The sequence below is a fragment of the Nycticebus coucang genome, chromosome 9 (assembly GCF_027406575.1).
Source record: "Nycticebus coucang isolate mNycCou1 chromosome 9, mNycCou1.pri, whole genome shotgun sequence".
Taxonomy (NCBI): domain Eukaryota; kingdom Metazoa; phylum Chordata; class Mammalia; order Primates; family Lorisidae; genus Nycticebus; species Nycticebus coucang.
In genome coordinates, this window is record NC_069788.1 from 84,168,634 (window position 1) to 84,635,429 (window position 466,796).

The window sequence follows — 466,796 nt, forward strand, 5'->3', positions numbered from 1 at the left end:
AACCTCTCAAATTCAGCTCTCAAAGCCAATCGCCCAAATCTCATGCAATACCCAGGGGTACAGCCTTGCGTATTACACAGGGAGCAGGCTTCAACTGATGCAGGGCATTTCTGGTAACCTGGGGCACTCTTCTCCCAAGGTGGCATTGTCTGGGTATCTCTATGGGCATCTGGAGCTGGCAACTTTCAGAGCTGTGCCAGCCCTTGGAGAGACCAGCCTCCACATCTCCCTCCTTGTACAGATGCAAGAGCACCACGGCCTAGTTCCACCATTCATCCATGCAGTCAACACACATTTATTGAGCGTCAACTCTGTGCCAGGCCCTGGTGAGCACAGGGAACTCAGAGAGGAATCATAGGCAGACCCTGCCCTTGAGGCACTCGTAGCCAGGCTGGACAGTTGGTCATATCAACAGACACTCACAATACAGTGTGGTCAGTGTGGTGTTAGAGGTAGCACAGGTGACTGAGGGAGCACAGACGAGGGGCCCCTGGCCCAGCCGGGGGTGGCAAGGAGGGCTTCCTGGAGGAGATGACACCTGAAGAGGGCTTTAGGGAGTGAGCAAGAGTTAGGGTGCCTTGTCAGAGGAAGTGGCCTGTGCAAAAGTTTGGAGGTAGGGGAGAGACAATGGTGGCATCTGGGGATTAGGCAAGGACCAGTCCAGAAAGGACAGGGAGCACTAGGGGTGTAAGCAGGTGGCTGGCGGAGGGCCCGCTGGGAGCCAGCATGGAGAGTGGCTAGGGGCCGGCGCGGAGAGGAAGGTGGGCACGGCCCTGGCCCAAGGAGTCTCATCCTGCCCAGGGGGCCCCTCAGCAGGGTGGTGGTGGGGGCGCAGGCTGCCAGCCCCGGGGCCGCAGGGTACATAGCACAGGGTCTAGTGGTTTGAGCGTGGCCTGCTCCTGTAGCCCGAAGCGCTGTCCAGGCACCAGCCGGAACTCGAGCCTCTGCAGCAGCTTGGCCATGACAACCTTCACTTCCATCTGTGTACAAGGAAGGGGCAATGGGCACCCAGCCAAGGAAATGAGGAAGAAATGAAAGAAAGACAAAATGAACAAGTGAATGGACAGCAAACGCCATAGCCTGGCTTTCCTCTGAGGGTCTATCTCTGCAGCAAAACAGCCAGTCCTCTTAGGTCTGGCCCAGCCCAGAGGTCCCAGAACAGGCCTCAGAATTACTTCCTGGCCCAAAACAAGTCACTACCCCCACACTCACACTGGGCAGAACCCCAGCCCCAGCTCCCTACCTGAGCGAACTGCTGTCCAATGCAGGAGCGATGGCCCAGGGAGAAGGGGAAGTAGGTGAACCGTGGCCTGCAGGGAGAGAGGGTCAGGAGTGGCAGCCCTAGGGCCCAGCAGGGTCCACACAATGAAGACAGCAATGACAAAACCCTCCCTCACTGGTGACTGGCTACGAGCTGGGGCCAGGTGTGCTGCATGCACAAAGAAAAGTTGACTCTGCTGAGCGCTGGGTCTTCATTTTCTCCCCCTCTTCACCCTCCCTGAAGGAGTTGCAATTATCCTCATTTCACAGATGGAGGAACTGAGGCCCAGAGAGGCAAAGCAACTTGACTAGGTCATACATCACTTATGTCCAGCTCTGGGAAGAGTCTGGATCTAAACCCAGGTGGTCTTTCCAGGGAGCTCAGCTCTTCCTACCATGACCTTGGTACCTAACCACATTGACCCCCTAGCAATGTCCAGATGTTCCCATTTCTCAGACAGAGACCTCAAAAATGGAGAAGTGAAATCACTTGCCCAGTCACATAGTATCCTAGCACAAGATACTGCTTATGAGGACGGGCTTTAGAACCATACTGAATTGGAGTCAAGCCCCAGCTCTGACACATGGGCAAGTTACTTAACCTCTCTAAGTTGTGATTTCCTTCGTGACCACCTACAGCAGTGGTTCTCAACCTTCCTAATCTGTGACCCTTCCTAATCCGCGACTCTTTAATATAGTCCTCATGTTGTGGTGACCCCCAACCATGCAAAATTATTTTTGTTGCTACTTCATAACTGTAATTTTGCTACTGTTGTGAATTGTAATGTAAATATCTGATATGTAGGAGACTCCCAAAGGGGTCGCGACCCACAGGTTGAGAATCGCTGACCCACAGGGATCTGGAAGGCTATGTGGCTGCAGTGGGTGCGGGTGGCTAAGACCAGAAGCTGCTATGATTATCTTTCTCCCACCAGGCTCATTCATGGATAGCTCGAGGAGGGACTTACTTGGGTGCTCCAGGGCTGAAGCGATCAGGGTTGAAAGTCAGTGGGTCCTCGAAGTATATGTCCATCCGCCCCATGACGTAGGTGCTGAACTGCGAGGAAAGGATATTCTTGTCTCTGTTTCCCAGGGCTGGTCCCTTACACCTCCCAAAGCACTACAGCCTTCCCATGAGGTGATGCAGAGCAAAGTAGTCTCCTCCCCAATTACCCAATCGTGGCCCCCTGAAAAATCTCTAAGAGGAAGAAAGGGGACAGTCCAATGTACCAGCTGAGTGTGTTACATCATCCCATGCTTGGCACATCCCTGTGGGGGAGCTACAATTACCCCAGTTTTACAGATGAGGAAATTGAGGCTCAGAGAGAGGTTTAGTGACTTTTCTTAAGCCACCAGGCAAACAAGTGGCCAAACTGAGATTCAAAGTCCAATCTGACACTTAAGACCATCTCTCTAGGTCCTTGAGAGCTATTGTTCTATTTCTTTTCAACTGGAAGTTTGCTTTAGTGGGCCTAAAGAAAGGAGGCTGACTGCACCTTTCACCTGCACCCCAGTGCCTCCTGACGAGGGATCATGTTCTCTTCATGTCCCTGGCCTCCGGATGCTGGGCCTCTGGCCTTTGAGAAGCAATGTGCTCCCCAGTGTGGGCCCTGCATGCCAGTCTCTGCCTCTCCCGCCCTTGGACAGTGTCTTCCTGAGCCTGCTCTACCCTTGTTTTCTGTGCCAAGAATCTGGGGCAAGAGAGGATGGAGGGAGTCCTGGAGCTGAGCTCCCACAAGTGAGTGAGAACATTAGGAATGGGGCTAGGAGTTAGGGCCCCTACTAAGTGCCAAGATTGTTGCCAGACATGTTATATCATTATCCTATTAAATTTCTCACAGACTGTGGCTCTGGTCCATCATCTCCCACATTACAAGGATGAAACAGGCCCAGAGAAGTTGAGGGTCTCACAAAGATGAGCTATCTGAGGACTCAGATGGAAGGTGGCCATCTACAAGCTAAGGAGAGAGGCCTCAGAAGAAACCAACCATTTTTTTTAGATGTTGGATTTCTAGCCTTCAGGACTATAAGGAAATAAATTTCTGGTATTTAAGCCCCCCAATCGATAGCATTTCATTACAGCAACCCTGGAAGACCAATCCAGATCCTGACCTTGAAACTGTATACAAAATCAATTCTGGGTAGTTAAGAGTTCAACTTGCAAAAGAAAAATGTAAAATTGTTTAAGGAAAATGTGTCTGAGCTCAGGATAGGGAAGCATTTTTTTAAATAAGACAAAACAGTAGACCTCATCACTAAAACAATCAAGAATTTCAGATCATTGAAAACACATCAATGAAGACAAGCCACAAATCTGGAAAAGACATATATATATTGGGCAAAAGATAATTTTTAAAAAATACATACAATACATATCAATAAGAAAAGACAAACAACCCAAAAGGAGAAACTGAGCCAACGTCTCATAGACCAGGACAGCAGTGCTGGGATGTCCAGTCTCACTAGTAAACAGGAAAGTGTAAATTAAAAAAATGACTTTTGTATATGTATTTGGGTTGCAAAAACATAATAAGAAATTGGACCCCATGAAATAGCAGAGAGGATGAAGAGTAGGCTTTCTTCTTTGCCATTAGTGGGTGTCCAAGCTGGCACAGCCACTTGGAAAAATAATTTGGCATTAGTTTGTAGAGTCAAGCATTTGTGTGTCCTACACCCAGCCCTCCTACTCCTGGGCGTGTCCAAGAAACACGTTTTCACATTGCACCACAACACACAGAAACACTCATAGCTGCTGTGGTATTCAAGACTGCAACAAACTGGAAACCTCTCAAAGGCCTGTCAACTCCAGAATTGCTAAGCAACAGTGAATGACCTAGAATCTAACTAGTCTGTATACTGAGTCAAAAATCAAGTCCTACGCCATGTTACTGTGTGGGCACATGCATACACATACAAGTGAGGGGACGACAGATGCAAAATTCAGGCTAGTGATCCTCAGGGGGAGCAGGGGATGGGTGGTGGGTTGGGAGATCATTATAGATGAATGGATGCCTGGATGAGTGAATGAATGAATGAATGGATAAGCAAGCAAAGACTTAAAGTGCAAAGATGGATAGGGGAGAAAGTGACTGCAGGGCAGAAGGGACTATAAAATGTGGGGAAAGAAAGAATTAGGACAAGTTTGGGCTAAACATGATACCAGGCACATCCCACATCTGCCCCTTGCCAGCTGGTGACCCTAGGAAAGTGACCTAACCTCTCTGAAACTCAGTGTGCTTGGCTGTACATGGGGTGTCTCCCTCCTAGAGTTATCTACTGTTATTTTATGCACAATAGTGGACAGTGTGAACGGAGAGAAAAAGACCTCACAGAAGTCAGTGAGACTCAGGAAGAAAGTACAGTGGCCAGCGAAGCCCAGCACAGTGATGAGAAGAGGGCCATGGACCTCCCTGACCTCAATAGGGAGCCCCAAACTGGCTACTCTGGGAGCAAGATGGCCAGCCTACCTCAGGGCCCCCAGGGTCCCTACTCACCAAGAGTGGAGTGTTGCCAGGGACTCTAACCCCATCGATCAAGGTCTCCTCTTCCAGCAGGCGAAAGGTGCCCCATGCTGGTGGGTACAGCCTCAGTGACTCTTTGAGGACCTATAGGAGCCAAAAGAGGAAATAACAAGGGAAGTCAGCAGATCCTGAAAAACGTGCTCCTAGCCTATCCTGACCCATCTCTCTCCCACTCACAGTGCTGAACGCACATGCTCACCCTGGACTGGGTCCCAGACCCCTGGGACAGTTATCTCACCATCATGTCCAGCTCCTCATGTGACTGATAGGGAAAATGAGGCCCAGAAAAAGGGAGTTGTTCAAGGCCACAATGATAGAGGCAGAACCAGGAGACAGGGATCCTGCCACACCAGAGAACCACAAAGAGATGAAAGCTGTGCTTCTAGCAGGACCAAGCATGGCTTGTACAGAGCCTAGCTGGAAAGTGTAAACACAGCATTGTTTACTACAAGGCTGATTTCCAACCTTGGCCGCATGCTGGGATTGCCCAGGGAGCCCCTCCACTCTGATGCCATTCTTCTAGGGACAGCCCGGGTCTCACGATGCCTTAAATTTCCCATCAGACTCTTACAGGCAACAAAGTTTGAGAACCATTGTATTAAAGAATCCAGAGAGGCAGCAGGTCACCCATATCTGCCCCAAAGCTCCTCTCCTACTCCCCACACCTGGGATAAGTACTGCAGTCTCCCCAGATCCTCAAAATCCAGGTGCCTCTTAGAACCGATGACCTCATCCACCTCGGCCTGTAGCCTGTTGGGTAAGATAAAGACAAGTTTGTCTTCAAAGAAGGACCTTCCCCCACATTAGTTTGAGAAGGGGGGGAATGGAAGGAAGTGCGAAGTGTTCCCTACTCACAAACACTGCTAAGATAATCCAGCAACTGCTACATCCAAAATAAAATGCCCAAGCCATTGGGAACTGAGTTCCGGGGCCTTAAAGCATCTACCCTTTGAGTATGATATTTGGAATTGGCTGTAAGAAATAAAACACACTTCACAACAAAGCTTATGTACATAGATGCCTGTCATGGCCTGGTTTGTTGCTGCCAACAGCTGGAAATAACAGCATGAAAAGTACAAGAATGCTGGTTAAGTAAACTTTAGGATATGCACCTTAAAACAATATGCACTTTAAAGAGTAGATTTGGACCACTTCACACTCAATAGGATGACTACTATCAAAACAAAACCCCAAATAACAAATGTTGGTGAGATGTGGAGAAATCAGAACCCTGTGCACTGTAGGTGGGAGTGCAAAATGGTACAGCCACTATGGGAAAATGGTATGACAATTCTGTAAAAATTTAAAAATAGAATTACCATATGATCCAGCAATTCCACTCCTGGGTACATACCCCAAAGAATTGAAAGCAGGGACTTGGAAAGATATTTGTATACCCATATTCATAGCAGTATTATTCACAATAGACAAAACGTAGAAGCAACCCAGTGTCCAGAGACAGAAGAATGTATAAGCAACATATGGTCTATACTTACAATGGAAGGGAATTCTGACACAGGCTACAGCATGGATGAACCTTGAGGACATTATGCTGAGTGAAATAAGCCAGTCACAAAACAGACAAACAACTATATGATTACATGAAGTACCTAGAATAGACAAATGCCTAGGAACAAAAAGTAGAGTGGTAGTTACCGGGGGCTGGGGGAGGTGAGTGTGAGTAGTTATTATTTAATGGGGATGGAGTTTCAATTAGGAAAGATGAGAACAATTCTTTTAATTTAAAAAGAAAGGAAAGATGAAAAAGTTCTGGAGACGGATGGTGGTGATGGTTGCACAGCAATGTGAATATACTTAATGCCACTGAATTGTATGTTTAAATACAATTAAACTATTAAGCCAGGCACAGTGGCTCATGCTGTAATCCCAGAACTTTGGGAGGCTGAGGCAGGAGGACAGCTTGAAGCCAGGAGTTTGAGACCAGCCTGGGCAACAGAGCAAAGACCCTGTCTCTATAAAAACTTAAAAAATTATCTGGGTGTAATGGTTTGCACCTGTAGTCCCAGCTACTCGGGAGGCTGAGGCGGGAGGATTGTGTGAACCCAGGGAATAGAAGTTGCAGTGAGCTATGATCACATCACTGCACTCTAGCCTGGGAGACAGAGTGAGAGCCTGTCTCTAGAAAAAAACCAAAAAACAAAAATAATTAAAATATTAAATTTTATGTTGTGTATATTTTACTACAATTAAATTAAAATATTAAATTTTATGTTGTGTATATTTTGCTACAATTAAATAAAAAGGGTGGATTGAGGAAGAGGTTACATTAATGTTACAATAATGCTCTGATTAGAGTTCATGGTGAATACAAACCAGTTAGACAACCAGACGATGAAAATACATTAAAGCTATATATGCATAGACTAAAAGATGCTGGATTAACTGTTTTCAGTAGTTAAAAGTAAAGTGCCTCCACATGGGTAGGGAGCCATGGATAGGTTTATTATTATTATTTTAACTTTTCTGATTTTTCCAAATTTTTAATATAAAGTATGTGTATGTAGTACTATTTTGTTTTAATTGTTAAACCCAAGAAACTACTTTATACTTTCAGGCAATCTTTCACTTCTGCCCTTTTATGCTGGTGATGACTAACAATTATAATCAAAGGCCTGTCCTCACCTCCCCAGGGCCCACCCCGAGCTTGTCGGGTCTTTCTGAGAGCTTTTTACACTTGGGGATAGTCCTTGAGGGAGCCTATTTGTGTTTAAGAAAACCAAGGCCCAGCTCAAATGCCATCTGCCCAGGGATACCCTTCTTTGTCTTGTCAACTGAAGACAAGCGCTCCCTCAGCACTTTTGTTGGAATTCTGTCCCAGTTTTTAGTACCAGCTCCAGGCAGGAACCAGGTACACCGTGTGGAGGGATGGAGCCAATGTCCCTGCCCTCCTGGAGCATCTGGTTTCATGGCTGAAATATACTTAGACTTAAAACAAATAGTCCCAGAAAAAAATGGACTCAAGAGCTAGGAAGAGGTTAGCAGAGGAGCATAGTGTGGCTACTTTAGGGATCTGAGAAGACTCTTCTGGAGGGGGAGAGAACAGGGAGGAGGAGGGGGGGTGGGGAGAGGGAGGTATGTTCTCTAGGAAAAGAGCTCCCAGAAGATGGAACAGCTCATGGAAAGGCCCTGGGGTGTAGGGAAGCAGGGCACATGGGTGGGAACTCAGCCCTTTGAGGTGGGGGCAGATGACCCTTAGGAACAAAACATCAGACAGACCCCTTTGTCAACCCTGAGGGCAGCCCCCATACCTTGCCACAATCTCTGGCTGGCGAGACAGCTCCATCACTGTGAATGCCAAGTGGTTGGCAGAGGTCTCGTGACCTGAGGGAAAGGAAGAGAGCTGCTGCTTTACGTGGAACCATGGGAGCCACTTGTTGCGTGGGCCCTGCCCCAGAAACCCCAGGCTGAGATGTGAAGGGGACAGTCCGCCTGCCTCCGCATCCCCTGTGCTAGCCAATGTGCTCCAGTGAATGGTGTCTGTCCCCCTGCATCAGGCTGTCATGCTCTAAAAGCCCCTTCCTTCAACAGTGCTTTGGGCCTCACCTGGCCTGGAGAGGTACTTACCTTCATTTTGCAGAAGAAAAAGGCTGAGGCTGAGAGGAACTGGCCAGTGGCCCCATGGCAGGGAGAGCAGAGCTAGGACTCAACCCAAAACCTATGAGCCCAAGGCCTGCACCCTTCCCAGGCTGTGAGCACCTGCCCATAGCCCTCCATAGCCCCCAGGTCCGATGAGGTAGCTTCCCGGACGAGAGGCCAGGGCATCGTTTCAGGAGGGCAGAATCTGGCTACAGGGATGAGGCTGGCCAGTCGTTCTGCTCTGCAACTGCTTTGGCTCCTGAGCAGGAAGCAGTGCCCTGAGGCCTTGTTCCAACACCAACCATTTCTCCCTGTCTCCTGGGTGTCTGTGAGTGCTTCTCCCACATAGAGGGCCTTCTTCCCAAATTTGTCTGTCTGTCTACCTCTGCCATTAGGCCATGAACTCTCCCTCATCTTCTTTACCTCTGTCTTCCCAGGGCCAGGTATTCATCCATTTGTTCATTCATTTCCTCCGATCCTTATGGGTGCCTACTGCACTGGGCCCTGGGAATATGCAGGTGAGCAAAACAACCTGACCACTCACTCACCAAACACAATCTGGTAGGGAGACAGAGCTCATCAGATTACCACAAATAAATACGGAGGTTAACACTGTGAAATGTGTGGGCAGAAGAGGCCCTCTGGGGGCCAGAGCCAGCATCTGGCTGAGGGCTTGAGGCTGCTAGAGTTCCCCAAGAAAGAAGCATCTGAGGGCCTGTTGGAGGCTGAGGAGGAGTTTTGTAGGTGCTGAATGACACTTAAGAAATACTTGATGAGCAATGGATGCAGTTGCTTAGTACATCTTTTTGTGTCAGTCTAATGAACGCCTCCCCCAAATTCTGAGTGCAGCCTGCATCTACACAGCCATGCTCCCATGCTCTAATGAAAAAGCCAGCCTCACAGCCCCCACGGTTGCCAGCTCCATTACCAGCTTAGTGGCTTCTGCTTCCCCATCCTGGCTCCCAGCCCTGCTTCAGAACTCTGCTCAGCTAGCCCAGAAAATCTCCCAGAGGCAGGAGACTGAAGTGATCCATGGTTCCCAGCACTCCTGCAAAGCTCTGAGCCCTTCTCACCACGGAAGCTACAAACCAGCAATGAAGAAGGTGACGAAGTTGTCCAGCAGAATCTCGTCATCCTGGGCCCCCTCTTCAGCTGAAAGACAATGAGAGCCTCAGTTCCCCAGAGATCTCTGCTCCCTCTTCCCACAGCTCATGAAACAACCGTCTTTCTCCTCTTAGGCCAGACAGAGACAAATGGAGTCAATGGTTATCAGTCATCTGATGGAAGCATCCCCTGCCCCCTGGCCCTCCCAAACCCTCTGAGGCAGCCCTCGCACCTTTGAGAATCTGTGTTAGGATGTCGGCAGGGACATCCTCACCCCTCTTTAGGGCCTCACGGCGGCGTTGGACCCAGTCCTTGCCAACCTGGCGCAGGAAGCGAATGCTCTCCCGGATCTCACGGAGCTGCTTCCTCTTCCCTGGCATAAACTAAACAAGAGTTTCAGCTCAAGATGATCTACTGAAAACGTATGTTACCCCCACCCCACTCCCCCCAAATGGAGTTAAAACCCAATGTCTAGAAACAGCACTGGCAAGCTGCGAGGTCAGAAGAATATAGGAAAATTCTAGAAAAGATAAAGCAGCCAGGAAGACTAGATCAACCTGGAAGAGAGAGCCCAAGCATCAGCTTCCCCTTCGTGCACTGACTCCTTAGAAATTATGGGAAAGATGCTTTAAAACATCCATTGAACCACCTGTAATCCTAGCACTCTGGGAGGCCGAGGCGGATAGATTGCCCAGAGCTCACAAATTCAAGACCAGCCTGAGCAAGAGCAAGACTCTGTCTCTAAAAAAATACCTGGAGGCGGCGCCTGTGGCTCAGCGGGTAAGGCACCGGCCCCATATGCCGAGGGTGGCGGGTTCAAACCCAGCCCCGGCCAAACTGCAACAAAAAAATAGCCGGGCATTGTGGCGGGCGCCTGTAGTCCCAGCTACTTGGGAGGCCAAGTCAAGAGAATCGCCTAAGCCCAAGGATTTGGAGGTTGCTGTGAGCTGTGTGACGCCACGGCACTCTACCGAGGGCGATAAGGTGAGACTCTGTCTCTACAAAAAAAAAAAAAAAATAGCTGGGCATTGTGGCGGGTGCCTATAGTCCCAGCCACTTGGGAGGCTGAGGCAAGAGAATCACTCAAGCCCAAGATTTGGAGGTTGCTATGATGCCATGGCACTCTACCAAGGGGATAAACGGAGAGTCTAGGCTTGGCACCTGTAGCTCAGTGATTAGGGCACTGGCCACATATACTGGGGCTGGCAGGTTTGAATCCTGCCCGGGCCTGCCAAACAGCAATGACAACTACAACAAAAGAATAGCTGGGCGTTGTGGCTGGCGCCTGTAGTCCCAGCTACTTGGGAGGCTGAGGCAAGAGAATTACTCAAACCCAAGAGTTTGAGGCTGCTGTCAGCTGTGATGCTACAGCACTCTACTAAGGGCGACATAGAGAGACTCTGCCTCAAACAAACAAACAAATACAGACTCTGTCTCAAAAAACAAAACAAAACAAAATATCCCTTGAGCAATGGGAAATAAGAAAGCACTCCCCCCACCACCACCCCCCAAGGAAAGAGGCAGTTAGAATGGCATTGAAGGAGGAAATCACAGCCTGGGGGAATGGAGTGGCTTTGATGGCTAAAAAAAAAAAGGTGGCATTGGGGGCTGCAAATTCAGAGGCCAAAGTCCCAGGGAATAGGAGATGGCCCTGGTAAGAACTCAAATACCACTTTTCCCCTTCATTCTTTCCTCATGCCTGGAACAAGGAGTTGACAGCTAGAGCTGCAGCAGCCATCTCTTTCTATATTTTTAAAGTGATACATAATAACTCCACATATCTAAGGGGTACATGTGGTATTTTGACACATAAATATTATGTGTAATGATCAAATCAGGGTATTAATAGCATCTTCATCACCTCAAACATGTATTGTGTCAGGAACATTTCAAATCTCCTCTGTTAGCTGTTTTGAAATACACAAAAATTGCTCTTAACTATAGTTACCCTACTGTGCTCTCAACTAGCACACTAATTCCTTCTACATAACTATATGTTTTCACCTATTGACCAACGTCTCTTTATCCCCTGGCCACTTCCCAGCCTCTAGTAACTATCATTCTATTCTCTATCTCCATGAGATCGAGTGAGAACATGTAATATTTGTCTTTTTGTGCCTGCCTTATTTCATTTAATGCAATGACCTCCACTTACATCTATGTTGCTGTAGTAAATGATAGGATTTCGATCTTTTCTGTAGCTAAATAGTATTCCATTATGCATATATACCACATTTTCCTCATCCATCACCTATTGATGGACACAGGTTGATGCCACATCTGGGCTATTGTAAATAGCGCCACCATAAACCTGGGGCACAAGCATCCTTTTGGTATAATGATTTCCTTTCCTTTGAGTAAATATCCAGTAGTAGGATTTCCGGATTATATAGTAGTTCTACTTTTGGCTTTCTGAGAATCCTCCATATTATTTTTCATAATGGCTGTAATAGTTTATTAATACATTCCGACCAGCTCAGTGCCTGCAGCACAGTAGTTATGGTGCCAAACACATACACTGAGGGTGGAGGGTTTGAACTGGGCCCAGGCCAGCTAAACAACAATGACAACTGCAACAAAAAATAGGTAGGCATTATGGCAGGTACCTGCAGTCCCAGCTACTTGGGAGGCTGAGGCAAGAGAATCGTTTGAGCCCAAGAGTTTGTAAGTTGCTATGAGCTGTCCAATAGATGCCATGGCACTCTACTGAGGGCGACACAGTAAGACTCTGTCTCAGAAAAAAAAACAAAACATCCCTACCAACCATGTATAAGAGCTCCCTTTTGGCTGGGTGAGGTGGCTCACACCTGCAATCTTAGCACTCTGGGAGGCTAAGGCCAGTGGATCCAAGACCAGCCTGACCAAGAACGAGACTCCTTCTTTACCCGCAACAGAAAATTTACCTGGACATTGTGGTGGGCACCTGCGATCCCAGCTACTTGGGAGGCTGAGGCAGTAGCATTGTTTGAAACCAGGAGTTTGAGGTTGCTGTGAGCTAGGCTGAGGCCATGGCACCCTAGCCTGGGGCAACAGAATGTGACTCTGTCTTAAAAAAATAAATTTAAAAAAGTTCCTTTTTCTTGGCATTCTTGCCAGAATGTCACTTTGTGTCTTTTTGATAATAGCCATTCAGTCTGGGGTAGGGGTAAGATGACATCTCATTGTGGTTTTGATTTGCATTTCCCTGATGATTAGTGATGTTGAGCATTTTTTCATATACTTGTCTATTTTTATGTCTTTTGGGAAATGTCTATTCACATCCTTTGATCACTTTTTGATAGAATTATTGGTTTTTTTTTAGCTGTTGTTTGTGTTCCTTGTATACACGTATGCTAGATATTATTAGTCTTTTGTCAGATGAAGAGTTTGCAAGTATTTCCCTTCATTCAACAGATGGTCTTTCACTCTGTTGTTTACCTTCACTGTGAAGAAGCTTTTTTAATTTAATATTGTCCCATTTGTATATTTTTGTTGTTGTTGCCTGTGCTTTTGAGGTCTTAGCCATAAAATACATGCCTAGACCAATGTCTGTGTAGGCACTTCCCATATATTTTCTTCTAGTAGTTTTATAGTTTAAGGCCTTACACTTAAGGCTTTAATCCATTTTGAGTTGATTTTTGTATAGGGGTCCAGTTTTATTCTTCTGCAGATGGATATCTAGTTTTTTCAGCACCATTTTTTGAAGAGACTGTCCTTTCCCCAATGTATGTTCTTGGCATCTTTATTGAAAATCAGTTGGCTGTCCAGGGATGCAAGGCTGGTTTAACATACGCAAGTCTATAAACATTATCCACCATATTAACAGAGGCAAAAATAAAGATCACATGATCCTCTCAATAGATGCAGAAAAAGCATTTGATAAAATCCAGCATCCTTTTCTAATTAGAACACTGAAGAGTATAGGCATAGGTGGCACATTTCTAAAACTGATTGAAGCTATCTATGACAAACCCACAGCCAATATTTTACTGAATGGAGTAAAACTGAAAGCTTTTCCTCTTAGAACTGGAACCAGACAAGGTTGTCCTTTGTCACCTTTACTATTCAACGTAGTGCTGGAAGTTCTAGCCAATACAATTAGGCAAGACAAGGAAATAAAGGGAATCCAAATGGGAGGAGAGGAGGTCAAACTCTCCCTCTTTGCTGACGACATGATCTTATACTTAGAGAACCCCAAAGACTCAACCACAAGACTCCTAGAAGTCATCAAAAAATACAGTAATGTTTCAGGATATAAAATCAATGTCCACAAGTCAGTAGCCTTTGTGTACACCAATAACAGTCAGGATGAGAAGCTAATTAAGGACACAACTCCCTTCACCATAGTCTCAAAGAAAATGAAATACCTAGGAATATACCTAACGAAGGAGGTGAAGGACCTCTATAAAGAAAACTATGAAATCCTCAGAAAGGAAATAGCAGAGGATATTAACAAATGGAAGAACATACCATGCTCATGGATGGGAAGAATCAACATTGTTAAAATGTCTATACTTCCCAAAGCAATCTACCTATTCAATGCCATTCCTATCAAAATACCAACATCATACTTTCAAGATTTGGAAAAAATGATTCTGCATTTTGCATGGAACCGGAAAAAACCCCGTATAGCTAAGGCAGTTCTCTGTAACAAAAATAAAGCTGGGGGCATCAGCATACCAGATTTTAGTCTGTACTACAAAGCCATAGTGCTCAAGACAGCATGGTACTGGCACAAAAACAGAGACATAGACACTTGGAATCTAATTGAAAACCAAGAAATGAAACTAACATTTTACAACTACCTAATCTTTGATAAACCAAACAAGAACATACCTTGGGGGAAAGACTCCCTATTCAATAAATGGTGTTGGGAGAACTGGATGTCTACATATAAAAGACTGAAACTGGACCCACACCTTTCCCCACTCACAAAAATTGATTCAAGATGGATAAAGGACTTAAATTTAAGGCATGAAACAATAAAAATCCTCCAAGAAAGCATAGGAAAAACACTGGAAGATATTGGCCTGGGGAAAGACTTCATGAAGAAGACTGCCATGGCAATTGCAACAACAACAAAAATAAACAAATGGGACTTCATTAAACTGAAAAGCTTCTGTACAGCTAAGGAGACAATAACCAAAGCAAAGAGACAACCTACACAATGGGAAAGGATATTTGCATATTTTCAATCAGACAAAAGCTTGATAACTAGGATCTATAGAGAACTCAAATTAATCCACATGAAAAAAGCCAACAATCCCATATATCAATGGGCAAGAGACATGAATAGAACTTTCTCTAAAGACGACAGACGAATGGCTAACAAACACATGAAAAAATGTTCATCATCTCTATATATTAGAGAAATGCAAATCAAAACAAGCCTGAGATATCATCTAACCCCAGTGAGAATGGCTCACATCACAAAATCTCAAAACTGCAGATGCTGGCGTGGATGTGGAGAGAAGGGAACACTTTTACACTGCTGGTGGGACTGCAAACTAGTACAACCTTTCTGGAAGGAAGTATGGAGAAACCTCAAAGCACTCAAGCTAGACCTCCCATTTGATCCTGCAATCCCATTACTGGGCATCTACCCAGAAGGAAAGAAATCCTTTTATCATAAGGACACTTGTACTAGACTGTTTATTGCAGCTCAATTTACAATCGCCAAAATGTGGAAACAGCCTAAATGCCCACCAACCCAGGAATGGATTAACAAGCTGTGGTATAGGTATACCATGGAATACTATTCAGCCATTAAAAAAAATGGAGACTTTACATCCTTCGTATTAACCTGGATGGACGTGGAAGACATTATTCTTAGTAAAGCATCACAAGAATGGAGAAGCATGAATCCTATGTACTCAATTTTGATATGAGGACAATTAATGACAATTATGGTTATGGGGGGGGACAGAGGGAAGGAGGGAGGGGGTGGGGCCTTGGTGTGTGTCACACTTTATGGGGGCAAGACATGATTGCAAGAGGGACTTTACCTAACAATTGCAATCAGTGTAACCTGGCTTATTGTACCCTCAATGAATCCCCAACAATAAAAAAAAAAAAAAAAAAAGAAAGAAAATCAGTTGGCTGTCAATATACAGATACATTTCTGATTCTTTATTCTGTTCCACTGATCTATCTTTGTTTTTATAACATACATGTGTTCTATGCTGTTTTGGTTAACACAGCTTTGTAGCATATTTAGAAGTCACATAGTGTGGTGCTTCTAGCTTTATTCTTTTTGTTCTGGATTGCTTGGTGATTTGGGCTCTTTTATGGTTTTGTACAAATTTTTGGATTGTTCTTACTATTTATGTGAAGAATAACATTGGTATTTTGATAGGGATTGCATTGAATCTGCAGATTATTTTGGGAGGTATGGGAGGTATTTATTTCTTCCAGTCCATGAGCGTGGGATGTCTTTCCATTTGTTTGTATTCACTTTGATCTCTTTCAATGGTATTTCATACTTTTCCTGGTAAAGGTCTTTCACTTCTTTAATAAAATTTATTTCAAGGGTTTTGTTTTTGAGCACTTGTAGGTAGGATTGCTTTCTTGATTTTGTTTTCAACTACTTAGTTGCTGTTATATAGAAATGTTACTGAGTTTTGTATGTTGATTTTGTACCTGGCAACTTTACTGAATTTGTTTATCAGTTCTAAGAATTTTTAGGTGGAGTCTTTAGGTTTTTCTATGCATAAGGTCATGCTATCTGCAAAGAGGGACAATTTGATTTCCTCTCTTCCAATTTGGGTGCCTTTTATTTCTTTTCTTGCCTGATTAGTCTGGCTAGGACTTCCAGTACTATGTTGAAATGACTGATGAAAGTGGGCATCCTTATCTTGTTTCAGTTCTTAGAGGAAAAGCTTTCAGCTCTTCCTCATTCAGTATGATGTTAGGTGTGGGCTTGTCATATATGGCCTTTATTATGTTTAGGTACATTCTTTCTATGCCTAATTTCTTGAGAGTTTTTATCATGAAGCAATGTTAAATTTTATCAAATGCCTTTTCTGCATCTAGCGAAATGATCACATGCTTTTGTCCTTAGTTCTGTTGAAGTGCTATATCACATTTATTGACTTGTGCATTTTTTTTTAGAGACAGCGTCTCTTTATTGCCCTTGGTAGAGTGCCATGGCATCACAGCTCACAGCAACCTCCAACTCCTGAGCTTAGGTGATTCTCTTGCCTCAGCCTCCCAAGTAGCTGGGACGACAGGTGCCCACCACAACACCCAGCTATTTTTTTGTTGCAGTTTGGCTGTGGCCGGGTTCAAACCCACCACCCTTGGTATATGGGGCCGGCGCCCTACCCACTAAGCCACAGGTACTGCCCTGACTTGTGCATGTTAAACCATCCTTGCATCCCTGAGATAAATCCAACTTTATCATGGAGAATTCTCTTTTTGATGTGTTGTTGGATTAAGCTTGTTAGTCTTTTGTTAAAGAATTTTGCATCTATTTTCACAAGGAATACTGAAGTGTAGTTTTCTTTTTGTTGTTATTGTTGTGTGCTTGTCTTATTTTAGTATCAAGGTAACACTGACCTGATAGAATGGGTTAGAAAGAACTACTTCCTCTTCAATTTTTTAGAATAGTTGAGAAGAATTTGTGTTCTTCTTTGTAAGTTAGATAGAATTCAGGAGTGAAGCCTTCCAGCCCAGGGGTTTTCTTTGTTAGGAGACATTTCATTACTGATTCACTCTCATGATTGGCCTGTTTAGGGTTTCTATTGCTTTCTGGTTCTATCTTGATGTGTCACACATGTCCAGAAATTTATCCATTTCCTCTAAGTTTTCTGATTTGTTAGCGTATAGTTGTTCATAGTAGATCTGAAGGTCTTTTGTATTACAGTAGTATCAGTTATAATATCTCCTTTTCCATTTCTGATTTTTAAAATTTGGGTGTTCTCTTTTTCTTAGTTAGTCTAGAAGTTTATCAATTTTATCTTAAAAAAAGAAAACCTTTTTACGGGTGGCACCTGTGGCTCAGTGAGTAGGGAACTGGCCCCATATACCGAGGGGGGCAGATTCAAACCCAGCCCCAGCCAAACTGCAACAACAACAAAAAAATAGCCAGATGTTGTGGTGGGCACCTGCAATCCCAGCTACTCAGGAGGCTGAGGCAAGAGAATCGCCTAAGCCCAAGAGCTGGAATTGCTGTGAGCTGTGATGCCATGGCACTCTACCGAGGGCAACAAAGTGAGACTCTGTTTTTTTTTTTTATATATATATATATCATAGCTGTGTACATTAATGCGATCATGGGGCACCATACACTGGTTTTATAGAACATTTGACACATTTTCATCACACTGGTTAACATAGCCCTCCTGGCATTTTCTTATTGTGTTAAGACATTTATATTCTACATTTACTAAGTTTCACATGTACCCTTGTAAGATGCACCACAGGTGTAATCCCACCAATCACCCTCCCTCTGCCCATTCTCTTCCCTCCCTCCCCTCCCTCTCCCCCTTCCCCATATTCTTAGTTATAACTGGGTTATAGCTTTCATATGAAAGCCATAAATTAGTTTCATAGTAGGGCTGAGTACATTGGATATTTTTTCTTCCATTTTTGAGATACTTTACTGAGAAGAATATGTTCCAGCTCCATCCATGTAAACAAGAAAGAGGTAAAGTCTCCATCTTTCTTTAAGGCTGCGTAATATTCCATGGTGTACATATACCACAATTTATTAATCCATTCGTGGATCGATGGGCACTTGGGCTTTTTCCATGACTTAGAAGTTATGAATTGGGCTGCAATAAACATTCTGGTACAAATATCTTTTTTATAATGTGATTTTTGGTCTTCTGGGTATATACCTAGTAGAGGAATTATAAGATTGAATGGCAGATCTATTTTTAGATCTCTAAGTGTTCTCCAAACATCTTTCCAAAAGGAATATATTAATTTGCATTCCCACCAGCAGTGTAGAAGTGTTCCCTTTTCTCCACATCCACGCCAACATCTCTGGTCTTGGGATTTTGTGATATGGGCTAATCTTACTGGAGTTAGATGATATCTCAAAGTAGTTTTGATTTACATTTCTCTGATGATTAAGGATGGTGAGCATTTTTTCATATGTCTGTAGGCCATGTGCCTGTCTTCTTCAGAGAAGTTGATCTTCAAGTCCCTTGCCCAGCCTGCGATGGGATCACTTGTTCCTTGCTTATACGTTTGAGTTCTCTGTGGATTCTGGTTATTAAACCCTTGTCGGAGACATAACCTGCAAATATCTTCTCCCATTCTGAGGGCTGTCTGCTTGCTTTACTTACTGTATTCTTGGCTGTGCAGAAGCTTTTTAGTTTGATCAGGTCCCAGTAGTGTATTTTTGAAGCTGCATCCATTGTCCGGGGGGGGTCCTCCTCATAAAATACTCGCCCAGACTGATTTCTTCAAGAGTATTCCCTGCACTCTCTTCTACTATTTTTATAGGTTCATGTCTTAAGTTTAAATCTTTAATCCAGTGAGAGTCTATCTTAGTGAAAGGTGTGGGTCCAGTTTCAGTCTTCTACAGGTTGCCAGCCAGTTCACCCAGCACCCAAAGTGAGACTCTGTTAATGGGGTAAAACTGAAAGCTTGTTCACATAGAACTGGAACCAGACAAGGATGTCCTTATTACTATTGCTATTGAACATAGTGCTAAAAGTTCTAGCCAATGCAAGCAGACAAGAGTAGGATATTAAGGGCATTCAAGTAGCGGCAGAGGAGGGTCAAACTCTTGCTCTTTGCTGATGATAATATGATCTTATACTTAGAAAACTGCAGAGATTCAACCATAAGACTCCTGGAAGTGATCAAGAAATACAGTAATGTCTCGGGGTATAAAATCAACGCCTACAAATCAGTAGCCATTGTAAATTCCAATAACAACCAAGTTGAGAAGCTCATCAGAGACACAGTTCCCTTTATAGCAGCTTCAAAGAAAATGAAATACCTAGGAAAAGATGTATAGCAGCTTTAAAGAAAATAAAATAACTAGGAAAAGATGTAGAATCTCTACAAAGTGAATTAAGAAACCCTAAGAAAACAAATAGCAAAAGACATTAACAAATGAAAGAGCATACCATGCTACTGGCCCCTTAAAAAATTGATTCAAGGTGGATAAAAGATAATCTAAGTTATGAAACGATTAAAATCCTAGAAGAAAGTGTGGGTAAAACTCTTGAGGATGTTGGCGTGGGGAAAGATTTTATGGAGAAAACTTCAGTGGCAATTGCAACGTCAATAAAAATAAACAAATAATTAAACTGAAAAGCTTCTGTGCAGCTAAGGAAACAACAACCAAAGCAAATAATCTTCAGAATGGGAAAAGATACTTGCATATTATGAATTGGACAAAAGCTTGATAACTAGCATCTACAGAGAACTCAAATTAATCAACAAAAAAAGAGCAAACAATCCTATCTATCAGTGGGCAAGAGACATGAACAGAACATTCTCTGAGGAAGACAGATAAATGGCTGACAAACATATGAAAAATGCTCATTGTCCCTAATTATCAGAGAAATGCAAATCAAAACTTCCCTGAAGGGAGTAGAGCAAGATGGCGGCCCAGTAAGAGCTTCCCTGCAACTGGGTATGGTGAGTCTGGGGAGATAAGACTCCAGGCATCTCTGGCTGGTGAGATCTGCCTATAATCATCCCTTTGAGGATACAGGGAGTCAGCAAGGGACTTCTGGACCCCAAAAGGAGGACAAAAACAGTGGAAAACTGGCAAGTGGTTGCATGTGTTCTATCAACCTAATCCCGCTGGCAGCCATAAGTACAAGCAGCAGTGAGGCTGCAAACCGGAAAGGCCTTACCTGTAAACTGTTTCAGTGTTTTTGGACTTGGCACTCAGTTGAACTGCCTTGGGGAGAGCTTGAGCAGGAGGGCGGAGAACTTTGGGCATTGGCTAGGGCCCCAGACTGAGCCACTGAGCCAGATGGAGCTAATAGTGTTCGGCTGTGGGCTGCAGGGAGTCATTGTGAGAGAATTGCCCAGGCAAGCTCTGCCCTCAGGGTTGCTGAGCAAAGATCAGACAGGAGCTAGTAACCTAGTGACTGAGCAGCCTAAAGGCGGGGACTGAGCTGCCTTACAGCCTTAACCCTCAGGGGCAGAGTGAAACTGGTTTTGGCACACTGGAGCCTCGGGCTATTGCCCTGGGTAGAGTGCCATGGTGTCACAGCTCATAGCAACCTCAAACTCCTGGGCTTGGCACCACCTGGACCTCCATAAGAGCTGTGCTACGACCCGTGCCCACCGGACCTGTGCATGCCCTGACCAGGAACTGGGGGAGCCACGCAACCCTGCATCCTCCCTCCTGTACCCTCCCTGCCTCCACACTGCCCTGCAAGTCTGGCCAGGGATTCTGGTAGCCACGTGCCCTCCAGAGCACTCCCTGCCTCTGCACAGAGCCATTCTCTTGGCCAGAGACTGCTGGAGCCTTGGGCTGTCTGTGCCAAAGTCACTGGGCGCCAGGCACTCCCAGAACCATGAGCACCACCTCCCACCCTATTGCTGGATCTGGGTGTGCCACACTCCGGAGCTGCTTCCACAACCAGAACTCCTTGGCTTGGGCAGCCCCAGAGGAACTACACAGGGTCACTCCCTACAAATATCCAGCAACAATAGAGTGATCCCACTGGGGTCTTGGAGAGACACCTTCCCAACTCTGAGGATGACCAGAGGCAATGGTGAAAAACAATCATAAGGCAAAATCAACAGAAAAACTCTGGCAATATGAATAATCAGAGTACATAAACTCCCCAAGGATCAATGGGTCAGACACAGCACAAGATCCCATGCACAAACAAATAGCTAAGATGTCAGAAATTGAATTCAGAATCTGGATAGCAAATAAGATTGAATTAGAATTCCAAGCAGTAATCCAAAAGATATCTTAAGGATTCAATGGATTCAAAGACCAAATAACCAAAGATTTTGACACATTGAGATAAGAAGTTGCAGCCCTCAAAGATCTGAGAAACACAGTAGAATCCCTCAGTAACAGAATGGAGCAAGCAGAAGAAAGGATTTCTGACTGTGAAGACAAAGCTTTCAAACGCTCCCAAACTCTCAAAGAGAAAGCGAAATGGAGGGCAAAAACAGATCACTCTCTCAGAGAGCTCTGGGATAATTAGAAGAAAATCAATATTCGTCTTATAGGGATCCCCAAAAGCGACAAACTGGCTTCACAAGGCACAGAGTCTCTTCTCCATGAGATTATGAAGGAGAACTTTCCAGACATGCCAAGAGATTCTGAAATTCAGATACCTGACAGTTTCAGGACTCCAGCACGTCCCAACCCAAATAAGACATCCCCTAGACACATCATAATCAATTTCACTAAAGTTAACATGAAGGAGAAAATTCTGAAAGCAGCCAGATGAAAGAAAACCATCACCTACAAGGGCAAGAATATTAGAATAACTGCAGATCTCTCTGCTGAAACCATTCAAGCTAGAAGAGGATGGTTATCGACTTTTAATCTCCTAAAACAAAATAACTTTCAATCCAGGATCCTGTACCCAGCTAAACTAAGTTTCATTTATGACGGAGAAATCAAATACTTCAATGACATTCACATGTTGAAGAAATTTGCCATAACTAAACCAGCTCTCCAGGATATTCTCAGACCTATTCTCCATAAAGACCAGCATAATCCTCCACCACAAAAGTAAACCCACCAGAAAATTTTGATCAAATTCCAACTTCCACAGTCGCAAAAGGATTAAAAATGTCCACTGCACTCTCAAAAGGCTTATCAATATTCTCAATTAATGTGAATGGTTAAAATTGTCCTCTAAAGAGGCACAGGTTGGCAGACTGGATACAAAAACTCAAGCCAGATACCTGCTGCATACAAGAATTGCATCTTACATTAAAAGACAAATATAGACTTAAGGTGAAGGGATGGTCGTCTATACTCCAGGCAAATGGAAAGCAGAAAAAAGCAGGTGTTCCAATCCTATTCACAGACGCAATAGGCTTTAAACCAACCAAAATAAGGAAGGATAAGGATGGACACTTCATATTTGTTAAAGGTAATACTCAATATGATGAGATTTTAATTAATATTTATGCACCCAACCAGAATGCACCTCAATTTATAAGAGAAACTCTAACGATATGAGCAACTTGATTTCCTCCAGTTCCATAGTAGTTGAAGATTTTAACACCCCTTTAGCAGTGCTGGATAGATCCTCCAAAAAGAAGCTAAGCAAAGAAATTTTAGATTTAAACTTAACCATTCAACATCTGGACATAACAGGGCGGCGCCTTTGGCTCAAGGAGTAGGGTGCTGGTCCCATATGCCGGAGGTGGTGGGTTCAAACCCAGCCCTGGCCAAAAACCACAAAAAAAAAAACAAAACATCTGGACATAACAGACATCTGCAGAACATGTCATCCCAACAAAACTGAATACACATTCTTCTCATCAGCCCACAGAACATACTCCAAAATCGACCACCTCCTAGGCCACAAATCTAACCTCAGCAAATTTAGAAAAATAGAAATTATTCCTTGCATCTTCTCAGACCATCATGGAATAAAAGTTGAACTCAATAACAACAGGAACCTGCTTACCCATACAAAAACATGGAAGCTAAACAACCTTATGCTGAAGGATAGATGGGTTATAGACGAGATTAAGAAGGAAATCATCAAATTTTTGGAACAAAACAACAATCAAGACATGAATTACCAGGACCTCTGGGATACTGCAAAGGTTGTCCTAAGAGGGAAATTTATGGCAAGAAATTTGCTCAAGAAAACGGAAAGAGAGGAAGTTAATAACTTAATGGGACATCTCAAGCAACTGGAGAAGGAAGAACATCCAATCCCAAACCCAGTAGAAGAAAAGAAATAACCAAAATCAGAGCAGAATTAAATGAAATTAAAAACAAAAGAATTATACAACAGATCAATAAATCCAAAAGTTGGTTTTTTGAAAACATCAATAAAATAGATAAACCTTTGGCCAACCTAACCAGGAAAAAAAGAGTAAAATCCCAAATTTCATCAATCAGAAATGGTAAAGATGAAATAACAGACCCTTCAGAAATTCAAAAAAAATGCTTAACGAATACTATAAGAAACTCTACTCTCAGAAATATGAAAATCTGAAAGAAATCGACCAATACCTGGAAGTACGCCAGCTACCAAGACTTAGCCAGAACGAAGTGGAAATGTTGAACAGGCCTATATCAAGTTCTGAAATAGCATCAACTATACAAAATCTCCCTAAAAAGAAAAGCCCAGGACCAGATGGCTTTACATCAGAATTCTACCAAACCTTTAAAGAAGAACTAGTACCTATATTACTAAACCTCTTCCAAAATATAGAAAAAGAAGGAATATTACCCAACACATTCTACAAAGCAAACATCACCTTGATCCCCAAACCAGGGAAAGACCCAACAAGAAAAGAAAATTATAGACCAATATCACTAATGAATATTGATGCTAAAATACTCAATAAGATTCTAACAAACAGAATCCAACAACACATCAAAAAAATTATACACCACGACCAAGTGGGATTTAGCCCAGGGTCTCAAGGCTGGTTCAATATACGTAAATCTATAAATGTAATTCAGCACATAAACAAACTAAAACATAAGGACCATATGATTCCTTCAATTGATGCAGAAAAAGCTTTTGATAATATCCAGCATTGCTTCATGATCAGAACACTTAAGAAAATTGGTATAGAAAGGACATTTCTTAAACTAACAGAGGCCATCTACAGCAAACCCACAGCCAATATTGTATTGAATGGAATTAAATTGAAATCATTTCCACTTAGATCAGGAACCAGGCAAGGTTGCTCATTGTCTCCATTGCTCTTTAACATTGTAATGGAAGTTTTAGCCATTGCAATTAGGGAAGAAAAGGCAATCAAGGGTATCCACATAGGGTCAGAAGAGATTAAACTTTCACTCTTTGCAGATGATGTGATTGTATACCTGGAAAATTGTCCTCTAAAGAGGCACAGGTTGGCTGACTGGATACAAAATCTCAAGCCAGATATCTGCTGCATACAAGAATCGCATCTTACATTAAAAGACAAATAAAATCACTTCTAAAAAAACTTTTAGAAGTGATCAAGGAATACAGCAATGTCTCAGGCTACAAAATCAACACCCATAAATCTGTAGCCTTTATATATACCAACAATAACCAAGCCGAAAAAAACAGTCAAGGACTCTATTCCTTTCACACTAGTGCCAAAGAAAATGAAATATTTGGGAGTATACCTAACAAAGGACGTGAAAGATCTCTACAAAGAGAACTATGAAACTTTAAGAAAAGAAATAGCTGAAGATGTTAACAAATGGAAAAACATACCATGATCATAGCTGGGAAGAATCAACATTGTTAAAATGTCTATATTACCCAAAGCAATATACAATTTTAATGCAATTCCTATTAAAGCTCGATTGTCATATATATATTTTTTTATTGTTGGGGATTCATTGAGGGTACAATAAGCCAGGTTACACTGATTGCAATTGTTAGGCAAAGTCCCTCTTGCATCGATTGTCATATTTTAAAGATCTTGAAAAAATAATACTTCATTTTATATGGAATCAGAAAAAACCTCGAATAGCCAAAACATTACTCAGCAATAAAAACACAGCAGGAGGAATCATGCTACCAGACCTGAGACTGTACTATAAATCGATAGTGATCAAAACAGCATGGTACTGGCACAAAACAGAGAAGTAGATGTCTGGAACAGAATAGAGAACCAAGAAATGAATCCAGCTACTTACCGTTATTTAATCTTTGACAAGCCAATTAAAAACATTCAGTGGGGAAAAGATTCCCTATTTAACAAATGGTGCTGGGTGAACTGGCTGGCAACCTGTAGAAGATTGAAACTGGACCCACACCTTTCACCATTAACTAAGATAGACTCTCACTGGATAAAAAATTTAAACTTAAGACATGAAACTATAAAAATACTTGAAGAAAGTGCAGGGAAAACTCTTGAAGGCATTGGCCTGGGTGAATATTTTATGAGGAAGACTCCCCAGGCAATTGAAGCAGTATCAAAAATACACTACTGAGACCTGATCAAACTAAAAAGCTTCTGCACAGCCAAGAACATAGTAAGTAAAGCAAGCAGACAGCCCTCAGAATGGGAGAAAATATTTGCAGGTTATACCTCCGATAAAGGTCTAATAACCAGAATCCACAGAGAACTCAAACGTATTAGCAAGAAAAGAACAAGTGATCCCATCTCAGGGTGGGCAAGGGACTTGAAGAGAAACTTCTCTAAAGAACATAGATGCATGATCTACAATCACATGAAAAAATGCTCATCATCCTTAATCATCAGAGAAATGCAAATCAAAACTACTTTGAGATATCACCTAACCCCAGTAAGAGTAGCCCACATATCAAAATCCCAAAACCAGAGATGTTGGCATGGATGTGGAGAAAAGGGCACACTTCTACACTGCTGGTAGGAATGCACACTAATACGTTCCTTCTGGAAGGATGTTTGGAGAATACTTAGACATCTAAAAATAGACCTGCCATTTGATCCTATAATTCCTTTACTAGGTTTATACCCAGAAGACCAAAAATCACAATGTAACAAAGACATCTGTACCAGAATGTTTATTGCAGCCCAATTCATAATTGCTAAGTCATGGAAGAAGCCCAAGTGCCCATCGACCAACAAATGGACTGGCAAATTGTGGTACATGTATACCACGGAATATTATGCAGCCTTAAAGAAAGATGGAGACTTTACCTCTTTCATGTTTACATGGATGGAGCTGGAACATATTCTTCTTAGCAAAGTATCTCAGGAATGGAAGAAAAAGTATCCAATGTACTCAGCCCTACTATGAAGCTAAATTATAGCTTTCACATGAAGGCTATAACCCAACTATAGCACAAGAGTATGAGGAAAGGGCCAAGGAAGCGGAAGGGAGCGGGGAGGTTAGGGTGGAGGGAGGGTAATGGGTGGGCCCACACCTATGGTGCATCCTAGAATGGGTACAGGTGAAACTTAGTAAAGGCAGAATACAAATGTCTACATACAATAACTAAGAAAATGCCATGAAGGCTACATTGAACAGTTTGATGAGATTATTTCAGATTGTATATGAAACCAGTACATTTTACCCCTTGATTGCACTAATGTACACAGCTTTGATTTAACAATAAAAAAAAAAAAACTTGCCTGAGATATCACCTAACCCCAGTAACATCAGCCCACATCACAAAGTCCCAAAGCTGCAGATTTGGTACAGATGTGGAGATAGGTGGGACTGCAAACTCATACAGCCTCTTTGGAAAGAAGTATGGAGAATCCTCACAGAACTCCAATTAGACCTCCCATTTGACCCCACAAACCCACTACTAGGCATCTACCCACAAGAAAACAAAATTTTTTTTATCATAAAGACATTTTTCACTAGATTGTTTATCTCAGCTCAATTTACAATTGCCAAGATGTGGAAACAGCCTAAATGCCCATTAACTCAGGAATGGATTAACAAACTGTGGTATGTGATATGTGGTATACGACTGAATAGCCATAAAAAAGATGGTGATTTTACATCTTTTGTTTTAACCTGGATGGAGCTGAAACATATTCTTCTAAGTATCACAAGAATGGAAAACCAAATATCCAATGTATTCAATAGTAATATGAAGCCAGTAGATGATCTAATTCACATCCACAGAGGAGAAAAACTCATTTCAATTCAAGTTGGGGGAGGAACACAGGGGAGAGGGAAGGAAGGGGAATGGGGGTGCTCCCATTTAATGGGCACAATGTAGGGGTGTATAGCACAATTTTTGGGTGTGGGACACAACTACAAAAGCGACTCCACCTAACAAATTCAAATATTGTGACCAGGTTGTTTGTACCCTCACATTAACCTAAAATTAAAAAAAAAAACCCACCTCATTTCATCAGTCCTTTGTTGGGTCTCTATTGTACTTTTGTACTTTTGTTGGGTCTCTATTTCATTTAGTTCTACTTTCTTCTATTAATTTGGGGTTTGGTTTGTTCTTTCTTTTCTAGTTCTTTGAGGTGCAGTGTTAGGTCGTATTTAAAATCACTTTCTTAATGTAGGTATTTATTGCTATAATCATTCCTCTTAGCACTGCTTTGTATCCCATATGTTTTGTATGTCATGTTTCTATTGAAATCAAGGGATTAATTTGATCAGGTCTGCCTGTCCTGCTTGCTTTTTGTCAGTTTTTTTTTTTTAATTTTTTCTTTTTCTATGAAACTGAAGGCCATAGCAGAAAGCCACACTGCTGAACAATGAAACTGAACCTTCACTGGTTACATTATAAATAACATTCATAAGTCACCATGGTAATGGTTACATCAGTTGTTTTTCAGAAACTTGGGCCAGCGCCTGTGCAGTCAACCCCCCAGTTGAAACCATGAAACCTTCAACTGGGCTTGCACAAGTGCCGAAGCAATGGCCTTTTCATGTCAGAGGGTCAAAAGCTCCACTGTCAGATCACATTAATGCTACTATTCTCTATACATATGTCGTATGAAATACCATGAACCCCAACTACACTTGCATAGAATAAACCTGTTACTTAAATTTCGCCTATTGTCAATCATGTTTCCCCATATCTCAGACCGTCCTACTTCCCTAAATCATAAATCATAAATATCTCTGAGCTTTATCTCGAGGGAGGTAAATTCGAGAGTTGTTCTCACACCTCTTCACTTTTTGGCCTTAAGATCGAGTATTTTCATTTCTTTGGTTGATTTGGCTTGGGGGGAAGGTTTGTTTTGAGATAGGGTCTTTGTCTGTCACATAGACTAGAATGCAGTGGCATCAGCATAGCTCACTTTAACTTCAAACATCTGTGCTCAAGCGATCCTCCTGCCTCAGCCTCCTAAGTAGCTGAAACTAAGGTGCATGCTGCTTCATCTGGTTAACAAATCTTTTCTCTTTTTCAAAACCTATATCACAGTGATTGACTTATTACACATAGGCAGAATAGACCTAGAGGTATCATATTTCCATTTTCATTTATTTCAAGAATTTTTTTATGACCTTCTTGATTTCTTCATTGACATAATGGTTGTTCAGGAATACATTATTTAATCTCTATGTATTTGTAAAGTTTCCAAAGTTTTCTTGCTGTTAATTTCTAATTTTATTCCATTGTAGTATGAGAAAACATTTGATATGACTTCAGTTTTTTAAAATTTGTTGGGCGGCACCTGTGGCTCAGTGGGTAGGGTGTCAGCCCCACATACCGAGGGTGGCAGGTTCAAACCCAGCCCCAGCCAAACTGCAACAACAAAATTTGTTAAGATTTGGTTTGTGGTTTAACACCTGGTGTATCCTGGAGAAGTTCTATGTGCTGATAAAAGAATGTATATTCTGTAGCTGTTGGATGAAATGTTCTGTGAATGTATGTTAGATCCATTTGGTCTAAATTGCAGTTTAAATCCAATATTTCTCTGTTGATTTTTCTATCTAGATGATCTATCTAAGGCTGAGAGTGGGCTGTTGAAGTCCCCAACCATTATTATATTGGAGTCTACCCCTTCTTTAGATCTAATAATACTTGCTCTACATATCTGGGTGCTCCAGGATTGGATGCATATATATTTAGAATTGTTTCTTCTTGTTGAATCAATCCCTTTATTTTTACATAATGACCATCTGTGTCTCTTTTTACAGTTTTTGACTAAAAGTCAGTTTTATCTGATGTAGTAATAGCTACTCCTTCTTTCTTCTGCTTTCTGTTTGTATGGAATATCTTTTTCCATCCCTTCACTTTCAATCTATATGTATCCTAATAGGTGAAGTGAGTTTCTTATAGGCAGTGTACTGTTGGGTCATTATTTTAAATCCATTTGGCAGTCTATATCTTTTAAGTAGGGAAAGATATTCTGTTTACATTCAAAGTCATTATTGATAGGTAAGAACTTATTCCAGTCATTTTGTTTAGTGTTTCTGGTTGTTTTGTATCTTTTTTCCTTTTATCCTCCCTTATTGTTTATCATGAGCAGTTTGGTAGTTTTGTATAATGGCAAAGTTTGAGTCTTTGCTCTTTGCCATTTGTGTATCTACTCTATCAGTGAATTTTATACTTTTGTATGTTATCATGGTGGTAGATATTGTTCTTTCATTTCAAGATGTAGAACTTCCTCAAGAATTCCTTGTACAACCAGTCTAGTGATGATAAATACCCTCCATTTTTGCTTGAAGAATAGCTTTGCTGGGTATAGATTGTTTGACAGTATTTTTTTCTTTCAGCACTTTGAATATATCATACCATTCTCTCTTGTCCTATAAAATTTCTGATGAGAAATCCACTATAATTCTGATGAAGATTCCCTTACATGTGACTTGATGCTTCCCCTACCCCTGTTTTTAGAATTTTCTCTTTGTCTTTATACATTTGACAGTTTGACTACAATGTGCCTTGGAGAAAACTTTTCTGGGCTAAAACTCTTTGGGGGATATTTGAGCTGCCTGTATCTGAATGTCTATATCTCTTGCAAGACTTGAGAAATTTTCCAGCTATTATTTCATTAAACAGGTTTTCTATGCCTTTGCCTATCTCTTTTTCTTGTGAAACTCCAAGAATTTGAATATTTGGTCATTTTATGGTATCCCACATATTACATAGGTTTTCTTGATTCTCTCTGTATCTCTATCTCTATCTCCATCTGATTGGGTTGTTTCATAAGACCTGCCTTCAAGTTCATAAGTTCTTCCTTCTGCTCGATCTAGTCTATTGTTGAAATTCTCAACTGTATTTTTTTATTTCATTCACTGAATTCTTTAGTTTCAGGATTTCTGTTTAGTTAGTTTTTATGATATCCATATCTTTGTTGAATTTCTCATTCAGACCATGAATTGTTTTCCAGACTTACTATATTGTTCATCATGTTCTCTCTTATTCCCCTGATATTTCAATTTTTTCAGGAATTTCATAAATTTCCTTTTCTTTGGGATCTGTATTCTTTTGGAGGTATCATATTTTCTTGTCTTATCATATTTCTTGTATCCTTATGTTCATATCTGCTCATCTAGTGTAACAGTCACTTCTTCAGATTTTTTAAATTGACTTTCATAGGGAAAGACATTTTTCTATAGATGAATCTATAGTACTGGGTAAAGTGCTTTGGCTTTGATTCTGGATAGGCACAAAAGTATAGTCTCCATATGATTTATTTAGCTATAATCAGCATCAGTGGTCTCTGTGAGTTCCTCGGTGACCTAAAATACAGCTGTTAATGAAAACAGAATTTACTGGGGATGGGGACATCAGGTGGGCCAGTCCTCAGGCACCAGTGGACAGAGTGGGCATGTATAGACACTGGCAGCAATGGGCAAGGAAAGCCTATTGTTAGGGCCCCCCAATATTGTACACAGGTGTTAGCTTCAGTGTGCAGAGTGGGTCATTCCCCAGACCTCTAAATGTCATGCTTGGGCACAGGAGGTGGTGACAGTGGGATGAATGGGCTTTTTCTTAAGCCCTTGGATGGTGCACACGTGCATCAGCAGCTATGGGCATAACAGATCAATCTCTAGCCCCCCAGTGGTGTGCATGAGTACTAGCAGTGACAGCAAGGCAAGCTAATCCCCAGGCCCCCAGATGACACATGTGAGCACTGGTGGCAAGTACAGCATGGCTTCCCTCAGGGCCCTCAATAGTATATGAGGGCAAGAGTGGTGTTGGGTAGAGGTGGGCTGATCTTCAGGTCCTCTGAAGTATGTATAGACACCAGCAGCGATAAGCAAGGTAGGTGGGTCCTCAGGTCCCCAGATGGTGCACACAGTCAATGGCACCAGTGGGTGAGGCAGCATCTCCTCAGGCTCCATAGTAGTATATGTGGAAACCCATGGTGGTGGGTATGGTGTATTAATCCCCAGGCTCCCAGACAGTGCACATGGGCATCAGTGGCAGCAGGCAGAGTGTACCTCTTGCAGTAGCCCTCCTATGACAATGAAATGATGCGCTGAGGACAGTGGAAAGACAGAAGGATCCAGGAATAATCTGATATTGTGGAGCCATCATAGCCATCCTAGATCACCTGCTTTGGGGACCATTTTACATGAGAGAAAGATTAATTCCTTATTTTCTTTAAGCACTTTGATTTTGAGCTTTGCCTTTAGGCAATGCATGCAAATCCTAACTCAGAAGTCATTTCAGACATACCCAGAACTCAAATATCTTTGAAGGAGGTACTTCAGTAAATGATGACAACACAGCTTATGGGGCTGGTTGCCAGAAGGGGTGTTAGGGCAGTACCTTTGCCAAAGTGTTGCGGGATGCGGAGATACCCTCCAACATCAGCTTCACTGCCTGGGACAGAGGCTTCTGGGCACCCAGCAGCATGCTAGTCTCCATTCCAAAAGCTGCCTGGGGGAGAGAGAAGGGCAAGGTCATCACTGGGGTGGGAGGGCAGCAGATCCAGGGTAGAGTCTGCACATTGAGCTGGAAACCTCAGATGTGGGCTAAGGGTGTACGTGTATCGCATCATCAGCTCCTGACAACAATCCATGATAATTCAAATGCCATTGGATGCTGTGAGTATTAAGGTAGCTTATAGTATACTTAATAAACTTTGGCTTCCTTCCTTGACAAGATATATTTCCCTGAAATGCAACTTTTTTAGATATTTAATCTATATTCAGCTTCACAGTGAATTGTTGCAATAATAACAATGATAATGATGATTCTACTCACTGTCCCACCTTTATATGGGGCTGCCTGACCTGCCTTCACATGGGGTTTGGGGTTATCTGGGCCACTGCTGAGGCTTCTGGGGCAAGAGCCAAGCCATGCTCCAGGAGAGGTACAGAGAGAGGAAAAGCAGATTTCGGGGCTGAGAGCCAGGCAGACCTGAGATCAAACCCTGCTTCTGCCATGGAATAGCTATGCGAGGCCTTACACCTCCCAGTATCCATTTCTGGAGAATGAGTTAGTAGCCTTGATCTCATGCAAAGTTGCTTTGAATATCCAAGGAGGAAAAAATATGAAAAATAAATGAAGCACAGGGAAGGGGTTGCTGATAAGGTGAAGGAGGAGGAGGGATGGAAGGAGGAAAGGGAAGGGACAAGGGAAGGATAAAGGAAAAGGAGAGAACCCTGTACCCCACGTGGCCCTCCCAGACCCTGCTCCCAGCCATTTCCCATCACCTTAGCCAGGATGTCTATGGTGGTGCAAGTCAGCATGTCCTGCATGGACACTGGGGTTTGCCCATCCGCCTTGGCTTCTAGAATCTCCACCAGCTGTTCAGCCTTCTCATTGAATGTTTCCATCAAGCTAACCAAGGAGCTAGAGAAACAGCACAGGCGTCAATGGCCACCAGGACCAGCCCAGGCCAGTGGAACTGCCATATTCCCTCCCTCTCTACAGGGAGGATATTGTGCAGAGTAAAGGCAGGTGGCCACTTCCAGCCTTTCTGGCCTCCCCTTTAGGCCCAGATTAGAGGTTAGAGTTGCAGTAACTCAGTGCACCATTCCCCTCCACTCAGTGTGGAGGCTGTCCTTTTGCCCTTGTCTTAATAGTTCCATGGGTCTGCCATTGTGGCCTCTCAACTCTTACATCAAAGGGACATAGCAGTGTAGAGGCTCTAGGACCTCCTAGAATCCATGACATGGCTATCTCAGTTCCCCTCCTACCTCTGTGCCCACACCGCTCAGGCTCCTTATCTACCCTGCCTAGACCATCATCTTATTACTGTATTATTCCATTTTACTTCCTGTCCTTCAACAATTTCAGTGACAAACTTTATGTGGAAATAAGTCTTCAGATGCAATCTGCAGCCCAGAGCTCCCAGCCCACAGGGCTCCCTGACCTGAAAGGCTCATCTCCCAGGCATAGAGCTTAGAAAGAGATATGGAAGGATGTACTCTAAACTCACAAAAATGGAAATGAAGACACAGCCACTTTGCACAGTTTTAATTTCTGAGTTTTCACTAAGAGAATATGCTGCCTTTATAATTTAAAGACTTTTAAATATAATTTTAAAATATTAATCTGAGTAAAGGGTAGAAGGATAGTCTTTGTCCTATTCTTATTCTTGAAATTTATTTGAAAATTTGAAATTATTTCTCCACAAAAAAGTCTTTAAAAAGAGAAAATGGAAGAAGAGAAACAAAAAGAGTAAATTTTTAATTAGAAAAGAGAATCAGCTTTCATTGCCCATCTAGCTATTGCGCGGGCCCAGGAAGCAGTGAGCCTGAGGATAACCTCTCTGATCTGATCCCTTGACAACCAAAATGCTTTGAAGTCCACTGTTGCTCTTAGGAAGGAGGTGAAAATCTTCACCTGGGCTTGAGAGATAGTCTTCCCTGTGCTGACTTCCACCTGCAATGATGCCTGCCTGTTACACGGCATCTTAGCTCCTCAAAAATATGATGTTCTTGCCCACCTCAGGGCTGCTGTGTTCACATTCCCTATGCCTGGAACTCTCTTCCCTCCACCCTCCACACCCCATGACTGTTACCACCCAAATGCCTTCCCTCTGCAGATGGACACTCAAATGCCTCTTCTTCAAGACAATGTCTGTTGAACCCCAGTTAGGCCCAATATATGGCCTCACAGTACCCTTGACTTGTTCTTCATAACATTTACATGGTTTGCAAGTATATATTTATTTGCAAGATTATTTGTAGTTGTCTTTTTTTAAAAACTTACATTCAAATTAACTATTCAAATGGCATGTGGCTGGTTATCATACTAATACTGAACCTCTTATAGCTATTATAAAATACAAAATACAGGGCTGAGTGTTAGGTGTACAGTAAGATCTCAACCCCTTTGCCTTTTATGCAAAGGATTGAGACTAAGGTCTTCCCATAAGTAAAATCGAGTAAAGTAGAAACTGGCAATTTTTTCTCACAATTTTATTAAAAGTACATAATGCACTCGGCACAGTAGCTCGCACCTATAACCCCAAAGTTTTAGGAAGCTGAGGTGGGAGAATTGTTTGAGGTCAGGAGTTTGAGACCAGCCTGGGCAACATAATGAGACCCCCACTTTCACAAAAAGTAAAAATTAGGCTGGGCATGGTGGCTCACGTCTGTTAATCCAGCATTTTGGGAGGCCCATGGGGGAGGACTTCATGAGGTCAGAAGTTTGAGAAGTGAGACCTTGTCTCTACAAAAAGTAGAAAAATTAGCCAGGTGTTGTGGCAGGCATCTGTAGTCCCACATACTTGGGAGATGAGGCAGGAGGATCACTTGATCCCAGGACTTTGAAGTTGCAGTGAGCTATGATGATGCCACTGCACTCTAGCCTGGGCAACAGAGCTATACCCTGTCTCAAAATAAATAATAAGTAAAATAAAATAAAAATTAGCTAGGTGTTGTGGTGGATACTTGTAGTCCTAGCTACTTGGGAAGCTGAAGCAGAAGGATAGCTTGAGCCCAGGAGTTCAAGGGTGCAGTGAGCTATGATGATGCTACTGCACTGTAGCCTGGCTAACAGAGAGAAACCCTGTCTCTGAAAGAAAAAAAAAAAACAATGCATAGAGATATGACGTCTGAATAATGATTAGAAATGAAACTCACCTCTGGTTCCTTTTTTTTCTTCCTTAGTAAATTAGGATTCACAAGGCTCGTGAATACTTCCATAAATACTTATATGCATATTCCAAAGCTTCTTTCATACAACCATATAAATTTGGCATCTACATATAGGAAGGCTATGTTAACCAGTCAAGACCAACCTAGATGATATAGCGAGACCCTGTCTCAAAAAAATTAATACAACAACAGCAAAAAATGTGAAGTACCATTTGGTAGGATGGCTGCCAATACCCAGAAGACCAAAAATCACATTATAACAAAGATATTTGTACCAGAATGTTTATTGCAGCCCAATTCATAATTTCTAAGTCATGGAAAAAGCCCAAGTGCCCATCGGTCCATGAATGGATTAATAAATTGTGGTATATGTACACCATGGAATATTATGCAGCCTCAAAGAAAGATGGAGACTTTACCTCTTTCATGTTTACATGGATGGAGCTGGAACATATTCTTCTTAGTAAAGTATCTCAAGAATGGAAGAAAAAGTATCCAATGTACTCAGCCCTACTATGAAACTAATTTATGGCTTTCACATGAAAGCTATAAACCAGTTATAACCTAAGAATAGGGGGAAGGGGGCAAGGGAGGAGAGGGAGGGGGGAAGTGGGCAGAGGGAGGGTGATTCGTGGGATTACACCTGCGGTGCATCTTACAAGGGTACATGTGAAACTTAGTAAATGTAGAATGTAAATGTCTTAACACAATAACTAAGAAAATGCCAGAAAGGCTATGTTAACCAGTGTGATGAAAATGTATCAAATGGTCTATAAAACCAGTGTATGGTGCCCCATGATCGCATTAATGTACACAGCTATGATTAAATAATAAAAAAAAGAAAATACATCAAATGGTATATAAAACCAGTATATGGTGCTCCATGATTGCATTAATGTACACAGCTATGATTTAATTTAAAAAAATTTGTCATTTACAATAAAATAGCCATCTCTAAAATGATGTGAGATTAAAAAATAAAAATGTCTGGTGACAGTCATGTAATAATGTAAGTGAACTGAATGCTGCTGAGCTGCACACCTAGAAATGGTTAATTTAACTTGGTAAACTTCGTTATGTGTTTCTTACAATTAAAAATTTTTTTAAATAAAAATTTCTGTGAAAGTGCTTGACAAATTGTGAAGTGCTGTTCAAACACAAGGTCCTATGTGCTAGAGAGTGTTCACTGAGACCTCTACATGATTATGTCATAACCACGTGGGTCATCATCTGGTTAGGATCTGAGGCCAGAGAGCATGTCAGCAGGGCTGTCCTTCATAACCTTGACTCTTGGCACAATAAGTATTTATTAAATAAATGCCTTTCTCCAGGCTATTACTTCCCATTCTTACTTCTGGCAGCTCTCCAGCAACACCAAGAGTATTCTAGCTCATTTATTCACTCTGTGGGCATTTTCAGAGGGTTTATGGGGTACCTGACTCTGGGCACAGGAGTCAAGGACAGGGTGTGCCGTCCGCCTTTAGGGACCTGGGTCTAGAGAGGGAGCCGTAATCACTGTACTGGGTGAGACAGGAGCTGTGATGTAGACATTAATTTAGCTTCAGAAGGCAACATTTTAGCTAGGTATCAGAGGAGGGACAGGAATTCCCTAGGGCGGGGGGCACATTGAGATAGCAGGAATGGCAGGTCCAAAGGCAAGGTTGCCAGAAGGAGCAGAGTGGTTTCTGGACAGGTAGGGATGAGGGGATGCAAAGCTGGAGAGATTTCAGGGCAGATCAGGATGAGTAGGGTCAGAGCTTCAGTTCTCCAATGATAGAGAGCCATTGAAGGCTGCAGAATAGGGGAATGGCATGGTTAGATTTAAGTTTTTAAAAGACCTTTCCAGGGCAGTGAGGTGAGTAGATTATTAGAAGAGGGAGGCAAGGGACAGGTAGGCCAATGAGAAGGCTGCAGCAAGGGTTCTGAAGAGGATGTTTATGTAGCTCCCCCACAGACCGTATATTCAAGAGTAACTTCCTGGCCGAGGAACTTGGAAGACACCTCCTTAACCAAATGAGCAAAGTTAATGGGGCCAGCAATGGAACCAAGAGCACATACCTCCTGATACAACGTCCTGAGGAGGACACAGCCTGCCTCTGTGGCATCACCACCAGGAAAGCACAGCCTTAAGCTAATATGTGGAAATAGCAGACAGATTCAAACTGAATGACCTCTACAAAACTGGCCTGTAATCTTCAAAAGTGTAAAGGTCAAGAAAGTCAAGGAAAGACTGAGAACTGTTCTGGAATAAAGGAAGCTTAGGCGACAAGGCAATTAAGTGTAACACACAAATCTGGATTGGGTCTTGGACAAGGTAAACAACTATAACTGCACAACTGACAAAATTTCAGTATGAACTATGGATTAGATAGTTAGAGTAATACTAATTGCCCTCATTTCAATAACTAGAACTCTAATTATGTACTTATTGTTCTTAAAAACTACATGCAGAAGTATTAAGGTAGGGAGTAGAATGTCTCTGACTCTTCAGTGGTTTTTCTAAAATATGCACTAAATAAAAATATATAAATATATGTATACATACACAGAGAATGATAATTTACATATGCATATGGAGAAGAAATAATAAAGCAAGTGGTAATTTTATAAAAACAGTAAGTGAATCTGAGTAAAAGACATACATGAGTCCCTTACCTTATCCCAACAATTTTTCTATAAAGTTGAAGTTATGTCAAAGTAAAAGATCATCTTCCTTAAAATGTTAAATGTAGAATTACCATATGACCCAAGACTCCATCAGGTAAATACACAAGAGAAATGAAGACATATATCCACACAAAAACTTGCATAAAAATGTTTATGGCTGCATTACTCATAAAAGCCAAAAAGTGGAAACAACCTGAATACCCATTAACAGGTGAATGGATAAACATGTGTGGCATGTCCATACAGTGCAATGTTATTTGGTGATAAAAGGAAGGCAATATTGATATGGTATTTAAGTATTTAAATGGATGAACTGCATGGTATGTAAAGTATATCTCCATAAAAGAGATATTAAAAAGGTAAAATATAGGCTTGACGCCCATAACACAGTGGTTACAGTGCCAGCCACATACATCGAGCCTGGTAGGTTTGACCCAGCTGGGGCCAACTGCAACAAAAAAATAGCCGGCCATTGTAGTAGGCACCTATAGTCCCAGCTACTGAGAGGCTGAGGCAAGAGAATTGCTTAAGCCCAGGAGTTTGAGGTTGCTGTGAGTTATGATGCCACGGCACTCTACCAAGGGCGACATACTGAGACTCTGTCTCAAAAAAAAAAAAAGATAAAATATAGTCATGCATTGCTTAATGATGAGGATACACTCTGAGAAATGGGTCATCAGGTGATGTCATCATTGTGCAAACATCATTGAGTGTACTTACAAAAACCTAGTTGGTACAGCCTATTACATACCTAGGCCACACACCAGCACAGCATGTTACTGCTGTGACTACTGCACAAACTGTAATGCAAGGGTAAATATTTGTATATCTAAATATATCTCAACATAGAAAAAGTATAGTAAAAATGCATAATATCTGTGTATCTAAATATAGGAATAATATAGTAAAAATATAGTATAAAAGATAAAAAATGATACACCTACATGGGGCACTTACCATGAATGAAGTTTACAGGACTAGCAGTGGCTCTGGATGAGTCAGTGAGTAAATGTGAAGGCCTAGGACATCACTGTACACCACTGTAGACCTTATAAACACTTAGCCTCAACTATATAAAAAAATTTTTTTCTTTCTTTTATAGTAAACTAGCTTGGTGTGACCTTTTTATCCTATAAACTTTTTGACTTTTTTTCTTTTTTTATGAGACAGAATCTCATTCAGTCACCCTGGGATAGAGTGCCAAGGCCTCATAGCTCACAGCAACCTCAAACTCCTGGGCTCTAGTCATCCTCTTGTCTCAGCCTCCTGAGTAGCTAGGACTACAGGTGCCCGCCACCACACCTGGCTAGTTTTTTCTATTTTTAGTAGAGATGGGGTCTTGCTTTGATCAAGCTGGTCTAGAACTCCTGAGCTCAAGCAATCCACCCATCTTGGCCTCCCAGAGTGCTAAGATGATAGGCGTGAACCACCGCACACGGCCACAACTCTTTGACTCTTGTCATAACACTTACCTTGAAACACCAACACATTGTACAGTTGTACAAAATATTTTCTTTTTTTCTGTACTTATTCTATAAGCTTTGTTCTATCTAAAAATCATTTTATTCTTCTACTTATTAAATTTTTTTTTTTGAGACAAAGTCTCACTTTGTTGCCCTTGGTAGAGTGCCATGGCATCACAGCTCACAACAACCTTAAATTCTTGGGCTCAAGAAATTCTCTTGCCGCAGCCTCACAAGTAGCTGGGACTACAGGTGCCCACCACAATGCGTGGCTATTTTTAGAGATGAGGTCTTGCTTTGGCTCGGGCTGGTCTCGAACTCCTGAGCTCAGGTAATCCACCTGCCTTGGCCTCCCAGAATGCCAGGATTACAGGCATGAGCCACTGCACCCAACCTTTACTTTTTAAAACTTTTTTGTTAAACACTAAGACATTAGCCTAGGTCTGAACAGGGTCAGGAGCATCAACATCATTGTCTCCACCTCTACCTCTTGTCCCACTGGAAAGTCTTCAGGGACAACGACACATAGAACATGTTATCTATGATAACAGTGCCTTCTTCTGGATACCTCCTGAAGGACCTGCCCGAGGCTATTTAACGGTTAACTTTTTTATATGCAAATATATATAAACTGAAGGAGTACAATTAACAATAAAAGTATAGAATAATAAATACATAAACTAGTCACAGAGTTATTTATTATCAAGTATTATGTTCTGTACATAATTGTGTGTGCTAGGCTTTTATAGGACTGGGAGCATAGTTAGTTTTTATCATCACAAACACATGAGTAATGCTTTGTGCCACTATATTATAACGGTGACAACTAGGCCATAGCAATTTTCCTGCTCTATAATAATCTTTTGGGACTGCCATTACATATGAATTCAGTCATTGACCAAAACATCGTCATGTGTCACATGACTGTATCACCAAAGACAAAAAACTAAAAGAAATAAAATAAGAAGCACAGACAAGAAGTGATGAGGTCTGGGGTGGGGTTCTCTGAGGACAAGGAGCCCCATGCCTCTGCCTAGCATAGGCACTCAGGCCTTGATATTCCCAAACTACATAGGGACCTCTCATTCTCATGTCCCCCTGGGTAGGCAGGCCTCATTCTCTTCCAACTACTTGTGCCCTCTCTTTCTCCTCTCCCTTCATCTGGCTGAGACCTCCTCAGATGAAGACCCCCCACCTTCCCAAAGGCCAGGAAGGACCCCCACTGCCCACCTCTGGTAATACTCACCTTCGGCTGAAGGCCAGATCCATGACTCTGCGCTGTTTGTGCCAACGCTCATAGTTGCATTCGGACACCAAGCCTTGGCCAAATAGTCTGCAGGAGATAAACGCTTGATGCCAGAAAGTGGGTGAGGGATGGGGAGCAGCCAGTTGGTGGAGATGGGCTCATCTTTTGGGATGACAGAATGGTTCTGGAACTGATGGTGGTGGTAGTTATACTACATTAAGAATGTCTGGATGCCACCAGATTGTACTTACTAAAGGAGTTAATGTGGTGAATGTTATGTTATGTCATGTTTACCACAATAAAATATTAACTTAATTAACAGGGTGATTATGTTACGCAAACTAAGTAACCCTATATTCCCACCCATCATCTGGAGGGGAAGGAGAAGGTAGGAAGTGCTAACGAGAAGAGAAGGGCTACCATTTATAGTGTGCCAATTGCACGCCTAGCAACCAGGGCCTTGGGCCTTGATGCTACACCTACACTCTGGAGCCCATAGCCCTGGCCTCCCACTCAAGCATCCCGCCTTGCCTCCTTACCTCTCACCAAACACCGTCTGGAGTGCCCGGTACATCTTTGAGTCCTTGTTGTACTTGGTTGACATCAGGAACTTCTATAAACCGCCCCCCCCCAAAAAAAAAACAACATGAGCTCACGCACTCATGAGGAGTCACAAAAGACTCTTCTGAGACATGTCCCAGATAATCACCATCAGCTAAGGCCAGCTATGGTAGAAATATTTCACACACACAATCTCACCTCATCCTTAGCCATTCAATAGGAAGTTCTGTGTCCAAGCAATGTCAGCCTTGTGGGGGGAGGAAAGTCAGCAAGGGGTTGGGGGCAAAGTGATTTTCCTAGGGACATGTAGTTGGAGAGTGGTATGGGATGATGCTCACTGCAGGGTCCACATTCAGGATCCCACACTGGGACACCTTCCAAAGCAGCAAGACAGGAGAAGGCACATGCTTCTCTGAAGCCAGAGTGAGAAAGGGAGAAGCCCAGAGGAAGGGCTTCTGGGACTTAGCAGAGACACTCAGCACAAATGCAGTGTTGTTAGTATTAGCCTAGCCTCAATGGTTAAGAAAGACTTCCTGGAGCAAGGGCCAACTTACCTCACCAAGAGCTGGTTGATAACAATGGTAACATTAGCCAACAGCCCTTGAGGTGGTATTGTCAAGTGGCCAACAGCTTGGGCTGTGAGGTCAGCTGCCTTCAATCTGGATCTGGGCTGAGCATCCCCACTCCACCACTTGCTAACTGTAGGACCCTAGATGAGTTACACACCTCCTCTGCCCCTCAGTTTCTCATCTTATAAGATAGGGATAAGAATAAGAGGAGTTCTTGGCTGGTAGGTTTGTTGCGACAGGTAAATCTGCTCCACATTGAAAGGACTAAGAACAGTAGCAGGTGGTTAGTGAATGCCAGGTGCACAGCTGCATCCTGTAGTCACTCAGTGCCCCTCATCCCAAAGGCACTGGCGCTATTTTTATGTTCATCTTACAAACTAATGAAGAAACTGACATTTAAAACCTGCCTTATAGTCACATACAGAGTAAGGGGTGAGCACAGAATTTGAATCCAGCAACTTGCTGTGGGGAGAGGGGAGAGAAGGCTGGGATCTAGGCCATGTGTGTAGGCAGGGGTGTGTGGAGTGGGGCAAGACTGCAGAGCAAGTGCAGAGTGCTGCCCTCTGGGACACTACTTTGTCCTGGGGACACTAGGAAGCTGGAAGGGGATTTCTCTGCTATAATTGACCAAAGTGCTGCCAGCTTCTCTGAATTCAGGTCCTGGGGGTCTAAGATAGATTTTTCAGCTGAAATGAAATCCCAGAAGTGGCTGACTTTGCATCCTGAGCTTTATTCTAGAGACCTAACTCCTACCCAAAATGCTATCATTTCTAACCCTGGCTGACTTTGTATTCTTAGCCTTATTCTAGAGACTTTAACCCCTACCCAAAATGCTATCATTTCTAAGCTCTGTCACCATCCTGCTCCCACCCAAGGAAATACAGCAAATACCCATTTACCAGTTCCTTCTCAAACACCCCTGAATCATCTGAGGTCTAAATCAGCCCTTCTTAAACTCAACTGGAGAATCCCTACCACTGAGGCAGAGTAGCCTCAGCACAGACTCTGACCAGATGTTCCCCACAGCCAGTGTCCCCCACAGCTGCTGTCATGGAAGTGAGATCCTATGATGGCCCAGAGAGCTGAACTTTGGCACATGAAGGATGCACAAGGAATGACCAGAACCTTACCAATTCTTCTGTGGCCCACACTGACAGCACACTGCTAGAGGCTTTCCCTCCTAACATAAACAATGAGAAAACTGGCAAAATATATTAAATGTCTGTTTTCAGACACTGGACAACAGGCACTGCAGGACTGTGAATCTCAAGAGAAGGAAGGAAAAATACTGTGAGACCCATGAATAGGGTTACTCAACTTTCTATTCAGAGGTAATTCCAGGACAACGGCACTAATGTAAGAGACTGAATGTAGTCCAGCAAACTTGCCAAGTTGAACAAACAGAGATCAGAGTCCAGGAAGGCTAAGGGAGGGTAGAATTTGTAGGGTAGAGTATCAGAGAGGATCTATGCATAGAAAGAGCTGCTATGCAAAAATTTGCATGAGGACCTTACATGTAGGGTGGAACTCCACAGTTTGAGCAAAAACAACTTCTGGGGAAATGAGAATTAGTGGGTAACTATAAGTTGAACAATTCTCAGAGCTTATACAAGACCAAGAATTATTCAAGTTCCCACTGGTGAGAACTGACAAAGCTCATACACAAGACCTTCAGTAAAAGTCCCAGAATGGTCACTCCTTAGTAGTGGGTGCTAAACTAGCTCTGGAGTAAAAATATACTTTTCTTGCTCTGAAGCTTTAAAGCAAGCCTGAAACTGATCTGCAAGTAACTTTATCATCTGTCAGAATGAAGTCCAACACCCTATAAAAGAATAGAACAAAATCTAGCACTCAACAACATAAAATTCACATTGTCTAGCATCCAATAAAAAAACACTAGACATTCCAAAAAATAGGAAAATATGACCTATAAATAGGTCCAGAAATAACAGAGTGACAGAATTAGCAGACAGTAACTTTAAAACACTTGTTACAAATATATAAATACATTCAAGGATCCCACATAGCCAACAAAATGCAAAGAATCCCAAATAGAATTAACACGAAGAAAAGAATACCCAGGCAGATAATAATCAAATTGCTGAAACCAGTGATAAAGAGAAAATGTTAAAAGTAGGCAGAGATGAATATAATTTAAAGATAGATTGCTATAAGTTAAAGGTGATATTTATAAACCCTAGGACAAACACTAACAGAAAGAGAAAAGGGAACTAATAAGATAATAGTGAATGTACATAATCCAAAAGAAGGGAGGAAAGGAAAAGAGAAAATAACACATGGAACAAATGGAAAAAAAATAGTGATATGGTAGATTTAACCTGACCATGTCAATAATTACGTTAAGTGTAAATGACCTAAGCCCTCTAAAGGCAGAGAATATTACACTATATAAAATAGCAAGACTTACTTGTGTGCTACTTATTACATAAGAAACCTACTTTAAAAGCCCAGATAGGTTAAAAGTAAAATGATAGAAAAAGATATATCAGACAACCCTAAGCCTAAGAAAGCTGGAGGAGTTATACTAAAATAGACAAAACATATTTTAGGGTAAAGAATGCTATCAAGGGCAAAGAGGACTATTTCTAAGGATAAAAGGGTCAATTCATCATGAAGACATATCAATCCTAAATATGTATACACTTTATAACAGAACTTCAAAATGCATAATGTAAAACTAATAGAACTGGAAGTAGACATAGACAAATCTATGATTATGGCTAGAGAGTTCAACACTCCTTTTCCAGTCATTGCTAAAACAAGTAGACAGAAAATTATTAATAGTAAATATTTAGAAGATTTGATAATGCTGTTGACCAACTTGACCTAGTGGACATTTCTAAAATATTCACATTCAACAATTACAAAATATATATTCTTTTAAAATGTTCATGAATACTCATTGAGATCTCAGGGCTATACACCGAGCCATGAAACAAGTTTCAATTAATTCTCTTGGACCTTACAGAATTAAATTAAAAATAAATAAAAGAAATATATCTGTAACAACACATAATATTTAGAAATTGAGTAAAATACATCCAAATAATCCATGCTTCAAAGAAATCACAAGAGAAGTTGAAAAATATTTTGAAGTGAATGAAAATAAAAAATAACATCAAAATTTGTGTGAAATATGAGCTAAAGAAATGTTTAGAGGGAAATGTACTGTTTTAAATGCTTATATCAGGAAAGAAGAAAGGTCTAAAATTAATTATATAAACTTCTGTCCTAAGAAATTAGAACAAAAACAAATTATAAGCCAAAGTGAATACAAGAAGGAAATAATAAATAGCAGAAACAAATTAAATAGGAAATGGATAAACAATGGAGAAAACCAACAAAGCTAAAAGCTGATTTTTTTAAAAGATGAATAAAATTGATAAACCTGTTGTTAGACTGATCAAGAAAATACTACAACAGAAAATTCAAATGACTTTTCTCAGGAATGAAAGAAGAATGAGCACGGGTCCTACAGACATTCAAAAAATAATAAATATATATTATGAACAACTTTATGACAATAATTTAAACAATTTAAGTAAAATGTACAAATCCCTTGAAAGACATGAATTATCAAACTCAGGAAAAAATAGAAAATATGAATTTTTAATTGATATAACCATAAATCAATTAAATAAATTGAGAAGGAAATCCTGATACATGTGATAACACGGACGAACTTTGAAGAAATTATGCTAAGTGAAATAAGCCAGACTCAAAAGGACAAATATGGTATGATTCTATGTATGTAAAGTACTTAGAGTAGTCAAATTTGTGAAGACAGAAAGTAGAATGGGGGCTCCCAGTGGCTGGGGAAGGGGGCAATAGAGAGCACTTTTTGATGAGTACCAAGTTTCAGTTAGGGAAGATGAAAACGCTCTGGACTGGATGGTGGTGATGGATGTCCACAAATGTGAATGTCTTTAATGCTGCTGATAGACCTAAAAATAGTTATAATGGTCAATTTTATATTATGTATATTTTATCACAATTTGAAGTTTTAAAAGCACACTTAAAAAAAAAGAAATTGAATGTGTAATGATAAGCAAATTGTATCTAGCAACATATAAAAAAGATAATATATCGTGACCAGGAATGCAAGGTTGGTTTAATATTGAATATCAATCAATATAATTCACCATATTAATATACATCTTTAAGCGTCTCTTTTTATTGTCATGAATGTCTTTGGGTATGGTTTTTCACAGCATGCTTTTAAAAGTCTTAAACTGTGTTAAACTTATTGAAAAAAGTGATTTTTAACATTCTGTTAGGATACCATGGTTATTCAACCTGTTTTGATATGAATCCAGGGATTCTATTTTATCCCTCTTGGAGTCACCACAGCCATCCTCATGCAGAGTATCCTATCCACACATCTTCTGAGCACCCACTATGAGAATAATGCATTATTGTTTATTGAGCAATTGCTATGTGCCAGGCAGGGGCTAGATGGCTCACACATATCATTTTAGTTCCATTTGTACAACCATCTTGTAAGAGAGGCATCATCCCTATTTCACAGATGAGGAGACTGAGGCCCAGAACGATGAAGCAGTTTGTCCAAGGTCCCACAACCAGTTGGTCATGGAGCCAAATTTGAGCCCACCTACTCTGCAGGTGGTCTGATGCCCATTCTTAGCACCTTCATGGCAGACATTACAGATAATGTCACTTCCCTCGGTTTGCTCATCTCTGAAATGGGGACTAATATAGTCCCTACTCTTAGAGCATTAAATGAGTTACTAATTGTGAGGTGTATAGCAAAGTACACAGCCCATAGTAAGCACTGTTTAAGGATTTTTTGACACTTTATTTGCTAAATAAACAAATCAATACTTAATTCTCATCATAGACCTGGGAGATAAGGTTATAATCTACATCTTGTAGATGAAGAAGGAACTGAGGCTAAGAGAGGTAAATTAAATATGTGTGCACCAGTTGGGCAAAGTTTCCAATCCAAATGGGGACAGCAAAGTTCCCATTCACTCCCTGCATTAAATAGTACTGCCTGGAAGAACCCCCCACCCACCCCGAAAAAAAATGATGGGTTGTTATATAGGAGGATTTCCTTCCCTTTTGGATGTTTGGGAAACCAGCCCACATGCTGGCTCTGGAACATTCTTCGCTGGGACCAAGCTGCATGCCCCCAACCCAGACAAAGGGAGGTGCCTCCCCATAGAAACCATTCCATGTCCTACCTTGACTGACTCAGGGCTTGTGATGATGACTGAGGTTTTGTGGAAGACATTGACCCGCACAACAGGTCCATACTTCTTAGCCCTGAAATCAAAATGACCCAAAGGAAGCTGTCACCTTGCCAAGACATCTCCAGCAGCCCCAGCCAGCAGGAGAAACAGAAGCAGCCCATCCCAGGAGGTACTCAACATGGGTCACAAAAAGGGTGCTGCATTGGGGACCCAGAAGCCTGGGGGTGAGGCTCTGCCCACTGTGCCTCAGTTTCCACATCTATGGAATAGAGTTGCAACACCTCACCTTTGATTGCCCCAGAGGGTTGTCCTGGGAACCAAATGATACAGTATCTTTAAAAGTACACTGAAACGTGTACAGTACTGCCCCAAACAGTGACCATTATCCTGTCACACCCCCAACCAGTTTACGAATGAGGAAACTGAAGCTCAGAGAGCTTCTAAAGGCTGGTCAAGGTCCTGAAGTTGGTGAATGGCAGAACTTGGCTTCCAAATCACCTTTATTTGCCTCTCTATTTAGGGGAGGATCTGCTGGGGCTGGAGGGCCCTGGGCCAAGGCAGGGTGGGGTTTGGAGTTTGTATGCTGGATTGGGTGGGGGGACTTGTCCCAGGGGGGACCTTGAGTAAAGGCAATGAATAACAAGTTAGAACCCACCAATCCAAAAATACATCTTGGAGTATGCGGCCACAAGCCTCGTCCTTTTTCCAAAAGCAAGGGAGGTGCCCTAGAAGGAAACTGGAAGAAATGGGAAACATTAGGCTTGCCAGCAGTCACCAGTTTAAAACGCTCCCTTCCCCTCAGGACTATGTAAGTCCGTGTTACTAGGCCCACTCACAGATGGGGAAATGAGGCTTAGGGGGCTTATGTGCTGGTCACCAGGCAGCAAGGATACAGACAGGATGCAAACCAGGTCTGACCAGCTCCAAAGGCACAGAGGTCAAGGGCTGGCACATGGAACAGGCCCAGTAATAAGGTGTGCATTGCCTTCAGAGAATCAATGATACTGACTCTGTGCTGGCACCATGCCAGCCTCGCCCCATCTAACTTCCCACATCTGTTATTAACCAAATAAGAGGCAGCACAGCCAAGACTGGAGAGGCAAATGTTAGATTGGCCAAACTAACTCCGTCTTAGAGCTGAAAAAAACATTCTGTGAGACTCTGTTACAGGTTGGTCATACCTCAGATAAGAGAGACATGCCACAGGCTCTTGGCTCCTTGCACCTGTCCAGTTACAAACCTGTAGGAAATATGCTTACACCACAAGCTCTGACACCATAAGAAGAGCCAGCTGGAGAGTTCCAATAATGAGCTGCACATCCTTGGTGTGCTGAGAAGAAAAACTTGTCTGTAGGACCAGCTGCTCTTCAACCTGCCATATGTGGAACTGCCTCCTTCCCTAAGGCTGCTGACATCTCTTTAGATTTCAGCCCACTTGTATTTAAGCATAACTTCCTAGGATGTTTATTACATTTGGTCTCCTGTGTTTTGAAGTGGCCTTCGTTTTACTTATCAATAAAGTCACTTGCGGGTGGGGCCTTGGTGTGTGTCACACTTTATGGGGGCAAGACATGATTGCAAGAGGGACTTTACCTAACAATTGCAATCAGTGTAACCTGGCTTATTGTACCCTCATTGAATCCCCAACATTAAAAATAAATAAATAAATAAATAAAATAAATACCTGCACAGCTGGTACCTGGGCTCCCCAAAACCCTTCTTCTTTGGGGGGGAGGGTTGGTCATGCAAGTCTGCCATGTGATCACAGACTGTAAACAAGCCTAGTGGGTGTCACCTTGAAGCACATTCCAAGGTGCCCATGACTTCCTGTCTTCTGTATAACTTTATTCCAATCAAGGTCACTGCAGTGACCTGAATGGGGGATGACAAAACTGTACTTGGAGTTGCTGGGTCAGGGAATTCACATTCTCCCAGGAAGAGGTGGAGAGTAAATAAATGAACTAATCAATAAGTAGAATATCAGAGAATAATGGGAGAAAAATAAAACAGAGTATGGGGGAATAGGAGTGCTGGGATGGGTGTGTAGATGGCCATTTTACATAGGCAGGGCCCAAAATGATCCTCTAGGAGGGTGAGCTGTGAAATAAGACTTGCAAGAAGTGATGGATTTGACCATCTAGGTATCTGGGAGAAAAGCGTTCCAGTCATTAGGAACAATATATGCAACGGGCCTGAGGTAGGAGGTCTGTGCGGCAGGGAGAAGTGGTACAAGACATGGTCACCAAGGCTGGGAGCAGATTACAGAGAGCCTCATGAACTGCTGTCTAGACTTTTTCTTTAACCTTGGTGGAGATGGGGTTACTGGAGGGTTTTGAGCAGAACACAGATGGGTTTGAAAGAAGTTTTTTTGTGCTATGCTGAGAATAAGCAGAGGGGTGGAAACAGAGTGCCAGTGAGGGGCAGTGAGAGGTGGTGAGGGCTCAGGCCAGGCCGCTGAGCCAGGAAGGGGTCAGATGTCAGATTCTGAATGCACTGTGCTGACGGTTTGGGTGTGGGGCATGAGGGGGGATGACTCCAGGGCTTTTGGCCTAGGCAACTTTGAGAATGGGTGGAGCTGCCATCTACTGAGATGATGAGGACATTAAAGGAACTTCAGAGGGCAGCGGATGCCACAGTGCCACCCTGCAACTGTGCCCAGAGTCTATCTGACTCTGCCCAGAAAGATGTGCAGGACAGAAGTCCCAGGAGATGATCACACAGCAGTCCAGCAGCCCTGCCCTGATGACCCCAGCTTCCCTCACCTCTGTCAGGGGTAGCTCTAGGGCATGTGCTCTACACAAGCCCTCAAGGTTCTTGAGCAATTGCACCTTAGTTTTCCCCAAAGGTAACTTGTCCTCATTTTTTTATTCTATCTTCTTTCTTTGTTGACCCCCACCCCCAACCTGGCGTCATCCTACTCACAAACTACTTACACTTTTTTTTTTTTTTTTTTTTGAGACAAAGTCTCACTCTGTCACCCTGGGTAGAGTGCTGTGCCATCACAACTCATAGCAACCTCAAACTCTAAGGCTTAAGCAATCCTCTTGCCTCAGCCTCCCAGGTAGCTGGGGACTATAGGCACTCACCACAATGCCCAGCTAGTTTTTCCATTTTTAGTAGAGATGGGGTCTCACTCTAGCTCAGGCTGGTCTTGAACTCCTGAGTTAAAGGATCCTTTTGCATCGCCCTCCCAGAGTGGTAAGATTATAGGTAGGTGCCACTATGCCTGACCCTACACTTCATTTCCTGTCTTAGGGTCACCTCGGGGGAGCGGGACACAATCTGAGACAAGTGGATCAGCAGATGAAATTAGGAGCTTGGCTGTTGACCTGTTAGGTTTGTGGTGAATATTGAGCGGGACATTCGACACTTAAGTCTGGAATTCGGGGGAGAGCTCACGGCAGAGAGGTGGTGTTTCCAGTCCACCGCAAGGGCATGAATGCAGACAGAGAAGAGGACCAAGGATGGTCAGGTGTCAGGCAGCCAAGGGACAGGTAGCCAAGGAGAATGAGCAGGGTTCACTGGGGAGGAAGGAGCAGAGCGGAGAGAAGTCAGGGAAGAGAGCAGGATGAGGGGGGGGAGGGCTCAGCTCTGCCCTGGCTGTTGAGGGGCCAGGTCAGATGAGGACCAGGGAGGACCACAGGGAGGACCAAAATGGGTTTGATGGAGAGGTAGAAGCTGAAGCCCAAGGGGGTGGTGGGTGTGAGAGAGAATGGGAGGGGAGGAAGTGGAGGCCCAAAGACAGGCAGTAAGGAAGGGGTTGCTGCAGGGGGAAGCAGCTGGAAGGGAATGGGGGGTGAAGAGAAGGATTTTTTCCAAGCTGGGGATTCTTACAGCATATTATATAAAACATGGGAATGAGGCAGAAGAGAAGGAAAACTGATGGAGGTGGGGCTGCCTAGGGAGCCACTGAGCAGAGGAGCAGGCTGGCCTTGGCTGGGACCCTCAGAGCAAACACCTGGGCGGTGCATGCAGGCCCTAAGTAGGGAGGCAGGCAGCTGCCGCAGTGGAGCTAGGGAAGAAATTCTCTTCCACTGCACCCTTTGCTAGGGCAAGTAGGAGGCAAAAATAAAATCTGAGAGTGTGGATGGAGGGGGAGAGGATGGGGGTTGAGGAGAAGGCAAAAAACCGCCTGGAGAGTGGGAGAACAAATTAGAGAGGGAAGTGTACTGTGGCCCAATGGGGGAGGGGGTAGCGGGGCTCCAGGTGAGTGGTTTTGAACTTACACCACTCTACCTGCAGGAATGTGGGCTGTGGACATCACACACAACTGGCTATATTTCCAGAATCATCTAATATCCTCACTTTCACTCTCCAAAGCTTACATTTTGGGGGAATGTTGCTTTTGAGGTACCTGAGGAAAATCTGGACCCTACCTCTTTGCATGACTCCAAAGCCTCCATCTTAATCACTGGGGGCCACTGCCACCTGAGGAGGGAGGCAAGTGCCACCTCAAGAAGGCAGTGAGTACGGGGTGGGGACCCCCATAACCAGGCAAGAAAAAGAACTAAAACCCATTCCTTTTGGTTTCTGCAGGGGGCACTGGGGAAGAGCCTACACAGCAGTTGTTAGAAATAGACAGCTAAAACTGAGGGTGGTAGGACACTGGAACTTGTTGCTCAGCATCGGGGTAGACAGAAGCCCACCTGGCATGCCCCTGGTGATAGACTGGGTATGGCAGAGCAGCCCAGGGAAAGAGGGCAGGCAAGGATTCCCCACTCCTGCCATCTGGCTTCTAGTAATATTGGGATCCATCAGCTGGCTGGGAATCCAAAGTTTCCTGTGGGCATAGTAACCAGGGCAGAGGTCCTCTGGAGAGCCCACTGTGAAGCCACCCTAGAGGGATGAAGGGAGCCTACACAATGGCTAAGGAGTAGGCTCCCCACTAGGGAGATAGTGAGGGTGAGCAGCCAAGACTGTGCCTTGTGCCAGAGATATAGGTGAGGGCTCAGCCAGGAACCTAAAGTCCATTGATTGCACTACCCAACACTGCCAGCAATGGGACTCCACCATGATTTAGGAGCCATGCTGCTCCATGCTGAACAGCCCCACCCAGCAACTCAGCAAATCCAAGTGGAACCACCACTGCCCTACAGTCAAAATTGAAAAATGTATTGCAAAATAAACAAAAACAGAGACCTTTCATTGCCAAGTATACATCCATTTCCTCATGACCAGGAGAGTAGGGGCCGATGAGGAAAGCTCAATCAGTGTCAGAGAAATAAAGAAGCTATAAATGTTTGTGTGGGATCTGAGTATGTGAGTGGGGCAGGGGGGTCTGAGTTTTCAGCTGTTACATGGATCATTGCAGTAGAATGTTGAAATAAGAGCACAGAGGAGGCCCTCTTGGAGCCTCCCACAGAATAAGGAGGATGAAGGGTGACCTCTTGCAGGGCTCCTTGCCGGGAAGCTGGCAAAGCCCTGGAACATCAACAGGCAAATGCCACTCCTGGAGACTTAATACACAGATCTTTGGTTAACCATGGTGCTGCCAGTCATGGTTTAAAGATATAGGCTTTTAATGCCAAACCATCTGATTTGTGCTAGAAGAAGTTCCAGAACTTTCCTTTAGTGCAGTTTTATATTTGACCACCAACCAATTTTTAATCCCCAATTTTTTTTATATGCATTGTTCAGTTCATCTCCTTAGAATAAAGAGCCCAACCATAATTATATTCAACCTCCTCCCACTCCTCCCTCCCCCCACACATCCATAGGTCACATGTAGACTCTGGTATAAAATTTGGGAAAAATTTATCCATAAAAAGGAAAGAAATATGGACACATGCTATTACATGGATAACCTTAAAAACATTATGCTAAGTGAAAGAAGCCAGACGCAAAAGGCCACATATTATATGATTCAGTTTATGTGAAATGTCCAGAATAAGCAAATCCATAGACAGAAAGCATATTAGTGGTTGCCAGGACTGTGGAAGGTGGAGGAAAATGAAGAGTGATGGCTGATGGGTTCAGGGTTTCTTTCTGGGGTGACAAAAAATTTCTGAAAGTAGTGGCAATGGTTGCACAATGCTGAGAATAGACTAAAACCCACTAAATTGCACATTTTAATAGCATAAATTTTATGGCATGTAAGTTACATTTCAATTTTTTTAAAAAAGATTTTTTTAAGTTCTGTCTTCTCAAGGCAGGTCACTTGAATTTATGAGAAGGCGAAGTTAATGATGAAACTTGTCAGAACAAGCACAAAATTCATTCAATTTCCAGTGTTGATGGTTGATTTGAAACCTTGAAAGGGTGACAGTGTACTTAACAAAACTTATATGAGATTTCCAACATTTAACCTTGAATCACTATCAAGTGTCTACTATGCATGTACCACATGCTGCTGTGCAGATGTCAGAGACACAGCAGTGACTGAGACAGATGTGGGGCCCATGGGAGAGACAGACACTTAACATGAAATTGCACAAACAGTTATCCAATTAACATTATGCTGTGAAAGAGAATTACACAGTGACTTAAGAGTTTATAAAAAGAACACAATATATTTGGGGGAGCAGGAGGAACATCCCTGAGGAGTTAGCATTTAAGCCAAACCCGGAAGGCTGGGGAAGAACCACCCAGGCAAAGTAGAAGACAGAGCTGCTAAGCAAGGTGGGAGAGGATACTGGGCAGGCAGCATGGAGAACAGTTTCCTCCCTATGTCTCCAACCACAGTACTCTTTCCTGACCCCACCAAACAGAGTTTCAGACTTCTAAAGCCAGTACTTCTAGCTTGTGCTGGAGTTAGGTGCCTTCTAGAATGTTCATGTCCTGAGATTTTTAGAAGTGTTTCTAATACCATTGTTTATTCATTCATTTACCAAATATTTATTGAGCAGCTGCAACATGCGGAGCACTGGGGATACACAAGAAAACACACAGCGTCCCTGCCCTTCCAGGGCTTACATTCTAAAAGAGAAGACAGATAGTCAACAGGTGAACAGACAGTCAACAGGTGGAAAGAAGGTAACTTCGGAGGTGATGGCCCCATAAGGAGTTTGGGGCTGGATAGGCTTTACACAGCGTGGTCAGGAAAGGTCTGTTTGATGTGAACAGGGGAAGAAACCCACCAGGCTCAGGCTTGAGAAAAGGGAAACTGGGAGAGAAGCTGCTGAGGGTTAGGGAGCAAAGAGACTGGAGCATCAGTAAGGAAAACATGAGGAAAGAGAACAGCACAGAGTGGGTTCTGAGCTCAGCAGGGGTTCTGCTGGCCTTACAGCAGACTTAATTTAGAACTGGATTTAGTTCTAAACTAATAGGAAGACCTTAAATTAGACAGATCTAATTAAGCTTCACAAAGGTAAACTTCTGGGTGGGGGTGTGTGTGTGTGTGTGTGTGGTGGGGGTTGGTAAGTTGGGTGGGAGCCAAGAATGAAACGGAATTAACAAAGGAGAAGACACATGGGATGTCCCAGGCCAGAAATAACAAAAAAAGAGGAGTATGAACAAAGTACAGTGTGCTCTAATACAAGCAAACCCTGTCCAAGTTCCAAAGTTAATAGCACCCACTTTGGAGCCAGGCTGATGTGGGTTTAAATCTAGGCTTACCAAACGTGTGACCTTGGGCAGGTGACTTCTCCTCCGTGCGCCTCAGTCTCCTCGTCTGAACGATGGGGCAACAATAGCGCCTACCTGACAGGGTTGTCGCTGCCAGCACGTTTGTGGGGCCCAGCCCAGCGCGGTGGGCGCCCAACAGCTGCTGCGGCTGTGAGTAATTTGTTACTAAGAATAGTTAGCGCCCCTCTCCCGGCCGCCGTCTCCAAGCGGCCCAGTGCAAAAGGCGAGGTCCGATCCCCGGCCTCGTAGCTAGCTTAGATGCGGCCCCAGGACCCGGGTTCGAGCGCCCCATCCAGACCCCGCCCCCACCCCCGCTCACCTGGGCCGCGGCGGCCCGGGGATGTGCTCGTAGCGGCTGCGAGCGCGGTGCACGAAGGTGCAGCAGAGGCCGAAGGCGAGCAGGACAGCGCTGCAGAGCAGCAGTAGCCCGGGGCTCATGGCTCCGGGGCAGGCCAGGCCGGGGTCGGGGACCGGCGCCGAGGGGGTCGGGAGGCCGCGAGCCGACTCAGCTGTCAGCGCCGCGCGCCGCCTCGGCCCCAGGCCCGGCGCGACCCAGCACCGCCCCCGCCTTCTCGGCTCCGCCCCCGCCGGTTCCGACCCCGCCCAGGGCGTCCGTCCCCGCCAACCAGGTCTCCGCCTCCAGCTCTGGCTCTCAGGGCCCGCCCCCGCTCCGCCCCGCCCCTAAAGCCCCGCCCCCACCTTGACACCGCCCCAGCCCATACACTGCCCAGAGCATGTAGTCTACACCAATCACAACTCCGCTCTGGCTCCTCCCCCGCCTCCTTCAGGCTAAAGCTCCGCCCATAACGCGTTGTCCCTGGCAACACTGATTGCTTCGCTCTCAGTTCCTCCGCGCTCAGTCCCTTCTCAACCCGGATTTCACGAAGCGGCGGCTCGAAGTCCTGCGGCCTGGCTCCGCCCTCTCTGGCGCCTCCAAGTAACGGCATCTGTCTGCGCGCTGTCCTAGGCCCCTTTCTTTTTCCCTAAAACGTTCCTAGAAACCCCAACCCAGCTCCCAATTCTCGCATTTTATCGACTGTTCCCAAACCTCTCCCTGGAATCCCAGGTCCCCAAAGTTGGTTTCTCCAAATGTCTCTGGGGTGCCTTCCCTGCTCGGCCCGTCCACGCTGAGCGCCCGCGAGGCCCACGGGTAGGTGACCAGGGCCCCAGCGGGGCACTAAGGGCCTGTGTCTGTGATTGAAGAGCGCATAGCTGGACCTGAAGCTGCTCTTCCAGAGTTTTGGGCACCTCCGGAACATCCCAGACCTCGGCGACGCCCCAACTGTGGCGTTGGTCCGGGTCCGAAGTGAAAATCTGGGTAAGGTAAAGCGAGCAATGTGCGCAGGTTGGCCGAAGGGTATCTTAAAAATAATAACCAAGGCTTTCCTCCCTGATATAACCTGCTTCTCCTTACCAGGTATTATAAAAGAGGCCAACTCTGGGCTTTTTAGTTCCCAATTCCTATTCCCAGGAGCCACCCAGAGTGAAAGCAGGGGCGGGCGCGCAGGCATGCCCACTCTTGGTCCAGATAAAGATTCTCCAGGCTGGGGAAGAAGCGCCAAAGTATTTAGGTACTGCCGAGTTTCTGAAAAGCGGCCATACCCCTGCCCTACGCTTGGCCAGTCTTGGAGAAGGCGTGGGGGTTGGAAAACGAAGGAGACCTGTGTATAGCCAGGAACAGTCCCGGTCGAGGGCAGGGGTGTGTGCGCTGAGGGGTGACGGAGAGGGTCAAGTTTTAAGAGCTGTGCCCCACATGGAGGTGGCAGGATTTCTGCCTCGGAGACACCTGCATCCTGGACATGTCAGGCAGCCGGAGGCACCTGCACCGGCCTTTGGGTTGGACTCCGAGGAAGTTGGCTTGCCACCGCGCCCCCACGTGGCGGCGAGAAGCATTGGAAGGCACGCACCAGGGACCTCAGGTTGGCCCTCAGCTGGAGGTGGGGACAGGAGAGCTCAAATAGTCCCCCTGTGGGCTGTGGAAGGTCCAGAGTTTGGAGGCAATTTGGAGGGAGGATGAAGCTGCAAGGAGGATGTGAACTTCCTGCATGCTGGCAAGAGAGTTGGGGGAATTAGCTAAAAAAGAAATGTGATGTGACCATGTTTAGTTTCCAGTTTGTGGAACAGACGGGAGAGTGGTTCCTTGAAGGCAGGGCCAGATCCCGAACAGCTCTAGGCACAGCCTGGGGCCCCTCATAGGGCAGGCGTAGAGCAGCATCAGGTACTCAGCTCCAGCCTGTCCAACTAGGGCTAAGGAGAGGAGTTGACATTAATATTCTCCAGCGCATCAGGCAACAACAGTGACCTCTGGCTCAACATATTTCTTCCCACAAAACAGCCCTTGTCCCCAGATGGGGCAAGCCCACAGACTCCCTTAATCCTGGGTACCAAGTATATGGCTTTCCCATCGTATTTGGGATACACACCGCATTTGGTGCTGCTGTGATCAGGTAGGGAAACACAGGTTGCCCACTCAGGCCTCAGGGCCTAGGGTTGGAGGCCCTTTTCCTAGGCAGGCAGGACTGCCAGCTGCCAGTAGAGGTCACTTCCTGGAAGGGCGTTGCCAACCCTCTGCCCCTTCATGGGAGAATCTGGAATAGATCTGGATAAAGCTATCCAGTATGGTAGCCACAGGCCATGTGTGGCTGTCCAGCACTTGAAACAGGACTAGTCCAAACTGAGATGTGCTGTGTAAGATACCATACCAGATTTCATAGATTTAATACTAAAAAAGAATGTAAAAAAAGTCATTGATATTTGTATATGGATTACCTGTTAAAATGATAACATTTTTAATATGTTGGGTTAAATAAAATATACTAAATTAATTTCACTTCTTTCTTTTTACTTTTTAACATAGCTACTAGAAAGTTTATATTACCCATATTGTGTTTCTATTGGGTAGTACTATTGTAGACAATGACTCTCACAGTGTGGGCCCTACCCTAACAGCATAAGCATTACCCAGGAACCTGCTAGAACTAAAAGTTCTCAGCTCTACAAACACTGAGTCAAAAAATCTTGAGACATAGGGCCCAGCAACCTGTATGTTAAGCAGCCCTGCAGAACTTGATTCTGCTCAAGTTTGAAACCACCAGTACAGCTGGCACCACACAGGGAGTGGCTTCCCAGCAGGAATTTTGGGGGGACACACAGGCACAGGAAGTGGTTTTGAAGCAGCTGCCTTCACTTGGGTGACCTGGGAGGGCAGAAATCCAGTACCCTAAGAAAGGAAAAGGATTAGGCTTTGAAGGGTGGGCCTCCCTTCAAAGCTGCCTCTAAAATTCTGGAAACCAGTTTCATAGCCTCTTAGGGATCTGTCCCCTCATCTGGAAAAGAGAGAGTGATGCTGAACGTGACTTATGGGCCCATTGTCAGGATTAAATGAGCCAGCACATCTGAGGAACCTCAGTAAGTTCTCAGTAAAAACTAGTTAGCAGGGAAGGAGGGGCGAGGACAGATGCCTCCACAAGAAGACTTGGGTTCTACATGGCGTGAAGGATCTTTCTTCTCCTGTTTTAAGGATTTCTTCCCATGTCATTCTGATGCTGCTCCCTCCACATGGCATGTCCCTCCTCACTCTGTCTTGGACAGTTGGCAGCTGCCAGCATGGACACTACTAGCCTGGGATTAAGCCTTCTGTCCAAGAAGGAGCCTGGAACCAGGAGAGCACATCTGCGGTGTTACCTCGTTTTTCATCTAATAATCCTGCTGATTATGTTTGTTTTCTAGTGAGGCTCAGAGAGGTAAGTGACTGGCCCAAGGTCACACAACCAGGACTGGAACCCAGTCTCCAGCTTCCTTGAACCACCCAAATATTTGCAAGATGTAAACACAGGGGCTGCCTACCAGTGTGCTTGGCTGCAGCCACTGATCGGGCTACAGGAGCCCTGACCCAGCTGGGGCTTACCAGAGGGACACAGGTGAAGCTGGGGTGTTATGACCTCAGGCTGATGCCTTGAACACAGTCCTAAATGCAGGGCCACACCTGGACCATCCCTGCAGCCTTGGCTCCTAAGGTCCAGAACTAAGCTGTGTGACCTTAGGCAGAGGTACCCCCCTCTCTAGGAATCTGATCCAGGCTGCTAACTGGAGGCTAGAGTTAGGGAGATGTGAGTGGAAGCTGGCAGAAAAGAGAGCAAACCTTGACCCCCATCCCCAGAGGCCCTGGAGGACTCTAAGGCAGGATTGAAGTCCCTAGGGACAGTGTCACTTCTAAATGTTCCCTCAGTGGCCAGCCACAAGTGGGGGAGTGAAAGGAGCACCAGACAGGAAGCCTGCTCTGTCCTTCCCTGAACCTGGGGGACATGTGAGACAGGTAATTCAATGCTCTCGAGGCAACACAGCAGGAAAGCCCACAGCTGAGGCTCCAGAGCTGCACTGCCTGGGTTCAAATTCAAATTTGGGCTATGTAACCTTGGCAAGTGACAACCTCCCTGGAACTCAACTTCCACATCTGTAAAATGGGAAGGCAGGCTAATCATAACACCTGACTCTCATTGTTAGTGTGAGGACTAAATGGCGTATAAGACTGATGTACAGTGCTCAGCAGACTCATTGCCCACCTCCCTTTTTACTGCTTAAGGATGGTAGTTAACCTCCTTCCAGGAGTGAAGCCACCACCCAAACCTTGTTTGGGACCTGAGAGGTGATAAGACTGGGAGTGGGGAAGGAACCCATCCTACCTGGAAGACTCATAGGCCAAGGTTGGCACTGCCTAGTTGAGTGGAAGGGCCTGGGACTTTACCCCCAGCTCCCTCTGCCAACATCCCCTCTCTAGACAAAACAGCTGCTAGGGCTGGGCAAGCAGGGCCCTGGTGCCACTGTGGTTTGAAGTCCTTGAGGACCACCATGCCTTCCCTTGGCTCCAGGCTCAGCTTAGGATCTCTGACAATCTCTCCTTAGGCTCACTGCTCCATCTGCTCAGTAAGGAGTTGGGCCTGGACAATTGCCAAGGGCCCTCCTTGCTCCTAACACTGCTCAGCATTTCCCTGTGCCCTGTATCCCGGGACAATGCCCATTCAACCTCCGGGCAGTTGGAGGCTTGAAAGGAGCAGGAAGGCAGCAACAGAGCCATCTGCCAGGCAGTAGGGGCCCCGAGGGGTCTCTAGCTGCCTCATAGCCAAGCTGGTGTCCAGATAGGGCCTGGCACACCCCTGGGCACAGCAGCACTGGAGCTAGGGAGTGCAATGTTCAGGGTGCAAGGGGCTCTAGAGCCAGGCTGCTTGTGTTAAAATGGCTCTCCTCTCCCTGGCAAAGTACCCTCAACTAAAATACTTGACCTCTGTGCCCCTCAGTTCCCCCTTCTGTAAAGAGGAAGAAGAAGGCTGTTCTGAGGACCGAATGAGCTGACACATGCTGTTCCATTTTTACATGATGCCCAACACACAGGCCACAGTCAGTGGCAAGGCTCCACAGACTCAACAAGGCACTGGGGCCTGGGACCCTTGACAATCCCCCTCAGCATGGAGGGATGGAGAGTCTCCTGTAGCCCAATACTCTACACATGGCTCCACTGAGCAGCTAGGACAGTGGTTCTCAACCTGTGGGTGGTGATCCACAGGAACTGTATTAAAGGGCTGCATAAGAAAGGTTGAGAACCACTGAGCTAGGAGAACCTTCCAGACTTGGAAGGTCTGCCTGATGCTGGTGCACCACCCTAGTGCCAACTCAACTCCCAGAACTCAGCACAGGCAACACCCTCAACATAGGCTGGGTTTGGGTTCCTCACCCATTCTCCTTATAACCTCTGACATGGGCCATATCCTTTCCTCAACTGCCCAGGGACTCATCTGCCCTGCCCACCCTCCTAGAGGCTGAGCTCAGCTGTACTTAATGCCCCCTCTAAAGGTCTGGCACAGAGCAGGGCTGAGGACTTTGGGGGAGCTGCAGACCCAGCACCTCCGGCCCTAATACTAGCTCCCAGGAAGGCGCAGGGCAGACAGAAGAGGCAGGAGGGTGGTTTGTGAACAGCCATGTTGTTGGCATAGCTCTGGGTGACAAAGCATCACTGTCTCACTGGACCCACAGCGTGGTTGGCCTGAGCTGTGGCTAAAGGAATCAAGTGTCCCCTGAGTTCCACTGAGCAGTATGGGAATGGAGATGACAGAGGTGTCCTCTGTATCCCCAACACAGCAGCCGAGGTAGAAGCCCTGCCCAGCTAGGGCTAGTAGCTCCTGTCCTGGGAGCAGGGGAGAGTCAGCCCACAGGGCTCAGGATGGTGATGAGGTTGGAGACGGCCAGGAGGTTCCGCCAGCACACAGCCACAGGGGTCATTCAGTCCCCCCTTTCCCAAGGTTGGCCAGCATGCCGGAGGTGCAACACAGGGAAGGCTTCCCTACAAATCGGGGTCCTCGTGGCTGCACACAACGCCCGCGTCTTCCTGGTGGCCGCAGTTGTGCGTGCCCACGCCGGCGTGTGTGCACTCCAGCAGGCTGCGCTCACCGCCCGCACAGCGCACGTCGTCCAGCAAGATAGGCAGTGCGAGGCCCTCGCCGAACTCTGCGCGCTTGCTGGCCCGCACGGCATGTGCAAAGCCCAGCTGGCGACACACGACGGCGGCAGCCTTGGCATCCCACGCGTCGTCGCACACGGTGCCCCAGCGTCCGCCCACGAACACCTCCACACGCCCACGGCCAGGGCTCAGGCCTGCGGGCCGCACGAGGCGCACCGCGCCGTTGGAGGGCGCTGGGCCAGCCGTGCTGGGCCGTCCCCGCCGCCTTCCGCCGCCCCTCCGGCCCCCTGGCCGCCTAGTGGGCCGTGATGGCCGTGCGGGGCGCGAGGTCTGCGCGCGCGGGGCCTCAGTGGGGCGGCTGCGGCGGGGCGCCTGGGTGGGCGTGCGCACAGTGGGCCGCGGGGTGCTCTCCATCCTCCGGATGAACTCTGCACAGAGGAAGAACCTTCTGTCAAGAGGGAACCACCACCCCGTGCTGCTCTCCAGCCAATTCAGGGAGCACAGACTCCGGGGAAAGATGTGCTTGAAGTGCCGTCCACTCAAACCCTGAAAATGGGGTGCCACTGGGGATCCCAGCAGTGTATCCAGGGTGACCCTGAGCCCAGAAGATGCCAGTCTGGAGCTGGATGCCAAGTGCCTCTGCAGTCACTGGGCAAACACTCCTGGCATCTGCCTTGTGCCACTCTGCTGCTTCTTGCTACCCCGGGGCCCAGCCGTCCTGGGAATCCCCAGGTTGGAGGAGGAGACAGACCCCGAGACAAAGGAAGAGAAGGAGTGTCTGTGAGGGCTTCCAGGAGCAGGTCAGTGATCAGTAGAATGGGAACCAGACCCACACAGGGACCCTCTGGTTAGGGTGAGTCTCTTTCCTGCTGGCTTCCTGGCTGCCGGCCCTGCCATCCATCACAGCAGGTGAGACGGGAGCGCCCAGGGTGTGTGGCTGAGGGGGAGGGAGGGAGACTAAGGGTAGGGCCTGGGCACAGCAGGTGCAGGGAGCTGAGGGCTGAGTCCCTCCGTCCCTTCAGGATGTGAGGGCACACTTGCCTAGGTGTACCCTCACTGTGCATTGGACCCTGTGCTGCGTCCAGCCCTACCTAATACAGGGCAATCCAGGCACTGGGACCAACCTGTGTGACAGCCCTCAGGGGAGGGCTGAACTCCAGACTACTTAGTTACTGGAGGTGGGGGAGGGGCTGGGGGAGGGGAGGGGGGATATCCTGGAGCCATTGGCCCAAACCACTTTAATCCTCCATGTCCCTTAACTCAGCCCTCAGCCAATCTCATTCTGAAAACTACTGAGATGGGGGCTGAGAAGGGGTCTCTCAGAACAAGGCCAAGTGTAAGCCAGGGCTGTGAGCGCTGAGACATGTACCCACTCCCCTCCACGTGCACCCACTCCACCCACAGGAAGGGTGTCCAGCTTCTCGGGCTTCCTCGCTTCTCTTCCCCTGCTGTGCTCCTGTTGCCCCCCCACCCCAACTCCACTACTGGTGAATGCACGCTGCGCCTCCTCATCTCTCCAGGCTCAAACTCCACTGCTCTAGGTGGGTCCCACAGGACCCAGTGCACACTCTGTCACAGTGCCTGGGACACTAAATGACTTCTCTGTCCTTCCAAGCCAGGGCAGGGCCTGGTCTAATTTCTCTCTGCGGCTCCAGCATCCAGCACAGAGCTGGTAACTAACAAAAGCACCAGAAAGTGCAGAATGAGAGAGTGAAAAACACGCCAAGCCCGAAACCAACTGCGGCCAGAACTAACTTCCCAAAACACTGAGCTCCTCCCTTCCCCCCAGCCTCCTACTGCCCTGGGCACGCCCACCTCAGGGCTATGCACCCCCACTCTCCTAGGGACCCAGCTCCCCCCCATCTGCAACCCCACCCCCAGTCTAACTGGCAACATGCCAGACATGCTGGTCTGCTGAAATATTGCCTCTAGCCTACAAAGTGGTTTTTTAAATTTTGAACTAGTTGCCAAAATTTCAAATTTGGAGACTGTATGTAATGAGAGGGTAAAGACCCCAGCTGTGTTGCTCAGCTAGGCACACATATGTGGTGACTGAATGAATGGATGGTTTCCTGCTTCTCTCAAGAATCAGAAGATAGCAACACTGGGTCTTTGTTCTTACCTACCTTGGACCCAGTGCAACAGCTTCCTTCCCTGGACATACCCTTTTCACTTGGCTCCAGACCCCTTAGACAGTCTTTCGTAGCCTTGCTGGCCCCTCACTCCTCTCTCCTTACCAAGCTTGTCAAAGTGAAAACATCTCATGGAAGGCCCAGCCCAAATGCCACCCTCTCACTCAAGTAACTCGTTCCAAACTCCCTTGCTTATACACAGATAAACCTTTGTTGCTCTCTGTTCCTCCCAAGAACTCTGAGCATACCTTGCCTGGCACCAGGTATTTCTTACCTTGCTGTGTTCCTTCTGAGCCTGCCACCCCTTAGGGACACCCACCCATGGCTTGGGACCTGGTTTAAGGAGTTATGGCCAGTCAAGCAGGACCCACTTCAGTTAAACTTCCATCCACTTTAACAAGGCATCTGATGTGTGCCAGGCACAGTGCTGGGCACAGGGCCAGGCATCTGGCTGGAGGAGCAGCAAGGGTGAGCTGCAGGAGCCCTCTCCCCATCCCCAGTGTCCCCACTGGTGGGCACTTACTTTCTTTAGGCACAAAGTGGACAAGGCGACTCTTCACCTTCACCTGAGCAGGATGGATTTGACACTTGCCGGGTGGTGCCCGTCTGCCAAGGACACACAGGAAGTCATGAGTCCCACCTTGACAGCCCACCCTAGTGTGTCTTCCTGACATGTGCCCTTCCCCTGCAGTGAGGGAGGAGAGTGGTCAGGCAGGTGTGGGCAGGAACAATAGCAACAGGTGGCTATTTAGTGACCTCATAACATATGGCCCACGGCATTTCTCTAGGCCCCAGGATTCTAAGGGCTCAACCCCAGGACACAAACCTCCTATAACACAGCTTGCCAGAGTCTACTTAGCCTCTGCTTGAGTGGCACCAGGGCTGGCAGCTTACTCATTCCTGAGCCATTTCTAATTCAGAGCATGGCCTCTGTCCTCGGGGTGTGATCAAACGCCAGTCTCTCTCCTTGCCCAGCCTGCCAGTCTGACTTTTCTAACTGCTGCCTATTCCTGCCCCCTTCCTCACTCACCATCTCCATTGATTTTGAGAAGGGTCTCTCTCTGCCCCTCTGCTTGCTGGATTTCTGGTTATGAGAATCTGAAAAATTTCTCTGCCTCGAGGGCCAGAGAAAGGTCAAATCAACTTAAAGGATGAGGCAGGGGCCAGAGCTGAGAGGAGGCATGGGGGCGTTGGCGTAAGTTTGAGAGAGCCAGGACAGAAAGGAGTCTGAGAACGGTGCCAGGGCTGTGAATTGGGTTTCCTTTGACATCACTAAGGGGCATTCCATTTTAATTAGGTTTTGGCTGTGGATCTGTGATCTTTGAATGGGACTGACCCTATTCCGGGCCTGACCCACGTGGGTCCACTTCAGTAGGGTTCCAGTAGGACTCTCAGCCTGAGGTGGGAAGCCCAAAAGGTGAAGCAGCCATGTGACACGCAGCAGCCTTCTGACATTCTTGGCAAAAAAAGGAAACTAAGGAGGGGCGCAACCTAGGGGCTGCAGAAACACAACCAAGCACACACAATTCTCAAAGCTAGAGGAAGAGGGGAGGTTTGTTTGCTCTAACTTCCAGGGAATGTCTACATTCTTCAGAAAAACCTGGCAAGGGGTTTGTTCCTTCAGGAAATTATGTAAAAAATCCTTATTAGGCAAAAGCATAGGAGAGACACCCCAAATGCCACAGTGGTTCTTCATGGGCAGTAATTGATGGCCCAGCCCCCAGCCCCTGATCCCTGTTTTTTCATTTTCCAAAAGTCCTGTATGTCACAGAGCCTCTATGCAATCTGGGGGTACAAAGAAATGCATTGATTCCAACAGAGAAAAATGAAAAGGAAGAGAAGGGTCAGGGTGGAAGGGAGGAGTCCAGCCCACTTCTGGGTCTTCCAAACCACAAGACCTAGAGCAGAACTCCCTATGTTTCTACAACACAGGACAATGAGCTAAAAGGGAAGGGGTGTTGCAAAGACCAAAGGAGATGATCAGTCTAAGGCAGCATCTCGCATGAATTGGTGCTCAATATATGTAGTATATCCTTAGAGGAGTATTCTTTTCTTTTGGGTGGTGCCTGTAGCTCAAAGGAGTAGGGCACCGGCCCCATATGCTGGAGGTGGTGGGTTCAAACCCAGCCCTAGCCAAAAAACTGCAAAAAAAAAAATCTTTTATTTTTTTTTTTTGGAGACAGGTTCTCACTCAGTCACCCTAAGGTTGAGTGCCATCATGTCATAACTCACAGCAACCTCAAACTCCTAGATTCTAGCAATCCTCTTGCCTTAGCCTTCCAAGTAGCTGGGACTACAGGTGTCTGCCATTACACCTGGCTAGTTCTTCTATATTTTAGTAGAGACAGGATCTTGCTTTGCTCAGGCTGGTCTCAAACTCCTGTGCTCAGGCTATCCACCTATCTTGGCCTCCCAGAGTGCTAGGATTACAGGTGTGAGCCACCATGCCTGGCCAAGAACATTCTTTTTTAAAAATTCGAAATACCCTAAAAGTCCAAGGAATGGATAAGACAATTATGGCACAGCGACTCAGCAGAAAATTTATACAATTATTAGAAATGGTCCTTTTGAGTGTGACAGTTCAACATGCAAACATTTATACAAAATAGGGATAAATAAATGAAGAAGAACGCAGTTTTCCTAGGCTCCAAACACTGCATAAATCCTGGTGCTGTACAGAAAAAAGATGAGTGGAACCTCAGGAAAATGGGAAGGAAAGGATGAAGAAGGAAGTAATTGTGTCTTTTTTTGATGAAAAGTTATGTCAATTAATATATCTGTGCTTTAAAACACAAAGTGTGGTAAACATGGAAAATTTGAGAAGCTGTCCTACACCAGAGGACACTAAGGAGATAAGATGATTAAATGTAATATGGGGCTCAGCACCTGTAACTCAGTGGCTAGGGCACCAGCCACATACACGAGAGCTGGCAGGTTCGAATCCAGCCCTGGCCTGCCAACAATGACAACTACAACCAAAAATAGCCAGGCATTGTGGCAAGCACCTGTAGTCCCAGCTACTTGGGAGGCTGAGGCAAGAGAATCGCTTGCTGTGAGCTGTGATGCCACGGCCTTCTACCCAGGGCAACAGCTTGGGACTCTGTCTCAAAAAAAAAAAAAAAAAAAAGTAATATGAGATCCTGGAACAGAACAATTAGAAAAATCCTTTAAAAAAGTGTAGTATTGGGCGGTGCCTGTGGCTCAGTGGGTAGGGTGCCAGCCCCATATACCGAGGGTGGTGGGTTTGAACCTGGCCCTGGCCAAACTGCAATAGAAAGATGGCCGGGTGTTGTGGTGGATGCCTATAGTCTCAGTTACTCTGGAGGCTGAGGCAAGAGAATTGTAAGCCCAGGTGTTGGAGGTTGCTGTGAGCTGTGCGACACCACGGCACTCTACTGAGGGCAATAAAGTGAAACTCTGTCTCTACAAAAAAAAAAAAAAAAAAGTGTGGTATTTAATTAATAGTAATATGCTAATATTAGCTAATTAGTCTTGACAGGTGTACTGGGATAATGTAAGATGTTAATAATAGAGGATACAGGGTGGGGTATATGGGAAACTCTGTACTATCTTTGCAATTTGTCCGTAAATCTGAAACTAAAATTCAAAAATTCTAAAAGTTTAAAACATATATCATCTGGATTTTGGTGATTGCTTTCCTGCAGTATCATTTCGTATGTTCCTCTGGCCCTGTATTTCCTGCAAATTGGTGGGTGGATCTGCTGGCCCTATATATATAGGGCGGTGCCTGTGGCTCAAAGGAGTAGGGCGCTGGCCCCATATGCCGGAGGTGGCGGGTTCAAACCCAGCCCCAGCCAAAAACTGCAAAAAAAAAAACCAGACATGTATTTGGTTTTTTAACTCTGTTAAAAACAGAGTTACTCTGTTGTCCAGGCTGGAGAGCTGTGGCATCATCATAGCTCACTGCAACCTCAAACTCCTGGGCTCAAAGGATCCTCCTGTCTCAGCCTCCCAAGTAGCTGAGACTATAAGGCACCCACACAACACCCACTAATTTTTCTACTTTTAGTAGAGACGGGTTTTTTTTTTCTTTCTTGCTCAGACTGGTCTTGAACACCTGAGCTCATGGGATCCTCCTCCTGGTCTCAACCTCCCTGAGTGCTAGGATTACAAGTGTGAGCCACTGTGCCTGGCCAAAGAAATTTTTTAAGCACAGCAAGTATTTCAGGATTTTTCCAAACCTAGTGTGTCTCAAAGTTTGGAGTAACTAAACTTATTAGGGGATCTCCCAGGGTCTGCCAACCGTGAGCAGATTCTTAGAGTGCAACCTCACGCTTTGTGTTGGAGGTGAGCACAAGCTGTCTTCATTCCAGAGTGCTAAACAGAAGTACAGGCTGGTGAGAAAACCCTCAGAGAAGCAAACAACTAAAGGCTGAGAAGATGCTTAAGAAAGATGATGATTTGTTCATTCATCAAACATTTCCAAGTCTCTGCTCTGTGCCATTCCTGGCAGTGGGGGCTGACTTTGCAGAGGTACAGGGATACAGCCTTGGCCCTGGAGACCATCGGAGCAGCTGGGAGATAGTTGTGCAGCTTAGAGATTACAAGCCTGGTTTATGAGAGCTGAGAGAGGGGTAGACAGGGGCCTGGACAGGAAAGTGGGTTAGGGAAAGCACTTGGCAGTAGCTAAGGAACTAAGGCAGGACTCGAGCCAGCTGCCTCTGAGCTTTGCTGGGGCCTGGGCCCATGACTTCATATCTTTATGTTCATTTCTGCCTCTGCGAAATGGGCAGCTGAGAAGTCAATGAGTTATGCGTGGAAGGAGTCAGAATACCACCTAGCAGAGTTAGTGGCCTTACACCTAGGAGCAGAGATGAAAGCAGAGTAGAGCCCCAGCGTGTTCTAGCCAGTAGTCGATGGTGGTCTCCCCAGGGCAGGATCAGGGCAGAAGGACACATAGGAGTCAGGGAGTCTGGGAGGTAGCTGGGAGGCCAGTGAGGGGCTGGAGGTACAAGAAGACAGACGCAGGGGAAGGGATCAGTAAGCAAGCTGAGTCAAGCCTCTGCTCATCTCTCATCAGCTGTAGTTGGTGGCTTCTGCTCTGTCTCATCTGAATAGTGCTAACTGTGAACCAGCTCTGAATCCTGCAGCTACCCTGAGAAGCTACTCACTTCTCTCTGGGCCTCAGTTTTCTTGTCTGAAAAATGGGGCTATTAATAATACCCGCTGAGCCAGCATGGTGACTCACGCCTATAATCCCAGCACTTTGGGAGGCAGAGATGGGCAGATTGCTTCAGCTGAGGAGTTTGAGACCAGTCTTAACAAGAGTGAGACCCCATCTCTAAAAATAGCCAGGCATTATGGTGGGCGCCTGTAGTCTCAGCTACTTGGGAGGTTGAAACCAGAGAATAGCTTGAGCCCAGAAGTTTGAGGTTGCTGTGAGCTAGGACACTATAGCACTCTACTCTGACTATTTTTAGTAGAGACAAAGTCTACTTTGAGACTCTGTCTCAAAAAAAAAAACTTGCCTCAGGGAGAGGGAAAACAAGGTAACAGAGGTGTCCTGGCAGACAATGGGAGCTCAGTCAACGTCTGAACAGACAGGACTCACCTGGAGGGATCGATCACTTTGTAGATGACCCCACGTGCAGCTGTGGCACTTGGCACGCCTGTCGACATGAAGTAAAGCTCCCCTTTGGATAATGAACAAGGCAATCAGTGAGAACCCTGCAGGGGTGGGCTGGGTCACCAGGAAGGAGGCAAGACTAGAGGTCAGAGCCTGGGTGAGTCCAGGCAGAGCCATACACCCAGGATGCCACACTCCAGAGGCCCTGGGGCATGAGGCTGCCTCCCCCAGCTTCATTTCTAGTCCTGGGGATTGATATCTAGAATGGCCTGGAACTCCTTTCCTTTGGGTTGCTGAGAATAGGGTTGATTTAGGATCCTCAAGGCAACTGACAGCTGAGTCAGAGCTGGCTGAGAGAGTATTCCAGGCTCTGTCTGTACCCACCCAGGCTCTGATGTCCAATCTTGCATCCTTCCTGGTAACCCAGTCCACCCTGGTTCCTGCCTAGGTTTCTGGCCCAGCATCACACACCTCTGAGCAAAAATGAGGAAGCACAGCCCAGCTCCCCCACTGACTGCTTCCTGGGTGATCTGAGGGCACACTCAGTTCTCTGATCTTCAGCTTCCTCATTTTTAAAATGGGTATGTCCATGGACTGGTTACAAGGATTAAAGAGCACAGAGTAAGTGCTCAGTATTAGCTACTAATGTTTTTGTCATCTTCTGGTACCTCCCAGGCAGGGCAGAAAGTGCATGGTCAGGAGTGTGAATCCCAGCCCCTCCACCTGGCTCATGTGATTCTCTAGCAGCTTTGTGATGGCTCCAAAGCTTCAGTTTCCTCCATCTCTCAGCGCTGTAGTGACAATGTAATGATCAGCGTTCTGAGCACCTAGCACTATCGTGCTCTCAGGAAAGGTTTCAGGATGCTCTCCGGGAATCTTAGCTCTCTCTGCTCTTCACATCCCAATCATACCCCAGACCCGTGCTGCCAAAGGCACCATCCAGAAAATACACTTCCTTATGCTCTCTTTCCGATGAGAAAACAGAGGCTCAGTGAGGTCAAGGGACTTGTCCGAAGTCACACAACAGTTAATGGTTAAGCCAGACCCAGAACTCAGGTAAATCTGCTGTTCAACCCCACACCAATATAGGATGCATGGTGGCTGGGAGCACAGACATAGCCACAAGTGGCTTGACAGGAGAACTCAACCATGCAAGTACCTCTGTTCTTGTAAAAGGATAGCAGAGAGCTCCCCCAGGGCTGGGGATAAGGTGGGGGCCTCCCCAAGGAGAGGCTGAGACAGACCACTTGGTAAGAGCATGGAGAAGGGCATGTCCCTGCCGACTGCAGGTGCTACGGGTGCATCAGGGAGGGCTGCTTGGTGGCGGCATCTGTGAAATGCCAGGGAACCCAGGGAATTCCACAAAGGGAAGAAACTTGAGGGGCAACTTGTGTAACTGGGATAGATCCAGCTGTGACAGGGCTGAGGGATAAGGAAAGCAGACACTGAGTGGTCAGTGACTCCTGAGCCCCCCAGGAGCATCAGCCCCCACTAGGGAGGTGAGGGAAGGGGTATAGGCCCATAAGGTGATGATGCAACCTGCAGGAGTTAGAGTAACTTGGCAAGATGCCCCTACCAGAGAGTCCATAGGCATAGCCCCAGATTTTCTGTGCTACCTTGGGCCATTCACTTCCTTGTCTGGGCATCTTTCTGGAGAATGGCCCTGAGAGAAGGCCTGTCTCCCCTCTAGCCATGCAGCCACCGTGCCTCCTTGGAGAAACTCCCTACATGCACCTCTTTCTTGGTCTGGAACACCCTTCTCCATACTCCTTACCTGGCTGACCAACCTCTGGGAGGCAGGGGCCAGGCTGGGCACAGTGCCCCACCCCATAACTGTACGTGTATAGTCAGCCTTGTTTCCTCATCTGTAGAGTAATAGGGTTGGACCCCCCATATCCCTGATTGCTGAAAGCTGTGGCCTCTAACCCCATGCACACACAGGGAGCTCCCACTACTGCTGCCTAAGCTGCCCAGGCCTACACTGTCCTCTTGGTCTCTGTGGTGTGGACAGCCCCAGGAGCACACCTAGGCCAGCAGAGATTATTGCTTTGCAATTTACTAGAGATTCAGCAGCTGGAGCAGGGAAAGGCTTGTTTGCAATGACTCCAGTGCCCCTTGCCTTCCAGCAGCTGCCCCACCAAGGCTGTACCTACATTGCCTGATTCATAGATGCCTCCTCCTGGTTTTCCATACTCCTGTTACTCAGAAGGCTGAGGAGCTGCACTTTCCTTCCAGGCCCTGCATCTATTCCATTCCCTTCTTCCAAAACATCATTAACCTCCTACTGACCAAAAGAAAGGGCTTTCAAGGACCCAGTAAGCTAGGGGATGGCAGTGGGGGCTGAGGCTGCCCCTTTGGAAATCCAGATTCTGTGGTTCAACAAAAGTTTCCCAGACTTGGTCCTGGGGGGCTCTAGGCACTGGGCCCTGCAGGGAATACCCCTCCAAAGGCCCGGGTGAGTGCTGCCTAGCAACCCCAATAAGCATCCATCAGGGCCCACAGGGAGCCCCTCAGCTTTTGTCTGATAACAATCCTGGGACTTAGGACAAAGGCAGGAGGCTGGAGCAGGATCCAAGCTCCTTGGCCTCTCTTCCTCTCCCTTCCCCCTCTGCCCCTTGCATTGAAAACACAAGTGCCTGAATGCAGGACCCAATAACCAGTAAGATGACTGTGTCCACTCACTTTGAAATAATCATGTGGCTTCATTTAATGCCACAAATACATTTGCCATCTGGAACCCAGGGCCACTGGAGGTGTCTGGGAAGTTCTCTCTTTTCCCACTTGTCTTCCTTTCCACCATTCCAGATCCTTCCAGGTCTGGCTAACTGCTGTAGAGTCTTATGCATGTTATTGCTCTAACCTTCACAGCAAGCCTAGGGTGAGGGGATGGGGCGTGTGTGTGTGTGTGTGTGTGTGTGTCACTATTCCCACTTCCCAGATGAGGAAATGGAAGCAGAGGAGGTGAAGACTTGCGCACAGATGCACAAACAAGGTCTCAAGCCCACTAAACACCTCCCTCCCCAGCATGAAGTTAAATTCAGGCCTGAAACTCCACCCTGAACATCAGAGGCCAGAAGGACCCACACACATCCACTGGGAGCCCAGATGGACAGGTCTCAGGAGTGCTCACCTGCCTCATCCTCTGCAAAGGAGATGATGTGTGGGTAGTAGTTGTTGATGAGACCTGGAAATGCACAGGTCTGGCCATGGCCCATGCAGATCTCACTGTACTGCCACTGGCCTGTCCCTGGTTTCTCTCGGAGGGACATTAGACGCCTGCAAAGGAAGATGAGCTGTGAGTTATCCCCCACCAGGGAAACCCACCCAACAATCCATCCACTCACCTACTTCTCCATGCAACCCAGACCATACCCAGTTTGAAGAGTCCAGTGCAAAATGAGTTTGCAGGGTCAGGTGCAAAATGAGTGCACAGAGTCACCTGATCAAAAATTATTGAGAATTTTAAGATGGTAACCACAGAGCATTAGACCAAGTGTGGGCCTTTATGAGCATGGGCCCTGTGTGATTGCACAAGTTGCACATCCATGAAGCTGGCTTTGTGTGAAACCTCTACTGAGCACCTCCCAGAGAGATGCAGAAATGAACGAGACCAATCTGGTTACTGCCGCCTCGGTGCAATCTCCCCCACTGGCCAGCAGAGGGCCCAGCACTTTCGAGAGCTGACTTCTGTTTCAGACCCAGCCAAGGCTGGTGCCTGGGAGTTTGCCACATACTTTGACCTTGCCTCCATTTCAGATCACAAGCTGGAGCTAAGACATCTTTGAAATATGTTAATTTTGCCCCTTGCCCCTTCTCTGCTTGGCTGTCACCCACTGATACTTCCAGGTCCTGCTCAGACATCTCTTCCTCTGTGAAGCCCTCCTAGACTGCCTGCCAGCTGGGCTTCCCAGCACAGTCGCTCATCAGGTTATACTACAGTGGACAGAGGATGGGTCTGTCTCCAGGAGTCAGGTGTGAAGTGCTCTTCACCCCTGTCATCCTCGCCCTGGCAGTGGGGCTTGGGAAATATTGGCAAAATTAATTGAATTTCTACAGTTTGAAGACTTAGGCACCCTGGGAGAACAGATGGGGAAAGGAGAATCAGGGGTAAAAACAGGTTTTATCTAGACCCTTTTCCAGACACAAAAGCTGAAGAGGGGGCGGCACCTGTGGCTCAAAGGGGTAGGGTGCTGGCCCCAAATGCCGGAGGTGGCAGGTTCAAACGCAGCCCTGGCCAAAAACCGCAAAAAAAAAAAAAAATAACAAAACTGAAGAGGAAAGGGCAGATCTGGGAGACGAAACCAACATTTGGGAGCCCAGGTCAGTGTTCTCTCCCTCAGCTCCAGGCTGCAGACTGAATACAAGGTCAGTGAGCCTCTGAGAGGTGAGAATTTCTCCCTCCCCCCACCCCCAACGTCACGTGTCCTTATTTCTTCTCTTGGCTGTCCTCTGGGGGAGGGTGTGTGGGAATAATTAAGAGCCCACCATGTATTGAGTATGTACTAGATTCTAAGTACTGCATATGTATTACCAATTCAGTCCTCAAAACGGCCCTAAGCGGTAGAGTATGATCAACTCCATTTTGCAGATAAGAAAACTGAAGATGAGGAAAGGTGAAGTAACTGACTCAAGGTTCCTGGGCCAGGATTTATTATTCCCTTCCCCATCTCAGCTGCATTGTAAAGCACTGTACCAGATACATGTCTTCCCTGGGCTTCTCTGATCCTCAGCTTTCTCTTCTGTACAGGGGGTCAACAAAGGGGTCTTGAGGCTCCATAAGCTCCCCTGGGGATAGGGCCTGACTCACAGCAGGCTCAGGAGTTATGTTTTCTCCCTGCCACAAAACCTGCTTGTGACGTGAGTCACACACACACACCCTCTAGGGTGTCACTGGGAGGAGGTGGCACTACTCCAGAGCACACAGCCAGCACCAAGGTACCACTGGCCACAATGGTTAGATCTGGAGCCCCACTGCTCCATCTCCCCTTTCGCCAGCAGGAAGTGTTCAAGCCACTGCCCTTTCTGGGCTTCCTTTTCCCAACATGTGCTGAGGGGGCTTGGACCAATTCTCCTTGCAGCCCTGGCTGGGGCTGGGGCACCATCAGTTGGTGCAGTGGCAGGTCTGGCTTCCCTAGGAACAAGGTATCTCTGAGTGTTCAGGAAATTGTTCATGTTCTGCTTTCCTGCCCATCAGAACCACTGTCAGGCCGGGAGACCATGACTCTCAGGAGGCAGGGGAAGACCACAGGACCTGCACTTAAGCAAGTCCAGTTTTTAACATCAGTAATGTCTCTATCAGGTGGTACCTGACCCAGCTGGTAACAGGAGAAAATGAGGGGCTTAGGGTGTTTGCCCCACTCCTGGGAATCCTGTGAGAGTAGCTGTGCATGTCACACACACACACACACACATTCCTTTTTACCACAGTCCCAGGGACCCAGAGGCAGCCAAGGCAATGGGCCACTCACCCGCTCATGAAATCACCAAAAATGTAGAGGCCATTCAGGTTGGGGTATTCACAACCCCGGTACACATAGCCCCCCGTGACTGACTTGCCCATCTTGTGCGGGTACGCGAAGATCGGCAGCACGTCGTCTGCAAAGGAAAAACAAATGAAACTGCAGGGCCGGGATGGCCCGCTAGATGAATTCTTGGGCGTGGGCAGTAAGTCTCCTTCACAACAAAGCATTCAGGGCAGCCTTGGGTCCTGAGGTTACCCAGAGGGCCCAAGGGGACCGTCACAGAGGGATGAAAGTGCACACAGGTGGTAGGGCGAAGTGGAAAGCGTATTTGTAGGAGTGCCAGTGGGAGAATGGGGCAAAGAGGAACTCAGGCGCCATGCCTGGAGGCCTCCAAGGCTCTGGAGGTTAGGGGGAAGGGGGCTGGTGCACAGCCCGCGGGATTGGGGATGGCTCCAAGATGTTGGGGTATCTGGGAAGGGATGGGGCCGCAGGCGATCCCCGAGAGTGGCTATGGTGCGCATCCCTGGGGCGGCGGTGGGGGCGGATCTAGGGTGGGATGAGGTCCCCGAGGCGTGGGCGGTCACCGAGGGAGGCGTTGGCGCACAGCTTGCGGTCGTAGCACTCGAAGCCCTCGCGGGCGCGCCAGCCATAATTGCGGCCGCGCTCCACCAGGTCCACCTCCTCGAACTTGTTCTGGCCCACGTCGCCACAGAAGAGGCGTCCGCGGCCCGCACCGGACGCCGGGTCACCGCGGTCGAAGGAGCAGCGCCACATATTGCGCACGCCCAGAGCGTAGACCTCCGGCCGCGCGGCGGGGTCGCCCACGAACGGGTTGTCGGGCGGGATGTGGTACAGCGGGCCGCGCTCGTTGCGGTCCACGTCGATGCGCAGCACCTTGCCCAGCAGCGCCGACCTGTGGGCGGGCAGGGGAGCACACCGGATCGGGGTCGCCCTGTGCCAGGGCACATCAGCCCTGCGCGCAGACCTAGGGGCACAAGGCTGACAGCTGCGCCAGAGCCAGCCTGGGCTGTGAGGCCAGCGCCCCGGGTTCCAGTACTCCTCAGCTACTTGCCAGCCTGGTAACCTCATTCATTCAACATTTATCGTGCATTTTATTGTGTGCCCCGCTGTGACAAGCATTGAACATAACATACCATTTTTTACTTGATTCATCCTCACAACAGCCTTTTAGGTAGGTGGGTACTATTATGATCCCTACTTTACAGATGGAGCAGCTGAGCTCAGAAAAGGCAAATACCATGCCGGGTTGCCATACATCTAGGAAACGGCAGGGCTGCAATCCAGCCCAGGCAGCCTGGCTCTAGAAACCCAAGGTCTTTACTACTACACATTCACGATTGTTCTGTAGGGTGAAAATTCCACTAGAAAAATGAGTTAGTGCTTACAGTTTTCTTCCAATACCCAGCACAGTGACCAGCACATAGTAGGTAATCATCGTTTGTCCAGTCAGTGACTGGGTAACTGCAAAGTCAAAGGCACTGAACAGAGTACATGTGAGGGCTGCATCTCTAACCAAGCAGCTAAAGTAACACCTGATGAGGAAAATCTGCCATGTGCTTGAAGACAGTCCAGAAGGGGATGCTGCCTTTTCGTCCATGACTTTTCATTTTTATTTTTCAGAGACGGAGTCTCACTCTGTGGCCCAGGATGGAATGCAGTGATGGCATGATGATAGCTCACTGCAGCCTCAAACTCCTGGGCTCGAGTGGTCCTCCTGCCTCAGCCTCCTGAATAGCTGGGACAATATGCATGTGCCACCACGCGCGGCTCATTGTTTTATTTTTCATAGAGATGGGGTCTTGCCATATTGCCCAGACTGGTCTCAAACTCCTGGCCTTAAGCAATCCTCCTGCCTCACCTCCCATCCCAAAGTGCTGGAGTTACTGGTGAGCCAACATGCCTGGCCTCATCCATGATTTTTTTTTTTTGGCTGGGGCTGGGTTTGAACCCACTACCTCTGGCATATGGGACCGGCGCCCTACCCCTTGAGCAACAAGCGCCGCCCACTCATCCATGATTTTTGATGCACTTTCTTAATGTATAATTTTTCTTCTCACTGTTAGCATTCAGGCACACTCCCTCCAGGCTGTATTCAAAGCAGGGCTCATAGAGTTTGAGCAGTTAACATATCACTCTCACATAGCTTAGTACCCAAGAGTTTCTGTTATGAGTAGGGATAGCTAACACGTGTCCTCCTTAATGATGATAAAATGCTCCCACTCCATAGATGCCTCATGGAGTAATCCCCTTTTACTGGCTGTGAATTCCTCTCTGCACTCCAGCCTACTCAACTCCATGCTCAGACCACATCCTGAGCCCACGCACTACACACCAGGCTTCAGCACATCAGTGAGAAAAACTCATAACAGGAAAATGATGTTTTTAAGCTTTGTCCAATTATCCACATATCCTTAATTTCTATTTTCTCAGCTTCATTTCTAAACATATCCCAAACATGAGAAAGCTGGGATGATTCTTACACCGTCACATATAAAAGCACAAGTCACAAATTGTGAGCACTTAAATTACTGTAATCAACATTATACTCGCTATTTTTACTTTCTGGGCTGAGGATGTTTTTGTCATTTTGGCTAAGGGAATGGAGGGGGCTGACTCGAGACCCCTGAATATTCTTGTTTACACTCACAAGACTCTACGTGTGTGTGTGTGTGTGTGTAAGGAATGTAACAAGCTCTTTTGAGCTCATTTGCTCAAGCTAGGAAGTGGGTAAAAGAGAGCAGGACTGCCTTCAACATTTATGTCTTCATGAGTGACTCACGTGCTAGCACTACACTGCTCCAACCAGCACACACTCCGTATTTGGTCTGAGGAGCTCCCCTCCCCTTTTTCCAGTGGGGCTCCAGTGGGGCTGGGCTAATCCTTAGAGAAAATCCTAGCTTCCCAGAGGCTCACTGATGTCCACTATCAGACACTTGTGACAAGGACCTGGGAAACCATGATTACCTTTACTTCTCATGACTAGCTTCCCCATGGAGATGATTTTTTCCCCTCTGATAAGAATGAATGAGTGACTTGACTGGGGTACCCAGCAGGCTGAAAGCTGAGCTGGAACCCAAAACCCTTCCTACTGCTCTACACTGCCTGGCTGAGGAAGTACTCCCCTCTAGAAAAGCAGACAAGCCCAGGAGTATGTAAACCAACCCACCAGCCAACCACATGCAGAACATACTTGTTTTGGGCATTTCCAAACTTTCCAAAGGGGTCTCCGGCCATCCCGCCATCTCCAGTAAAGATGTAGAGGTAGCCATCATCCCCAAAGAGCAGCTGGCCCCCATTGTGGTTCGAAGCTGGTTCTTCGATCTCCAAAATTATCCTAAAGGAAGATAACACCCCCCTTCTCAGCCTTCTACACATGAGCCAAAAACACAAAACAAGATCACACATGGCTTGGTGCCTGTGGCTCAAGTGGCTAAGGCGCCAGCCCCATACACCTGAGCTGGTGGGTTCAAATCCAGCCTGAGCCCGCCAAACAACAATGATGGCTGCAACAAGATCACAGCAATAAAACTCCCTCTCTTAGATGTCATTTCATAGAGGAAAAGACTTTTTATATTCTTATAGTGAGTGATTTTTACAAGGATCTGGTAGGTAAGCTGGGCAGGGATAATTCACTCCCCTGTGTCAAGGGAGACCTAGAGGCTCAGAGAGGTTGAGCAACTTGCTCAAGATCACACAGCCCATAGACAGAAGAGCCGGGACTAGAACTTGAGTCTTCTATTTTTGTCTATTGCTCTCTTTGGCCAGTACCTGCCCTGTTATGATGATGTGAAATTGTCAACCTAGTCACTGACACAACTGACTTTTTCCTCATCCTAGCTTCCCACAAACCAACTACTTATGCTCAGCATATTTTATACATTCCCTCATTTGTCATCTCCCACAACTTCCAAGGACAGTGGGCTGGATGGTGTGGGTTATGCTCAGCTTCACACTCAACCCTCAGGAAGTTCCCTCAAGCCACCATGGGAAGCCTAACTCCCCAGTCAGCCGTACTTCCCAGTCACGCAGCTTCCAATTAGGGTTGGTGAGAGAAAGAGAGAAGCCATATTTCTCTGGTTTCTGGCTCAGCATCCAGAAGCAGTGGCTGCAGAGATAGGGTCAGTGGCTGGTGAATGTGTAGTTCCACCCAGACATCTCCAAACCGAGAGCTGCAAACACAACAGCACAAAAAACTTTCCCTTTTTGTTTCCCCTATCCAGCCACTGTTAACCTGAACGGGCATTTCAGGCAGGGTGTTGCTACTCAAGCCCTAAGAAGCCCAGGAGCCTAATGTGCTGACATCTGGAAATTGTTTATTCTCTTTCAAGGCTACTGTCATAGATAAGTTGGGAAATTAGACTCCATGGTACCGGTCAAGGACCTAAGTCAATGCACTCTGTGCACCCAGTGAAGTGTTGACTAAGTATAAATTTAGTCTAGAATTGAAATGCTTTAAAGATATGACTACTTGAGATAGGAAGATAATGTGTAACTTTGTAACCTATGAGGAGGAATATATTTAACATATACTATGATGAATAATATTGCTGATGTTTACTTTTACTGTGAGAATAAAAAGTAACAAAGGGAAAGAGGAAGGCAGAGCTTCCTCTGCTGCTCTCAGAATCACTGGCTTTTCTGTAAATAAAAGCGAAATTGTTGATTTCTCATTTGCTTCTCCATTGATTGACTTGGGTGATGGGCAGGTGGACTCCTTGATCCGGCAACAGTAGCAGCTCCTTGCAGTGACAAATCTTGAGCTAACTTAACCCTCCTCTTTTCCTTCTCCAGCTCTTCAATGCCTTTGTAATCAATTCTCGTATTAAATTCTCTCTGGCTGAAATACTTACATTTTCTAGGATTGGTCATTGATTTATTAAACCCTTACTGACACAACTAGAAAAAACTGAGACATAGAAAGTTCAAGTAACTTGAACGAGGACTCTGTTCATTCAAGGCCCAAGATTGGAAGCCTTTGCATTCTGAGGCCACAATGCACATAACTTGGTAAGTGACACAGAGCCCCAAATTCTGGGTCCTTCGTGGAGAGAAAAGCTCAGATTGTCTATCAGCCATCTCCCGCTGGGACCCCAGCTCCGGGAAGAGAGACTGACAGCTGATTCATGTTCTAGGCTTGTGCTTGTGAGATCCCCACAGACCTCTGCTGAATACCTACTCTGAAAAAGGCTCATCTGTATATTTTGTGTTCTACATTTAGTCTTCATCAGGAATCGATTTTTAAAAGCTACAGTGGAAGACACATCCATTCTGTTCCTTCATCTCCCCTCTGTCATGTCCATGGGATAAACTCAATCTGTCTTGGAGAACTGGTTGTACAGGCTCATATAAGAGCATGAGAATTATGCTTTCTCCTTTTGCTCTGGCTGCCAGGAAGCTCATAGTCAAAATTAATGCTGTATCACAAGATCCACATCAACCCTTAGAGCAGCAGTTTTCAACCTCTGGGTCGCCACCCCTTTTTAACAATGAAAATACATTGCAGCATTAGGAAGGTTGAGAGCCACTGCCTTAGAGACCAGCATGTTTGATTCCTCCTCCTTTTTACACATTCAATGTAAAGATTTTATCAAATACACCATGTGCTGTCATTTGCCAATCTGCCCTCAGACCCAGTCCAGGCCCTCATCCTGCATCCTCTCTACTTCAGGGGGTCAGCTCCAATTCCTCCTGCCCAGCCCCAGTATGGTGCCAGCTTCCACTGGGTGGCCCCAGTTCCTGGAACCCAGTGTTCCCACCTTCTCGGTTTGTCCTTCCATCTCCAGGGGTGTGGGCAGCTTCCTTCAATTGTTGAGCTCAGAGTTGCCTCCTGGCCTCAGGTTACTCTTCTATCATTTCTAACACCTGAGTAACTAATCCTAGCATCAAATTCTGTCTATTGAATTACTCAAAACAGAGTTTATTTCCTATTGGACCCAGAATGATATATGTGCCCCTTGTGCTAGCCAGGTTAAACCCATTTTGAAAACAGCTGGGGCATAAATAATATGCAGAGAGCTGGCTCTGTAGGCATTGGGAGGAGCAGAAGCCTGCGGGCAGGAAGGAGAGCAAGTTGACTAAGGCAGAGGATTCAGGTGGGAAATGGTACAAGGTGGGGCTCTAGCGAGGCACCTCTGGACCAGAGAAATGGACTTTGAGACAGATAGACCAGGGTTCCTGTTTGATGTTTCCTAGCTGTGTGACGTAACCCATCACTTCCCCTCTCTCAGTCTCCACTTCCTCATCTATAAATGGGAGAATAACAATAACCTTCTCAAGTTTTATGAGAATCCAATGAAATGAATGTCTAAAATGCCTGTGACAAAAGAGTTGGTGGAGAATGTCGGGTCCTTGCAGCCCAGATTCAGGGGTTTGAACGTGATCCTGTGTGAGACCTGTTTTGCAAAACTGTCCTTCCCCAGCTCCACAGCAGGTAATTCAGTGCCCCCACTATGCATGTTAAATAGTAATTTTTTTTTTTTTTTTTTGGAGACAAAGACTCCGTTACTCTGGGTAGAGTGCCATGGCATCACCTCAAACACTTGGGTTCAAGCAATCCTTCTTGTCTGAGCCTCTCAATTAGCTGGGACTATAAGTGCCTGGCACAATGCCTGGCTAATTTTTCTATTTTTAGTGGAAATGGGGTCTCGCTCTTAGTCAGGCTTGTCTCAAACTCCTGAGCTCAAGTTATCCACCTACCTAGGCTGAATGCTAGGATTACAGGTGTGAGCCACCTTGCCCAGCCAAATATTCACGATATTTAACAATGGGATACAAACTAATATAGTCACACCAGTGCACATGGGCACCTGCCCCCACCCAGGCCTGGGCCCCCCAGGGAAACCACCTCTCAGAGCCATGGTCCACGGTGTTCTCGTCGTCTGCAGAGACCCTGAACTCGCTGATGCGGATCCACTCATCGAAGCTGCCCCCCACAGAGTAGTAGATGTAGAGCTTGCGGTTGTGCCGGAAGCGGGGGTGGAAGGCGATGCCCAGGAAGCCCCGCTCATCACCCTCCCATGGTGAGGTGAGCACTGCTCGGCTGATGTTCAGGAAGGGCTTCTCAAGCCGTGAGCGGTCAGGCAGATAGGTCCATACTAGCCCTACCTGCTCGGCTACAAAGAAGCGATGGGTGCCATCCCTGGCGTGGACCATGGCCACGGGGTTGCGCAGCCCGTTGGCCACTTCCTCCAGGCACAGCTGCAGGCAGCCCTTGGCATCAGCTGTCACTCGGCCCAGGTTCAAGTTGAGGTTCTCATTGACCAGCAGGTGCGGGAAACAGTAGTCCTTGTCGTCCAGGGAAAGGTAGTGGCAGAACTTGGCACGGTTGCCTTCCAGTGCCCAGAGCATACGGTCAGGTGAGAGGTGGCGGAACAGGCCCCGACAAGTCTCCCACATGTCCAGGCAGTAGTCCTGGCAGAGCCCAGGCACCGTCCTCAGGGGCGTGGATGGGTCCTCGGCATCATAGAGGTGGGCCGCATATGGAGAGCATTCCTGCAGAGACAGGAAAAGTCAGAGATGCTCCGTGGAGATGCTTCCCAGTTGGGTGACCTTGGGCCGGTCACCTCATCTCTCAGAAACTCAATCTCCTGCTCTGTGGAATGGGGACAGTGCATTTGTCTATTACCCCAGTCTCAACCCTAGCCTCACACGTCCTTAGCCTCCGTTCTCTTTATCTTACCTTACTGTTGCTGCTAGAACAGACAACAGCACAGCAACTATGATGAATAACAACGACAGCATCAGCAGCTGCTCTTGAGCACCTACTGTATGCTGGGAAGGGTCTGAGACACCTTTATATGCTCTTTTATTTTTATTTTTATTTTTTTTTGGTTTTTGGCCGGGGCTAGGTTTGAACCCGCCACCTCCGGCATATGGGACCGGCGCCCTACTCCTTGAGCCACAGGCGCCACCCCTATATGCTCTTTTATTATCATGTCTCTGTCCCTATAGCTGCATGATTTACTCAGTCACCTTATTTGGGTCGCTACTCAAAGCACACCTCCTCAGATCTTCCCTAACCATTCCATCCATCCCCCACCCACATTACCTTCGGCCTACCACACTGTTTAAACACCAAAAAATAGGCATACTATGATCTGGCTCTGCCCATGGCTCTACCACCTGCCCACCTTCCATTTCCTGACGCTGTCTGCCACAGCACACCTCTGAGCCTCAGTGCACACTGTTCAAGGCATGCCCTTCCTTTGGCTCTTCTGTGGCAGGCAGAATTCTCGTTATCCTTAAATAATAGTCATTGCTACTACAGAAACAGTAACAACAAACAATAACAGCCCCTGGGTTTGGGGGCAGATTGTGGGCCAGGCACCATGCTGGGTGCTCTGTGTGAATCTGCATTTCCTCCTACAGGCAACCAATGAGGTGTTCTTATCCCCATTGTACAGATGGAGACTGTGAGAAGGAAGGCACTAGCCCTAGGTCATGTGCCACAGAGTCCACAGGCTGTGATTTGAGCTCAGTCTGCCCAAGTCCACTGGCTGACTCCTAACCACCTACCCTAAACCCCAAAGCAGAGCCTATACCTTCCTGTACCCCACCCCTGGCCAAAGCAGAGCCCTAGCTCTAGGCTTTATAAGGACTTCACTCTGTTAGAGCCCCCGGCCTGTGGTGTGGGACTTATTTGTTTCTCTGTTTCATTCATGTGCCTGCCAGACCCATGAGCTCATCAGGCTAAGGCCTGGTCTGACTCAGCTCTGGGCCCCCAGAGGCCTGGGGGATGCTCTCCCACAGTAAGGGAGGTGCTGACAGCCATGGTCCCTTCCTTTCCTTGGAGGACCAAGCTATATTCTAAAAAGAGTCTTGGGAGGGATGGGGATGAAAGGGGTACATGAGGGGGGAGGGGGTGGCAGGCTACCCTCTAGGTCAACTTTCTCAAGCTCTAGGCCAGAACCATTTACTCCTTTTGCAAGACTGTGGCTTTGGTCCCACCACAGCCTATCCTTCTGGCCCCTTGGCTGCTGTGAGGCTGAATCTCACCCAACAACCAGGGCCACTTGATGATATGTGCCTGGGGTCTCTGTCCCAGACCCCCATGAGTGGGCCAGAGGGCCAGGATGCAGACCTCAGCATACTGCTGTCTTTACTGCGGTTCCCTTACAGCTTCATGTTGGCCAGGGAGGGGCTGTGTACACACATACTCATTTCATCTTTCTAAGATAGGGTCATTGTGACTCCTGTTTTTTAGATGAGAAAGAACTGAAGCTTCAAGAGGGTCACATGCCAAGAAGTAGGGAAACCAGGGCTCAAATCCAGTCCTCATGACGCCCAGACTTGTGCCCTTTCCAGATTAGTCAGCAACATTTCATCCAGCGAGTGTGTACTGGGCACAGACTGTGTGCCAGGCATCATTCTCAGCTCCAGAGACATGATGGGGAGCAAGCAGACTTTTGGAAGTCACTCTGAGAGTCCTACTCACCAAAGCCGAGCCCAGAACCACAGAAGAGCCAGACTGGAGATATCAACACCCAGCATCAGATCATTTCAGACACTTACTTGTGGCCTATGTGCCCTTACTTATACACGATACAAACACACTGCCTGGACCAGCCTAGTGCCAAAGCAGGAAATGACCAGAGGGTAGAGCGAACAGCTGCTGCCAAGGAGGTTAAGCAGCAACCAGGCCTCACGGTGTTCAGTGACGGAGGGGGAGGAACTGCCTGGGCCACTCAGTGCCAGGGCAGACAGCCAGCCCACTATACCACCCCAGCTGCAGTCACTGGAGTGCATGACTCATGGTCCTGAGCCCATTGCTTATGTCTACCACCCATTCTTTAGACAGACCAAGCCTTTGAATATGATTTTTTTTACACTAGATATTCTCTTCTCACCCTCCTCCTCATCTGAAACACTGTTCATGATTGAAGGCCAGTCTCCAAGGTCTTCCCTTATCCTCCATCTTCCCAGGGTCCTGACTGCCCCTCCTGGCCCTTGTGGCACTCTGCATATCTCAGACGCAACATTCCCTAGAGTGTACTTCTGTCTCTACTTCTGCTGTTCCCCGGCCATCACCAGAGGTGGTTCAGGTGGTCTGCTTGGCTAGGACTTATCTCTTTCCATGTCTGGCCACTCACAGACTGCAGGACCCTCCAGGACAGGGAGGGCAGGGTTCGGACACTATGGGGTTTCAAAGAGAGGCGGTATAGCAAAGTGGTTAGGAGAAGGGCTTTGGAGCCAGAGCATACATCCCCCCCCCCCCCAGTGTGACCTTGGGCAGGATCCTTAGCCTCTCTGTGCCTGTATCCTCATCTATTGAAAAGGAAAGGAATCCCAATCTCAGAGTTGCTGGGAGGGATGAATCGAGATGATGCATGTATTTGTCTGTTAAGTGTTCAAATGGTATAAGTTATCAAGATGCAATTCAATGTTCTTTCCTCCAGGAACCCCTCTCTGACTTATGATATATCCTTTTCTCTAGGCCCCCAATGGTGTTTGGTAACCCTTGGGGAATCTCTTGCACATTCTGGTGTGTGTCTGTCTCCTATACTGAACAAGGGGAGGCTAAGACTATGTCTTGCCAACTGCATTTGGGCCCATCCCCATCCCCAGCACAGTGCTAACTCCTAACAGGCTCTAGAGACATGCCTACTGAATAATAAGCCCACAGGGCACCTTTTGCACAGGCTGTCCTCGGAAACCATGCTCTGATGGCTTCAGGTTGTTAAAGAGATCACCCAGTCACAGGAGCAATTAGTTATGGCTTACACAAGCCACACTGAGGCACCTCTTTGTTCTAGGAGGCATGTACCAGATAACAAGGGCAAAGCCCCAGGAAAGAGTCTTCTGCCCACACCCAAGCAGACGTGAAGGCCTGAATGCCATCATTGACTGAAACCTATAAATAAGGCACCTTGGCCACCTCCCCAGTAGAAATTGGGAGGCCTCAGACCCAGACTTGGCCTTGGCTGGCAGACAGCACAGTCCTCCCACCAGTGCACTCTGTGAGGCTCCGTTGGGGGAATGGTGGCCCAGTCTTGGCCACCCTCTTCAAACTTACTCCAGACATGAGGTCGCTCCCACAGACGCCTGGGCTGAGGTGCTTATGGCCACTCCACTGCTGGTTGCTCAAGGCCAGGCTGTCCTGGGAAGGTTTCCAAAAGAAGAAAGGCACCTCTTGCCAGGGGACAGCATCAGGATGGACCTTTCCCTTCCTCCTTCTCAGACTTGCCCACTTCATTGCCCTGCCAGGCCTGGTACATAGTAAGTGCTCAAGAAACTAATGTGGCATAGATGCATGAACTCTGCTATGTGACTGAGGGTGGGGAGAACAAAGGACCTGGTCTTGAGGAGCACCCAGGCTGGTGAGGGAGGCCGACACTCAATCAGACCAGTCCAGCTCCCTTGAGATGCAGTGTGGGAGCTCACCAGGGTCCATCAAAAGCAGGTGTCCTCAAACTGCAGCCCATGGGCCACATGAAGTGGGTGAATTGTATTTGTTCCCGTTTTGTTTTTTACTTCAAAATAAGATATGTGCAGTGTGCATAAGAATTTGTTAATAGTTTTTTTTTTTTTTTTTTAACTATAGTCCGGCCCTCCAATGGTCTGAGGGACAGTGAATTGGCCCCCTGTTTAAAAAGTTTGAGGATGCCTGATCAAAAGGAACACAGCACACTTTTGGAGTGTTCTGGAGCTTCCCAGGGCCCCTCTCCTCATCCTCCTAGTGGCTCTGTCTTCCCACCTGGATACCCCATTCATATCAGCAACGAGTGTAGTCCAAGTCCCCTCAGCCACCACTGTGCTGTGTGACCTCTGGGAAAGTCCTTGTCTGTCTGTGAGTCTTCCTTGAATGGGCCGTGGGCCTCACTCAGGCCCCTCCCAGGGCCGAGTAGCCAATAGGAGCCAAGGAAGCACTAGATGAGTCTACTTGCATTTGCTGAGCCCCTAATGTGTGTCATTTAATCTGCCAGGCAGATTAATGGGTTAAGTTTGTCCCCATTTTAAAGATACTGTAACTGAAGGGCAGCAGTAGCCTGCTCAGGTCATGCAGCCAGGGAAGTGACACAGCCAGGGTCAAACCCCAGCATGTCTGGCTCCAAGTCACCCTCCAGCCCCTCTCCACACAGCCTGCCCCCTGTGGCTGAGGCTGGGACACTGTCCCGGCCTTTAGGGCCCCTCCACTCCCAATCTCTCTGCCCAGATCCTGGGCCAGGGCAGCCTTGGGACTTCCAGATCTTGCCTTCATTTCTGCATTCAGCCAGGCAGCATCTGCCCACCAATTCTAGTCAGGCACTCAGGCATCCGACCCCACAGGAGGAAAACATCCCAGCACAGCAGGGTGTGAGCAGAAACGGGGCTCCACCCTCCCACATGGAGGTGCTTGGGGCAGGGAGAGGTATGGGGACAGGGAGACACCACCAAGGGATGTGTTCAGGTGGGCTGGAGAGAGCCTCTGCCAGGTGACAGCACCACCCCAGGGAGAGGGCTCAGCACCAACAAGAGTCGGGGCTGGAAGTGCCTACGGCGTCAGGGTATTGGAGGGCCTCTCCTGTGGAGAAGGGTCCCCCCTACACTCTTTTGCAAACCCACGCCCACGGTAGGGCCCCACTGGCCCTACCTCTAGGGGGCAGCGCCGAGCAGCACCAAGAGGGACAAAAGCCTTCCCTCTCTGGTACCAGGACAAGGGCGGGGCTCCTCCAGGTAGGGTACTGGGAGCTCAACTCCGGGGATCCCGCGGTAAAGCAGCCCCCAAGCCCTGAGGAAGTGATGACGTCTGTCTGTCTTTACTGCCTCAGGAAGGGAAACAGCCCCCTGGATGGCCCAATTTGCAAAGCTAATTAATGACAAAGCTAACAGCCGTTTCGGGATGCCCTGTCTCCCATTTGGAGCCTAAAGTTCCAGAGTCCGCTGTCCACTCCTGATCCCCGCCCCAGTGGAGTCGGTCGCCCCAACTACCCGCCGGAGACTGCCGGCCACCTGCCCCGCCACGCCCGCTCACGCCCCGGCCGCCGGCAGGCTCACCTGGCACAGCAGGTCCAGCGCGTAGCCGGCGCATTTGGTCCACATAGCGGCGTCCACGCGGGCTGCCAGGGCGCCGAAGCGGCGGGCCAGCGTCGCGTCCTGCTCGGGATCGCAGCAGCCGAAGGCCGAGTACTGCGCGCAGAAACGCAGTGGCTGCGGCGGCCGGAAGGGCGGCCTGAAGTCCAGACACTGCGGGTGCGCGGCGGCCCGGAGCGCCCGCAGCGCCAACAGCGCTCGCAGGGCCAGCAGCGCCGCGACTCCGGGCCCGGCCCGTGGCCCTGCCATGCCGCCGTCCCGCCTCGCCCCGGCCCGGCCCGCGGAGGAGGCGGCGGAGGGTGGACGCCCCCGGCCGGCGTGGCTCCGGGGAGCCGCCGGCGTGCCCCGAGCACCCGTCTGCCACTGTGTCTGCCCCGTCCCGGGCGCTCGCGGGGAAGGGGCGGTCTCTCCCGCCCGGCCCGAAGTTTGGGGCCCTCCCCTTCTAGAAGGTCTTCTCTAGCTGGGACATCCGGCGGGACTGAAGGCAGAGGGGCGCCGCGGGAACACCGCAGAGCTCCGCACAGCCTCTGCTGCTTCCTCCTGTACCGGAGCCTTTTCGGACTTGGCCTCTTAGAAACCCTGAGTCCCAATGTGTTTCCAGTGTCCCCGGGAGCCAGGGAGGCACAGGAAGCCTGGACTCCTGGGTTCCAGTTCCACCACCCACTGTGCTGGGGAGGAGACACGGTGTAGCCAGGACTAGAACTCCCATGTAGCTACTTAAAAACAGGGATGGGGGTAAAGGGCAGGTGGTGTTAGCCAGGGACTCAAGAAGTGAAACCTAGGCCTAGGGGTGGGGAGGGAGCCCCCACAGTCCACCCGTGGCCAACACCCCTCACTTTTTCCCGGTCTCCTTTCCTGGGCAAGCAGATTTCCCTTCTCACTTCTACATAGGAAGCCCAACGGGGCTACCTCCTGGGGTAGGTGTCCAGCTCTCCATCCTGCAGCCCCTGACCCACCTTCAGACCCCCTCCCCACCACTACCACACACACACCCTGCTCCACCCACCGCTGGAGCACTCTCACAGCACCAAGAACACCCCTGCACTTCCCCAAGCATGTCAGAGCAACTTGCTCCTCCCCATTTTCTCTGGCAAACTCGGCTCTGTCTTCTTGGCTCCATTTATCACACATCTTCTGTAGGTACTTTGGGCTGCCTTGGGAACCGGTCTGTGTCTTTATACCAGTGCTCCTGACAGGACTGGGGTAGATTAGATTTTGCAGGGCTAGGAGCTCTCACTGGGCTGTGGCTAGGAGCTCTCACTGGGCTGTGGCTGTAGCCTGAACAGATGCAATGTGAGTCAGTGTCTCTACACAAGACCAGACATCTCTAAGTATTTAAAACAGAGGGAATTTAACAGAGATAACTGATGAAAAAGAGGCTAAGAGGCCATACAGGGGATAATATGGCAACCTCAAGACCAGTGACAGTAGGAAGTGCCCCCAAGTCCTTGATGGAGGGACAGCAGGTGTTTTTGCAGCCAACATGCCATGGTGACCTGACTGGAGCTGGAGACAGCCACTGTCAGGGATTCTGCCAGAAACAGGGGGAGAAATACCTGGTTCTCCCTTCCTCCTACCTCCAGCTTCCCCCTGTGCCTTTCCCTGGCTGAACCTATCAGGGAGCTTGCTGAGTCAGGAACCCAGGGAATGCAGCCTACAGGGCCCCATGCACAGACAGCTCAGCAAAGAAAGAGCTGGCCAGGGAAGAATATCTGCAGTTGTCCCTTCTTCCCAGCTGGAGTCAGAACAAGGTGTCACTAACACATGGAAAAAGGGCTGGGATGGGTATAGTGAGGTGGGCATGGCATATAACCTGGGCCCTAGACTGACAGCTAGCAAGATTACCTCAAGATTATCCAGTACATCATGGATGAATTTCCAGAAAAAGTCATGAGGCATGATAAAAGACAAGAAAAGTTACATTCTGAAGAATTATAAGAACCAGACTCAGCTATGGCATAGATGCTGAAATTATCAGACAGGGAATTTAAAATAACTATGATTAATACGTTAGAGGTTCTAATGGGAGTGGTTGACAACAAGCAAGAACAGATGGTTAATATGAGCAGAGAGAGGTAAACTTTAAGGAAAAAAATTGAAAGCTATATTAGAAATCAAAAACTCTGTAAGAGAAAAATGCCTTTGACGAGTTCATCAGTAAACTGGACACAGCTGAGGAAGAAATCAGTGTACTTGAACATAGATCAATAGGAACTTCTTAAACTAATGTATAAAGAGAAAAAAGAAATAAAAAACCCCCCAAACAACGGAAACATCCAAGAATTATGGGGCAATTTCAAAAAATGTAAATATATGTAATTGGAAAACAGGAAAGAGAAGAAAGAAAGGAACAGAAGAAATATTTGAAGTAATGGCTCAGAATTTTCTAAAATGAATGACAGATACCAAACTTCAAATCCAGGAATTTAAGAGAACATAAAGCAGAATAAATACCAAAAAATCTACCCCTTAGGCGTATCATATTCCAACTGCAGATAACTGAAGATGCAGAGAATTCTTAAAAGAAATGCAGGGGGGCAGTGGTTTGCCTACAGAGAAACAAGAAGAAGAATTACAGCAAAATTCTCATTAGAAATGGTGCCAGCTGGCTGGGTACAGTGGCTCTGGCCAGGTGAGGTGGTTCATGCCTATAATCCTAGCATTCCAGGAGTTCAACATGGGCAGATCGCTTGAACTCAGGAGTTCAAGACCAGCCTGAGCAAGAGCGAGATCCTATCTCCACTAAAAATAGAAAAAAATTAGCCAGGCATTGTGGTGGGCACCTGTAGTCCCAGCTGCTTGGGAAGCTGAACTAGAAGGATCGCTAGAGCCCAGGAATTTAAGGTTGATGTGAGGTAGGCTGAGGCCATGACACTACCCAGGGCAACCAAATGAGACTCTATCTCAAAAACAAAACAAAAAAGAAATGGCACAAGCAAGAAGAGAGTGGAGTGAAATATTTAAAGTGGTGGAAGGGAAAACTCATCAACCTAGAAGTCTATATTGAGTCAAATTATTCTTCAGGAGGGCAAGAGAAAGGAAGCCTTTCCCAGAAAAACAAAAACAGAAGGAATTCATCACTAGAAGACCTGCCCTACAAAAAATGTTAAAGGAAGTTCTTGAAGGAGAAGGAAAATTATACAGGTCAGAAACTCAAGGTATCGTGTGATTATAGCATGTGGATAAGTGAAGTGAATGACAGCAATGTCATAAGGAAGGAGGGGTGAATTGGGAATACTCAGTTAAAAGTTAGTTGCATTGAAGTGGTACAGTGTTATTTGGAGGTGGAATTATATTACTTAAAAATGTATATTTTCTCTGTATTACCTGCTCAAATTTTTCTATAAATCTAACTTTTCAAAATAAAATATATTAATAAAAAATTACTATATAAATAAAATGTGATTAAACACTCTAAGACAACTACTAAAATAGTTTTTAAAAGAAGTATAATGATATGCTTAGAAAAGTAGTAAAGTGACATTATATTAATAAATGTGCAATTAAATCCAAAGAAAGCAGAAAATGTGGGAGGAGAACCAAAGAACAAATATAATCAATAGAAAAGAGGCATGCACATAGTAGATACTAATCTATCTTCAGCAATAATCACTTTAAATGTAAATGATTGAAATAGATCAGTTAAAAGACATAGATTCTTAGAGTGATTTAAAAAACAAGGGCCTAGGTCGGTAGAGCAAGAGGGTAACCAAGTAACAGCTTCTTTGCAACTAGGAGCAGTAAGATTGGGGAGAGAAGACTCCAGGCATCTCTGGCTTGTGGGCTCCACCCAGAAACATCCCTTTGGGGATGCAGGGAGACAGCAAAAAACTTCTGGACCCCAGGAGGGGGACAAAAGCAGTGGAGAAGTGGCAAGTGGTTGTGAATGGGCTACTATAACTGTAACTGCAACAGCAATGAGATTGCAGTCAGGGAAAGCCTTCCCTATGGGTTGTTTGTTTGGACTTGGCCACTCGGTTGAATTATCTTGGAAGAACTTGGGTGAGAGTGCGGGTGACTTTAAGCATTGTCCAGGGCACTGAACTAAGCCACTGGGTTGGGTGGAGCTAACATTGTTCGGCTGTGGGCCATGTGTGCAGCCATTGTGGGAGAAGTGCCCCTGCAGGCTCTGCCCTCAGGGTTGCAGAGCGAGGCTCAGGCTGGGAGACCTTGGACAAGTGATCTAGTGAGTGATGACTGAGATGCCAGGGAAGAGCGGAACTTTTAGTGTTTGGCAGTGGGAGGGCTGCCTTGCAGCCTTGGCCCTCAGGGGCATGGAGTAAGGCTGGTTTTGGCACACTGGATAAGCAGACAGCCACTTCAGGAGCGACCCCAGTGACAAGGGCTTTCCTGGGAAAGCTTCTGCTTAGCCAAGGTTAACAGTTTAAAGTGTTTTTTAAGCAGGCTGAGGAGAGATTTAGGTTCTCAACCCTGCAGGGTTTGAGGGCAAAGTAGTCAGCAGAGACCTCCGCTGTCCATCTGTCATAGCTGTATCAACATTGTGATTAGCATCTTATACCCCAGAAGATCACCTGTTGACCAGACAACATTCAGCAAGATATATACACTGCTTTGTTGTTGTTTTTTTATTTCAACTTCCCCCCCAGATTGTTTCTTTTTTTTTCTTTCTTCATTTTTCTAGTATAAAAATAATTTTCCATGGTTGTCTTCTTTAATAATAAGAACTTCATTTATGCTAGTGTTTCTGTCTCTGTTATTTGGTTTTTCCCCAAATTTTATCATGTAAGGTTTTCTGTTTGTTTGTTTTGGTTTGATTTATGGTATTTTTGTCTTTCTTCTCTATTTGGTGGAGGTGGGGTAGCATGTCTACTCAGGCTGGCAAAGAACAGCTGACCTCAAGGGAACTACACAACCCAGCACCCCCAGAGGTTAGGGGGTTTTAAGGTGTGGGTCAATTTTTATTACTCCTGTCTCCCTCTTTCTGTGCCTTTCTCCTTTTTGTCAATACTCACCCCCTCTCCTTTTTTATTTTTTAAATCTTTTTTTCCTTCTTGCTCTTCAATCTTCTCATCCCTTTAGTCCTGTACCAAAAGGACTCATCAAAACCTTAGGCCAGAGACACAGTAACTTAAAGAGCAAGAGGAAGTTAAAGGAAAATTAGGGCAAGGAAACAGATAAAAGAAAACACTCATGAGGAAGAATCAGCAGAAAAATCCTGGCAACATGAAAAACCAGTCCAGAGCAAACCCCCTACCCAAGGGACCGTGAGGTAGCTACTGCAGAAGATTCCACCTATAAAGAAATGTTAGCATTGTGGAAAGTTAAGTGGAAAATAACCAAATGGAAATCCAAAAACAGAATCGAACAAGAGATGAACAATATGAAGAATATAGAAACAATATGGCAGAGCTGAAGGAATTGAAGCAGTCAGTTAGGGAACTTAAAGATGCAATAGAAAGTAACAACAGCAGCTTAAACCATGCAGAAGAAAGCATCTCAGAGGTAGACAACAAAGCTCTTGAGATAACTCAGTTAAAGAGGCAGAAAAGAATAGAGAGAAAGCAGAACATTCACTGACAGAATTATGGGACTTTATGAAGTGTTCAAACATATGAGTTATAGGTAACCCAGAAGGGAGAAGAATGCCCCAGAGGAATGGAAGCCATACTAGAGAATATTATAAATGAAAATTTCTCAAATATCACCAAAGATTCTGAAACACTCCTTTCAGAGGTACATCGGACCCCAGGTCACTTCAGCTCAAATAGAGCTTCTTCAAGACACCTGGTAATAAGTCTGTCCAAAGTCAAGACAAAAGAAAAGATTCTGCAAGCTGCCAGGGGTAAGCGCCAATTGACCTACAGGGGAAAATCCATCAGGGTGACTACAGACTTCTCTAATGAAACTTTTTTCAATCTAGAAAACAATGGTCATCTACCTTAAATCTACTTAAATAGAACAATTTCTAGCGCAGAATTCTATATCCTCCTAAGCTAAGCTTTAAAATTGATGGAGAAATCAAATCTTTTACTGATATGCAAATATTGAGGAAATTTACCACAACGAGACCAGCTCTACAGGAAATACTTCAACCTGTTCTACACACTGACCATCACAATGGATCATCAGCAAAGTAAGCATTCAGAAATTAAAGTCAGAACCTAGCTTGCACCATGATGCAAAACATAAAAGTAAGCAATAGACTTTCACAAAATAAGGTGAATAGAATGCTACCACACTTATCAATTATCTCAATAAATGTTAATGGCTTGAATTCCCCACTGAAGAGGCAAAGACTGGCTGATTGGATTAAAAACATAAGCCGTCCATCTGCTGTCTGAAGGAAACACACCTAGCCTCAAAAGAAAAATTAAAACTCAGAGTTAAGGGTTGGAAGACAATTTTTCAGGCAAATGGAATTCAGAAGAAAAGAGGGGTTGCGATCTTACTTTCAGATACAAACATATTTAAAGCAACCAAAGTCAAAAAAGACAAAGATGGGGGCGGCGCCTGTAGCTCAAGGAGTAGGGCGGCGGTCCCATATGCCGGAGGTGGCGGGTTCAAACCCAGCCCTGGCCAAAAAACCACAAAAAAAAAAAAAAGACAAAGATGGACACTTCATATTGGACAGGGGGAAAATACAAAAAGACATTTCAATTCTAAATATTTATGCACCCAACTTAAATGCTCCCAGATTCTTGAAGCAGACCTTAATTAGTCTGAGCAATATGGTATCCTATAACACCATAATAACAGGGGACTTTAACACTCCTCTTACAGAGCTGAACAGATCCTCTAAACAGAAATTAAACAAAGATATAAGGGACTTAAATGATACCATAGAACAATGGTTCTCAACCTTCCTAATACTGCGACCCTTTAAAACAGTTTCTCATGTTGTGGTGATCCCCAACCATAAAATTATTTTCATTTGGCAATTTTATGGTTTTGGATCACCACAACATGAGGAACTGTATTAAGGGTCGCGAAATTAGGAAGGTTGAGAACGACTGCCTTAGGACAACTGTGCTTGATAGACGTACATAGAATTCTCCATCCCAAAGCCAAAGAATATACATTCTTCTCATCAGCCCATGGAACATTCTCCAAAATTTGTCATATCCTAGGACACAAAACAAACCTCAACGGAATCAAAAGAATTGAAATTTTACCTTGTATCTTCTCAGACCACAGGGCACTAAAGGTGGAACTCAACTCCAACAAGAATGTTCAACTCCACACAAAGGCATAGAAATTAAACAACCTTATGCTGAATGACAGTTGGGTGCAGGAAGAAATAAAAGAGGAAATCATTAACTTCCTTGAGCATAACAACAATGAAGACACAAGCTACCAAAACCTGTGGGATACAGCAAAAGCAGTCCTGACAGGAAAATTTATCACTTCAGATACCTATGTCCAAAAAACAGAAAGAGAGCGCATCCACAAACTCACAAGCCATCTATGGAAATGGAAAAAGAAGAACACTCTAAGCCTAAACCCAGCAGAACAAAAGAATTATCCAAAATTAAATCAGAGATCAATGAAATTGAAAACAAACAAAAAAAAAATCAGTCAGAAAATTAATGAAACAAGGAGTTGGTTTTTTGAAAAAATAAATAAAATAGATAAACCTTTGGTCAGACTAACTAGAAATAGAAAAGTAAAATCTCTAGTAACCTCAAACAGAAATGATAAAGGGAAAATAACAACAGATGCCACAGAGATACAAGAGATCATCTCTGAATACTATAAGAAAGTCTATGCCCAGAAATTTGACAATGTGAAGGAAATGGATCAATATTTGGAATCACTAGACTTCCCTAGACTTAGCCAGGAAGAAATAGAGCTCCTGAACAGACCAATTTCAAGCACTGAGATCAAAGAAATAATAAAAAATCTGCCCTCCCCCAAAATGCCGTGGTCCAGATGGCTTCACACAAGAATTCTATCAAACCTTCAAAGAAGGGTTTATTCCCATAGTGTAGAAATTATTCCAAAAAATTGAGGAGGAAGGAAGGATGTTCTATGAAGCAAACATCACCGTGATACCAAAACCAGGAAAAGACCTAACTAAAAAGGAGAACTTCAGACCAATTTCATTAATGAATATAGATACAAAAATTCTCAACAAAATCCTAGCCAATAGATTACAGCTTCTCATCAAAAAAGTCATACATCATGATCACATAGGTTTCATCCCACGGATGCAAGGCTGGTTTAACATATGCAAGTCCATAAATGTTATTCACCATATCAACAGAAGCAAAAAGAAAGACCATATGATCCTCTCAATATATGCAGAAAAAGCATTGGATAAAATCCAGCAGCCTTTTCTAATTAGAACACTGAAGAGTATAGGCATAGGTGGCACATTTCTTAAACTGATTGAAGCTATCAAACCCACAGCTAATATTTTACTGAATGGAGTAAAACTGAAAGCTTTTCCACTTGGAACTGATACCAGACAAGGTTGTCCTCTAAAACCACTTCTATTCAACATAGTGCTGGAAGTTCTAGCCAATACTATTAGGCAAGAGAAGGAAATAAAGGGCATCCAAATGGGAGCAGAGAAAGTCAAACTCTCCTTCTTTGCTGATGATATGATCTTGGAGAACCCCTAAGACTCAACCACAAGACTCCTGGAAGTCATCAAAAAATACAATAATGTCTCAGGGTATAAAATCAATGTCCACAAGTCAGTAGCCTTTGTATATGCCAATAACATATAGCATAGATGAGAGGCTAATTAAGGACACAATTCCCTTTACCATAGCTTCAAAGAAAATGAAATGCCTAGGGATATACCTAATAAAAGAGGTGAAGGACCTCTACAAAGAAAATTATGAAACCCTAAGAAACGAAATAGCAGAGGATATTAACAAATGGAAGAACATACCATGCTCATGGCTAGGAAGAATCAACATTGTTAAAATGTCTATACTTCCCAAAGCAATCTACCGATTCAATGAAATCCGTATTAAAACACCAACATTGTACTTTCAAGACTTGGAAAAAATAATTCTTCATTTTGTATGGAACCAGAAAAAACCCTGTACAGCTAAGGCAGTTCTTAGTAATAAAAACAAAGCTGGGGGCATCAGCATACCAGACTTTAGGCTGTACTACAAAGCCATAGTGGTCAAAACAGCGTGGTACTGGCACAAAAATAGAGACATAGACATTTGGAATTGAATAGTAAACCAGAAAATGAAACTAACACCTTACACCCACCTAATCTTCGATAAACCAAACAAGAACATACACTGTGGCAAAGACTCCCTATTCAATAAATGGTGCTAGGAGAACTGGATATCCACATGTAGAAGACTGGAACTGGACCCACACCTTTCTCCACTCACAAAAATTGATTCAAAATGGATAAAAAACCTAAATTTAAGGTATGAAATGATAAAAATCCTCAAAGAAAGCGCAGGAAAAACACTGGAAGATATCGGCCTGGGGAAAGACTTTATGAAGAAGACTGCCATGGCAATTGCAACAACAACACAAATAAATAAGTGGGACTTAATTAAGCTGAAAAAGTTTCTGTACAGCTAAGGAAACAACCAAAGCAAATAGACGATCTACACAATGGGAAAGGATATTTGCATATTTCGAATCAGACAAAAGCTTGATAACTAGGATCTATAGAGAACTCAATTCAATCCACATGGAAAAAGCCAACAATCCCATATATCAATGGGCAAGAGACATGAATAGAACCTTCTCTAAAGAAGACAGATGAGGGCAGCGCCTGTGGCTCAAGGAGTAGGGTGCCGGTCCCATATGCCGGAGGTGGCAGGTTCAAACCCAGCCCCGGCCAAAAACCACAAAAAAAATAAAAATAAATAAATAAATAAATAAAAAAGAAAGATGGGTTTAAAAAAAAAAAAAAAGAAGAAGAAGACAGATGAATGGCTAGCAAACATATAAAAAATTGCTCATCATCCCTAATTATTAGAGAAATGCAAATCAAAACCACCCTGAGATAACACCAAACCCCAGCAAGAATGGCCCACATCACAAAATCTCAAAACTGCAGATGCTGGCTTGGATGTGGAGAGAAGGGAACACTTTTACACTGCTGGTGGGACTGCAAACTAATATAACCTTTTTGGAAGGAAGTATGGAGAAACCTCAAAGAACTCAAGCTAGACCTCCCATTTGATCCTGCGATCCCATTACTGGGCATCTACCCAGAAGGAAAAAAATCCTTTTACCACAAGGACACTTGTACTAGACTGTTTATCACAGCTCAATTTACAATAGCCAAAATGTGGAAACAGCCTAAATGCCCACCAACCCAGGAATGGATTAACAAGCTGTGGTATATGTACACCAAGGAATACTATTCAGCCATTAAAAAGATGGAGACTTTACACCCTTCGTATTAACCTGGATGGACGTGGAAGACATTATTCTTAGTAAAGCATCACAAGAATGGAGAAGCATGAATCCTATGTACTCAATTTTAATATGAGACAATTAATGACTTAGTACACGGTGAGGGGTCGGGGAAGGAGAGAGCAGAGAGAGAGAAGGAGGGAGGGGTGGGGGAAAGGAAGAGCAGGGAGGGGAAAGGAGGGAGGGAGGTGAGGGTCTCGGTGTTTGACACACTTTTGGGGGCAAGACACAATTATAAGAGAGACTTTACCTAACAAATGCAATCAGTGTAAACTAGTTTCTTGTACCCTCAATGAATCCCCATCAATAAAATAAATAAATAAATAAATAAAAAACAACAAACAGGGCGGTGCCTGTAGCTCAGTGGGTAGGGTGCTGGCCCCATATACTGACGGTGGCGGGTTCAAACCTGGCCCCGGACAAATTGCAACAAAAAAATAGCCAGGCATTGTGGTGGGTGCCTGTAGTTCCAGCTAATCGGGAGGCTGAGGCAAGAGAATCACCTAAGCCCAGGAGTTGGAGGTTGCTGTGAGCTGTGTGAGGCCATGTCATGCTACCAAGGGCAATAAAGTGAGACAGAGTCTCTAAAAAATAATAAAATAAAAAAATAACAAACAAGGGCCTAAATCTACGCAGTCTACACAAAACCCACTTTAAAAATAAAAACTCAGGCTCGGCGCCTGTGGCTCAAGTGGCTAAGGCGCCAGCCACATACACCTGAGCTGGCGAGTTCGAATCCAGCCCTGCCAAACAACAATGATGGGTGCAACCAAAAACTAGCTGGGCACTGTGGCGGGTGCCTGTAGTCCCAGGTACTTGGGAGGCTGAGGCCGGAGAATTGCTTGAGCCCAGGAGTTGGAGGTTGCTGTGAGCTGTGATGCCATAGCACTCTACCCAGGATGACAGCTTGAGGCTCTGTCTCAAAAAAAAAAAAAAAAAAAAAAAAGACTCAGGTGAAAAATAAAGAGGTGGAAAACGTCGCCATGTCACCACTCATCAGAAAAAAGCTGGAAGAGCCAAATCAATTTTATATGAAACTAACCTTAGTGATGTAGAAACCAGAACTGAGTCCTCTAGTTACCACCAGTGGGGGCAGGAGCTCTGTTTGTTGAACCCCCAGGGGACAGCACCTGGTACATACCAGGCAATTTATTATTTGTACAAACAAATAAGCTCATAAATGGACAAATGGATGAATGATCAAATGCTCTGACTTGGGTATTTCCACACCCTGAGCTCCTGCCATAGCCAGTAGCCATAGGATAAATGACTTAGTTTCACCAAAAGTTGTCTGGAGCTAGAGATGTTTGCAGTGGGGCAGGGAGTACATTTCTGGCAAGTGGGACAAAGCTGTCCCTTTGAGCTGAAGGTGCCTCAAGCTCTGTCTGATGGAAACACAGCCTCAGAAGCCACTCTCTGGCTGAGAAAACTTCCCAATTTTCTTCAGCAAATGATTCACGGCCCGCAAAGGATGCCAGGCACAAAGACGATGCCCAGCCCTGCTTCAGATTCCCCAGGGGACCCCATGCAGGGCTCTCCCCCACCTGAGCCTCGGTTTGCTTCCTGAGTGGGAGAGGGGAAAGGTGAGACCAAATAGCTGCTGGCCATTCTGTATCAGGAGGGCTGCACGACAGTGTAGGAACATTGCTTATGTTTTCAGGAGTCCAGTGGGCATTGTTGGCTGCCTGAACTGGGACACACAGGCCAGAGGAACACCCAGCACCTCTCTGGCCAGGCTGGGTCAACGTGGGCAGCTAAGCACCCGCGTCTGCAGACCAGACAGCTGCTGATTACATGGTTGTTACTTCCTTTGGAGTGCCTGCCCCACTATAATCCTCTCTGGGGCCCAGGCCTCCTCTGGCCACTCTTAGCCACATCAGTAGAATGTGCCAGGATCGTCTTGTGAGTGCTAGGGAGTAAGTTGGTCATTCTGCCACCCCAGCAGCAGGACAGCCTGTGTGATTTGGGTCACTGCCAGGTGAGGCATCTGGGGCAGCAGAGGCCTCAGACCAGAGCCCAAGGGCTCTTGTAATTCCATACCTATAGGAAATTACAGAAAGCAGAAGAAGGAACACCCAATAACATGCCACCAGACTTCACCAATGTTAATATTTGATCACATTTACTTCAGATGTCCGAAATCTTTTTTAAGACATGAGGAACTGTGCACCACAGTGTGAGAGGCTATGTGGGCTGGTCATCAAGAGCCTTGGGTTTGAGTCCTGGCTCTGCAACTGATTCTGCATCCTTGGATAGGTCATGCAACCTCTCTGAGCCTCAGCCAACTCCTCTGTTAAATGGGGATAATGAATGAAGCTGTGAGAAGAGTGGCTGCATGCAGTATGTGCTCAGTAAGTGGGAGCTATGACAGACCCTCACATGGGTTGAATGACCCTTTCCCCTGCTCTTGGGGGATGTTCTCCTAAAAGTGGCCATGTGCAAGCACCATGGAGGACATAGAACGTTGCCTGGCATGTTCTTAAATTTTTTATAAATGGGCTCTTGCTGTGTATGTTTTTGTTGCTATTTTTTGGTAACTTGGGTCTTTCCCCTCCCTCCAGTGTTTGCCATTCATCTGTGGTGAAGGGCGATTCATGTGATTTAACTGCTGTCCAGAACACCACTGTCTGCATAGGGCCACCTTCTGCAGACCCTGCCAATCACCAAAAACCAAATCAGACCGTCCCTGAAGACCTCCCTGCGTGGCAATCTCCTGGTTTCTTTTTAAAACATCAATTTTTAATTGTAAACTTGGGAAAAGAAAAAACAAAAGACAGAAATGGATATTTATTAAAAATCTGCAATTGTTGCAATCAGTGTAACCTGGCTTATTGTACCCTCAATGAATCCCCAACAATAAAAAAAAAAAAAAATCTGCAATTGTGCCAGGGGCGTTGCCTGTGCCACCTCGTGCTGGCCTCAAGTTGCACAGTTTGGCACACCAGAGATATCTGGCACTAGGTCTCATTGCTTCTCCTAACCCCACCCAGGTGTCTGTGGGACCTCCAGGAATCCCTCATTGCTTATGAATCTTCGGGGGTCTCCCATGAACTCTGGGGTGAGTTGGCTGTTATTCTGCCATCCCCATGACGTTTCTTACCACCACTCCCACAGCCTGCAACAGCCTGTGTTGCCAACACTCTCCCCATCAGGTACAGGTGGAGAACCTGAGGCATGAGAAGACAACAATGAGTCATAATCAGTTCCTAGAGCGAAAGGCTCAAAGTTTGAACCCAGTGCCCACCAGCTCCAGAGGCAGAACTCTTGCCTGAAGGCCACAGGTGGAGGTGGTGGCAGTAGAGGGCAGGAACCCAGGGTTCCTGACTCTCAGGACAGTGCTCTGGCATAGATCTGAGACCACACCAAGCTAGGACTTCTGCTCCACATTTCAGCCTTACCAAAGGCTGGAGATCACTTGTATAAAAATGCATTTTTAGGCCAGGCAGGGTGGCTCACACCTGTAATCCTAGCACTCTGGGAGGCTGAGGTGGGTGGATCGTCTGAGCTCACAGGTTTGAGACCAGCCTGAGCCAGAGCAAGACCTCATCTCTAAAAATAGCCAGGCATAGCGAGTGCCTGTACTCCCAGATTCTTGGGAGGCTGAGGCAAGAGAATTGCTTGAGTCCAACAGTTTGAGGTTGCTGTGAGCTATAATGCTACAGCACTCTACCAAGGGCAACAAAGTGAGACTCTGTTTCAAAAACAAGAAAAAGAAAAAGAAAATACATTTTTATATATGTGATTGATTTGAAAGAGAAGCATCAGCTGCAGAACTCAGGGGGCCTGTGTGTGGCCTCTTGGAGTGGAAAAAATGAAGGGGGAGCCTTTGTGCTAATCCCAGAACCAACAGTTTCTTGGGAGGGGAGATCCTGGAGTTCAGGTCCAGCCTCTCATGGCTGAGACAGGAAAACTGAAGCTCAGAAACAAGGAAGCCTGGCCCATGGCCAATTTCCTCCCCTAGGAGCTATCTCTCACCCCACCCCCACCTCACCTGTCTCCCCTGCCGATCAATCCAAAGCCATTGGAGTCTTTACAGCATGGGCAGGGATGGGAATGCTCCTTAGAATGCACTCCCCAAGATTATTTCCAAGGAAGCACCTCATCCATTCAACATCTCAACTGCTTTGCCCCAAAGTCTCCACTCAGGGCAGCGGGCAGGGGCCCTTGCTCTCTGTTGCCTGGACATCCACACCTGCTCTACAGTCAATTTTGTCTGGGGCTGTCCTATCTGGGCCTGTAGAATGCTTCTTCCTTGGGTCCCCCATGTTTCCCCCTAAACCCCACTCTACCTTTAGCACACTGAGTATCCCATGCCCCATGCTACTAGATCTCTTTTGGGTCAGCATCAGAAGACCCCAGTGGGGATGTGCTTCAAATTTACCCCTCAGAGGGGAGGCAGTGAGTGGGTAGGGACACAAGACTGACCATAAATTGGTAACAGGTTGTCGGGGCCTGGGACGCCAGGTCGCCTGCCCCAGCCTATGAAACTGTCAGGACACAGACTGCTGTGCTACCTTGCTCGGGATCAACTCCCCTCAGGTGTTGGAAGGCAATTCGTCTTAGCAGGAGAGAGAGAGAAACAGTCTTAGTACGAGAGCGAATTTTAGCAGTCTTCTGTAGAAGGGCTCTGGGCAGGCGCCCTCTGAGCAGGAGCAGTAGAAGAGTTAGAGTGAGCAAGTCCGTGAGAGAATGCATCCAGACTAACCTTTCCTGCAGCTACCTACAGAAGTGATCCCGTGGCTATTTGCCCCACAGGTGTTGCGTGACCCGAGAAGCGAACAAGCAGCAGCTTTGCTGTAGGTGTAAACTCACTCCTGTAATTATTAAGTCAAGAAACAGACTATACACCGTGGGATGGCATATAGCAAAGTTCTTTATTCCAAGTTTAAGTTTTATACTCTTCCAGTCACGTACACACCTAATCCATTATCTATTAGCTGAATTTTAACTTGAAAGGAAATATTTATCATATCAATGTAACCACTAGTGTAGTAAATCCCTTGCTCTAAACAGTGACTAGTTTTCCGAGCAGGGCACAAAGACGAAGCAGCTATAGGGGAACAGAGTTAATAGAAGAATATCTTCAAGCATTCACTCAGTTTACTCAGTATGAAGTAATGACTGTGACCTTCCTTCAGGGCAGAGCACCTATAGACCTCTGACAATATGTTGTTAACATATGTCAACCCTCTGGCCCGTATCTCTGAGGAAGGGCGGCATGCCCTTGGATCTCAGGCTTCACGGGGTGTACTGCTTCAGAGAAAAGGCCTAAGGAATTTTACAATTCCAAAAAAGCCTAACTCTGTGAGTAACCCAGGGGGGTCCAAGCCTCTTAAGCCTCTGGAAGAAAAGCATGTCATTTTAAACTCACACTGAATTTACTTTGTGTGCTTGATGTAGGATAAGTTTATTTCTAAATATTATCCTACACACAGGTATGGAGACTGCCAAGCACTGATACTCATGTGCTTGTGCTCTCTTGTTAAGGAGAGCCAAATCCCTTCCCCATGCCCTTATCACAGAGGTATTATTGAGATATCATGGTGTTTCTTACACTTACCGAGCATTCAAAGCTTAACTCTTGCTTCTCCTTCCCTCAAATCATCTGGTCTCCTACAACAGGTAGAGCAGGTGGTGGAAATTTAGGGCTCATGATCATTACACTGCCCTGCATTCTGTATGGGTTCAAAGTTCCCTGCCAGAGTTTGAAAATTAATAAATCAATTTTTTAAAAAAGCAAATGAAAAACAATAACACCCCCCTTTGGAATGCCAACCTGTCCCCTTGGCCTACCTTCTTCCTCCAGCTTGCCACCAACTGCCTGGCCTCATCCCTCTAACCATGCAATTCAGGGCTCAAATCTGTGCTCTTTATAACTTACTGTGTGGCCTTAGAGAAGGCCCTCACTGAGCCTCAGTTTCCCCATCTGCATTACTGTGCTCCTCATCTGCACTGCACAGCCTAACTTCTTCTGGGAGATTTAGACCTCAAGTGTTCTCTTCTAACATTTCATATGCTCTGTTCTGTAAAATATGGTTTCCTGGTGTTGTTAACAGGGACTGGGGTCACATAGGGTGCCCTGGTCAGATAAGTTTGGAATATCAAATTATGAGCACTTTCTAGAGATTCAAGACACAACTCTGCATGCTTGGGCTCTGAAAAGTCCTGCAGCCAAAACCTGGTTCATTATTTGCCTATTTAAGGCTTATTTTTTTGGCAGCACCTGTGGCTAAAAGGAGTAGGGTGCTGACCCCATATGGCAGAGGTGGCAGGTTCAAGCCCAGCCCTGACCAAAAAAAAAAACCTTATTTTTCCTAACATAATAAGTAACACTATTCTAGCCTATCTAAGTTGGAGCCCTCAGATCACCATTTCCCCATCTGGGTAGAGAAGAGTTAAATGGGAAATGTAGCAGAAGCCTCCCAGAGTGGGACTGCCAGATGCCACCCCAACCCCCCAGCACCTCTGTTCCCAGCCCTCACCTGTCCCATGCAAACTCTCTTGCTGCACAGAAGCCCTGGGAGGCACATGTCTGTGCACTCTGAGCTCAGGTCCCCAAGGACACCTTGGGCTGGGAGATTTTCTGAAGCCAAGTGCAAGAGTTCCTGCCTCCAGGGAAGTCCCTCTGCAGCCTCCCTTTTCTCAGCACAAATCCCGTGAGAAATGATGGCAGCATTGCTCCTTCGCTGCCCAGCTCCCAGGCATCCCTGAGCTGCAGCCCGGCTCCAAGACATGCCCTGACTCCACTCTCAGTGCTCTTCTCACTCCCTGGGGGCTTCCAGTCCTGTTCTGGACCTGGGGAAATGAGCCAATGGTAACTGAAAGGTATCAGAGCATTTTTTTCAAAACCAAAGGTCCAGGGGAAATTCCTAGCACATGATGTCAGAGTGAGAAAACGGGGTTGCTGTTTTGCAGATGGGAGAACTGGGCCTGCCCTTTCTCCTCCTCTGCCTCCAGGAAGGACAGTGGTCCCTGTAAAGGACGGAAGGGCCCTGAGTCCACAGAGCAGCCTTCACCTGCTAACCCCAGATTGATAAGAGGAATAGTTAAACCCCACTTAGAACATGTGCCAGAGCCTCCTTTGATCTGTTGCTGCCAGCCCAGGATCACTCCCACTCCACAGCACCCTGGGGGCCCCATTGCAGTTTGCACTTTCATCCCAGCTCCAGGGGGCTCTGGCTGGGCCCATACCTGGTTTACCTCCACCCCAGCTCTGCAAATCTCAAGCCACAGGGGCCCACACTCCCCTGGCTGAGATATAGCTCTAGGGTCCATAGTGTAGGGTGTCTTACTTCAGGGGCTCTGCCAGATATCACAGACTCTGTTGGTTGTCTCCACAGTGTCAGGTCAATTCCCCTGAGGCTGCAGCTGAGACAACAGAAGTGTGAAAGGCAAAAGTGTAAAAGGGACTTCCCTGAGGAGCTTTGTCAGAAGCCTAGTGTGCGTGACAGATGCCCTCCCCAGTGCATTGGGCACCTTGCCCCTCCTGTGGGTCCTACCTGCCCCTGGGAAGCTCAGTCCTTAATGGGAATCTACCCAACTGGCTCACCCAATCACCACATGGCCAGACTTGTCCAGGCAGGTCTGAATCTCGGCCATGGATAGAGCTGAGGAGTTGGGGGGGGAGGTCTGCTTGCCACCTTCTCCTTACCCCTACAATGTATATACAGATAGTCACAGGTGGTGTGTGTGTGTGTATAATGTGAGTTTGGAATAGCCCTAGTGAGAAAGGAAATCATCATATAACTGCCTCAGGATCCCCAAGGATTGTAATATACTGAAATAATGGGCCAGTGTACCACAATGGACATTTATAGGGATAAAGTTAAGTTCAAATACCTGCCTGTAGGGGTGGTGCCTGTAGCTCAAGGAATAGGGCGCCGGTCCCATATGCCGGAGGTGGCGGGTTCAAACCCAGCCCTGGCCAAAAACCACAAAAAAAAAAACAAAAAAAAACACAAATATCTGCCTGTACATAAATAGCACCTGTGAGATAGTCTAAACAGAAGTCAGGTGATACAGCCACCCAAAATGCTACTGTGGTCCTGGATGCATTAATAGAGGTCTAACTCAGAACAAGGGACATGATCCCCTATTTGGGGTTTGGCTACTCAGAGCAACTTTGTGATAAGAAGGTCAAAGGCAGAGTATTCAGAGATAGTGTGTAGGATGTCGAGAGGATGCGATTTTAGATTTTATGAGAAACTTGATATATTTAGGCAATAGAATAAAAGAGGGATATTTGGGGATGGGGTGAGGGTCTATGAATGAGAAAGGGAAGCAGCCCTTCTCTGTGATGCCCAGAGGGTAGAGCTGCAGCCATCAGGAACGAGGTTTCAGTTCAGTCTAATAAACATGGATCAGGTTTACCCCAAAAGTAGTGAGCTTCCTGTCCTCAGAGGTAAGCCAGTAGAGGCTGCCCAGATACCACTCTGAGTGCATTTAAGAAGGTCCCTGCTACAGCCTTGATGACCCCTAAGCTCTACCCCAACACAAGAGTTCAGGATCTTCAAACACATACACGCCCACACGCATGTGCAAAGCTACTCCTCCTCTTCCCCTCCCCCGACTCAGGGTCTGGTCCCAATGGATGGCTAGTGTACTACGGCAAGAACCACAATGTAGGTCAGACTGTGCCTCATAGGCAGACAGGGTGCTGGTAGCATTGCTGCTCTCACCCTAGCTAGCCCTGCCCTGTGTCTACTCCAAGCCGCCACCTTCAGCCCCTACCCAAGTCTTGCCCCAAGTAAGTCCTCCTGGTGTGGCCTTTCCCTTAGGTCTCCACCACACATCCTGGTCAATTCTGGGGTGGGGGGCAGGGGGGACCTGGAACCTCCAAAGAGAGGCCAGAGGAGGGACTCCAGAGCACCAGGGCCAGTGGGACAGTCACAGCCCACTGAGAGAGAGACTCCTTTGGAACACCAGGAGGGCATGGTGGGTGGTTGAGGGGTAGAGTACTACACCAGAAGTCACTGAGTCCCTACAAGTTCTAAGCAGAAAGAACCCCATGGTTAGTCTAATCCCACATGAGGAAACAAGACCTAAAGAACAAAGTCTCTCTCATTGTCCTATGTCTAGGCTGTGCTGGGGCCGGAACTACAAGGGGATCAGTTATGGGCTGAATTGTGTCCCCCTAAAATCAATATGTGGAAGTCCTAACCCCAGGACCTCAGAAGGTGGCCTTATTTGAAAATAGAGTCATTGGGCTTGGTGCCCATAGCTCAGTAGTTAGGGCGCCAGCCACATGTACCGGGGCTGGAGCATTTGAACCCGGCCCGGGCCTGCTAAAAACAACAGTGACAACTACAACAAAAAAATAGTCAGGCATTGTGGCGGGCACCTATAGTCCCAGCTACTTGGGAGGCTGAGGCAAGAGAATTGCTTAAGCCCAAGAGTTGGAGGTTGCTGTGAGCTGTGACGCCACAGCATTCTACCGAGGGCGACATAGTGAGACTCTGTCAAAAAATAAAGAAAGGAAGAAAGAAAGAAGGAAGGAAGGAAGGAAGGAAGGAAGGAAGGAAGGAAGGAAGGAAGGAAGGAAGGAAAGAAAGAAAGAAAGAAAAGAAAGAGAGAGAAATAGAGTCATTGCAGATGTAATTAGTTGAGATGAGGTCATTAGGGTAAACTAATCCAGCATGACTAGTATTCTTACAAAAGGTACATTTGGACAGACAGACAAGAACCTAAGGAGAATACCACATAAAGAGGAAGGCAGAGATCACAGTGAGGTTTCCACAAGCCAAGGAATGCCAGCAATTGCCAGTAGCCCCCAGAAGCCAGGAAGAAGCAGGGAACAGACTCTCCCTCACAGCCTCAAAAGGAACCAGCTCTGTCCACACTTTGATCTTAGATTTCCAGCCTCTAGAACTGTGAGAGTAAATTTCAGTTGTTACAGCCACGCTAGCAAACTAATACAGGATCTTTGTGACCAGGGAGTCCCCACGTCCTGTACCCCAGTCCCCCACTCCCACATGCTCCCATGCACACCATTCTGTCCACAAGCTGGCAGTGGCCTTGAGCAGATAGATTCCCTTTATTACCTCCCTGGCTCTCTTGTAGTCCACAGTGCCCAGCCCTATCATCTCACTTGATCTTCACTGCAACTTTCTTAGGTGATATTGTCATTAACCCCCTCTGTATATATGAGGAAAGTGAGGCCTACGGATGTTGGGCTGGAATCTAGGCCAGTGATGCAGTTCTGCAAAGGCTAGTAGAAGGAGGTGGAACAAGATGATGCAGCACAATGGATTAGGGTACGGTGAGTGGCCCTGGGGCATTGGGCACTCTCCGTTGATACGAATAACCCCCTGCCTACTGTGAGAGCACGTGTAGTGAGAATAAGATAGAGCCAGTCAGGCTAGGGCTTTAACCTAAAAGGGTGTGTCTTGATTAGTTTAGAGCAATTGATTTAGGAGATTAAGTTTTGAATTAGAAATGTTCTGGGTCATGGGTTATGTCAATTATTGTTTATTATGGGTTATGGCAATTACTGTTGTTTAAAATAAGGGTTAATTACTACTGTTTAAGATAAGGGTTAGTACAGTTCTTGCTTTAAACTTTTCTGTATAAAACTGTGATTTTGGAAATGGAAGAACCAAGCAACTCTCACTGTTCTCTAGAATTGCTGGCCTTCTGATATATAAAGTTTGATGGACCTTTCCCTATCTCTCCATATTGGCTGACAGTGACAGGTGGCCAGATCCTCTTGGTCCAGTAACAACTGTGCCATGAAGGGGGGGCATGAGTTCTGCATTGTTGGGGGGCTTGTACCAAATGGACTCAGAATCCCAATACAAAGGTCCCAGAAATTGGACTCTGAGCTCCTTGGGGCTAAATCCATAAACACTGGCAGCCAGTGGATGTTTAGTCCATACTAGACATCCTACAGATTCCTGAAGGTTATCCAAGGAAAGGGAGTATAAATAAGGGAGGTCTGTTTAGCTTATTCAGAAAAGGTCTTTTTAGATTGGGAGTTTCTAAACTGGGACCCCATTACTGGAGGCAAGCAAGCAGTTGCTGAGTAGTCCCTATAGTTATGCTGTAACTGAGGGGAAAATTAAGACACTTCCAAGTCTTTTCTGTTACTGAGTCTGTGAGTCTATGACTTCTTAAATCTTCAAAGTATTTTTAAATATAGGTTAACACTTTTAGATAGTATGAAAGTCAAAAAGTACAAAACTAAATTCAGTGAAAATAGTTCCTTCTTACCCTGTGACCCAGCCTATGCCCCAGCCTCCCAGCTAGCCTTCTGGAAAACCCTGAGTGATGCCAATCTTTGTGTGATCTACCAGAGAGAGTCTATGCATGCACCAGCATGATCATTAATTATTTATTTATTTGAGACAGAGTCTCACTATGTCACCCACAGTAGAGTGCTGTAGCATCACAGCTTACAGCAACCTCAAACTGCCAGGCTCCCAACTGCCACAACACTCGGCTATTTTTTGTTACAGTTTTGGTTAGCTGTTGTTTAGCTGGCCCGGGCCAGGTTCGAACCTGCCACCTTCGCTGTATGTGTCTGGTGCCCTAACCACTATGCTATGGGCCCCAAGCCCATCATTCTTTATTTTTAAAATAAATACATATTATTTTTTAAAGTTCTGTCTCTTGCTTATTTCAATGAATAATGGTTTTGCATGATCTATTCTATGACTGTTAAGCAGCCTGATAATATGGAACAGTCCTCTCTAGGTGTCCCCATGTATGAAATGGAGATAATGCCCACCTCACAGGACTGTCTGGAGATTGACGCTTCCCTGGGCTGGTACATGGCAAAGTGCCTGGCACATGATCTTGTTCCACAAGAAAGGCCTTATCTATATCAGTGGATGTCAAGGAGTGAGCACTCCAGGGCCTGTGTGGCTGCAGCAACTTCTTCAGGCCACCAGGGGGACCCTTAGTGCCACCCATCTTGCTGGTGGCCACACCACAGTCCAAAGGTGACCAGGACAACAGCAGAGGCTCTTTACAGGAAAGAAGGGAGACTGGGACTCCCAACATCAGCTGGGACTCAATGTTTCAGATTTCCAGAAGCACTGCCCTGTCTTCCATTTCCCTGCCATCCTTCATGGCGGGCAGAGCAGGTATGGCTCGCTCCATTAACCCAAGGGAAACTGAGGCCCAGACTGGGGAAGTGACACAACTGAAGGCACAAGGAAAGTTAGACAGGACTGGCTGGACCATGCCACCTCAGAGGTGGCAAGCAGGAGGTGAGGAATCCTGGAGTTGGGACAAGAAACTAGGTCACAGGTGACCTCACTCACCTCTCCTGAAAAGTAAAGCAAAGCTTTTTAGTGTTGTTTTCGTTCATGGAAGACCTAAAGGAAGAAACTTTGCCTACAAAACCGTGGTTCACCTGCCCCATTCACCCCATGCCCTCAGCACCTGTTTCTTATGTGCCTCTACCTGGAGACCCAGCTCCCACCTGCCTGGGAATGCACCTTGTGGGCTGTTGGGCAGGTCTCGCCGGCCTCTGGGCCTCAGTCCTCCCATTTCTGCTGGTTACTGGCCAGTCCCAAAAGTCTTGGTGGCTTCAGTCTCACCAATTCATCCTTCTCTAAAACTGCCAAGTCTGAGCCATGTCTTTCCCGTGCTCCATCCTGCCCACAGAGCAGGTGCAGAGAGCATAGTTAGCCATTTGGCCCTTGCTCTTTGGGGACCTTTCCTGCCCTTCCTCCTAGCCCATTGACTGTTCATCCATTCGCCATCCCAAATGCACTCTCCAGGCCTACTCTCCTGCTGAGCTTGTGCCACTGCCTCTGCCTGGGGTGGCCTTGTTGCCCCCTTCTTACCTGGTGACTTCTCTTTTGCTCTCAAGGTCTGTTCTGATGTGACCCCTGTTAGTGTGTTCTCTGACCAGACCCAGCTCACCCTCTTCAGCCACATTTCTCCTCCTCTTGCAGTGACCCAAGCCTCCTGGGCTGCCTTTCAGAGCATCCATTCCCCCAGCCCCACTGAAATGATGCTCCAAATCCATCTCTCTAGCTCAGATGAGTACTGGGACTCCTCCTCATTCAGCCCTGGAACCCTGGCACTTGGCATAGGACCTAGTATCCACTAGGTGCTTCAGAAATGGGAATGCAGGGGTGCAAACACCAGCCATTTATCAGGCCCTTGCTCTGTGCCAGACACACGTTAAGCCCTCCCCACACAATATCTCACCTAACCCACACTCAGCCCCAGAGCCACAAGTGCCATGAGCTTCACATCACAGCTGGGGAAGGTGGCAGAGAGATGCAGTAACTGGACTCCCATCACAAAGCTTGCAGCAATGGTGGAGCCTGAATTTAAATCCCACCTGAGTCCACATTCTGTGCCCTTAGTGACTGTGCCATGCTGTGTCTGACTGACGGCGAGGACAGACAGATGTATGGATGGGCACCTGGATTAGTAGATGGGTGAAGTGGTTGGTGTGGCATCACCAGTGGAAGCTCTGGCTCTTGGCAGATTCAGGCTTGAGTACCCTGGTGAGTGCTAACTCCATACCACAAACAGTTTCTGGTGATCTCTGTCCTGAACCTTTCAATGACATGTCAGTCTCTCCCTCACTACCCCAGTATTTCCAGGGTAGGCCCTGCATCAGATCCTGCAGGGTGGCCTAAGTGCTGGGGAGAAGCCTAAGGCTCAGGGTCCAGAGGCAGGCCTCTGCTGGGTGCTGCTAACTCCTAAGCCCCAGGGATGGGCCTAGGGAGCAATGCCCAAGCAAGAAGCTCTATGTTGTGTCACCTTGGCACAGAAACTTGCAGGGCCAAAGTCTGGGAGAGAAAGGGAATCCTAGATGCCCAGGACCCAGAATTCTGTAGGAAGATGATGCTTTTCAGCCTGTGCCTCCAGAGCCATCCCTTTCAGGCAGCCATAGGCCAGGCACCCTTTCTGTCAGGAGCCCACAGGACTAGCGCTGGGCTGACACAGGCACTGGGCTCCTGGATCTTAAGGCTGTAGCCTTGGCCTCCAAGCCCAGAGTCGGATCAGCTAGATGAGCCTTGAATAATTCCTACCTCTTTCCTGTAGTCCCTGCTGACAGGACAGACCAGAACAAGATCCAGCTGGAATTCTGATGGAAACAGGGAAGTAAGGAACCTGTTTGGCAGGTTCCACTGTGGCCGCTGGGCCCCTGGGAACCAGGCGGTCTTCACAAGCCCTTTGGCTTCACCATCCAGAGCACATACCTGATGGGGCCATAGGAACGTTCCAGTCATGGCAGCCACACCCAAGGCAACATTCCCATAGGGTCAGATCTCCCAGAAAGTTGGCCTACAGTCTCTCTTGGTGAGCCCACACCTCCAACTTTGGCTGTCTCCACCTGGAGGGACAATAATATAGACATTCAGTAAGCATCAACATGGGTCTGCATAGGTCTAACTCACTTTATCTTCACAGTGACTTTGAAGTCTGTACTGTTAAGCAAATGGGGAAACAGAGTGACAGGTGAAGTCATATCCCAGGGAGTAGGTAGAAGTGCCCATCTCCCAGGCATATCCCAGGCAGTCTGTGCCCATCTTCCATGCCCTCAGCCAGCAGAAGCAGGAGCCTTTTGCAGAAGGAGCTCAGCTCACGTGGTGGGATTGTTTTTTAAAAGCATTGAGTGCCCCTCATTGCATTTTGATGTTCACATCCTTGAATCTCCACCATATCCATTGTCAAAGGTATCGGAGCACGTGGGCACTCTCCAAGAGAGTGCAAGCTTGGACAGGACCCCTGCCTTGCTGTGGGTGCTGGCCAGGCACATGGCCCTGATGGTGCAGTCACCCAGACTTGCCTGTCTGCAGCACAGCTCACATGATAATAATAGTTACAATGACTATTACCAGTCTTATATCGTGATGACAGTAATAGCCACAGGAGGCTGTCTGGCATTGTGGTCAAGTGACTAGACCGCATCAGGGAGAGCTGGGTTCAGCTCCCAGCTGCCTCTGGGAGGGCATTAGGCTGATGACCTGACCTGCCCACACATTAGTTTCCTTATCTTCAGAGTGGGATGAGGTTGCTTAATGCCAGGGCTGCCCTCCTGGGATGGCACTAAGGACAGAGCCATGGCCATAGGAAGGCAGAAGGCAGGCCCACAACACAGGGTGCTTTTTTTTTTTAGATAGAGTCTTACTCTGTCACCCCAGGTAGAGTGCTGTGGCATCACAGCTCACAGCAACCTCAAACTCTTGGGCTTAAGCAATCCTTCTTACCTCAGCCTCCTGAGTAGCTGGGACTACAGGCGCCCACCACAATGCCTGGCTAGTTTTCTATTTCTAGTAGAGATAGGGTCTCACTCTTGTTCAGGTTGGTCTCTAAGTCTTGAGCTCAAGCAATTCACCCCCTACACCCCCACCCCCAGCCTTTTAGTATTGCTAGTATTACAGCATGAGCCACCGCGCTTTGCTTCGGCAACACTGCATGCTTGAAGAGTGAGCCACCAGCATCCCCAAGGAACCTGCAATTAAAGGTGCCTGTGGCTGCACTTGCCGGCCATCAGCAGCCAAGCGTCTTTGCTTCCTGTAATCACAGCATTGGGCCAGTGGCCTGCCCACTTCATGTTCTAGGCACCATGCAATTTTCACTAGATCAGGTACTAATTATTTCTCCAGACTCCTCCCTACCAGGGAGATGTGAATTTGATGGGCTGTCTGCTTCAGAGACGTACAACATGCAAGTGTCCCGCTTCTGGCCTTAGGGAGAGCAGAAGGTCAGCGGTGCAAGTGGGGACTCTGAATTTAGACTCTGTGTAGCTTCCTGAACTAGGGTCTGGGGGGAAGGAGAGTGGGCCAGGTAGGTGCACTGCACTGTGTTTGCTTAAGGATGGTGGCTGGGAGGAAGGAGAGGGAATCCATGGCTAGCAGTGGCCACTAGTCACCATGAGTAAACTCACTCATTCACAAGGTGTCTGCTTGGGTCACCACCTGCATTCTCTCCCAGATCCCAAAGTTGAAGAAGGGGCCACTTGTAGGGCGGTGCCTGTGGCTCAGTGAGTAGGGCTCCGGTCCCATATGCCGGAGGTGGCGGGTTCAAACCCAGCCCCAGCCAAAAACCACAAAAAAAAAAAAAAAAAAAGGGGCCACTTGTGCCTGGGTCAGAAGCTGGGACTGTTAATGTCAAACACATGTGAGTTGATAAGAACATGCAGACTTGCCTTTCACTGAGCCCTTGGTCCAGGTGCTGTGTCACTGACTTTTCATGTCTCCTTTGTCCCCACCACAACCCCTAGGGGCAGGTGCTATTGCTACTTTACCTATAGATGAGTTTAGGCTGCACAGCTAGTTGGAGGAGGGCTGCTCTTCAAACCAGGTCCAAGTGCCTAAGAACCCTGGTGCTGTCTCCTCTCACACTGCAGGAAGCCAGGAGCTCAGAAGCAGGAGAAGGGCTGGGTACAGTGGGTAGAGCTCTGGTTCTGATCCTGGCTCTGCCAAGCACTTGATGACCTCCTGGCCCTCTGAGGTTCCATTCCTTCATCTGCAGGGGTGGGCAGCTTCCCTGCCTTGCCAGGCCTGGATTCAAAGACAATGTGAGTGGTGCCCATTTTGTTCTTGGCACACAGTGGGTACTCAACTAAAGTAAGTTTCTATTTTTTCTTTCCCTCAGTAACAGAGTGTTCCCTCTCCCAGACAAAATATTTACATTTTAATTGAGGCCCTTGTCGCTACAAGGCACATGAGTGATGGTGGAATTTTAGGCAGTTAGAAAAACCTCTCTGAACTCCTCAAATCACAGGAGTGGCTGCCCAGGGGAGGCTGGTGCCGCCTGTTGCTCGTTGTATTTCCTCCCCCCCACACACACACACTTCTAAGAGGGTCGGTCATCATCTCAAATGCACCATCTCCCAAAACTCACCCAAATTCTCCAGGGCTGAGTTCATTTCATAATCTCAAGCTAGAGGAGAATGATTTTCCCTGGACTCATTCTTTAAGGAATTATGGTTCTCTCAGAGTCAGCCTTAAAGGGTAATAGGCATTCAAAGAAATGCAGGGTGAGGTTGCTCCCAGGTACCATTGCACCCCTATTAAGTCACAACATTAAAATGATAAAAGCCAGTGCTGGCAGGGCTGTAGGAAACTCAGGCTCTCCTAGGATGCTCTTCCCCCACTCTGCTGCCTGCAGAAACAGTCTCCTTCTAGGCTCAGCACAGTATCTCTAGCCATGAAGTCTCCCTCGCTCCCCAGCAGAATCGTTGCCCAGTGTAAAGTCATTCCCACAGCACTTGGGTCTTGTTTGTGGCACTTTGCACTGCTGCCTCCTTCTCACTCTCTGCTAGACTGTTAACTTGAGTTCATGGCCTGTTCATTCAGTCCATAACATCCTGAGCACTTTATGCTCTTGGCCTGTGATCCTGACTGCTACCCTTTAATGTGATGACCATCTTCATTTTATAAACGAGGAAAGTAAAGCTCAGAGAGACGTTTAATCTTTTGCCAGAGCCTGGCTGACCCCGAGTCTGGTTGACCTCGAGCCTGGGCAAAGACAGTGCAGTGAGTGAAGGCACAGAAGTATGAGAGGTAATTGTTGTCTGGGGAACAAACCCTTCACACTGTCCTTTGGGTACAATGGGAAAAGTGGACTGGAGGACAGGGCAGCGAGGAGAGGCCAGGAATCTCTGGACAGAACAACCCAGAGATCATACTTTGTAAATCAAGACACCCTTGAGGAGCGGTTCTCAACCTGTGGGTCGCGACCCCTTTGGGGTTGAACAACCCTTTCACAGGGGTCGCCTAAGATCATCACATACATCTCATACAAATACGGGTGTATGAAAAGAATTTTATAGTTGGGGGTCACCACCACATGAAGAACTGTATTAAAGGGTCGTGGCATTAGGAAGGTTGAGAACCACTGCCATAGAGTAAGAGGGTCTCCAAGGGTGGGCCACAGGTTTTTGCCTTCAATTCTGCCCATTTCAAGAGTCTGGACAGAACCGCTGTGCCAATGGCTACAGAAGGCTGTGCCAATGGCTACATCCCACAAGAACACTACATTCCAGGAACCTCAGCAGGTAGAACAAGGGATTGAAACCAACAGAATGGAATTGAACAGGGAAAGCAAGAATAACCTGCATTCAGGCACAAACGGTCAATTGTACAAACTGATGAGTATTGGCAAGGGTTTTATTTTTCTTCCCCAATTGTTTTTCAAAACTGAATCTCCTGAGATAGAGATGGAGAGACCTGTTTCCTGGGCCTGCCTACAGAGGTTCTCTAAAAACATCTGTGGTCAGTGGGCCCTGGATGGGTATCCTGGCCTGAGACAGTCCTTCAGAGGAGGCAGCCAGAGCCACTGCACCAGGACGGGGACCTCCAGCAGTACATGGGAGTCTTTTATGTCTACCCACAATAGCTGAGGTTGGCCCAACACAGAGAAGCCCCCAGGAGCAGACATTCCAGCTGCCTTGAGACCAGAGAGTGCCATATCTGGGTGAACGGCCACTTGGGTGGCATGGAGTGGGTGGGAGTGTTTCATCTCCTATAGGAGTGAACAGAAGGTAGCCACTGGGACAATGGCTGGTAGAACTGATCAAGGGGAAACTCAGAAAGCAAGGAGGCTGGTCACACAGCAGGTGCCTAATATATAGTGATGACTCATGAAGGGGCCAGCTGTCTTCAGATCTCCAGGCAAAGCATTTTAGCCCCTGCACCTCACTTGGTTTCCTCAGCTGCAAAATGGACATAAGATAGGGCAGCACCTGTGGCTCAAAGGAGTAGGGCGCGGGCCCCCTATGCTGGAGGTGGCAGGTTCAAACCCAGCCCTAGCCAAAAACTGCTAAAAAAAAAAAAATGGACATAAGATACAGAACGAGATAAATAAATAGTCTCCCTTCACCACAAGCTGTGGCCTATACCTCTGCAAGATGGCCATGCTGCCCTAGCTTATTCACTGCCAGGGACAGGGGACTCACAGCCTTGAGCCTGAGTCAGGGCAGACATTTTGTGATCTCTAGGGAAGTGCACTGGTGATGGTGCTGTAGGACCCAGTGACCCAGTGACACTGAGAAGCTGGCCTCATAGGCCTGCCCCTGCTGCTCTTGTTAGAAGGTGTTGGGGGTGGGGGGGGCGTTTGGTCAAAGCACTCCACAGATGGGCCCTGCGCAGAGGCCTGGCCCACCTATCTCTGCAGACAGGGGGAAGCCCCAGGAAGCAGAAGCCCCTCCTTCTTGTGCTGGCAGGTGACTCTTCACATCTTCCTTCTCTGGCTTCCCCCCAGTTCTCCCCTTTTCCCTCCTGCCCATGGCAAGCATCAAAAGGTGTTTCAGGGAAGCTGGAAAGAACTGACTCCTGCCCCCAGGTCCCCTAGGTGGAGGAAGGAGCTTCTTTGAGGAGGAGCCTGAGCATGCTCTTCCCAAGCTGCTCAGAGGCTGGGTCCAATCAGGGACCCTGACCTGGGAGGGGGTATTCTTTGCAAGAGGCCCAGGTCTGTGCAGGGGCCTCCCCAGCCCTCAGCCAGGACCCTCAACTCGTCAGTCCTGTCCATCTGGTCAGAGGGGCCAGGGGCCAGAAGCCCTTTGTTGTCTGAAAGGAGAAGGATTATCTGCCCACTGGGTTTCAGGGCCTCTGAAGCTGCTGACAGATCTGCCTCCTGGGGATCAGAGGGATGATTTTCCTGCTTCCTGTGACCTCCACAGAGGAAAATCCATCACCGGCTGGCTGAGCAATCCAGGCATTGAGTCACCTGGGCCCTCATTGCCCTGACAGCCGTGAACACGACGAGCCAGTAATTAGCTGTTGCAGGAAAGGGCTAGATCTGTCATTTTCCTCCGGAAGTGCCAGGCAGGAATTGCTGGCTGCCCCTCCTTGAAGCCAGAGAAAAGCCGGATCCTCATCCTGCAGCCACACTCCTTGTTAGGGATGGGGATTAGAAGCGGAAAAACATCCATCCTCCACTCAGGAATCCCACTTCTGGGAACTTCCTTAACCCAAGGAAACAATCCAACAGGAAAACAAAGCTGTGCACAAACATGTCCCTGTAGGAATTATTTAGAATAGCACAACCCTGGAAATAACCCTTGTGTCCAACAGCAGGGGGGCAGCTGAGCACCTCAGCTGGGTTAAATATTGCCTGGTTGTAAAACAGGGCAAGAGAGGAGGGTGGGGTGCTTGGAGGTCCTGGCTTAGTCACCCTGTGATTCCAGAACTTCCACCCTAGCGCTGGCAAACAGACCTACTATAGACTCGCCCAGAAGTGGTGAGTCTAATTTCCAGGTAGGGAACCTGGCTAGCAAGTCTCCCATAAGATTCTTCTTTTTTTTTTTTCTGGAGACAGAATCTCAAGTGGTTGCCCTGGGTAGAGTGCTGTGGCATCACAGCTCACAGCAACCTCAAACTCTTGGGCTTAAGCAATTGGGTTTAAGTGATTCTCTTGTTTCAGCCTCCCAGGTAGCTGGGACTACAGGCATCTGCCACAATGGCCAGCTATTTTTAAGCTGTAGTTGTCATTGTTGTTCAGTGGGCCCAGGCTGGATGTGAAGCCATTAGCTCTGGTGTATGTGGCTGGTACCCTAGCCACTTGAGCTACAGGTGCAGAGCCCCCCCATGAGATTCTTGTCACTAGGCAAGTGTGAGAAATCATTTGCCTTGTAACTTCAAGGATGATTTTGTTTAAACCTTGTTGATTCTTAGTTGTGGAATCTGTAGAGTGGACCCAACACCAGGGCTAGCCCCTGGGATGCTAGAAGAGACAGTGAGATTGTGGTGAGGCTTAGTGCGTGCCCAGCTCAAGAGCCATGAGCTCCAATTCCACGGCCACTGTGTCCCCACCATCCCACTGTCTTCAGACTACATAGGCTGCCTTGAGGACATCCCAATGCCCGGGGCTGTGCAAAGGCTCTGTGCAATGCCTCTGCTGAGAAGAGGCAAGGGCTGTGTGCACCAGGCATGTTAGCACCTGTCCCATTCCTTTCCTATCCAGGTCCCCAAGAGCCAGGAACATTCCTGGGGTATCTGAGCCCATGCTGGTCACTGGTCAAGGCATTCAGATAGAACCTATGGAGAGGAGGCACCTGAAGGAAGCTGCTGAACTGCGTCCCAGAGAATCTTGTAGAGCAGCGGTTCTCAACCTGTGGGTTGCGACCCCTTTTTAACAATGAAAATACATTGCAGCATTAGGAAGTTGAGAACCACTGTTCTAGAGGGAAGGAAAAGCCTGGCAAAGCCACTGCCAAAGCTGGGAGGTTTTCTGCCAAGGTCAAAAGGACATCAGGTAGGTGGCTGCATACTCAGGTCTCGAGCTGCAGGTCAGGGCTAGAGGCATGGGCCTAAGATACAGCAGGCTATAGGAGGGATTTCAGAGCCAATGAGAATTTACCTCTCCTAGCAACTATGAAGCAAGAGGTGATTTATTGTAGAGGCCAGGGAGGAGCTAGGCATTTCTCTCCTTGGAGAATCCCTTCCTAATGGTCTCAGTATCTCATGTGTTCATGGGAGGAATTGGATCAGGTTGGTGCATCACAGCCCTGCCTGGGTAGACCATTTCTGAGTCCACCAGGTAGCCTGTCCACTTCCCTGATGGGTCTTCCTGGGACTCTGAGGACAAAGTTTTGGAATTCCCAGGATTCAAGTCTTTGGTAGCTCCAGGTGTGCCAGCCTTTCCTCTTTGATAGCTGGTGGTACCCACTCTATAAGGCACGCCCTACTTGCTTGGCAAAATGCTCCCCCCACTGGCAAACACTGAGGGTGGGATGTGCGACTAAATATTAAGAAAAATGAATGGTAGAGTCAAGTGAAAGTGTTGCAGCTCCTCTGCTGAGCACCTCTGTACCAGGCAAGGACACTGGACTGGGCAGGGTGACTCCTGCTCTGAAATTCCAGCTGGGACTGCATGTCTTGCACTTTTGGGGTGGGTCCTTCACCTGCCTTCACAGAATGGTGTGTCTGCTGTGCAGGAGACCTGTTCCAGATCCCCAGATACACACCTGAGTCCCAGCTTCTGTAGGTAAATGAGCATAATCATTCCTGCCCACCTTGCAGGCTTTTTGGGAGGATGGGAGGAAGAAAAAGCCCAGTGTGTTCTGAACTGGAAATAATGAGGAAAACGAGGGGCCTGACAGGCTGCCCCCTCCAGAAGGGAGGCCCCAGGCAGGTCTGGGAGTTTCCTTCAGGAAACATTCCCGGTCCTCTTCATTTGTTTCACATGCCACAGCCCAGAGGTAGGTTTTATTACTACTTAAATAAATCATATTTATATTGTAAATAAAATAATGGATGCACTTAGGTTGAAAAAAATCCAAATAACTAACTAAAATGTCTGCAAGGAAAATAAACAGCTCCCTGTCCCTTCCTCCTTTTCCTCACTCCCCAGAGCAACCAGTTGTTCTTTCTGGTTTGGCAGGTACATTTCTCAATAAGACACTGACATTGCTGCTTCCTGATGTTTCAATTTCAGACATTTCTATTGCCTTCCCATCAGGACAGATGAGGCTTCAGTTCCCTTAAATGCCCCCCACTGTTTGCCAGACCTGCCCTTCCCTAACCTCTCTAGCAGCTTTATCCATTCTTAGTTAACTGCATTGGTCAAGGGTTTTATTATGATGATTACGCAAATGTGATTCCGTGAAAGTTGTGAACCAGTCAATGACAGTTCCTGGTACAATGCTGATTATTTGTGCCCTGGAATTAATGCATTTTTTTTTAATTGCAAGGTATTTATGTGTCTCTTCTTAATTTTTCATTGGATCTACTCTAAACCTAGTGATGTCATTGCCAAATGCTCCGATATTGGATACCTATCTGGCTCCCCTTGCCCCTGGCTCCACTCTCTGCTCTGGATCCTGCCTCCTGGGTGAGCACTGCCCCCTGATCTCCCTCAGTCCCCAGAGAATATGCTCCAAAGCTTCCTAAATGGTGCACAACAGCTAAGTTTTCCTTCTTTTTTTTTTTGAGATCTTTCGTTTCTGAAAATATTTATATTCCAGTCTTCTCCATGGTTGATCCTTTCCATAGACATAGAATCCAAGGCAGAAAATCCTCTTTCCTCAGATTTTTAAGGCAACTGATTACTCTGTGGTCCTCTAGCTTCCAGTATCAACAATGAAAAGTCCAATGCCAGCCTTGCGGGGTGTTTTTTCAATTTCAAAAACATGTGCACAGAGTTTCAAACATAAAATTATAAGGTTTGCTTTTTTATTTATTTATTTATTTTTTGAGACAGAGTCTCACTATGTCACCCTCTGTAGAGTGCTATAGCGTCAAAGCTCACAACAACCTCAAACTCTTGGGCTTAAGCAATTCTCTTGCCTTAGCCTCCCAAGTAGCTAGGACTGTAGGCGCCCACCACAATGCCTGGCTATTTTTTGGTTGCAGTTGTCACTGTCGTTTAGCAAGAGTTTGAGGTTGTTGTGAGCTATGATGCACAGCACTCTACCTAGGATAATAGAGGGAAACATCCCCAAATACAATGGTATTTATATATATAAACATAGAAAAAGCATAATAAAAATACAGTATTATAATCTTAGGGAACCACCATTATATATGTAGCACATGTCTATATATTAATGTAACTCTTATGGACAACTGAGCCATGATATGTCCTTGGACTAGATTTCCTTCCTTGTACAACTTCTGGGTTCCTTGAGGATTAATAATTGCCTCCTTGTTTTGACTTGCTTCGTTTTCTTTGGACTTATCAAACTTCTCTGATAGAGCTCTAATACTCTTGTCAAGATAGCCACCCGCCCACCCACCCCTTCCTCTGAATCCACGGGTTACGTTTTCTTTCTCATCATCTCCTGACCTCCCTTCCATACTGATTGCTTTTTTTTTTTTGTGATTATTGACTGGGGCTGGGTTTGAACCCACCACCTCCGGCATATGGGGCCAGTGCCCTACCCCTTTGAGCCACAGGCCGCCCTTAATCTTTTTTTTTTTTTTGCATACTGATTGCTTCTGACTGCAAAGCCTTCACCCTGGGATTCCCTGTTTTCTGAATTTCATGTCTTCTTGTTTTGGGACTTAATTCCTAATTTTAGAGAAAGGATATCTGGGAAATTACTTTTTGTTTGCTTTTTTAATCTGAAAATGTCTTATTCTGGCCTCACACTTGATTGCACAGGTGCTGAAATTGTTTTCCTTTTGAAAGTTGAGAAATGATATTCTAGCTTCTGGAGTTGCTATTGAGAATGTCAACACTGTTCTAATTCCTGGTTCTTTGTATGTGGCCTTTTCTCTCCCCTCCCCCTACCATGTTTTTAGGATTGTCCAATACGGCTGTTTTTTTTTTTTTTTTTTTTTTTTTGTGGTTTATTTTTGGCCGGGACTGGGTTTGAACCCGCCACCTCCGGCATATGGGACCGGCGCCCTACTCCTTGAGCCACAGGCGCCACCCAATACGGCTGTTTTTTATCTCTGTGCAGGCCTTTTCCATCAGGACACTTGTGTCCATGAGTTCCAGAGAGTTTTCCTTCCCTTCATTTATCCCATTAGATAGGGTGCAAAAAATAGGGGAATTAGGTGAACATTACAAAGAACTCCAGAAACCTATGTCCCCTTCCCAATCACTAGACATATATATCCTAAGTAGCACACTTGAAAATTATTTGGGGAATTTGGATAACCTGAGATAGAGCTCCCTCAATCCAAGTATTTGGGGAGGTACATGCCCCACAGAAATGGGATATATCCTTCTACCCAATCTAATGCCAGTGAACAAGAGCCTCATCTAAGCCAGAGCTTCTCAGCCTGGCTGCTGAATCACCACCTCTGATAGATTTGGTCTAGGGTGGGGCTGAGCACCTGACTTTTACTAGCTTTCAGGTGACTCTAAGGAATGGCCAGGGCTGGACTCACTGAATTTACCTGCGACACTGGTTTTGAGTGCCTGATTAGCTGCCCCCCTGGACCCTGATTTACTCACAGGGGCTCTGATTGCTTGGGTTACTAAGTTAGCCATTCTTCTATGTGTCCTGGTGTTGGGGCTCAAGAATACTCATGCCAGCCTTGGTTCTGCAGCATTTACAGGCCTCTCAGCCCTTTCCCCAGCAGAGCAACTTCACCTGCCTCATGGTGTGGCCTAGGGTTCCGGCCTACCTCTTCTTGTGCTTTTGAGTTTTTCCCCATCCTACAAGATTGCAATGATTCCTTTTTCAGTCACAGGTGCAGATGCTCAGAGAGGGGGTGTGACTTTGCCTAGGGCCACTCTCTGGTAGTGTCAGGCCAGAGACAGAGACTGTAAGCCCAGGGCTTTCCTACTTAACTCAGCTTTCTTCTTTATCATTAATTCATTCATTCAATAAACATTCAGAGAGTTCCCAGGCTTTATGCCAAATGGGTACTGGGAAGCAGTGGGCCAAATGGTCTGGTCATTACAGTTACTTGTGTCACCACTGCTCTCTGGCCAGCTGGGGATTGGAGGATAACTTCATTTCAACCTAGCCTCATCCAGGGCAGGTCAGGGCAAGGCCTGGGGTACATGAGGAATTACTGTTACTGCTGTTGTTGCTTCAAATGAGAGGGTACTGGGAGGGTTGGGCCTACATCCAGCGGAAGCCACATTAACAATTAAGGTCTTGATGACTTTCATTCCACCTTCACTGCATGAAATATTCAAGCACCAGAGTAGATTGGTCTCAGATCTCTCAATAGGCAGGGGAGGGCCAGGTGAGGTGGCCTTGCTGATTATAGATCTTTGGCTGAGGGCAGCACTTAAGGCCTGGCCTTCGTGGCATCAGAGGCTGTGGGAGCTGGGCAGACATGACCTAGAGGTGTCTGGCACAGAAGTACAACTGCAGATACCCACACTGTGCCACCTGGGCTAGGCATGGAAAGTCCTGGAGGAGAATGAGGCTTAGTCCTCAAGGAGTACACAATTGGCAAGAAGGTAGAGGTAACCTTCCTCTTGGAGATGGGGCCACTAAGCCTGGCCCTTATCCTCCTAGTACAGTGGTACCAACATATACAGGGGTACACAGCCTGGCTCAGAGGTTGTATGTCTGGGCCCTGGAACTTATCACCTGAAGTGAACCCTGTAAGTATTTTATAAGTAGCATAAATCATATTGCATTGCATTTGTGCATGCATGAAACATCAATTTGATAAATACAAACATTTTGATTAAATCCCAAGTGGGTAAACCTGCTGTAATTTTCTCTCTCTCTCTTTTTTTTTTTTTTTTGCTAATATACTGGGCACCTAGAGTATGAAATTTGGCCTGGGCTTCTGGCAAGAGCATCAAGAAAGACAAAGTATGTTGTGGAAAGAGCAGGAAGATTCACTCACTAGAGTGACAAGCCTGGATGTCATCGAGGATGGGCAAGGCACACCCTATATCCTGCTGGCAGGAGGGCAAATTCAGGCTACCTCTCTGGAAAGTGGTTGGCATCACCTAGTTAAATTGAAGCTATGTATGCTGATGAACTGGCCATTCTATGTCTTGGTAGAGAACTAACTGAAGTTTACCCTCATGCACATAGGGAGACAGCTATAATTAGAATGTCCACAGCAGCTTTGCTAGTGACAGCAAAAAAATCCCACCAAAACCAAAAAACAATTACATAGAAACAAATGTGGTTTAACAGAAGGGAAAATAAGGGTAGTACATGCATGCAATGGATATTATTGATAGATAGCAGTGGTTCTCAGCCAGTGGCAATTTTATCCTCAGGGGCCATTTGACAATGTCTGAAGATATTTTAGGATGCTACTTCCATGGAATGAATGGAGGCCAGGGATGCTCGTAAACATCCTACAATGCATATGACAGCCCACACAATGAAGACTTATCTAGTCCAAAATGTCAACTGAGAAACCTTATTGTAAAAAAGAACAAACTATTGCAACATATACCAACATAACAAAGGAATGAAAAGCATGCTGCAAATGAACACATGAAATATAATGCCATGCAAGTTAATAGAGTTCAAAAACATGTAAAATCAAACAATATGGTATAAGGGTAAAATATAGTAAACTGAAAGCATAAGCATTACCAACACAGTATTCAGAATCCTGTCTACCCCAGGGTGGGGGAAGGGTAGAGCCTGTGACCAGGGTGTGGGGAGGTGGTGGCTCCTTAATCTGGGTGGTTGGTTTCCCAGTGTCTACTTTCTTGATGTTCTGTGCAATATGAAACTACTTTATCACAATAATTTTTTTTGGCTTTTGTTTTAGAGATGGGGTCTTGCTTGTTGCCCAGGCCAGAGCAGTGTGGTGTGATTATAGTTTAACTGCAAGTTTGAACTCCTGGGCTTAAGTAATCCTCCCATCTTGGACTATGGCTGGGACTACACTTGCATGCCAGTATGCCCAGCTAACTTTTTTCATTTTTTTAAAGCTATGAGGTGTCACTGTGTTGCCCAAGCTGTTGTTGAACTCCTGGCCTCAGCAATCTAACTGCCTCAGCCTCCCAAGTACCTGGGGCTACTGGCACAAGCCACTGCACCTGGAAAGAATGTTTTTAAATGCTTTAAGGTGAGAACTAGCCCTGCAAAGAGCTTTCCTGACTCAGTTTCCCTTGTGTGTTGAGCCTCCCTCTTTGGCTCCTGGGACAATGATGTGAGGTGATATCAGCCACTGAAGGGGGTGGTTCTAGTGGCTTAGACTGAAAAGGGAGGGCTAGGGAGGGATTTGGATGCCAACAATCCCTAGTCAGGCCCTTTACCTCCATTCCCCACTCAGAACCTTCCCACTGTCTCCCAGCCTTAGTTGACTCTCCCCTTACACTTCCTCTTAAGTGCTCTCTAATCAAACACAAGTCTGGCCAGGTTAGACTTGTGTCTGCCTGTTCTAAGCCCTTCCAAGGCTCCCCTCTGCCCTCAGGTTAAACTTGAAGCTTTTTGACACACGTGAGGCCCTCTGGACTTCAGCTCCACCCATGCTCCCACAATACCAGCAGCTCTAGGCACACATTTTGTGTATTCAAGAATTTTTGAGCTCCAGAGCAGTGTGTAGCACACTGGTTAACAGTGGAACTGAGTGAACCCATCTCTTCTCTGGCCCCCCTGCTGCTGCTGCATGGAGCCAATATGCAGGCAAACCGGTGGTAGCAGCTTTAGTGTAACATCCCCACCCATAAATGTGGGAGTTGAAACACTTGATCACTGAACTTTATGTCCTTGAGGTTCCCCATATTCTGCGCTGGTCTCATCCCAAAAGAAAGGAAGTGGCAGCACAGAGCCACACCTGGCATCCTTTTATCTCAGTCTGCCAGGGGCAAGCACTAGGTTACCTGGACAGTCCTCATTTTACTTTTTGCCCCTGGAAAATGGGTGTAAATATCCTTTTTTTTTTTTTTTTTGCAGTTTTTGGCCAGGGCTGTGTTTGAATCCGCCACCTCCAGCACATGGGGCCGGTGCCCTACTCCCTTGAGCCACAGGCGTCACCCCAGGTGTAAATATCCTTATGGGATGACCAGGTGCAGAGAATGGGAGGACATGCAGGGAGAGGAGGTGTGAATTTCCTCTCCATAGTTTTGTAAGGGCTCTGCCCTGCAGGGGAGGGCTTGGATGAGAAAGCTGTAGTCCAGAGAGGGTAAAGGGACTGGCCTAAGGTCACCTAGCAAGTCAGTGATGGAGCTGTTCCTGGGAGACTGAACTAATGACATGTTGTAATCTCGCAGCAGAAATGGACCACAGATGCTGACCAGAGGCTTCAGAGCAGGGGTCCTCAAACTACGGCCCGCGGGCCACATGAGGCGGTGTGATTGCATTTGTTCCCGTTTTGTTTTTTTACTTCAAAATAAGATATATGCAGTGTGCATAGGAATTTGTTCATAGTTTGTTTTTTTTAAACTATAATCTGGCCCTCCAATGGTCTGAGGGACAGAGAACTGGCCCCCTGTTTAAAAAGTTTGAGGACCCCTGCTCCAGAGTCTCTTGGTTACAACATGGAAGGCCTGAAGGAGGGAGTAGGTGGTAGGCATGATCCAGACATAGTGCAGAGCCCATATCACAGAACCAGAGTTACATAGAATAGACATGGCAGAGCCTTCAGTCTCCTCCTCTTCTTTGAGAAGGGGAAACGGACCTATGGAAGGCAGTAGTTTATGGGGTAAGGCACACCCTTGGGCTCAGATGGTCCTAGGTTCCCCTCAAATTCTGACTCATCCACTTGCTGTGTGACCTTGGACAAGTGACTTAACCTGTGTAAGCCTCAGTTTCCTATATCATAAAGTATGGACTGGGGGTTCCTATATGGCCTCAGTGATGACTCCATGAGACCATCTATGTTAAAACTCAAGCACAGCTCTGGGTACATAGTGCCCAGTCAACACTGTCCTTTATTGTTAAGATTTACGGTTACTTTTCAATGGGCCCTGATTTCTTACTACATCAGAGCCTTTCAGAACAAGACCCCATGGTCCAGTAACTTGACATTTTGGGATCCTGGTAGTTTTGGACTGTAAGTGCTGTAGGAGGCACAATGTCTCTTGCCACACCCTGTGGACATGGGCCCTCAGGGAGGAGGCTTTGACCTTCAGGGGCCTTTTGCTTCAGGACCCTGTTTCAGTTCTGGGCTGTCTCAGTTCTTCCTGTTTTCTTCTGTGCTGGCCAAGCATGTCCAGCCCTGGTGTGGGGAGCAAAGAAACTCTCCCTTTAGCCACCCAGTAACATCAGCACCTTTCCTTTGTTCTGCTAGGAGGATGTTAGCAAAGCTGTCGAGTTTTGGGTGAAGAACTCTAGGTCTGCACAGTCTATAGAAGATGCAAATCCCATCTACATAGAGGCTTCCCTTTTCTCTTGTAAAGATTAGCTGAAGCTGCCAGCCTTGGAGGATCAGAGGACAGAGATACAGGCTACGGGGAAGTACCTGGGGCCATACAGAAATGGGGAGGAGGTTCTCATAAAGTGCAATGTTAACTGTCTCAGAAACTTCCCTGGTGAACTGGTATATCCCACCATGTATCCTATGGTCATCCTTTGAACTCCCAGTAGCCACTCCGTTCACAGACTTCATGCTGCAGGAAGCCTCCAAAGACCTACTTAATTTGGCTTCCTGGGGGATAAAGACAGGCCTGCAGCTCCCCCCAGCCCGAGCTGCAACCCCCCTTTTTCTCTAAACCCAAACTGGGCAGGGCTGGTCCTGCAGCACACAGTGACCCAGAAGGGAGGTTGCTCCCCAACCTTCAGGAACTGGCTCACTTAGGCAAAGCCTGGGGAAACTTTGGCACCCCTGTGGTTTAACCTGGAAGATGTGCTCCAGCTCAGCCCCTCCCACCACCCTCTCCAGACCAACTAGCTGGAGAGAGGGGGATGGGTGAAGACCATTCTACTGAATCTGGACCTCTTTGTACCCTTCTCTTTTTTTTTTTTTTTTTTTTTTTTTTTGGTTTTTTCTTTGGCCAGGGCAGGGTTTGAACCCACCACCTCTGGCATATGGGACCGGCACCCTACTTCTTGAGCCATGGGCGCTGCCCTGTACCCTTCTCTACAGACAGCCAGAGTGAGCCTCTTGAAAGGTAAACCAGGCTACATTGCCTCCGGGCTAAAACTCTCATGGCTTTTCCAGCAACCTCAGAATCAGACATGACCTGGCCCCTCTGACCTCTCATTTCATCTGTCACCTCTCCAGACCCCAGGACTTGCTTGAACTGGCCACTAACAGCCACCCTAGGGCCTTTGCATTAGCTGTTCCCTCCCCCTGGAATGCCCTCTTCCTCAATTTTGTCCTTGTCATCTGATCTCAGCTTAGATGAACCTCCTGAGTTCCTCCCTCCCTGACCATTGGATCTAAAGGATCTATAGTAACTGATTACCCTTTCTGTGACAGTAGCTTGTCTTAATTCCCGTCACAGCATCAAGATAGTCTCAATTATCTAGTTTGTTTATTGTATTCTTCTCACCACCGCCCCCCACCCCGCACGGCAAGTCCCCCCAGAGGTCAGTGGCCTCTGCTGTCTAATGCGTTGTCCCTGGGTGCGGCAGACGGGCTGGGGCTAGAACTGGCCTGGCGGAGAATAGGCGCGGGGTAGTCAGTGGTTGAATGAATGGTTGATCAACCGTAAGCGCGCACGGCAGCTGCTGCGCGGGCGCGCGCTCCAAGCCGTGGACTGCTCACCGTCTCATGCGCGGGTTTGATCTTTTTGCGGGTCTTGAGCCAGGGACACCCCACTCGCCCGGCTGGGAGCCGATGCGCCATAAATGCGCTTTGGGGACCGCAGGATAACGAGACCGACTTACAGGCTGTGGAAAAAGCCGCGTGCCCCGCGAGGCTCCCAGTGGGGAGGAAGTTCTACGGCCGGCTGTGCGCCCACGGATGTAGGCGTTAATGCCCCCGTGGGAGACCTTTCCGCACCCTTCCCAGGGGTTTCCACGTCACGAGTCTCGGATTCTCCTAGGAATTCCAGGGACTTAGCGGTCGAGTGGGCGGAGAAGCCGGGCTCAGTGCGCTGCTCTAGGCAGGGAGCAAGTCCCCAGCGCCCTCACCCTATCCCGGTAGCGAAGAGAGCACGGATTGCGGTCCGGGACAGGGCTGGCAAGGCCCTGGCCCTCTTGGAGATCAGACAGCGGAGCTGCAGTCCTGGGGTAGGACCTAGTGGAAACGTAGCTCCACGGCGCCCAGCGAGTGGAGACTCATTGGAGTTGTGAGCGGAGGAGCCCGGGTTTAGTGAAGGGACAAAGAGCGGCCCTGTTGGGGGGGAGAGCGACCTTCGAGTCACAGCCCCATTGTTCGTCGTATGTCAGACTATGCTGAACTCTAGTGCCCCCGGGAGGGAAAAGGGGAGCTGTAGCCCAGATCGTGGGTATTTGTTTATTTGGGGTGAGGGAGGTAGGGCGAGGGACGCGGGCCTGGGAGGGGCCCAGGCTCCCATTTTCCGCGCGTCTCCTTTAAGGGAAGCCCGGCCCTACCTTTCCTACCGTGCCCCCACCCTCCCCGCAGCCGTACCTGCATTTTAAAAGCTCCCTGTAGCCCAGGGATTGGCCAAGGCCGCGTCCTCCGGGCGCAGAAACTTGAACCTCCGGGAGAGGGGGTTGGAAACTCGGCGGATGGACTGAACCATCTCCGCGTCATCCCCCGCATGCGCCCCGCCCTTCCCACACACCCCCAGAGAGGCCCAATCAAACAAGCAGGAAGGCGGGACTGCGGCTCGAACGCGCCTCTGGCAGGGCGCCGGGAGGGCTGGCGCACCGCGCTGGGGGACGTCCGGGGCCCGCTGTGTCGCGCCAGCCCCTGTCTCCCTGGGAGGCGGGGCCGGACCGCGACGCCCCGCCCTCTCCCCGCCCGGGGTGGGCGGGACGGCTGGGGCTTCAGGAGTTGGGCCGGGGGCGGGCCTCCTCCTGCTTCGCCTGAGCCCGGAGAGCACCCGGCAGCACGACCGCCGACGCAGCAGCCGTCTCCGCTCGCTGAGCTCGGAGGCGTGCGGGCTCCCAGGCAGCCCCGGCGGGCGCTGCGTGAGGCGCAAGGCAGCACCCGGTCGGCCGCACGCGCCCCCGGCCTCCCCCCGCCCGCGCGCGGACCGGCCCAGCGTAGCCCCCGCGCGGGGAGCGCGGGCCGGGCCAGGGCGAGAGCGATGCCGCGGTGACGGCCCCGCCATGGCGAAGCCGGCGGCGGCGGCGGCGTCGGCGTCGGCGTCGGAGGAGCTGAGCCAGGTGCCGGACGAGGAGCTACTACGCTGGAGCAAGGAGGAGCTGGCGCGGAGGCTGCGGCGCGCCGAGGGCGAGAAGGTGGGCCTCATGCTGGAGCACGGTGGCCTGATGCGCGACGTGAACCGGCGGCTGCAGCAGCACCTGCTGGAGATCCGCGGCCTCAAGGACGTGAACCAGCGGCTGCAGGACGACAACCAGGAGCTGCGCGAGCTCTGCTGTTTCCTCGACGACGACCGGCAGAAGGGGCGCAAGCTGGCGCGCGAGTGGCAGCGCTTCGGACGCCACGCGGCCGGCGCCGTGTGGCACGAGGTGGCTCGCTCGCAGCAGAAGCTGCGCGAGCTCGAGGCGCGCCAGGAGGCCCTTCTGCGCGAGAACCTGGAGCTCAAGGAGCTGGTGTTGCTGCTGGATGAGGAGCGCGCGTCGCTAGCGGCGGCGGGGGGCGCGGGCGGTGGAGGCGGCGGTGCGGGCTCCCGCAGCTCTATCGACAGCCAGGCCAGCCTGAGCGGGCCTCTGGCGGGGGGCGCGGCGGGCGCAGGGGCCCGCGACGTGGGCGACGGCAGCAGCACGTCGAGCGCGGGCAGCGGCGGCAGCCCGGACCACCATCACCACGTTCCACCCCCACTGCTGCCCCCCGGGCCGCACAAGGCCCCCGACGGCAAGGCTGGAACTACGCGTCGGTCCCTGGACGACCTGTCGGCGCCACCGCACCACCGCAGCATCCCCAACGGCCTGCACGGTAAGGACTGCACGGGCTGGGTAGTGGGGGTCTACCGGTTGAAGTCCCTAACTTCGGGGATGGTGAGATAAAGTACTCTCTATCCACCTCTCTCGTGTCTGGGGCAGCCCGCTCTCTAGACCCCTCCGGCTGACCTCGTTTCCTGGTTCGGAGGATCCCGCCCCCATCCACTGTAGGGCTTTGGTGGTGGTGAGCAGTTAAGGGATAGTGCGAGTCCCTGTCCAGCTCAGAATCAGCAGCCAGACGGTCTGCCCCTGGAAAGTTTCTCCCTTGCAGTGTTGTCAGTATTAGCGTCTGGCACTTTGGGGCTGGCTCAGGGTGCCTCATCCCAGCCTGGAAATCTATGCCTGGCAGCCGGTAATTCTAAACAGGGGGGGGATGGGGGGGGAAGGGGGAAGGCCCCTTGAGCGCAAGAGAATTTCCCCTCTTGTTGCTTTCAAGAGAGAGCAACAGGTGGCCCCAAACCAAAGCAGCTTCCGTGTGTGCGGTGGCTTGAATTCTGCCTCCTATTCTTCCCATGTTTACGTGTGGCGGTTGAGGATTGGGAAGGAGCACAGGCAGCCTGGTTGAGACACAGGCGTCTGGGCCAGAGGACCTGGGGCTAAGAGCCTTGTCTGGTTGTTTCTAAGTTCTGCACTTCCGATTGGGGGAGCTTTCTTAGTTGAAGTTCTAATACCTTTCCCAGGGACATGTAGGTGGAATGGAGCCTGGCTTTTCTCCTCTAGGTTCCTCAGTTTCCTTGTCTGTAAAATGGAGATGATGACCTCTGCCTCATGGGTTTGCCGTGCAGATAAAGCCTCTGAGGGATTTGTAAACTGTTGATCGCCTTACGGGAAGAGCCGTGGTCATCTGCAGGGGAGGGGTGTGGAGGTGGGTGGGAGGACCTTTGGCCTCAGGAAAACTCATTGACTATCTTCCATGCCTGTGTTACTCCTGGGCTTGTGCAGAGAGTACACCCAGTTTGGGTCTCCTGAAGCCCAGCAGCCTGCTCCCCACACCTCCCTCCCACCCCACTCCAGGGCTTTGAGGAGTCTTCTCCTGCCTGGTGGACTTGGGGCTTCTCTGTTCATCCCCATTTTTGATGGCTTGGCTCCCAGTTCTGGTGGCAATTTCGATTGCCTGAACTACTTGCCTGAAGGTGGAGAATAAACAGCCCTTTCTGGGTCCCTTTTAAAGCCTTTCCTAATTCAGAGAAAATGTATTCAGGCCTTAAATAACTGCTCTTCCCCAGAGTGACAGCAGAAGACTGGGAGGGATGCTTTCTCTTTGGTTTGGTGGCCAAGCAACCTCTGCCGGCTTGTTGGGGTGGGGGCTGGGGTGGGAACTGTACCCATGGAGGGGAATGGCAGTGCAGCAGCATTGTTTTTCCTTTATTTACCAACTTGGTCTTTTGAGTTCAGGGCAGGACTGGGTTTGGAGGGATATTTTGTTACTGATTAGCAATCTATAACTACAACTCAGGTTTCTCTTTGTAACTCTGTATCCACCCCACCTCCCACTGCAGACTCCTTAAGACCATTGGGGGAAGCTAAGTTAGGTGGTTTAATTTGTTGGATATGCACTCTGTTGTTTAGAGCACCTCAGCATTTTGGACTCACTTTCCTGGGTGGCTTTTGGAGAGTTTGTTTTCTGGGCCTCAGTTTCCCTAAGCACAAAGCTAAGGAGCAGATCGCTGCAGTCTTGTGGCTTGGAAATAAATGTTACTGTTTTTCAGCTGCGTCATCAGTGACACTTGGCAAAGAGTGACTCTCTGCAGGACACTGGAGGGCTGGAGTGTTGTAGCATATTTGCAGGAGAGGTTCTGCCATATTTTGGACAAGGAGATGTGAGCGCAGACTGGCCCAGTGTTGCAGTCACAACAGTGAATAATGAGGAAGGAGGCCTGGGCTAGACCTAGGAGGTTCCCTACCTACTTGGGAGCCTGGGCGGGGGTTAAAGTATAGGGTTTCCTGCAGAATCCATGCCCCCCAAGTGCCAAGTCCCAAGTTCATTTAGAACAAGACTGTTGCAAATTTGCGAAAGCGAAGCTTTGCTTTGGGATGAAATGAAAATTCAGCATTACTATTAGAAATTTCAGTTACAGATGGGATTGTTTTAGTTTAGTTTTGTCTCTTAAAGTCTTGTGTGGCCTCGAGATTCCTCCTACCATTGTGAATAGAATGCCTAGAAACAAGGAAATGCCCTTCTCTTAGAAACTGGGCTTTTCTGACTGGTACCTATAGCTTTAAGTTGAATGATGATTGTGCCTGAGCTGAGAGAGATAATGAGTCTCTGAGTGGTGGCAAAAGGGGAGTCAGATGTACTTGGTCTTAGCTTATTCTCACAGTAATCCTGGAGAAGTGTTATTATCCCCATTTTACAAGACAAGCAGGTGGAGGCTCAGAGAGTTTTCTAGCCTTGCTTGGGAAGTGCCTGTCCTGGGTGGGGTTGCTGCTCAGGATATTGGCTTGCATCCCTGCTCTGCTGTCATTTTTGCTGTCATTTTTTAATCACAGGACCCTGGTGACTCCTGATTCTTAGTTCTTGACCCAGGTTTGCCCTGTTTCTCCCATGCTGGAAAGTGTCATTTTCTTATTGGTGACCTGTGAGCAGATGGTGGATAACCCCATTACCCAGAGGTCGGGCTGTCTTGAGTTTGAATCTCAGATCCTTCACTTTCCTTGGGCAAGTTACTAAACTTTGCCAAGCCTCTCCCTGCTCCTCTTCTGTAAGGTGGGGTGCCTCATTATCCATACGAGGTCAAGTGAGATCTGTATGTGTATGCACTAAGTGCATTTCTCCAGTTAGAGTCTTTGGGAGCTTGCCAAACAGACTTTGATTTTCTCTTTAAAATTGTTTGCTGTTTAGACAACTCACCCGAATGTTTGTGTCCAGTCCCTTGTGTAGTTGCACCTGATGATATGCTGACAAGCTGAGGGGAGGGGGGCAGTGGCTCTTTAGTCCTCCAGTGCCTGTCCCAGTCTGGTCCACCCCCTCACTTCCCATCCCCCCACTGCCATGCCCTGGAAGGCCTCAAGTGGCTGAGGTGGGAGGTGGCCCATCTGTATTCAAGCCAATCTCTGGCTGGGGCCAGGTCTGGCGGGCCTGTGAATGCATATGCAAATTGGTTTTTCTCCTGGGCTGGTGGAGGCAGAGGTCTGGGCTGGACTGATGAAGTCTGGACTCTAGTCTCTAATCCAGTGTGGCCCATCGAGGTAGGTGAACTTCAAACACAAAAGTCAGTTTTCCTTCCATGAACTGATATGATTTTCAAACAAAAGAATTTTCAGCTCTTTCTCCACCTGCCCCTCTGCCATTCTGGATGCCACACTGTAGTACCTTGGCCCCCAGGCATGTCTTCCCCTCTCACCATGCCCCTTTAGCTAACCCAGAGATGCCAGAACCTCCCTGCAAGCCCATGAATGAGACTCATTTACCTTTTTTTTTTGAGACAGAGCCTCAAGCTCTCACCCTAGGTAGAGTGCTATGGCATTGCAGCTCACAGCAATCTCCGACTCCTGGGCTCAAGCGATTCTCCTGCCTCCACCTCCCAAGTCGCTGGGATTACAGGAGCCCACCACAACGCCCAGCTATTTTTTTGTTGGTTGCAGCTGTCATTGTTTTTGGTGCGCCTGGGGGCTGGATTCGAACCCACCAGCTCAGGTGTATGTGGCTGGTGCCTTAGCCACTTGAGCCACAGATGCCAAGCCTCATTTACCTTTTTTAAAGTTAGGATTAAAATTTTGAGTTTCTCAAAATCAGATGGGTTTATTCTCCTGCTTGTGTTTTTGTTGGTTTAAGAGGGAGGATGGAGTGGGTGGTCTGGGCCTTTAAGTAAAGACAGCAGAGGAGGCTGGCTCTGAATAGGTCTTTTCTGTGCAGCCTCCAGGCTCAGCTAATAAGGCTGCTTTTCCTAAACCCTGGCAGGCTGGGAGCAAAGGTCAGTGAAGACTACGGGGTGGGTGAGATAAGCCTTTCCCTTCCCTCCCTGCCTGTCCCTAGGGAGCTGTCAGTGGCCTTGGGGTGCTGGGTCCTCAGGACCTTACACTGAAGGAGGGGCACAGGCAGGTGACCTAGGGGAGCGTGAGATGTGTGCAGCACTTCACAGTTTACCATGCAAAACTTGCTGGTCCCAACCCCATTCCCTTTCCAGATGGCCCCTGGAGGGAGGCCTCAGCATCTTCATAGGAGGGGAAGCTGAGGCTTAGAGAGGTGTGGTGGCTTGCTCAGGTACTGTGGAGCTGGCCAGAAAGCCTGGGATGAGTCTCTTGTGTCAGAGGACTGAGCCTGTGGCCCTGTGCCTGCCATCCAGGGAATTCCAGGGGGTGGTGGCCTGTGCCACAAAGGTGGGGCACTTCTTGGAAAGTTAGACCCTGAGCCTAACAGCTGTTCCCCTGTTTCCTGGCATGCAGCAAGAGGGGGAAAGCAGTGCACAGGCCTGGGCAAGTGGTGTCTTTCTTCCAGGCAAGGGGTATCTGTCCTCATTTCTCTGCACAAGGCTGGCTCTATTGGCTTCCCACTGCAGCAGGTGCCCTCTCAGACCCTTCCCCAAGGCCCAGCCTCTGAGCTCCCAGGACACATACTTAGTTGACCGGCATGATAAAAGGAAATCAGCAGTTGTGCATAATCTTTTCCACCCATGGAGATTTCCTACATTGTGCTTGCATAGAGAATTGACAGTCTAGACGCAGGGGTCCTCAAACTGTGGCCCGCGGGCCACATGAGGCAGTGTGATTATATTTGTTCTCATTTTGTTTTTTTACTTCAAAAATAAGATATGTGCAGTGTGCATAGGAATTTGTTCATAGTTTTGTTTTTTAAACTATAGTCTGGCCCTCCACCGGTCTGAGGGATAGTGAATTGGCCCCCTGTTTAAAAAGTTTGAGGACGCCTGGTCTAGAGCAGCCTGAGCAAGAGTGAGACTCCATCTCTATAAAAAAACAGAAAAATTGGCCAGGTTTAGTCCCAGCTACTCTAGAGGCTGAGGGAGGAGGATCACTTTAGCCCGGGATTTTGAGATTGCTATGAGCTATGGTGATGGCATGCACTTTAGCATGGGTGACAGAGACACGTCAAGATTGTCTAAAAAAAAAAAAAAGAACAAGTGCAATCAGCGTAACCTGGTTTCTTGTACCCTCAATGAATCCTCAACAATAAAAAAAAAAAGAAAAAAAAAAAAAGAAAGTCTAGGACCTTAGGCAAGTTGCTGAACTTCCAATGGCCTCTGTTTTCTCATCTGCAAAGTGGGAAACATTACCAACCTTTGGGTTGAAGGAAAAAGGGCTGTAATGATGTTTGTAAACTCAGCAGCATAGCTGTCTCCCAGCTGTGGTATTCAGCACTGGGTATGTTTAGGGGAGTGTAGTCTAATGGTTAGTGCTCTGGCTCCAGAGTCTAAGCCCTGAGTGAATCTTGGCCTTACTACCTGCTCAGTGACCTTGACAGTATACTGAACCTTTGAAGGTCAGTTTTTTTTTTGGCCAGGGCCAGGTTTGAACCCACCACCTCTGGGATATGGGGCTGGCGTCCTAATCCTTTGAGCCACAGGAGCCACCCTGAAGGTCAGTTTCTTTGTCCATATCCTGAGTATAATAATACCTTAGCCCTAAATAACTGGGCCTTAAACGATAGGTTCTGAGAACTATCCTTATTTCCTGAACCTCTCACAGATTTGCCTTCTTAGGGTAGGGGTGGAGGTAGGAGAACTCCTTGGCACATGCTTGTGTCCAGCCCTGTGTCATAGCCAGGTGAGTCCTGTCTAGTGAAACGGAAGGCAGATGGCATTCCAGGCAGGAATAAGGAGAGTGGGTAAGGTGTGAGGGGTCTGGACCACAGTTTGGAGAGCCTAGGACCTGTAAGACAGACTCAGGATGTGTGTGGGAAATATACCTCAGGAGGGTAGCTCTGTGTGCAGTCCTGCAGGTGGAGTCCCACAGACAGGAGGTGTGCAAACACCTGTTTAGACCCTGGAAAAGGGTGTTTCTGGGTCCACTGTGCATGTGAACAGCTCTGGGAATCTTTGGTTCGGTGAGTGGGGAGTCACTGAGGTGGGAGGGTGGTGCTGGGCTCTTGAAGGCCAACTGGGTGGTGGGATTTGACCTCATCAGAAGGGAAGCATTAGTGTTTGCTGAGCATTTATTGCATCTCACTTCTGGGTGCCTCTGCACAGTGGTTCATGCAGTCTGGCTCCGGGAGTGGCAGTTCAGGAGCATCAGTTTGGTGAGGTTGTGGTGTAGGCTGAACTGGGAGCAGCAGGGAAGGAAGCTCAGGCCTGGGTGGGGGCATGATTGTGACAGTGGCCCCAGGAGAGAACCTTCTATGTTGGCTTTCATGACTGACAGGCTTGCTGCAAAGTCCTGCCTTTAGACACCTGCCTCTTGTGACCTCTGACGTCTAGGGTCAATCTAAGCTATGGAGGGGAGCTCTAGGTAGGGCAGAGCCTGTAGGAGATGGAGGCTGCCTCCAGCTGATACACTGTCTGTATTTGCATGTCCAACTCTATTCTCGCGTCCACTCACAGAATAGCCACAGCCCACAGGTTACAATCCATGGCTGTTCTCTCTGTTCCTACAACTGGGTTAGCTGGGGTCCATGTCTAAGATCTACATAGGGACTGCTCTGAATGGCTGAGCTGGGAGGCAGCTAATCCCATTTCCTTGGTGCATGACAAGGGATTCCCCAAAAGCTCGGGGGGCAGAGGAACAAGCTGGTCTCCTAAAGGAATGTGATGTTCATTTGCTCATGAGAAGTCATCAGTGGCTCTCTCCCCTAAGAAGCACCCAGAACTGGCCACTCATCTATTCCCCTCCACTGTCCCCTGCCCCTATAGGTGGTGGTTCTGGCCAGGTATGAAGCTGGTCACTTGGGGACGGATGCCTGCTCTTCAGCAAGTCACAACTGACCTCCAGCTTTCAGGGGAGCAAGGCAGAAAGATCTGGAGTTTTATTGATTCACCATTTTCTTGGTTTGTCCTCTATATGCATTTTTAAACAGAGTAGTGGAACATTATTTAACTGAAGCCAGGGTGGTGGCCTGGGGAGCAAGTGAGGGCCCATTTCCAGTTCCTTCTTTCTGATTCCTCAGTAGTGAGAGGCATTCTTTTGTTTCCTCAGTTCAAAGATGGGCATTTCCCTTTCTCTCGTCTAATGTGGGGTGTGTTTCAGAGTCAGTGTGTACATTTGCTGTAGGGTCTTCCCCTTCCTTCCCCTGGACAAGCTCTTGAGTAATGGTATCTTAGAATGGAGGAAATGCCCTGCTTGGGAGAACCGGAAAGCCCTGAGCAAACCCAAGGCACCAAGAGACTTGGAAGACAAAGGACCCACCCCAGGTTGGCCATGCAGGCTGGGGCCGTCTGTCAATCATGACTGTCTGTCTGTGAGCTTCTGAGGCTGGGCCCTGGTCTTCCTGACTCCCACTTTTGGCATAGCTAGCAGGGGTCCTCAAACTGCGGCCCGCGGGCCACATGAGGCAGTGTGATTGTATTTGTTCCCATTTTGTTTTTTTACTTCAAAATAAGATACGTGCAGTGTGCATAGGAATTTGTTCATAGTTTTTTTTTTTAAACTATAGTCCGGCCCTCCAGCGGTCCGAGGGACAGTGAACTGGCCCCCTGTTTAAAAAGTTTGAGGATGCCTGGAGCATTCTGAAAATGTTTTTTGGATGGAACCAAATGTATGCCTGGCATGGTACTAAGCGCTCTGGGGTTTCTTCTCACTTGCCTCCCACATTAGTTGGTGGTGCCCACTGGAACTCCTGTTTCAGCTGAGGAACAGCTTCAGGGTGGTGAGGCCAATCACCCTGGGGCAGGGCTAGGGATAGGGACTGGCCCAGGAGCTCCTTCCAAAGGTTTGGCTCTCCACCTTTTCAGGTGTGCCGGAAGCTCAGGGGAGGGTGGCTGACTTTGGCAGCTGAGCTGGACCTTGAAGGCAGAGTAGGACAGTAAAATCAGAGGGGAAAATGTCAGAAGAGAGCAGGCTGTGGTGGGAATTCATGGGACACATCGGTGCAGTGGGGTGAGCAAGGCCTCAGGACAAGGGGTGGGGTCATGGGCAGGACCAGGGCAGGTGGAGTCTGTGACATTCCCCTGCTGTACCTGGCGTCCCTGGGTGGTGCAACTCCTCAGGCTGTGAGCAGGTGTGGCTCTGACATTTTCTTTTCTTTCTTTCTTTTTTTTTTTTTTGCAGTTTTGGCTGGGGCCAGCCTTGAACCCGCCACCCCTGGTATGTGGGGCCGGTGCCCTACTCCTTGAGTCACAGGCTCCGCCCTCTTTTTTTTTTTTCTCTAGTTCACTTGCATTTATTTTATTCTGTTCACATTGTACAACAGTTATACCGCCCTCTTTTTTGAGACAGAGTCCCACTTTGTCACCCCTGGTAGCGTGCCATGGTGTCATTGCTCACAGCAACTTCAAACTCTTGGGCTCAAGGGACTCTCTTGCTTCAGCTTCCCGAGTACCTGGGACTACAGGTGCCCACCACAATGCCCAGCTATTTTTAGAGAACAGGCCTTCCTCTAGCTCAGGCTGGTCTCCAACTCATGAGCTCGGGTGATGTGCTCACCTTGGCCTCCCAGAGTGCTGGGATTACAGGTGTGAGCCACTGTGCCCTGTGAGGTGTGGCTCTGACATTTTCTGTTGGATCTTTTGCAGGGGATCCAGAGTTCTCTGTTAGAGGCCTATTTAGAAACTGAGATCTTTACATAGCCCATGCCCTCCCTTTCCCCCTGCTTCCCACTTGATAAATGCACACTCTAATTAATCATCTGCAGGGCCTGAGTGGGCTTGATCGTGCCTCCCAAGTCTGGGGGTTGTGGGGGTATAGTGCTCTTCCAGAGATTGGACAATGCAGACAGCACTAGTGGCTTAACTCACTTGGGACCTGACTGTGTGCAAATCCCTTCCTCTCCCTGGGCCCTCATTTTCCCATGTATAAAATGGGAATACTGAGGATCCCAGAGACCCTAGCCTCTCAACACAGACAGAGCCAGGAAAAGCCTCTCCTGCCCGCCTTGCCTCTCACTGGTCACACTTGTGGTCCCATGAGCTAGTTTTATGTTCTTAGGCATTCTCTTGCTATACTTTGCACCCCAGGTTTTGTCTCTTGCCTGGTAATTGGTCCTCAGCTTAGGGCAGGTGTGGCTGCGTATGACTGCATAGGTACCACTGTGGATTCTTCAGATGGTGACCTGTTCAAATACTGTGTGGGGCTGAGACCTCTGCCTGGGCCAGTCTCTCCTCCTACTGATGGAATGACCTGCTTCCCCTATCTGATCGCATCTGCTTAAAGGACCAGGTAACGGATTCAGTGAGAGAGAACACTGCTCTGATGCCTGGTGCAGGTTTTCTGGGGATGAGGTTGTCTGGATGTGAGGCTTCTCCACTTGCTGTCCTCTCCCTCTCCCCAGTCTGCAACTCTCTCTCAAGCATGGTCCAGTCTTCCTGACACACAGTAGGTGCTCAGTCAGTGTTGGAGTGAGGAAGGAGGAGCCTGGGAGGCCCTGGATGAGCTGCCAGATCGTAGTCAAACCACTGTGGTCACCTGCTTTTCTTTTTTCATTTGTATACTTGGCACAAATTGCTTTTAGCTATTTCCAAAAAGAATCAAACCTCCCCAAGAGGGTGGTGACAAATACAACCCTGCCTTCCCCATTTCCCTTTACTAATTACTAAAAATATACCTATTTGCTTTTATCAGCAGTTGTTAACTGGTTGCATATTAGATATCACTCAGGGAATTTAAAAAAATACCATGCTGGGTCCCAGCCCTAGATATGGATCCAGGTAGTCCTGGGGGCAGCAGAGGCTGTAAAGGCTCTGGAGATTCTACTGGGCAGTCACAGACACTCCAGGAAGATCCAGCAGAAAAGCTGCTGGGCTTGCAGGGGCCATTCGAGGCAGAGCTGGGCCCTATTAGTAGGTTGGCTAGGGGTGAGGACACTGCCCCACAGTGGACGTCACAGAGCCAGGGTCAGGAGGCTGGTGTCAGTTCACATTAGCAGTGAGGGAGAAACGGGCCTGTTTGCACTGCCCCCTTTCTGACCTATGTCACACAAAGCCTGGGGACATTGGGGGCTTTGGTCCAGGACTTGCTCTGGATACAGCCTGGCTCGAACCTCCCTGACCACTAGGCATTGCCCTGGAGGTAGCCACTTTCACCACCCCCATTTGTGCAGTGCTGGGCAGGTGGGAGAATGGGAGAGCCCTTTTTAGGCTGTTTTCAAGGAGACGATGCGGCAGGCAGAGCCAGAGCTGGTGGCGCCGAAACGGCAGCTATGGAGAAGAGTCGACCCATTTCCAAAAATAGACCATCCACTGTCAGGGGAAGCATCTCTTTGTCTCCCCAAATCTGTCTTTCTGTCGGCTCCCAGGTTGTAAGGCAAGAAGGAGGCTCGCTCTTGTCTGGGAATCAGAGGCTCCGGCCGGTACTGTACTCCCCGCCTGCCACAAGGGCCTGATTGTTGGGGCCCTGAATGCACCTGCCTGTCACCACGCGCACACCGGCCCAGCTCCCTAATGAGCCTGCTTTGGGAGTGGCCCTTTGTGGTAGATTCCGGCCATGCTGCCTGTGCCAAGGCTCCGTTTCCTGGCTGCTTAAGGTCCCTTGGTGGCTGGTGGGACAATGGGAAGCTCCCCTTCCCAGCCTCCACCCACTGCCCTTTCTCCTGAAAATTAGGAAGCAAGTTTTCTCCCTCGTCCAGCACCTGCCTCCCTGGCTGGCAGAGGGGGCTCCTTTTCTTTTCCCCAGCCCAGCTCCCTCACCTTTGCCTCCCCCCTTCTGGGTATTGTCTCTTCTCTTGTTCTTTTCTGGTCTGTCCCCTGGCTTCTTCCCTGCAAACAGGTATGCATTTCTGGGTTCAAAGCAATGCAAATCCCTTCCCTTCTACCCTCTTTCCTCTTGGACTCCCTTTTCCGTGGGCTGGAAGTCCACCAGGAGTCCCTGAGGTTGAGCCCACCTCCTCCCACATGTAGCTCCTTGGCCCTGGGCAGTCCTAGACCCTGGAAAGGCGGCGGGCTCTGTCTAGTGGCCTCTTCTCATCTTGACCTCTTGGTGGCCTTTAATGTTCACCTGGGCTTGTCTTCTAGGACAGAGTGAAGTGCTGGTCATCTCCTACCTTGTTGACAGCCACTTTTAGCTCTCTCTGCAGCCCCTTCTGCCTGCGGTAGGAAACCTTAACCGTAGACTGAGCCCTGAGTCTATCTCTACCTTTTGCTCCTGGTCTTGACAAGGCTGTTTCGAGTTTGCTACTGGTCACCCCAGTATCAGCCCAGTGCTTTGGGGTTGGGCCCCTTCCTCTCTCACCTGCATTCCTGTCCCCTCTGCCTAATCCATGGCCAACCCTGCACCCAGGTTCCTAATTCTGGCCCTGAGCTGCCCACTGGCCACACGTGGCTGCTTCCGTTCAATTAACACCTAAATAACAGGAAACATTTCCGTTTCTCCCTCTTGTGGGTCACCCTGGGCTTGCATGTGCTTAGTACCTTGCTGACAATGAGATAAGGAATGTTCCACCATTGAGAGAGCTCTGTTGGCAGGGCTGGTCTAGACAATGTCTGCAGAAGGAAGTCTGGACAGCTGAGTGTGTCAGGGGTTCCTTCTGCCTCCCCAGCTCTTTTTTGCCCAGGCCCTGGCATTATGGCCTTGTGACCCACTTGTGCTGCAGGTAGCACTGCAGGCCCTTACACAAATCTCTCTTCCTACCTCCTGCACCAACAGGAATCTCACCCTTCCTCTGAGGCCCAGGTCAGCCCTTGTGGGTGGACAGGTGATGGGACGTGGGTCCTGTAGTTCTTGTCTACTCCATGTCTGTGGTAGCCCCAGGAGGCTGGGAAACTCTTGGGCAGTGCCCTGCAGCTGTGGGTACCAGGCCTCATAGGCAATGACTGGTGTCGTGAGCTGAGGGAGTGTGGGTCCAGGTGTCTGGCAGGAAACCCAAGCCTGGAGGGGGCACCTGGCTCCAGAGGGCTTCTCGGTAGAGCCCAGCTGCCTGTTCTCAGCCCCCAATGCCTTACTCTCAAAATGAGGCCAAGGGGGCAGTGGGATCAGAAAACAAAGAAGATGGATTTTAAACCAGTGGGGTGGGGCAGTGGGAGAGTGGACACAGGCCAGCGGACACTCCCCTCCTCCTGGGAGGCTGCAGACCCATCGTGGCCTGGTCCTCATGGCTTCAAGCACATTTCTTTCCTGCCCTGTGTGCTGTTGAATCCCCTTGGCAGTGGCTGTGTTGGACAAGTGGGCAGGCACCCTGGGGTTAAATGAGCCACCTGAATCCAGCTGCCAGCCATTACTTCAGCTGTTCCTAGTGGACGAGACCATGAGGGCTTGGATACTAGGCTTGGCTCCCTGCCACCTACTGTGCCCTTGTGCCCTTGCCTGCTGAGACTGCCAGACACTGTGTGACCAAGGCTGCATAGTGCAGAGAGAGAATGGACCTATGGTCAGATGGGCTCCACTGCAGCTCCTGGGCCTCCCCTGCAAGGACTCAGCTGGGCACAGTTGTCATCCATAACCAGGGGCTTCCTTGACTTTGTGGGTTGGGAGGGCAGCATGAAAGCCCCTCTACACCATTTTATTCTGGAAATGCAATGGCAATGTTGTTGGTGGAACAGCTGTGGTGGGCAGGGAATCCCTGATAGCAGCAGCCCAGGAGGCTCCTGGACCTCCTCCAGCCTCCCGGTCCTACTCCTGCCACTCCTCCTCCCCTGTGAACCTGCCACTGCACAATGTGATGCCTCCTGTCTGCTGCAGCCTTTGCCGGAGGAATTCCTCCTGCTGATGGGGTGTGGAGGGTCAGCTCTTAGAGGTGGTCGGGGGCTCTGGGGTACTCTCTGTCTTCCTGCCTCTCTGCACTCTGCGCTCTGGGGCTGCCTGGATTGGCAGAGCCCCTAATCCAGGGGTCCTCAAACTACGGCCCGCAGGCCACATGCGGCGGTGTGATTGTATTTGTTCCCATTTTGTTTTTTTACTTCAAAATAAGATATGTGCAGTGTGCATAGGAATTTGTTCACAGGTTTTTTTTTTTTAAACTATAGTCTGGCCCTCCAACCGTCTGAGGGACAGTGAACTGGCCCCCTGTTTAAAAAGTTTGTGGACCCCTGCCTTTCAGGTGAGTTAAAAGCTTGTCCCTGGTGAGTGCTGGCCTGGTGTGGGCAATGTGATCCACTCCAAAGTGCATGGAACTGAAATGTTGTGAGAATCCTGGCATGAAAAGACCCCTTGTGTTAGGTGCAACCCAAACTCTCAGAGTAAGAGGGAGGTGGAGGCGGGGAGCCCGGGGCAGCCCTCTTACTGGGTGTGCCCTTCTGTTGTCAGCAAATGCTCCCTGGGCGGGGGTGGGTGGGTCTCTCAGACTCCCTGAACCCTGTAGGAGTGCTGGAACCTCCTGGCCTGTGCTTTATTTGGGGAAAAGTGACAGGAGGGAGGCACCTGGAACAGCTCAGTGCTGCTCTGGACTCTTGACAGCCCCACAACTTTTAAGTAAGCCTGTCCTCCTCTCTGCACTGACCAGTCAGTGACCTCTGCAGCCAGTGGACCAGTGCTTTCTCTGTGGACTCCTTAACTGAGACAAGGATCCATGGCAGGCTTCAGGGAATCTCCAAGCCCCAGAAATGACTGTGCACTCATGCATTTGTCCTGGGATAGACCCACAGCATTAATCAGGGACTGAAAATGGTCCTTGGCTCAGGAAAGATAAAGAACTTCAGGCTGAGGGTTAGTGAGGCTCCTGCCTGTAGCCTTGAGGAAAAAAAAAACGAACATAACATATGCTTGCAGTCAGGAAAGACTACACAGAACACAAAGACATGAAGTAGAGTAAAATCTAAAGGTCTTCTATAGGTAACTAGATGCTCTGGACATCCCAGTGGTCCTGGCTGCACCTGTTGTCCAGAAGTTTTGGATGGCAAGCCCTATGCTTACCCCTGCCTGTGTGCCTTCAGGGGTCACCCTATGCCTCACTCCTGTTTTTATTTATATGAGGGTTTTAGGGTTGGGCAAATGTTTTCATGAAGGCTTTTTCTTTTTTTTTTTTGAGGCAGAGCCTCAAGCTATCGCCCTGGGTAGAGTGCTGTGGCATCACAGCTCATAGCAACCTCCAACTCCTGGGTTTAAGTGATTCTCTTGCCTCAGTCTCCCAAGTAGCTGGGACTACAGGCACCTGCCACAACGCCCGACTATTTTTTGGTTGTAGTTGTCATTGTTGTTTGGCAGGCCCGGGCTGGATTTGAACCCGCCAGCTCTGGTGTATATGGCTGGCACCTTAGCCACTTGAGCTACAGGCACCAAGCCTGTGAAGACTTTGCTTTTGTTTTCTTTTGGATTTCTTCCTTTGTTTTCTTTCTACCTCAGTCTTTGCCCTGTCTCCCTGGGCCTCAGTTGACCCATCTGTGAGGTGAGGCAGTTGGACCAGACTCAGGGCTCTCAGGGACCCCCATAGAGCTTAGGAAGCTTCCAGAAGCCCAGGCCATCCCTGTCGCCAGCCTTGCCCAGGGGCTGCTCCTGACTCAGCCTCTTCTCCCCATCCAGCAGTACAGGTGGGGCCTTTTGGAACATTCCTGCACCCTACCCATGGGGCTCCACACAGGCCAACCTCATTGCCCAGCAGGAGCAGAATAAAAAACAGGAAGTCTTCTCATTTTCTTTTGAATTGTGACCTTGATTTCTCCTCTTTACTCCTACAGATCAGGTCTCTGTTGACTTTTGAATAGGTCTGTGGGCTCCCTTTTCTCTGGCTAAATATACACACATTGGTGTCTTTTACCTCTATGAAAATGGCCCGCTTGGGAGAAACTAGGTGGGGGCCTGAGGGTGAGGAGAAGGCAGAGTGGGTGCAGTACTGGTCAGCTGAGGCCACCCCACTGTTTGACTCTGAAGGGTGCTAATGTACTTGCATGCCAGCTGAATCCAGGATGTGTTTGTCTTCCTCCGCTTCCTCTTCTTCCTCCACCTCACCCCCTCTATGCAGCAGGGAAGGCTGCCCTTGGGGGAATGCCTCCCCCCAGCCATCCCTACTTGCCCCTTGCCCCTTTGGTTTGCTGATTGGCAGCTGGAAGAAGTGGGAAAGACAGCCCAAATGGAGAAGGGGGCCTAGGAGACCTGCGTGGGCCTGGGGTTGTGGGAGGGGGCTGTGGGTGAGGACTGGCAGACAGAAGCAAGCTGGAAGGACTCAGGGAAGACTGGAGGCACTGGACTGGCTCTCGTCACATTCTCCACAAGGACAGGAACATCAGAGTTTGTGGGGAGGCTGATGTGGCTTTGTTTATTTGTGTAGTAGACACTTTTGTAACAACTGTTTTGCTGGAGACTCCAGGCTAGAGTGGTCTTCTACCTGCTGCAGCACCCGGGGGTGAGCCTGTGGGAGGATCAGCCCCCTGTACTCTTTGGGCCCCACCTCTGTGCAGAGGCACAGTCCTGTGCCACAGCCCTGCTTGGCTGCCCTGGGGTCCCCTGGCCTAGAAGCCAGTAGCTTCCTACCACAGCAGGCTTTGGCCCTTCCCATCTGATGACTCTGGTTCCTGAAGAACCGAGAAGAAGGCTATTGTCTCGAAGTGGGTGAGAGATGGTCTGACTTTGGGGAGCCGGGAGAGGCAGGACTGGCTGGGAGCCTGGGAAGAGTCATTGCACCTGTGAAGCAGATCCTTGGCTTAGATAGCACTAAGGGCTGTCCCGTGGGGGCATGGACTAAATCCATGAACCCTCTTCTTGGTTTTTTTCTTTGTAAAAAATTTGGAAACTAACAAATTCTCCCTTGAGATCCTAATGAGACCTAGTTCTGACTGTTGGATCAAGGCTGTTTTTGGTCACGAGGCCCCAAGGGCTTTAGCGCAGTTGATTTTCTCACAGAGTACACAGAGTATGGTGGGAGGGCCTTGCTGGGTGAGGAGCAGTGACCAGTGGCACTGGAGGTGTTGGCTAGGGGTCCTGCCTGCTCTGAACCCTTAGGCTCTCCTGTGCGGGGACTGTGTCCAGTCATGTACCCCAGCACCCTTTACCCCTGACCTGAGATTTTATCCCTTTGAGACATGGCAGCATGAGGCCTCTGGCAGGTGGGGGGAGGGGAGGAATTTGTGTGGAAGGGGAAGGGGAAGGGCCTGGTGGGGAGACTTCCCTGAGCCTTGGGCTGTTAGGGCCTTAGGGGCTGGTGGGCCTGGCCGTATCTTTGCCATCGCTCTGCATTCCTGTCCTTCTGGGACCATCCCTCCCTCTCTTACCCACAGTATAGTAAGCAAGCAGGCTCCTGGTGGGAAGAACAGGGACCCCCAGGCATGGGGGGAGTCTGTTGCTGCAGGGGGTTCATCGGCTTCGGCCACTAGTACCATTCGTGGCCATGCCAAAAATCAAAGGTCAGGATTCTCTCCATTTGGGGGAACTTGCTGGGCTGCAGCAGGGATGGGACGGAGCAGCAGTAGGAGCCAGGGTGGTGTGGCTGGGGATGCCGTGAGCCTTGGCACTTTGCTGTTCTCTGTATCCCCAAACAAGACAGGAGATGCTTGTTTGTGAGAGTGATGAGTTGGCATCTGGAAATGATGCCTCATTAAAGAGCTTCCTTTCTCAAAATGCATGCATTTATCATGAAAGGGCTTTGGGAGGAAGAATTCTCGGGCTGCCTTAGTCTTGTAAGCATGCAGATCCCTAGCCCATCGGATTTCACCTGCATTTCACCCTCTATGCCCTACATTTCTGCACATCCTAGTGTCTCCTACTATGGTACTTAGGCAAGTGCCCCCCACGCCAGTACTTCAGTTGCCTCTGGAAGTGGAGGTCTTGGTGGTTCAGCCCCCAGACCTTTTTCACTCCAGACTCCATCTGCAGCAGCACCACCGCTACTGGCTGTGAGGGACATTAGTGGCAGATGGGACCCATGCCCTTGGCGCCTGTCAATGGCCATGTCCCCCACCACCCAGGCTGCGCCCTGGTGTCTGGTGCTTGAGAAGCAGATGGAGGTTGATGTTTCTCAGTTGGCTTTTCTGTGTGCAGAGGGGTGGAGGCAGGGCTTTCTGTAGGCTCCCTGCAGAGGGTTCAGGGGCCAGGCTTTGGCCCACTGTGGCCTGGTACTCACTGTGAGACTTTAGCCAGGCACCCCTTATTGGAGCCTCATCTAAAGGGACCTCTAAGGTCCCCTCTTGCCCTTCTCCTTTCTGGTCCTCAGAGTCATTCAGGGAGGGCATTGATACTGTTTGATCTGGGTGTCACCCAAGGCAGGGAAAGGTGACCTGGAAAAAAGTTCCATCCAGAGAAGGACAGGAGCTCTGTGTGGAGAGGAGGTAGGTCACCCATCAGCAGGCCCGTGTTCAGCAAGAGATGGGATAGCCCCGGCCAACTTGCCCGGTGGGTCCCAGATGAGGAGGTATTTAGTTATATGGCTGGCACCCTGAGGGTCTGTGCCACCCAAGAGGGTCCGTTCTACCTAAGGGGGTCCAGAGGATGGATTCTTGCACCTGAACTCTGGTCATGAGTCCACTCATTTGATCCCAAATGAATCTGCACACCCATATACTTCACCTCTGCACCTGTTAAATGAGGTGCTGCTGAGGATCAGACAAGACACTGTACATAGAAACAGGAACTGTGGCAACAAGACTGGCAGGAACAAGAAAAGCTACTTGCTCAGTGCTTCCGCATAGTCACTCATTTAATCCTTATGTTTTCCCCATTTGACCAGAGAGGAACCTGAGGCACAGAAAAGCTAAAAAGCTTGCCCAAGGTCCCAGTGTAGGAAGTAGCAAAGCTGGGGTTGAAGCCCCCAGCACCCTGGCTTCGGGGTCTCCATACCTACCCCCATCTGTACGTCCTCTCTGTGCTTTGTCCACATAAAAGCAGCCTTTCCCCAATCAACAATTTTTTTTTTCTTTTTCCAAGACTACTACCTTTTTATTGTATGGAATTTAGAAAAATAACTACCCCTGACCCCAGCAACCAGATGGCCTCTGGGTACTGCTGTGCATGTGGCCTGTGTCCTCCCTTCCCCTGGGGCACTGGCTCTGAAACTAGGCATGGTAAGGAGGTAGTTCTTTCTTTTTAGAGACAGTCTTTCTTTGCCGCCCTCAGTGGAGGCAGTTCTTGTTTAGTGTGTGATTTCCTTCCCCTCTATGGGGCAGGTAAGTGCACTCGATAGGTGAGTGCTAGTAGAAAACTCGCCCTGGCTCTGAAACCATGTGGGATTTGCTTTCTGTAGTGTGCCTCACATTATGGATTTCTCCTGGAGCATCACACACTCCACATGTTGTTTCTGCCTTTGGCTTGATTTGAGAGAAGCACAGCCTTCCCACCCCCCCTGAGCTCTGCCTTCCTGATTTATCCTGGGATTCCCCTGAAGGCAGCCCCAGGAGGCTAAAATCTCTGCTGATGTGATGCCAGCCACATGAGCCCTACTGGGGCTGGGGAGTAAAGCAGGTCCCTTCTTTCTCTGGGCTCTGTGGAGTGTGTGGGGGCAGTGTGTCGAGGATACTTGCACACTCTGGGTATCATGCTCGACAGGCATCCTGCCTGGGTGGGGACAGGGGCCCCCACCAGCTGCCATCTGCCTGGCCCCATTAGACCTCCAGCTCCAAGCTCCCCCATTCCTGGTGAAATTTATCACTAGTGGAGATGCACATCGTTGCCTGCCTAAATAATCCATTGGCCATTGTGGAAAAGCTTAGAAGACACTGAAAAGTTCAAAGTTGAAATTTAAAAATCATCTATCTATAATCTCCCCCTCCCAAGAAGTTGCAAAGGGTTTCTGTGTTCCCTCCCTCCGGCTTCCTCCAATGGTGACATCTCACATAAGTATAGTACATTATCAAAGCTGCGATAATGACATTGGGACAATGTGGGAAACCAGACTGCAGACCTGAACTCGGATGGTACCCTTTTTTTACGTGCGCTCATTTCTGTGTGTGCATGGTACTTTATGAGATTGTATTACATGTATAGATTTGTTATGCACACTTTTAAAAACAAACTTTGTTATTTAGAGCAGTTTTTAGATGTATAGAAAATTTGAGAAGATACTACAGAGGGTTCCCATAAAAACTGCACACTCAGTTTCCCCCCATATTAACTTCTTACAGTAGTATTGTGTATTTGTTACAATGAATGAAACAACATTGGTATATAAGTACTAACCAGAGTGCATACATTATGCAGATTTCCTTAGTTTTTGCTTAATACAGAAATTCCTGTTTTTTTTTTTTTTTGTTCAGGAGCCTATCTAAGACACCCATTTTCAAAAACACGTTTTACTGCCTTGTGTTCCTGCAGGAGTGTCCAACCTTTTTTCTTCTCTGCTGCACATTAGAAGAAGAGTTGTCTTGGGCCCTACATTAAATACACAAACAGTAATGAAAGCTGTGTATAATTTTCACAACGTCCAACACCACAGATGAACAAAAAAGTCCTCACATAATCTTCACGTGGCCCATAGGCTACAGGTTGGACACCACAGTTTGATCCAGCCTTGTTTTAATATAAGCATGTTGAGAATATCTTATCACAGCAGTGTCTGTGCTTTGTATACATCATTTTAAGTGGCTCTTTGCTTGTTCCATTCTGTGGATATCCCCCTGGGACCTCAGAGCAGTCACCATCTAAAGTGATGCTACATCCTTAATGCAGCTGTGGCATTGTGCTTGGCCTTGGGTTCTCCGGCTGTGGCTAGCCCTTACTGACAGAGCAGTCACAGGGCCAGGCCTGGCATCCGCTTTTGTGTATGGAGTGTCAGAGGCATCTGGGCCTCTCCCAGTATCCCTACCACTGCTGGGTGTGACTCCTGAGATGGCTGAGCCTGAACGAACATGCGGGTGTGTGTCTGAAACAGCCCAGGAAGGGTCAGGCAAGAGAGTATTCCTCGCGTGGAGGAACAGGTTGGAGCTTGGCTCTCTCCTCACTGGCCCCGTAATCTTGGGTGAGTCCCTGTGTTTTCCGTGAGCCTCACTTTCCCTCTGGGGAAGCTGGGCACACTCAGATGTCCTTCACAGGCTTGTTGGCAGGAGTAAATGAGGGTTCTCACAGTAACAGGACTTGCTGTGACTGTGTCAGTAATGATTAAGACGATAGATTTCAGTTTTATGTACGACCACACATCCCAGAGATCGCTCAGTTTAAAATAGCTGCTCACATCTCAGGACATTTCCAAAGCATCATCAGCTGCCAGCCCCCTTTGTGACCTTTCAAGAAAGGCCATGAGCAGCAGGTCTCACCAACAGGATGTTTCTCTGTGAGCCCATTGAGAAATTCCCCTGGAAATCCTCCTTTGGCCCTGGTGCAGGCAAGCGAGAGAATGGGAGACAATAGGGAACCAGGGAACAAAAGGCACCATTGTTTAGGCTGCCTGGGCAGGGGTCAGTGGATGCTCCAGGCCAGGGCAGGCAGACCATCCTGTTGGTCACTGGATTTCTGCCCCATAGTGAGGTGGCCATCAGCACCCCTGGGAGGAGGAGAAGCAACACCAGACCCCAGGTCTGAGGTTCGGCGCTCTGTCCTCCTGCCTGGCAGCTCCCTCCTGGGAGGTAGGGTTCCACTACTTATTGTCAGGGGCTGCATTCTTGCCAGTGGGGTTCAAATGTCTGGTAGGGCCGACCAGCCTGGTGTGGCATAGTTGGTGGTCTGCTCACATGGCCTGTCCACTGGGCCTTGCTTAGGTCTTTGCCCAGAGAACCAGGTGGTTTATGGTGAACTTGAGAACAGATTTGTGATCTCACAGGTTGGGTGCATCTGCTACTGCTTCTCAAGTGCTGACAGTGGGGTTTCACCCGCCCCCCCCACACACTTGCCCACCCTCTGCTCTAGTGGTCCTGGGACCACCTTCAAGCCTGCCTCCCTGCTTCTAGGATGGCCACCTCCAGGCCTCACACTGCCCTTCTGGAGTGTTCTTTCTAAAACATAGTCCCCCTCCCTGCACCTGACCCTTTAGGGCACTCTCAGCCTCAGCATGAAGTTCAAGGTCCTGGAAACAGAGTTGGAGATGCTCTGTGATCTGATCCTGAGTCCTTCTCCACATTCCTCTCCCAGGTCTTCTGGAAGTTTCTGTAGTCCCAGGCTAGGAGCAGTTCCATAATTCCCCCCAGGTACTTCCATATCCCCCTGCCTTTCTCTGGCTGTCTTCTCAACCCCAGTTCCCTCACCCTTCTCTCTTTTCCCCTTGCTTGGAAAACTCTGCTTGTCTCCAGCTGTTGTCTTGTCTTGTCTTATCTCCCCCTCTTCTTAATTTTCCAGGTCCTTGTTTCTACCAGGGTCCAGACCCTCTCCTACCTTCACCCTTGTGCTCTCTGAGGTGTGTCTCTGTGTGGGCTGTGTCTGTCTCAATGGCAGCTGCTGCCTCGATGTCCTAGGTCCACTTGGGCCACGACTCTGGAGTGGCCTGTGGGTGCTGGGGACAGGTGAGGCCTGACTCTGAGGGCTCAGCCTGCTAAGCTTCAGAGCCACAACCGAGCTGCCTGGCCTCTCCTTCCTCTGGGAGGTTGGGGGTCAGGCCTGCTGCTTCCTGTTCAGGCGGTTCCAGCCGCCTTGCTGACCGAGTTCCTGGAAGGTATCTGCTGTCTAGTAGCTGCTCCAGGAGCGTGAGCTGGAAGGGCCAGCCCTGCCTAAGTGACTCATTCCAGGATATGGAGGGTTGTCATTGTGACCAGCTGCTGGGGTCTCTACCCCCAGCTAAGACACCCAGAACTTTGGGACTAAGGTAATGGGGGAGGAGGAGGGTGGGGATGCCTGGCTTCAGGCCCCTTCTGGTAGACAACCTAACAACTCTGTGTGCCTCAGTTTCCTCACTAGTAAGATGAGGAGAGCCAACAGTCCCTACTCATCAGTTGAGGGTAAAGGTCAGAAGAGGTGCTGGCATGCGGGGGCTGCTCCACGGGGACCTCTCTGCTCCACCCTGGACTCAGAGCCCCCAGAGCCCCAGGCCTGGTCCTAGCATCCTGAAAAGCTGCACATGAGCCAGGCAAATGACTGTACTGTCCCATGGTCGTCTGGTTGGCTGGCAGCCTGGTCTGCCATCAGCAATCCCAAATCTATTTCCACATCTTTCCCTGACTCTTCTTCCTCCAGGATTCTTGCTGTTTGGGACTGGGTTCTAGGGAAAGCTCCATGAATAATGGGGAGTGAGTCAGGCACTGGGGGGTCTGGGGACACATGCCCTGGGGCCTACAGGATGAACTGGAAGAAGCCTGGGGTGGGAGTTACCCCCTGTCTACCTTGGAGTCAGTGGGCAACTCTTGGAGGCAGAAGAGTGAGGGTGGGGGCGGGGGCTCACTCAGTGCCCACCTTGGGCCGTCACCTGGTGTGGGGCAGGATGAAGGAACAGGGCTCTTGACTTATGGGGGGCTGAGGAGCTTGGCTTGTGGTGAGGAGGGAAGGAAAGGAAAGGTGAGGTATGTTTGTGTGTGTGTGTGAGTGAGTGTGTATGCATGTCTCTGCACACAGCCTTTGCCCGTATCCCCAGTTGCACGCCAGTGAGTGTATTTGTCTCCGTGGTCTGCCACACACATCTTGGTCATTTTCAGTGGTTTAAAAACATTTCTCCCTACTGCTTCTATTTTTGCTTTTGACCTTTAGTTAAATGCTCACAATTGCTGGGCCATTGGCACAGTGGTGAGTTTATCATGTGTAATCAAGAGAGGACAATTTCATTTCCTTTCATATAAGAGCTGTTCCCTTAGCCCCCTTCTAAGAACACAGCTAACTTCTCTAAGCTCTTTCCCAGGGTGAGATTTACTAATTTGCTGGAAGGTGTGACTGTGCCTGTGGAAGGTTCTAGGTGGAAGGTGGAAGGTGGATGCAGTCAGTGTAACCTTGCTGGTGTTAACACCCTCTCTGCACCCTGCCTCCATCCATAACCCTGCTGAGGGTGTGGAGTTGGAGGCTCACTGATGCACTCCCCCCACAATGCCCCAGATGGGGCTGAGAATTTGTAACCCCTTTCCATTGCTTATGAAGCTACTGTTGGAGGTGAGGAAACTGAGGCACAGAGCCTGGAGGGGGCTGCTCAGGCCATGCTATGGTACCCTGTTAGTCCCAGGCGGCTCTGAGCCCTGAGGTGCCTGTGCCTCTGCACAGTTGCCTGGGTACCTGAGTGTGCATTTTCCCCGTGAGATGGTCAGGGAGACTCTATGCTCTGGGCTGAAGCTGTGCCTCTGGCCAGTTTCTGGACATGGTGCCAAACAAGACAGAGTGGAGGGGCTGTCCCCCTACCCAAGGCCCTGTCCTGGATGTGGTATCCCTGTGGCACACCTGTGGAACCTGCTCTGCTGGTGGAGGAGAAGCAGCCCTGGGGGCAGGGAGGGAATCCTAGTGTGACTTGGCTTCTGCCACTTGCTTGCAGAGCAAATTGGTAGTCTGTTTGAGTCTCAGGTTACTGTGCTGTTAAATGGGCTCAGGGACACTCACATAGCCCTTTGTAGATCGGGGACATCCTCTGGGTGCTCAGGCAGCCTGGGGGAGAGAGAGAGCTCAGCAGTGGGTGTGGCAGGTGGAGGCCTCCAGAGTGGCATGAAAAAAACTGCTGCCTTGCTGTGTTACCTCAGGCTTATTGCTTGCCCTCTCTGACCCTCCAGTTTCCTGTGAGTGATTGATAGTCCAGAGGGTTTTGGCCTCTTTGGAAAGAGGCTATGTGATTGTTTGCTGCTCTCCAGGCAGCCCTGATCAGGAGCTCTATTCTTATCAGGTCACATGGAAAAGATTGGGGGCGAAAGTGGAGCTCTGAAACCATTGGTGTCCCACATGCTCCCTGCATTCCTGTGTGCACTTGTGACTTGGCTCCTTGTTTTGCATTTCCTGGACCTCACAGGTTCTTAGAGGTGAAGCTTTGGAGCCAGAGAGGCTAGCCCCACATGTGGTTCACTGGAGGTACATGGACAGCACCGTCTTGTCCTGGAGAGATGACAGGTCAGTGAGGCAGGCAGAGGTGAGGTTAAGCCTCCTGGCAGCTGCTGCTCTATGGACTCAGTCCTCCTGGGCCATCTTGGTCCTGTATGTTGGAGCAGGAAGGAGCGTCTTGAGTTGTGTGGCCTAGGGACCCTTAGGACCAAGCTTAGTCTTGGGACCCTGGGTTTTAGATGGGGTCAGGCGGCTTTGGGAGGCCCGTGTACATGGCTCTGGGGAGGTCAGCAGTCATGCTTTGGTTTTTCTAAGGGACTCTAGAAATCCCTACCAAAATGTCACAGTCTGACAGGAGATCTGTTTCTGCCTTGGATATGCCCCTGGGTCCCTTCCTTTGGATTGTACTTTTTGGGATGGAGGGAGCTGTGACCTTCAGTGAGTTATCCCCAGCAGTGGCATGTAGACTGGTGAGGTTTGTGAGGGTGGGTGGTTGGTCCAGCTGGTTTTCCCTGGAGTTTCTCATTATGGTATGCGTTCGAGAGAGAGTAGAGGGTCTCATCTGTTTGAGGTGTGATTTGGACTGGGAATTGATTCAGTTCCCTGATGTCCACCCCTACCCCCAGTAGCCAGCCATGAATTAACCTGCCTGTGAGGGTTGGTCTGTGTAGGAACATGTTGACCTCTGGCTCTGGCAAGCCAGGTCCCCATTTGTCTGATTTGTTTTGTGTTTTTGAGGCAGTTTCACTCTGTCGCCCAGGCTAGAGTGCCCTGGCATCACAGCAACCTCAGTCTCCTGGGTTCAAGTGATCCTCCTGTCTCAACCTCCCAGGTAGCTGGGACTACAGGCATCCACCTCAACGCCCTGCTAATTTTTCTATTTTTAGTAGAGATGGGGTTATGGTCTTGCTCAGGCTGGTCTTGAACTCCTGACTTCTAGCGATCTACCTGCCTGGGCCTTTCAGAGTGCTAGGATTACAGGTATGAGCCACCCCGCCTGTCCTTGTCTGTCCTTGTCTGATTTGATCTCTGACAGCCTGGGGCTGTCCTGGCGACTCAGGGCAGGTCCATGGAAGCCTGGAGTGGGCTGATCTTATGGCCTGCGTCTCCTGGTGGCCCTCTGCAGGGCCCAGTGCATTCAGGCTCACCATGCCAGAGTGTGATTCAGAGAGGGCTCTAAAGCAGGTGGGGGCTTACGAGACTGTCCTTGGTTGTCATTTAAGGGGAAGGAGTCTGTTGTCACAGATGCTTGGGACAGTTTCCTCCAGTGTTGGCAGCTTGCATTTTTTAGTGCTTTGAATTCTTGGGGAGAGTTTTCCCCTTTCCTGTTGGGTCTTTCTGGTCACAATTCAAGGTGTGTTACCAACAGAAGGGGGAAAGAGTCCCTGAGCAATTATGGGGGGCTGATGCCAGCCAGGCCCTGGATGTCAAACAGTCAGTGGTTGGGGCCCTTCAGGGTGGATGACATGATGGCAGGGCCTTCGTGGTTGAGGGACCCAGGACCCATGCTCAGGAGTCATGGAGCCTCCCTGAGGCCCCTGAAGTCTTTGTCACTCTCCTGGCACACTCAGGGCTGTCTAGTGAGTGTCCTAATCCCCATGTGCTGGCTGGGCTCCAGAAGCAGCCCTACCCCACAGGAGGCACCCTTGTGAGGGCACTCAGGCAGGACAGGACTGGATCCTGGGTGCTGCCAATAAAGCAGGAAGGAGGAGGGCACTGGCTATTTGGAAGGCCACCTTTTGGCTATAGTCCTGATTGCAGGAAGCCTTTCCTTCTGTCCATCATTACTAGTTGAAGGTGAGTCACTGGCTTCTTGGAGTGTATGGGTGTTAACCTGGAAATGCCGCATTGGATGGCCAGCGTCCACTGAGTGGTCTCTATAGCTGCCCCTAGGGAGGATCTGGCCTCTGACCTCCCAGCCCCCAAAACCCCTGTGGCAGGACCCCCACCGCTGGTTCCTTTTGCAGATGTGGTTCTTTTTGCAGAGGTGGAAGCAGATTCGGGGATGTGCCAGGGTCCTGGCCTGGCTAGTGCCCTCTCAGGCAGGTGTGAGGACCAACTGAATCGGGTCATGTCACGGTGACCTCAGCACCAATTGCCTTTCCTCTTGTCCATTCTGACCCTCTACTTTCCTTAAATTCCACATCTACCTCCCTGGCTCCCCACCTGGCAGGGCTGCCTGTCTGTCGCAGTTTTGTCCACTCCCTGCCCAGGGTCTACACTGAACTTTATAGGTTTCTCCATGCCTCAGCCTGGGGGGAGCAAACCGTGCTCGGGGTACAGCACAGTGAGCATCTCTCTGCCTCCTGCTCCAACAGTCTAACTGTTTCTGCCAGGTAACAGACAACAAATCCCCAGAGCAACTTTCACTGCTTTATGAGTGTTGGGGCACAGCAGTGCAAGCAGGGAGCCAGGGCTTGGTAGTCCTGGAAGGGACAAGTGTAGGCACAGCAGGTGACAGTTTCCAGCATGGGGACCTGCGCCTGAGGCTGGGAAGGCATGGTGGAGCAGGAGGAGGGAGCAGGTACTCCTGTCTCAGAATTTAACCCCTGCACCTCCCTGGCACCCGAGCCAAGCCCTTCTGTCAATGAGGATGTCCCGGCAAGATCCATGTGAGTTGAATTCCAAATGGCAGCTACCGAGTAGGGCCGTCCCCGATGGTCCTTCACATCCGTGCATCAGAGAGGATGATTCCAGCAAGAGAGGATCAGGTAGACCCCTTTGGATAATAGCCACTCACCTGCATAAAGGCTGTAGAGATCTTAATTCTTTTTTTTTTTTTTGTAGAGACAGTCTCACTTTATGGCCCTCGGTAGAGTGCCGTGGCCTCACACAGCTCACAGGAACCTCCAACTCCTGGGCTTAAGCAATTCTCTTGCCTCAGCCTCCCGAGTAGCTGGGACTACAGGCGCCCGCCACAATGCCCGGTTGCTGTAGAGATCTTTAGAGAGGTCAGAGGTCGCTCTGCAGCGTGGTGGCAGCATCAGCATCTCCAGAGATCCAAGGCTCCAAGTGGGGCTGACCAGGTTTCCACAGGGCAGAGGCCAAGGGGCTGGCTAAACAGAGCCTTGTGTAATGGGAATGTGGTGCTACACTGGGCTGTTGAGCAAGGTGACATTGACATCATTTAGAGCTGAGTCCTGCTGCCTCGGGTCCCTGCCCTATAGAGCATCACAGACTCACAGATGCACACTGCCCTTCTAGCTAGAGTACCCAAGCTCTGGGGGCCTCACGGATTGCCTGCTGCTAGCAAGGCTCTGTTTAGCCAGCTCATCTGTGGGGAAACTGAGGCCCAGAGTGAGTGAGGGGTGACTGATCTCAAAGGTTATGGCCTCAGCTGGTTCCTAAACATTGTGGCAGCTGAGCTCTGCTTCCACGTGAGAATGATGACCTTCGGTGGAGCTCAAAACAAAACTCTCCTGAGGGGATTGGGGAAATGGGAGCAGCTTTTAAAAGCAATGGAGACAAGCCAGCTTTATGGTTCTTCACCCACAGCTCAGTCCTCTGCAGGGGCATCCAGCAGGTCCTGTGTGTCCCCTGCACTGATGACCATGTTCACTCTAGGTTGGGGGCTGAGTTGATGCCAGACAGCTGAGCAGCAGGTCTGGCTGGGACCTGGGTTGCTAAGGGGAGTAAAGTGGCCTTTGGGCTGCCAGATGCCAGAGACCCTGCCTGGTCTTGAGCACCCCCAGGAGAAGTGGGTCTTTATTTGTTCCCTCCTGTTTGGGCACTGGCTCTGTTCTAGGCCCTTGTTTTGTGGTGTCTTCTATGGTCACTGCGAGGCCCTGGCTCTGAGGTTGTGGTCATCCTGTCTTACACGTGTCAGAGGCAGGGCTCAGAGGTCAAGTAGTCTGGTCACAGTTGTCCAACATAAGAGAAGAAGAGTTGGAACCAGAGCCCCCTGTCCAGTCCGTGCCCTCACCTTCTGTAGGGCTTGGGGGCAAGCACTCTCCTTCCTTCATGTTTTTTGAGCACCCATTGCAAAGAGGCCCCATTTCCATGCTCCGAGGAGCCCTCTGTGATTAAGACAGAGGTGTCCTTGGAGAGGGGGATGAACTAGCAAACAAGTCTATGGACAGGATAGTTTCATATGCTGGTGAGTGCTAGGAGAATGGGAGACAGATGGTGGTAAGGTTGTGTCTTGAGGAGCCAGGCGAACTGGGGCTTGCATGGTGAGGAGCCATCCCTGGGGCTTCCAAAAGCTGGACCTATGCCCTGGTGGCTGGAATCTGGGAGCTACAGGGGGCAGAGGGGGAGGAGCTGTTGAAATTAGGATTTTATCTGAAACTTGGCAGAAGTATGATACCATCTCATTGTCATTTTTGAGGCTCTCTGGTTTCTTCATGAAGGAAAGGCTGGGGTGGGTGAGTGTCTGAGACACCCGTCAGGAGCCCTGCAGTGTCCTGGTGACAAAGGCCACATATCACAACTTTCAGTCTTCTTGTGGGAACTTAGGGGTAAAGAGATGGCAACAGTGGTGTGAATGGCACTGACATGTGGCCTTAGGATTCACATGTATGTCACTTCTTAGAAAAAAACAACTCAATTTAGGAGGAAGCTCAGCTGTCTCCCAGGAAAGGAGGGGTTCGGGGGGAGGGGGCATTTCTTGGCTATTCACAAACATTGCTGGTGCCCGTGCTAGGCTGACTTTTGCTGGCTCAGTGTCACCACCCTGTGAATGTGAGCCTTGGGGCTTGGGATGGCATGGGAGAGTCTGACCTCTACCTCTGACTTTCAGAGACTTCTGGATTAGGGTTGCAAGCCTGCCCGGGGGGAGTCAGTCTGGACTTCATGCTCTGGGGCTGCCCCGTGGGGAGGGTGCTCATACCCAGCAGTCATCAGCTCTGCTGCCCACAGCCCTCACCCCTTGTCTCTTTGTCTCCTCTCCTTGTGGCTGTGTGGTCAATCTAAAGGGGGCAGGAGGGTAGACAGGCATGATGTTTTGGGTCACCCACATGCCCTCAGAAGCAGCCGTGGAAGGGGCAAAAAGGGTTTGTTCTAATTAGCTTGGTGGAGACAGGCTCACGGAAACAGTCATAGGGCATCAAACTGGGCATCTGCCTGCCTGAAGTATTTATACTGGCAGGCCCCGGACAGGCCACAAATTACTCTGAGCTTGGGATTTAATTTCTCATCTACCTTTTTCTCTAGGGAGTTGCTGGCATCATAAATCTTATTGCAAACAGTGGAGAAGAAAAGAATCTGAGCTGCTACAAAGCACTTTTAACATCCATGACTCTGTTTGATCTTCCCGGTGGGGGAGGCCCCCTCCTCCCCTGCAGACTTTAGCTGAGCCTGCTGGCCAGGGGAGCCCATTATGGCTGCTGCCTTTGGTCCTGGTGCCTTATGTTGCTTCTCTGGGCTTTGTCTCACCATTCAGATGGGCCTGATGGTAGAGCTCTGCTGTTTGAGTTCAGTGCATGCACATTGGAAAGGCACTTAATCACGGCAGCTGGACCATTGCTTGATCTATTAGAAATTGGTAGCCATTATTATATTGGTGTTGGTGGTGCTGTTGCCAAGACTGTGATTGTTCCAGCAGCCCTGGCAGGCAGATGCTGGTGAGAACCCTGGGAGGGGGTCTGGTGAGACCTGTTAGATTTTGGTTTGTTAGTTCTGGAGAGGCAGAGAGGCCATCTTTGGTGTCTCTTAGCCCTGCCTCCTGCCCCATCCCTGGCTGGCCCCTGACTGGTCTTTCGTCTTCATTCCTCCTTCTGGCCTGGGTAGGGTAGTCTGTAGGAGCAAGAGTGACCCTAGCAGATGGGGGCAGTAGGGCTGGGTAGACAGTGGTGGAAAGGTGGCAGGAACTCACAAGGACTGGCTTTGCAGTGGCTGTGGGTTGGAGAAGCACTTCATGGAGTCCAAGAGGCAGGAGGTGGCTACTTTCCCCCAGGAGAGAAGGAGGCCCTGTTCCATTTCCTGGGATTGCCTAGACCAGAGGTCCTGCCCACCCAGTGGGGTTTCTGCTACCCCTCTCCTTTTCTGTGAATGCCACCCCCTCCCACCCCAAGCATTTGCCTTGGAGTCTGGGTCTTTCTGCTACTCCCTCAAAGCTGCATATGCTAGTGAGGGTGGTGTTATCTGTTCTGGTCAGTGCCTTAAGAATCAACATCTAGATAAGCTGATCCAGACCTTGGAGGAGCCTGGGGGCCTGTATCTTTCTGAAGGTCCTAGCGGAACTGTCTTTTCTTTGGCCTGGCTTGGTGGGTAATGGCCCTGGCCACGGGCCCTGCTGTGTCCCTCTTCTGCAGAGTGGGGTCTGTCAGGGACCTGCATGGGGGGGGGGTCGAGGTACGGCCAGGGTCCTAAGTCAGTTCCTATTTTTCTGACCATGCGGCTCCTGTTGGGAAGAAGAGTGCCATCCAGGGCCTACTGCCTGGGTTTGCAGTGGGCCCCACGTTGGCTGCTGTGTGGCCGTGGGTGTGGGTAGCCTTTCCATATCTTTCTGTAGGGGTAGAATGAGGAAATGCCAGAACTTTCTGTATTACAGGTTGTGGTGATGGCTGGCTGGGATGAGGTATGTAAGGTGCTCAGAGCAGATTGTAAAGGTTGCGTGTGGATGTCACTGTTGAGTGGCAGCGGTTTGGTCTCAGCACAGTTTGAGCCCCACATCAAGATTCCCTCTTTGGACACCCTCCCCAACCCCACCCTGCAGGTCTCTTTCCTATGCATGTTCGAGCTGCCCAGGTTAAAGCAGAGCCTGAGCTCAGGATTCTTCTGACCTGCATCAGCAGAGGCTCTAAGTTTAGATCCCTCCTTGGGACAGTAACCATAATCTCAGATAGTCACTTGCCTCTCAGCACCGTCCCTGCATCTCTTTGGAGGGCCTGCTGCAGTGTTGAGAAGGAAGCAGAGGTGTGCACAGCTAACTGAATGTATCCGACTCTGACAAGCCTTCCCAGGGTGGTGTGGGATCTCAACATGAGGCTGGACACGCCTGGGTTCAGCTCCTGGCTCTGAGGTGTACTGGCTTTGTGGGCTGGGACAATGGAATCACTGTCTCTTGTCTTCTCGAAAGCTTCCTAGGTAGGTGGTATTGGTTTTTGTGACTGAGCACTGGGGTCCCAGCTGTAATTGCCTAGGTCCCCAGGCAGGAGTGAGCCATCCTGGGACACAGGCATAGACATCCCTAGGACTGTTTTGGAATACTATCTGGAGCAGCAGAGCACACACCCACTGGCCCAGCCGGCAGCTTATTTTGGGGACATCAGTGCGTCAGAAATTAGAGCCTCGTGTCCTGTGATTCCTGTTTCCTGGTTCCTGGTTTTAGCCTCCTGGCCACAGAACCATCCTTAGGAGTTAGAAGGATTTGGATCTTCCTTCATGTTTAAGCAGATGGACTGATGTGGGTCTTACTACTTTATTCCTTTGTTACAAAAGGGTATTTCCATGGCTAGGCTTGGGCACAGGGGCTTGGCAGCCTGCAAGACAGAAGCCAGGAGTGGGGACTGGACCTCCCTCCAGTGGCCTCCTGCAGTGGCCCCCTCCAGGGTCCCTGGACCCTTGGGCAGTCCACTTATGTTTTTGAGGGGATCTAGGACTGCCAAGGGCCACCCTCCTTAGGTCAGAGACTCTCTCCCCACCTCCAGCACCCTGCAGCAGTCTGTTAGGAACACCCTCCCCCCCCATCAGTTCCAGTTCTGTGGTGCAGTAACACTCCCCTTTGTTGACAGCCTGGCTGATGGACCGAAGTCACGTTTTATCTGCCCTTTCCTCAGAGCTTGTGTCTGGCTTTTGGCCAAACCACTAATAATAATGCAACCAGAGTAATCCTTGCATTTGTGGGCTGTGTGGCCAGCCTGCTCCTCCTCCTGTCCCGGGGGAGGCCCACCCTCACCCTGCCTGAGAGTCCTGTTCTTTACCCTCTGTCAGCTCCTCTGTGGCCCTTTGGCATTGGTACAGCGTCCAGCGACCCTTCTGTCTGAGTGTCCTGAGTGGAGTCCTCACGACCCTGTGTGGGCTTGCATGATGGCACAGTAAAAGGGGTGCTGTCTCTGAGCATCTAAGGATTTCACAGTGGAGGTACCTGGGGCTTACCCCCACTTCCAAGGAGTCTGGGGAGGTAGGATGTGCCCCAGACCCTCAGGCAGAGGTTCAAGTGAGAGGAGGGGCAGAGGACGCAGGAGGAGTTAGGAGGGGGTTGGGGGCCTGGGGCCCTGGTACCCTAGCCTTTGAGAAATGTGCATACCTGGCTGGCATTTTGCCACCTCAGGGACCTGGATTATTCAGGGTGCCAGAGGTTCTTCCCCAGCACTTTGTTGAGCAGCTGGGGTTGGCTTCAAATACTGAGCCTGAAGCCCAGCAGCGGCAGAGGAAGAGGCAGGTTGAGATGCTGGAACTCTGGGATGCTGGTCCCAGGTCAGCCGTATTCCCTTTTGGCAGAAGCAGGAGAGGGCTGAGGCTGGTGCGGCTGCCTCAGTTTGGATGATCTGATCTGGTGGCCCCTAATCTAGCAAGATCCATGTGTTGGGGAGCAAATTCATGGGCAGCAGGGAAGGAGAAGCACTAGGGAGGTCAGAGGCCCTGGGTGCTGCCCACTCCCCTTAATGTGAGTTTGTACCCTTGTACCTGTCCTGTCCTGGGCACTCAGCCTTCGCCAAGCTCTTTGTGGCGAAAGAGCCACAAGCCTTCCCAGGGTGGTGTGGGATCAAACTCTAGAGTGCCAAACTCTAGAGCCTTGGCACTGAGGTTCCTCCCCACCTCATGCACCTGAAAAACTTTTGTATCCCCTTTGCTGCGTTCCCTTAGGTCCCCCTGTGTGTGGCCTGTCTCAGAAGTTACCATCTCCACTGTTACCATGTACAGACCATACCCTGGTACCTGGGCCTGAGTGGGGATGTAAGGTGGCTTGTGAATGTGTAAGGAAGGAGATTGCTTTTCCAAGTGCTCCTGTGACCACGCACTTGGGGTTTCATCCTTCCATCAGCACAGATTGAGAATCAAGATGGAGCTGCTTCCCCATTCACAGACAAGGAAGCAGAGGTTGGGTCTAGAGATGGTCAGGCTGGAAGGAAGCCAGACTTGGACAACTCAGGGACTTGAGCAGCTCTTGGCTTGGGTTTGAAAGGACAAAGGGGTTTAGGATATTTTCTGGTATTCCAGGAACCCTTACCTCAAGGCACAGGCATAGCAGGTTGCCCTGGTATTATTTTATTTCACCTTTTCCTCTGCCACCTTGAGGGTTAGGGCCATCTGGGCCCCTTCCCTTGATGGGGGTGGGTACAGGATGTGAAGTGACCAGGACCTTGGTCCCCTGAGAGCCCACTCTTGCTTGCAGGATGCAGATGCCCTAGCTGGGAGGGACAAAAAGGTAGGCTATGCTGGATTCCTGTCCAGGCACCAAGGTGGTGGCTGGGCATGGGACAGGGTCAATAGGCCATTGTGGGTAAATAGATCTCTGTCCAGAGGCAGGCACCTGTCCAAAGTCTGATTCCATGGGGCTCCTCAGTGGGTACGGAGTTCATGGGGCCAGTCATGGAGAACTGGCGTTTGTGTCTTGGGAAGCCACAGGGACTTGGCACCTTGCTCACTCTTCAGGCCAGTGTGAATAGGAAGCCTTTCCATCCCAGCTGGTGGGAAGGCAAGCTGGGGGGCTGGGGCGTATTGTCAAAGTCAAAATCTTAGGCTAGCTAGTACTATTCTGGGTGATAGGGGCATTTTGTACCACCACCCAGAGCCTTGGTTTCCCCTCTGTAAAATGGGCCAGTGAGAGTTCTTGCCTCGTGGGTCTGAGATGGTCCATGTGACATGTTTGGACAGTGCTCCACACGTGGTAAGTGCCCAATTGACATTGGCAGCCATGGTGATTGGCTTGAGTCTTGCACTGAGTCGGCATTCAGGAAAGACGGGTTTCCTTTTAAAGTAGCATTCAGTGCAATTCTGGAATATTTAGCCGGGAATCCCCTGTAGTGTCCTTCCTCAGCTCCTGTGACCCTCTAAAATTGCCTGTTTGCTGCCAGAGCTGTCCCTCTCAATTGGCCTCACGGTCAGCAGCATCCTGGACGTTTCTGTGCTGCATTACGACAGCTCACTGAGCCTCTGGCTCAGGGCTGGAACAGCGGGTGCAGCAGCCACACACTGCCAGCTGCCTTCCCTTGCCTTGAGGAGGGGGCTGCCAGCATGCCTTGCAAATCATTATGCCCCTAACTTGGAGTCTCCACCCCACCCTGACTTGGCCCGCTGGTCACTTGTTGTTTTTTTGCTGTTCTGTAGTCTTTTCTGATGGAGCTAGGATATCTAGTGTAGACTCCTGTTAACAGAGCAGCAGCCCCCACATATTCAGCAGTGGGGGGCTGGTGTGCCTCTGGGCTTTCATGTCCACCTGCACCAGGGAGTGGAAATGGCTATTCCTGGCTGCCTACCTCCCAGCCTTTGTCCTGGCTGCACACATGGTAGGACACATGCTGCCTGGGTTAATGTACTCAGGACACATTATCAGCCTAATTTTCAGGCCTCCAGCTATTCTAGAACTGGAATTTGTCCCAGGCTAGTACTAGTCAGATTTTGGATGGTCTCTGTAGAGCAGTGGTTCTCAATCTTCCTAATGCCACAAACCTTTAATATAGTCCACAGGGGTCATGACCCACAGGTTGAGAACTGCTGCTATAGAGGGTCGTAGGTTGTCTACCTTTAATAGGAGGGGCTGAAGCTCCTGCTTCTTGTTGTGCTGGGCATCACATGCCAGCAGTGCCAGGCCGGGCATCCCCCTGTATTAGAAGTCAGATCTCCAGAGCTTTGAGCTCTTCTTTTTTTTTTTTTTTGTAGATTTATCACCCTTGGTAGAGTGGCGTTACAGCTCACAGCAACCTCCAACTCCTGGGCTTAGGTGATTGCCTCCGCCTCCGGAGTAGCTGGGACTACAGGTGCCTGCCACAACGCCCGGCTATTTTTTGTTGCAGTTTGGCCGGGGTCAGGTTTGAACCCGCCACCCTCAGTACATGGGGCCGGTGCCCTACTCACTGAGCCACAGGCGCCGCCCACTTTGAGCTCTTGTTCAGAGCTGAATTCTCCTGTGGCAGAGGAGAGGACCATGTGGGAGATGGGCCCTAGGGGATGGGGGAAGGCTGGAGTAATGCAGGGGCATGGGGACCAGGGACCCCAAGAAGAGGATGAAGTTCCATCATCCTAAGTGGCTGGACTTTAGTTTCAGCAACTCTTGGTGGCACAACTAGTGGGTTCAGTGAGCTCATCAGTGGCCCATGACTAAAATCTGAGTGCAGCCATTTGCTGCATGATCAGAGTCTGGAGACTGCCTAGAAAGGGTGCATTTTCTCTCCTCCTTTGAAGGTGGCTGGTTGCCCCTTCTGGCATCTACCACTGCACAGATTCCTAACAGTTCTGGAGCATTCCTTAGACACATGCACGTTCCCTTGCTGACTGTTTTCTCCTGCATCTACCCTCTCATACCTCCCCACCCATGCTCAGGGTCCCTCTGCATTCTGGACAGAATGCAGTCTGTCTAGAAGGTCTCAGATTGGCTGGATTCCTATCTTTCTATATGGAAAATTTAATTTGGACAGTTGCCAGGGTGACTTAAAAGGCTGGGTGTTGTTCCTAGTATTGCGAGATGGACCTGGGCAAACCAGCAGCCAGCACTGCCTCAGCTTCCTGACTGGCTTAACTAGGCACTGTCTGCCGTGGTGACCTTATGACGTATCCCAGGGTGTCCACATGGAGGTCACCTGGTTCCTGCCCTATGGGACTCAGAGTCTAAGGTGGGGGAGGCTGATGTTGGAAAAGGTTACAAGATGACAGAATCAAAAAGAGCTAGAGGCACTGGAGCCCAGGGCAGATATGGTTAGATGGTCTCATGTAATTGGGTAGGGCAATCTGGGAAAGCTCCTGGAGGAGGGGGCGTCAGAAAAGCACTGAGTTGCTCCTGCTATGCCCAACCCTGGCATGCACATGCCCAGCTGTCCAGTGGGCCCAGGCAGGCAGAGTATGTCCTGATGTTGCTGGCTTTTCCTCCACCTTCTGTCACATGAGTGGTGAGGAGGCTGCAGGACTGACGTACTTCCTGGGTGGGTGGATCAGTGAGCAACAAGGAGGCAGCATGGGGTGTTTCAGGTCTTGAGGTGTCTAATTCCTTCACCGCACAGAACCAAGAATAAAACAAACTTCTCTGGGCAGACACATTCCCTCTTATATGGCTAGTGGGAGAGAGCACGGGTCCAGCCTCTGGAAGGCCATTTGGTAATTTCTAGACAATTGCAAAGGCTTATCCTCTTCAACTGGCAGTCCCTTCAGTGGGACTTTATCCTACAAGGAAACTGGCATGCTTGTCAATGGTCTGTGCGCAGATCACTTACTCAAAGTGGTGCTTGAAATGGCCAAGTTTGGAGACAGCCCAGGGAGGTCTACTGCCAGAGGTTCCTGGGGGGCTGTCCTTAGAGCAGGCTCTGCGTGGTCCAGTCTGGCTTATGCTCAGGAATGGCACAGTCCACCTGTGCCGTTTCATAGGCCCCCTTGCCCATGGAGAGGCGTGCTGGGGATGCTGGCCTGTGGAGACAAAGTGCGGCCCACGGGAGGGGCTGATTTATGTCTGCCGACTGGTGAGCACTGTGCCATCGCCTTCTGCTAGCATCCTGGGAAGCCTGGTGCCTGGCATCTCCCTGCCCATGCTCTCACCCTCCCCATTTCCTCCTGATGTCTCATAGATGCAAAGTGACCACTCAGTCACCCGGTTTTCTGCCTGCTCCCCTTGGGGTGATGTACCTGCCCGAGGGACTCCTGATAGCCCAACTCTGCTTAAAGCCACTTGTGCCCATGAGCTTGGGAGCAGAAGGCTTCTAGGGGAGGGCAAGGGGGATGGGGTTTGGACCAGTTTCCCAGGTCTCCTGTCCACAGCCCTGCTGGGTCCCGACAGCATGAGCGATTGGCTTGCAGAGGCTGCTGGCCACGCCACGCCATCTGGCTGGGCTATTGTTGATCACACAAAGGATGGAGTGCGGCAGGGCAGGGGCCTAGGCCTGAGGAGTGGACAGAGAAGCAGGAAGGAGGGTCTCTAGCCTCCCAGTACATACCCAGCTAGCTGGAGTCAGCCCCATTTGTTCCTGTCACAGCCTAGGCATCAGATCTTTTTTATTGCTTCTTGGGCTGTGGTAGGAGGTGGTGAGGGGGCCAGGGATGGCTCTCTACCCCTCCAGAATCTTCGGCTAGAATGCTTTAAACAACTCTGGTTCTGAGTTGATTTATTGCTCTGCTAAGATCCAAAGGCAGTTTTATGTACTAGGTAATTAAGTGGCATTATAGACGGCTTGAGAGTAAGTGGCTGCTGTTTTAGTAATTAAAATAAATGACCCCTAGACTGCTTCCCAGCTCAATACTATTCTTCCTTTGTGTGAAGACTCTTGGGAAACAGTGAGTGTGTGAGTGTGAGCATATCTATGTGTGCATGGGCGTGTGTGTACCCATGTGTGAAAGAACATATGTGTGTGCTTATGTGGACGTGGGGTGTGTGGGCATGCCTGTGTGTGTACACATGTGTGTATACCTGTGTATGTGAGAGCATACGTGTGTGCACATGTGTGAATGAGTGTGTACTTGGATGTGTATGTGTGTGTGAGTACGTAGGAAGGATGGAGGAGGAGGTGGCTCCACTTGTTTCATGAAGACTCCCAGGGATGCTCACATGGCCCAGGCAGGAGGTGCCCTGTCCTGGATAAACTTTTCTTCTATGTGGGAGGCCATGCTACCCCCAGGCAGGTTTTGGGTATTGTTTCCTGTGTGAGGCAGACCTGACTCCAACTCCTGGTGCCATGTGGCCATGGCCAGGCTGCCCTTCCTCAGGGACTTTGTTTTTGTGCCCGTACCATGAGGGTGAGTATGCTCAGCCCACACACCGTGTACCTGACACCCAGCGGCACATCAGCTCTCTTGTAGTGTCTGAGCTCCAGTTCTGCAAGCCCGGGGTTAGGGCTTGTGCAGGCAGATAGGTGAACCCAGCTGGCCACTGCCTCAGAAATGTTAGAGGAGTGAGGGGCTGGGGCCGAGACCATGGGCAGGGGGCAGAGTGCAAGCACGACGGGGGCCGGTGGGACTTGCCCCTAGGCAACTGGAGCGTGCATCTGCTGCCTGCTCAGGGCCGCCCAGGCCAAGGGGGCAGGTGGTCAGCCCTGCTGGACAGTGTCACACTCTTCTGCCTGGTAGTGTTTTTGTTTTATGGAAGGGTGGCTTTCTCTCAGAATATGTGGACCATGATCCACTGTGTCCTCACCTCTTGTGGGGCTGACACTGAGCTATCCCTCCATGCTCTTGGCATTCTCTGGATGGTTGGAATTGAAGGACATAAGAGGTCCAGTTAGCGGTTCTGCATGGAGGTGTCCTTGTGTAGGGAGCCCCAGAAGTTGGATGAGGAAGGAGGGGACACATATACAACTGTGTGCCAGGCTCCCCCTGTACCATTTCCTACTGAGTTTAATTTTATTTAATTTGGCCAATGCTGAGGCAGGGGTGAGTCTTTCACAGCTGGGTTTCAAAGTCAGAAGGCGGGGCCAGACCTGAAGCCCCTTCTCTGCCCCCATCTATACAGCCTTCATCTGCCCCCCTCCCCATGTTTACTGGTCTTCCTGGGCATGGTGCCGAGAGCTCGGGGACTCTTCAGGCTGGGCCAACACTGCATCATTCCACTCATTCAGAAGTGAGGTTAATCTCTGCCTCACTGAGAGCCCTGACACTGAGCTTGCAGCCCAGGGGGACCAGTCCCTGTGCTGTGCCTGTGTGGCCAGCCAAACAGATGCCCCATCCCTGGTCTCAGTTGTTCTTTCTGAATAACAGGAGTGTCCAAAGCAGCAACTTGCCTTTGCTGTATCCAGCCACGACTGGGTTATGACATGTGCTGCACAGCCACGCAGTGCAACATGGGGTGTGGCAGAGGAAATCCCGGGATATGGATTGTGACTGGCCAGTCAGGGTCCCAGGCAGAGGTTCGTCCTACCCCTCCCTCTTGGCATGTTGGCCCTTGGAGGACATGTGTCACCCTGTTGGGGGCTGTTGGGTGCCACCAGGTGGCTGAGTGTGTCACCCTGGCTTCCCTCCTCTTAGCTCCTGTGAACTTGTCCTGTGTTTGACTCCAGGGCGCAGCAGGGAGAAGGCATCTGATGAGCATTAGTGCCTGCGTCTGCCCACCTACAGGACAGCTGTGGGCCTCTGGGCTCTGAGATTTGAGGATGTCCTCACTCTGACCCTGACAGTCCTGGCATATCTTCCCTGAATGTCTTTTTCAGGCTGAGTAAAGGGAGTATCATCAGTGTTGTTTGGTTGCCAGAGCAACACGCCCAAGCTCATGCCATGCAGCTGGGTGCTCAGATCCAGACGTGCTGCCGGCTTCATTCTGCCGTCACAGCAGTGGTGGCCATGGGAAGGCTACCCTCAGGAGCTCCTGCTTCCCGGATGAATCCAGGGCTCTGGGTCCTCACTGGATTAAGTATAGGGCACAGCCTCTGGAAGCTGCCTGTGGGTGGAAGGGAGGTAGCTGGTCCCCAGCCTATGTGAGCTCAGAGTTTCACAGAGGAGATCCCAAAGATCTAGGAGGGCCCCTTGCTGGGAGGTGTGAGATGCTCTGACTTCTTCCTGGAGAAGGGGCCACTCTTGCCTGAGTATTTCTTGTGGATGGGGGGTGGGAGCTCAGGCCCAGGCAGGTTTAGGGGTGAGCTGTTGACTTGGAAGTAGGAGCTAGATCTTCCTAGGCTCTTGGTGGTCTTGGCATGTTGAGGGGTGGCCCTCAGGAGCCTGTGGGTTCATGTGCAGGGCAGAGGGCTGCAGGCTGTGATTTGGGAACCTGTCTCCGGCTCCCTGTTCCATGAGTTCCTCAGCCCTAGAGCTCAGGATCAGGCTGCTGGTTACCAAGGAGGGATACCCTGTGAAGTATCTTAGAGTGACCGATCAAGAAAAATATAATGGGTTTGGCGCCCGTAGCTCAGTGGTTAGGGCACTGGCCTCGTACACCGAGGCAGGCAGGTTTGAACCCAGCCTGCGCCTGCTAAAACAACAATGACAACTGCAACAACAACAACAAAATAGCCGGGTGGTGGGCACCTGCAGTCCCAGCTACTTGGGAGGCAGAGGCAAGAGACTTGCTTAAGCTGAAGAGTTTGAGGTTGCTGTGAGCTGTGATTCCATAGCACTCTGTCCAGGGTGACAAAGTGAGATTCTGTCTCTAAAAAAAGAAAGAAAGATATAATGGGTTGATCTGGGCGGCCTCTCATTGTGGGGGGAGCCTGCAAGTTCCCCGATGCTGAGGAGGTGGGGCCTGAGGGTGGGCTCCCCCATGCCCAGTTGGCCAGGAGTGGACCACTGAGTTGATAGGGGCCTGGTGGGAGGAGCCATTTGTCCCACTCAGTGTATCTGGAACCCCACCAGGCCATGAGGGTCTGACTCTTCACCCTGGCCTGGGGATTCCCTGTGTTGCATGGGGATTAAGGGGCTCACTGCCTTTCTGGATCATGCTTCCCTTCTGTAGAAGGGACTCTGGGGCACCTGTGGGCTCTGGTGTCAAAGCAGGGCTGGGCTGCGGCTGTTGATTAACAACCCACACACTTGGTGGTGTTCCCTGACCAGCAAGCTGGGTAGTCTGAGCTCAGTTTCTCTGCTCTTGTACCCTTTCTGCAGGTGATGGGGCCAGGATGGCAGGGTGAGAGCCCTCTGAGAGAATAGCTCCCTTTCTTGTCCTTTTTTGCTGGCATCTGGGTGTGTGGTGGAAAGAACCGGGGCATCAGCTTGAATCCAAGCTCCTCCTCTCTGAGTTGGGTGTGGTGCCCGTGGAGGGGGCTGGAGGGGGCGCTGCTCTGAAAACCCAATAAACAGTATTGTGCCTTGTCCAATGCCTGGAATGGAGTGCAGGGCTCTGGAGTTGCCACATGAGGTGTTTGTTATTCCTGTTCCAGCCCCTGTGGTTTTGCTCAGGGTGATTTTACCACAGTAGTCCCTTCCAGTGATCTTGCCTTGTTACCATTTTACAGATGGGAAAACTGAGGCCCAGAAGGTTCATGGGCTGTCCCAGATTCTCCCAGAGCAGATCCTACTGCCTCCTGGCCACCCCCTCTTCCTTCTCCACAGAGGACCCAACCTTGGGCATAGCTTTTGTGCAACACATGGGGGTCGGTATGAGTCAGCAGACCCCTCTCCTTTCCCACACAAGAGGCAGGCTTTTGGGGGCATCCTCTTGACAGCCTCTCTGGGCTGAGCAGTCCTGGGTCCCTGTCCCTGGTGTCCAAGGCAGGTCCTGGGTCAGGGGGTGAGAGAAGGTGAGGAGCATCTGGCAACATGCAGGTGTTGAGTGGGGCTCTGATGCAGATTTGATTTTTTTTTTTTTTTAAAGTTTCAAAGGGATCCATTTTTATTAGAGAAACTTAGGAGGATATGGAAAAGTGAAAGAAAAACCCAAACCACATTGCTCAGTCGTGCAGACCCTGCTGGGAAGATTGCTTCCGCTAAGATTGAGCTGTTTGCTTTCTCCCTCTGCACAGCTGTGTGTTAATGTTGGCCCCGGGTTTTTTTCACTCCGCATTGAGTCAGGTGCCTTTTTGCTCTTAATCTGTGTAAGCCCAGCCAGTGGCTACATAACATCCCTTCAAACTGGTTAACCGGAATTTACTTCCCCTTTTGTTTGACCTGTGTGAATTGTTTCCTGATAGTATAGATGGCTGGCTTTATTCACTGCAGTGTTTTTGTCAATAGTTGACCACTGGCTGGGTGAAGTTGTGGTCAGTTTTGGGGGCTGTGGTGGGTTCTCAGTTCCCTCCATGGAAGTCGTGCTGGGAAATAAGGCAGGATGGTGCTCAGGATGGCTGATGTTGGGGGAGAAAAAGTGCTCCTGGAATTTGCTTAGGGTTCTCCCATCAGTGACTTCATTTCTACTATTAAAAATCTAGAAGGTGTATTTGTTTCCTAGGGCTGCCATCACAAATGACCACAAAGTGGGTGGCGTAAAACAACAGAAATGTACACTTACACAGATGTGAAGGCTAAAGTCCAAAATCAAGGTGTCGGGAGGGTAGGTTCTCTCTGGAGGCTCTGAGGAAGGCTCGTGGATGCATTCTTTCCAGGACCTGCCTCTGTCTTCACATGGCCTCCTCTATGTCTCTGTGTGTCCTTTTCTGTCTCTTATAAGGACACCAGTCATTGGATTTGGGCCACCCTAATGCAGTGTGATCTCTGAATTCCTACCTTGGTTATACCTGCAAAGACCCTATTTCCAACTAAGGTCCCACTCTAAGGTTCTGGGTGGACATGGCTTGGGTAAGACACTTCTCAACCTACTACAGAAGGTGTGTATTATCCTTTATCCCCTGGGGAGGGAAGGGGAGGAAGAGGAGGAGGAATGCACCGCCAGCATTCCTTCAGCACCGTGAAGGTTGACGGCTCCCACGCCGGCCATAGTTTTCTGCCATAGGTCAACACTGGAAGCTTGTGGCTTTTGAGAGAAATGATGGAGTTGTTCCCAGGTGTTTCTAATATCAACTTAAGTGGACTTGGTTGATGATATTTTCCCCCATCATTTAGCTGAAAACACATTTTCTTCTGTGTTAGTTCATCCTTTTGACTATTATGTGTTATGTTTGGAAGGATGTGGCCTAAAATGTAGGTGTTCTTTCCTAGACCTTGGCAGTGAGAGAAACACCTCTTTTCTAGTTATTGCAGAGAATGTTTCACCTCCCCTTGGCCTTGGGACATGCTCATTTGGGGAGTGAATCAGGAAGGCTACATGGGGTTTGTTTTATGCCCCCTTGGAGGCATCTCTATGGAACACCACTGGGGTGGTGGCAGCAGCCCCCTGTGCCCCTGCAGCTGTGCTTTGGGCCAGCGTCTCCTCCCAGCCTGTCCTTAGCTCTGTGCTCAAAGGGTTACCTTGATGATCAGGTGAGCTCCCAGAGGTGAAGTGCTTAGCATAGCACCTCCCACGTACTTCTATAAATGACAGTGAAGGTTTTTCTTTTTTTTTGAAATCTGTTCAAACTTACAGAAAAGTGGCAAGAATATACAAAAGGCTCCTATAAAAATTCTTGCCTTATTCTCTCTCTCGACTGTTTTTTTTTCCTTGAACCATTAGAAATTGTAGTTAACACATCTTTTTTTTACCCCAAATGTCATACTTTGATGTGCATTTCTTAAAACAAGGACTTTCATGTAACACAGTGATAGGACAATGATCAATATCAGGAAATTTAATGTCTACACATTACTCGTCCCAATTTGATGCTCTAGAATGATTATTTTCTAATCCCGGGTCACACGTGGTCCTTCTCTCGTTAGCATTCCTTTATTTGGAACTTTGCCTCAGTCTTTCTTTGATTATTTCTTTGACTTTTTTGAAGAGTACAGGCTGGTTCTCTGGTAGAAGATTTACCAGTTTGGCTCTGTCTAATGTTTCCTCGTCATGAGGTTCAGGCTGTGCGTTTGGGGCGGGAGTGGCCCAGAAGAGATGTGTGTCCTTGGTGCGTCTGATCAGAGGGCAGCTGATGTGTCACAGTCTTGGGGAGGACTGGGTCAGTTGGGTTAGGAAATTCCCTCAGAGTAGGTTATTGTGTGTGCCTTTGTAGATAATAACTAATTTGTGGGAGGCATTTTGAGACTTGCTCTCTATTAGACATTCATGCGCTTGTTTTAGTGTCCACTGTTTATCATTCCAGTGGTGGTGATGGTGATTTCCTAACTTCTTCCATCCTCCCATGTTTAATAGTTGGCATTCTCCTGGTAGGGCAGGTTCCCTTTTCCCCCAGGAACCTAGGTATGGATGGACACTTTTTAATCAGTGAGGACTCAAGGATTCTTATTCTGTGCAACAGGGTTGTAATTCCTGGTTCTCATTATCATTGCTACTTGGCCTATGTGCCAGGGAGGAGAAGGGCTTTGATGGCCAAGGTTGTCTCCTCTTAGGGCTGCTTGGGGCCTAGGGTCACCTGGTCTGTGACCTCAGACAGATTGGTAGACACCTTAGAGCAGGGGTTCTCAACCTTCCTAATGCTGCAATGTATTTTCATTGTTACAAAGGGGTCATGACCCACAGGTTGAGAACCGCTGCCTTAGAGTTGGTAGGTGAGGTTAGGACAGGCTGACCTGAAGGGCCCATCTGTCCTGTCCCATAAGGCTCTGACGGTTGGTCCCCTCCCATTGCCTTGGGCTGCCTGCCTTGCTGAGAGCAGGAGTTGGCTGTGAGGCAGTTCCTGGCAAGAGGGGTGGGGGACACAATCTCTTTCCAGCTATCACCTATCTCCATGGGAGTCATTACACAGAGGGAGGCTCACTGGAACCCTGCCCCTCCCCTGTAGGATTGAGGCTGGTTTGTTTTTATAGTAACTAAGCATTGACCTCACCCTGATACCTACTCTGCCCTGACCTTCGAATCTGTTCTTGTTTGTGTCTTTCTTAAAGAAACACAGCCTTTGTGGAGGCTCCGTGCAAGCTAACTCCATGGGCCTGTGCCCACCTGCATTCACCTATGTTGGAAAGCTCTTTGGAAGCTCTCAGCTCCCTCATTGTACAGAGGGAGGGCTCAGGGGCCTAGAGAGGGGAGGAAACCTGCTCAGAATCACACAGCAAAGTGGTGGCAGGACCAGGAGTCTCTACTTTATCTCTCCCACCTCTACCCTGTGGGTGCCCAGGTGCTCCCTTTGTGATAATGGCTTTCAAGGTAGGACCTCAGTCATGTCCCTTTACTTCTCTGAGAGCTGAGTTAGATGTTTGGAGCTGTGGAACAGGCCAGGGCACCCTGAGAAGAGGTGCTTGAGTCTGGGGACTGCGTTAGACCTGGGTAGGGGAGGTGAGCTCCTTTTGACAGGGGTCCTCATCTAATGGGCTAATGATTCCTATTGTCACCTGCTTGGGGCTTTCAGGAGTGAAAGAAACTCACAGTGTGCATTGATGTGAGAGTTGCCAGCATTCTGTAATTCCCCTGCTCACAGGTGCCAGGGGACTAGAGATGAACACACCATGCTGGATGCAGCTCTGCAGGGAGCCTGCAAAGGGGCAGGCTCGCCCCAATGTCAGAGATGTTCTCCCACACCAGCCCAGGACACTTGGGCCCAGCAGGGTGGGCAAGGTCGGTGGGGGCAAGGTCCCTAGAATTGGATGGCTTGGTTGGAGGTACAGAGCCACAGAGAAGCTTGTGTGTTGGGATGACCACACTCACCTTCAGTTATAGGAGCTGAGGGGTGGGCATGATGCTGGAGTGGGTACCACCAAGGGGTTCAGGTGGGAAAGTGGTATGGATAGATTTGAGGAGCAAGCTGAGCAAGTTACACTAGCAGCTGCAGGTGGTGGAGAGAGCAAAGATGTTATCCCATCCCTCTGGTTGTTTCCTGGTGAGGAAGAGGGAAGGATTACAGTGCCTCTGTCCCCCAAGTTTGGGCCAGCCTCTGGGAGAGATGGGGACTATCTCCAGCCTAGCCCCTAGTCATGGAGCAGCTGTGTGTGCTAACCTGTGTGAGGTACTAGACACAGGCCTCCTCCTCCTTCTACAGGTAGCTCTGGGAGGGAGTCCCACTTTATAGAGACGATGCCCAGGCCACAGCAAGGTCACCTCCTCAACAGCCTTGTGGGGAGTGATGGCCCTTTGCAGGTTTGAACACAGAGCTTCTGCTCATGCAGACCTTGGAAGGCTCTGTGAGATTGTGTCCCCCATCCCTCTTCCTGAGCTGCCAGAGTCTGGACGCCCCATGAAGGGGCATCATCCCTCCCATTTAGTGATAAGGCTGCTGAGAGGGTCAGAGATTGTTAGTTACTGGTGAGAGGTCACACAGCTGTGATGTGGGACTAGTGTTTCTGTGGTTGCAGAAAGGCCAGCTGGCCCAGGCTTCTCCTGACCTTCTTTCTACTCTGGCTCTGCCAGGGAGACCTTGAGTCATTCTCCTGTGAGGATTACACCCCCTGGTCTATCTCCAGGACCTATTTTTGGTCACCCTCTAAGGACCTATTTTTGGTCACCCTCTGATGTCACAATGCCAAGAGCCATGAAGGAAGCAGAGGGTTTCCCCAGCCCTACCCAAGGTGAGCAGGTGACCTTTGAGCTCTGGAAGCTCATCCTTCCTACATTCCTCCCCTCCCCCATGGGGAGAACCTTGGGTCCAAAGGACAATAATTTCAGCTGTATTCACTGGTGAAAGGCCTATGGATTACTTGGCCATAGCAGGGCAGGGAAGAGCTGGTGTGGGGGTTGACAGCTCCTATATCTCAGACTCCAAGAGCCCCATCCAGCCAGCACCTAGAGGGGCCGGGGCCCCTCTTCAGAAAAAGGTTGTCCAGAGTGCCCTTCCCTCAGGGAGGTCCAGGGAGCCTGACCTATCTCCAGCATACTGAGGGGACACTCCTGCCCAGCACATGCAGCCAGCCCAGATTCTTTGGCTCCATGCCTGGGTTCTTTGCAGCACTGTGGTGGGTCAGGGCTTTGTCTGCCTCCTCCCTTTAAGGCCTGGTCCTGACTCCTATAGTCTATGTCTCCCTGGGCCAGCCTCAGCAAGCCTTCACAGTGGTCACCATGAATGACTGGGCCAGAAAGCCTTCCCAGAATGACTGGGCCATGTAGGAGATTGCAGCACCCTGGGGCAGCAGCCCAGGCCCTGCTCACCTCCCTACTCACAGTGCCATGGGCCATAGGGTTCGGGGCTTTTGGGGGCATAGGCTCACCTGGCATGGAAGGAGCTTCACCCCTCTACCCCATCCTGAGTCTCCTATTTGAACCCCCACCCTTGAAGCTTTCAGATAAGAAGGTGGCTGAGACCAAGGACATTCTCCTCACTGCGGTGAGAGCCTGGGGTCCCTGGTTCATTTCCTCTCCTATTGGCCTCCTGTCTTCTTTTGGGGCCTGACGTAGCCACTGGACCCACCCTTCTGCCTGGATTTGGCTTGGACTATCTCTTGAGCTCTGTTACCTGGAGGCAGGACCTGGGCTGCTGCCCCAGGGTGCTGTAATCCCCTACATGGCCCAACAACTCTGGGAAGGCTAATATACCCACCCTCCATGGGGACAAGTGTGAAGGCTTGCTGAGGCTGGTCCAGGGAAACATGGACTACAGGACTCAGCACCAGCCTTGCAGGGAGGGGGCAGTTCATAGCCTTCAGGAAACTGAGCCTAGGGCAGCCCCTCACCAATTGTGGAGGTGATTTGCTGGTGGGGGGCTGAGCCTGACTCAGGGACTCTGGTCTCAGCCCGCCCTCACCTATTCCCTGACCTGCTTGCTTGCTCTCTCCCTCACCCCTCGCTCTGCGTGTGGCCTCAGGGAGGATGCCCGCTCTGCTCCCCTGAACTTGGGGCCAGGTGGGCAGTCTCCAGGGTCTGTCTAGCTGCAGTGCCCTGTCACAGCTGGGAGTGCATCTACTTTGCTGTGAATGGAATCAGCCTTAGGTTATCCCCCATGTCCCACTAACTAGTGGTCCTAGTATTCTACGCACTACAAAAAATCTCAACTTTAAAGCAGAGATGTGCATATTCACTTTATGAACGAATGATACCACTTTGATTTCTAGCAACCTTCCCATGTAACTTTCCCAAATTGGATTCATACCCCACTTTGTAATGTTTGCTGTGATGCAATAGCCTCTGCTAGATTTGAGAAGGAGGCTGGTGCCAAGGGCTTGGTCAAGCCAGGCCCAGGTGGGCAATTATGCCAGGGAGAAGGGATGTGGTCTGGGCACCCCAGGCCTGGTAAGGTGCTATTTCCATTGTGAGCTAGAATACCTCACTGTTCCTTCCCATCCATTAAGGTCCCATGGTCAGAGTGTGGGCAGTGGGAAGATAAGTGGTTTTTATGGTGGTTTTTGTGCTATCAGACCTTTCTGGGCTGGATCCTCTCCTAGTCCTCCCAGCAGCCTTCCAAGGTTGGCTTTTTATCTCATTCTTAAAGGAAACTGGGCTAGGCAAGTAATCTAAAATCATAAAGCCACGACTTTTAGTTCCTTTGTTAGTTTCCTATGGCTGCTTTCACAAGCAACCATAATCTTGGGGACCTAAATGACAAATTTACCGTTGTAGAGGTCCGAAGTGCAAAGATCAAGGTGTTAGCAGGGTTGCCTGCATTCCTTTCTGGAGGCCAGAGGGGAGAACCATTTCCAGCTTTTAGAGGCTGCCCATATTCCCTGGTGAGTTGTCCCTTCCCCATCTTTAAAGCCAACAGCTTTGCATTTCTCTAGCTATTCTTCTGTAGTCACATCTCCCTCTGGGTAAGGCTTTCTGCTTTTAAACCTTGTATAGTTATGTATATGCCCCGCTTGGATGATCCAGGCTAATCTCATTTTGAGTTCCATAACCTTAGTCTCATCTGTAGAGTCCCCTTTGCCATATCAGATTCTGGGGATTGGGATGTAGGTATCTTTGAGAGGATGTTATTCTGCCAAATATAGTTTCCAAGCCCAGGCTGAGGACATTATCAGAACAAGGCCCTTATGTTGTCATTTGGGGAAACTGCGAGGAGGGCACTGCTGGCCTGGGACTCCTGACCCAGTTTCTTCTTCCACGCTATGCTGCCTCTTCTGAACAGAAATCATGGCAGCTCTCACGTGCACTCAGCTTCTGTTGTTTGCATTGCTCAGCACCTATTATCTCCTTTTGCAACATGCCCTGGGTATGAAAGGAGTTGGTCCTCTGCCATGGCTGAAGAATGCACCCTCCCTGGGACCTCCGGGAGGATGGCACCATTAAGCCTGGCTCGTTGATGATCATTTTGGTCAATAATCACCCTGCTGTTGGTTTTATATGAAACGGGAAGCCCAATTTGCTGTCCCCACACTGAGTCTATCTCGCTTCTACCTGGGTGGGTCCTTGCTGCTCTGCCTAATTACAGGGGTGCTATCTCAGAGGAGTCTGAGTTGAGTTCCTGTCTTGTCTTCTGAGCCCCCTGAGCTATCTGGGCCTCCTGCCCTCATTTCTCTGGGGCCTGGGAATAGGAAGGTGATTATCCAAGGTCACAGAGCAGGTTGGGGTAGAGGGGACCCACTCTGGACACCTGACTGCTGGTGGGTATCCTGCTGCTAGATGACTTCCTGCCTCCCGCGTGGATCTCTGGTGGCCCTTTCTTCTCTCTGTGGGCTCTCAACCTGCTGTTGTTGGGCTGCTCCCATGGTAGGTGGTGGGGAGTGTGGCACTAAAAAGGAGGTCATTGATGGGGCCATTTGGAATTTTTCCATAAGCAACCTGGGAATTATAACCCAGGGAGGGGTGTCAGAGCATCAGGAGTTTCCAGTGTCTTTTCTGAAGGGTCTCTTGTGCTGCCCAGGCTTTCTTCCTTTTTTTTTTTTTAATTAGGAAATATATAAAAGAGAATAAGCTTGGACAATATGAGACAATTTTTTTTTTTTTTAGACAGAGTCTCAGTATGTTGCCCTCGGTAGAGTGCTGTGGCATCACAGCTCACAGCAACCTCCAAATCTTGGGCTTAAGCGAGTCTCTTGCCTCAGCCTCCAAAGTAGCTGGGACTATAGGCGCCCGCCACAATGCCCAGCTGTTTTTGTTGTTGTTTTAGTTGTCATTGTTGTTTAGCAGGCCCAGGCCAGGTTCAAACCTGCTAGCCCCAGTGTATGTGGCCAGCGCCCTAACCACTGAACTACCAGCACTGAGCCAATATGAGACAATTATTATTACACAGGCTGCCTTTATCATGTTGTCAACAATAAAGTGTTTTAGCTTCAGATCTTTTCCTTCTAAGAAATCAAGCCTGACAGGTAAAGTTGAGGAACCCCTGTGTGTCATCACCTCCTACCCCTGGAGAGCTCCTGCCCAGCAGTTGGCACTCATCATTCTTTTGTAGTTTTATTTATTTTTTTTAATTTCTCCTGCATGGCAGGTCTCTATAAGCAGTATAAGGATGCTTTGCAGGTTTTCTTTTCTTTCTTTTTTTTTTTTTGAGACACAGCCTCAAGCTGTCTCCTTGGGTAGAGTGCTGTGGCGTCACAGCTCACAGCAACCTCAAATTCCTGGGTGTAAGCGATTCTCTCGCCTCAGCCTCCCAAGTAGCTGGGACTACAGGCACCTGCCACAATGCCTAGCTATTTCTTGGTTGTAGTTGTCATTGTTGTTTGGTGGGCCCAGGTTGAATTCGAACCCGCCAGCTCTGGTGTATGTCGCTGGCGCCTTAGCCGCTTGAGCTACAGGTGCCACCCGCTTTGCAGGTTTTCAAACTTATATACATGGTATGGCATCATGTGTCCTTTGGGAACTTGCTTCCCATCAAGTTTTTGAGATATATCCCTGTTGATACATGTGACTCTAATTTATCCATTTGTTGTTGTCTTATTTGTTTTTTTTTTAAGAAACAGGGTCTCAATATATTTCCCAGGAGGGTCTTGAACTCCTGGGCCGGAGTGACCCTCCCACCTCAGCCTCCTGAGTAGCTGGGACTACAGAAGCGTGCTGCCATGCCTGTTGCTGGTCTAGTCATTTTTATCTCAGTATAGTATTTCATTATTTGGTTAAACCTCAACTTATCTGGTCTCCTGAGGAAGACATTAAGTGGTTTCTAATTTTTCACTGAAGTAGCCAGTGTTGGCAGGCGTGTTCTTGAACCTGTCTCCTGGGGCACCTGTGCTGCCATTTCTCAAGGGGTGAGCATTGTTGGCTGGAGGACACTGAGCCAGGTGCCCTGCGACCTGTTGAGCCAGCCAGTGTCCCTCATGCTACTCCTCTCTCCTGCATGCTCGTCATCTCACGGCTGCACTACTTTTTACTCTGTGCCGATCCTGTGGCATCTCGTGCTCTTCACTTGTGTTTCCTTGGTCATGTGTGAGGCTGGGCTTCTTCTCATGTTCTTCCTGGCCACTTGGGTTTCTTCTTTTGTGACTCACCTCACTGTATAGCCTTTGCCCCTGCTCCTGTACTGCCTCATTGATCTGTAGGGTTCTGAGTGCACTCTGGATGATCCTTTGTCTGTTCTGGGGTGGGGCTGTGCACAGCCCCTTCCAGATGGCAGCTTGTCTCCTCACTTTGCTTACGTATCTGTTGTCCAGCTGGGTTTTTGTAATAATATTTATATAGTTGGGTTTGGTGATCTTTCCCTTTATGGTTTGTTCTTTTTGTTTCTTGATTAAGAATCCTTTCCATGTGAAAGCTCAAATTTTCTTTTAAAAACTTTCTTTTTTTTAATAATAGCTTTGTGGAGATAGAATTCACAAATTATAAGTATGGTGTGTGTGTATATATATATGGTATATATGTTCATGTGTTCATGTGAATGTATACAGTTCAGTGGTTTTTGTTATAGTAACAGAGTTGCACAACCTTCACCACTGTCTGATTCCAGATCATTTTCATCCCCCCACAAAGAACTCCATTTCCATCAGCAATCATTCCCTCCCCAGCCCCTGGAAACCACTAATCTACTTTCTACTAATCAAATCTATGGATTTGTCCATTCTGGATATTTCATATAAATGAAATCATGTTAGCATGTGGTCTTTGGGGTCTGGCCTCTTTCCCATAACATAGTTGTCAAGCTTCATTCATGTTGTAGCATTTATCAGAAAAGGCCAGATTTAAATTTTTTTTTCTCTTTTGTGGGCCAGGGCTGGGCTTAAACCCGCCACTTCCGGCACATGGGGCCGGTGCCCTACTCCTTTGAGCCACAGGCACTGCCCCTAATTTTTTTTTTTCTTTAAACTTTGTTTTTAGTTTTATTTTTTAGAGACGGGCTCCTGTGTTGCTGAGGCTGAGGTGCAGTGGCTCTTCACAGGTGTGAGCATAGTGCACTGCAGCCTGGAGTTCCTGGGCTCCAGTGATCCTTCCACCTCAGTTTCCCAAGCACCTGGGACTCTAGGCATGTGCCACCACACCCAGCTTCAGAAAAGCCCAAGCTTTAAAGATGTTTTTTCATGTAGAACTCTCTGACCTTCCTGGAACTGCTTTCTATGTGAGGTTGGGATTGAATCTTACTCTTTTCTAGAGGGCTAGACAGTTGCTGATACAGCCCTGTCCTCTCCCTGCGGGCTCCAGACTGTGCAGGTCTTTTCCTGGCTCTAGCCTGCCGCTTTATTGCCTTTCCCATGGAGTGGGTACGGAGCACTCTTCTTTAAGCTCCTACCACCCCAGGAATCCTACTACCTGGCTCAGGAGGATTTATTCTTGTTTTCACTGTACCAGTGAAACACTGTCTTGATGTGTCACTGCTATCGGATGGGCCTGCCTGGATTCCCCCCAGTGCTGCTTGTACACAGTGAATTCCTGCTGAGGGGTCACACCTGCCTTCTCTCCAGCTGCGCCCCATGTGCTGGGTGTGATACCTGTCACACTTGGATCCCTGTTTCCTGACCCCACTTCTGCACATCCTGGGATGTCCTCTGATGTCCTGCTGCCTTCTATGCCCCCTACCGTTCTTGCTTTCTCTGCCTGCAGCAGGCTCTGAGAGGCAGGACAGTGAGGGCATCATTCTGGGCCCCACAGTTCTTTGCTACTACTTGGCTTTCTGTAGACTGGTTGACATCTGGTGATGAAAGCAGCCCCCACCTCCCTTTCTCCTGAAACCAGCAAAACCCTCCCCTTCATGTTACGGAGGGAGGGCCTGGCACCTGTGTCCTGGGGTTTAGTCAGTGTTGTTGCTTCTCCCCCTCCAGGCCCTTCACGGTTAGCCTCATTGTAATCCCTGTAGCTTCTGATGTCTTTGCTGCAGAGTTCAGTCGCACTAATTAATAGTCAGGGTGGGGTGGGGCAGTGGGCAGGGCCCCTTAGGGATGGAAGCTGGGCACTGGACCATTTGAACAGTCTCTACTTAACCTGGTTTGGGGCTTCTAGCCCTGGGTGCACATTACGCTCACCGAGAGGGCGTCTAAGATGTTGACTCATGGCCAGCCCCTCCCCTAGAGAGTCCAGTTCAGTTGGTCTTGGGGGAAGAGATCAGATGTTAAAAGCTCTCCAGGGAGCCCAGCAAGTGTCCAGTGCAACCTGGTGTTGAGAGCCATAGGCAGAGTGTGACGTGGCTTCCGTGTGGTTAGATGTTGCTGCTGGGCAGGCAGGGCTGGCTGACATCTGCACAAATGTTAAAAATCCCCAGTCATCATCTTGCAGTGGGGGCCAGGGGCAGTGTGGTGGGTGCATCGCCATCCTTGCTAACACTGACAGTGCCATCACCTGCACCATCACCTGCACACACACAGGTTAATTCCAGATGCAGAAACTGAAAGCACAGGGAAGGAGTTCTTTTCTCTCCTTGCCTCCTGATTTGGGACAATATACACAAATTTAATTTGGCTTGTCAGGCTTTGCCAGTAGTAGATCAAGAAATGAGTTTGCGTTTTGGTTTGAGAACAGTGGAGCCTACTAAGCAGATCCAAACCCGTGTGCTTTCTAAGTGGACTGAATCTGAATAGGGCTTCCTGTCTGCTGCTTGCTCCAGGGTTCAGGACCTGTGGAAAGCCTCGTGGCTTTTCTTAGAATTAAACATCAGGTACCCAGTGGCCCCTGAAGCCAGGGTTAGGCAGGCCTCATGCATTTGGGGGTTCCAGCCCTGAGCAGAATGGCGCTTGGCTCTTGAGGGGATAGATGGCATCTAGAGGACAGGGATGGCCGAGGGGCCAGTGTGAAGATGTCTAGTTCTTATTAGCACAGTTATTTGTTTTTCCTCACTGCCAGTTGCTTTTCTTTCCTCTACAGGTGCTGGGAAGGGTGTTCCTGGATAGTTAGATTTCTAAGTGAGCAGTGGGAATATGGGGTTGGGGGTGGAGTTTCCTATTTAGTGCTTGAATTTGTGAGGTGGTGTGACTTTAGGTGTCCGTGATTCTGCATCTCTGGGCACAGAGGTAGATGGTGGGAGGGGCTGGTGCCAGCCTGTGGGACATATGTGACCCAGTGAGGTCCAGAGGCTGCAGGGTCTTTGGCTCAAACTGTGAAAACCTTACATCAAATCTTTTCACACCTGTAGCTTGGGGCTTGTCTGGTGCCCTTGGAGGGGAGATGGGGTCAAGGATGATGGAGTCCAGAGTGGAATTCCCTGGAGCCCAGGACCTGCACTAGAGGCTGAATGTCTCTGTGCACCATGAAGAGAATTCCTGTTCCGGAAGAGGAGGGGCGAGGAAGGGGAGTGAGGCAACCTCCTAAGCTTCTGCCCCTCTGCCTCAATAGGTGTTCTAGAACCCCTGGGCATGGGGAAACACACACTCTCTTCAAATTTTAGTCCTGTTTTTATGAGCTCTGTGACTGGGTGGTTACTGGACCCCTCTGAACTTTGGTATCTTTGTCAAGGGAATGGTGCAAGTTCCTGTGCCTTTTTGACAGGTCAAAGCAAAGAAGGAGCAGCCCTGATAAGCATGGTGATGACAATCTGAGAGGCCCAGGGTCATCATGCTGTGGGCACCCATGGCTGGTGGGGAAGCATCAAGGTATATGGAAAGAGCCTTGGCTCTAGAGGATCCAGTTCAAATCCCAGCCCTGTAGCATTTTCACTGTGTGACCTTGGGCTTGCTGCTTAGCCTCTCTGAATCTCTGGCTCCTTGTCCATTAAATAATGCTAGCAGTGACAAGCTGCACCTCATCAGCTTGGCGTGTGGGTTCGGGGTGATGGGTCTTTGCTTTGTGCATGCTGGCACTTGGGATGTGTTTAGTAAAATTGGTGTGTATGAACAGAAAAGGCCATTTTCTTCTCTGTGCCCTGAGTAGATGTTAGATGCTGGAAGTCCGTGTTGTCCTGGCCTGCACCATCCTGCACTCTCACCCTGTGGTGCCCAGCACCCCAGCTTACCTGGCTGGATGCTGCCTCTGTCGAGACTTGTCCTCATGGGAAGTCCCAATATGCCCCTCTCAGTCCTCTCATCTCATCAACAAATAATGCCCGTTTCACATTTAGTCTGTACCTCCCTGTGCTGTGGTGTCTACCAGGGGGAAGCTGAGACTGGCACAGCCCCTGATGCTGATGGGTACCAGCACAGGTGCACCTGCACCAGCCTTTGCCCCACATCCCTGCCTTTGTTCCAGCTCTGTCCCCAGCTCAGACCTGCCTTCCATCTCCCCGACCTGCACCGTCTGCCTCTCTGACTCCTATTGGCTCTTCGGTGCTCAGCTCTAGTGCCACCTCCTTTGGGAAGGAACCCCTGATTTCTCCTGGCCAGCACTTGGCTCTCTGCCCCCTTACCTGCAGCTGTACCTCTTCTCTCTACTCTTTGCCCTTCAGTAGACAAAGTTATTCCTGCCGCTTCTCCAGTGGCCAAGGGTCCTCTGTCTACTCTGAGCCTCCCTTCTCCTCTGTAACACAGGATTCTGCTGCCCACGTGGTAGACCCCCCACAATGACTGGAGGGGAGCAGAGTTAGCTCATGTGGTGCTGAGGTAGGTCACAGGCTTCCTGTGCCCTCCTCACAGCCATATTGAGAACCGTCAGAGGCTTATGTCCAGCAGAGTATGCCCAAGCAGAGACCATGCAGCCTCTGCTTTCTCTCTTCCAGTGCTGGGAGCTCACCACCCCACTGATTGCATGGACTGTTATGAAAGTAATGACTCTCCTTTCGGATCCTGGATTTGGGGACTCTTATCTGCTCTGCAAGAATTCCATCCTTTGGAATTCATCTGTTAGGAATGCTGGGGTCTGGGGAGTAAGGAGGCCTGGAGTTGCAATATCCTCCAAGTCCTTTGAGAAGACAGGACCATCTCAAGGCCCTGCTAGATCAGCTCAGGAGTGCGTGTTAGTGAACCCATGCAGTAGAGTATCCTGGGCCTTGCAGGGAGACCTGGAAGTTCTCATGCACAGAGCAGCCAGGAGTATACACCTCTGAGCCTGGCACACAGGTCATGGCTGCCCAGGCATCAAGCACAGGGCACCACAGGGAGGAACTAAGCCAGGAGTGGGGAAGCCTGCCTGGGAAGAGGAGGCTGGCAGCTGTACCCTGGAGCCTGTCATGGAGTCTCTGTTCCGCTGGTCCCTGGTCTGCAGCTGCCACTTTCCCTCCTGGAGCCTCAGTTTCTTCACTTGCAAACTGGCTGTCTGATCACCCGCCTCACGGTGAGGGGTCATGAGGACTAATGTGTATGAGGACACGGTGGTGCTCAGGAAGTGTTTGTGATTATTAATGGGTCTCTCTGGGTGACTGTGCCTAAGTCTGTGTCCCTGATGCTTGGAGCTTCCTGCAGTTGGTGGTGGTAAGAGCATTGGAGCCCTGTTCTCCTGGCCCTGCCTTGTTTTGTGGTTCTGTGGATGTCTGCACCTTGTTTCTGTGCTTCGGGGGAGGAGACAGTACCTCTTGTGGTGGGTAAATGGTATGAAGTTACCTGTGAGAGAAGCACTTTGCACATGTCAGGGAGGGCAGTGTCATCATGTCCCGAGGGAAGCAGGAGACCCAGGTAGAGGCTGAGGGGACTCCATGGGGGTAAGGGGCTGGGAGGTGCCTCCCAGGCCTGCCCTGCATGATTTCTAGGACCTGCCCTGTGTGTGTGTGCGCGCGTGCATGCAGGGTTTGTGCCAGCACGAGACGTCTTAGGTGTCCCGTACATAGGCTTTCTGTTGTGCGCTTAACACCAGGCATGGGCAGGTGCACTCGCCAGGGTAAGTCCTGGGGGTGGGAGGAGGAAGAGGGAGAAATGAGAAACCAACTCAGAGGAAGAAGAGCTCTCAGGGGCTACTTTCATCCTCTGGGGCCCAAGAGGGAAGGAAGCCACAAGGAGGGGGCTTGTGTTTAATGAGGCCCTCCTGCCCTGAGGCTGTAGCCGACCCCTCTTAATGAAGTGGAAGGAGAAGAGGATCTCATCAGCCAAGTGCAGTGGAAATGTCAGCTATCTGTCTCAGGGAGCCCCCAAGGATGAGGCCTGAGGCCTGGTGTGACTGGATCTTCTGCTAATGATCTGCCACAAGCCTGCCTGTGACAAGAGCAGGGAAGCCCTGCTGTAGGGCCTTGCTCAGGGAGGGGGCTGGAAGGGAGGTGGAGCTGGTGGGGACCCAGTAACTGGAGAGGCAGCCCTTGGTGTCACTGTAACCATCAGCCTCCTCCTCCTGTGGAGAAAGGATGAGCCACACTTTCTCCTACTCTGTAGCAGACACTGTGAACCTAGATCCCGGGCACTTGCCATCTCTTAGTCCTCTGTGGCTTCCCCTGCTGGCTCCTGCAGCTCTGCCTGGGAGCTCCTCCTGCTCACCCTCTGGGTGTCCTGTGCTGGACACAGCACCCTATGGTGAGCCCCCAGAGCCTTTTCCATGGGCTTTTTCCTTCCCCTGCCTCACTTCTCCATTCTTCTCCCCTGGCTTCCTGGGCTCACCACCTGAACACCCTTCATAACCCACTCGAATTGCACTCTGGTCTCTTGCCAGCTTCCAAGGCACCCAGCCTGAGATGCTGGGTCCTGGGAGCTAGGGAGTGGTGAGGTCAGGTCTGTCAGGTCAGGTCTGAGAAGCACTGTACCCAGGGCCTGGATGTTCTGCCTCCTGTGGCCTTTGCAGGTCCTTGTCCCCATCCCCTACTCTCTTCTCTTCATCCCCCACTGGCTGCAGGGTGCTAAGTGCTCCTACAGGAACTGGTAGCTGAGAGCTCCTATAGAATGAGCTTGTATTAGGGCTGCAGACTCTTTTGAGGGCCTACCGTGTACAGGGTGCTGTGCTAGGCAGCGGGGGTGGGGGGTTTACAGAGGTCACTGGACGTGGCTTTTGTTCCCCCAGTTCTTACAGTCTAGACATAGAGATGCTGGGTGCAACATGATCTTATCAGGAAAACCAGATGGGGGGTGGGCTGGGGTGATGGGACCCAGCCCTGCCCTGCAGCTTCTGAGGCCTGGTAGCCTGGTGGTCAGCAACAGGGTGTCACTCAGGGTTCCCAGGAGGGAGCCAGGACGATGCCAGTGGGGAGGGCCTGGTGGACATTGGCTGTGTGGCTCTTGCCCACTGTGGGCTACACAGCTTCCTCCCTCCCTAGGGAGTGAAGGATCCACGGGGAGGGGTGAGGCAGGTGCTAATGTCTGGCTCCTGGATGTAAGAATGTTGCAGGGGAAACTCCTCCCCTCAGGCAGAAGCATGGGCCCCTGGATGGGTCTGGGTAACATCCATAGGGGCTCCTTGGCCTGCCCAAGGTCCCTTTGTGGTCACCTCTCTTGTTTTGCCCAGGAGCAGTTAAGCCGGGAAATGATGTTTCCCTCCCCGGTGGCTCCAGTCCTTATTACTGTAAACCCTGGGATTAATTTAATTACACGCTTGTCTGCAAGAGGCTGGGGCTCTCAGGCGCTCAGGAGGAACACGAGTTGCAAGGCTGCTGGGAAGGACGGTCCTCCCAGGGTGCTAGGCCCCTCCTGGGGTCTTCTATTTTCCAGCCCTTCCCCCCCAAAGGTCCACCCCTCTGTAGGGAGCTTAATCCTGACCAGAGGTAACAGGATGCCTGGCACTCGGTCCCTGGCCACATAGAGAGCCTGGTTAGGGGAGCTGGGTGTTGGGTTGGGGTCAGGACTGGTGGATTTAAAATACCAGTGACTTCAGTGAGTGACTGTGTGATGGGAAGGTGTAATAGTTTAATCCATTCTCCTTTTTTATCCCCTGAAACAAGGTTTTCTCTCTTCTCTAGAAGTAAGATTATCTGAAAATTAATAAGAAATTGTGTTAATAAACTTTAAAAAAAATCACTCATTCCCTTGTCTGAGCAGCATCCCTGTCAGTGTTTCTATGTACTTCTCTCCTGAATTCGTTTCAATGCACACGTATTTTTACACATAGCAGCCATTATCTACATAATTTTGTGTCCAGGCCTTTCTACTGGCATTTTAAGTATATTTCATATTGTTTAGGAGAGAGTCTCTTTCTAAACATCATTTTAGTGATGACAGGGTAGAATCCTCTGCTATTGTTGGACAGATAGTTATTTCCAGTTTTGGCCATGATAACTGCCTGTGTTTTTCATAATTAGAATTAATTCTTTAGGATAGATTTTGTTGGAATTAGTAGATGGTCTAAAATATTTTAAAGACTATTACATTGTTCTTTTGAAGTTAAAAAAAAAAAATCCCCAAACAAAGCAATAAACCCTGGTGTCTGAAGTGTGTTTTGTTCTATATAGCCACTTGGGGTTTGGGGTAAACCCTAACGATTGGCTTAGTGAGGGCAGCTCCTTGGTCTGTACCCTCATGTGGTCTGATGGAGATGCCCAGTGGCCTGTGGGCCTTAAGGTTAGGTGCTGGCCGAGGGGTGGGGTGTTGCTGGTGACTCGTGGGTTGGCCTGCATCCTTTTTCCTGGCATTGGTCCTCATTGCCATCCTGGGAGGTGGTGCTTGACCCTGGCTATATCAGGGGCATGGCCTGCTTAGGCAGGAGCAGGGCCCTAGGGAGGGTGCTGAGGGATGTACGCCGACATGGGTTCCCAATTCAGACTGTGGTCTGCCTGGGAAGGGACATGCTGGGAGCCCTTTGCTCACCCCATAGGGATGGGCAAGAGGAAACAGGTGGGCAGCATGGCACCTTCTGAATGGTCTGTGGCTGTAAAGGGCGGAGCCCAAGCTAGCGCCCCTCTTGGGCCATTAGTCAGACAGAGCAGATGAGTCCCCCTCGGGCTCGGGGCTGTGCCCACACCTGGTGAGAGTGAGAGTGAGTTCTTCCTGGGAGCCTATGCTGTTCCTCTCCAAGGCTTGGGGCTGCCAGCTCCTCCCAGGGTAGCCAGAAAGGTGGGATTCTGGGGACTGACCTCCACGGGTAGCCTGGATAGTGGGGAGAGGAACCAGTTCTTCTGTCTGCCTCCTCTGGGACATGGGGAACAGTGGCCACCTGTTCTTTATGAGGCTTCCACCAGGTGCCAGATGCAGGGGATGCCACTTGTCCCACATGGGGCATTGGGCCCTTCCCACCCCACCTAGGCTCAGGTAGTCATTGGGGTCTTGTCTTCACTGAGTAAGGATGAGGAGCTGGAAGAGTTTACGTGTCTCTGCTTTTAGCTGATATTCCAGGGAATTCTTCTGTGAACAAGAGCAGGATGGAAGGTTTGGGGAGCCCAGGCTGTGCCCTGTCTCCTTGGGCTCCTAAGGGCCCAGTGCACCCTGAACACTGAGGCCTTTTTCCCTCAGTCCGTTTGCCTGAGCTGGCATGGCAATTGCCTGTCAGTGTTGAAAGAGCGCTGACTCTGCTGAGGCCAGGGAGGGAGAGGCCTGGGCAGGCTCTGATGGAGCTGTGGTGAGGGCCAGCTAGAGCCCCTCTTACATCTTCTAGGGCATGGCACACAGGGTCTGAGCAGAGAGGTCTATGGGGTCAAATCCCATCTCCCTGCTCCCTTGAAATGTGCTGGAACAAGTTACTGGGCCTCTTAGAACCTTGTTTGGTTAGGGCCAGGTGTAGTAAGGTCTAGGGGTGCTGTGGTCACCCAGAGGGCAGGGGTGGGCCTTCCTGGCTGGGGAACCACCCTTCTCTCCTCCCTAGAAGTCTCCGCATTCCTGACAGGTGACTGTGTTTGGACTGGAGGAGGAGGGAGGGTCTGTGCAGTTCTCCAGCAGTGACTGGGGCCGGCTGGCTCAGAGTAGCCCCATTCCTGCCTGTGGCTGGGCCAGATGCTGGGCTGGGGTCTGAATCCTCCTCAAGGGTCTTGCTGCTGGTGTGCTGGGGGTAGACAGATGCTTCCTTACTCCCGGCTGGCCTTGAGGTCCTGGCTCAGCCCCAGCAGCACCTGAGCCCCCTTTGCCTACCAAGGCATGTTAAAAGCCTGTGGGTTTTTTGAGGTGGTGATACAGGGCTTAGGTAGGAGGGCCTGATGTCTGGTGCCTTCTGAGACCAAAGGTCAGCATTGTGAGTCTGGGAAGACCCTGTGTCCTGTTGGCATGGTTATGTCCCAGTGACCAGCTGTTGGGGTGGACAGGGCCAGGGCTGGAACCTGGGCCGTGGGACTTCTGGCCATATGCATGATGGTCTGTCCTTACCCATGGCTTTGTGGCTATCTAGGAGGTGTCCTACTCTATCTGGCTTGCAGGGGTGGGGGGTGCTGGGACAGGCCTTGCTGCCCCTTCTTCTCTTCCTGCCCTATCTGTGGGTCCCTACCTGCCCCAGCCTCTGCCCTGTGCTGTGCTTGGCCTCCCCTGAGGCAGACTGCCCTTCATCCTGGCCTGGGCTGACAGGGCGTGACCTGGTCATCACTCTGCCCTCTGCAACAGTGATTCCCTGCCAGATGGGGAGGCAGGCCCATGACTGTGAGTGGCTGGAAGGGGATGAGATTTCACCTGTTTTTCTGATGTCATTGAAGAGCTGGGTCAGTGTAGTGAAGGTGGGTAGATTTCACCCTGCAGAGGTGGTCTGTCTGTCCAGCATGGTCTGTTTGGCCTCCCCTGGGCCTGATTCAGAAACTGGGGCCATGTGACTGGGAAGTCCATGGGAGTATCTGGCTGGAGTTTTGGCCTGCCCTGACTCCTGACCTGTGGTGTGTGCCTGTGAACAGTTCCTGGGGTGAGATCAGCTCACCTGTTTGCAGGTGTGAGGAATAGCATGAACCCCAGCTGCTGGCTTGGCAGGCTTGGGAGCCTCAGTTTCCTCACTGTGTATGGGAGGGAGCTCTCTGAACCCTGGACCCTGGAGTGGGCTGAGTGACTATGAGAGCGTTTCTTGGGCCTGAAGCATCTCAGAAGTTGAAGGAGTTGCTTCCAAGGTGGGCAATTTAGAGAGCCCCTCTACACCTTTCTCCAGATCCAGAAAACCCACTCAGAGGCCACAGTCATGAGGGTGTGGGACAGGGGGTGGTCTCTGTCCTCTGGACCCTGAGTCTGTTAGAGGCTAACATGCCACTTCCTCTCATGTCCTTCCAGATCCCTCGTCCACGTACATCAGGCAGCTGGAGACCAAAGTGAAGCTGCTGGAGGGTGACAAGCTCCTCGCACAGGTAGGCAAGTTGTGGGCGGTGCCCAGGCTCGCCCCAGCTTACGCAAGGCTCCCTTTCCTGTAGGGCCTATGCCCTTCCATCTGTACCCATTGCCACCTGAGTCCCCTTCTGGAAAGCGGGGTTACAGCCCTAATCCAACCTCTCACACTTCTGGGGCTTCCCTCTGGCCCACCCTTCCCCCCCAGGTGGACTGCCCTCAGTGGTCCATGAGCATCTTAGGGGTTGGTGCTAGGCTTGTCCCAGGGATGGTAGGTAATACACAGGAGATGAAGAAATGGACTGCTTTGCCCCTCTAGCAGATAGGCAAATCCAGGCAGAAGAGGTGGGCAGACTCATGTGGAAACCTCCCCATCTCTACCATGCCAGACTTGGTGGCTGGTTCCTCTCTGAGCAAGGGTCTCCTCCTCCTCCTTCCCAGGCCTGGCAGACAGATGAGGCTGCAACCCCTGTGCAGAGCTGGTCAGCAGGGGCATGGCAGGTTAGAGATGGAGTGTGAGGTGTGAGCTGCAGATGAGCAGTGGCTGTGCCTCATGAGTGTGACTGGGGTATGCAGGGAGCTGTGACTCCTGGGGCAAGGGCCTTCCCTGATGAGGGTGGGGGCTGGTGTGGGGGCTAGTGAGGGGAGGCTGGGCCCAGCTGGGTTGGCTGAGGCCTCCAGTCTTCGACCCCACATACCATCCATCCCTGGCTTAATCCCAGCCTGCCCCCCTGCTGTCCCTGCTCGCCTGAAATGCCCAAAGCGTTTCTCTGGGAACCAACCCCAGGGATGGCTCAGCTGCCTTGCCCCATTGCTAGGTGACTAGCTGGGCTTGGTGCTGACTGCCCTGCTCAGGAAGCCCAAGGTACCCTCTCTGTACACCAGGTGGCTCATGGCCCTGAGTAGAGTACATCTCCTGCTGTGGTCATCCCCACACCTTACTCCTGCATGGGCTACAGGGACAGTTCCCACAGCCTGGTGGGACTTAGCAGGTGCATGTCCTTCATTTGGCTTCTGCCTCACTCTCCTTCACCCCTATGACTACCACCACACACACACCCATGTACACAGCCAGGGACTGCATGGCATGGCCACTGGTGTAATGTTATACACTACTAATGTGAGGTGCTGTGTGACAGGAGGGCTTTGGCCCAATGATGTGCTGGCTCTGCAGGGCTGGACAGGGCAGGAGGGCTGGGGTCTCACCTGGCTTTGGGGTGGCCTCCCTAGACGCAGATCCTCCATGTAGGTCTGACGGGGTGGTTGTGGTTGCTTACAGGGGTGTCAGGTGGACTTTGGAAGCTACAGGCAGAGGTGACCTCAGGAGTATTGGTGGAGGTGCAGAGGCCTTTGCTTTGGAGCAGGCTCCTACCCAGTGAGTGGGAGGGTGGGGAGGAGGGCAGGGCTAGCTCCTGGGAGGTGGGCGGCTGCTCTGCAGAATAAAGCCAGGACCACCTTCTAGAGGCCAGACCTCAGGCCCTTCAGGTCACTGGCCTCCTGCATCTATCCTGATGTGGCTGCCCTTTGTTTCATTGTTCCCATGGAGGAGCAGGTTGAGAGCTCAAGCTCTGGATATGGGGTACTATTTGCCATGTTTTTTCCACAGGAAGTCCCTTCCACAGTCTAGCCGGAGACCAGTGCCTGGTCTTCTTTTCACAAGAACAGGTGTGTCCTTGACCCTGTGGCCTCTGCTGCCCTAGACCTCATCATCCCACTGGGAAGATATGCCCCAGTTATAAGTGTGACCCTAACCATCGACTGGTGGGAAACGTGCCTACGCTAGCTGTGGGGCAGGCAGCCCTTCCTTCCATTTTTCTTCCAGGGCACCCCTGTTCTCACCAAGAGATGCCCCTCCACCCACTGTAGCTGTGTCCTCTGGTCCTTGCCTGTCTGTGGGAGAAGGGAGTTGATGGGAGCCCAAGCCTAGAATGTGGCTCTGCCTAGGCCCCTGCCTCTGCAGCACTGCTCTGCCCTGTCCCCTGGAGGCAGCAGCAGGGTTCATCCACTCATCCTCATCCTCATCCCCCCTACGCCCATGCCTAGGCCAGGCCGATCAGGTGTAGGCACCAGACTCTCATCAGCTGGGCAGATGTTGGCTGTTACCTGGATCCAGCCCCAGGCTTGCTGTCTTTGGGTGGTTAGACTGGGATTTAAGGACAGCACCCTGTTTTTGCGTACTCATTGCTAGATATGACAAAGGTGGGTGGGGCTTAGACCACCCAGTGCAGAAGTGCTTAGCGTGTTTTATTTCTTTAGTAGAAAATTGCTTTCTTCCCATACCAAGTCTTGTGAAACTGAGCTGCTGTTATGGTAGCTAAGTGAGCTCATGGGTATAGTTGTGTATTGTGGGGGGAGGACACCCAGGTTCCATCCCTAGTGTCTTCTTTAGCATGGACTCTGTAGCAAGTGGGGGTCTTGCTCAGGGTCTCTCGGCAGAGGTGGTATCAGGGCTGTACCCAGCACCCTGAGAAAGGAGTAGCTTTATGGTGCCTTGTATGCCCTCCTACCTCTGTTCCCACACTGCAACTGAGGGGCTGCTCCTGAATTTCACAGTCAGCAAAGGCACTTGGAACTAGTGGCATCCGTAGAGCCAGAGAAGTCTTTGGGATTGTGGCCCTGTTATTGGAGGGCATGTAAGTGCTGCTGGCCGTGAGTCGTATAGGAGGAAGAGAGATGGAGAGAGAGTGTGAGAGGGGCCCTCCCTGGCATGCTCAGGGTTTCCTGGCAGCAATTGGTACCTTGCCTGCCACCAGCTCTATGAGGATCCCCAAGCCACTTTCTCTCCCCAGGTCTGTGTTGGCTCATCTACAAAATGGGCACACACTCTCTAACTGTAATTGACCGCCTACTGTGCATGACCCTGGGAATGTGGGGTAACCAGGCAGGGGCCTGCCTGCAAGGGGCTTGTAGTTCAGTTCTGCCCTTGTCCCAGCCATCAAGACTCGTGTGCACAGAAGGGCTGCCAGTGGATGCCAGAAGGTGGGAGAGCCTGTGCTCAGCCCACAATGAGAGTAGTAGTCACATTCTAGGGAGGCCCAGGGAAAATTGGGTTTTCTTAGTCTGCCTCCTGTCTGTTCTCCTGCCCACAGCCTTCCCTGACCACCCTCAGGTGGCCTAGCACGGGCTCTGAGATCTCTTGGTCCCTGGACTGCTATCATATCTGTTTCTCTAGAGTTTCGCAACTCTAGAGAAACAGAATTGGGTGGATGTGCCTTGGGGAGCCCATGCCGCTCCCCTATCAGTCTCCTAGGCTAAGAGGGGAGGCTGTTTCTTGCTCTGAATAAGGAAGTTCTGTTTAACCAAGGGAGGACTACTTGGTCAGATAGCGAGGGTGCCATTTTCAGAGGTAATCAAGAGATGGCTGGATGGCTGGATGGCTGGATGACCACATTTGGGAATCTTGAACAAAGAGATTGTGGCTGTGAGTAGGAGGCTGTCCTCAGTCTCATGGGTTCTGGTGTGTGAGATTTTATGATCCTGGCATTTAAATCTTGTCAGCAAAATCAAATTGTACAGAAACCCCCAGCTCCGCACAAGGCAGGGAACCTTCTATTTGTGAAAAGCAGGAGAGAGGAATGTTATTCTTATGATAAGGAAAGGTGACAAGGGCTTAGGGAGGGAGGGCAGAGTGCCTCTCGGGATTCCCACGCTCTACTACTCCCCTCCTTACCATGGCCTCTATTTAACTCCAAAATAGCTTTAATTAAAAATGTGCCAGCATGTTCACAGACTAAACTACTGTACTGCAATTCGTATTTTCCTTCTCATGTTGGCTTTAAAATTTCATCAACACAGCTGCTTCCTCCACGATGATTCATCTCAAGACTCCGTACGTTATTATTTTTCCTGTGGATTCTCTGTGCCCAGCCACACTGGGGTGGGGGCGGTTGTAATTGACGCTGGGGCCTCCAGTTCAATCCCCTGCTGGGCTGATAAAATGAAGCCTCCATTGTGCACCAAGAAGCCAGCTTTACAAAAGAGCAAGACGCCCTGGTAGTGTTCTCCCTCTCTGTTTCTCTCTCTGGAGGCCCCAGCTTCCCCCCTGCCCCCCACCTCTCCTCTGTCCTGTCATGTCCTGCAGAGCTGCTGAGAGTGGCCCAGGGTTTACACTGGACACAGATGGGGAAACTGAGGCCCAGATAGAGGAGGGTTTCTTGACCTAGACGCTGTGTTAGTCTGCTAGGGCTGTCATACCAGAGTTCTACAACGGGGGGTGGGGGTGGAGTGGGGGGTGGGAGGTGAGCTTAAACAACAGATTTATTGCCCACAGTTCTGGAGGTTAGAAATCCAAGATCAAGGTGTTGTCCAGGTTGGTTTCTTTGGGGGCCTATCTCTGAAGCTTGTAGATGGTGGCCTTCTCCCTGTGTCTTCACATCATCTTCCCTCTGTGTGACTGCATCCCATTTCTGCTTTTTAGGAGGACACCAATCATTGGAATAGAGCCCACCCTAAAGACCTCCTTTTAACCTGATTACTTTTTCAAAGGTAATCTGCCTGCAAGGAGGTCACATTCTGAAGTCTTGGTGGTTAGGGCTTTAACATGTGAATTTTGGGGGGGAATATGACTCAACCCACAATAGTGGTGTTGTTTGGCCTGATGGCGTAAGAAGGTGGGCTTGAGCCCTGGAGGAATATAGGCTCAAATATTCTCTGCCCAGCACTTACATGCTGTGTGACTTTAGGTGAAACCCTTTATGATTTGGCACCAGTTTCCTTATCTGTAAAACAGAGCTGATGGTGAAACCCAACACATGATGTGGCACCTGGGAAATTCCCAGGTGGTCCCTGCCCTGCCCACGTTTTCCTGGTCCCAAGAGCCTGGGATTTGCCAAGGTGGCTGACAGTGTCCCCTTGGCTGGCAGCTTAGGCTGGACCCATCCCGATTGTCCTTTGTCTGAGTTTTGAACCCATCTAGACTGAGGGAGCAAAGAATGATCCGCCACCGTCTCAGCCCATTGCCAATGTCTCAGTTGATTCCTGTGTCCCCAAGGAGCACAGGCCCCTCCTGACCCCGAGTACCTCTGGAAGGCTGCCCTTGCAGTGTTTTCTGGGCAGTTCTTGTCTGCACCTTCTGTGACACGCTGACTTGCTAACAGGCTCTGCGTTGTCCTTGTTCTGCCTCTATGGTGTCTGAGGTTGGCCGCCTGTCCCCGTACCCTCTGTTTGGGTCTCTGGAAGATTTTTTTTTTTTTTTGTGTGTGTGTGTGTGTGGTTTTTTTTTGGCTGGGGCTGGGTTTGAACCCGCCACCTCTGGCATATGGGACTGGTGCCCTACTCCTTGAGCCATAGGCACTGCCTGGTCTCTGGAAGATTTTAAGTGTTTCCTTAGCATAACCTTAATGTTGGTCCAGCTGCTCCTTTGGCCAGGGAGGAAACTGCCTCTATCCAGCTTCTGAGCAGATGATCAGTCTAGCACTGTGGGCAGGACTAGAGACTGAGGATCCCACCTCCATGCCCTGACACTAGAGGCTCAATGTGTGTCCACTGCAAGCCAGATCTTATGAAAGTCAGCTAGGCCAAGAGGCCACGCCTAAGACATTGGAGCCAGAGGGCCTAGTTCAAGGCTCACTGGTGCCATTTATCAACTGGGAAGCCCAGGGCAAGCTAGTTGCCTTGTGGACCATTCAGTAGCCTCTGTGAGGCTCTGTCTGACCCCAACTTAAGTGCAAGTGAACAGGCCCAGAAAGTGGGTGTGAGTTGCTGATTTACCCAGGCAAGGTGGGATTTGTATTTTGCACATCTGTACCCACTAGTGCCCCCATGGGTCTGTCCCTCATTTACCTCACTAGAACAGTCAGAGGGCTGCTGAGGACCCTTGGAGGGAGAATTGGCCATGGTAAAGAGGCCATATGGTCCTGGGTGGTGCAAAAATGGGATTTAGGGCATTATATTGCCCGGGGGGTGGGGGCAGCAGTGCCAGCTGTGGATAAATAATATTAGTCACACAAATCAACTACATGGTCCACCTCTACTGCCTGGTCCACATGCAAATTAGAAAGGGGTCTCTGCACCCCCTGCTAAAGTGGTAGCCTCTTTGTTCTTAAGTAAGGCCTACAAATGGGTTCTCTTAAAAATTAAAGGGGAAAACAAAAGAAAGTCAATTCAGTTGGTAACTACCGGGTAGCTCTTGTGAGGGACCTTGCAAGTTGCCTTCACCCAGAGGAGGCCAGATGGGAGCTGTGTCCCCACCTGGCCTCTCAGATCTTGGGTGCTTTAGGCCAGTGCACCTCATTCCAGGGCCACTCAGAAAGGCTGCTTTTCTCTGGGAGGGTGGCGGGGTACTTGGGGCAGCTAAATTTTGGCATGAGCTTTGGCCAGCACCCCCAGGGCCCAGTATGTAGCAGATGCTCCATTGGTCCTTGAAATCTGCAGTTTCTAAAGACATGAGCTCATGGGAGTTGCCTTAGCAACCCCCTCCCTCTCCCCACCAAACAGCATTGGAGTGGGAACATCCCTCCAAACCATCTGACGTCCTGGAGGCTTTGGGCTAATTGGTGTCCAGGGAAGGGCTTGGGTAGAGGCAATGGATGTGGTTGGCATTTGCTGGTGACGCTGTTCTCCTTTCTTCCAGCTGCCCCGTCCTTATGGCCACCCGAGAAGCTGGCTCCAGGTAGCGTTGCCCCATGGGAGACCTGTTTGCAGTGGTGCTGTGTGTTGCTCTATGCTCTGTGTCCCCTCTCCAGCACCTTCCTGTCCTTTTCTGGGAGCACTTCCTTCACAGGGTACACTGTTCCCACCTTTAGATTCTTCTTGGGATCTGCCCTCTCTCTGATCTGGCATTAATTTCCAGCTTTGTTGTATGGCAGCAAGAGAGTCATGCAGGGACCATCTCCCTCTGGCACCCCATGGGAAACCCTTTTTCTCCCAACTGGAATGGGACACTTCTGACTCAGGTGGCTGGCATGTCCAATGGTCACCCCCACTTTGCAGTGAGAAGCTGCAGTTTGTGACAGGAGGAGAGGCTTGTCAAGACCACGCTAGTTAATGGTGGGGGTGAGGCCAGGGCCTGCCCAGCTGTGGCTACCCATGGAAAGTGGGCATGTCCTTGAGCAGCTGGGGACTGGAGTGGTGTTTTGCATGCATTGCACCATCCTGAGGGCCGGCATGAGCTACTGTGGGTGAGACTCCCTGGGCTGTGGTCGGACCCCTGCAGGACAGGGCCTATGGCTGAGGAGCAGCTGGGCCAGCTTTACCCTGAGACTGAGGAAGCTAGGCCCTTAGCCAGTGGCCATTCTCCTGCCAGCCTTCAGGCCTTCGATGGCTTCATCTCTGTCCTCTTCCCCTGGCCTGAGACTGCCTACCTTGAGTACCTGCCCTGGTGTGCTATGCTCCCAGAGGTCTCCCCTGACCCCTGCTCTGCCTGGCCTGGGGTTTCTAGCCTTAGCACTACAGCATGTGGACAGGTAATTCTTGGCTGTGGGGACTATTCCCTGCACTGTTGGGTGTTGAGCAGCCTCCCTGGATCTTACTCACTAGGTGCCAGCACCCATCACCCCACTTGTAAAGATGAGAAATGTCTGTAGACATTGCCAGGGTGTGATGCACCCCCACTTTGAGAGCTCATAACCTATAGCAACATGACTGTGTGCCAGCGCTGGGCTGGGGGCTGAGCTGTGAACCTGTCCAGTTGCTTGGACCATACACCAGCAAGGTCATTACAAAGTGCCTGCCCTGGTTACACTCCTTCTCCAGAGGCCCACAGTCGTGACTGACTGGTATATAGAATCAAAGCCCCTGCTTGCCCTAGGGAGAACCAGCTCTGGTGTGGTTCCTGTCAGGACAGAGGAGCCCAGGCAGGTTTGTGGCCTCGACTGCCTTGGAGCTACTGGGTTCCCAGGTGGGAAAAGTCTCCTGAGGGCACGCAGTCTAGCCTCTGGGTCCAAGTGGGACCCCAGCCCAACCAGTGTGTGTGTGGGGGGGTGAGCCATTTCCTAGCATTCTGGGATGGAGATTGAAGCTTTTCAGACTATGAAGGCCTTAGGTTTACTATTCAGCCCCTGGACCATTAATTATGCTTCACTGACCAGCCTGGAGAACTCCCACGTTGTTTTCTCTCAGGAGGAGGAGCGACAGGGAGAAAAAGGGGGTCACCAGGCTTTGGGGACAGGGTGGTCACTGGGCTCTGGTCTCACCTATGTATCTCATTTGCTGCCTTACCAGGCCCTGGAGGCCAGCTCTTCTGTAGGGGTGGGATTGGCAGAAAATGTGAACTGAGCTCTTTACAGCCCCAACCTCTAGCCTGGTGCCACCCTGGCTTTGGAGTGACAGAGTGATCACATGGCTCTGGAGACCATCTTGGCACAGTCTACAGCAGAGCTGGTGTCAGTGCCTACAATAGCTGCCCTGGGCCTTTGTTCCTTCTGATATTTTCCTACTAAGTGTCCATCCCTCTGGCGATAGACGTAGGTTCTTCCCTGCAGACAGTGCACTGAATCTCTCCATCTGCAGTAAAACCAGCCCTTTGTAAGGGATCCCTTAAATCCCCCGCAGGTCTGAAGCAGGAAGGAGCCTGACCCCGGAGAGCCTGGGTCTGGCTTTTGCAAGTTGGACATGGTCATTGGCATGACCTGAGTTTAGCGGGTGGTGAGGATGTGGCTGTGGTGCTGTCCACCATCTGTGGTTCTGGATGCTGGCCACACCTGCCACCCCCACTCCCCCCGCTGAGCTGCACTGTGCTGTGCCACACAAGTGCTGAGTGCCCTCGTGCTCTGTGAGGGAGGGTGCCCCTGCTCTGTGAGATGCCTGTCCATCCCACTTCAAGGGCTGAGGGACAAGTCCAGAGTCACTTACTTGGGATGGTTCCCTCAGAGGGGCTCCTGCACCTGGTGAACCTACCAGCTGGGACTCTAGTGATTTGAGTTCTTACCTGTGGGCAGGCTTCCAGGTGGGGACACAGTGCCCCTGTCAGTGCCTGCCCTCCACCCCCACCCCGCGGCCCTTGCTTCATCTGTCATATTCTGTGCCTGGTGTACAGCAAATGCTTTGTGTGTGTGTGTCTTGAAGATATAACTGCTGCAGTAAATGGCACATCTGAGGGCCCAAATGCCCTTTGGGAGCAGGAGGGAGGGGTGTAATTAGCTGCTTTGAGCAGAGTCCAAAGCTTTCTACCCACTGCTGCCGTCTCCTACTCATCTTGAACAAGAAGCTGTGTGTGGACATGGCCTTTATCTCCATGTCCCAACTTTCTGTTCAGTACACCCCTCTGACAGTGCTTCCAGGTTCTATCCCAGGGTGGCCCTGAATGGGTCCCTGCAGCTGTGGGAAGGTGAGAAGGCCGCAGACTGGGTGCCCCTGCTGTGGAGGTGCCTCTGACAGCATCATAGAGGCCCAGAGAGGCTCAGGGAGTACCAGAGCTCACACAGTGAGTCTGTGCTGGCCCTGAATGGGGCAATGTTTCCGTGAAGGCTCTGGACGAAGCCCAGGGGTGTCCTGAACTCTGGGGCCTCTGTGGAGCAGGGATAGCCCTACTGCCTCCTTCCCTCCTAGCCCAGGAAGGATTTTTGTGCTGTCCTTCACAAGCGCCACAAGCTGGCAATGGGGACTGGGCCACTATGCCTATCTGGATGGGGTAGAAGGGGCCACCTGAATATCTGCTGAGCTGGGACCCATAGTGTTAAGGAATTGGGAAAGCCTTTCTAACTCTGAGCAGGCACACAGCTGGCTCTATATGCCAGATCCCTTCTTCCTGGGTTTGAGGGATTTACCGTAGGGAGACCTTGGGCATGTGTTGGCTTCACATGCCAACACAGCAGTGTACCTCTTTGAAAGACGAGCATCTTCCCCAGCCAAAAGCTTGCCTAGATGTGCAGAACAAACCCAGGAGGTGGTTTCATCTTGGGCTTCCCCTCAGTGGTGGAAACCTGGGGATCTCATTCTGCAAAGGGGCCAGCCGGCATGGCAAATAGCAGGATTTTTAATTTGGATTTAAGTGCAATCATGGTTACTCATTTGATGCATCATTAGTCACATTGCTCCTTAATGAGAGAGTGTGCATTTTCCCTGCCTGGCTTTGTGGCTTACTAATAAACATCTATGGACATGCAAATATTTATAGATGCTCACCGAAGGAAGGGGTGGGAATTGCACAATGCTAATTAAAACCTCCCTGAACCCCATGTACACACATCTCCTCCCAAGGAAATTGCCTGCGGGGGAGGGGAGGAGACAGCAGTGCAAATCCGTGTGTTTGGTAGCAGCACATGGGTTCCCTGGGAGCGTATTTGATGGATGGCCAAAGAGGCAGTGGGGGAAGAGCAGCTGAAGCCCAAACAGAGTCTAGGGGTGTGTGGATAGGGACAGGAAGGGCTGGCAGGCAGGAGGGCTGTGTGGCCAAGTAGATGTCTGTGTGTGTGCACGCACGCATGTTTGCTCCTGGGCACCTCACACCCAGTCTCCTTACTTTATCCCACCAGCCTTGCTGAGCACTGCTGAGGTTCCTACAGAATAGCATCGGAGGATGAGGGAAGGGTCTTGTCACACTCTCCCACATGGGTCAGGGTTAGTTGGAGATAATTTTATAGTTGGTCTATTGCAGAGACATGGCCAGGAAAAATCATTTGGTGTGGGACTTTGGCCTTGAGTAGAGTTGGGGGTGCACCCTCAGGGAGGTGCTCCAGGTGGGCATAGGTGGCTCGGGTGCGGGTCACCAGTGTGGTGGGGCCAAGTGAGTACTGGGCCAGGGCGGAGTAGGCCTATGGCTTGTTTTTCTTTTGGGTACCTAGTGGTGGTGGTGGGGCCTCACTTGATCAGACCCCTGGCTGGGTCAGGGAGGAATAACACACTGGGGTTAAGCCGGGGGGCTGGGAGTGATGAGGGCATGGCAGGCCTTTCTGTGGTAAAGGGTGGTGCCCCGGCCTCCCTGGGAAGACCTCTTTGTGGATGATGCTGGTGGATCATCTGAAGCCCCACATTGTGGGGGCTGCTATAAGCAGGGTGGGTCCCCATTTCTCTCTTCCTCATACCTCTCTGTGCCCCCTCACACTCCCTGACCTTGGATCATATCCTTGTCCTCCCTGATACCCTCAGCCTCCTGGTGCCTACCGTGGCCTTCGAGCAAGTACAGACCGGCTGACCCCCTCTGTGTCCCTTTGGGCTGGGCTCTCCAGGGTTTTGAACCTGGGGACCATTTTCTCTCTGCCTCCATGGGGGCCTCGTTAAGTGAGCGTTAACCCTACTTTCCACACCTGCAGGACACTGTGTGCCCCCAGCAGCCAAGCCCTTGAGACTTCACAGCTAGTGGTATGGGATGGGTGGGGTGGGGTGGGGGCCTGCTCCGGGGTCTTATTGGGGTGGGAGAGCAAGACAGCTGGTGGCCTCCATGAAAGACTGGGGCTAATGAGCTGGAGGAGGGACCCCCAGACGAGGCTGTTGCCCTGCTCCTGCCCCTGCCAGGCCTCTCTGCTCCCACAGTTTGGGTAACTCAACAGCTTGCTGATTTATATGGGACATTCTACTGAATTTTATCTGCTCTAGAGCTTTCTCTCCTTCCCTTTGATGTAGAGAAGGGTGTTTGGGCCAGAAACTGCCCTGTCTTAGTGATGCAGAAAGGAGGGCTGTGTTTTCCACTGGGTTGGAAGAAGGAGGGAGGTCAGTGGGTGTGTTGGATTGGGCAGTGTCCACCCAGGAGGGGTTCTGCTGGGACCTGTTGATAAGATTGTTGGGCTCCTGGTTCCCGCCCAGCTTCTGAGGGGAGGGCTTGCTTTGTCCTCAGGTGAAGGGCCTAAGGCTTAGTCTGCTTGCCACACACTGGGATACTGGGCTCCTGATCCCATGGGTTCATGTGGATCCAGAGAGGCAATGGCCAGGGCCTGCTTTGGGGAGCTCCCTGTCTGCTGGTGGAGGTAGCCTGAATGAGCTGTGCTGAGCTTCTTCCTGCAGGGAGCCCCAGAGCCTGGAAGTGGGGGAGGTCACACCTGTGGACATTGCTCCAGGGTCTGGCCGGCCCAGGTCTTGGTGAGGAGCCAGCCTGAGTGGGGACCTAAGTATACTCAGGAAGGATACTTGTATGAGGACCCCGGCAGGAAGAGAAGGAAAGCCACTCACTCATTCATTTTCTCTCCATTCATTCCCTTGTTTATTAAATTACTCAACAATTGGCTGGCTTTATATATATAACACTAACATTGGGGCTGGCACTTGAGTAGGTAGAGAGGGAAGAACAATTCATCTTAGCTGTGAAGACAGATAACCTGGGGAGGGGAGGGGAGATAGAGGAGTAGTCTCCAAAGCCGAGCCTTTGAGCTTTGGGCTGCTGGCAGGAGCCATAGCCAGGACCCCAGGGTCAGTGCTGTAAGGCCCTGGGGATAGCTTTGCTTTCTCAGCCGGGCCCCTCAGTCTAATCACTCCCTCCCTCCCTGTCCCTTGCAGCAGGCCGGCTCTGGGGAGTTCCGGACGCTGAGGAAAGGCTTCTCCCCATACCACTCGGAGTCCCAGCTTTCGTCCTTGCCACCTTCCTACCAGGACTCGCTACAGAATGTAAGTGCCTTTCCACCAAAGAACCCCAAATTTTCTCAGATGATAAGGCAAAGCACAGCACTGAGTGGCTCGCCTGGGCTTGAGTGTTTTGGGCCTCTGTCTCAGCTCAGTTCTGTGTTCTGGGATGCCATGGGCACAGGTCAGGGCCAGGGCTTGGCTGTGGTGGCCTCCCTTGTCCCCTGCCATCTTCCTTTCCCACCTTCCCAGGAAGGATTACTGGGCTCCCAACCTTTGGAGCCTCAATGAGGGCCCAATGTGGTGTTTAGAGGGGAAGCTCCAAGTTAGGGGGATGCTGCTGAAAGCATGGGGCAGTGCGCAGAGGCCACATGTGAGGCTACCCAGGCCCAGCCACTGTCCCCGTAGGCAATTCTTTAGCCAGTGTCATTCCTTGGGCATAGTAGAGACAGGATGCCTGGCTAGCCCTGGATCTGGGGGTACAGCTTTGTAGATTATGTACTGATGTGACTAAGCAGACCCTCCAGGGCTGTCTTCTGTGCTCTTACTGGGGCTCTGACCTGCCCTGGAGGGAGCAGGAGGGGTGGCCTGGAGCCAGCTCTGAGGAAGTGGATGCCTAGCTCAGAGCTGCTGCTGGGTGGGTAGATGTGCTGGCATCCCTGTAGGAGGACAGATGAGAGACAGGAGCAGATGTAGGAGGCCAGGTCCACCTGCCTTCCTTGCAGAGAGGCCTCAGGCCAGCTTGGCTTGTCATTTGTTCCGTGGGGACAGCAAAGGTGCCTCGTTGTGGGGCCCATGTGAGCAGCCCCGTGGAGAGCCTGGCATGGTGCTCAGCAGACACTGAGTCTGCACTGCTTGTTCCTGTGGTGGCGTCTGCAGGGCTGGGTGTATTTGTGCTGCAGCCCTTCCTACCCTCTTCCTGGCTAGCGAGGGTGCCCTCAGGCCCCTTTGAAGAACCTGGCTGGGCCTTGGTGCTGGCCCTTTGCCCTGTCCAGGAGTGTCGCCATCTTCTCTATAGAGTCAGCAAGGCCCACTGACAGCAGATAATCCAAATTTTGTTAAGAGCCCTGTTGAATGAAATTCTGACTGCCCCTTGCTAAAGGGCTCTGAAAAGCCAAGTGATGACCCCACAGCGGGTGGTTCCTCAGCCTGCATTCTCTCGGCCCCTCATGTATTCCTCCTCATCCAACCTGTAGAGGGGAATGACAACAGCTGGCAGGTCTTGAGTGCTGTGTCCTGAAACTCTCTAAGCGGTCTGCAGGCTGACTAGTGCTGTGCAAAGCCAATAGGTTCCTAGGCCTTGCTGGGAGTGAGCATCAAGGGCCTCCCAGTGCTGAGAGGACAGTCTCTCCCCCTATATTTTCTTGGGGACCTCATGTGCCTCACCTCATTTCTTCTAGCCTGCACTACCCAGGAGGAACTGTCACCTACCTTGGAAAAGGGAGGAAGCAAGGCCGTGGGGCATGTGGGATGGGGTGGATCACAGGGCTATATGCTCTGTGTTCCATGAGGCTGGGGGGCAGGGTTGTGAGCCGAGGGGCAGGAGAGCAGGGGCTTGGATGGCTGGTGGGAGGCCTCTCGGGTGGGTAGGGCAGCCACAGAGGTTGCTGCAGTGGAGAGGCTGGGGCCAGGCCTCGTGGAATGTTCACAGGGTGTTTGGTCGCTTGGTCCCACAGGAAGATTGAGACCCTTACACACCTGGGCAAGGCTCCTTTAAGGCTTCCTGTGGGTGGTGGGGCAGAGAGGTACATCAGGTAGCTCTGCACGTGGGCACCCTTCCCTGCCCTGCTGGCTATCTCCCCCTGCCACCCCCTGGGTGCCAGATCAGGAGCCCAGGCTGGCCCCTAGCAGGGTAAAAGGTTTATACTTATTAACCATCTACACGAGGGTCCAGGATTCTGGCAATTGACAGGCCTCTTGGGGAAGCTGTTCTCGCCACCTTTATTTGGGTCAGTTGAGCACACAATTCAGTGGCACAAAAAGTAAGCTCACAGAGTTGTGCAATCATCACAACAGTGCATTTTCATCACCCCCCCTAGAAAGAAACCCTGTACATATCAGCAGTTACCCCTATCCCTCCTTCTCCCAGCTACTAGCAGCCACAAGTCTACTTTCTGTCTCCGTGGATTTGCTATTCTGGACAGTTTGTATAAATGGAATCATACCATATGTGGCCTTTTGTGTCAGGGTTCTATCACGTTTTCAAGGTTCATAACGTCTAGCCTGCATCTGTCTCCATTGCTTTTTATGGCTGAATAATATTCCTCTGTGTGAATTGACCACTGTTCACCTATTTATCTTTTTTTTTTTTTGTAGAGACAGAGTCTCACCTGATCGCCCTCGGTAGAGTGCCGTGGCGTCACACAGCTCACAGCAACCTCCAAATCCTTGGGCTTAGGCGATTCTCTTGACTCAGCCTCCCGAGCAGCTGGGACTACAGGCGCCCGCCACAATGCCCGGCTATTTTTTTGTTGCAGTTCGGCCGGGGCCGGGTCCGAACCCGCCACCCTCGGCATATGGGGCTGGCGCCCTACTCACTGAGCCACAGGCGCCACCCACCTATTTATCTTTTGATGGGTGTTTGCGTTGTTTCCATTTTTTGGCCGTGGTTGATAGTGTGGCTATGAATACTTGTAGATGTCTATTTTGTGGTTGTTCAGTTTGTTTTCAGTTCTCTTAGGTATATACCGATTTCCCCACTTTTGGCACCAGCTCTGGAGTTCCACAGACTTGGGTTTGAGGCCTAGCTCCATTTTTTACAAGCAACCATCTAGGGCAACCATTCTGTTAGTCTCACCACTCTCCTCATCTGTAAAATGGGCCTGTGAAAAGATAGCATCTGCACAGAGGGCCATTGTAAACACTCAGTGGGCAGGTTCCAAAGTGGGTGCTCAGTGAGCAGGCAGTGCCACTGGGCTCTTCCAGTGTGTGGTCCAAGAGGGGGAAGAGGACACAGAGTTCCAGTGCAGCTGTTTCTGGGGAACGCCCTTGAGGTGGCAGCCCTGGCTTTCACCACTCCTTATGTATTGTGCAGTTGATGGTGTCATTTATAGGATCCAGGCCGCGCCTTCACTGGCACCACAGAGGCCCAGTGCGGTGGCCAGGAAAGGGCTGGGAGCACAGCCCACCCTGCTGCTCCTGCCTGTGCTTCAGCAACACAGTCCAGCAGTCAGGGGCCCAGTACAGGTAGGGGCATGAGGCCAGGGGTACCAGACACCAGCTGACACATGGTCAGGGTGGTAGTGCCGGGAGGAGTGCGTACATTCCAGAAAGATGTCCAGGGCCAGGCACCAGGGGCCTCCAAGGGCCGTGCGCGTGGGGCTGGCGCCTCCTGCTGGCAGACAAGGGGAGTGCAACTTCTTCACAGTTTGGGGCCTCCTGATGCCGCCCAGGAAGCATTCTTGGGTTCCTGTTTGGTTTCCCTGCATGACAGACCTGGCTTGGGTCCCTGAAACTGGACCCTCCAGCTGTGGGGCCTCCAGATATGGCAGAGGTCCAGTGCTCCCTTAATCCCAGGGAGGCTAGGGAATCTGTGGGTGGTACCTGGGGCCTGGCCTCTGTGTGCCCCCATGAGCTGGTCAGCCCATGATGCCCTAGGAGCAGGTCCAGGCCTTGGCACATGGTGAGAACGCAGAGCATTTGCTGCCAGGTTGGGGAAGGTTCTAGGATCCGGGGGTGGGGGTGGGAGGTGGCTGAATAGCCCAGCCTGGGCAGTGTGTGGTGGCACAGCGGTGTGGGTCCTGGCCTGGCAGGGTTCCATCCCAGTTCATTGTATCTGCCAGGCTGCTAGGGCCCATTTGCTGAGGAAGAAACAGATTGAATTCCAAAGTTAGCTCAAGGTTGCCAGTGTGGGAGCTACTAGATGTCCTGGACCCCACTCGCTTATCTGTGTGCCTCTCGGTGTTTTCTGCCTGGTCGTGGGCACTTGTAGTTTCCTCTTAAGCCCACTTCCAGTGACTTATCACTTCCTGGTTCCTGTTGGTCCCCTAGGGTTCCCCATTGCAGTCTGAGTCCAGAAGTCTTGCACCCTTCCCCAGGGTCACCTGGACCCTGCAAGAGGGAAGCTGGGGTGGGGCTGAGCCCATTGCCCTGCGCAGACTCTCAGCTTCTGCCAGAGAGTAGGCCCCCACCCCAGACCTCAGGTGGGAGCTGGGCACCTGGTGCCAATTCATCCCCCAGGTGGCTGGGACGGGCCAGGAGGGGGTTCTCAGCCCTGGGTAGTGCTGCAATGGGAAGGGAGGAACTTCTCAGTTTGAATCCAGACCTTCCTCATCCTGCTGTGTGATTAGAATCTCTTTCCTCCCTGGCTGTACTTTTTTTTTTTTTCTGTAGAGACAGAGTCTCACTTTATTGCCCTCCATAGAGTGATGTGGTGTTACACAGCTCACAGCAACCTCCAACTCCTGGGCTTAGGCGATTCTCTTGCCTCAGCCTCCTGAGTAGCTGGGACTATAGGCACCCACCACAAAGCTATTTTTTTGTTGCAGTTTGGCCCAGGGCTGGGTTTGAATCCGACACCCTTGGTATATGGGGCTGGTGCCCTACCCACTGAGCCACAGGCGCTGCCCCCTGGCTGTACTTTGTTTGCAAAACAGACCTTGTGGGTGGGCTGCTGCAGGGGACCCTGAGGGACACAGTGGTGCCCCAGGCTTCTCCTCTTATCTCTGCCTTGCAAGGGACCATTCCATCTGCTGAAGACTTGATATGATGTGAGGAGAGGGGACTGTCCTGAGGGGGCTGGGGGCTCTTTGGGTGCCCAGTCCTCATACCTGCCTTCCTTCTGTTTCCACTTCCTGCTGGGCCCTGGCCCACAGAATCAGGGACCTCCCTGAGCTGCCTATCACCTGGGAGCCAGCGAGGGTGAGCTGAGGTGTGTTATTCCTTCCTGCAGGGCCCGGCCTGCCCTGTTCCTGAGCTGCCCTCACCATCCCCTGCTGGCTATAGTTCTGCAGGACAGAAGCCTGAGGCTGTTGTGCACGCCATGAAGGTAAGGGCCACCACCTGCTCTCCAGGAGCCCTCAGATGCCAGGTGCACTGCTGGACTGTGGGACCTGTGACTACATATGCCCTGAATCCAGGAGCATCTGAGTGGCAGTGGTGGGCTGCCCCTGTGTGTGGGTGGCTGGTGGCCATGGTGGCCCATAGCACTTTGAGGGAGCCACTGCAGCTAGGGAAAGTGAGGCATGGGGTAGAGGAGGGCAGGCACTGACCCAAAGCTAGAGAGTTAGGAGCAAGAGTGGGGCTGGAAGGACTCCCAGGCTCTCCCTCTGGGCAGCCGTTGCCCTCACAGGTCCTAGGCTCAGGCAGGCAGGTCCGCAAGGCTCTGATTTCTCTGGAGCTCCACACCTGAGCATAGCACCCACTGCTGTGTCCTTCCTTGTGTGTCCGCACAAGGATGTCATGCATGGGTGTGCATGGACATGCCCATGCTTGCACCTGTGCTGCCCACGTGTACAAGTGCTGGCTCCTTCCTGCTGGTGGGCTCTGGGTTGGAGTGATGTAGGGAGCCCACCCAACCTGTCTTTTCCCAGCATGAGCTGGGGCTGCTGCTTCCCATGTATGACTCCACAGTGAGGTGAGGGGACGACCTGCCCCTCAGTTTTCCCCATGCCCCTGTCCTCACGGCCCGGTAGCGGGGTCCTCCATCTTCATTTTGTAGCAGGAAACCTCCCCGGGTCTGTTGGTGGCCTTTGCCTCTGATCCTGAGACCTGTTCCCTTCAGGTCCTAGAGGTACATGAGAACCTGGACCGGCAGCTCCAGGACAGCTGCGAGGAAGACCTGAGTGAGAAGGAGAAGGCCATTGTTCGAGAGATGTGCAACGTGAGGCCCTTCCCAGGACTGGGGATGGGGGTCTGGTACTGAGCATGTGATTAGGGCTGCCCAGCATGGCCACACCCTTCCCCGTGTGGGACTCCGCTAGTGCCAGGTGCCCTGGAGGGCTGGGGGAGGCCTTGGAGGCCTTGCAGCCTGGGCCTGTCACCACTGCCCTCCCTCTCCCAGACAGCTCTGGTCTCTGCAGATCTGCTTCTGCCCACAGAGTGCCACGACTGGGGTTCTGGACAGAGCCTGGGCTCCATTCCCCCATACTCCCCAGGACTGGTCTTGTTTATCCTAGGTGCTTGCACATACCCTCCCTCCATAGCTTGCTGGTGTCCCCTGGTTGTTGCTGGCTGGGCAAGGGGTGTTCAGAGTTAGAGGTGCTTGGAGCTGGCAGTGCAGGTGGAACTCCCTGCCCTGCGAGCAGGGAGGCTGGGGCTGCGTTTGCTTCTAGAAATGGTCCTGTCCTTCTAGATGACCATTATCATCTCTTGCTTTGGACCTTTGGGGGAGTAGCAGGGCAGGGATTTCGCAAGGTCTAAGCTGGGGCTTATGTGGGGGGATGGGGGAGGCCCTGTCTCCTGGGCCTGTGAGCCCCCCCAGCTTTGAAGCCGAGCCACACCCCAGCAATGACCTGTCCAGGAGGGCAGGCGTGGGGTGAGTGTGGGTGTGCAAAGACTTGGTCTGAGCGACTCTAGGTGTCCAGCACCTTAAGTTTCCCTTCCTGGCTCTATGGCTCTGAGCATATGGGTGATTCTGTAGAGCACAAAAGTGGGTAGATTGGGGTGAGCCCTTCACTCACACCTCACCTTTCTCCCCTCCCCTCCCCTCTCTCCCTAGGTGGTCTGGAGAAAACTGGGAGATGCTGCCAGTTCCAAGCCCTCCATCCGGCAGCACCTGTCTGGGAACCAGTTCAAGGGGCCTTTGTAGGGCCATTCTTCCAAGGACATGGGCTGGCTCTGCCTGGATTCCCAGGGAGAGTTCATGCCCCAGACATGGGCAGGACCTCTGGCTGAGCCACTGTCTTCTTCCTCTTTGGTGAAGTGTACATAGGATGCTGCCTGCCCTGGCCTGGCTGCTGTGGGTCTCACATGCAGCCAGGCCTCCATCTGCTGCCTCACCACACCAGCAAACTGGGAGGATGAGAAGCTACCGACCATTCACTGCAGCAGAGCGGCCTCCATGAAGAGAGGCTGAAGGCCCAGGGATGTCCCAAGCTTCTCTGTCCTGCTCTCCACCCCCAAATGTCACCTACACTGGACAGAGGCCACTGGATCCTCATGCAGGGGCACCACTTATTGCCTGCCTGCTGTGGCCTGGCCCCCAGCTCACCAAGAACTGGGTTCCCTTTGTCATGGATGAAGAAACTTGCTGGTCCATGGCTGGTTGGAGGCTGCTTTGGGATCTCAGCCTCTTCCTCTAACATAGCTCTGGGAGCCAGGGCCCCTCACTGCCTGGGGATCCGTCCTCAGCTGTCCTGATGTCATCTGCTGCTTGTTTTTAGAGCTCATCAGCCCTCACCTCCCCAACACACTCTGCAATGTCCCCCCCACTCTGCCAGGTTGTGCCCCATCTTTCTGTGTTCCTTCAGCCCAGTGTCCGGGGCACATTCCTTTCTGTGGTTTTCATGATAGGCCAGCTACATAGGAAGGTCCTATGGAGAGTTTCTGGAGAGCCACACAAGACTATCTTTGGATGGGTAGCACTGGGTCACAGCTGGGCCTTTAGTTGGCTGTGGCCTCTCCTAGGGCCCAGACACAGCCTGGGTCACTGTTGATGGAGCTGTCACAGCCACAGTTGACAAAAGTTTTGTTCTCCCTGAGAAGGGAGGAGTCTCCCGACCTGGTTCTGGCTTTAATTTGCTGTATGACCTTCAACAAGTTACTCAGCCTCTCTGGACCCCTGGTGGAAAAATGGGGTCTCTGATGTTCCTTTCCACTCTTCTCCCAGTTCAAGGCCATCCATTTCCAGATGGCCTGGGTCCTCATTCAGACAAGCTGATGGGATCAATCTGCTGGAGAGGTACTGGGCAGGTGGGCTGGGCAGAGCTGAAGCCCAAGTTGAGCTTTGCTGCCTCACTATCCCATCAAAAGTAGTTACTTTCCCCTCTGAGCCTCAGTGTCCTCAGCTATAGAATGGGCAGCATAAGGCCCTCCTTACAGGGCTGGGGGTCACATGACACCAATAGTGTAAAAGACCTGTAAAGACTATCAAGTGTAATAGGTAACTTTTTGAGTGCAGGGAGAATGAGGCCCAGAGTGGCTAAGTGATCTATGGCACATTAGAAATGAGATCCCAGAACCTGTGAGATAGGGACAGGCCACTTTCCTGACATCGGTGAATGCCCTTGTGGCAGCCTCTGGCATCCACATGTGCTTTATCCAGCTTGTCCACCCATCAGACTCCTACACTCTCCCAGTGGTGCTTAGAGCTTCATGCTGCAGCACTTGAAGAGCCTAAAGAGGTTGTCTTCCTATTAGCTGGTCTCATATAGGCCCAAGTAAAAGATAAGGACCCAAGCAAGGGGCGAGAAATGGCTTTTCTCTTTCTCTCCCCAGCTGAGGAATTTATTCTGAGCATTTCCTTCTGGTGTCTGCCGTCAGCGTCCTTGGGTCGCACACTCTCAGGAGAAAGGCTTGCAGCCCTCACTGTGCCCAGGGAGTGCTGAGTGGGTGTTGGTCATGGGCATGGGCATGGGCATGGTTCTTGCTCAGAGTGTTATCAGAGGCTCTTTGGGGTCTTTAGGGGTGTGTGACCTGAAGCTGGATGACCATCTGCTGCTCATACCAGGTAATTCCTGCCCAAGTGGGCAGGTGAACCAGGGAGAGGAGAGTAGGCCCCTTCTGGATCTTGGAGTCCAAAGAATCACAGAGCAGCCTGGGTGGGGGTGGGTTCATTTTGGGTGGGGACTGAGTCTGGAGCCCACATAAGTCCTATTTGGATCAGGTTGGCTTGGCCACCACTGAAATAAGCAATAAGTAAAGGCTCTTGGCGCCTGCAGTTCTGCAATTTAGCCAAGGGAATAGCAGCATTGAAGCGACCTTTTCCCTCTGAAGGGAAGTGACCCCTTCCCTAATGCTGCATTGGCATTCAGGGATCAGTGGAGCATTTCTTTGAGAACCCTCTTGCCTGTGATGCCCCTGAGCCAACACAGCAGCATTGGGATGGTTTTCTAGGACAGTATTCTGTGACAGTCGTATCTCAGACATACCATACTAGCTGATTAAAAAAGCCAGCAGTGACTCCGACCCTCTATTTCTGGATATATAAATGGCAGTTGCAAAGAGCAGAGCCACAAGCTGGAGAGGGTCAGATGGGGCCTCCCATAGGGGGACTTTGAGGAGGAGTACAGCTCAGTGTGACTTCTGGCTCTGCTACTAGCAGGGTGACACCTCCCTTCTGGAGCCTTAGCTCTGAAAGCGCCTGGTGGGGTGTCCTTTCAGAAGCCACTTACATTTCCAATGCTCCGATTCCGGATCTTGAAGTCCAGCACTTGGCTTCAGGTCCCACTGTGATGAAATGTACCCTTCCAGCCTCACCCAGGTGGCCCAGCCATCCTGGAGTCCTATCTGCTGAGCACATTTTATAGGGTGGCACATTTTTATTCAAAAGTTATTAGCTACACACCAGTGTTTAAAGAAGAAAAAGTGACCTTTCATTTTTTTTTTCTTGAAACTTGAGAGCAAACAAAATACATACTACTGATTTTTTTTTTAAAGAAACTAAATGCATGACTGCAGAGTGGTAGAGGTGTATATTTTTCATACTGTGGAGGAGGGGGGGGAAGTATTTGTGCTGCTTTTTGGAGATGGGCTGGAACGTCTGGTTTCTGTCCCCAGGCCTGGCAGCTATGCTCTATTTTCTGTAGAAGGTGACTGCAGTGAGACCTGGGGCCACCCCTCCCACCCCAGTGTTGCGCAGTCAGGAACCTGGGGACTCTTGGCCCGTTCCTACCTTCTATTGAACCACTTTGATTTGGGGAGAGAAAAAGACATAGAACTTTTTGATAGTGTGGCAAAAACACTGATTTGAACTATTTTAGTAAAAGGAGTAACAAAAAGGATTGTGATAGTGTATACTTTTGAGCTAGATAAATAAAGGCCTCTTTGCGAGCCTCCTGGCTGGGTGCTCAGTGCTTGTCTGTGTTGTGGGTGGTAGGGTCCCCGGATAGCTGCTTCCCTACATGGTAAGCTTTGGCCTTTAAGGGTAAATGGTGAAGGCCACTCCCAGTCCAGTTTCTTGTCCAGTCATGGCCAAAAATGGAAGGAATTTCCTGACTTAAGAACCTGTGTTCTACGCATAGGTGCTTGAATGTTCAAAACTGGTTTGGAACTTAACCAGTTCCTCCAAAGAAAACTAATGCAGACATGGGATGGTGGCAGCTAACCCAGGAGGCAGCTATCCCAACCCACTCAGAGGGGTCCTGGGAGACCGTGGGGCTCAGTATGGCTGCTATGAGGCTACAGCTGTGCCTCTCCTTGGTCTGCAGAGTCCGGGGAACCCGATGTGCTCCTGTGGATCCCACAGTCCTGGGCTACTAAGGCCTGGTGTCCCACCTCCCACCCACAACAAACAAAAGGATAGTTTCAGAACTGATTTTATTTGGATAACTGAAGGAGTCTCATCTGTAACCAAGATGGAATTCACAATAAGTTGTTACATTCACACTTAAAAAATATATCTCTATGTACAGGAATTTGCAAATAGATGTAAACATATGTGTACATTACTTTCCTAGTAAATTTTTCTCCTCCCTGGAGGGGAAAAAAGCCACCCAACAAGGCAACCCCTTCAAAATAATTTTAATACAAAGGATGCAAACATAAATCAAAAACGTGGTCATGGGTGTCATGAGAGAACATTACTGAATAAAAACTATGACAACAGCCTGATTTCAGATGGAATTAGACTATTTAAAATTGAATTTCCAGGAAAAATAGGCACTGATTTCTAGAAGGAAAGATCACTCCTTACTGAAGCTATTTATTGAGCCAATATGGCTGGTTAACATTTTTACTAGTATAAAGTAACCCAGTGCAGGACTCTGATGATGTTAGCAGAAACCAAGTTACATACACAGTCAGATGGCAAAAGGTGCCGCCCAGGCTACACTGAAAGCTGGCTGTCCCCATCCTCTAGATGTGAGGAGCACCCCAACTTCATCCCAGGGGGCTGGTCCATTCTTTTCATACTGCAACTGTCTAGCATTATACAAGGTACCCTGCTGCTTACCCACCTAAACTACTCTTCGAGCTGATTAGAAAAACTCTTAAAAAAAAAAAAAAAAAAAAAGGAAAAAGGCGTTATCTCATCCACGCTGCCCGCCCTAGCCCCCCAACTGGAGGCATGCCGGGCGGGGGGATGGGTGGGGGCACGGGTGGCTGTCCTCCAGGGGGGACAGCGGGAGGTGGGTAGCTAGCTGGTGGCAAGCCCAGGCCTGGAGGAGGGTGGGGTGGAACTGCATGGGTTGGGGGCAGGCGTGGGGGTGGGGGCGGGAAGTTGGGGTTGTAGGTAGGTGGAGGTGGAGGGTAGCCAGGAGTGGGGGGAGGAATGGAAGGTGGAGGGAATGAGGCAGGGGGAGGAGGCACAGGCGGTGGGGGTGGGTTGGGCGGGTAGACGTGGGGGTGGTAGGGAAGGTGTGCAGGTGGGCCATAGGCTGGGGGCAGGGCACCGTAGGAGGGGCCCTCGGTCTTCATCATGGACTGCAGGCTCTGGTAGCCCTCTCCTGACATGTAGGAGCTGGTGGTAGACATCCCCGTCATGTAGCTGGAGGGGGGTGGGGGTGGGGGCCGGTGTGGCAGCGGTGGTGGCTGGTGCACAGGGGCCGAGTGGGCCGGAGGAGGAATCTGGACTTTGGGGAGGTCACTGGCATCCACTGGGCCTGGTGGCTCAGCCTCACCTAAGGCAGCGGCAAGGGGAGGCTTCCGGTCTGCAGGAGAGAGATTAAGTCATTGCCTGGCTGTGGCTCAAAACATTTGGTCCCTGTGAAGGGACTGGCAGGCAGTGGCTCCTGCAGAGGAACAGGGAGCAGCTGCCACCTCTGTGGCCCAATGTGTGGGCCTACATCCCATGTCTTGATACCATTAGTATTTCCCCACTACCTGTCAGAAGGGCCCTTCCCATGACTGTGATGACAACTGTGTCTCCCTCCCTCAGCCCTGGTCTGCAGACCCCTCTTCCTAGCACAAACACATACCTGGGCTCCTCCATCTTTCTGTTTGTCTCTGACCCCAGAGACTGACCCTGGGAGACAGAGTCACATTGAATTACTGTCTGTAGCACTGGCATTTTGCAGAAAGCCCGAGAACTGGTCAAATGAATGCAGTGACATTTAAAAAAATATTGTACAAGTCTCTGTCATTCCCAATGTACCCAACAAAGTACCAATTCTGGCTTTATTTTACCGAAGAGAAGCCAGATCACTGTACACTCTCAGCAGCTTCCTCTGAAGATGAGTACTTGCGTGTGTGCAGTGGGGCAGGCAGACCTGGCATTCCTGAGATACTCCCATGCTCAGAACCCACCTCCATGTGTCCCAGGAGGCCTTAGAGGGTGCTGGCACGTTCCACACAAGCCTTAATGCCACAGCCAGTTGGATTCACAAACATGCTCTTTCCCTTTTAAGAAACTAACTCTCATAACATTCAACTCTGAGGCCTCTTCAGTGATCAGTGCACCCAGCTTTGTCCTCTGGGCCTGAACTGGAACAGGAAGTGGTCTCCCCTCAGCACTTCACTCCCTTCTGCATACCTGATATCTGACTACCATACTCTGTCACCAAACTGCCCCCTAAGCATCACTGCCAACCTTAAAATCTCTCCAGTCATCTTGTACCTCATGGGAATTCTGGCTCTTTCCTTTCTTCACTGCCAGGCTCTGCTGTTTCCAACCATGGCCCCCTTACAACTATCTGGCTCCCAGGTCTCACTCAAGTCCCAGGCCTGCCCCCAGCTATCCACAGTGGGAGCCCTTAAGCATGGCCAGCGGTACCTGGGCCCCCATGCGCCACGTCTCTCCTCAGTGGAGACATAACCCCTAGCTCAGGAGCAGAGGAACTGTACTTAATGATCCATAAATACTAGATGAGCAACTGAAATACTAAATGAGCAACTGCAGGCATCTTTTTAAGCAAGGTTCATATTGAACTGGGGATTGTGGGATTTGGCCTGAAGTAGAAAATGATGCCTCTGTTTACTCAAAGCATACAAACCTCCATGACTATAAACAGAAAGAAACTGACTCAGCAGCCCATTTGTTATAGGCACACCTTTCTATAAGCCACATGTGCCAACCAATGTGCAGCAGACTAAAAGAGCTGCTGATGGGGCACAGAGACATCTCTGGAATTGCCACACGTTTTGAAAAACACATATTGCCCCTGGCCTTCTCTAGTTTAATGGTTTATCTTCCAAAATGCTCCAGGTAAAGAACGCTGTATTCTTTGTAACTTTCCTCCTTTTTCCTAGTGCTGTCAGGAGTTCACTGTGTACCTGTTGAGAACTTTCCATTCTTTCATGTACTCTCCATGTGACTGAACAATTGTTTATTCTTCAAAATGCACTGAGAGAAGACATCCTGCCAACAGGAAGCAGGTGTGAGAGAGACCTGGAGTCTAACATACAGCAGTTCTGCCTGGATCTTTGGCAGGGTTCTGTTTTCCTAAAACTCACTCTAAATCCATTTATCCTGTGTAGTTCAGCATTTCTGGAGGCAAGAGGTTAGAGAACATACAGATGAACTTATAATTTATAACATCCTCAAAATAAGGACAATTTCTGAAAGATCCCTGTTCATGGCTGCTTTGTAAGTCTTGGCCACATAGTCTCTTTTCTCTAAGCTCTCAGGACCTGCTACATCTATCCTTCCAACAGGTGACAAGGACAGCTAGCCAAGCTGCTTCAGCAGGTGCTTACCTGGAGGTGGGTGGGCTGGAGGCAGTGGTGGATGAGTGGTCTCAATTTTAGGGATTTTAGGTGGTGGTGGTTCTAAAAAAAAAAAAGTGGATTAAAAAACCACTCATACCTTTTCATATGAATATGGATATCATCAAGAAAAAAGAAAAAGACAAACATACTACCAAAGATTTCTTTCGGAGAGTTAGAACAGATATGGCCAAGACTTTAGGAAGGCTTCAGCTATACTCTAATCCTGTTAATAAATCAAATACCAACAACAAAAATCCACAAGCTTTGTTGTCGGCCCATTGCCACATCTGCGTAAGTTTCCTCACCATTTCATATGAGTCCCTCCAATATGGGAACTGCGGAGCAGCATCTCAGTTACCAGGGCTCTCCACCTGGAGTCCTCACACCACAGAGGATACAAACACAAGCTCCCAGTAGCAATGGCATGCCACCGAAGCCCTGGGTGCTCACAAGAGGAATTTCTACTTTTTTATTCTTAGACATACTTATTTTTTCTCTTACAAATACTGTTTTCCAGATGGCTGCATGCCAGAAGCAGCACATTAACTGGAGTCAGTGGAATGATGGAGGCTGGTGTACTGACAGGAGGAAGAATGCAACTTTCATAAAAGCACAAAGTCATTACAACTCAGAGCAGAAAAAAATAGTCTACCCTTTGGGATCAGACAGCATCACATAACCAGTATTCACAATGACAGCGCTAGGTCTTCAAGAGAGGCTATAGAAGTTCAATCTCTCTTCTACGTAAGAGGCTGAGGATGTGCACACTCAATGGAGAAAGAACTCTTTCTGTTTTTAAGCAGTGGCTCTGTCTTCCTGAAACATACTTTAACCTGGCTTGTACACCACTCAGATTTGCATGTCCTCTGGCATCGCTGACCACTTTCTCTTGGTTTCCTTCCTCACAAACACAGGCTGAATTCCAGGGACCTGTTTTCTCTTTATCTTCTTCCTCAGAGACTCAACTCCCTCTAAGTGGATGACTGCAAACCTTTATCTCTATCATCCATCTCTCCACCAAAACCATGGGCCATCCATCCCCAGACCCACCAGCCAGCACCTTGCACTCTACCTTTTCCCTCCGTCCCATTAAGTGGTATTACTCTCACCTCAGGTCTGTACCTCCTCCCTCTCTTCCCACAGCTAGTCAGCTAAAGCTGTCTAGATCAGTGCTGTCCAACAATATAATAAATGCCACATATATACAATTTTAAACTTTTCAATGGTATTTTATTTCTATCTGATAGGTCAAATATTATATTTCAACATGTAACTAATATAAAACTTCATTAACGAGATCCTTTACATTTGCTTTTCTTACAAACTCCTGGTAATCTGGTGAGTCCTTTGTCTTGGCTAGTGCATGGTAATATGCATTTGCATACTTTGAGTGCTCTGCAGCCCTGGGCTGTTGGCCCATGCTGCATGGTGTTGCTGGGACCTCACACCATGGGGAGCACTGCCACATGCTCACACCACATTTCACTTGGTGTGAAGCTTCTCCCCATTTCCAACCACATGTCCCATTTCTGCTGCTAGGAAACTCATTTTTAAATGAACTTTGACCTGCCATCCCCCTGCTATCTCCAAAGACTTTCACTGCCTCTGCAAAATCCATATTCCTCCAGACAGACTCTGTGATCTGGTCCTAACCCACATTTTCAATCCTACCAAAAGCTAGTTCCTTTCAACTCTTTACACTCCAGGAAGACTCCTCTCCATTTTCCCCAAATGGTCAATTCCTTTGACCACTTGTATCCTTCTACCTAAAAGCTCCATTCCCTGAACTTTAGATGCTCAAAGGCAAGTCTTCCTCCAGGTTCATGAGTGGCTCTTCTCCTGCCTCTCTGACAGACCTGCACGTCATCACCTCCTGACTGCACACTCCACATGGCATGGAGCATGGCCCATTCTTGTGTCTCACAGTTAATGTCTGTCAACTTGGAGCTAAAAAAAATTCACCTGTACTGAACTCATCATTTCCCCAAAGACACCGAAAAAAAATTTAGCTTTATCCTAACTTGAAGATCTCACAGCAGTTTAATGAATGAGTAAATATGGTCTGTGCCTTCAAAGAGTTCAGTTTGACAGGGCAGACCAACACAGATAAAACATTTCTAATTTTCTGTTCTGTAATGTTTCAAACTTTGCTCACTTCCTCTATTTATAATATAGAAACAGATTAATCAACTTTGGGTGCTACAAACGTGAAAAAGCCCTAATGCATTTAGAAGAAGGCAGGGTTGGGCCACCGTGGCTCTCTGGGCAGTACACCACAGTCCATTTCCCAGCCTTCACCCTCACCATGCTGCAGCTTTGGGCTCATGAGGGCATCTTGGTAGCCCTGGACTCTTGCTGCTATGATGGCAAAATCTCTAAACAAAATTGCTGCAACAGTTCTCCTACAACCATAATTATATTTTATGTATGTTACAGAGTCTATTTTTATTGTCAATAATGTCTTCTGTATTGACAACTATTGTTAGACTATAATCTAAAAATATATGGTCAGCTGGGAAACACAGAAGATAGTGTGCTTTTTCTGGTAGACAGGGGAAAGTTTTTGATGGGCTCTAAGATTAAATTTTAAGGCCAATCTATATAAGTAAGGAAACAATGTTGGCTAAGCATTTAAATGAATTCAAAGTTTTGTATAGCGACACATAAAACTAAAAAACAAAAAATCAGAACAGGAAATTACCTGCTGCTTTGTTGTCTTCTTTGGGAGAGACAACCTGTTACAGAAGAAAAATATACAATTATTAACTAAGTGCTGCTATGGTGAGGAAAAATAAGGATTATCCAGGCACTCCCAGAATTACAGTGACAGAACATGGCCTCATATTTCTGACCTAAACTTGCAGGGCCTCTAACAGATCATCATGTCTACTCTCTTCCTCTTTCGCTTTTCCAACTCGGACAGAAAGACTATGTCAGAACAGCAGGTTCTGAACACCATTTCTGGCGTCCTACTGTACTTCCTGTAGGTGATCCTTGGTTTTGCTGATGTGAGCGCATCCCACATAGCTTCTTATGGGGGCTAGGGAACAAAAATTGGCTTTCTCCACTGGATGGGGTTGCTACCATGGAGAAAATAGACTTGTGCTCCTGCTACTAGAAACTTTTACAAATACTCTGTGTCACTTTAAAGAACTCAACCCTCATGAAGGGCTATGAAGAGACAATTTTTCTAGTAGTCAGGACCACTCAGGGTGGAGGAAACAGTTCACTCTGTGAGGTCAGGCAGCTGCACGTAGCCAGCATCCACAATGACAATGCTAGGTTGCAGAAACTATATTGCGTAATAGGAGTCAGAGCCCTAGCAGAGATGACACAGGTGGTCATCTCTATGGGGGCTGCACTAGGAGGAAAGAGCCCTCCTGGTTCTCAGAGGAGCCCTTCCTTGGACCACATTAGTTTTCAGGCTCCCCATCGACACACAGACTGTGAGTTTGTGTGAGTCACACACTTCTTCTGTTTAGTTCAATCTGTCAGAAATGGGAACGGTGTTCAGGTGTGGTACTGCCATTTGGAAAGCTCACCATGTCCAGGGCCCTGCCACGGCCCACTCACCACGGCTCGTTTGACCTGTCGGGGAGGACTAGGCTGTGGAGAGGCTTTCTTGGGCTGCTGTGCTTGCTGTTGCTGTTGCTGCTGCTGCTGCTGCTGCTGCTGCTGCTGCTGGGCTGACTGCTGGGGGTCCTTCTGCTGGGGCTGGGATGGTTCAGAGCCTTGAGATGGTTGTGACTGTTGTACTTGTGGCACTTGTGGTGTAGGCTGAAGAGATGGGGGCTGCTGCAGCTGATGGGGTGTGTGATGAGGCATCTGTTGTTTTCCTTGTGAGTAAAGATCCAGGATTTGGTGGCAGATGTCTAAATGATAGCCGACAATTATATTTAGCAGAAATTCGTATTTTAGATAAAATTTTACCTAGCAAAAAAATTAGTTATGATTTTCCTACAAGGACCAATAAACAGGAATCACATTTGCAACCCAATCTATCTTTATTATGCACAACACTAGTTGTGTAGTTTTTAGTTCACCAAAACTATGAGCTTCGAAAAAGAAAAAACTTATGTATTAGAGTTTAATTAAAAATGCTTCTGAAAAATTCCTTACATGTACCACTTTTGGAAAATCCATTCTTGGGACTCAAGGTTCCCAGGCAGAGTAAACATGGAACACTACCACAAGAAAGTTCAGCATGCACAGTACCTTCTAAAACATCAACAGGGACATCTTGAACAAACTGCTCCCACCATCTCCTATACATGGGTTTAGAGGTCCATTCTTGTATTTCAAATTTGCACAAACGTCCTGCAAGATACATCACTGCTACTGCTATGATCTCAGGTTCCCACTGTAGTGACAAGGTGGTGCAGAGACTAGTTCAATAAGAAAAAAAAGATTACCTGAATTGTATGATCTAACACTTACAATTAAACTAATATATGCAGATTAGATGCCATATTTAAATATTAATTTGATTATTCTCCCCTAAATATGATTAACTATAAATAAAAAGGAAGCTTTTAGTTTTATAAAGGTATCAAATTCAGTTAACTATAGTTACTAATTTGTTTCTTAAAGAACCAGAAGGATTTTAGCACATTCAAAAATAGCTACATTTCATGAAATACAAATGAAAATGGTTTCTATGTTCTTTAAATTATTGAAATCCTAGCCACTGAACTGCTTCTTCAAATAAAATCTTATGAGGAGGTCAAATATGAGAGAGGCTTCTCTGACTGCCACAGGGTAGGGCTGACAGCAACTCTATTCATAGACATTCTGTTCTTCACCACATCACCTCATTCAATTCTGGACTGTAAAAAGAACAGACTCTAAAACCATTACAGGAAAGTATTTTTTTTTTATAGAAACAAATGGAGGTCTACGTATTTAGTTGTCAAAATTCTCTGGAATATTGTTTTGGACTTGTATTTCAAACTGGTGATAAGTTTTCAGCATCTCACACCACATCATGGCAAGGCAGAAAGAAACCCCTTTGCTGGGAAGCAGATGAAGTGAACTTTAGCTCCAGCTTGGCCATTAAGCTGTCACATTTCAGTGTGTGTAGGAGGTGGGTCAGGGATGGACCCCTTTGAAGGTGCTTTTAGTACATCAGTATTTGTTAGTGTTTCTGAGCATGTTAAAGCCAGAATGAGAAAGAGGACAAGACAACATGTAAAAAAAAATGTTGGTGGGGCAGTCCCTGATCACCCCCTCCCCATTAGAATGTGACTGATTAACTGGCTCTTTAAGTAGGGGTAAGTCAGTTTCCTCTGATACAAAATAAGGGATTTGGGTTAAATAAGCCATAAAGTCCCTACTTATTTTAAAACACTGTAATTCAATCAACATTCATTTGAACATGAATACCTGTCATTTACAAATGTCCATGCCATTTGAACCAGCTTTTGAATTTTGTTTTTATCACCTAGAAGTGGGGAGGGGAGGAAAAGGTAAATTATTAGTAATAGAAAAAAAACTCCACAAGAATTTATTTAAAACTTCTTATGGGGCGGCGCCTGTGGCTCAGTGAGTAGGGCGCCAGCCCCATGTGCCGAGGGTGGCGGGTTCAAGCCCAGCCCCGGCCAAACTGCAACCAAAAAATAGCCGGGTGCTGTGGCGGGCGCCTGTGGTCCCAGCTGCTCGGGAGGCTGAGGCAGGAGAATCGCTTAAGCCCAGAAGCTGGAGGTTGCTGTGAGCTGTGTGATGCCACGGCACTCTACTGAGGGCCATAAAGTGAGACTCTGTCTCTAAAATCATTCCAATACACAGCAAAGAGCTTGAGCCTGGGAAATGAGGACAAATGATGTGGGTCCACATCTTCCCCACATGACCTATACTAAACCACCATTTATAAGAAACCTGGCTCCAAGGCTAATTTTATTAGTCTATTTAAAACATTCTGACTCATTTTCCTGTCTTTTTTTTTTTTTATTAAGTCATATATACATAGATCATAAATACCTTTGTGGGGTTCAAAGTGTTGATTATTTGTACAAATTGGAGTGCTTACATCCTACTAATTAACATAGCTTTCACCTCATTTACTTGATCACAGTGTTAAGACATTTGTGTTCTATACTTGATAGATTTGACTTGTGCCCTTGCATTATGCTCCATAGGTGTGGTCCCACCATTAACCCTCCCTCATTTTCCTGTCTTTTATATCACTTGTCAACTAGATGACAGAGTCGTTTATGCATAAAAGAAACAGCATTAACAGGTAAGATACTGAATTGTCCAAGCAAACTATATCTTCAGTACTTTACACAGTGAACTTCCTATTTTCTTCTTTTGAGAAGTGTAATTTGAGTATCATCATATTATAAAAAAGTGATTTCAGAATAACAGAGTTCTTTAAAAAACTTTTTCTTACCTTTGAGTTGTTTTGCATATTTGAGTAGAAACTGGTATGGATGTTCTACCTGTAAATCAAACTTTATGGTCTGTAGTAAGATTCTTTCCAGAACCATTACTTCTTCCTAAAAATAAAAAAGCAAATGTTGGGATAATAATTACCATCACAAATTTTAAACAGCATTTAAAAACTGAGCATTCGGGGCAGCACCTGTGGCTCAAAGGAGTAAGGCGCCAGCCCCATATGCTGGAGGTGGTGGGTTTAAGCCCAGCCCGGGCCAAAAACTGCAAAAACAAAAAACAAAATAAACAAACAAACAAAAAACCCCCTGAGCATTCTTATTTATTCTCTCTTCAAGTTACATTTTTACAACTTTTTAAGTCCTTTTCTCCTCTTTCCCACTCAGGTTTCTTTTTTTTTTTTTTTGGTGCCGTAACTTGGATATGATCCCACTCAGGTTTTTAACAGAGACACTAACAAATTCTGAAAAGAACTCAAAGGAGGAAGATAAAATAATCACAAGGTTAACAAAAAACCCAAAACCCAAAACAAAAAACAAAAAACCCGGGAAACAAAATAAAGATCCTCAGAAATATTATTACTTTAAATACATGCATGAGTCTCTCTTTATAAAACTTAGTTTTACTTTACAGATAATTGGACTAAATTGTAGTTTCTTTCAAGACCCCCATTAAAAAAAAAACGAAACAATCCCTAAGGAATTTTCATTGAATCTTTAAGAGATTACGATAGCCAGCCTCATGAAAACTCAGTAAGCTCTACCTATAGTATGTATGTATGAATGAATAGAAGCACATTATTTTTTATACCTAAATCTTTCATGATTGGAAATTAGCTGTCCCAACATCATTTACTGAATAAGTTATAAAATGTTTTCTGTTCATTGATCTACTTCTGTACCAGGATCAAAAGAATATGGAAGAAAAACAGTAGTTCCATTACTACTCCTCTTTTTCAAAAGTTTCTTATTTTTGTATGTCCCTTCTCACTTAAGTTTTAGTATCATTTTACTTAATGTCATTCCGGAAAAAAAAAGCTATCGATATTCTGAGAACTCACTGAATTTACAGAACAATTAGGAAAAAAAAAATTTTTTTTTTTTTTTTTTGTGGTTTTTGGCAGGGGCTGGGTTCGAACCCACCACCTCCAGCACATGGGGCCAGCGCCCTACTCACTGAGCCACAGACGCCGCCCATTCAAAAATTTATTTATTAAAATCTTTTCAGTCCTTTAGGATTTTTAAAGTCCTCTCTACCCGCAACAAGGCTTCCACAAGGTTTCTCTTTAGATATCTGTTGCTATTGTAAATGAAATCTCCTCTTTTATTATACTAACTAGCTAATGTCCCTAAACAGGTATTTCTTGAATTCAACTGCTATGCAGCCTAGCCTGACTGTATCTAGCACTGAAGACAAATGTAAAACACAACCAAGACACTGTACAGGGAAGAACAAATTAGACAGAATTACTTATTTGGGATTAGAGAAGAAAGGGCTTTGTAGAGAACTGAAAATCTCACCAACTGTTTGCATAAACCTATTAACTTTAGAAAAACCAGACACTCAGGTAACAGCTCTTCATTTAGAAGTATCGGGGGGAACTCACCTTACGTGCATGATGCAATGATACATTTCAAAACTATTTAGAAATGAGTATAATTGTGATGGATGTGTTACCTAGTTCCATGTAAGCATTTCACATTGTATATCGAAGCAGTACTCTGAACTCCATAAATGCATCAATGTACAAAGTTATGATTTAATAAAAAAAAAAAGAAGTACAGCATTACTTCGTAGGATACAGATGTGATACTATAATGATTTACTACTCCAAATAACATGGCAAGGTTTTTCTACTCTAGTTTCCTAAATGTTTTCTCATGAAAGCTTTTTAAAATCTCAGTAACTTTCACAGAATATTAAAAGAACTTTATTTCTTTTGCCTATCATTGTTACTACCTGTTCCCCAGCAGCTTCAACATTTCCTCTAAATTTAGAAACAATTCTTTTACCAAGTATGCCAACTGGTTTCCAGGTTATAGTCCATTTAGTGCCACAAGACAGCCCAAGGCCTGCCCTCTCTCTGTGGTTCCAAATATTCAATTAATGGGGTAATGATACGTCTTCAAGCAAACATCACTCCTCAGGGAAGCTTTCTCTCAGCTCTGGGGTACTTGTCCAGGTCTCTGGGTGGAACACTGTCATAGCACCTTTAATGATCTTTTATAGCATTTACCACAGTTATAATCAAACAGTTATTTATATGATTACTTGACTGAAATTCATCCTGTCATTAAGGAAAGACAATGTCTGTTTTGCCAAGTGTTTAGGTCTAGTACCTAACACAGTGGCTAAAATATTTGCTAAATACATGATGATTATGGGGAAAAGCTACACAGCTAAGGCAAAACTAATTAAGGCAAAAAAAGTTTCATGTGTTTCAGTCTTATTTTGCCTAAATACTTACACTGCCTCCCCGAAATAAGTGCCCTCATTCTGTCAAGGAAAGCATCTTCCACGATGTCTTCACTGCTCCCAGGTCCAGGGTGCTCTCCTTTGGCCCCTATTTCCCAAATCATGTCTGGGAAAACTGCACAAGGCAGAGGAAGGGGCAGGGTGCAGAGCTCTCTTGCCCCTTCAGGTCTAACTGGTATGGCAATTCCCCTTTTACTATTGGGGCTGCAGAACCTCTATTTCACTGTGCCTGGACCAGGGCTTGGTATTCTGATTTGATGCTATCGTGGGTATATGCTCATATTCAAGGGGGACTTATCCAAGACACCGGGGGACAGTACACACCAGCTGCTGCCATGTGTCTTCACCCTGCCATGGGCTCAGATCTGTTTGATGCCTAATCCTTAACCACAGCTTGTCAGCCACAAGATTCACCTGCCTTAGTATCAAGACTTAATTGGTGCATAGCATGTCCCCATACTTGGACTTGTCACACCCAGGGCACAGGGCCTCATGAGTTGGTAAAAATCAAATACCCATGGGCACTGAAAACTTTATCTGATGGTTGAATTTTTAATTATTAATATGAGTTCCTAATAGATTCAAAGTTTTATAAATAGGCTAACAGATACAGTTTAAGGATGATATTATACTGACAATATTTAAAAAATATTAGTGTTAATCATAGCCACAATATGTACAAAAGCATCCTTGGGTCTTGTTAACTCCTCAAAGCAGTGAGGAAATGACTACACATTTTATATACACACGTATAAATGTTATTTGGCAGAGAGAAAAATAGTGATGTAAGATAATACGAGCTAGTTAAGAAAAAAAACAAGACAATGAACGGTGTTGAACTTAATCACCTTAGCTTTAACTGTGATTTTTGAGTTCTCCCATATAGTAGTAGTCATTTATTCCATAAAAATACCGCTGAAGGCCTACTCTGTCCTGCTACTGAAATAAGCATGAGACAAAACAGACAGAATCTTTATTCTCATGACTCTCGCAGTTAAGGTGAGAGAGTTATGTGTGTGATTATTTGATAAAAATTTATCTAATGGAAACTTAAGGAAGCCAAAACGTAAAACTATGGGGACAGTAAAAGATCTGGTTGCCAGGGGTTAGGAGGGAAGGAGGGATGAATAGGCAGAGCACAGAGGATTTGTAGGGCTGTAAAAATACACTGTATGACAATATACTGGTGGATACATGTCATAATACATTGTATAAACTATGGACTCTTGAGGGATGATGTGCTGATATAGGCTCATCAGTAAAACCAACACACTGCTCTGGTGGGGGGATTCTGATAGTGGGGGAGGCTGTGCATGCATAAGAGCAGATCGATGGAAAACTGTACTTTCCACTTCTTTCTGCTGTGAGCCCCAAACTACACTAAAATACAAAGTTTTCAAAAAAAAAAACTATCTAATATTATGAAGGATAAATAACAGGTACCAGAAGAGTTACAATAGGGAGATGCTGATAAGAATTGGAGGTAGAAGAAAAATACCATTGGTCCCTGAAAGTGGTATTTTTAGAACACAATAAAAGCATGTGTTCAATTATTTGTACACCACTTGCTGACACTGGGAGGGGTTGTAGAGAAGGAATAGGATGGATGGTAGGGTCATATAAATCTCTGAATGCCTGAAAGTGCTGCAGACATTGAAAGCTTCTAATATTCTTGGGAAACAAAAGACAAACGGCATATGTAGGGCATCGGTACATGTACATGTAGCACATGCACTTCTGTTTGACCCAGAAGCTAGCTGGAGATATGATCCTGCCATCACCACCAAACCTAAGAAGAAAAGTGCTAACCGCCTCTACAGTGCTTAGAACACTACTGGGCACATTAGGAAGCACCATGCAAGTGCATTAAGTGTTAAATACATTATTTTTCCCTATTCTCCTACAAAAGCAGGGAGTACTTTCTATACAAGGTCCTCTTAGGAGCTCAAGACAGTGGCAGATACCCCTGCCAACATAAGGAACAGTTTCATAATGGTACCACGAGGAATCAAGATTTAAAGGCAAGAAGTTATGGTTCTTACCTTTGGGTCATCTCCAAACTGGCCAAACTGAACATCATTTAATAAGCTACGAGCTGTTTTGATGATATCTTTACATTTTTTTGGTGTTTCTTCTACTTTCCCAGCCAAAAACAGACAACAAGCTCCTGTCACCTAAAAATGGGTGATAAAAGCTCTTAATTTTTGTTATCAAAGATCACACAGAGACAACCAAAAGGATTTTTGGCCTTCATAATAAACTGGTCCCCCTGATTCTCCTACTTTTCTCTTTCTCATTTATAAATACTCCAATACTCTAAAAACCTAAAGGAACTAAAAGAAATTTTACATATATAACCGCCCCCAAAAGAAATCAGCTTCATAAATTATTTAAAATTTAATTTTCTTAAGAAAATGTCATGTAAACAAATTATGCCAAAAAGGAAAATAGTCATGGAAATTAACTTTCTTTTTATATTCCAATCTGAAAGATGACAACCCCCAGAACAGTAAGTCCTGCTATGAAAAAATAACACCACTCAATGTGCATCCTGTTAAATCCATCTCTATACCACTGTCCACACTTTATTTCCTCTCTGATATGGTCTAAATGTTTGTGTTCTCCCACAATTCTCCCCAATGCGGTGCTAAAAGAGATGGGGCCTTAGGGAGGCGATCCCTCATAAATCGGATTACAGCCCTTATAATAGGCCCAAGAGTTTGTCCCTCCTTTCTACCATGTGAGGACATACAGAAGGCGCCCTCCGTGAGGAACAGGCCTTGACCAGACAATGAAACCACCAGTACCTTGATCTTTGACTCTACGGCCTCTGTAACTGCGAAGAATAAGTTTCTGTTGTTCATATGCATACATTATCCAGTTTAAGGAATTTTATTACAGCAGCCTGAACAGACTAAGATGCTGTTCCCTCAGTTACCTCAACCCTGGTTTAGTCCCTGTAGTGCTGAGGTCTGGACTATTCCATCTTCAGCTTCTCTACATTCATTCTATCCCTTCCACATACCACTCTCCTCACATAATACCAATCACACTGGATGTCAAACACCGGCCAGGGGTACAAAAACTGATTCCGACATGGTCTTCTCCTTCAAGAAGGTCACAAATTAGTGGGGAAGATATGCATATTAATCTAAGTAAAATCTTAGCACCCCACCCCCCAAAATCAAAACAGACCAATAATATAATCTTCCTATTAAGTCTAATTTGCCATCTTCTTCACGAAACCTTTCAATCACTTCATTGTTTATCTACAAACTTCTGAAGTCTGGCATTCAAGGTTCATGATGGTAGGTGAAAACCTTCACATAGGGTCCCATCATTCTCATCCTGCCAAATGAAGCTCCTGGCTGGGCAGACAACATGCTGCCTGCCTGCCCTTGTGTCTACTTCTACTAGTTTCTGTTGAACTACTGATTGAGCATCTCTATGCCCTATGTATTTTTAAGTTGTTTAACTTACTGCTGGCACCTCCTTCTTAGCACTTTTCCTGCTTTCTCTAAGATGTAACTAATCTCCTCCTTGAATGCTATAGCACTCTCCCTGTACTACTCTGATGGCTTCACTTCCTATCCTGGGTTAAAAGCTACTTGAGGCAGCTTCCCTGTCTAGATTTCCTTTAGAGAATAAGACAAAGTACAGAGTCAAGGAGTAACTGAAGAATAAGCAACATGACACAGAGAATTTCTCTTCCATTTTGCTTCCTTGGTTGTTGTTGGGTCTCTATTATAAGCCCAGATTTAACTCTGGAAAATAACAGTGAAGTCAATTTTAATACAAAGTGCAATATGACTATGGTCCATATTAGCCTGAATGAAAAAAGTTTGAACATGATTAATGGAAGTAATAGAGTTTAAGCCTGATTTTGTTTTTATCTATTATATACCATATAAAAAGAAATATTTTCTGAAAAAATATGATAAAGAGACTATAAGTAACCCACCAAACTGTGTGAAAATAATAACATATGATCACAATTATAATAAAATCCAGATACTTACATATCTTGGGAATTGCTTGAAGGAATGAAACATATAAAAGCGATGAAAATAAATTATTCCAGTTGCTAGGGTATCATAGTGTCTGTTGTTTTCGTTAAGGACTCTAACCAATAACTTACAGGTTATTTTCTTATTTCAATGCAGAAAAATAAAAAGGACAAACAACAGTAACAAAATCAGTGGTAAACAGCAGCAGTGGCAAAGCAGGAAGCCAGAAATTTCAGGGTATTAGAATTTTGGTTTTACGCTTGTATAAGCTGTTAGAAACATATCAACTGTGATCTTAATGGGCACCTGTTTTCCTTCTGGGTGGCCACCTGCTCATGGCTAAGTCTATACTTAAGTGTCAGGAAAATCAGAAACAATATTTAAATAACATGCCTATTTAAGAACTGTTCTGGTACAGAGAAATTTCTGTATATTATATCTACGGTATGTAATTTAATTCTTGGCAGCGGTGGTGGACCCTATCTACAACAGATTCCAGGAAGAGTCAGGATACAGCCCCAAACGTGTGCCCACATCAAAGATGAACCGAGCCCCCTCTCGGCGGTACCGGGCCTCAGTGGCTGGATCAAGTCCTTCGAGTTGTGAGGGTGTATGAGCCAAGTCTTTCTTATCCCAGTACCAACATGGTTTTGTGTGGTCCAGGTTTGCTGCAGTTACTGAAGGGCTTGAGTTTTCTTTATTCTCCTTCATTTATTGAAGTAGACTTGTTCTTTCCAAAAGGTTCTATGAAAATGTTAGAGTCCTAAGAGAAAGAGAAAAAGAAAGCAAAGTTGGAAAGGGATACTCCACACTATGAGCAATCCCAACAATTATAAACAATCTACAACCTTAGATAGTACCTGGGTTGTTTTTTTTTTTTTTTTTTTGAGACAGAGTCTCACTTTGTTGCCCTAGATAGAGTGCTATGGCATCATAGCTTACAAAAACCTCAGACTTTTGGGTTCAAGTGATCCTCTTGCCTCAGCCTCCCAAGTACCTGGGACTACAGGCACCTGCTACAGGGTCCAGTTATTTTCTTTTTAGACGTGGGTCTCAATTTTGCTCAGGCTGGTCTCCAACTCCTGAGCTCAGGCAATCCACTTGCTTTGAACTTCCAGAGTGCTAGGATTACAGGGGTGAGCCTGGCCTTGTACCTGATGCAGGATCAAAGTTTTCTAGAAAAACTACATTAGACTTGCCAGTTAGAAGCCCACGCTAACTTCCAAAGCCAAATTATCATATACCATAAGGTGATCCCAGTACTAAAAAAATCCCAATTTCACGGTAGTTTAAAGGAGGAACATTTCTTCCCACTCTTTTTCTAAAGGATTAAACCTGTTTGATAAGATTTTGGAAGAAACATCTTAATTCTCTTCTGCTTTTCTTCACCAGACACATATCTCTAATGCCAGTCTAGATTCCTTTCTTAAATAAAACATGGACCTGTCTTTATTTTCTACAAAGATTTTTTGCTACAAACTTATCCATCTCTTCCATCTAGCACCCACATTTTCCATTTTGTTTGTTTTTTTTTTTTTAGTTTACTTGATTTCCACTTATGCACTTTCTTTAGAAAAGCCATAGGGGGCGGCGCCTGTAGCTCAGTGAGCAGGGCACTGGCCCCATATACCGAGGGTGGCGGGTTCAAACCCGGCCCCGGCCAAACTGCAACAACAAAAAAAATAGACGGGCGTTGTGGCGGGCGCCTGTAGTCCCAGCTACTTGGGAGGCTGAGGCAGGAGAATCGCCTAAGCCCAGGAGTTGGAGGTTGCTATGAGCTGTGTGATGCCATGGCACTCTACCGAGGGTGATAAAGTGAAACTCTGTCTCTACAAAAAAAAAAAAAAAAAAAAGGAAAAGCCATAGGATTAGGTTAATTCACATCCACACAAGTAACTGAATTTAACAATATAAACCAGGTGTGGGTGTAGTGATTTGGGAGAGTAAGTAGAAAGAGGCAGTGTGTGAGGGAAGTTCTTTTTCGTTCTTCCTTTCTCATCCTCTTTCTCTCATTCAGAATAAAGAGATTCTCTAAAAGCTCCATGTTGAGAAAAGAAAAGAAAAAACAAAGGTGCGGGGCCTGTGGCTCAAAGGAGTAGGGTGTCGGCCCCATATGCTGGAGGTGGCAGGTTCAAAACAAACCCAGGCTAAAAAACTGCAAAAAAAAAAAAAAAGAGTATCTCATCTGAGTCAATTGTAATATGTAAGTTGTTTTGTAAACTGGATCAGAGACAATAGAAATTTTCAATAGGGCAGCAAAAAGGTTCCAAAAGAGGTGGGTGGAACCAGGTTTGTCATGTAAACCAAACCAAACCAAACCAGGAGCAAAGCAGTTCTGTAGCCAGGGCCCCCATTAGTTCATCAGGAAGCCTAACTTTTTCTGTAAGAAGCCTGTCTCATTTTTGGTGGGGAAAGTGACATGACAGTGCTAAGTTTTCACCTCTTTGGCACCTGGTAGCTTTAAAAAGATTCCAGATCTTCCTTTCAAGAGGATGAATTAAATACCTGGAGAAAAGCAATGGACTTGAACTAATACATTACATTTTTGGGTGTGATTGAATAAATTGGGTAATGTTGAGGGGGGAGAGACCAGTTAATTAAAGCCTTAGAAAATATAACCAGTTCACCCATACTGAAATTCAGTAGAATTTCCATAGTTGACCACCTCCTTAAGCTAATCGAATTTTAAACAGCAGATAGGCACTACACGTACCAGCACAGTAGGCTTAGCTCCTACGTTGACCAACTCCATATGTTGACTGGTTATAGTCCCTTGGTTGGTTAACTTGTTCTACTGCATATTTATTACCTATTAAATTGGGAAAAATCCAAAGGCTTGACAATGTACTCTGTTGGCAAAGCCAAGGAGAAGCAGGTAATTTCATTCATATGTTGCTGGTGGAAGTACAAATTGGTACAATTGTCACAGAGGGCAAGTTGGCAATATCTAACAAAATGACACATGCACTTGCTCTTTAACCTAGCAATTCTACTGCTAGGAATCTACTCTGAAAACACTGTCACAATCATGAAACAACATATATACAAGAATTATTCACGGCAGTATTATTTATAATGGCAAAAACTGTAAACAATTCTATTATCTATCCATTGAAAGGAATAAGGTACATGAACACAATAGCATATCACCCAGCTTAAATTTTCAAAACAGTTCACATACCAAGGGTGTGTGTGTCAGGAACGGACCCCACAGAAGTGGTTTTCACACACTTGGTTAAGGTGGACAAATGAACATATGAAAATAAATTAGCAGTGGGGTCAGTTCTTGGCATATAACTGTTATTAAGTGCTGGATGGAGAGATCTCCAGGAAGCAAGGTATAGGAAAATATACACAAGGTATGTTAGCATGTATGTAAGAAAGAAGGGGAAAGAATAGACGTCTCTGGTTAAAAAACAAAAATAAAAACCATTAAAAAAATTATTACCAATAGGGAATGGGGAAGAACAGAATAGAAAGGACAGGGATGGGAATAAGGCTTCACTGAGTATGTATCTTTTTATATACCTTTGAGTTTGTAGAAATTTTTTGTTATTTTAAGATAATTATACATTTACAGAAAAGTTGTAAACAAAGTACAAAAGTTTTCATCAATATCCTTCACTCAGCTTCCCCTAATGAACATCTTTTATAACCTTGGTACATTTATCAAAAGTAAGAAATTAACTTTCCTACAGCATTATTAAGTACACGTACCAGAGGGCAGGTGATGCCAGAACAACCTTATTCCTGCTGATGCTCACCGTCATCTCTTGCTTAAGATGTGGTCTGCCAGGTTTCTCACTTTAAGTTACTATTTTCCCCTTTCCATTTTCTATTCCATAGAAGAAAATCACAACGTCCAGCCTACACTCAAGAGCAAAGGAATTAAGCCCCACTTTTTGGAGGGAGAAGTATCGAAGAATTTGTGGGCACATGTTAAAATCATCACAGTAATAAGTAAATATTTTGGGGGAAATATCTGACAATGCAAAATACTGTGCAAACACCTGTTTCTCCTGAAACTTTCATCCACTAACTTTAACATTCATCTGAGGATCTTGCCTGCAACAATTATTATGGTGCTCTAATGGTGACTTTCTATCTTTCTATTGCCTTCAGTCTGTCAACATTTATTATTTGGAATTATTATTACTTGTTAAAGACTTGTTTCTTCTTGTTCACTTATTCAATTATTTCTTCTAATATAGTCTTACAGGTTCTTATTCTTTGGGTTATAATCCAATACTATCATTTCTTTTGTTGTTCAATTTCTTTTGTGGCCACTGGGTACCCGCTCTTTCAAGTTGGCTCCTAAGTCCTTTTGTAACTTTTAACTTCTGAATCACGTAAATAGTTAACATAATCATGACTTTAACTAAAAATAAAAGCAACTCCTAAACTCAGAATAAACCCATTGGGCAAAATAACCAAGCAGAAAACTATTTTAAGTAACTTCTGATCTTGTTATATATTCTAAGGACAAAAAGAACTGCAAAGAAATCTTAAACCTCACTTTTTCTTTTGGAGACAGTCTCATTCCATCACCCCAGGTAGTGCACAGTGGCATAATCACAGCTCACTGCAATCTCAAACTCCTGTGCTCAAATGATCCGCAGCCTCTTTTTTTGTATATTGCAGGATAAAACCAATATGTAAATATGTTAGCATTGTTAGGAATCAAGATTTCCAGTGCAAAGGAAACTAATACATATATGCACAAGAGCAAATGTTAAAAACATCAACTTGGCTTGGGGCCTGTAGCACAGTGGTTAGGGTGCTGGCCACATACACCCAAGCTGGCAGGTTTGAACCCAGCCTGGGCCTGCTAAACAACAATGACAACTGCCACAAAAAAATAACCGGGCGTTTTGGCAGGTGCCTGTAGTCCCAGCTACTTAGGAGGTTGAGGCAAGAGAATTGCTTAAGCCCAAGAATTTGAGGTTGCTGTGAGCTGTGATGCCATAGCACTCTACTGAGGGAGACATAGTGTAAAAAAATAAATAAATAAAATAGAAACATCAACTTAAATCACAGTTAAAAACATACACAGATGAATATACAGTAGAACTTCTGCAAGTTGACCACTCAAGGGACTATAACAAACTGGTTAATATATGGGGGTGGTCAACATAAGGAACTAGGCATACTGTACTGATAAGTACATGTGGTGCATGTCTGGTCTATGAAAATGAGCTCAATTTAAGGTGGTCAGTTTAGGGAGGTGATTAACTATGGAGGTTCTACTGTATATCCCAGCTCTGTCAGATTCAAGTACCAAGAAGCAATGACATCCCTATAAAGGACATGCCTAGTACCAAATGTTAGTTTTTCAATACCATTACCCTATAAAGGAAGCAGGCTTCTTTCTATTCTGGGTTTGGGACCTGCCTGGGATGTACCCAGATGAGCCAAGGCTTATCAGAAGACATAGGAATCAGTATGATGAATGCCCATGGCACAAAGTCAGGGTAATTTGAAGAGTAGAAAGAAAAAAGACTGTGGCTGATGAATAAACAATCCAAAATCCATGAGTCCATAGTATAATAATATCAATATACATAAAGAATAAATTTACTTTGCTAGCACTGGTTAATAACCATTGTTTTCTAAAAAGGATTTTTATCTTTACAAAACACTCAAATTGGGTATCACTATAATAGGGTGAAAACCTGCCATTACATGCCTTCTGATGGGAAGCAATGTGAAATAAATATAACTTACTTAGGTAGTACTCTGTTCTCCAAAAGTAAGCTTTTAGATCTAATTTCCAGTTTACAATAACTACTGGGGGTAGAAGAACAAGTTAAATGGGACAACAAAGAAACTATTAGTTACATCCAGAAGGTGGGACACTCTACAAGTGACCTCTCTTCAAAAAGTCAATGTATGAAAACATGAAAAGATGGGAGACTGTCCCCTATTTGAAAAAGCTAGAGAGCCCTAACAACCAATTGCAATGTGTGAACCTTGATTAGATTGTGTTTTTTGTTAAAGCTATAAAAGAAATTTCAAATAATTAGGGAAATGTTAAATATGGACTGTATATATTAGAGGATATTAGAGAATTACTGTTTGTTAGTTTTCTTACAAGTAATAATGATTCCGTAATTACTTTGGAGAATGACTATTCTCAGCAGATGCAGGCTGAAGTATTTCAGGTGAAGCGTCATGATGCCTGCAACCTACTTTTAAATGGCTTAGGTAAAACACAATCATATGGCAAAATATTAACGTGTGTCTAATCTAGACCATAGGTAAACGAGTAGTCTTTGTATTTTTTCCTTCATGTAACAAAAAGATGAGAAAGCAATCAGATAGGACTGCTTAGGATACCAGGAGGGCTCCTTATAGCCTTATCCCCTTCTAGGCCAGAATTCCCTAATAGCCAAGGAATATTTACTTATGTGTGGGTAGTGATTTTATAAATTCAGGCATTTTTAACTGAGTTACAGCATACAAAAAGAAGAGTGCACTAATTATAGGTGTGTGGTTGATTAATTTTCACCAAGTAAACACACCTGTGTAAAACTATTCAGTTATGAAATAGGCTATTGCCAACATCCCAGAAGCTCTCTTCATTCCTTTCCTAATGAGTACTATCCCCCTAAAGAGAACTAATACCCTGACTTCTATCTCCATCATGAGTTTTGCCTGGTTTGAAGGACTCTGTACATTGATGCAGTGAAGTTCTTTGGGCTTCTTCTACTCAATACTGTTTGTTTTTGAGATTCATCTCTGGTGTTGCATAAAATAGAATTTGTTTATTCTTGCTGGCACACAGCAGCAGTACTCAACCAGGGGCAATTTTGCTCCCCACCCGGGGGGACATTTGGCAATGTCTTGAGACATTTTTGGTTATCATAACTGGGGGGCTGCTGCTATTGGCATCTGGTGGATAGAGTCCAAGCATGTTAGTTATCGTTACAGCTGTAACGCACAGAATAATCTCCCACAATAAATTATCTCATTCAACATGTCAACAGTGCCAAAGTTAAGAAAGTTTGCTGTATAGTTTTATTTTTTTTTGAGACTGAGTCTCACTGTGTCACCCTTGGTAGAGTGCCGTGGTGTCACAGCTCACAATAACCTCAAACTCTTGGGCTTAAGCAATTCTCCTGCCTCAGCCTTCCAAGTAGCTGGGACTACTGGCACCTGCCACAATGCCCACCTATTTTTTCCTTGTAGTTGTCATTGTTGTTTTAGCAGGCCCCGGCACTCGCCAGCCCTCATGTATGTGGCTGGCGCCCTAACCACTGAGCTACGGGCACCAAGCCTGCTGTATAGTGTTTTATTCTATGAATAGAATACAATTTATCTATCCACTCTAATGTATGGACATGAGATGTTTCTGGTTCTTGGTTATTAACAAATATAAAACATTTATGTACATTTTAGCAGGATAGAAGGCAACTGGCCAGTTGGTGGAGAGAATCAATATCTTAGCATATTAGTAATTAATTAATAGTACACTAGTTGGAAATCACTACTTTAAGATAACGTTAACCTAACAGTTCTCTATATACTTTTTCATTCAAATATTTGGTAAGCATTTACTATGACCCAGGCCTTAGTGGCACAGCAGGGAATAAGACAGGACAAGGTCTTTGGCCTACCAGATCCTTACATTTAGAGGGAGAGGCAATGAGAAAAAAATATGTAAATATTTGTCAGGGAATAGTAAATGGCATGAAAAATAATAAAGCATGGTTAAAGGAATAGTACTTTGGTAGGGGCTGTTAAAGGATGCAAAAAGACCAGTTAGGAGACTCTCCTAGCAGTTTAAGTAATGCCTAATACAGATCTGTCCCCACACAGTGGCAGTGAGAAAAAGAGGGAATGTCATAATTAGCTGTAAAGCAAAGAATGGCAAAGATGTTTTCAAGCTTGACTGACAGAGAACGGCAATACTAAAAAGAAAAATGGAGCAGATACAAGAAAGAGCTGTTTTTTTTTTTTTTTTTTTATATAGGGGGTGGCACCTGTGGCTCAAAGGAGTAGGGCGCCGGCCCCATATGCCATAGGTGGCGGGTTCAAACCCAGCCCCGGCCAAGAACTGTAAGAAAAGGAAAATAAATAAAGAAATAATAGGCTCCACACTTGTAGCTGAAGCAAGTAGGGCGCCAGCCACCTACACCGGAGCTGGCGGGCTCGTAACCAGCCCCGGCCTGCCAAACAACAAGGACAACCCCCAAATAGCCAGAAGTTGTAGCAGGCCTCTGTAGCCCCGGGTACTTGGGAGGCTGAAGCAAGAGAATCGCTTAAGCCCAAGAGTTTGAAGTTGCTGTGAGCTGTGGCACCACGGCACGATACCCAGGGCGACAGCTTGAGACTCTGTCTCAAAAAAAAATAAATTAGTAAAAAATAAAAAAATAGAAAATAATAAAGGAAGGAAGGAAGTAAGGAAGGAAGGAAAATCAAAGAGTAAAAGTAGTTCAGTGCCTGTGGCTCAGAGGAGTAGGGCACCAGCCCCATATACGGGAGGTGGCGGGTTCAAACCTGGCTCCAGTCAAAAACTGCAGAAGAAGAAAAATATTAAATAAATAAATAAATAGGTTGGGGTGGGGTGGTGGTGGTGGTGCATAGCACAGTGGTTAAGGCACCAACCACATCCACCAAGGAGGCTAGCGGATTCGAGCCCTGCCGGGCAAGCTAAACAACAATGACAACTGCAACAAAGCAAAAATAGCCCGGCGTCGTGGCGGGCTCCTGTAGTCCCAGGTACTTGGGAGGCTGAGGCCAGAGAATCATTAATGCCCAAGAGTTGGAGGTTGCTGTGAGCTGTGACACCACACCATGGCAATCTACGGAGGGTGACATAGTGAGAGTCTGCCTCACCAAAAAAAAAAAAAAAAAAATCAAATAAATTAAAAAAAATATTAAAATCAATCAAATAAAGAAGTAAATAGTCACGTAGCACAGTTCCTGGAACAGAAACCCTTCCTCTCCCCACACCCCCGCTTTCCAGTCCAGAAAAAAACTTCAGTCCTCAGTTAAGTTTTTGACCTTTATTTCTGATCTGTTCCGTTTTACAGGAGAGGTAAGTAGCCAAATACTCAGGCGCTGACCTGACCTGACCTGAACTGACCTGACCCGAGCCAAGGTTGAAGGGAAGAACTCCTAGGATCTGTCCCCGCCCTTCCCCGCACCGCCTCCCCACTGGGCTTTGCCAGGACGGATCTGTTCTCCGCGGAACAGCGCCATACTCACAGAAAGAAGTTACGGGGTCGCGAGCGGTTGATCTCCACTGTAATGCTAGCATTCTGGGAGGCCGAGGCCGGTGGAGACCGGAGACCGCCCCCCTCCCCACCATAGTCCCAGCTGTTCGGGAGTCTGAAGCAAAAGCATCTCTGGAGCTCAAGAATTCGAGTTTGCTGTGACTTGTGATGGCGCCACACCGCTCTTCCCAGTGAAGGTGGAGTGAGTGTATCGCCAATAAATAAATAAATATATATATAATCCCACACACATATACTGTCGTAGATAGTTGTGTAGACGTGAATGAAGAAGAGTTTTTTTTTTATTTTTAGATAGAAATGACACACCCCCTAGGCTCACATGCTGCCAAGTTCGCTTGTTAGCTCTAGTAGTTAAGCAGGAGGCAAGCAGTGCATATTGTAAGAACAAACGTTTCAGAAGAAGGGGGGGGGGGAGAGTGAGAAAACAGAACACGAAAGAAGGAACAAGGGTGAAAGAGCTGGTTTTAATGGGGTAGGAGAGGAAAAGATTTTGATTCTACTACATATAAATTTTAGCTTTGAAGTATTTACAAAATACATGTGTAGAAATATAATCAGACAGATAAACAGGCCTGTTGAAATCTGGAAAGAACATAGCTAACTGTAGTTCATCTAATTAGGGGTGACAACTATTAAGACATGGTACCAGACTCGGGGAGGGAGAGTGAAAAAAGGAGGGGTCTGGGGACAGAACTCTGACGAGCTTGTAGCACACAGGAAGATCATTAAAGGAGAGAAAGGGAAGGAATGGCCAAAGAGGTAGGGGAATTTGCATCCTTAAACTGCATAAGAAACCAAGGGATATTTCAGCTTTAAACTAGATGTGGTGGTCAATTGTGACAAATGCTGAAGGAAAATTAAAGGACAAGTATTATTAAGGAAAGGTGACTTGAAACAGTTATTAGTTGTTTATTAGAGACACTGAAATGGACTGTGGTGATGGTTGCACACTCTGAAAATACTAAAAACTACGACTTGTATACTTTAAATGTGTGATTTGTATGGTATATGAATTATATCTCAGTAAAGCAAATACACATATAAATAAGACTACACTTTAAGAAGTACAGTGGGAGAGAAAGAAAAACTTAAAGGGTGATAAAGGAATGAAGGGGGATATGAAACAGGTTATTCTTTTGAGGCATCTGTTGCTCAAAGAGAATGACAGCATGGATGGCAGAGGATAGGTTTTGCTACCTATTTTTTTTTTTTTTTTTTAGCATGAAGAAGAATGAAAAATGTTTGCAGCCACAATAAACGAATCACTAGAGTAGGAATAAGCCACTGAGAAGGAGTTAATTGGCCAAGAGATAATAAAAAGCATAGTACAAAAGTTAACCCTAGAAAAAGAATTTCTTTTCTGAGAAGAAAGGAAAAGTTTGAGAAAGACGCTAAAAAAAAAAAAAAAAAAAAAGGCTTTTTGCTGGGTGCACTTTGGGAGGCAGTGGGATCACTCAAGCCCATAAGTTTGAGGTTGCAGTGAGCTATGATCCTGTCACTACACCCGTCTAGGCGATAGAGTGAGATCCTGCCCCCACATACATACAACATACATACACACTGTAATTTGCCCAAATTTTTGAGGGAAAAATAGGATGTGCATTATACACGGGTAGTGCAACTGGTGAGCAGGGGAGCCCAATAGGTCGCCTGGGGCTGCCATACCCTCTCAACCGGGCCTGCAGGGTGCCAGTCTGAGATAACCTAGAGTTTGATGGGAGTGGGGCTGGAGTGGCCTCTGTTTGCCACAATCAGGGGAAGGAGGGGGCTGTGGCAGGGCTGGCAAAGTGGGCTGTGGCTGTGCGGGGTAAAGGCTGAAGGCTGGCTGCATGGAGGGCACTAGGAGCCTCACATAGGCCCCAGGGATCTGTCTGGCTGCCCACAGGCAGAGTGGCCTCAGAAGCTCCTATCTCACTTGCCATGTGCATGGCCATTTCAGCCATGGCCCCTAATGTGGCAGGGAAGGAAGGGCTCCTGGAAGAAAGGGAAGGAACAGCCTTCACAGAGCAGGTGGCTGCAGGAGGGCAGTGCAATCTGCACGTTTCCCAGGGGAGTGTTGGCCCCCTTGAGATGTGTCTCTCCTACCTGAGAGCGAGCCAGTTTCTCAAGGGGCATTTTCCTGAAAGTTTGGGCCAAAAACATGGATGCACTTTAGAGCACCATATATGTTCATGTGTGCACACACATCTTTTGATGGGGGAGAAAGTAACTCATAAAAATTTCAGAGTATCTCCATTTTCTCAAGAAAGTTGAGTGTCAAGACTTCTGCTGAGAGGAAAGGGGCATAAGTGGAAAAAAGTGTTAGGAATAATCCAGTAGAGAAAAAATCAGAATGTCCAGGGTGGTCACACTGGTTCATGCCTGTAAAGTTCCCTGTAAACTTAAAGTTCCCTGTAATCCCAGAGAACTTTAAAAAGCTGAGGTGGGTCTACGGCCATACCACCCTAAATGCACCCGATCTTGTTTGATCTCAGAAGCTAAGCAGGGTCAGGCTTGTTTAGTACTTGGATGGGAGACTGCCTGGGAATACCGGGTGCTGTAGACTTAAAAAAAAAAAAAAAAAAAAAAAAGCTGAGGTGGGAGGATCGCTTGAGGCCAGGAGTTCAAGACCAGGCAGGCAACATAGTGAGACCCCCATCTCTTAAAAAGAAAAAAGAAATTAGCTGGGCATGGTGGTGCACAAACTCTTCAGGCCAGGAGTTCACACCTGCATCACAGAATGAGACCTTGTTCCCTAAAAACAGTCTACAAATAGATAAATCACAAAAATATTCAATCTGTTTACCTTGATCCAAACTCCATTCTAATAATCCTGATCCCTTTAGAGTCTGTTGCAGAATGAACAATATATAAAACAAAATGAAAACAGAATAGAAATAGTTCTCCAAATCTGCAGTCCCTAAACGCTGGGCTATAGACCAGTCCATTGCCTGGTGCAGAAAAGCAGGAAGAGCAGTGGTTGAGTGAGTGAAGCTTCATTTGTATTTATAGCTAGATTTTTTTTGTTGTTGTTGTTGGAGACAGAGTCTCACTCTCGGTTGAGTGCTATGGCGTCACAGCTCACAGCAATCTTAAAACATTTGGGCTCAAGTGAGTCTCTTGTTTCAGCCTCCCAAGTAGCTGGGACTACAGGCGCCAGCCACAACACCCAACTGTTTTTAGAGGCGGGGTCTCGCTCTGGTTCAGGCTGGTCTTGAACCATGAGCTCAGGCAATTCACCAGCCTCAAGACAATAGATTTTCATAGGAGTAGAAACCCTACTGTAAATGCACACGTGATGGATCTAGGCTGTGCACTCCTTATGACAATCTAATGCCTGATGGTCTAAGTGGAGCTGTAACGTGCTCGAATCATCCCCAAACCATCCTCTCCTCTATCCCGCCTGGGGAAAAACTGTCTTCCATGAAACTAGTCCCTGATGCCAAAAAGGTTGAGATTGCTGCTCTAAATCACATATCTCCCTGAAAAAGTTCTTGTCTCAGTGCCATACCCATGTTCACTATTACTTTTTAATTTTTTTCAGAAGACCCTAAAGTATAAATTTTCTCATTAGCAGCTTGTGATTACTGTGAAAATGACTGAGATTTATGAGCACTACAAAATGAAAATCTCTCTCCACAAATAAACAGCATGTAAAGATATTTCAGCAATGCATTTTAAGTGTATCATTTTACATGATGAAAGATTAAGTGCATTTTCAACATTTAGAATTATGGAAACAGTAAAGAAATACTGTTGAAAGAAATCATTACTCAATTCTTTCACCTAGTACAGAAATTCCCTCTTAATAACAGTAGTATTTGGTCACTTTCATGAATGAGATCTTATTAGTTTACAAAACAGCCTATGGCATTGCTGGGGATTAATAATTGGTATTCACATAATTTCTATATTAATCTTGTATTGATTTTTATCTGTTCCTGTTTATCTCCTACATCTGCTACACATATGGCACAAAACAATGAATGAATGAAATCTACCTTTTAGCAACTCTCTGTAACTTCCACCTAGCTCCCTAAGCCTTGAAAATGTATTTCCCTTATCTATTGATTGCCTTTCAAACACCTAAGACAATTTTTGCATTCCTTTCTCTTCAGGGTCTACAAATCTAATCATTATTCCTCAACATGGTTTTTAGTGTTTCAAGTTTTCCCCCAATATTAGCAATCACAATGGGAAAAAAATACTTTTTATACAATCTGCATAGTACATGGGGGGAGGGAGCAACACTCAGCAACATATTGTGTGTCCACTGAGTTGCAGTGTCCCTGCCAGGTATGTTTTCTTTCTTTTTTTTTTTTTTTGTAGAGACAGAGTCTCACGGTACCACCCTCGGGTAGAGTGCTGTGGCGTCACACGGCTCACAGCAACCTCTAACTCTTGGGCTTACGCGATTCTCCTGCCTCAGCCTCCAGAGCAGCTGGGACTACAGGTGCCCGCCACAACACCCGGCTATTTTTCTGTTGCAGTTTGGCCAGGGCTAGGGTTTGAACCCACCACCCTCGGCATATGGGGCCGGCGCCCTACTCACTGAGCCACAGGCGCTGCCCAGGTATGTTTTCTTATCCTCACAATTTATCACTGAGAAAGTACAGCCAGAGACATGAAACAACTTGCCTAATTCAGACAGCTAAGCAAATGGCAGACCCACAATCTATTTTACTTTAGAATAAGTACTGTCTTCCCTCAATGCAGACTTTGTTTCTGTAAACGGAACATTATATCCTAGAACCACTTTTGTTAAGCCAGTCTTCCTCATCTCAAGCACTTACAACTGAGTTCTTGTAATTTAATCACCCCTAGTAAATTTATATTTTGTCAGTTGTGGCCTATTATTTTAGCATTTAAGAACTTTTCAAGTATTATATAACATGCTGACTATCACTATACAGTTTGAGTGTATTTATTAACTTGAGAAGTATGCTTCTTACATATTTGTTAATTAAAAAAATACTAACTAGAGTAATGGCAAGACCAGAACCCCTCATTGCTCTCCAGGTAACATCATTCCATTACTCAACATTTTGGGTTTGGTAATTTGATGGATATAAATCCATCTAACTATACCTTATCCAATGTATATTTATCTCTTGTGCCTCTTGGGATAGAAAGGGAGGTTATGCTGAGTGTCTTAAGGAAAACTAAATGGACCTTAGGGCCAGCAAGCCTCCATTCACTATTGATCCAGTAAACTTATAACAAAAGCAAGTATGATTTGTATCCCTGGATTTTTCTTATTGAAGTTCTGCAGGTTTAAGGGTTATCAGTTGTCTTCTTCAAGTACTCACGAATTCTTTTTGCTCTCTTAACAAAATTGTAAAACAGATTATTAACAGTTTCTAACATTCCAGAACCATCCAGTTCTTTGTTGTGAAAACTGAGACATTTACCAGACTCTAATCTTCTACTATTAAATGTACTTTCAGGATTCCTCAAAACCTATGAGCAATGAGTTTTTAATCTTATCCATAATTGCTCTGCTATATAATTTGTCTGAGCTTGAAAATATAAGTTAGATTGAACCCAATTGGATAATCTTTATAATCTCCTCAATTACCTTGTATTTAATTCTTTTTGGTTTTGTTTATCCTTATGTATTTTAGAAAAAATAAGCAGAAAACATTTTCCTCCCTTTTAGACACTCAGCCAATTCTATGCTTTCAAACATAATCTGAATTGAACTAGCTCATTTTACAGGACAAAACTAATACCATTTTTTTCTTTATCACATTCAGTTTTAGAAATAGCACTTAAAATTTAAGACCCTCATTAACTAGGATGCTTTATTGTTCGTATAAACTACATTTTCAAAATGGAACAGATGTTAAACATGATTTGAACAAGAATCAACTAATATGTTTGGATAACTCATCATAATGTAATAAAAAAGAGACAAAAGGTGGAAACCCTAAAATTAGAGGCCAATGGTAGTCACTCTGAAAAGAATATAACAATCCTTGATTATTATATTTATCGTTAAGATTACTTGATAAGGATATTAACGTTTGTAATCAAAGAATATTAACGACTGTAATCAAAATGTCTATCAGTACTACTACCACTGCCGTTCATTTTTCCATTCAGCAATATAAACAGCTTACTAAAAACAACAGGTAGTTTCTAGGTGCTGGGGATTGAAAACTCAGCGCTTTCACTCTAATAACAACATCACTAACGCAAACCTTTCATGGATACCTACAATTGTAAGGCATTGTGCTAGACAGCCGTGAAGAACGATTTAGATCGCCATACACAAACACTACCACGTTTGCCATAAAAACACAAAAGACCACCCTTAAGAAACATTCTTTGAAGTTGTTCCTAACATAAGATGACATAGTGGAAGCTCCGTTTAACTGGCAATCCAAATTTAGGGAGTGTTACCGAGCATATTTCGTGCAGATAACAGTTAAGAGCATTTAAATAACTTCTAGATCTAGACTTATGTCCTGACTTTCTAAACAATTCCTCTAGTAAGAAACCAAATCAACCACCCAGCAGAGGGTCGGTAAGGACAAAATCTTGGCAAGAACCAATCTAATCGCTGAAGTGGCCTTTCCGCATTCCTAGTTACACCCGTTAACTTGGCTCTTCAAAGTCCGAATACACCAGATACGGAATAATCTCCAAAGTTTCCGGCCTAACCAAGGTTGGGAACATGTGGGTAGTCTGTGGCTATGAGGATGGGCGCGCTGTGGAAGACTCTTTCAGCACCTGCTGTAAAGTTCCCGAACTCTAACCACCCCCTCCCCCGCAAGAGCCACAACCAGTTCTAGGATCTGCCTGCCTTCGCTGTCCGGCTCCTGCTCCTCAGACCCTCTTTCCAAGCCCGCCCCACAACCCCGCATCGCCCGCTAACTTCAATGTGCACTGGGGGTTAGTGGATGAATACGGAATCCGGGAAAAGCGACTCTGCCAGAGGATGACGGCACCTGACTATACCCCACTCCAACTTCCAGGAACGCGGGAGACAGGCGGCGCTGCCCACAGTGGGTCGGTCACTCACCCTCGCCTCAAGCAAGCCCCTTAGCAACGTCTCTCCTTCCCGACTGCGGCCATCTTGAATGTGGAATGTCGGGGGACTACGTCATCACGCTGCGCCTCAGACGAAAAACTAGCTACTGGCGGGGCGATGAGAGTAGGATACCTGTCAGCCAATCAGAAGAAAGTAAAGCTCTGAAGAGCAGAACGAGCCGCCGATCTCCTCCTCGCCCACCCTGCGGGTCAGTGTCTACTGCGTGCAAGAGGAGGAGCTAGCTTAAGCTCAAGGCCCGACCCATCGGTCCCGCCCCTCAGGGGGAAAGAGAATTCTGGAGCAACCGAACCTGCTAACGGAACTTGGACGTGGGGGCGGGGCCTGGCTCACATGCCGTCCAGTCAGAGCTCCGGCGTGGGAGAAATCCCACCAATCGTTGCCACGGGGCTGGAGGCAGCTGAACCGATGGCTCTCGCTCCGGGAAGCTGCCAGCCCACTGGCTGGGGAGGACCCCGTGCGGAACCGTGGAGGGGTGGTGGGGCGGGGCCGCGCCCATGCGTCTGAGGCGCGGGCCAATGAGCGACGGCGGAGGAGGCCCGGGGGCGGGGTCCGGAGGGCGGGAGGAGCCGGGTTGGGCTGCCGCGCGGGGCCGTCTCAGGCCGCCGTCCCGCCCCTCCCGTCCGGCAGCCGTCTCAGCTGCTGCTGCAGCCGCCGCCTGGGGGTTGGTTGAGGCGGACGGTGGTGTCCGGGCTGGAGTGTGTCGCTCCTGCGGCGTGAAGGGGAAGCGGCCAGGTGAGTACCGGCGGCAGCTTGTCTGCGAGCGCGGGGCTCGTGGGCTGCTGAGGAAACTCGCACCGCCGCCCCCTACGGCTGTGAGGCCGCCCCCTTCCCGGCCGGCGACCCTCGGCCGAAGTCCAGCCTGCGTCCCTGCTGGCCACTCTCGGCCCGGGTCTCCTCGGGGCGGTTGTGCGCCCGGGGGAGGGCATGGTGGGATCGGGGGCCCTTTCTGCTTGTGCCCTGACGGCCCTGACGGCCCTGACGGCCCTGCCGGGCGGTGAGCTCTGACTCGCCCCTGCCCTGTCCCGACCTGGCGCCGACGGTCTCTGTTCCCGGGCCTCCCGGGGGCTGAAGAGTGGCAGGTGCAGGGAGCGCCCTCCCCGTACTCGCTCCTCGTTGTGTCCGGCCCCTCGCGTCCTCTGTCGGATGGAGCCCGGGCCCCTCTCTTGCGCGCTCGTCGGCTCGGCTGTGCGTGCGGCTGGGTCGCGCCCTCATTTCCTTCCTCCCGTCAGTCCACTGGTTGGGGAAGGCTGTGTGGTTTTTATGTTCCACTCCAAACCTTGGGTGGCCCACCTGGGTACCTGGGCATTAGTCCTTGCTTCTCTCCGGTCACTGTCCAGTTATAAAGACAGTCGTAGGAAATAGGTCATCTTTCTTCCCACGCGCCCTGGCCGTATTCCACACGCGCAGTGCCCTACTAGGGAGAAGAATTTAGTGCTTTAGAGTTAGTCATTCCGGTTTTAAACTCTTCCTCTTCGTGGCCCCAGACTGGCGATGCAACTCTGCCTTTCCTGGTTTCCACTGGGAAAAGGAGCTGATCAGTGACGTGCTCCACTCGCTGTGGGGGCCTCACTCACCCTCAGCGATTTTGGTGTTGGGAGGAGGACATGTAAGTGTCGTAGGAGAGGTATTGGTGTGTTAGAATCACTGTGATCATATTTTGCTATTCTAAGTGAAAGTGACGATGTTTCAAAAGCACAAATAAAGTATGTTGGCAGATGAATTTTGCTTTTAAGAACCTTCGAAGAGTTAACCTTTTTTTTTTTTTTTTTTTTTTTGTAGAGACAGAGTCTCACTTTATGGCCCTCGGTAGAGTGCCGTGGCCTCACACAGCTCACAGCAACCTCCAACTCCTGGGCTTAAGCAATTCTCTTGCCTCAGCCTCCCGAGCAGCCGGGACTACAGGCGCAAGAGTTAACCTTTTAACGGCGGATCTGTTCATAGCTTAATTATGGTGGCAGTTACACTACTGTATGCGTTTGTCAAAACTCCACCTGGAAACTGAAAACTGTGAATTTTATCCTGTCCCTCTCAGGATATTCTTTACAAAAATGCACCTTTCTGGTACTTCTAAACTCAACTAACCAGTACTAGTTTGGAGAGGTGCTTACTAGTACATGATTGCATTTAACTCAAGAATACAGCAAAATAAAAGCAGCTTTCCTCTCCACGGTGAACATGTGCCAAGACTTGCTTAACCTAACCACACTGTACTGTGTTTATATGGGCTACTCTGCGTGAAGTCCTGCAGTACCAAGTTAGTCCCAAGGGCTGTTGTGATTGATATTTTGGTAAGATTCCAACAGTTTACAGACACAATTTTCTCTGGCCCAAGAAAGTAGTTTGCAAAGCCAAGTTCTCAAACAGTTACAGAACACTCCCTTTCTTGCTACCCCAAACAATCTTGGTTTTTAGCCTGGGCTACCCCTTCTCTGCCCTCCTTTCTGTGTGTTCAGGTTTGTAAGTTAGTATCTCAAATGGAACTTTAGTCTGAGTTTTAAAGTGGTTGCTGCGCTTCCCATCACCAGTATGCTAACAGCTCAGTACCTTTTTCCTGAAACAGGAATGGTGTTGGACTTGAAGATTAAAACATTGATGCCTATATATATACTGTAGAAGTGAAAGTTTTTATTCAAACCCTGTCCATAAGAGTGCAATGAGATTGTTAGTAAGAAAGTAATGCTATTGAGTTTCTCGTCCGTGCTGTGGACATTTAGGCCACATTTTAAATGATGATTAAACTTTTGCTTTGGAAGCCACTGGATGATGAGAAAAATGTGAAGGTTGTATTCACATGTTTCTGTTCTACCACTGAAGTTCAACCACTGAAAATCTGTTTCTGTTTGGAGAACTCTGATAAATGGTCACAACCAGACTCCTTAAAAACATGGTGCTCTCCCAACTAAAAGGAATGACAAGATGACAGCAGTAGGAGAAAGTATCAACATCAGAATGATAGAGGTGGGCTTATAAATAGCAAATAAATAATCATTGAATTCAGTGAAAACCAAGCACATAATGAGTGCTGTGTGGAATTTTAGTAGAAATATGAGTAAAAATACTACCTTCTATAGACAGAGTTACTTGGTGATTTTGACTAGATGCTAGTTTAGTTTGAGTCTTTCCATATCTCTTAAATGTTTGAATTACATAGCCTTTTTTACTTACCACTAATCTGAAGTAGCTTTTAGAAATGTAACTAACAGAACTGTATCATTTGTGTGTACTTTGATGAATATCTTTTGCTGGGAGGTTATCTTTAGAAATTGGTTTGTTTATTCACTGGCTGTTGTGTGTGATGCATCTGTTGGAGGTAAGGAGGAAGAGTTTCAAGTGTGTTTCCTTCCATTGGACCAAAGTCTTGGGAATGGAGTGATGATTTTGTTCCCCCAAAGAGAAGAGTCATTTGTTACTAAGGCATAATCAGTAAAAAATATTTTGATTTGCTGTGCATCTTTTCTCTCTTGCTGCAGTCACAGAAGTGTTTATGTGGGTTAGCAGGTCATCCTGGGTCATATTTAACTACTTAAGAGAATTAGACTAAGGATTCCTTGATTTTAAAATTTTCTACAGTTTTCACTTTGTTGCCTTACTTGGCAAAATGGATTTTTGTACATTGGATTTCCTTTTATCTTATTTTCTTATTCATAAAATTGGTGATGTTAAACATTTTGATATGCAAATAGGGTTAATTTACATAATATTTACTCAACATAAAATACATTTCCAACAAAATATTAATAGATAATATATTATTCTGTTATAAAGAAATTGCGACTTGGTGTTTTTAAAAGTTATTAATAGTTGTATGGAAAAATAATCTCAATTAGCAGAATCTGCAAGAGTAGAAGTCCTGCTTGTTATTGTTGAATTCACCCAGTAATTCAAGCCAGAGATTAGCTGTGTCAACTCCATTTCCATTTGAGTCTTCTCTAGATTTTGGAAATAAAGTGATCATAAAATGAGGTAAAAACAAATATTGACGATTTTGACTGATACACATTTGAGTAGAAGAAAAATATTTCCAATAAATTATAAAATTCAAATACTAAAGTTAAGATTTCAAAATTATTTTTTTTCTTATTTCAGTTACTTTCCAAGTGGAATGAACTAATAATTAAGATAAATCCAAACCCTGTTGGCTGACTATAGAAGACACATTTATCTCTGAAGTTAAGATTTTGAAATGGATCTGCTCATTACCAAGCTGAAGTGAATTTTTAACCTTTTATAATACTAGCCTCAGTAATGGAGTGAGAAGATTTTGGAGGGTGAAGGGACAGAGCAGAAAGAAATGTTTCTACTATGTTTTAGAAGGGCAAAAAATTGACTAGAGAATGTAATCAAGTGTCTACATAGAACTTAAGTTTTTTTGATTGACAAAACTTATATAATAACAGAACTCTTAATATATATGCAATATTTTAGGTTTATTGCTATCTATAATCCCAAGATTCCCTTCACATTTTAAAGAATAGAATTCATTAGAACATAACAGGTCTAACAAATTATTCCTAGCATATGGTTTAGAAGTTTTAATCTCAGAAAATAGGCATGACTCTTACAATGTTAGTAGTTTTCTATTAAGTACAGTTAAGAGAAAGTAAATAGTAGTGTTGAAAATACTCATTAAAGTTGTTTTTACCATAAAATACTTGCCAATGACTAATAGAGCTTTTAATTTATTGACTGTAATAATTTAGCTTTGATACATGTCATGGTCATCTACCTGGTTTCTGCATTTTTGACTCACAACAAGAGTGTGGCATTGCAGAGCTTCCTGGGGGTTGTGCCAGACTGGGCAGAAGCTCTTTTGGAAGTTTTGCTCATATCCCAAATTTAACCTAAGGTCACTCCTGTGTGTTTAGACAAAGCCAGCAAAATGGCTCTATCCTTTTAAAAGTCTGAAGAGATAAAACTTTTACATCTGAATGTTTTTTCTACTCTAAGAGAATGCTATTTTGAATGTAAGAGTTAATGAACCTTTGGAGCTTTTGTAGGTAAGTTGGCTTTGAGCTGAATTCATGAAATATTATTGAGTATTGGTATTGGTCTTTGAGATGTGCTGGTGAGGCTCTGCCACAAAACAAGCTTTCTCATCTGTAAAGGGGACACAACAATATCTATCTTATCTATTATGTAAAATGCTTATCTCAGTTCTTGATATATAGTAAATGGCCAAATGATGTGATTGTGATGGGGATGATCATTTTGGGGAACTGCCACAGGATACTGTACTTGTCAGGGATGGTACAGTTTCACCTGCCTGAATCGTGATCCTGAAACAGATGACTTGACAGCATAAATAATTGCATTTAGGTTCCAAAACTCAGTTATTTAATATAGCACATCTATCTTGCTAAAGATCAATATATGTAACAAAAGGCTTTAGTTGGTTAGTGTGTTATCCTAAAGGCTATGAGACCATGTCCCATTCATTTTTGCATTTCAGATTAGTACTCAAGAAGTGTGCATTGAACGAGTGAATAAATTAACTTGGCTTATTAAAAAAGCTAGGGTAGTTTTAGGAATATTAGTCAAATCTCCTTGAGTTGAGTTCAGGAAGTCAGTAGTCCTACTGCACTGTGCCCATTGCAAAGGGCATCTAAAGGGTTTTGTTGACTTTTTACAAACTGTTGAAATATAATATATTTAAGTGGTTTTGCTCACTTTTGAGAAACACACCATGAGGGGCACATTAAGCCTAGAGAAGAAAATACTTTAGGGAGGACAGTAAAACTATCTTCAAAGAATGTGGACACAGCTGGCACTGTGGCTAACACCTATAATCCCAGTACTTAGGGAGGACAAGGCAGGAGGATTGCTGGAGGTCAGGAATTTCAGATTAGTCCGGGCAACTTAGTGAGACCTCCATCTCTACTAAAAATAATTTTAAAAACAGCCAGTTGTGGTGGCACTGGCTCCTGTAGCCCTAGTCACTCTGGAGGCTGAGGTGGGAAGGTTGATTGAACCTAGGAGTTTGAGGTTATAGTGATCTTTGATTATGCCACTGCACCCCAGCCTGAACAACAGAGTGAGACCTTGCTCTAAAAATAGATAAGTAAAAAATAAAAAAAAAAAAGTTAAAAAATTTGAGCAGGTCAGAGAGGACAGTGGACTTTCACACAGTAGAGTACTATAATGGCTCACAAAGTTGGAGAGTCTGCCATGGAAGTGAGCAAGTAGCAGCTGCTCCCACTGACAGAGGGGCCCAGGACTACAGTCGGAAGCTTTGGATCTGGTCCCACCTTTGCTGCTTACCAGCTTATCAGGGATAACACTCTGGGTTCTGTCTGTCTCTCATCCTTTTCAGACATTGGGTCAGGCAAAGCACTTTGACAACTATAACAAATTATTGTGTAGACATCATTATTCTAACAGTGTGGGGTTGAGGATTAACACAGATTAAATAACCCCAAAGGTCTCTTCCAATTCTGATGTTCCACAACTGTAGCATCTAGAATCCTTATGTTAGGGATACACCAGTTATGTTAGGATATACACCAGTTTCAGTTAACATTGGTAACATGCAAAGCAAGGACTGTGTATACCTTATCAGTATCTGTAGGAAAGAAAACATTGCACAGTTAAATACTTTTTGAGAGTGTTTTTATTTTTCTAATTCATCATCCTGTAATTTGTGTGTTTAATTCTGGATTTAGTTTGAAGGTACTTTCTTGACAGATTATAACTGTTCCTTCAGACTTAACATTGTCTTTATTTTAGAAAGATGTAATAGGAAATGATTATTTATGATATCAAGTGATTCTTCAGTTACAAAAGTTTTTTTTTGCAATTTATTTTAAATAGGTGCTTTTTGTTAATTTAACTATATTTACAACTTAATTCACTAGCAGTTTAAAAACTATTATGTATTGAAAAGTCAATCAGAAATATATCTGTCAAATTATTGTGTAAATTAGTCAAAAATAGCAAAAAAATTGTGAAAAGCAGCAACTGTATTATTTTAAAATCTTGTTATATGATACATATATAGGACAACCCAAACTATTCTGTATAAGGATTAAAATTTTACTTGAATGCAATTTAAAGATTATATTCATCCTGGTAAGTAGCTACTGAGTTAAAATTAATTCCACCTTCTTTCCTGCCTGCTTGCCTTGTCTTCTTAGTACTTTTGAGTTGTGGCACTTTAGGAGTTCCTTTAATTGGAGATTGGAATGGTGAGTGCTAGTTAGCCATGTAAACTGGTATAAGTTAGTATGATGTGGCCCTGGTACTATGCAAAGCCAGAACACGGTTCTGATATACATCGGTTTCAGTTAACATTGGTAACATACAAAGCAAGGACTGTGTAGGAAAGAAAACATTGCACAGTTAAATACTTTTTGAGAGTGTTTTTATTTTCCTAACTCATCATCCTGTAATTTGTGTGTTTAATTCTGAATGTAGTGATCTGATCCTGATGACCTGCAAAGTATTTTAGTGAGTGGAGAAAAGAAATGTTTTCCATTCTTCCTACTCAAAGACTAGTCAGGCAGTACATTTTACAGCTAGGAGCCTAAGGTAAGAGGAAGCCATCCATAGGTACCATTCTCTCCTTTAGTCAATCCAGCTGTCCAGCTGGGTAAATGGAAGATACTTGAAAAACAGATGCTGTGCTTGAGCTAAGATTTCCTGGATAAACTGCCAAATGAATGTAATCAGAAATGTTTATTCTAGTTGTATTTCGTTAAAGCAGCCTTTTCAGGGGTACTCAAGAAAAATAAGTATCCTTTCCATTTAGAATATTTGAAAAAAAATGCAAGTGTTAGTTTCAGCATGTGTGAACTATACTTTGTGAAAATGGGTTACGTTCCTAGCATCCCCCATATTGTTACCATCAGCTCCATTAGTCAGGATCCCTAAATATGCTTTAAAAAAGTGTTTTCTGACCTATTTATTTGTGTATAGATTACATGGAAAAGAATCACTTGATTGATCAGAAATGGTTGTTGATTACAGTTGTCTCTGCATATTGGTCAGCAATTTAAATAACCCGAGTATGTATTATTATTATTATTTTTTGAGACACAGTCTCAAGCCATCACTCTGGTTAGAGTGCTGTTGTGTCATAGCTCACAGCAACCTCCAACTCTTGGGCTCAGGCAATCCTCTTGCCTCATTTTCTTTCTATTTTTAGTAGAGATGGGGTCTTGCTTTTTGCTCAGGCTGGTCTCAAACTCATGAGCTCAAGCTGTCCACCTGCCTTGGCCTCCCAGAGTGGTAGGATTATAGGCGTGAGCCACTGCACCTGGCTGATTTTTTTTTTTTTTTTTGGGTTATCTCATAAAACCTGTCTTGTGGCTCAGCACCTGTAGCTCAGTGGTTAGGAAACCGGCCACATGCACTGGGACTGGTGGGTTCAAACCTGGCTAGGGCCTGTTAAACAACAATGACAACAATAACAAAAAAATAGCTGGGCATTGTGGCAGGCGCCTGTAGTCCCAGCTACTTGGTAGGCTGAAGGAAGAGAATCGTTTAAGCCCCAGAGTTTGAGGTTGCTGTGAGCTGTGATGCTATGGCACTCTACCCAGGGCGACATAGTGAGATTCTGTCTCAAAACAAAACAAAACAAAACAAACCTGTCTTGTCTTTTAGGAGATTATTGGTGAACTTGATAAATATTTTGTTTTAAAAAACCAGAATCTGGAGATTTTATAAATTTTTAAAATATTTTGATGGTGAAAAATGTATATATGTGTGAAATTCTTAGCGGTTCTTATTATAGGTACTTCTTCCTTTGAATAACTCTAACTGTAGTTATATGATCCATTTATCTATCAATTCTCTATTGCCATTTTTATTTTTTTTGTCTTAAGTATTATTTAAATCCTTTTCCTATTTTTGCCCTGTACTTTTGTTTCCTCTAACATAATTCAATAAGTAATTATAAATTATACATTATTCATATAAACTTTGGGGGAAAAATCATGCATTTAACATTCTACCTTCTGGCTAATATTTCTATTTTAATAAGAGACAGAGAGAGCATATACACATGTATATTTAATTTAGCACATATTTATATTTTCCTAAATATAAATATTTGAAATAAATATGAAATATTTTGTCTTTATAGGAACTTGATGAATATCTTAATAGGTAGCTGTCTTTTACTGAGAGCATTAAGGATATTTTAGACACCTAAAATTTTGGAATCTGTTTCCTTTGTTTAAATTTGGAATCTGCCCCAAATTTAATTGAAATCACAATGGAAAGTATTCATTATATGTAACAAATTTTTGAATTATAAATGAAAAGACTAGGGTAGTTATTTCAAATCCATAAGGTTGAGGAAATCACACATCTTTTTTGATAGCTAAAAAAGGCAGAAGGGGGTTGAATTTAGGAAACCACCCATACTGGATACTAACACCTTCTCAAACTGAATCTTAAAATTTAGTCATCCTTTTTGAATTGTATTTTATTCTTTGCCCTTCTATGTTTAGTTACTTATGTATTTTCGGAATTATCCATGCTGCTTTATTTTGAGCATGAGTCTTAGTTCCTCAACTTCATGCTTGAGAGCTACAGGCTTGCCTTTCCCTAATTTTGTTGCCTTCTGCAACAGCCAGCATGGTGTCAGGCACAGAGACACTGGAGAGCTCATTTAATAATCAAGTGTCCCTGTAGGTTTAGGGTCCATTTGTGTGCAGGAACTAATATGGAATTTTCAGTTTGAGGCTGTGGGTCTGCTACTTGGCAGCTGTAGTCTCTTGGCAATAGAAGTTAAAACAATGGTTCCTTTGGGGAGGTGGGTGGCAGTAGGCTGATGAAGAGCACAAAGGCTGTTGGCAAGGGCTGGGTATGTCAGCTTCTTTACTGACCCTACAACCTGGTGGCCTTCCGTGCATGTGGACAAGTCCATCATTTTATTAAAACTAACCCTTGACAGTGTGGTGGAGGAACAGTTGAAGGCAGGGAATGAATTAGGATGGGATGGAAGGAGCTGGAGATGAGGGTCTTAGCTGGGGAGTGCTTCAGTGACTGCATTAACACAGCCCCACAGGACTTCCAAGGGACAGATTCTACTGTATCTGTCCACACAGTGGCTGATTTACTGATGTGTTTTGAAGTTCACCTCTGCTGTATTTCTGCACCTATTACTCATTTCTAAATGCGGGCAGTTTTCTGGCTTAAAAAAGAAATCTTGAAAACACTTGAGTTTGTAGGTACTCGCTATAGAATATTACTGTCAGAGGAATCTATTGTGTTTTCAAATCATTGTAGCCATATATTTAATGGCCTCTCACATGAAGCAGGAATTAGATATCTTCTGTATGTTCCAAGGAGATATAAATTTGGGTGGAAACTTCAGAAATACAGATTTTGATCTAAGAACCGTCCAAATGCTTTACCCTGGGAGCTCAGGGTAGCCTCCTCTGGAGCACCTGCAGTGTGCTGAGGTCTGTGTTAGATGTTGGGGATGCGAATATACACACCACAGAGAGAGGGTACCCCCAGAAGCCTATTGTCTGGGAGGAACTGGTGTGAGCAAATCTTTCGGTATGTAGGGTCAAGTAGTAGCAGAAGAATGTATAAGGAATTGCAGGGATGCAGAGGAGAGAAGATTTGGACTACAGGGAAAGAATGCTCAAGCAGGACTTTTAGCAAAAATAAAGTGTTGTAGTTGAGGGGTGGAATGGGGAGTTAGAGAAACAGGAGGCATATGACGGGGTCTGGATGAGGGATGGAAGCCGTTGGTATTTAGGTCCTGGGTAGGGTAGCAGCATGAGAATAGATTTAAGCAGCCAGAATAGACTTGGGTAAGGAGATATGCAGGTGTAAGCAAGAGGATGAGTCCAGGTGTGCAGGTGGAGGTGGCTGGGGCTGCTCAGTCAGATGCTTAGTGGCAGCTGGCAGGGACAAGGGGTATGTGTCTTATCTGAAGGTGTATAGTCTTTCAGCCTTTTTGGACCCTCCCCATGTACTTTTCATTTAAACAGAAGTGGTATGGTAATGGCTCTGAATTCAGATTCTAGCTCTATCTCTCCATCATATGTGACTTTAAATAAAGAGAAAGGACTTAACCTTTCTGAGAATGGCATCTACAAAATGAAGATAATATCTACTGTGAGTATCTATAACGGTGGTTCTCAACCTTCTTAATGCTGTGAACCTTTAATACAGTTCCTGTGGGTCGCAACCCACAGGTTGAGAACCACTGGTCTAGAAGATCAAACGAGGAGCCATGTCTTAGCCCAGTACCTGGCAGAGGATAAGTACTGAATTCTGGGGATGGCTGCTGCCATTTTAACAAGCACTTGGCATTGGGTGGATCACTGAGAGAAGGCTCTGTGGAGGTAAGGGGCACCAGGCAGAGCGAACAAAACCCATTTTGTAGCCATTGGGCACCCACCTGGTGAGGGCTGGTGCAGAACAGCCTGGCTGTCTCAGGCTCACATGCTGTGAAGAGAAGGGAAAAGGCCTTGGAGTTCCTCATCAAAGTTTTGTTCTTGAGTCGTTTAGAGGCTCACACAACAGAAGGTTTGCTGGCAGGGCTAGAGGGAGAGGCCAGTTCAGCCCATCACTAACAGCGTGGTTCTGCATCTCTTCCTGCCAAGACAGCAGATCCACTATATTTGGATGTGTGATTAAAGTCTTTACCAGACTCCTCAGTGGTTTTAGTTATTTTCAAGTTAAGTTCAGTGGTCCTCCACAGAGATGCCTTCAGGAGATATGGGAGGGCCTGAAACACAGAGAAAAGTTGGGATGCTTTGTCCAGGCTGTGCCCTTTTTCTTGGCCATAAGTTAGTAAACATGGGGAACTTTTTCCCTCTTAGAATGATAGTTCTTCAGTATCTAGAAGTACCTTTTACTAATGGTACTTAAGCCATCCCTCCTTCTTCTCTCCCCATATTTAGTTTTTTCTGCTTTTGTTTACAGAACAACTAATTCCTTTTATTGCTGGGAAAGTTTTACATATTTTTACCCCTTCCCTTTTATTCAGTTGTCCAGTGTGACCGGCAACTGAATTTCACATTGATTTTTTTAAAAGTAGGTTTATTAGAAACATAAGTTACATATTGTTCTTTATGCATTAGATATGTAAAAGAAGATAGACATCTGAGTTTTTAAAAGAATGCTATCTGTCCTATTTATTTTAGCACATAGTCATATTTGCATGGATTCAGTTACAATGGAATCAGTGATCTTTTGTATAGTAAAAGAATATGCATTTTAAACCTTTGCCTCACACAGTTCTCCACAGTACAGCAGTCATTTCTTTTTCTTCTTTCTTTCTTTTTTTTTTTTTTGAGACAAGGTCTTGCTCTGCTGCCTGGGTTAGAGTGCAGTGGCATCATCGTATCTCACTGCAACCTCAAACTTAAACTCTTGGCCTCAGGTGATACTCCTCCCTCAGCCTCCCAAGTAGCTGAGACTACAGGGGCATACCATTACGCCCAGCTCAGTTTTCTTTTCTTTCTTCTTTTGTGTTACACAAGTTGACCTCAAACTCCTGGTTTCAAGCCAGTGTCCCACCTCGACCTTCCGAAGTGTTAGGATTACAGATGTGAGCCACCATACCCAGCCAGTCGTCAGTTTTTTTTGTAAAAAGCAAATGGATCAAAGTATGCTTTTAGTTCTCCCTTGGGATTAAGTCAGGGGCTCCATGGAGGACATCATCATGTGGTTTGTTACTCATTGCTCCACTAGTTTCTTGGCTGGACACTCTCCATATTCCTGGATTATTGTCCTAATGCCTTCTTTCCAGAGAATTAAAACTGGACTCCTCAGACCTCAATTCTTAACCCCCTTTCAATGGCACCTTACTAGGCCCAGCCAGGGGCCTTTCCTCACTGCCCTGGCCTTGTGCTTTTCTTAGGCTTGTCTTTCCTTGTCTTTGAATTGCCCTGCCTTTCACACGTTCAAGTCCCTTACTTTCTTCAAGATTTATTGTTGTAAAACATTTTCAGAGAAACATAGACGTTTTTACCCAGAAGGCCACTAGCATGTCCTGTGTCACACTGTGTCTTCTGCTTGTGAAATAAAATTTCTCATGTGTTCCTCAATGCGGGACCTGTGGGTGATCGAAGTTCTGGGCTAGAAGGTGATGGGAGACCTTGTTCAAGTCTTGGGTCAGCCATGGACTTAATGTGAAACCCTGAGCAAGGCACTTGGGATTTTCCATGGAATAAAATTTAGAAATTAGATTAGTTCTATAAAATTTCTTTGAACTCCAATATGTCTCCAGCATTTGTCCAGAAAGTTTTTTACGTCGCTTATGATACAGTTAATGGGAAATGAGTCTTTTAGAACAAAGTGAGGAAGGAATATGTAGGATGAGTAACAAACCACACGATGAGGTTCTCCATGGAGCCTCTGACCAGTGAGTTCTCAGGGAAGACAAAAGCAGAGTTTGATCCATTGGCATTTTACAAAAAGGTCTTTGTGCTCCTTTGTTTGTTTGTGTAGGATGTGTACCTAACTTTTATCTCTATGGTAATAAGAGAAACATAGTAAAATCTATGTAATTTAAAGAAATTTCTAGAATAATTTGCTTCCACTGTAGGTTTTGTGGGCAAAAAGCAATAATTTTTCTTCCAGAGACTGCAAAGCAGGTTTTTTAAAAAAATTAGACAGCTTCTAAATACTAATGTTACACATTTCTTGTGAGGTAAGATCTTAGCATCTTATTACTTGATTTTGTTCTTTGGTAATGTAATTTTTTTCTTTTTGTCTTTTCTTTTTCTTCTGTGTAGTCAGAAAATGGGTAAGAAGAGTCGAGTAAAAACCCAGAAATCAGGTACTGGTGCTACAGCAACTGTGTCACCGAAGGAAATCTTGAACCTGACCAGTGAACTGCTACAGAGTAAGTTCCTCTCATGGCCCACCCTGCCTGTATACCATGGGTGTTCCTTTCATTCCTGTGTGTCTCCAGCGCCACGTGGAAAGCTCACTGGGATGGGAATTGTGGATCAAGCAAGGATGTGTTCACATCCAGCTAATTAGCTATGTGACCTGGGCAAGTTACGGAATTTTTGAATTCCTAGTCTCCATCTGCATAGGGGAGATTCTGGTAACTGTTGGAACTGTGTAGCTATTCCTGAGGTGCAGATGAAACAGAGCTCTGAAATGCAGAGCTTTTAGCACAGCCACCGAGGACCTGATCTTCTTCCCTGGGGACCACTGGGCAAGAACAAGCTGTTACTTTTTTGCAGTGTGGTCTCAGACAAATTATTGAAGCCCTCTGAGGCCCAACATAAATGTAAATAATTATCACAGGGAGTATGACAAGAACCATGTGAGATTTGGTATGTAAAGGTGTATCTCAGCTCTCAGCCCAGGATGGGTCCAACATACTTCTTAGAGAGCAGACCTTTGGAGCTGTGCCCCTTTTTGGAATGTTCACCTGTATTTTTGGTAATTCAATTAATAATGTTTCTGATTTTCACAGGCTAAAATTGGAGAATTCTTGATTGAAGAAAATGAAATATCTGTTAAATGCCTATACTAGCTTTGGTGTAATTTGGTAACTTTTTAAAAATTTGCATGTGAGTTAGGGCTGTGCATGCCTCACTTTTATCTGTGATTACTCCATTGACTTTTTGCCCCATATGTTTCGATTATGTGACAAGCTAAATCTCAAACAGAAATTAGATTTCCCTCCCAGATTGAAAGCTGGCAGTAGCCAGGTTAGGGGCAGGCTCCTCCCAAGTGCTCCTTTGTATCCTGTGGGCCCCCACAGACTGCAGCCGTCCTTACCCCACATTGGCTGTCTCCCCCACTAGCATGTAGGCATTTGAGGACAGGCTTGTGACTTCCTCACCCTTGTGTCTCAGGGCCTTGGTCCGTGCTTATCACTGTAAGATGAAATAAGGCTGATTAACCTTAATAGTTGGGAGTCAACACATAGCTAGTAATTGCTAATTATTTGCCATATATATTCTTTTCTTTGAGATCAGAGGGGTTAAAGAGGTTCACTAGGATCATGGGAGAGGCTCTTTCTTTACATGACACAATTATGTGAAAGGAAAGAGATGCCAACAGGCAAGGTGCACAGCTGAAGCCTTCCAAACCCACTGCTCTTGGGTGTCGGTCTTTCAGCTTTGGCCTACAGTAGAATCTTCACTTCTTTTTTAGCCGTGACTGTGCCATCTCATTTTGTAACTCCCCCAGAGCACTAAATATAGTGCCGTACACATGGATATGAAATGTTTGTCGACTAATTGTCCTTATGTCCAATTTAACTGGTTCTCTTAGCCGGTATTATGGGGTTTAACTAAAAAGAAATGTTAACTTTTAATATTATCTTCTTTTTGCTATTTAGAAGGTTTTTGGGGAAATATTTTACATTTTAGTTTAGCTTTTTAGATTTTCCTGTTAATACGTGTATTGTGAGGAAAAATTAATAGAGCAGCAAGAATAAGGTAGATTCAAGTTAGGTTCTCACTTTTGGTACCAGCTCGCAGTTTAGTGATTTTTTTTTTTTTTTTTTTGGTTTCAGAGGGTTTATATTCTTTGAAAAGTAACCTGCTTTATCCTTCTTACGATTACCATCATGGCTGCAGTATTTGCTGCACTTTAAAATGAAACCAACCAGAGCAGCAACAACAAAATCCAAATCCTCTTTTTTCTGCAGACTAGTAAGTTAAATTGAAGGAGAGAAGTGTTTCAGTACCATAGCTCTTATGTTACAGAATGCAGCAGTCCTGCACCTGGCCCGGGAAAAGAATGGGAAGAGTATGTGCAGATTCGGTCTCTAGTTGAGAAAATACGGAAAAAGCAAAAAGGTAAAATTGTTAGAATGATAATTATGTTTTAATAATGTTATGTAGAAACTTGGCTAAATCAGAAGAATTTAAAGTAGTAAAGGTATCAGTGTCAACTGATGCCAATCTGAAAGGATGTTACTGATTGGTAGAGTGATCATACCATGACTATCAGTATCTCTTCCTTTTCTGTAATGCTACTACTTGCTTTGGGAGGGTTTGTAGCCAGGGGCTAAAATGACTTTTATTTATTTAATTTTTGAAAACTCTATTTAAATCCATTTTTCATTTTATATTTCTATTTGGGTTTTAGAATAGTGCATGATACTATATATGCTCAACACACAAAAATATATGCTGATTGGTTAATGTCTTAGCAAATGTTTATGATTAATTTAAACACATCATATTGAATAAGAGGTGTAGTTTTATTCCTTAACCTATGTTTTTGTAGGATAATAAAACAGGCCGTAGGCATCATAATGATTCTCAGGCATCATAGTGATTCTCCTCCAGGTTGGTGATGGTGCTAAGTGTCAGTCTGAAATAGCTTATTCAATGTACCTATTGTTTTTGTCCTATAAAGGAGAAAAAGTAAAGTTTGGTATGTCATAAGGAGCATGCATTTGTAAGGATGAGACTCCCTTTCTTATTGCCATGAAAGGAGGTCAGAAGAGGATTTGGTTTTTATTTGTCATTTTAAGTTATGGTTTCCTACCATACATACCTGTAAACATGTAGTCTTCAGGTTAGGCGGTCTCAAACTTCAAATGGTGCACAGCTTCCTTTCTAATGTGTTTATTTGTGCTAAATGGTAGACTGTGCTACCAGTCTCACCAAAGAGGTAGCCAGAAAAATTTTGTATAGCCTGAGATTCTGTTCTGAGTAGATATTGTTACTTGAGTATATTCATTAGTTCTCAATACATGAAGAGTAAGTTTTGTCTTAGACTATTCCTACCTCAGGTCATTTTTTGTTGTTTAGTGAGTATCTTTGCATATCTGGTGTGGCACAGCAGTGTGCCAGCATCTACCACATCACAAATCCAGTTACTGTTGGTAATATTGGGGTGAGATGGCCACAGACACCTGGGCTAAGGCCATACTCAGCTCTTCATGTTAGTGAAGTTCCTGTTCTTTTCCTTTTATTTGTCAAAACATAATGGTTTTTTTTCTGTGCATGATTTTTCGTCTTTTTGAGTATTCAAGCATACTGAAAAGTCCAGAAATTAATGTGACAGATGCTCACAAATCTACTCAGACTGAGCACCTGCCAAAGTTGCATTAGTTCAAGCTCTTTTTTCCTTCTTTCTCAAGCTTGCTCATTCCTTAGCTTTGTTTTTGTGTTTGCCTTTAGGAATAAAACATTACAGACATAGCCTTGTACTTATGTCCAATTCCATCCTTCCTTCCTTGGAGGCTGTTCATTTTTGCTGGGCATGTTTTTCTACTTCACATGACCCCATAAAATATGTATATGGTTGTAGTTGGTATTTTAAACATTTACATAAATGGTGTCATACTACTTGATTTAAAAAAAAACCCACGGCATTATATTTTGTGTTTCATGTTAATGCATCTGGATCTAATTCACTGAAATTGCTCTGTAGCATTATGCCTTAGGGCTGTGCAGTGCTGTGCTCTGGGTGTCAGGACCACACTGTTGTTGCTCCTCACCTAAGCCTCCTTGTGCACATATATGAGCTACTAATTTTTGTTTTTATGGGAAGTTTGTTAAAGCAAATGTGAATATAAGAGATGGCATATTGGATTTTTAATGGGAAAAGTGCTCTATAAATCCATAGTAGTGGTGGTATAAGTTTTTTCAAAACCCCTTTGTCATCATATTAATAGTACTTAATATTTAATATTCATATTACCTAATGTCAGTAAATACTTCTTTATAACTGACAGGGAATTTAGGAGGTTAAAAAAGTAGCCTTTCATATTACTAAAGTTATGTGCTGTGACTGGTCCTTAGTTTTGATTATTTCAAGATTGGAGTGTAAACACTATTTCCAGTGTTAGTTATGGTCTGTTTTTATTTTCTGAGAAATGTGTGAATGACATGTCCTAAAAGTAGCTCTTGTTTTCTAAAATATGGATTGATATAGGTCTGTCTATTACTTTTGATGGAAAAAGAGAAAATTACTTTCCTGATCTAATGAAATGGGCCTCTGAAAATGGGGCTTCTGTCGAAGGTTTCGAAATGGTTAACTTCAAAGAAGAAGGCTTTGGTTTGAGAGCAACAAGAGATATCAAGGTAAGTTTATAAAATGGTGTAAGGGGGCCTATTGTGTTTGAATTGTGGGAGGGTGTAGAGGGCCCAGGATGTAGAGGCAGCTGCTGTGGGCTGCTTCTGAGCCTAGGGCAGGTGGGCAGCCAGGAGAGCCTCAGGCCAGTGTCCTTGGCAACTCATCTTCCTGGGAGCCCTGCCTTTGAAGCCATCAGTGAGACAAGTCAGCTCACATTTCTTTGCCTCTGTTAGGAGACCATAGTACATGCCTCACGGGATTTGGTAATTTAACTGGAGAAAAGGATATGTACTTGTGGTTTGGAGGGAGTGTACACGGGATCCTGTGATGCTTTGGAGTGGGCTGGTGGAGAATGGGCAGTGTGAGGATGCTTACCAGCATCTGGAGTGGGTAACTGCAGAGTTGGAGGTACAGTGTGCTTGCACTGAAACATTAGCCTAAGAGGAGGTGGGAAATAGACGTCTGCTGAGGGAGAAAAGCTTTTTCTATACTCTGGGTTCTTCTTTCACATGAAGAGAGCAGCAATAACCTAACATTCCTGGTCTCTATATCCTCATTCATGCCTCTTCAGAGGAATGACTTAACCTGTTGACTGAGTTTGCTAGAAGGAGCTGGGCTTGGCTTTTTTCTTGGTGGGAGCTAGTTGTCCATATGCATTTATTCAACTCAGCTCTCTCCCTTCTATAAACTTTACAGGGGCAGGCTCACACGTGGGGAGGCCTGTGGGTTTGTAGTTCTGCCTGTAACTAGGTGGAGGAGTCTGTCTAATTCTGGGATTCAGTAGGTGATATTTTGGGTGACCATCTGTTGTAGTCTTATCTCTCTTTCACTTGGTTCAGAACTTGGGTGAAGTAAATGTATTTGGGTCCCTTTAACTTCTAGCAACATTTCTGGTCAAGTCAAGTTAACCTTTCATTGATAACAGTGATATACTACATGCTGGTTTGTTAAATACCTGTTAAATATCTGGTATGTGAGTAGTACCTTGCTTGTTATCACACTGGGCTTCAAAATAAAATAACCCAGAGTCTATTCCTTTATCATGCTGAAGTAAGTGATAAGGCACAAAAAAATAATTCATATAGTAAACCTTGGTGAAGGCAAGATGTCACATGTTCTCTCTTACTTCAGGTATGAAGCATCATTAGTGGATTGCTTCCCAGAACATCTTAGCTGTGGTCTGTCTTCACTGTGTGCTTTTTCTTTTTTTCAAGCAAGGGGTAGGGGTGAGGTTGATGCTGAAACAACAGACATTTATTGCTCACAATTTGGGAGGTTGGACAGTCCAAGTTCAAGGTACTAGCATGGTCTGGTTCTGGTGAGGACATTCCTCCTGGTTTGCAGACAGCAGCCTCTTGCGGTGTCCTCACAAGCTATGTGAATGTTTTAAGCAGTGTAGATACATAGGATATACTAGAAAGAAGCATCTCCTAATTGCCAAAAAAATGAGATAATATTTTGAAAAAAAATTAGTAAACCAAAGATTTTGCTGGTAACGGTTGTTCTTTAAAGACAGGTATGAGGGGAAGGAATGTTATGCTAGTTTCAAAAAGTTAATAGTATAAGAGCAGTTCATGTTGACAGATTAGGGTTTTTGTTAGAGGCAGTTTTATTTTGGTTTTAGAACTTAAAAGTAAGTTCAACAAAGAATAAAATAAACACCATTGTGCCCATGTGTTACATTCGCTTCATGTTAAAGTTGAAAGTCCCTTTTTGATTTTTTGCCTTCTTAATATGACTAGTTTTTCAGGATTTTAAACTATTCTTCTACTTATTTCACTATAACATAAATGCTTACATTTTAGAATAAACATTTGGCATTTAGAAACAAAGTGCTGATTTGCAAACCTTAAATTGTATTTCGCATGTGATTGGATTTCTGACCATAGATATAGTGTGATTAAAGATTATAACACATTTTGATGATTCTATCACTTCTTTAATTTTTTTCCCTAGGCAGAAGAATTATTTTTGTGGGTTCCACGAAAATTACTAATGACCGTTGAATCTGCTAAAAATTCAGTGTTGGGTGAGAATAATTTATGAATGTTCAAAGCAAAGTGCAAATGGCAAGAATATATAAAATTCCGTTTTGTGGTTCTAAGAATTCTAAGAATATATAAAATTCTGTTTTGTGGTTTTTTTCTCAGCCAGTGAAATATTCCCTCAAATATGCATTAAATGTTTTCCTTTTAATGTCAAAAGCAAGGTGCATGTGACTTTAAATGTTAAAAGACTTCTTAGCTTTTTAAAATAATTTTAATATATATTTTGAATGAATGTTTTTAAAAGAGGTTTATATAACTTAAATGCTGTTAATTTCTGGTTTAATTCAGGGCCCTTATATTCTCAAGACCGAATTCTGCAAGCTATGGGAAACATCGCATTGGCCTTTCATTTGCTGTGTGAGCGAGCCAGCCCTAACTCCTTCTGGCAGCCCTACATTCAGAGTCTCCCCAGTGAATATGACACTCCCCTCTACTTTGAAGAAGATGAAGTTCGGTATCTTCAGTCAACACAAGCTATACATGATGTCTTCAGCCAGTATAAAAATACAGCTCGACAGTATGCCTATTTTTATAAAGTTATTCAGGTAAGCAGCTGTTTACTGTTTAAGTGTATATTTACCAGGGTGGGGAAGAGAGGACTTGATTGTGTAAATGTTCCATTTTACATCTTAATAAGGACATAAAACGTTTTGCTTTTTATTTATTTATTTTTTTTTTGTAGAGACAGTCTCACTGTACCGCCCTCGGGTAGAGTGCCGTGGCGTCACACGGCTCGCAGCAACCTCTAACTCTTGGGCTTACACGATTCTCTTGCCTCAGCCTCCCGAGCAGCTGGGACTACAGGCCCCCGCCACAACGCCCGGCTATTTTTTTGTTGTTGCAGTTTGGCCGGGGCTGGGTTTGAACCCGCCACCCTCTGCATATGGGGCCGGCGCCCTACTCACTGAGCCACAGGCGCCGCCCACGTTTTGCTTTTTAAATTAAAAGGTACTCTGGTACATTTTTTTTTTCTCAGAAATTACTACTGAAATAGAGTTGTACATGTATCTAATTTCATCATTGTGAGTGTTGATACAAGCAGCAGGTGTTCCTGAGTTATTTAAATCATTTAGTTTTTTTGAAAACAAAAAAGATTTCAATGAAATTTTAAAAGCTATCAGGTGTAGCTAGTACAAAAGGTATTCCATGTATAAATTTTCCAAGAAAATGCAAGTCCATTTTTTTAATGTATGCTAGTAGTAAAATATTGACAGTAGATTTATAACATGATTCGTTTACGTTTTTACAATTTTCTGTGTTACAGAAATATTATTTTAATTAGTTCTAAGCAAAAGTCTCATATGGTTTGTGAGCTGTGAGCATTTGAATTGCACCCGATTGTACCTTTCTGTACCTTTCTGTGTTTTGATGGTTCATTTGCACTTGAACAGCAGTTAGAAGGTGTAGGGTCAGTGCCACAGTTCCTTTTGGAGCTGACAGTAGGGTTACTCTTCTTCCTGACTCTCTCCTTTCTCATTCGCTCAAGATTTAGCTCATGGTCTGCTTGCTGTACCTGGTCCATGGCAAGTAGGCATGTGAACTGCTTGGTCTGGTTCCCTTTTCTTTGGGCCATTTGACAATCTAATTTGGGCTTGATTTGGTTAGTCATTAAATGGTCTGATATGTTTTATTTGTAAGAAGTGGTGATCTCATTTCATTGCTGTGGGTAATATTGTTTTCCATTCATTATTTTCACTTTACAGCATCTTTCTTCTCACCAAATACTTCATATATGTCAAAAATTATATGATCTTGTCCTTAAGTAGACATCACTTTGTTTTTCTAAACCTTAAACTTTCAGAAGTCATTAGGAATGATCATACAGTATAGCTTTTATTTCAAATTTGCTTGTTTTAAAAACTATTGATGGAGCCACATCAAAATTTTCTTTCTTCATTTACTGTATACCTACATGCCTGTAGTCTACAGTTTGGTATGGCTCTTGGTGACTTGAGAGGGTTGTGCTTTTATTTCTAGTTCTCAGTTTGTGTATCTTTTGTGACTACTAAAACAAAGCTGCCTTTGGTAGGTGTGAGTCTTTGTTGTACAGTTTTCTATTGTACAATGAATTGCAAACCAGCTCTTTTCACTAATGTGCGTCTCAAATCTGGACTGTTAATAGTTGACAAACACTGGTAACCTGCTCTGAGAGGACTTGATTCTATTGTCTGGTTGGAGATTCTGGATGAAGATAGGTCTTCTGGTAATTAGCTTGGCGTGGATGGTCTTTGGATATTTCATTGTGTTCATAGGTCTGTTTATTTTAGTGTTAACTAAGTAATACAGCTGTGCTTCAGGAATTCAGTGAGATTTTCAATGGTTGTTAGTCACTGAAATACTCTCTTCTCATAGATGGAGCCATTGTGTGTCTATTTCTTTAAGAGCAAGGTCTCTTCATAACCCCCTGGAGTAAAGCCCCTTAGATGATGCTAAGGAGACTGAATTATACCACATCCTACCTAGTAAATTGTATTCTTGTGAACACTTCAGGAATTAGAGAACATTCTAAAAGTAAATTCTTAATTCATAAGTTTTTCCAAGAGTAATAAAACTTGTACATGACCACTGAAAACAATTTGTATAGCTTATAATGAGTACAACTATCCTTTTTTAAAAATCAACTACATTCTTAAAGCTTTAAGGGCCCTATTTTTTAAAAGCAATTATTCCTTTCTATTGAGGAATTGAGCTAATCAAGGTGGAACATGGTATACATAAATATAAAATTACAAGGCAATCAAATGTTTGCACAGTTGTTGGTTTTGGTGTTTTAAAAATCATAAAAATGATTTAGATATCAAACTGGCTATTTTTCTATCCAAAGTATCAAACTGGAGAGAAAGCAAAATGTATTTGTTTAAATAAATAAGTTATCCTGTTTTATACCAGTGGTCCTCATTCAGGGCTTTTAAAAGGCTTTGTGGCAATATTTGGAGACATTTTGATTGCTGAACTGGGGGTGGGCTAATACTAAGCTTGTCCAGGGAAGCCCCCACAAAGGTGTTTTCTAGACCAAAATGTCAGTAGAAATTCTGTTTTGTATTTATACAAGAATAAAGCACTTTAAAGCTTTTTGAAAATCATAGTTATTCCCTTCTAATGATTGGAAGCCTAGGGCCTAACTGACACTTGTTGTGAATTACTTTACCTGTTTTGTCAGAAAGTCTTCTGGGCTAATTGCAGAGCCCTCCCTGGCTCTAGCTACATGCATGGTGAGGAGAATGCACTTTATAGCACTTTTTTGTTTGCTGTCATTTGATACATATCCCTTCTTTTAAAAACTACAAATTTAAGACCAGGTTTGGAGATGTTTGACTTATAAAGGATGAAAGTATGGGGGAACAAACACTGAAAAAATGTAAACACAAGATTCAATTTATAAAATCAAGCAAATTTGGAGCAAGGAGCCACATTGAGATCTTTGGGATTGCATGTTGCATGTGAAATATACCACTAACGTGGTCACTTGTCCACGTTAGTGGAGGAGTCTAATCAGGAAGGGGCATTTGAATGATGGGAGGGTGAGGCCTGGGAGAGTGGTCTTAATTGAGTGTGGTCAGGAAGAGTTGAGCAGAAGTGGGGTGTGGGTCCTCTGTCTTAAGTGAGAGGCCTGGTGGCTGTGTGGAAAGAGCACAAGCTTTGTAGTAAGAGACACAGCTGAAATCTTGATTCCATATCTCACTTTCTATCTATCTGTCTGTCTGTCTATCTGCTGTGTTGCCCAGGCTGGACTCCTGGGCTAAAGTGATCCCCTTGCCTCAGCCTCCTGAGTAGTTGGGACCACAGGTATTAGCCACCGTGTCTGCCTGGCAGCTGTTTTATGTTTTTTTTTTTTTTTTTTTGACATTTTCTCAATATATTTCATCAGTGTAGCACATCTCTGTTCAAAAATCCTGGCACAAAAGCGAAAGCACCAACAGAGCTTTCATATAAGCAAACACGCATAAATCCTAAGCACTACTCAATAGTACCCAAATAAATACAACATTGCAATAAAAGGCATATAAAAGCATTGTACTGAAAACTTACAGGTGACACCTGAATACTGCGCTGTAAATCTTGAATACTCTAATGAGCCACCCCACCCTTTCACAGCCCTGGTGAGGGTTGGAAACCAGTAAGCTGCCTCCAAACTTTGCTAGTCCTCAGAGACTCTGTTGTGGGGGGCAGTGGGCACTGAGATTAGCCTCCCACAAAGCTCTGGCCTCCTCCAGAGCTTCTCTGTAACGGGCAGGCCAGCCTGGGGATCTTTCTTAAAGACCCTGCCCAGAAACTCCATGATTGGCTTCTTTGGTAATTTATTATTATTATTTTTTTATTTATTTTTATTAAACCATAGCTGTGTACATTAGTATGATTGTGGGGCACCATACACTTGGTTCATAGATCGTTTGACACATTTTCATCACATTAGTTAACATAGCTTTTGTAGCATTTTCTTAGTTATTTTGCTAAGACCTTTACATTCCACATTTACTAGGATTCACATATACCCTTGTAAGATGCACCGCAGGTGTAATCCCATTAATCCCCCTCCTTCCCCCTCCCTCCCTTGTTTTATGTTTTAAATTGCTTCTTTCTTGTGCCTGTACCTATGTATTTCTTAATTGTTTCTACTAAAAAAAAAAAAAAATAGTGGCCAAGGATATTGAGCATTCCTGGAAGTCTAGGGACTAAGTCCAAAGTGATCCATCACAAGCTCAAACTTGCATCCAAGACACATGTTTTTGTTGTTGGTTTTTGGACTCATGTTTTTAATTCTTAAAAATTCATGCAAATGTTAATGTTTACTATAGTTGTAAAATCATCACAAGTGACTTACCATCAAGTTAGATTGGTATTGTAGGAAAACAGCATTGCTTTCTCCTAAGACATTGAGAAATCTCATACTCATAAGTGACACAGCTTTTACCTTTGATAAATGCCCTTAACCTGAGGACTGGTCAGTCCAAGTGTGGTTCTTTTTCAGGAGAAGAAAATGTGACAGTCTCTTAACATTGGTAAAAAGAAGCAGCACAAGGGATCATTACAAATTGAAACTACATAATTATGAGCTTTTGTAGAAAATTTCTTAACCACTGATTTAAATTAAGTGCCTAGAAAAAAGTTCCCCTTGGAACAGGAGTTGCAGGTGGCCTAGAATGAGGTATACTGCTGTGATGAGTAAAAAGGATAGTCTGTGTGGCAAGAAGGCTTTTGTATGAGGCTATAGTGACAAAACCAAATTTAAGTAAAAGTTATCTTACTGAAAAAATATCTTTGAGTCTAGTCTGTTTTTCTAGTTTCACAATGTTCTTATCACTTCTAAAAGTCTTCAGTTGGGGGTGCATGACTGTCTGTAGTCCTTTCCAGCTACTACTGCTTGGGAGGCTGAGGCAGAAGGATGGCTTGAGCCCAGGAATTTGAGATTACAATGGGCTATGAGTGTGCTACTGCACTCCAGCCTGGGTGACAAAGTGAGACTCTGCCTCTAAGAAAAAAACAAGGTTTTCAATAAAAAATCAGAGTGAATAAAAGCGTTAACATTGTACTACACTTTTATTACTGTGTAAGACCAAATCACAGATCTTTCTCATGCTTTTACAGGATCAGATGTTGGATTTTTGCTTCATTTTGGTAGGTCTTTTTGTCAGTATGTTGTCAGGGAGAGATAATAGTATTATTACATCAGTTCATATTTAACACTTCGTTACAGTGACCTGCCCTTGGTTTGATTTTTCTGGTATTGAGGTTCTTAACCTTTTTCAGGGTCATTGAACGCTCTCCTCAGAGAAACACACATAAATTTAAATTCACAAATGTTTGCAGATCATTTAGAGGGGTCCCAAATTTCATAATCCCACTTGCAGATTTTAGTTACAATTTTTCATTTGAAGACATTTGTGTGGTGTCCTGTTCCAGACTCTGCATCTGCACTGAAAACTATTACTATTCTGATCTGACTGCTGGCTTGAATGTCTTCAGGCTACAGGTCTCAGCCACTGTTTGCTGGTATGTCAGGAGCCATGGCAAGCACAATTTGGTTTTGTGTGCTGTGATGGTAATTTTAATCCTTGAGAAAGGGCTACAAAAAAGTGTTAATATCAATTCAGCCTTACCTCTTGTTTCGAGTTTTGGTTTTATTTTAAAGCGCTAGTATTAACTTCTAGCAATTATAAGTTACTTCAGGTGAATTTTTCTATATTACATTTTTAATATTTTTCTCTCTCTCTTTGGGTATTGTTAGTTTAAAAACTACAAAAATAGGGGGTGAAGGCGTGAGAGCATGTGCGTGAGTGGTGGGGCTTTCTCCGTAGCCGTCGGAGGGAGCCAGAGCGCTTCTCCCGTGTTGGTGATCGATTGGTGGTAGGTCCAACATGCAAGTGAATGAGCGATGAAAATCAGCAGAACCGATGGGTCGTGAGGATGTGAGTGGGTTTGAAGGCTTCCACACCCTCTACTCCAGGCTGGCTATTTTGCTGAGATGCCTGCATGTCGCGTGGTCAAAGCTTCATAAGCTCTGACAGAATGAGGAACCAGTGCTCAGATGGAAGACTTAGAGGAAGCAGTTACAATAGCAAAGGAAGGATATGTTGAGAGAAGAAGCAAGATGGCGGCCGAGTAACAGCTTCCTTGCATCTGGGCACCGTGAGTCTGGGGAGATAGGACTCCAGGCATCTCTGGCTCATGGGATCTGCCTATAATCATCCCTGTGAGGATACAGGGAGTCAGCGAGAGACTTCTGGACCCCAAGAGGAGGACTAAAACAGTGGAAAACCGGCAAGTGGTTGTGTGAGTTCAGTCGGTCTAAACCTGCTGGCAACTTCCACAGGCATGAGAACTTAAAGAGCAAGAGGAAGTGAAAGGAAAATTAGGGCAAGGAAACAGATAAAAGAAATCACTCATGAGGAAGAATCAGCAGAAAACTCCAGGCAACATGAAGAACCAGTCCAGAACAACCCCGTCAAGGGACCATGAGGTAGCTACTGCAGAGGATTCCACCTATACAGAAATGTTAGGAATGACAGAAAGGGAATTTAGAATACACATGATGAAAACAATGAAAGAAATGATGGAAACAATGAAGGAAACTGCTAATAAAGTGGAAAATAACCAAAAGGAAATCCAAAAACAGAATCAAATAAGAGATGAACTATATGAAGAATATAGAAAGGATATAGCAGAGCTGAAGGAACTGAAACAGTCAATTAGGGAACTTAGAGATGCAATGGAAAGTATCAGCAACAGGTTAGACCATGCAGAAGAAAGAATTTCAGAGGTAGAAGACAAACTTCTTGAGATAACTCAGATAGTAAAAGAGGCAGAAAAGAAGAGAGAGAAAGCAGAACGTTCACTGTCAGAATTATGGGACTTTATGAAGCGTTCCAACATACGGGTTATAGGAATCCCAGAACGGGAAGAAGAATGCCCCAGAGGAATGGAAGCCTTACTAGAGAATATTATAAAAGAAAATTTCTCAAATATCACCAAAGATTCTGACACACTGCTTTCAGAGGGATATCGGACCCCAGGTCGCCTCAACTCTAACCGAGCTTCTCTAAGACACATTGTGATGAACCTGTCCAAAGTCAAGACAAAAGAAAAGATTCTGCAAGCTGCCAGAAGTAAGCGCCAGTTGACCTACAGGGGCAAATCCATCAGAGTGACTGCAGACTTCTCTAATGAAATTTTCCAAGCAAGAAGACAATGGTTATCTATCTTTAATCTACTTAAACAGAACAATTTCCAGCCCAGAATTCTGTACCCTGCTAAGCTAAGCTTTAAAATTGACGGAAAAATCAAATCATTTACGGATATACAAACATTGAGGAAATTTGCCACAACAAGACCAGCTCTACAGGAAATACTTCAACCTGTTCTACACACTGACCGTCACAATGGATCAGCAGCAAAGTAAGAACTCAGAAATTAAAGGACAGAACCAAACCTCCACACTGATGCAAAAGATAAAGCTAAGCAATGGACTCTCACAAAATAAGACGAATAGAATACTACCACACTTATCAATTATCTCAATAAATGTTAATGGCTTGAATTCCCGACTGAAGAGACATGGATTGGCTGACTGGATTAAAAAACACAAGCCATCCATTTGCTGTCTGCAAGAAACACACCTGGCTTCAAAAGACAAATTAAAACTCCGAATCAAGGGTTGGAAGACAATTTTTCAGGCAAATGGGATTGAGAAGAAAAGAGGAGTTGTGATCTTATTTTCAGATACATGTGGATTTAAAGCAACTAAAGTAAAAAAAGACAAAGATGGTCACTTTATATTGGTCAAGGGAAAAATACAGCAAGAAGACATTTCAATTCTAAATATTTATGCACCCAATTTAAATGCTCCCAGATTCTTGAAACAGACCTTACTCAGTCTGAGCAATATGATATCTGATAATACCATAACAGGAGACTTTAACACTCCTTTTACAGAGCTGGACAGATCCCCTAAACAGAAATTAAACAAAGATATAAGAGATTTAAATGAAACCCTAGAACAACAGTGCTTGATAGATGCATATAGAACACTCCATCCCGAAGATAAAGAATAAACATTCTTCTCATCACCGCATGGAACGTTCCCCAAAATTGATCATATCCTGGGACACAAAACAAAGATCAACAGAATCAAAAGAATTGAAATTTTACCTTGTATCTTCTCAGACCATAAGGCACTAAAGGTGGAACTCAACACTAACAAAAATGCTTGACCCAGCACAAGGGCATGGAAATTAAATAATCTTCTGTTGAATGACAGATGGGTGCAGGAAGAAATAAAACAGGAAATCATTAACTTCCTTGAGCATAACAACAATGAAGACACAAGCTACCAAAACCTGTGGGATACTGCAAAAGCAGTTTTGAGAGGAAAATTCATCGCTTTAGATGCCTACATTCGCAAAACAGAAAGAGAGCGCATCAACAATCTCACAAGCCATTTTATGGAATTGGAAAAAGAAGAACAATCTAAGCCTAAACTCAGTAGAAGAAAAGAAATCTCCAAAATCAAATCAGAGATCAATGAAATTGAAAACAAAAGAATCATTCAGAAAATTAATGAAACAAGGAGTTGGTTTTTTGAAAAAATTAATAAAATAGATAAACCATTGGCCAGACTAACGAGGAATAGAAAAGTAAAATCTCTAGTAACCTCAATCAGAAATGATAAAGGGGAAATAACAACTGATCCCACAGAGATACAAGAGATCATCTCTGAATACTACCAGAGACTCTATGCCCAGAAATTTGACAATGTGAAAGAAATGGATCAATATTTGGAATCACACCCTCTCCCTAGACTCAGCCAGGAAGAAATAGAGCTCCTGAACAGACTAATTTCAAGCACTGAGATTAAAGAAACAATAAAAAAGCTTCCAACCAAAAAATGCCCTGGTCCAGATGGCTTCACTCCAGAATTCTATCAAACCTTCAAGGAAGAGCTTATTCCTGTACTGCAGAAATTATTCCAACAAATTGAGGAAGAAGGAATCTTCCCCAACACATTCTATGAAGCAAACATCACCCTGATACCAAAACCAGGAAAAGACCCAACCAAAAAGGAGAATTTCAGACCAATCTCACTCATGAACATAGATGCAAAAATTCTCAGGACAATCCTAGACAATAGATTACAGCTTATCATCAAAAAAGTCATTCATCATGATCAAGTAGGCTTCATCCCAGGATGCAAAGCTGGTTTAACATATGCAAGTCCATAAACGTTATCCACCATATTAACAGAGGCAAAAATAAAGATCACATGATCCTCTCAATAGATGCAGAAAAAGCATTTGATAAAATCCAGCATCCTTTTCTAATTAGAACACTGAAGAGTATAGGCATAGGTGGCACATTTCTAAAACTGAAGCTATCTATGACAAACCCACAGCTAATATTTTACTGGATGGAGTAAAACTGAAAGCTTTTCCTTTTAGAACTGGAACCAGACAAGGTTGTCCTCTGTCACCTTTACTATTCAACATAGTGCTGGAAGTTCTAGCCAATACAATTAGGCAAGTCAAGGAAATAAAGGGAATCCAAATGGGAGCAGAGGAGGTCAAACTCTCCCTCTTTGCTGACGACATGCTCTTATACTTAGAGAACCCCAAAGACTCAACCACAGGACTCCTAGAAGTCATCAAAAAATACAGTAATGTTTCAGGATATAAAATTAATGTCCACAAGTCAGTAGCCTTTGTATACACCAATAACAGTCAAGATGAGAAGCTAATTAAGGACACAACTCCCTTCACCATAGTTTCAAAGAAAATGAAATACCTAGGAATATACCTAACGAAGGAGGTGAAGGACCTCTATAAAGAAAACTATGAACTCCTCAGAAAGGAAATGGCAGAGGATATTAACAAATGGAAGAACATACCATGCTCATGGATGGGAAGAATCAACATTATTAAAATGTCTATACTTCCCAAAGCAATCTACTTATTCAATGCCATTCCTATCAAAATACCAAGATCGTACTTTCAAGATTTGGAAAAAATGATTCTGTGTTTTGTATGGAACCAGAAAAACCCCCGTATAGCTAAGGCAGTTCTTAGTAATAAAAATAAAGCTGGGGGCATCAGCATACCGGATTTTAGTCTGTACTACAAAGCCATAGTGGTCAAGACAGCATGGTACTGGCACAAAAATAGAGACATAGACACTTGGAATCGAATTGAAAACCAAGAAATGAAACTAACATCTTACAACCACCTAATCTTCGATAAACCAAACAAGAACATACCTTGGGGGAAAGACTCCCTAATTCAATAAATGGTGTTGGGAGAACTGGATGTCTACATGTAAAAGACTGAAACTGGACCCACACCTTTCCCCACTCACAAAAATTGATTCAAGATGGACAAAGGACTTAAATTTAAGGCGTGAAACAATAAAAATCCTCAAGAAAGCATAGGAAAAACACTGGAAGATATTGGCCTGGGAAAGACTTCATGAAGACTGCCATGGCAATTGCAACAACAACAAAAATAAACAAATGGGACTTCATTAAACTGAAAAGCTTCTGTACAACTAAGGAGACAACAACCAAAGCAAAGAGACAACCTACACAATGGGAAAGGATATTTGCATATTTTCAATCAGACAAAAGCTTGATAACTAGGATCTATAGAGAACTCAATCCACATGAAAAAAGCCAACAATCCCATATATCAATGGGCAAGAGACATGAATAGAACCTTCTCTAAAGATGACAGACAAATGGCTAACAAAGATATGAAAAAATGTTCATCATCTCTATATATTAGAGAAATGCAAATCAAAACAACCCTGAGATATCATCTAACTCCAGTGAGAATGGCCCACATCACAAAATCTCAAAACTGCAGATGCTGGCGTGGATGTGGAGAGAAGGGAACACTTTTACACTGCTGGTGGGACTGGAAACTAGTACAACCTTTCTGGAAGGAAGTATGGAGAAACCTCAAAGCACTCAAGCTAGACCTCCCATTTGATCCTGCAGTCCCATTACTGGGCATCTACCCAGAAGGAAAAAAAATCCTTTATCATAAGGACACTTGTACTAGACTGTTTATTGCAGCTCAATTTACAATCGCCAAAATGTGGAAACAGCCTAAATGCCCACCAACCCAGGAATGGATTAACAAGCTGTGGTATATGTATACCATGGAATACTATTCAGCTATTAAAAAAAATGGAGACTTTACATCCTTTGTGTTAACCTGGATGGAAGTGGAAGACATTATTCTTAGTAAAGCATCACAAGAATGGAGAAGCATGAATCCTATGTACTCAATTTTGATATGAGAACAATTAATGACATTTAAGGTTATTGGGGAGGGGAGGAAAAGCAGAAAGAGGGCCGGAGGGAGGTGGGTGGGGCCTTGGTGTGTGTCACACTTTATGGGGGCAAGACATGATTGCAAGGGGGACTTTACCTAACAATTGTAATCAGTGTAACCTGGCTTATTGTACCCTCAATGAATCCCCAACAACCAAAAAAAAAAAAAGAAAAGAAAATTATGAAATCCTCAGAAAGGAAATAGCAGAGGATATTAACAAATGGAAGAACATACCATGCTCATGGATGGGAAGAATCAACATTGTTAAAGTGTCTATGCTTCCCAAAGCAATCTACCCATTCAATGCCATTCCTATCAAAATACCAAGATCGTACTTTCAAGATTTGGAAAAAATGATTCTGCATTTTGTATGGAACCAGAAAAACCCCTGTATAGCTAAGGCAGTTCTTAGTAATAAAAATAAAGCTGGGGGCATCAGCATACCAGATTTTAGTCTGTACTACAATGCCATAGTGGGCAAGACAGTATGGTACTGGCACAAAAGTAGGGACATAGACACTTGGAATCGAATTGAAAACCAAGAAATGAAACTAACATCTTACAACCACCTAATCTTCCATAAACCAAACAAGAACATACCTTGGGGGAAAGACTCCCTATTCAATAAATGGTGTTGGGAGAACTGGATGTCTACATGTAAAAGACTGAAACTGGACCCACACCTTTCCCCACTCACAAAAATTGATTCAATATAGATAAAGGACTTATAATTTAAGGCATGAAACAATAAAAATCCTCCAAGAAAGCATAGGAAAAACACTGGAAGATATTGGCTTGGGGAAAGACTTCATGAAGAAGACTGCCATGGCAATTGCAACAACAACAAAAATAAACAAATGGGACTTCATTAAACTGAAAAGCTTCTGTACAGCTAAGGAGACAATAACCAAAGCAAAGAGACAACCTACACAATGGGAAAGGATATTTGCATATTTTCAATCAGACAAAAGCTTGATAACTAGGATCTATAGAGAACTCAAATTAATCCACATGAAAAAAGCCAACAATCCCATATATCAATGGGTAAGAGACATAAATAGAACCATCTCTAAAGATGACAGACAAATGGCTAACAAAGATATGAAAAAATGTTCATCATCACTATATATTAGAGAAATGCAAATCAAAACAACCCTGAGATATCATCTAACCCCAGTGAGAATGGCCCACATCACAAAATCTCAAAACTGCAGATGCTGGCGTGGATGTGGAGAGAAGGGAACACTTTTACACTGCTGGTGGGACTGCAAACTAGTACAACCTTTCTGGAAGGAAGTATGGAGAAACCTCAAAGCACTCAAGCTAGACCTCCCATTTGATCCTGCAGTCCCATTACTGGGCATCTACCTAGAAGGAAAAAAAATCCTTTTACCATAAGGACACTTGTACTAGACTGTTTATTGCAGCTCAATTTACAATCGCCAAAATGTGGAAACAGCCTAAATGCCCACCAACCCAGGATTAACAAGCTGTGGTGTATGTATACCATGGAATACTATTCAGCTATTAAAAAAAATGGAGACTTTATATCCTTCGTATTAACCTGGATGGAAGTGGAAGACATTATTCTTAGTAAAGCATCACAAGAATGGAGAAGCATGAATCCTATGTACTCAATTTTGATATGAGGACAATTAATGACAATTAAGGTTATGTGGAGGGAGGAAAAGCACAAAGAGGGCCGGAGGGAGGTGGGTGGGGCCTTGGTGTGTGTCACACTTTATGGGGGCAAGACATGATTGCAAGAGCGACTTTGCCTACCAATTGCTATCAGTGTAAACTGGCTTATTGTACCCTCAATGAATCCCCAACAAAAAAAAAAAAAAAAAAAAAAAACTACAGAAATAATTTCTTGTGCTCTCTCCTCCCAGCATATTTCCTACTAGGGCATTTTAATGTGGGTGCTTGTTAGTTCAGATTACCTTCTGTTTTTACGTTGTTTTACACAGTTTATTTAATCTACAGTCTTCCTTGTCCTCTGGTTATCTTCATCTGGGTAGTAGGGGTTTAGACTTCAGGATTTTTGAAAAATTCAGTTTTTATATTGAGTTCAACATACATTGTATCCTTTAGGGGTTCACCCTTGATAATATGTAAGCAGAAGCCTCAAACTCTAGGAATTTTGAGAGCATACTTTTTACTAAGATACAGTACCTACTGCTGAAATTTTATACTGCAGTTTAATAGTTGAGGAATGTCAACACCCTAACTCAAGAAGCTAAGTTTAGAAATTGTGGCCAAGCCAAATGCTGGAGGCTTATATGAAGGGGGCTAAAATTTATGTCAATTTTTGAAATGGGGGCCAGGGAAGAGAGAACTAATGGTGGAAGGCAGAACTTGACATTTAAAACTGGTGAAGACTTTTAAACCTATAAAAATGCTCCGAGCACAATGGAACATACTAAAGTTTAGCTTCAAGTTCACATTTTTGCAAGGAAATGTACGACCAGTTTCATGATAGAAATCAGTGGCAAAGTAAGATTTGGCAACCCAACTTTAAAGTGGTATAGTTGTGTGAATGTGAAGCAAATCCTATCACATTTTACTTACCTTAAACATGGTTGGATTGTAGTCCATATATTTTCATGTATATCGATGAAAAAGAAATTATAAGACCCTATGAATGTATTGTTCATGTAACTGATAATCAGATCCTTAAAACAATAGTTATAAGGTGCTGTGACGTGGGATGCCATCTTGTCCTACGATTAGGAATTATCTTAGAGACATGCATATTTTCCTGTGTTGAGATTGAATATTATTCTTTTTAAGTAAATGCAAGTATTTAGGGTTTAACAGAATAGAGGTATTTCTATTAAATTAATTACTACTGTTTTTCCTATGATGTCATAATTTAAGTGATTAACCACACCTAATTTGGATTTCTTCTTTTGTGTTGATCTAACACATTTCAAGGTACAAGGAAGGGTGTGGAGATAAGAAACTCATTTGTGTGTTACCAACAATGAATTTTATTTCAAGGCAGGCAACCATTGCAGCAGGCCCCCTCTTTTCCTGCCTTATGCTTCAGGACGGAGGAAAGCAATTTTAAATTGGCTGGCTTCCTTGAATAGGCAGCTCCTTCTGCCTAGCCAGGGCTAGAGTGGCAGGAGAGACGAGCAGCCGTATTCACAACTCACTGTTGCTACAGCCTGTCTCCGAAAATAGGGCCCGCCAAGAGGCAGAGGAAGATGTCACTTTTGGTTCTTGGCATCCCGTGGCAGTTGTGGCTAAATACAAACAGTTGCTTCCCCCATTTCCCACTGTTCTACTTGTTTCTGACAGAGCCACACAAGAACAGCACAAGATGTGAATTTCCAGAGATGTATTTAGCCTGTGTTTTTGTAACGCTCTCATCTACATATAGAAATCTGGTAATACATAAGGCCTCTAAGAACGAGCACTTTAAAGTCCCAATGTCCTGAAACTCATGGAAAGATATACTCAGTATGTATACCTCTTTATAGATATGTGTACTCTGGCAACACCATAAGGGAAAATATGCATGTGTATTTATATAACTTTGTTTCCTCGAGAGGCAGAGGTTGTGTAAAGGGCTTCCCAGTTCATGCACAGGTTGTGTCCCAAATTGTCACTCTGAGTTGGTGTAGGGTTGGCCCTTCATCAGCTTCTCTCACCATTGGTTCCTTCTTAGAAATCTGGTCAAGTCTTCCATCCTAAACAAGCCAGCCAGTTCATCCTGACCTTGGATCTTCCTGTAGTTACTTGTCTATCTTTTTGGTTTCTAACCCATTGTTTCCTCTTAATTATTTAATCAATTCAAGTAATATTTCCTGAGCACCTCTTAAGTGTGAGGTATCTATCATACCTGGGGATAGGGACCAGTATCTCTGGGGATACAAAGTTTTTTTAACTTTTAAATTGAAATAATTTTAGACTTATAAAAACATTGCCAGAATGGTACACAGAACTCCCATGTACACGTTAGTCAGCTTTGCCTAAGGCTAATGCCTTACACAATCTCAGTGCAATGATCTAAACCAGGAAGTTAACTTGGTATGATACTGTTAACTATCTGCAGATCTTTTTTGGGTTTAACCAGTTGTTCCACTAATATGTTTTTTTCCTTTCTAGAATCCCGCATTGTATTTAGTTTTTGTATCTCTTCATCCACCTCAACCTGGGACAGTTCTCAGGTCCTCTTCATCTTTTGGGACCCTGACACTTTTGAAGAGTATTATTGGCCATTTACTTTGTAGAAGTTACTCAATTTGTATCTGTCTGATGTTTTCTCATGATTATACTGAGTTGATACATTTTTGGCAAGAGTACCACAGAAATGATGTAGTCTTCTCAGGGGATACATCAATCAATATATCTTATTACTGGGTTTTCCACCAGAAGTTACTATTTTTCCTTTATAATCATTGAATACTTGGTAGATACTTCAAGACTGTGTATATGTCCAGTTTTTCATTGTGCTTTCATCTGGTAATTTTTCTATCCATCCTTAAGCTTATCTGTAGTAGTTATTACCAAAGTATTTGCCAAGTGTGATTTTCTGTTTATCTTCTACATGTATTTATTGGAATTTTACTATAAGGAAGAGCTGTCCCTTCTTCCTTATTTATTTATTCATTTAGCTGTTCATATTAGTATGGACTCATGGATGTTTATTTTGTTTGATGAGTTAAATAATCCATTACTGTATTATTTATTTGTATAAAAAATTGTTTAAAATGGCTCTTTATATAATGATACCTGACTTGAACGTATGTGTCTTTTGTAATATTTACCATAAAGCTAAATGGGTGGAGGTACTTAATAAAAATTTGTTAAAATTAATTGATTCACAGCACAACAGTTTAGTTATAAAGTTTACTTGACCTCATTGTTGAAAGAATGGGCGTGGACACTGCTTTCTTGGTACCAAATATTCTCCTGACCTCATTCCCACTTAAATTTTTCCCTGGAAGCAAATGCGTTCCATATATGACGTTTTTGTTCTCAGCCAACTTCATGGTATCTCCTGCTGACGTTGGGAAGGAATGGAGTCAAAGATGATGGTTAAGGTATGAGGCAGCCATTGTAATAGGCTGGAGGTGTTGAGATAAATGAGCAATAAATTTTGGTTTAGTGCTTGCATTCTGTGGCCATGGGAACTGGGTAGAGATGATGAGACATAGAAGGGAAAGAATGTTGTTGAGTTGTTCATCTGAATTGTCCAGGGGACCTTTCTGCTTAGGTAAGTGGTGTTCTCCATTGTGTGCCCATGGGACTGTTCTGTGAGAGGCTCATTTGTATGGCCTAGGAAACCTGTGGCTGCAAACAGAAAGCATAGTGTGGGAATAGAGCTGCAGCTCAGCTCAGAGCTGCAGAAGATCCTCTTGCTGCCATCACCACTGTAATGAGGATGATGAACTCAGTTAAGAGTGACCCTGCCTGGTGCATGTCTGGCTGTCTTCCGAGGGCTGTGATCCTTAGAGTTACCTGCAAAGGAGGAATGGGAGATGTTCAGCAGTCTGCCAGAGGCTTATGATGTCTGTGTCCTACAGCTGGCTTCAGAGCAGGTTTGTTAGACCCAGAGCCTAGGCTTCTAACCAAATAGGCTCACCAAGTCCAGTCTTAATTTTTGGACAAAGAAATAGTCTAGTTTTAAGGGCAGAGCAATCAGTCTTCCTTAAAATCTCCTCTCTTGAGCTATTATTTTTACAGAACAGAGTTGGGTGTGGCCCTGCTGACTGAAAGGGCCATGTGGTTGCCAGGGCCAGTCTGTGAGCCTGTTGGCGGTTTCTTCTGGCTCCTTGAAGGATCACCCTTCCTGTCCTATTCTTTAGTTTCACTGTATACCAGAGATGGAATATACTCATCCTTAGGAGAAGTGATAAGGCTATTTGCTTTTCTCCCGCAAGCTGTGAGAAAGCTGGTAGTGCTCTATTTTTTTTTTTTCATAGTTATCCTTACCTATTTGGCTTTTAATGATATAAAAAATGTGAAAAAAATAGAATGTAGGAAATCGACTGGAGAGTTGCCAGTGCCTTTATAATTGTTAGAGTCTCAGTGCCTGTGTCCTTGCTTACTCCTGATAGCTGACGTTGATATTAATCTGTATTAAATATATGAGTGTGTTCTTATTTATTTAAGGTTTCTGGTTTTGTAAATTACTCATTGTAAACATACATCTAATTTTGATTATTTTTATAAATAAAGGTTATAGATAGGTCATTTTAAAAGATCTAATCTGTGCTTTTAACTATATTTACTTCTTTTGTGTAATGTTGTAGCAATTCACATAGATAGAAACCTTACCCTCTGGGAATTTAGTGTTCTTTATTTTTCTAATTTTTTTTTCCGAGCTGTAGATTCAGTGGCTTTGGGGGGAACTCAAGAAATGAAACACTTTTTCTTTGTGTTCATGGTTATAGCTGGGGAGGCTGTACCTGGCGTCCTGTCTGTGGTGTGTGCCCCTTGTCTTGGGGACTGGGGGGAGGCACTGTAGAGGTCACTGAGTGGTGTGTCCACGTGAGACACATGTGAGTTTCTCAACTCAGAGCCTGGCCTCTGCAGCCTGCCCTAAGGACAGGTGACACTGCTCTTCCTGGCCTGCCCTGCTGACCCTCCTTGCCGGCAGCCCTTCTGCTGAACCGTTACCTCCTTTTCTTCCTCATCTCCTCACCCTCCTCGCCAAGGGGCAGTCCTTGGCCCCTTTAGGAAAATTTCTGACTTTGCTAATCAGCTTAGGAACTGACCTCTAGCACAGCTGTGCACATCTGGTGACTCCAGTCTCTTGCCTTACCTGTGACCTACGTATTATGTGGTAATCAAAGCTCCCACATGGATATGGCAAACAGACTTGAAGGAGCAAACACCTACATCGAATCTGTAGTGATAGTACTTAGGGATGGCAGCCTATCCAAAGACGGAAAAAAAATGAACATTTATGGCAATGCTTGCTATTGTGCTAAGCCCTATAAGACTTTTCTTCACTTTTATTCTTAGGGTGAGGAGGGGTCCAGAAGATCCCCTTCCCAAAAGAATCTGAGATGGAGTTAACCAAATTTGATTCAGAAGAAACCTCTAATACTAGGTCTAGGCGGCAAGAAGTTAAAAATTTTATGTACCAATAAGGCAAAGCAGAGACCAGAAAGAGAGGACCTGGCTCCTGAGATGGCATTCACTGACAGCCTCTGTATGCTGGTCGCCTGAGAGCCTTGACAGAGGCTCTTCTAGTCCCCACTGTTACCCCAGACCTGGAAATCATCTCCACGTTACTGGCAGGGAAACAGGCTTAGCGGGGAGAAAGCTCACCAAAGCCACTGAGTGGGCCCTGTCAAGACAGAAGCCTTTTAGAGAGTGGTTTTCCTTCATTTCCTTCCTGTCTCCGTCCTCTTTTATGATTCCTCCTTTCTCCTGCTCTATTCCCAGCTTTACTTGTCATGGGCCTTTCCCACAAGTCCGATCAATACAACTTTCAGAAAATCCACTGAAATCTATAAACAAAAGAAGCTTCAAAAAAATTATTTCTTCAAGCCTGCTTAAAACAAACAAACAAAAACCCTGAGGTCTTTATTTGCTGAGTAGATTCCCTTCCCTCTGGGACAGACAGGAGTTTTTAGACTTTGCTTTTTGTTTTCTTAAAAATTTTTATTGTGTATGATAGAAAAGGGAACTGGGAATATTTTTGAGGTGACCCTGGATAAGTGCCTTTATGGAGAACACTCTTCCAAATTAACAGACACATGACAGTCACTCAGGTTGGTTGATACTGGTGTACACACACTCTGGCATCCCTGAAGAACTGTGTTGTTTATAACTTCTCATAATCTAAATGGTTTAGGCTGCAGCCATCCCATGGTCACCCTTTGTATCCTTCATCTCTCAAGGAAGAAAACAATGGTGATAAAAGTACAAAAAGGAATGCTTGCTTTGGCAGCACATAGACTAAAATTGGAATGATACAGAGAAGATTAGCATGGCCCCTGCTCAGGGATGACATGCAAATTCGTGAAGCATTCCGTATTAAAAAAAAAGTACAAAAAGGAAGAAGAGGCATAAAGGAGCCTCTAGGACATCAATTATTATTAATATGTGTATATAACTTTTAATTTTGGGGGAACTGGGACTTCTGAGCAGCCTGATGTGCAGCACAGTTGAGACTTTTCACCCCTGCTGCATTTTTAATACCCAGTGGAATAGTGGATTGAGTTTATCTTTAGGTAGACTTGAATGAATTTACGGTGAGATTGTGAAGTGATTGCCCTAAAAGAGTTGGTGAGGTTAAAGGATCTTTGCAGATAGGAAGCAAGGACACAGCATATTCTGTTGCCTTTAGTTTATAAGGGGGCATTGATTAGACACAAGCTCAGGTCCAGTCTTCCTGATTTATTTGCATTTTAGAGCCTGAGTGTTGGTGAGTCTTGGCTGCTGATATTTGTTTGGGATATTTGCAGAGGAAGATTAGGTGCTTTCTACATTTGCATTGCATATTACCTCTACCTAGGATTGATACTACCTGTACACTGTTTTGAATATTTTTTGCTTCATTTAAGTCCTTAAGGCTTACAGCCCACTTGAGATGGACCATTTCTTTTACCTTCATGGAAATTCATCTTAGCAGTACAAGCACTTTTTCCAGGATAGTCTGAGAACTTAATTGTCAGACCTCATATATTGACAGCTCTGGTGGCCATTCCAGAAAAAGAGTTCTAAAATTGCTTTGAAGGGTGGACTAGGTACTAACGTCAGGGCATAGCTTCCCAAGAGGAATATTTCAAAGGTGACTGCGGTGATATTCAGCAATGAGGTATATAGCACTTTTGCTAGGATAAATTTGCAAACTTAATTGTCAAACCTCATAAGTTTCTACTGGACAGATTATCCCGATAAAAGTACCCATGTAGTATAATACTTTAACAGTCTTCTTATTGGCACATTCTCTGACTCTCCCCTGCCATCCTTTCTGCACCCATTTTGCTAACCTTGACTGTTTCATCAATGTTTCAATAGGACACAGTGCACTGTGGAAGAAAGAATCCGGCCATGTTTAATTGGAGTCTTCAGTTTGCAGGAGGAAGGGGCTATGAATGTCTGCTAGCGAGGCTATGTGGAAATAATGAAGGTGATGTCTATGTGGGGCCTAGGGTACAGAGACCTGTGAGCTTTCAGCTGTGGTGGCCCTCTCTTCTTCCAGGACAGTCATACCTACTCAAATTCAGATTTTGCAAAGGAGCCCTGGCCAGTGTTAGAAGACTTTAGTTAGAAAGCCATTTCTTATGTAGAGGCAAAATAGACCTTCATCTATTAGTTTTTTTCCTGGCTTTTAGAGCAAAAGAATTGATTTCATTTTCTGTCACATGAGAGTCCTTTTTGTTCACTAGTTGAAGCTTTCATTCAGCATATACCCTCTTGGGCACCTGCTTGGAACCAAAAGTTTACAAGATTAATCAGAATAAATCCTGTCTTCTGAAGTTTACATTCTGGGTATATGTAATTAATTCAGTAAAAAGTGATACAGTATGGTGCAGTTTTAAAAAAACCCATGGGAATTCAGAGAAGGAGGCATGCTTCTACTGAGAAGTTTGAGGAGGATATTTAATTTTTATGTTTAAATGAAGAGAAGTGTTTGTTTTTGTTTTTAAGGCAGGATCTTATTGTTACCCTGGGCTAGAGTGCAGTGTCATCATCCATACCTCACTGCAGCCTCAAACTCCTGGGCACAAGAGATCCTGCTGCCTCAGCCTCCCAAGTAGCTGGCACATGCCACCACACTGGCTAATTTTTCTATTTTTTGTAGAGATGGGATCTCACTTATCTTGCTCAAGCTAGAAGGAGTGTTTATAATGTAAATAATTTATGTTTGTTTAGGATCTCATAAAGTGCATTCACTTCCCACTTCATAGTTTATCTTTGCAATAATCCTGCAGTACAGATATGTTACTTTTGACCCTGTCAGGAGATAGGAAAGTGAGACTCAAAAGAATGGCTTGGCCAAAGTAAATGGGGTTTATGCCATGACCATCAGAGCCCTTGTCTGTGTCAGGGTGTGTCATTTGTCAGCATTCCTTGAACCATGGTTCTGGTGTCTTAAAGAGGAAGCTGGGCATATCTTCTTTTACCTTGGTTTTTCTCCTAAAGCATATCAGTGTCTAACAACATATTTTACAGCTGACTCTTGAAGAATGAGGGAGTTAGGGGCACTGACCTCCTGAGCAGTTGAAAATTCATATAACTTTTGATTCCCCCTGATTACTAATAGCCTACTGTTTATCAGCAGCCTTACTGATAATATAAATAATTAACACATATGTTGTATGTTATATGTATTGTATACTGTACTCTTATAGTAAAGTAAGCTAGAGAGAAGAAAATCTTATTAAGAAAATCATAAGGGGCAGGTGCGGTGTCTCATGTCTGTAATTCCAGCACTCTGGGAGTCTGAGGCAGGTAGATCACCTGAACTCAGGCATCTAAGACCAGCCTGAGAAAAATGAGACTCTGTCTCTACTAAAAATAGAAAAATCAGGCGGATGTTGTGGTGGGCTCCTGTAGTCCCAGCCACTTGGGAGGCTGAGGTAAGAGGATCTCTTGAGCCCAGGAGTTTGAGGTTGCTGTGAGCTATGACATCACAGCACTCTACCCAGGTTGACAGAGTGAGACTCTGTCCCAAAAAAAAAAAAAAAAAAGAAAACAAAATTCTAAGGAAGAGAAAGTATTTTATCATTCATTAATGGAAGCAGATCATGGTAAAGGAGGATCTAGGGTGAAGGATGAAGATCTTTGGCATCCTTATGTTGAGTAGGTTGAGGAGGAGGAAGAGGAAGGATTGGTCTTACTGGTTCAGGGTAGCAGAGGCAGAAAAAAATCCATGTCTAAATGGACTTGCATAGTTCAAACCTGTGTTGTTTGAGGGTCATTTATATATTTCTTCATTTATTTGTCTGTCTTTCTCAGCTTGAATGTAAGCCCAGAGGATAGGACTTCCATTCTTAGCTAGAATGTGCCTACCACATAGATGGTGCTCAGTAGGTATTTACTGAATGAATAAAGTAGTCATTAGCCAAAACAGCAAACAACTAGAACTTAATAAAGCTCTGTCATACATCGTGTGTTATTTCATTCCATTCTTTCAGTAACCCAATGAGAAGGTATGATTACTTTTATTTTAATTGTTGGGGATTCATTGAGGGTACAAAGAATCAGGTTACACTGCTTGCATTTGTTAGGTAAAGTTTGTGTATATTTGTGTCCCACCCCCAAGAGATGTGTCGCACACTATCACCTCCCACCCCCTTCCCACCTTCTTTCTCTCTGTTCCCCCATTCCCCCGCCTGTCACCATGTACTAGCATCAGTTGTCCTCATATCAGAATTAAGTACACTGGATTCTTGCTTCTCCATTCTTGTGATGCTTTACTAAGAAGAATGGGTTTCAGCTCCATCCAGGTTAATACAAAAGATGTAAAGTTATCATCTTTTTTATGGCTGAATAGTATTCCATGGTATACATACATCACAGCTTGTTAATCCATTCCTGGATTGGTGGGCTACTTTTATTTTCTGAGGAACTGAGATTCCCTGAAGTTTTGTAGCAGGAAGTAGCCAAGTTGGGTCTCAAATTCAGATCTGATTGCAGAACTGCTGCTCTTTGTCAACCGGCTTCACCCCTCCTAACCTACTTCATAGCCGCAGAATTCATCCTGCCATCATTTGAGCACCACTGTTGAGATCTTCTGTTTAATGGGCTTTCCTGGAACCTGACAGGGTCAGAAGCAGACTTTTTTTTTTTTTTTTTTTTTTTAATGAGGATGCCTCCCTGATTCTTGGTTCTGACTGTTCCCTAACTTTCCATGATTTGTAAAAGATCACTAGCAATAATGTGTACAGTACTTTAAATATTCAAGATCAGGTTTGCTTTTCTTTTTTTCTGGAGAGATTAGACATGTTTTAAAAGCCTGGAGCTTTCTTACTATTTCTCTTACTATATATATATATATATATATATATATACACACACACACACGTATATACATATATATATACATATACACACACACACATACACACACACACACATAGATATATATATATATATATGTATATATATATTTTTTTGTAGAGACAGAGTCTCACTTTATTGCACTTGGTAGAGTGTCGTGGCATCACAGCTCACAGCAACCTCCAGCTCCTGGGCTTAGGTGATTCTCTTGCCTTAGCCTCCCTAGTAGCTGGGACTACAGGCGCCCACCACAATGCCCAGCTATTTTTTGTTGCAGTTTGGCCGGGGCTGGGTTTGAACCTGCCACCCTCGGTATATGGGGTCGACACCCTACTCACTGAGCCACGGGTGCTGCCCTATTTCTCTCACTTTAGATTCAGTTTCCTTCCAACAATGATTCTCACCTATGTCCAGGCCCCTGTGTTCTCTTCCAAAGGGTCTTTCCACCCCTGGTCCCCATCAGTCTACTTCTATGTATAGAGCTAAAGGGATCTTTCTGGAATATAAGGAATAATACCTTTCATGTCACACTGAGAATAAGCTCAGAGGCCAGGGTTGCCCAGATGGCTCCTTCCTTCCCTGCTGCAGGACTTGTAAGCCTTTTCTACCCCAGGGCAGGGTCTTTGCCTGCCTGCCACGGTCTTTCCCTAAGTTCTCCTTAATCTTCTGGTGTGAGGATAGAGTCACTTCCTGAGTGAACCTTTTCCTAACTATGAAGCAGATGTTCCTAGTCTGTGTTAATGTGCTGTTTTTTTCTTTTCCAGACACGTCACTGTCTGTGATTGCTTTTGTATTTGTTATCTGTATCTGCAGTGTGAGCTTTACAGGCTGGGGTCTTTCTCTCCTTGGATACTGATGTGGCCCCACTGCCTGGCCTCATGCCTGTCACACAGGAGGGCTTGGGCAGCACTTGCTGAACAAGGGGAGCAGTTCCCTTCAGGTTCTCCAATAGTAAGCCACATGTGGCCCGGCCCTCTAAGGGCAGGGAGCCCTCTGTACACGTGGAAATGCCACCCTCCATACCCAACCTGTGTCCCCACCTAGCTGGGACCTCATAGGCAGGTAACTTTTCCTGTTACCTGAGATTGTATATAGGTCCTTATTGGACACTTTGGTCTCTCACAGACTTTTTTTTTTGTGGAGACAGAGTCTCACTTTATCACCCTCGGTAGAGTGCCATGGCCTCACACAGCTCACAGCAACCTCCAACTCCTGGGCTTAGGCGATTCTCTTGCCTCAGCCTCCTGAGCAGCTGGGACTACAGGTGCCCGCCACAACGCCCAGCTATTTTTTTTGAGACAGAGTCTCAAGCTGTTGCCCTGGGTAGAGTGCCATGGTGCCATAGCTCACATCAACCTTCAACTCTTGGGCTCAAGCAGTCTTCTTGCCTCAGTTTTTCTATTTTTAATAGAGACAAGGTCTTGCTTTTGCTCAGACTGGTCTCGAACTCATGAGTTCAGGCAGTCCACCCACCTTGGCCTCCCAGAGTGCTATGATTACAGGAGTGAGCCACCACGCCTGGCTTCTCACAGACTCTTTTTTCCTTATTGGGGATTAATGCTTAGCCTGATGGGACCTCAGAGTAGCCAGCATAAATGAGTATTGTCTATCTGTTAGTGTTGAGCCAGGAAAAAAAAAAAAAAAAAAAACAAACAGTAAATGAGGATTGTCAGGAGTATGACAGAATATACTGTCTTGTTACAGCCTTTGGTGGTCCAGAGCTTTTGTGTCCTGTCCTTTCTTTCTCTGTCTTCTGAGAGATGAAATTCATGGTAAGGGAAGAATTTATCAGATCCTTAGCTTTTAGCAGATGTAATCTAGCAGCTCTTCAGATAACTGGCTTATATTCTCTTGGGCTCTCCAGCCAGGTGTTTCTGATGGCCGAGGCTCAGGTTTACTCTTCATGGTGCTTAAGTGAATCATCCTCTGTTTTGTGTAGACATCTGAGGCTGTATGTATTGCTTCTAACCCTCTCCCCTGCTGTTTGCTCCTGGAAGTCCCTGGGTTGTATCACCTCACTTGTATAGCAAATGCCCTATAATTCTCAATAGTTTAAAATTGAATTATATTTTTGGAGGGCTAGTAATTTCAGGTCTACCTGTGTTCGTTAGTCCTCAAGCTTGGTCAAATATTATGATTTGGGTAATTTTGTCTTTTTACAAGTCAACTTTATTCTTTCAGCTTAAAAGAAAAAGTGAGTTCTAAAATTAGCAGAAAATATGGCATAGAAACAGTATTTATTTTTATTTATATTCAGTCTCATCAGGGAAAAATAATAATATTCATTTCCTGTTATTATAAAAGAAGTCAAATAACTAACTGTTAGCAGCTAGGGCACTGGTCACATATACCAGGGCTGGCGGGTTTGAACCCGGCCCGGATCTGCCAAACAACAATGACAACTACAACAATAGCAATAAAATAGCCGGGCATTGTGGCAGGCACCTGTAGTCCCAGCTACTAGGGAGGCTGAGGCAAGAGAATCGCTTAAGCCCAAGGTCCTTGCCTTCTGGAAGTTTTTCATGGAGATAAAAGAAAAATAAGCAGAAAGTGTTGAAGAGCAAAAATGGTAAACTGAGGAAGTGAGTTGGCTGTCTGGGCTCTATGAAGGTTTGGGCAGTTATGTACCTGGGCAGCGGTTGAAGGTAAAATTGTTTGGTTGGGGGAAATACTGTCAGCACAGGTCTGGAATTTGGGGGTGAGCTGGGCATATATGGAGGAGCATGAGAAGAGCAGCCTGAGCCTAGCAGAGGGCACAGCCCTGTTATACATTTGCAGTGGAAGCTGGCTCTAAGAGCTTCCACTCTCAGCCTCCTGGGGAGGCCTCTAGCTCCCATGGCTTAATAGTACTATTTATATGACACCTGCTCAAGCTACTCAGATGCCCTGAACCTCAGTTTCCACATTTACAACCTACCCTGCACTTGAGAGTGCAGCTGAGCTATAAGGAATATAAATGTGTTCATAAAATGCAATGCATTCTATTAATGTGTTTAATCAGAAGTTGGATTTCCACACCCTTCTGTGATGTTGAAAAGGAAAGTACCTGTATTGGATATAAAAGGCAAGGAGATGAGACAAAAAGGCCTATTCCCAGAGAGAGGGAGAGTGGCCCGAGTGGGTAGGGGTAGGGCCTGCAGATGACAGTGATCTGTAAGGACCCACATAGTCAGACTGGCATGGGTTTGTTTGCTTGCTTAAAGAGGTGGACAGTTTGAAGGCCAGAAGACTAGTTAGCCTGATGAATCTGAGAAGTATTTGTAGCTAGAATTGACTGTGTCTGGTGACAAACTGGATGTGATACATTTGGGACATAGTCAAAGATGGTCTTGAGGTTTTGGGAATAAATTGGATTTTAGTTTATCTTCTTTATAAAGTGACTTTACTGACCTTTCTCAATCTCAGGCCTTGATGATCTAGAAAGGAAATCTTCAGTCCTAAATTTCTAGCTTATTCTAACTTGTTCAAACCTGAGGCACACCAAAAGTAATGTACTTTACATCTGAGTTTTCAGTCTAGACAGGTTTATTTTGTATTTTGGAATGGATGTTTCAAGCAGAAACCTTTTGTATGCAAAAGTCAAGCCTGGAGCAAATTTTTATTGTTAAATTATATAGGCTTGTGAAAGTGAAGGTTTTAATGGAAGCGCTCACCCAACCTTAACCACAAACAGTAGCAAGTCTGAATGAAAAGCTGTCAGAATAAGCAGATTTCAATTTAAATATATCAATGATTGCAAGACCATCTCTAATGAGTTTTAAAATCTTTGTGTCAGTCTCGTTTTTTTTTTTCTTAAATTCTGTGAAGTCATTTAAAATTAATAACCCAGTTTTTTTTTTTTTGTAGAGACAGAGTCTCACTTTACTGCCCTCGGTAGAGTACCGTGGCGTCACATGGCTCATAGCAACCTCCAGCTCTTGGGCTTATGTGATTCTCTTACCTCAGCCTCCCGAGCAGCTGGGACCACAGGCGCCCGCCACAACACCCGGCTATTTTTTTGTTGCAGTTCGGCCGGGGCTGGGTTTGAACCCACCACCCTCAGTATAGGGGCCGGCGCCCTACTCACTGAGCCACAGGTGCCGCCCAATAACCCAGTTTTTATTTGATAGCTTTACAACAGAAATACTGCCAGTGGCTTTAAAGTGCTTTCCTTCATGAGGACTTTTCATTAGTTTAAAGTGAGTTAGGGGCTGTGGTTTCTGGAACTAGAAGGTCCTGGGCTCCTCATGAATGGGCAACGATCTGAGGGACTGCACAGGTGCAGGTTTTGGTGTCTTGACTGCAGACACTTACTTCATCAACTAGATTGTAGGTGACACCTTGACGGAGCATATCAGTTAGTGTGGTATGAAATAGAGTTTGTTTGAGCTATTGAAATATTGGACCAGATTACTTTGAAGTCTTTAGGAATATTATTCTCAAACTGAGAAAGATCTGTTGAGGAGAATCAGTTTATGTCCCCTTTTCTCTCTCTTATCCCTCCCCAATGTTACTCAGTCACACAGAAGTCTTGCTGTATCAAGTACTTTTTCTTTTTTGACTGTTACTACCCACACACCACTTATGTGAGGAACATTGTGTTAGGGGCTGGGGCTGCAGGTAGGTACCAGTGTGGTTTCTATTTGCAAGGAACTTTCAGTCTAATGGAAAACAAACCCAGTAAGTGGTATAATAGCAGCAGCATTTGGGAGCTAGCCCAGAGGCAAGGGAAGCAGCAGAAATGGTGGGAATGAGGAAAGATATTAGAGGTGGGGCTGGTCACTGACCCCTGGAGAAGGTCTAGGAGTTTGCCCGAAGGGCACCAAGTAGCCACACAATGTGGCTAGAGGGTAGTGTGCATGGGAAAGGTGGACAGCTGGAAAGGAAGAAACAGAACTCATGAGGTAGCACTTTACTCAATGCCAAGATCTATCTGTATTACCACAATTCCACTGAATCCTCACAGCGATCCTGTGAGGTCTAGTTACTACTATTCCTATTTGGAAGTGAGGAAATTGAGGCCTGTTTGCTGGTGTGTTTCCAGACTTCAGTTCATAGCTTGCTGGTGATATGCCTGTAGTTAAATTCATACCTAACCCTGAACTATCTTCTATAGCCACCATATCATGCTGACTTCATCTTATAACTGTGGGAGCTGGTCATTCATTCAATAAACTTTTATTGATTGCCTACTGCTTATTTACTACTGATTTCTATTTCTGCATAAGCTATTAAAATGTTTTGAGTGGTGGAATGAGGTGCTCAGGAATCTTATTAATATGAAAGGGTTTTGCTTGAATTGTTCAAGGACCTAGACCAGTGTGACACACAGTAAGGACTCAGGGAATACTTATTGAATAAGAAATACAACTCCTGTGTGGGACCAAGAGCTGGAGACATTGTGTTTGCAGGGTCAGCACTCCTCAGTATGTTGCTGGACTTCCTGTCTAGTGTGTGGGTGGGAACTACCTTCATGGGAAGGCTACCCTAAGGATTAAAAACATCATAAGAACACAACAATGAACTGAAGCAAATATGTGTTAAGAAAAAGTTATTCCACTCCAATCTGACTTCTTTTCCTGTGAATGTAGGGAGGCTGCTTAATCTTAGCCAGACACTTAAGTACCCTTGTGCTTTGCTGTAGAGGAGAGGTGTTGGTCTGAATGTGGTTAGAGTTGGTGGGTGGCTGTCAGACTGCCGCATGGACTCTGGTGACTAGTTCTGAGGTTCTGTCCCAGACCCTCTCCTGCCTAACACACTGTCATGATGGAGAAGACCTTGAACGCGTGCCATGATAGGGATGACCAGTCATCGGAGCTCTGGAGTTGTCTTCTTTCTTTGTCGATTGTTTTATAAGCAGGGATAAGTCATTCAAGCAACTGGAGCCTCAGTTTCCACACTTACTTTTTTAAGAAGGGAGTGTGTGCCGGGTACAGAACAAGGTGGTGGATTAGAAACAGCTCCTTACTAACTCACAGCGACAGGGAACTGGATAGGGGAACTGGAACTTCAACCATGTATGGCTGGAAGAACTTATAGAGGAACATCACTCCAAGGGCACAGTGAGCAGTCAAGGACGTCTGGAGCTGAGGAGAGCTGGCACAGAAGCCAAGTACTTGCATATGAGCAGGGTCTGCCTGACCTGCCCTCGTGTAGTCTGGGGACAGTAAACAGTTGTCCTGCAGGTTATTGTCCTGGACTAAACAGCTCCAGTAAGCAGTTGAAACTGCTTAAATGAGTGAGGGGACTTGAATAGCATCTAGTGACTGAGATTAAATATTGGTGGGGTGGATAGATCTCCTATCAGCTTAGTTACTCACTGGGTGGTGCCATTGTAGGAAGGCTGCACCAGAGGAATAGTTCGCAGGGTCCTAGTGCATGGCTGGATCTGGCTTGGTTGCTGAGCTTGGGCAACCATGTTGGGATGGACTGAGCAGACCCTGCACCTCTAGGAAGGCCATGTTGTTGTCTGGGGGCACTGTTTGATGTGTCTCCTAAGGAAGCTGGTGAGAGTGTTTGGACCCCAATCACATGGGGACTGAATGCTGATGAAGTGACCAGTCCCTGATTGAGTGCAAATAAGTTAAGAAGACAAGAGCCAATGCAACTAGAAAGTTCCAGTTTCTGTTTCATATGTAGGAAAAGCAGCGTGCATGTTCTTTGTTCCCTAACACCACAGTACCACCTGTACTGCATTATATACATATATATTTATACACACACATATGTGTATTTCTTCCATTTTTTTTGCTCCTTTTCACAAGTTTTCTCTTAGTGTTTTTTTCTCTTTTATTATGGTTGTTTTTGATTATTATTTTTTTTTGGATGTAGTTGTTTATTTTTTCATTTTTACTTTCTTCAATAGCAAGGGCTCCTCAACTTTTGTTATGGTTTTTCAGCCCCTTTTATTCTTTCCTCCTGTTTTACTTCTCTTCTTTTTTTCTCTCTTTTGGTAGAGATTTTCCCACTTTTCTCATCTTTCCCACATAAATTTCTTACACAACAGCTTTTCTGTATCTTTTATAATTGCATTTTTCATTTTCTTTATCTATTTTTATTTTTTATTATTTTTCTTTTTTCTGAGTGCGGTGGGGTCATAGCATTGGTCTGGGTCAAGGAAGTCACAAGTTCATGGTCTAGGGCGTCCTTCTAGCTTTGGCTTTTGGAAAGATGGTATTGGTAGGTCCCTACTGTGACATACTGCTGATTTTTTTTTCTTTCCTTTTTCTTCTGTATTTGGGAGAGGTGGTGTTTTGCTTTTGCTGAGGTTGGTAAGGAGCTCCTGTCATCAAGGGACCTGCCTAGCTGAGCCCCTCAAAAGCCTAGGGTGTGGTAATAGCACCTTGGCATTTATGGGTATGGTAATAGCACCTTGGCATTTATGGGTATGGTAATAGCACCTTGGCATTTATGGGTATGGTAATAGCACCTTGTTGATGACCACCATTTCTCCTGTCACTTGCTTTCTTTCTGTCTTTTTCTCTCTTTTCTCTTAATTCTCTTCTTTCACCCACCCTTCTTTTTTCTTCTTTTCTTTTCTTTTTCCTTTCTTTCTTCTTTCTCATTCTTTTTGGCCTTATACCAAAAGGCTACTTCAACACCCAAGCTCTGAGACAAGATAATTTAAATCAAAGGAAGTAATGAGAAAGAAAAAGTAGGGGAGGGAAGTGAACAAAAAGAAAAGACACATGAGGAGGAAGCAACAGAAAGATTCTGGCAACATGAAAAACCAAAACAGAACATCTCTGCCACCCCCATGGTAACATGAGGCAGCTATTACAGAGGAGTCCACCTATGAAGAATTAATGGAAATGACAGAAAGGGAATTTAATATATGGATGGTAAGGGCAATAAAGGGAATTGACGATACAGAGGAAAAACGGAACAAAAAAAATGGATGAAAGATATGAAGAATATAGAAAGGGCTGGGTGCAGTGGCTTATGCTTATAATCCCAGCACTTAGGAGACTGAGGTAGATGGATTGCCTGAGCTCACAGGTTCTAGACCAGCCTGAGCAAGAGCAAGACCCCATCTCGGAAAAAAATAGCTGGGTATTGTGGTGGGCACCTGTAGTCCCAGCTACTTGGGAGGCTGAGGGCAAGAGAATCACCTAACCCCAAGAGTTTGAGGGTGCTGTGAGCACAAACAAACAAAAAAAGCAGAATACAGAAAGGATATGGCAGAGCTTAAGGAATTGAAGGAGTTTATCAGGAAACTTAAAGATGCAGTAGAAAGTATCAATAACAGATTAGACCATGGAGAGGAAAGAATCTCAGAGCTAGAGGATAAAGTTTTTGAGCTAACCCAGGTAGTTAAAGAGGCAGAAAAGAGGAGAGGGAGAGTTTGGACTAGGCACTGGCATCAGTACTCCAAGGGGAGTACTTCAAAGGTGACTGTAGTGATATTCAGCAGTTAGGTATGTAGCACTTTTTCTAGGAAGAGTTTGCAAAATTTATCGTTAGACTTTGTATTTATTTTTGGAGGACTGTGATAAATAAACTTTTCCAAAGTAGTTGAAACAGTTTATACTCTCACCAGCAACACATACGCATTCTAGTTGCTCTGCTTCCTCACCAAAGTGTGCATGGTCTTGGTGTCTAGAGTGGCACATTCTGATGGATGTCTAATAGCATCTCACTGTAATTTCAGTTTCTGTTCCTTGATGAGTAAGTATATTAAACAGGTTTTCATATGCTTACTAGCTACTTAGATACCCTTTTTTGGAAAGAGTCTGTTCAAATCTTTTATTCATTTAAAAAAACTTCTCATATTTTATTTTACCCAGTATGTTTGAAATCTGAAGTATTCTTTAAACATGTAGTCAATATAAATATTATTATCGATATTTTACATTATTATTTGTAAGTCTTTGAAATCTAGTGTTTCTTTTTTTTTGGTAGTTATGTCACATTATTAATTTTTTTAATTGTGGTAAAATGCCATAAAATTTGCCATTTTAACCATTTGTGAGTATGCAATTTAGTGGCATTAATTGCCTGCACAGTGTTGTAAACCATCACTGTTGTACATTTTCAAATTTGCATCACCCCAAACAGAAATTCTGAAAACATTAAGCAGTAATTTTCTGTCACCTTTCCCCACTGTTGTCTGTTTTTTGATTTGGTGTTTTTATCTGGGTATGTCTTTTATAAGACATGTTTTGTGACTATTTCCTAGTTTGTGGTTTGCCTAGTCACACTCTTAATAATATTATTTAATGAATAGAAATTCTAAATTTTAATGAGATCTTATTCATCGATTTTAGTTTTTGTCCTTCATAAGAGCTTTTTGTCTAGTCCAATGATTTTCAACCAAGGGTGATTTGTTCCTTGGGGTATAGTGACAAATTTGGCTGTCACAACTGGGCCTGAGAATGTGTAAACATTTAACAGCACACAGGACAGCCCCACATGTGGCCCAAAATGTCAACAGACTGAAGTTGGGAAGCCTTGGCCTAGCTTAAGATAGTGAAGATGTTCTTACATGTTTGTTTCTGGAAGCTTTATTGCTTTGCCTTTTGTGGTTATATCTGTGTTCGATCTCTCCTTAATCCCTGTGGTGTGATGAAAAGAACTCAAGAGAAATCATGGTCGTTCTACATCTATGCCTCTAGACTTCAAAACAGAACTCAGTGCATTAGTTATCAGGTGCTTTATATGTACCAAATTAACATATGGAACTAAAGTTTTGCTATTTGATGATTTAAAAACAATCTTTGAAGCATGAATATAAGTGACTTTTGCGGAAATGAAAGTTTTTTTTTTTCCTTTTCCCTGTCAATCTGATTTGAGAATTTGATTTAGAGATTTTGTTGTTGCTTTTTAACTTTCAGATCACAGTCATAAAGAAAAAGTGACATACTGACTTTTTCTCCTGCACAAAAGATTCAATTCAGAAAAATAAATGGACTCTAAACTATGTTGTTACTTTTTATCAGGACTATTATCTGGTTCTTTGTACCTAAGTGTCATGATTAACTGGACATTTACCAGATAGAGGGGAATTTGTCCTTTAATTTTTCCTTGTAGCTCACTTGTATTTTAAGTTGTCAGATCTTCTGTAAAATTGGCTGTTTAAATATATGAACCTTAGTTATTTACGATAGGAAGATAAGAATTACTTTCAGAAGTGGTGTTCTTGAATACATGGGGGCAGCTATCATTCAAGGTAGAATGATGGAGAAATGTTGCTATGAAAATTGTTCTTCATGTTCATGGTCAAATTGAAAAAAATCATAGTATCCTTGTCTTAAAACCTACATTTAAATAAGAATTTAAGTGGCCAGGCGTGGTGGCTAATGCCTATAATACTAGCACTTTGGGAGACTGAGGTGGGAGGATTGCTTGAGGTCAAGAATTTGAGATCAGCCTGGGCAACAGAGTGAGACCCCGTATCTACAAAAAAATAGAAAAATCTGCTGAGTATGATGGTGCACACCTATGGTCCCAGGTACTTGGGAGGCTGAGGCAGAAAGATCACTTGAGCCCAATATAGGAGTTTGAGGCTACAGCAATATGATGCCACTGCACTCTAGCCTAGGCAATAGAGTGAGACCCTATATAAAAAAAAAAACAACAGAATTTTTTGCTGTAGAGTGGTAATCAGCACTGATGGATGGGATGGTAATTATGGTGTGCACTGGAAAGAGTGCTGGAGTTGGAATCACAACTCCTGGGTTTGGGTCACAGCTCTGCCTCTAAATAGCCAAGGGGTAAGCCAAAGGGTAGCCTCAGTTTGCCCATCTAGTAAAGGCGGTGCTAATAACTGCCTTGTGTTGATATTAGGAAGTTTAGATGAGAGGTATTAGACCACTTTGTGAATGAAGTATAAATCTCATAGGAATGCAAGGAGCCAACTTTGTGGACCCACCTGTTTCTTTCCTCTAAAATTTCCTATTACAATATATTTGTATAGAGACAGCAGTTGAGGTGGTCAGGTGAAGAGGTTTGGAATCTCCACTTACTAACTGGATGACCTGGGGCAGATTTTCTCTGGGCCTTAGTTAATCTATAAGTTGGTGTGATGGTAGTACCGATCTTGCAGGGTCTTGTGAAGTTAGAATTTGTAAACACATACAAAATGCTTAGGATGTTTTATGTGCCTGGCACATAGTAAGCCCTCATTAAGTGTTAATTGTTATTTTTACTGTTACCGTTAGAGCTGATTCAGATAATAGTGAAATTTAAGACCTGCCTCAGTCCAATGGGACCCTTTTCTGTGTATACTGACCAGTCCACTGTAAACAGATGTGATTAGTTTTTGAAATGTTCAGTTTTGGTTGTAAGCACTATGTAGTAAAGTAGTACTGATGGTTCCTAGAGGATCTGCTATGGGGAAAGAAAGTGGTACATGAGCCAGATGCTCAACATTTACACACCTTTTCTGCTCAGCGGATTCAGAGGTTTAATCACTCATTAATGAGTCACCTGCTTCATTTCACTAATTTCTTTAACAGTGCCATTTTGGGCCCCTAGAGGGCTGAGAACAAACTCTTTTACTTTTTTTTTCTACAGTTGTTAGCCTAATGTTTTGCACTTAATAAATATCTGCTGAATAAATTTTCATTATTTGCAGGTTAGGTCAAAAGGTGTATTAGTGATCCCGAGAAAAAGGTAATATGGCCAGAGTCTTTGGTACTATGTCGTAGATCTTTTGACTTTTTTCCTTTATTTCTTTTTAAATGAATTCATTTAAAAATGATCAGTCATGTTTACATACAGTATAAAATATTAGAAAATAAAAATTAGCAAAAGAAAAAAATAAAAGTTTCATTTATTCTGTTCAATGGGATTCTAGTGACCCAGAACCTCAAGTGGGCAGATCTGCAGAGATGGGGCCAGAAACGCTAGTGCGAAATTCAGCTTCTTCCATATGCTGTTTTTCATATGTGTGTGCATATGTATATGCCGGGAACAGGGTTGGATTTAAACAGATAGCAGAGATCTTTTACTGCTTTCCTCTTAGAGGGAGCCAGCAGCGAACCCACTTCCCAGATTCCAGAGATTCAACTTGATTTGGGCATAAGTCACCTGGGTGTTTTCTAGGCTCCCTTGTCTGGGCCCACAGCCCTAGACTGAGGGCCAGGATACAGCACATCAGAGAACAGAGTCTTGGGCTGCAGGATTGGGGTTAGCAAGTGCCTCCTATTGGAGCCACTCCGGAATTATCTTACCATTTCCTTTATACTTCCCAGTTTTCAAAAACAGGTGTGTGGAATTGAAGAGCCCAAAATAAATCTTTAAACATATAAGGTAGGCCTTATGGAGGCTTTAAAATTGCCTGATTTTCATAAGTAACTTTGAGAATCGGAGAAATTCAGGTGGGTTTATATATTGGAGTTGATGTGGTTCGAGACCACCAGTGTAGAAGCACCTATTAACTAGCCAGTGTCTTTGTTCAGTGTGCCTGGCATATGTTTCAAAGCAAAAATCTAGAATATATTCAAAAGCTGTATATTCTACTGAAGTAGAATATTAGTTTTCAGGTGATTGAGTACTGACCATAAAGGAGGACAAAAGGGACAAGAAATTGCATCACTACATTACTACATTGATGATAGCAAAACAGACCTATTGTCTCTCACTTTAAGCAGGCTCTTTCTTGCCTTTGGATTGAAGAGAATTTCATTTTCTTGGCTTCTTTCCATCCCATCTCAGAATTTCCCCTTATCTCTACTTGTCCTCATTTTCTTCACATTTCTGTCTCTTGGTAGTGTGGTGCCCACGTGGCTTTGTTCTGTCACTCCCCCTCCCTGTGTCTTCCTTTCTTTTAAATCTTTTTCCTTTTTTCTTGAAAATATTTTCAGTTCCTCTTTCTGAGAAGGCAGAAAGGCACTAGCATTTACTGAATGCCTGGGTACCAGAGTGAAGATCCCGTAGAGCAGAGGCACAGCCAACCCACAGTGAACATGCAATGACTGAGAAATGACATGCCACTTAGGTTCTAAAGACACTTAACTGTGGCAAACTCTAGTCCATGTTGACCGATAGCATCATGTGCTTGTGTGAATGTTTTTGAGAAATACATTCAGAAGTTCATAATTAAAAAAAAATTTTTTTTATTTGTTCCTTAGAGGCTTAAAACAGCATACATCTATTTTGTCACAGTTTGGGCTAGGAATTTAGACATGGCTTAGATTCCTGCTTCAGGTCTCCTGCAACACTGCAGGCAGTCTCATCTAGAAGCTGGACAGGGGAGGGTCTGTTTCTGCACTCACTCATGTGATTGGCAGCAGGATTATGTTTCTCAGGACCTCATTTTCTTGCTGGCAATTGCGGTAGGATACGTACGGTATCTTTGCCACGTCAGACCCAAAGTTTTCATCAGATGTTCAAGCCTTACCAGCCCTTCTGGTCTTTTCTACTTCCTCTACCCCCTATTTTGATCCATCCTTTGTTAGATTATGTTCCCTAAGTGGTGACGGTCCTTTTCATCATTTCCATTAATTTACCAGAGTCTACTAAGTCCTTGTTCCTGGAAGGATTCTAACTTACTGATGTCTCTCAAGTGCTAGCAAACCTCAGTGGTAGACATTGTGTTCATTTCACATGTGAAGAAACTGAGAACAGACCGGTAGTGAGCAGCAGCTCTGGGCCACTCAGCTAAGTCTTTGCTGCTCCTGCTCTGGCACCATGCCACCTTATGTGGGCCTCAGGTGCTTGGGCTTCACCAGCCTTGCACCTTTTCACCCATTATTCCCTACCATGTGCTTGTTGACTCTGCAAACCTCAGCGTTTTGTGTTCCCCAAATAAGTCTTTCCTTACTTGTTGCTGCCATTTCTGGCGCTCTCTGTGCAGGACACATTTTACCTTCCCACATGGGAAAACCTGCCCATCTTTAGAGACTTAACTCACATGCCTCCTCCTCCACGAGTCACTGCCAGATCTCTCTCCTCCCAACAAGAATCTGCAGCTCTTCTCTGAATTCCAGCATGTGTGGTTTATCCTGGTGTGACACATCTTCGCTTGCCCTTCTGGACTCCCTCCTAGTACATCATTAACTTCTTGACAGTGGAGACCCTGTTTTGCTTATTGTTCCCGCATGATGCCTTGCACATAGCAGACACTCAGCTAAGGTTAGGGAGTTGGTGGATAAAGCTTTGCTAGAAAGCTTTACGATGGGTTTGAAGTAGCACTGAGAATGCAGAAATAGGCTTTAGTGCATCTGGGATAAAACTGTCCTACTTAATTGACTTGACCTCCTTTATTATTTAAATACTAGCTACTTTACTTTGATAACTCTTCTGAGATTGAACAAAGCCTTTTTAAAAAGTTTAAAACCTGTGCTTTTTTCTCCTTGTTTGAAGATTAAAGTTTATCTTTACAGTTTTCATGTTAGTACTTGCTCACAAGAGTAGTATAGTAAATATTACATATATTTTAATGGACATATTAATTCCATTTGTTCATTTAATGGACATATGTTTTAAGCAGTTAAAGGCTAAAAAGTGTGGTTACTTTTGGTTATCTTATGATTGGGTAACCTATTTTCACTAAACATCAGTGGTTATTGAATCAAATGGAGTTGTCTATTTTATAATCCAAAGGTACATTTTCTTTGTTAGCACCATTAAGTTACCATGAATAATTTGAAGTACTATATTTTTCCAACTAAAAGGTTAGCTTGCAAAATGACCACACTTGGAAGTTAGCAGATACTCTAAAGTCCCCAGAACACTCCCTACTGTCCATCCAGCTCCCTTCAAAAGCAACCACACTGTTAAGTCCAAAATGGTGTGTCACAGCCTGCTTCTTTCTGCGGTTCCCACCTAAGTTACTGTTAGACACGAAGGCAGCATAAGGGGGTGTGTTTGTGTGTGGGAGGGAACAGGGGACAGTACATAAAGATGAAAAGCAAGACCTTTGCTGTCCTTGGCGGAACAGGGCTGTAAGTAGATGCTGAGGAGGATGGGACAGTCCCTAACTGAGGTCTGAGATGGGGAGCTGCTTTCCTGACTCGGGGTTGCTGCACTTCCAGTATTAATTGAAATGTGCTCCTACTAGGAGATACCATCTTTTTTTGTTTGTTTATTTTAAATAAAGGATCAATTAAGAAAGAAGTCTACACATTGGCAGTGGTCACCCCATCGGGCGGTCTCTTTTCTTCCAAACTATGTTTATGACTTCTGACGAAAACAGAAAGTGGCAACAGAGAATCGGGTCAGTCTGCCTTTGCCAGCACCTTATGTTTGCCAGGCCAGCAAGAGAGCTTTTGGCTCCCTCTGCTGGGCCCCTCTCCCACCCTCCTTCACATTTTATTCCCAGCCTTCTGCTTTTCCCTGCTCTGTGTGCCCTGTTCCCTTGCTGTGCTCATCCCACTTGTGATTATTTGTCAGTGTCTAACATCCACCAGGCAAGAAGCCTCATGAGGGCAGAAACCAGATCTGTTTCACTACCTTTTTTTACATTTCACTTAGAGTGGGAATTCCTTAAATATTTGTTGCATGAGTGTACAAATGCCATGAAGCAACTCGAGAGCAATTCAATATGGTGTAAACTAATGTGTAAGGTGACACATAGATGGCATGTGTTAGAAATTTAGAGGTCACTGGAGGTCATATAAGAGGAAAAGGAATCTTAAACCAGGTTTTAGGATTTGGCTAAGAGAGTGGGGAGAGGGTGTTGGGATTATTCCATTCTGATGAGTTGTACAAATGGGAGGAAACTATTCCACATTAAGTTTTTATTTATTTATTTTTTTTTAGTAATTAGAAGGTGAATTTAAAAAACAGTGGTCATTTTGCTGAGCATAGAGTCTTAACTGACAAAGCTAATGATCTAGAAAAACCTATGTTGGAAAATGTCACTTGATCATATGTGTCTGGAAGTGCAGATAGGAAAACAGATTTTTTTCTTTTTGCAGTGGATTCATTAAGTGTTTAGGAAGAAACTCTCTTCTACACTATCTTCCACAGTCTGAGTAATCTGAGGCTAAATCTACACTCCACATTGTTTTATGCCTTTTACAAAAGAGGTAGCTGGATTGCTGTTTACTAGGTATCACTTGGACCAACGTCCATCTCTAAGCTTGAAGCAAGGCATCTGCCAGTGCCTTGTTTAAGTCACATAATCCCTCTACAGCTGACATGTACAGAGAGAATATGGCAGAAAATAAATAATAATGATAATAGCTGACACTTAACTACACAGTTACTGCTTTCTAAGAGTGTTCCACTAAGCATAGAAAGTTTAGACTCCAGGTCATCCACATCCAGGTGGCTGGACTTGGAACTGGAGCTCTAACCACTGGACTCTGCTGGGCCAGATGGCAGCCCCAGCCCCCACCAGCAGGCCTTTCTTGTTCTCATATGCACCTGTACCTTGTAGCTCCTGCTGTAGGAGAGTTAAATACCAAGGTATGCATGTTGATGGCAGAGTTTCTGCTTGCCATTTCTTACCTTGCAAAGGGTAGTCTGCCAACCTTTCATTCTGTAGAGAATAGGACTCATTAGTTCAGTAAACCTGGTAGAATGTTATTTTGTGTGGTAATACAGCAATTAAACATCCACATGGGAATTATTTCTAGTCCGATTTCTTTTTATGTTGCAATTTAATTTCAGAGAAGTAGAGGTATTCCAAGTGAGCCTTGTCTAGCCATGATTGGTATGTACCAGCCCTCCCTCTGGTTGACCTGCCCTCCTATCTCCTGCATCTGAGGGGGCATCCTCTATAGCATTCTCAGATTTCTCACGTACATGGTCATTGACAACCCCATGTCCTCCTCACTGTCCCCTTTCTCAGCTTCTGCTCTTGGGCCCTGGAGCATGGTGGAGAGTGTCTAGGTCTAGGATAGCACCATGGTGAGACGACGCTTCTCAGCCTGGCTGCTGAGCCTCACTCCTGCCCAGAGAAGTGCGGGCTGTGTCTTACGGGCTGGTCTCTGTCCTTTCCCTGGGCATTGTTTCAGAGTCTTTGTCTCAGCTTTTCCCAGGCTTCCCTCTTTCTACTCTACTGAGAAAGCTGAGAATGTGGATAAGAATTTCCTCCATTTCCTTGGACGGTGCCTGTGGCTCAGTGTGTAGGGTGCTGGCCCCATATTCTGAGGGTGGTGGCTTTGAACCCGGCCTCAGCCAAACTGCAACAAAAAATAGCTGGGCATTGTGGCGGGCACCTGTAGTCCTAGCTACTCGGTAGGCTGAGGCAAGAGAATCACTAAAGCCCAAGAGCTGGAGGTTGATGTGAGCTGTGACGCTACGGCACTGTACCAAGGGCCATAAAGTGAGACTTCCCCCCCCCCCCGCAAAAAAAAAAAAAAAGAAAAAGAAAAAAGAATTTCCTTCATTTCCTATATCTCTATTTCAGAGTTTATTAGTGTGTTTCCCTCCGTTCCTCCCTCTGAGGGGAGATCCTGCCCAGAGCTAAGGCAAACCTGGGGCCTGGGGCAGAAATTTGGCACCATGACTCGAGGTCCTTCATCTTCATTCTTTCATCTGTCTTCACTTTGTCTCCTTGGTTTACAGACTGTCCCTATGCCTTTGAGATAATGTCCTGTTTACCTTCTGTCTTTGTTTTTAACTTTTTAGAGAGAATATCTTGCTTTGTTACTCAGGCTAGTCTTGTATTCCTGGCCTCAAGAGATCCTCCTGCCTTAGCTTCTCAAGTAGCTAAGGATTATAAAATTATAAAAGTGTGAGCCACCACACCTGGCTATCTTCTGTATTTAATCATGACATTTATCAGGAATATGCCACACTCAGAGTTATTTAAGCCCCTCCCAACTGCAATGCGGTACCCTCTATTAGGGCTCTGGGTCTGGGGTTACAGGGCCAATGTGCTCTCTCACTGCCCACTCTCCTCACCTCCCCACATTCCTGCTTCCTCCTTTCTGGTCTTTTCCCCTAGGTTTCTTTGCACTGCCATTCCTGTCCCCTGCACATAAGTGCTACCTAAGTTTCTGGGCCCTGGGTTAGGAGTCAGCAACCTGGTTTCCATAACTCAGTTCTGAAATATTTTCTCATCTATGATTATAGTCAGTTATCATCTTGTATCAAAAGATGACTTAACAAAGTCAGTATACTGAATTTCTTACTTTCTGTTCCAGGTGAACAATTTAATAATTATCTGTTTTCTAGATAGTGTTTAAATAATATGCAATGATTAGACTCTTCCTTCACTGAATATTTGTTTCCAAAAACTTATTACTTCAACAAAATGCTATTATTCTTAGAATGTAAGGTAGTATTTCCTACGGGGAGGGGAATGGTCTGAAATCCATTTCCAAAATATTGATCAATAAAGCATTTAATTAAGTAAATATAAGGCAAAATGTAATTTTTTATGGAAAAGAAAAGTAGACTTGCATGTTCTAACTTGTACTGCTTAACTGTCACTTGTCTTACTCTTATAAGATAGAAACCAGGTGAAGCTTGGTACATTCCCTGTATAATCGGCCTTCCTTCTTTCTTCTTCTGGAATTTATACCCTGTTCAGTTTAAAGGCAGAAAGGCAGAAAAAGTTGTTTGTTTTTGTTTTTATTGTTGGGGATTCATTGAGGGTATAAGAAACCAGGTTACACTGATTGCATTTGTTAGGTAAAGTCCCTCTTACAATTGTGTCTTGCCCCCAAAAGGTGTGTCACACACCAAGACCCCACCCCCTCCCTCTTTCCCTCTTTCTGCTCTTCCTTTTCCCCATCCCTCCTTCTGTCTTTCTCCCTCTGCTCTCCCCTTCCCCCACTCCCACTATGTCATTAATTGTCCTCATATAAAAATTGAATACATAGTAAGCTTCTCCATTCTTGTGATGCTTTACTAAGAATAATGTGTTCCACTTCCATCCAAGTTAATACAAAGGCTGTAAAGTCTCCAGGCAGTCTAACTTTAACAATACTGTACAAAAGAGTTTTTCTTTATGACTTGTTTTCCTAACAAATATCAATGTTAGTAAATAGCTGGCAAGTGTTCATAACACCTTAGTGCTTGCTTTTTTTTTTTTTTTTTTTAAGTCGAATAATGCTTAAGAGAATTCTGGTACCTATTTTGGCTTGGACTCCTAGTGAAATGATTGGGAGTTTTTTATTAACTGAAGATAATATAAAATAATTCTGCTTAATAAAAAAGAAAACTCTAAGCTACTCTATCCAAAGGCAGAGGCATTTTAGATTATATTTGGTTATTCAGGTGAATGTCTTGACTTACTATAATAACATTCTGTTTTGACTCTAATAAATTATAATCCTATAATTCAGTTCATTGCAGTTTTTTTATTTTTTTAAGACATAGAGTCTAACTCTCTTGCCCAGGCTAGAGTACTGTGGTGTTAATCTAACCTCAAACTCCTGGGCTCAAGCGATCCTTCTGCCTCAGCCTCCCAAGTAGCTGGGACTACAGGCACCTGCCACAATACCTGGCTAATTTTTCTATTTTTTAGTAGAGAGGGGGTCTTGGTCATGCACAAGCTGATCTCAAACTCCTGAGCTCAAGCAGTCCTCCTGCCTTGGTCTCCCAGAGTGCTAGGAGTTCTAGTGTGAGCTGCTGCACCCAGCCTACTTCATTACAATTTTAATGGGGACATTTTACCAGTAATGTTAAAATATTTGTTTATTTGTTAAATCTCAGGGTAACGTGTGAAAGTTCCCTTTCCAGAGGATACCAAAAGAAAAAAAAAGGGTTATTTAGACTTGTCAGAGCTACATAGCTCTTTTTCAGTAATTTTATTACAAAAAGAGCAGTTGTGTTATATCTTATTCAAAGGCCTATTTACCTCTCTACTCTAGGTGAGAGCATTTGTGATTTTGCTCTGCTTAAAATGATACAGAGAAATAGTTTGGGGGATTTTCTCTGATTATTACCTTTTAAACATGCTTTAAGCTTGGGAACTAGAGAAAAATAGAGGGAATACAAATAGCTGAAAGCTGCTTCCCTCAAGTTACTAAGATTTCTGGGGTGGAGGAATAGAGCCAGTACCTCCACAGCTTGCCTGTGTCCACAGACCCTATGTGCCAAGGCACCTGATGCACCCACAGGGCTGAGCAGGATGGTGCACTGGGCCTTCATTGTGTTTTCAGCCCATCGTCTTCACCCACCTCCTTTGTGACCAGCAGCCAGATATGGTGCAGCAGGGACCTTTACCCTAGGTTCTGTTATCAGTGAGCTTTACCAAAGTAAACTCATGGCAGCTGGTGACAAAGTAGTGTATGTGATATATGGATTCATGTGATATTTTTGAGAATGTGGGTGTCTCAGAGACTCACTCGATTATGGCAGTCCTCCTAAATCATCAGAATTGACTCACTGCGTCAGAATTTGTCTTGTCTTTACCAGAACCTCAAATATCTGTTCTAAGATTCTGCTGTACCCTAGAGTTCATTACTCAGTAGCTACTCATAGACTTCTTCAACTTCCTTTAAGCTTAAAGGCAGAACATTTGAGGGATCAAAGTTCATTTCCCTAACAACATGACAACTAGGAGAGTTGAAAGTAGCCAAAAGGATAATGACAGTGTAATAACTTGAAGATACACTGGTTTAATGATTGATAAAGCTATAGGGTGTCTTAGAAGCTATTCAGTTATCATGAAAATGATAGGAATTTTAGATATTGGAATACTGGAAATTACTGGGACATCAGTGTGGCATGATTTTAGTGAAGAAAATACTAGAAAATGAATTCCAAATATGCCAAATACATATACATGTATTTGCTACACCCATGTTTTCTGGACCGGAGCTTTTCACGTGAATAGTAAAGAAAATTGGGGCTGGATAATCTTTAATTTGCCATCCAGGTCTAAGATTTTATGACTGAAGATAAAGGCTTATAACTAAATATGGTATTCTTTTAATGGCAATTTGGAAAATAATAAATTTATAGTCTTATTTTGCAAATATCACCTGCCTCTAAATTTTATAATGCCTTTTATAATATCTCTATGGTGAATTTTAAATGAGAGCAATATTTACCAAGCATTTTTTTAGAATTTCATCAAGCAAAAATACATTTACCATATCAGAACTTACAAAGCTTTATAAAATAGGACAATTAACTATGCTTTGCCTGGGAATAAACTCCAGAAAGCAGTGTTTGGGTTATCCCAGCCTTTTCATTTATTAACTGGGTAGCCTTGGGCACTCTCTCCTCCAGCTTCTTATCTGTAGAATGGTACTAATAATAGTGCCATAGGAATCACCATGAATAGATAGTATACAAAGAGTTCTCAACCCAGTGCCTTGCACAGAGTGCAGCTGGTGATTGCTGGTATCTATCTCTCACTCTTCCACACTCTCATTCTCATGAAGATAGCAGAGAGCTTTCCTATACATCATGGTCGCTCCTGTTCTAGGACGGAATATATATGTGCTCTGAATGTCAGTTACCTTATAAAAGAAGTCGGTTTCAAATAGTGGTCATCATGCTCTTTTCTTATAAATGACTGGTGACTCTGGTCATGTGGTTTGACTAATTTAAACGAGTCTAAAGTATTTATCTTGAATCATTGAAACTTAAAACAACTGAAATGAAAAATAAAACAATATATCATGAAACTGATATTAAATAATTTTAGCCTTTTTTTGATGCATGTTTTTATGAAATAATGCTTTTACCATTTCTAATTTCTTTAATAAGATGGAGGAGTTGCAAGGACATGTATCTTTCGAATCAGCATTGATCACATGGTATAGCTGATATTTTGCAGAGCAGAGAATGAGGCTTGATCATTCTTTAGAGTCTGTAAGTCAGCTAATAGATTGGGTATTTGGGGTGGGAAATTGTCAAAAGGCAAAGAAACAAAGGATTTAAGATCTTAAAAGAAGATAAAAATAACTTGTCTGACCTACTATCAGATGAGGAAATGGAGGCATAAAGGGGTTGAGTGGTTTGCTGAGATGACCTAGTAAGTGGCTGGGCTGTCTCTTCATATGGTGCACACTGTGTGCCTGGGCTGAGGTGGAGTACACTGGAGGGAACTTTGGTGACCATTTGATATGGGGGACAGGTGGGCTTGGTCTATTTTGCTTCTCTTTGGGTTCATAGAGTAAGGCTTTTTCAAATCTGTTTACAGATGGATTTGAAGAAAAAAAATGATTCTTTTATCCCTAGATGGTAGAAAAATACTCTGTTCATAAGAAATAAAACAGAAGAAAGGAAGTGGAAAGCTGTGTTTCTGGAAGCGTCTGGTCATTGTCTCAGTGTGGCAGGGTTGTCCCCAGGGGTAGAACCCTCTGAAGAGGAAGGTGGAGAAAAGATGCCCCTGTGGTTGCCCCTCATAGCCTTCAGTGTCATAGTGGTTTGAAAAGTTGTTACCTCCTGTATTCTTACCTTTAGTTTTGGCCCTTATAGATGGATAGAGAGGAAGCCTCCCCAGTCCACCAGGTTGTGGCTCTCCTCCGCCATCCTAGGGAAAAGGACAGAAGTATTCCTTCTCAATTGGAGAAAAGATCTTTTTTGAATGAGGCACCATGCTAGGCTCTGGGGACTCACAGTGGTCAAAGGACTCACCTTGCTGAGCTTACCCTGGGGAAGACATGCTAATCAATGCCCACAGCACAGGCACTTGCCAGGTGCCACCTGAGCTCAGCATAAAAGACAGGATCTAGTGTAGGATTCCAAAGAGAAATCCACAAGAAAGAGGTGTTTGAGCTGTGTCTTCTCGTATTTATATATTTTTTGTTTCTTTTTGGTCACTTACCTGTCTTTGCTGTCAGGCAGTAATCCCCTGAGGATGCTAATGATGTCCCTTTTCTGCTAGTCATAGAGCACCTAATAATACCTTTCTCTTGGGGACATTTAGTAAAATATTTGTTTTTTTTTTTTTAATTTTTTTTATTAAATCATAGCTGTGTACATTAATGCGATCATGGGGCACCATACACTGGTTTTATAGACCGCTTGACATGTCTTCATCACACTGGTTAACATAGCCTTCCTGGCATTTTCTTAGTTATTGTGTTAAGACATTTACATTCTACATTTACTAAGTTTCACATGTACCCTTGTAAGATGGCAGGTGTAATCCCACCAATCACCCTCCTTCCGCCCATCCTCCCCCCCCTTCCCTCTCTCTGTCCCTTTCCCCTATTCTTAGGTTATAACTGGGTTATAGCTTTCATGTGAAAGCCATAAACTAGTTTCACAATAAGGCTGAGTACATTGGATACCTTTTCTTCCATTTTTGAGATACTTTACTAAGAAGAATATGTTCCAGCTCCATCCATGTAAACATGAAGGAGGTAAAGTCTCCATCTTTCTTTAAGGCTGCATAATATTCCATGGTGTACATATACCACAATTTATTAATCCATTCGTGGATTGATGGGCACTTGGTCTTTTTCCATGACTTAGCAATTATGAATTGGGCTGCAATAAACATTCTGGTACAAATATCTTTGTTATGATTTTCAGTCTTCTGGGTATATATATTTATATTTATATATATTTTTATAAGACTCTTTTTATTAAATCATAGCTGTGTACATTATTACAATCATAGGGTACAATGTGCTGATTTTATATACAATTTGAAATATTTTCATTTAAGACTCTTGAGAGAGTACAACATACAAGGAATATTACCAATATGTCTAACAGCAAGATGATACCCCCCTGAAGCCAAGGTCCTCAAGAACTAAGATTTACATGGAATACTATTCAGCCATTAAAAAAAATGGAGACTTTACATCCTTTGTATTAACCTGGATGGACGTGGAAGACATTATTCTTAGTAAAGCATCACAAGAATGGAGAAGCATGAATCCTATGTACTCAATTTTGATATGAGGACAATTAATGACAATTATGGTTATGGGGGGGGAAACAGAAAGAGGGAAAGAGGGAGGTGGGTGGGGCCTTGCTGTGTGTCACACTTTATGGGGGCAAGACATGATTGCAAGAGGGACTTTACCTAACAATTGCAATCAGTGTAACCTTGCTTATTGTACCCTCAGTGAATCCCCAACAATAAAAAAAAAAAAAAAAGGAAAAAAAAATAAAATAAAAAGATCCCTGAAAAAAAAAAAAAGAACTAAGATTTATTTCTTTTCTTTCTTTTTTTTATTATTAAATCATAGCTGTGTACATTAGTGCAATTAAGGGGTACAGTGTTCTGGTTTCATATACAATCTGAAATATTCTCATCAAACTGTTCAACATAGCCTTCATGGCATTGTCTTAGTTATTGTATGTAGGCATTTGTATTTTGCCTTTAGTAAGTTTCACCTGTACCCATTCTAAGATGCACCTTAGGTGTGGCCCCACCCATTACCTTCCCACCACCCTAACCTCCCCCCTCCCTTCCCCTTCCTTGGCCCTATCCTCATAGTCTTGTGCTATAGCTGGGTTATAACCTTCATGTAAAAGCTGTAATTTAGCTTCATAGTAGGGCTGAGTACATTGGATACTTTTTTTCCATTCCGGAGATACTTTGCTAAGAAGAATATGTTCCAGCTCCATCCATGTAAACATGAAAGAGGTACAGTCTCCATCTTTCTTTAAGGCTGCATAATATGCCATGGTATACATGTAACACAATTTGCTAGTCCATTCATGGGTCGATGGGCATTTGGGCTTCTTCCATGACTTAGCAATTATGAATTGGGCTGCAATAAACGTTCTGGTACAGATGACTCTGTTATATTGTGATTTTTGGTCTTCTGGGTATATACCTAGTAAAGGAATTATAGGATTGAATGGCAGGTCTATTTTTAGGTCTCTAAGTATTCTCCAAACATCCTTCCAGAAGGAATGTATTAGTGTGCATTCCCACCAACAGTGTAGAAGTGTGCCCTTTTCTCCACATCCATGCCAACATCTCTGGTTTTGGGATTTTGTTATGTGGGCTACTCTTACTGGGGTTAGGTGATATCTCAAAGTAGTTTTGATGTGCATTTCTCTGAAGATTAAGGATGTGTTTGTAGATTGTGCACCTGTCTTCTTTAGAGAAGTTTCTCTTCAAGTCCCTGGCCCACCCTGAGATGGGATCACGTGTTCTTTTCTTGCTGATACATTGGAGTTCTCTGTGGATTCTGGTTATTAGACCTTCCCTGGTGTTTTCCAGATATACAATCATATAATCTGCAAAGACTGAAATTTTGATCTCTTCTGACCTTATATGGATACCCTTGATTGCCCTTTCTTCCCTAATTGTGGTGGCTAAAACTTCCATTACAATGTTAAAGAGCAGTGGAGAAAATGGGCATCCTTGTCTGGTTCCTGATCTGAGTGGAAATGATTTCAATTTAATTCCATTCAATACCATATTAGCTGTGGGTTTGCTGTAGATGGCCTCTATCAGTTTAAGAAATGTCCCTTCTATACCAATTTTCTTAAGTGTTCTGATCATGAAGGTATGCTGGATATTATCAAAAGCTTTTTCCGCATCAATTGAGAGAATCATATGGTCTTTGTTTTTTAATTTGTTTATGTGCTGAATTATACTTATAGATTTACGTATATTGAACCAGACTTGAGACCCTGGGATAAAACTGACTTCATCATGGTGTATAATTTGTTTGATGTGTTGCTGGATTCTGTTTGTTAGGATCTTGTTGAATATTTTTGCATCCATATTCATTAGTGATATTGGTCTATAATTTTCGTTTCTTGTTGGGTCTTTTCCTGGTTTGGGGATCAGGGTGATGTTTGCTTCATAGAACGTATTGGACAGTCTTCCTTCTTTTTTTACATTTTGGAACAGGTTGAGTAATATAGGTAATAATTCCTCTTTAAAGGTTTGGTAGAATTTTGACGTGAAGCCGTTTGGTCCCAGGCTTTTCTTTTTAGAGAGGTTTTGTATGGTTGATGCTATTTCAGAACTTGATATGGCCCTGTTCAACATTTCCACTTGATTCTGGCTAAGTCTTAGAAGGTGACATGCTTCCAAGTATTGGTCAATTTCCTTCAGATTTTCATATTTCTGAGAATAAAGTTTCTTGTAATATTCATTAAGGATTTTTTGAATTTCTGAGTAGTCTGTTGTTATTTCGTCTTTGTCGTTTCTGATTGATGAAATTAGAGATTTTACTCTTTTTGTCCTGGTTAGTTTAGCCAAAGGTTTATCTATTTTATTGACCTTTTCAAAAAAGCAACTTTTTGATTTATTGATCTGTTGTATAATTCTTTTATTTTCCATTTCATTTAATTCTGCTCTAATTTTGGTAATTTCTTTTCTTCTACTGGGTTTGGGGTTGGAATGTTCTTCCTTTTCCAGTTGTTTGAGATGTCCCATTAAGTTGTTAACTTCCTCTCTTTCTGTTCTCTTGAGGAAGGCTTGCAGTGCTATAAATTTCCCTCTTAGGACTGCCTTTGCCGTATCCCAGAGGTTCTGATAATTCATGTCTTCATTGTCGTTTTGTTCCAAAAATTTGGCAATTTCCTTCTTAATCTCATCTCTAACCCAGCTATCATTCAGCATAAGGTTATTTAACTTCCATGTTTTTGTATGAGTATGCAGATTCCTTTTGTTCCTGAGCTCAACTTTTATTCCATGGTGGTCCGAGAAGATTCAAGGAATAATTTCTATTCCTTTAAATTTACTGAGGTTAGACTTGTGACATAAGATGTGATCAATTTGGAGTATGTTCCGTGGGCTGATGAGAAGTATGTGTATTCAGTTTTGTTAGGATGAAATGTTCTGTAGATGTCTGCTAAATCCAAATGTTGGATGGTTAGGTTTAAATGTAAAATTTCTTCACTCAGCTTCTTATTGGAGGATCGATCCAACACTGCCAAAGGAGTGTTGAAATCTCCAACTATTATGGAGCTGGAGGAAATCAAGTTGCTCATGTCTGTTAGAGTTTCTCTTATAAATTGAGGTGCATTCTGGTTGGGTGCATAGATATTAATAATTGAAACCTCATCATATTGAGTATTACCCTTAACAAATATGAAGTGACCATTCTTATCCTTCCTTACTTTTGTTGGTTTAAAGCCTGTTGTATCTGCAAATAAAATTGCAGCACCTGCTTTTTTCTGATTACCATTTGCCTGAAATATGGATGACCATCCTTTCACCCTGAGTCTATATTTATCTTTTAAGGTAAGATGTGACTCTTGTATGCAGCAAGTATCTGGCCTGAGTTTTTGTATCCAGTCAGCTAACCTGTGCCTCTTTAAAGGACAGTTTAAGCCGTTCACATTAATGGAGAATATTGATAAGTCCAGTAAAATTTTGGGTATCGAGTTTTTCGAAAGTCCAGTGGACATTTTTAATCCTTTCACCACTGTGGAAGTTGGAGTTTGATCAAAAGTATCTGAATGAGTTTACTTTTGTGGTAGAGGATTGGGCTGGTCATTATGGAGGATAGGTCTGAGAATATCCTGAAGAGCTGCTTTGGTTATGGCAAATTTCTTCAACATATGAATGTCATTAAAGTATTTAATTTCTCCATCCTAAATGGAACTCAGTTTAGCTGGATATAGGATCCGGGGTTGAAAGTTATTTTGCTTTAGGAGATTAAAAGTCGATGACCACCCTCTTCTGGCTTGAAAAGTTTCAGCAGAGGGATCTTCAGTCATTCTAATATTCTTCCCTTTGTACGTAATGGATTTCTTATGTCTGGCTGCTTTCAGAATTTTCTCCTTCATATTAACTTTAGTGATATGCCTGGGGGATGTCTTATTGGGATTGAGTCATTGTGAAACTGTCTGCTATCTGAATTTCAGAATCTCTTCGCATGTCTGGAAAATTCTCTTTCATAATTTCATGGAGAAGGGCCTCTGTGCCTAGGGAGGCCATTTCATCACTTTCAGGGATTCCATTGAGGCAGATATTAGCCTTCTTCGAATTATCCCAGAGCTCTCTGAGAGAATGATCCATTTTTGCTCTCCATTTCTCTTCTTCTTTGAGAGTTTGGGAGTGTTCAAAGGCTTTGTCTTTAATGTCAGAAATCCTTTCTTCTGCTTGCTCCACTCTGTTACTGAGGGATTCTACTGTATTTTTCAGATCTTTGAGGTCTGCAAATTCTTGTTTCAGTGCGTCAAAATCTTTGGTGGTTTTATCTTTAAATTAGTTAAATTCTTAAGACAACTTTTGAATTTCTCCTCGAATTTCTAATTCCGACTTTTGAATTGCTCCTCGAATTTCTAATTCCAGATTTTCCTCCATTTTATTAATCTTGTTTGCAGTCCAAATTCTGAATTCGATTTCTGACATTTCAGCCAGCTGTTTATGAATGGGATCTTCAGTTACATCTGCCATATCTTTCCTTGAAGGGGTTGATCTATTCTGGTTATTCATTTTACCAGAGTTTTTCCACTGATTCTGCCCCATGATTGTTTTACACCATTTGATTTTTACCCTGGAGTTTTGTCGAGGACTGGTACAGTGCTATGGCCTGAGAAACTGGGGACCTGTTTGGTGTGGTGGGGCTAAGTGGTTCTGTCTTGTTTTCAGCTGGTCTGTGTTCAACCCTAGTGAAACAGTTACTGTGGGTTGAAGTCTCAGCTGTGGAGAAATACCAGCAATTAAGTCACCCCACCCCCCAGAGGCAACAATTGGAAAAGGAAAATCAAACCTTCCTACACCCACACACCCAGGGCACCACCTAAATAGTCCTCGGGCAATTGGCTCGGTTCAAAAGGTCCAAATCAATTGTCTCAGTCAGCACCTGTCTCAAGTGGGAGAGTTTAAAAGGTCTCTGGCAACTGGATCGCAGGGGTCTTGTAACTACTCTGATATGGCTTGCTCCAGTGCTCCGTGGAGTCCGGAGGACCAACCCAGCAAATAGATCAGTCTGGAAAGGTTGATGCCTCCTTCCCCACCTTGCACCTCTGTCACACACAGTCATTGATAGTCCCACAGGGCTTTGACCCAGTTGCCTGTAGTGAATAGATACTCCAAGAGTTTGCACCTGCCTGTATCACAAGGAAATCTATTTCTGCTGAGCCAGGCCGCTGTGCTCTGCCTCTATCTTGCAGGGGGAGGTGAGGCCTGACAACCTTGGGCGCTTGATGGAGGCTGGGGGGGTGTTCACTTAGTTCCAGCCCCGCCCCTGATTGATGTTACTGACAGAACAGAACAGAACAGAACAACTTTGCAGGAATTTGTTTCTGTCCCTGCTAAATTCCGCTGCAGAAGAAAAGCTGTTTTGAGTTCCCAGAGCCTGCGCCTCAGGCCCTGTGTTTGCTCCTGCAGGTTTGTATTCGGTTACCTGTCAGTTTTAGCCTCCTGTCTTCCTTTGTCTATAGGCTGACAATCCCCTGAGGGCCGGGTGCGTCTTAGGCTCAGTAAAGCGGTCCTCTGGGTCAGCCCCGCACTGGGAACTTCCTGGCTCTCCGCGTGTGTTTCTAGTCCTAGCACTCCACCCAGGCCGGTACTGCCTCAGGGAAACCCTTTACTCATGGGGCCTGCATTTCCATCCCAGATCTGTTCTGCAGTGGTTGCCACCTAAGTAGATGCCCGGCCTCCTCTGGTTGCCCAGGGCGACAGGGGGTGTGGCTTCAGAGTGAAGTGAGGAGTGAGCCCTACTGTTGCTAAAAGACGGCTGCTGCTCTGTGCCTCGGGGCACTGCCGCTACAGTGTGGTTCCCTCTCAGCCGACTGTCCTCTCCTCACTCCCGTGCCCCAGAGTCACCGCTGACCATCTGCAGTTTAGGCCCTGTCCACACCCCTCGAGAAATCACCCATGAATCTGGACTCCTGGGGGACAGGCCTCCAGACCTCAGAGTGAGAGTGGAAGGGAAGGCTGGGAGCTCAGAGTTGCAGGTAGAGAATATAGTTTTTTTTTTTTTTTTTTTATTGTTGGGGATTCATCGAGGGTACAATAAGCCAGGTTACACTGATTGCAATTGTTAGGTAAAGTCCCTCTTGCAATCATGTCTTGCCCCCATAAAGTGTGACACACAGCAAGGCCCCACCCACCTCCCTCCTTCCCTCTTTCTGTTTCCCCCCCATAACCATAATTGTCATTAATTGTCCTCATATCAAAATTGAGTACATAGGATTCATGCTTCTCCATTCTTGTGATGCTTTACTAAGAATAATGTCTTCCACGTCCATCCAGGTTAATACAAAGGATGTAAAGTCTCCATTTTCTTTAATGGCTGAATAGTATTCCATGGTATACATACACCACAGCTTGTTAATCCATTCCTGGGTTGGTGGGCATTTAGGCTGTTTCCACATTTTGGCGATTGTAAATTGAGCTGCAATAAACAGTCTAGTACAAGTGTCCTTATGATAAAAGGATTTCTTTCCTTCTGGGTAGATGCCCAGTAATGGGATTGCAGGATCCAATGGGAGGTCTAGCTTGAGTGCTTTGAGGTTTCTCCATACTTCCTTCCAGAAAGGTTGTACTAGTTTGCAGTCCCACCAGCAGTGTAAAAGTGTTCCCTTCTCTCCACATCCACGCCAGCATCTGCAATTTTGAGATTTTGTGATGTGGGCCATTCTCACTGGGGTTAGATGATATCTCAGGGTTGTTTTGATTTGCATTTCTCTAATATATAGAGATGATGAACATTTTTTCATGTGTTTGTTAGCCATTCATCTGTCGTCTTTAGAGAAGGTTCTATTCATGTCTCTTGCCCATTGATATAAGGGATAGTTGGCTTTTTTGAGTGGATGTGGATTAATTTGAGTTCTCTATAGATCCTAGTTATCAAGCTTTTGTCTGATTGAAAATATGCAAATATCCTTTCCCATTGTGTAGGTTGTCTCTTTGCTTTGGTTATTGTCTCCTTAGCTGTACAGAAGCTTTTCAGTTTAATGAAGTCCCATTTGTTTATTTTTGTTGTTGTTGCAATTGCCATGGCAGTCTTCTTCATGAAGTCTTTCCCCAGGCCAATATCTTCCAGTGTTTTTCCTATGCTTTCTTGGAGGATTTTTATTGTTTCATGCCTTAAGTTTAAGTCCTTTATCCATCTTGAATCAATTTTTGTGAGTGGGGAAAGGTGTGGGTCCAGTTTCAGTCTTTTACATGTAGACATCCAGTTCTCCCAACACCATTTATTGAATAGGGAGTCTTTCCCCCAAGGTATGTTCTTGTTTGGTTTATCAAAGATTAGGTGGTTGTAAGATGTTAGTTTCATTTCTTAGTTTTCAATTCGATTCCAAGTGTCTATGTCTCTGTTTTTGTGCCAGTACCATGCTGTCTTGAGCACTATGGCTTTGTAGCACAGACTAAAATCTGGTATGCTGATGCCCCCAGGTTTTTTTTTGTTACAGAGAACTGCCTTAGCTATACGGGGTTTTTTCCGGTTCCATACAAAACGCAGAATCATTTTTTCCAAATCTTGAAAGTACGATCTTGGTATTTTGATAGGAATGGCATTGAATAGGTAGATTGCTTTGGGAAGTATAGACATTTTAACAATGTTGATTCTTCCCATCCATGAGCATGGTATGTTCTTCCATTTGTTAATATCCTCTGCTATTTCCTTTCTGAGGATTTCATAGTTTTCTTTATAGAGGTCCTTCACCTCCTTCGTTAGGTATATTCCTAGGTATTTCATTTTCTTTGAGACTATGGTGAAGGGAGTTGTGTCCTTAATTAGCTTCTCATCTTGACTGTTATTGGTGTACACAAAGGCTACTGACTTGTGGACATTGATTTTATATCCTGAAACATTACTGTATTTTTTGATGACTTCTAGGAGTCTTGTGGTTGAGTCTTTGGGGTTCTCTAAGTATAAGAGCATGTCGTCAGCAAAGAGGGAGAGTTTGACCTCCTCTGCTCCCATTTGGATTCCCTTTATTTCCTTGACTTGCCTAATTGTATTGGCTAGAACTTCCAGCACTATGTTGAATAGTAAAGGTGACAGAGGACAACCTTGTCTGGTTCCAGTTCTAAGAGGAAAAGCTTTCAGTTTTACTCCATTCAGTAAAATATTAGCTGTGGGTTTGTCATAGATAGCTTCAATCAGTTTTAGAAATGTGCCACCTATGCCTATAGTCTTCAGTGTTCTAATTAGAAAAGGATGCTGGATTTTATCAAATGCTTTTACTGCATCTAATGAGAGGATCATGTGATCTTTATTTTTGCCTCTGTTAATATGGTGGATAACGTTTATAGACTTGCGTATGTTAAACGAGCCTTGCATCCCTGGGATGAAGCCTACTTGATCATGATGAATGACTTTTTTGATGATAAGCTGTAATCTATTGGCTAGGATTTTGTTGAGAATTTTTGCGTCTATGTTCATGAGTGAAATTGGTCTGAAATTCTCCTTTTTGTTTGGGTCTTTTCCTGGTTTTGGTATCAGGGTGATGTTTGCTTCATAGAATGTGTTGGGGAAGATTCCTTCTTCCTCAATTTGTTGGAATAATTTCTGCAGTACAGGAATAAGCTCTTCCTTGAAGGTTTGATAGAATTCTGGAGTGAAGCCATCTGGACCAGGGCATTTTTTGGTTGGAAGCTTTTTTATTGTTTCTTTGATCTCAGTGCTTGAAATTGGTCTGTTCAGGAGCTCTATTTTTTCCTGGCTGAGTCTAGGGAGAGGGTGTGACTCCAAATATTGATCCATTTCTTTCACATTGTCAAATTTCTGGGCATAGAGTTTCTGGTAGTATTCAGAGATGATCTCTTGTATCTCTGAGGGATCAGTTGTTATTTCCCCTTTATCATTTCTGATTGAGGTTACTAGAGATTTTACTTTTCTATTCCTCATTAGTCTGGCCAATGGTTTATCTATTTTATTTATTTTTTCAAAAAACCAACTCCTTGTTTCATTAATTTTCTGAATGATTCTTTTGTTTTCAATTTCATTGATCTCTGATTTGATTTTGGATATTTCTTTTCTTCTACTGAGTTTAGGCATAGATTGTTCTTCTTTTTCCAATTCCATAAGATCTCTTGTGAGATTCTTGATGTGCTCTCTTTCTGTTTTTCGAACGTAGGCATCTAAAGCGATGAATTTTCCTATCAAAACTGCTTTTGCAGTATCCCACAGGTTTTGGTAGCTTGTGTCTTCATTGTTGTTATGCTCAAGGAAGTTAGTGATTTCCTGTTTTATTTCTTCCTGCACCCATCTGTTATTCAACAGAAGATTGTTTAGTTTCCATGCCTTTGGGTGGGGTCGAGCATTTTTGTTAGAGTTGAGTTCCACCTTTAGTGCCTTATGGTCTGAGAAGATACAAGGTAAAATTTCAGTTCTTTTGATTCTGTTGATATTTGTTTTGTGTCCCAGGATATGATCAATTTTGGAGAATGTTCCATGGGGTGATGAGAAGAATGTATATTCTTTATCTTTGGGATGGAGTGTTCTATATGCGTCTATCAAGCACAGTTGTTCTAGGGTCTCATTTAAGTCTCTTATATCCTTGTTTAATTTCTGTTTAGAGGATCTGTCCAACTCTGTAAGAGGAGTGTTAAGGTCCCCTGTTATTATGGTATTATCAGATATCATATTGCTCAGACTGAGTAAGGTCTGTTTCAAGAATCTGGGAGCATTTAAATTGGGTGCATAGATATTTAGAATTGAAATGTCTTCTTGTTGTATTTTTCCCTTGACCAATATAAAGTGACCATCTTTGTCTTTTTTGACTTTAGTTGCTTTAAATCCACATGTATCTGAAAATAAGATTGCAACTCCTCTTTTCTTCTGAATTCCATTTGCCTGAAAAATTGTCTTCCAACCCTTGACTCGGAGCTTTAATTTGTCTTTTGAAGGCAGGTGTGTTTCTTGCAGACAGCAAATGGATGGCTTGTGTTTTTTAATCCAGTCAACCAATCTATGTCTCTTCAGTGGGGAATTCAAGCCATTAACATTTATTGAGATAATTGATAAGTGTGGTAGTATTCTATTCGTCTTATTTGGTGAGAGTCCATTGCTTAGTTTTATCTTTTGCATCAGTGTGGAGGTTTGGTTCTGTCATTTAATTTCTGAGTTCTTACTTTGCTGCTGATCCATTTTGGTGGTCAGTGTGCAGAACAGGTTGAAGTATTTCCTGTAGAGCTGGTCTTGTTGTGGCGAATTTCCTCAATGTTTGTATATCCGTAAATGATTTGATTTTTCCGTCAATTTTAAAGCTTAGCTTAGCAGGGTACAGAATTCTGGGCTGGAAATTGTTCTGTTTAAGTAGATTAAAGGTAGATGACCATTGTCTTCTTGCTTGGAAAGTTTCATTAGAGAAGTCTGCAGTCAATCTGATGGATTTGCCCCTGTAGGTCAACTGGCGCTTACTCCTGGCAGCTTGCAGAATCTTTTCTTTTGTCTTGACTTTGGACAGGTTCATCACAATGTGTCTTGAGAAGCTCGGTTAGAGTTGAGGCGACCTGGCGTCCGATAACCCTCTGAAAGCAGTGTGTCAGAATCTTTGGTGATATTTGGGAAATTTTCTTTTATAATATTCTCTAGTATGGCTTCTATTCCTCTGGGGCATTCTTCTTCCCCTTCTGGAATTCCTATAACTCGTATGTTGGAACGCTTCATAAAGTCCCATAATTCTGACAGTGAACGTTGTGCTTTCTCTCTCTTCTTTTCTGCCTCTTTTACTATCTGAGTTATCTCAAAAACTTTGTCTTCTACCTCTGAAATTCTTTCTTCTGCATGGTCTAACCTGTTGCTGATACTTTCCATTGCATCTTTAAGTTCCCTGATTGACTGTTTCATTTCCTTCAGCTCTGCTATATCCTTTTTATATTCTTCATATCATTAATCTCTGATTTGATTCTGTTTTTGGATTTCCTTTTGGTTATTTTCCACTTTATTAGCAGTTTCCTTCATTGTTTCCATCATTTCTTTCATTGTTTTCAACATGTGTATTCTAAATTCCCTTTCTGTCATTCCTAACATTTCTGTATAGGTGGAATCCTCTGCAGTAGCTACCTCATGGTACCTTGGCGGGGTTGTTCTGGACTGGTTCTTCATGTTGCCTGTAGTTTTGTGCTGATTCTTCCTCATGGGTGATTTCTTTTATCTGTTTCCTTGCCCTAATTTTCCTTTCACTTCCTCTTGCTCTTTAAGTTCTCGTGCAGTTGTGGGCGGGTTTAGGCGGATTGAACACACGCGACCACTTGCCGGTTTTCCACTGTTTTAGTCCTCCTCTTGGGGTCCGGAAGTCTCTCACTGACTCCCTGTATCCTCTCAGGGGTGATGATAGGCAGATCCCACCAGCCAGAGATGCCTGGAGTCCTATATCCCCAGACTCACGGTGCCCAGATGCAAGGAAGCTGTTACTCGGCTGCCATCTTGCTCCCCCTCCCTCAGAGAATATAGTTTTATATAGTTTTATGCCTGGCTTGAGAACGCTGTGGCACCCTAGTAGGGGAGGTAGGTCCACTTTTTAGAGGGTCTCTCCCGTGGAGTGTAGTGGGAGGACCTTTGAACTCTGCTCGTTTGTGGGGCACTCTGAGCCGTTCTCATGGGGGAGGGAACTTCCGTCCACTTGGTGATGGATTTTGTACCTTTTATTTGTATCTTGGGGTCACAGCTCGCCTCAATGGGGTTGATGTGCATTCTTCAACCTTCTCTCTTGTTGCAGCTCAAATCCACCCGGTTACTTGCTAAATTTCTGTCCTTTAACTCTCCTTCTGGACAGGAGCCTCTGTGGAAATCTGGCTTCAGTTAGCCATCTTGTCTCCGCCCCCAATATATGGGTTGTTTGTTTGTTTTGTTTTTAGAGATAGAGTCTTACTTTGTCACCCTAGGTAAAGTACTGTGGCATTATAGCTCACAGCAATTCTCTTGCCTCAGCCTCCTACAGGTGCTGGCCACAGCTGTTTTTAGAAATGAGGTCTCATTCTGGCTCAGGCTAAGCTCAAACTCCTGAGCTCTGGCAATCCATCTGCTTCAGCCTCCCAGAGTGCTAGGATTATAGGCATGAGCCACTGCTCTGGGCCCTAAACTATTTGTTGAATGGATGAATTTCTAGTCTTAACCTATCATTAGTTTTTCTCTTTCTAAAAAATATTAGTTGAGTAAATAAATGATTGGCAAATCAAAAATGTTGATTGGTTTTTGACTAAATTTAGTTCATAGTTACCCTGTTTTCCCGAAAATAAGACAGTGTCTTATTTTTAAGGTGTGCTCCCAAAGATGTGCTAGGTCTTATTTTCAGGGGACGTTTTATCTTTCCTGTAAATAGGTCTTATTTTCGGGGAAACAGGGTAGTAGCCATCTTCAGGATATACAAATGATAACTAATAAAAGATGTTTAAAGAGGCATATGTTTAAAATAGTTCAACACATTTTAATTAAATTTAAACTGGATATAGATTATAGATTCAGTGTCTTCCAGTGGGAGGAAAAAAATCTTCCACCATGAAATAATTTTATAAAGTTATTGAACAATGTCATTTTTGCACTACTCTCATTTTCTTAATATAAATGTTTTATTTATAAGGTAATACACATTTGTTACAGAAAAATTAATATATAAGTGAAAAGCAGAAAGTTTCAATTTAATGTGTATTGATATATGTAATTTTTTATTTGATTATGTTGAGTGAATTTAGTGAACTTTATGATGAAAAATTTCCTGAAGAGTTTGGTGTAATCTGTGTTAGAAATAAAAGTCTTAAAAATTGACTTTTTTCCTCAAGAGCCAAATAAATGAACCATATTTTGATTCTGATTTATCATCATCAAAACTAAATTCAGATTCAGTAGATATGTTACTGTTTGTCATTGTGTTAAACCGTGTTATATTCACTTAGAAAATAAAATACCAGCAGAATGGTGCTTTGACCTACTAGAAACTTGATGTCTTGCATCCTGCTTCTAATTAGTCTTCATGTGGGAATAGAGAGGAAAAACCTTGAGGTATTTAATGTAAAAATTTCTCCCGCCTATTATCTTTTCAGTATTCAGGTTTCTTCTTTTTGTTTCTCTTCTCCCATTTCTCCATCACTCTGCCTCCTTTTGGAGAAATCCCTCTTTTCTTTGTATCTTCCCTGTCCCTTCCACTCTGTGGTTGGTAGAGCATCACTTTGAAGAGGAAGAGGGTCTCTGCAGGCTTCCAGGACAGGTGGAGGGAGTTGTCTGTTGCATCTCTTCTTTCTCCTCAGTTTGTGAAGAACATGATAATTTGCTAAGGCCCTGGAACCCACAGTGGGCTTAGGGAGGATGCAGCAGGCAGTCCTGCTCAGGGATTTCTCACGTGGCATTGAAAGCACCACACGTCTCTTGGTCATGTGAGATGGGGTCACATTTCTGAAATTTACAATTGCATCCGCCCAGAAAGGTTGAATGTGAGATTCCGTGACAGACCTCATCCCTATAGAAATAAGTGGAGTGGAACCATCACTAGAGTTAGGTTATACCCTTTACCACCCCTTTTAATATGTGCTTAAGAAATAAAGCAAAAAGCAGATGTATTTTCGTAAGAAAAATGTATTTGCATGGTATTATGGTTTTTTTATCTGAACAAGTGAGGTACAATTTCTGAACTATTTTTTGTCATTCCTGATACTGGAGTCTTAGAACAGAACAGAATCACTGAACCTACCATATATATATTTTTTAAACTAATAATTATGCATTATAACAGGACATAAAATTTTAAAAATATAGTAGTTAGAAGTCATTTTTATACATTTAGTAGCTTTCTTTTTAATATATTTAAATGTCACATTGAAGGTGATTATTTAATGTATTCAACTTGATTTCCTTATAAAAATTGATAGATTTTTATTGATAGAAAAGAATATTTCTAGATAGAAAAGAATAATCTTTAGAAAAGTAAATTTTAAAAATATAGTAGTTAGGAGTCATTTTTATACATTGAGCAGCTTTCTTTTTAGTATATTTAAATGTCACATTGAAGGTGATTATTTAATGTATCCAACTTGATTTCCTTATAAAAATTGATAGATTTTTATAGATAGAAAAGAATATTTCTAGATAGAAAAGAATATTCTTTAGAAAAGTGAAGATCTGATTTTGAAAAATAATTTATATCTTAGAAGCTACTTATGTGCCCTTTTTTCCCTCTTTCAGAGCATTTTGAATCTTCCTTTGGGTTAAATGTGGGTTTTTTTGAGAATTGTTTTAGGAAATACCTCTCCATGTATTTATGAAAGTACCCGTTAAAAACAAACAACAACAAAAGCCTTTAACTTAAATGTATTTTGTTCCTATGTAGAGCTGTTAATGTTTCAAAGGTGTTTTACGTACATAGATGTTTCTGAATTATGGATTCACATAATAACAAATTCTGCTTATTTTAGTTCTCCACAGAGGTTTATTGTATGAACTTAAAATAAGACTACAGCTGATTTGTGTAGCACATATTAACTGTTTATTTAGTTTAAGTGCACGTCTGTATCTCTTGTTTCTCATCAACCTGAAAAATTTGCATGCTGCACGATAGCCATCTTCTTTTATACTTTATTAAATATCTGTCAATTATAAATATCAAGGTTTTACATTAATGTCAAGATAGTACATCAAAAATTCATGGAATATGTGACTTTTTCCAAGGGTATTTAATACTTAATGCATTTGTGTCATTTTTCTTTCCAGAGATATTGACAGGTTTTATTAAGTGTTTGTTAGGGAGATTTCATTTTTATCAAGGGACTATAAAGAGAAGCTGCATGCTAAATCAATTTTTTTTAAGCTGGAATATTGTTCATTTTTTTCATCTTCAAACACTTATAATCCATAGGTTTTATTTAAATTTCTTCTTGGTTTATTTTTGTTTTATGTGAGTGATAGTTCAAGACAGAACTTTAATAAGGATCAAATATGCTGACTGTAGTGGTTTTTAATTTCCTTAAGCACAGCTACCCGACCCGTGCAATATGGTAAATTCTTCAAAATGTCATAGTTACATATTTAGCAATATTGCTCCTTTTTATTGAAGCCAAACAAACAATTTTAGATATTAATCTTTTCCAAATATAGTGATTATTTTGTACTAGGTACAATATTACTGTCTCACAAGGAATGCCTCCTTTTGATGGAAAAGGAAATGGGAAGAGTGCTTCACTGGGTTGCTTGGCTTGGCAGGAAAAAAATCAGAATCCTCTGTTGAAAGTAATTTCTTTAGTGTTCTAAGTCTGATTATGAGCTATGGCAATTATTCATTTTTCCAATTTCAAATATTTATTTTGCTCAAGAAAGTAAAAATATTAATCACTTAAGAAGTTTACAGAAAACCTGAGGTTAGTTTTTAGCCCTGCATTTATTGGGAGGTTTGGGTTGCAGGGAGTTCATGCTTGGACATACCCATGGCCTGCTCCCTTTGGGCCTGTGCCTGAGGAGCCCTGCCTCTGTCATCTTTCTGACAGGCCAGATGAACCTCTCTGGGGACACTCCTCACCCATCCCAGGTGTAGCTATGTCTTAGAAACTGTAGTCACAATTGCATTAGACCAGGGGTCCTCAAACTACGGCCAGCAGGCCACATGCGGCTGCTGAGGATGTTGATCCGGCCCTCCGGGAGTGTTTTTGTCACCGCTGCCTGTCCTGCTACAGTGCGCATGTGTGGAATGTGTGCGGCACTCTCCGACTCCCCTCCTCTCTGTCTCTCGACTCCTCCTCTCAGTCTCGGGACTAACTCATGCACACTTGCATCACTTGTTACGACCAGCAGTGACAAATATGGAATCAGACATTGACCATCTCATTAGCCAAAAGCAGGCCCATAGTTCCCATTGAAATACTGGTAAGTTTGTTGATTTAACTTTAGTTGTTCTTCATTTTAAATATTGTATTTGTTCCCATTTTTTTTTAATTCAAAATAAAATATGTGCAATGTGCATAGGAATTTGTTCATAGTTTGTTTTTTTTTTTAAAACTATAGTCCGGCCCTCCAATGGTGTGAGGGACAGTGAACTGACCCCCTGTTTAAAAAGTTTGAGGATCCCTGCATTAGACACTAAAATCAATTGGTCACAAAGAGTAGTTTTCTGTTTTAATTTTACTTTTTTTTTTTTTTTAAAAGTACGGGCTATGAATGTTTTCCATTGGAAAAGGCTGTCAAAAGCAATAAAACCCTTACAGGGGTTTCATTCTGAAGTGAGGAATGCTCACTTATCCTCTCTATAAGGTGTAAGCTTAAATATTTTCATCTAAGAGCATTTTAGCATCTTTCAAGTAACCTCAGATTAATGTGATAATTTTTAGAAGATATGCTTTTAAACCTCAACTTGATCTTCAAATGAAAAAGGCTTGGTGTTTTGTAAAATAAAATCATTCTGTCTACACCTTAAGTGAAACGTGCTTGGAGTAGACATTTGTTTTATCGTTGTTCATTTTCAAAATAAGTTTAAAACATTTATTTTCAAAGTTAAATGTTTTTTACATGGGAATTATTTTCAATATTTGAATTTTTCAGAGCCTTATAAAACTTTTATGTAATTATTTTGGGAGTTCCTTTTTTAGAAACCAAATTTTAGAAACCATTTTCAACAAATCCAGTTTTGGTTTGGAGTAAGTGGCAACAGAGAGGCCTTGGCTCTCAATAGTTCGAGAACACCTTGGCTATCACCTACTCTCCCCTATTGCCAGTAGGTGGCGATAATGTTCCAGTAGTGAGAGCTATGTTGAAATGAAAGTTATTTCCTTTCTCTAGTGTCACATTTTGCTGTTAAGTGCATGTGTCAGTGGCAGAATAGCTTTTTATACCAGAATTACATTCAGTGGGCACACCCTGCTTTTTTAAAGACGATAAGAACAACCCTTTCTAACAGATTCTGCAAATATTATGTAACCATGTAGACAAAATAATCTTCAAAATTAATCTGAAGAATGCATTTACACCTTTTTTTACTCTTTTATTTTTTTCTTTTACAACTTCATCAAGACTGTGAGCATGAACATACATGTTGGGTAAGAAATATATATGAGTAGTAGAAAGGGAAACATTTTAGAGAGTTTATTGTCCATCTCTGGTCCCTGAGATCACATGTTTGAATAGTTTTGTAGGGTTTGAGGTGTAAGATAATTTGAATGTTGGGAGATTCTTTTTCAAGTCATTTTGAGATTCCACATTCTAATAATGTTGATAATTGTGAACATTTCTGCTATTTAATAATTCAAACATTTTTGTTGGGCGTGTCAAATTTTTAATATTTGGGAAGTTTAGCATTGGAATTTACCAACTTTCAGAAAATTTCAGTTTAAATGAATTAAAATATTTACAAATGACAAAAACAGTAACACTTTCCTGCCTCCTAGCATATGAAAACAGAGGGGATATGCGAAGTTCCCAGTTGAAATTTCATTTTTAAGTGAAAGGAAATTTTAGCAATGGAATTCCCTTTATTTACAGTCTCTCAGTTTTTCTGTGGTAATTATGACCAAATTAGTTCTAGGGTGGTTCTTATATATATGCCAATTTGCACTTTTGTAAGGAAAAATTTGAACGCTATTGCAGATAAGTTTAATAATTAAATGAAAAACATCCTGAGGACTCCTGGAAGTGAGAGGCTCCAATCCCACAGGACTCTGACCTCCTGGCTGTACTGACCATGTGCTTGGTCTCCTCTATTCTCTACATGAGATTTCCTGATCTTTCTGTAGCAGCTAGAAAATGTCCTTGGGTAGTATGTTATTTTATATGTTGACCTAAAACATACCTCCTTTAATTTCATTTTTGTTGTCATGAATATACATTTTAAAAATTATGTTGAATGTATGTTTACATTTTGGCTTTTCTTCCAAAGGGTTAAAACTGGGCTAAAGACTAGAGGGGAGGCAGGCACCTGGGAACTAACACCCAATGGCAGCCTTTTGTAATACATAATTTGCCTAAAATTGCGCGCTGAGCTCAAGCTTTTGTTTTCTAATTGATTTACGGTTTGAGCCACTTTTACCTCATCCCCTACTGTCCTACACACGGTGCCAGCGAGTACATTACAGTGAGCGATGATAAATTACAGTGCACTTGTGATGCCAATGCGTCAAGAGTAAAAACTGCATGCTACATGGAGCTTCGTGCATTAACAGTGGTGCGGAGACACAGCCACAGCAGAATTTCATTTGTATCTCAAATAACCATTTGTTCATTTGATCACTTACTGCAATCTGTCTATCAGACTGTAATTGAAACTGAAGATTAAAATTATACTGTTACAGCTTTTAATTTCTTAATTGAGACAAAGTTTTTAAGTGCTTAAAAGGTCTGTCGGGGGGAACATTGTGATGAGAGAATATGAAACATATAACATTTTCTCGTAAGTGTGAAGTTTTGGATATTTTTACCAAATGTTCTTTTGTCCAGGAAAAAAAGTAGTAAGATTTACATACGCTGATCTGTGTTTTAGCTTTATCTTATTTGTTTTATGATCTTATTTTGTATCTTATTTTATCTTATTTATGTTATAATCTCATAAAAAAATATACTTTCCTGGATTTTCTGTGCTTGATCCACATTTGCCGGGTTACAATTCATTTGCACATAATAAGTTGATTCCTATTAAGTGATTTAAGTGAGAGGTGAATGAAAGAACCTTCAGTTTATTAGAGTGCCTTTAATTGTTCCTTTTTTTTGATACCAGAAGAGATTTGAAATCTTCTGAAGGCCTATGTGGCACATCGTGGCTTGAGGTATTAGGAAAGGCCAGGAGGAACACCTGACTTTGGAGGCTCTGCTTCTGTTTGGGGAGGGTGTTCCTGCCTTTTGTAAAGTCAGTCCACCTTAAATTTTATTTTGTACGGTGTCTGTGGGTGCTAGTATTGAAATATGAAGAAGCAGATTTATGGCGGCTGCTGGGCACAACAAATTAAGTTGACAGTGATGTATGAGAGCATAATAGCACGATGATCCCTCAGTAGCGCGGCTGGACGCCTCCTGCTTCATTTGGCTCTTGTTAGGATCTGTTAGGCAGCTAAATAATGAAATTCTGCTGACTGATTTCTGTTTTTCCTTTTTCTCTTTTCACCTCTGCTTTCTAAAACTTCTAATTCCCAGACCCATCCTCATGCCAACAAACTGCCCTTGAAGGATTCTTTCACTTATGAGGACTACAGGTTGGTGTGGGCTGTGTATGCGAATGTCTGTCTATGTGTGTGTGTTGGGGTTGGTTTCTAAGTGAATGTGGGATCTTGGAAGTGAGGGAAATGGTTCAGTAAGAAGTGACCTGCTGTGACCATTTAAAACATTAAAACAGATAGTCTTTCAGAAGTTATAATGAACAGCTTGGATAAGTATCGGCATTTTAATAGCCATGATGCCACATAGAAATTGCCATTAACCTGTAGTGGTAGGGGATTATTGAGAGGTAGCCAAATGCTACTTAAGAGTAACATTAGTGTTGGGTGTTTCTAAAGACATATTTTTCATATTTTAAAAAGGCTATGTTAGTGTAAAATAGGGGGGTTTTAACAAAAAGATTTAATTCACTGCACAATGTAATAAAAACCCCACAAATTTGCATTTCATAACAATTCTTAGGGGATTCTGATCAGCAACCGGTTTTATCATTTACTTTTCATTGAGGCTTAATATGAGTGCAGAGTCAGCATTTGGGAAGAAGTGGGTAGAGTTGGTTTGGGGAAGGAGGTTTTGTGGAAGGGCCCTGAAACCTGTGCCCGGCCTGCCTTCATGGTTTCTTCCTGTGAACAACTCCCTTAATCTCTTACCCCTGCACTTCCTCTGGCTTTCCTCTTCTGTTTATTTCCCCTTCATCTCTCACTACCCCGAAAGCTTAGATTTAGTTTTTAATGAAAATGAAAGCCAACATTACGTTTGGTACTGAGGAAAAGGCTTTTAACATTTGTGAGAGGTCAGGGAAACTGAAATTTCTGGTTGGGTTGTTTCTTACTGCAATTGGCTTTTAAATGTTTCAACCTTAAATCACCTTTTTTCTTATTGTGATAGGTGGGCAGTCTCTTCTGTTATGACACGACAAAATCAAATTCCCACAGAAGACGGTTCCCGGGTGACCCTGGCTCTGATTCCTTTGTGGGACATGTGTAATCACACCAACGGCCTGGTAACCATCTCCTTCCTCTGTGCTGTGTTGCTGTGTTTGGTCTGGGAGGCTGTTGTTGCTTATCTTTCAAGTGGATGGACATTCCTACACCATCATCTTCTCCCCCTCTATCTCCCTCCAAAAAGAGCAGAAAAGGCCCATTTCTCCCACCTTCCACAAATAGAAGCTAGTATTTTCCTTTTACTGTGTTAATACTGAAAATGAGGAATTTGAATCTGATACCATTTTGAAAAACCACAGTGAGCTACATTTATTTGCTAAGCCATTCATAATTCCAGCTTAAACATTCACTTTCTTATCTTATTGTACCATGGACTAAACCAAAGTTTTTTAAAAATTCTTTTTTAAGTACTCATTTATTGAAAAAATATTTTTTTCTCATTTTCCTTTTTTTTTCTTGCTGACTCTGTTTCCCCTTCTGTACTTTTCTCTGATTCTTTCTTATCTCCTGTCCCTTCCCTGATAGGCTGACAAATCCTTGGTGGCGTTTATTAACCTGCTTTTGTTCAGGAGCCAATACTCACTTTCCCTGGTGTGGAGGGACAGGGAGGAAGGGGAACTGCACCTTTGTCTCTTGGCCCTTAGTTGGCATCACCAGATATGGGAAGCACTGGGTAGGAGATAGGACAAGAGAATATGGAAATTTTATTATTATTGTCAGTCTCTCTGTTTCTTAATATTCTTTAGATTCCAAGCAGCAGCATAGGTTGAAGGGCTCTCTGTGCTGAGATGGTTGTCTGAGAAAGATTTCCTGATATTAATAAGTAGAAATAGGATATGTTTCAGACTGTTTTGAATTTTTAAACATTGTTATCCTAGTATACTTGTTGGTTAGTTTTTTGTTCATCCTTTCTTAATATCAGCTTTCTTTGTTATTATTAGCAGTGTTATAAATAGACAAAAGAAATGCTGTAAATGATTATTTCACATCTAATTCCACAAAATGGCCAGAACACATGTAATGTGTGCCAGACACTTAAGATAAAATATCTTAGTGCTAATTTGGGAAGGTCTAGCAACAAGTAAGATCTTGAATCTTAAAAATATTTAAAGTGTATCAAGAAAGAATAGTTTTGCTTTTAGAATTACATTTTTGTCTTAACTTAGATATGCTTGATTTAATTAGCAATACTAAGAAATAGTAGCATGTTTTATAAACCGTTTTTATTAGAATGTAATTTTATATTTTTTGTTCTTTTTTTTTTTTTATTGTTGGGGATTCATTGAGGGTACAATAAGCCAGGTTACACTGAAAGTTTTAGCTTGTAATTCTTCAGTTTTCTTTTTTTTTTTTTTTTTTTTAGCTGGGGCTGGGTTTGAACCCACCACCTCTGGTATATGGGGCTGGCGCCCTAGTCCTTGAGCCACAGGTGCCGCCCTGTTCTTTTTTTTTCTTCAGAGATATTTTAACTTGATCATAAGTTTTATTAAAACAAAATTTCAAATAGCTTTTAGTATCTAACAATAGTATTTTTTTCTTTTTGGATTAGATCATTGACTCCCAAACTTGATTGATCATTAGAGCTTATTTTTTTCTTTCTTTCTTTTTTTTTTTTTTTTTTTTTATGTGCATGCCTTATTTTAAACAGACTTAACACAGAAGCCTCTGGAATAGAGAGGTCCCAACAACCCCAGCATCCGTGGTGCAGTTGATGCGTCAAGGTTACTCTAGTCCTTGGCTTTATTTGGACCTTTCTCATTTTTTTGCTGTTCACAGACACTGTCACGCAGATATGTGCTGGGTTTTATTTTGCTTTCATGTAAATGGAATATAATGATTCATTTTTTTTCTCTCCTAAAAGTTAAAAAAAATAGAAAAGAAAAAGAAAAGAGAAAGGAAAAGGCTTAGATTATCTCAAAATAAAAATAATGAATTGATGATTACTGCTGTATTTTCCTTAAGCCTATTCAAATAGTTTTTAAACATACCATAGTGTGGCAAAAAATTAGTAACCGTTTAGAAGGTTTATTCAAGATGTTGATACTTTTTCTTATAATGGTTATTTTCCTTACATATTTAACTCTTCCACCTTTGCTGAACCATTTCTAATTTTATGGGAAATTTACTGTGGCAGAATTTAAGAAATTCTGTTTTTAACTCTATAAAATTATGTATTATACACATTAACAGTTAATGTCTTTTTAAAAATACAGTACCTAAAAACAAAGCTCAGCTTTTCAGACAAGAGATTTTGTGTGCGTTTCTATCCTGATGATCATTTTTTTATTGTCAGTCTATCCTCACTATCACTGAGGGAGTAGGTAGGAATTTGTAACCCAGCAACACTGTCTGCTTCTACCAACGTGCCCCAAACCTGATTTTAGTAGTAGAAACCAAAGAATCAAGTTGGTATCAGTAATTACAAACCAATAACAACAAGGAAATATAGAAGGAAATAAAAAAAGGCTGAGTGAATACCTAAAAATTCTCATGAATATTAACTAATTTCCTAGCCAGTTGGAAAAACATATGTAGAAAAGGTTATAAGGTATTATACTAACTATAAGAAATAATATGTCTTTGTATCTTGCATGATTTGTTCAATATTAGCATAAGCAGCAGGTTTTCTTTCTTGAGGTTGTTCAGTTTATTTGAGAAGGATCCTTCTAAGTGGATTATAGACAATGGTATGAGTTCCAATACATACGTATATTGGAGTAATCAGTCTTTGCGTTTGAATATGTGACTCCACCGGGCAGCTGAGAATTCAAACAGAATTGAGGGAAGCTGTTTTTGAAGATCTTTCCATTTTTGTACTTAAGAAAAACTGAAAACATTTAGATGTAGATGAGTCTTAGCCTCAAAGTAAAACCTAAGTTTTTGCAGTATTGGCCAAGGCCCTGCACAGCCTGTCCTTGTAGCCCCCCGAAAGGTGTGACTCGCCTCGGGTTCTTCACTCTTCCTCAGACACCAGCACATACCCACTTCAGGGCCTTTGCGCTTGCTGTGCTACTGCCTGAGAGCCCAGAACTTAGCCATTCCCAGGACTGGCAAACCTCCAGTGCGGCTATACCTTCCACCTTGCAAACCCTCCTCCTGTCCTGTTGGATTTCCCTCCTTTGTCCATATCCTGTGTCTTACCTACTTAGTTTTGTATATCGTTGGTTCACCTCCTTCCCTATTAAAATAGAAGTTCTAAGAAGGGCAAATTTTTCTTTTTGTCTGTTTTGTTCATTGTTGTGTCTCAATGTGGGTATTTTTTTTTAACGAATTCATGAAATGAATATGAAAACCCATGTCTGGGAAAAAAGACCAGAGAGAAGTAAACTAAAATGTTAATGTGATTGTGACCTTTTCTGTCTTTTTAAAAAAATAGTCTCCAAATTTTATTTGATAACCCTATATTACTTTATCCCTGCCCCTACCAAAGAAAGCATTATGATAAACACTTGCAGAAAATTTGAAAACTACAGAAACAAAGAAAATTTTAATGATCTATAACCCTCATTCAGTTTACATCTTAAGGGGTGTGTGTATGTGTGTGTCATGGTCTTCCTCCTCTATTACTTTCATTATGTAAATTAAACTGGAATACAACTGTAGACCTAGCTGGCTAGGTGTGTTACAGAGCCCAGCACAGGTGAGAGTGGTGAGGTACACCATGCACAGGCCCTGGCCCCCACTTGATGATGTGTGCTGGTGCCCACCTCCTGAGCCCCCTTCTCCAGCATTGCCAGCAGTCTCCAGTTGGCCAGGCCCCTGTCCCACCCACACTTGAAGCTCCTATGGGACTGTCCTCAGCTCCACGTGTGCAATTATGTTTTTATTTATTTACTTTTTTCCTGTATTTGTCTCCCACTAGATGTCCCTGTGGGTGGAGACAGAGGCTTTTCATGCTAGGCTTTTCTAAGTGCCTAGCTTAGGGCCTGGCATAGAATGGGCACTTAGTAAATGTCTATGGAAGGAAGTCAACTAAGGGCAAGAAAAGGAGCACATGGAAGGATGTTAGCCCTTCCCCTTCCATTCTGGGCTTTGAACTGGGGCTGGTCAGTGGCTGAAGATTCCTGGTTTCCAGGGGTTCCTGTCAGAGGGCCTTGCTGAGCAGTGGGGTCCCAACAGCCCAGGAAGGCCTCTATGGTCAGTCTCCTGTTCTGGGCTTCCTGTCTGAATAACAGATGGGTATTCCCAAGGAGAGCAGAGGCTCATAATACAGGCTCTGGCTGGCTCTGCTCTCAGGCAATGGAAGGGCTGGATCTGTGGTTCCTTGTGTTTTGAGAAATCTTTAATGCCCCAGATTATATACTCAACCTCAAAACATTCTGCCCCTTGCTGAGAAAAGGCTTCAGGAGAGGGCAGGGACCTAGCCTGTTCATATGGAAGAGTTACTGCTGACATGGGAAGCCATTTCTTAAGCCTAAGCCTGTCTTTGAGGTTACTAAGAGTGGGAGATACCTGTAAAATATCCTTAAACACCCATCCTTTCTCTATCATCTCCCTAACTTTACTTCTCCTTCCCTTCACTGCCTTCCTTCCTGTTTATGCTGCTGGCAGGCCCTGTATCACAAGGCCACTGACACTCAGGAGTTCCTGGACTTTTCCCTGCTGGGAGTTCATGATAAAGAGCAATTTCTTATCTCATACTTTGTTATCAGGGTGATGTTTTTGGGTTGTATGTTGGGCAGGAACTTCTTGGAGCTGATTTTAATCCAAATAAAGTGTTTAAAATGTTCTGTGAGTGAAGATATAGAATACATGGCCTCATTTACTTCTTATTGCAGCATATTACTGGTCTTTGCAGGTCAGAAGTATGAAAGCTTCTAGACATATCGTTGACAAACAATTGGTTCTGGGGATATGAGGTTTAAAGATTAGTGTTACATGGCCTGCCCTCCCAAAAGGTCATTGCCTAGACTCAAAAGTAATCTTTTGAATACAAGATGTTGATAATTTTAGTAGCAAGTAGCACTTGTAGCTGTCTTCAGTCTCATTGTCCAGGATAAATGAGTAGGTCAAAAAATAATCCATGAGCACCTGCAGACAATCCAAGAGTCTGGGGGCTGCTCCGATTGAGCTTTTTATATAAACTGGGGACCTGTTCTTTCCTCTGGGAGTTCATGCATTAAGTAAATGTTCTAGAAGGCAGTGTCAGGTTTTAGGTACGGTGTGCTAAGCACTGGAGACACAGAGATTAAGTGGGAGCTCCTGTCCTTCAGCTCTGACAGGCAGGGAGGCAGGTGCACAGATAGGGTAACTAGACTGGAGAGAGTGAGGATGGGATCTGGGAGTGCACAGGAGGGTGGGATGAGCGCGGCTCCTTGGAGAATCCAGGCCTTAGTTGAGTTTCCTGGGCATGCCAGGTGTACAAGGTAGTTCTAGGCAAGAGGGAGCTGGACAGTGCCTGGTATACCAGGTAAGTGGCAGTTCCTGAGGCTAAAGGGAAAGGTGGGCTTTCTCCTAACTTGGCCTTGCTCAGGAACTTAGATTGCATTCTGAAGGCAGAGTGGAGTCATAGAGTTTTGACAGGCGAGTGGCATTGTACAATTAGCAATGTAGGAAGGACAGTACTGGATTCTGAGACCAGGTTCAAAAAATTGGAAGGTTTTTGCAAGTGACATGTAAGGCAAGAAAGAATAAGGAGTGTAGCCATGCAGAGGAATGAGGAAGAAATAATCCAAAGGATGTTTAGAAGATAAAATGCTGACCAGTTGAGATGCGCTGAGACCATGGCATTGGATGACCCCCACTGAAAGGGTATAATTAGAGGATTTTCTTTGTTATGGGTTTAGAAACTTGTACATTACCACGGCAGAAAGAGAGGGAATAAGAAACAACTAAGTTATTTTATTTTGCTTTTGTGTGATTGAAAATTTTAATTTTTTAAATTTCTGAGTAAAATACATACATAATTCAGAAATAGAGCTTTTCTTTCCCCCCTGATTATCCAAAGGAAGACCCACTTTGGTTTCTTAATGGCCAAACATTAGGTAAAGATAATACTTGGCAAATAAATGAGATTCTCTAGTGAGCAGAAACAAGGCTGTCTGAAGGGCTGAGGGGGCACGGGACACTGCCTGTGTGAGGTAGAACATGTGTAGTCGCTAAGGGGGGACTCCAAGGCCTCACTCTATAATAGGTGATTATGTTTGGTTGAGACCGACATGTGATAATCTGCCCAGTATATTTTTCTAACAGTACTTCAATTCAGGTAAGTAACTTTCTGTAAGAATCTCTGGTATAATTAGAATTAAATTCTCAAGCATTCCTTTGCTCAGTTTTATAAAGCATGTAGGTATATACTCTTGAGTACCTTTGGATAGCTTTTATCCTCTAATTGCCAAAAAGGACTTCAAGATTAGGTGGCACATAGACATGTCTGCTCCATTGTTACTTCGTTCCTTTCTCCCCCGGCCAGATTACCACTGGGTACAACCTGGAGGATGACCGTTGTGAGTGTGTTGCTCTGCAGGACTTTCGGGCTGGAGAACAGGTGGGTTTCGTGCAATATCTTACAGGATGTGGGTTGGCAACTGTGCATGGAAGTAATATTGTGTTGGTAATTTTAAAAAAGGTATTTAACTTTGAAAGAAAAATTTGGGATTCATATTTAGGGTTGTTTGTTTTCTGGAACATTTCTTGAAACCTAAAGCTACAATATACATGTTGTGCTTGGAATTGTTCTTTGGGTCCACAAAGCAAACAATTTAAATGCAGTTATTTGCACAATCAGCCAGATATTTGTAACACTTTTATGTGAAAATAAACTTTGTGTTATACTAAAATAATTTTCTTAAATTTTATAAACTGCATTGCTTTAATTTTTCTGTTGATTGGAACTTTCCTTTTAAAGAGGTGGTATTTAAAGAGGGCAGTTATTTAAGTGTCCAAACCATAAGGGAATCAGGAATCATAAGATCAGTTACACTTTCACTTTAATCTGTGATTTTTTTAAATCTAATGATTTGGGTGGGAGCAGGGTTAAGCCTTTCAGTAATACGCATCTATACATAGCTGCATTCTATCTATTGGTCTTACAGCAAAGTAGATGTTACAAAACAGAGCAGATGTAGTCTGTTGACATTCCAGTTGAGACAAATTGAAAAGTATTATTCTAACAAAGTACTTATTGATCTGTTATTTCTTCAGAAAAGTACCTAAACCATCCTGCTAGGTTCAGAATTAATTGCCACAGAAGCTAGACATAATTTTTGGTAGAAATTGCTTTAAAAGAGGGGTGTCCAACCTCTGATTCAAAGGCCAGGCTGTATGCTGATTTTTGTGAGGACTTTTTTTGCTTAATCTCTGCTATTGGATATCATGAAAAGTATACATGGACCTTTTTTTTTTTAGTTAATCAGCTTTTGTTAGTGTTTATGTATTTAATGTGCAACCCAGGACAACTCTCTTTCCAATGTGCAGCAGAGGGGGAAAAAGGTTGGGCACCCTTGCTTTAAAGGAAAAGACTCCTATATTAAAAGGAGGTAAAGAGCATGGTGAATTTTAAAGTGTAGTCTTAAAGTAATAAATAGCTCATTGTCTCTTGGAAAACAAAGAGGATTATGAGAGAGGCCCAGTGACCCCAGGGATCTTGGGATCTTGGTGTCCTAGTGAAAGCCTTGGTAAGTACTTTCCTTGTGGCCTTCCCTCTGCCACCTGGTAGTGGAAGTGGGTTCTCAGCCTCAGTGCATCTCAAGATAGTTTGGAAATTGGGAAAATTGTACACCTTCACCCTATGCCAAATAGGTGCACAGTTACTTTAAGCTATTTTGTCTCATTAATATAATGTAGCATTAGATGTATAAGAACTAATCCTTTCCCCTGCTTCTGTATTGAGAATGCATGCTAAGTTTGTTTTATGTCCCTTTATTTTTTCTTTACTGCAACTCAGATTTACATTTTTTATGGCACTCGGTCAAATGCAGAGTTTGTGATCCACAGTGGTTTTTTCTTTGACAATAACTCACACGACAGAGTGAAAATAAAGCTTGGAGTGAGTAAAAGTGACAGGCTGTACGCCATGAAGGCTGAGGTCTTGGCTCGAGCTGGCATCCCTACGTAAGTAGAAAAACTTGAAATATTTCCAGTTGCATAGTGTTTAATTGGTGTGTTAATAAAACTTCTCTACAGTAGTTTGTCTTAATCCTTTTATCCCTGCTACACAGCAAATTTAAACCTTTGCTGATGCTTGGTGATTTACCAGCATTTTCAGATAAACAGAATTGTGGCACTGGGAGCATTCACAGCCAGTTCAAGGGGATATAGCCTGAAATCCTCATTAAGTTAAATAAGCACTTTGGTATCATTAATGTCTTTCACCTTGAAAGGTTAATGACCTCCATCAATTTGTTTCATTTAATTCTTTGCCACCATTAGTTTCTGTAATGAAGTCATGATTCTCAGTGATTTCAGAATTTCTAGTTAAATTCTTTAAGATTTTCTTGTATTTGAAGTATAAAATGATAAAGAAGATAGGAATTATGACTTATTAGTTCTCCAAGGAATGGAAGAACCATTCTTAATGAAAGTGGATTATCTGGACTTTTTTTTTTATTGAGCTTCTCAATATTTGATTAATGATTGAAGTGTGAGCTCAACAAATTATTCATCATTTTTAAGAACCGTAAATATGTTTAATTATCTGAATATGTTGTGAAACCTAGGATTCCTGCTGTTAGTCTATAAGAAAAGCTGGCAGAGTTCCTTTCTGGTTCATTTTGCAAGGACTGAAAGTTGTACCTTTACAGGTCAGATGAGGACCTGGATTGACTCATTCTAGCTCAGTGCTCCTTGAGGACAGTCACAAGTCTTACAGATTTAAGGGATTTCACTTAGGCAAGGTAGTAACTGGCACAGGGTGACCGATTTTGCTTTCTGCTTCTGTCAGTTCCAGTGTTTTTGCGTTGCACTTTACGGAGCCGCCCATCTCTGCCCAGCTTCTGGCATTTCTCCGGGTATTCTGCATGACCGAAGGTAAACCATGTCAGGAAAATTCATGACAGTGTAAAGCGCAAGGATTCAGATTAAAGATGAAATTGCTTAAAACTAAAGTACTTTTGGGAAGTGTTAAGGTGCAGTACTGAAGAGAGAAGAAATTGATCTGTTTTCCTCTGGAAATTTTTTATTAAATCCTCAACATCTTGTCAATATTCATTGGAAACACACAAATACTACTGCATTGGAAGAAAACTTAAAGCAATCTTGGATTGTCTGAGTATATCAAAATTCTACATTTGTAGAAGGGAGATTTTTTTAACTCTCACTATTTCACCCTTCGTAGAGTGCTGTGGCATCACAGCTCACAGCAACCTCAGACTCTTGGGCTTAAGCGATTCTCTTGCCTCAGCCTCCCAAGTAGCTGGGATTACAGGCACCTGCCACAACGCCCGGCTATTTTTTTTTTTTGCAGTTTTTGGCCGGGGCTGGATTTCAACCCACCACCTCCGGCATATAGGGCTGGAACTTTACTCCTTTGAGCCACAGGGCCACCCCCTGGCTGTTTTTTTGTTGCAGTTGTCATTGTTGTTTAGCTGGCCCAGGCCAGTTTTGAACCCTCCAGCCTTGTTGTATGTGGCTGGCGCTGTAACCACTGTGCTTTGGGCCCTGAGCCAGTGGATGGGAGTTTTTGATATGCTTATTACCTAAGACCAACAGAGCCTAATTTCACTCACAAGGCACTGATCTCTTTAACTTACTGGAGAAGTTCATAATCAGTTGACCTTGATGTCATGTCATCAGCACTAGCATATGTGGATTATAGGACTTCATTTGCTAATCAGTTCTGCATACTAAATCTGAAATTGCCAGCAAGCATTTAATGCCAGCCATCCTGGTATAGTAAATAACATTGCAAACAGAATCTTTGTAGATCAAAAAATGTTCTTGGCTACAACCTTGTATTTCAGGCCCAGAAAGAGTTAAATAGTATATATATTGAGCATTTACTTTTATATTTGCTTAACAAGTTCTTTGGAGTTTCTTAGATTGAGATTTGACCTCTAATGGTTATATATTTATTTTTCATCCTAAAGTGTACTCCTCTAAATCCCCTGGTCCTAGGTTTCATTTTTAATTGTGTGTGTATGGGGGGCGATAATGTTATAATTGTACACTACCTTAAATGCCGCACAGAACACATTGAGTAGGAATGAGTGAGTGAATGATCTCCTGAGTAAGGCAGGAGTGAATGAATGATCTCCTGAGTAAGTCCTCAAACTGCGGTCCCAAATCGTAGCCTATGGTGAGGACGCTGCTGTGCCCTGCTGTTTCTGCTCCCAGTCTTCATGTCTGGATCCAGGGAGCCGTGCTGCACAAGTCTGAGGCTTGATAATCCTCAGGAGGTAGAAGAAACTTAGTCCTAGAACATAAGAGTCTACTTAGATATCAACCACAGAACTTGGAGAAAGTGAGATAAGGTAATGTTCCTTATAAGTGACCAGATTGCTGTAGATTTATACTGGCATTCAGAATGGTACTTTGGTAATGGTTTATCAATTCAGTTTAATGATCAAGTTAAGTTAAAAACTGTGAGCTCTTTTCCATAGTTGGATAGCTACAAAGAGAGCTGAGGGTGATGATATTCTTAAAATTCGTGGAACACTCACTGTGTGCCAGGCATGATGCTAAATACGCTACATACTTAATTTTAACCTCATCAGCATTGAGAGATAAGTATTCCCATTTTACTGACATAGGAACTCCTGTCTAAAAGAAGCATAGGGAACTTGGCCAAGGTGACTCAGCTAACAAATGATGACCCTGATTTAAAACTCAGCTCTGTTAACATAATCCATGGAAGGAATTGCTAGCATGCTATAGGTCTGGAGGTAACAGCATTTGAATTAGACCCTGGGGTACTGTTAAAGTTTGGGCTTAGTGGAGGGAGGAGCAAGAGAAGGGGGTGGTTAAGAGGACATTCCTAGCAGAGGGAGGAGCTTGGGAAGGAGCCAGGATGAGGCGTGGGGCGCTAAGCTCTGCTCTTTGGATAGACAGACACAGGGCAGCATGGGCCTGAGGGGCCTGGGGTGACTGAGGCACAGGGATTAACATCAGTGATCTGTTTGCTGGAAGGAAGCATGGGAGAACACCTGCTCTGTCCTTGTTCCAGGCAGGTCACTTTGCTACATCGTCTTACTCCCTTTTTTCAGGTTTTATTTCTCCAGGAATGTGAAATGAGTCCAGTTTCACAGTTATAAAATGGTAGAGAGAAAGCTTTGCCTCTCATCCCTTTAGATTTTCATCATTGAAGAGTAAAACTTGGGCAGATTGAGGAAAGAAATAGTAACTGTAGTGTTGGGGGCTTCTGAAAAGGAATTTTCAACCACTCAAGGAGCTTCTCTTTAAAAAAAAATCAGAAAACAAAAAACTCAACTGCTTTATTCAAAGGATATAAAATAATCAAAAACCTACCCTGAATTTTATCATGATATTTACTAACAGTCAAATATAACTTAAAGACTTCTTTTTTGAACATTAGATAACTTCTGTTTCCTTTAAAAAGCTACCCGTTTGATTCTCCTTAGTTTCTCATTAGCCATAGAAGACAATTTGTCATATCAAGACAATGGATGTATTCTTTGAATTACTCTATTACTAATAAAAGTTTGATTTGCTGGCAGCAGCAGTTCTTCAATTTGAATTGTAAATAGTGACAGCTGTGGGGCATTTTGCTCTGAAAGAGATACTGTCTCATAATGCTATAAGAAGCATGGGTATATTTCTTGAACATGAATAGGATCGACATGTTTTGGTCTTTTGGAGATAATGTGCCAGGAGACAAAATACTCAGAGCAGTTGCTTGAATTCTTTCCTCTTAAGTACATTTGGAGGTAATTGAGATATTCTTCACTTGTGTTTATTTGTAATTCCTATTTAAATTCCTGATAAGTGAAAGTTATGACCATATTTTTCATTAACTAAGGTTTTTATCATCCATTTTCTTGTTTCAGTTTGGAGCTTACTTGTAAGATGAGATAAATAGCTTAGTCAGGTCAACTACTAGAATAAGTACTGATCAGATTTAAGTTTAGAAAGATCACAGGATTGTTGTAACTCTTGTTTATTTTCGCTATTTATGTTGTTCTGCTAAATGTCTTTGACCCAGTTGGCATGACTGAGCTCATGGCTAGTGAAAAAGGTATTGTCAAAACAAGGGTTACATGGCCACATAAATTATCTTTAAAAAGAATCTTGAGAAACTGTCCAAAGGCTCTCAATGTCCCTCATAAAAACAATGAAAAATGGAGTGCTATGCCAAGGCTTAATCTTAATTCTAAATATTTCTTTATTTGGAATTTGAGATTTATTTGGAATTGAGCCTTTTTACCTTTTTCCCTCCCCTGCAATGTAGCTGTATCCCTACTTTGGAGTCTATAAATGGCCTGGCTGATTGATCAGGGATGGTTTTTAGCTATGGGAAGATAACATTGTTGGAAAAGATATTTTCTAAGGTAGATTGCTTGTTAAAAGGAGAAGTAGCATGGCTTTTTTCTCCTAACAAATTGCTATTTGTATTTCTTGTAGAAGAATTAAAAGAACATTTGCTAGGAGACAATGCTATTGATAGAATCTTCACCTTGGGCAACTCTGAATTTCCTGTTAGCTGGGACAATGAAGTCAAACTTTGGACATTTCTGGAAGATAGAGCCTCACTTCTTTTAAAAACATATAAAACAACTATTGAGGTAATTAGACTGAATAAATGAAAATTTGTACTTTGTTGTATTTTTGAAGATGTTTAATGAGAGATTTCTTCTGAATGTAAATGACTGTAATTCTTCAGGGAAATAAATTGTATGTTTGACATTTTTCATTCAACGTATTACTGTTTTTCTGTTTAGCATGTTTATACTTACCAAAGACATCATATTTAGGCATTGCTCATTAGAAGATATATTTTTTAAAACTACTTAATATCTTTTTATGATTTCTAATTTATATGATTCCAGAAATATAAGTTTTCATCTGTGCTTCCAGTCTGCCTTTCATGCTTTTATATCATTCACCCAATTGCTGCCCTAGGGCTACAGCAGTGCACTAAACAGGGTGATTTTAAAAATAAGTAAAGTTCTCTGTCAGATGGGTAGCACTATTTGACTCAGGTTCTTCTTTCTTGTTTTATAACAGTTTTATTGAGGTATAATTTACACACAGTTAAATTCACACTTCTGAAGGGTACATTTGGATATATCTAGTCATGTAACTGTCTTGCCCAGGCTGCCTGCCATCACCCAAAAACTTTTCCTCATGTCCCCATCCCAGCCACAGCATACCTTTGTGCTGTCTTTATAGTTTTGTTGATTTTGACATTTTTTAAATTCTTTTTTACTATTTCAGAATAATATGAAGGTACAAATGATTAGGTTACATTTTTTTGCGTTTGTTAGGTAAACTCCAAGTTGTAGTTGAGCCCTTCACCTAGGAGGTGTGTCATATACCCCTATATCGTACCTGTTAGGTGAAAGCACACCAATCCTACTCCCTACCTCCTCCCCTCTCCCCCCTACTTGAATTTAATTGTGTTTTTCTCTTATGTGGGTATGATTTTGACTTTTTATAATTAATTTTTGTATTCCAGGAAGATAAATTCGTCTTGAAAAACCATGACCTTTCTGTTCGTGCAACAATGGCTATCAAATTGCGCTTAGGTGAAAAAGAGATTTTGGAAAAAGCAGTTAAGAGTGCAGCTGTCAACCGGGAATACTACCGCAAACAGATGGAGGAAAAGGCTCCGCTTCCCAAATATGAAGAGAGTAACCTTGGACTATTGGAGAGCAGCGTGGGGGACTCCAGGCTCCCCCTAGTCTTGAGAAACCTGGAGGAGGAGCCTGGAGTGCAAGAAGCCTTGAACATCAAAGAGACCATCAGCAAGGCAGAGGCTACAGAGAACGGGCTGGTAAATGGTGAGAACTGTATCCCCAATGGGACCAGATCTGAAAATGAAGATTTAAATCAAGAAGAAAATAAAAGAGCAGTTGAAGACGCCAAAGGATCTTCTTCAGACAGCACTGATGAAGTTAAAAAGTAGCTCTGAGATGAAGCTCGAGCTGGTGGGAAATTCAGTTCAGCATAAGTTTATGGACAGTCCATTTACATCGCTGTTTCCTTGTTAACATTTTTCTTTCTGCAGAGAGGAAAATATGTTTTTGCTGCTTTACATAAAAATGATTTTTTTAAGTTATTTAAAAAGTCTAGCTTCCCATTTTGATTAAGATTGCCATCTTACTTCTGGGGAAAACAAACTAGTTAATAAGCAACCATAACAAAGGGGGAAGAGGTGCCTTTGGAAGATTTTGCAGACCCATTGTGGGCAATGTATTTTCATCCTGGGGAAGAATTCAGTTCTTCTATCAGCTGTGCTTTTGTGGGCCTGTCATCTTGACAACCAGAATTAAAGCTTGCTCTGCCTCCTGCCAATAAGAGTTGGTGGTGGGACTCTGGGCATTTAGCATGAAGGTGGAGAAATTGCACAGCAGAAAACAGGATTGACGTTGGGAAACTTTAGAGTCTGGGCAAAATCTTTGGTTTTTCTCCTTAAAAAAGTAATACCCCGGTACCAAAAGAAAAGGTAAGGTGGCAACCTTATTTTTAATAGTTTTAAATGTTGATGATAATCCTAATTATATAAATCTATATACACACATATATACCTAGTAATTTCTAAACATTTGTTTACCTTTTGTGTTTTGTTTTACTGTATTAAGAACTTGTCTTTTCTCCTTGAATCAAAGTAGGACATGCATCATCCTCCTAATTTTAAATGTTGGCTCTGATTTTGAAGTGGTGCGTTTGATTTCCAGCATTGGTAATAGAGAGTTTGCAAACACACAGCGGCCCACAGCTTTACGTGGTGGTGTTCAAAGTGAGGCAGCTCCCTGGTTTTTCTGGTTTTCACAACAAGCTAGAGATTTTCAAAGCTACACTTTTGAGTAAAAACCCTTATTAAAAGGAAAACATGATTAATATTTTTGTCTATTACTTTTTTTGGAGTGGGACATGCCCTTTGAGTCTAGCTTTTATGCAAACCATATTACTTACTCCCCAAGCATTGTTTGAACCCTGACCTGTGCTGTGAGCTTTGCTTACCTTGGGGTACAGAAAGGAAAGAGAAAGCTGGGTGAGAGAGCCAGCCCGGGGACCTATAGGCCTGCAGTGGGGCTCCCCATCCACCTGCCCATGAAGGCAGCGGAAACATGGGAAAAGGAGGACTTAGGTTTTAGGGGAAAGTAAAAGGTTGGGACAGTTTTCTGAGATGTGAGGGGAAACTGTCCCTGGAAAGCAACCAGTTTTCAGATTAATGATTGACAATCTTCCTTAACCACAGATTTTCACATTGTCTCTGATATCCTAACTATTAAGAACATTGCTTATTTAGAAAATTCTATGTAATTATTCACCCAACTAGTTTTCTAATGCTGCTGCAATGTAGGTGATTTGAAGGGTTCTCTTGGAGTTTTTCCTTGGAGAAGACACAGCTCTGCAGATAAATTGCGTTATTTTCTCCTAATGGGTTAGATGAAGAGCTCTTGCAGACATTGCCTTGAATTTCTCAGCAGGTTGGGTTTATCTGCTACACTGGACATTAGTGACAAGCTTCTTCTCTACATGAGGTTGGGAACATTTATTGGTGTTGGCACCTTAGCTTTCCTGGACTGTTGTTGAACTTACTGGTAAGAGGAAGTATGTGGTTGCAAGCTCCTATATCAGCCTTATACCTGAGATACTTTACCAGAAATATTAGGTGGTCTGTAAAGCTGATCTATTAATTTCCAAAAGGCAGAAGTGATGGGTCGCTCAGGGAGTTTTCTACTCTTGCATAGGAGCCACAGAGACTAGAATTTCATGACCATTTTGCCTATAGATATATTTTCTTATTGAGTAAAAAGTTTTAATCCTAATATTAAAAATGTTTTTTTAAAAAACATATACCCAACTAAAATTTAAAATAGCATCAGAAGACAGGATAATTTTCAAATGCCTCTCAGAAAAGGTGTGTGTTCCATTGGGGCTGGAGGAGCACTGGACTGGACAGACTAGGCTCCCAAGCTCAGCCCCAGTGTCACTTGTAATAGGTGTTGTCAGGTCTGCTCCTGGAACTATTTCTTCAGAACTTGTAAGATGAAAGAAAGGCACTAAATTATCAAAGGTCCCTGCTTAAAAATTCAGAGACCATTTTTTTCTGTCACTTAGTTCATCGACAGTTTATTTGTGAAGGTTATATAAGTTATGCTTCCAGCTGAGAGCAGCTTCTGCATTTGTGATGTTGCAGTGGTGCTCACCAGAGCAGAACCGTTTGATGTCAGAAGACAGTATCTGTTGAATAGCATCGTTGTCCTGACCTGGGCTGAGTAGCCTTAAGATGACTCTTGAAGGCTGGTGAAACCACAGCACACGTCAGTCCCCTTTCTGTCCCATTCTGATTCAGCAGCTATGGAGCTGCCTGCACACTTAGAGCTTCAACTTAAGCATTTGAAAATTGCGGGAAAATGATTATGTCGGCATTGAAGAACCCTCATTGCCATCTGTCATGAAAATAGACTTTTCTCTCAAATCATTTTAAAGTTTACTTTCTTAATGCTTTTGGATAAGAGGCTGCTCAGGCTGGTCATTGGAGAGGTGCCAGGCTCGGCTCCTATTTCCTTAGCTCTGCGTGTTATTTGTGTAAACAGTTAGCAATTAGATTTCATCAGGCTAGAAAAACTACCCAGTTTTTCATGAAAACTGGCAATTAATTGGTGGTTTTCTCCCAGTAGTTTCTAGGATAGGCTGACTGGAAGATGTATTTAATTTTTTTTTGAGAGATGGGGTAAGACATTAAAAGTATTCCCAGGTTCCCAATATACAAGGGTATGCTAAATTAAACCTCCACTTAACAATGAGGGGATTAATTTTCTGTAAGTCATTACTCATTATGTGTGTGTATATATATATATATATATATTTTTTTTTTTTTTGTGGGTAATATGTACATGTTGGAGTGAAAGAATAAAAATGTCAATCCGAAGAAAGTACCTGCGACTTGAGCTCAGAACTTAAATGTAAAGAAAAGACGATATCATAGTGATGGCTGGTCGAAGGGTAGGTTTCAGAGTCCAGATCTTAGTGTTAATGTGACCAACTATAGCTGTGGTGAGAAGGGTTCTCTATGGTGTATTGTATGGTGTTCTATTATTACTGATCTAGCAAAATGAGTTTTATATGGTATAGTTGATAACCTGACCCAAGAATTCGGCTCACTTTTATTTAAATGTCAATTTGATGTGGGTATAGAGTAGAATCCAGTAACTAACCTCTTTAAGGGTCACCCTACTCTTTTAATCAGTGGCACCTTATATAATGTATTCCCCTGTGTGTAAATTGAATTTGAGTAACTCAAATTGTATTTAAATGCACTGACAAATTTGTTATTTAAATGAAGCTACATGCTTGTCCTGGGTATGCCTAGGCTGGAAAGAGGAAGACTTAGCAGGGACATGATCTTCCTGTCTTCATGTATTTGAAGAACTGTCTAGTGGAGAAGGGCTCTGAAGGAGGGCTTGGACTTACTCTCTGCAAAGGCACAGCCAGGGTGGGGTTGGTGGAGGCAGTTTCAGCCCCGAGAGGGGCACCTTCTGTGATGGCTGTGAGAGGACTCATGCTTGCTGTCCTGGATGTGGGCAGGCCACTAGCCATCAGAGTACTGGGGATGCAGAACACAGTGGCTGGGGTGCAAGTCCCACATCCCACAGACCTGGCTCCATCCAGCCTGCTTCTCTCCTGGGCATGGGACCCTGGCAGATTGTTGGATGCTTTTATAGCCTCCTTCAGGGGATCTTGTGCTCTCTAGAGAGTGTTGGGAGAACCAAAATCATATGCGAGTGTTGCTTATTACTAGTTCCTAAGCCCAAGCCACTCTGGGTGGGACTAGAGGTAGCAAGATTATCCCTGCCTTGCTTGCAAGCCGTGAGCACCACCTGTTTATTGTCCAGGTACTTGAGCCCTGTGCTTAGCAACAGTGGTCTTCTTCTTAGTGCAACGCTAAATTCTGCAGGTAATCCAGGGACTCATATCCTGCCATCACAGTGCTGAGTGAAGCAGACTTTTGAATCCTGATTGGCAGAGTCTACCACATTGTCCTGTTGGGCACAGACACAAGCTTTGGTCCTCAAAAGAAACGGCACTGGAGGCTGCAACACATGGCTGGGCTTGGGGCCTCAATCTGTGAGCATGTGGAGGTGAGGCAAGCCCTGGAGGGCAGTGAGGAGGCAGGATGTGCCAGGGTATGTCCAGGGCTCCAGGAGGAAGCCTGCCAAGACTGATTGCCGAGTGCTGTGCTAGTGTCCTGGTGCCAGAGGAGAGCGCTAGTGCAGTTGCACAGATTGTGTAATGAGTAAACTTTAGGAGGTAAAAATGTATGGATCACCAGCTCCCTTCAATATAAATGCCACTCCTGGTAGGTTCCTTAGAAAGCAGGTAAAAAGTGTCAGAAGCCTGTGTTCCTGGGCTCCTTAGCACAGTTTATGGAGTTGGGAATATTAACTCAGATTGTCACATTGGTTTCAACTCCACCTCCTAGTTTTTATTTAGTAGTCTCTTAATACACTCTCACTTCTTTGGCCCACTTTTCTTGGCCCAGACTTAAGCAGATCTATGTGTGTGTCCATACATATATTTTATATATAAACATATATACACACATGTGAACACATACATACATGTGTGTATATAAGACTCTCCAAACTCATATTCTGAAAACCTTACAACAAAACAAGCATATGAATGCTGGTGTAGGTAGGCTGTGCTGCCTTGTCGCTGTTTGAATTCCTAGGGCCTGTGTGGCACCTGGTGCACACTGAGGGCTCTGCAGGGCTTGTAGGGCTCCTTGACTGTAGATACAACAGACTAGGAGGCCCTGTGTCTGGAGGCGTAACTGATGTGCTCTCTGAAGATGCCCCAGGTGGCTTTAAAATCTCACTCCTTTCTTCCATCTGCATCGGAGGTCCCCCCTTCCTTGCCTTCCTATTTCTCCTTGGGAGTGTTCTAGTAAGAAAGGATCATGTTGTGGCTTGAACCTCAAACATCCTTTTACATCTTAACCAGGTTCTAGGGGAGCTACTTTTAGGATCACAAGGTCAGCTTCAAATCCCATGAAAGCACCTGCAGGGCACGTCAGCATGGGTTTCCCCAAGCCTGTCTACCCCTTTCTGCAGGGCAAGCCAGTAGCACTGGGGAGCCGGTCCTCATGTTCTCCGTGCCGTTCATTCATGAAAAACTTGCTCTTCTAAGAAGGAGCTGATGAGCAAATTCTCATTCCAGTGTCAGATGGCTGGTAAGACTCAGACATCATTCAAGAGTATTTACTTATTAACCTGTGTAAGATTTTAGCCCAGAGAGGAAACTGCTTATCTGAAACACAGGGGCCACATGGGCTTTGAAATCAGCTGACCTTCTCCACTACCATCAGTGACCCAGAGCAAGTTTCTTGCTGCACAGAGACTTGGTTTTTTTAATCTGCAAAATAGAATAGCCCTACAAGGTTGCTGCAATAATATATGAAATCGAGATAGTGCCAAGAATGTAGCAGGTGTTCAGGGGCTGGTTTCCACCATAATTGGACGAGTAAGCCCAAGAACTGAACTAGTGGCAGGCCAAAGGCATATTTGGATGGGCAGAGGTTCTACAGGTGATGTGATACTGCCATCAGCACTGTGGCTCAGTATGTGGTCCTCAGTTCTGTACACTGCTGTCATATTCTCTATGTGCTATCCAGACTTGGCACAGATCTCAAACTGACAATATTTAGTTTAATTATTTCATACATATTTTTTTAAATTATGAACAACTGTCCAATATATACTTCTGAATTTCTTGGCTTTAAGTTTTCAAGTTAATCTTACAGTGCAAAACAAGCCTGCCCCCAAAGGTAGGTGCAAGTGGTAATTGCGTGAACAGCAAGTGATGGTAGTTACAATCGTGTACTACCTCAACCAGCCAAAATATTATCATTTTGGAAATAATATTCTAGCTGGCATTAGGAAACAATACTTTAGCATCAGAACATGTCACATGAATCCTGAAATGCATCTAAAGGAACAGTTACTGCTTTTTCATACAGAAATTAAAAGAAAAGGTTGTATTATTTTGGTCACTGGCAATTGTCAAAATAACAGGCTTTGGGCTGATGGTATCTGATGATGTAAGTGTTGACACCATTAAGACTGCAGTATAATTATAGTCAGGAAATTCAGTTGTAACACTCCTGGGATTTTAAAAGGACCAGAATGGGTGTTTTTGAAAAGTTGTATCAGGGAAAATGGGATTTTATTCCTCGCTCTGCTCTTCTGCGCTGAGTATCAGCCTAGATCAAATTAAGGGCATGTTAATAACCTCCTTCCCTTCTCACATCCCTCCTCCTCTTAAACAGCAGGCACTACAATAGAAACCCTGACACAACTGTAACTATATCAGCTCCACTCTAACAAAGGTGGTGTTTTACATAAAAGCCTCTCGCGATGTTATTTTTGCAAGACTTGGGCTCTGAGTGGATACCGAGCATGGCGTGCAGCCTGGTTTTGTGCACTTCTGCCATATATTGAGATGCTGTGGGAGCTGGTGACTCATGCGCCACCAACATTAACAAAAGCTACCAACTCCAAACAGTGTGTAGGGGAAGGTTCTGGCTACTTTGCATAAGTTAACTACGTTCAGCACTCAATGCACCAAAAGCCAAGTAACATTTGCCTTTCAGCTTATACTCTGTATGACTGGAAAAGGCCATCTCCTTCAGGTACTAACTTAACACCTATTGACTAGAGGGGAGGAGGGCAGGGAGTGAAAAGGGCAACCTAAGGACACTTGCTCCCCCCCATAAGTTAGGGGACCCAGTCTAGAATACCAGAAATATCACACCCTCCCGGCCCAAGTTCCTCCTGCCCACACCCAGGTGGCTGCTGCTCTTTCCTGCCCACACCCAGGTGGCTCAGGCAAGTGAGGAGACACATGTAGGTCCAGTCACTATGCAAGCCAAAGGGACACAGATGTCCACATGGTCTCATCCCTATTTTCTTCCCTCATGTGCTTTGAATTGGTGACATCTATGGATTCACTCATCAGTTAACAGAACATCTGATACGTTTTAGCCACCGTGCTAGATCTGGGCTGCAGATAGTGACGTGGGGTGCTTGGTGACAAGGAGCTCATGGAGGAGCAGAACTGATACTCAGCCTGTCCCTGGAGCCTGAGCTGTGTCTTAACATATGACCTCTTTTTCTTTCTTAATGGAAAATAGGCTGGACAGGGCTTACATCTTTGAGGTCCTCCTATACACACAATTTAAGTGCTTTGAAAGCGTGTCTCGAGACTGGGATCATCTCCATATGTTTAGATGTTACATTTCCAGGTTTTCTAACATCCTGGGATCTCCCAGAATAAGCAGTGCAATTGCAAGAGGGGATGTGGGCATCATAACTTTGGGGTGATCAGTAAGTGACAGTGAAGTCCCATATGAGACTGGTCTGTGGGACTAGTCCTGTTTCCCAGTACTGTCTTGCAGATACTGGGATATCCTTCCATTCCCCTAGTGAAGGCAGTTGAAGACCATCTCTTATGCCCATTTGGGGTTAAGTTGATTATCACCAGTAACAGGAAAAATCACATGTTACACCTGTTCCAATGTATCTTAAATGGACAATAAAGAAATTAGACACACCATGTTCCATAATGGCCCATATCTGAGCATAGGTTCTTCTCCTCTGCTTCTGTTTCATTACTGTGACAAGTTTTGTTGCTTCTTGCCCAAGCCGCCTTCGACCGGAGCAGCTAGGATCTCTGTCCAAGAGCATTTTAATGTCTAGAAATGTGAAAGAACAAATACATCTCCCTGAAACAAATATAAAATGACTCCCCTAGGCATCAAATAATTCTCCAGGCTATCTCTAAGGAAGCCAGAATTTCCAGCAGCAATTAAATTGCATGATTGGATACAGGGAAAATTTTATAATTGCTCACAGGTAGCAATTTATTGGGATAGATGTTTCCTATGACATGTGTCAAAAAGGTCAAAGTTTATGCTTCCTTGGACATTAACCTAATCTTTGAAACTCTAAAAGTTACACTTTTTGGTCATTAATTTTTTTTTACAAGCAGAGATTTTGACAATTAACCCAGTTAATAAAGGTCAAATTTCAATTTTTTCCAATTTCTGGAGCATTTAACTTATTCCTTTTTGAAAATGGGAAGATAGAGGATGATAAATAGTTATTAAATGAGTACAAGGATGTAGTTCTCCTGTCAGGGTGATGATTATAAAACAGCTGATACTGGAAGAATAGAATTGCTGTGTATCTGATGGGAAGGAAAAGTAGATTACAAGCTGAGGAAATAGAAAAATTAAGCCCAAATAATGTGTGCAGTTAGTAGGATAATGTGAGTATATGCGCTTGTTAAATCATCTCAGGATTCTAGTCATTCAATTATGTAGACTTCAGGCTTCAACTATTGAATCTGCACATTTTAAAATAAGTAATTTCTGCAAACTTGTAACAAAGTACAACTTGGGCTAAGAACCAGTTGTTATCCATCAGACTGTATCCCTCAAATGAATCCACAGAGGGACATACCGGACAAATTGTGGCCAGGAGGCCAAGGGCAGAGGAGTGCAGGGCTGCCCTTCGTCCACACCACCAAGCAGGAGCAGCCCCTGCCTGGAGCAGGGCAGATGTATGGGGTGGGGTTGGGGGGCTAGAATCTATCACAACATGGGAAATGGCAGAGAAAATTCACAGAGCCCTCTGCTTCTACCCCAGCAAGATGACCAAACCTCTTTTCAACTTTATCAAAACCAAAAGGCACCTTTAGCCCTAAGGAGCTCCCTCTCAAACAATCCTCATATCCCCCACTCCATTTGCACCCCCTGGTGGCTGTGCTAGCCTGTACAAACAGCCCACCAGGATGCTGCGGCACAGGACACCTAAGAGGGCTTTGCATCCTGCTCTCCTGACAGCATGTACCTTCCCAGACCGAGCCAGAAACAGGCAGCAGGTGGCTTTTTGTTCACATTTGACGCATTGGAATTTCTTGCTGCTGCTCTGTTGTAAAAGCCAGATTGACAGTGCATATATTTATCCAACAGGTCCCAAGGAGGTGCAGGGAGCAGCACCTGCCTCTTTTATCCATGGGGCAGCCCAGCTTCTCTATGCTTAAGCTCTATAGTGAGGCCTGAGCTACTGCTGCAGTGTAGTGCCCTGTGCCCTCACCGTGCCAATTTCACTTTGCAGGTGACGTTTCCAGGTTCTGTTTATTACCAGGGCCATGTCCAGCCCAGCTCTGTGTCCTCACTGTTCCTTGCGCATAGTACTAGCTCAGATAATTGTGAAGAAACAAGTCCAAGCCTTTTAGCTCAGCAAGAGGCCTTGAGACTGGGGACCAAAAAAATTACCTTTAAAAATTTGCAATTTGGAAAATTGTCAGAAGGGCGACTTTGATTGTAATGCTTCATTCCCAACGGTTCCGTCGACATTATACCGATGAACAAATGTGAATACATGCTTTGGCGGGAGGAAGCACGGGGTCATTACTTGCTTTTTTTTTTTTTTTTTGTAGAGACAGAGTCTCACTGTACCGCCCTCGGGTAGAGTGCCGTGGCGTCACACAGCTCATAGCAACCTCTAACTCTTGGGCTTAAGTGATTCTCTTGCCTCAGCCTCCCGAGTAGCTGGGACTACAGGTGCCCGCCACAAGGCCCGGCTATTTTTTGGTTGCAGTTTGGCCGGGGCCGGGTTTGAACCCACCACCCTCGGCATATGGGGCTGGCGCCCTACTCACTGAGCCACAGGCGCCACCCTCATTACTTGCTTTTAAGAAGGATTTATCACTTTACCAAAGATTTGTAGTCAGGTGACAAAAGTGAGATCTTCATGTTTGCCTGTCTCCTCTTCTTCTAGCTCCAGCTGACCCCTCCTTCCTCCCCACCTCCTCCAGCACCATTCTTCATTACTCCATTTCTCAGCTCTTTTCCTCCATACACTGCTTTAGAGATTTTATTGTATCTACAGTTTGCTTCTGGCTTCCCTGCTACAGGGGGCCAGACTCCTCAAGATGGATGGAGCTGCTGTTTGCATATCAGAAGGGCAAGTGCTCATTTAGGGGTCACCCAGAGGAAACATGGGAGACCTCTCCATCCCTGTACTTCATGGCATCCCCATCCATAGGCTGTGGTCAGGTGGCCCTGGGCCCCAGCTCTCTCCCTCCCTCCGGCACCTCTCAGATCTCTTCCTCCTTGTGCTGTTACAACGTTGAATCTAGTTGAGATGGCCCCGGCAGACATGGAGGCAGGGTGGTGCCTGGCTCTTCTGGGGCTGGGCTAAAGTGGCGAAGGAACCTCCTTAAGGAAAATAAGCCTGTTATGGAGACTCCCTTGTGTCCATAAAACCTTGGCTTTTCCTTTCTAGGTAGGTACTCTTTGAATTTTGGTGAGATTCCCCCTGTTATGGAGGGCCAAGGCTGGAGCGGGGGAAGTACCCAGGTGTCCCAGCAGTGATCTTGGGGTAGGTGAGGAAGCCCAGCCTCCAACAGCACAAGGAGGAAGGGAAGATCTGAGAGGTGCCGGGGGGGGGGGCGAGAGCTGGGGCCCAGGGCCACCCAGACCACAGCTTGTAGATGGGGATGCCACAAAGTACAGGGATGGAGAGGTTTCCTGAGAAGAAATAAGCTCGTCACCCCGCTCCAGAGAAGCCAGAGGCTTCAGTGACAGGAAATGTGAACCCTGCAGGGAGTTGGGCTCTTGCCAGCTCTTCCTCCACTATCTCTTTGATCTTTGCAGGTTTTTTAATTGGACCTCAATTTCTCCATCAGTAAAATAGGAGTGCAGTGAAGCAATGTGGGTAAGCACAGGACTGGATCCACACATCCTCCCTTTCTCGAACCTCCCTCCAGTTTGGGAGGAGCATGGGACCCAGGAGCAGTTACACCTCACCATGAAATGAATCCATGTCTTCAGGAAGCCTGGTGTTTAGCTAAATTTTGGCAAGTCAACCCAAATGTGAATAATCCACCTATGTGAGTGAATCCCTTCGTAATCCATTTCAACTCCACAGTGCTCTGGCCTCTTTTATGTTCCCAGTAGAGCCCGCCATGAGCTCTGCCTCACCCTTCACAGCCCCAGGGTCTGTGTTAAAAAGCTGCATCTAAGCCTAAGACAAGGCTTTCTGGCTATCCTTCAAAACCCAGGGGTAATAACGGATAGATAAATTTGACAGCATAGTATTTTTTTCATTGCATGCCACAAAAATGCCAAAACCCCTTAAGCAAAGTCAGACTTCTCCCCAATAAACTGGGAGCATATATTGGACAGGGGACCAAAAACTTGAAAGAAAAATGGAGAAAAGATACAGACAATTCACAACCCAAAAAGTTCTCAAACAAGAAAAAATGTCCAAATTCACGTATCATTGAGAAGTGCAATTTAAAGCAACGCTAAAATATCATTTCTTACCTATCAGATTAGCTGAAATTAAATTATGACCACACATTGGCAGAGATGCAGGGAAACAGACATGTTCCTGGTGGAGATGCAAATTAGCACAACCCGTCTAAAAGGGATGCACAATGCCAAACAAAGCCATATGCACTTACCAATGCACCAACCTTATTTGTAGGAATTTATCCTAAAGATAGAGACCTGCAACAAAAATAGGTATACACAGGTTATTTGTTGCAATGTTGTAATTGCAAAGTATCAGAAACCACTCAGAAGTTCACTAACAGAGGGATGAGTAAACAGTGGTGCATAAACACAATGAAGTACTATGCAAGTGTAAAAAAAGAACAAGGAAGGGTGACACCTGTGGCTCAAAGGAGTAAGGTGCCGGCCCCATGTGCTGGAGGTGGTGGGTTCAAACCCAGCCCAGCCAAAAAAAGAACAAGGAAGAGCTTCATGAACTGAGACAGTGATTTCTAAGATGGACTGTTAAGTAAAGACAAGCTAAGCAAAAGAACTTTGATAATATGAACGAGAGATATAAAGAAATCGACATGATACCTGGTTATTTGTGCAAAAGAAATGTAAGAAGGATAAAATCCACTAAACAAATTGGTGACAGGGAGTAGGTGAGAACAGGGTGCAAAAGAGTGGGGAACAGAATCAGGAGGCAGGCGTGAGGAGGGAGGGGCATGGCTCTGAGCATAACTTTATAGCTCTGACTTTTTAAAGCCTTTCTTGCGTTTCCCAGGCTCTTCCAATATACTCCCAAATAAATAAAATGCACCAGGATATGGGAGAGCCCAAATGTAATAAAATCCCTAACAGTGGCCTGAACCATATTACAAATGAATAACGATAACGTAATCACCGAATGGGGTGCAGAAGGAAAGAACCTAGGCAACTTTGGGAAGCACTATCTCAACTGGATTCTGTAAGGCTAAAGACAGAAAGAATGGCACTTAGATGCTGTCATCTGGTCAATGAATGTGTTTCTCATGGAGGAGTGGGTCAGCAGTTCTGAAACTACTCACATATACGTCCACTAGAATTGAACAATGTGTCCTTATTTGTAGATAAGAGCCAGGCTTCTTACTGTTGGAGAAAAAAGTTTCAAATAAGGAAAAGGGTGAGGCTAAGGTGACTGTTGTGGTGGTGTATTAGAAGCACAATGTCAGTATGAACTCTGTTTTAATAAGACAGACACAGTGGCAAGTGCCTGTAACCCCAGCTCCTCGGGAGATGAGGCAGAAGGATTGCTTGAGCCCAGCCTCAGCCAGACCCCATTTTAAACAAACAAACAAACTAAAAAGGAACCATGGCTGGACAAGGTGGCTCACATGTGTAATCCTAGCACTTTGGGAGGATAAGCCCAGAGGATCGCTTGAGGCCGGGAGTTTGAGGCCAGCCTGAGCAACACTGCAAAACCCTGTCTCTACAGAAAATAAATAAATAAATAAATAAATAAATAATAATAATAAATAAATTAGCCAGGCATAGTGGCACATGCCTGTGGTGTCATTTAGGAGGCTTGGGTGAGAGGATTACTTTAAGTCTCCAAGGAGCTATGATCATGCCAATTGCTCTCCAGCCTAAGCAACAGAGCTAGATCCTGTCTAAAAAAAAAAGGAAAGAAAAGACACAGAATAATAGATGTGGGTGTTTGGCTTTGCCCACATATGGCCCATGAGCTTTCCAGCTCTGTTCACTGAGTAGACCTAGAAGCCATGACACCCCAGTGACAGCACACCAAGCACCCAATTTGGTTTCTATGTTTGGGGGGAATTTTTTAGAGACAGTCTTACTCTGTCATCCAGGCTAGAGGACTGTGGTATCAGCCTAGGTCACCAGCAACTTCAAACAACTGGGTTCAAGCGATCCTGCTGTCTCAGCCTCCCGAGTAGCGGGGACTACCTACAGTTGTTTTCCACGTTGCCTGGCTAAGTTTTTCTATTTATTTTTAATTTCAGATTATAATATGTGGGTACAAACAATTAGGTTACATTGTTTGCATTTCTGAGGTAAAGTCCAAGTTGTAGGTGAGCCCTTTACCCAGGAGGTGTGCCATATACCCCTACATTGAACCCGTTATATGAGAGCTTACCAAACCCCCTCCCCCACCCTTCTCCCCTTATCTCCTCCCCCCTCCTACTTGAATTTAAGTATTTTTTTCTTGTGTGGGTGTGTAGTTGTTCACCTACTACTTTCACACTAATATAGAGTATACTGGATAGAGATGGGAGTCTCACTCTTGCTCAGGCTGGTCTCAAAACTCCTGAGCTCAAGGGATCCTCCCACCTTGACCTTCCAGATTGCTGGAATTATAGGTGTGAGCCACCGTGCCCAGCATGATCTTGATTTCTAAGCATCATCCTCTAAGCAAGGCTCCTTAGAGAAACGGTTTCAAGACTGGGGTAGTGAACACACAAGATTAGCTGGGACATCTTGTGGTGCCAGAAGTGAGAATGTGCTCAGAAAAGATGGGGGTGTGTTGAAAGGACATAGGAGCCAAAATGAAGAGGCTTCCAGTGGCCAAACTGGAACAGTTTGCCCAGCAAAATAAATAATGATAATATGATTATCTGATGTAAATAACTCATCAAATCTTTGAACAAGAGAAGGGACAGTTCTTCCTTCTGTAGAATTCCTGTTGTTAATGTAAAAGGAAAGAAGAAAATAGAAAATCACCACTGGGGAAACACCACAGGTAATAAGTGTTGTGGACAAGATCCACGATAAATGCTAATTTTAGTGGGCAAAAGTTTGAGACAAAACAAGTATCTCCCCCAAGATATTTATTTACTAATTATAAAAGAAAGATAGTAACTTTACAGTGAAGCCTGGCACATACCCCTTTAGCCAAACCATCAAGGTCAACATCACTAGTGGTACGACAGTGATACCATGAACCCTGACCTGAGGCCCTGAGGACACAACATCACCTCTGAGGGATTCTTGACAAATATGCACACCCTCAGCCCCGAACCAAAACTGAGGGACATTTCACAAAATAACAGACAAGTGCTCTCCCAAAGTGTCAGGATTGTGAAAGAAAAAGACTATGGAACTGTCCCAGATTGGAGGAGACTAAGGACACACGGTGGCCAAGCGGAACAGGGACCTGGACAGGACCTGGAAGGGAAGGACGAGAGTGGTAGATGGGTGCTCCGTGGATCAGCGCTGCAGCTCAGTTAATGGTGTTGTACAGTGTCAGCTTCCCGGGTTTGGACAGGGTTATGTAAGATGTTGACTTTAGAAGCTGGTTGAGGGATATATGGGAACTCTGCACTATTTCTACAGCTTTTCTGTAAGTCTACAATTAGTTCAAAACAAAAGCAACACAGAACCCCAAGTCCCGGCTAAGCCTGCCCCCACCCTGCCTGCATCGGGGTATACTACTCTTTCCCACAGGTGTGCACGACGGCCCCGGGAAGCTCCGAGGACAGCACCCCAGGGCCACAGGAAAGCTGGTGGCGAGGCTGCACAGAGAGTTTTAAAATTAATTTCTTTTTTAAAAGTACAGCAAGAATTGCAGACAAATCTGTAGCTGCACATAAGGGTCCAAGTGTTGCTTTTTTGTTTTTCAGATGAGATACTGAGACTGGTAGACCACACAAAGTAAAGAGGACAGGGTTTCAGGCAGTTGGTAAAACTCAGCCAATAGCAACACAGGCTGGTGCTCAGTCTCCAGGAGAAGGGGAGTGATGTGTGCTGGGCACATCTCTGGGTGGTAGCTTCAAAGGTGCTGGCCAGCTGGGCTAAGGGACAGGGGCTGCAGTGCCCCAGACCTGCCTCCTCCTTGACCCGAAGTGCCTGGAGTACCCCCCTGCCACCACCTGCCTAACCACCTCTTCTGACTCTGCTCAGTGTGCACGTTGCTATCCTTGTAACCTTGGCCCTGCACAGGTCCTGGTCAACGGAGTCTCCTCCAAGGCTGCCTATAGTGATTGGCAGAGAGGGGAGGAAGAAAGAAAGGGACAAATTCCCAAAGGGGTGTCCTACATATTGGGCATTTACCGTGTGCCAAGAACCCCTTGAAGAGGCACTGTTGTGTCTGCCTGCCAGATAGGGGAAGCTGAGGCCCAATGAGGTCACTGTGTGAATGTGTGTGCACACGTGCAAAAATGTGCATGCTTGTGAGTGTGCATGTGTGAGAGCATGTGCATAAATGTGTGAGAATATGTGCACATGTATATGTGTGTAGTGTGAATGGGTGATTGGACTCAACAGGTTGGCTGCAGGGGTTTGCCCTCATCCCTGTACCACTTGCTCCCACAACAGCTGTTCTAGGTGCGAATGATGCCTTTTTCTTTTCTTTTTTCTTCTCTTCTCTCTCGGTTTTTTTTTTTTTTTGAGACAGAGCCTTACTCTGTCACCCTGGGTAGATTGTCTTGGCAGCATAGTTCCCAGCACCCTCAAACTCTTAGGCTCAAGAGATCCTCTTGCCTCAGTTTTTCATTTTTAGTAGAAACGGGATCTTGCTCTTGCTCAGGCTGGTCTTGTACTCATGAGCTTAAGCAATTTGCCTGCCTCGGCTTCCCAGAGTGCTAGGATTACAGGCATGAGGCACCGCGCCCAGCAGTGGTTCCTTTTTCTAGAGAAGGAACTAGCCCCAAAGAGGCTTGTGACCCACTAAGGGGATGCAGCCAAAAGGAATGGCCTCTGGTGGTATAGGAGCAGCCCTTCTGAACCTAAACAGAAATGACCAAGGAGCATCTTGCAGTAGCCTAGATCCTTTCCCTGTGCAAGGAGTGGCTCAGATGGCACCTTCTCACAATGGGCCACTTCTCCCTTACCTCTCCTGTGGGCCTTAGCAGGTTTCAAACAATTTTCTATTATGTCTGCCTCCACAGGCTCATGCTGCAGTGCTCTGCTTGAAAGGATGTTCATTCCTCCACCCAAGGAGACCTGAAAATGCAATGGGTAGCCAGCACACACCGGGCACTGTGCAGGGCCTCACAACTCAAGCACTTCCTATTAATAATTCTCCATCATATTGCAAGGATCACTCCACCCTATCGCCTCCCAGGACAAAGCTAAACTTCTATGCCCAGGAAGAATGTAGATTGTATTACTCCCATTTTCTAGAGGAGGAAAACTGAGAACCACAGGGGTCAAACTCATTCCCTCCCATTTGGGCAATCCTTTGTGAGGTTCAAGGGCTTTCTTACCCACTGATGACTTTAGTACATCCCTGGACATGGAGGATCAGGCTATTTTAGGGGTGAGTGGTAACCTCATCACTCCACCAGGACAGATTAGGCTGAGGCTTCAATGTACCCAGTCTCATGGCCCTGGTCTCCCACCCTCTCTGCACTACACGCTGGCCAGTGTGAAGAATTCTGCTTTTGGAATTCCCTCCATTGCTGTGTGCTTGCTGTATACTTGTAGGAAATTCTTCTTCAAAGATGGAACTGCTCACCTCTATTTCCTCTTATTAAAAACTGTTTTTCACCACCTTCATACTGCATACAAATCCATCAAAATACTCTCTTCCTTTTCTGTATTCTATTATGTGGTATCACTTTTCCACCATCTATTTATCCTGCAAAAATAAATCGTAATTCTAAAGAAGCTTACCCGCCATTACAGAAAAGAGGCTCAGCATTTATTAGTCTAAATAACTACATGTGACTGAAATTTATGGTGTGCTTCGAAGACTTGGGGGCCAGTGAAAAACCTCAAACAACAGGGGGAATAATGATTCAGAAAAAACACCAGATCCAGGGAGGGAGCACATGGAACTTGGCATAAATTGGGTCTTTCTTGGCTCTGGCTAAGGAGCACAGCTCAGCAGGTGCCAGCATGAACCTTTATTCTCACACCCTGGGCAACTTCCATTCCATCTTCAGCCTGGCCCGTTTTGCAGACCAGAAAACCGAGGCTTAGGCAGGGGAGCAGGCTAGGAACTCAGGACTCCTGGCTCCATTGTTGCCTGGTTCTGGAACTCTTGCCCTGAGGAGGCTATAGTCCAGAGCCCATTTGCAGCTTCTGGTCCGGAGGGAGAGTCCTACAGTAAACCAGTAAACACATAGGATGATTCTGGAAGGCTGTAAGTAGCAAAAGGGAAAGAAAAGAAAGCAGGTTGGTGAGGAGCAGGGGCTGGAGAGGGAAGGCCCACCACATGGGTGGGGAAGCTGCGGCAGTTTCCCTGGGGAGGGGATGGAGCCTCGGTGGTGGTGGGGTGTTAAGGTTCCCTTGGCACCAGCTGGGTGAGCTGGGGGGTACCCTGAAGATGAGTCAGATGTGAGAAAATAGGATAATATGGGTGGGTGCCTGGGTTCCTGGAGCCTCTGGGCAGGGTGCTGAGGCCCGTTCTAAGAGGAGGCGGCAAAGGGGAGATGGAGTCAAAGTTCCAGTTGGGCCAAATCCACTCCAGATGCTAACCAGGTGGCCAAGTGTCACCGGTGGGTCAGGGCCCCTGCAGGTGGACCTGGAGGTGTAGACTCCCGGAGAGGCTGAGGGCAGTAGATGGAGTGGGCCCTGGTGGCACCTGGGCCAGTCTGCCTGAAGAGGGTTCCAGCCTAGGCTGGCTTTGTGGAGAGGGGGCTTTGGAGCTTCTGGGAGGTCCACCACAACCCTCACTCACTCAGAAAGTATCTGCAACGGTGTACCCTCTGGGGAAGGCACCTCCAGTTGGTCGGTCCTGCATCCTTAGAGTGTTCAGAATCCCTGTAAGAAGTTACAGCTGGGTCAGGGCCATCCTTCAATTCCAGCCCAAGACTTGCAGGACAGCAGCTGGGCTGGGAGGCACATGGGATGCCCCTGGGGCAGGGGGACCAAAGTGAGCCAGAGTAGTCAGAGGGGTAGGAGAAGAGTCAGGAGGCTGATGGGAGGAGCAGGGTTGGAAGGACAGCGCAGTCGGCTGCTGGACCACTGATGGCTGCTGCACCAGAGAAGTAAGTCTCTTGGGAAGGCAGAGAGTGGGCACAGCTGTGAGCTAGGTTGACCTGAGGGAGGGGAGATGATGAGCACACACCCCACTGCACTGGTTCCTCAGGAACCGAGGCAGCAAGGCCTCCCAGGGTGTGGAGGAAGGCCTCCCCAGGAATGGCAGGCTGGGGGACCTGAGAGGTGGTTCTGCCGGAGGGAGACACGGCACACCAGGGAGGGGCTGCAGCTGTGCGAGGGCATCGTGAACTTAAAGTGAACCTGGCAGTGCCACGGCACGCTCCTCTGCAGCCACCACGGGCAGCTCGGGCACTCAAGTAGAGAATGATGTTTAACTTACTTGGTGAAACTCAGATCTAGGTTGGTATTTGGAGAAAAAGCATTAAGGGGCATGAGGTCCCCAAGGGACAAAATTTTGGGTGCAAGGCTTCCAGCTGGATGAGCAGCAGGTGAGCACCCAAGGGATGTGATGGGACAGACCAAGGGACAGGGCTCTACCTGGAGGCTGGAACTGCTGTTTGGAGAGTGAAGGTCAAGGCATGGACATGGCAGGTGCAGAGGTGAGGTTGGCAGCCAGAGCCTGGCTGTGGCTGGGTGGACTTACCCTGCCTGGGTGGCTGCACAGAGCCCTGGGTGGCAGGAGAGCTGCATTCCAGGCAAAGGGTTCCTTTTGAAAGAGACCTGTGACAAGGCTCAGATTTACCAAGGATGTCATTCCTGGCTTGGCCAGGTGAAACCAATGGCCCATGGAACGCAGTCCCCTCCCCTTACCAGGAGGCTGAAAGTAGCAAACAGAGCTGGCAACCCCAATTTTCTTGAAAATACTCTGTAATTTCTGGTAATGACCAAGAAAGCTGAATAACAAGCTCTCCTGAAAGGTCATTTATCCAAGAGAAGAAAATTACTCCTTTTCCTAGAGGCTGTCATCTTTTGCTTTAATTAATATCAAACATGTACACTCTTCGCAGTGGCTTCAAATTTTTTGAGTGGACTTCCTGTGACATTTTAAATAAAAAGAATGTAAATCCTCCTGGGCTAACGTGAGGCCCATGGGAACCTTCGTGGCAGACAGGCGCTGCCCCAGCCAGTGGCTGGGCGAGGACAGGCATCATGGCTGAGGAGGATGGGATCCAGGACACACGGAGCCAGGACGGCCTGGCTCAGGTGCTGGTTCATTCATTCATTCGCTAGAAAGGCAGCGTGGAAGGACAGGGCCTCCTGCTTGGGTCTCAACTTCATCTAAAAAATGGGAGCAGTAATAGCACCTGTTTCACAAAGTTGTTTTATGGATCACATCAAATACTTTTTGTGAGGTAACTTACAGGCTACAGTGACTTGTCACTCTATGTCACCTGCCCCTGTGTCCCTGGTGCTATGTGGGGCACCCAGGGTGCGTGGCTGAACTAGCTAGACTGGCCCTGCCTCGAAGTCCAGCCTAGAGGTTTTGCTTTTGGAACTCAGGACGGCTGCAGCTCTCTCTCTTTCCGAGTTGGAGCCCCACTGTGTCCTGGTTGTTTATGTGTCTGTGGCCCCCAGAGTGGAAAGGGTGTGGTCTAAGGGCCCAGGTTTGGGGGCACAAGCCCCTGAGACAGAGCCTGAGACTTCCGTTCCTTTCCATGTGGTGGTAACAGACTTTTGGGTCCAATCAAAAAATTATTATCATTTCAATTTTATTGGAGGTTGGTGCAGAATTTTACCCAAAGACACATAGCTGACCTATCCCTTGAGGAATCAAGACACGAGCACATTCTTAGGAATAACCCTTCTCTGGTGAGCAGGTTAGCTTCGAGCTCCTCAAACTCCTTTTATAAAGACAATCTCCAGTGAGCCCACTTTGCCAGCACTTTGATGGGGAGTGAGACAGACCCCACACCCTACTGGGTGCCTGCTCCTGCCTCAGTAACAAACACACCTTAGGCAAGAACGGCACAGAGAACCATTTCCTCCCTGAACTCTTTATTTGAAGGCACCTATAGCTCAGTGGTTAGGGCGCCTGCCACATACACTGGGGCTAGTGAGTTTGAGCCTGGCCTGCTAAACAACAATAACAACTACACCAAAAAAATAGACAGCGTTGAGGTGGGCGCCTGTAGCCCCAGCTACTTGGGAGGCTGAGGCAAGAGAATCGCTTAAGCCCAAGAATTAGAGGTTGCTGTGAGCTGTGACGCCACTGCACTCTACCGAGGGTAACACAGTGAGATTGTGTCTCAAAAAAAAAAAAAATGCTGACACAATTCCCCATCAACCATCCTCCTCAAAAAACCTAGTGTGTATTTCCTCCAAACAGAAGTACTCACTTAATTGTAGTACAACCATCATAATTAGGAAGTTGACACCAATACACTACTGCCATCTGATCCTCAGACTCCATTTAAGTCTCACTAGTCGTCCCAATAATGTCCTTTATTGTGCAAGGGTCCAGGGCCGAGCCTTGCCTTTACCTGTCACTCCTCTTCAATCCTTTTTGACCTGCAGTCATTGCTCCGCGTTTGTGACTTTGACACTGGCAAGGATTGCCTGTTATCTTGCAGAATGCCCCCTTCATTGGGATTTGTCTCTGGCATCCTCATGATTAAATTCAGGTTCTGCATCTTCGTTAAGGATGCCACAGAAATGATGTGGTGTGCTGCTCCTTGCATCCTATCAGGTGGTACAAGATTTAGGTTTGTCCCTTAGCTAGTGATATTAGCTATGGTCCTTTGATTATGGTAGTTTCTGCCAGATTTTCCAGCTGTAGAGTTATTTTTTCCCTTTGTAAGTAATAAGCGCCAGCCCCATATACCGAGGGTGGTGGGTTTGAACCTGGCCCCGGCCAAACTGCAACCAAAAAATAGCCGGGTGTTGTGGCAGGCGCCTGTAGTCCCAGCTACTCAGGAGGCTGAGGCAAGAGAATCACCTAAGCCCAGGAGTTGGAGGTTGCTGTGAGCTGTGATGTCACAGCACTCTACTGAGGGCCATAAAGTGAGACTCTGTCTCTTAAAAAAAAAAAAGTGTGTATGTGTGTGTGTGAGAGAGAGAGAGAAAAATAGATTCCCCCCACCCCCACGCCTAGTCTATTACCACCGGAATTTAGTACGATGTTCAAATTGCTCTGATTTGGCCAGCGGGTAGCCTTCCAGGCTGGCACATGGGTCACCCCATTCTTGAAGTGCGTCTGTACGTCCTCTCCCAACCAGATGCCTGGATTTACCCTGTGCTATCCGCCTGGGCCCTGCACGTCCCCTCTCTCTGAGAAGCCCAGTTTCGTCTCAGTGGCGCACTATCTTAGTAACCCAGAGCCAGACCTGGGTGTGCTCCTGCCTCAGTTTCCCAGACCCTCTCCATGGACAGAGATAAACACACACACATCCGTGCAACCGTTTACCCCTGGATTTCTCTGCCTATCTATAGAGATGGAAGCCATGAATTCCTGCCTCCAACTCCACTCCAGCACCGCAGAGCTCATCCTCTCTTCTTCCTCTCCCTTCTCCAGTCGTGAGAACTCAGGCTCCCTTTATCCCCTAAATAGTCACTTGTCTATCAATTCCCCAGCACATGACTAGTCCTTCCTGGAAACCCCTCTTCTGCTTGGGCTCCAACATCCCACCACTGTCACCTTATATGCGGGGATCCTACTCACCTGCCTCTTTCTGCGACATCTCTGATACTCCATGCTGGGCTGCACAATGTTCTGGTCTGTCCAATGACCAGAAAGTCTCCTCACCTGGTGTGGACCCTCTTCCCAGCCTCTTGGCCTCCCTCCCTGGCTAGTGTGGGCACCTACCTCACTCAGCCTGATTTAACAGCTTTTAGATTGAATATTCAAGGGAAAAATAAGGCAGGCAGGCTGTATATGTAGTATTAAGTGTGAATAGATGTTGCCAAATTGGCCTCCAAAGTGACTTTACCCATTTATAATCTCACCAGCAGGGTGGGAGAGAACCTACTTTCCTACAAGCCCTCCAATACTTGATGTTGGCACATTTAAAATTGTGCCAATCTGACAGGAAAAAAACATGTCAAATTAATTTGCATTTCCCTTTTTACTAATAAGTTGAGCATCTTTTAATATGTCTATTAACCCTTATAATTTCTGTTCTGGATCTTGTCTATTCATATCCTTTCCCTATTTTCTGTTCTTTCTTGCTTTTTTTTTTAGCAAGGCCCATCACATCAGAACTTTTTATATTTTCTTATTGAAGGAATTCTTTGTATATTTTGGAGACTAATCCTTACTTTGTTATATATATTGTAATATTTTCTCCTTATCTTCCAGTTCTCTTTTTACTTTCTTTGTACAGACTTCTAAATTCTATAGTTAAGTTTATAAATTTTGCTTTTCAGTAAATCTCACGTAAGAGTCTTCAAGGTCATAAACATATTTTTCAGTATTTTCTTCCCTTACTCTTGCAATTTTTTTAAAAAAAACATATTTTTTTGTTCCACTAATTTTTGTTAATGGTGTAAAGGGGACATTTTATTTTTCCAGATAGTAAATTCTTACAGCACTTATCAAATAACCCACTTTCCTTTTACTGATTTGAAATGCCATCTTTATTCATATACTAAATTCCAGTATATGTATGTGTCTGCTTTTTTTATCTTCTATTTTTGTTCCAAGGATCTGTTTATCGATTCATGTGCTAATATCACATTATATTTATTAAAATTACTTTATAATATGCTTTGACATCTTGTCGGGCAAGATTCCCTTCTTTGTTTTTTCCTTTTTCAAGCTGTCTCGGCTATTCTTGAACATTTACTCTCTGATCTGAATATTAGAATCAGCTTGTCAAGTCCCATTAAAATCTTGATCAGGTTTTGATTGGGGTTGTGTGTAATTTATAGATATATTGGGGATTAAAATGGAGCAAAATATTAATTCTTAGCGTTGTGATATGGCACCATGGAGGGTGGGCAGGAACTTCTTGCTGAGTAAGGAACCAACTCTCTGTGGAAGGTGGGCATTGCAGTGTATCCCATGCTTTCTGGATGGCTGAGGCTGTTTCTGCCTGTGGGATCCAAGTGGCAAGCGTGGGGCACTCAGAGGTGGCCTGAGTGGGGAGTACTGTGTTTTCTGCCAGAACTGTACAAGAGCACCAGGGCGTCTTCCAGAGGGCCTAGAGTGGCCTCCACAGGATATAAAATCCTGGACTGGAAGGACAGATTCCAGCCCCACTCAACACTACTCACTTACTCACCCCTATCAGATGTTCCCTGCGTGCTATCTGCCTGTGATTGTGCCAGGTGCCATGTGACCCAGGGGTAGATGAGAAACTCCTATCCCTCTGAAGGACATTCCTGTGCATTCTTGGAGGAAAGTATGGAACGGGGGTAAGGGGACAGGGAGGAAAGAGCCCCGCATGATTGCCCAGAGGGGACAGCCTCTAGGTGGTCTTGAGACACAGCCATGTGAAGAGGGACCCAGGGAAGGAGTGGTCTGATTTGGGAGAGGGGCAGCTGGAGATGGAGGCTCCTTTGAGTCTTGCTTGCAGACTGTCTGGGCAGGGCTCGTGTGCCAAGAAGGATGATGAGTGCCCAGGGCAGGTGTCAGGTGGAAGGCCCGGGACTGGCACAGAAAGCCTGGGTGAGTGCCCCTGGGGTAGGGACTGGGAGACTAGTAGACCAGCCTGGGTGTGGCTAAGTCTGTGTGTCTCAAGGGCCAGTGGCAGTAACTTCCATGTAGACTTCACTGTGTGTTAAAAGGATAAGTAATAAAATGCACCAACTTGGAGGGTACACATATTATTATTAAAACAGTACATGGCTCAGTGCCTATAGCTCAGCCGGGTAGGTCACCAGCCATATACACGGGAGCTGGTGGGTTCGAATCCAGCCCAGGCCTGCCAAACAACAATGACAACTACAACCAAAAAATAGCTGGGCATTGCGGCGAGCGCCTGAAGTTCCAGCTACCTTGGGAGGCTGAGGCAAGAGAATCACTTAAGCCCAAAAGAGTTTGAGGTTGCTGTGAGCTATGAGGCCACAGCGCTCTACTGAGGGTGACATAGTGAGACTCTGTCTCAAAAAAACAAAAACAAAAAAACAAAAAAACCAGTACTTGCAGCAATCGTTTACAACCTAGACTGACAGATCCTTTATTTATGACTGACATTGTAGAGACTTCCAGGCACATGGTGATAATAAAACCAGACTGACTTTTCATCGGCTGTACTCTGTGTGATGGCTGATGGCTCCCGCTAGCAGCCCTACATGTTCTCCAACCACTGCCTCTTCCCTCTTGGCCATTGCAGCAAACCCCTGGCTCCACTTCCTCCCTGCCCATTCTTTATGAAATATTTGCTTAGTTAAATATTTTCAGGACCCCAACATCCAGTGACAATATGTGAATTTTGAAGCCTTGGTGGAGCCTCCCACGTCCCCTCTTTTCTTCTGTCCTTCAAAGGCAATCAGAAGCCTTGATTTTTGTTCATTGATTATCCTCTTGCTGTTCTTGATTGTTTTACCACTGGCTTGTGTCCCTAAACGTTATTAAAATGTTTAATTTTGCATATTTTGGAACCTCATGATGTTGGACAATCTTGTGTGTATTCTTCTGCCCCTTGTTCTTTTTGTTTCATGTGATATTCCTGAGATTATTTGTACTGTGTGAATACAATGCTGTGTAGCATTCTGTCCTTTAACTAGACCACAATATATGGGTTAACTCTCCTGATGAAATTTGGATAGTTTCTAGTTTCTGTTTTTTGTTTTTGTTTTTTGCTATTATAACAGTGTTGCTTGTACAAGGCTGGTCTTCTGATGCCCATGGGACAGAATCCTCTATAATAGATACCGTAGGGTGAAACTGTTGGGTCATAGGGTGTTCCTTTCTTCAACTTTACTACATATAAAAAGCAATTTTGAGGGTGGCACCTGTGGCTCAAAGGAGTAGGGCGCCGGCCCCATATGCTGGAGGTGGCAGGTTCAAACCCAGCCCCGTCCAAAAACTGCAAAAAAAAAAGCAATTTTGGTAATTTAGACTCCTGGCAGTGTCAGTAGCTCAATGGGTAGGGTGCCAGCCACATACACCAAGGCTGGCAGGTTCGAACCCAGACCAGGCCAGCTAAAATCAACAATGACAACTGCAACCAAAAAATAGCCAGGCATTGTGGTGGGCGCCTGTAGTCCCAGCTACTTGGGAGGCTGAGGCAAGAGAATTGCTTAAGCCCAAGAGTTTGAGGTTGCTGTGAGTTGTGATGCCATCACACTCTACTGAGGGCGATGTAGTGAGACTCTGCATCAAGAAATACAAAAATAACAATAAAAATAAAAAAATAAATATTTTAGACTCCCACCACTATGACATTTCCATTGTTCCATATTATCATCAATACTTGATATTATTACCTAGACATTTTTACATTTTTAATTGTTGCCACTTTTAAATGAATGATGTTATTACTGGGTCCAGGATTCTGAGGACAATGCTTTTTTGCCCCTCAGTAGAATCCCAAACATTTCCAAATCAGAAAGGCACACAAAGTTCAGGCAGGATTAGCTTGATGGAATTCCTAAAGTTCTCCGAGGGAGAACTTTTAAAAGGTTTCAAAATTCCAGATAGAGGGTGGCACCTGTGGCTCAAAGGAGTAGGGCGCTGGCCCTATATGCTGGAAGTGGCAGGTTCAAACCCAGCCCCGGCCAAAAACTGCAAAAAAACCCCCAAAAAACAAAAAAAAATTCCAGATAGAGGTTAGACATTCACTTAGGAAGAGACTATCAACTAAAATCAGACTTTTTATTTGCCACCCTAAAATTCAGAAGACAGAGGAAAAATGTAATTATTACAACAATGCTGTAAGGTCTGTGCTATTATTATTCCCACTTTATAGATGAAAAGACAGAGAGGTTAGAGTAAGTTCTTTAAGGTTACAAATCTGGTAAGTAACTTATGAATTAGGCTTCCTCTGTCTGACTTCAGAATACACATTTTTATCTACCGAACTTTCATAAGTAGTATTGGAAAACTACTAAACCATGTAAAGTCCTTTGACCCCAAATGAAAGGTACACAGAAATTCTAAAGCCATTGCCATTAAAATTAGGACTAAGTAAAGGATGTCTATTATCACCACTGTTATTTAGCACTGCTGTAGCTAATGCAGTTGGAAAAGAAGATGAACTATGACAATCTAAATATGCAAAAAAGTGATAAAATTGTCTATATTTTATCTAGATACTTATGTATCTAGAAAATTCAAGAAATTAATAACAACAAAAAGCTAAGGGGACTGGATACTGGCTAAATAAGCAACAACCAAGTAGCCTTTTTTATATTAAAAATAATGAGAATTAGAAATGGAAGTTATGACATTCACAATGGTAGCAAAACTACATTTTTGAAAGATAGAACACAAAATCTGGATAAATAGAAAGGAACATAGTATTCTTGGATGGAAAGAAAAGTATCACTAAAAGGTCAATAATTCTGAAATTAATATATGTATTTAATTCCAATGGGAATGCTGCAGGGCTTTTTCTTGAAGGGCAAATTAGATAAAATAATTTCAAAGTTTATATGGACAAATACTAAAGATTTGGCAAGAAAAATTTGAAGGAAAGCAAAGGGAGAGGTACCCCACCAAATACTAAAATTTCTTTTAAGTCTTTTCTAATCAAATAAATAGGGAGAACTGGCACTTCAATCAGTGAATATTGATCAGAGTGGGCAAAAGAGGGTTCAGAAACAGATGCAAATATACCTAAGTACCTAGTAGAGATGAAAGTGTTATTCTACTCAGAGGGAAATTTGCTAAGTGATTTTGATACAGTTGGCAGTTATCTAAAAGGAAATAGTTATATCCTTACCTCATGCCATATATAAAAATAAATTCCATATGGAGTTATAATAAATGTTAAAGCTAAACAATTACACATTAGAATAGAGGAGAATAATATTAAGCTCTGGAAGGGGTTGGCTTTATTAAGCCAGGGAGAAAATAGGACTCTAAAGGACATGACTGCCAGAATTGCCTACATAAGAACTAAACATTGTTCAATGGCATAAGACCTCATAAATGAAGTCAAATGACAAGTGGAAGACTGAGAAAAAATATTTCTAAAACATTTGCCAAAGGGTTAAGAGCCTTAAAATAATGAAATCTCCAAAAATTGATAAGACAAAAATAGGAAAGCAGACAAAATATGTGAATAGATAATTTATAGAAAAGATGTATGACTATTAAATAAGAGGGCTATGGAAAAGTATTCAGCCATGTAATATGAAACATAGTATTAAAAATGGCTGGACATTTTCTGGACACTTGTGTATAAAATATTCAGCCACACAGTGATCATGGAATTGAATATTAAATTACATGAAATACCACTTTTATTTATTAATAATGTCCAGTGGCAATAGCATGTGTAGGTAATGCACACTCTCAATAACCTGTGGATATCAGGAATAATTTCAGGGCAGTTTTGGGGAAATATTGGAGTACTATCTATTAGAGTTTAAAACATAGAAATACACAAACAAGAAATTCTACTTCTGGAACTCTATCCTATGGAAATCAAAGCATCAGTATGCAAAGATACAGTGCATGTGCAGGGCTAATGTCTCTGGTGTTATTCATGCCCCACCCATGTCCTCAGACACTCACCATTTTAGTACATCTCCATAACATGCTGCTGTACACTCCTATAACTTTCTCTCTGACAGATTTCTCCAAGTTGGACAGGGCAGAAGTGTCAGAGAATTAGTGCTCTGAGAACAGTCATCAGGAAATGATAGAGAATAGTACAAGGACAAATAACCCAGCTTCTTTGCCCCTTGAGTGAAATAATTCTGAGATGTATTCTATAGTCTTCCAGAATTCCCCAGAGGACTGAGCCTCGGTTGCCCACAGCATGACTTATTTGATAATTCATTCATTCTTGGCATCTTCTCTTCCCTGAATCACTTCCCATTTCCTTTATACTATTTCCTGGATCAATACAGCCCCTCATATTTGTGGATCCCACATCCATGGATTCAAATGAAAACATTTTTGTCCAACATTTGCAGATCACAAATATTTGAAAAAATTGTGCCTGTACTGAACATGTACAGATTTTTTTTCTTGTCATTATTCTCTAAACCATATGGTCTAATGACTACTTACATTGTATTAGGTATTATAAATAATTTAGAAATAATTTAAAGTATCCAGGAAGATGTGCATAGGCTATACTCAAATACTATACTGTTTTATATCAGGAACTTGAGCATCCCTGAATTTTAGTATCTGCAGGAGGTCCTAGATACATACCAATCCCCCGTCAATACCAACAAATATCTATTCTCATATCCTTGTCTCAAAGTCTGCCTTTGTGGGATCAACCTGTACCAGTTAGCTAAGACAGCACTGTGTATGATAGAAAGAACTGGAAACAACTTGAGTGTTCAGTGATAGGGTAGCTGTTGAATAAATGATGGAAAATGTATACTATGGAATATTTTGCATGCATTAAAAAGATAAGGTGAGAATTGAACATACAGCAGCATGTGGAAACCTGTGCCCACTTCCCACTGAAACTGGTGAAAACTTTTAAAATGGCTGCTTAAAGTCTCTGAAATTAGACTATCAAGAGCACATAGCAAGTGAAGAAACATCTATTCAAGGTAATCTAGTAAATTTGGGTAAGAACAGCCAGAGTCTGTGGTATTTGAATCAACACCACTTCCTTCCTTCCTGCACTAAGCTCATTGGGAAAGAAACTCCACTCTAGGCTGTGTTTCAGGACTATCTTCCCAGGAGAGTCAGGACATTAACATTTCTCATCCTTCCCTGAGCTACTTGTTGCTTAGATCTGGATGAGTGTGACCAAATGATGAAGGGTTCTCTTCTGCCTAACTCTCACTTGTAGGATAGAGGTTCTACCTTGAGCATACCACTAATGAGAACTGGCTCGCTGAAAGCCATTGCCCCACCTGGTAAGGTTGAGGTTCCATGCTGGAAGTGGCAAGCTGAGAAAACCTGAAGCTGTTGCTCTCACCCTCCAACCAGTGCTCAGCTCCTAAAGAAGTGAAGATGTCATTGAAAGAGAAATTCCTAATCTCTTCCCCATGGAACTGACTTCATTTGCAAATAGACCATGGAGAAGTTTAAACCTGAAGGCATTCTCAAAAAACAGTGGTGCTATTGGTGAAGAAATTATGGAAGGAGACCAATAGGTTTATTAGGATAGATTCTATAGTATAAATGACAGGCTATCTAGAGATAACCAAAGAAAGAGATAGCTGATGGGGGCCCTACTAGGTCTGAACAAATTTCAAACACTGACCTTGGGGAACTATCTCTGTTAAGGAGCCTGAATTTAATTGGATTAGTCTATAGACCAATTTATACCCCCCAGAGTGTTGCTGAAAACAATAGAGCAATTAACCACAATTAGTGGAGCATAATGGGTGGAGTATGGTCAGGGAAAGAGACAAAGAGAGTTGTGGGCATACTCAAGGCTGGAGCCCCTGGGAACAACATCAGAGGCTTAATATTGCAGAGAGGAAATGAAATAGAACTTCATTAAAAATCCAGTTGGTTATTTAAAAAATAAACAAGAAAATAACAATAAAAAGCTCCAGAGAGGGAGAGTAGTAGCAGAATTCCTACAATGTATTGTCTAAAATGCCTAGTTTCCAACAAAAATTACAAGATAAAAATGTAAAACACAGGAAAGTGTAACATATACACTGAAAAACATGAGCAAAAGAGAGTCTCTTTGAGAGCATAACGGATATTACAGCTAAAAACAACAAGTACTTTAATGTAGCTATTTTAAAGATTTTCAAAGAACTAAACGAAAACATGACTAAAGAAGTAAAGGAAGGTAGGAAGACAATGTTGCCTCAAATAGGGAATATTAATAAAGAGACAGACATTATGTTTTAAGAGAAGACTCAAATAGAAATTCTGAAGTTGTGAAGTACCATACCTGAAATTTAAAAATTCACTAGAGGACTTCAACAATATATTTGTACTCCATAAAAGAAATGAACAAAATTAAAGAAAGATAAGCTTATGGAGATAATGCCATCTGAAGAAAAGAGGAAAAAATGGAAAAAATGAACACAGTCTCAGACAGATATAGAACATCATTAAGTGCAACAATATACATGTAGTGGGAGCACAGGAAGAAGAGGAGAGAGAGAATGTAGCAGAAAAAAAGTAGCCAAAGAAATAATAGCTAACTCCCAAGTTTACTAAAGGACATTAACCCACAAATCCAGGAACCCACACATTAAAGAATGCCAAATAGGACAAATGTAAAAAGATCCACAAACAGACATATAGTAAAAATATTGAAAGCCAAAGAAAAGAGGAAAATCTTAAAAGGAGCAAGAGCAAAATCATGTATCAATTACAAGGAAACCCTAATAAGATTAACAACTGACACCACATACATTCAGAACAATGTGAAAATGAAATTAAAAAGTTATCCCATTTACTAAAGCATCATAAAGAATAAAATACTTATGAATAAATTTAACAAAAGCACAAAACTTATATCCTGAAAACTATAAAACCATGTTGAGAGGAATTAAAGAAGATCTAAATAAACATCCTCTGTTCATGGATTGGAAGACTTAATGTTATTAAGATGATAATATCCCCCAAATTATCTACAGATTCAGCCCATAATCCTTATCAGAATCCCAGGGAATTTCTAAGGTGATCGTAAATTCATAAGAAGTAATGGGCAAAACAATCTTTGAAAACACAAATAAATTTGGATTACTTACACTTTCCTGATTTTAAAACTCGCTACATAACAGAGTGGAATAATAAACAGTGGAGACTCCAGAAGGTGGGAAGGTGAGAAAGGAGTGAGGGATGAAAAATTACCTGTGGGTACAATGTACACTGTTCAGGCAGTGGGTACACTAAAAGCCCAGACTTCATCACTCCACAATATATCTGTGTAACAAAACTGCACTTGTATCCTACAAATTATAAAATGACCAAACAACAGCAACAACAAATAAAACTCCCTACAAAACAACCATAATGAAGACTGTGTGGTACTGGAAAAACAGCAGGCACATAATGAAATAAAATTGAGAGTACAAAAATAAACCCATATGTCTATGATGAACTGATTTTCAACTAAGGTGCCAACACCATTAATTGGGGGAAAGGACAGTCTTTTTAACAATTGGTGCTGAGACAGCTGGATAGTCACATGCAAAGGAAAGAAGTTGTACCATTATATCATACCATGTAGAAAAAATAACTTAAAATGGAGGTAAAATCATAAACTAAACTAAAATTATAAAACTCTTAGATGAAAACATAGGAGTGAATCTTCATTTCAGCAGTTTTGGTAACGCATTCTTGAATATGGTATCAAAAGCATGAGCAACCAAAGAAGGAATAACTATGTTTAACTTTATCAAAATTAAAACTTTTGTGTTTCAAAGACACTATTAATAATGGGAAAAGATAACCCTTAGAATGGGGGAAAATACTTGCAAATCATGTATGTAATAAGGGATTTGTATCTAGAATATGTAAATAACTTGTATTGTCAATAAGACAAATAACTTAATTTAAATAGCCTAAATTAAAATGGGCAAAGGACTTGGGTAGACATTTCTCCAAAGAAGATATACAAATGGCCAATAGATGAAAAGGTGTCCAACATCATTAGTCATCAAAACTGCCATGAAATACCATTCCACACCCACTAGGACAACTATGGCGGCGCCTGTGGCTCAAGGAGTAGGGCGCTGGTCCCATATGCTGGAGGTGGGGGGTTCAAACCGAGCCCCGGCCAAAAACCACAAAAAAAAAAAAAAAAAAAAAAGTCAGATAATAAGATGAGAATAGAGAGGAGCTAAAACCATCATACATTGCTGGTGGTATTATAAACTTGTGCAGCCACTTCTGAAAACAGTCTGGCAGTTCCTCAAATGATCAAACATAAGAGTTACTGTGGCCTGGCAATTTCACTCCCAGGTATCCACCCAAGAGAAGTGAAAGCATATTGACACGAAAACTTGTGCACAGATGTTCATTGCAGCATTTTCATAATAGCCAAATGCTGGAAACAACCCAAATGTCCATCAGCTCATGAATGGAAAAACCAAATGTAATGTATTCATACATTGTATGGAATATTATTAGACCATAAAAAGAAATGAAATTCTGCTACATGCTACAACATGGATGAATCTTAAAAACATTATGCTAAGAGAAGAGCCAGTCACAAAAGACCACATAGTGTGATTCCATTGATATAAAATGTCCAGAATAGACAAATCTATAGAGACAGGAAATGGAATAATGGTTGCTGAGGGATGTGGAGAATGAGAGAAATAGAGGGATTAGTGGTAAGGGGGTGAACCATAGCTAAACAGCATGAGGTTTCTTTTCCAGGTGATAAAGGTGTTCTAAATCAGTGACAAGGATTGTACATATTTGTGAATACACAAAAAAAGCCATTGATTTATATACTTTGTCAGTCAATTGTATAGTATGTGAATTATAGCTCAATCAAGCTGTGTGGGATTTTTTTTTTTTAAGAATGAGTTAGAACAATATAATGACCTGGAAGGATTTGAATGATAAATGCTTAAGTGAAAAAGGAAAGTTGCAGAATGTTAGGGATCAAATTGGATCTCCTCTTCCCCTCTTTGCTCCAAACTCATATATTGAAGTCCTAACCCCCAATTACCTCTGAGTGTGATGTTATTTGGCAATAGGGTCACTGTAGATGTCATTGGTTAAGGTTATGAGGGAGTAGGATGGGACCTTAATCCAAGATGAAGGATGTCTTTAAACAAGGGGACATTTAGACACACACACAAACACACACGTGGAGAATGTCAGGTGATTTTGGAGCTCTGCTGCCACAAGCCAAGGAACTACCAGAAGCTCAGAGGGAGGGCTGGAATAGACCCTTTGTTGTGCCTGGAAGGGAGCGAGGACTTATCAACACCTTGATCTTGGACTTCTAGTGAGGTTATTATAAGACAATATCTGTTGTTGAGCCACTCAGTTTATGGTATTTTGTTCCCCCCCCCCCAGCAAACTAATGCACAGAGTAACAATGGAAATAGAAGTTAATTTATATATTTATATATACATTTATATATTTATACACAGAGCAATGAGGAAAGACTCCCTTTCATATTGTTGACAATGGTTATCTCATAGGACAGGACCAGAATTTTTATTGTTTGAATGGTTATAATGAGAATGTACTTTCTTTTTATATATTTAAAAAAGGATTTTTAAAAGAGAGCTGGACACAGGTTTAGGGGCTGTCTTCATTTTTTCCTTTAATTTTCATGATCAGATACTTCAACTGCCTTCTGGAAAGCTCTTCTTTTTCAGACCCCAATTTTCTGCCAGACATACTCTGTGAAGTGGTCTGGAAAATCTGCAGAACACTGGATACGTTGAGAACAAGGGAGGAAAGGGGCTCTTGGTTTTGGGGCCTGGGCAGTGAAGACTAATGGCAAGGATGCTGAAGAAGAAGAAAAAGATGATGGTGGTGGTGGCTGTGGTGGTGATGAAAGAGGAGGAGGATTAATGTAGGTGGAGATTTCCAGTTTGTACTTTCTCTCTGCTTATCCAGCCTCATTTCATGCTCTGAGGCAATCTTTAATTTACAGATTTGGAAACTGAGTCTCAGCAAGGTCAAATGGCCACAGAGAATGAAGTGTTGTGCCAGGGCCTACACCTGCATTAGCTGAGCTCAAACCTATCTTTTCCTTCCAAGTCTTGGGGACTTCAAATGTGGCAAAAGCTGGGAGGGCTACAGCATCCTGGCCTACCTTGTTCAGTTATCAGGCCTCCTCCCTACCTTAGTGGGGGCCTTCTCGTTCAAAACAGTTATGAGCTGGGGGGTGGGGGAATCAGGAGTCTGCCACCTTTCTCTCTGCAGTTTTCCAGCAGACCCAGTTGGTTTGCTGTGACAATGTGGGGGCCTGCATTATTCAAGCCCATGGAATATTCAAGCTGCTGGGCAGAGGAACTGTGCCTGTCAGGGCTGGCTGAGCTGTTTCCTCACAAAAGGCCCCTGTGGGCTGAGGGAGCCGCATGGCTCTGTGAGGCAGCCTGTGCCTCCTGCTAGGACAGATGTGTCATCCTGGCCTGACCCAGGAGGGGGCGAGGGCTGCCTCCGCCACCTGATGGATGTCCTCATTTGGGGGAATGCATTATTGAGCACCAGGGCTCTTTCCATCCAAACTCTTGGACAAAACAGCCCAGCTGTGTCCCCACTGCTGGGAGACCCAAGCATCAAGGAACGCATTCCTAGGTGAAATAGGCACAGTGGGCCTGGCCTGTGATGACTTTCTTTTTTTTTGAGTAGTGGATACTCTTCCTTCAATCTTTGTGGGGAACCAACCTCCAGAAGAAAAACCTGGAACTTGGGACACCTTGGTCTCAGCACTGTTGTCAGCCATGTGACTGCAAGCATCCCAGACCCATCAGGGAGGTCACAGTTCAGCTCCCACAAGGTCAGCATGAACTGGATCACTAAGCAACATGTGGAATGCAACAGCCCATGATTCCAGAGTCAGGGAACTCCTCATCCTTGAACTTTTGTCCTCTTGAACTCTTGAGAATAATTCTAGAGTGTGAGAATGCCAGGGAGTATCTTTCTGGAATCTCAAAGTCATTGGTTTCAGAATCCTAGAGGGCAGGTTTGGAACCTGAGTCAGTGGCTCTAGAACCAGTGGGGTGGATCTGGAACCCAGCATTCCCAGTCTGGAAACCTGAAGCCGTCATGTTTGTGCAGAGCTCATTGTGCCCCTCTGGGGCAGAGCCCATCCAGGAAAGTATGGTTTATGGAGAGAGTGCCTGGCGGCAGTGAAGGCAGGTGTTTTTTCTTTGCCCTTGAAGGTATGATTAAAGAAGAAATAGTGGAAAGTTCTCTGAACTATGACAAAGCTGATTAGTCATTGTGCCTGCCTCCCTACGCTGATTTACATGGGAGGGAGATCCTGCTTCCTAGAAGGGCAGCCTCCCCACCCCAGGTAGTTCCCATCCCTGCTCCCTCAGGAGCTCAGATGAGCACAATCCCTGAGTTCCCTGTTCCCTCTTCTCCAACTGTTCCTTCTAGACTCTGACTGGGGTGGAAGTCTGCTCACATGTGACCTTCTGGTCTTCCTTCCATCGTACAGATGGTGAATCTGAGCCTCAGAATGCCCTCCTTGGTCTAGACAGGGGTTTCTTAACTTTAGTCATGTTTTGGGCCAGGTACCTTTGTTATGCGGGGCTGTCCTGTGCACTGCAGCATCCCTGGACTGGACACTGTAGATGCCGGTAACATTCCCCCAGTGTGACAACCAACATTGTCTCTAGACATTGTTAAAGTCGCTGGGGTGGGGAATCTCCGGCAGTTGCAAATTGATGATCTGAATGAATTCCTGAGGCTGGTGTTGATCTCAGGATGCTTGGCTGGCCCTTGTCCCAACCTGAAGATACTTCCATTAGGATCCCTAGAGAATAAGCTAGTTATCCTCTTTTTACAGAGAAGGAAACTAAGGTTTACAGAGTATAAAAAGGGGTTTAAATTGTTCAAGTCACACAGGTGGTCCATGGTAGAATTAAGATTCCTGTCTCTGTCAACTACTCCCTCATTCCTGCTAGGATCTGGAGCCCTCCGTCATTCAACAAGTATTAATTGAGGATACACGGTAGACCAGACACTATTCTAGAAGCGGAGGAAATTATTGTTAATGATGCAGATCCTTGGCCCCGTGGAGAGGTGTGTGTGTGTGTGTGTGTGTGTGTGTGAGAATAAAAAGTATTAATACATACCTGGCTTCGAGTTAAAGTTGAAGGCAAATGAAAGGAAATGCCCCCTCCTTAGCTGGGCTGGTGACTCAAAGCTATAAAAGCTACCACCAATAATAAAATGAGCCAATCTCCACTCACCTGTTGTCCCAGGTAACCCAGCCCAGGGAAATGTCAGCTCCAGGACTCGCTTCTAGTGGATGAATGTTCAATTCTGCAAAGAACAGGGCTGAGGAGCCAGGCCAGGGCAGCAGCTCCGGCTGCTTTTCCATTATTTCACATCCATCCAACTTCCAGCCGGGCGCCCAGCCTGGATGTGCAGACTCAGGCCCCCATAAATTATGCACATCTCTCCCATTTCTAGATGGAGGCACTGGAGAAATTACAACTCCCATTAACTTAGGCTGTGTAGGCAGCCCAGCTGTTTCTCCCACTCTGGCCTCTCCCTGGCTGGAAAGGATGCGTTTGGCCGTGGGAGGCCATGGAACACTCGGCTTCTGTGAGTTAATGCACAGCACTTGTGACTGCTTGGCAGAGAGAAGCCTTCTGCCCACAGCAGGTATGGTGCTGGTGCCCCGCTAGCTGGTTTAATGCTTGAAAAGAGCAGGCATGGAGAGGCCGGACGACCGCCCAGAGGTACTGCTGTTCACCCGCCGGCTTAGTAGATGTGGGGCTGGGGCTTCTGGCCACCTCCCCTACGGTCCCCTTTCTCTCCACTCTGCTTTCCCCTCAACTTATGTCCTAAAAGTCCAGTGCTTGTCTGGTTGGGTTGCCCTTTTTTCCATGTGCCCTCAACGGTCCAAGAACAAGTTTCTGAGCACCTGGTATAGGTGACCTGAGCTGGGCCATTAGCAACTGTTCAGTCTGCTCACCCTATTTTGCAGATGAGAGAGGAAATGTCTAGCTCAAGATCACCAGGAAGGTAGCCCTGGTGGCAGCAAAGGGTCCAGATCTCTTGGCACACACGCTTGGACCCAGCTGCCAAGTGCCCTGGAGTAGGACAGGCTGTACCAGCCCCCTGCCATCATGGCCACCCCCAGGAGGCCTGCCTGATGATTGGACCAGGGCCGGTGGAGGAGACAAAGAACTCCAGAAGTGGTGAGCTCTGCCCAATAGGAACATCCTTTACTGGAGCCAACCACCTGAGCCAATCAGAGTGCCTCAGAGAGAACTGTAACTGCCCAGCGAAGGCGGAGCTAGGGCTGCCCAGCCGCCTTATGCTGGGACAATCCCTGTCCGTGTGTCCCTGCTGCAGGTGGGCACTGCTCCCTGCCTTCCCCAGCAGCTCCTGGTGCCTGGCATGAATTCCCAGATCATGCCAATACTCCCTCCTCCGCCCCCAACCCCCCACTCCATGAGACAGGCCTCTGGAAGTGACTAGAGGTATAGCATGGACAACCCGTCACTCAGGTACAGGCTATCTGCAATGTCACCCCTAGTGAATTGCAGACTGACTGTTGAAGCTATACATTACAAGGGCCAGTGATATTGGTAAGCATCGATATATATAAAAGATGCAGTTATTTCCATACTGAGATTGCCAGTCCGCTGGCCCCTAAGGGTATTAAGTTAGGCCAAGGGATAACCTGCCCAAACTCTCCACTTCATAGGCAGGAATGTGAGCCCAGGCAGGAGTGGCGCCCAGCTCCAACCCAGTCTTGAGCTCATAGTTTTCTTTGCATCAGAATGAACTCAGGGCCCCTTCATCTCATCACGTTTCTGTAAGTGGTAGTAATTACAAAGTTGGCCATCTCTTTTTATTCCTGGCTTATAATGGATACTTTGTAAAAATTATCTGTAAAGTTTGTAAAGTCCTCAATATTAAGCTTCCTTATCCTCTTTTTAAAAATAGGAAAACTGCAGCCCAGAGAGATTATGCAATTTATTTAAGACCATACCTCTAGAAAATGGTGGAATTGGAGCCTGCAACTCAATTTCTGGTTCCAAAGCTCTCAGGTCTTGGCTGCTGGTCTGATCTTTGAATTATGTCTTGAGGGATAAAGCTGGAAGACATTCGTTCACTCAGGTATGGACTTATTTGTTCATTCATTCCTTCAGCAAGCCTATCTCACAGTTTGAATGATTTCTTTCTTAGTCTTCATAATCTTCATAATTTTTGTGTTTATTTACTTTATTATTTGCCTGTATCTCCTAGAAAATGAGCTCCATGAAGGCAGGGACTGTGTGTTTATTGACCTCAATATCCCCTGGGCTTAGCACAGGGCTAACCCTCCAGAAATGTTGGATGAATGTTGAAAGAATGATCAGGAATTAAGGAGTCAAGATATATTTAATTGTTGAATAATGTGTAAATGGTCAAGCCTAAATGAGTACATGAATGGGTTAAATGAACTCATCTGGGGCTTAGTCTCCACTTCATAGGCAGTGAAGCTATGGCAGTGAAGTGATAGCTACAATCTATTCATTATGGGGTAGGTTAGATAACACATGTGTGGAAGTCATTAGGGGTGGTCAACAATTTTCCAGATCCTCTTCTGAGTGCACATTAGTATGCTGTTCCTTGCCACTTTGAAGTTACATGTGGCCAATGACTTCTTGGATGAAATGTGAGTGTAAGCGATGAGGGTCTCTTCCAGATGAAAGCTTTAAAAGCCAGTAAGAGAGATGCACTGTGTTCCTTCCCCCATGTGATGATGGCCATGGAAGATGGATCAGCATGGTCCCCCTGGTTACTTTAGGTCCCTGAAGGGCTATGATGAGCTGAGCTTCCCTGCCAACTTGTACTGAATGTACAGTGTGAGCATGTTGTGTTAAGACATTGAAAGTATGGCCTTGTTACTGCAGCATGACTTGGCCCATTCTGACTAATGCACTTGTGGCCACCATGGAGGTGGAGGCTGGAGCAGAGGAGGTATCCCATAAGTAGCAGCCAAAAAGATTCTCCTGTCCTTCATAGTTCAGCAGGCCTTCTATTTCCTGGATGCTAGGGACACTGTCTAGGGACAATGGAGACGTTTTTCTCCAGCTCTTTTCCAGTTGGCTCAAAGCAAAGAAACCCAGACATGAAGTCACCGCTTGTTTGCTGCAAGAGAATAAGAAAAAAGCCACAGCAGTATTGTGTTTGCCTTATTAAGGCTCATTTTCTCATTACAATTTTCCCTCCTAATTGCTAATTTTTCCAGCTTCTCCAAGAGCCATTCTACTTCCGCCTCATGCCTCCCCTCCACTCCAAGAGCTGGTGCTTCAAGAAGCTGCCACAGATGGGCCAAAGAGAAACACACATGCTTGTTTTTAATTTACATGAAATCCTCTTCTCTTGCTGCTACTGGGACGGGCAGCTGCCAGGCTCTTCTGGCCACGTGACCGGGGACTTGGCTCTGAGGACAGGCCCTGTCGGGGGAGGGGCACTGTCTATGGTTCTGTGCCCTTCCTGAAGGCCTGACTCTTGGGAAGTGGGGTGGCCCTGTTCTGGCCAGGACTTCTGAGCCTCATAAGTACCTGAGCACAGCAAGCTGAGAGGAGCCATGTCCCTGAAGCCTGAATGACCAATATACTGTCTGAGCAACACTGTATGCCCAGAGCTATGGCTGAAGCTACTCTGCTATTCCAGCCGTGCCTCTGCTATCCCTTCTTTGAGAGAGGGCAGTTGTCACCTCCATTTTCAGATAGGGAAGCACACTCAGAGAATTGTGGTGCCTTGGCCAGGGTGCTTCCTTGGATAGCAATGGCAGAGCAGCCATTTCCCTTCTGTCTGTCTTCCCTGGAGGCCCTTCCCACACCTTGAGCTGGCTGGGATCAGCAAGGAGCTGTCACAGGGACAAAAAACTTTCTCTGTTCTTCTCTGAGCCAGCTTTGAATCAGATGTTCACTGGCTGCAGGACCTACTCAGGTTCCCTCCCTCCTCAAGGGCTTGGTCCCCATCTTTGACTGCAGGATTGGAGAATGGTCTTATTTTGGGAATTCCAAGTGTGAGACTCTCTCGCAGGTCTCCAGCACACTCTCAGGGGCCTCTCTCCCAGAGGCAGGAGGACAGGTCCTGTTGGAGTGATGTTATAGACAGAGCAGACTGACAGCCCCGGAACTGTGAGTCTGGATACTGGAGTGGTTTGGAGTTGTCAGCTGTGAGTCTGGATGGTGGAGTAGTTTAGAATTGTCAGCTGGCCCTGTCCCTGGTGGGCACAGCACTTCACCTCTCTGAGCCTTGACTTTATTACTTATAAAAGGAAGGTAGTTATCTTCCCTTCGTTCAGGGGGATTGAAACCTTGGTGTAAAGCTGTTAGCTGAGTTCTGGCAATGAGTAAGCATTCTTATAATAAAATGGTAGTTGCAACTGCCATCATCATCATCACCATCACTGTTGTTTTTGTCGTTGTTTTATAGATTTTGTTTTAATTGGAGAAAGCCACAGCTGTTATAGACCAAAATGTTCACCTGGTCCAATTTCTGTTTTTCTACAAAGTAGGAGTATAATTCAAGAGAAGGGAAATGCCATGCTCAATTTGGGTCTTATAGAGAATTAGCAGAACTGAGATTAGAACCTAGGGACCTCAGTTGTACCCTTCTTCCTCTTCTTCCTTATAATTTTTATGGAAAAAAATTACACGTATCTCAAAACAAATGGACTTACTTGTCAAATCTCCATGAGAAAGGCTCCACCAGGCTCAATTCCTATTGAGTAAAGGATTTTCATCAGAATTAGGGAAGCTCCATCCTCCATCAAGTTTACCAAAGGGCTGGGCAGCAGCAGAGGCCCCCAAAGTCAAGTCCCTCTGGCTCCACCTCTAGGAGCTCTAGGGTTGGTCGAATGTCATGGGGCAAGAAGACATCCTGCCTAAGATGTCTTTCTGGGGCCATATGCACTGCTTAGAAGCAGCTGTTCTTCAGGAATATAAACCCACATTGTAGCCACTTACATAATTGGACTGACTTTTGTTGCACTTATCACACTTGTGACATTTATTGCGATGAATGTGTCTTTGGAATCTGTTTCTCCTGCTGCCCTGCAAGCTCCATGAGGACAAGAGCTCAGCTTCCTTCCACTGAAGCCTCAAGACTCTCGTACTTCATCCAGCACTTCGTAGGGACTTGACAAGATGACAGAAGTGAACAAAAGGTGGCAGAATGGAATCCTCTGTGTTTCTTTACCAGTTTTTAGTTTACGAAGTTCCTTTATGTCTTGTTATTACGATTGTAATGATATTTCATTTTTTACATCCTACGAGGGGGAAGTATTCATCATCCCATTTTATAGTTTGGAACATAGAGGCTCATGTTGAATCTGAAGTTGTGTTGCTAGTATCATAGCTACTAGCCACCATGTGGCTATTTAAACTAATTAAAATTAGATCAAAATTTAATTTAAATTTTTTTAGTTCCTTACTTGTATCAGCTACATTTCAAGTGCTTAATGGGCTGGGTGGGCTAGTCACTATCATATTGGACAGCAATGGTATCGAATATTTTCAACAGTGCAGAAAGTTCTGTCAGACCAGGGTTTGGGAATGTCTTTCATTTCTTCAGTGACAGCAATTTCTGTTTCTTGTTTTGTATCAAACTAGTAAAAGCCACACACACTCTAATACAAATGCTTATGTCTCATCATTTTCCTAATGGAACAGGGAAAACTCCTCCATCAGCAGGATGTCCAGCCTCCTGTTGGGCTCTTATTCTCTCAGAATTAGCCAGGCCTGGTGCTCAGATATTCAGGAAGAGGCACTGATTGTTGTTGGCACCTTCCTCCTCTGCCCAGTTGGACAGGGGCTGTTTCTGAGCAGCCTGCCCCCTGGGGGTGTCTGAGCTATCCAGAAAACTCCCACCCACCTGCTAGAGGATGTGGAGTCCCGAGTGCTAATCCTAGGCTGTTTGGGAGTTTCCCGGGAGGAGAAGAGGCCTGTGTCCCTCTTCCTCGGGCCAGACCTGGTACAGTGACAACTTCTTCTGGCCCCTGGAAGAGGAAGGATTCAGGTCTCAGCACTCCATATCTAGAGCGGCCATCATCACCCTATAGCCTGGGTGCTTGGAAAGAATCAGAGTCAGGGGTCATTTCCCTCTATCAAGTGGCTTTGCCTCCTTTCCTACCCTTGAAACCAAGGAATCTGGATTTACTCCTTTTTTGATCAGTATAATGGATGCCCTTGTCCAGGAGGAGAGGTCAGACTTACCCTCAAGACAGGGAGTTTGGATGATACCTAGGTGGTTCTCGTCATCTCTCATTAGGGCAGAGATAGAGTGTATTTTAGAGTGTGTTTTAGTAGGACCCTTCCTATATACTTAGAGAGATTTCAGTGAAGGTTCTACTGTTTAACAAATTTAAAAGCTGTGGGTTTTGTCTTGTGCCTTATTTTCTGGGTGCTGCCATGGTCTGAATGTTCATGTCCCCTTAAATTCATATATTGAAATCCTTCCCCTCAAGATGATGGTATTAGGAGGTGGGGCCCATATGGACAGGATTAGTGCCCTTATAAAAGGGACCCCAGATTGCTCTCTCACCCTTTCCACTACCTGAGGACACAGAAGGTGACATCTGTGAACCAGGGAACAGGCCCTCCCTAGACACTAGATCCGCCAAGCACCTTGATCTTAGACTTCTAGTCTCCAGAACTGTGAGAAATAAATTTCTCTTGTTTATAAAGTATTTTGCATCAGGTATTTTGTAATAGTCTGAGATAAGACAGATGCAAGTTGGAGGCTTAGCAAAGGGCAGGGGCTTGTCTAAAGCCAGGTGAGTACCCTGATAAAATCTTTAGGTTCTCAGAAAGGTATTTCCTAGGGGTCAGAAGAATTCATCCTTTTGGGAAATCCACCTTCTTCCCAACATTAAGACCCTTCGTCCATCCATTGAGCTACGCTGGGGTTCTTTGGCTGAGAAAAGGCTGGAGAATTTCCTGGGAGGTGTGGCAGTTAGCTGGGAAATGCAGCACCTGGAGGGGTCATAGGTTAAATGTAAAGCTGCCACCTACTCAAACCCAATCCTGCCTACAGGCCCCAGGTGCAAACCTGTATTCATACTCAACTTCCCCTTCCTGGTCCTCACACTGAGCCAGGTGCCAGGCCCTTCAAGCTCCTTGGGTTTCTCTTCTCCTCCGTGTCCAATCCTAACATCACTTTTTGGTTTAGTGCAATATCTTCACTGGTCTCCCTGTTCTCTCCTGAAGCCAGCAGTGCACTGATCCACCCTAGACTGGACTGAGTGGCTTCCTGGGGTGAGGACAGGGAGTGAGGCAGAGTAGTGAGCTTCCCCAGCAGGGCAACAGGGAGGGCAATAGGTTGCGCCCATGTTCCAACTCCAATCAGCTGGTGCCTGGAGCAGTAATTCCTGGGAAGGATCCTGAAGCCACATCCCATCTCAGTGGGAAATAATACTTGGGCCAGTTCAGAGTGTCTGCCTGGGTGCAGCCGGAAGCACAACATATGGAGGCAGGGGCTGCTCTTGCCACCCTGGACAACAGCCTATTTGTTCCTTACATGGTGCCCAGGCCTTTCCAGGTCTGGCCTGCCCAGCTCCCCAGCTTCTTTGTCAGTGTTCCATTTCCTCTTCATGTACATGCGCTGCTTCTTCCCACCTCCTTCGGCACGGACGAGCCTTTCTCCTCCCACGTCCAGAGTCGCCCTGCCCCTCTGTCTCTGTCTCCCTCTGGGGAGAGCTCCTCTCTCCTCCCTCCTGTTTTTTTTTTTTTTTTTTTTCTAGAGACAGAGTCTCACTGTACCGCCCTCGGGTAGAGTGCCGTGGCGTCACACGGCTCACAGCAACCTCTAACTCTTGGGCTTACGCGGTTCTCTTGCCTCAGCCTCCAGAGTAGGTGGGACTACAGGCGCCCGCCACAACGCCCGGCTATTTTTTTTTTGTTGCAGTTTGGCCGGGGCTGGGTTTGAACCCGCCACCCTCGGCATATGGGGCTCTCTGCAGCCATAACTCTTGCATGACCACCTGTTACTGTGGTCGGAGTGAATATTCTCCCTGCACTGTCAGCGAGGGATGACTAGAGCTGTACGGTCACAGTGACAGCCACATAGCTGGAGCCCGCAGAGGCAGAAAGAAAAGCCCATAGCTGAATCTCAGGAGCTGTGAGGATGTGGGAATGCGGTGGGGAAGCAGAGGGGAGTGAAGGGGAGTGACGCTGGGGCCTTTCTTTGAAGCCCTTGTCTCTGCCCCTTGCTGTTGGTCAGCCTCATTTTCTACAGAGATATGCGGGCCAGCCCCAAAGGTTTCTAGTTTACTACCCTATGCAAGACAGCACCCCTCTCAGTTCTCATTAGAAAAATCCCAGGGAAGGGCTTTGATTGGCCCATTTGGGCTCGATGCTCACCCCTGAACCAGTCAGCTGTGGCTGAGAGGTAAGTTGTCCAAGAACAGGGTTCTCTTGGCTTAGCTGTAGGGAAGGGAGTTTCTGGGGACAGGAAATGGAGGACTGGGCAGATAATAGATGTTGGCTCCACACCTCTCCAGACCTGGTCATGCCTCCCATTTCTCTGTGTGCAAAAAGCTGGACCCAGCAGCCAGGCCAGTGGCACAGGGTGTGGGGAAGGGAGGGGAAGTGGGTTGAGAGGGTGGATGAGACTAGCTCTGGGGAATGTGTTTGCAGAATCTGCAGTGAGACAGGTGGGATGGAGAATTCTTTCTGAATTCTCCTGAATTGAAGACTCTTGATAATCCTTCCATGCAAGTAAAGATTGTCTACTCAAGGTCATGCAACCAGCAATATACCAAGAATTACTGTGTGCTGAGGCGGCAGGCACAATGACCCTCAGAGGGGAGGCATTACTATTATCTTCCTCTCCAGACCAGGAGAATGAGGCACAGACTCTATCAGGGTCACGTGGTTAACTGGGAGTCAAACCTGGACTCAAACCTGGGACTACTTGACATCCTGGCCCTACTCTCCAAAGACAAAGAAGCCAAGATTTTAACCTTGCAGCTCTGTGGCCTTTCAAAACTTCCAGAGCTGTGGGAAGGTGGAGTGGGACTTTTCTCCAAATTCTAGGGTTATACTGGAGCAGTCTCCTTATAATTCTTGTTTCTGCTGCCCTGGAGTTTTCTCTGCCTCCGTATGTTAAAAAGAAAGAAAACAATTTAACGACAACAACACAGAAAAACTTAGATCATTTTAAAAAATACAAAAAAGTCTGACTTATGTGAAATTTAATTTAATTTATTTTTATACCAGCAGCTGTCAGTTCAAAGAACAACAACAAAGTAGCCATCTGTGCTTAATTTCATCAATCCACTGTCAATGGTCACGTGAGCACCGCTTTGGACTGAGGCAGAGCACGTGGCTACATCTCAGCCCCCTCTGGGCCTTCTGTCCAGGCGGGGGGTGGGGGTGGGGCCTGGTGGCCAGCTTAAGGGGTGGAGGGGGCTCCGTGTAGGGTGCAGAGGGGCAAGGCACCTGGCATTCAGGATCAGACTTGTCACCAGGAGGAGAAACCGTCAGTCTCTTCTGAAGGCTTGTGGCCCCCTTGGCTTTTCACCTTTGCTCAGTCCCTCATTATTTCTTTAACTCCTCATGCCAGTGGGGAGTAGGCTTTTCATCTGGAAATATGGGGAAACTAAGTCTCAGAGGGGTCTCTTGCTTAAACTGAGAAACAGATTCAAACTCCCAAAATTATGTTCTCCCTACACCATGTGGCCTCACAAGCTTGAAGCTAGGGCTTCAGTATAGCTGGGGGCTAGATTCCTGTAGACTAAAGCTCTTGAAATCAGAGAGCGATCAGGGCCCAGGTGGAGAAGGGACTCTTCCAATCACAGGCAGGGCGGTGCCCCCTTCTCAGACTGAGCTGCATATACGCTCACTGCTCTTTGGCCAGACTCCTCCCTGCCAGCCTCTGCACAGCAAGAAGAGGTGATACTCACAGACCACAGCTGATGTCTTCAGGGCTAAGTTCTTCCATGGATGGACATGTTCATCTCTTGGGGCTCTGAGAGGCCAGTGGGACTTGCTTGCGGCCATGTAGGGATATGGGTTGAGGCAGGATCCACTCTTGCCCGTGGCCCAGTCTGACCAGAGGCTTATGGTGCTCCCTCAAACCTAGAAACCTGGCCAGAAGAACCCAAAACTGCAGTGCTGCCTCTCAGGACCCTCGGGATCTGCCAGACTGAGAGCTCAGGCCTGAGAAGAGAAGGGACCTTCTCCGGTCACGCAGGTCATCTATGGAATGGGCCTGGGACCCGGGTTTCCCTCTCCTGATGCACTGCAAAGCCAGCTTGTCACGTGCTGCTTCAGCCTGTTCTCTCTGAAAGGGGGTGGGGTTACGGGGCTTCCCTGGGCACCATTTCTTTGTGATTCAAGGAACAAAGCCTTGGCTGGAACAGGCCCCCTCCCAGAGCAGAGTCAGGAAAGGTGTAACCTGGCAAAGCCCCCTCTCCACTAGAAGGAGACCCAACACAAAATCAAAAGGATCCCCAGTTGGGATTCCTGGGCAAATCACAGATTTGTTTACTTCTGAATTAAAAGAAGTAAGAGTGAGCAAGTTAGAATCATTAAAATAGAGATCACTAAAGTTACATTTTTCGATTTGCTGTATTAAAGGGGGGGAACACGCCAATTGGCTTGTCATCTTCTCATTAAGTAACAGATGGCAGCTGAGTCACTGCTCCCGGCAGTCAGGACGCTGCTGGCCTGCTGGCTCCCTTGCTGGGGCCCAGCCACTTGGGACTGAGGGGCCTGTGGGGGGGCAGCGGAGGAGGGAGCCTCACCTCCTTCTGTCTCTTCCTCCTCCGTCCAGGCCCATCCACTCCTTCTCCCCTAGCTCAGAAGCTCTGCACGGCTCACTCATTCCCTCTCTCATTCACTTGACAAACAATCCCAGGCACCCCCGATGTTCCCATCCCTGTGGCAGGCTGGGGTATACTGTCTCTGTGCCCATGGGGACCCCAGGCTGGCCAGGGAGTCAGAAAATGGGCAAGAATGGGGAACTGAGGAGTCAGGTTCTGGATGAGGACTTCTAGGGGCTGTGGGGATTCAGAGAGGTGCGTGTCTTAGCCAGAAGTAAGCTGGGCCAGACCTGGCACAGAAAACAGGCAGAAGGTTCTCCTCTCAGAGACCACTGAGGCAGGCCACCCCTGAGACCTCCAGTGCCCCAGAGGTCTGGGTTGTCCTGCCTAGATTCAGATTCTTCCTACCAAAGACCTTGCCCCCAGGGCTCTCTTCCCCATCCCCTGAATCTTCTACCCACGCCTCCCTCCACCCCCTCTTCCACAGACGCCTGCTAGACACCTGTTGTTTGCCAGCTACAAAGTGGGAGAGGCCCTTCCATCCAGGAGCTTCCATCCAGCAGCCGGCCTGTAGATGGTCATTGGCATGTCCCTCTTCCTGACCTGCTGGCTTTTTCTGTTCCTGCTTTTGGGGACTAGACTGCTGACCCCACTGCTGTTGCTATCTCCTTCTAGGCAGTGTGTCTCGGATCCCACCCCACAGCTGGCACCCTGGCTGCAGTACCCCCAGGTGGGGGTGGGGCTGTTGTCTTTTAATGAGGCCCCTCTCAAGGAGAAGTTTGGGCTAGCTGAGAGCACAGGCTCAAGTTGAACTCATGCCCCACAAGCTGAGAAGTCTTTGTTGTTACTAGACGTGGGACTTCCGTGTGACTCTGGTGGCAGGCAGTGTAAGTAGCCTCTGCTGGATTTGGAAGGAAACAATAGGCCAGGCTGCTGGTGCAAACAGCCAGGCACCTCTTGTACACCTGTGGTGTGTCCTTTGGGAAGAAGTGCAGCTTAACAGAAAAAACCTGGCTTTGGAATCCCAGCCTGGCTTTGGAATCCCAACCAGGTTTTAATTTATCAGACACTTCATTCTTTAAGTGTTTTGGGAATAATTGAATCATTTAATCCCTGGTTCTAATTCTAAAGTTTGTGTTGAAATGGGTTCCACTGTGTCCCAGCTGGGCACGGACCTTACTCTCGGCCCTTTCAGCCTCCTTCCCAGGTGGGTAGCAGGGTCAGTCCTTATACCTGGAGGTGGTGAGGACAGCTCAAGATGGGTGGGGCCTGGCCCGGGGTCAGGAGGCGCTGGACAATAGCACTCATACCCTCCTCAGGTTTCCAGGCCATGAGCACACCAGGGTGGGGGTGGGACTCAGAATGTCTGGGTCACCAAGCTCCCTCCTGAAGCTCAGCTTTGTGATGTGGGGATCCAGATGTTGCTGCTTCTCCATGGCAATGATTTTGCCCTGAGAGTTGGCGCTGTGTCTGATGCTGCCAGTCATCAATTGGTAACGGGCAGTTGCCTTAAACATCTCCTGCCTGAGGGTTCCTGTCCAACCTGAAACTCCAGCCTGCCCTGACCTTCTCAGGCTTCTCTTGTCTGCAGGATAAATTATGGAATTCTTTGCATTTTTTGTGCAGCAACATCTGGTCCCCCTGATCTATAGCCCCTGATGAATGGGTGCTGAGGTCTCTTTCCTGTCTACCCTTGCTGGCTCCCATTTTCCACCTGTTTGAAATCAATATCCTCGGGTGTCAATGGTGACATGTCCTCTGCACAGTGCCACAGTCCAGTTTTCCTCCTGGAAGTTCCTCAGCTGGTGGGCACAGACCCTGCTGGCTCGGTCTGCAGGATGATTTCAGGGATCCTCACTGGCTGCCTGCGGAGAGCAGCTTTGAGCTCACAGGCACGTAGTTCCTCCCATTCTCCCATCACCTGGATGTCCCATTGATACTTTTTTTTTGAGATAGAGTCTCACTTTGTTGCCCTCAGTAGAGTGCCATAGCGTCAGAGCTCACAGCAACCTCAAATTCTTGGGCTCAAGCAATTCTCTTGTCTCAGCCAACCAAGTAGCTAGGACTATAGGCGCCTGCCACAATGCCCGGAGACAAGGTCTTGCTCTGGCTCAGGCTGGTCTTGAACTTGTGAACTCAGGTATTCGACCTGCCTTGGCCTCCCAGAGTGCTAGGATTACAGGCGTGAGCCACCACACCTCAACTCCATAGATACTTCTGATTCAGCACATCCAGAAGACTCAACCCCACTCCCTAAGCTTGCCCCTCCTGACTTTCTGATCTCTGCAAAGGTCCCCACCATCCATCCAGTCACACAGCCAAACTGTTAGTCTTATGGACTTAACATTTAGAACATTCTAGAACTCTCTCACTTATGCCCACTTCCTGACACTGCTTGTGAAGACTATTGGAATAACTCTCCCTACCTCCAATATTGCTGCTCTCCAGAATGCCTCAAGAGTCATTTTTCTATGATAAAAATTAAGAATTTTGCTCCCCTTCTGGCTTCCCTTTGTCTGGGAGTAATCTCCTGCTTGGCACCTGGCCTGCAGTGGAGCTTTCTCCTTCTGGTTCTCAGCTGGGAATGCCATTTCTACCTCTGCTGTCTGACAGGCTTTAGTGACTCCTTCCAAACCTCAGTCCTTTCTAGGTTTAGTATTTCTTCTTATGCCTTCTACACGGTTTCTGGAAATTTACCTGCCACATGTCTGTGGCAGTAAGACCCAGATGTCCCCCAAAGGGCGTGCTCCCTGCTTCCCCCTGGAGTCTGGTTGAGAGAGGCTTTCCCAGATCCCTCTGCCTCCAGGGCAGGCCTTGTGGCTGTCCAGCTGTCAACCTTAGGATATGATGGATACTGTCAGGCATACAGCACCCACAGCAACCCACCTGGAGAAGATGCTAGAGCTACCCTGTTTCCCCGAAAATAAGACTACTTACAGGAAAGATAAGACATCCCCTGAAAATAAGACCTAGCGCATCTTTGGGAGCACACCTTAAAATAAGAAACTGTCTTATTTTCAGGGAAACAGGGTACTTGCCCTCAGGAGTCTGGTATCTGAATCAGAACTTTGGGGAGAGCTGCCCATTGCCTAGAAAGACCTGGCTGGGGGTTTTCATTAGTGAGATAAACCTCCAGCCGTACATTTTCAGCTTTATTTACAGCAGCAGCTACCGTTACCCTAAACCAGGGGTTCTCAAACTTTTTAAACAGGGGGCCAGTTCACTGTCCCTCACACCGTTGGAGGGCCGGACTATAGTTAAAAAACAAAACAAAACAAAACAAAACAAAACTATGAACAATTCCTATGTACACTGTACATATCTTATTTTGAAGTAAAAACAAACAAAATGGGAACAAATACAATCACACTTCCTCATGTGGCCCGCGGGACATAGTTTGAGGACCCCTTCAAGGGTTGGTGAACAATAGCCCAGGGACCAAATCTGGCCTACAGCCTATTTTTATAAATCAGTTTTTATTGGCACACACACCCATTCATTTGCATCTTGTCTATGGCTGCTGTCACACTGATGAGTGGAGTAGATATGAACAAAGACCATGTGGCCCACAGAAGCGAAGATCTTTGTTCTTTGAGTTCAGAAGTTACCAACTGCTGCATTAAACGAATGCCCTTTTTTGAGTTATTGATAGCTGCATTTGACTCCTCTACCAAGCAGTTGTATATCTGTCTAATTCATCTACCTAGAACATGTAGGTCACAAGAGAACAGATATCGGACACTGCTCAGATGGTTGTTCCCAACTGGCACATTGTTGATGAGTAACTTGGTAAAAATATCAACTTCATTCATTCAGACTTAGGTAGCTCAGAATATGTCACTGCAGATAAGGGCTGGGTCACCAAGCTCTTCCCAGGTCCCCAGGTCAGGAAGGGTAACATTGAAGCCTTTCTTCCCACATTCATTAAGAACTCTCTCAGCAGCCTCAAGAATGCTGCATACTTCTAGCTCAGAGGCAGCAGATCAGGTTGCCCAGGGAATTCAGGGGCAAGGAAGTCAAAACACAAACGTAGCAACTTAGCAGGCAATCCTCTCAGGGGGTGGTGGGAACGGTAGATGGGCCCTGAACAGGAAGGGAAAGGTGGTGACACCCGTGGCTGCCCCTCAGCTGTTGTTTTTCTGCACAAGCCTATGTAAGACTTCTCCAGGGGAGTCCTCAAAATACTTGAGTTGGGGTATGTGTGTGCTGAGGTGACTTTGCAGGAGCTGCGGGTCCACATTAGTAGGGAAGAGCAAAAATCAGCACGACACAGGACTCACATTCGCTCACTGAATGGATATAGCAATGGTGCTTTCAGTGGCCTCCAGGATATTGTGCAAGGCACTTGGGAGCAGAGTGAAGCGGGCTGCCCCTGCTCCCCAGTAGGAGGTTAGGACAATGGTCAGTGGTTTCCTTAATTCATCCCTATGCCTGCCAGGAAACCCATGTTTTGGAAAGAAAATTCTACTGAACACAATAAAATTTTAAGGTACTATTTGATTTACTTTCTGGGATTTTTAACCAAAGATACATATACTGCCAGTGAGATAGACGATGTAGCCAGACTGATTAAAGTCCGAATTGTGTGTTGCTTTAGTTGACTAGTGAGGCTGGAACATAAGTTACAATGGAATTTCTATTCAATCCCTTGGATATCTTCTTTTACCTTCATGCCTGGGTGCACAGAGTCTAGCTCCTGGGCAGGGAGAGGTGGGATGAGTAGGAGACAGGCCCGTGACTCATGGTGGGGGAGGGGGAGGCTGGGAATTGAAGAATAGGAATGAAGAATGATATTAGGGGATGGTTGTGTCAGGGATGTAATAAGACATCCTTTTCATTTTATGTAGTCAACTATCCAGATCCAAGAATATGTTCCATTACTCCCTGTCAGAGTCCCTGTTTACTGTGGGGATAAACGCTCCCTGGCTTCTCTGCCAGGCTGTTAGAGCTTCTGACCCCTTCCTTCACTGTCTTCTAGAAGAGTTCCATCCCTTACTCCTTGTAGATCCTCTGCTGCACCAGACTCTCTGCGTCTATAGCTCAGCTGCTTTCCCCTTGGGCACCTGGTCTGGGCTCTGTCAACTCTGACCCCCCAGCACGTCATGCTCTTTGCATCTACTATATTCACAAACCTGGCCTTCCTTGGCCTCCCTGTCCAGTCCCCACCTGAGACCTAGTGAAATCCTGCCCTGACTCATGAAATGGTCAATGCCCCTCCCCTAAACCTTCTAGGAATCCCATCAGGGTACCTGGGAAGCCTACCAATGTCACCAGAACATTGCCTAGAACCCCATCACATTTTATGGGACAATGTCACACGTCATGAAACCCTGACAAAATTTTACAGTATTCTACAAAGTCTTGTCTTCTGTTATATCCCTAGAGAATAGTCCTCTAAGGGTTAAGAAAATACAGTGATCAAATAGGGTGATAGAATCAAAATGTACAGAGCTCAGGATTCACTTCATTCCATCCACCTAAAGTGGTTTACACTCAAGCGAGCCAAGATGGACACATGAATGGGCTAAAGCCAGGGTAAGCAAGACATACGCCTCCTCTGGGAACATTTATTCATTCAACACGGCACTTGAGAGTCAAATAAAATACAAATGTAGTAACCTAGTGGGCAATCCTAAACACTGTTACACAAGCAAACCCTCTCCTTCCTCCCCTGACTGCTAGAGCTTGAGAGGAAGCATGGCACATGCCAGCAGGTTACCCCTCCTGGTGCAGGCTCAGGAATCAGAGGACTTAGAAATCCAACAATAGCTCTACCAACGTCTTAGGGCACCTGAGCCTCAGGTGAGAGGGTGCCTGGTTCCTAGAGACAGAAATGCAAGAGCTGCAGGGGGTCTTTGGGATCATCCAGTTGTCCAGCCTTTCATGGGAACAAAGAGAAACTGAGGTCAGAGAAGCAGCCAGCTCCCCCAAGCTCGTAAGACTAGAGTTGATGTCTCTTGATTCTCCATCCAATTAACTAAAAATGCAATTAAAAAAAAGTGCCCACCTGTACACAGTGCTTAGCGTCAGACAGCTGGCAAAACATTATGCTTGAATCCCAACATAATTCTGTGAGTTAGTCAGGGTGGGGACTTTCATTTTTTTCTTGCTGATGAGGAACAGAGGCTTGGAGAGAAATGGCTACCTGGAGGCTGAAGTTGAGGTTCTGATACAGATGTCCTGGATGCTGTATTCCTCCCTCCCTCTCTGCACTGTTCTTTCCTTCATGGGGCTTGTGCCCATGTCAACCAAGCTCTCTGCAGAGAGAATACTCGGAGCTGGATGGTGCTTTGGGATTAGCTGGTCCAGAGGACTCATGTTGTGGGTGAGGGCACAGACTCTCAGGGACATTGTATGACCTGCCTGAGATACCTAATGTTTCTGGGTCAGTCCTTTGAGTAGGGGTGTTGGTGGGGAGCTGTGCTCTTTCCATCAATCCATATTTCCAGCTCCATCTCTGCTGGTCCCTCTGAACAGAAGTGGAAGACATTGGAGCGCTTGGTGTGGTGATGGAAAAAGTGATTTCTTCATTAATTTCATGCCCATGTGGTCCCACCTCCTCATGCCTCTCACTTGGGCTGGCCATGTTCTCATTTCTGCTAGTTTCTCCTTTTGCTGAATTAAGAACGGGGCTCCAGGGCTGGGGTAAGCCTCTTGGGGTGACAGGCATCAGATGTCCCCTCCCTGGGCTCTTTCTGTTTCCTTGGGGGCTGGCTTATCTGTCTTTGGGAGAAAACATCTCCCACCATCTTCCTGGTGTAAGGCAGCAGGAGTTCATTTCCCCACATTTGTAGTTCTGAGGTGCTCTCATAGTTACCTCCCTCTTGGGTTCCCAAGAAAGGATTCCATTGCTGTTCCACCTCTGCCAAGTATTTCCTTCTCTGGCCTTATATCTTTATCTATAAAGTAAGGTTTTGTGTGTGCTGCGATCTCTAAGTGCCCTCCTGGGTTTAACAGTTTACAGGTTGTTTTCCTACCTAGAATAAAAGCGTTATGCCAATGGAGGAGTCTCCACACGTGCAAATGTGTTCCAGTATTGCCTCATCACACATATTGGTAAGGATTGTCCAGAACAAAGGAGCTCAGGACATTGAGACCATGTTCAGTGCTGCTACAAGCCCCTGATGGTTGCTTTCAGCAGCTGAACATGTTTATCTTTTCATACTTAAATTAATCAGATTCAAAGCCTCTTATTCCGTGGGTCCTGGAGTGAAACTGTCAACTTTTCCTCCCTATGGCCACTATCCCAGGGCTCCAGCCCTGGACTCAGCAAAGCCCTGGCCCTGTGTCACGATCCCTGACTCAGACGCTCCCCCTTGAGGCTGGAGGTCCTCATAACAGTTACTAGAGAAGAATCACAACGGAATTGGCTGCCAATCCCAGTTACAGCTTTTGAAATGATCCTTTTTGTGCCATGATGATTGAATCAGACTGTTCTGGAACAACCTCCAACACACACACACACACACACACACACACACACACACACACACACACACACACACACGTGTAAGAAACTCAGTGTCGCCTGGTAAGACCTCTTGCTTTTCATCTTGTTTTTCCCCTTCAGAAGTCCCTGGAATCTTCTCCTGCCAGCTAACCTTGGATGGAGCCACCTTGATTTTTAGCTCATACATTGCTACCACCCCTTCCCCCAAATAAAAAACAAACTACATTTTATAGCTTACCTTTCTGCTAAGTGAAAAATTTCTGGCCAAGCAAATATGAAGAAGTGTTCTATGGGACTTCCAAGAGGTCATCTCTATGGGGGCTGGACGCGGTGGCTCATGCTTGTAATCCTAGCACTCTGGGAGACTGAGGTGGGTGGATTACTTGAGCTTATGAGTTTGAGACCAGCCTGAGCAAGAGCAAGACTCCATCTCTCAAAATAGCTGGGTGTTGCGGTGGACACCTATAGTCCCAGCTACTTGGACAGCTGAGGCAAGAGAATGGCTTGAGCCTAAGAGTTTGAGGTTGCTGTCAGCTGTGACACCACAGCCCTGTACCCAGGGTGACAGAATGAGACTCTGTGTCAAAAAAAAAAGTCATCTCTAAAGATTAGAAGCGTGCCCTTCTTTGATCCTTCCTCTCTCCTGCTAGCGGGAATACGGAACTCCAGTAGCCGTCTTAGACCACAAGGGTCACACTTCAACAATGGGGAGCAGTGAGGCAGAAGAGCCCAGGCTCCTGATAGCCCTATGTCCTTCCTTTCAGTCCTGTATTTCCTACCTCTGTATCTCTTTAGTGTGAAAAATAATACATTTCTCTTGTGTTTGAGTCATTTTTATTTTCGGTTTTCAGTCACACGTGGTTGAACACGACCCTAACTGATACACTAAGTGAGCTTGATTTCTAAGCAGAGAGGAACTCTGAGGGTATTTGCAAACCTCATGTGTTCCTTTTCCTGTGGCAGCCATAGAGCCTATCGTCTGTGAGGGGACACTCAGATCCTTGTGTACCTTGCTTAAGAACAAGAGACAATAGTTACAATCTGTTAATTCCATCTGTTTTCCATAAGAGGGAAAGATAGTTACATGGTAGTGACAGAAATCCTAGGCCACATAGAGAGGATTTTCCCTGAGTCTCCCACGACAGTGACCCTGAGGACTGATGGTACACAAAGAGAAGACACTCAGTCACAAGAGATTTATTCTCTAGCACTGGCAGAGTTTGTGATGCTGAAAGCCCATCTCATTCGTTATAACCACATTAACCTCAGTTCCTCTTTCTCCTCCCAAGTACTCCAGTGACAACATTTTTATCCCCATTTTGCAGACAGTGACTGTGAGTCTCAGGAGGTGGTGGGGCCTGCCCAGGTAGTAAATGGTTAAGCAGGTCTGCCAGCTCTGTTTTGTCATGTTTTCTCTTAGGCGAATAAGAACTATCTAGAAACCAAATATCCAAGAATTTCCAGAAAAATTCCAAGCTTATCAAGTTGGGTTTTCTCTTCTCCCAAAGCATACTTGTGACGGACAGATCACACATACTAAGTTTTAATTTTGAAAATGTATTGGTCATTGGGAAAACACCTTTTAAAATCATCATCGTCCAAAGTAACAAGTATTTCAGAGAAGGATGGAGAAAGTGTTGGGGAGTTCAGAAGACTTCTTGGAGGAGGTGATCTTTGACCAAAGTGTAGAAGTAGTTCTGACCTGAGATGGAATTAACACTCTCTGTATATAAGTAGAGAGTGTGTGATGAGAGGAGGTGACGGCGAGGAGTCATCATGGAAGGTTAGGAACATTCTGGGAAGAGGAGACAACACATAAAGTACAAAGACAAGGGGCTCAGGTATACAGACCTGAAACACACACAGAGCAAATATGTGTTAGGCTAATCCAAATGAAAAAACAACAAGATTTTCAGATTCTTCTTCTTTTTTTTTTTTTTAGGGACAGTGTCTTCCTTTGTTGCCCAGGCTGCAATGTGGTGGTGTCATCATAGCTCACTGTAGCCTTTAACTCCTGGGCTCTAGCAATCCTTCTGCCTCAGCTTCCTAAGTAGTTGGGACCACAGGCAAGTGCCACCATGCATGGCTAATTAAAAAAAATTTTTTATGGAGGTGGAGTCTCATAAAGTTGCTCAAGTTGGAAGATTTTCAATATTAATAATAGACTAAGTATATTCTAACACAAGGCAAAAGGAATCCTTTCAATAGAATAAAGGTATTAACTCACAATGTGGGTATAATATGTAACCTCAAACTTTATAAAGCAAAACTATTAGAAATATTTGGAGAAAAGGAGAGAAATTCATTGTAAGGATAGCTTGAATACATCATTTTTAAGAAATGAGAAATCAATTGGTTAAAAAATGTAATAGGGATTTTAATAATATAACCAGTAAGATGCTTTCCATTGTACACACAAGTAAAAAATATATCTTATTTTCAAGCATCCATGGACACTTACCAAAACTGAGGAGATACTGGTCAAAAAATCCTACTGTTTTCAAAAAAACATACTTTCACAAATCACGTTTTCTGTTCAAAACTAAATTAAATCAGAAATGACCATAAAAAATTTTAGAAAGTTCTCTTAAAGATTATTGGAACATAGAAGTACAAAATATAATTTAGAGAATATTTGGAAAGTAATGAAAATAAAAGCATTATACCTAGAAGAACAAAGCTGTTTTCCAAGGCAGATACATAGTATTAAGTGCATTGTTTATATATATAAAAAAGAAAGCTAAAGCATGTATGGTTTAAACATTTAATTCAATAGATTAGAAAAAAGAGAAAAAGCAACCCCAGTAAAATAAAAAGGATAAAACCAAACTCAATGTAATAGAAAACAGCTGACAAATAAGTGTGAGTTGATTTCAAAAATTAAAAAAAATTTGAAAATCTGGTGATTGCAGTTTGATGGAGTTGCAAAATGTAAATAATACAGCAAAGGGAATACAATTTCACAGAGCTGGTTTATAAAAAGAATAACATAACTATATATAATTATGTTAATGTTTTGAAAATCTCAATGAAAATATATAATTATCTGGGACACTATAAATTGTCAAAAATCTTGAGGAAATTATATAAAACTCTAAATTTATTATGAAAATACTTTCTAAAGAAATTGCAGGGCAGATAGTTTTAAATGTAAGTTATGATAAGTTTTAAATGTAAGTTATTTAAATGTAGAATATTCAAGGATCAGATTTATTTTTTTTGAAACAGAGTCTTACTCTGTTCTCCTGGGTAGAGTGTTGTGGTGTCATCATAGCTCACAGCAACCTCAAACTCTTGGGCTCAAGTGATCCTCCTCCCTCGTCTCCTCAGTACCTGGGACTATAGGTGCTTGCCGGGTAATTTTTCTATTTTTGGTAGAGACAAGATCTCACTCTTGCTCAGGGTGGTCCCAAAGTCTTGAGCTCAAGCAATCCACTGGGCTCAGCCTCCCAGAGTGCTAGGATTACAGGTGTGAGTCACCGCACTCAGCTAAGGATCAGATTTTTTATATTTTATATAAAATATAGCTTTTCCAAAGCAGAGAAAAGACTAAAAGCTACCCAAATAATCTTACAAAATTAAAATAAAAATAATGTTGTTACCAAAAATCTATCAAAGCTAACCCCCAAATAAAACAATTGACCAGTGTCACTAAAAACATAGATATGAAAAGTCCAAATAAAATACTTGTAAGTCAAATTCAATAGCATGTTAATTATTCATTAAAGTTCCATAGACTTTGTCCCAGGAATGTAGGAATAGTTTAACGTTAAAGAAAACCTATGAGTAAAAGAAATCACATCAATAGCTTACGTAAGAAAAAACACACATGCTTATCTCAATAGATGTCTAAAGGCATTTGATCAAAATGAACATCATTTCCTATTTTAAAATAATACCATTTAATGTAGGATAGTTTTCACTATGTTCTGGCCACTATGCTAAGTACCTGAACATGGCTTATATTGTTAAAAATTAAAGTGGCAACTTGAGATGGGCCCACCCACCAACATACCTAAGACAGATCCCTTCACCTGCACGTTAAATCCTATCTCCTCCACTTCTCAGGGACTTTATCTAATCCGTCTCCTACACAATCTTTTCCTCCTTCCCCCACATCTGGCTTCTTCCCATTAATATTTAAATAAACTTCAGAACTCTCAAAAATCTCTGCCTTGATCCCATGTGATTCCCCTCTAGCTACTCTCCTCACCTCATCTTCTTCCTCCCCTTTGCAGCTGAACTTGAAAGTCTTTACCATCTTCCAGAATCTTCTCTGGTCTTTGGTGACCTGTATGTTGCCCAGCCCTTTCGGCAGGTACCCCCTGCATCGCACTTGAGAAGATGCTCTCCAGGGTTAGAGCACGGTCTTACATGGGTGCATGACGAAGGCATGTGTGTGAGCTGGGGAAGCCTGAGCTTTGGTAACAACGACGCCTTCCCAAACACGTGGCTTATTAAAGATGGCAGAGTTGTGTTTTCCTGCTTTTGTCCTGAGTGAGCCATCTAGTTTGGTGGACAGTTCTGCTTCTGGTATGGACTCCGGGATCCAGGTTTTTCTTGCATTTTGTCTGTTATTAATGACAATAATACCTCCTGTACAGATGGTGTTTTTCCATTTTATAAAGAGCCCCTAGGAGCTATTTATTATTATTCTGCTTTTGTAGAGAATATGATTGGCTCCCAGACAAGCATCACGCAGCTGGAGAGAGGTAGAGCTGGGAGTGACATGCATGTCCATCTACTAGCTCCAGATCCTGCCCTCTTTTGCTTAAGTCACACTGCTTCTGATGGCAGGTCACCTTTCATGGGCTCACCATGCTGCCTTCCTATAACCCCAGGTCAGGGGAGCCTGCCAGCAGGTGCTTTCCTTAGATTGGAGGCTCAGAAAATCTCCTTGGTTTCTGGAACTCTCTTCCCTCTCCACTGCAGTTTTTCCACTGTGCCCGGCAGCCCTTCAGTACACATTCAGGGTTCTGCCAAGAACCTTTCAAATGTTCCCCAAGAAAAGGCCAGACCTGTTCACTGGGCTCCATGCTGCAGATACCACCCTCTTACACGCTGCATAGAAATAAAACATGGAGGTGACAAGCAGCTTGGAGAAGTTGAAATGTCAGCCCGACACTCTGAAATCTCCGAGCTTGTAACTCGAAGACGGTAAAGGTTGCCCAGAAAGCAAACTGCTAGAAAGGAACCGAGGGAGGTTCCTTGTCCGGGTTCTCGGAGCCAGGAGCTCCAGAAGAAACAGTTTAGATGCCAGGAGCCCACCCTGACTGTCAGGCAAGCCGCCAGTGAGTGCCAAGTGCCTGGCTCCCCCACCCCCAATGCTGCAGCTTTGCCAAGACACTTGTAGCTCCTGGAAGCTCTTGCCCTTACCTCTGGAGTCCCCTTCCCAAATGGCCTCCTGCCTTGTCTCTGCTTTCCCCCCAGGGCAGCCTCCCCCAGGGAGGAGACTGTATTTTTTGTTTTTTGTTTTGATATGCTGAGGAGCTTGCTGGGGCTCTGGCACAGAGGACAGGCTCAATCAATATTTGTCCTGGGAACAAATGACACTTCTCAGAGCTCTGCATAGCCACCTCTGCATGGCCATGAGCCAGAGGCTGAACTTCATGTCTTTTTCACTGCCTGCTGGCAGCTTGGAGAAAAGGCCATCTGTGTCTAAGTGTCAGAGGCACAGACAGAGGGCACAGAAAGAGGGCCAGATGGGGTGGGCCCTGCATGCCCCCCAGTGCCAATGCTCCATCGGGCCTCGATGTCCTCATCTGCAGAATGGTGGAGGTGGATGGCCATAAGGGCTTCTTCCAGAAACAGCCCTGTGCCCAGATGTGGAGCATTTGACAACACCTCTTCTCACTGGTGTTGTCACAGAAGGCCACCCATAGCCCTTTGGTCTCTTCTTGGATTTGACTTCTGACTTTCCAGCCTTGACCATGACCACTGCCTAGGACCCTCCTACCCTCTGCTTTTTGCAGACTTTAGAAGGGCCCTGCAAGTGAGGAGCACTGAAGCTTGAACTCTGTTGGCTTCAGAGAAAGCCCACCTGGTGAGTGACATCTATGTGTGTGTCTGCGCGTTGGCGTGTGCCTGCACATGTGTGTATATGCGTGCTTGTGCATGCTCCATCTTGGACCTGTTCAAAAACAAGAGGAGAAGTCCTGGTGGGCAGGGGAAGGCCTTGGTAACCAGACATCCTGCCAGCATCACTATTCACCTTTCCTTTTTTATCCATTTTGAAGTATCGATCTTCATGTCTGAAAATGCTGGAACGGCAGCCGCGGTTCTCTGAGCCAAAGTGCCGTGTGAACTGTGAAAACTGTCTACCCCGTGTGGGAGGCGGAGATGGTTTCCTATTTTAATCTTCTCTGAGACGCCAAAGGTTAGTGGTTTGCATAGATGAAACAGCAGGGTCACACTCACGAGCCCTTTGCAGATGTCCGGGGTGGGGCTGCCTGGCTGGCTGTGGGGAGACTCCCCTTTGGAGTGATCCCATGAGGAGATGCTCAGGATTTTGCATCTCTTCCAGCATTAGAACCTTAGAGCCATGGGGGACTGTAAAAATGCCATGAACAACTAGGGAAATGGACATTCAGGGACTGGTATGACATACCCAAGGTCACGCAGCTGTGTCCAGACCCAAAGAGGGTATAAGTGGGACAGGTGAGGCCCTGGGGGATGGGCACAGACCCGGGGGCAAAGGCCAGGGTGAGGAGATGGGGTCCCATGAGCAGTGGGAGCCATTGACGGTTTTTGAGTAGGACAGTATTCTCTGGCTTATTATAGGGAACTTGTCTGACCCCTGAATGGTGCAGAATGGAGTGGAGCACTGGGGCAGGAAGGTGAGATAGGAATGGGACTGGGGCTCCAGGACTGCTGTCACAGCAGCCAGGTGTGCAGTGCAGGTTGGAGGGCTAGGCTTCCGCAGGTTCGGAAGGACAAGAAGAAGGTTCGGAAGGACTGTCCCTGGGTAGAAGAAACAGTGACTCACTGTGTGCAAAGGCTGTGGGGGAGTCCAGGTGGGCATGAGGGATGCCGAGTGTCCTGGCATGTGGGCGGGTCCTATAGCAGTGGTGACAGTGGACACTGAAAAGCCAGACAGACCCAGAGAGTGGAGGGCTTTGGATGCCATGGGCTTTGACCTCTCTCCCTCCCAGGCTGGGGTGTGTGCCCTAACTGGTTTGTATGGGGAAGGATGCCCTGTGGCAGTGGAGGGGGCAGACTATCCAGGGCAGGGAGAAGCACAGCTGGGGGTGGCCGGGAGCAGGGAAGCCCATTCTCCTGAAATGCCCATGAGAAGGGAAGGCATGGGAGCTGGTCTAAGGTGGGCCTCATCGCCTCTCCCATCCTCCTGTGCTGTCTTTGGGCAAGTGGCCAGTGGGGATAGAGAAATGACTAGCTGGAGAGGCCTTAAACCCTCCCTGAAAAGTCCAGGGATGACTGGGGTGAGGCCCAGGGGCCTGGAGTGCCCAGCATTGCAAGGCTCAAGGGCACAGGTCCAAGCTCCAGATTCTCTTGGATGTAGCAATGCAATGAAAGATCCTTGCCCATCTCTCCCCCAGGCTTTTAAAGGGATCTGCTGAATTTCAGACATGAGGTGGTGACAGGGTCTGTCCGAATCTTAGCCCTCCCCCCCCCAACGTGTGGCAGTGTGATGCCACCTGCCCACCTCACTGCCCACTGCTCAGTCTCCCTCAGACAGCCCTGAGCACGTGGCATTGTCTGAGAGCCATTAGCGCACCCGTCTTGTCCTATTTGCCTCCCCAGGCAGGTCACTCCTGAGGGCTCAGTTCTAGGTGTATCCCCCATCTACTTCCTTTCCTCAGTGCATCTTGAGGAAGCCGTTGATGGCTCCATTTCATAGATGGGGAAACTGAGGCCCAGAGAGCTGAGTTACTCGCCTAAACAACACAGCTGATAAGAGGCAGAGCAGGGGCCAACACATACCTACCTGACAAAACAGGAGAACCTGCTACTTAGGAGTTGAGGCCCTGGCTCCTGATCACCTGGTTTCAAATCTCACCTCCACCCCAGCCTACCACGGAGCTGTGTCTCTGCCTGCTCATCTCTAAGGAGAGGACAATTCTAGCACCCACCTCACTGGGGCAGATTAGAGGGTGTCTGCCACATACAAAATGCTTGGCAAGGGCGATGCCTGTAGCTCAAGGGGTAGGGCAGTGGCCCCATATACCGGAGGTGGTGGGTTCAAACCTGGACCCGGCTAAAAAACGAACAGACAAATAAAAATAAAACCACACAACAAAATGCTTGGCAAATGTTGCTGTTGTCATCAGCATCTGACATGGACCGCAAGATGTCAGCATATCTTGTTGTGCACTTTTAGTAAGCATCCATTTCCCTTCCAATTTCTACCCAAATCTGTATTCATTTATTTGTTAAGGCCGCCATCACAAAGTATCACACAATGGGCAGCTTAAACAATAGACATTTTCGTAGTTCTGAAAGATGGGAATATGAAATCAAGGTGTCGGCTAGTTCCTTCTGAGGCTCTGAGGGAGAGTATGTCCCTGCTCCTCTCCCGGCTTTGGGGGCAGCTGGCAATCTTTGACATTGCCCAGCCCCGAGATGCATCACTTCGATTCTGCCTTTACCTTCACATGGCACTCTCCTACTCTCCCTGTAGACTATGTGTGTCCAGATTTCCCCTCTTATAGGGATACGATGATATTGGATTAGGACCCACCTTCATCACCTCATCTTAACCCCATCATCTGCAGGTGTGTCAGCCTAAGCCTGTGAACACTTATGGTCTGGTGGGAGAGTGACACATGACAAAAGCAGGTGTGAGGTGGGGCAATGTGTGCCCTGGGTGCAGTGTCCCCAGCATGGGATGGGGAGGCATGGCTGTGTACACAGTAGGTGCTCATTCCCTTTTTGCTTGTGGATGAGAGAATGAGAATACAAGATCTAGGGATGTCTTGCTTGGAGTTGTTCAAAAAGCAGTTGAATCCACTTAAAGGAAAAGAAAGGAATTTCTCACCCCCAGGCTCCAGCTCCTTGGGTGTTGAAAGATCAAATTCCTGCAATTCATCTCCTCTGTCTACTTGGGCCTCCCTTTATGGAGCACAGGGACCCAGGGAGATGCTGGCAACACGTTAGGGCACAGGGACCCAGGGAGATGCTGGTGGAAGGGGTTAGCTGGCTCCACGTGCAGCCTAGACTCCAGACATTGCTAAACTCAGCTTGATGTGTTTGGTCTCTGCATATACTCTTCCCATCATCCAATTGTCCTTGTCTCAAAACTGGAACATGGTCCCTTTGACTTGATGTCTGGTGTTCTGGACCCATAGGAATAATAGTCTCCGGAGTCTCCACCCTGGAAAGGTAGAACTCTGCACGTGGCTTTACCAGCTGTGGATGTGTAGCTGTTGAGTTCCTTTTCCTGGTGTGGGCTGCTCCATTCTCACTCTGTTGAGGCTGGTGTCTGGGTGGTTTTCTGGGTCACAGGTCTCATGGTGGGACCAAACAATCCTTCAGTTGGTTCAGTAGCTAGAACAGGGCTCTGCCTGCCTTTGCAATTCTAGCAAGTCACTTCTCCTTGCTGAGTTTCCCCGTTGGTAAAACATGAACCAAGATATCAGACTTAGGTGATTTACTAAAGTCATTCCAGTTTGAAGTTTAGGGCTTGGATGAATTTTATTGCTCTTGTGGAGAGTGTGAAGATCTTCTAAGCAGTTCCCATGGGGAATCTCGTCATAACCTGTTATTTTGAGGGGGGAACCTGGTGCTAAGATGATGTTGAATCTTACAGCAGGTGGAGGAAGGTGACCAGGCACGCATTCTTTGCTCTGTGTAGTATGGACAGGACTCAGAGGTGGGTCACATAGTCCCCCAGATCCTCTCCTCTGCCTCCAGCCCTTATTCTCTGTCTGCTCCTTCTAAGCACAACACAAATAAAATGGCAACATTTGAACTCCAGCCAATGTCAAATTCAGCTATGTCCTTTTAGCATTAGCCAGAGAAGCATGGCTAACATCCAGTCTTGGAGGACCAAACCACTCTTTCCAACATCAGCACCACTAGCTGGCATCCCTGAAAGCTAGCATTTGTGAGTATTTCAAATCTGTGGGTCATTGCATTCTAAGTGCCATCAATGAGCAAACCTTGGTTGTTTGTTGAACAAATGGATGAATGTTTATTTTGGGGCAGATTGGATATTAGCTGAGTCTCTCTACCCTCCTAATCTTAATACTAGGCAGATTATCTGCTTTATCCATAAATAGAATAACAGAATTTTGAGTGGAAGACCAAACTTTAGGTTGACAGGCAGATCCCTGGTGAAAAAGCAGATGAAGCCACTGGAAACCAGCCTGAAAGGTGAAGTGTGTTGCTCAGGGTCCCTCAGTAACTTTCCATAGCAGACAGCACAGCCCAGCTCTCAGTCCAGGAGACTTGCCTGTGTGGCCATCAGGCGGCGTATCTGCTGGGGTTTGAGGCTTGGAGTTCTCCTGATCAGAAGCATCTCACTCGCTGGCTCATCCTTGGCTCATAGCATCTGGCCTGTAGGAGCCTCTGGGGCCACACAGATGCCCTGGGAGGAGTAACCCAGAGCACTCTGGTCCCACTGGTTGGGAAACAGGAGCTGTAAGCACTGTGCAGTGGACATGGGGCAGATTGGATATTAGCTGAGTCTCTCTACCCTCCTAATCTTAATACTAGGCAGATTATCTTGGCTGCTGTGATGGTTAATTTAATTATGGACAGATCGTGCTCAGTGAATACAATCTGATTCAAGAACCAAACACCAAGTGAACCAAGTATTTCAGTCTAGGGAGAAAAAAGAGAAGAGAGGGTTCTTTCTAGGGGAAGGTTAACATGGGAAGCCAACCAGGGGCCCAGGGCACACAGTGAGACCACACAGAGGGTAATTCATGTAGAGAGTAGGGCAGGGCAGGAAGGCTGGCCTGATGCCAAGTCTCTGTCCTTCCTTCCAAATCTGAAGAAAGTGAGGGAATAGGAAAGAAAAACATTTTTTGGAAAATAAGATGAGGCCATTAATGGGCAAGTACACAGAATGTAGGCAATAATTGCCTGAACACGCTTAAACTAAACACTTGTTCATCACTGATCTGAAATGCAAATTTGACTGGGTATCATTTTATTTTTATTTGCCAAATCTGGCAACTCACATAGAGGAGATGGGGTGATGGTGTTGTCAGCACCTACAGTATACTAACAACATCAGCTTCTCATACTCCCCTTAACATTGGCTGGGATGTAACACTGAATTGCAGGCTGGCAGGGCCTGGTCTACAGGTCCAGGTCTGCAGGCACCAGGATATTGCACTCTCATGTGGGCTCTTGGCTGCTGTGATGGTTAATTTTATGTGTCAACTTGACTGGGCCACAGGGTGCCCAGATATGTGGCCAAACATTATTCTGGGTGTGTCTGCAAGGGTGTTTCCAGATGAGATTAGCATTGAATCTGTAGACTGAATAAAGCAGGTTGTCCTTCCCAAGGTGAGTGGGCCTTATCCAAATACTTGATGGCTTGAATAGAGCAAAAGGCTGACCCTCTCCCTAGTAAGAGAGAACTCTCCCCACCTGGTTGCCTTTGAACTGAGACATTGCCTTCAGACTTGAAACATCAGCTCTGCTGACCTTGGGACTTGCCTGTCTCCATATTGTGAGAGCCAAGATTCCAGTGAGTGTGTGTGTGTGTTCCCTATTGGTCTTGTTTCTCTGAAGAACCCTGACTCATACAGGCTCTGAAGCTGCTGTCCCTGACAGCTTAGCCAGCTGCAGCTGTCCCCTACGGATGGCACCACAGGCTTCGTGTGCCAGGCACAGGTAGCCTCATTCAGATGGTGGTGGCACTGGGTGTGGCCCACACAGGCCTAACCGCAGAAGTTTGCTGTTTGCCTGTGTCACAACCGAGGAGCTCCTGGAGCTGCTTCAAGTAGGAAACAGACTGACTTCTCAGTAGGGAGAAGTGCTCTTTGTTTCTTCTAAAATTCACCGGAACAGCATAAATCTGCTCTTTAAAAGCAAGAGAAATGTCATGTTCCGGGGAGGGAGGTGGGGAGCAGGCATTTATTAGGTGCATCGCTCCATTTTGGTTTTTAATTCACATGGATTGGGGTCACAGGGTGTTTGGTTTATGCCACATGCTCATGACCAGCCCATTGGTTCTATTCTTACGTGTATCTGTACATGATAAACCCCTCCAATCCACCACCCAACATGAGAACCAGGGCATTGTTGAGAACCTACTTCTATAGGGGGCTTCTGCTCTCCTCTCACCCAGGTGACCACACTCCTGAACCTGCTATTTAAAGTTTTAGAAAGAAAATTACATAGTTTTTCACATGTAAAGTATCATAAAAGTATGTGGTTTAGTTTTATTTTTAATAAACACTTTATTTTTTAAAAAGTATCTCTTTTCATCTTCCCCGCAATCGTGTGAAGTCTGGCTTGCCTTACCCATTTTATGGGTGAGCCAGCAGAGGCCCAGCACAGGGAGTGGCCAAGCTGGGATCTGAATATGAGCCTGTGTGGTTCCAGGCCTGTGCTCCTTGAGCTCTGGGCGGCTGGCCTTGTTCAGCTGAAGTGCACAGACCTGGGTCTGCTTTGTTTAACACAGAACCACCAGGGTCTAGGGCATGGAGGGTGTCCAGTAAATGACTATTGAGTAAAGTCATTGCATTATACGTATATACACATCAAAATATCACATTGTTCTCCATAGGACAGTGTTCACCAAGAGGTTTCCTGGTGCTGCCCTTCTCCTCTCTGGCCGTGTCCGCATAGAAGCCCCTCGGATCCTGCCTCACCTGGCTGCCAGACCTTGGGCTACCAAGGCCACTGGGCCTTGGGGGTCCACTGCTAGTAGCCCCTCTTGAGTGTGGCCTTGGGTCCCTGGAGTGAGTGCCAGGGAGCTTCACCACCCTGTGCTCAGACTCCCTTCTCCAGGGGCTGCGATTCCTGGGCCAAGCCCTGCTCCTGGCTCACTGAGTCCTTAGAGAAAGTTCCTTCTCAGGATGCTTTTCTATCCCTCAGACAAATAGAACCCAGGGAGCCTGAACCCCCAAACTTCCAATAATAATAACAGTAACAGTTGCTAGTGTTTAGTCTCAGTGCCAAGAAATGTATGCATGTTATTTCATTTAAATCTTCACTATGAATTCCATTTTACAGATGATCATACTGTAATGTCATGATGAGGCTCAGAGAAGTTAAGTAACTGCTCTTGGGCCACACAGCTAATTCACAGGGAGTTTGTGTTCACATTAAGGTATTCTTAGTCACAACACCTGGAAATGTGTTACTTCTGGGTGGGGCACAGAAGAGGGGGACAAGTTGAGAATTCCAATCCCAGCCAGTGTCTCAGGAGAGGTGGGAATAGATACACATGCTCTTTGGGCTTCTGCAGCCCACACTGGGTTGGCGCTACAGGCCCTGTCCTGCACATGAGGACACAGAATCCCAAGGTCTTTGGTGACATAACAGGGAGGTCAAGCTCAAACCTCAGTGTCCTGATTTGTGGTCTATACTCTTCAGTCCAACAGGGCTGGAAACCAGCCTTGGCCAAAATGAGTTTCCAAATGATACATTGTCAACCTTGGTAGGGAGGAAGGTCCAGGCATTGTTTTGGGGACAGGGAAGCCAGGCACAAACCCTGGGCACCTTGGGTCTGGGGTGAGGAGGGGCTGTATCAGACTGAAACACGACTCACAAAGGCTGGTGGCCAGCACTGTCCATGGGCACAGGGCCCAGGCTGGAGCTGCAGCATGCAGGAGCTCTGAGGGCACTGATGTTGTCTGAACCACAGGAGGAGGTTAGGAGCCAAGGACCAGGTGCAAGTCAGTGGGAGGGGACTGGGACACCAGCTGGACTGAGCTGGGGGCTGCCGTGCCTTCCGATGAGCTGACCTCTAGGGCAGGGCCAGGTCAGGGGCTCTTGGCGCAGCTAGCCCTGTCCCAGAGAGCTGAAGGCAGGAAATGAGGGTGCCTGGGAGGGAGAATTGCCTTGGGGAGGGGGACCTCCCTTCACAGAGTCCCCAGGAAGCCTCCCCTCAGGATCCAAACTTCTTTGAACAAGATGCTTCCTGGAGCCTTGGAAGGAACAGAGAGCTGTGGAGTCCTGGGGTCGCTGCCAAACCCAAAGTTTGCTCCTTAGGCAAATGCCAGGGCGGGGAGGAGAGAGCAAAGCATATGGAAAAGTCAGCGTCTTCCATGCTGCAGGGAGACGCAGCTTGGGCTGCAGAAGCATTCCCAGGCAGCCTGTACTCCCGGCTTTTCCTCCTGCTCTCTCCAGTGCCTTCCCCAGACAGTGACTGGGGGCTCTGTGGTCTCCTTTGATGTGCACTGGTGTCACACCAGCCTCTGCCTTCAAGGAGTCACAGCAAGGGAGAGACAGGCATGTGAGGTGAAGGGACAACGTAGTCAGAGGAGGAGGCACTGACTCTGCCTGGGGAGATCAAGGAGGGCTTCCGGGAGGCAGCAGCTGAAGTATGAAGAATTAGGTCAGAGTAGAAGGAATGATGAAGATGTGTTCTCAGTTATGTATGTCTTTGAGATATTTAGGCAAAGACATTGACACTCAGAGGTACTAGGTGAGTTTTGCCCCAAGATCTTATAGGTAGTAATAGGCAGATGGGGGCAGGAATTGAGCCCAGGCAATCAGCCTGTGGTCAGGGTCTGCATCCAGGTACACTGAGATAACCAGGGTGACAAATAAGCTTTCTGGAAAAGAAGTATGATCTGCTCGTCTTGGGACGTGAACTGGGGAGGGGGTCTGGGGGCTGAGAGAGGATGTGGACATCCCTATTCTCAGAGGCTGGGCTAGACTCAATGACTGGGATTCCAGACATATCACACCGCAGGGCCTGGATGTGCTTTTGACTCTTCTTCCCTGGGGTTCTCAGTGTGCCGGGGAGGAGAGGTATGTGAATGTGTGTGTGTGTGTGTGTGTGTGCATGTCTGAGTGAGTGTGCACAGGTGTGCGTCTACCCTCAATAAACCATGGGTGAGTGAACAGGTGCAGGAGGACAAGGTCCTGCAGAACGGCATCAGTGGAGCCCGGGGTGTGTTTGGACAAAGACTCGGTCGGAGTCTACAGATGCTTCCCAGGCCACCCGCTGTGCATAGCAGCCTGCTGATGACACGTGAAGGGGGAGGATGGAACGTGCATATCTGATTTGATGGCAGTGCCTTGTGTTTGCAGCATCCACACTGGCTGAGTAGAGCCCTGGGTTCTTGGCTGGCCACTGGTGGACCCTCCAGCCTCTCCTGAGAAGAGAGGCACAAGCAGCCAGGTGCTCCTGGGAAGGTGGGCTGGATCTCAGCACCACAGGAGGGTCCTGGGGAAGCAGGGGGTCAGAGCCCTGTACTTTGACCGTGAGCAGGCCCATGACCTCTTGGTGAACCTTGGCAGGGGAGAGCAGCAGGTGTAACAGCTCCATCAGGAAGGTGTGCCTTGGGCAAGGTGCTATAGGTCCTGGGAAAGAATTGCCCAATGGCCCTCTGGCATGTCTGGTCAGTGCAAGGTTGTCCTCCCTCCTGGACCCCTCCTACTGACACTGACAGAGTGATGGGCCAGGGCCCAGATGGCTGGGGCATTCCAGGGAGGAAGTGGACACAGAGCTCACACAGGTGGGTGGAGGTGAGAGCCTGGCTGATGCTCAGCTCACAGGGATTTTTCTCACCCTCTTTACAGAGGCTCTGTCTCTGGCCACCCTGCCCATGTGGTCAGCCAGCTGACCCAGGCTTTGATTCCCACGGATTACTTTTCTTGGGCCACTCAGTCCCCCAGGCCAAGGGAGGAGGTGCTCCTCTGCCAGGGGCCACCTGTGTGCACAGCACCATGGGACACACCCTGAAATCATCCTGGGTCTCTGCCCCTGGCTTCCCTGCATCCCCCAAGAAGCTACGTGACTGCCCTAGGACTGACCTTGCAGCCCATCTGCCACCTCAGTGCATTCAACTCAGCCAATGTGGCGAGCCCACCTAGAGCGCCTCCTGAGGGCTGCTATGCTCCACCATACTCTGCACAGAGTCACTCTGGTGCACTGGAGCACCGGGTCCCACAGACTCTGGTGGGCCACACCACATCCACCAGAGGATACCATATAATGTGGCGCCCCCTTGTGGCAATGGCAGGCACAGTGTATGGTGCCCTCTGCCCGACGTACCCTGAGATGAGGTGATTTCTCATTTTTAAAATGGGGATGAAGGCGGTCGTGGGGTATACCTTGATTTCAAATTTGTGCCATTCCCTGAGACTTGATTCACACTGTCACATCATGCTGCAGAAAATCCTTGTATAACAATTTGGGCTACCACAAAATACAATTCACCTATATGCTGTCTTGACTTTTTATTTAAACATCACAAGACCCTAAATTATTTATTTAAAAATGAGAATAGCTGCATGCATTTGCCCAGAAAATACTTCTCAGGAGTGCCCTCCTGTGTCAAGGTTTGTCTGGGAAGCTGGGGTGTCAGGAAAACCAGGGCAGCATCTATGTCCTTAGAGGCCTACGGCCCGGCAGGGGAGATGGACTCTCACAGATATTCCTTTTCCAAAGTATTCTGGATGCTGATTTCCTCAATCCTTAGTCCAAGATAGTCATGGAAGTATTATGATCCCATTTTATAGGTGAGGAGACTGAAGTTTAGAGAGATCCAGAACCATTCAGCAAAGGGTATCCCCAGGGCTTCTGCAAGAATTAAATGAGAAAATGGAGAAAACACATGTAGACACACTTTGCAGTGTTTGGCTTATGGCAGGTGTGCACTAAGCATTCAAAGGTGGGGGTGGGGTGCTGGGCACAGAACTGCTCCAGACTTCAAAGCCAGGCTCCAGGCTTTGAAATTTCAACTCTTTTCACCTTTACATGGTGCGCTCCTCACAGTGCATTATATCACAACAACAAGCTAGCATGTTACTATGTTGTATTTGTGTACTAGGAGCACTGATAATGAAGTGTATTACTCTAGTACTGTAGTATTAATTAGCACAGGATGGTGGGCAAATTCTATGTCCAAAGGAAAGAACAGAACAGAGGGGAGAGTTGTGGGGGTGGCCAGGAGTCTGCCAGTTGTTGTTTTATTTCCAGAGTTACTAGTTGGAATAGTTTTCTCTGATATTTTTCAAAGCCTGAGACCTGTGTCTTATGTGGCTGTAAAGATTTTCTGACCAGCTGGGTGGGGCGGGGCCACCCACTAAATAGCTCTGCTTTCTTGCCCTGTTGGTCCCACCTGGACTGTCACATGGCCCCTTCTCTTGGACCCGGAGCTCTTTTAATGGGAAGTCCCTTGGGCAAAATCCTGTGCTGTTGAAAACTCAGGTCTCAGACCAGGTTCATAGTCCACTCTTTTCCACCCCTCTTCCACTTAGGACTTGATGTCCCTCTGGTGGCAGGCCCTGCCTAGATGACACTGCCATGGAAGGTGAGTGCAGGGGCTGCCCCATTGCACGGTACCCTGGGGGAGGGGGTAGAGGTTTCTCTACCCAGCCTTGTCAGCCCAGCAGCCTGCAGCAGGTCACCCCAATGCCCCTTCTTTTCCCAGGTAGCCTTCTCAGGTGGGGGAGCATCAGGGGAGCTGAGACCCTATAACCTGCCCTGGGCCATTGCTCTCTCTTCATTCCCTTCCTCAGACAGGTCATGCTGGGACAGAACAGCAAACCCGGTGGCCAAGGAATGGCCATCGTGGAGAGAAGCTCCCTCCTGGATGGGACCGCAGCTCTGTGAGGTAGTTGGGGGAGGGAGGAAGTCACCTGGGTGAAAGATGGGGGCTCTGAAGCAGTAGACTGCCCCAGCTTTTCTAGCACCCTGAGGGAGGGCTCTGGTCCTCACCATAAAGTTTCTCTCCATCCCAGGCAGGAAGAGAGTGTAACTCAGCGACTTCTCACAGAGGTGTGAGCAGGGTTAACAGACCCCCCCACTCCCCAAGCTGTAGGGGGAAGAGCAGCATAGTGCTGTTTTCGGGGTTCAGGTGAGAGCTGGAGCCATGGAATAGGCTGGCTGGTAAAGGCTGAAGTCGTAGGAGGACAAAGCCACTGCCAGGACCTGGGTGCTAACCCAGGAAGGAAGCAAGGCAGAGATGCTGACCTCCCTACCAGTCAGTGTGGGCTTCCCATCGGCTGGACCCAGCAGGAAGCCAGAGTGCCAAGGGGTCTGGGTCATACAGGTCACAAGTAAGGTCAGCCTGACCCCTGGGCTCCCTTCCAGGGCAGGACAGAGGAAGGAGGAGGACAGGCTGTGAGGCAGGGAAGTGGTGACCTACGGAAAATGCTCTGAGTGGCTTTGGGCCTTGGCTGCCAGGCCCCGGGTGTCAAGGGAAGCCCCAGCCCATATCCATGCGTTCTCCTATTTGCCATGCTTTGGCCCTGGCTGGGAGCAGCCCCCAGAATTCCAGATCTTGGCTTTGTTAAAAACCTGGTGATGGATTTCAGAGCATGCTAGGGGGTGAGAGCCATAGGTCAGCTGGTCCCCTTGGGCTGGAGGCCTGCAAGGTGCTCTTATAGTCTTCCCCAGCTGGGAAGACACCTCCCAAGGCCTACTGCAAGGATGACCAAGGAATTATCACAACATTCACTGTTCAGCAGGTGGGTTGGGATGCTACTGACTTATTCGGAGATGTCATAGCACCTCCCAGTCCCACTTTTCATTATGATCCTTGTGGTTCAGTGACCTCTTATGCTATAAAGAATAACCACTAACAGCCTGCCATTGCCCTGGCCCATCTCCCACATGGGAGTGAGCTCATCATCCACACCTGGATGGAAGCTGCCCTGGTCTCATGTCACCCAAAACATCCAGGGTCCACCCATCGAGCAGCAGCTGCAGGCCCAGGGCCTCCCAGCCAGGAGCTCAACCTCCCCGCCTCTCCATCCTGGGCTTAGTTCCCATTGTGTGACCAGGACAGCTGTTGCTTCAGAGGCCAGTGGTGGACTCTGGATGATCATTTACAGATTCAGAGGGGGAGATAAGGCTCTCATTGCTGCCTGTTTATGTGCCCTTTATGGGTCATAAAGAGATGGCACCGCTGGGGGCCATGCTCCCATGCCAGCTCCCCTCACTGTCCCTTTCTGCTTAGTTTTTATTGTCCACTCTTATCTTTCTCCCTTCCCATGCCCCACCCTGGTGCAGAACCCCAAGACCATAACCTTCTTCAAACTTTTGCTGGCTTTTCCCGACCTTCTGCCCCAGGCACGGAAGGTAACTTTATCAGCAGGGCTGGTGAGGGCTTGGCTGGGGCCCCAGCCCTGGATGGCCAGAGAGGGGGGAAATTCTACCAGCTTAGCAGAGACTCAGAGCTGACCAGCATTGTAAAGAAAAGGATTTTTAAGGAGTCAGATCCAGATTAATAACATTCTTGGGCTGAGGATGGGTTTGGATTTGGTCCATTTCTCCTTCTCTGTTCTTCCTCTGCACAGTGACAACTGCTCTGATCACAGAGTGAGGCAACTGACAGACACAGGCACTGCTGAGTTACCAGGGACCACTTAGGGACTCCTGGATCTCTGTCTTTGCACATAAAATGGATTCGGGCCCTGGTGGTTGAACCCATTCATGCTAGTGACAAGAATAGTTGCCTATGGATGTGCTCAGCCTTCCTCAGTTTAAGAGGAAGTAAGATGTACTTGAAGTTTCAGGGGTCCTGGGAGCAAATGGTTCAAGCTTCAACCACAACCCATTCCTCCCTCAAATGGGGGCTAAGCCTCAGTGCCCATACCTGCCCACTGGGGCTGTGATCCCCACCTCGCTGCCACCAAGTTTGCTGAGAGAGCTTTCCGCATGCAGTCAAGTGTTGAGAGGACAGCTTTGGGTCTTGGGATCAGATCTTGGTGTCACCATTGGCCCCTTCCACCTCTTACAAAATGGGGACAGTGAAGCCTACTTCCTAGGTATGGGGGAATTAAAGAAAATTATGTCCTTTCTAGTGGCAAATTCTCAGCAAGTGGCAGAGGCTGGTCATGATCCTGAGAGGAGACATTAGTGTCTTCATTTCACAGATGAGGAAAATGAGACTCCAGGAGGGCAGTCAGATGAATGGTAGAGCCAGGTCAGCCTCAGCTATAGGCCTGGCTGATGCCCCAGCTCAGGTACCCACTGCCCCTCTCAGCCTCTTTTGCTCCTGCACTGATCCTAGTACAGGCCTTTGCTACCAGCCAAAGTTGACTGTGGCTAGAGTGTGTCTGCCCTTTTCCCCTGAACCTAGGACTACTGTGATCCACCACAACCAAGGGAGAGATGCAGATGGCATCCTACTAGGTGGGCCTTGGGCATTTGTCTCCAGCTTTCTGACTACCTTTGTGGGCTCAGAGGTGTTGGGAGGCTTGACATAGGTAGAGGGGTGAACAGGCTAACTTGAGTCACTCTTCTCTGGTGCCCAACCCATGTTTGTTTTGTCTTTCAGCCCTTTGGCCAGTGGAGGTTAAAGATTACTGAGGCAGCTGACAATAAAAGTGCCCGGCGTGCTGGCCTTTGACCACCCATTAGAAGGCAGTGGGATCACATTCTACACAACTGCCGCAACGGCGAAAGTGGCAAGGGTGTGGGCGAGGGGCACACCCTCTTTGAATTAATATTAAGAGGACAGTCACTCTTACCTGGGCAGTTGGGCCAAGTTTCGTTTTTATCTGAAGCCAGGGCCACAATGTAGCATTGTTCTTTGTCTCAAAGGCTACCATGTGGCCCCAGAGTGGACCGGGGATGGACTCCACCTGGTAGAGTAAACAGCCACCCTGAGATGGCCTGTACTATAGAGAGAGGAGATTTCTCTTGTTCCCTGGAAGATAGATATTTCTTCCAAATGAGTTTGGAAAGCAGAGACCTTGAGGTGTTGTTAAACCCAGTTTCTGGACCTCACTTTGCTCTTCTAGACCAGGCTGGTTTGCTGACACGCTGGGCATCAGGGCAACATTTGTAATCTTTTCTGTGCTGTGGACCTGAGGAAATCGAAGGACTTCCTTCTCAGAACAATGTTTTCTTTTTTTTTTGTGTGTGTGTTTTTTTTTGGCCGGGGCTAGGTTTGAATCCGCCACCTCCGGCATACTCCTTGAGCCACAGGCACTGGCCCAGAACAATGTTTTCTTAATGCATAAAGTAAAATCAGAAGATTACAAAGAAAACTAATTATATTGAAATACGGTTATCAAAATATTTAAAAACAAATTTGAGATAATACATGTGCTTCATTATGAATGCATTAAATAACAAGTTCTATCCGCCAGTCTACCAACTTCTGTAATTTCAAAAGAGTGATGAGCAAAAATTATATTGCGAGATCTCTACAACAAGGAAGTCATAGGCATAACCTCTATTACTGGGATTTTTGCCTATATTTATTCATTTAAGTGTTTTTGTGAAATAATTGTAGACTCATAAGAAGTTGCAAAAATAGTAGAGAGTTCCTATTTATCTGTCACTAGCTTCCCCCAGTGGTGACGTATTACATAATTATGTACATTACCACACCCGAGATGTTGAGGGGGCACAATGCAATATACTAGGCTACAGACCTTAATTCATGCTTTTTGCATGTGCTTATTTTTGGTATGTCTGTGTACCAGTCTACAACATTTTATCACTCTTACAGGTTCCTGTAATCCATGCCACAATTGAGATGCACAACTCTCGCCTAGTCAATTCCACCCCCTTTCCTCAGCCTTCACCCATCCCAATAATCTGTTTTCTATCCTGTAGACATGGGAAGCTAGTGACAGGTAAATAGGAACACTCTTACTATCTTTGCAACTTCATATGAGTCTACAATTATTTCACAAAAATTTTTAAATGAATAAATATAGGCAAAAACCTCAGTCAAAGATGTTGTGCCTGTGACTTCCTTGTTGTAGATATATGATAGCTAACATGCACCACACAGAGACCAAGCACTTTCCTACAATCTGAAGAGGAAAAAATTGAGGCTGAGACCACCCAGCAGGAAATGGCAGCTCAGGTGCCACCTGCATCCAGATCTTCTCTGTCCTCACCCACAATCCCAACAGTCTCCAGAAGAAATAATTCCAGATGGAGAAACCCAGCATCAGTTTCCAGCTCCTCGTAGCTGTGTGATTCAGGGTATGTCCTGAACCTCTCCGAGTCTTGTTGTCTTCAGGTTTCAGCAAGGGGAAGGAGTTGAGAAGTCCACCTTGATGAGTATGAATGCTGGGCTGACATGGAGAGGACTGGCCTCATACTTTGGTGGAGGTCCATCTCAAAGTAACACACATGTGAATTTTCTGAGTTAGCTGGAATCTTTTTTTGTAAGACAGAATCTCACTCTGTCACCCTGGGTGGAGTGCCGTGGCATCACAGCTCACAGCAACCTCAAACTCTTGGGCTTAAATCCTTTTGATGACAGAATCTCAACTTAACTTGGCTTGAGTGGGAAAAGAGCATAATCTGTTGGTTCATGTGATACAACATTCTCCAGGGCACCATGGTCATGTGCTTTAGACAGCACTGCATCCTTTCTCTCTCCAGATCTCTCTCTCATTCCGTCTTTTTTAACTGTATTTCTCTCCACATGTTGCCTTTGTGTGTAGAGTAGGCTGGAGAGGAGTTAATGGCCACAGGCAGTTCCAGAATTTTACCCTTCCAGCTTAATGACTTGAGTAGAAAGGTAATACTTTTTCATTCTGGGGCAGGACTCAGCTGGCCATTTGCATCCTGTGGCCATATCTGGATGAACCACCATGAGGAGGATCAGTCTGGATTATGAAGTCGTCCTTGTGGGTTGGGGAAGAGGTCTGTTCCTCAAAGACAATTACCCTAGAGAAGTTTTTTGAGGCTGAGAAAGACAGCAACGAAGTGAGACTTGTTAGGAAGATGATGGGATGTCCTGGAAATAGCATAGGCTTGCTCAAGAAGTTCGTCAAGGATAAGAAGGAAATTCTGGGACCACCAGTGAGTAGCCAATGATAGCCTGAATGACGGATGACTCAGGGAGTCACTGAATGTGTGCTTAGAAATTTTTATTAAAATTATTTCATGTCCCGCCCATATATGTCCAGCCTAAACTAGCAGAGATGTATTATCTGGACTCCTAAGAGGCCAAGGCCAAGAAGCTTCGTTTCATCAAATACTTGTGGGGTGCCTGTAATGTGCTTGGTGTTAGACACATATTGATGAGTGACACAGATGTAGTCTTTGCCTCAGTTTACCTGAGTATGTCATTCTTCTGCTTACAAGTCTAGAGGGGCTCCCCGGGCCTAATGAAGAAGTAGAAACTTCTTGACCTGACGTACAAGCCAGCAGTCATCCAAGACCATCCTAGGCTTTCCCATCTCTGCCTGTATGGGACAACTCATAGTTCCCTGAGCTCAGCCTACCCTCGTAGACCTCTCCCTTTCATTCATGGCATCCCCTCTGCCGGGGCTCTCTCTCCAGACTTCCCTAATTCCATCTGAATCCCTTTCAAGACCCAGCTCACATTCACCTCATCTCTGAAGCCTGTTACCATAGCTCATTGCTTGCAGAGAATGGAGTGTCCTGGTACCAATATGCTGAGAGTCAAGTGGAAGACATAAAGGCTCTTTGTGGCACTGAAGGGTGACTACCTGCTCTTGGAAGTGGATTCACTTGGAGACCTTTGTGTGTGTGTCATCACTACTCCTCAAGACATCTGACACCATTTTCTCATCACAGAAACTTTGGTTTACTGCTTATTTGCAAAATTGTTAGCTTGTTTGGTCTCCCCAATAACCCTGGGAGGCAGGGATTGAAGATAAGAAAACTGAGGCCTAGATACTTCCCTTTATGGATACATTGTAGACCAAGTAGGCATCTACCTTACTGGAAACAGGCAAAAACCTTGGACTGAAAAATCTTTTTTTATTTTTTTTAATTTCTCTCTCTTTTTTTTTTTTATTGTTGGGGATTCATTGAGGGTACAATAAGCCAGGTTACACTGATTGCAATTGTTAGGTAAAGTCCCTCTTGCAATCATGTCTTGCCCCTAGAAAGTGTGGCACACACCAAGTCCCCACCCCTCTCCCTCCGTCCCTCTTTCTGCTTTTCCTCCTAATTGTCATTAATTGTCCTCATATCAAAATTGAGTACATAGGATTCATGCTTCTCCATTCTTGTGATGCTTTACTAAGAATAATGTCTTCCACTTCCATCCAGGTTAATACGAAGGATGGACTGAAAAATCTTAAAGGTATCCATAAGCTGATAAGATAGTAAGATATATTCAGGCCAGGAAATAAGTGAAGACAGAGACTCAGGAAAGTCCACTGAGGGCTTAGCTAGCTTTTGACTTGGAGGTGTTTGTTGAACCAAGCCAACAGGAGCACTTATTTTATATATCTTGAGGTTAGAGAGTAAGATGTCAGAATACAGGACCTGCCCAAAGTGGGAAGTTCAATATGGAGCTAGAGCACAAAGGAGTCCTTGGCGTAAGAGTGAAGTAGAAATCAATGACCTCCTCCTAACATTGGAAGGAAAATGGCTTGTCTCGAAGGTTGACATGGGGTGGACCTTCGTTCATGCCATCCTTGGAGGAAAATAAAACTGCTTCTGAGAATAAGTATCTCTAGAGGAAGTCACTTTCATTCCAGGCTTTAAAAACTCCTATGTAGAAATTACTAGACAAAAGAGGGCACGGTGTGGAGAAAGGGAGAGGAAGAGAGAGAGAAAGGAGGAGGAGACACTCCATGGGCAGATTTTCCGGAAGTTCAGAAATTAGGATTATTATACAAAGAATGCAAAAATTAGTTTCATATATTAATTTAATTCGCTTAAGAAATAAGAGGAAGTTTAATATGAGTGAGAAGTAAGTAGATTAGCAAATATACTCCTAGAAATGAAAAAAAAGTTGCAGTTAAAAAATTCAATAGATTAGGCCAGGTGCGCTGGCTCTCGCCTGTAATCCTAGCACTCTGCCCGGCCGATGTGGGTGATTGCCTGAGCAAGTGTGAGACCCCGTCTCTAAAAAATAGCTGGGTGTTATGGTTGGAGCCTGTAGTCCCAGTTACTCGGGAGGCAGAGACAAGAGAATTGCTTGAGCCCAAGAGTTTGAAGTTGCTGTGAGCTATGACGTGATAGCACTCTACTGAGGGTGACAAAATGAGATTCTGTCTCAAAAAAGAAAAACAAAAACCACCAAAAAATGAAATAAGGAAATTATTAAAAATTAGCCTAAAGATGGCTTGGTGCCTGTAGCTCAGTGGCTAGGATGCTGGCCACATACACCAGGGCTAGCAGGTTCGAACCTGTCCTGGGCCTGCCAAACAACAATGACAACTGTAATAAAAAAAATAGCTGGGCATTGTAGCGGGTGCCTGTAGTCCCAGCTACTTGGGAGGCTGAGGCAAGAGAATCACTTAAGCCCAGGAGTTTGAGGTTGCTGTGAGCTGTGATACCGTAGCACTCTACTGAGGGTGACATAATGAGACTCTGTCTCAAAAAAAAAAAAAAAAAATTAGCTCAAAGAGAAAAGATAAGGAAAATACAGACAAGAGGTTAGGAGACCCAAGGGAGTGAGTAAGATGTTTAAATGTAGTTTTATCACAGCTCCACAAGGAGAGGAGAGAAAGTGGACAAGAGAAGGGCAAAAGGAATGGGTGATGGGGTAAAGCCAGTAATGTGAGGTGATAATGATGGAGAACTTTTCAGGACTGAAAAAAAGAACAATCTTCAGAAACCCACTACATTCTAGATTAATGAAAAGAAAAATGTAACACAGTGGAATTGCAGGTTCCCCAGATAATTCTAAGTAGGAGAGAAAAGATAGATAGACTATATGTAAAAGAGGGATGGTTGACTTTTCCACAGAAACAAATGGGGGCAGAGGACAGTGGAATGATATCTTCAATGTGCAGAGAAAAAATAATTGTGGACCTGGAATTTTATACCTAGTGAATATATTTTTCAACAATGAGGATTAAATACAGTCATGTTTAGATAGACAAAAACAGAAAATTCGCCACCAGTAGGTCCTCACTAAAGGAATTCTAAAGAAAATACTGTAACAGCTAGAAAATTATCCCAGATAGAAGGTCTGAGGTACAGGAAGGAGTAAAGGACTAAAATGAAAGTGGTAAATACGTGGGTAAGCATTGTTTCACATAAACTATATAAAACAAAGTCATGGCCAAGCACAGTAGCTCATGCCTGTAATCCTAGTGCTTTGGGAGGCCAAGGTGGGAGGATTGCTTGAGCCTAGAAGTTCAAAACCAGCCAGGCAACATAGCAAGAACGTATCTCTAAAAAAAATTATATATATATTTAATATACACATATAATTATATATCATATATGTATATACATATGTACACACACACACACACATATATGTATATTAGCTAAGCATGGTGGCACACACCTATAGTCCTAGCTACTTGGGAGTCTGAGGCAGGTGGATCACTGGAGCCAGGAGTTTGAGGTTGCAGTGAGCTATGATTGTGCCAGTTGACAAAGTGAGAGCCTGGCTCTAAAACAAACAAACAAAAAGCAATGTAGTCCAATGCATAATTACCAGCCAATTCATGCTGAGTAGCTGCTCATAAATGGTGGGGATGAGGATGAGGGTGATGATCACAATGATGGTGCAGACAACTTGCAGGATAATTATATAGAATGAGTGCAGGATTACTATCAGAAAAACAGGTTGGATCCTAAAACTTTCATTTATCAGCCAAACAAGTGTGAGAAAATTACAACTCCCTAAGTACAGTTTTATAATATGGTAGATGAGGAAAAAAATAGTGCTCATAGGTTTTTTGTGAAAAATAAATTAAATAATGCATATAAAACACTTAAGCACAGGGCTTGGGACATAGTTAAGACTTTGAATCTCAGTTTGAATCTCAACTTACCAGACAAAGTCTGGAAATGGAGGGACAAGTGGCTGATGAAAGTGGATAGGGGACCAGTTGCTTACGAAGGTTAATAACAGAAGCTCCCATGTATGGAGCATGTACTATACACGGGCAGTATATACATTTTCTTATTTAATTCTTACAGTATCTTTGCAAAGTAGGCGGTTGTGTACCTAATGTATTTAACACCTGAAACAGATCATATTTAACACTTTCCCTCCTCATATGACAATTTTTTTCAGTATCAGTAATGTATTTTTTGATGTTTTAGTTTTAAAACAATTAATTAAAATTAAATTTTAATAATTAAATTTTAAAGTAAATTTTATTTAAATTCAATAACAGTTTCTGTTTATGTATCTGGTGCGATGGCTCACGTCTGTTATCCTAGCGCTCTGGGAGGCTGAGTTCAGGAGTTCAAGACCAGCCTGAGCAAGAGTGAGACCCCATGTCTAAAAAATAGCCACGGTGTTGTGGTGCATACCTGTAGTCCCAGCTGGTCAGGAGGCTGAGACAAGAGGATTGCTGGTGCCCAAAAGCTTGAGGTTGCTGTGAGCTATGACGCTACGGCACTCTACCAAGGGCAACAAAGTAAGACTCTGTCTCAAAAAGAAAAAAACAGTTTTTGTTTATGAACTAAAATTTTTATTTATCAAGCAAAAATACTACCCCTCTTAGTTTGCAAGCTTAAATGATTTCCAAGCATTATAAAATTACCCTTCAAATAAACGTTGTAATTGAGTTCATGTGTGTTGGGTGAAAACCATTTAACTAGAAGTTCTTTATATTAACTTCCATGTAAGATACAATATTTAATAAAGGATAAGTAATAAAATGTGCTAATTTGAAACTTGCACACGTATTATTAAAACTCAAGTGTAATAACAGCAATTATTTAGAACTTAGATTAACAAATTTTTTTCTTTCAAGGAGGAATATCTTATCACCGGCACTATTTAGAATTGCCAATGCATGGTAGTAATAAAAAGCAGATCAACTTATAGTTGATTTTATTATTGTTTTAAAATTACCTATAGACAATTGCCTGCACACAGGGTAAACTGCTGTCCAGAGCCCACCCTCTAGATGCCATGATAAGCCACAGACTGAGATATTTCCTTTGGAATTATTCATCTCGTTCAACATTTTCACTTTTGAATTTTGAATTTATTATATCTTGTTGTTTCATTCAAAACTACCAACTTAACATTTCTTACTACCTATCCATCCATTTATCTAAAATGTCTGCAGTCTGACAATTAAGTTCACGAACTTGTCCTAAAAAAAGTGCTGCATTCCTCATTACTGAAGAGCAGCATGATTACCTTGGAAGTACTAGGAGCCCAGGAGACTAGGCACCAAGGCCAGCGCCTAGTCCACCCTTCAAAGCAATTTTGGAGCCTTTTTTCTGAAATGACCATCAGAGCTATTGTCTTATAGCGCATAAAAATGAGTGACAACAATGACAAAAGCCACTCAGCAAGATAATACATGTCAACATAAACACAGCTGTGAGACACTGATATACCAAGATTATGAAACCTTACCGAGTTGTTTGTAGAGTGCTGCCAACATGAGCACATGGAGGTAAGTTCGCAAACTTAATTGTTAGATCTTTGTAGGATGACAGCTCTGATGGTCATTCCAGAAAGGATTGCAAAATTGCTTTGAAGGGTGGGCTAGGCACTGATGTCAGTGCCCGGCTTCCCCAGGGAGTACTTTGAAGGTGACTGTAGTGATATTCAGCAATGAGATATGTACCACTTTTTCTAGGATGAGTTTTTGAACTTAATTGTCAGAGTGTATCTCTGGTATGGTGTGAATATCTGTCCCTTTCAAAACTCATGTTGAAATTTAATCCCCAATGTGGTAGTATTGAAAGGAGGGGCCTTTAAGAAGTGATTAGGTTATGAGAGCACTAATGAGGGATTAGTGGATCAATGGGTTATCATGGGAGTGGGACTGATGGCTTTACATGTGGGTCATCTTTACATGTGGGTCATTATGAAAGTTTCAAGATACACAAAAATCAAGAAATGTAAAATCTGAGAGAACAGAAACAAAGGAAGCCCTTCTAGCAAACCCGATAATCTGAGCAAGTTGAAACTTGCACAGGGGAATCAGAAAGGAGGCTGTCGACCATGTTTCTTGCAAGTGAAATAATGTACCATAATACAGTCAATTCCCAAATTTCTTAGTGACCCACAATATGAAGAGGAAGGAAGAACTGACCTAGCCTGCTCTAGCTCCTTTGCCACATGGTGCCCTAGGCTACCTCTAGACTCTGCAGAGTCCTCACCAGCAAGAAGGTTCTCACCAGAAGCAGCCCTTTGACCTTGGACTTCTCAGCCTTCATAACTGCAAGAACTAAATCCCTCTTTCTTAAAAGTACCCAGTTTCACAGATTATGTTAAAATTAACAGAAAACAGACCCAGACATACCTCTTTTAAATGTATGATAACTAAACCATTTAAAAATTTAATGTTACATGATTTTTTTTTTTGTTATTTTCCCTTAAAGTGACTTGGAGAAATTTTAAAATTAGTACAAATAGAGAGTTATATCATCAAAAAATAGAGTGTAGATGCACCATAACTTTTAAAGTCATTTTAAAAATTGCACTATGACATACACAGAGACGGATACAACTCATATCATATAACTTCATAAGTTTCTTGAAAGCCAGTCCACTTTGTCATCACCAACACATATCAATAAATAGAAAATTAATGGCACTCCAGAAGCTTCCTCATAGCCCCATCCATTCACTGCTTTCCCTTGAATGCGACCTCTATTCTGACTTTTGTCACCCTGACTTTTCTTCCTTATTTTTGAGCTTTGTATACATGAATTCATAGTATGTAGGTGTTTGTATCTGGCTTGTGACCTTCATACATGTTGTGGCCTATAGCAGTGGTTCATCAGTCTAGCAGGGGTGTCCAACCTGTGGCCTGCAGGTTGTGTGTTGATTTTGTCAGGACTTTTTTTGGTTGTCAGATACCACAAAAAGTATGCATGGACCTGTTTTCTTTTTTTTTTTTTTTTTTTGGTAATCAGCTCTCATTAGTGTTTGTGGCCCAAGACCAAGACAACTCTTCTTCCAAAGTGTGGCAGAGGGAAAAGAAAGTTGGACCCCCCTGATTATCTTATAATATGATCATTCATCTACATTGTCAATAGTGACAGACATTAGGATTGGGGGTGTAATGAATAACACAACTGTGCAAAATTTTAAACACGTCTTCTGATGCCAATATAGCCACATTTCTGTTGAGGAGTGAATTACAGGGTATACATATATTCAGTTTTAGTCAATATCCTTCCCTTGTTCCTAACCTTAGAAGGGAAGCATTCATTCTTTTAACATTAGGTATGATGTTAGTTATAGTTTTTTCTAGATACCCTATATCAGGATAAGGAAGTTTCCTTCTATTCCTCGTTTGGATGAGGACGAGTGAACGAGCATTGAACTTTTTCAAATACTTTTCTGGATTTATTGAGATGATCATATAGTGAACTACATTGACTGATTTTCAAACCTGAAACCAACCTTTCATTTGTGCAATAAATCCTATTTGGTTATAACACATAATCGTCTTTATATATTGCTAGATTTGCTTTGCTAATATTTATTACGAATTTTGCATATTTTTCTAAGGAATTTCGTTTACAGTTTCTTTTTCTTGTAATGTCTTTGATTTTGGTATTAAGGCCTCAGAAATTGAGTTAGGAAGTATTTATGTGTTTCGTGTTTTATGAAAGAGTTTGTGTAGGGCTGGTAATATTTGCTCCTTAAATGTTTCAGAGAAATCACCAGTAAGTTATCTTTACCTGGGCATTTCTCTTTCGGGGAAGGGTTTTAAAATTACAAATTCCATTCTTTTGATATTTGCTTGGATACTTATTAAAAAGTTCTTTTTGAATTAGTTGTGGTAATTCATGTTATTATAGACTGAATGTTTATGTCTCCCCAAATTCATATGTTGAAGCTTTATCCCTCAATGGGCATATACAAGGTAATTAGGCTTAAATAAAGTACTATAAGATTAGTGTCTTCATATGAAGAGGAAGAGAAACTAGAGTTCTCTTTCTCTCTCCAACATATAAGAACACATACCATGAAGAGAGAACATGGCATCTGTAAGCACGGAAGAGACCTCTTACTAGGGACTGAATTTATTGCCAGCTCAGTCTTAGACTTCTCATCCTCCAGAACTGTGAGAAATAATGTCTGCTGTTTAAACCACCCAGTCGATGGTATACATATATTTTTTGTTTTTGTTACAGCAGCCTGAGCTAAGCTATGTATTTCAAAAAGTTCATTTCATCTAAGTTGTTGAATTTATTGGCACACAATTATTTGTAGTATTTTAGAAAGGATTTTTTGTCTATTTTGAGGGATTGTGATGTATGGAACTAGATCATATAGGCTCCCAGGAGTCTATGTGAGCATCCATTTCTAACTTTGCATTTAATGACATCACATCAACAGCTTGTAAGAAGTCAGGATGGGAATATTTACAACAGGGAAATTGGCAAACATTACAAATAAGATCTCCCCCCTACCCCGCCCACCATGGATAGCTGTTGGCATAAAACCAGCTGTTGGATAACAATACTGCTTGTTATCCATTTTTTTTTATTGTTGAGGATTCATTGAGGGTACAAGAAACCAGGTTACATTGATTGCATTTGTTAGATAAAGTCCCTCTTATAATCGTGTCTTGCCCCTAAAATGTGTGGCACACCCCAAGACCCACCAAGACCCCACCCCACCTCCTCTCTCTCTCTGCTCTTCCTTTCCCCCACACCTCCCTCCTTCTTTCTCTCTCTGCTCTCTCCTCTGCTTGTTATCCTTTTAATGTCTGTAGGATTTATACTTGTGTCCCCTCTTTACTTCTTGAAAATGGTAATTTTTTTTTTTTTTTTTTTTTGTAGAGACAGAGTCTCACTTTATGGCCCTCGGTAGAGTGCCGGGGCATCACACGGCTCACAGCAACCTCCAACTCTTGGGCTTACGTGATTCTTTTGCCTCAGCCTCCCGAGTAGCTGGGACTACAGGTGCCCGCCACAACACCCGGCTATTTTTTGGTTGCAGTTTGGCCGGGGCTGGGTTTGAACCCGCCACCCTCGGCATATGGGGCTGGAGCCTACTCAGTGAGCCACAGGCGCTGCCCCGAAAATGGTAATTTTTTAATTTATTACTTTAGCTAGAAGTTTATCAGTGCTACTGATTTTTTTTATAAAGAAGATTTGGTTTTATTTATTTTTGCTACTGTTTTTTATTTCATTGATTTCTGTTCTCTATTATTTATTCTGCTTACTTTTATTTATATTCATTTCTGTTTGTTTCTTTACATGTAGCTTACACAAGATTTTTAGGCCTTTCTTCTTTTCTATTATATTCTTTTAAAGCTGTTTTCCCTTTTAGGATACTTTATCTGTATCTCATACATGTTCTTTTGCTGTGTTTTTGCTATCATTTAGTTAAAAATGTTTTCTATTGGGATTGCAATTTCTTTTTTTTTTGTAGAGACAGTCTCACTTTACCACCTTCAGTAGAGTGCCATGATGTCACAGGACTCACAGCAACCTCTAGCTCTTGGGCTTCAGCGATTCTCCTGCCTCAGCCTCCCAAGCAGCTGGGACTACAGGTGCCCGCCACAACGCCCGGCTATTTTTTGGTTGCAGTTCAGCCGGGGCCGGGTTTGAACCCGCCACCCTTGGTATATGGGGCTGGTGCCCTACTCACTGAGCCACAGGTGCCACCCTGCAATTTCTTTTTTGATCCATAGGTCATTCAATTTCCAAATACTGCAATTTCTTTTTTGATCCATAGGTCATTCAATTTCCAAATACTTGGGGCTTTTCTAGGCATCTCATTGTTGTTATTATTATTATTATTTTTGTTTGTTTTTTGAGACCGATTCTATGTTGCTCTCAGTAGAGTGCCATGTCGGCACGGCTCAGAGCAACCTCAAACACTTGGGCTTAAGCGATTCTCTTGTCTCAGCTTCTCAAGTAGCTGGGACTACAGGCACCTGCCACAACTCCCGGCTATTTTTTTTGTTGTAGTTGTCAGTGCTGTTTTTAGCAGGCCCAGACTGGGTTCAAACCCGCCAGTCTCGGTGTATGTGACCGCCGCCCTAACTGCTAAGCTACGGGTGCCGAGCTTCTCATTGTTGCTGTTAAGTCATTTAATTTCATAACTCATTTCAGTTTAGTTATTTTACTTAATTTCAATTTAGTCATTTAATTTCATAACTCATTTCAAAGTACTCTGTGAGATTTTGATCTTTTTGAAAACTGTTGATACTTATTTTAAGGTCCAGTATGATCTATCTTGAAGAACATTTCATATACACTTAAAAAAATTTGTACTCTTCAGAGGTGGGTGTACTATCCTGTAACTATCAGTTAGTTAATGTCTTCCATAAAACTGCTCCCTGGTACCAAAAGGGAGAGACTGCTGCTATCCCTTATAGTCCCTAACCCCCAGACCACAGACTGGCACTGGTCTGTGGTCCCTTAGGAATCACACAAGAGGGGTGAGTGGTGGGCAAGTGAGTGAAGCCTCATCTGTATGTACAGCCACCCCCCATTATTTGTATCACCACCTGAGCTCCGCCTCCTGTTAGATTTCCCTCTCCCCAAATCACCACCCCTCCCACAGCCGTAGAGTGTCTTGCATAAAAATTCCTGCTGCAAAAACTGTTGGGAACTTGCTAAAATTGTTATATCTTCTATATCATTATTGATTTTCCATAGCTCTATCAGTAATTTAAAAAAATGTATCTGAAAATCTCCAAATGTGATTGTTGATTTATCTGTCATTCCTTTTAGTTCTATCTGTTTTTTGCTTCATGAATTTTGAAGCTCTTTTTTAAGTGCAGGTATATTTATAATTTTCACATATTTCTGCTCTATGGATTCTTTTATCATTAAAAAGTGTACCCTTTCTCTTTTGTAGCATTTCTTATTTGAAATATAATTTGTTTAAAATTAATACACCCACTTCATCTTTCTTATGTTCACTGTTTACATGACACATCTTTTCTGACTCATTTTACCTTCAAACTATCCATGTCATTGTATGTAAAACGCAACTCTTATAAACAACATTTAGCGGAGTTTTGTATTTTTATCTAGTTTGACAATGTCTTTAAAAAAAAATTCAGATTAATCGTGAGGGTACAAATGATTAGGTTAGGATGTTTGCGTTTGTTAAGTAAGGTCCCTGTTGTAGTAGTGCCCCTCACCCTGGAGGTGTGCCATATTCCCTTATATTGTGCCTGTCAGGTAAAAGCACACCAATCTTTCCTCCTTCTTTCTCTTCCCCTATCCTCTGCCTTCCCCCCAACTTGAATTAGATTGAGTTTTTCTCTTATGTGGCATGTATTAGTTCATCTACTGGCTTCATATTAGTATTGAATACATTGGATACTTGCTTTTCCATTCTTTTTTTTTAATTTTTTTTTTATTGTTAAATCATAGCTGTGTACATTAGTGCAATCGTCTGTACCCATTCTAAGATGCACCATGGATGTGTCCCCACCCATTACCCTCCCTCCACCAAAACCTCCCCCCCTTCCCCTTCCTTGGCCCTTTCCCCATAGTCTTGTGCTATAGTTGGGTTATAGTCTTCATGTGAAAGCTATAATTTAGCTTCATAGTAGGGCTGAGTACATTAGATACTTTTTCTTCCATTCCTGAGATACTTTGCTAAGAAGAATATGTTCCAGCTCCATCCATGTAAACATGAAAGAGGTAAAGTCTCCATCTTTCTTTAAGGCTGCATAATATTCCATGGTATACATGTACCACAAATTGCTAGTCCATTCGTGGGTCGATGGACACTTGGGCTTCTTCCATGACTTAGCAATTATGAATTGGGCTGCAATAAACATTCTGGTACAGATGTCTTTGTTATATTGTGAGTTTTGGTCTTCTGGGTATAAACCTAGTAAAGGAATTATAGGATCAAATGGCAGGTCTATTTTTAGGTCTCTAAGTATTCTCCAAACATCCTTCCAGAAGGAATGTATTAGTGGGTATTCCCACCAGCAGTGTAGAAGTGTGCCCCTTCCTCCACATCCACGCCAACATTTCTGGTTTTGGGATTTTGTTATGTGGGCTACTCTTACTGGGGTTAGGTGATATCTCAAAGTAGTTTTGATTTGCATTTCTCTGATGATTAAGGATGATGAGTTTTTTTTCATGTGTTTGTAGATTTTGCGTTGGTCTTCTTTAGAGAAGTTTCTCTTTAAGTCCCTTGCCCACCCTGAAATGGGGTCACGTGTTCTTTTCTTGATAATAAATTTGAGTTCTCTGTGGATTCTGGTTATTAGACTTTTATCGGAGGTATAACCTGCAAATATTTTCTCCCATTCTGAGGGCTGTCTTCTTGCTTTACTCACTATGTTCTTGGCTGTGCAGAAGCTTTTTAGTTTGATCAGGTCCCAGTAGTGTATTTTTGATACTGCTTCAATTGCCTGGGGAGTCCTCCTCATAAAATATTCACCCAGGCCGATTACTTCAAGAGTTTTCCCTGCACTTTCTTCAAGTATTTTTATAGTTTCATGTCTTAAGTTTAAGTCTTTTATCCAGTGAGAGTCTATCTTAGTCAATGGTGAAAGGTGTGGGTCCAGTTTCAATCTTCTACAGGTTGCCAGCCAGTTCACCCAGCACCATTTGTTAAATAGGGAATCTTTTCCCCACTGAATGTTTTTAATTGGCTTGTCAAAGATCAAACAACGGTAAGTAGCTGGATCCATCTCTTGGTTCTCTATTCTGTCCCAGACATCTACTTCTCTGCTTTTGTGCCAGTACCATGCTGTTTTGATCACTATGGATTTATAGTACAGTCTCAGGTCTGGTAGCATGATTCCTCCTGCTTTGTTCTTATTGCTCAGTAATGTTTTGGCTATTTGAGGTTTTTTCTGATTCCATATAAAACGAAGTATTATTTTTTCAAGATCTTTAAAGTATGACAATAGGAGCTTTAATAGGAATTGCATTAAAATTATATATTGCTTTGGGCAGTATGGACATTTTAACAATGTTGATTATTTCCAGCCATGAGCATGGTATGTTTTTCCATCTGTTAACATCTTTGGCTATTTCTTTTCTTAGAGTTTCATAGTTCTCTTTGTAGAGATCTTTCACGTCCTTTGTTAGGTATACTCCCAAATATTTCATCTTCTTTGGGGCTACTGTGAAAGGAATAGAGTCCTTGACTGTTTTCTCAGCTTGCTTATTGTTGGTATATATAAAGGCTACAGATTTATGGGTGTTGATTTTGTAGCCTGAGACATTGCTATATTCCTTGATCACTTCTAAAAGTTTTGTAGTAGAATCCCTAGTGTTTTCCAGATATACGATCATATCATCTGCGAAGAGCGAAAGTTTGATCTCTTCTGACCCTATGTGGATACCCTTGATCACCTTTTCTTCCCTAATTGCAATGGCTAAAACTTCCATTACAATGTTAAAGAGCAATGGAGACAATGGGCAACCTTGCCTGGTTCCTGATCTCAGTGGAAATGATTTCAATTTAACTCCATTCAATACGATATTGGCTGTGGGTTTGCTGTAGATGGCTTCTATTAGTGTAAGAAATGTCCCTTCTATACCAATTTTCTTAAGTGCTCTGATCATGAAGGGATGCTAGATATTATCAAAGCTTTTTCTGCATCAATTGAAAGAATCATATGGTCTTTATTTTTAAGTTTGTTTATGTGTTGAATTAGATTTATAGATTTACGTATATTGAACCAGCCTTGAGACCCTGGGATAAATCCGACTTGGTCATGGTGTATAATTTTTTTTGATGTGTTGTTGGATTCTGTTTGTTAGGATCTATTGAGTATTTTAGCATCTATATTCATTAGTGATATTGGTCTATAATTTTCTTTTCTTGTTGGGTCTTTCCCTGGTTTGGGGATCAAGGTGATGTTTACTTCATAGAATGTGCTGGGTAATATTCCTTCTTTTTCTATGTTTTGGAAGAGGTTTAGTAGTATAGGTACTAGTTCTTCTTTAAATGTTTGGTAGAATTCTGATGTAAAGCCATCTGGTCCTGGGCTTTTCTTTTTAGGGAGATTTTGTATAGTTGATGCTATTTCAGAACTTGATATAGGCCTGTTCAACATTTCCACTTCATTCTGGCTAAGTCTTGGTGGGTGGCGTGCTTCCAGGTATTGGTCGATTTCTTTCAGATTTTCATATTTGTGAGAGTAGAGTTTCTTGTAGTATTCATTAAGGATTTTTTGAATTTCTGCGGGGTCTTTTGTTATTTCATCATTACCATTTCTGATTGATGAAATTAGAGATTTTACTCTTTTTTTCCTGGTTAGGTTGGCCAAAGGTTTATCTATTTTATTGATGTTTTCAAAAAACCAGCTTTTGGATTTATTGATCTGTTGTATAATTCTTTTGTTTTCAATTTCATTTAGTTCTGCTCTGATTTTGGTTATTTCTTTTCTTCTGCTGGATTTGGGGTTGAAGTGTTCTTCTTTTTCCAGTTGCTTGAGATGTTCCATTAAGTTATTGACTTCCTCTCTTTCCGTTTTATTGAGGAAGGCTTGCAGTGCTATAAATTTCCCTCTTAGGACTGCCTTTGCAGTATCCCAGAGGTTCTGGTAATTCGTGTCTTGATTGTTGTTTTGTTCCAAAAATATGGTGATTTCCTTCTTAATCTCATCTTAACCCATGTATCCTTCAGCATAAGGTTGTTTAGCTTCCATGTTTTTGTATAGGTATGCAGGTTCCTGTTGTTATTTAGTTCAACTTTTATTACATGATGGTCTGAGAAAATGCAAGGAATAATTTCTATTTTTTTAAATTTGCTGAGGTTAGATTTGTGGCCTAGGATGTGGTCGATTTTGGAGTATGTTTTGTGGGCTGATGAGAAGAATGTGTATTCAGTTTTTTGGGGATGAAATGTTCTATAGATGTCTGTTATGTCCAGATGTTGAATGGTTGAGTTTAAATCTAAAGTTACTTTGCTTAGCTTCTTTTTGGAGGATCTATCCAGGACTGCTAAAGGGTTGTTAAAATCTCCAACTACTATGGAAGTGGAGGAAATTGAGTTGCTCATGTCTGTTAGAGTTTCTCTTATAAGTTGAGGTGCGTTGTGGTTGGGTGCATAAATATTAATAATTGAGATCTCATCATATTGAGTATTACCTTTAACAAATATGAAGTGTCCGACATGATTGCAAGAGGGACTTTGCCTAATAATTGCAATCAATGTAACCTGGCTTATTGTACCCTCAATGAATCCCCAACAATAAAAAAAAAATAAATAAATTAAAACAAATATGAAGTGTCCATCCTTATCCTTAATTATTTTGGTTGGTTTAAAGCCTATTGGATGTGCGAACAGCATTGCAACGCCTGCTTTTTTCTGATTTCCATTTGCCTTGAATATAGATGACCATCCCTTCACCTTGAGTCTATATCTGTCTTTTAATGTAAGATGCAATTCTTAGATGCAGCAGATATCTGGCTTGAGTTTTTGTATCTAGTCAGCCAACCTATGCCTCTTTAGAGGACAATTTAAACCATTCACATTAATTGAGAGTATTGATAAGCCTTTCGAGAGACCAGTGGACATTTTTAATCCTTTTGTGACTGTGAAAGTTGGAATTTGATCAAAATTTTTTTGGGTGGGTTTACTTTTGTGGTGGCGAATTATGCTGGTCTTTATGGAGGATAGGTCTAAGAATGTCCTGGAGAGCTGGTTTATTTGTGGCAAATTTCTTCAATATGTGAATGTCGTTGAAGTATTTAATTTCTCTGTCATAAATGAAGCTCAGTTTAGCTGGGTACAGGATCCTCGGTTGAAAGTTATTTTGTTTTAGGAGATTGATTATTCATATTGCCAGAGTTTTTTTGTTGATTTCGCCTCATGATTGTTTTTCACCATTGCCTCTGGCTGTCCTCAGAGTTGGGGAGGTGTCTCTCCAAGATTAGACCCCAGCGGGATCACTCTATTGTTGCTAGATCTTTGTAGGGAGTGACCCTGTGTAGTTCCTCTGGGGCTGCTCTAGCTAGGGAGTTCTGGTTGTGGAAGCAGCTCTGGTTTGTGACACCCCCGGATCCAGCAACAGGGCTGGGGGTGGTGCACACGGTTCTGGGAGTGCCAGGCGCCCAGTGACTTTGGCACAGAGAGCCCAAGGCTCCAGCAGTCTCTGGCCAGGAGAAGAGCTCTGCGCAGAGGCAGGGAGGGCTCCAAAGGGCACGCAGTTACCAGAGTCCCTGTCCAGATGAACGGGCTAGTGTGGACGCTGGGAGGACACAGGAGGGAGGGCGCAGGGTTGCGTGGCTCCTGCAGTTCCTGGTCAGGGAATGCGGAGGCCCGGTGGGTGTGGGTCACTGGTCGGGGGTTGCTGCACAGCTCTTATGGAGGTCTGGGCGGCGCCAAGCCCAGGAGTTTGAGGTTGCTATGAGCTGTGGCGTCATGGCACTCTACCCAGGGCAAAAGCCCAAGGCTCCAGTGTGACAAAACCGTCTCACTCTGCCCCTAAGGATTAAGGCTGTAAAGCAGCTCAGTCCCCGCCTTTAGGCTGCTCAGTCAGTAGGTTACTTTGACCCGCCCAATCCTTGCTCTGACACCGTGAGGGCGGAGCTTGCCGGGGCAATTCTTTCACAATGGCTTCCTGCACGCAGCTCAGTGGCTCAGTCTGGGGCTCCAGACAATGCCCAAAGTTCTCCACACTCCTGCTCAAGCTCTCCCCAAGGCAGTTCAACTGAGTGCCAAGTCCAAGAACACTGAAACAGTTCACAGGTAAGGCCTTTCTGGTTTTCAGTCTCACTGCTGCTTGTACTTACGGTTGCCGGCGTGATTAGGTCGATCGAACACACGCAACCACTTGCCAGTTTTCCACTGTTTTTGTCCTCCTCTTGGGGTCCAGAAGTCCCTTGCTGGCTCCCTGTATCCTCAAAGGGATGATTATAGGCAGATCCCACAGGCCAGAGATGCCTGGAGTCTTGTCTCCCCAGACTCGCAGTTCCCAGTTGCAGGGAAGCTGTTACTCAGCTGCCATCTTTAATCCATCTCCTGCTTTTCCATTCTTGTGATACTTTACTAAAGAGGATGTTCTCCAACTCTATCCAGATTAATACAAAAGATGCAAAGTCTCCATCTTTCTATGGCTGAATAGTATTCTTTGGTATACATATACCACATTTATTAATCCATTCATGAGTTGATGGGCACTTGGGTTGATTCCACTTCTTGGCAAATGTAAATTGAGCTGTGATAAACAATCTAGTGCAAATATCCTTATGATAAAATGATTTTTTTTTTCCTTCTGGGTAGATACTTAGTAATGGGATTGTGGGATTAAATGGAAGTTCTATTTTGAGTTCCCAGAGAATTCTCACACTTTCTTCCAGAGGCTATATTAGTTTGCAATCCCATCAACAATGTAAAAGTGTTCCCTTTTCTCTACAACCATGCCAGCATCTGTAGCTTTGGGACTTTGTGATATGGGCTATTCTCGCTGGGGTTAGGTAATAAATCAAGGTGGCTTTGATTTGGATTTCTCTGATGCTTAGGGACAATAAGCATGTTTTTATGTGTTTCTTGGCCATTGGTCTGTTTTCTTCAGTAAAGGTTCTGTTCATGTCTCTTGCCCATTGATAGATGAGATTGTTTAATCTTTTTTGTTGATTACTTTGAGTTCTCTGTAGATTCTAGTTATCAACCCTTTGTCAGATTCATAACATGCAAATATCTTTTCTCATTCTGAATTGAAGATTGTCTATTTGTTTTAATTGTTGTGTCCTCTGCTGTGCAGAAGCTTTTTAGCTTAAGTAAGTCTCATTTATTTATTCTTTTTGTTGTTGCAATTGCCAATGAAGTCTTCTTCATAAAATCTTTCCCCAGGTTTATATCAAGAGTTTCACCCATACTTTCTTCTAGATTTTTATCATTTCGTGTCTAAGACTTTAATCTTTTATCCATCATGAGTCAATTTTTATTTTTTTTTGCAGTTTTTGGCCGGGGCTGGGTTTGAACCTGCCACCTCTGGCATATGGGGCAGTGCCCTCTCCTTTGAGCCACAGGCGCCGCCCATGAGTCAATTTTTGTAAGTAGTGAGAGGTGTGGGTCCAGTTTTAGTCTTTTCATGTGGTTATCTTGTTCTGCCAGCACCATTTATTGTATAGGGAATCTTGTCCCCCGTGTATGCTTTTGTTTGGTTTATTGACCATCAGATGGCAATAAAAGGTTTCATCTCTCATTTTTCTATTTTGTTCCATATGTTTATGGGTCTATTTTTGTGCCAATACCATGCTGTTCTGATCACTGTGGACTTGTAATATGACCTAAGCAATCTCTGCCTTTTCATTTTAGTGTGTGGTCCATTTATTTTTAACTCAATTACCAATTTATTAGGAGTTAGGTCTATCGTTTTGATATTTGTGTTCCGTATATGTCCTCTTTTTTGGGTTATTCTTTTGTCTTCTTCTATCTTCATCTGAATTAATCACATGTTTGGTTGTTTTATTTAGATTCCTCCATCAGCTTTATAGCTATCTATCAGCATTATTTTTAATGGTTGTTCTAGAGATTAAAATAGGTGTCTTTAATTTATCACAGTCTACCCACTGAGCTCTGGGCTCCAAGCCTCCTTTAACTTTTTATTTGTTTACTCATAAGACCACATTTTATTTAATCTTTTACAATACCACATTCTCTTTTATTTCTCTTAAATACTTGTGATAACTGCTATAAATATTTGCTAATCCAACATCTATGAATTTGAAGTTAGTTTCTATTTACTGTCACATTTTCCTATTTATTTGCATGTCTAGAATTTTTTTTGTTGTTGTTGTTGTAACATAGACACAATGGACAATATATTGTAGTGACTCTAGATTCTGTTATGTTCTTCTAAGGATTTTTGATTTTTGTTGTTGTTGTTCTAGTACAGTGGTTGGGGGTCACCACAACATGAGGAACTGTATTAAAGGGTCAAGGCATTAGGAAGGTTGAGAACCACTGTTCTAGTAGACAGTTAATTTGCCAGGACTTAATCTTGATATTTACTTATTTATTTATAGAGATAGGGTCTCACTCTGTTCTCCAAGCTGGAGCATGAGTCATAGCTCATTGCAACATCAATCTCCTGGGGTCAAATGATCCTCTTGCCTCAGCCTCCCAGGCAGCTCAGACCACAGGCATGTCTCACCATGCTCAGCTAATTGAAAAAAAAAAATTTTTTTTTTGTAGAGATCAGATCTCAGATCTCTAGATCTGATCTCTACAGCTGGAACACCTGGCCTCAAGTAATCCTGCTGGCTTGGCCTCCCAAGTTTACAGGATCACAGGTATGAGCCACTGTCCCTGGTATCAATCTTTAAACACTGTCAACACTATCTTTTCTATGTTCAGTTTTTTCGTCTTCCAGCTGCTGTACTTTTAGGTTGGCTCCCTGGGGTCTCTCCTGCAACAGCACAGTCTGATAGTCAGCCAAAGATTTGGAAAGAGTTTCTATCCACATTTTGGCATTCACCCTTTTTGTGACTTCCTTGTTTCCACGGTTTCTCCCTTAAATTCCTGCTGCTCTGCCAATACTGAGCTCTGACCTCTAACACCTCAAGCCAGTAAGAATTCACATTTCTGCTGCTTTGAGCTCTGTATATTGGGGAATGCCCTTAGTCAAAAACATAGTGAACCTACAAATCTCTCCCAGTGAACTTTTATTTTCCAGGGGTAGACTATTTGATTTTTGCCTCTTTTTCACTGGGTTCCTGAGTTCCCCCACACATATGCATGTTAGCCAGGTATTTGGGCAAAGTTTACGTTCAGTTTTTTTGAGCCTTGTTCCTTCTGTGGCTCTCTTGATTCCAGGAATATCCCCCTAAATTTCCAGCTACTCAGCTAGCCCTTAACGTTCTCCTCTATCTCATCTACCATACAAAAATGAGGTTTCTATCATAGTATTTGTGAGGATCAAAGATCACCCTCAGTAACATTAAGAACACAAGACACAAATTTGCAATTCTTTTCCATTGCTATGGCCATCTTATGACAAAAGTCTCCATTGGTTTTTTTTTTTTCTTTTGGAGACAGAGTCTTACTTTGTCGCCCTGCCCTCACAGCACCTTCAAACTCTTGGGCTCAAGCAATTCCCTTGCCTCAGCCTCCCGAGTAGCTGGGACTACAGGTGCCCACCACAATGCCTGGCCACATTGGTTTCTTTGATTGCTTTACAGTTATTTCAAATAGTTTTTCTTTTAATAAATTTTGTCTTACAATTATTATCTTTGAGAGTTTATTTGCCTGACTAATTCTGCTGTGACAATAAACCAGAAATCTAAATGGTATTGTTTTCAAAATTTCATTTTCTAAATGTTCGCTGCTTTTATATAGGAATAAATGTGACCTTTTTTTTATTGTTAAATCATAGCTGTGTACATTAGTGCAATCAAGGGGTACAATGTGCTGGTTTCATATATAATCTGAAATATTCTCATCAAAATGTTCAATGTAGCCTTCATGGCATTTTCTTAGTTATTGTATGTAGACATTTGTATTCTGCATTTAGTAGGTTTCACCTGTAACCATTCTAAGATGCACCGTAAGTGTGGCCCCACCCATTGCCCTCCCTTCACCCTAACCTCCCCCCTACCTCCCCTCCCTTGGTGCTTTACCCATATTCTTGTGCTATAGTTGGGTTATAGCCTTCATATGAAAGCTATAAATTAGCTTCATAGTAGGGCTGAGTACATTGGATACTTTTTCTTCCATTCCTGAGATACTTTGCTAAGAAGAATATGTTCCAGCTCCATCCATGTAAACATGAAAGAGGTAAAGTCTCCATCTTTCTTTAAGGCTGCATAATATTCCATGGTATACATGTACCACAAATTGCTAGTCCATTCGTGGGTCGATGGGCACTTGGGCTTCTTCCATGACTTAGCAATTATGAATTGGGCTGCAATAAACATTCTGGTACAGATGTCTTTGTTATATTGTGAGTTTTGGTCTTCTGGGTATAAACCTAGTAAAGGAATTATAGGATCGAATGGCAGGTCTATTTTTAGGTCTCTAAGTATTCTCCAAACATCCTTCCAGAAGGAACGTATTAGAGTGCATTCCTACCAGCTGTGTAGAAGTGTGCCCTTTTCTCCACATCCACACCAACATCTCTAGTTTTGGGACTTTGTGATGTGGGCTACTCTTACTGGGGTTAGGTGATATCTCAAAGTAGTTTTGATTTGCGTTTCTCTGATGATTAAGGATGATGAGCTTTTTTTCATGTGTTTGTAGATCGTGTGTCTGTCTTCTTTAGAGAAGTTTCTCTGCAAGTCCCTTGCTCACCCCGAGATGGGATCACTTATTCTTTTCTTGCTAATATGTTTGGGTTCTCTGTGGATTCTGGTTATTAAACCTTTATCGGAGGTATAACCTGCAAATATTTTCTCCCATTCTGAGGGCTGTCTGCTTGCTTTAATTACTATGTTCTTGGCTGTGCAGAAGCTTTTTACTTTGGTCAGGTCCCAGTAATGTATTTTTGATACTGCTTCAATTGCCTGGGGAGTCCTCCTCATAAAATATTCACCCAGGCTGATTCCTTCAAGAGTTTTCCCTGCACTTTCTTCAAGTATTTTTTTTTTTAATTGTTGGGGATTCATTACAATAAGCCAGGTTACACTGATTGCAATTGTTAGGTAAAGTCCCTCTTGCAATCATGTCTTGCCCCCATAAAGTGTGACACACTCTTCAAGTATTTTTATAGTTTCATGTCTTAAGTTTAAATCTTTTATCCAGTGAGAGTCTATCTTAGTCAACGGTGAAAGGTGCGGGTCCAGTTTCAGCCTTTTACAGATTGCCAGTCAGTTCACCCAGCACCATTTGTTAAATAGGGAATCTTTTCCCCACTGAATGTTTTTAATTGGCATGTCAAAGATCAAATAACGGTAAGTAGCTGGATTCATCTCTTGGTTCTCTATTCTGTTCCAGACATCTACTTCTCTGTTTTTGTGCCAATACCATGCTGTTTTGATCACTATCGATTTATAGTACAGTCTCAGGTCTGGTAGCATGATTCCTCCTGCTTTGTTTTTATTTCTGAGTAATGTTTTGGCTATTCGAGGTTTGTTCTGATTCCATATTATATGAAGTATTATTTTTTCAAGATCTTTAAAGTATGACAATGGAGTTTTAATAGGAATTGCATTAAAATTATATATTGCTTTGGGTAGTATAGACATTTTAACAATGTTGATTCTTCCCAGCCATGAGCATGGTATGTTTTTCCATCTGTTAACATCTTTGGCTATTTCTTTTCTTAAAGTTTCATAGTTGTCTTTATAGACATCTTTCACATCCTTTGTTAGATAAACTCCCAAATATTTCATCTTCTTTGGGGCTACTGTGAAAGGAATAGAGTCCTTGACTGTTTTTTCGGCTTGGCTATTGTTGGTATATATAAAGGCTACAGATTTATGGGTGTTGATTTTGTAGCCTGAGACATTGCTGCATTCCTTGATCATTTCTAAAAGTTTTATAGTAGAATCCCTAGTGTTTTCCAGATATATATATCATGTCATCTGCGAAGAGCGAAAGTTTGATCTCTTCTGACCCTATGTGGATACCCTTGATAGCCTTTTCTTCCCTAACTGCAATGGCTAAAGCTTCCATTACAATGTTAAAGAGAAATGGAGACAATGGGCAACCTTGCCTGTTCCTAATCTAAGTGGAAATGATTTCAATTTAACTTTGTTCAATATAATATTGGCTGTGGGTTTGCTGTAGATGGCCTCTATTAGTGTAAGAAATGTCCCTTCTATACCAATTTTCTTTCTTTTTTTTTTTTTTTGCAGTTTTTTTTTTGGCCAGGGCTGTGTTTGAACCCACCACCTCTGGCATATGGGGCCAGCACCCTAACCCTTTGAGCCACAGGCAACTCCCTATACCAATTTTCTTAAGTGTTCTGATCGTGAAGGGATGCTGGATATTATCAAAAGTTTTTTCTGTGTCAATTGAGAGAATCATATGGTCTTTATTTTTTAGTTTGTTTATGTGCTGAATTACATTTATAAATTTATGTATATTGAACGAGCCTTGAGAGCCTGGGATAAATTCCACTTGGTCATGGTGTATAATTTTTTTTGATGTGTTGTTGGATTCTGTTTGTTAGGATCTTATTGAGTATTTTAGCATTAGTATTCATTAGTGATATTGGTCTTAATTTTCTTTTCTTGTTGGGTCTTTCACTGGTTTAGGGATCAAGGTGATGTTTGCTTCATAGAATGTGTTGGGTAGTATTCCTTCTTTTTGTATATTTTGGAAGAGGGTTAGTAATATAGGTACTAGTTCTTTAAAGGTTTGGTAGAATTCTAACATAAAGCCATCTGGTCCTGGGCTTTTCTTTTTAGCGAGATTTTGTATAGGTGATATTATTTCAGAACTTGATATAGGCCTGTTCAACATTTCCACTTTGTTTTGGCTAAGTCTTGGTAGGTGGTGTACTTCCAAGTATTGGTCAATTTCTTTCAGATTTTCTTTTTTTTTTTCTTTACAATAATTTTTTTTTATTGTTAAATCATAGCTGTGTACATTAGTGCAATCGCCTGTACCCATTCTAAGATGCAACATAGATGTGGCCCCACTGATTACCCTCCCTCCACCAAAACCTCCCCCCTCCCTTCCCCTGCCTTGGCCCTTTTCATATTTCTGAGAGTACAGTTTCTTGTAATATTCGTTAAGGATTTTTTGAATTTCTGAGGGGTCTGTTGTTATTTCATGTTAACCATTTCTGACTGATGAAATTAGAGATTTTACTCTTTTTTTCCTGGTTAGGTTGGCCAAAGGTTTATCTATTTTATTTTATTATTATTTTTTATTATTAAATCATAGGTGTGTACATCTTTTCAAAAAACCAACTTTTGGATTTATTGATCTGTTGTATAATTCTTTTGTTTTCAATTTCATTTAATTCTGCTCTGATTTTGGTTATTTCTTTTCTTCTGCTGGGTTTGGGGTTGGAAAGTTCTTCCTTCTCCAGTTGCTTGAGATGTCCCATTAAGTTATTAACTTCCTCTCTTTCCGTTTTATTGAGGAAGGCTTGCAGTGCTACAAATTTCCCTCTTAGGACTGCCTTTGTAGTATCCGAGAGGTTCTGATAATTTGTGTCTTCATTGTTGTTCTGTTCCAAAAATTTGGTGATTTCCTTCTTAATCTCGTCTATAACCCATCTACCCTTCAGCATAAGGCTGTTTAGCTTCCATGTTTTTGTATGGGTATGCAGATTCCTGTTGTTATTGAGTTCAACTTTTATTCCATGATGGTCTGAGAAGATGCAAGGAATAATTTCTATTTTTAAAAATTTGCTGAGGTTAGATTTGTGGCCTAGGATGTGGTCAATTTTGGAGTATGTTTTTTGGGCTGATGAGAAGAATTTGTATTCAGTTTTGTTGGGATGAAATGTTCTATAGATGTCTGTTAAGTCCAGATGTTGAATGGTTAAGTTTAAATCTAAAATTTCTTTGCTTAGCTTCTTTTTGGAGAATCTATCCCGCACTGCTAAAGGGGTGTTAAAATCTCCTACTACTATGGAACTGGAGGAAATCGAGTTGCTCATGCCTGTTTGAGTTTCTCTTATAAATTGAGGTGCATTCTGGTTGGGTGCATAAATATTAACAATTAAATTCTCATCATATTGAGTATTACCTTTAACAAACATGCAGTGTTCATCCTTATTTTTCCTTATTTTGCTTGGTTTAAAGCCTATTGCATCTGTGAATAGGATTGCAACACCTTCTTTTTTCTGCTTTCCATTTGCCTGGAGTATAGATGACCATCCCTTTACCTTGAGTTTATATTTGTCTTTTAATGTAAGGTGAGATTCTTGTATGCAGTAGATATCTGGCTTGAGTTTTTGTATCCAGTCAGCCAAACTGTGCCTCTTTAGAGGACAATTTAAACCATTCTCATTAATGAGAGTATTGATAAGCCTTTTGAGAGTCCAGTGGACATTTTTAATGCTTTTGCGACTGTGGAAGTTGGAATTTGATCAAAATTTTCTGTGTGGGTTTACTTTTGTGGTCGAGGATTATGCTGGTCTTTATGGAGGATAGGTATGAGAATATCCTGGAGAGCTGGTTTAGTTATGGCAAATTTCTTCAACATATGAATGTCATTAAAGTATTTAATTTCTTCATCATAAATGAAACTCAGTTTAGGTGGGTACAGGATCCTGGGTTGAAAGTTATTTTGTTTTAGGAGATTAAAAGTCGATGACCATCCTCTTCTAGCTTGAAAGTTTTCAGCAGAGAGATCTGCAGTTATTCTAATATTCTTCCCCTTGTAGGTGATAGTTTTCTTTCATCTGGCTGCTTTCAGAATTTTCTCCTTCATATTAACTTTAGTGAAATTGATTATGATGTATGTGGGGGATATCTGATTCGGGTTGAGTCATGCTGGATTTCTGAAACTGTCTGCTGTCTGAATTTCAGAATCTCTTGGCATATCTGGAAAGTTCTTCTTCATAATCTCATGGAGAAGAGACTCTGTGCCTTGTGAAGCCACTTCGTCACTTTTGGGGATCCCTATAAGACAAATATTAGTTTTCTTTGAATTATCCCAGAGCTCTCTGAGAGAGTGATCTGTTTTTGCCCTCCATTCCATTTCTCTTCCTCTTAGAGAGTTTGGGAGCGTTCAAAAGCTTTGTCTTCAATGTCAGAAATCCTTACTTCTGCTTGCTCCATTCTGTTACTAAGGGATTCTACTGTGTTGCTCAGGTCTTTGAGGGCTGCAACTTCTTGTCTCAATGTGTCAAAATCTTTGGTCATTTGGTCTTTGAATTCATTGAATTCTTGAGACATCTTTTGGGTTACTGCTTGGTATTCTAATTCAATCTTATTTGCTATCCAGATTCTGAATTCGATTTCTGACATCTCCGCTATTTGTATGTGCATGGGATCTTGTGCTGTGTCTGCCTCATTGTTCCTTGCAGGAGTTGATCTACTCTGATTATTCATATTGCCAGAGTATTTCTGTTGATTTCGCCTTGTGATTATTTCTCTCTTTTCTCTTTTTTTTTATTATTAAATCATAGCTGTGTACATTAATGCGATCATGGGGCACCGTACACTGGTTTTATAGACCGTTTGACACATTTTCATCACACTGGTTAACATAGCCGTCCTGGTCATGATTATTTTTCACCATTGCCTCTGGCTGTCCTCAGAGTTGGGGAGATGTCTATCCAAGATTAGACTGGGATCTAATCTTGGGGATAACTGTATTGTTGCTGGATCTTTGTAGGGAGTGACCCTGTGTAGCTCCTCTGGAGCTGCCCCAGCCAGGGAGTTCTGGTTGTGGGAGCAGCTCTGAAGTGTGACACACCAGAATCCAGCAACAGCGTGGAGGGTGTTGTACACTGTTCTGGGAGTTCCATATCCCCAGTGACTTTGGCATAGAGGGCCCAAGACTCCAGCAGTCTCTGGCCAGGAGAAGGGCTCCATGCAGAGGCAGGGAGGGCTCCGGAGGGCACGTAGCTACCAGAGTCCCTGGCCAGATGAGTGGGCCAGTGTGGAGGCAGGGAGGGTACAGGGAGGAAGGACACAGGGTTGCATGGCTCCTGGAGTTCCTGGTCAGGGCGTGTGCAGGCCTGCTGCGAGTGGGTCACATGTCGAAGTGCATCTCTTCTGGAGGTCTGGGCGGGTGCCAATCGCAGGTCGTGGGTCTTGGCACAGCTCTTACTACCAGTGTGACATTTTTATACTCATCTAGTTAGTGCTGCTAATTTCACTTATTGAATCTAATATTTTGTGGGTTATTTTGGACTTTTTACATATGCTATTATATTGTCTGAGAAAAATGACAGTTTCATTTATTTTTTTCTGATTCTTATATGTTTTATTTATTTATTTATTATGACATTGGGTAGGATCTTCAGAATTATGTTTATGCAAATGGTGGTCTTTAGAATCCTTGTCTTTTCTAAGTCAGCGAGATAGCTTAGGTTGATGGTCACTTGTAGGTTTTTAAAATAGGTCTTCTTGGCAAACGGTCTGTGAAGCTAGTGAATGATGCCCCATAATTATATCAATGTACACAGCTATGATTTAATAAAAAAAAATAGGTATTCTTCGTAAGTGTATGAAAGTTTATTTCTATTTTGTGTTTGCTTAGAATACTTTTTTAATTAGGAAAGGACATTGAGTTTTATCAAATAGTTCTTCTCTATTGAGGTGATAATTTTTTCCACCTCAAAAAATTATCTTAAAATAATTCTCTTGAGAATACAGGAAATTAAATTGGTTGATTTTCAAATATTAAGCCAGGTTTGCATTCCTTAAATTAATCAAATATGGTCAGAATATATTATTCTTTTTAAAAATCACTAGATTCAACTTGTTCATATTTTGTTTAGGATTTTAGCAACTAGTATGAGAGAGATTAATCTGTAATTTTTCATTCTTATCTTATAATGTATTTTTTTTTTGAGACATAGTCTCACTCTGTCACCTTAGGTAGAGTGTCATAGCATCATCATCATAGTCACAGCAAACTCTTGGGCTCAAGAGATCCTCTTCCTCAGTCTCCCAAGTAGCTGGGATAATAGGTACCTGTACAATGCTAGCTAACTTTTCTATTTTGAGTAGAGATGGGGTCTAGCTCTTACTCAGACTGGTATCTAACTCCTGAGGTCAAGGAATCTGCCCACCTTGGCCTCCCAGAGTGCTAAGATTATAAGCATGAGCCACCATGCCTGAGCCCTTATAATGTCTTTCTTATAGTTTTGACATTAAGATTGTACTGATATCATAAAATTAATAGGAAAGCAGTCCTTCTTTTTTATTCTCTGGAAGTTTGTATAACATTGGCCTTACTTTTTTCTTTAAGTGTTTAAAAAAAATTACTGGGAAAACTGTGCCTAGACATTTCTTTTTTGGAAATATTTAAAATGATAAAACAATTTAAAAAATTTATATGCTAGTCAGATTTTCTATATCTTCTTGCATCAGTTTTGAAAAGTTGTGTTTGTTCTAGGATTTTATACAGGTCACTTAAATGTTCAAATGTTTTGGAAAATAATTGTTCATAATATGTCCATAGGGTCTGTAGTGATGTCCACATTTTGTTTCTAATATTAGCAACTTTTCTGTCTCTGTTTTTTTTCTAAATGTTTATCAATTTAATCTCTTTTTATAAGGAATAATTTTTGTCTTTGCTAATTTTCTGTGTTGTATGTTTGTTTTCTGCTATCTATATTATTTCCTATTTTGTCTTTTTTCTAACTTGACATGGATACTTAGGTCATTAAATATTTTTCTTCTTTTGCAATATCTGCTTTTGAAGCTATGTATTTCCTACTAATCACAGTTTTAGCTCTATATCATGTATTCATATATTCTACTTTTAGTTTCATTTTATTCAATATATTTTCTGATTTATATTTTGATTTATTCATTGACTAATTGATTATTTTGAAGTGTTTTGGTTCATTTTCCACCATTTGGAAATTTTTCTCCCTTAGTTCTTTTAGTTATTGATTTTTGGCTTAATTTCACCATGGTCTCAGAACAGACTCTGAATGATGTCCACCTTTTGAAGTTTGTGAAATTATCATTTATGATCTTGCCTATGGTCCTGATTCTTTTAAGAAATGTTTTTTAACTTTATCTGGACTCTTTAGTTTCTCTTAACAGGCATACTGGTTTTCTATAAGCTACTCTGTCATAGTTGAAAGTGAAAGTTACACAGCATCATAATTTAATTAATCACTTTCTTTGGTAAACATTAGCTATTTCCAATCTTGTGATATTGAAAAATGCTACAATGGACATCCTTATAACTGCTTCTTTGCACTTGTGTGACTGTCAGAATCAGAAGAGCACAGCAGAATGGTTGAGGGCCTGGCCTCTGAGCAAGATCCCAGGTTTACATCCTGATCCTTTGTCTTGTTAAAAATGCAGATTCCTTGGCTTCACTCCAGATCTAGTTAATCAGTTCCCCAGGTGAGTTTTGTGAGTCTACAATTCAGAGGACTACTGCTCTAAAATCAGAGTAGGAATGATAATGATGCAACGAGTGGAGCTGCCTAAGCACTTCAGCTGATGACAAATTTTCTAGGAGGGAGTGAGAACAGGAAGAGGAGGGAATAGGCCTTTTTCTCTGTTGCCTTAATTCCCTTGGGTCCCTTTACCTCTTCCAAAATTGTTCCCAACTTGTGTTGTTAGTCTAGTGTTCTTGGATCTTCTCTTGCCCCCAGTCTTGTCCATGAGGAGAAGTACTGAGTATAATCAAGGAAAATACTTGGAGAGGTTTGACTCATAGTCCTGGGATTGTGACCAAATCTGGGTGGGTTCTGGTGGCTGCTGGAGAGTTGTTTCCTTGTAGCTCTGGGAGCTAAGTTCTACTAGTTAGGCATTTCTTTTGGGGGTCATGCCAACTGCAGTCTTGTCTCTATTAGGAGTGGGAATAGACTTGTCAAAACCGGGTTGGGTAAACAAACAAGTTAGTTCTAGGGATAGGTTGTGAGGATGCTCACAATTCCTGTTTTAAGGTTTCCCTTCAAATATTAATCTTGAGGCCATGATAACTGCCCTTCATCTGAGACATGTTGGCAAGAGAGGACTCCATCTTTCAGGCCCAACTTGACATTGATAATTCTGTGTAAATCATTTATTTAATGAATATCATTAAAATTCTGTGGCAACAACTGTTCTAGTTGCTGGGGCCACAGCAGTGAACAAAACACATACAACACTCTGCCTTTCTGGAGCTTATATTCTGGTGAGTAAAGACAGATGATAAACAAAATAAGTAAAATATACTAAATTGATATGGCGATAACTGCTATGGAGAAAAATAAAGCACTAAGAGGAGACAGGAAGTGCCAGGAATGGTACTGCAGTTTTATTACATTGATGGATTACTTTTTGGGTATAATTTCAGACTTTTTTTTTATTAATATTAAATCATAGCTGTGTACATGAATGCAATCATGGGGCACCATGCATTGGTTTTATAAACATTTTGACACATTTTTATCACACTGGTCAACATTGCCTTCCTGGCATTTTCTTAGTTATTGTGTTAAGACATTTATATTCTACATTTACTAAATTCACATGTACCCTTGTAAGATGCACCACAGGTGTAATCCCACCCTCCATCCACCCATCCTCCCCGTTCCCTCCCCTCCCTCTCCCCATTCCCCATATTCTTAGGTTATAACTGGGTTATAGCTTTCATGTGAAAGCCATAAATTAGTTTCATAGTAGGGCTGAGACATTGGATACTTTTTCTTCCATTCTTGAGATACTTTACTAAGAAGAATATGTTCCAGCTCCATCCATGTAAACATGAAAGAGGTAAAGTCTCCATCTTTCTTTAAGGCTGCATAATATTCCATGGTGTACATATACCACAATTTATTAATCCATTTGTGGATCTATGGGCACTTGGGCTTTTTCCATGACTTAGCAATTATGAATTGGGCTGCAATAAACATTCTGGTGCAAATATCTTTGTTATAATGTGATTTTTGGTCTTCTGGGTATATACCTTGTAGAGGAGTTATAGGATTGAATGGCAGGTCTATTTTTAGATCTCTAAGTGTTCTCCAAACATCTTTCCAAAAGGAATGTATTAATTTGCATTCCCACCAGCAGTGCAGAAGTGTTCCCTTTTCTCCACATCCATGCCAATATCTCTGGTCTTGGGATTTTTTTGATATGGGCTAATCTTACTGGAGTTAGATGGTGTCTCAAGGTAGTTTTGATTTGCATTTCTCTGATGATTAAAGATGATGAGAATTTTTTCATATGTCTGTAGGCCGTGCGCCTGTCTTCTTCAGAGAAGTTTCTCTTCAAGTCCCTTCCCAGCCTGTGATGGGATCACTTGTTCTTTTCTTGTTTATATGTTTGAGTTCTCTGTGGATTCTGGTTATTAAACCTTTGTCAGAGACATAACCTGCAAATATCTTCTCCCATTCTGAGGGCTGTCTGCTTGCTTTACTTACTGTGTTCTTGTCTGTGCAGAAGCTTTTTTGTTTGATCAGGTCCCAGCAGTGTATTTTTGAAGCTGCTTCAATTGCCCAGGGGGTCCTCTTCATAAAATGGTCACCCAGACTGATTTCTTCAAGGGTTTTCCCTGCACTCTCTTCTAGTATTTTTATAGTTTCATGTCTTAAGTTTAAATCTTTAATCCAGTGAGAGTCTATCTTAGTTAATGGTGAAAGATATGGGTCCAATTTCAGTCTTCTACAGGTTGCCAGTCAGTTCACCCAGCACCACTTGTTAAATAGGGAATCTTTTCCCTACTGAATATTTTTGTTGCAGTTTGGCCGGGGCCGGGTTTGAACCCGCCACCCTCGGTATATGGGGCCGGCACCTTACCGACTGAGCCACAGGTGCTGCCCACCACTGAATATTTTTAATTGGCTTGTCAAAGATCAGATAATGGTAAGTAGCTGGATTTATGTCTTGGTTCTCTATTCTGTTCCAGACATCTACTTCTCTGTTTTTGTGCCAGTATCATGCTGTTTTGATCACTATCGATTTATAGTATAGTCTGAGATCTGGTAGTGTAATTCCTCCTGCTTTGTTTTCATTTCTGAGTAATATCTTGGCTATTCGAGTGTTTTTTTGATTCCGTATAAAACTAAGTATTATTTTTTCAAGATCTTTAAAGTATGACAGTGGGGCTTTAATAGGGATTGCATTAAAATTGTATATTGCTTTGGGTAGTATGGACATTTTAACAATGTTAATTCTTCACAGCCGTGAGCATGATATGTTTTTCCATTTGTTAACGTTTTCAGCTATTTCTTTTCTTAGAGTTTCATAGTTCTCTTTATAGAGATCTTTGACATCTTTTGTTAGATAACCTCCCAAATATTTCATCTTCTTTGGCACTACTGTGAATGGAATAGAGTCCTTAACTGTTGTTTCAGCTTGACTATTGCTGGTATATAAAAGGCTACCGATTTATGAATGTTGATTTTGTAACCTGAGACGCTGCTGTATTCCTTGATCACTTCTAAGAGTTTTGTAGTAGAATCCCTGGTGTTTTCCAGATATACAATCATATCATCTGTGAAGAGTGAAAGTTTGATCTCTTCTGACCCTATATGGATACCCTTGATCACCTTTTCTTCCCTAATTGTGATGGCTAAAACTTTGATCACAATGTTAAAGAGAAGTGGAGACAATGGGCGGGCTTGTGTAGTTCCTGATGTGAGTGGAAATGATTTCAGTTTAACTCCACTCAATACGATATTGGCTGTGGGTTTGCTGTGGATGGACTCTTATCAGTTTAAGATATGTCCCTTCTATACCAATTTTCTTAAGTGTTTTGATCATGAAGGATGCTGGATATTATCAAAAGCTTTTACTGTGTCAATTGAGAGGATCATTTGGTCTTTGTTTTTTAATTTGTTTATGTGCTGAATTATACTTATGGATTTACATATATTAAACCAGCCTTGAGACCCTGGGATAAAACTGACTTGGTCATGATGTATAATTTGTTTGATATGTTGCTGGATTCTGTTTTTTAGGATCTTGTTGAATATTTTTGCATCTATATTCATTAGTGATATTGGTGTATAATTTTCTTTTCTTGTTGGGTCTTTTCCTGGTTTGGGGATCAGGGTGATATTTGCTTCATAGAACGTGTTGGATAGTCTTCCTTCTTTTTCTACATTTTGGAACAGGTTGAGTAATATAGGAACTAGTTTCTCTGGATAGGTTTGGTAGAATTCTGATGTGAAGCCATCTGGTCCTGGGCTTTTCTTTTCAGGGAGATCTCGGATGGTTGATGCTATTTCAGAACTTGATATTGGCATGTTCAATATTTCCACTTGATTCTGGCTAAGTCTTGGAAGGTGACGTGCTTCCAAGAATTGGTCTATTTCCTTCAGATTTTCATATTTCTGAGAATAAAGTTTCTTGTAATATTCATTAAGGATTTTTTGAATTTCTGAGGAGTCTGTGATTTTGTCTTTGTCATTTCTGATTGATGAGACTAGAGATTTTACTCTTTTTTTCCTGGTTTGGTTAGCCAAAGTTTTATCTATTTTATTGACCTTTTCAAAAAACCAACTTTTTGATTTATTGATCTGTTGTATAATTCTTTTGTTTTCAATTTCATTTAATTCTGCTCTAATTTTGGTTATTTCTTTTCTTCTACTGTGTTTGCTGTTGGAATGTTCTTCCTTCTCCAGTTGCTTGAGATGTCCCATTAAGTTGTTAGCTTCCTCTCTTTCCATTCTCTTGAAGAAGGCTTGCAGTGCTATAAATTTCCCTCTTAGGACTGCCTTTGCAGTATCCCAGAGGTTCTGATAATTCATGTCTTCATTGTCATTTTGTTCCAAAAATTTGGCAATTTCTTTCTTAATCTCATCTCTGACCCAGCTATCATTCAGCATAATGGTATTTAACTTCCATCTTTTTGTATGAGTATGCAGATTCCTGTTGTTACTGAGTTCAACTTTTATTCCATGGTGGTCCAAGAGGATGCAAGGAATAATTTCTATTCCTTTAAATTTACTGAGGTTAGACTTGTGACCTAAGATGTGAACGATTTTGGAGTATGTTCCGTGGGCTGATGAGAAGTATGTGTATTCAGTTTTGTTGGGATGAAATGTTCGGTAGATGTCTGCTAAATCCAAATGTTGGATGGTTAGGTTTAAATCTAAAATTTCTTTGCTCAGCTTCTTATTGGAAGATCTATCCAGCACTGCCAAAGGAGTGTTGAAATCTCCGACTATTATGGAGCTGGAGGAATTCAAGTTGCTCATGTCTGTTAGACTTTCTCTTTTAAATTTTGGTTGGGTGCATAAATATTAATAATTGAAATCTCATCATATTGAGTATTACCCTTAACAAATATGTAATGACCATTCTTATCTTTCTTTACTTTTGTTGGTTTAAAGCCTGTTGTGTCAGCAAATAGAATTGCAATACCTGCTTTTTTCTTATTACCATTTGCCTGAAATATGGACGACCATCCTTTCACCCTGACTCTATATTTATCTTTTAAGGTAAGATGTGACTCTTGAATGCAGCAAATATCTGGTCTGAGTTTTTGTATCCAGTCAGCTAACCTGTGTCTCTTTAGAGGACAGTTTAAGCTGTTCATGTTAATGGAGAATATTTATAGGTCTGGTACAATTTTGGGTATCGAGTTTTTCGAAAGTACAGTGGACAATTTTAATCCTTTCACCATTGTGGAAGTTGGAGTTTGATCAAAAGTTTCTGAGTGAGTTTATTTTTGTAGTAGAGGATTGGGCTGGTCATTATGGAGAATAGGTCTGAGAATATTTCGGAGAACTGGTTTGGTTATGGCAAATTTCTTCAACATATGAATGTCATTAAAGTATTTAATTTCTCCATCATAAATGAAACTCAGTTTAGCTGGATACAGGATCCAGGCTTGAAAGTTATTTTGCTTTAGGAGATTAAAAGTCGATGACCACCCTCTTCTGGCTCGAAAGATTTCAGCAGAGAGATCTGCAGTCATTCTAATATTCTTCCCTTTGTAGTAATAGATTTCTTACTTCTAGCTGCTATAATTTCAGACTTACAGGAAAGTTGTGAGAATAGTACAAATGATACTTGGATGTCCTTCGCTAACACTCCCCAAATGCTAATATGTATACACACACACACACACACACACGCACATATAATTTTTTTTTTTTTGAGACAGAGTTTCACTATGTTGCCCTTGGTAGACTGCTGTGATGTCACAGCTCACAGCAACCTCAAACCCTCAAACTCTTGGGCTTAAGCAATTCTCTTGCCTCAGCCTCCCAAGTAGCTGGGACTACAGGCGCCCACCACAACACCTGGCTATTTTGTTGTTGTTGAAGTTGTCATTGTTGTTTAGCAGGCCAAATGCTAATATTTTACACATAAAATAGTCTCTCTCTCAAACTATTTAAGGATAAGATACCTCTCCTTTCTGAAAAAAGGATATCTCTTATATAACCACAGAACAATGATCAAAATTAGAAAATTAGCATTGGTAAAAAACTGTTGTGTAAATTATAGTCCTTATTTAGAATTGTCTCAATGATATCCTTTATACTGTTGAACTTATTTGTCAAGCTTCTTTAGTTTCTTAATTTATGACACTGACACTTTGAAGAACACAGTCTAGTTATTTTATAGACTGGGTTTCCTGATAACACCTCTTATTTAGATTAGGTAAGACCCTTTTGGCAGAAACATCATGGGGGTGGTGCTGTGTCCTCCTTGGTGTGTCCTATCAGGAGGTACGTGTTCTTGATTAGTCCTGTTGTTGGTGATGTTAACTTTGATCAGTTGGTTGGTTAGTTTGGCATCTGTCAGGTCTCTCCATTGGAGTTACTGTTTTACCCTTTGTAATTAAAAAGTATCATATGAGGATATACTTTGAGACTATGTAAATACCCTATTATTCCTCAAAGTTTTATCCATTAGTGTTAGCATCCATTAGTGACTCTTGCCTGAATAATAATAATGTTATTATTATTTTATTATTAATAATTATATTATTAATGTTATTTTGGTTGCCAAACAGTGCTTTTCTAATTTTATCATTCCTTCTACTTTTATTATTTGGATTTCTCCTCATTTATTCATTTTTAAGATCAGTATGGATTCATAGATTCTTACCTAATTTTATAGGTTATAATCATTAAGTGTCATCATTTATTTTTATGCTCAAATTTTCCCAGATTTAGCCAGGGGAAATTCCTCCAGTCTGGTTCCTATGCCTTTGACACACTTCCATAATGTTTTTGAGCACTTTCTTACTTTTCGCCACAAGAAGACTTCGGTGTTTTTTTTTTTTGATAGAGTCTCATTCTGTCACCCTGGGTAGAGTGCCATGGCATCATCACAGCTCATAGCAACCTCAGTCTCTTGGGCTTGGCCTCCTGAATAGGTGGGACAATAAGCACCTGCCATAATTCCCAGCTATTTCTTTTTTCTATTATTGGTAGAGATGGGGTCTATGCTCTTGCTCAGTCTGGTCTCAAACTCATAAGCTCAAGCAATCTACCACAGTGCTAGGATTACAGACATGGACCACCACATTCAGCCAGGAGAAGATATTCTAATCTTGTCCTGTATTTTCCTTACTCCAGCCCTGGAATTAACCATCAATTCCTTTGAGTGGAGAAGAGTATTTATAAACCAAGATCGTGGCTATACATATGTTCATTGCCACCAGGCTCTTTCAGCAGACAGTATACACATAAACACATATACACATCCACACACATTATGTCTATTTCTCTATCAAAAACTATAAGTTCACATTGGTATCTCCAAAGTCAAACAAGAGCTCATGGTTCATTTTATCTTTCTCCTTTCCCATATTTGTAACTCCCTTCTCAACAGTGAAAGAGCTGGCTCCTGTTATCAACAATATATTCATGTATTTGTTCAATTACAGAATGTACAGAGAGTAGTTTCAGAATTGCTAACCCATTCATCTGCAAAAATGAAGCTTACTAATCAGAGTTCAATATTTCTTTAGAGCTCTTTTTGTCTATTGTCTGAGGGCATATAATCCAAATATTGTGTTCAAAAATTACTTAGTTCTGGAGGCAGAGCAAGATGGCAGCCGAGTAACAGCTTCCTTGCATCTGGGCACTGTGAGTCTGGGGAGATAGGACTCCAGGCATCTCTGGCTGGTGGGATCTGCCTATCATCACCCCTGAGAGGATACAGGGAGTCAGCGAGAGACTTCTGGACCCGAAGAGGAGGACTAAAACAGCGGAAAACCGACAAGTGGTCGTGTGTGTTCAACCCATCTAAACCCGCCCGCAACTGTAAGTTCAGTAGTAGTGAGACTGCAAACCAGAAAGGCCTTACCTGTGAACTGTTTTGTTGTCTTTGGACTTGGCACTCAGCTGAACTGCCTTGGGGAGAGCCTGAGCGGGAGTGCAGAGAACTTTGGCCTTGGTCTAGGGCCCCAGTCTGAGCCGCTGAGCCAGACAGAGCTAACAGTGTTTGGCTCTGGGTCACAGGCAGCCATTGTGATCGATCTGCCCCGGCAAGCTCCACCCTCAGGGTCGCAGAGCTAGAATTGGGTGGGAACTGGTAACCCAGCGACCAAGTAGCCTAAGGGCGGGGTCTGAGCCGCCTTGCAGCCCTAACCCTCGGGGGCAGAGTGAGACCAGTTTTGGCACAAAGGGTAAGTGGATAGCCACTTCAGCAGTGATTCCAGCGACAAGCACTTCCCTGAGAAAGCTTCTGCTCAGCAAATTTACAAGTTCAAAGTGCCTTTTAAGTGGGCTGAAGAGAGATTTAGGGTGTCTACCTGCTGGGGTTTGAGAAACTAGCAGCCTCCAGTCATATCAGAACTGTGATTAACATCTCATACCCCAGAAGACCACGTGTTGCCCAGACAATATTCAATAACATATACATACTGCTTTGTTTTTGGTTGTGTTTTTTTTGGTTTGGTTGTTTTTTTTGTTTATTTTGATGTTGTTGATTGTTGTTTTGTTTTTTAAGTTCAACCTTTTCCATACAGATCCTTTTTCTTTCTCAATTTTTCTAGTTTAATTATAATTTCCCATTGCTGCCTATTTCAATAATTAGAACTTCATTTTTGTTAGTGTTTCTACCGCTATTATTTGGTTTTTCCAGCCAATTTTATCCCGTAAAGTTTTCTGTTTGCTTGTTTTGGTTTGATTTTTAGCATTTTTGTCTTTCCTCTCTACTTGGTGGAGGTGGGGTACTGTGTCTGATCAGGTTAGCAAAGAGCTGCTGACCTCAAGGGAACCACCCAACTGGGCACCCCCAGAAGGTGGTTTTTTTTTTTAAGGTTGTATCAAAGTACCCTACTGTACACCTATATTGCTCTGTCTCCCTCTTTCTGTGCCTCTCTTCTTTTTGTCAATATTCCTTTTACCCACCCCCTCTCCTTTCTCTATTTTTCTTTTTTTTTCTTATCACTTGGTCCTCCATTCTTTCATCTCTTTTTTGCTATTAAACCTTCTCACCCTTCTGGTCCTGTAACCCTTAGTGCACAGGCACGAGAACTTAAAGAGCAAGAGGAAGTGAAAGGAAAATTAGGGCAAGGAAACAGATAAAAGAAATCACTCATGAGCAAGAATCAGCAGAAAACTCCAGGCAACATGAAGAACCAGTCCAGAACAACCCCGTCAAGGGACCATGAGGTAGCTACTGCAGAGGATTCCACCTATACAGAAATGTTAGGAATGACAGAAAGGGAATTTAGAATACACATGTTGAAAACAATGAAAGAAATGATGGAAACAATGAAGGAAACTGCTAATAAAGTGGAAATTAACCAAAAGGAAATTCAAAAACAGAATCAAATAAGAGATGAATGATATGAAGAATATAAAAAGGATATAGGAGAGCTGAAGGAAATGAAACAGTCAATCAGGGAACTTAAAGATGCAATGGAAAGTATCAGCAACAGGTTAGACCATGCAGAAGAAAGAATTTCAGAGGTAGAAGACAAAGTTTTTGAGATAACTCAGATAATAAAAGAGGCAGAAAAGAAGAGAGAGAAAGCAGAACGTTCACTGTCAGAATTATGGGACTTTATGAAGCGTTCCAACATACGAGTTATAGGAATTCCAGAAGGGGAAGAAGAATGCCCCCAGAGGAATGGAAGCCATACTAGAGAATATTATAAAAGAAAATTTCCCAAATATCAGCAAAGATTCTGACACACTGCTTTCAGAGGGCAATCGGACCCCAGGTCGCCTCAACTCTAACTGAGCTTCTCCAAGACACATTGTGATGAACCTATCCAAAGTCAAGACAAAAGAAAAGATTCTGCAAGCTGCCAGGAGTAAGCGCCAGTTGACCTACAGGGGCAAATCCATCAGATTGACCACAGACTTCTCTAATGAAACTTTCCAAGCAAGAAGACAATGGTCATCTACCTTTAATCTACTTAAACAGAACAATTTCCAGCCCAGAATTCTGTACCCTGCTAAGCTAAGCTTCAAAATTGATGGAGAAATCAAATCATTTACGGATATACAAACATTGAGGAAATTCGCCACAACAAGACCAGCTCTACAGGAAATACTTCAACCTGTTCTGCACACTGACCACCACAATGGATCAGCAGCAAAGTAAGAACTCAGAAATTAAAGGACAGAACCTAACCTCCACACTGATGCAAAAGATAAAACTAAGCAAGGGACTCTCACCAAATAAGACGAATAGAATACTACCACACTTATCAATTATCTCAATAAATGTTAATGGCTTGAATTCCCCACTGAAGAGACATAGATTGGTTGACTGGATTAAAAAACACAAGCCATCCATTTGCTGTCTGCAAGAAACACACCTGGCTTCAAAAGACAAATTAAAGCTCCGAGTCAAGGGTTGGAAGACAATTTTTCAGGCAAATGGAATTCAGAAGAAAAGAGGAGTTGCAATCTTATTTTCAGATACATGTGGATTTAAAGCAACTAAAGTCAAAAAAGACAAAGATGGTCACTTTATATTGGTCAAGGGAAAAATACAACAAGAAGACATTTCAATTCTAAATATCTATGCACCCAATTTAAATGCTCCCAGATTCTTGAAACAGACCTTACTCTGTCTGAGCAATATGATATCTGATAATACCATAATAACAGGGGACCTTAACACTCCTCTTACAGAGCTGGACAGATCCTCTAAACAGAAATTAAACAAGGATATAAGAGATTTAAATGAGACCCTAGAACAACTGTGCTTGATAGACGCATATAGAACACCCCATCCCAAAGATAAAGAATATACATTCTTCTCATCACCCAATGGAACATTCTCCAAAATTGATCATATCCTGGGACACAAAACAAAGATCAACAGAATCAAAAGAATTGAAATTTTACCTTGTATCTTCTCAGACCATAAGGCACTAAAGGTGGAACTCAACTCTAACAAAAATGCTTGACCCCACCCAAAGGCATGGAAATTAAACAATCTTCTGTTGACTAACAGATGGGTGCAGGAAGAAATAAAACAGGAAATCATTAACTTCCTTGAGCATAACAACAATGAAGACACAAGCTACCAAAACCTGTGGGATACTGCAAAAGCAGTTTTGAGAGGAAAATTCATCACTTTAGATGCCTACATTCGAAAAACAGAAAGAGAGCACATCAACAATCTTACAAGAGATCTTATGGAATTGGAAAAAGAAGAACAATCTAAGCCTAAACTCAGTAGAAGAAAAGAAATATCCAAAATCAAATCAGAGATCAATGAAATTGAAAACAAAAGAATCATTCAGAAAATTAATGAAACAAGGAGTTGGTTTTTTGAAAAAATAAATAAAATAGATAAACCATTGCCCAGACTAACGAGGAATAGAAAAGTAAAATCTCTAGTAACCTCAATCAGAAATGATAAAGGGGAAATAACAACTGATCCCTCAGAGATACAAGAGATCATCTCTGAATACTACCAGAAACTCTATGCCCAGAAATTTGACAATGTGAAAGAAATGGATCAATATTTGGAATCACACCCTCTCCCTAGACTCAGCCAGGAAGAAATAGAGTTCCTGAACAGACCAATTTCAAGCACTGAGATCAAAGAAACAATAAAAAAGCTCCCAACCAAAAAATGCCCTGGTCCAGATGGCTTCACTCCAGAATTCTATCAAATCTTCAAGGAAGAGCTTATTCCTGTACTGCAGAAATTATTCCAAGAAATTGAGGAAGAAGGAATCTTCCCCAACACATTCTATGAAGCAAACATCACCCTGATACCAAAACCAGGAAAAGACCCAAACAAAAATGAGAATTTCAGACCAATCTCGCTCATGAACATAGACACAAAAATTCTCAACAAAATCCTAGCTAATAGATTACAGCTTATCATCAAAAAAGTCATTCGTCATGATCAAGTAGGCTTCATCCCAGGGATGCAAGGCTGGTTGAACATACGCAAGTCTATAAACGTTATCCACCATATTAACAGAGGCAAAAATAAAGATCACATGATCCTCTCAATAGATGCAGAAAAAG

General features: G+C 45.1%; 5 protein-coding genes, 1 non-coding gene and 1 pseudogene across 10 annotated transcripts; 4 read left to right on the top strand and 3 right to left on the bottom strand.

Annotated features, from left to right (window-relative positions):
• Window positions 1–279: 279 nt before the first annotated feature.
• LOC128594315 (cholesterol 24-hydroxylase) lies at window positions 280–54,914 on the bottom strand. The gene is made up of 15 exons (XM_053603003.1): window positions 54,645–54,914; window positions 47,418–47,498; window positions 46,754–46,835; window positions 40,938–41,011; window positions 40,399–40,485; window positions 32,629–32,767; window positions 31,739–31,849; window positions 9,715–9,865; window positions 9,468–9,530; window positions 8,051–8,123; window positions 5,447–5,531; window positions 4,755–4,865; window positions 2,229–2,317; window positions 1,244–1,310; window positions 280–980 (listed from the first exon to the last, which is right to left on the bottom strand). The coding sequence occupies exons 1-15, from the start codon at window positions 54,761–54,763 to the stop codon at window positions 810–812; spliced, it is 1,503 nt and encodes a 500-aa protein (XP_053458978.1). The 5' UTR covers window positions 54,764–54,914; the 3' UTR covers window positions 280–809.
• A 746-nt stretch (window positions 54,915–55,660) lies between these two features.
• HHIPL1 (HHIP like 1) lies at window positions 55,661–129,178 on the bottom strand. Of its 3 annotated transcripts, XM_053601123.1 has the most exons (12): window positions 129,142–129,178; window positions 111,523–111,656; window positions 103,837–104,149; window positions 102,915–103,049; window positions 80,823–81,469; window positions 77,169–77,312; window positions 74,542–74,870; window positions 73,964–74,090; window positions 71,626–71,771; window positions 68,481–68,562; window positions 63,432–63,514; window positions 55,661–61,204 (listed from the first exon to the last, which is right to left on the bottom strand). In XM_053601123.1, the coding sequence occupies exons 5-12, from the start codon at window positions 81,371–81,373 to the stop codon at window positions 60,660–60,662; spliced, it is 2,007 nt and encodes a 668-aa protein (XP_053457098.1). In that variant the 5' UTR covers window positions 81,374–81,469; window positions 102,915–103,049; window positions 103,837–104,149; window positions 111,523–111,656; window positions 129,142–129,178; the 3' UTR covers window positions 55,661–60,659. The 3 variants fall into 3 exon arrangements, with proteins under 3 accessions (XP_053457098.1, XP_053457099.1, XP_053457097.1); XM_053601124.1 differs by lacking the exons at window positions 111,523–111,656; window positions 129,142–129,178 and adding an exon at window positions 104,647–106,001; XM_053601122.1 differs by lacking the exons at window positions 102,915–103,049; window positions 103,837–104,149; window positions 111,523–111,656; window positions 129,142–129,178 and adding an exon at window positions 86,951–87,492 and having other exon boundaries at window positions 55,662–61,204.
• A 470-nt stretch (window positions 129,179–129,648) lies between these two features.
• On the top strand, window positions 129,649–214,405 carry CCDC85C (coiled-coil domain containing 85C). 2 transcript variants are annotated; one of them, XM_053601126.1, is made up of 7 exons: window positions 129,649–130,578; window positions 191,988–192,061; window positions 198,610–198,648; window positions 204,405–204,512; window positions 209,359–209,454; window positions 210,190–210,288; window positions 211,126–214,405. In XM_053601126.1, the coding sequence occupies exons 1-7, from the start codon at window positions 129,789–129,791 to the stop codon at window positions 211,213–211,215; spliced, it is 1,296 nt and encodes a 431-aa protein (XP_053457101.1). In that variant the 5' UTR covers window positions 129,649–129,788; the 3' UTR covers window positions 211,216–214,405. The 2 variants fall into 2 exon arrangements, with proteins under 2 accessions (XP_053457101.1, XP_053457102.1); XM_053601127.1 differs by lacking the exon at window positions 198,610–198,648.
• A 461-nt stretch (window positions 214,406–214,866) lies between these two features.
• CCNK (cyclin K) lies at window positions 214,867–247,439 on the bottom strand. Its single transcript, XM_053601125.1, has 11 exons — window positions 247,328–247,439; window positions 231,597–231,845; window positions 231,095–231,176; window positions 229,118–229,249; window positions 224,599–224,704; window positions 223,593–223,650; window positions 222,426–222,595; window positions 221,784–222,082; window positions 220,912–220,945; window positions 218,199–218,270; window positions 214,867–216,214 (listed from the first exon to the last, which is right to left on the bottom strand). The coding sequence occupies exons 2-11, from the start codon at window positions 231,791–231,793 to the stop codon at window positions 215,589–215,591; spliced, it is 1,776 nt and encodes a 591-aa protein (XP_053457100.1). The 5' UTR covers window positions 231,794–231,845; window positions 247,328–247,439; the 3' UTR covers window positions 214,867–215,588.
• On the top strand, window positions 242,748–242,866 carry LOC128594954 (uncharacterized; annotated as a pseudogene).
• Window positions 247,440–247,901: 462 nt separating the features above from the next.
• On the top strand, window positions 247,902–349,800 carry SETD3 (SET domain containing 3, actin histidine methyltransferase). 2 transcript variants are annotated; one of them, XM_053601128.1, is made up of 13 exons: window positions 247,902–248,089; window positions 261,061–261,170; window positions 262,999–263,091; window positions 265,184–265,332; window positions 267,281–267,353; window positions 267,661–267,917; window positions 333,881–333,939; window positions 334,790–334,904; window positions 341,258–341,332; window positions 342,731–342,897; window positions 343,727–343,812; window positions 347,362–347,522; window positions 348,416–349,800. In XM_053601128.1, exons 2-13 carry the CDS (start codon window positions 261,068–261,070, stop codon window positions 348,863–348,865), a joined length of 1,788 nt encoding a protein of 595 aa, XP_053457103.1. In that variant the 5' UTR covers window positions 247,902–248,089; window positions 261,061–261,067; the 3' UTR covers window positions 348,866–349,800. The 2 variants fall into 2 exon arrangements, with proteins under 2 accessions (XP_053457103.1, XP_053457104.1); XM_053601129.1 differs by lacking the exon at window positions 247,902–248,089 and having other exon boundaries at window positions 262,941–263,091.
• On the top strand, window positions 287,098–287,200 carry LOC128595063 (U6 spliceosomal RNA). Its single transcript, XR_008382752.1, has one exon. It is a non-coding gene; the product is annotated as a U6 spliceosomal RNA (small nuclear RNA).
• Window positions 349,801–466,796: the final 116,996 nt, after the last annotated feature.

What these genes read in the sequence shown, in the direction of transcription:
- LOC128594315 (XM_053603003.1), bottom strand. Translation starts at nt 54,763, where the DNA reads ATGAGCCCCGGGCTACTGCTGCTCTGCAGCGCTGTCCTGCTCGCCTTC. An exon ending in CAAGATGTATTTTTGGATTG is followed by an intron (nt 46,836 to 47,417) that starts GTGGGTTCTAAC and finishes TTTTGATTTCAG; the next exon opens with GGCTAAGAAGTATGGACCTG. An exon ending in CTGGCAACACTCCACTCTTG is followed by an intron (nt 2,318 to 4,754) that starts GTGAGTAGGGAC and finishes CTTTCCTCGCAG; the next exon opens with TTCAGCACCTACGTCATGGG.
- HHIPL1 (XM_053601122.1), bottom strand. Translation starts at nt 87,235, where the DNA reads ATGGCAGGGCCACGGGCCGGGCCCGGAGTCGCGGCGCTGCTGGCCCTG. An exon ending in CGCTGGACCTGCTGTGCCAG is followed by an intron (nt 81,470 to 86,950) that starts GTGAGCCTGCCG and finishes CTGTCTCTGCAG; the next exon opens with GAATGCTCTCCATATGCGGC. An exon ending in TTTGGAAATGCCCAAAACAA is followed by an intron (nt 74,871 to 77,168) that starts GTATGTTCTGCA and finishes GCCCGCCCACAG; the next exon opens with GTCGGCGCTGCTGGGCAAGG.
- CCDC85C (XM_053601126.1), top strand. Translation starts at nt 129,789, where the DNA reads ATGGCGAAGCCGGCGGCGGCGGCGGCGTCGGCGTCGGCGTCGGAGGAG. An exon ending in GTGACAAGCTCCTCGCACAG is followed by an intron (nt 192,062 to 198,609) that starts GTAGGCAAGTTG and finishes CCTTTCTTCCAG; the next exon opens with CTGCCCCGTCCTTATGGCCA. An exon ending in TTGTTCGAGAGATGTGCAAC is followed by an intron (nt 210,289 to 211,125) that starts GTGAGGCCCTTC and finishes CTCTCTCCCTAG; the next exon opens with GTGGTCTGGAGAAAACTGGG.
- CCNK (XM_053601125.1), bottom strand. Translation starts at nt 231,793, where the DNA reads ATGAAGGAGAATAAAGAAAACTCAAGCCCTTCAGTAACTGCAGCAAAC. An exon ending in AGTTTGGAGATGACCCAAAG is followed by an intron (nt 224,705 to 229,117) that starts GTAAGAACCATA and finishes TTTTATTTTTAG; the next exon opens with GAAGAAGTAATGGTTCTGGA. An exon ending in TCCAGCCCACCCACCTCCAG is followed by an intron (nt 216,215 to 218,198) that starts GTAAGCACCTGC and finishes TCTCTCCTGCAG; the next exon opens with ACCGGAAGCCTCCCCTTGCC.
- SETD3 (XM_053601128.1), top strand. Translation starts at nt 261,068, where the DNA reads ATGGGTAAGAAGAGTCGAGTAAAAACCCAGAAATCAGGTACTGGTGCT. An exon ending in GAGCAACAAGAGATATCAAG is followed by an intron (nt 265,333 to 267,280) that starts GTAAGTTTATAA and finishes TTTTTTCCCTAG; the next exon opens with GCAGAAGAATTATTTTTGTG. An exon ending in TGCTAAAAATTCAGTGTTGG is followed by an intron (nt 267,354 to 267,660) that starts GTGAGAATAATT and finishes GGTTTAATTCAG; the next exon opens with GGCCCTTATATTCTCAAGAC.